The 573993-nt window shown below is 36.1% G+C and overlaps 6 protein-coding genes, 2 long non-coding RNA genes and 2 pseudogenes across 15 annotated transcripts; 4 read left to right on the forward strand and 6 right to left on the reverse strand.

The window, feature by feature from the left end:
• Positions 1-18086: 18086 nt before the first annotated feature.
• CRB1 (crumbs cell polarity complex component 1) lies at positions 18087-295456 on the reverse strand. Of its 4 annotated transcripts, none has more exons than XM_031003564.3 (12): positions 228326-228550; positions 167863-168444; positions 152378-152573; positions 149389-149528; positions 140176-140358; positions 76943-77899; positions 70901-71448; positions 69299-69464; positions 63326-64232; positions 60238-60366; positions 56637-56763; positions 18087-18245 (listed from the first exon to the last, which is right to left on the reverse strand). In XM_031003564.3, exons 1-12 carry the CDS (start codon positions 228393-228395, stop codon positions 18156-18158), a joined length of 4095 nt encoding a protein of 1364 aa, XP_030859424.2. In that variant the 5' UTR covers positions 228396-228550; the 3' UTR covers positions 18087-18155. The 4 variants fall into 4 exon arrangements, with proteins under 4 accessions (XP_030859424.2, XP_055234456.1, XP_004028144.3 ...); XM_055378481.1 differs by lacking the exons at positions 18087-18245; positions 228326-228550 and adding exons at positions 20448-21257; positions 295366-295456; XM_004028095.5 differs by lacking the exon at positions 18087-18245 and adding an exon at positions 20448-21257 and having other exon boundaries at positions 228326-228556.
• On the reverse strand, positions 133015-133602 carry LOC101134522 (small ribosomal subunit protein bS21m-like; annotated as a pseudogene).
• LOC129531711 (uncharacterized) lies at positions 142344-151695 on the forward strand. The gene is made up of 2 exons (XR_008677084.2): positions 142344-142858; positions 146867-151695. It is a non-coding gene; the product is annotated as an uncharacterized lncRNA (long non-coding RNA).
• LOC134759195 (renin receptor-like) lies at positions 273658-281462 on the reverse strand (annotated as a pseudogene).
• A 64-nt stretch (positions 295457-295520) lies between the features above and the next one.
• Positions 295521-345323, forward strand: ZBTB41 (zinc finger and BTB domain containing 41). The gene is made up of 11 exons (XM_004028094.5): positions 295521-295729; positions 296362-297598; positions 305102-305309; positions 306230-306299; positions 308616-308763; positions 315685-315814; positions 320633-320728; positions 322475-322581; positions 324055-324160; positions 326921-327009; positions 338986-345323. Exons 2-11 carry the CDS (start codon positions 296479-296481, stop codon positions 339639-339641), a joined length of 2730 nt encoding a protein of 909 aa, XP_004028143.2. The 5' UTR covers positions 295521-295729; positions 296362-296478; the 3' UTR covers positions 339642-345323.
• A 6958-nt stretch (positions 345324-352281) lies between these two features.
• Positions 352282-414735, forward strand: ASPM (assembly factor for spindle microtubules). Of its 5 annotated transcripts, NM_001279606.1 has the most exon segments (29): positions 352556-352852; positions 354882-355025; positions 355192-356668; positions 359116-359220; positions 363736-363882; positions 365383-365628; positions 366626-366693; positions 368926-369067; positions 369665-369795; positions 370311-370486; positions 373771-373916; positions 374007-374092; positions 374606-374827; positions 376371-376578; positions 376665-376807; positions 376923-377051; positions 380985-381179; positions 393797-395556; positions 395617-398551; positions 402869-403035; positions 404856-404952; positions 405777-405986; positions 406979-407128; positions 407987-408178; positions 408640-408832; positions 408941-409095; positions 410567-410743; positions 412023-412192; positions 414579-414681. In NM_001279606.1, coding segments are annotated over 29 exon segments (10371 nt in total).
• Positions 352869-393866, reverse strand: LOC129531705 (uncharacterized). The gene is made up of 3 exons (XR_008677073.2): positions 393788-393866; positions 381406-381571; positions 352869-352935 (listed from the first exon to the last, which is right to left on the reverse strand). It is a non-coding gene; the product is annotated as an uncharacterized lncRNA (long non-coding RNA).
• Positions 414736-431722: 16987 nt separating the features above from the next.
• F13B (coagulation factor XIII B chain) lies at positions 431723-460337 on the forward strand. Its single transcript, XM_004028091.4, has 12 exons — positions 431723-431823; positions 435934-436134; positions 437025-437210; positions 437918-438094; positions 438453-438629; positions 441501-441680; positions 441768-441953; positions 443067-443249; positions 446134-446334; positions 448084-448266; positions 458223-458436; positions 459667-460337. Exons 1-12 carry the CDS (start codon positions 431760-431762, stop codon positions 459698-459700), a joined length of 1986 nt encoding a protein of 661 aa, XP_004028140.1. The 5' UTR covers positions 431723-431759; the 3' UTR covers positions 459701-460337.
• A 29872-nt stretch (positions 460338-490209) lies between these two features.
• Positions 490210-520971, reverse strand: CFHR5 (complement factor H related 5). Its single transcript, XM_004028089.5, has 10 exons — positions 520805-520971; positions 515458-515652; positions 514396-514572; positions 504277-504453; positions 502636-502818; positions 502334-502513; positions 500255-500431; positions 495926-496108; positions 493745-493927; positions 490210-490444 (listed from the first exon to the last, which is right to left on the reverse strand). The coding sequence occupies exons 1-10, from the start codon at positions 520860-520862 to the stop codon at positions 490248-490250; spliced, it is 1710 nt and encodes a 569-aa protein (XP_004028138.4). The 5' UTR covers positions 520863-520971; the 3' UTR covers positions 490210-490247.
• A 17837-nt stretch (positions 520972-538808) lies between these two features.
• LOC101131400 (complement factor H-related protein 2) lies at positions 538809-554187 on the reverse strand. Its single transcript, XM_019035817.4, is given in 5 exon segments — positions 538809-539127; positions 539949-540131; positions 546990-547091; positions 548290-548484; positions 554018-554187. Coding segments are annotated over 5 exon segments (738 nt in total). The 5' UTR covers positions 554076-554187; the 3' UTR covers positions 538809-538927.
• Between the last annotated feature and the right edge of the window lie 19806 nt (positions 554188-573993).

A 573993-nucleotide genomic window follows, 5' to 3' on the forward strand; every position in this document is an offset into this window, starting at 1 on the left:
CATTGATAGGCATTGGAATAAATTCACTATACTTATATTTGTTTTGTATTTGTCCCATTTATTATTTATTTATTTTTTCCTATCTTCTGTCTCTTTTTGATTACTTGAATGATTCTCATGATTACACTTTGTCATCACTATGGCTTACGTTATATCGCTCTTTAAAATTTTATTTGGTGTTTGCTTTCAGCTTTAAAATACATATCATAAACTTATCATGATCTTCCTTTAAAAATATATCACTTCATATATAGTGTAAAAACCTGATAGTGATATACATCCAGTTTTCCACTCTGTCCTTGGTATTTCTGTCTTATATATATCTAAATATCTTGTAAATTGTAGAATACAGTATTATTTTTTGAAAATTGTTTGAAACTGTTACCTTTAAAGATTAATAAGTGAAAAAGACTGTCTTTCATATTTACCCACACAATTACCATTTCTGGCACTCTGCATTCCTTTCTGTAGATGTGTATTTGCATATGCATCATTTCTCTTTATACCTGAAGAACATCCTTTACTGTCTCTTGTAGTGCAAATTTGCTGGCAATAGATTCTCTGCATTTCTGTTATTTTGAAAAATTATTTTTTGCATTTTTTTTTACAGGTTAATGGTTTTTTTCTTTCAGTGCTTTAATATTGTCATTCTACAGTCTTCTGGACTGCATAGATTCTGACAAGAAATCTGCTGTAATTCATACCTTTGTTCCTTATAAATAGTGTCTTTTATCTTTGGCTGCTTTTCAGTTTCTCCTGATCGTTGATTAACCATATCCAGTATATTTTTAAATTTCAGATGTTATACTTCTCCTCCTGAAATTCGATCTGGGTTTGTGTGTATGTGTGTGTGTGTGTCTTCTGTGTATTTTCTCATTATATCATCTCCAAATTTTTGTAATAGCTGTTTTATGGTTCTTGTCTGCAAACTGTATCATCTCTGTTATTTCTGGGCCTGTTTCTATTGATTTTTAAAATTTGGCAATGGGACATATTATCCTGCTTTTTTGCATGTCTAGTAAGTTTTGATGGGATGCCAAATATTCTTGGATGCCAGATTTCATTGTATTGCTTTAAATAGTCTTGGCATTTTATTCTGGGATGCAGTTAAATTCCTTACAAATGAGATTTACCTTTTAAAAGCTTGCTTTAAGCTTTATTACTATGGGTCCAGAGTGGTCTTTATTGTGAAGCTAGTTTAGGCCTTTTACTGAGTCAGTATCAATTGGAAAACTTCTCAGTACCCCCATGTTAGGAGGTCTTTCCCCTCAGATGAAAAACTAAACTATTCCCAACTGTCTGACAACTGGAAATTGTTCTGTTTACGCTTTTCTCATAAGTCTTTATGACCTGGAGTAGTTTCTTCACACATATTTGTGGATCTAAGGCAAAGACTCATTGGGTCCTCTCTGTAGATATCTGTAACGATCCTCTCTCTACTCTGCTTCGCACATTCTAGCTGCCATGGCCTCTTCAAATACAATCTCTGTCTCTAAAGCTCAGTGAGAATACCAGGCTTTGAAAGGATCCCCCTCACATTGTTGCAGCCTGATAACTGCTGCCTGTAGGCAGTAAGTCCATGCAATTGTAGAACTTACTTTACTCATTTCTCTTTTCTCATGGATCAAAGTCCTTGCTTTATGTTGTCTTACATCTGAAACCAATGTTTCATATATTCTGCCTGAATTTCCTGTTGTTATAGTGGTAGGGCAATCAGCATGGCAATTAGTCTTTTTTTTTTTTTTTTTGAGATGGAGTCTCGCTTTTGTTGCCCAGGCTGGAGTGCAATGGCATGATCTCAGCTCACTGCAACCTCCACCTCCCAGGTTCAAGCAATTCTCCTGCCTCAGCCTCCAGAGTAGCTGGGATTACAGGTGCCCGCCATCATGTCAGGCTAATTTTTGCCTTTTTAGTAGAGATGGGGGTTTCAGCATGTTGGCCAAGCTGGTCTCGAACTCCTGATCGCAGGTGATCCGCCCGCCTCAGCCTCCCAAAATTCTAGGATTACAGGTGTGAGCCACCGCGCCCGGCCTGCAATTAGTCTTTTGTGAGTGGGATCTGACATAGTTTGGAGGTTTGTCCCCTCAAAATCTTATGTTGAAATGTGATCCCCAGTGTTGGAAGTGGGGCCTAGTGGGAGGTGATTGGGTCATGAGGGCGCGTCCCTTATGAGCAGCTTGGTGCCCTCTCCATGGTAATGAGTGAGTTCTATGAGTTCATGTAAGATGTAGTTGTTAAAAAGAGTCTGGGACTTCCTCCCCTCTTCCTCTCTTGCTCCCTCTTTGCTTTCCATTATGATTGAAAACTTCCTGAGGCTCTCCCCAGAAGCAGATGCTGGTGCCATGCTTCCTGTACAGCCTGCAGAACGATGAGCCAAATAACTCCCTTTTCTTTATAAATTACTCAGCCTCAGGTATTTCTTTATAGTAGTGCAAAATGAACTAATACAGTATCAGAAATCTCTCCCAGTTTAAAAAGAAGAGTTCATTCTAAAATTTTCTGGCAAAAATGTATTCCTTAAGTTCATCATTGACATACAGTCTAGTTATAAACATTCCATTTCCATGTAACGTTAGGAAGGCTAATGCACATGTCAACATTTTTCCTTACTAACCTTCTTTTCTCCCACTCCATACAGATTCCATACAAACCATACTCTTAAAGTCACGAATCAATCATGCCTTTTTTTTTTTTTTTTTTGTAGCATGGAAGAATCTAATGACTTTCAACATTAGGGCAAGAGTGTTAGATAAAACATACCAAAAATATTTAAAGTATTTGCTATGTCTCCCAAAACGAATAATTGAGGCTTCAAAACAAACAAACAAACAAAGCCAAATCGGTGAGTTAATGAGGTGGCAGGTGGTAAGTATGGGTATAGTTCCTATGAGTTAATATCAAATTAATATCCTCAGGGATTCGGCAGATATAGCATTTGATCCTCAAGAGGTATGAAGGAGAAATTAAGACCTCTGTGTCAAGACCCTTGATGGAATGCCTAGTCTATTAAGGTGGGACTAGAAGCATTCCAATCTCTGACCCAGAAAACTAACAAAGAAAGCTTTTGTCTGCCTAGGGATCTGGATGGAAAAATAAACCTAGAAACAAACAAACACAGAATTCTGTATACAAAAATCAAACTTCAGTATTTGCTTCATGTGGTTTTGTAGTAGATTATAGTGTACATAAATTCTGTTTATTATGCACATAGCATAGTACTCCCAAACTAATAAATTACAATAAAACAACAAGTGGCAACTCTGAAACCCCCTATAGAAGTAAAGAAAAGTCACTCTGTAGGTGCACTTTAAAATTCAGCGTACATCGGACCACCACAGCAAACGGCTCTCACGGAAGATGATTTTTAAAAATAAATCATGTGATAAAATGTTGCTCCTTGAAAACTAGAAAAATAAAGCAACTTGGATTGACTATACAATAAACATAAAATTGAAGAAAAATATTCTCATTATTTAGACAAGATGGAATTCAAAAAGGCAGTGTAGATAAGCAAGCAGTTTTCTGAATATGCCAAGTTGAATGAAGCTACAACTGCAGATAATTATAACTTCACTTTTCCCCATATTCTTGGTAAAGATTCCATACCCTCTTGGTATAATTTCTATCGTGACAGTTCTCTGTGGTTTTGTGACTGTTTACCTATTTGCCCTTTCCCTAAACCCTGCTTCACAGGTAGCTCAAATATTTTATTTGTGTCTGTTGCTCCTAGATGCTCTGCTAGGAATCAGAGGAAAAAAATTAAGTGAGTAACTGATTTTTATGTACATGAATTAATCTGATATCCACATTGACCTTGATGGCCTTGATGGCCAGTCTCCTATGACTCTATTATGACTTATTCCCTTAAAAACACAAATTTTGTTTTGCTCATCTTTGAATCTCCAGCTCTTAATATAACATCAGGTTCATAGCAGACACTCAATAGCTTGGTGTTGAAATTGCATGGAATACCACTAGTTCAAGATGGCAGAACTTTGGAAGGATCTGTTTACTCTCCATGAATATGATAAATAAATTATCCATCCTTTGGAAATGGCTTACTATACATCACATCAGAAATGCAAAACCAAAGCCAATAGGTATACTGTTGAGTTCAATAATAGTAAAATTGAAAGTCTCAATTAAAACTAACTCTGAAGTTACGCTGAAAGTGTGAAAGAAACACAGGCAAGTAATCAGGAACTTCTTTCTAAAGCTCCAAATCCTGGAGGAAGTTAATTCTCTAGTCTTTTGTGCATGAATTATGGGTAAAGGTTCTCAAATTAAATTATAGGGAAGCATTATATGCACTTATAAGAGCTACACAAACCAAAGGATCAATATTGTCTGGCTTCTTCTGATTTATTGGAAGAGTATTTTCAATGTGAAACTTTTTATCCAATCATAATCTCTTTCTTTAAGTAATGTTGTCAGTGAATAAAGTGCAGTGTTAAAAGTAAAGATCACTATGTATTTTAAAATTCAAAGTGAAAAGTATATACAAGCAACTAACATTTAGTTTGTTCTACGTATTTATTTAATTATTTTTAAAATGTTAATCTGGCAGGAAAGAATTTAGAGGTCATTTAAAACTAGATGTATTTAAATTATTTAACGGAATCCTGGCCAAATTTGACCCTTGGCACATTATAAGGCAGATCATGATATTATCTTGATACGCTGGATACTTTGAATACCATAATGAGCAATGTTGGAATTTCAATCTAATTAGTGGCATCTTGTTTTGTAATTTATCTTGGATGACCTTGCTTACAGGGTGAACTTCTTTTTTTTTTTTTTAACTTTCTCATCCTGTCACATTTTAAATGTCACCGCTATTTATGTAATTGTCTTCTCCTACCCTCTCTTTTCAATCCATTATTACCTCCCTCCACAACAGAACATGTCTTTTAGAGTTCTGCTGCTCTTTTGACCTTGATGGTGGCAAAAAAATCTTTCAAGATAATCAACTTCTTTCAGAAATTTCTATGTCCTCTGTTTTGTGTAGTATTCTCTGCTACCAACATTTTTTTCTCCCAGTTTAAGATTTTAGATGATATGTTTGATTTCAATTAATTGTATTGTTCTTGGCACAAATGCAAGATATTTCATGATTTTTTAAATCATTCTAATGTCTTCTAGATTGGCAAAACACATGGAAATGAGTGAACTGAATAATTCTGCTGCTTAGAAGGAACGTGAAGAAGTATTACTTTATGAACTTGTTTTATTTTTTAAATTTTTGTTCATATTAATTTTGACAATATTTGGGGTACAGGTGGTTTTTGGTTACATGGATAAATTCTTTAGTGGTGATTTCTGAGATGTTACTGTACCTGTCATCTGAGCAGTGTACACTATACCCAAAATGTGGTCTTTTATCTCTCACTCTCCTCCCAAATTTCCCTCCAACCCAAGCCTCCAAAGTCCATTACGTCATTCTTAAGCCTTTGCATTTCTCATAGTTTAGCTCCCATTTATAGTAAGATGATGTGATACTTGTTTTTCCATTCTTGAGTTACTTCACTTAGAATAATGGCTTCTAGCTCTATCCAAGTTACTGAGAAAGACATTATTTCATTCCTAGTTATGGCTGAGCAGTATTCTATGTATATCTACCCAACTTTCTTTATCCACTTTTTGGTTGATGGGTACTTAGGTTGGTTCCATATCTTTGCAATAAAGAATTGTGCTGCTTTAAACATGCATGTGCATGTCATTTCCTATAATGACTTATTTTCCTTTGGGTAGCTATCCAGTAGTGGGACTGCTGGAACAAATGGTAGTCCTACTTTTAGTCCTTTAAGGAATCACCATACTGTTTTCCACAGTGGTTGTACTAGTTTACATTTCCACCAGCATTGTAGAACTGTTCCCTTTTCACCACATCGTTGCAAACATTGTTGTTTTTTTCACTTTGTAACTATTGCCATTCTCACAGGAGTAAGGTGGTATCTCATTGTGGTTTTAATTTGCATTTCCCTGGTAATTAGTGATGTTGAGCATTTTTTCATGTTTGTTGGCTGTTTGTATATCTTCATTTGAGATTTGTCTATTCATGCCCTCTGCCCACTTTTTGATGGGATTATTATTTTTATTATTTTATTTTATTTATTTATTTATTTTGCTGATTGGTTTGAGTTCCTTGTAGATTCTGGATATTAGTCCTTTCTTGGATACACAGTTTGTGAATATTTTCTCACACTCTGTGGGTTGTCTGTTTACCCTGCTGATTATTTCTATTGCTATGCAGAAGCCTTTCAGTTTAGTTAGGTCCCATTCATTTATTTTTGGTTTTGTTGCACTTGCTTTTGAGGTCTTAGTCATGAATTCTTTGCCTAAGCCAATGTCCAGAAGAGTTTTTCCAACGTTATCTTCTAGGATTTTTATGGTTTCAGGTTTTAGATTTAAGCTTTTTATTCAATTTGAGTTGATTTTTTATAAGGTGAGAGATGAAGATCTAGTTTCATTCTTCTACATATGGCTTGCCAGTTTTCCCAGCACCATTTATTGAATAGGGTGTCCTTTCCCTGATTTATGTTTTTGTATGCTTTGTTGAAGATCAGTTGGCTGTATCTCGCTTTATTTCTGGGTTTTCTGTTTCGTTCCATTGGACTACATGCCATTTTTATACCAGTACCATGCCATTTTGGTAACAATAGCCTTGTAGTATAATTTGAATTTGTGTAATGTGATGCCACCAGATTTGTTCTTTTTGCTTAGTATTACTTTGGTTATGTGGGCTCTTTTATGGTTCCATAAGAATTTTAGTATTGTTTTTCTAGTTCTGTGAAGAAAGATGGTGGTATTTTGATAGGAATTGTATTGAATCTGCAGATTGCTTTAGGCAGTAGTTGTTTTCACAATATTTATTCTACGCATCCATAAGCATGGATGTGTTTCCATTTGTTTGTGTCACCTTTGATTTCTTTCAGCAGTGTTTTGTAGTTTTCCTTGTAAAGCTCTTTCTACCCCCTTGGTAAAGTATATTCCTTTTTTTTTTTTTTCTGCAGTTGTCATAAAAGGGATTGAGCTCTTAATTTTATTCTAGCTTGGTTATTGTTGGTGCATAGCAGTGCTACTTATTTGTATACGTTGATTTTGTATCCTGAGACTTTACTGAATTCATTTATCAGATCTAGAAGCTTTTTGGATGAGCCTAGGGTTTTCTAGGTATATGATCATATCATGGGGGAACAGTGATGGTTTGACTTCCTCTTTTCCAATTTGGATGCCCTTTATTTCTTCCTCTTGTCTGATTGCTCTGGCCAGGCCTTCCAGTACTATGTTGAATAGAAGTGGTGAAAGTGGGCATCCTTGTCTTATTCCAGTTCTCAGGGGGAATGCTTTCAACTTTTTCCCGTTCAGTATAATGTTGGCTGTGGGTTTGTCATATATGGCATTTATTAATTTGAATTAAGTCCTTATTATGCCTATTTTGTTGAGGGTTTTTATCCTAAAGGAATGCTGGATTTTTTTCAAATGTTTTTTGGCATCTATTGGGATGATAATATGGTTTTTGTTTTAAATTCTGTTTACGTGATGTATCATGTTTATTGACTCGGGTACGGTAAGCCATCCCTGCATCCCTGGTATGAAACTAATTTGATCATGATGCATTATCTTTTTGAAATGCTGTTGGATTCAGTTAGCTAGTATTTTGCTGAGGAGTTTTACATCTATGTTCTCCAGGGAAATTGGTCTGTAGTCTTCTTTTTTTGTTATGGCCTTTCCTGGTTTTGGTATTAGAGTGATACTAGCTTCATAAAATGATTTACAGAGGATTTCCTCTTTATCTTTTGGGATAGTTTCAGTAGGATTGGTATCAATTCTTTGAATGTCTGATAGAATTCAGTTGTTAATCCATCTGGTCTGGTATGTTTTTTGTTGGCAATTTTTTTATTACCACGTCATTCTCGCTGCTTGTTATTGGTCTGTTCAGGGTTTCTATTTCTCCTTGATTTAATCGAGGAGGGTTGTATATTTTCAGGAACTTATTCATCTCCTGGAATGAGTTGAATTCCAGGAGATGAATAGTAGTAGCCTTGAGTGATCTTTTGTATTTCTGCAGTATTGGTTGTAGTATCTCTCCCATTTCATTTCTAACTGAGATTATTTGGATCTTCTCTCTCTTTTCTTGGTCAATCTCACTAATGTTCTATCAATTCTGTTTATCTTTTCAAAGAACCAGCTTTTTGTTTCATTTTTCTTTTGTATTTTTTTGTTGTTATTTCAATTTTATTCAGTTCTGCTCTGTTCTTTGTTATTTCTTTTCTTCTGCTGGGTTTGGGTTTGGTTTGTTCTTATTTCTCTAGTTCCTTGATGTGTGACCTTAGATTGTCTATTTATGCTCTTTCAGACTTTTTGATATAGGCATTTAATGCTATGCACTTTCATCTTAGTACCACTTTTGCTGTATTCCAGAGGTTTTGATACATTGTATCACTATTATTCATTTCAAAGAACTTTTACATTTTCAACTTGATTTCATTGTTAACTCCTAAATCATTCAAGAGTGGATTATTTAATTTTCATTTATTTGTATAGTCTTGTGGGTTTCTTTTGGAGTTGATTTCCAGTTGTATTTCACTGTCATTTGAGAAGATACTTAATGGTTTTGATTTTCTTAAATGTATTGAAACTTGTTTTTTTTGGCAGCCTGTCATATGGTCTATCTTAGAGAACGCTCCATGTGCTTATGAGAAGAATGTATATTCTGCAGTTGTTGGGAAAAAATGTTCTGTGAATATCTGTTAAGTCCATTTGTTCTATGGTATAGTTTAAGTCTATTGTTTCTTTGTTGACTTTCTGTCTTGATAATCTGTCTAGTGCTGTCAGTGGAGTATTGAAGTTCCTCACTAGTATTGTGTTGCTGTCTATCTCATTTCTTAAGCCTAGTAGTTAATTGTTTTATAAATCTGGGAGCTCCAGCGTTAGGTGCATATAAATTTAGGACTGTAATATCTTCCTGTTGGACTAATCGTTTTATTATTATATAATGTCCTTCTTTGTCTTCTATTACTGTTGTTGCTGTAAAGTATGTTTTATCTGGTATAAGAATAGCTACTCCTGCCTGCTCTTGGTTTCTATTTGCATAAAATATCTTTTTCCACCCCCTTAGGTTCGTGTGAGTCCTTATGTGTTAGGTAAGTCTCTTGAAGACAGCAGATATTTGGTTAGTGTTTTTTTTTAAAATTTATTCTGCTATTCTGTATCTTTTAAGTGGAGCATTTAGGCCATTTACATTCAATGCTAATATTAAGATGTGAGGTACTGTTCTATTCATCGTATTTGTTGTTAACTAGATACTTTGTTTTTCTTCATTGTGTTATTGTTTTATAGGCTCTGTGAGATATATGCTTTAGGAGGTTCTATTTTGGTGTATATTGAGGTTTTGTTTCAAGATTTAAAACTCCTTTTAGCATTTCTTGTAGTGTTGGTTTGGTAGTGGCAAATTCTGTCAGTATTTGTTTGTCTCAGAAAGACTTTTTCTCTCCTTCATTTATGAATCTTAGTTTTACTGGATACAAGATTCTGATGGTTACTTTGTTTAAGGATGCTAAAGATAGGACCCCTGTGTCTTCTGGCTTATAAGATTTCCGTTGAGAAACTTGCTGTTAGTCTAATAGGTTTGCCTCTGTAAGTTACGTGATGCTTTTGTCTCACAGCTCTTAAGATTCTACTCTGTATCTTTAGATAGCCTGATGACCATGGGCCTTGGTGGTGATCTTCTGAATTTCCCAGGAGTTCTTTGAGCTTCTTGTATTTGGAAGTCCAGATCTCTAGCAAGGCCAGGATAGTTTTTCTCAATTATTCTCTCAAATAAGTTTTCCAAACAGGAACACCAGTTATTCTTAGGTTTAGCCATTTCACATAATCCCATATTTCCTGGAGACTTTGTTAATTTGTTTTCTTTTTCTTTGTCTTTGTCTGATTGGGTTAATTTGAAAGCCTTGACTTCAAGCTCTGAAATTCTTTCTTCTATTTGTTCTAGTCTATTGTTGAAACTTTCCCCTGCATTTTGTTTTTCCCTATGCATGTCTTTCATTTCCAGAAGTTCCAATTTGTTTTTATTTATGATATCTATTTCTCTGGAAGATTTTTCATTCACATCCTAGATTGTTTTTAAAATTTCTTTAAGTTAGTTTTCACCTTTCTCTGGTATCTCTTTGAGTAGCTTAATAGTCGACCTTCTGAATTCTTTATCTGGCACTTCAGAGATTTCTTCTTGGTTTGGATCCATTGCTGGGGAGCTAGTGTGATCTTTTGGGGATGTTATAGAATCCTGTTTTGTCATATTACCAGAATTACTTTTCGGGTTCCTTCTCATTTGGGTAGACTACTTCTTCTAATTGTTCTTGTATTTATTTTTTATTTGACCAAGTTTTTCTTTTTTAATTTCTATTTTTTCCCTCTTAAAGATCTGACTTTAGTGTGTATACTTTATTTTAGTCTAATTTGATTCTTGGTGCTTTTAGGGATGAAGACTATATATGAGTTCCTTAGTTATATAGAGTCTTTGTGTACTGGCTTTTCCAGATCCTGGGTGTAGCAGTTATGTACTTAGTGTATGGGCGAGTTCACTGTCTCCTATGGGGTTGGAAATGGCAGGGATCTCTTGAAGCTTATCTCATTCTCTCATGGTGTACACTTTATTTATTTAAGTTTTCCCCAGTATTTTATTTACTAAGTTGATAATTAAGGCTTCAAGCCAAAAGACGAGGTATCCCTGGGTAGGCACTGCTTGTAGGTAAGGCAGGTGGGTAGATGTAATACCCAATGGTGGGCAGAGGTCCCAGCCTTGGTGAAGGTGCTGGGGGAGCTCTTAATTAGATGTGCTGAGGTTTTATCAGGATGAACAGTGGGAACTACCTCAGCTCCCCTACCAGGCCTGCAGGAAAGCTATCCACCTCATAGTCTCACTCCTGCCCCAGTGTACTGGCTATTCAGATCAGAAAGGCACCTCTTTTCATCTATAGGAATGTTGATATTCCAAGTAGGGAGGGATTGTGACTCTGCCTCTTGTGCAGGCCTGAATCTGCGGAGTGCTCCTCCTCTGGGGCTGTAATCAACTTGAATTGTTCCAGGAAGGCTGTCTATAAGTGCATCCATGCTGCGTTCCCATGTGAGAAGCCCCAGATGTGTCTGCAGTGGTCTTGCAGGGGGAACAAGGACCCCTTCTCCAAAACCCTTCATTATCACAGAGGCTGCCTGCCTGTTGGGGTAGAGGTACAGACTTTCCCTACTGCTCCCAGTGCTGCAATTGTGTCTCTCCTGTAAGAAACTTCCAACCAGCAGAAAGATCTAGGACTCAAGGCCTACTGTTCAGAATTTTTTCTTCCACAGTACCCTGTGGAAGTATTCCCTTCATGTGGGACTCTCCTCGTTAGCCTAGGAATGGGACTTCTTGAGAGCCAGGCTGCAGTGATTGTTATTGCTCTTCTGTGTCTAGCCACCCGGTGCAGCTACCAGACTCCAGGCTGGTGCTTGGGAATGTCTGCAAAGGATCCAGTGATAGGACCTGTCTTCAAGTCTCCCAGCAGTAGGTACCAGCACCCACTCTGATGGCATCACAGGGGAGTGAGACAGATTGTGAGAATCCTTGGTTGTAGACAGGCTTAGTGAGCTGGCTCTCTCAAATGCTGGTTATACTAGTAGTGAAATTGTCACATAGATGCAGGACCTCTGGTTAGTCACGGTGTTTCAGGCAGTGGTGTTAGCTGAGATCATGCAGCCATTTTCTCCTTCCTGGTCACAATATTATTCTGTCAAGAGGTACTGTACATGTCTGAGTTTGTTGGCCTTCATCCAGGAGGTTGCACTTTCCAGAGAGGACCAGCTGCATTAGTAGCAGTGGGATTTGAACTGCCCTAAGTTGTCCAGGGGAAGTATTCTGGTTTCTCAGGCAATGGGTGTTGCCATAAAGCTCCCAAAATTTATGTCTTTTGTCTTAAGCTACCAGGGCAAGTGGATAAATACTGCCAGTTGTCGGCAGGGTTAGGTGGGTCTGAGCTCAGACTTTTCTTGGGCAGGGTCTGCCACGGCCACTGTGGGGATGGGGGTGGTTCTTAGGCTGCTGGGGTAGTGTTCCAAAGGGGATATATGTACTTGTTTTAAAATCAGATTTGTGTGTCCCAGATATGTTTGAATGATTCAAAAACTTGTGTTTTGAACAATCTTAGGTGGGATAAGCCAGTGCTAAAAACCTTCAAGGTCTGGGCATCTTTGAAACTGTCAGCAAAAGAAGGATTTTGCTGACAACATTTTCAAAGAACCTAGTCAAGGTTAAGGGAAGGACTGACTCTAAAGAGAGCATCGAATTCCTATAGAATTTTTTTTTTTTTTTTTTTTTTTGAGACGGAGTCTTGCTCTGTCATCCAGGCTGGAGTGCAGTGGCACAATATTGGCTCACTGCAACCTCCGCCTCCCGGGTTCGAGTGATTATCCTGCCTAGGCCTCCTGAGTAGCTGGGACTACAGGTGCGTGCCACCATGCCCAGCTAATTTTTGTATTTTTAGTAGTGACGGAGTTTCACCATGTTGGCCAGGATGGTCTCGATCTCTTGACCTTGCGACCCACCTGCCTCTGCCTCCCAAAGTGCTGGGATTTTAGGTGTGAGCCACTGTGCTCAACCCCTGTAATATTTAATTTAACCTCAGTGATCTAATACATGATAGAATGTGAGAGTTGCAGAATTTAGGAGACATGCCTAGAGGTCACAAGCTAGCTTAGTTTGCTTCCTAGTTTTAGATGGAAGAGGTAGCAAGAAAATGATTAAGATGTGAAGTTCAAACTCAAAACAGAAAAATCAATACTGCAAAGTAAATAGTACTGAGAAAGAAAAAGTTAGATCATACTTCCTCTTCACAAGTCACAAAGGCCAATTATGCTGAAATAAGAGAAAGTGAACTGGGTCACCTGACACTGATCCAGAGAAAATAGCTGAAGCTGCCCAAGGCTGTTTACACTAAGATGGCAGGGCTTTTGTTGCTAGACGGATTTTGACTGTCCACATACCTATCTAGGCCTCTAATTAGAGTTAAGTGTGCTTACCTCTCTGGTAGAATCCTGGCCTAGCCAGGTTCTTGTCTGTGTGTCCTGAGATTAGACCATCCTTAGGAACAGGTGGAGAGCTTTGCTTGAATTCTCCAAGGGAGTAGGGAAAGGGTGGTCTGGAATGGAGGGAGGCCTCTGAGGAGATGTGAGTGTGACAGTAGCAGTGGTCTAGTCTCCGACTAAACTCAGGGTTGCAGGAGCTGTGTTATCCTACAGTTGCTCCCTGGTGATTAAGGGGCAGCTCTGAGATCCAGGTTGGGTGAAGGGAGCAATGCTAAGTTGTGCAGCTGCTACTGGCCTAGGGGAGTTGATAGGATGCAAGAGCACATCCTCACCTCCTTTGTCCAGCAGTGGCCTCTGAAAGTCAGCCTGATGAGAATAGGAGTGGCTGATGGAAACTGCTGCAGGCCACCATCACAGCATGGATGACTTACCAGTGCTGCCATTCCTGACAAGAACAGATACAGAAGTCAACTCATCATAGGGCACTAAAGAGACTTCGATATTCAAAAATTTTCACTCTTCTCCAACGAGTCACCCTTGAGAGGGAAGAGGATAGTGCCTTGTATCTAATTGTTGTAGAAGGGGAGAGTAGAGGTTGTTAATTGATATTTCTCATTAAGATAAGAAAAACAAAAGACTCAGCATGAACAGTGTAGGGATTGGAGTTTCAGAAATGCTGGATGGGACTTTGAATTAAGGAATCTTTCACTAATAAGCAGCAAGATAGTCGAGCCTAAAAAAGAGGGTTACACTCAGAAATTTGGTGGGAAATAGCAGCTACAACACCCAGTTGGATTAAATTAAGCACTGATTACATACAGTTGGTCAGAAAGGTCACAATCTGTGCCTTCAAATATTCAATTATTGCTTTAAATAATCAATGATCACAAATACCTGTTTTTTAATATAGCTGTTTGTGGAGAGTAATGATATTTGGCTGGATTATAAATCTCATTCCAAACCTGAGGACAGAAATTTACCAATTACTGTACGCATCCTAACTGGCATCTAAAGGCAGCAATCTTTACAGTCTTGAGGAAAAAATAACCTAACTTTAAGAAATGAGATTTGATATCTCACTTATAACAATGAACAAAAATATCATAGCATCCCCCAAATCTGTTTTTACTTCGTCTATATTATTGATTAAATGATGTAGCCTCTTGTCAGCAATGATTTTCATGGAAGATGACTGACTTTGACCAAATTTGTTCCTAAACACTATTAGAATCTAAACTGAGTTTTGAACTATAAATTGATCTGCCATCTTGAAATATTTTCACCTACTTTTATAATCTCTAGTTTTTATTGTTTTGATCAAAAAACACAGAAAGAAATATCCTTTGAAAAGAGGTCTAATCATCCCTTTTAAAGTAAACTGCAGGCCCGGTGCAGTGGCTCACGCCTATAATCCCAGCACTTTGGGAGGCCGAGGCGGGTGGATCACTTGAGGTCAGGAGTTCGAGACCAGCCTGACCAACATGGTGAAAGCCCATCTCTACTAATAATACAAAAATTAGTCATGCGTGGTGACATGCACCTGTAATCCCAACTACTTGGGAGGCTGAGGCAGGAGAATCGCTTGAACCCAGGAGGTGGAGGTTGCAGTGGTCCAACATCATGCCACTGCACTCCAGCCTGAGTGACAGAGCAAGACCCTATCTCAAAAAAAAATAGAATAAAATAAATAAATAAAATAAATTGAGAATAATTATTAAACAGGTATTAAGATTATGCATGGCAACAATGAATTTATTTTGACACCTTTGAGTCTTTTATAATAGTCTCATCTCTAGACTAATAACTCTTGAGGGCAGATGTTAATCTACTGAAATGCTTTCAGAAGGTCACTAGAACTCTGAAAGTTCACTGGAACTCTAGTAAATATAAACAAATTTGATTTTTTTCAGTAGGGTGTGTGTTTGGCCAGTTTCTGGGAGAAGTGGAATAATTAATTTGTATTTCATTTTAAATGATTTAAGTTACCCTCTGTCAGTTTGGATGATGACATTACATTTTACTCTCTAATTGTGAGTGATATTTTCTTCATCCTTTTTTCTCCCATGGTAAGGTCTCTCATTCTATCAACATGATAAGTGCTAAATAAACTGGCATAATTGGAATCTCTGATTTTGGCCATTAGGGGCTTCAGACGAACAGTTTATTAAATTGATGATTTTTGCTCTTCTTCATTTTGAGACACTTAAGTCCTATTACTGCAGATTCAATATTTGAATGAAATTGGTATTTGACAGTGGAGGGGTGGTGACCTGAAATCCAGGTACTATTCAGATCACCAATCAAGAGGACCCTCTGCCTTCCCTTCTGTTTATCAGAGAACCAATTATCAATGCATTTAAAAATAATTAATACTTTTAGAAAAATTTGAGCCTGGGTTCATGTTTATATTCTGTATGGGATGTCTATATTCTGGACCTGGAAAACCTAATGGCTTTGGAAACCCAATAAAAGAAAATTTTTATTATGATTTTTAACCTTTAATTAAGGTAAAGTTTGGCTTAACTTAATTTTTCTTCATGCAAAAAAATATTTTCAAATTAAACCTACCCTGGGTGGTTAGTGCTAGTTATTTATATTTTACAAAAAACAAAATCCCCAAATGATTCAAACGTACAGCAATTTCTTTTTAAAGTGGGCATTAGAAAATGGGACTGACCTTGCAAAATAAAGTTTTTGAATGATCTCTGTATGGGAAAGCTAACCTAGAAGTTGTCTTGTGGACCACCCGCCTCATATGGTAATAGGCTTTCGCAACCATACAAAGCTGGATGTTGAGCATGTAGCTGAATAAATTAATTCATGCTGCAGCCAAATCTTTGACATGAAGGATTGAGTCAAAATGGGGTCCTGGAGCTCCTATACTCTAGGGACTTTTCATAACACCTATATTTGCTTCCATTCAGTTTGCCTTATTTCAGCCATGAATGAGTTTAATTTTGAGCCAGGAGCCTCAAGCTGCAAACCATGAGCACCTCTACAGGATGCTCCACTTCGAGCTGAAAGATGTGGATTTGGGAACAGTTTTCAAGGGGAGCTTGTTTTCTCCCATTCTAGGAGACTCTGTGATTGGTGATTAAAGCAGCTGTCCTCAGGCAGGCACTGCCAAATATATTGGATAGATGCTGTTCCCAGGTTTCTGGAACCATGTAAAGCAAAGCCTGGGTACCAAATCATAGGAGAATCAGTTTAAATGGGAAACATGCATTTTTGTCATCACTATTCAATGCAATACACAGCAGTAAAAACTGCACTTTTGCTGAAAGCAGGGTGAAACTTGAAAAGTCATATTCCTTCCGGATATGCCCCTGCAGAGCATAAAACCAGGTTGAAAGTTGGCTAGCTAATCATTATCAGAAGGATGATTTAAATCAAGATACATGGGCCAATATTTCTTGCTGTTAATGAAAAAAGATGATGGTGATTTTCTAACAAAAGAGGTTTAAGGAGTAACCCTAAAAGGGCCAAAAAAAACCCATAATAATAAGTCATCTCTACAATGTACAACTAAAAAAAATCTCTATCATTAGTTGTTTGGAGGTCTGAGAGACCTGAGACCTTTTGATTTATTTCTGACAATTTCATTGAGGACATACAACTGGTATGTGCCGTTTGTTTTATTACAGATGAATGAATTAAATTCTTTAGTTGGATGGGACCACCATCATGGGGCAATTCGGAGTTATGGGAATGACATGAAAAAATTATCTTTCTCTGCACAAAACCTGCCTATTTTACAAACACATTATAAGACAGATGGGAAGGAGGATAGGAGGAAAGTAGTTACCTATTTGGTTGGTCTGGCAGATAAAGTAGGAGGTAGGAGTGTGGAAACCATTTAAACGTTACTGCTGCTTGTCATTTGTCCTACTAACACTTCATCTTATCTGAATAGTAACAATAGATGCTATGTATTGTGTGCTTACTTGTAGTTAAGCATTTTCCAATAATGTTATCATAATGTGCCTGTGCAATAGAGGTGTGATTCCCATTTTTCAGATTAAGCTCAGATCATCTGAATGGGGCATTTCAGAAATTTAAAACTATGTTTCTTTGTCTGCAGAGGCTCGTGAGAAGAAAATAAAAGTTCCTCCCTCAAAGGCTGTTATGAGGTCTAAATGAGACATAATTCATGTAGCGCAGCAAGCTTAAGATAGTCTTGGCCTCTAGCAAGGGCTCAGGAAGGGATCCCTCTTTATTGTTATAATAATCAATATTATCATTGCTATGATGGCTTCTAGTTCTACCTCTATTCCCTATTACTGTTACCCTTCAATTACTGCTGCTAATACTAATTGGTAATGATAATAACAATTATGGCTACACAGGGCCAGACTCTGGGACCATACCTGTCTCAGTCTCAGATAAGAGGATCTATTATACGGTGGTAATTTAGGAATAAAACAGGAGAAGGCTTGGCAGCTGATTTAAGTCACAGTCATTTGTCATTTCCTGCTTCTCTTTGCACTCACTGTGACTACAGAAGCCACATGAGAGTCCGCTTGAAGGAGGCTTCCTGTCACTCCTTGTAAACTCACACCAGATGTGTGCCTTTTACATTGGCTGCCTTGGGCCAGGGTTCACCCTAGGGCAGGAAGTTGGCTGGCTGTGTCCACTTTACACCATGCCCCAAAGCCTGCAAACAGCTGCGCTAGAAGGACTATAACCCTCAGCACCTCCTGGACCTGTGTTTGGATTAAATGGCTCTTCACCCTTATTTGCCATCCTGAGAGAAATCTGACATATAGGTGTCATATTTTATTCATAATGTACTAATTATTGTTCCTATACAAATGAATACTCTATAGTCCACCAGTTCCCAGAGCAGCAGTTCTAAAAGCAAAGAAATTAGAATCCAAGAAGTACCTCATATTGCTGTATTCCTTAGGTTGCCTTATTGATGTGAATAATTGTGTTTCATTTATCTATTACTATGTAACAAATCACTCTAAACCTTAATGGCTTAAAACAATTTACTGTTTCTCATGATTTTGTGGATTGAGCTGGTGGTTCCTTTGCTGTTCTCATGTGGGTCACTAAGTGATTGCATCCAGCAGGCACGGTGACTGAGGCCGGGTTCAGCAGGGATGTCTGGCATGGCTGGGACTCTCTCTTGACGTGTTATTTTCATTCCAAGCTTCTTCACAGTATGGCAATCTCAGGGTCGCCTTCCAAGAGAGGGAAAACAGAAGCTGCAAGCCTCTTGTGTATGGCAGAGCATCATTTCCATGGCATTCTGTCAGCCACAGCAAATCACAAGGCCAGCCCTAATTCAAGGAGAAGACAAACAGACTCCTCTTGATGGGAGGGGTGGCAATGTCACATTGCAAATGTGCATGAGAGGAATTGCTGTGGTGTTTTGTTGTGGTCTTCGAAACCAATCCTAATATAAATTTCGAAAATACATTCTGTTAAAAAGCTGCACCATCACTGATCATGAAGATGCTTCACTTTTCCACTAAGATGAGGTCTACATTGTTAAAAATAGTTCAGTACAAATACTTCATGGGGCTAATTTGGAAGCATTCTTGACATAAGATATTGAATATTTAGCTTCTTCAAAGATAAAGAGATTTGGCTTGCTGGGGCAGCCTGTAAATGTGTGCGTGCTTGGAGTGTCCACATGGAAAGAATCACTTGTTTATTCATGCCTGCATGCATTCATTTATCCATGTATTTGGACATACATTCCTATGCAAAGCTCCAAGCTAGGTACTGGAATAGAGCAAATACTCAGATTAATTAAACCAATAGAACCATTTTATATCCTGTGATTTTTTTTAGTTTGTGTGTGTGTTTTTAACTCAGCTACTTATTTTTTCAAGCATGAGCTCTTTCTTTTCCATATGAACTTCTATTAAGAAGTTGTATCTAATGAAATGCAAAAATAAATATAGCTCATGGTATACTTCACATGTAGACACTGGAGACATGCTTTTTCTTGAACTTACACTTAAAGCAATATTAGATATGGATAAAAAAGTCTGAGATTGAGTAAGACATTAGATAGGCTACAGAGCCATGATAGTTTCATGACCAGAGCATCCAATGACAGCCCACACAAATCTTGGGCACTTTGGGATTTCTCTGGTGGCAGGTACAAATTTGGGCACCATTCATTCATTATTTGTTTATTTATCCAGAAAATATTTATTGTGTTTTCACTATGGGTTAGGCCTGTTCCAGGTGAGAGATACTGGAGTCAAAAAAAAAATAGTTCTTATCCTCATATAACCTAAATTCTAGATAGAGAAAATTGAGAACAACAACAAAAAAAATACGCAGTCTCTGAGGTGGTGATAAACAGTATGGAAAAAAATAAAGCAGAGTTTAAGGAATGAGGAGAAACTATCAAAAGAGATGGAGAGGGGATGGACAGTGAGGTAAGAAGAAAATCAAGATGAAATGGTGTCCCATTGTGTGGAAAATATTTCAAGAGGAGTGACAATTGTTTCAAATGCTTAGGAGAGGTCAGGTAAGCTGAGGACTGAGGACTGGACATTGTGTTTAACCATGTGGAGGTCATGGAGTGATGATGAGAAAAGTCAAATTAGTTTAAGTTCCAGAGAGGATGAGAGACAAGAAAAGGGAAACCAAAAATACAGAAAACTCCTTTGTAGATGTTTTGCTGAAAAGGGGTGTTGAGGAATGGGGTAGATATTGGAGTGAGATGAGGGCCACAGGAGAGAATTTTATATGATAGGAAATATGACAGCATGTTTGGTGCTGATAGGGATGCCCCAGGACAATGGGAAAACTAATGATGTAGAAGAGAAAGGCACTTGCTGAAATGATGTCCTTGAGTAGTTGAGATGGATGGATTCTTCTAGACCAGATTTAAAAATTCATGTCATTAGACATGTTGAGTGTATACCCAGAATACATATGCATCTATTCTTGTTTTATTTATATTCTACAGCAGTAGCATGTTTTATATATTTCAAAGCACATATAAAAATATAACCAGATGCTTTGTAGAAGAAAATATAAGAATAGAAACCCCAGCATTTTCTCCAAATATCCCATAGTCTTAAAACACATACTCCTTAAAGTGCACACATTTAACTTTGGAGTTCTTACCTTTAAACAATGTCACTGTTTGGCACTGATTTACCTAAAAGCAGTTGGAAGAAAAGAACTCGATTTTTCGAACTTGAGAATCTGAGTTTTCCCCGTTTTGATTTCTATCTAGGAAACGTTTTGCCTTAACCAACCCTTTACAAAGAGTAATAATTTGAAAATGTAACCAACTTGAAATGATTTAGGTAAAAGATCTAATTCATAAGCAGGTTCTTCAAATGTTACTAGAGGTTACTTTTGTCACACATAATGTCACAAAAATGCAAAAAGTACTCAGAAAGGAGAACAACTGCATTTCAATTTTTATTTGTTGCCATTGGGTCACTTTTTAGAACCATAAGTCATTCCCAGAGCTTTCTCTGAATCCATGAATGAAGGACAAAAGTATACATCCCATCGCTGGTATACAACAATAACTTTGACCACATGATAGGAGAAGTGAGAAATGTAGCCAATTTTTTCCTGTAGTTTCTGTGTAAACATACGGCAGTTTACACAGAAACTACAGAAAGTACAGAAACCACAGAAAGTACAGAAACCTAAAATGAAAACTAAAATTTGTTCCCAGGTTGAAAAGAGGAAAGAGTTTCAGTGATAGCCACTAAAGCCACAGAAGACTTTATTCTCTGGAAGATGTTTTTGCTAATTATAAGGATGAAATTACTGGCACAGACTTTTTTTGCAATTGGCTGATATAATATAATAAAACAATGGTGTCGAGTGGAACCACTGTGAAAGTTTTTAAGGTGGTCAAAGGAATCATTCCTGTAGTTCCAGTGTAATCCCAGTTGCAGATTAACATTGTCAGGTATGTCAGAGATACCTGAAGTACAGTCATCACATTCACAGTGTGTGGATCCCCATCTCGAAGGGACACAATGCTCCTAAATCAGTCTCTCCATTGCAGGGGGCGGCATCAAGTTCCACATTTCCACTCGGGAGCCCTCCTTCTCCTGACGGCTGGGGCTGTAGGTTCCCTGAGCTGCCCTTTTGTTGGAGGTGACAACAGAAGCAACAATGGCCAGCAAGAGGATCAGTAACAAGGCGAGGGTCACTGAGCCAATAGTGGTGAAAATGTCGGAGATCAAGTCATCTGCCAACTGGAAAGATTGAAATCATTGGGATGCGAATTCTACAGCAAAGGCAAACAAATATTCAGGACAATGGAACTACCCAGGAATGAAGACCAACCAGAGCAAGCTGGTACCACTCAGTACTGTAAAAAGACCAAGGTATTAAACGAAAGTCAGATTTTCTTGTTCTCAAATCATTTGCAAATGATCATATATCTAGCATCTAAAGTCTACAGTCAGAAAATATGGCATGAAATACCTACTAGATTTGCTCAGTCTCTTAATCTCAGTGCCTGAAATCATTCATGTAGCAACAAAGGCAAAAGATGAGCCCACACTTATATTTGTAAAATGATTCTAGATCTATAGCCACGTATTATTCATGATCTCTTTCCTCCCTTGCCAAAATTCTAATTTGGGACTGAAGAAATGGTTATTTTACAGTTTTGTTTTGTTGTTTTGGGAAAGGAAAGAAATTAAATTCCTTGGGTCTTGTGGGAAAAATTCTTGACACAGAAGAGGGACTGTGATACGCTGGTCTCGCAGGGGGTTTCCACAGGAATCACTCTGATTCGGATTCGACATGGCAATTGAATGGTTGTAAAGGCACATGTGCTTAATGCTGAATCCAAGTATCTAGCAGCAGACAACGGCAGGTAGAGCCCTGTCAAAGGGAGCTGGATCCTGGGCTCTCAAAGTTGTTATTTTTACACAGTGGTTTGATTAATGTTAATTCCAATGTGTTTGCAAAACACTTTTTAGCAAACCCGAGCTCTTATCAGTTTAACAATGGCTAACATGAAACTGTGACTGAGTTGCATAGAAATATTAAAGACAGAAAGGAGTTACTGTTTGAATTTTTAAACTGATTTTTTCGAAGATATATTTCTGTCAGAGTAAATCAGTAGTAAACTCTTTTACCTTCTTATTTAGCTTTCTCTAGGACTCATCCCCACGTTACCAAACCAATCTATTACAAATGAAATCTGTGTTTAACATCCTAGAGAGTTTAAATATCTTTTCTATCCTTAGTCTCTTTTTATTGTTCCCTGTGTCTTGGTTTAAATTATTATACAATTAATATAATATTCTAACAGCTTCATGGTATTGTCTGGGATCTACTCACAATAATCCTTGCTCAAATGTGGTTCATTAGTTTGTGCATTCAATCAGCAATACTTATTGACCATTTACTATGAGCATTTACTGAGCTAGGAAATGAAAATACAAAGACAAATAAAAGTTTCGAATCTGGAGCTCAAACTCTGGAGATAGGAGAAGAGGAAGACACACACACACACACACACACACAAATAATAATACATTACAGATAGGTGTTATGACCGTGTGATGAATTAATTGTGTTGAGGAGTAGGTGGAGCAAGATTGGAATGAGACATGATTGTCCTTTGAAGGATTAGTGGATGCTCAGGTACTTCAAGGAGGAAATTCCACTTTAATGAGACAATCTCGGTGGCTCACACCTGTAATCCCAGCACTTTCGGAAGCTGAGGTGGGCAGATCACCTGAGGTCAGGAGTTCGAGACCAGCCTGGCCAACATGGTGAAACCCTATCTCTACTAAAAATACAAAAATTAGCAGGGCATGGTGGTGGGCGCCTGTAATCCCAACTACTTGGGAAGCTGAGGCAGAAGAATCGCTTGAACCCGAGAGGCGGAGGTTGATGTAAGCTGAGATCACGCTACTGCACTCCACCCTGGGTGATAGAGCAAAACTCTGTCTCAAAACAAAAACAAAAACAAAACATAAAACGCAAGAAGACATAAAAGTCCTTAGAATTTAGGGAAAGAGTAAGAAACCCAGTGTGACCGAATGTGTATGTTTGAATTGGGAAAGGGTGAAAAGAGCTGGTGAGAGAAAATACTATATTGACCAATACATTGACCATGAATGTGTATGTTTGAATTGGGAAAGGGTGAGAGAAAATACTATACTATACTATATACTATACTATACTATACTATACTATACTATACTATACTATACTATACTATACTATAAAGTAGAAGGGTCTTGTTAAGAAATGTGAATGCCACACTAAACTCAGACTTTGTCCTGTAGTCAGTGAGGAGCCACTGAAGATATTTAAGCAAAAGCATGACGTGATAAGCTCTGGTAACAGGGTGGAGGATGGAAGATAGTGTAGGTGGGGAAGAAATTGGAGGCAGAGAAGTTAGTTTATCTTATTAGTCATGATAAGAGATTACCTAGGTCTAAATTTAGCAAAGGAGTGAGAATTGAAGGGAAAGAATGTTTGAGAGAGATTTCTGAGGTAAATTCAGCATCACTCCATGTCAGATTATGTGGAGTAGTGGGGAAGAGAGGAAGGATGAAGATGGCTGGTGATACCACATTAGATGAGCAGGTGGATTGGGATGTCAGTCATTGAAATTGGGCTTACATGACGAAAAACTGGGTTCACATGAGGTTTGTGTAGGAAGAATATGAGGTCAGGCTGGGAAAAGCTGGTCTTAGGTGCCTTGGAGACATTCAAGAATATAGTACTATTAGATCATTAGAAATACGTTTACTACTCCATCTCCCCTTCACATTACTGTGAAAAATTCTGGGTTATGACAATGACTGGAGCTTTTGAAGTAAAGCATATAGAATTTCATAGAGTTCAGTAGTTTTTTAGAAAAAATAGTTTATGTCAACTAGAGGGCAAGCTCTCCATCCATACTGTGTGGCCATGCTTTTGTAAATAATTATATGTTTTATCAATAAAGATAACTCTGGCCTGGGAAAGAGCAACAGAACTGCAGAGTTGGGCTTGAAAGGTCAAAAGGCTGGGACACAGAAGAGCAGATGAAATCTGACCAGAAAAACACCTTAGTACTATCCAATGATCTTTAGAAAATGCACACTCTTGTTCTTAGATGTTGATTTCATCTTAATCTGTCTGGTAAATCATGTCATCTGTTGGAGTAAATGGCAGTTCTCCTGGATGAGAGAGTTGGGAGTGCCCACACCCATGCACACAAGAGAAAAATCATTTGGTTTGTCTCTGTTTTCTAAACTTTTCCAGACCCTTCTCTTCTCATTCAGCCTGAGATTGATTACATTGGGTAAACTGAGGCTTCCCAGATCCTCTCATCTGCTATGCTGCAACAGGAGAGGAAGAAGGACTCATGGGGGTGGGTCCCGAGTCCTTGTTAGTACCTCAATTCAGGTTGAACCAGAGGGCTGACCTGTTTCACATATTTTGGGACTCCTGAGGAACCAAGTCCTTCATCTACAGTTGCTTTGCTGTTCTTAAAAATGTGATAAAAATAAAAGAGCAAATTCAAGGCCTGGGATCCAGCCCCACCTCTGCCAGTCCTGGCTGTGTAATGAAGTGGTTAAGAGGTCAGTCTTCAGAGGCAGAGACCTGGGTTTGATTCGTGGCTCTGCCAATTACTTGTGCAAACACAGCAAGTTATTTCACCTCTTAGGAACTCATTTTCATCACTTATAAAATGGAATATTAACATCTACTTCAAAGGATGGGACCAAATAAAACACAAAGAATGTAAAATACAAAAAGCACAGCCTATAGGAAGTTCTCAAATACACAAACATATTAGTAGTCATTAGTATACAATTTATCATTTTCCCTAATTCTATTTGCTTTTAAAAGATAAACTAGAATTCCCTCAGGACGTTGCAGTATGACCAAGGGAGCCAACCTACAAACCTAATATTGCAATTCCCAGCCTCATATAAAGTTTTTGATGAAAGAGTTCCCCTAACTGTATCAAATAGGGCATGTCATTAAGCTTTAGAGTGAACTGAATGAGTAGGGTTTTGAAATCGCCTCTTCAGGGCCCTTTGCTTTTAAATTCCCATGGTTGAAAGGCTTTTTTTTTTTTTTTGCTCCACTATTCTTCAACTGTGCTTAAAATATACGGCACTAGGATGGATCTTTTGATAATTGAAACTGCTGGGACACATGAACTGATGATGGAGGCCTCCAGGTGCAGGACGAGATTTAAGGCCAGCCCTATTTGGATTGGTTGTGCTCTAACACTGAGCTTTTGAATAACCTTTTCCTGAAAAGACATACCCCAAATTAATTATAAATATCATGTAGAATTTTTTTTTCTGAAAAATGACATGCTGCTATCTGCAGTCAGTTATCATATTAACATCTTTTTAAAAATGTATATTGTATGTATGATTAATTTAAACTGTGATTACTTTGAACTCCATATCTACAGAATAAAATAAATAGATGTTTCATTTGTTCTCCTCAAAGAGAATTTATTCTGAAACATTAACTGGGTTCTGGCCTATATAGGACCCAAGCAAGGTTATTCCATGGTATTCTATGGTGAGACTGTCAAAACCTATTTTGAAACTTCCATCCTGATTATTGTATGCTGGAATGTGCTAGCACCATACGTTAATGTGTGTTTTCCTCTTAATTCCAGAAAAGAAATTTCATCTTGTTTCTTCTGAAGGGGAACTGGAAACAGCATGCACTTGCTAAGCAGACAGAAAGGGATTTGAATCCAGTTTTGATACTTGTTTAGTATACTTAGCCTACATAATACTGTTTTCCCGCTTCTCTCAGAAATGTCATAAGAATGAAAGAGCAAATTCGAGGCCTGGGATGCAGCCCTACCTCTGCCACTCCTGGCTGTGTAATGAAGTGGTTAAGAGCTCTGCTCATATACCATTTTCCCACAGTATACGTAGGATAAGTATAATAAATGGGGACAACAATTCCCACGTCTTAGAACTGTTCTGAGAATTACAGCATTCAGTGGATAAAGAGCTTCTCACAGGACATACGCACAGGATGAGAACTTTGATCCATGTGATTACTCTTGTTTATCACCCCGAGTGACCTCCCCCGGATTGATTTTCTTGATCCTGTTTGGATTTCAGAACTACCATCCACTCAGGGCCGAACTTGTGAACAAGGAGGCGCTTCGGGTTATCACTCTCACTGTGCTGATGTGGCGCTGGTGGAAGGGTGTGCAATCTGGGCCTATCAGAATCAACTGGTACTAATTGCTTGAGAGTTCATCTAATTTGGAAAACACAAAATGAGCTGGAAATAAGAGAAATGAGACAAATTCTGTTGTCAGCATCAGGACCTATCTTTCACGATATTTAGGGCCGATGACAGCATTTGAAATAATGTGAAAACAATAAACATATCAGAAGGAGCCCTGAAAAAATATGAAACATTGCAGGATTTTTTGGAAAATGTAACCTCACATTTCCAAGTGAATAGAGGTGCAAACATGAAAGCTTTGACTTAAAGTGAGGGAATTCAAGAACTAATGCTGCAACCATCAGCCCCCAGAGGTCCTTTCTCTCATGCCTGCGTTTTATAAAACCAACAGAAGTATGTTTGCGGTTAAAAATGAAGGCAATATTTGGGGTTAAAAACTGGCTCCTGGAAAACACCACAGTGGAATGAATTACTTCAAGTCTTTCCTGGAATTCAGTTGTATGTATATCAGTTACATAGAAATATGTGGAGACAGTTTAAGATGGAAAGTTAAAATGTTTGAATGTGCCAATTGATTACAGGTTACATTCCAGCTTCAATATGTGCGTTTCTGAAACTAGTTGTGTCTGTGTGTGTATTTAGTGTTACATCAAATAACCAGGTAAGACCATTATGTGCAATTAAGAGAATTAGTGATTCATGGAAAAATTATTTTAAACACATTGTGTCTTTAACATGCCAGTTGGAATATTTATCTTCCATCTACATATATAAAGTAAAATAAAGGCATCTCTCGAATGCTCATCCTCTAAATTTTTTAAAAAAGGAATACAAATTTGGAGAGCAGTTCTTGTGAATTGCTATTCTGACAAGTAGATCGTCAATTTGGTGGATGGTAAAAACCTCCCACACAGACCTCAGTCCTTGAACTATATCTTATCAGTGAATTGTTAGAAACGGCCGTTTCCATAGTAATATTGAATATGTGCCAAAACTCTGTTTTTAAAATTAATATTGCTATAGCAGCCAATTTTCAACCATAAATACACTGTCCACTTTACAGTCATAAGGGGAAAATAAGGTATTAAAAAGCCAAAAGAGAGGACTCGGGAAGTGTCCTGGGATAAGGAGGAGGCTATCCAGCCAGATGCTCCTTTCACCAAATAAAAGGCTTAGGAATGTGAAGAAAGGATGGCGATCAGAGAGCCACCAGGCACCTTTCCCTCTGAGCAGCAGGCCGACAGCAGGGAACAGGGGAGGGAGGGATCTGCACTGCATGCTGAGTATCATTTTCTCCTTGGCACTGCCCCATCTCTTCATCTGGCTGCTCTGCTTCTCCCAGAAAACAGATAAGCTCCCACTGGGTTTGCCGAGAACAGAACAATGGTGAGCTACGGCCCCCTCCAAGGGCTGTAAGACTGCAGTTAGCAGGGTTTGAAGTCCCTTGCTGGAAAAAGAAGGAATCCAATATAAAGGCTTTCTCATTAATTCTCACCATGTGATTACAATTTCTTATAACTATGCTGATTGGGGGTCATCACAATAGCTGGGGGAGGAAAAACTGAGCTGAGATGGGACCGTCCAGGGAACCGCAGCCTGGAAGATGCTTCCTGGGAACCTTCTGATATGATTTCCGTACCAGAAGGAATGGTATAGCTATGATAGGAAGGAAGAGGCTAGAACAGCTACTGTGGAAATTTCCTGTGGACACATTGGAGATAAATGAGAAAAAAATAAACTGATCTAACATAAGGATATATATTTGGAATTCTAGTTCCAGGTTAAACAATCAACCTCAACATTAACTCAAGCATGACATATTTCCTCTTGTAGACCTTTAGGGAAAGGGCCCAGTGACACTGAGATTTGACATGTGCTGTGACATTGGTCATAAATAGACAAGTTTATTTCTGCATTCTACAAATGGTGTAATCACAATGCTAGCTAGAAGTAGAGTGGTGGGCCAAACAGTCCCTGGCAGGAGCCAGTATAGGCATTAGATCTGTAAAAATAAGTATCAAGCAAAAGCCCTGATAATTCACAACCTCTCTCCTACTTAGGATACCAGATTTTAGGCAGAAGCATAGATGCAGCTAGAGGTTTGAGGACATTGCTTTCATATTTTTCTCTCCATAAGCAGGTGGTATAAGTGATAGCATTGTTTTCTTTGGAGCACATGGCCTTGTGAATAAAAATTATCGCCTCGTCTCATACAAGAACCAAATCCCAGCAGCTCAAACTCAGTTATATTTCATTATGCTTTGTAAATTTATTGTTGAAAGATAATGGCTAGCCATTTCTTCTGACCCTGTGTCAGTGGTTTGCCAGATGTTTTTAACACAGAAAATGCTTTAATTCTCCTAATAACTCAACTAGGTAGGTGTTACTATTTGCTGTCATCTTCTTGGGTAGACCTTCCCTGACCATCCTCTTTGATTGCAATCAGCTTTCATTCTCTCAAGCACTCAGTACCATGTGAAGTCTATAGAGTTTATGTGTGTATCCTGCTGTAATGGAAGCCCCATTCAGGTGCAGATATTTGCCTTCCTTGTTCCCAATTGTTTCCCTGGCACCTGGAACAGTGTCTGTTCCACAAAGACATTGCAGACTGCCACTTGGCAGAAGAGAATTAAAAGTTAGAGCTTGTCTAGCAGCATGCAATGAGCTATTGACTTTATCAACACAGAGCTTCTTCCTCTTGGGATTTTTACGTAATAAAAACCTCACCATGTGTCCTGCAGAGGAACGGAAGCAGCAAGGGGAGGTGCCATCTCTGAGGTGCTGCTGGCAGGAATTGGAGTGGCAGATAAGGGATAATATGACCAAGGAGCCAACCAGACACGAGCATTATTCCTTTTTGTGAAATCAACAAACAATGTGTTTGTTTTTACCTTTTCCTGCCCCTCATACCTAGAATGGAAACGTTATCAAGTGACACAATCAGGAGCTGCTAGTGAGGATTAAAAAGAAAAATAAAGGTAAAAAATAAGCAGGAGCCAGCTATCATTTGCTACATGTGAATTATTCTTTTTGTTTCCGTTAGGTGAACTACTGGACATTAGCTTGGCCTATTTTGGTCTCAGAAAAGCTGTGTGGACATTCATGCTTCTCTCCCTTTTTTTTTCTTTTCTTCTCTTTATTTCATTTTAGAAAACAGTGGTTGCTAACTGAAGATTCAGAGCGTGTAACTCATTCAGCGCTATGAGCTGCAAACTCTTCTAGTTTTCAAAGCACATCCTTTTCATCTCTTCATTACTCTATGCTCAGACCCATTTGTAACCAATTCCCCTACCATTCTGTTCTAATTTCTCTCTCTGCATTCCCAAAGTCACAATCCTGGCCCAACTGTCCTCTCCCTAGGTAATTCATCTATTCTCTACACACTTTTATTTCCTCCAGAATCTACATCCTCCATCCAGCCCCACAGAAAAAAATGACCGTATTTACGTGACTAGGAAGTCGTGGGAACGAACTATATCAAACCTATCCATATCAAATATAAATTGCCAATTTTGATTTTATTTCTTTATTTATTTTGAGACAGGGTCTCACTCTGTCGCCCAGGCTGGAGTACAGTGGCATGATCTTGGCTCACTGCAGACTTGACCTCCCGGGCTCAAGCTATCCGCCCACCTTGGCTTCCCAAAGTGCTAGGATTACAGGCGTGCGCCACTCCACCCAACAATTTTTAAGTAGAGGCTCTTTATTAATGAGTCCCATTTCCTCATGAAGGTCATCACCAGTTGCAGCCTAGCTTTAAGTGCCGGGGCCGGGGGTGGGGTGTTCCAGCAGAGCAACTCTCTTTATCTGCCACTTTTCAAACAGGAATCACCTGTTCCTCCAAACCACTTCTCCAACCTGAAACATGCCGTTTATTCAATCATGCCTCTCCTCTTTTTAAAAGATAATTCAAACTTTCTCTGTACTTTGCAAAGCCTCTCCAGAGAAGCCCATGTGACTCCACTCACCTGTAACTCTTACACAGCAATGTCCAGGGCCAGCACATTTTTGAGAAGAGCTGTAGCTAGGCCTGCCTGGCATAGCATATGCACATGAATGTGTAGCTGTTGTTCAGTGTGAGTTAAGCCAAATCCATCCCTCCCTTCAGGACTGTAAGGCATGACTATTTGTTACTCTGGAACTTCCCAATAATATAAAATGCAGTGCTTTGCCCAAGTGGCTGGTCAATTATTATTGACTCACACACTTGTAACACTGATTGCCCTGTTTAACACATTATTAAGTTCTTCTCAGTCATAAGAAGAGTTCTATAGAGCCCAGAAAGTTTGTTGGTGGTGAAATGCATTCATTCATTTATTCAAGCTTTCATTCACTTACTCAACAAATTATTACTGACTGCCTTCAAACTTTCAGACAGCATATTAGATCCTGGAGATATGGAAGTAAAAGGCATAACCATTATCTTTAAAATAATTCACTGTTTAGTGATAGTGCCTGGGGGTGGGGCAGCTATATAAACAATTACAGTTCCATATGGGTGGTGTTAGTTTAGAGGTGAACATGAAGGAAAAACAAGGAGAAAGGAAGGTGCCTCATGGGATCGCTAAGTTTCTCAAAGGAAGTTGCTGGGAGAATGAGGTAAAGAAGTATGTTTTAGGCTGAAGGAATCACCATGATCCAATTGCTTTAAGGAGAACAAAAAGCATGCCTGTGGTTCTGGGACATTTCCTGCATGCCTGGGAAACTTTACAGAAGGATAACTCCTTATGCAGAGCCACAAATGGAGAAGAACTAGAATAGGAAGTGGCAGACAGCTCATGTGCCAGGAAAGAGTTTACCAAAACTGGGCATGTAACCCATTTAGATACCATGTCAAGAAACCTGATTTCCTGTCTCTCAGGAGGGCCAGAATGGAGGGAGCAATTTCATGTGTACTCGCTACTGGTCCTTTCCTAGGCTGATGACTTATACCACTTATTTTAAACATAGTAGCTTCATTATTTGAGTTCCCTTTTTATGTATTTGCTGGGTCCTCTACTAACTTGCATTTTGTAGTGTAGAAAAAGATTGGAGTTGCTTCATATCCCATTTCTGCCATACTAAATAATTTTAGAAGACAAGGGATAAATATGCCAATTGATTTTATACAGAATTCCAAAAGCAAGAGAATATTCAGTGGCAAAAGAATTAAAAGGGCAGGGGACAGTTTGAGATCAAAAAAGATACTAAAAAGACATGCCAAATGATGACTAAATGCAATTGATTGTATCCTGGATTTAAAAAATCTATAAGGGACATTATTGGGACAATTAGAAAGTCTGAATATGGATAGTATATAAGATGTTAAATTTCTTGAATGTGATACTAGCATTGTGGTTATAGAAGGAAGCCCTCTTTCTTAAGAGATACTAAAATACTTAGTGGTAAAGTGTCATGACATCTGCAATCTACTTTCTAATTACTGAGCAAAAAAAAAAAATACATGTATATGGACAGAGATAAAGCAAAGGTATCAAAATGTTAAAAAGTTGGTAATCTGGGTTAAAGAGTTACACGCATTAGTTGTAACTTTTTTTCAATTCTCTTTAGGTTTGCATTTTTTTCCAAGCAAAATGTTGGAAAAGTAATAATTTAACAAACAATTTTTATAAGGAAAATAGTTCCTCCAACCCCCATATTTGCAGATCTTGCTTCTTCCATTACCCCTTCCTTGGCTATACCAGGCCTTGCTTATTTCTCTCTGCTCTACACTTTTATTGCACAATAAATCTTGCTCTCATTGATGGTCTTATCTCCTCTCCCAGACACTAAGATATGGATCACATCACATGTTAGTTTCCTCACATATTTGGCCCTGACCCTGCCTGCCCGTGCCTTGCACGATGTTGGACACACATTGGGTGTTCATGGACTTTCTTATGATCGACTGGTGTCACCGCTCTTAACCTATAGGCCATACCTTGGCTCTCTTTTCATTCAGATTTCTTTCTTCTTTCCAACTTTCTTCAGCTAGTTAAAAGCTGCTATTAATTCATTCTCACATTACGCAGAAAAAATAATGCAGGATCCCTGACATCCCTACGGCTTATCACATATCCCTTCAGCAGAGGTAATCTAGTCTGTGTCATCATATTTATTGCCCCCAAATCAAAACCAGTTGCCAAAGTAATGAAGGTCTATTGGTTTGTGTTGACTTAATCCATGTCAGAGGAGCTTTAGGAGCATATAAGGATAATTTGACCAGCAAAAGGAAAGCCATAAAAATGATCAAAAAGCCAATAGATATGCTGAGAACACCAAGCTTATTTTACTGAGGATTTATGGCCAATTTATCAGAAAATTATTTGGTCCAAGCCTACATTCGAATAAGTCTCTCAGTAATTCAGCAAAGATTCCAACCTCTGAAAAAAAATAGCCTCCTATAATGAGATACCCTAGTAACCCCTAACTTGCAGCACATGTACTTTAATTTTCAACAGTTGTGAGACTGCAGTAAATCCAGTTTTTGAATCACTAGTCCCATTTATGCCTCAGACCTGCATTAAATTACTAGAGCCTGAACTGCCTCAGAGCAGAGCCAATGCATCGTCCCTTCAACCTGCATAAGTGTTGATTAATCGAATAGGGCTTAAATGTCGGACATACCCCAGATGGTAGCAGTGCCAACTCCTGCTGTGTCTCAGCAGAAGTGGATGCCAAACCACCAGGCTCTGCCACACTATGTCAGCTTTGCCCCAGGCCCAACTTTGGAGGTTGTGTTTTATTGACCAGACTCAAATTGGCTTCCCCTCATGTAAGTGATAAAGTGTGGCGTCAAGTCACCCATGTAAAATATATTATTTTAACTTTGACAGCTTGTCATTGAAGTCCTTGTTTATATAATCTATTGTGCCATTTACTCTATTCTTATTTTAAAAAGCAAACATAGAAATAAAAACCTTTCCTTTAGTGTTTCATTGATGAATGTCTATACCTTGCACCTTCTCTTAAATAATCTCAAAAGTAGCCATTTCTATTGTCACTGTCAGTTTACATCAAATTATCAGACTTTCAGTTTCGAACTCTGCCTAGTGGAAGATGAAAGACACATATCATGCTTTAATGGGAAGCCTTTCACTGCACAGCCTTTTCTCTTCAAAATAGTTTGAGACTTGGTATGTCTAAACAGAGATGGATCCTGTGAAGCTGAGAGGCTGGTCAGATCCCAAGTGAACATTTCTAAAATCTATGAACTCAAAGCAACTTAAAACACCAAGCAACCTGACAACCAGCAAAGATAGAAACCTTCATATTATGAGGATTTATTGAAATAGTATTTAGTTTTAGAACTAAAGGTTTGTTTCAGAAGTCAGGCTTTCATAAGCCATTTGGTAAAAGTCTATAGGTTTTAAAGTTAGCAGGATTTAAAAAAATAAAAATAAAAACAAACCCTAAACCTTATGTATGACTTTACTAACAGTTCACCTAAATACGCAAAAGCACAACAGAAGCAAAGGCTAGGTTTTCATTTGTATTGAGGAATCTAAAGCATTTATTCTTGGAGGGGACAAAAATAAAGTCTAACAGCATTTTCCTATTAGTTTAAAAATACTGCTGAACTAAAATTTCTCCATCTCTATGTATAAATTTAGCACAGAATTTAATAACCTACTATAAAATTAGATCATACAATAAAGCTAAAGTGGTTATTTTATGCTTTGGGATCTCTAAGTCTGTGTTATATACAGTACATAGGGTAATTAGGATATTCACAATGACCACATCTTTTTTTGAAATAATAGTTTGAGACCCTTGCCCAAGCAAAGGTGGGAAGCAGAAGTGACAAGAACTCTGTTCCTTTGCTACAAAAGGCTCAAAAGACAAATTGCATGACAAGTTCTCTTCTCCTTTAGCCACTGGTTAATTTTTGGAGACTGTTTTAATAAAATGAAGATCAGGTTCTCTGTTTTCTAAGCAGCTTGGAGATCTATTTAAGAAAAAAGCTGAGATAACCTGGCTAATGTGCTTGATTATATTTTATTTCTATAATTTGCTATTCATACTCTCAAAATATAGTTTTTTTTCTGGATAATTCTTGTCTCATACTTGGTATCATACTGACATGAATTATTTACATTATTTCTGAATTTTGAAGTAATTGCTTAGAGAAAATATTCCTCTTAGTGACTTAAATAATCTGAAACAGGGAAATTTTATTTTTTTTAACTCCCAAAGAGACATAGAATTGAATGTTCAAACTATAAACTAAGCCTCTTCGATTTTGTGGTGCAGCACAACTCTCTCTACTTTTTCCCATACCCCGAACAACACTCCCACTGCCCCTTTAAAAAAAAATACTTCCCTTGGGTCTATAACTTTTCTATTCAATCACCATTTAGATTGTTTGTCCTCAGGGATATGGCTGAGTTAGGAGCCTCACGAAGAAAACCATGATTAGTCACTAGGCCTGAAAAATCCTCCCCAATCCTGTTTCCAAGGATTGATGCCAATTCTCCAAACGTGCTCAGTGCTCATGTTCTTTTCAGGGTCATTCGGCTTGTACAGCACAGATTAAACACACAGCCTCAGTATTTTCCGTGTTGTGAGGAGACGCATTTACATTCCACTGACGGCGTTGGGTGTAAAAGGAAGCCATCTGCTGTGATTTAGCAACACGAGGAGGAGCTACAACTTTGACAAGCGAGAAAGAGTTGCAACACAGCTCAACTCAGTCCAGGTCCTCTTTGTGGGGTGGACCTGAGCAGAAATCACCTCAATATTAAAAGGCATTTTTATTAAGTGGTTCTTAGAAGTTGGTCTTCTATTAAATGTTTCATTGTTCTCTTTCACTAAAATTCGTTTGCTGCTATTTGTCAGGGTTCTTTTACTAGTTTCAGAAACCCAGAGTAAATAGATTAATTCTATGACAAAGATGACAACTAGGTCTTTGATTCTTTGAGCATTCTATCCAGGTAGTTAATCTTTCCTGTATCTGGTTCATTCGCTACACTGGGATTACCTGTAAAATACGTTAGAACTAAAAGGTGGAACATAGGGATATGGAAAAAGTAACTACAAGCTGAGGATTTAATATTTTCTGGCATTTTACATGTCACCTCTTAATTTTCACCACAATCTAATGATATAGAGATTATTGCATGTATTTAAAAGATGATTTAAGCAATTTGTCCAAAGTCACACAGCTAGTAAGCAGCTTAGAATCCAAATTATCAGGGCTTGTTTAATTACGCACAGCTGCATCCTTAGATAGAGCACTATATAAATGTAACCCCAAATCTACCCCATAATTTCAACTGTATTACCCTTAGTTGGCATATCTGCAGACTGAAAGAAGAGTAAAAATGGTTATTTTATATTTCAGGTCTCTTACTATGCACAGTGCTTATGTAACCAATCATGCTTCTCTGATTACTGATGTTTGTTTAGTGCTTTTTTTTTTTTTGGACTTTGCATGTGAGAATAACTTCAATAAAGTAGGCTGATGGGTGGAAGGGTTTTGTTTTCAGTTCTAGGAAGGTGCCTAGCACACAGCAGGTGTCGGGAGGTAAACCGTCTTTACAAACAGTGTCTGCATAGACCTAGAAAAATTCAGCAGGAGAACAAAGAAAAAACTCCATAATGCACAACTTTCAGTCCTATGCTTTTAACATCCCAGTATGTCTATCAAGAAGTAAAACAACTAAACAATGAAGAAAATCTCCCGGGGTTGTGGCTCTTATAAAACAGCCATGTGCTCCCCTCCAGTTTTAACACAATATCATCAGGCGATGATTAAGAAGGTAGCTGTTTCAGTGCTTCACAGTGTCAGGAAACAAGGTATCAAGCCAACAACTTCCTTGTTAGGTGCAGCACTTAGATTGCAGCCATGTTTTGCTTCCAACTGTAAATATTAATGGTGAAGAAAAAAAAAAGATCTGCATTGGCTATAGGCTGCCTGAGCTCAGCATATTACACGACACTCTGGCATTATTTGCTGAGATGTAGATAATTGTACTTCTTGTTAACAAGTTTCCATGTATTTTCACTCCATCAGCAGGTTCTTGAATCAATGCTTAGATTACGTTTGACTACATCAGCACAATTTGACTTTGATGGAAAGTTTGAAATTTATGTGTAATTAAAAATTATACATCAATTTCCTAATTTTCCAGAAAAGGCAGCTAATCCTCTTGGATGCTGTAGCATTTATACCTTGTCCCTCAAAACACATTGGCTCCTTTGCCTCGAACTCCCTAAAGGAGTGCGTAATGTTTTCAGGACCAAGGGGAGTATTTCAGGGCAAACTGAGGGAGTCCTTTCACATGTCACCCATTGCCAAGAGGATTTAATGTTTCCAGAAGCATAGGGGAACTTCGGAGTTGTTTTTGTACTCCTTTTGAGACACTAAGTTTCAAAACCATTTTAAAGGAGCTTATATTTCCTTATAGATTAATGTAAAAATGGCCTGAAAATAATTTAAATCATTTATTAAAACATACACACATATTCCACTATATGTAAGATATATCAGTATTATTTATGGTGCCTGAATTCAATAAATGCCAATTGATGAGGATGGTAATACAGTCATCCATAAAATGCTCCTAAGTTTTTTCATTGCAGTGGCACATTTCTGCCTATAAAAAGTCTAAGGCAAAAAGCTTATTCTACACTATCATGTACAAAATCAAGAATGACAACATTACATGTGTATAAAATGTGGAAAAGTCAAACTATTTAATTTATAAGAACATACTTTTGCATTTGTGTAGCATAAATTCTAATAAGCACGTCCTCCGCGATGAGTTCCTTCAATTTACGGCATGCTACGCTTTTGTCTTTATGTACAATTTCAAGACCCATACATTTCTATATTGAGAAAAGTATTCAAACAACATGCCATCTTTTCCTCCTTTTCCTGCCAACTTCAGAGTTCATGATGTTTTGCAGGTGCTGAAATTTTTTTGAACTGAGCTGACAAATTAGATGGCATTGTAAAACAAATGCAGCACTCCTGGACATAAATGATGAGTAAGGTCTGATATATCCAGGTGCGACTTGGATTGTTTGCCAGGTAGAGGGGAAAGCTCTACAGATTCATGTGTCGAGCCCAATCTGGACCTCACTTTTAACCAAGAGAATGTAATAGGAGCTTGTGAATTGCAATGTCTGATCAATGGAATGAGTAAATCAGTGGACAGGTCTTTAAAAGGAAATTGACCAATGATGACGGTTCTTGTTATACGTCTCTCTAGCTTGCAGTGCCATGAGAGCTAACACAAAGGATGCAGCCTACTCTTCTGTCACAGAATATTTAATTTGAAGAGGCAGCCACTCAAATGCTTTCCCTTTATGCACATGTGCATCACCTTCACGGCTCTCATAACCCACCCCAGGCTCTTTCCATCCCAGAGTGCCTCTTTACAAAGGTGCGCATTTTCTCCATCAGAGTAGTCCTCTGTCCTCCCCAGCCACGGCTGGGACAGCCATGGCCTGTCCTCCCCAGCCATGGTGGGAATCCTATGAAATACTCCTTTTCTGTTTCAAGGCAGAAGACTAATCATGCACAATTACACACAGAAGCTGATCCTCTTCAGCTCACCTTACAATGTGAATGTGAAGCTCAATGTCATTACTTAGGGTTCTGCAAATAAATCTTTAAGTTGAGGGGCTTATATTGGTTTCTATAATTTGAGAGCTTTTATATTGGTAATTAAGTGACAACGCAGTTATACCAGCCAAACACACACAACCTTTAACTTCAAGAAGCTGCAAATACGGATAATTTACATATTGCCAGCTGTGATTATCTTTAGTGTTCACAGGACTTAATGGTAAAAATAAATAGATTCTGGATCCTATTAGGGCCGTAGAGCAAATTTTACAATTTCTTTCCCATTTACATTCCATATTTGCCCCTAGACCTGTTCTTTAAGAAATTCCAGAGTTCCCTGGACATAGTTGGTCCCATGATAAACTTGTGTTTTTGTAAACTATGTGTAATGGCATCTCTTCTAAAACACTTATTTTACAATTAAGAAATATTAAGACTTCTAGAATTTTCTGGTAGGACAGTCTGCTTAAAAACAGTCTCCAAATGTTGCACTTCACAAACTAGGAAACAGAAAACCAAAATTATACACTGGAGAAAATAATGAGGATTTGAGGTTAAATGAACTGTGTGACCCCAAGTAAGTCACTTCACTTCTTTCGGCCTTCGTTTCAGCATCTCTAAAGTGGAAATAACAGTACTATGATGGTTAGAACTAAATGAGGCATTGCATGTTGAGTGTATGTGATCATTATGGCCTAATATCAGAGAAGGCACAACCCTTGGCTGAAAGAGGCACCGTAAGAATCCTGGTCATCTGATGCAAGCTTTCTTGTGCACTAGACTGTCAACTCCCCTCAGGTAGTGAAGGGTCTGCTTTTTTAATCTTCTGGCTTCCTTAGCTCTGAAAATAGATTGCACTAATCACAGAAATGTTCAAACCAACCACTGCTCAGTATAAGGCACCTTTTATATTGATCTGCAAAACTTGGAAATTTTCTGAAGTGAGTAAATATAGTTCCTTAATTTTATGTACATTAAAATGGTGAGTAATAACATCAGTCTATTGCCCCAGAGACTCTTTTTTAGTGATGCTGATCCAGGGAATTTGCTCAATCTTTAGTGAAGGAAGACTTAATCTGATCATATCTGAACCTCCCCAGAACAAAACATGTCTTTGGTCCTTTGAGAGAAATAGGAGAGCATCATAGGTCTAAAAACCTTCAATTAAAATCCTCAATTAAGAACTTTAGAAAGATTCAAGTGAAGTAAAAAAAAAAAAAAAAAAAGAGGGGGGCTTAGAGCAAGCCTTACTAACAAAACTATGCCTAGTGAAAACTTCTAATTAGCAGAAATCAAAAATTGGACTGAAGATTTTGTGGATTTAATAAGCTAGTTTCAAAAACCAAACTTCCAAAAAAATCTGCTCAGGAAAAACTTTCTGTCTACATAACATTATATATTTTAAAAAATTCTGGAATAATAAGCAGTTTGTATTGCTTTGAGTTCCAAAATGAAAGAATTCGTCTGAGAATATAATTCAGGAGTTTTTATTGATAAATCCATCATGAAGGAAAGATGCTACCATTTTGGTGTAAGATCCTGCCATGGTCTGAATATTTATGTCCTCCCAGATTTCATTCACTGAAACCTAATCGCCAATGTCACCGTATTAGAAGATGGGGCCAATTAGGTCATGAGGGTAGAGCCTTCATGAATGGGATTGGTGACCTTATAAAAGAGGTCCTGGAGAACTGCCTTGTTCCTTTGTCATGTGAGGACACAGAGAGAAGACACCATTTATGAACCAGGAAATGGGTGGTTCCTCACCAGACACTAAATCTGCTGGTTAGTTGGTCTTGAAGTTCCCAGCCTCCAGTACTAATACCCTTCTGTTGTTTAAAAGTTACCCAGTCAATGGCATTTTGTTACAGCAGTCCAAACAGAGTAAAGTAGGTCCTTTCTAGTCAGAAAGTGAATTGTAGCCATATATAATCAAAACCTGTAGGAAACATTTGAGAAGAAAACGTGGCATATAACTAAATCACAGAATTATAGAATGATTCTTCTCTGGCTGGATTTTTACCAAAGTTTGGTCGAGGGAATCCGTCATCTAATCTTTCTCTTAATTTATCCACTTTTATATCCTACTATTTCCTGACATTCTTTATCTATTAAAATCAGGCCTACCTAGTCTCTGTTCTTCATCCCATCTAAACTTTTTTTTCTCACTATCACATCTTTACTTGTGACATTTTTCTCTCTTGAATGTGCTCCCATTTTCTGTTCTATAAATAATCTTTCTCATATGTCATGGCCTACTTTAATTTCTGTATCCTCCATGAAAACTTTCCCTCTTGCAATAGCTCATAGCGATCAGACTTCTGTGAATTTATACTGTGCTTTTACTCAGTAACATAAATTAGAGATTAATTGTTTTCAGGATGTTTTGTAGTTTCTTTTTTCTTGACAGCTAGATTATTGTTTCCTTGAAAGTATTGTCATAAGAATTATATGTTATCTTTTACAGATTCCCTGCTCTCCTTCTTCTCTCCCTGTGAACTACCCATTGCCAGATGTATTGAAGAAACAAACGTGTGGATGGAATGGTGACTTTGGGAAGATGCTTGCATTCTTTCAGCTGTAGAGAATATGTGGAAGGCACTGACTCCAGCAGCTCTCTGCATTGCCATGGGACTTATGAAAGGACAGAACATTGGATTTCCTGCCTAGAAGCCCAGAATGTCAGCTTATCCTGTGGGGAGCAGTTATTGCAGATGAAGGTGGCTTATAGGGAAGATGAATTGGCAATGAATAGGTGGGAGTGGACAGCATAAACCCTTCAGGCTCAACTGAATTTGGAAAGAAGAAAACATTTAGAAAATTTGTTGTAAGGCTTTTCTGACAACTAGATTTGTTAAAAAAAAAAAGAAAGATAAGCTTTAGTGTTCTTAATGGCACTTTTGGGGCAAATGCAGAAATCTTCATCCATGTCCCTAAACTCCTGTGGCTGCTGTAGGGCTCCTTCTACTTGTAAACTCTACTAGCTCTTTCCTGGATCCTCCTTTTCTTCTGGTACCACCCGTTTTTCCTTGGCATATTTCTGCTCTCATTGCTTAGGGCCCCTTCAAAAATGCGTGTTGACGTTGATTATCTTTTGGGACCAGTGCCTTAAGTTTCCTTTCTTCCCTTTTGTCTATAACCCTCGTTCGGTGATCCCTGAGGAAGGTTATGGCTTTAATGGTTGTTTTCCAGAATTTCCCTTTTCTACTCTCACAAATTTAAAATGCAGTTATGTTAAGAAGAACTAATAATCAACAAAAGCAAGGGATAATTATAAACACAGTGTGGCACTTACACTATCAATAAAAACATGGGCATTCTGACATTCTAAGCTCTCTTTGCTGACAGGTATACAACTTATTTGTGAACTAATTTCTCCAGTGAAAAACTGTTTAAATTAAATTAACACTTTGGTAGCAAATAAACAATCAACAATACAAAAAAACATGTCAAGGAGAAATGTGCTTTTTGTTCTTCTGAGATAATGCTTGCTTATTCTTTAAGAGCTGGATCAAATATCTTCTGCACGAAGCTTTTTCTACCCTACCGCCAGCCCTGGGAATGTTCTAATTTCTTCTGTGCACACCACATACAATTCATTCATTCGTTCATTTAGTCCTTTGGTAAATAGTGAAGCACTACTCTGCCAGGAATGATTGCCAGGTACTGAAGTTATAAAGATAAACAAGACATTTTCTCTACCTTCCTATAGCTCTCAGGATGGAGGATAAGGCAGATAAATGAAGGCTTTTGCAGTATAGCTAATTGGTAATAGATGCAGAATCTCCGGGATCTGAAAGCGTGGCTCCAACTTCTGAATTGGAGAGCCTTGGAAAAGATACTTATCCTCTCTCTGATTTTGAGTTCTCATCAATAAAATGAGGAAAATAATATTACTTAACTCTTGGGATTTTGTGAATAATAAATAAAATAATGCTTATAATGACCTGAGCATAGTTTCGGGCTCAGAGTAAGAACACGACAAATATTAGCCACTATTAGTATTATTATACAATGCCATGATAGAGGCGTACTTAGGATTGTATGGCAACAAGACACTCCAAATGCTGATTGTGGGGGGGAGGGAAGCAAGGAAATCTTTACTGGAACATTATGAGAACAAATGTATTTGACTAGGCAAAGAAGAATGAAATGAGGGTTTTAGGGTTGAAGAACAATGAGCAACATATTCTTTAAAATGTCTTTTCAATATTGCAGCAGTGGTCAGCTCTTACTGGCTTTAGAGCAAATGGAAGAAAAGGACATGATTTTCTACAATTCAACCATACTTATCTTACTTTGAAGAGAAAATCCACTCCTCCTCTCAAACCACTACGATTTTTAAGCAAATTGAGTATAACCTGCAGGACTGCCTTGAGAGTGTCCTTGGCTGTGTCCACGTGATTATGGACTTACAGAAACCAGTTATTAAAATAATACATTTATTCATTCATCCACCATTTATCAAGGGCATTTTTCAGGCAAAGCTCTGAGCTAGGCATGGTAAGCAATATATGTCTTTATGGATCTTGACTGCGTCTGGGATTGGTTCAGGGAAGGGTTAATTTGTATCAAATTCTAATTCAAGATGAATAATGGGGTTTCTGTGCATTGGGTTCTTAGATGGAAATGTTTTCCTAATGGACAGTGTGTCTCACTTGTCTCCAAGACACTGTCATCAACAAAGTGGTGACTAATGGTCAAGCCTTGCCTTTTACATCCTGTAAATTTGAAAGGGAAATGGGACAATTTTGTACTTACTATATACTACCATTTTCATCTTAATTTCAGTAACTATGGGGCAGGATGAATAAAAACATTCACACACACCAAAACAAAATTCTCAAAGCTGGAAATTGACACTTCAAAATTACCTCAAAAATACCTCATTCGTTATCTCAATCACTTAGGTAATATTTATTGAGTATATACTTACTCAGGATGATGCTGGCTACTGAAAAAGTCAAGGAAATGAACTGGTTTCAAAATATAATTTTTTTCCTGAGTTCTAGGTATCAACTAGAGTAATTTCAGCCATTTATCAGTCATTAATACATATTTTCCCACTTTAAATAACAAATATAGATGTACTTCAGTTTTCCTTTATAACTGTTGTTATCAGCATAGGATTATCAAAGAAATGTTAAGGGAAGTGGATAAAAGTAACATATTTGTAGCTATTTGTGAAACTAAATTAAAATACATTCAACTAGACAATGAAATAATCATGAATATAATTTCCAAAAGATCAAATAACTCTCATTGCAAATAGCCTATTTGGTTTTGGATATTATATTTAATATGTGGCTTCCTTTCTGTCTATAATTAGTCTCCAAAATATTTCTACAGTTTACATGAAACAAACCTGTGTTTCAGTAATTACAATTGTGAGAAAAATATAATAGCCATGATCTTTATAACCTTTTAGGATGAAAAATCATTTTTAATTTAAAGAAATTTAGGAAAATTATACACATATAATCCATGAATAAGTATTATGATTCATGGAAGTTTTAAGTAGAAACAATATTAAAGCAATTGCCAATTTCAAGTCAATTATCTTGGTATTTAAAATTGTTCAGATAGTAAATTCCTACAGTCTTCTACATGCTATTCAATTTGTTCTCACAAGAAAAAATTTAGCAATGAATTCAATGAGCTGCAACTGCATTTCCTAAAGGCAATGTAAGTTATAAAAGAAAAAAATGTATACACACCATTCTTAAAATTAAAAATTAGTAGAAACTAAATTCATGTCATGTTAAACAAGACAACGGCATGGTATCCGGGTGCATACCGGCAGTTTTCAGTTTGGTTGACAGCTCTATTTTTCATAGATGGAACTGATGCCAAAAGTTCTCCTTGAGCAAAAAATAAGGAAAATAATTCAAGAAAATTGGTAACTAACACGATGCTGTCAACTTTATTGTTTGAGTTATTTTTGTCAGTTAATTGGTTTGGGACATGTAGACTTGATTTCTGAATGATCTGTGATAGATGTCAATGGCATTTTAAAGAGAATCAAGTAAAACATAATGCATTCTCCTGGGTGGGTAATAACTAGGATATGTCCTAGTTTGCCCAGAACAGTATCAGTTTAGGCTTTTGTCCTAGAATAATTATTAATAGTGTTGCTCTCTTTCACTTTGAAAATGCTCCAAATTGGACAAGAAATAATATGGCCAACCTTGTCATAACCAACATATGTCATTATAGACACATTAAAAATATCTTTATGATTCACAAAATTAGAGAACTCTTATGTATGAAGCTATGTACCTGATTTTCTTACTTAAGTTCTTTGAAAGCACAAACACACTTTTTTGTGTATATTTTAGTTGCTTACCATGCCTAGCTCGGAGCTTTGCCTGAAAAAGGCCTTTGATAAATGGTGGATGAATGAATAAATGCATTATTTTAAAAACTGGTTTCCGTAAGTCCAGTATCGTACCAAGGCAGTGATCATTTTAGGGAGATTTTAGTAGATGATGAGATTGATTTGATAGCTAACAAAAATGCTGCATGATTTGGTTAGCTAGTCAACTCAGTAGCAAACATCAACCTAGTTATTTCCCACAGTTGTCTATGGCTTAACAAACCAACCAATTTAGCTGGTTGCATCTATAATCCAGGAGCTCCACTCTGTATGTTGCCTGTTTCCATTCTATTCAGAACACATGAAAAAATGTGTTCTGACGGGAAAAACCTATGTTGCATGATTTCCGTGAAGCCTGAAGCAATGACCTCACATTAAGAAATGAAGAACATTAAATATACTTGGTGAAGCAGAAATCTTAATAATGTATGAAAAGATGAAAGGAAAAGAGATTAGTGAACCAAATTAGACCTAATTTTGGTGCTTGATACTGCATCAAAATAACATTTATGAACAATTTCTTATTTTATTTATTTATTTTTCCTCCATTTGAAATATTTTAAATTCTCTCTTAAGTAACTTTTTAAAAAATTGTGGTAAGACCATTTTACATAAGATTCTGCTAACAAGATTTCAAGTGCACAGTACAGTATTATTATCTGTAAGCACAATTGTTGTACAGCTGTTCTCTAAAACTTATTCATCTTGTATAATTAAAATTTTATACCACTGGGTAGAGTGGCTCATGCCTGTAATCCCAGCACTTTGGGAGGCCAGGGCAGGAGGATTGCTTGAGCCTGGGAGTTTGAGACCAGCCTCGGCAACATAGTGAGACCTCATCTCTACAAATGATAATAATAAGAAGAAGAAGAAGAAGAAGAAGAAGGAGAAGGAGAAGAAGAAGAAGAAGAAGAAGAAGAAGAAGAAGAAGAAGAAGAAGAAGAAGAAGAAGAAGAAGAAGAAGAAGAAGAAGAAGAAGAAGAAGAAGAAGAAGAAGAAGAAGAAGAAGAAAACTAGCCAGGTGTGGTGGCACATGGCTGTAGTCCCAGCTACTCAGGAGGCTGAGGAAGGAGTATTGCCTGAACCTAGAAGTTTGAGGCTGCAATGAGCTGTGATCACACCCCTGGACTCTAGCCTGGGCAACAGAGCAAGACCTTGTCTCTCTCTCTCTCTCTCTCTCTCTCTCTGTGTATATATATATATATATATATACACACACACACACACACATATATATACACATATATATACACACACAGTTATTTAATGTATATATTTATATACTAATATATTTATAATTAGTATACTACTAAACTTGTAAGTATGCTAAATTAGCATATAAGTATATATGTATATAATTTAATTATATATACTTTAATTATGTATATTAATTTAATTATATATACTAATTTAATTATATATACTTATATATAAATATATATACTTATATACTAATTTAATTATATATACTTATATATAAATATATATACTTATATACTAATTTAATTATGTATATATTATATATATATACACACACACACATACTTATTTAATGACATCTCCCCATTTCCACTTCCCCCTAGCTCCTAGCAATCATAATTCTACCCTCTGCTTCTAGGAGTTTGACTCTTCTAGATAACTCACATAAGTGAACTCAAACAATATTTGTCCTTCTATAATTGGGTAATTTCACTTAGCATAATATACTTCTGGTTCATTCCTATTGTAGCATGTGTCAGAATTTTGTTCTTTTTAAGGCTGAATAATATTCCATTTTTATTTTCTTTATTCATTTATCCTTCACTGAACATGTAGCCTGTTTCCATCTATTGGCTATTATGAATAATGCTGAAATGAATATGGGAATGCAGATATGTCTTTGAAATCCTGATTTCAATTATTTTGTATATATACTCAGAATCATGAATCATATGACAGTTAACAAATTATATGATAGTTCTATTTTTAATTTTTTGGGGAAACTTCATACAGGTTTTTATAGTGGCTGAACCATTTCTACATATGTGTAACTTATTTAGGAATCAACTTACAGGGTTTGTTACTAAAGATAGTGCTGCATCCTAGGAAGACCTGTGGCTTGGAAGTAAGTACTCCCAGTTTCTAAACCTTGCTCTGATCCCTATTTGTTGTGTGGCCCTGGGGCAGGTAACTAGCCCTTCTAAATCTTATTTTCCCCGTCTATAAGATGGGCATTATAATATTTATCTCATAAGGTTTCTGTGAATATTTATTACTAAAATTGATATGTAAGGTCCCTTCATCTCATACATCCTTTCATTTTTCCATCATGAAATCAAGCCAGACTCAGCCTTGTCTCCTACATCCTCTAAGATCCTAGGCCTATATAATGACAATTGATAGTCGTCATCATATTTCTTTAAAGTACTTTTAATATCATTAGACTAAGACTACATTTTGATGAATGCAGTGCTGATGTTAATTGGGTTTTATAAATTTGTAGCTTTAAAATAGGTCAGGTATGCAGGGACTCTGCAGTGGCCTAGAGTACTCTGAGACTCTCATTCACAATCTCTCTGGCAAATGGGATAGGGAATTTCCTTCGTTGTCTTAGAACAGCAGGAAGAATATTGAACTGTGGGTTGACAGACCGGGATACTTGTAGAGTCTAAATAAAGCACTCTCTCTCTCTGAGCTTTAGATTCTTCATCTCATACATAAAGAAGTTGGATTAGATGATTCCTGAAATCCTTTCTAACTCTTTAATTCTCCCTTCTGCATTAACAACCTAAACTTTAGAAGAAGCATCCTTGCAAATATCAGGCATCTATTATGGAGTCAGTTTAACCATATTAAATTGTCATTTTTATCAGTCAAAATGTCAAATATTTGCAAGTTCATATGATTCAATCTAATGTTTCAGTGGCATATGTAGTGGTGGAAATAGCATTCACTTAATCTTCCTATAAGGGACATCCTACAATTTATAATGGAATGTTTTTCTAATGTTAGTATTTTACCATACGATATTAAGAAGAAAAGCGCAATTTAAACAAACTTTCCCAATTGCTCTCTTGCTATTGTCTGGCTATATGCCTCGATTCTGTTTCAGATCTTGTTTGGAAATGATTGAGGATGAAGCAATGTAGACCTCTAAGTTTGCTCAGAAAATCCTGTAAGTGTATATGAAGCACATGGCAAACATCCAGGCCCAGCCCATGCTTGCTCTGAATGGGGCAGAATCGACAGTGTTAGGTTCAGTTTCAGAGAAAGCAGCATTAAAAAATCAATGCATTTAAAAATATCACATTCTTAGGGAAATGTCTCATTCTCAAACATTTCTTTACTATAACATGGTCCAACGTATTAATGGCCTGAAAAATCTAGATGAATCATTCCCAGTCCTCCCTTTCTCCAAAGTATCAGGTGATCTCGGCCAATTATTTAGCCCTGTGTACTACACTTTCCTCAACTAAAATTCGCAAATGTCATTTTTCCACGTGGCCCATAATTTTGTTATCATGAGTAATCTATGCCATAATCTTGAGAAATGTTATACATAGAAAATGCATGAATTGTGCTAATCAGCTAATCACAGATGCTTAAGAAATGTCAGGTCCATGTCTCTCTTTCAATCAGTGCATAAGTATTCTCTACACTATTTCTGAAATATGGTCATTCAGATTCTATTGGAATGCTTCCAGGGATGGGAGTTCTCTTTGGTGCAAATCAATGCATTACATTATTGAGTACTTCTAATGTTAACTTGCTTCCTCTTATGCTGACTTGAAATCTTCTTTCAATAAATTCTATCCCTTTGTCTTATTTATGCTTTCTTTTTTTTTTTTTTTTTTTTGAGACGGAGTCTCGCTGTCTCCCAGGCTGGAGTGCAGTGGCACGATCTCAGCTTACCGCAAGCTCCGCCCCCCGGGTTCACGCCATTCTCCTGCCTCAGTCTCCCAAGTAGGTGGGACTACAGGCGCCGGCCACCACACCCAGCTAATTTTTTTTTTTTTTTGTATTTTTAGTAGAGACGGGGTTTCACCGTGTTAGCCAGGATGGTCTCGATCTCTTGACCTCGTGATCCACCCACCTTGGTCTCCCAAAGTGCTGGGATTACAGGCATGAGCCACCGCGTCCGGCCTATGCTTTCTGTATTAATATAGAACAAATCTATTTTTCCATTCTCATGATAACGTTTCAAATATGTGAAGGCAGTTTCATGCTTTCCTTAAGTCTTCCCTTTCTAGACACAATATCCCTTTATCCTTATAATGTTTACAAAAAAAAAACTAACTGTTGGGTTACTATGTCTACTACCTGGTGACAGGATCATTCATATGTCAAACTTCAGCATCACGCATCACACAATATACCCATGTAACAAACCTGCTAAAATAAGCTAAAATGCCCTTTTCTAGGCCCTGGCATTCATCAATGTTTTCCCCAGAATGTAGTGCCCAGAAGTAAAACCCGCGCTTCTGAATTGATGTGGTCAGTGCAGAAATCAGAAGGAAAACCATGTATCTTGTTCTGGGACCAAATACCTACGTGATTACAATCTCAGATTACCTTCTTAAAATTACAGTTTCCACTTCTGTGGACAAAGTAGCTTCTACTAGAGTAACCCTTTGGCATATAACAGCAATAAAATCCAGATGGAATAGCAAAAAACAACAATCTGAGGGCACTCAGATAATAACCAAAAGTATGCGTTGACCTGTATGAGAATTTGAACTAAGCAGAGCGGAGGGCACTATGTGATTTTTATTTTTTTGGAGTGCAGTCTCTGCTCAACACCCTGCCAGCTAACTAAAACTAGGAGAGACGTTTGCAATCTCACAGGCTTGAAGAACCAGAGAAAAGAGTTAGGGTTCACCATAGCAGCTGGAAAGTGAAGGAAAAATTCTAGAAAGGAGACAGCTACAGAGGTGGAGCCTCAACTTCTGAAAATGATTTCTGCTCAAATCTCTGGTTCACCCTTGTAATATGCCCAGGTAGCGTACACTCCAAGTCACCCAGCTAAAGACAAAATAACTGAGCAGAGATTGCAGCTGTGACACACCACAGAGGGCACTGCTACAGGACTAGGAGTTTGATTCAGCTAAGAGACTGCCTGCCAAAATAAAATAATATTTTTCTGGGCCAGGCGTGGTGGCTCACGCTTGTAATTCCAGCACTTTGGGAGGCCGAGGCGGGCGGATCACGAGGTCAGGAGATCGAGACCATCCTGGCTAACACGGTGAAATCCCGTCTCTACTAAAAATACAAAAAATTAGCCGGGCGTGGTGGCGGGCGCCTGTAATCCCACCTACTCGAGAGGCTGAGGCAGGAGAATGGCATGAACCCGGCAGGCGGAGCTTGCAGTGAGCCGAGATTGCGCCACTGCACTCCAGCCTGGGCGACAGTGCGAGACTCCATCTCAAAAAAAATAAAATAAAATAAAATAAAAATAATATTTTTCTGAAAAACATGAAAGAATTCATAGTCTCTGCATTGTATAAGCTACAATGACCAGGATGCAATCCAAAATTACTAGATAAAGAAACAGAAAAATGAAACTCATATACAAAAGGAAATTCAATAAATGGAGACCAATCACAAAATGACCTAGGTGTTGGAATTAACCGAAAAGGATTTTAAAGCAGCTGTCATAACTATGATGTTACAACTAAGGGAAAATAAAAATGCACACTGACATAGTTGCTATTCTTTTGACATTGTTGTAAATACCACTATGAATAAACACTTATTTGTATTCTTAAATAGCCTGCATTTTCTCACTTAGCTATAAGTATATCATGATAAATTTTATCCTAGCTACACTATGCATTTATCCTCATTAAAATAAAAATATTAAAATAAGGAAGCAATATAATTTCTTCTCAGGATCTCCATGTTACTGTAAAGTGATCATTCTTTTACAGACATTTGTAGAGCTCAGTCAGATATGTTAGATGGCCTCTGGCCTTGAGCAGTTTATTATTGGATGCTGTTTTTGTGTGTACATGCATAGATAATTACCAAATAATAAGCACTAGAAAAAGAAGTACAAAATAGCAAAAAAGTGCAGGAATAAAATAGTAAGCTTTTCCTGGGGCAATCAGGGAAAGGATCCTAGAAGAGTCTATACAAGATCTGAAATTTCTGGAAGGACAAAAGTATGTCAAGCAGAGAAGAAGGGAATGACAGGTTAGGTGGGAGGAACAGCACGTAAGGGAAGAGCTGTGGCAGCTGTGAAAAGTTCAAAGGGAGGTGCAAAGTTTCATGTGGCTGGAGAGTGGAGTTTGTGAGAGCACAGGTAAGAAATGAAGTTGGAGACAGTTTGTGTCACATTTATAAAGGGCTTGAACCCAAATTGTATATGGAGACCAAATTTACACTATCCAGATGTTGTGGGAATCCCCAAACTAAGAGCACAAAAACAGGCACTAGACCAGTGGAACTCCTGGCATCCTAGCAAAAATCTAAAGCTAAGACTGTAGTCAGGGGCATTTACACAACTCAGCACACAAAGACCCCCCAGGAAAAAGAAAAATCCTCTGAAAGTTGTTTTTGCTCATAAAAAAATTACAAACCACAAGAAGAAAAACTCTGATGTGAGTAAAATTCAGCAGAAACAAAAATAGGAGGGTGAGCACTCCAAGAGCTTGAAATAACACAACAGTCTGAAAGACACTATTAAATAGGTTCCTAATTATGTGAAAGTAAAATGAAGGTAGCAATTATAAAGAAAAAAAAAAGGACACAAACAAGAGAAAAGATTGATTTGTAAGATTAAAAAAAGTCAGAATTTTTTAAAGTAATTTAAAATTGAAAATCTATCCGTGGATTATATGTGGACTACCAGTGCTTGGAAGATAGCAATAGGGAATATATGCAGAATACAGCACAGACAGTAAAAAAAGATACTGTGAGAGAAGGTTTGGCAGACGGACTTTTTTTTTTTTTTTTTTTTTTTTCCCCGAGACAGGGTCTTGTTCTGTTGCCCAGGTTGGAGTGCAGTGGTGCCATCATGGCTCATGGCAGCCTCGACTTCCCAGGCTCAGGTGATCCTCCCACCTAGCCTCAGCCTCCTTAGTAGCTGGGACTACAGGCACATGCCAAAGTAATTTTTGTATTTTTCCTTTTCTTTTTTTTTTCAGAAAGGGGATTTTGCCATGTTTCCCAGCTGGCCTGGAAATCCTAGACTCAAGTGATCTTACTGCATAGGCCTCCCAAAATGCTGGGATTACAGATGTGAGCCACTGCAACCAGCTGGCAGACACCCTTTTAAGTGAACCCCCCATGGTTAGTCCCCACCTCCTGGTGTTTACACCTTGTATGCCCCTCTCGCTTTGAGTGTAGATAGAACCTGTGACTTGCTCTTAACCAACAGACTATGATAAAGGCGAGGAGAAATATGCGATTATATGTACACAATTGCATAATTATGTTATATAAAATGGTAACATCCATCTTGCTGGCATCTCTCCCTCCTTTTTTGGCTTTGAGGAAGTAAGCAACCATGTTGGGGACCCCCAAGTGGCAAGGAGCTGAGGGCTGCCTTCAGGAATTGAGGGCTACTTCTGCCATCAGCCTCAGTGAACTTGATCCCTGAGTTCACTCTGGAAGTGGATCCCTCCCTGGTTCAGCTCAGATGAGACCACATCTCTGGCTGACACCTTGAATGCTGTCTTGTGAGACCCTGAGCAGAGGACCTAGTTAAGCCGTGCCTGGGCTCCTGAACACAGAAACTGTGAGATAGTAAATGTGTGTTGTTTTAAGTTGCCAAGTTTGAAGTAATATTGTTGCAGAGCAATAAATAAATAATACAAATGGATTACATATACAAAGAATGGAATATAACACTCAATAGATCTATAATATATATCCCAAATATATACACCCAGATATGCCTCTTGAACTCCAGAATGGAATATGCACACTGATTAATAACTGTATTTAGATATCCAACAGATCTTAAATTCATTCATTTATTCAATCAACAAAGATATTAAAAATATTATCCACCAAATTTAAGTTATCACCCACTTAGACCCACAGCTTCTCCCAAACAATCATGCTTCAAACTTGTAAAATCTATCTTCTCTACAACTATACATGGTAGTGCAAATTCTCCTTTTTTCTTTATCACTGAAGCAGCCTCCTGGCTGTTTCTTTCTGGGTCCAGTCTTGCCTTTCTTTTAAGCCATTCTCTATGTAGAAGCCCAAGTGATCTTTCTAAAGTGCAAGTATAATCATGACATTTTTCTTGTTTGAAACCCTTCGAGGATTCTCCATTTCTCTTATGATGAAAAACCAAGGCCTCTGCCAAGGTGTATAAGGGCTTACTCCTGCTTCTTTCGACAGCCCCATCTTTCAGCACTGCCACCCTGTGATATCCCTGCCACAGTGCACAACTTCTCCAGCCCCTTCTGCCTGAAACACACAGTACTGTGCCATTGCTTCTTCCACAGCCTAACTCCCTCAAGTCTTAGCTTAGGCTTCAGGAAACTTTCCTTGACCTTCTATACCAACCTGTAAGACTGGACAAAATGCCTCTCCCATATGTTCCCTTACAGCTGGCACTCAGTTACATCCTAGTTACATCCTAAGACTATTTGTTTAATCACATTTTTTTTTTTTTTGAGACAAAGTCTTGCTCTGTCACCCAGGCTGGAGTGTAATGGTGTGATCTCAGCTCACTGCAACCTCCACCTCCCCAGGTTAAAGTGATTCTCCTTCCTCGGCCTCCTGAGTGGCTGGGATTACAGGCATGCACCACCATGCCCAGCTAATTTTTGTATTTTTAGTATAGACGAGGTTTCACCATGTTTATCAGGCTGATCTTGAACTCCTGACTGCAGGTGATCCACCCGCCTCGGCCTCCCAAAGTGCTGGGATTACAGGTGTGAGCCACCGCACCCAGCCTAACCCACATTCCTTACCATAACTTCAGCTTATTTTGAGCAAGCATTGTGTCTAAATCATAGTTCTATTCGCAGGACCTAGTATACAATATGGCAAATAGTAGACATACATTAAACATTTGTTGAATAAGTACAAAAGCAGAGAAGTAAAATAGTTTATATTAGTAATAATACTGGCAGTTGAGAAACAGGTTTCTTCATTGATTTCCTGCCTAACTCACTAAACTCAAATTTTATGCAGCACCGTTTGCAGAAGAAGTTTCATTTTAATATTGCAAAATTAAAGCTTAACAGTTTCTATTTTTAAACTTACAAATGGCCAAAAGATCTTTTAAGAAAATTTAGTGAAGAATTTCGAGATAAAAAGATTTTGGTTGACCTTGTATTGAAAAAAGATAATTGAAAAGATAAAGTATTTAAAAAGGCTTATCACAGTTCCTGGCATAGAGTAAGTCCTCAGTGGTGTTAATTGAACTCAGTTGTCTCTCCTCAAACACTGATTTTTCCAAATTTGCCTATTCTCTCTATTTCCCTATTTTGCAAAAGGGAGGGTGATAAAAACCCACTTGCCATGTATGCACACAAAAAAGGAGGCATGGCCAAACATAGAGACATAGCCCTGTTTAGTTTAATGTTAAATCTGAAAAACGGAGCAAAATGGAATTAGTTTTTATTCAAGTAAATATAGGCTATGTTTTAGAAGCTTGGTCCAGAGGAGTTAGTGTAAATTTCTGTCATTTAGGTAAAACAGCCCCTCTTTAGAACCAGGTTGAACTATGGCTAGCTTTGGCAGGGACAATGTAAACCAATAATAAGAAAAATTAGGGTTGTAATCAACTTTAGAATGCCAACTAGAGGATTACTTGCCAGAGTACATGCAACTTTACTTGGATACCACAGTGTTTACTCACAGTGACACTTTCACAGAAAGAGATCACGATTCAGGAAGATCAGTACTAATACCTCTGTGGTGTGTGTGTGTGTGTGTGTGTGTATGCATGGCTGGTGGACATTTTATCATACAAGACACAGTCAAGGCAAACAAATACAAGTACCATTAGAAGATGAGAAAGAGAAGATACAGAAACAAAGGTTTTATTTTTCTGTGCAAATATGTAAAAGCCATAGTCACACACATGCAGCTGGAAAATACTGAAGAATAAAAAGAAAAGGGAAAACATTTTTTAAAGTCAGATACCTCATGACAAGAAGACATTTGGAAAACAGAAAAGCAACTGACAATTACAGTGACAACAGAGGCATCAGAATTGTACACAGAAAGAAATTGTGAGTGAATATTTCTTAACCACATTTGGTAGAGAACATATTACATTTGGAACAGCCTGTAAGTACATAAGTACAGGTATGTCTAGAAGGGAGTAAATGTGAAAACTATACATATGGTCTTTGGCTATAATCTATTTTATGCTTATTGCAAATACTTGTGAATGTAAATATTGATGGGAAGGTTTTCCCCATGTCTTTTGTCACAAAATTTAACTTTGGAACAAATCATCTGAAGCAGCAGCATCACATATTCAGCCTTGGATGTGAAGAAAATGGATGAGTAAGAAGGAAAATCTTCACAATTAGTTGCTCCCAGTTTGAAATGATTGTCACTACTCCAAAGGATATGAATTTGCTATATAAAAATTGTCTATTACTATTGCAAGATAGAATACACTTTCTTTGCTTTTGTAGTATATTACTTCATACTATATGCTACATGTACTCTATAACAAGGATATCATTTTGTCCTTGTTTGTTTGAATGGTATATTTAAATTTACCTTGGTCATTCTCACAAAAAAAACAACTTTCTTAATTGGGACTAAATAGATGGCGTCCAATGGATAAACTGTCCCCACGTTTTCAAACCAGGACAGCTCCTAAAGTCATAGACACATATTTACAAAATGACGTTTGGCAGGCCATTGTTATTTTAGTTGCTTTCTGAATTAATTCATAGGATCAAACTATTTTTCCTTTAAATGAACACAAATAACGTCTTCTTTGGAAGGGTATATCTACACAAAGATATTTAGCATAAATGATAACATACTGGTGGAAACAATAAAAACATTAAGAAAGTTTTTTAAAATTATTATTTTATAATCTCTGAAATCTTTATAATAAAGAATACATTAAATTTTGCATATCTTATTAATATACTTTATAGATCCGTCATTTCAGGTATACATTTATTTTAAAAAATCATAATGTTAAATATATTTTGGTTATGATGTATACTATGCTTTCATATTTTTTTCTGAAAGATACTTAAGAAAATAAATTTACTTGCAAATCTTAGAAAACCATGCTTCTAGGAAAATTCAAGTTTTACAATATATACTTTTAAATTTATGTATAAACTACAGTGCTTATTTTTATTAAATATTCATTGAAAAGCAACTGAAATTAGTCCATTTGATAAAAAAGTCAAGGAGCTCATAAATTTAGAAACAATTAACAGAAAAATTGTTCTATTTGTTAGGAAAAGGGAAAGTATTGCAGGAAAGGAAATAGAGAAAGGATTATTTGTAACTTTGTTAGAGAGACAGTTTTATGGAATCAGAAATTATACCAGGGAGGTGTAATTTGAGTACTGATACTAGATAATTGTTTTTCTACAATTTAGGGACTCGATGTAAATTCCTGATTTCTCTTTATATATTTAATCATATATCAGAGAAAAGGTAACAATTCATTTGAATAGCTTCATGTAAAAACATAGATGAATATAGTCAGTAATTTTAATCGGTAATTCTCATTTTTTTTTTTTTTTTTTTTTAGACAGAATCTCACCTGTCGCCCAGGCTGGAGTGCAGTGGCACAATCTTGGCTCATTGCAACGGCCGCCTCCTGGGTTCAAGCAACTCTCCTGCTTCACCCTCCTGAGTAGCTGGGATTACAGGCATGTGCCACCACTCCTAGTTACTTTTGTATTTTTAGTAGAGACAGGTTTTCGCCACGTTGGCTAAGCTGGTCTCAAACTCCTGGCCTCAGGTGTTCCGCCCACTTCAGCCTCCCATAGTGGTGGGATTATAGGAGTGAACCACCACACCTGGCCTGTAATTCTCAATTTTTGTGTCATAAATAATAGATAAGAATGAAAGAACAGAAATGAAAATAGAATCATAGTGATTGAGGGCAACTTAAAATGTGAAAAGACCCAGAAATGGAGTGGGAAGAAATTGCAGTGGTCATTCACATATAGAAGTGTTAAGAATGATAATATATTTGTACTAAATACACACAATAAGGAGATATTTCTAGTTATATTAAGAACACTTTTTTCATATTTAAAGTTAGAATAGGAAAATATTTTATACACAGACAAAGTGCTTCTGATATGTTTAAAATAAGCCTTGAATTTACCTTAATTATTGAGATGGTTTTTATTTCCTTTTTCTTCCCCAGAGATCTAAAATGAATCAAGGCATTTCTTGAAATTCAATGGCTTTTTTTTTCATTTGGGAATGTTCAAATGTATGTTAATAATCTTCCTGTTCACCCCACTCAACAACTGGCTCGTCATTCATACGCAGAATGAGGTAAGAAAGAAGCTGAAAAAGATTCTGCCAGAATAAGAGAGAGACATAAAAGGAGAGGCTGCTTACGTCCACCTCGCAGCGCTCGCCAGCAAAGGCAACATCACAGAGGCACTGGAATTTGTTGAGTAAGTCCTGGCACAGACCTCCATTGACACACGGATCAGAGGCACACTCATCAATGTCCTTTTCACACCTTCAAAATAAACAGAACAGCAGAAACCCAGGTCCCTGTTGAATACATTGGTTGTGAAATGGGAAGAAAAAGTTTGCCTTATCTATCTGGAACAGCACAGTCTTATCTACCCATCCACACATACTTTATACATACTTGATAATGTCGGAGATGTTTCTTAAAATTTCTTTAACACATTTGGGGTTTAATGGAAATAATCTGTACACATATATATACATATACACACGGAATTAATTAGAATGAGAAAATAGATGCAAATATTTAGAAACCATGAGAAAAGTGGGCCATGCCTACACCAGTGTCACGCTCAAGAGCATTAGTGTGGTTGCCACCTTATATAAATGTTCAGTTTATTAGGGGCACAAGGAGAGAGGCTGTATTTTGCCATCTGGAGCCTGCAGGGCAAACCTACATTCAGGCTATCAGGATCCTCATGCGTCAGAGCCCTCAGGCTAAGGAAAAAGCCCACCAAAGAGAAACCAAAGAAAAAAAAAAAGAAGGAGACGAAGGAGGAGGAGGAGGAAAGGTTTATTCTGAGAGATTTTGAATTATTTTCTGTGGAAATCCTTTCTTTTATAACAAAAGCAAAAATCAATAGTTAGAAGATTGTACTTGCTAATAAATCTGTGTTCCAATAGCCAAGCATAATTTCTGAAATGTTGAGGTAGAATGACTTTCAAAAGCCAAATTTTCCAAGACAAGTGACATCAAGTCTCAGGCAAATTGAAGTTTTCTTCTTCCTGGGATATTGTCATTTTTTTAACCTAATTATCCAGCAAGAATTTGTTTTTCTGTATATTCATGGATTAAGTCACCAATCATGTATTCAGTCACTCAGTGGTATTTATTTAACACATACTATGTGACAAACACTCTGCTAAGACCTTGGGATAGAACAGCAACTAAGGCGGCTATTTTACTTTTGAAAATTTGTATAAAATCTTAGCTCCAAGATCTCTACAGTGCAGCTTATAATGTTGAAATTTTATGTAAACAATTTTTAATTTTCCCTTATTCTTTCCCTCACCTTCCAAAATGTAAAACTTGCACGTATGGGTCAGAGACTAATCACTAGGCTCAAAATGAAAGGGGATGAGGTAGTGGGGCAAGGCCAGCCCAAGGTATAAAGGAAAACAAAGATTTCTTCCAAGAAAAACAGCTCCTTATCCCTTTGAATACCAAGCATAGCTGAGACATTTTGTTTTCCTTTTTTGGCTTATGCTTCTGGACTGGAGGGAGACTTCTCTGATTAGATCTGAGCAAAACTTGACAACCCTCAGGAGCCTGCCAAGCATTCTCGGTCTTGGGTGGGCCAGAGTGTTCACACCATCCATCATTCAAAACCTGCCAGGATGACACTATTAAGCTGGAGGTTTAACCAAGGCAGGAGAGAAGCCAATTTATTTGAGGATAGCTTTTCAATATTCTTGGATGCGATGGAAGTCACATTTCCCTAGGCCATGAGAGATAGCCCACTATTTTCTATCTTCCTCTAAACTACTCCATCATTTTCTCACCTATTTTTCTGTTGAACTAAACAGTCAACAATAGATACACATGTATTATCAGCATCATTGGCATTTGTATTAGAGGTTAATTAATGCATGGAAAGTAAAACTAAATCCATTAACATCTAGTCAATTAAGTAATGATGGTTAAGGACTTTGAAAGCATAGAATCTACGGAACACAGGTTCAATGTTTTAGAAATATCTAGCATCATGTAAGTTTTTCCAGTTGAAAAGTCTCCTGGGAAAAGAAGGAAAACTCTAAGCTTTCTTTTCTTTCTATATTTCAAATATATCTGAATTTAAATGTCAAATATAAATTTTGTAAACTAATATCAGAAGACAGGGAGATATTTGTTGTAAATAGAAACAATGTGTGAGTGGCAGAGAAAAATAATCCAGGGTTTTGGATGAGTTCTATGCATTGTGCGATTAGGCAGAAACTGTGACGTTCAACCAGGAAGCAACCCACCCTTGACAATAGTTGAATTACTCAAAATTAATGACAAGAAAATATTTGCAATATTTTGAAAGATACATGGAATTGGAATACAACTAAACAATCTCAGTTAATAAGTTGCAGAACCAAAATTGTTGCAACAGAAAGCAGAATGTGACTCAAGGCTATCTCCTTTCATGCACATATAGACTTGGAATGCCTGTAACACAAAGAACCAACCACAGAAGGCAGGCTGCAAATAAAAATGAACGTTAGAAGGGTCAAATTCAGGTATACACTAGACTCCCCGCTGTTTTGTAAAAATGGCAAAAGAACTGTGTCTTTGTGATGCAAAAGAGGCCAGCTATAAAACAGAAAATTCCAATTAATCCAAAGGGCACTTGCCAGGGAGCACTCACATATCCATTATTTTATTAACTATGCTTATGGGAAACATTGAGTCAGTCAAAATATCTTTGTCAAATATTTCTGAGCTCAGTTTATTTAATTTTTTCAATGTAGGAGGTTTGATCAGAGATCACTGTATCTTACCCTCGATGATACATGAGATGGAAGAACACCTTTCTCATTAAAAAAAAAGAAATTGTGGTGAGCAAAGATTTATTCATACAGTTATGCTGGGACATCAAATAGAAGAGCAGAGGCTTTGAAGGCAGCTCAACCTTAATGCAGCAAACGTGTGGATAGGCCCTTTATATGTCACTTAACCTCTCAGCCTCAGTTTACACATATGCAAAATAAAAATCATGAAACCCTCTTTACAGAGCTATAAGAATTAGAGATGGTATTTGTAAGGTGCATGGCACAGTGCTAAAACAAAAGGTTAACTATTATCTGCTTATATAGTAAATGTATTCTATAGAGCCCCAGTTCATAACTGTTTTGGGGACATAAATCCCTTTAAGCAGCTGATAAAAGCTATTCAGTATGCATTCCTTCTACCCCTGAACTTACCCCTAGCCACTCAAATACATATTCTAATTTTCCTGTATTTTCAGCAGGTCACAGATTGCCTGAAGCCATTGACCAACCCCATTTTAAGAATTCCTGTATGAGGTGAAGAAGAGTTGAAGAGTTTATCTGGGAAAAGTAGACTCATATGGATAAGGTATATATACTTTTGGGTTGTAGGCAATTCTATGAGGCAATCTTTTAGTTGTAATTTATTTTACCTCGACAGCAACCATATTTGCATCATGTATTAGAGTTAGCAACAAAAAAGAGACATGAATTCAGAAGTACTTATAAGAAAGAAAAAGAGCACATTATACATTTTTTTAAAAATCATTTTTCCCTAGTTGAAGTTTTGTCTAATAAAATGTTCTCCCCTTTGACCTAAACTGTAGTTTTTCTTCTTTTTTATTGTTTCACTCTGTCTGAACCTCTATTTCAGCATAGATTTTCCTATGGGAACTGAGATAAAAAATTAGAGGAGAAAATGAACTTTGAGTAATCCCATCATTCTTTAGCTCAGAATTCTCTTCCAGAAGGCTCTAATGTGACTCACCATTCTCCAGTAAAACCTGGCCGGCACATACATTTTAATTCAGCCTGGAACTCTGTGCAGTTGCCTCCATTGTAGCAAGTGAGATTTGTCTTCTCATTCCCACAGACTGTTGAGGGTAATCTGCTCTGTCTAGAGAGATAAAAGCAACAGCCACAGCTGTTCATCTTGTTCATCTCATTCAAGAAAAGTTTTCTGATAAATTCATGTATGTAGTCAATGCCAAGCTAATTAAGTACTCAGGCTGGAGGAGCTACAAATGCTTAATTGTGCTGCATTATGCAAGGATCACTTTCTCCAGTAAAAAGCTCCTGCTGGAGGGTACTGTGACAAGCATGGCTATACATCTTCCATTTCTACACAGTTTTCATTTGTGAGATAAGATCTATGCCATGGGGTGGCAATAAATTTTGGGTTGGAAAAGAACTTGCTATAACTAGATTTGCTGCTGCTTTGCTAATAAATCAATAAAGGCCATAGGAAAATTGCATCTCTATAAAGGCCAGGAAAGCAAGGACAGCACTCTACTACCCAAGCACTCATGTGATTTCTCTATTGGCTTTCAGAGCTGAACTCCAGTTGCCCTGCCAAGACTTGCTGCTCCCTATGTAATAATTCACAGCTTCGAAGAATGCAAGCCAAATGCTGTCCAGGAGCTTTGTATATAGCACACGATGGTAACTGCATGTGAATTCAGAGTGTGGCTCTCTGATATGGCAACAAAGCTTTACATGTTAAAGAATCCTTATAAAAGGCGGAACAAGTATTAGAAGCTAAGCGGAACTTCACTGTAAGACAAAATCTAGTAGTGTGAAGGGACTGATGTTTAAAGAGTTTAATAGTGTTGCTTAGGCCCTTTGACCCACTGTGTATGTGCATGGTATCAGATAACTAATAAATATTCAGGAAGTGTAAAATGAATTGAATTTTGTTCTGTTGTGTGTGCTGCAGCTAATGTGGATAGACTAGCTTATATGATGCTAAGTGTGTCTCTTCCCACAAGGGCTAATCAATTCTACTTTAAAAAGCAGATATCATAAAGACTTTTCAAAAGAGCCAAAAATGTCAACCAGTTTTGAAAGAGGTCAATTAGCAATGCAAATATGAAGCTTTGTATACATCTTGGTTTTAATAAACAATTCCTGAATCTCATTAGAAGGTATTTTTGAGGGCTTTCATCTTTCAGAACTTGACTTTAATGAATTAGGCAGAAAAAAATTCTGGAGAACTAGTTACTAGGGCCTATATGTTTATTTTACTCATCAAAATTCACAGTGAAATGTACTAAATTTGATCCTGAATTCTTCTTGCTTTTAAACAGGCAGGTTACCTGTTGAGAACACTTAGCACCTACAACAGTGCCTTGCTTTCACAGGCTCGGAACAGTAACTGTTAAGGAGAGATGTACAACTTCTTATAGGTATGCCTACATGTTATGTTTGCTAGGAGATTCATGCAATTAAGGTACCACCTCTGAATTAGTGTAATGTCTACAGGCTGCCAACCCATTCCAGGTGTTCTTGCCGAAGTTCTGGAATGTATTACTTGTTAATAATAACCCTCTCACCTCCCCATAATGACTCAATTATTTGGTAAATTTAAAGTGGTGTAAGTTGTAAAAACAATAATAACTTCTTACATGGAAATACTGAAGCAATGTGACTTAGAAGAAAAATAGTCTTTCTTATCTCTGTTTATATAGCTTGAAACAGAGGTGGTTACAAGAACTAAAATACTGCTTTTGTAGTTGTAGAAAAATGTGAAATACTTTGAAATGGGCAAAAAAAAAATCACTGCATATTCTTTCAATGCACTGCTGGGTTTATATAAAGGACCATCTAGGATTATCCACTTTTGCAGTGGTCTGTGCCTTATATTTTCTTTGCTAAGCTATATTACAATTCTGTAAGTTGTAGAAAACAATATTAATATGAAAATCTTGTTCATCAAAATGCAAATTAGTTTATCTGTAGTGAGCCATACAAATGATTATCACAGTATTGAAGGTGACTTCAAATACTAGTTTTCTTGCCCTATGGGATATTAAACAGTTTTGTATTTATTAATAAATTCATTCACTCATTCTTGTTTGTATATATACGTATACATATTCTTTAGATTGTCCTTTGAATTAGTTTTTATATCTTACTAGTTTCCTCATTAATTAATGACAGAATAATTAAAACATGTTTATTTTATATTTTTCTGACAATTATAATTGCACTGTTTTGAAATTACAGTTGACCCTTGAACAACACGTTTGAATGGTGTGGATTCACTTATATGTGGATGTTCTTTCACCTCTGCCACCACTGAGACAGCAAGATCAACCCCTTCTCTTCCTCTTCATCCTAATCAACACGAAGACAGTCAAGATAAAGATCTTTGATGATCAATTTCCACTAATGAATAGTAAATTTATTTTTTCTTTCCTATGATTTTGTTAATAACATTTTATTTTCTCTAGCTTGCTTTATAGTAAGAAGACAGAATATGACATACAAAATATGTGTTAATTGACTATGTTATTGTTAAGGTTTGTGGTCAACCAGGCTGATAGTTGTTACGTTTTGGGAGAGTTAAAAGTTAAATGTGGATTTTCAACTGCACATCAGCACCTCTAACCCCTGCGTTGTTCAAGAGTCAGCTGTATACTTTAATGTACTCTTTTCGGGATTTTAGAGTATTTACCTGCCTGAAATAACCCAGGGCATTATTTTAGCAATAGAAGTCATGCCTTCCCTAACAATACTACATTTCAGCTTTTGCATTTATTGTAAATGCATTTGTTTCCCGAGGCCTTGAAACTGTTAGACCCTGGGGCTACAGTTCATGAGACATATTTTCACACAGATGACTGAGAAAATATTTTGCTGAAAGTCTGATTTAAACACTACCTTTCTGACCTGTAGAATATCCTGGTAAGTGAGATCCCATCTTAACATGACCAAATTGTGACGGAAGCTACCAGTGTCACCCTGTTCAGCACAGTATATATGTATACCTTGAGGAGAGAGCTTTCCAATTTGACAAGAACAGTGATGCAGAGTATAGCTTCAAAGACCAAGCTTCATGTGGACTTTATGCTCACCTGCAAAATTTTCCTGTAAAATTTCCAAAACAGAGGCAAGAATAGCCATTAGTATGACTAATGCAGGTGGCTCCATTTGCACACTGGTGACTCTGACAGTTGTCTATATCCACTTCACAGTTCACACCAGTGTATCCAGGCTCACATGTGCAGTGGTAGGCTGCAACTCTGTCAGAGCAGTTGCCATGGATACAGGGGTTTGAAAAGCATTCATCGATGTTGAGTTCACAGTGTTTCCCTGACCATCCCAAGGGACAGGAGCAATGATAAGAGCTATAGATGTCTTCACAGTTTCCTCCATGCAAACAGGGGTTGGAGTTGCAGACATTTAACTGCAAACAGCCAGTGACCACTGAATTGGTAGAGATTTTGAGAAATTGCTCTTCCTGAGGTTTATTAATGAAACCATGAACATTTTCAAAGTAAGAGAGATAAATGCCTCCGATTTCTATTGTACTTAGACACCCTTGCAGGCCCTTTATATTGTCAATAGCTCTGTCTCCCACATATATATCTGTATTATCCTTCAAAAAGTTGAGGCTTCCAGTAGCAATTGTGCTGGTCACAAAAGGTGTTTCGTTGTCCACTTCCATTTGCCACCTGGAGGTCTGGGACAGTGGGTCTGTCATGGAAAGGGTCACTTCGTGCCATGTGCCATCATTCACTGACTGCAAACTTGTCAGACTTAGCATATAAAAGCTGTTGCCACTTTGCAATTGAAAGAATAATCTGGAATCTTGAATGCTAATATTAAGAAATTCAGGCTCTTTTTCTGCATGCAATATTATTACATTTGCATCCCTTGTTCTGAAACCAAATGCGATATTGGTGAGTTCTCTGGTAATATTCCCATTGCTTCTGAATAATATTTGACTGCTTTGTCCATTAAAAACAGCATTTGCAATACCTAATGAGAGAAGGTGATAATAATCAATAACTTTATGAAATCTATAGTTTGCTTAATGACCATTATTAATACTAATGATCATTGTGTTAACATTGCATATTGACTATTTGATACATGTTACATACTGTGCTAGTTGCTTTTATATTATTTCTAATATCAAACTTTTGAATACAGGTATTATTATTATCCCCATTTTATGGAAGAAGAAGTTGAGACTCACAGAATTTAAGTAATTTTGTTCATGGTCATGTAATTAATAAATAACAAAGCCAGAATGTCAAACCGGGATGGTCTGATAGCAAAACCAAAACTATACATTTCTTTTCCAGTGAAATCCTAATGCATGCCAATTTTTATTTTGCATTTGCTCCCACAAATAAAGCATTGATAATTCATTTTACACATAAATAAATTGAGCAAAAAGAAATCACAAATCTAGCTATGGTGACACAGAAAATTAACAGTGGAGTCTGGCTTCTGATTAAGCTGATGAGTACGCAGTTAAAAGTAGCATTCCAAATGACTGATTTACTTACCTGGTAAAACTCCAATTATGTGACAAGCTGCAAATTCTGTATCTACACCCAAGTACTTTCGTATACAAGCATATCAATTGCTCTCATGCTATATGTGAGCAGAGCACTTTGGGCAATCCTATTGCATTTTTCTATTAAAAACTTTTTCCCCATTCTATAAGATGATTAACAAACAACTTGTTCTGTCTCTTAAAATATCTAATTCTATCTCGGCTTATGATCTCACCTAATATTTTCTTGAAAAAACAGAGCTACCTCAGATATCCATCAAATCTGTAAACCTAATATTATTTGGATCCACACTGCATTCTATCCTGCTATAAGAGACGTACTGTCTGTATTCCCACCAAGGTCAACTCTACCAGTTATGCACTGGGTCCTACTGCTTTTCACCTTTTAAACATATTATTCCTCTATGCATTCTTTTTCTTTCTTGCATCATCATTTCCCCTTCCATTTTGTTGTTTCCCATCAATATACAAATATGTGTAATTGCTTTAATCTTAAAAAATAAAAATACACACGAAACAGTACCCTGACATCCCCCAATCCTGCTGCTTTTTTGTCTATTTTCTTTACCAGCAAAACTTAATAATTTTATATCCCCATGGTCTCACTCTATTATTCCTCATTTTCTCTTTTATATATGCCACTCAGGCTTTTGTCCCAGTCACTTCACTAAAACCACTTTCATGGTTACAATGAATGACCTCCATGTTACTCAATGCAGTGGCCAATTATCTACTTTTATTGTATCACACTTTTCAGTAGCAAATGACCTGAAAACACTATTATTACATTATCAGGCACTACACCCAACCACCATCATCTTTCATTAAGACTAATTACTTCTTAGTGTCCCTGCTTCTACTGCTCTGCAGATCAATATAACAACCACTCCTTAGTCAAGCTCCATTAGTTATCATCTAAAAAGAAATCCTAAATTCTAAACATAACCACAAGAGTGTACATGATCTGAGCCAGTTGTGGGTATAATCTCAGCTATCTGGGAGGCTGAGGAGGGTGGATAGCTTGAAGTCAGCAGTTTGAGACGATCCTGGGCAACATAATAAGACCCTGTCTCTCTTTAAAAAAAAAATTCATGACAAAATTTTGCCATGTTAAAAAAAAAAGCATCTACATGATCTGGCCCCTGATTAACTCTCCAATTCCAATTCATTCACAGGCCACAGACACAGTTTCTTGCCATTCATTGAAGATACACCAAGCTTGTTCCCAGCGCAGGCCTTTTACAATTGCTGTTACTTATACCAATAATATTATTTCCCCAGATCTTCTTATACTTGGCTTTTCTTAGTGTTAATATCGCTCAAATGTCACCTCCTCTGAGAAGCTTTTCCCTGACTATCCAAGTTAAAAAAACTGCCTCCCTGCATTCACTGTCTATGCTTAATTTTCTTCATAGCTCCCGTTACCACTTACAATTACGTTTATTTGTTTACTTGTTCCTTCACTGTCTTTCTGCACTAGGACATAAGCTTTATGAAACCAAGGATCCTCTCTGTCTAGGTTATCACTAAATCCTTATGCATAAGCTTGTGTGTCCCTTATGTATAGTAGGTGCTCAGTAAACATAATTAAATGAATACTCTATGAAAATAACTCCATCCTGTATCCTGAAAAGTGAGATAATGATTAGAAACCACAGCAGGAGAAAATTTCAGTGTATCATTCAAGTGTATTATTTGACTTAATTAAATAAAACAATTCCTTTGATCTTATTGTTTTTTTACTGTGTGTGTGTGTGTGTGTGTGTGTGTGTGTGTGTGTGTGTGTGTTTCAACCAGGTTTGGAGTTGGGAATTTAGGGGAAAAAAGAGCAACAAGTGTTTCATTACATGTTTTTAAGTAAATGTTAAAATGAAAAATCTGCAAAATTCTCCAACTCTGAAATGAAGACTATGGTCTATAATGCTATATAAATATATTTACTAACTCTGCTGAGCACACTGAAATCATGTCTTCTGATCTGGGTAAAAACCACGATATACCTAATCACTTTTGTACTTCACCTTTTCTTTGGGGAACTTTACCATAATAAGCACACCTGTATTTAAGATGAGTTGTAAATGTTTAAATCTTGGTACGATACAGAGATAATTAAAGTCCTAAAGGCAAACTCAGAGCAATTTATCAGCTGTACTCTCAAGGGTATCTTGTTCCATTAGACTTAATCTTTTCAATATATTTTAGTTGGAAAGAAAATATAATAGAGTCATAAGATTACATAAAATTAAAATTATGAGAGTAGTAAAAGTGAATTCTGGGTTCATACCTGTCAATTAGAAAATTGATTTATAATTCCTATTGTACACCTATTTATTTATGGTTTCTCTCTACACTAAGATAAGCTATACTTAAAAAATGCTACTGGGACTTTCTAGGGGTGTCAGAGCTGGACTTACTAGTCTTTTGCTATTGGCAATGTTGTAGCAGTAAAGGTTCACTTCACTTCCTTCTGATACATGTTTGTCCAGTTCCTAAACTGATGTGTAGATTGCAGAGCAGTGTGCATACTGTTTTGGGGCTGCCACTGTTTTTAGAAATCCTATTCATTTTTCCTGTGAAAATATTCAAAACAATTCGGACACCAGGTAGAACATAGCTGAGACTAACAACTTTAGTATTTCTATCAAAAGATCAACAGTAAAATTAATAATTAAGAAATTATTTTAGAATAATTAAAGAAGTAGAATGAAAAAGTATCATTTAAAATTTAGTGCCCCATTAAAAACCAATTTACATTCTTTATGCCAACTCATCATGTTTCTATACATGTGTAGTACCTATTTCTGAAGTATGAAACATAAAAGTATATACATTTTTCTAGAAAACTTCCCCAAATGTATATACAGTGTAATGTATTTCATACAGGTCTTTTAAATGATATGATTTTGAAGTACAGAAACATGAAAGTAAATTCATTTTTCTCTTTTTCTCAGTTACTTCGGGGCCCAGTCTAGATAGTATGTCATTGCTACGGACCTTAAGCCAAACTATCCTCTAGTTCCATTCCATTATTTTAGTGCAGTGTTTTTATTTATTTTTTTTTTTTTTTGAGACAGGGTCTTGTTTTGTTGCCCAGGCTAGAGTGCAGTGGTGTGATCCTAGCTTACTGCAGACTCAAATTCTTGGGCTCAAGCAATCCTCCCACTTCTGCCTCCTAAAGTGCTGGGATTATAGGCGTCAGTCACTGCATCCATCATGTATTTTTTTTTATAGTAAGCTGATAATGTACTTAACGTCCACAGCAGTTAAGTGAAAATATTAAGTAAATTTGAAGAAAATAATATCAATTTATTTATTTTACAAATATTTACGTGCAAGAAACCACATAGAAAAGTTTCTTGCCTTGTGAAGCTTATATCCTCGTGATGAAAGAGATGATAGGCAAATATATCAATGCATATGTAACAAAATATCAAGGAACAATAAGAGATAAAAATAAAAATAAAGCCAAGTTGAAGGATGTTTGTGTAGAAACCTGAATGAAGTGACAAAGGTGACCTGTGAATCTCTGGGTTAAGAGAGTTCAGGAGGGAGGTGGTGGTGTGTGGGCCTGACTGTATGGAGCAAAAGAGAGAATGGAGTGAGAATATCAGAAGCATATTGCGGACAACACATTAAAGGGTTTTTTTCTCCCTATTCTTTAAGGCAGAGAAATGAGATGGTAGCTGGTAGGAATAGGAGTGAGGGAGTGTCAAAAGAAATTTTTTGTAATGATGGAAAAATTGATACTGGTGTGTGAGAGAAAAGTTTTAGGAGCACAATCTTTGAATAAGGGGAATAAATTAGAATTCAGTGCAAACTTAGAGGGTTGGCTATCAACTGGACTGTGCATTATTTGAAGTAGGTGAGAAGACAGAATATAAATAACAGTATAGTTGGTGGGTGGATATGTCAAAATTGTGAATACTGTATAGTATTCAAATTGCTAACATTTGGAAAATTGTGTTTTGTAGTACAGAAGATGGACAGGAAAACCTTTCACAGTGAGGGAAATTCTCATAGATAACATTAATTGAGTGCCTAACATGTTTGATTATTTACAGATAAGGTCATAGAATCATCACAAAGAAACCGAAAAGGTAGAAAGTGTTCTCCCTATTTTACAGGTGAGGAAGCTTTATATGATGGAGATCACATGAATTGCCTGAGGCCTCATAGTTAATAAATGGCAATGTGTAACATGCACATATTTATTCTGTGTTCCCAGTAATGAGGGAAGGAAAGTCAGATATTGCCTTGTTAATTCTTTTTCAGGAAATCAGTTTTAAATGATTAAGCATCTAGGTTTAGTGTTGCTGTGACCTCCATTTCCTATCCAGACAGCCACCAAGGGCAGGATGAGGCAAAAGGCCAGTCAGTATTAGCCTACTCGCATAGGGGAAACAACCATAGATTAATTTAATAAACTGGCTTTGTCTATACTCTTTTTCTGTGTTTGCTCTTGGAACAACTCAAATGTCGCAACTTAACTGGTGAGATGGTAGGTTTGAACTCTACCTACATTCAAATCCTTGAAGCACCGGCTGGCACTGGGCTCCGCGAGGACACGGGCTGAATCCACACCACTGAACCTCCTCACAGGCTTTCCCACTTGTGTGGGCAGGACAGGAACAGGAGAAGTCATCCCACCGGGAACGGCAAACACCTCCATTGTGACAGGGGTTGGACTGAGCAGAAAAGAAATCAAAGGTATAAAAAGCACTGGCAACTGAATAGAAAAATGTTGACGGTGAAACCACATATCTGTTATTTTAAAATGCTAATTTCCCTACATCTTTACATTTTAAACTTTTAATATCCATTGTTAACTAAATAGAATAAAAATGACTACTGCCATTACCAACTCCTTTCTAAAAGGGCAGAGTGGTGGCAGAGAGAGAGAAAAGATACATAGCACAAGGAGGATTTTTCAAGTATAGCAGTGTCCTCTGTAATTTACAAATTACCAGGCACTTTTTCACATGCACTAATTACCATTTGAGGAAGGGATTCTTACTCCTGGTTTTACAGATGATAAAAAGAAGGTGTTTCCAGTTGCCCAAGATCCTATACAGAACTGAAACAGTGACACTTGGTACCTAGGTCCTCTAGATCCCAACTCAGTGAGTGCCCTTCCCACATTGGTCTGCCTCTGAATCAGAGACATAGTATTATTATTTGAGTTCTCACAAGGTTGCTCACAAAAAGTATTCAAAATGAAAGTATTTAAAAAGAAATTTATTAGAGCATGAACTGTGTTTGTCCCGGGTCTACTATTAACATATGATTTAGACTAGTTACATAACCTTTCTAAACTTCAGTTACTTTATCTGTAAATAACGTAAATTGGGACAACAACAATGCTAGCTTTCCACAGTAGTCCTTCAATAGAACTAAATGGATTAATCCATGTAAAATAGTGCCTAGTACATTGAAAATGTTCCATAACTATGTTACAATAATTCATTTGTGTATATTTAGAACCAAGCTTAGTGTAGGGCCATAGTTGGAGCTCAACAAATGCTCAACACACAGAAATGCGTTTCCTTTTTTCCCTTTGAAAGGTCATGCAGAGCTGACAAGTTCTTGTATTTAAGCAGCTCTTAGAAGAGCACATAGAATATTTAAAGTAAAGCTTGGGCTTTGAGAAATTATATTTCGGAAGATTTCAACTACCAGAAGGAAATTACCTCTCAGATTTCTCTTGTTGTTGCTGACTTCATAAAAGTTCAAAACAATAGTAGCTGGGCATTTAAAATAAAGTTAACAATATCATCCAAAAAGAGTTAATTCAGTTAAACCTCTGGTGTGCCATTAGGAGTTTAGGAATTGAAATATTATTATACTTAAGTAATTTGATTGTTGTGAGGGTGAGAGAAGCCTATAGCCGAAGTTACTTTGGTTAGTTAAATAGATCCTGATACCAATAAGATCAAGGCCTCATTTCTATGGCTCAATGTAAATTTCACAGTCTTGTTGGAACAATATAGATGAAATATTATTCTATAGTGGTGGGTCAGTAACATCATCTTTATATACAAAGAATGGTTTTAATAAGTTATCTTTTTAATAAAGTAAAAGTTTAGCATACAGTATATACCTAGTTTGTATGAGTAATCATTACCTTGCAGCTGTTGTCTCCAGGACAGCCTTGGGTTACATTGACAAGAACTGGATTGAGAGATGCATTGTTTGCTGGATTTGGAAAGAATTCCAGAGTTTGGTTGTTTAGTCTTACATCTTGGATACAGCCTTTGAAGAATCCACCATTAAGTTCAGTCTCTTGCTTGTCAGGTAGGCCACCAATGTAGATGACATCTCCCTTTTTGATTTTCCATGTAGAAGCAGAAATAAATCCTAGGTTTTGTGAAGACTGATACAGTTCAATTTTATTTGGCTTGATTTTCAAAGATATCAAGTGGACATTTCCATCATTAAGAACAAATTTTACTACTAATTTAGGAGAGTTTGGAGTCAGCATTGCTAGTCTGCCGCGCTCTAGCCAGACACGGATATATTGATAAGTGCTGTTTTCCAAAGCTAGAAGTAAGCCTGATGGTTGAAGCGTTCGGACAAACATGGAGAGGCTGATGGTGTCTCCATAGCTCTCATCAAGGGTAAAGATGACATAACCAGTGGAGTCGTCCTGGCCAAATCTGCCTGCCACATACTCTTCAATGTCAAAATAGAGGAGGAGGAAAAAAAAAAGAAACATCTTAAGGCTCAAAAGACAGAAGGGATGGAAGACGAAAATTATACATTTCACACACACACATGCACACAAGCATACACACTCATACACAGCTTTTAAAGTTCAGGACAGGCTTATTAAATAGAATAATGATTTGGCCTCTTTCTGGACTTCTGAGTTTACTGTATCCCTAAAATAACTATATTTTGGTTTGTAGTTTACACTTCAGGCATATTGATCACAAAACAGACCAAAAAGATCTCTGCACTGATAAACTAAAGAATCTCCCCTTCGCTACCTAAAATATTGGCCTTAATGGTGGTATATCAGACACTACTATACTCCAACTTGGTGGAAGAAATTTTTGGACAAGGGCACTTCATGCAACCCTCTGCAAGTGGACTCTGCAGGGAGTCACAATCTTTGCTACTCAGAGGCACGCTGAAGCAAACATGTCATTAAACCTAATTATTCTTTGTAAAGAAATTTATTAGAGCCTGGACTGTATTTGTCCCAGGTCTGCTATTAGCATGTGATTTAGGCTAGTTACATAACCTTTCTAAACTTCAGGTTTTTAGTCTGTAAATAACATAAATTGGGACAACAGAAATCAAGAATTAGATGATTAAATCTTCTCTTGGGATGACATCTCACATAAGAAGCAAGGCAGTTGAGCAAGGAAAAAGAAGGACCCTTCCTTCTGTGGTCCTGGTTGGGAGTAGGAAAGGCACAGGAAACAGAGAACTTGGGGCAAAGCTGAGTATTAAACCCACCCTGCATTTCCTGTGGTCAGAGGAGTTAGTGATGCTCATATGTGGCAATGCTATTGATGTGCATCACCTCAAGAAAACTCTTGAGATGTATAAAAATAAAAACTGACATTGTAAAATATGGATGACATGGTAGGAAGAAAACTTCCCATCCTCATCAAGCTTACATTCTAATTGGAGGAAAGACACCAGACACAGATAAGGAAGCAAACTATATAATATGTCAGACGGTGAGAAATCCTTTAGCATAAAATGTCAGGTAGAGAAAGGGAATAGGGCGATTTGGAGGGGTGGAATTGTAATTTTAAATAGAACAATCAGGGAGGAACTCTGAGAAAGTGATATCTGAGCAAAAGCCCAAAGTTATACTAAATTATTGTAGTAACTCAAGAGAGAAATGATGATGGCTTGGATCAGTGGTAATGTGAAAGTGGTCAAAAGTGGTCAGATTTTCAAAATATTTTGAAGGTAGGTACAACAGAATTTTCTGGAGCAAGTTCATCTCTAAGGCTTTGGGCCTAAGCAACTGGAAGCATGGAGTTTCTATTTGCAGAGATAGGGAGGAAAACTGGAGGAACAGATTTTTGGGTGAGGTGGGAGTCCATATTAAATTTGAGATGCCTTTTTGGATATCCAAGCAGAAGTGACTAGTGGGGCAGTTGATATAGAGGTTCAGGCAGGATGTTCTGATAATGTGGGATTTGTTAGTATATACCACCTTCCATCGGCCCCACCTTCAACATTGGGAATCACATTTCAACCTGAGATTTGGAGGGGGCATACATCCAAACCATATTAGATATTTAGAGCCACAAGACTGGATGAGATCACCAAGAGAGTGAGTATATAGAGAGAAAATGAGAGGTCCAAGAAGTAAGCCCTTGGGCATTAGACAAGTAGAGGTAAAGGAAATGATGCAAGAGTAGCCAGTAAGATAAGAGGAGAACCAAGGGAGTGTGGTGGCCCATAAGCCTAGTGAGAAAATATTTTTTCAGGAGGAGGGAGTGTTTAATTGTGTTAACTGGTATTGAGAAATCAAGTAAGATGGTGACTGAGAATTGACCATTGATTTTGCAGTCTAGAAAGCATTGATAACTTGACAAGATCACCGTCTTCAAGATATTGCTGTCTTCAAGATTTTATATCCCAGTACTAACCAGAAAAAAAGAGCATATTTCAGCATGTCTAAATATCATCATATGGCCCAGCTGAAGTTTGGGCAAAGGTAAGACACATTTTAGTTTAGCTTAACTATAGTAAAACTTGCTTAGACAATCATCTGTGTTTGAAGATCTTCTGCATAAAAGGCTATATTTTCAGAACTCTGTCTTGATTTAATACAGGAACATTGCATTTTGAATCTGCATTTGGAGACCACCTGCTCCAGGCAACTACCGGTAGCTTTCAAAAGTGTACTGTTAGATAAAATAACCCCTTTGAAGAGGTTAACATCTCTGAATACACTGCAGCACTTTCATATGAGATAAAATGCTTAATAAGAAAATTTGGCCCTTGAAGCCCCTGAGGTTTGAAGATATGCCCAGAATCACTCAACCTCAGGGGTAGCGGGGTGCCTGCTGGTCATCCCAGGACGCCTTCAGCATCACTTTGTGGATCTGGATTAAAAGCCAAAACGCAGAGTATTTTTTTTTCTCAGAAGCCTGACTCTTCAGCAATCCTATTTCTCAGAAATCACAAGAAACTAGTCAGCATGTGTGATTTGCTACATGACTTTAGAAACACCTGAAGACACATGACTTGGCTGTGGATTTGGAAGGGTGATACTCATACATGTGGTTGACATGTCATGAAGAGGAACAACATATACAGATAAAAAACAATTTTGGCAAGCTTTAATGATTGATGGAATACAACAAGATGAAATTTAACAAGAATAAATAAGAGCCACTTCGATCTAAATGTGCGTTTATAAGATTAGAGTGGGAGAAACAGGACTATGTGGCATCATGAGTGACAATGATACAAAGTGACGCAATCACGAAGTGTGGCTGCCAAAAAGTCAGTGTTGTATTAAGCTGAAAAACAGAAGCACATTATCTAGAATAAGGGAGGTTATGGCCCTGTGTGTCACTGTATCATCCAGCACATACAGACATCACATCTTAGAAGGAATAAAAAGAAGCAAATATATTCCAAAACCTGCAAGCAGCTGATGAAGTGTCAGAAAACTATGTCATATGGCAAACATTAGAAGAAACGGGATGTTTAGCCTGAATAGAAGTGATGGTTTAGATGGCTCGAGATACTTTTCTTCAGATATTAAGTATTCTCAAGCAGCAGGCAAGTTGAGATTTTTATTTGCATGTCTTCCAGAAATGCAACATGGTCAATGAAGGAAAGCTATGGGCAAATCCTATTTTATTTCAATATAAGGAAACAACTTTTGGGCAATTTTTGGCAAGATGGAGTGAGTGATCTATTTGTGAAGGTGTTTGAGCAGAGATTTGAGCCACTACATTTGGCAGGTACAATTGTGTTAAAAATTCAGTCATAGAATGAATCTTTTTCTATATCTAGGAAACTATAATTCTAAGAGAATAAAATTCTCAAAATCTAGGTATATGGCTGAAAAGAAGAGATATGTAAATTGCTTTTGTAAATCAAATGTTCGCCAGAGAGCAAGAGGTAGGTGATGCCATTTATTCTGAGTAGTAGTATCTTGAATGCTTCATGTTCTTACAAACAGTCAACACAAGATATGCTGAGAGAACTTTATGGACACTTCTGTGAACTAAGCTTAGTTAAATCCTTTTCAGCACTCTTTCTGTTGAGAAATTAGATTATTTAAAAAAGATCAACCTTGATACATTGGAAATCACTATGTCTTTTGTGTTTAGTCAGCCACCAAAATCCTCTATCCAGTCTCCTTGTTCATTACAGTGTATACCATGGTTGGAAAACATTGAGCCAAATATGAGTGCAAGTCATGAATGGGCTGAAGTTTGCCTTTGTGCTTTTTAGTATGTCTCCTCCCTCTTGCACATATATGTACAGTAGCAGAAAGACTCCATGTTCTCATTACTGCTTACAAGCAGTTTGTAGTGGGAATAAACTCTCCAGGAAACATTCCTTCAAGATAACAGAAAATACAGAGTATTTTAATTTTATAATGAAGAGGTGATATGAAAAATATAATTTTCCTTACATTTATACCAAGAATTTTCAGAAAGAAAAGATTTCACAGAACTCTCTCTCTCTGTAAAGTGATCTTTTGAAGTCAAATATTTTCATGAGGGTTAAGCAGTTTCAAATAATGTTGGAATATAACGAAACTGGGAGAAGTGGGGGAAGGGTAACCAATTCAGGAACTTGGTTTGAAAAGTTCATGGTTTTCCAAGTTGGATAAAATAAAGAAAACCAGAACCCACTGGATTGGCATCTCTTGAATCTATTTACTAGGACAGTTAACATCACCATGGTCAGTATTAACCTCATGGGTCACTGCATCTGGAAGCCAGTCAAAATGAGTCAGCATCTGTTTGTTATTTTGTATATGTAGTAAAAATATTGCCTTAGGTCAATTAAATTTTTCTTCAAAAAGTGAACATTGCCTCAGCATAATTTCCCTTTTACTCCTTAAAAAAAAATCACAAAACAACTTGCCATTGTACTTAAAATATTACATAGAGCTAGTAGATGCCATACTTCATTGTCAAACAGGTCCATGATTTGTAATGAATATTGTGGTCGGGGTAAACCCTTGAGTAGTTTCTAATAATTCTTAGACATTTGAACATGGAATAGAGTATAGGCTAAGACTGGTTTTAATTTTACTTCATATAAAGCAGAGAAGACTACTTACCAGATGTTGTCCTACTTCAAGTTACTCTAAAATCTTGGGGTAAATTACAGCTGAACTTCAAAGCAGTCCGTTACAATTACCTCTCAGACTTTTTCAATGTATGATAATAATAATAAAAAGAAACAGGTATATATTGATCACTATCAACAGCAATCTCTAGAACAATGTTGGAAGTTAAGGATTTTGAAATACTTTGCAAACTGTGGTTTACTAGAGAAATTAGATCAATTAGTTTATGGCATCTACCAAGTTCTACTATTGTTACTTTCCACATTTTCTTTTCTTTTTTTTTTTTTCTTAAGACACCTAGTATATTATCTGTCTCCTCCAGGGCAACCTTGGAAAAGATACCTTTGAATAAAATTGGCGTTTTATAAAAACGCTATGCTTAATTATGATTGTGGAGCAAGTGTGAATTGCATGGAAAGGAGAGCAAGGAAATGAATATTTACCGAGAATTTACTATGCACCAGATATCATGCTAGTATGTGGCACTGACAAATTTTATGTCTAAGGTTTTTTTTTCAAAAGATTATTTCTCTTTCAAATAAGATTTACAATAAATTTCTGATATGTGACCAATGGTAAAATTGCAGTAGCATTTTGCAAACACAAAGATGAAAACCTCTTTGGAAAAGAGCTATCTGCTTATTTTTTTTACTTCTCTGTATGAGTGAAACTGATGTCCTATGAATCCACTCAAAATTAATTAACGCACATCACTGCCCTCTTCTTTTCTTTCTCATCAGTGGGCAACCAGCAGCAGAAGTCCTGTGGGGTCATTATGTTTCATAGCAGGCAGAAGCAGTCTGGCTGTTTTTGCTGTTTCTGCTCTGCTCTGAGGCATGGCACTCCTAGCCATAGCACTCAGCTTTCTCTCACCTCTCAGACAGTTGGGGCCTTTATAGGGCCTGTGGCAGTCACACTGGTAACTCAGCCACAAGTTGATGCAGCGTCCTCTGCTTTGACAAGGTTGGCTTTCACACCAATCCTTTCTCACACAGCCTGCCTTGACATTTAATGATGAGCCAGACGAGATGTTCTCCAGGGTAATGTGATTCCAATCAATTTTAATGTCTTGGAGACAGCCTACAAACGAAGGTGTGGATGGTATATTATAGAAGTTAGGCAGAGCAACACCACTGCTGGTCATTCCCACTGGTAAACCACCCAAAAAGGAGTTCTGAAAAGCACATATTGATTGATCACTTTCAAGTGGAGAAGGAGCTTTCGCGATGCATTTCTCCTTACAGGAGTCGTCGATTAAGGTAAGGGTCACCGCCTCTGCAAATATTACCTCCACGAAATGCCACTCTCCATCGCTGGTGTTGTGGGAAATGAACAGAAGCACCTTTGACTGATTATTGACCTGAATTGATAAGTGAATGTAGCCACTTAGCAGCTCCAGCTTCACAAACACATCCCTGTTGCTTCGGAAAAGTAGAAGAGCCATTGGCTGAACAGTCTGAAACCTGAGGGCTATGTTACAAACTGAGTCCTTGGTTGTCACTGAGCCACTTTTGACCCACAGGAAGCCATCGCCCTCAAATGAAAGTGTGGTTGTGATTTCACACAGGGACCCGGTGTAGCCAGATGGACACAGGCAGCTGAATCCATGCTGGCCATCTTGGAAGTCAGGGATGCATGTTCCATTATTTAGACATTGCTGATGGGTACAGCCCAGGAGAATATCAGAACAGTCCCTTCCTCCATAAAAAGTTCTAGAAAGGTTATCAAATGGGCAATGGCAAGTATAATTCCCAGGCAAGTTCTCACAAGTACCACCATTTTGGCAAGGGTTTGAAGAACATTCATTGACGTCTTCTTCGCAGTGGATTCCTGTTAAATAATAAAAAAAGTACTAAAATTATATATATTCACATCAAAAATAGAAGTTTCACGTAATTTACTTGTATAATCTTGCGGAAGTGCATGAATAGCTCAGGTTTAGGACTGTAATGGAGTAAAATGTAAACACTTAATAAGGAAAAGTAAAATCAATTCTATATTCCACCTGTGTCATGAAGAAAAAAGATGCAGTCATGGCAGGCTTTGTATTCTTCCTCTAGGAATAATTTGCCAAATACTGTGATTGATTCCAACTATCATTGTCAGATACACATGCAGCACTGAATATCATACAAACAAAAACAAGAAAAAAGATCGCTCTTGGCACTGATGTAAGATACAATTTATTTATTTTGAGACTTTTTTCTCAGACATTGTATATTCTGTCCCTGGCTGCAGATTTCACTCTATTCTACTTGGAAACAGTGATTTTGCCTTATATCTTGTTTATACTTCCCCATAATTCCTAAAAGTTTGCCAGAAATATAAATAGTCCAAACAACTCTCACCATGAAGGACTTCTAAGGTGAATGGAAGGCCCCATTTCCTCCTTCCCTGCAATGCCAGTGTAAAACATGATGTCTATACCATAACAAGCTCCTTTCCTGTTTATTATTTTAACTTCACTTTCTACTTTTTTTTTCTGATTCCAAGTCAAAAAAATATATCTAATTAGGGAATTATTAGAATTCATTTTAAAAAAGTAACATGAATAAGTATAACACCTTTTAATAAGCGTGGCTGTTGCTTTTCCAGGGAGATTCAAATGAACAAAGAGTAACAATAAAAACGGACATATGCGTAGGACTTTATGGTTTCCCCAACATCTTCATTCAAATTATTATATTTGTGCTCACTACAATTTTCTGAGGTTTTCAAAGCAGATATTCTTAGTTCTCTTTCACAGAATAAATTGAGGTGTAGAAAGAGTGAAGTCTAAATTCCAAAGCACTTTTAACATCAGACCCTAAATTAACTAGTTTTTTTGTTTGTTTGTTTTTTGTTTTTGAGATCATGTCTCGCTCTGTCGTCCAGGCTGGAGGGCAGTGGTGCAATCTCAATCTTGGCTCACTGCAAGCTCTGCCTCCCGGGTTTACACCATTCTCCTGCCTCAGCCTCCCGAGTAGCTTGGACTACAGGCGTCCACCACCACGCCTGGTTAATTTTTTTTTTTTGTAGAGATGGGGTTTCACCATGTTAGCCAGGATGGTCTCGATCTCCTGACCTCGTGATCCACCCGCCTCGGCCTCCCAAAGTGCTGGGATTACAGGCGTGAGCAACCACACCTGGCCTAAATTAACTAGGTTTTAAAAATCCAACCTGGCCATGCTCGGTAGCTCACAACTGTAATCCCAGCACTTTAGGGGGCCTAGCTGGGTGGATTGCTTAAGGCCAGGAGTTTCAGATCAGCCTGGCCAACATGGTGAAATCCTATCTTTACTAAAAATACAAAAACTGGCCAAGCGTGGTGGCGCATGCCTGTAATCCCAGCTACTCTGAAGGCTGAGGCAGGACAATCTCTTGAACTCAGGAGGTGAAGATTGCAGTGAGCCAAGATCATGCCACTGCTCTCCAGCCTGGGCGACAAAGCGAGACTCTTGTCTCAAAAAAAAAAAAAAAAGAATCCAATCTGACACACGGTTTTTAAATTAATAATTTAGTGTATTCTCATTTATTGTTTGTTATTAATATGCATGTCTTATTTTTCCATTTAACTCTATGCCCAAATGTGTGTTTTTAAAAATTTAATCCAAAGATTCCTATATTGATAATGTTGGGTCAGAACCCCAGCTATGCTGCTTGATTGTGAGCAGGTCACATATACTTTCTATATTTGTTTCCTCATCTATGAATGGGATTAATAATAGTATTTACATCACAAGGCTCTTTTAAAGATTAAACCAGTTAAGACATGTAAATATTCATAACATTGTTTGGTATATAACAAGTTCTCAATAAGTTTTGGCCAATACTAAAAAGTAGTAAGAAAGAATTACCCTCTAATGACAAAATTCAAATAGTACTGTAGTCATTGAGAGAGACTATTTAGAAAGTGTGGGCATGTGTAGTGTCCTGTAAATTGCATAATTTTATATGAGAAATTTACTTGGACAGCATATTAGTCTAGAATCTCACCAAGTTGTGCTTTCCATGAAGGAAGGAAAATGTCTGTTTTATTCACCAATGTATGTCTAAAACATAGCATAGTACCTGGATTGTATTCACCATTTAGTAATTAATTTTGGAATGAATGAATACATCATGACCTTCCTAAAGTGATTAAATATTTATATAATGCATTTAATCTGATCCAAAACCAAAGTGATCTTTTTGTGTAAACTTTTAGACAAACGTATGCAATGTTAATCTTTGACGATGTACTGCCATTTATGATCTACACATCTAGGCACTTGATTGGACTCTACTGTACTTATATTTTACTGTACTGGGATTACTTTCATACAAGCTTTGTTAATTCAAAAATATTTCAAGCTCTGTGAAAACCGTGGACATATTATAATCTTACTTAGAGACGCCCACAGCACCTACCTGTACAGTGCTAAGGGTATGAATGATTAAATGTTTGATGGATAGAAAGAATAGAACTGAATGGAAGTAATCTATTTGTTATGTAATCATCCTGGGAAGCACAGAAAACTGACACAGGAATTACAGGTAAACTACAGTATATTCTAAAGGGGTGTTCCAATACAAGTTTAATATAACTGAATATGAAAAGTTGAAACTTTTGTATTAGAAGATATTTTACTTAAACTTGATTTTCAAAGGATATTAAGAACAAAAAAATTAATAACAAGTATTTGATTGAGGGTAAAACTATTGAAAAACTGATATGGCATAACAAAAGCAAAACACGATTTTTTCTCCTACCCTATCTTGAAACATATTTAACTGGGGAAGGGTTTCATTGCCTCTAGATAAGTCTTCAGCAGACCCCAGGACTTTTCGGCTCACTATTAGATAGTAGTGTCAAGATCTCTTAAAAAAAAACACACACACACAGCAATTAGAATGGTCAGTCACATATAATGATCAAAAGTTTCAATGCAATTTAGAATAAAATTGTCTTTGTCTGCTAGGCTAACTTCAGGCTGTCTTGAAGGAAGATTTGGAAGCCTTCTTCCCTCTTTCAATCCTTCCGTTGTCTCCATCTTCAGATTTATGTGTTTTGTCCCCTAGAAGACTGAAGTTGGTGGCAATAAAAGGGGGAAGGGGGTACAGAAATTATTCACTTGACTGATACAATATGGCTCCATGGTTTCTGAGACTGGGAGGTGTTTAAAGTTGGTATTTGTTATAAGGGACACTTATGACTTCCTTGGAGCCCACTCTATTCCTGCAGCTGGGACTCACTCTAGAGAACTGTGAAGGCAGGCAGACGTTGCCTCTCTTTTTACTGGCGGCTCATATTTGCTCCTTCCCCAACCCCTTTGCTATTGGTTTACTGACGTTTACTCCTTCTTCCTTCTTTATCAACTCTTTTAGTGGGATTCTTTGACCTTCCAACAGAGGCCTATCGGGAAGAACTATTTTTACACAAACTGCCTACTAATGCTCCTACCATGGGTTCCCCATCTAGACCACAGGATTCACGTACCCTTAACCTGCAGTAGGAGGGGAGCACATTTACTTTCCAACACAGCACAGCAGCAGTTCTTTCTCTCTCTTTCCTGACGCCTCGGGTTAAGAGTCATCACACTGTTTCATCTTTGGATTCCTCAGGCAGGTGGAGAATCTAGTCTAAGTTTCCTGTTCCTTCCCTTCCACCAACTTTAGATGACACTGGAGCGCTCCTGGAAGCTATGGTCACTCTGGTTGAGAATGTAGCATCCAGCCCTCAATTTGATGAGTAAGGTTCAACTCACAACACAGCAGCAAGCCTCTCCAACGAAATCTCCTTATAGACCCACTCCTTCAAATTGCCTCTGAAGAATTTTCACATATCCCTGACATAAGTATAAACCTTTTGGCCAGGCACGGTGGCTCACACCTGTAATCCCAGCACTTTGGAGGCCAAGGCGGGTGGATCATGAGGTCAGGAGTTTGAGACCAGCTTGACCAATATGGTGAAACCCTGTCTCTACTAAAGATACAAAAATTAGCCAGGCGTGGTGGCGTGTGCCTGTAATCCCAGCTACTCAAGAGGCTGAGGTGGGAGAATAGCTTGAATCTGGGAGGCAGAGGTTGCAGTGAGCTGAGATTGTGCCACTGCACTCCAGCCGGGGCAGCAGAGCGAGACTCTGTCTCAAAATAATAAATAAATAAAATAAAATAAAAAATAAAAAAGTATAAACCTTTCAAAAACCTAAAGTCTGTTATCTGTATTTACTTTAACATCTTGTGTTTTTATTTCTTTCATAATTCACTTTGGTACCTGACAGCAACCATACCTTGACCCCTTAGATGAAATTTCAATTGACCATTTTCTCAATTTATAGAATAGCTACTCTATGATGTACTCTCAGAGTACTCTCAGACTACAAACTAGAAGACGTAGACCTAGCCTGAATGTATTTACAATATAATGGAAGGACAAAGTATATATTTATGAAAATGCATTGTACATAGTATGTTCCCAGCAGATGTCGATAATATATGAGAATAAAACTCAGGCAACATTAGAGCATATTTAGGAAAGTTTTAGGAAAAATACTTTGAATGATAGATAATGAAACATCTTTAGATATGAAATCTTCATATTAAATTAAGTCAAATCAATAAATATTGATTACATATCATGTATAAAATATTGCGGATAATATGAAGTTCGAAATAGCCCCTGTCCTCAATGAATTTAATAAAGGAAAAGTAAGACAAATTTGTGAAAAACTAAATGATAGTGCAAGTCAAGACAATACTGAAGAGATTTCACTAGACAGTATACAATAGATTCTAAGTGAATAGTTTGGGCAGTAGCTGCTGCAGAGCCTCTGGAGAAGTTTATCTCTTCAGGCCTGGCTGGGAAGGTCTTATAGAAATAGAATTTAATATAGGTTTTCAAATATAGGTCAAGTTGATAAAGAGGTCCTTGTGGCCGGACGCAGTGGCTCATGCCTGTAATGCCAGAACCTTGGGAAGCCGAGGTGGGCGGATCACGAGGTCAGGAGATCGAGACCATCCTGGCTAACTCAGTGAAACCCCATCTCTATTAAAAATACAAAAAATTAGCCAGGTGTGGTGGTGGGCGCCTGTAGTCCCAGCTACTCGGGAGGCTGAGGCAGGAGAATGGCGTCAACCCGTGAGGCGGAGCTTGCAGTGAGCTGAGATCCCGCCACTGCACTCCAGCCTGGGCGACAGAGCGAGACTCTGTCTCAAAAAAGAAAAAAGAAAAAAAAAAGAAAAAAGAAAAAGAGGTCTTTGTGTGTGTAAATAAGTGAATAAACAAAACACTCATCGATGGGAAAGCTTAACATTTAGAGGTGACAATGAGTTTGGCAATCTGGTTGGCATGTACGATTTACCTAGAAAAATAAACACACAAAGGTTAAATGTAGCCAGAGTGGAGAAGGTCTGGGAACTTACGAGGTTTTTAGCTGTATTTATTTATTTTCTGGCAGTGGGGAGTCATACGTAATTATTGGACAGAAAACCAACATGGTTTCTCATAAAGATCACCTTCACAGGGATATGTAACAGAATGAAGTGGGAAGAAACTAGAGACAGGAAGACCAACTAGGAAGCTATTAAAACTATTGACACATAAGCTTATTAGCGCTTGAAATAAGATGTTTATTTCTTTACAATTTACAGTACACTCTCATTTATCCTTTGTGGGCAAATAAGTGCAGATGGTCGTGCTTTCTATACCATTGCCTACTGTATTTTTTCTTATGATTGCTAAAATTTATGCATTTGATCTTCCATAAAATGTCAATAATTTGATTATGTGTTTCTTTAAATATAAACAGAAAAGCAAGTTTTAAATTTTACCATCACTTTAAAAAGAACAAAAAAAGGAGAGAAAGCCTGTATTAAGATCAATAGTCTGAAGAACAACAAACAGAATTAGGTATGAAAAGTAGAATGATAAACAGCGATTTATGCTTTTACTTCACTTAAAATCAATTCTATTGACATGTCCAATGTAAAATAAAGTCCAACATATTTATTTGATGAACCCAGAAAACTAAAAGTGGGAAAAAAGATAAAAATGTCTCGTATTGGTTATTGGAGGAGCTGGGCAAAGAACAAGATCTGTTGTCAATCAAGATAAAAGGATTAGGGCATATTTATGGGACCATTGGGGCCATTCAGTCTTCTTAATTGGGTATTTTAGTTGAATACAAATTGGTTATTTATGTGCAATTATTTATAGTATGGGATGGATTACTTGAAGCTTATTGTTATTTGCTTATATAAAGTCAATTAATTTAATTAATTAAAAACTGTCACCTCATTTTACTTTCCTAAAATTTTTTTAGTTCAGTATCTGATTCCATGATAATACTGTATTTCAAAAATAATCATGATAGCAAAAATTTCTACCACTTGGTATATCTCATATTTCATTGAGAATAAATCATATTAATGGATAAAAGGAATGTAAACTTTATATTTAGAATTAATATCATTGGATATGAAATGATTTTTGTCATAATTCTCACTTTGCTGAAGCCATGGTTAATGAAATATCTAATATGAAGTTATATAATTTACCCTAGATATATATATATACTAGACATATATACAAAGACATACAAATGAGGAAGTTTCATCTTGATCAGTTTTAATTGACTTAGGATTTTAAAAATTTTAATAAATAGAAATCAAAGTAGAAATGATCTAAAACCAAAAACTCAATGCATAAATATATCCACTTTTCCTTTCTCAAAAGTTTGAATTTTCATTTGATAGTAATATCTGTTATAGCATTAAACAATAGTTGCTAAATAAACATCTTAAAAACACTAAGCATGTTGCAAATTAGCGTATATAAGAAGAGAGTTAGTTACCTATGAGCATTGCCATTAAAATGTGAAAACCATGTGTCCTGGCTCCAAACATCTTTCTGTTAAAAAAGAGGTATCCATCCAAACACCTACTAGGTTGACAGAGTGAGTTTCTGATCATTTTGGACCATATCCAGAAGTGTGGGCTGGTTCTTCAATGTCACCTCTTTCTCGCAGGTAGAGAGTATGGGGACTTGGTTTTGACTCATTTCCCTCCAAGCTGGATCAGTGGGGCTTAGTGTAAGACTCATTTGTGCTGCTTACCAGGCAGATTTGTTATTCTTAGATCCTATCCCTGCTTAACACATGGTGCCTCCCCTTTTTAAGTCACACTAGTGAATGTTATGATCACAACACTGAACGCTGACAGTATTATTATGAAGAAATGAATTTTGGGAAATCTAAACACAGCTTGGACAACTTCTGTTGTGGAAAATTAGGGCCTGATTTTATTTTGCTTTACAACAAAGGAAATGCTGTTTTTGTTTTCTTTTGTTTGTTTTCCTTTTGAATAGTGGTTAAGAAATTAATGGCAACTTCAAATCTATGAAGTATCTATGCAAGGGATAGAAAGGAAAGAAAAATTAAGAAAAAAGAGTAAAGGCTTTTATTGATTGAGACTGTGGCAAGAGTTACTTGTGTGGTGCTCTCAGACAAATTCCAGCCTCTATGAAAGACCAGTTATGCTCCACTCCTTCTACATCCAATGGCATTTAATTTTGTACAAAAGAATAATTTGAATATGTGAGGTGTTTGAGATACACTTAGAGTACAGACAAAAAAGTGATTCTTTTTTGTTTCTTTCTAACATTTCCTTAAAGGGGAACCTGAGGACCTAGAGAGGTTTCACACAGGCAGTATAAGCTGAGAGGTCATGAAGCCCCTAGAACTACCATACTCCCTAAAATTCTCACCATCAGAGCAATTCCTTTAGGTTGAGACCTTGTCACTTAGAAGCCTCAGTAAAGGTGAAAATGTTACCTGAGAGGGGCAGTAACTGTATCACGAAATAGTCATTAGTGCCTTATCATGGGCAGTGTATGCCAAGTTAAAAGAAAAATTGCCAGGTAACTGAGGTCAGATAAGTTGTGATGGAAACCAGTAATAAGGCAGAAAATGTGTGATGCAAGAGACATTGCAATAGTGCATGTATTCATTCATTTATTATTCATTCATGTTTAAAACTTATTTATCAAGGCCTTAGTTTGACTGCCACTATGTGAGTGCAGGAGATATGATGGTGAAGAAAAATAGATATAATCTTGCTTTTTGAAGCATACAGTTTACCCAAGCTTATAGTAGTGGGAAAGCCTAAGCAGACAACAGCCTTGAGGACCAAAGGAGGAAATGTATCTACTGGGGGCTACAGGGTGAGGGTGGTATGAGAAGGAGAGGGAACATATTCAGGATTCTGATCAACGGACCTACTTGGAGAGGCATTTCTAATAGCCCTCAGGGAATCAAAATAATGAAGTAGAATAAACATGGACTTGGAGTCAGACTATGACACTGACTTTTATATTAAACGGAGCTTTGATACTAGGCTATGAGAACTTGGGTAAATTAGCTAATTTATTTAAGCTGAAATTTCTTATAAAGTAGAAATAATAAAGCCTATGAAACAATTATTTTTGTGTGAACCAAATGAGATAACTATAAATGCTTGGAGCATGCTAGTCATTCAAAGGAGTTTCATCAACTTTTTTGTAGACAGCATAAGTGAACTTGGATAAATATTACTTGAATAAAAATACATAAGGCATACTTATTGAATTTATAGGCAACATGAACCTGTTAAAAATAATGACCATCCTTAGGCAGAAATTATGGTTACCTCTAGTAGTCGTTCCCCAGCATGTCCCATGCCCGTTCCTTACAGAGAGAAATGTGTTCCACCATATAGAATACAAATGTCAAATATATTCTTTCACACACTCCTTTACAGCTGGGTCATGCGCATGTGACCCAATCCTGGTCAATAGGACTTGAGGGGTGCTCTGCTAGGGGGAGGCTGAAAAGGGTTTTCTTCTCCAATACAACAAAGAGATGTACCTTTAGAGGGCTTGGAGGAGGGAGAGGATCAGGAAAAATAACTAATGGGTACTAGGCTTAATATCCGGGTGATGAAATAATCTGTACAACAGCCCCCCATGACAGAAGTTTGCCTATGTAAAAAAATCTGTACTTGTACCCTTGAACTTAAACTAAAAGTTAAAAAAGGAAGAAAGAAAATGAGAACTTTAAAACAATATATACTTATACACAAACCTTAATAATTTACATGAATACATGTAAATGAGTCTATATAGCTAATATATCAGAGTGATTTACAAAAGGAAAGGAGAAAAATGAATGAGGAATGGGGGAAACTATAGAATAGGACTGGTTGGGACAGAATGGAATAGATATAAAGCAGGCAAGCCAGGGATCTCATGTCAACTAAAGAAGACAGTTTTCTATAATCTGAAGTAAAGAGTTAACTCTTTTCACTTGAGGTGAAGAAACCACAAAACTGGATAGAAGAGATACAACTTATTGGGTGAAGACCTATGAGTTTCAATTGATAACAATTTACTAATAATTATTATTAACACTTACATAATGTACAGCAGCCTATGGTTTACTTTATTCTGTATTACCTCAACTTATCTTTGAAATATGGATCCATGGTGATGTGACTTTCCAAATTTTATGTGACATTGGGGCTGTCATGACCAATGATAGTATCTGGGGCAAAGGAAATGAAAATCCCTTTCTAACTCCCAATTTGAACTGAAAATATTTTTGTTTTAGGAGACAGAGATAAGATATGGACACTCCAATAAAGAAAGCTAATATGATAGTGATTTTACTTGAAATCATGTCATTAGAGAAATTATTGGAGAAAATTGGATGTTTAACCAGGAGAAAAGCAGATACCAGGGCATATCAGAAGGGTCTTCATGTAGCTAAAGGTCTATCACATGGAATTTTATGTTTTATTTGTTTCTAACTGTGAAAACTAGTACCAACAGTAAGAAGCCTTTGGATGGTTTATTTATGCTCACTGTGCAGAATCTTCTAGCAGTTGATGCTCATCAAGCATAGAACCAGCTGTCTTGGGAGACAGTATGTTTCCTGACATTGAAGCTGTGCATATTTAGAGAGAATCATCATTCAGCATGGATATTATCATCGAAATTTAAGAAAAAGTATGTTATGTATTTCAATGGCCTCTAGTGATTCTCCCAGTCCTAAGATTCTATCATAATTTCTAAGTAAAGAATATGCCGCATGCGTAATTTCTAAGTAGAGAATTTCTAAGTGGAAAATATGCTGGATATAAGAGTTGACATTTTCATAAATCCATAATTTTGTCACAGTTTAAAAAATCTGTAAAAAGGGAAGAGCAGTAACTTCTTTAGAAGGCCACTAATAAGGATTAAATGAGGCAATTGTTCATAGCATGTGGTTCCAGGTCATAGGTGCTTATCAAATGTTGCTTGTCTTGCCATAATTCCCTAACTCTATTTTTATTTGCTTAAAAACATAGTTAGATTTCATCATGTCCACAATTTTTCTCCGTATTGATTACCATTAAATTTTACTTTTCTGGAGGTCAATCCCCGTACGTGACCTCAACTATGCAGAACATAATCAAGAACGAAGACGTGTCCTAAAAGTGTCTATGTTTAAAACTGGAGATGGCGAAGTTTGTTAACTATTTCCTCAGGCCTTAATCCATCATTCATTACTATTTTAGATACAATTAAAGCAAGCTTGATTATCAAATATTTCAGCTTGCAGTGGAATAGAATCAGCAAAAGAAAAGGATAAGGGATAACTTTGTGTACCTTTTCAGCAGCAGGAAATGACAGCCGAGAACTAGACAATGAATGTGAGTGGATAGAACTAACACTTACTGGCCGGGCGCAGTGGCTCACGCCCATAATCCCAGCACTTTGGGAGGCCGAGGAGGGTGGATCACGAGGTCAGGAGATCGAGATCATCCTGGCTAACACGGTGAAACCCCGTCTCTACTAAAAAATACAAAAAAAGTAGCCGGGCATGGTGGCGGGCGCCTGTAATCCCAGCTACTGAGGAGGCTGAGGCAGGTGTATGGCATGAACCCCTGGAGGCGGAGCTTGCAGTGAGCCGAGATTGCGCCACTGCACTCCAGCCTGGGCGACAGAGTGGCTCCGTCTCAAAAAAAAGAGAAAGAACTAACACTTCCTGAGTCTCAGATCTGTGCCAGTCACTGTGGTAAGTGCTTTATTTATGTGGCCATTTAATCATTCTAATGAATGATGAAACATGTATTGCTACCTGCATTTCACAGATGATGAAACCAAGCCAACTTGTGGTTGGTACTCAGTCTGCCTGACTCCTGAGATAAGTCATTTGTTCTCTACAACATGCTCCCTCCGAGAAAATAATATGATGAGCTGGCCTAAAATAATATTAAAAAGTATATTACCTTGAAGATATTGAAAATAGGAACAAAATCAGAATCTATAGAACATAGGACAATAAATAATAACATTGTCGTCAACAAGGTACAAAATTGTATGCAACATTTTTTAACCAGAAATGCAAGAAAATGTGTAATATATTTCTGAAATATTTAAATGTGAAATGATATAAAAAAACATTTTTCCCACAATAATTATAAAAATGTGTTATGCCAAAAGCTCTTTTATGTGGGTCACTCTCAACCTTAATATCAGAAAAATGTGGTGTTACTCTGTTGGTAACTTATTTTGTATATTAAGATTGTGTGTGTACAGCGTATAGCATGGAATTGTTTCTTCAGCATCCATTCTTTGCTCTACTTTATGATTATACTGTTCTAAAGTTCTGATGCAAGAGACACATATACACACTCTCCAGACCTGATATTTGTTCAGAACCATATGGTAGCTCAGATAAAAAAAATACTGAGCCCAGAGGAAGATTTGATTCAGTCTATTGTGTGGAAAGTATTCTGAGATCTTCAAACGAAAGACAAAATAGCTGCAAAAAGCCTCGCATTTCAGTTTCACATTTCACTTGATTTTGCACTTCAAAAGTCATACTTTGAAGCTCAGTGGATATAGGTAAGTGATTTTTAGTTATTTTACGGACTAACAAGTAGAAAGTACAGCACTGCACATGCTCACTCTTGTTGACTTTACTTTGAAAAGTAATTTCAGAGAAACTCAACCCAGTTCAACCAGAACTATCCTAATTGGCTTTGATCAGTAAATCATCAGAAAGGGCTCTGCTCTTGCTTAGTCCTTTTTTCCCTTGTCTTGTCAAAAGTGAATGATTAAACACTTAAGTTACAGTGAATTATAAAAACCTGTCTTGTATGGAGTTGGATGTTGCTGTTCTAAGAAATGTTGGCTTTCTCTCTGCCATGGTAAGAACTGGCTTTACATTCTTTAGTAGTGCTGTTTGTCATTTTTTGCAAATTTATTAATACTTTAATTTTGTACAGCCATGAAAATATCAAAGGCCAAGTATATTATTGACCTGGTAAGGCCCGACATTCAAGGCCCTCCACAATCTGGCTTTTATTCATCTCCCAGCATTATTTCCCATTGCTTACTGCATAAATGGTTGTATTAAAATATATTTTAGTAGAATAAAATTTAAAACACATTCAAAGTTTTCTCTCTCTCTTTGGTTTTTTCAAAATCCCAACTTTCTTTCAGAGTTCTGCTAAACTGCTACTTTCTCTTCAGTTTTTTAAAAATCCCAACTTTCTTTCACAGTGCTGCTCAATTGTTACTTACCCATATTGAAATGCCTTCTATTGGTAACTCTCACTCATGTTTGTCCTTGAACATCTGAGCTTATCCATATGGAACCCAGCACAGAGTACATTGTATTCTTTTTTTTAATATTTGTGATTTACTTTCCTCAATTGCATGGTAACTCTTATAAGTGTGAATACCTCTTTCTATGTTTACTTCCTAGTGTATGGTATTATATAATACAGTACTGCTATAATGTATATATCTTGATGAAATGTGTGAAATGCTGTAATCAAAATGAACATGCATTCAGTCTTTTCTCCTGCATAAAGAGCCTAATGTATTGGAAGACAACTTTAGTCTTTATTCAATGCAAAGGTTGTAAACCTGGCATTTGCAGATATCTAGTGTATCCATGAATGGACATGACAGATCTGTAAATTATTTGAAAATATATGTAATATTTTTTGATTTGTTGTTTTGCATTTTCTGGGGGAAGAATTTATAGTATTGACTCTATAAAATATAATATCATAAGAATCCCTTAGTGGGAGGGGGTGTGGTTAAAATGCAAAATCTTAGGACACATCCCTAGAAATTCTGATTCTGTGAATCAAGATCGGGCTCAGATAGCTGCATTTTTTATGAGCATACCAGGTAATTCTGTTAGCAGTCTTCCTCAGAACTGGTCTAAAATTTCAACAAATTTTCACAGGAATATTTGATCTGGAAAAGCTAAGAAGCTCTGATCGCAGGAAATAAAACACTTTCAGAGACACAAATTTTATCTACCCGTGTAAATGTGTCAATTCAAAGAAGCTGGCTTTGGATTGGCATTTAAACTGTTCCTAAAAAATGGCAGTGACTTTTAGAAGAAATAACTTAGTTGATAGAGGTTTCTTGATAAAAGGCAGAAACTACTTCACCAAAATATTTCTTTAAAACTTCTATTTGGCCAAAACCCGAAATCTCTAACATACTTGGATTATACCATATGCTGCCTATTAACTGAGTAGATTTCATTATGTCCTTCACAGAATAAAAAGAATATCTTAAATATGCAACAAGAAATTTTCCTCCATATTTTGTCTTTGCTTTAACCATTTTTCCACTTCATTCTTTCTTAGTACAATCTTAAGATTAAAAAAATACCTGTGGCATGTTGTAGCAAACATAGGCTGACTCGGCTTCTTAATTACTAGGTTTACATATATTAATTGGCAAGCCAATTTAATAAATATGGAGGAGAGAGGAGGTGTTTGGAGGTCAAATGTCCCAGCAATGGCTCCAGTTAAATATGTGATCCTACAGGAGCCATGTAGTTTCTCTGAGTTTTAACTTTGTCCATGGTGAAATGGGAGTAAGCACCTTTGCACCGCCTACCTTTAGTTGTTGTAAGAACTGGAAAAGGTAATTAATATGTAAATATTTTAGAAAATATAAAGTGCTCTATTCGGCAAAATATAAAGCACTATACAAATAAAGGGTAATATGTTTCTCTAAATGTCTGGAATTTGTCATTTGGTTAAAAAAAGTAAAAATCCCTCTAATTTTAAAGTTAAGTTAATAAAAGAAACATTCAAAATGTTAAATTTATGTTAGAGATCCATTCATTTTGTAAATATAAATTCTAACAGCTATTTAATTAAAATATGCAGAATATTGAGCACATTATTAACAATAGCTACTGCTATTGAGTAGGTATGCTGTGCAGGTCACTCTGCTAAGTATTTTACTGTATTATTCATTTCTCACAACCTCACAGTGAAGTAATTAAGCTGAATAAATTGAAACTTTGACAGCTTATGAAACTTGCCAAAAGTCACAGAATTAGACAGTGGTAGTGCCAGAACTTAAATTTAGATCTGGCAGTGCCCAAATACAAATTAATTACAGTTATATCTATCACAAGTTTAGCTATATAGAAGCAATGTAAACAAGTTTGAAACATGTTAACAACAATAATAATTGCTGTTTAGCGGGGGCACATATCCACTCTATAGCATCATCTATTTAACAGTTACTGTCAATATCCCATTAGAATGTGTATGAAGACAAGAAAAAGATGAGAGGTAACACAATAGTAACAGATAAAATGAAAAGATAACTTACTGTCTGAATTGGAGAAAATGCTTAACTATAAAACCAAAGGTGCTGAATTAAACAAAACCAGTGTGAAACAAAGAAAGTAGCAACAGAAATGGTGACTAACCTCATCTGACAAGTTCCACTACTTTTAGGAAAGTACAGAGACATGGTTTTCATATCCTGCAATATTCAATTAGGCTTAGAGCCCTGGGTCTGCACTAATGAGAGAGCCAGCTGATGGTCACTCAGTTGCTTTACAGAGCTAGTCTGAATACTATTTTCCTTGTCATTCTCATACTCTGTCTTCTCCATGCTTTGAGAAATGACAACTTGCAGAACAAAACAAGGCAAAAGCAACAGAGGACTATATTTTATTTATCTTACAAGTGACAGAGACGATATCTGCTTGGTTTGAAGTATCTGTGAAACAGGTTAGATCCTAGTACAGTTTAGTATTATTACAACAGATGGTTACCAACTACCGGAACTAGAACAGCAATTTCTACCATGTATCTGAGGTGGAGCTTTGACTGTTCCTCAAGGTGGTCAGTGAACCTGGCTAATGACAGCTCACAGATTTATTTTGTTAGCAAACACTAGGTCTGGTTGTGCACTTGCTAAGGAGATGTGGGGAAGAGCAGGGCAGGGGGAGAGAGGGAGAGAGAGAGAAAGAGAAAACTAATTCCTTTCAACATCAGATTGTAGTCATGTGTAAGTTAGGATGATTTGGCAGCAAGCAATAGAAAACCTAAATGAAGCTTCCCTAAATATTAACATTTATTGGTTCATATAAGGAGAAAGTCCAAGAAAAAAAAAAAACATCAGCAGGGTTATCTTGAAGACTCAAAAAGATCAAGAACTCAGATATCTACCACTTCTTCACTTCACTGGTCAAAGTTTCAGCTTTACCTCAAGGACATTTTTGAAGTTATAGGATGGCTGCAAGTAGCACTCTATCTACATGCTTCCTTATTCACGTCCCCCTGATGTCTCTACCTAAAGAACAAATGAGAACTTCCCGAGAAGCCATCAGCAAACCTTTACTCATATTCATCTCTAAATGAATCAATGGCAAGAAGTGGGAGGAAAGAGGATTATTCTTTGGAACTGAGAATGAAGTCAGCCTCCTCTAATGTACCTGGCTGCTAGGAAAAGAAGGTTATTAAAGAAACCACTGTTCTTTTATGAAGAGGTAAAGCAAGAGGGAATGCATGATGATTGGACAGACACACGTTGTGTGTTTGAGTATCTATACATATACATACATACATTATGTATTCCTAGTGCTCCACAAAAGAAAGGGAACATAACGCTAAAGAGCTAAAGGAAGAAAACCCAAAATCTGGCTTATAACAAAACATCAAGAACATTTTAGAAGACTACATTATTTTCATGACAATAAGTGTGAAAACTTGATTTCTGTGGAAATAAAGTAAAAAGACACAAAAATGAAAACAATAACTGAAAAGACAACAGGATGGGATTAAGGACTACAGACAGAGAAGAAAAGGATGCAGTGTAAAATAACAAGAATAAACTGAAACTAGCATTGCAATAGTGCTATTAAAATCTACATTGGGGGCAGAAAAGTGGAAAACTGGTACTGCAGATAATCAAAGCAGTATGATCTAGGAATTAGTTATACAGATATGTTTAGTTGATGAGAACTCATTAAGCTAAATACTGTGGTTTATGTAATTTTTTGTTTATTGTACTTCAATAAAAATTTTAAAACTGCATCTGTGATAAGAGAACAAAACTGAGAAACTATCCCAGAGATAAAGGGACTAGAGAACAGAAATTAGACCTTAAAATTTCAAATGTAACTGAGAGAGAGAAATCAAAATACTTTGAAGTGGATTAACAATAAAAGACAGCTGACCTATTTTTCTTGTTGAATAAGACAGGAGACAGCATATTAAAATGGATGACTATCTTTTAGTCAACATTAATTTTAAACGACATACATCTAAATAATGATGAAATAATTAACTGTGATTGGATAAAGAAAATGTGGTACATATACACCATGGAATACTATGCAGCCATAAAAAAGAACAAGGTAATGTCTTTTGTGAGAACGTGGATGGAGCAGGAGGCCATTGTCCTTAGGAAACTAATGCAGGAACAGAAAACCAAATACTGCATGTTCTCACATATAAGTGAGAGCTAAATGATGAGAACTCATGAACACAAAGAAGGGAACAACAGACACTGAGGACTCCTTGGGGATGGAGGGTAAGTTGAGGGAGAGGAGCAGAAAAAAATAACTAAATAACTATTGAGTACTAGGCTTAGTACCTGCATGACAAAATAATCTGTGCGACAAACTCCTGTGACACAAGTTTAACTATATAACAAACCTGCACATGTACTCCCAATCCCAAAATAAAAGTCAAAAAGAAAACAAAACAAAAAGAAGAAAACCAATAATAAAAATTAACTGTGGATACAAGGAAAACATAAAAATATTAATTTATATTAAAATATTTTAAAAGACATAAAAATAAACAAATTTAAAAGACACAAATAAATGCCAAAAGAATATAAAAGTAATAGAATTGAAGTTAAAACATTTTGAATATAAGACTGAGACCCTGAAATTCTGTGCACAGAGAAACTGTCATTCAAATTTGTAGATAACAGAAAGACATACTACTTATGATAAGTGCATAGCCTAAAAATGCTTAAAGATAAACTACATGTGACTAAGGGAAAAATTATAATATCATTGGGAAGAATATTAGTTAAATAGCATAAAATAGTACATTATCAAATATTAGTGGGCAGATTATTAAAGAACTGGTCATAAACATTAAAACCAGTTCAATTTGAAAGTATGGCTAAATCATTTTGCAAAAAAGAAGACACAAAATACGACAAATTGTTCAAGGTTATTCTCCAAAAATAAATTTCCAAAATGTTAAAATAATAATTGGATGACAATAATTTGTTCCCAAGCTCATGATTATGTTAGCAAAGACCATGCTATCATGGAAAAGATGAAATTTTATTTAAAACATGCTAAATTCTTTGTCTTACATAGTGGGCAATCAAAACAATATGATTTCACTTTGACCTTGGTAATTAGAGGAGAATAGATTAAAACATTTAAAAAATGTTTTTAAGTTTAAAAGTAGCCTAATGAAAACAAAATATGGAAATTCCAGAACACTGGTGGGGATAAACATCAACAAAATAATATACAAAAAAATACAAAAATTATTTTTAAAACACCAATTAAAAAAAACCCACACTCTACAATAACAGAAAATGAGAAGGTAGGAGCAAGGCACCACAAATGGTATAATAATAGCTATATATATGCTTAAACACAGCAGTAAAAGGCAAGGACTCAAAAATTGTGTTACAAAAAGAAAGTTTAAAGATATTGTGAGGTAGCAATTTATTAGGATACAAAACTATATATAATATAATTTCAATTTCTCTGTGTATATGTATGTGTGTGTTGGGGAAGGGAAGAATAGAGAAAAGCAGAGAGGAAAAGAAGGGAAGGAAAGCAGAATAGATATACTAAAGTATTTTTAGGTGTGTGATTAGAATTTTTAACTTCCTTTATTTCTTTTCTATATTTTCCAAATTTTCTACAATGAATATGTTTTACTTTAATTTAGAAAAAGATAACAGACATATTTCAAAACAGAAACACAAAAGCTTTTAAGTCTTTAAGAGTCAAAAGGAAACTTAAATCAGGGCTGGATAGTATCTGAGTGAGAAACCTTGTACATCGAAGTGAGGAGAGGAGTTTCTGTTTATTTTGTTTGCACATTTTATAATTTACTCTGGAAGGAAGAAGCAGGATAGGTTTTGTAAGAGTTCCAGAGATTCAAAAGAGATTTAGTTAGGAGTGTATAGTTTCTGTTTTTAAAATGTGTCTTTGTGTATTCCATCATCATCATCATCATCATCATCATCATCATCATAAAAAAAAAAATGCTCTTTTACTTCTGGTTCTGCTACTCTAGAGGCCAAGGTGGGAGGATTGCTGGAGCCTAGGATGTCGAGGCTGCAGGCTGCAGTGAGCCAAGATTGTGCCACTGCACTCCAGCCTGGGTGACAGAGCAAGACCCTATCTGTTTAAAAAAAAAAAAAAAAAGCTCTTATATTCAAAATCTCTGACCCTACTTTTATGGCACAATGCTGTGAAGGATGCACCACCATCTAGTGGTTACTCCGGTTAATTGCAGAACAATTGATTCATTGATGAGTTCATTTATCCATTGGACATAAAGAGCTGTTTGAGCACTTGCCATGTATAATATTAGGCATCTAGTGAATCTTTTGGTTTTATTGACTTGGTCCTCACATGTAGTAGGCAGAGTTCTATATGACTCTATAGCTCCCAATGATCCCCATGTCCAGGCATTCACATCCTTGGGTAAGCCCCTCCCCTTGAGTCTGGACTGGAACAAGCAACTTGCTTCCAATCAATAGAATATGGCAAAGGTCGTGAGATATCACTTCAGTGATTATGTAACAAAAGATCTTGACTTCCACCTTGCCAGAAGACTCTGTTTCATAATGACTTTGGTCAAACTGCCATTGTTAGAGAAGGCTCACTGCCGCCAAGAAACTGAGATCCGCAGTCTAACCACCCTGAAGGAATTTGAACCTGCCAAAAACCACACACATGAACTTTGAAGTGGATTAATTCCCTGTTGAGCCATCAGAGGAGACCCCAGCCCTGGAGAACACTTTGATTGTAGCCATGTGAGAGACTCTGAAGCAGAGAATACAGCTAAGCCATTATCCACTGAAACTGTGAGATAATAAATGGGCGTTATTTTAAGTTGCAGAGTTTTGGGAAAATTTGTTATGCGGCAGTAGTTTAATAATACATGACAAAAACTTGATGAGGAAAGTAGCATTATAATCACTATTTTATAGAAACCTAAACTCAAAGAGATTGAACGATTTAACCAAGCACACAGACTATGGCTAGCAGAGTCAAAATTCAAACTCATATCTGCTTGATTTCTTACACCATGTTCTTTCCAACAGTGTAATGCTGCAACCCTATTTGACTATTTCCTATAAGCCAGGCACTGTAAAAAACACGCATGTTCCACAGATGAAAGACATCAAGGAGCTGACAATCTTTTGTGGGAAAATGACAACTAAACTAATCAACAGTTGCATTAAAGTATCCTAAATGCTACATTCATTAGAGTGTTATAAATGTGACATTAAAATGACCAAAAATGTGCATCTAACAGCCTGGAGTTAGGGGATAAAGGTGGGCTTGAGGGCATGGGGCTAATCAAGGAAGATTTCCTCAAGTAGATGGCATCTGAATCATGTCATGGAGGATGAATTGGAAATAACAGATGAAGAAGGTGAGCATTGCAAGTGGAGAGAATAACATAGAGAAATACATGGAGACTTGAATCCTTCTTTACTTCTGAAAGAAATAGACAACTATTATACATATATATAGTCACATGTAAAGTATCTATATCTGCATATTACACACACACACACACACACACACACAAACAATCATTTCCTGACCCCAGCTCCTGGCAATCTATTATCTCTGTTGTCCTTGGGATTTTACCCCTTCCAGAATGTCATATAAATGGAAATATATATATATATAGTGCCTCTACTCCTTCCCTGGGATACAGATCGATTTCTTTAAATATCTTCCTGATAGGATTATCAAACTTATTATTTTCCAAGCTGAAATAATCACTTTATCCCCAAACCTCTTCCTTTTCTTATGTTTGCTGACTTGCCGAATGACTCCACCATTATTCAGATTGTATAAATTGACCATAAATTTGACCATTCATCTAACAATTCTATTTCCCTGTCCTAGCTGTGTTCAATGTATTGCCAAGCCCTACTGATTCTTTCTTCTACATCTCTTTAATCTATCCTTACCTTCCAAAGCCCTACTATTTGGATATCCATCACTTCTCCATATCATCTCCCAACCTACCCACCTTCCTTCAGTTTTGCCTTTTTCAAATTTATCTTCCAATTGATACAAAGGTAAATACCCTAAAATACAAAAGTGATGCCCTTGTTTACAATGCTCAACTTTACTTTAAAACAAACGAGTCATAAGTAAATAGAAAATGAGAAAGGTAGGCTAAATATGGGAATCTAAGAAGCACCAATATTTAGGGGGTTGAGGAACCTTTTCATCACACTAAGAATGCATGATTAGGAGACAGCAGCATTGTGGAAGAGAAAGGGAAAATATTTCAAAGGAGAAGTTATTGATTATGCTAAAAGTTGTGAGAAGTCATAAAAAGAACTGAGGATGAATTTTGCAATCAGAATGTTTTTGCTGACCTTAACAAAATGAGTTTTTTGTGCAGTGGTGGAGATAGAAACTGGATTACAGTAGGGTGAAGAGTGAGAAACTGGGGTTAGGATGGACATCTCAGAGGCAATAGAGGTCCAGGTCACTTCCACTTTTTTAAAGTTGAGTTTATTGATGTGTAATTCACTTATAATTCATCATGTTAGGTGTACAAAGGTATACACTGTGCAACTACCACCACAATCGAGCTGTAGAACACTTCCTTCCCCTTCAAAACAGTTCTCATGCTCTTTATTGTCAATACCATGCCCTAATTCCAGCTCCCGGCAACACTCCACCTCTTCACTGTCCCTAGAATTTTACCCTTTCCAGATGAAATATGAACGGAGTCATACAATATATAGCCTTTTGAACCTTGCTACTTTCACTTAGAAAAATGATTTTGAGATTATTCTTTGTTGTTGCATGTGTTAATGGTTTGGGTCTTTTTATTGCTGAGTAGCATTCAATTGCAAGAAGGTAAGACTGTTTATCCATTCAGTAACTGATGAAGATTTGGGTTCTTATCAGGTTTTCGAAATTGTGAGTAAAGAAGCAATAATCATTTGTGTACAGGCTTTTGGGTAGAAGTATGTTTTCATTCTCATGGGTAATATGTATGAATTGGGAGTGAGATTGCTCAGTGTGTTACAGTAAGTGTATTTTTAGTCTTATAAGAAAAAAATGCCCAACTATTTTCCATTTTCCATCCCTGCCACCAAAACATCAGAGTTATTCCACATCCTCTCCAGCATTTGGTATTGTCGATTATTACATATAACCTACTCTCTCTCCTTCCTTCTCTCTCTCAACACATACACTAATACATGTATATAAAATAGTTAATAGTTGCATAGTGATATCTCTTGTGGTTTCAATGGACATGTTATTGATATTGAGTATCTTTTCATGTGCTTATTTGCTATCTTATGTGATGAAGTATTTATTTAATTTTTTTGTATATTTTTAAACTGGTTTGTTTACATTCTTGAGTTTTGAGAGCTCTTTAAATATTCTGAATATCAATATGTAAGAAAAAACATGTTTTGCAATATTTTCACATTCTGTGGTTTGTCTTCTTATTTTTTAAGGGTCTTTCAAAGAGCTGAAACTTTTAATTTTGGTGAAGTGCAATTTATCAGATTCCCTTATATCATTTGTACTTTTTTAGGTATAATTTTAAAAATCTTTGCTGAGCCCAAGATCCCAGATATTTTCTGTGTTCTCTTCGAAGTTTTATATTAAATCTGAGTTTTAATGGAGTTAGTTTTTGCATTTGATTGTATAAAATTTGAGTTGAAGTTCATTTCCCTGCAATATGGCTGCATGCATTGTGCTAGCTTTGTTTGTTGAGAGGACTTCCTTTTCTCCAGAGATTCGCTTTACACCTTTGTTTAAAATGAATTAATCATAAGTGTGTGAGCCTATTTCTGCATTCTTTATTGTGTTTATTTCTATCCTTTGCCAACTCTACGTTATCTTGATTGCTGTGCTTCTATAATAGATCTTGAAGTCAGGTAGTGTGAGTCCTTCAACTTTGCTCATCTTTTCCAAATTGGTTTTTATTGTTTTATTTCCTTTGGCTTTCCATACAAATTTTAGAATCAGCGTATCAATTTCTACAAAAAAAATCCTATTGATATTTTCATTTGGATTACATTGAATGCAGAGATTAAATTTGCAAAAATTAACATTTTAGCAATGTTGAGTATTTCAATCAGTGAACGTGAAACATAGCTCATTTATTCGGGCTTATGTAATTTCTTTTATCAGTGTTTTGTAGTTTTTGGCATTCTAATCTTGCTACTATTGTTAAATTTATACCTAATTATTTCATTTTAAAAAATTAATAGTACTTTAAAAATTTCAGTTTCAAATTGTTCAATGCTAGCGTATAAAAACAACTAATTTTTTTATATTTACTTTGTATCCTGTGACCATGTTAAAGTTATTTGTTCTAGTCTCTTTTTGGCAAATTCTTTGAAATTTTCTGTATAAACAATCATGTCATCTGTTAATAGAGGGGGTTTTAATTACTTTTTTCCAATATATGTAACTGTTATTTCTTTTTCTTACCATGTTGCACTGACCAGGATCACCAATACAATGTAGAATAGAAGTGGTAAGAATGAACACCTTTGTGTTAATCTTGATCTCTGGGGAAAAGCATTCAGTCTTTCACCATTACTATGTTAGCTCTAGGTTTTTTTGTAGATGGTCATTTTCAGGCTGAGGAAGTTTCCTTTAATTCTGTTTGCTGAACATTTTTATCATATGAATGTTGAATTTTGTTAAGTGCATTTTTTTCTGTATCTATGGAGATGACCACATAGATTTCCTTCTTTGTTTTATCATGGTGAATTACATTAATTGAATATTAAATGTTGAATGAACCTTGCATTCAATGAACCTGGGAGGTCCGTGCTGGCACACAGTGGGTGTTGAGTCATGGGCATAAGGAGGGAGCACTGGAGCACAGAGAAGACCTGGGGTTCCTTAAAGACTAAAAATTATAGGGAGAGGGGTATGTTGAATCACCACCTAACTTTTATACAGTATTTATCTCATGTTCCAACTTGGGACTTATTTCCAGGTAATCTGCTCTGTTAATTTTTTACATTTCTTTAGTGCATATCATGCAATCTTCTAAGCAAGCTGCCAAAAGCATGCACCTAAGGTGGGAACATTTCTGGCTTATGAATAATTTGTTTTTTTGCTTCCCTGTATGGTAAATATCAGGGTTTCAAATAGTTTCAGATATTATGTACATTACTTGGAGGTCAGAAGAAACTTGTAGAAAGTTATTTCATTCAACTCTCACTCTCAATAATCTTGGGTTACATAACATTTACTAATTTACATAAAATTTTCACTGATGGAGATAGAACAGTAATTTCTTTTAGTTTTTCTGCTGCATGTACTCTGGAGACATCCATTAGCAGCTGTATTTATATTCCAGCTTAATGTGGAAACTGTAATCTCAAGCAAGTTACTTAACCTCTGAGGCCCAGCCTTCCTCCTCTCTAGAAGGCGGTAGCAGTAACAATATCCCAGGGTTAATATGCCAGCCATATGGTACAAATGATGCTCCTTGATTGCCTACTAAGTCAGAGTTATTTATTTATTTAGTTGCCTTAGGAACCAACCGAGGCATAAAACAGAGAAATAACTTGGAGATACCCCATCTTATTTGAGTGCAACCTAATATGTTTGCTCTTATGGTATAAAATGGGATTTCTGTGAATGGTTTAGACTCCCTGCTGAATAAAAATGTTATCTCCACATCTGGAGAAATAGGGACTGGCAGCTAATCCTGTCATTAAACAGAAATAGTGTCCCTGTGTTGAAAGTGACTTTAATAAAACTGAAATCAGAAAAGATTCCTTGAAAAGGAATGGCAAAAAACATAATAAATCTACAAAAATCAAAGAAATAAATTAAAATTATGTAATTTAAATTTGTATCATAATTGCATTAATTATAATTTGAGTGTATAAATTAATACATAATTATAACTTATTTTAATCATTGTGAATGTAAGTAGTTTTACAATATCTATGGTATGTAGATATAAAAGGTATACAGTTGACCCTTGAACATCATGGGGGCTGGGATGCTGACCCCTGAAGAGTAGAAAATCCACATATAACTTGCGACTATCCCAAAACATAACTACTAATAGCCTACAGTTGACTGGAAGCCTTATTGATAACTTAAATGATTAACACATATTTTGTATGTTATATGTATTATACACTATATTATCAAAATAAAGTAATTCAGAGGAAAACATGTTATTAAGAAAATCATAAGGAAGAGACAATATACTGATTATTCATTAAGTGAAAGTGGATCATCATAGAGGTCTTCATCCTCAGCATCTTTACAATAAGTAGGCTAGAGAGGAAGTGGAAGTAGAAGGGTTGGTCTTGTTGTCTCCAGCATGGCACAGGCAAAAGAAAATCTGCACACAGTTGGGCACAGGCAGAAGAAAATCTGCATATAGTTGGACCCATGTAGTTCAAACCCATGTTGTTCTAGGGTCAACTATATATAGTGCCACCCAAACCGCTATAAATTTTGCGGAAAGTTTAAGAAACGATGACTAAACACTATTTATATATAGGGAGATTTTAAAATTAGTCTTAAGATCATTATTGTAGTTTTTGTAAAAAATTTAACAGAAGCACCTTTTATTCCTATACATTCACTTAACTTTATTCTGTTTTCTCGATACATATTGAAATACATTTATAGATTTAAGCAGTTTTGAAAAAATTAAGCAGAAGAACAGATAAATGTGCCTTAATCTTTATAAAAACTCTATTCTTGCTGATGAAAGCAGAGGTTATAATGGGCTATGATTGGAATAATATGTAAATTACATCGGGTGAAGCATGGTCTATAGTATTAGTTTGAACTAATTGGGTGATACTTTTTTTGGTAAAGAGTTTGATCATTCAAATCATTTAAATCCTTATACCTTTTCTAGTAAAATAATAGTGAGAATATTTCTCCATTAATTTCACCTCTTAATGAATGTTTCATCTTTCGAAAAAAAATGGCTACTTTTCAAGAAATTAATGAGAGTGCCTGGCACATTCATCTAGATTTGTAAAGGAGGACTGAAAACAGCCTCGCTATTTCACTGGAAATATTAGCTACTGAGCCACTGTAGCCAGCCCTTCTCTTGCTATGCTGTTGCTGAGCTTCACTTGAGAATTTTCCATCTACTATATAGTAGAAGCTGAGATTCTGAAGCCATTAAGGTAGGAGGAGCAAACCTAGCTTTCAGAAGTCATTGTTTATATTAGTTTCCATGACTACTTCTAGAAAGAAAGATAACACATTGTGCATGCAATACTATTTCAATACTATTTTTTGGTACTTTCTGGTCCTGCATTCATTGCTGTGCCTCTTTTGCATGTGCTTTTAGATGTTAATCTATTTTTTCATCTCTGCATTCTTAACTGTGTTTTAAAATGTCCTGTTTAATTTGATTAACAGCCCTAACTATATTTATGTTGTAAAATATATACTCAGTCTAATTATGTAGTATATATTTTGTTATTATTGCACAGTATATGCATTCATACAACATATATTCCCCTGGGAACATTAAGTACCTTTTCCCTGGATATTACTTCATCAAGTGCCGAATTTACAAGCTACCTGCATTTATAAGCTGATTCCCTACTTGGGCACTGTTGTGGCAACTCCAGAAAATGAAATTCCCAACTCTTCAGTTACACTTTCTCATTTCAAATAAGACTTAATTCCTTTGCAAGGACAGCTTCCCTAGTCCACTGAAGATCTGGTGAACTTTGCATATTTTATGTTTGATTCATAGTATTTTTAGTGTTGTATTTTATTACAAGCTCTGTAGTCATATTGATTCACTTAGGTGAGGCTTTAGAGCCCCATAGTTTTATGTTTTGCATCTTATAAAATAGGAGTTTCATCAAAAAATATTTATCCTGTTTCTCTTTTCCCTTTTAGTTCCTTGGGTCTTTTCTTGAGATTGAACAATATTGCTAGCAGATTTTGGAAAATGAATACCCAGTGCTGTATAACCTATTTCTTTACAGCTCAGAGCATGTTCAAGTAAAAAGAATTGAAAGATGAAAATTATGGAAACAAATTATCTGAGTTATCTTTATAGTATCAGTTCCTATTCAACACAAGACTTATTCCAGCTGTCTATAATTATGATCCTGTTAACCTGGTTTTCTCATTCAGCCATACAATCTTTGAGGACTTAGCTAGACTCAGATTTTGAGCCCTTTTCTCACTTTAAAGAAGGAACTTATATATGTGTGTGTGTGTGTATGTGTGTGTGTATGTGTATCTTTGTTTTTTTGCCTTGTCACCAGAGTGAAAACTTAGGACCTCAGGTGTAGAGGAAGTGTAGAGTAAGGACCAAAAGGCCTTCAGGTACTAGCAGCACCACCCTGGTACCTCTAATTGCGTGTAGTGAGAAGCTACCCAGCTGCTTGAGTTCCCCTTTTCCCTAGGATTTAGACACCACGAGATGCTGTACCAGCCTTGTAAGCCCTCTGCTGGCCTCATTCCTAATTTCTCATAGTTTCTTGAATACATTCCTCAGAATAAAACCTGTTTTTGCACTGGGCCCCCCAAGTTTCAGCTACAAATTCTATAAGCAGATCTCCTACCACATTGAGACCTGGACCCTCTCAGATACTGACTCTATCCTAGACTTGAACTTGAGTTGTCACCCTGCTGTATATTACTGTAGGAGGGTCTGTTGCTTCCTTCTTAATATTTTTTTCTGAATTCTTATTTTTTCCTTCACTAACTCACCATCAGCTCTTTGAAAGCCTTTCAATTATGTCAGCACACTTCTGAGAACTGAGAACTGGTTAAGTTCAACTCCAATAAACAAGAAAAACTCAGCCACTTGGATGTGCAAAACCCAAGAGTCAAATTTATTATAAAGTTCCAGGATGCAACTATCAGAAGTAAAGATGCCTGCCACTGTGTGGTGTTATATATGGTGCTTGCTTTGCTTGTTATCAGGAAACTACAAGGCAACTACAAACATTTTTTTTCCATTTGAACTTCTTCTGATGTAATCATCTTCCATTACAGTGACAACTTCACAGCAGAAACTTGGTTTGCTTTTTTATACTCTTCAAAATGATACCATTAAACAACTCTTCTGAAAGAAACAGAAGAAACCACAAGAAATTTATGAGCCTCTGTCTAGCTATAGACTCTTTGCCCCTCTATCAAAGTTGGTTGAAATTAGCCTGTGGGATCAATAGTTATTATAGGAGGTGGACAGGCCAACCAGGCAAATGATTTTATAAGGTTTCTGTCCTGAGGATATCACACTAAAAACAAATTTATTTTCACTCCAGCAATCTCTTAAGGGAATTTCAGAATGTTGTCTGTTTGATGAACACCACTATTGAGGAAGATTGGGATGCTTCTAATATGCCATAAAAGGAATTGTGTTTCTGGTCTTCAAGTGAATTCTCCTGCTTGTTCTAATTACAATTGGCATGTACTCCTTTGTGCTGTCTACTATGAAACTTTCTGCTTCCAACTCTTTGCCTGGAGAAATAGTTTCTTGAGAAAGTATTTCAGCAATCCTTAGAATTTTTTTTAATGTTGTCACAAAATATATGAAGCTACAATGCATAAGTGAGTATATTTGTATAACCTTATTAATGCCTATTATAGCCTATTCTTAAGGGCCTCGGGCTAGAAATGGAAGTTTTAACAGGAAATGTCTCTACCTAAAAAGAGATCAATCGCCAAGAATCAAATAGAAGCTCCTAGAGTTATCTTTTTCATGGGAGGAGGAAGGAAAATTTTAAATATTTTGATTTGCTATTTTAGCTACAATTAAAAAAATTTACGTCTTTAATTTAAAATTTTTTTGTATTATATTTACTCTGGTTTAAAATGGCAACAGAGGACCTTTATGGGTAAACAAAACAAGGTATCATGTTATGCACAATGAAGGGAACCGAGTAACTTCTGCCTCACTTTCTATTCTGTATGCTGGGTCAAACCTTGGAGCCCTGGAAAAGCTGAACATACCTATGATATGAAAAACAATCAAATGTGCCTTCTGACCTTGTCGTCTTTCTACTGCCCAGGAGAATGTCGGGAGCTATTGTTCAGCTTTCTTGGCTTGCTCAGAGTCTCAAATTCAAATATAAGCACCCTTCCCACTGCTGGCACTAACCGAGGGCATATGGGAAAAATGTCTGCTGTCTATTCATCCATTTACCTCCTCTGAGCACAGAATATTTAATTGTTATAGCTATGTTTGAACTTCTCTATTGTTATTTAAAACACATTTTTATAAATGTGTTTATAATGTAGTGACTTAATAAAAGAACACAATTATATCTGGTATATTTCCCCCCCTCTCCCCTCCCCCCCCCCCCCAAACACCGCTTCTCTGGGCTCTTCTTCCTATACTTCTTTCAGGAAGCAGAAGCTAACATTATCTCTTTTAAAGATTTGACTTCCTTTCTACAGTGTCTCCTGTTCCCCTTCTCAGTCCCACCTGCCACTACTCCCCAATCCTTTAATAATACCATAATAAAAGGAAGTTCACAGTTGTTGTTACTGTTTTGAGTTGCACATTTGATGTACCAGAGACAAAAACAAAGCTGTGGCAGATCTCACATCATTTTCATTCAGCACGCAGCAGGGTGGCAGGGAGTTTGGTGGAGTGGCTCCTGGATGCCAGGGCACTGAAAACTAAGTTTTCAAGACTTTAGAAACTGCAACAAAATGCCTCAGCTCCTATGTCTAACATAAAAAGATTGAAGACATGCCACCTAGACCTCTGACAGACCACTTAAACTACTATGATGAACTGAAACCAATAGCCCTATCCAATTTTTTTATTGTGGTAAAATATACATAACATAAAATTGACATTTCATCATTTTAAGTATAGAGTTCTGTGGCATTAAGTACATTCACATTGCTGTGTAACTGTCACCACCATCCATCTCCAGAACTTTTTCATCTTTCCAAATGAAAAACTACTCATTAAGCACCAAATTCTCGCTTCCCTTCCCCTCAGCCCCTGGCAGTCGCCATTCTAATTTCTGACTCTATGAAATTAACTACTCCAGGAACTCTATAAAAGGAATAATAAAATCTGTGTCTTTTGTTACTGGATTATTTCACTTAACATATTTCCTCAAGGTTCATCTATGTTGTAGCATATTTCAAAATGTCCTTGCTTTTTAAGCCTGAATTATATTCCATGATATATGTATGGTATATTTATATAATATTCATACCATGTATATCATATTTTGTTTAGCCAGTCATCTACTGATGGACATGAGTTGCTTTTATCTTTGGCTATTGTGAATAATGCTGCCCCTCTTTAAGGTGTGTATCCAGCAGAATTGTGGAATCATGTGGTAAGAACTATGTTTAATTTTCTGAGGAGTCCAATGCTGTTTTCCACAGCATTTCACCATGATACATTGCCAACATCAATGCACAAGGGTTCCAATTTCTCCACATCCTCACCAACACTTGATATTTGTAACTTTTCTGTTTGATAATAGCCATCCTAATGGGAATGAAGTGGCATCTCATTGTGGTTTTGATTTGCATTTCTCTAATAACTAGTCATGTTGAGCATCTTTTCATGTGCTTATTGGTCAATTGAATGTCTTCTTTGGAGAAATGTCTAATTCAAGTCCTTTGCCTATTTTAAAATCAGGTTTTTATTGTTGTTGCTGCCATTGTCCTTTCTAAATTTTAAGGACAGTTGCCATCCCTGGGATAGATAAAGAGAAAATTAATAAGAGTAATATTTAATTTCATTTAAAAAATAAAGAAATGTAGCAATTCTCTCATGAAGAATTTCAGGGGTGAATTTCATGGTTATGTTTGTTTGTTTTTAAATGTGTGTTTGATTTCTACATTATTAGATTATAAACTCTTCCATAGCTATCTTATCTTCTACTTCTTTTCTTTTCAGAATGGCTATTTAGTTACTCTTTTAATTGATTGATTTCTTAACTGCTGATTGAATTCCTCACTAATGGGAATGCAGGAGAAATAGAGATTTAAATGAAAGTGCTGTGGCTCTATTTCATTGGACCAATGAAGAGGAAACTTGATGAACAGGGAAGAGAGAAAAACATAAGATTTTTGACATTCTTAAAAATTCAGGCTATATTGTAATGCTGTGAAATTGAGTTTTTTCTCTTAGTCTCCCAAAAATGTTTAGGATATAATGATGAAATTGTTTAGGTTAAGTGGCTTATTTTGAGAAAATTCATTTGTCCTACTATTATCTCCTTTAAAATGTGCTTTTGCCATTTATTTGATCCTAAGAAACTTAAAGGAGCTCATATCCTGTACCTTAGTAATTTGTCTTCCAGAAATCCATCAAAAAATAATTTTCAATTCAGATGTTCATTGCAGTGTTATATATAATATCGAATAGTAGGTTCTACCTAAATGTCCAAGAATACGGGATAATAAAGCAAATCCATAAGGAGGAATATTATGGAGACATTAAAATGATGTTTGTGTAATTTGATCATGTCTTAAATACTATGTGTGTGTATATATATATATAGAGAGAGAGAGAGAGAGAGAGAGAGAGAGAGAGAGATGAGTTTACACAACAGTCTCAATTATATAAATACATGCTAATACTCAGTTTGGTGAGGGGAGGTTGGGGAAAAAAGAAGATACAATTTCAGAAGAGAATCTGCTAATATATTACATATATTATTTTTGTTTGTTGGCAATAGAAATAGTCTCCCCACGCTTTTGTGTTTTTTTCCTTTCTGTATTTTTCAAATTTTCCTTTAATGAACTTGTATTCTTTTTGTAGTAAAAACAGTTTAAAAAAATAACTAGAAGTCTCTTGTATTCATGTAAACAAACTTTTTAGAAAAAAACTGTTGCACCCAATAAAAAATTGTAGAATAAATGGATAAAATTAAATAAAATAATCATTCATTTCCTTTAACTGAAGGTTCCTAGGAACATTATTAAATTATTTATAATACATCTAAGGTCAAGTCATTTTTACTATGCCAGATGCCAAAATCAAATATGGCTCCAAAAAAGATGTAGAGAGATTTATAGAATTCTATGGAGCTGCACAGGGAACTTTCTGTTAAATTCACACTTAAAAAGATATACAAAAATCTAGAAGAAGGGGAGAATTACCAAAGACAAATGGCAGAGGAAAACATGCCTCTCTACAAACAGTGTCCAAAAGAATTAAGTTCCTGATTAGCTATATTTGCTGAAAGTGTCTACATTAGCTACATTAGCTTTATTAACATAATGTAGATACATTAGCTATATTGAGCTACATTTGCCAAAATACTCCAGACTTTGTGCTTTAAAGATTATATTTCCAGAGGCTGAGGCAGGAGAATTGCTTGAACCAGGGAGGTGGAGGTTGAAGTGAGCCCAGAATACACCACTGCCCTCCAGCCTGGGCAACAGAGAGAGACTGTCTCAAAAAAAGAAAAAGATTATGTTGGGAACAAGAATGTGAACATGATGGTTCTACTGCCAAGGACCAATGGAGTGATGTCAACTGTTGAGCGAGAGAAAGCGAGCTACTTGTGATCTAAATGTTTCTATCAGGGAAGACTGTTAACTTGGATGGAGAAAGTAAACTAATGAAGTTTTCGTAGCCGATACTCATGGCTACAGAAAAACATAGCTATTACTATGGAATTGCTTTTTATAATAACTATAAAATTATTAGCAAATGACAGTTACTAGGATAAAAGCAGGGAAAATATTCGCTCTGATTTTCTTAAGAGAGCTTAATATCATATCCCTGAAAATATTTCAAAGAGAGAATGCAATAACACTCAACATAATAGAGATGACTTATTTTCCCCCATGTATATTCTCCACTTCTTACATTGTATAAAGAACATCCAGAGTTAAAGAGGAGCACATGATGGCTATATTAAGACGATATAGACTATTATTTCTTGCAGTCAGTTTTGACCATGTGATTAAATTCTGAGAAATAATACGTGGAAAAATGAATTAATGCAACTTCCAGATCATGTTGTTTTTTAAATCAAAGTTCTGGGACAGATATGAATTCAGGGAAGTGCTGTCTACTTTGCATGCAGAGATGCAGGGACTTTTAGCTCTGCTAAGGGAGACGCCATCTTCGGTCTGCAATCTAAATTGACTGAGAGATTGGTAACTGGGTCCTCACAAGTTTGAAAAATCTCAACAGTTTCTAAATCTTAAAGAGTATGATAAGAGATACAAAGATGTGGAATAATAATAACAGATATTTGCAAAGCTCTTACTATGTGCCAGGGTGTTCTAGGAGCTGTATATTTACCATATCGTTTGATCCTTTATTAATAGATCCATTATTAGCACAGAACAATTACGTAACCAGTTCTTGGTTACATAGCAAGAAACTGGCAAGAGCTGGTATTTGAACATTGGTGAACACAATCCAGGGGTATATGATTTCAGGGGTAGTGTTTTACCCCCCACTACTGGGGGAATTTATACAGGAATAAATTCTAACATTCGCATGTCGGTTTTAGCCCCTAGACATGTGAATGTTAGAATTTATTCCTGTACAAATTGCTTTAGAAGAATAAAGATCAACAACTTTGCTGGGAAATGGATAGTTCCTTTTTGAAAATTTTCAAGGTAATTGAATCTAACTCAGTTACAATTTCAAGCCCTTAGATTGTTTTTTAACCACTTCTGATTGTAGTTAACTTCTTTTTTTAAAGCTCTGAACTGTTCTCTATCATTTTTGGGTCATTAAAAAGAGAATCTTAAATGTTAACTATTTATTTTCATACCTAAAGTGATTATTATGAATGTCAGCTCTAGGAGCTCTTGAGGCGTTCAGTATACCTGCCAATGCCTCTGAGTAGTCTCCTCCAACTCTTGCTATTTTCTTTCTATAGTCCCCTGCAGTCCAGAATTAAAGGTCACCAAAAGATTATAAGAGTAATCATAATAACCCTAATAATAACAAGGATATAATAGTATAACAATAATATATATTCTAACATGTTATTATTACTTGTATATTGTACATGTATATATCACTTGTACTATTGAACTTGGCACCCTGAGGAGTCAGGAGGAGAAGTATGAGGAGAAAGACTCTGGAGGAGGAGAAAAATCTGAAAACCTACTTCTCACTCCACAATTTAATATCCTACGTATTAGACATATATTCTTACATATTAGACATATAGTTTCCTGATAGAATATCAAAGGGAATACCAAAAAGCAGCTTCAAGAAATGCCTCATTTGTCTATTTACATTGTTCTGTTAAAGATATATTGTTTTGGAAAAGCAATTCTCAACTACTTTTTAAGAAAATACAATTTGAGAATCAGTAAGACAACTTTAAAAAATGATAATGTAGAGTTGTACAACTAATTCGACTAATTAACAATAGCAGGTTTGTCTCAAGGGTTAGAAGTTGTGATAGGAGCTGGGGGAGGGTAGTTTGCAGTAGCAGCATTTCACAGGAAAATTCCCTTTTTTCAGAAACAAGTTACCAGAATTAATGAGCTTAGCTGACTAGCTGACTAAATCATATCCTTTCCTCCCTGGAAACTCCTCAGATAGAAAATCCTTCAAAGGTTTCTGCTTATCCTCTGAAGTGCAGAGCAAGTCTCGTTTTATTAAAAGTCTCTCCACCTTTAATGAAGGAGATTAGCTTTAGTTTTACTTTTTTCTATCCAAGAATCTTTAACAGAGAGAAAAGATAACTGACAGAGAACAGGTGGCACACAAATCTTTCTAAAGCACTGACTACGGCACACAGGGCAAATGAGCAATATAAATATGCAAATGTGGTCATTCATGTCCTTATTATCCGTAAATGCTAAACAATTAAGTGGGAAATGCTTTGGGGAATAATTTAGGTAAAACTGCTTTTATGGGCTGTGCTACAGTGAAATGTATTTCGGTTCTCATTTGGCCATTTTATTGTCAATGTTGAGGACTTCACAGGAAGCTATAGAGACCTGTGGGACTCATCAATGTTAATTAACTTCAAGCAAAGACTAAACCTACAGGATGTCGAAAATACATTTAAGATGCAGCTCCCATCTCAGGATAATATGCTCTCAACTTAGAATTAAGACAAGGGTCATAAACGGAAATGCTTGCAAACACCAGGTGACTGTTGAAAGAGACACGCTGTTTTCACTTCCAGCTATTGATGCCAGGTTGGAAAGTGGATCCATTGTTGTCAGGGGGAAATGTGGGTCCAGGCCTTTGGATCATTCTTTCCAGGTAATAGCACGACCACCTAGGAGTGTTTGGAGCCTGGTGGTCCAAGTTTAGGGTCCAGATTTACCATTTGCAAGCTGTGAGAGCCTGTAAAATAAGTTATTGAACTTCTCTATGCCTTTGTTTCCTCATTTGTGAGATTTGGGATGATGAGAATGGTGATACTTTAGAGGATTTTTTAGAAGATTCAATATTAAAACAAGGTCTGGCACAGAGAGTAGAGAAGTGAGCAATTCAGGTTTTTATTGGAAATTTTCTAACTTAAGGATGTTGGTAACTAATTTTTCTTTTAAAATTATTACATCTGCTGAATAAACCATATCCAAGAGCAAAATCTGGCCCAAGGCCCTCAGGTTGTAACTTCTGCATTAAACTTATTTGAGTCTATTGAAAAGCTCTTATAACCTTCCACTGGTTTTAAGGCTCAGTAGCCATTGTTCATAATTATTTATTTGCTTATATATTCTCTTTATTTGCCCAAAGGACTTGTGGTAGTTTACACTAAACAGTATAGTTCCAATTAAACTGGTAGTCAGTAAAACAAAATAAAAATACCAGAGCAATTTAATAGAGTTGAAGATGTATAAAGAGGAGAGAAAATGCTCCAGAAAACCAAAGCTCAGGAAACACTGGCATGGAGGAGGAAAAACTAAACTCCGAGCTTCATGGTAGCCAAGACAGAAAGAGAAATATCATGAGTCTGTTTACGTCACGTTGTTCAACAGGAGGAAGCTGCATATCAGGTTGTCAAAAGACATTTCTTTCAACTTTTAACTGTGAAATAAGGGACATTTGAGAATTCAACAAAGAGTATCTTAAGTAGCAGTTCTATTGAAAAAGTGGAGAAATCCTGTATGTAGCAGCTCCTTAATTCTTGCTTCAGGACCAACTCCAGGCACACTTATTCATAGTCATGTAAAGGCATTTGCAAGAGGCAGAGAATGGAGAGGGTAGCGGGTCCAGTTGCATCCTGCTTGAGGTTATCTGATGATTCAGAGATGAAGCTTAGAAAATCTCGAGTAAAGAATTGTTAGTATGATTCCTATTTTAGCTTTCCCCAATATCAACAATTTTAGTTTGAGTTCCTATGGAAACTCTATTATAGACATCTTGCGTTTTGACTAAAAGATCCCACAAGCCAGGGATATGTGTGGGATGAAGGGTGAACTGGTGAAAGAAAATAGCACAGGAGGGCCAAGAATTCTCAAAATGTAACTTTGGGCCCATTCAAGCCCTTGAGTGATTCTGGAACAGAAGTCCAGAATTCTGCACCAAAAGTAGAGGACAAATAATTTTAACCTATGATTTTTGAGGGTAGTTACCAATTTTGTACTTCTGTTTTAGAAGAACCTTAATTTAATTCCTGCAGAATGGATGATTTGGAGCAGGTCTGCATCCTGAGAGGTCAGTGAGGTTAGGAGAGCTGCAAAACGTGTCCTGAAAGTGAGTTTTTATGTGTGTACCTTTCTTGTCTCTCTCCTTCCCAAGACTGTAAATTGTGCAAAGGCAGGGATTATTGTCTGCTTATTATTTTCAGGGCATGCAACAGTGCCTGGCACAGAGTCTGCTCCTAATAAATCTTTGCTGAATATGTGACCAGAATTTTTTGTTATTGGACATCTGGATACCTATATGTGTCTGATTTTTTTCTATGACAATTTTACTTTGGGCATATCTTCTATTTTGCAGCTTCTGGTGGACATAATGAACAAACACATTCATTTGATACTTAAAGCAGACTGATTTAAACCCAGATGTTTCTTTGAAAAACGTCTTGCTATCTTTGAATAATTATACAGTATATTTTCTGAGATTTCCTTTCTTATCAGTAAATAAATTACTGGATGAATTATCAAATTAAAATAGCTCTATATTATTCAAAAGAAGAGTTTTTCACTGAATTCATTTATCTATTCCTTCATCACTAGTTTATCACATTTTATTGGTTATCAAGTCTATTCCAGGAGCAGTATAAGGTATTGGAAATACAGTCATGAGCCCTAAGTACCTGCCCTCTAGGGGGATATTTAATGATGGCAAATACTTACACTGAACTTTCTTTGCACCAGGTGCTGTTCTAGGTATTTTGAATATATTAACTCATTTATCCCATTACAAGCCACCCTGTAAGTTAGGTTACTGTTATTGTCTATATTTTGTAGATGAAGAAATATAGGGCCACAGATAATATTAATAATTGGCTGTTACACTAAGAATTCTGAATCCACAGTCCCTACTCCCCGTCACCATCACAGTTTCTCCTCACTTTGCTTCCTAAGGGACTGCCCAGCTCAGTGCTAGTCACACCTTATGTGTTTGAAAATTACATCCTGAGCCAAACCTCTTCCAGTCTAAAGGAGGAGAGACCTTTTGGAAAGCATCAAGCACATCTGCAAGGGAAGAATTTACTCCTTAAAGCCCATAAATTATTTGGCTTCCTCACAATAAGGAGTACAGAACTTACATTTTTAAGGAAGTCAATTATCTTAATGGTTGGTATGTAGTTGACTTCACCAATCAGTGTGTAAATTTCTAAAATTTTTCATGTTAGTTAAGTGGATGTGGAAAGTTTTCATATTAAATTAAGATAGGAACAATACTCATTATTACTATTGCAATGAGTCATGCTGTCATCTGTCAAATTGAAGGCTACATGTGTAACCTCTTGTGTCTTTAATCATTTTCTATAGGTTCTTAATTTGACCAAACTATGTGTATTATAGTGAGAGAATTTACTACAAAGAACAAAAGTAATTGTGTTCATTGAGGAAACACTTTTAGTTACACATATGCAGATTAAATTGATGCCTGAATGCTTCACGGAGGAAATCTTTGTAAGATATCACTGTAAGGACTTAAAGAAAATAATTACCAATTCTGTGCCACTGAAAGGAGAATTCTATGTTTGATGATTATGTCTGCATGTTTATTATAATTTGAATTTACCTATGAGATACGAAGTAAGTGAGGATTATGCCGACAATTTGAATGATTCAAGTATAGTAATAATCTAGTCTCCTTTTATTTTTCTATTATATATATTCCTTTAAATCACTGAAAAATTCTCTTATTCTCCCAATGCATAATGCCTGAACAGGCTAAAATATTAAAAGGAGGAGAATGAGAGTAAACCAGAATGAGGGACCCATTTAATAGAAGCTGGCTGAAGGCCCTAGAGTGGTATTGAAGGCCCTAGAGTGGTATAGCTTAAATGAACACTCACAAAGATGGTATTAATTAATGATTTTTCAGGATCTAAGAGTAATAATTCAAATGGGAATGGTTGTCAGATAAGATATTGGGGTCATGAAAGAAAGCATATGAAGAGCTGAGGAATCTCTTCCCTTTTCCTACTGCTTCTAAGGACACACTTTGCATGCTAAAAAATCCTCACCAACAAGGACAGTTCAACAACGAGAGATGCGCCAGACACACTTGCGCTGGCTCCTGGGCCTTGTCAGTCCTGCAGGGCTGCTTTGTGTAATTTGGCATGGAGATGCACTCAGACAGGATGGATCAAAGCACACAAGAGCCAACTATGAGAATTCAAAGGCAAAAAAGGCTTCAGATGATCAGGAAAGCATCTTGGTGTAGAGCTTCCTGGTGTTTTAATTTCTTGTAGCATTTTACCTTTTGGGGGCTTTACAAAATTTAACTATGATTGAAGTTAAGTGCCCAGCTTGGTGCTTGTGTCTCTCATTTTTCCTACTAAGAGCACTATAAGAAATGCTTGAGAAATTGGATTATCTTATTTGGATGTTCTTACCTATTTGTGTAAGCTGTTCAAATCTTTTCACTGGAACGAATTCACTGACCTTCCTGCTTCTGTGGGGAAATCAGAGATACTGGATACCCTTAGCTGCTAGATAAATCTAGATTCTTCTTAAGTGAATGACCACAGCTGGATGGCCGCTTCAAGCAATATTATGAAAGTAGGTTAAGACAAGAAATACAGGGCCTCATTAGAATTTCAAGGGCATTTGAGACAGGCAAAATATAATGAATTGTGTTGGAGTTTGGCCAGGTCAATGATGCTAAAACTCACTCAAATAAATAGGTAAATTTTGAAGCCCTATCCTCTGTTTAACCTCCCACCCCAAAAATGATTTTCTTTGCCAAAACTTTTGATAATATTCCAGACTATTGTCTCATAGGTGACTCTAAAGGAATGCTGCCTTCAATTAAATCACCTTGGGCTCTGCAGAACCGAGGTGTTAAGTAGAAAATTTCGACCATTTTTTTCTCTATCTGCCTCTTTTTTCGACGTATTAAATCACTGCAGTAATTAAAACATTTAAATCACAAAGTGAGATGGTCACATATTAAAGAATATGAAAGAAACAAACTTTCTCATGAAAAAGTGCACAAAGATGAAACAATTCAGTTGTTGAATTTGAGGGCAACAGTTATAAAAATTTTGTTATACTAATTATCTAGGTAACTCCTTTGTGCTAAAATAAAATTATGTTATCATTAGCAGGAAGAGATATAACAATTTCACTGTTTGCCAAAGCTTACCCAGTGCAAGGAACAAGCTTAGATATAAACCTTCCATCTTATGAAACTTATTATATCCTTTCATCCAGACTTCACTGATAGTATCCTTAACTTAAAATAGTCTATGATATGGAAAGCAAAAAGCCCATTCCACCATTCTTTTAATTTACTTCCTGAATGAGCTAGAAAAATGATTTTTTTTTTTTTTTGGCGGGGGCCGGGCTTGGTGGCTCATGCCTGTAATCCCAGCACTTTGGGAGGCTGGTGGGTGGATCACGAGGTCAGGAGATTGAGACCATCCTGGCTAACACGGTGAAACCCTGTCTCTACTAAAAATACAAAAAAAATTTGCCGGGCATGGTGGCGGGAGCCTGTAGTCCCAGCTACTCGGGAGGCTGAGGCAGGAGAATGGCGTGAACCCAGGAGGCAAAGCTTGCAGTGAGCTGAGATCGTGGCACTATATTCCAGCCTGGGCGACAAAGCGAGACTCCATCTCAAAAAAAAAAAAAAAAAAAGGAAAGAAAAGAAAAGAAAAATGATTTTTAAATATCTCCTAAGAATCATCTTCACTGATCTTTAGAAAATACTATTTTATTATGTACATTTATGATTGCCTTGATGTTACCATTAGAACATTGATCTTCAGAGTTTGATTTTACATACATCTTTGGTTGGAAAGACCCAAGGAAGTCATCCAGTCCAACCAACCACTCAAGAATTCCATCTTTCCTATCCACAAACAATTCTAATCACATAGAATCTTTTTTCTTTGCAAGGATGCCTGTCTCATTTGTAGACAGTTTTAATTATCTGAAAATGTTTTGATGATTGAACTGAATTTTGCCTCTGTCACTAACTACACTGGCACTAGTCATCTACTTCAAAAGAAAGTAGCATCCATTTAACCATGCTCTTGCTCTGGGTACTAGATACATGAGCATGTTCTCTTTATAACACATGTATTGAGCTATAAATATATTATGTGTACACTTTTCTCTGTGTGTGATACTTCAATAAAATGTTAACAAAAGATAATAACCAGATCTTGATTACAGTTTTATCAGTAGAGAGTAAACTGTTATTTTGAAAGGGGTAATTCTGAAGAAAACTCTTTGAAAAAAGCAATAAACATATACAGCTTCAGCAGTAGATTATCTGTGACACTTATGAAATGTTTCATTCAGACCCTCTTCCTTACTGGGGTCAGACTACCATGAGAGGAGTGAAAAACAGGTCTGAAATTTATATAGCTGCATCTTAGAGGCATCAAAAGTAGGTCTAGTTCCCTTTTGTTGGAAAGGGTTCATAGAGTTTTGGATATGAGAATCCTTTACATAATGAATTCATTAAGAACCATTACAATTGAGAGAAAGAGCAGGTAAGAGCAAACAAGGAAGAGAAAAGAGAGGAAAAAATGGAGAAAGATTAATCTGTAGCTGTAAGATATCAATATAGCCACCTGGGAAAATGTAATAGTAAACCCATCTTGATCTAAACTCTAAATTCAATCTGAAGAAATATTAGATTGTGGAGAGTAAGACATTTTGTTTGATCGAATTTGAAAAATCTTATGCTATTGGCTGACATCTATATCATTGTTTGATACTTGAAGAATTGATGGTTTCGCATGTGCCAAAAATGGCTTGCCCATACATAACTTTATTCTATCCACCATTCCTCTTTTTAAAAACACTATGGGAGATGTCAGGAAGTAAAAATGGAAAAAACAACCAGAAAACTTACATGTCAACAAAACCTTGTGGCTCTGTCTTAAGACACTAACTCAGCAAGGGCAGCTCTACAGAAACATCTAACTGACAAAATTACTTTTGCCATAAGCCAATTAACTAAGAACATACGCTTGACTCAAAGATAGTGCCGGGAGGATACAGCAGGCTAGAGCTAGGCCAAATTTGCCTTAAGCTAGGAAGTGCTTCATTGCACAAATGATCCTAATCACATTTCCAGTAATGACTCCTATAGGTTTGTCATGATCCATTAAAAAAAGAGTTCATAAAAAAAGGTTTCATTTTTAACAAAAGCCTTTCTCATAAAAATGTAAGCTCATATAATATCTTTGAATTTTTGAAAAAATAAATGTTTAGATTCTTGATAGGAAGAAAATGGAACTGAGAAACTTAAAGATAAGGTGTTAGATGCTCTTGAAAATGGAAGATCAATCTGAAATAAGGAGAACACATTTTTCAAATTATGATATGTCAAGTGGCATGGAAAACTTAATTTATCAAAATGTGGCATACACTATAATTAGAGCAAGAATTCTGAGGCTCATCTAGCTACTTCCGGATTAGGAGAATGAAAGAATCTTCAAAAGGTTTATTAAAGTTTTTAGCTGCTAAGGGCAAAACTTTACCTGACATGTGGGTTGATGATCAATGCTTACAACTGAGAGTCCTGAGATTTCTCTCAAGCTTCAACTGATTGATTTCAGCATTTTGATATTCATGAAATATTGCTTGGGCCTCCTGTTATGGGCTAGGCACTGTGCTAGGTCCTGGAGCTATAGTAGTCAAGATGTTCAAAGTCTATTTCATGGTGGACAATTCTAGTAAGGACTGAGAAAGGGGAGATTAAAAATTAATGGAAGTGTGTGTGTCTGTGTGTGTGTGTAAGATCACACAGTGATAAGTAATATGAAGAAATTAATAAGGGTAAGGAAATAGAGCATGTGTTTGTATGTGTTGGGGTGCAGAGAGAGGTGGCATTTTTGTGGGAGGTTTAGATAGACTTCTCTGGAAAAGTGGTCTTTGAATAAAGATTTAAAAGAGGGAATCACCATGCAAAAATCTGTAGTCTTTTAGGTAAAGGGAAAAATAAATATAAAACCCCCAAGGCAGAAATGAGTTTGGCCTAACCAAGTAACTTTAAGACCCCCAGCCTAGCTACAGTGAAGAGAGTGAGGACTCAGGAGGTGATTTTGGAGAGGATAACCAAGGACAGATCACACGAGGGCTTCCAAGAATATGTTAAGGTGTACAAGTTTTATTGAGAACATGTAAGCCACTGGACTGTTTGAATGGAAGACTCACATGATCTGATGCATATTATGTTACTACCAAAGCTGTGTGGAGAACTGATTTAGAAAGTCAAGAATGGAAGCACACCAAAACATTAGGCTATTGCAGTAGTTGAGGTGAGACATGACAGTGGCTTGGTCTAGAGTAGAAATGGTAGAGGTGGGAAGTATGATCGTGCTTGAAACACAGCTTAAAGGAGAAGCCAACAAAATGTGTGGAGGAATCAGATGTGGGATATTAAAGAAAGAGAGAAACCAAATACGGCTTTGAATTTATGGCCTGACCAACTGGGTGAATATGCTGTTACCACTTACTGAGATGGGGAAGAAGTGTTTTTGTCGTTTTGTGAATTTTTGTTTTGTTTTGTGATTATTTTGTGTGTTTGCTTTAGCTTAATTTTTTTCTTTTGGGTTTCATGAAGATTAAAAAAAAAGAGTTTTGCCTGGGTTATGTTATGTTTGAAAATCACTTTAGCTATCTAAATACAAAAGTTAAGGGAAGTTCAAGAGAGGAACTAGGGCTGGAGACAAAAATTTAGATGTTGTAAATATCTATCTAAAATTTAAAGTCAAGAGATTACATGAGATTTTCCAAGGGGTGAAAAAATATGTTTAAGGACTGAATCCTAGGGGACTCCAGGATTTAGAGTCTAGAAAATAGAGGATATGCTAGCAATAGAATGATAGTGAACAAGAAGACAAGAGGGCAGATGTTAAATAAAGAAATTATATCCAGCAGGTCAGAGAGAACAACTGTAAACTAGAGGCCAGTTAAGACAAGGACTTAAAATTAAGTTTTAGATTAGCAAATGGAAATTGTTGACAGGGAAGTTTTCACTGAAGTAGCAAAAACTGCCTTAATGGGGAGGTTACTGGGAAGTGAAAAAGTAGAGAGTAAGTATACACATCTCTTTAGAGGAGGGTGGAATACAGAAGAGGGTATCTGAGGAGGTGTATGCATTCTAAGGAGCATTTTTTTTTCAGATGGTAGATAGGCAAGCCAATTAGAATGATTTAGAATAGAGTGGAAAATCAGTGATGCAAGATTTATAAAGAATAATTGCTAAAGATCCTGAATCATAGAGAATGAACAGGGTGCCATGCATAAGTAAACTTCAGGTGGGAATGTTGTAATGGAAAAGTAGTCCAAACATAGGCAGGAATTGGGAGGCGGCAAGTAAATGAGTGACAGATAGATAGGTAGGTGTTGGGAGAGTCCATGTACCATGGGCACTGAGGATCACTGCAATTCTTGTTGGTTGTACCAAGAATGCAAGATCCTTACCATTCTACCCAGGCCATCTCTCAGGATTGGTTTTTGCAGCAAGCAACTTTGAAACATGAGGTTCAAAGTTGGGACAAAAAGCAGATTGGCTTACTGCCTGCTATGAAAACAGATAATTTATCAAGCTATTGTTCCTCAGCTGTGATGCAAATCCAGTGCAGGTACACCATCCATCTAGCAAATCACCCCTGTAAGACTTGAATGCAAAAGAAACCTACATAAACATGATACTCATGCAGTCTGCTGTGCTGTGAGTAATATAGTCCTTTGTCTCTGACCCAAGAGTTTTGTGTCTTCTGCCAGCATCCATGAAACAGTAACAGGCTAACTCATTCCTTTATAAACAGGGTAAAATTAAATCTCAGACCCAACAGTTATGGCAACAAAGATGAGATCCTGAAAGAGACACGTCTTTCTGGAAGAAAAATGTTAAGAGCCTTTGGGATGGGTTCAGATGTAGAAGATGAGTTCCCTGGACTCCCACTGAAATGGTAGGTGAAAGAGGGAAGCAAAAGACCCCCAAGGTCCTGCCCATCAATCAGATTGGGATTAAAACAAGCAGCCTTATATGGTGCCTTGGTTGTTTCTAGCTCTCCTCTAGGTGGGAGGAGGAAAAAACATTATTATGACAATAGGGCAGCAAGCCCTGTGGCTCCAGCCAGAAGGCAACGTGTCTGTGACTGCTGAGTCAAGGAGTATTGAAAGATGAAATAAATGGAGTCAACAATGACATCATTTCAATTCAATATAGAACTTTAGTTAGAACAAAAACATGATGATTTTATTTGATGATGATGAGTTTATTTGATTGAGCCGCAAGCAAGAGAAATTGAATTGAAAGTGAAATTGAACGTAAAACCTTGTTTACTGGTGTCGAGCTGCTCTCTCCCTCTACGACCCCTGATTCCTCCCCCTCCCTATTCCACAACATCAACTTCTTTAAGAAGAAATAACATTGTTATATGAGCTCTCAAGTTACTAGCTTACTCAGGTGTGGCACTGTTCTTGCTTGGTGACTACCCTTTGACAGGGCAGAGCACAATGGCATGCAGGGGGGGCAAGAAAAAAGGGGTCCTCTGGGCCCTGACACTCATCAGATATCAGGATATACATGGATAGGAAGCAGCTCTGGCACTTGGTCACCAGCCCCTGAGGAAGGAGCAAGCCTTTTCCCACGTCCACTCCCATAGGCTAATCTCCCCATCATCCTGCATTCCTTGCACTCCCAGCTGGGGGATAGTATGGTTTTCTGGTGGCTGTTGCTATAACCCCTAATGAGAACAACTAGAATCAAATGGATTACCCAGCATCTATCTAGATGGCTTTCATCATTATCTGGATCCATCCTCTTACCAGAAAACATATCCACTACCATGAACTACAGCAAAGGACTATATGTTTCTAATCTAGAAACTGCATACCAGAGGAGACTCCTGCCAAAAATTGGCCTAATTGTTTTGCAGTAAAGGAGGCCACATTACAAGGGGCATTTTCCCTGCTCACTTCTAGAAAATTGGCTGTGTCAGATCTCTGACCCTCTCTTGGGACTACCATTGGTGCCTTGCTAATATTGACATATTTTTAGATTATTTTGCTGCTATTTCGGTTTGATAATGATTCTTATTTTCAGCTTTCAAGACCATCTACAATCTGACAATGGTGTATTTTTGTCATAAAGGCCACCTAGCAATGGGGCAGTAGTAAACATATTCAATGGACATTCCACACTCTTATCATTCTCTGATAAGGCTGCTGGCATCATTGAAATATGGAATAGACTTTTTGAAAACCAATCCTGAAGATTTCTGACTCTCCCTCCTTTCTGTATCTACCTTCTTTGCCTCTTTCTGGTCCACAGATTTTATTAAAACAGTTTATTAAGGCTGTTTGAGCATTAAATATGGCCATGGGCAGGAAAGATTTGTCTCCTGTTGGCCAACTCCTGGGTAATGATCAAGATGGATGGGTAGAAAAATTAGGTAAACTTATTTTGAAAATTCATGATTATGCCTTGACCATTTATGAACCTGAAGTGTATTTTCTTCCCCTAGTGACAACCTCATGTCAGCCTGATTTGTACACACTTTGAAGGGCAGCCACATGTAAAGGGGAGACTAAGAGATTCAAACTTAACTTGATGCAGCTACCTGGATTCTTTTATTGAATTAACATGGTCTTAGATCATAAAGACAATGAACACTGGTTGAATATACTACTCACCAACTAGTATATTTACTTATAGTAACCTAACTGGACTAAGTGGGAAATATAATGAATCTCAGTAAATATTTTTTAAAGTGACCTATTCCTATTCATGTCTGACCTCTCTGGACAAAAGGTATTGGTATGAGCAGATGATTGGAGAAGAGGTAAAGTTATAGCTACTGGGTTGGGACACCCTAGTTTCATGGCCATGGAGGGAGAATAACAATTCTAGCACCTGAGCACAGATCACTTTAAACCCCAGGCAGTTCAGGGGAGAGAGGCACTTAAGCTTCTTATTCCTTAGATTCAGCAATGCAGGCTGCCAAAACAATTGTATGGTCTAGCTGAATCTAGGAGCAGCTGCAGCTGACAATTTAAACTCACTACAGGATTTGTCATCCCTGTCCAGGTGTTATAAAAACACCAAAAGTCTTGCAAACTTGGCTGGTCCTAAACTACTTCACCATAGCTGACACCACTAATGGAAGCTCCTGAACTGCCTCCTCCTCAGCCTTGTATGCATACAAAGAGATAGGTCCCACAACTTTGTTTCAGTTTTTTTGTTTATTTGTTTTTTTTTTTTTAAAAGAGACAGAGTCTCACTATATTGCCTAACCTGGTCTCAAACCTCCTGCCTTGGCCTCCCAAAGCACTGAGATTTCAGGTGTGAACCACTGTGCCCAACCTCAATCTTAATAACATATATTCATACGCTTTTCCTAATACTCAGGCAGCTTAAGTGTTGCCATAAATGGCAATGGGAGCTGCAGGCGATGCTTCTGTTGTACTGAATTAACCAAACCGATGTAACAAAGGTATAAATCAATTTTAACCAGAAATTCTGAACTAGAGTCTGTCCCTTTGTGTTATATGTTTGTATGTGGGGGAATGTCTCTCCTTTGGGGGTTAGTGTTGCTCGTTTATTGCCCCTGTCATTATTGGTAATGACATCAAAGATCAGTATGTCAATCTAAGCTCCCTTACGTGGGTCACAATGGATAACTGACTGGCTTTAGACTACTTTCTGGCTATCTAAAGTTAAGATGATGATTGGTGCCCCTGGGACTTATGTACAATTGGCTGAGTCCAGGGCCCTGGGGAGTAGAGTTGAAATGTATACTACAGGTTGACTTCATCTTATTGCTTAGAGTCCTCTTGATAGTCTCCTTAATTAAATGCTGCATGAGGCAAATTGAATAGATTTAATCCCAGTCTCTGTCAGTCACATTAAGCAGGGTGGCTCATGGAGTGGCATATTCATATGAAAATTCGAGTTCAGCCAAGAACACGTGGGGTCATGGGATGGATTGCTGGAAGAAGCAACTCATCATGGGCCCTGTGTGTCCTGGCAGTTTCTTACTGGGAATCCTAAGAATGCAAGGCCCTGACTGATCTTTACCTGCCCATTTCTTGGGGTTGGTTTTGCAGCAAGCATCTCTGAAGAATGAAGTAATGTCTCCCTCTGGGACAAGGAGCAGGCTTCTTACTGCTTACCGTAAAAGCGGTGAATTCCTCAACTTGATATTCATCAGTTGTGACAAAAATCTGTCTGTGCAGTACTCATCTGGGCCCATGTAGTACCAACCCTATGGGAGTTGGGTGCAAGGGTAATTCATGTAAACCTGAGGCTCATGCTGCTGGTTGTGCATTTTTTCCTGACACAAAGTTTTATGTCTTTTGCCAGCATTCACAAAACAGGACCAGGATAACATAATGAGCTTGTAAAAAGGATAAAAATCAAACCTCAGAACTGATAACACTTTTGGAGGCAGGAAGATACTATTTTCCTGATGAAATTAGACTTGATGATCAACTTAGGGTAACAATGAGGGAGGAGGTATTGGAAGTTTGAAGAAATAGAAGATTTAAAAAGGCTCATCTTGGGAAGTAGAGCTCTAGAAGGATTGTTATCTAGTGCTAAAGGCCCCATGAGATTTGGCACCATAAATTTAAAGTGACACTCAACAGTTCAGTGTGTGGCTTGTGAGTTTTTCTCCAACCACATTCAAATTGGTTGTAGGTGTGGAGAAGGTAGAGGATTGATTTAACCATAATTGTACCTTCAGGCAAGTACAATGAAGAGAGAAAGAATCCGGTGAGCTGAAGGTATATGCAAGGGAATAATTATAGTGCTGGACCTTGAAACCTTAGCTGAGACAGAAGGTGAGGCAATGACTGGAAAAAAAGTGGTTGAGACAACAGACTAGGCTCAACGGAAAAAGTTCTAAAGTATATGAACTGGAATAATTGGAGGTTCTGGTCATAAAACAGAATGATTTAAAGTGATGTTTTTAGGAAGGTTATCGGCGATAATAAGGCCTAAGTTATGACCAAAGAAGTGGGCAGAAGTGTGTGTGGCATGGCAGTCACAGTCATTGGAAATAAGGATTTCAAATAACAGAGATAATGGTTTATATCGGTTGTCTACACAGATGCTGAAATCCTCAAAATGATGACAGGAGTAAGATATTAAGGTAATCAGTGACTGAGGAGAAGGTGCCGTGAGGTAGGAAGAATGTTGCAAGCAAAAGAGGTAGTGAGCAGTGCAGTTCAAAGACATGTACTTCAACATGAGGTGGGTTTTTGATGTAGGCATTTAATGCTATAAACTTTCCTCTTAACATTGCTTTTGCTGTATCCCAGAGGTTTTGATAGGTTATGTCACCATTATCATTCAGTTCAAGGAATTTTTAAATTTCCTTCTTGATTTCATTGTTGATTCAATGATCATTCAGGAGCAGGTTATTTAATTTCCATGGTTCTGAGAGTTCCTTTTGGAGTTGATTTTGTTTTATTCCACTGTGGTCTGAGAGTGTACTTGATACAATTTCTACTTTTTAAAATTTCTCGAGACTTGTTTTGTGGCCTATCATATGGTCTATCTTGGAGAATGCTCCATGTGCTGATGAATAGAATGTATATTCTGCAGTTGTTGGGTAGAATGTTCTGTAAATATCTGCTAAGTCCATTTGTTTTAGGGTATAGTTTAAGTACATTGTTTCTTTGTTGATTTTCTGTCAACAAAAGTATAAATACCTTGTGGTTTTTTTTCATTGTGTTATTGTTTTATGGGTCCTGTGAGATTTATGCTTTAAGAATGCTCTATTTTGGTGTATTTTGAAGTTCTGTTTCAAGATTTAGAGCTGCTTTTTAGCAGTTCTTGTAGTCCTGGCTTGGAAGTGGAGAAATCTCTCAGCGTTTGTTTGTCTGAAAAAGATTGTGTCTTTCCTTCATTTATGAGGCTCAGTTTCGCTGGATACAAAATTCTGAATGAGGATGGAAGACTAATTTCCTAGATGAAGCAATGACATGAGGACATTTAGCTTACCTTTGGGATTAGTCAAACATGAGATTTGGAAGAAGAATAAAAGACAACCACCATTCAAGAAGATTGCAGAAGAAATGGTACTCTGAGAATATAGCATGATTTGAGCTTAAGCAAGCAGGTGAAGGAAACATTTAGAAAAAAAGTTGAGGATATTGGTAATTGGGCTTATTAAATCTTCAGCATACAGAGAGAAGTTCAGAATGGGGTGGAAAATTGCATGAAATTAGGGTATGTAGAGAGCATTCTGCGATAAAGACCAGAAATGATGAACTGGGATGCTGGGACTTCAGTGGGTGACTGAGGTAAGCAGACTTACAAGTCATAGTGGTATTGTTCCTGATGTACTTTAGGGAAAGTTGTAATCAATGCTGATTATAGCTTCTTCAGAAATTAATTGTTTCCTAAGTAATGACTAAGGGGGTAGTTTTTTTGCCAATAGCAGGTATAATAAAACCTCTTTTGAGAAAGGGATATGTAATTCTTCAGGAAGAGGATTGGTTGGTCTCAGGAAGAGGTTTGGGATACTTTTTCTTGCCCTCGCAACTGGGTTGCTTGGGACTGAAGTGAAGCTCTAGGTGAATGTGCATGTCATGGTGGTTGGGGAGGGGATGCAGGAGGAGAGGGGTGTTTCTGAGGGTCTTCTGTGTTAATATCAGAAGACAGACTCTCTCAACAAACTAAGTAGTAGACATTGGGAAAAGAGCTATAATTAATCGTTTATTAGGTCAGGTGTAGGTCAATAATATTGTTCTTAATGATTAACATGCTTAATAAAAAACATTTTGGGATCTTGGGTAGTTAGAAAAAAAGCATGGGATGTCAAGATCGGCATCCTTATGAGTAGTAAACACACACTAGACCACGTCATATGAGAGCTCGCAAGATGGTCTACTGTGAGGACAACTCCCAATATCCTCAACCTCCCCAATGAACATTTTCATCAGCTTCTTACTCTAACAGACGTTTGGCTATTCTCAGGAAACATTACTCTCCTGAAAGCTCTTTTAAATGGGTGAGGCCCACATCTCTCTCATCAAAATAGAACCCTGGTATGAAAATCTACCTTTCAGGTCTTCTAAGTTGCCAGGACAGCACCTCAAGACTTTAATGATGGATTTCCTGGCTTTGTTCTTTAGTTTCAGAAATTTTTTCTAATACTTATTGGTCAGCATAATTAAGTTGAAGAGTTGGCACCTGTCTGCTGATTATTCATTTGAGAGCTTTTCCCTTACTTGTGTGATTACAAGTCAACAGAGGAATGCTAACCTGAGACAGCAGCCAAGGTCCTTGATGCCATAGTTATCTATCTCTGTCATAGGGTCTACAAACATATCTGCCTCTGTTTTGGTCTGTATGTGGTCTTCCAAATATTAGCCTTTAAATTTCCTCCTTGCTATAATATCTTTCTAAATAATAGGCAGTAAGCAATCAACAAAAATCATTTTTTAAATTAACGTATGTATAACGTGGTATACCTGTCCTAGTTATTGCAGCTAACATAGTAAAATCAAAAGGAGTACAAGCGTAAATAGTTATACACACTATGAATAGTTTTGTTTATAGAAATTAACATGCATGCTAAAGGCAAAGGTAATGAATCAGATGAATCTTGAAAAGATGTTTTATGAAGTAAACGAGGATAGAAGCAAAGTTTCATCTTTTAGAGTTACAGTTATGTATGTATATCAAATATCTGTTTGAGAGTCCTAGGATTTATATTCTCAAACTTGAAATTGTAAGTAAGAAAAAAAAAGTGCATCTCTAGGAACAATGCTCCTGAAATGTGAAGTCAGCAAATGAAAAAATTCTATTGAAAATTTCTCTTCCAGCAGGAGATATTGACTGTACCATTGCCTAATTCCTTCATGACTATATGAAGCTTTGAATGATATATGCTTGGCCCTCTATGGCTATTTTAGTTGGATTTAGGTAAAGTGACAGGATTTGATTTTTAAGGAAAAGTGAACGCTTCATTTTTAGCAACATTGTGCTTGAAGCGGATGAACTTGAGAACGAAAGCCCTGTGTGCAGTCACTTTGCCAGGTGGCTCTCATCGGGGTGTTTATTGTTAAGAAACCCGCTATTTTTGCCCGAGGTTTGAAGCCAGGACTTCATAGGATCCCCTGCTGCACTCAGTTCTTTCCATACAGAGAGCAGATGGGTGAAGTAGAATAAAATCCCAGCCTCAGAGGCAACAATGTAGCGTTCCAGAGACCAGGGAGGGTGTTCCTCTGAGTTGGAGTACATGCTAATTGGAGTTGGTGAGGGAAAGTTAGAAATGAAAATTGGACTTGGATGAGATGGTTTGGAAACTTGTTAAGGGTATTATCATGAGTATAGTTTGATAAATAGAAATGAAATGTTCATGTGAAAGACATATCAATTGTTTCCAATTTCACTTGGCTGGTTAGAACAGGATGGTTCAAGGATAAGCACACAGGTCATGAGATCCTTGTAAAAGTTTCAGTAGTAACGTTGATTTGTACTTCAAAATGTGAATTTATCAAGCTGTTTGGGTTCTTATAATTTCCACTAACTTCTATCTGGCATAAACAGCACAAAAGTTCCTCTTTATTGATTTATCTGATGGTGCCTTTTTATGGCTCCACTGTGCCAGTTATCATATTGTCTTATACTTTGCGCATCATTTTCCTCTTGTTCTTTCATTTTCCCTTGGGAAGAGACTATGTACTCTCATCATTTTATCCCCAGAACTGAGCCCAGTGCCCCGGACTGGAAAGCTCAAACAGAATACAAAGAAGCAGCCAACATTCCTTCTAGTAGTGGTCAAGGGTGGTCATACAAAATAAAGATAATTTACTGACTTTGGAATGGACTGAATAGTGTTATTCAACTACAGGCCTTCTCCAATTATAAATTTATTTTGCTTACCATTAAAATTATGTGGATGTGCAGGTTTAAGTAAATGCACAGACATTTAAATCAAGTGGCAATGTCCCATTCTCATTTTAATTTGAGTGTTGCAACTATGGTCACAAATAGTTATGACAAGATATGAGCATATTTTGCCAAATTTTTTTTGAAATGATTTTGGAGAATTAGAGAATAGTAACCACTACTGCCTCTAGAGGCATGGTTCAATTCTAGTCATTAAAATATCTAAATGGATAGTACCTTAAAACTTAAAGTATAATTTAAAAAAAAATCTAAATGGATCTTTAGATTTTTCTCAATTACCTTACCAAATGAGACTTTTGGTTTCTCTGGGCCATGGCAACTTGCTTTACCTGCTGGAAATTCTAGAAGAAACCTTGAATAAAAGTTAATCCTCCTTCAGGGGGTCTTGATTCCTCTCACTATGATTCTCTGCCTCCTTGAGTTCCTGTTTTCATTTCTCATCTTCCATGGTCTCAAGCTCTCTCTATTTCTAACTCCCTGAGTATAATTCTGAGACTGTCAGTTAATTTTCTACTCTGGTATATATCATTTTTACATTATAAAAAGTTATAAAAATTACGTTACATATGCAAATATTTTCAATATAGAAGGTAATTACACAAGTAGTGAAGAGTAATAAATACATTCTTAATTATAATACAAAAAGAGAACAGTTTATACCTGTATTTAACACTTGGAAAGGTTCTTTTGAATGGAGCTGTCATGTCAGTAAATGTACTATGCACAAATACATTTTTCATCATAATGGAAATTTTATTTTAATCTAACAACCAATAGAGCTATAAATACACATAGCATGTAAAAAAGTAAACTGTATGTTTTCTATCTGCAAAATATAAAATGGACGTATAACAAATAAAAATAAAGTTGAATATCCAACTATTCGGGATGGAAGAAAGGCGAGGGAAATGGTAAGTTATTTATTAATGATTAATTATAAATATAGTCATCTCATTGATAAAAATAAATGATATTTTGAACTTCTTGGTACTATCAGGAAGATAAAGAGAAAGTTAACACTTGCTTTTCTACCTGAAGCCATTAAAAATTTTTTTTTTCTTTATACTACTATAACGCAGGTGTTTTTAACAAATGTTACATAGGGACTTTTAGACTGGACAAGAGAGCATAGACTTGTCTCTCCCTGTTTCTCCCCACTAAGCATGACTAAAAACTACATGTAACAACCAAGTAGAACTCTGAAAGGTGGAAGAGGAAGGTGAACTGGTTAGACGCCCCAGGACTAACAGCAAAGCATCAGGGCTTTTTATAACCTCCAGCATAACACAAGGAGGTGCCTCCATCCTGGTGTTTGCTGATCCCCAGTCAGCAACAGAAACAAGAGAAGGTGGCCCAGGTTGGCTCTTTCTTTCCCCAGATTGAACGAGAGTCCCACCTACAACATAAAGTGAGCCTGGAAGAATAGGCAAAGAGAATTAAACAAAGCCCTACTGATAAAAAAAAAAAAAAAAAGAAGAAGAAGAAGAAGAAGGAGAAGGAGGAGGATAAGGAGAAGGAGAAAAAAAGAAAAGAAAAGAAAGAAAAGAAAAGAAAAAAGAGCAGCCAGAGAAAGAGCTCACCTCCTCTGTTGCTGAGCCTCCCCTCTCCTCCCCTCCCCAGAGGCATCATATGGCAAGGGGGCCATGGCAAAAGGAATTATGCTACCACAATGGCCTGTTATATGAAGTGTTTTCCTTCCTTAGCAGTTCTGAGACTCCCCACTTCCATCAAGAGATACCCTGTGAGTGGGGGATCAGTAAAGGGGATTATGCCACAACAGGTATTCAGCCTAGGAAATGCTCTCTACCCCCAGAGACAGGGAGAAGCTCACCACAACACCCACTAAAGGAGCCTCTTCATCCCCATAAATCAAAGACTCCCATTTCTCAGAAGGACATGGAACATTCTCACCTAAGGAAACACCTTCTGACCACTCAGGGATCATCAGTAGAGATCCTGGGAGGCCCAATGGCACAAGGTAAGCCAAGGAGGTCAAAACAACACAGCAAAGAATCAGAAAATAAACTGATCATTGGACCCACAGTCCACATAAGTAGGCCAGGACCTGTTCTTAAAATCTAAAAAGGTGATTGTCTGCTAAATTCAAAAATTCAAAGAAGACATGGAGTCTCCTAACTTAATATCTAAAATGTCCAGCATACAATTCAAAATCATGTCATCACAAGGATCAGTAAAACCATAACTTGAATGAGAAAATGAAATGAAATGATGTCAACCCAGAGATAAATCAGATATTGGAATTATCTAACAAGAATTTTAAAACAACCAGCATAAAAATGATTTAAAAAGCAATTACAAATTCTCCTGAGATGAAGAAAAAACAGAAGTATCAGCAAAAACATATGTTGCTTAAAAGAACAAAATGGAAATTATAGACTTGAAAAAAACAATAGATGAAGTAACTCCCTGAATGGGCTCAATACTAGATGGGAGACAAAAAAGAATAGAATCAATGAACTTGAGTACAGATCAAAAGAATTTGCTCAATCTGAGCAAAAGGCAGAAAATAGACTGAAACAAAAATAAAAACAGAGCCTCAGAAACCTCTGGAAGCATAGCAAAAGACCCAATATTTGTATGATTAGAGTCCCAGAAGTGGGGGAAAAAAAAAAGGATCTGAAAGAATATGCAAAGAAAAATTGGCTGACAAGCCCCCAAATTTGCCAAAAGACATACATCTACTGATTTTAAAAGGTGAGACTATCTCAAATAGGATAAACCCAAATAAGTTAACACCAAGTCATATTACAAATAAATTGCTGAAAATTAAAGACAAAGAAAAAATACTGAAAGCAGTTAGATAGAAATAATCTATTACCTATAGGGCAACGCCACTTTTTCTTTTTTGCAAACATATTGAGTTTATTTTGAGTTTATTGAGTTTATTGCAGAACTGTAATAGGAAATGGGATTGTACAAAAAAAAGAGATGGAGACAAAACTGGATGAGGGTTTCATACTGGGTGTCCCATCCACAAGCCTCAGCAGCCCACCCACGGATCTGCCCGCCTCAGCAGCCCCGCCACGGATCTGCCTGATTCTTTCGCATCAAGAAGTTGATCTTGTGAGCCATTTCCATACTGTAGATCCGCCGGCACTTTTCATAGCTTTCCCTCTGTCGCCGGCCGCATGGCTTCTCATAATACGCCGAAGCTTAATGTCCTCAGTGAGCCCATCCGTAGTGAGGATTCTGTTTAGGGTCCTCTATGCACCTTCCACGTTCCCTTCCTATACCATCACAGTCCTGGCGATGAACTTCAGATGTTTTGCCATGAACCTGGGTTTAAATCTCCATTCTGCAGAGCCACAAAGACCCGTTGCCAGGCATGGAAAGGACAGGGGTGGCAAGGAGGCACCCCAGGGTGTCAACAACCACACACAGTTCCAAAAGGGCTTGGGTTGGGAGTTGGGAAAGTTCTCTTTGTTGGTCTTTGGAAAAGGGAGCAAAAGCCTGCAAACCTGCCTTCCTGCCGAGCCGGCCTTCCTTCCCCCAAACCCTGCACCCAGCACCACTTTACAATGATAGCAGATTTCTCATTTGAAACCATGGGGTGCAGAAAAAAAAGTTGTGTAGAATTTTTCAAATTCCATGAGAAAAGAATTGTCAACCATGAATTCCACATGAATAAAACTACTTATCAGGAATGAATGTGCAATAAACACATTCTCAAAGGAAAACCAAAAGAAATTGTCACTAGCATACCTACCCTCATAGAATGGCTAAAGAAAGCTCTGTAAACCTAAATAAAATGATTTTTTTAAAAAAGAAAGACTCTTGAGGCCTAAGGTGGGGAGGACAAACAATGGAGAATAGACACATAAGTAAACACAATGGAGTATCCTTCTTTTCATGAGATTTCTAAATTATATGTAATGATTAAAATAAAAATTATAACACCATCTGATCCTCAAAACAAGGATATTTTAAAGTGAAGAAGGCAAAAAAAAAAAAACCTAAATAGAAGTAAAATTCCTATACTTCACTTGAAGTGGTAAAATACTGAAACCAATAGGCTGTGATCAGTCATACCCAGAGCAATCACTATGAAAATTACACAGAGCAATATATTTAAAAACACTATACAGAAATCAAGATGAAATCCTAAAAGTAGTCAACTAATTCATAGGAAGTAAAGAGAAAGAAAGGAATCAAACAGAAAACACATAATAAAATCATAGAGCTAAGCCCTACAATATTAATAATTACTTAAACACAAATGGTCTAAATACATCAATTAAAAGGCAGAAATTGGCAAGATGAATTTAAAAAGCATGACCCAATAATTTGCTGTTTGATATACTGTTTACAAGAAACTCATTTCAAATTTAATGACATAAGTGGGTTGGAAATATAAGGGTGGAAAAATATATGCTGGGTAAATATAATTTTTTTAAAGGCAGGAATGGCTATAGCAATATCAAATGAACTAGATTTCAAAGGAAGAAAAGAATATGAGAAAAAAATATCATTGCCTAATGATAAAAGGATCAGCACACCAGGAAGACATAATGACCCTAAATGTGTATATACCAAACAACAGAGCCTCAAAATACGTGAAGAAAAATGGATAGAACTGAAAGAAGAAACAGACAAATCCATAATTATAGGTGGGGACTTTAACACCTCTCCTCTAAACAAGTAATGGACTGCTAGACAGTGCTATTCTGTATCAGTAAGGATATACAAAATGTGAACAACACCATCAGTCAATGGGATCTAATTGACATATATAGAAATCGCCTCTAAACAATAGCAGAACACATGTTGTTTTTTAATTTTTATTCAGGCAACCATGGAACATTTACCAAGATAGATTGTATCCTGTGCCAAAAAACAAACCCCAACAAATTTGAAATAATTTGAATTATTTGAAATTATACAGAATGTGTTCTCTAATCATAATGGCATCAAACTGAAAATCGATAACAGAAAGACAAGAGAAAAATTTCTAAACAGAAATTAAACAATTCAATTCTTATTTCTAAATAATCCATAGGTCAAAAAGGATGTCAAAAAGGAATTTTAAAAATACACAGAACAGTATTAAGATGGAAGTATGGCATATCAAAATATGTGGGATGCAGCTACTAAAGCACTATTGAGAGTTAAATTTATAATGCTTATATATTAGAAAAGAGAAAAGGTCTTAAATCAGTAATAAAAGTTCCTACCTCAAGAAGCTAGAAAAATAAAAATAAATTTAAAAAACAGAAAATAAACCCAAAGCAAACAGAAATAAAGATATAAAAAAGAACAGAAATCAATAAAATTGCAAATAGGAAAACAGAGAAAATAAATGAAACCAAAAGCTATTTTTTTAAAAAAAATCAGTAAAATTGATAAACCTGTAAAAAGGTGGACAAAAAAGGGGAGAAAAGATATAAATAGTCAAAATTAGGAATAAAACAGAGAAATCATTACAGATTCTGTAGCCATTAAAAGAGTAATAAGGCAATATTATGAGCAACATTATGCTCAGAAGTTCAACAGAAAAATCAGCAATATAGAAGATCCGATCACTACAATCATCCAACATGATCTAATTGACATATATAGAAATACTCCATCCAACGACAGCAAAATACACAATTTTTAGAAAAAAAAGGACCAATCCCTTGAAATCCACAAATTGCCGAAAATAAGTATTCTTGATAGTCTTATAACAATACTGAAATTAAATTTGCAATTCAAAAGATCCAGAAAATGGAATCTCCAGGATCAGCTGATTTCCCTGAATATGTCTACTACATATTTAAAGAATAATTAACATCAATTTTACATACTCTCTTCCAGAAAATAGAAAATTAAGAAACATTTTCCAACTTATTTTATGAGGTCAATACTACCTTGATCATAAAACCAGACAAAGACAGTACAAAAAAAAAAAAAAAAGAGAGAGAGAAAGAAAACTATAGACCAATAACTTTCGTGAACTTAGAAGCAAAAAAGTCATAAAATATTAGCAAACTGAAAAAAAATACACCAAGTGGGATTTATTTCAGATGTGCAAGTCTGGTTCAATATTTGAAAATGAACCAGTGCAATCTACCACATCAATAGGCTAAATAAGAAACTTACATGATAAATCAACTGCAGAAAATGCATCTGACCAAATGCAATACCCATTTATGATTAAAAACTCTTAGCAAGTTAGGAGTAGAGAGGAACTACTTCAACTTGAAAAAGAGCATCTATAAAAATTCATAGCTAATGGTAAAAGACTGAATGCTTTCCCTCTAAAATGGTGAATGAAGCAAGACGTCTGCTCTCACAACTCATACTCAACACAGTAAAATAAACAGCATGTGTATTGTAAAGGAAGAAATAACACCAGTCCTCTTTGCAGATGGCATAATTGTCCATGCAGACAATGCCCTGGAATCTACAAAAAGAAAATTCCTAGATCTCATAGGTGAGTTAAACAAAGTCTCACTATACACAATCAACAACCAAGAAACAATCATATTTTTATGTTCTAGCTCTTTAGTAAGTGGCATCTGTTGCTTATTACCAGGAGTAAAAGTCTGGACACGTTTGGCCACTGCATTTTGGTATTGGAGTCACCAAGGAAAACACAACACAGTCAAGTACTAGATGCAACAATGCTTTACTCACGTAGAGAAGAGACAGAGCAAGGTCAGCTATGTAGTGACCCCATAAGCAGTCCCCATAAACAGCAGGGCCTCCTTGCAGCAGATGCGGGGCAGTTGGCAGCATGCAACCATTTCATGCTGCAGCAGAAGAACCTTTTGCCCTCCCCGCAGAAGAAAGTTATAGCAGTGGGGCTGGCTAGGTGCCATATGATACATATGTTTAAGCAGAACAAGGGAGTACATATTGAGTCTGAAACAGGGAAAGATATTCCCACGCAAGGTGATAACTCCAGCATGGGCTGCGAGGACGCTTTATCTCTTGGGAAGGAAGTGTTCTAGGCCCAAGGCCCATTCTTATGTGGCTGAGTAGGGGTTTGAAAGGCCACATGCACAATACTGCCTTTCCCAACACTAATAATGAATATGTAGAAACTGAATTAAAAACAGAATACTATTTACTATCCCTCAAAAGAAAATGAAATACTTAGGTATAACCTCACAAAAAACGCCCAGGGTCTGTATGTGGAAAATTACTCAACAGTTAAAAAAATAAAAACAACTCAACTAGGAAATAGGCAAAAAACATGGGGAGACATTTTCCTGCAAAAGACAAACAGATGTCAAACAAGCACATATAAGATGTTCAACATCACTAGGCATTAGGTAAATGCAAATTAAAACCACAGTGATATATCACTGCATACCTATCAACACGACTATTAAAAAAACAGTGATAACATTAAATGCTGGTGAGAATGCAAAGAAATTGGATCACTCGTACATTGCTGGTGGGAATGCAAAATGGTACAGACATACTGGAAAACAGTTTAACAGTTTCTTAGAAAACTAAACATGAAACTATCATAGGAACCAGCAATTTTACTCCTGGGCATTTACCTTAGAGAAGTGAATATTTATATTCACACAAAAGCCTGTACAACAATGTTTCTAGCAGCTTTATTCAGCGGCTGTTATGAATTAATAGCCGAAAACTGAAACAATCTAGATGCCCTTCAATGGCTGAATGGTTAAAAAACCTTTGATATATACATACCATCGAATTTTACTTAGCAATGAAAAAGAACAAACTATTGATACACACAACCTCAATAAATCTCCAAAGAATGATGCTGAGTGGAAAAAAAAAACTCCTATTCTAAAACTTTACATATTGCATGATTCCATTTATATAACATTCTTGGAATGACAAAATTATACAAGTGCAGAACAGATTAGTATTTGCCAGGGATAAGGGATGAGGAGGCAGGGGAGGAGAGAGGTGGAATCCTTCTGATGACAATTGTTCTGGATGTGGACTTTGTCAATGTCAATATGCAAGTCTGATAACTGAACTATAGTTTTGCAACATGGTACTATTGGGAAAATTAGGTAAAGCATACATGGGCCTCCCTGTATTTCTTAAAACTGCACATAAATATACTATTATCATTTAAAAAGTTATTTAAAAACAAAATATAGAAAAACATGTAGACATAAAAATATGTGACATAGTAGGCAGGAGGATAAACTTAGAATCAGAAGATCTAGGTTCATCCCCAGTGTACCAGTTCTAGCTATTGTGTCAAATTGGTTATCTGTTTGCAAAACTTATTTTCTCTTTATTTTAGGTACACAGAAAGACTAGATTTTCTCGTCTTTTCTGCAATTAAATGTAGTTACATGATTAAATTTGACCAATAATATGTGGGTAAAAGAGACATTCATTACTTGTAGTGGTTGGCCCATAAAACCTGCAGGTGTCACGCTCCATTTTCTTTCCTTCTCCAGTAGCTTGCTGCAGAAGAGCACAGCAAATTTGGAAGTAACATTTTGAAGCAGGGGAAAAACATAGAGGAGCCTGTGACCCTGAATTGCCATTTGTAGGACAACTGATGATGGGAACCCAGTTTTGGAATTCACATGAGTGAAACATAAACCATTGCATTAAGCCACAGAGATTTGGAGCAGCCAGGACATCTTAACTCATATAGTCATTCCTGGCAGCTCTTCAGATATCAAGCCCAACACTTTTCTGGAACATTCTACTGTCTCTCCTGTTTAGATCTGCAGATTCAAGGGGTCACCCATTTCCTTTTATTTGATGAGGTAATATTAGCAATGTCCTTTGACTTTCACAGAATCACCCCTTTATGACCCTAAAATCAATATTTAAAAAATAATTTATAATGCCTTCACCTTATTCCAAGAAAAATATAAAGTAGCTGACGAAAATGCATACACTAGACCAAAATCAAATAATTTAGAAACAACTTTTTGAAAAGAGGCAATAGTAAGAAACAGAAACAGGAAATTTAAATATCCCCAGAGGTGAGGTGAATACACAAATATATTTCAGAAAGACCTGTATGTTTGCAGATCTCATATTTATTTCTAGCAGCTTACATAATTGGGAAATATGATATATTACAAGATTTATTTCATGCATTTAATCAGTTGAGTCACATCAAGATTTATTTGGATGCATTTTTTAAACTAGGGTGGAAAGCATGCATGACAGAAGTTGTTCAGGGAAAATACCACTTTCCTGATATTGACACCTGGGGAATTTTTTTCCTGTATGTTCTCCTTGAAAGGTCAGTGAATAAGGAAATAAACATTTTTTTTATCGACCTTGCAGCAAACACTGCCACAAATCAAAGATTATTAAACTTCAAAACTGAAACATTGAAAGAGAATCCTAAGTGTAAATAGACACCCCCTTCTTTTCTTATTTCTCATTTACTTCTCAGAAATCCTCAACAACAACTGATATATTTTCCAGAGGCATCACTTAATCTATTGAGAAAGAAATATGATAGAGATCTAGATTGTAATTGGTTTTCTCAGTGATATCAATGCAATTGTAGGTAAATTGCTAGCCATTAATGAATTGGGGAATGCCTCAATAATTCTGAAAATTTTCAGAACAGAAAGCAGACAATACAAAACTGTTCATTGGATAACATACATGCAAATTTCCTCTGGGTTTTAGGTAAGAAAGTTGTGAAAAAAAAAGAGTAATTTAAATTTTATATATGGAATGACTTTAGCTACAGAATCGTTGAGGAAGATTACTTGAGACTAGGTCATTTTTCCCAGTGTAAATATAAGTACAATAACTTTTCTAGCAAATTTGAATAACATAAAATTTAACATCATTATCAAATTTGATAGCATAAAAATTTCAACATTTTCTGTGTATAACGTAAAGAACTTGAGATGCACTCCAGTTCCCAGTATAACATATAAAAATGTCATCCCTTTCATTCCTCCTTTATCCGTCTTTTTAATATTTCTCTCGTGATTTGAGGAATTCTAAAATGTGAAACAAGATACTTTTCATGCCCACAAGGGGGACCCTTTGCACCACAGCAGCAGAGTTTACACAGTACAGCTCTTCCTGCTAATACACCATTTGGTTAAATCCATGGTCTGCTATAAAATACCAGAAAGTCAAGTCATATCCCATCTCCTTGGCCTCACCTGTGAATCCAGGCTGACAGATACAGACATAACCTGAGGCTTCATGGTAGCTGAAAGCAGAAGGCAGTCCAGTGATGCGTCCATATTGTTTCTCTGAGGACAGCTCCACACATTCCCCGTTGGACTGGCAGGGGTTACTATTGCATTCATTGATGTCGATCTCACACTGGGCACCTGTGTATCCTGCATGATAAAAATTCAGAGGAGCTGCTAAGTCAAAGGTGTTGAATTGTAGCGCATTTGCCTAAAAGGACGCTGACTGCTATACTGGCATTGATTTAACAAGTTGATGTGCCTGCCCTCAAGGAGCTGGTAAGGGGAATCTGGTAAGAGGAGGCTTAGTGGAAACAAGTACTAGTATCAGCAAAATCACTTAAATAATTTTGACCAAAAAATTTTAAAGAAAAATTTGATTAATAAGACTTGAAATAAAATTAGATGTCAGGATAACCTGGATTTAACCTGAAAATTTTAATGAAAGGCTCCAATTTTTCAAATACTCTTCATTTGTGAATTTGTATTTAAAAATATTTCAATAGCTGAAGTCAGCAAGTATCCACAAAACCAAACTAAATTCTCTTAAAACTCAAAGTAAAGATAAATCCTTATTTCATAACATTCAATGAAACAGAATAAGAGGTTGTTTTAAATTTGCATGGACTTAGCTGGATTATTTTATTGGGACCAGGAATAAGAACAGTAAAACATGATTTGTCACTTTATAGATAATTAAAACATTAAATATCAATGAAAGTTCTCTACTTGAACTTTTTCTTTGCTTTTATAAATACGAGCAACTGTAAGACATACATACAGTTTTAGTGTATGTGACTGTTTTAACATAACTGGAACTGTATTATATGCATTCTTTAGCAACTTGCTTTATTCACCCCCTTGCACAGTCTAGCCATGTTAGTAATATAGATCTAACTCATAATTTTTAACCACTGCCAAGTATTTCAGAATATAGATGTGCCATGCCTTAACCATTGTTTTACAGTTTAACCTTTGTTTTATGTACATTTTTGCTATTGCAATGTTGCAATTAATATCATTATGAGAGGTGACAGTGTGCTGGCAGCCCTTGCAGCCCTCGCTCGCTCTGGGCGCCTCCTCGGCCTGGGCACCCACTCTGGCCACGCTTGAGGAGCCCTTCAGCCCACCGTTGCACTGTGGGAGCCCCTCTATGGGCTGCCCGAGAATGGAGTCGGCTCCCTCAGCCTGCGGGGAGGTGTGGAGGGAGAGATGCGTGTGGGAACCGAGGCTGCAAGGGTGCTTGCGATGCTGCGTGAGTTCTGGGTGGGCGTGGGCTTGCCGGCCCAAAACTCAGAGCGGCAGGCTGGCACCGCTGCCCCCGGCATTGAGGGGCTTAGCACCCGAGCCAGCAGCTGTGGAGGGTACGCAGGAGCCCCCAGCAGTGCCGGCACACCAGTGCTGCACTGGAATTCTCGCCAGGCCTCAGCTGCCTCCCCGCAGGGCAGGGCTGGGGACCTGCAGCCCGCCATGCCTGAGCCCCCCGCAATCCCCCAGGGCTCCTGAGCAGCCCCAGCTTCTAGGATAAGCGCCACCCCCTGCTCCGCGGCGCCGGGTCCCATCAACCGCCCAAGGGCTGAGGAGTGCCAGCGCACTGCGCGGGACTGGCGGGCAGCTCCACCTGCGGCCCCTGCGTGGGATCCACTAGCTGAAGCCAGCTGGGCTCCTGAGTCTAGTAGGGATTTGACCTTTATGTCTAGCTAAGGGATTGTGGATGCACCAATCAGCACCCTGTGTCTAGCTCAAGGTTTGTGGATGCCCAATCGGCACTCTGTATCTAGCTAATCTGGTGGGGACTTGAAGAATCTTTATGTCTAGCTAAGGGATTGTAAATACACCAACCAGCACTCTGTGTCTAGCTTAAGGTTTGTAAACACATTAATCAGCACCCTGTGTCTAGCTCAAGGTTTGTGGATGCACCAATCGGCACTCTGTATCTAGCTAATCTAGTGGGACTTGGAGAATCTTTATGTCTAAGGGATTGTAAATACACCAATCAGCACTCTGTGTCTAGCTTGAGGTTTGAAAATGCACCAATCAGTGCTCTGTCAAAATGGACCAATCAGCGCTCTGTAAAACAGACCAATCAGCTCGCTGTAAAATGGACCAATCAGCAGGATGTGGGTGGGGGGGGGTGGCCAGATAAGGGAATAAAGGCAGGCTGCTGGAGCCAGCAGTGGCAACCTGCTGAGGTCACGTTGTACACTGTGGAGGCTTTGTGCTTTTGCTTGTTGCAGTAACTCTTGCTGTTGCCCACTGTTTGGGTCCACACTGACTTTATGAGCTGTAGCAGTCACCGTGAAGGTCTGCAGCTTCACTCCTGAGGCCAACAAGACCACGAACCCTCCAGGAGGAATAAACAACTCTGGACAGGAGAAACGAACAACTCCAGACGCGGCCGGACGTGCCATCTTAAGAGTTGTAACACTCACTGCAAAGGTCTGCGGCTTCACTCTTGAAGCCAGCAAGACCACGAACCCACCAGAAGGAAGAAACTCTGAACACGTCCGAACATCAGAAAGAACGGACTTCGGACACACCATCTTTAAGAACTGTAACACTCACTGCGAGGGTCCGCGGCTTCATTCTTGAAGAGTCAGTCAGACCAACAACCCACCAATTTCGGACACAGTTATACATGGCTGTCTGTGTAAGTGTTTTGAGTTTAACCCTACAGTTTATGCCTAGAGATGGAATTTCTGGGTCATAAGTAATGTACATTTTTAATTTTAATAAAAACTGCCAAACATCTCTAATTTAGTTGTACCATTTGCACATTACCAGCAGTGGATGATTGTGAATGTGGCCCAAAACGTTTGCCAACGTTTGCTATCACCAAATATATAAATTTTACCAGCTGGTTGGATAAAATATAGTATCTCACTGTTACTTTGGTTTACATTTTCCCCAGTTAATATTAATATTGAGCTGAACATTTTTTTTTTTTTTTTTTTTACCATTTCATATTTTTTCCTGTTTTTTCATTAGGCTGTTTTCCATATTGATTTGTAAGAGTATTTATATACTATGTATACTGCTAGCCCCAAAATGTAAATTTAGTAGGATGCAAATATAACACTGATGGTCAATAGGATAACATCAAATGTTTTGTAACATGATAAAAGAAAATGTATAATTTTTTTTATTTTTTATTTATTTATTTATATATTTTTGAGACGGAGTCTCACTCTGCAGCCCAGGGTGCAGGGCATTGGTGTGATCTTGGCTGACTGCAGCCTCCGTCTGCTGGGTTCAAGTGATTCTCCTGCCTCAGCCTCCCAAGTAGCTGGGATTACAGGCGTGTGCCACCATGCCCGGCTAATTTTTGCATGTTTAGTAGAGACGAAGTTTCACCATGTTGGTCAGTCTAGTCTCGAGCTCCTGACCTTCGGTGATCCACGCGCCTCGGCCTCCCAAAGTGCTAAGATTACAGGCGTGAGCCACCTCATATTTTTAAAGAAACACAATTCAACTTCACAGTCGCCTAAGGCCCTTTGCAATATCATTTAACTCTGCTGAGAAATGTTTTGGAAACAGAATTTACAGTTGAGAATTATAAAACTTGTAAACTAAATCATAGTATGTCTTTACTTTAAAATCATTCAACAACTTCCCCTTTCACATAGAAAGGAATTCAACATCCTTAACATAACTTTAAAAACTCCCTGTATTCCCACAGCCTTCGTGATGTTTTTCTCTCTTCTAGAAAACTCTCCTTCAAGTGTTTTCTTGGCTAACTCTTACTCAGTTTTCAGACTTTATCTTGTATTGCTTTCTCAGAATAACTTTCCATCATGGGCAGATATAAATAAGATCCCCTTATTTTCTCTCATGCCACCCAATTCTTTTCTTTCATTGCTCTCATTGTAATTTTAAATATATATTGATTTGTGTATATGGTTTCCTCCCTCAGCAGGCTGTGTGCTTCACAAAACAGAGACTGTGTTCATTTTATTTACCACTCCAGGACTGAGCAATATGTAAGCAGTAGACCTTCAATCACTAGTACTACTCAAAGACTGAAAATAACAATTTAGATTATAATCCTAGTTTAGCACATAAACCAGGGAATTGACTATTAATAAGCAAATGAGATTATAATGTGTTTGCTCATTTTGTATTAGTTTTAATAAACACCTAAATGAGATCATATGTTAAATCATAACCACAGCATAAATTCTGAAGCTCAACAGTGTAATAATATATTTTTTACAAAAAGACCCTTGGGGCCTTTCCCAACAATCTGAAGAAGAAACTTAGAGTCAAAAAGTTTAAAAAAAAAAAAAAAAAGGAAACTAAAAGAACATGTCAGATCAAGACCCAACAATCCTTTGTAGTGACCCCCCCAAAAAAGATCATTCAGAGTCTCTTAAACTTGAATGTCTACCTTTTGAATATTATTATTTCATACTTAAGGTTCTTCAAATACATTAAATAATAGTTTTTACAATAAGTTTTTATTAACTGGTATTTGTTGTGCCACAATGGACTTATTAAAGAAAGGCTGGACTATTTTCAATTTTCTTCTCATTCTAAGACTCGAGACACACATAAGCCAGGTTAGGGAGTAATTTAGAATCATCATAAATCCTTTTTTTGCTTTTCTGGCTCATGCATTATCTCATTCCAATCGTGAACATTAGGAAGGTTCTGATTTATAGTCTTGCCAGTCCTGTCCCCATCACTGAGGCCCTGTGGGGATTTTATTTGCTGCTTTCTTTAACCATGTATATAAATAGACTCCTTCAGTCAAGACTGTATTCAATAGTTTTAACAAGTTTTTCTATAAAACTCTGAACAAATAAACAACATGATACTGACTCACATCCCTGGGGTTCTTATATTATGTTTGTTAACAATTCCAATCACATCTGGGCATCAGGAAATCTTTTAAAGTAAGCATTTAAGGTGACTGACACTTCTTGTAATTATTAATTACTTCTGAAATGAGGACCCTAGGCAATTATAGCAGTGGATTCTTGCCATTGTGTTCTGTGGCAGTGAAGTCATGAGCTGAAGAAATGGTCTCCTTTTCTTAGATATAGAGTAGTTTGTAGTGTTAACTTTTATCTTTGTATGCAACAGCAAGATAGGTTACAAGGGTATTCAGGATGTTCTACTAGGCAAAATTACCATCCATGCGGTAACCCAAGGCAGAAACCCAGAGGCAGAACTGTCCTAAACCTGTGCCCTTTTCTCACTCCCCACATCATTTCCAGCTCCTATGTGACTCTCAGGACTACCCCTTGCCCCGACCTCAACCACTATTGTCTTCGTTCTAGCAAACAGGCTCATCCCTTCAAACTACCTAGGAATCTTCTCACTAGATTTCCCTGCCTTTAGTGTTATTTTCTTTGGTCATCTGCCATGAAGCCAGGGAACTCTTTTGAAATTAACAAAGCAAATTTTGTTATTTCTCTGCCCCGTAGTTGGCAGGGCAGATACGGAGTTTTGTGATCTGGCTTTAGTCCTGCTCCCCAGTTCAATGTTTCTACCTCCAGCCCTACACAGTCCAGTATTTTTGCAATCATTCAAAGTTCCACAATTGGACATGCTATTTTCTTTTTTTCTCTTTTCTTGTCCTTTTTTTTTTTTTTTGCCAAGTCTCACCCTCTCGCCCTGGAGTACAGGCTGGAGTGCAGTGGCGCGATCTCGGCTCACTGCAACCTCCGCCTCCCAGGTTCAAGTGATTCTCCTGCGTCAGCCTCCTGAGTAGCTGGGACTACAGGCATGCACCACCACACCCTGCTAATTTTTTTTTTTTTTTTGTATTTTTAGTAGAGATGGGGTTTCACCATGTTGGCCAGGCAGGTCTCAAACTCCTGACCTCAAGTGATCTGCCTGCTTTGGTCTCCCAAAGTGCTGGCATTACAGTTGTGAGCCAAGGTGCCCAGCCAGACATGCTCTTTTCTATGGGTGCCTGCCACCTTTCTTGCTTCTTTCTTTCTTCTTCTCCTTCCGTTCTTCATTTATTAAATAAGTAATGGACTACACAACTTCCTAATTTTGATATTTATTTAACTTTTACTTAGTGCTTACTATGGTCCAGCATAAGCCAGGAGTTTTATATACATTACTGGATTTATCTCTGAAACAGCTCCGTCCTGTGGATATTATAAATGAGGAAACTGAGGCTCAGAGCAGTAATTTGTCCAAAGTCACACAGCTAGTGAATACATTTATGGAACTTAGTCATCTTTAGCTTATCTGAAATGGTGCCTCTTTGATCAAGCTATCCCTGCACTTCTTCTCTATTCATTTTTACAGAATTTATTATAGCCTCTTATTGTATCAAAAATTGTACTATATACGTTTTGACATATGTCTCGCTACTAGAATTTAGGCTCCTTGGAGGAAGGGACGATACCTTTTATATTCCCAGATCCCTATTGTATTAGCCACTGAAATCCATGTGGCTTAAATGCTTGAATCCATGAATGAATGGAACATGTACTAATTGGGTTTCTTGAGGTAGATGTTCTTAACTGCCTGACTCCATTACAAACTCTCGCCCTCCTACATAATTTCCACCTCATGGTATAGAACTTGCTACATAGTTGCCCTTTTTTGAGTACTTAATATGTGCAAGGCTCTATTTTTACAATTTTACTTTTCATAATAATACTACAAGTAAAGTATTTTTATCCCTCTCTTGCAGATGAGGAACTTAAAGATGAAGAGGAAACTCACCCGAGTTCACTCAGTTAATAAACAGGAAACATATCCTACTCCTAAACCATCCACTCCGCCCTCTGCTTCTGGACAGAGATCTTTCATGAGTGTTGGTTGGTGACAAGAACATGAAACTACATAGTTTGGAAAATTTTCAGCTTTAAGTCAAGTTGATGACCAAAGGTTAGCAAATATTCCTCATTTATTATCTGCAAGTGGGAAGACATAACATATATAGATTTCCAAGCCACAGCATTCCAAACTTCCTTTTATATTTTCATTTATTTTTCCTATAAAATATATTTAACCAAAGATGTTAAATGTCTCTTAGGCAATAGGATATCTTTCAACCAGAAGCTACTACTGATTAGATTGACTAGTCTCCAGGTTTCCTTTCCACCCACAAGATTATCATTTTCTTAGACAATGAAGTTAGTGGGGAGAGAGAGACAGATGATCAGTAAGCTTATATAACTAGGCCTTGAGTAATCATAAGTTTATCATTTTTTTCCCAGTAAATAAAGCAAGAAGAGATAGGAGATGCTGTATCTTTTATTTTTATCAAAAAATCCTAATGAGAATTAGATTTTAAAAAAGAGTCATGCATCACTTAAAGACAAACATTTGTTCTGAGAAGTAAGTCATTACACAATTTCATCATGGTGTGAAAATCATAGAGTGTACTTATACAGACTTAAATGTTATAGCTGACTACATACCTGGACTATAGGGTATAGTCTATTGCTGCTAGGCTACAAACCTGTACGGCATGTTACTGTACTGAATACTGTAGGCAATTGAAACACAATGGTATTCGTGTATCTAAACATACTTAAACATACAAAAGGTACAATAAAAACACAGTATAAAAGATTTTTTTAAGTGGTACACCTGTGTAGGGTACTAACATGAATAGAGCTTGGAGGTCTGGAAGTTGCTCTTGAGAGTCAATGAGTAATGAATGAATGTGAAAGCCTACAACATTATTGTATACTACTGTAGATTTTATAAATACTGTATGCTTAGGCCACTCTAGGTTTGTTAGAAAATTTTCTGTCTTAAATAAAAAACTAACCTTAGTGTACTAGAACTTTTTTACTTTATAAATTTTTCAAATTTTTAAACCTTTTGGCTCTTAAATAATGCTTAGCTTAAATCACAAACACATGTACAGCTGTATAAAATAATTTCTTTATGGGCCAGACACAGTGGCTTATGCCTGTAATCCCAGCACTTTGGGAGGCTGAGGCGGGCAGATCACAAGGTTAGGAGATTGAGCCCATCCTGGCTAACACGGTGAAACCCCGTCTCTACTAAAAATACAAAAAATTAGCCGGGCATGGTGGCGTGCACCTGTAGTACCAGCTACTCGGGAGGCTGAGGCAGGAAAATGGTGTGAACCCGGGAGGCAGAGCTTATAGTGAGCGGAGATCACACCACTGCATTCCAGCCTGGGTGACAGAGAGAGACTCCGTTTCAAAAATTAAAACTAAATAAATAAATAAATAATAAATAAATAATTTCTTTACATCTTATTCTATTTTGAATTTTTTAAGCTTTTAAACCTTTTATTAAAAATTAAGAACCAAACACACACCATAGTCTAGGCCTACATGGAGTCAGGATTATCAATATCACTGTCTTCTACCTCCACATCTTGTCCCACTGAAATGTCTTCAGCAACAATAACACACATGAAGCTGTCATCTCCTATGACAACAATGCGTTCTTTTGGAATACTTCCTGAGGGACCACCACAATCCCATGGATAGTGAGTGATACTACAATGTTAAGACAGCCATGACATCACTAGGCAGTAGGAATTGTTCAGCTCTATTGTAATCTTACAGGACCACGGTTGTATATGTGGTCCGTCATTGACCAAAATGTTGTTATGCAATGCAAAGCTGTATGTCAGGCAGTTTGTTTTGCAAAATTAGCATCAATATTTGCCTGTGGCCTGTAATGTAACACAAATGTTACATACTGTTTTCTATTGATTCTTGTATCACCTCTATACTCGTCTAATTATCCTCTATATGTAAACTTTAATTATGGTTTATAGATAATTAACTTTTTATTATATTAACAAATATAACTCTTTACATTACAAATGCCTAAGAGAATACAAGTTTCTAATAGTTTAACATTATTTCATGGATTTCTATATATTCCTGCCATATAAGAGAACATCTTGGAAGAAAAGAGAGCATCTTCCAGTGAATTTTTCTCCATGAAGATCATGCTGAATTTCATCTTTCCATTGATTTTTCCCCTCTATTCCTCTATAGGGTTATGATCATTGGGCAGCTTGGTAACCTACTTCAGACAACATTTAGTATAGCAGTAAATATGTGTGAGCACTGAAGAATAAAACTAAACAATAATAGCTAGAAGAAATTGATTTAAAACATTTAACAACAATAATTTTTCATTTCATTTGCTATAAGCGATATGTTTATTCTAAACAAATGAAAAATAATTGGTGGAAGGTATTTTGTCACTCACCAGGCCAGCAGTGACAAGTGTAATTGTCAACACTGTCCTCACATGTAGCATTATTGTGACAAGGTTTTGACCAACAAAGAGGCATCAAGGTCTCACAGTGTGTCCCTGTGAATCCACTACCCGTGCAGTTACAGCTATATCTGGAAAGTAAATGAAATTTTCGTGTCAACTCTTGGTCATATTGAGATCAGATATCTTTATACTGTTTCTTCATCTGTCCATCAACCCAAGACCCATGGCATAGTCTTACTACCTCAAAAACTCTGGGGAATTATCTATACAGGACTGAATGCATGATTTATTTCCATATTAATGTCTTATTAATTTTAAAAAATTTAAAGTACAGGTTCATGCAAACCATGACTATTTACTTCAGTTTCTTCATTCATAAATTGAATATAGTATCTATATTACAAGGTTATTGTAACAATTAAGTATGCATATAAAGAATAGACACAGTATCCGCATATCTGAAGTACTAAATATGTTGCTACTAAATAGCACTTAATAAAATTGTTAATATTTTTTAAGGTGGTAGAGAATGATTTATACCATCATGGCACTCTGTTATACAGAGAGCCCATTAATAAGGTTCCATATGAAAAGTGAAACCATAAATTATGAAAAACTCAGGAAAAGCCTTTATTAAATGAATTGTGACTTACGATGTTCTCTTATTTTTAGATTGCAAGAATATTTAGGCCTTACTATTTCTAATTATTAACGCAATGACTGGAATTATCAAATAGCCCCAAAATACAAATCTAATGAAGAAAGTTGTTGATTTTATTAAGAGGAGACTTTTAATTTAGGTGGGGGTCTCCTCGAGGATTTAGTATTGTAAAAAATGTACCTGCACACTCAGCTTAGGCAAAATGAGGGTCTTGGGAAAAGAATATCTATGAATTTATAAGGCAGGTAAAGTCCTCTTCGCTATGGCTGTGTGTGTTTTTATCACCAAAGCAAATATTGTAAGTGACTGTAATCTTTATATGTGTTGTTAGAAATCTATTCAGTATTCCATTTGTTCAATTAAAAAATACCTACTAAAAATCTAGTATAGGTAAAACATTAGCGACAAAAACCCTGTGCTCAAAGGGCTTGGCTGGCTGACTAGTGGACCTCACGAAATTAGAAGCTCCATTTGCATAATTCCTTTGGTCTGCAAGAAGTTCTTTTTTTTTTTTCAGTTCTGATTTTCCAATATATCTCATAGCAAACATTTTAAATTTTTGTGGGAACATAAAGTCAGGTTGTATTGGATTGATCTTATGACTATCATCTCAACATTTAGGCAATAAGAGATAATGGTACAATAGGGAAATTATTCATGGCATATTCAAGTGAGGAGAACAAAAGATAGCAAAGTTTCAGCCTTGTTTACATTTCCATTGGAATCAAAAAGTTGTGTCATTTCTGTCCTGATGCTTTCTGGAAACAGTGAAGTATGGAAGGGTAAGCCTCCTTTTCCTCTAGGAGGCCTTGTGTGGAAACTTCCACTGTGACCTGTCTGTCTCTGTGTTGGCCAGTTACCTGTCTCCAGGAATGTAGATTTATGCCCCTAGAGCATTACTGGGGTGCAACTAAAAGTCAAAGGCAAGACATGGAATGTAATTAAAAGTTATATTTTAAAAAGAATGTACAACCACATTGTTCTATTAAAATTTGAGAGCCAGGCGCAGTGGCTCACACCTGTAATCCCAACACTTCGGGAGGCAGAGGCGGGTAGATCACCTGCAGTCAGGAGTTCGAGACCAGCCTCGCCAACATGGTGAAACCCTATCTCTACTAAAGATACCAAAATTAGCCAGGCATGGTGGTGGGCATATGTAATACCAGCTACTCAGGAGACTGAGGCAGGAGAATTGCTTGAACCGGGAGGTGGAGGTTGTGGTGAACCAAGATCACACCACTGCACTCCAGCCTGGGTGACACAGCAAGACTCCATCTCAAAAAAAAAGTCATTATTTTTGCAAATTTTTGAAGCATATGTGCCTTTTATTGCTCTCCTTTTGACTCTGATTCACTTTGAAATTAGATTTGGCATAAATTATGTCTTATTTACTAAATAAAGGAAAACCATTCTGGTCTTCCTTTTGCAAAGAATTAATTGTGTGAACTTGTGGGCATCTTCTCATTTCCCTAAACTTTAGACTCCTTATTGTAATATGGAAACATAAATACTTATCTTGCCTTCCACTGAGCTGTTGAAGAATCAAACAAGATAATTTTAAGTGCTAATCTTGTTAAAAATTGTTATGCATTTGGTAACTCAGCATCGTGGCTTAAATAAAGGTTAGAAAGTTCTTCAGTGTCGTGGCTTAAATAAGTATTAGAAAGTTCTTTTAAAAATGTTTTATATGAGCTCAATTACTGTTACACACATTTATTATATTCATCATATTGAGATGTAATTTATTGCTGTTCTATTTTGCCTGAAAGCCAATGATTGACTTCAATTTGAAGCAGAATCACATGGCTATTTCTCGCCATTATGCTTTCTCAAAAATATTCACCCAATTCCCTGAACACATGGAAATTAATTCAAGATATAAGTAATTAAATATCACTGCCTTTTCCAACATGGTTTATATAACATTTTAAAAGGATTTATTGCTGTCATCTGATTTATATCCTTGACATATAGATACAAACTTATGTACACATATATAATAATCTCTAGCTCTGTTTTTGCACCTTTCCTATCTACAACAGCTTTATTTCGTGGAATTGAAATATTGGCCATTTTCCATAGGATAAGCAGTTCTAAACTTACAAGAATGACTTGTAAAATCTTCCCTCTTGAGACAGATGGTCTCCAAGAATACCCTTTTTAGTGAAATCTGAATGTTTTCATCAGTTAAAGTATAAAGTTACACCCCAAATTTTAAGCCGAGAATGTGAGAGCTCTAAATTCAACAGAGTGGTGGTAAAATAGTTCATGGTCAGGGAGTTCTAAGCCAATCACCCAACGCCAGAGAAAATGTACCTGTTTTCTCCATCCACACACAGCCCTCCATGGAGACAAGGTTGACTGGCACACTCATCAGTGTTGAGTTCACAGTGATCCCCTAGGAATCCAGGGGCACAGTCGCAGAAATACGCCCCCAGAGCATCCTGACAAGTTGCACCATTTAAACAAGGCTGGGACCAACATTCGTCAATTTCCAATTCACAGTTTACACCTTTTAAAAAAGTCAGCACAGAAAAAACAAAAAGTTTTAGCCAAGTGTTCATAATTTAGCAGTTTGACAATGCTTTGTTTACCAGAGCACTTGTCAAATGTTCTGTTACCCAAAATAATTTTCCCCCTTAATTGTAATTGATATTAACTTTTGGTGTGCTTGTGGGAAGTTGCACAAGGCAGAGCAGCTGTTACAAAGAATTATTGCATACAACAGCTTGTGGTGTTTAGTCCGTGAAAACAAATAAGTCATTTTTAGAACAAAGTTTATTGTTAACTGCACTTTTGTTGGAAGCCTAAAAGTGGCTGGTCGATGTTTTTCCATTATTTTTAAACACTTAATTTAGTAAAGGAGCAGAGAGAACAGTGGGTAAGAGCTCAGACTCCAAAGCCAGACAGTTGGGTCGGGATCTTGGCACAGCCACTTATTAGCTGTATGACCTTGGGCAAGCTTCTCAGCCTTTCCATGTTTCAGCTTCCTCACGTGAAAAAGACGATAGTGGTAATTATCTCATAGGACTCTTAGTCTAATTAAATGTGTTCAAAAGTACTTATAGCAGTACCTGATACATACTAAGTATTTGCTAGAGAAAAAACACTTTTTTCCACAAAAAATCTATTGTACAAATATAATGTGCAATTATTGATCTAAGTGCTCATTTTGCATAGACATTTTTATCTTAATTTTTCTTTTTGTAAAATACTACCCTTAAATACAAAAACTGGTGACAATGTAATTAATGGCATCATTAGAAGCTATTAATACTTCATTTTAAGGTAATGTTACATTAAAAAAAAACTGTACTTATCCCCCCAAAATTAGTAGGTATTATTTGCTAAGCAAAACAAGTTTATGATTTATACAAGTTGTAGTAGTATTTAAATAACAAACTATTTTATTAAATGCCAAAATAGTATTTGATATACAATAATCGCATTTGCATACAGGTTTTAAAAGACACAAAAGGAAGAATATCTATACTTATCCATCTTTATTTCTGTGTTTCTAACCCCAAATAATAAATTATATATTAAAATGATATTAAAAGATTTTCAAAAAACTCAGAAGTCAGTAGTAGTTCAATTGATTTGTGCCCATTTTTCTCTACAGAAAATGCAGCAGGATATTCTAACACCATCTATTATTTACAACTGTTACTAGATTCAACAAATAACCAACTTAAAAGAGAAGCTAGCATGTTAAATTTGATTGTTTTTAAAAAAATAAAAAACTCCAAATTTATGTCCGTAAAAATGGAAATTTTTGCAATAGCACTTGTTTCTAGGTAAGTGGCTTGCTCTTTGAGGCTTAGCTATTTCTAATGCAGTCTGTGAATGAGATTTTCCGTGGTTATTTTACTTGGCATAACTAAGGTCATGGAAGAGTGGAAAGAACATAAATTTTTTTGACAGACCATCCAGGACTGAGCTCTGCTCTGTCACTACTAACAGTGAGGTTGGATACAGTAAATGCTACATCAATGGTAGGTATTACTATAGTGTGTTTGTCATTTCCTGCATTCCATCCTTAATTCTTCAGGGTAGGTAGAATAAAAAATGTTTGAAAAGTGACTGGAAGCAAAGACAACTCTAAAAGAGAATTTAGAATAACCTTAAATTCACTTATCAATAAATATAAATGACATTACTGGGAGTATAAAATATAGAGACTGGAAAAATTTGGAGCAGCCAGCGTGTCAAATACCATTTTAAAAAATCAACAATTAATGTAGAAAAAGCCACAGAGCAATAGCAAATATATAGCTAAAATTAGGTAATAAATATTTGAAGTGGATTAATAGCTTTACAGCTAGACGAGAAGAAGGTAGAAAATGGGGCTTTCCAGTACAGGAAAGTTGAAGGTCAAAAACAAGAATGTTTAGAGAGCAATGACAGACACATCCTTGAGATGCTTCTCATTAAGTCCATGATTGTTGGGGAGATGTCAAGATAGAGAAGGAGTGAGAGAGAGTATGGGTATGGAAAGGCCAGGCGACAGAGGTTCTGCTAAAAATTCAATAGTAGAAAGGATATGAGAAGCCTCAGGATGTGGTGACAATTTCTTTTGTAAAGCAGGTTTGAATGACGCCAGGGTCTAACTTGAAATTGGATCAATGTATGGCTGCAGTGGAATAAAGATGAAGGTGACTGAGAATAAGAAGCTCACAAAATTCCAAAAGCATGGTCCATACAATTCCAATGGCTCCTATTAAAATTATGTCATCATTCTACATGCTAGTCATATGTCATACCAGACTGTTTGCTTTTCCTCAAACCTACCATATACCTCTACCACTCAAAGTTTTTGTACACACTGATCTCTGTCTGGAATGCTTTTTCCCCCTTGTCCACCCAAGGAAGCCATCCTTTTAAAACTGAAGTTAAATGTCCCACCAGTGGACTCATGGGAACAGTGGTTTCAGCAAGAAAGCCAACCTTCCCTCTTGGCCTTAAGAATCATGGAGATAAGGACTCTTCAAAGAGGATTGTGTGGAAAGTGGTTTCATTGAATAAATGCCAAGTTTCAGCAAAAGCCATGGGATTAAAGGTGCATTGGGAAAAAAAAAGTTTGGTTTATCTATTCGTAGTTGAGAAGAGACTATAGGTAGAGAAACAGGTGTTCATTCTAACAGAAGTCAGAAAGATTTTTCCCTGTGATGTTTTCACATAAGCGAATGTAGATATACATTAGCATTCTGTACCTCCAGACCAGATCACCCTTCTTTTTTTTTTTTTTTTTTCTGAGATGGAGTCTCACTCGTCTCACTTTGTCACCAGTGGTGCTTTCTTGGCTCGCTGCAACCTCTGCCTCCCAGGTTTAAGCAATTCTCATGCCTCAGCCTTCCAAGTAGCTGAGACTACAGGCGCATGCCACCATGCTTGGCTAATTTTTGTATTTTTTGTAGAGATGGGGTTTCACCATGTTGGTCAGGCTGGTCTCAAACTCCTGACCTCAAGTGATCCGCCTGCCTCAGCCTCCCAAAGTGCTGGGATTACAGGCATGAGCCACTGCGTCTGGCCCAGATCATCCTCCTGATACCGTCTAGAATGTCTTCTTCAGTTATCTCACAGGTATTGAGATCTCAGTGGCATTGAGTTTTCTCACAGGCATTGGCTGTGTCCCCATCCATATCCCATCTTGAATTCCCAGGTGTTATGGGATGGACCCTGTGGGAGGTAATTGAATCACGGGGGCAGGTCTTTCCTGTGCTGTTCTTGTGATAGTGAATAAGTCTCACAAGATCTGATGGTTTTATTAGGGGGAGTTTCCCTGCACAAGCTCTCTCTTTGCCTGCTGCCATCCATGTTAAGACGCGACTTGTTCCTCCTTACCTCCTGCCATGATTGCGAGACCTCCCCAGCCATGTGGAACTGTGAGTTAATTAAACCTTTTTCCTATATAAATCACCCAGTCTAGGGTATGCCTTTATTAGCAGAGTGAAAATGGACTAATACAGGCATTATTCCACAATTCCAAATAATGATAACCTTCGTCTCCCCACCTGTGCTGATCTGTGCCACCCCCATCCCTGCCAAAACTCTCCTCTCAGTGAATGGTATTATCAGCCAGGTCATCCAAGCCATAGTTCTAGGAGTTATCATCTTATTTGCCACTATTCCCCGTGTGCTAGTCATCAGATCTCATCATTTCTCTCTTAGAAATGGATCTAAGGTGCCATCCTTATTGCTGTGACCTTAATTCAACCCTCATCATGTCTCATCTGCTCTCACTACTATTGACTTCTCTTTTCGCAATCACTCTCTACATTTCTATAGAAATGTGATCACTATGAAGTACAAGTATGATTGTACCATCGTCTGCTTAAATTTTTGACATCATCCCCTCTCTATCTCCCTGTCTCTGAAATAAAGCATAATTGCCTTGTAATGCAGTAGAAGCTTCTAAAAGATGTAGATTCTACTGGTGCCACCCACAGCAGTGGCCTCACAGCTCCACTGTATCTCAAGACTCTAGGCTGCATATAGGTATTTCCCTTACTTGTAATGCCCCAGTCCTCACTCCCTCCTTCCCCAGGCTAGCTCCAGTTAGTTCCCAAATATCCAGTTTGTGTATCCCACAATTCTGGAAACTATAGTTACTTATATTTACCTCTAATGCTGCTTCACTGTGCTCTCAAAATTCCCCTTAATATAAATGTCTATATATATTGTCCTCAATTGCTTATTTTTCTATTTTATCTACAAAATTGTGAGCTCCTTGAGGTCAGGGCCTTTGACCTTTAACACCAATATCTGTGGCATTTAGCACATATTCTTGAATATTTAAAAAGTGCTCAATAAATGTTGAATGCATGAATAATCAAGTCACAGCTATGGAATAATCAACCACCTCTACAGGAAGGCAAACTGTATGCCAAACAGAGCTTCTTAGTGCTTCCACAAGCCATAAATCAAAAGCCCAAAAGTCAAATTTGTGGCTTTGGCAAATGTTTAAAACCTATTATGGTTTCAGAATGATTGTGCCCCAAACTTCTGATCAGTATTTAGAGACTTTGCACTCCAATTGGCATCTTTCGGCATTTAGAGATCCATGTTAACATTTCGTGCCACAAGATAATGGACATTATATCCTATCAGGATGGAACAGGTCTTGACTCTGACGCTGTCTTCATCATTCTTTACAGTGGGCAGGGAGCACACCATGCACGCAGCAAGGTGTTGATAAACCATTCTGAATGCCTTTCTCATTATCTGCAGAGTCCACGCTTTGGAAATAATTGTAGTCTGGCTTCAGACTATCATCTTAAATTTCAGATTCCGTTCAATGTATGTGATGCCTAACAGGCCTCTATGCATAATATTTTTCTTTTGAATAATAATTATGTATGCTATTTTGGGGCTTTTATGTATATCAAGTACAACAGTTATCAGTGCAAGTCGGTGACACAAGTATCAGAGCAATGTGGAACTGTAGCATTCGGTTTTCATTGTAGTGATAGATTTACAGTAAGTTCTCCTCCTAGATATTATAGTCAATCTGTTTAACATCCTAAAGCAATAAGGAGAGGCTGGATGACTTCCTGCTCTGATTAATAACATAAGCATAACAATGTTTAGCAAGATGTTGTAAGAGATTAAATGTGGATAATTATTATTTTCAGTGGGAACATCTTTGGCGTTTTAGCCAATGAGATTTCTGGCTTGTGAATTTAGACACACCTGTCCTAAGGACACCAAAAATAACAAAATTCTCTTTTTGAATCATTCACTTAAAGCAGATTTTACAAGCCCAGGATTCTATCTCTGAAGGACTGCCGAATTTTGTCAATTCTGACTCCTTTTTTACTCCCTCACATTTTTAACTCTCTAGAACCGAGATGCACTTTACAATCGGCAGTGTCTTAGCCTCTTGTTACAACTTAACCAAATAATTTTTCTTTCTTAATGATATCTGAAATGTATGTAAGACTGATGATGTATTAAATCTGATGATACAGAAAATTTGTCTTTATAAATATTATTAATGCTTTGTCATTATTTTAACTATTTGATTATATTTTATTATTTTGTTATTGTGACTATTATAATCCTTTTTGTTTCTACAAGTTTTGCTTTACTGCTAGACAAAACTGTAATAACCTGTGGTTTCCATATTAAACATTTTTTTCAGGTTTTCTCAATCCTTTTCACATTGTGTCCTCTTTGGTACCATTTTACCATCAGTGAAAGTTTAAGAATGTTCTTGACAGTTTCAAAACCATCTTCCCAGAATATCATGGAGGCTGAAACTAATTCTAGGAAGAGAAAGAATGTCTTCTCTTTGTCAGCCCTAGGAGTGGGGCATTGGGAGGAAATTCTCCTACTTCCTTGTATCTAATGATTACAGTTGTCTGTTTGGAGAACAGTTTCTTCTAATTCTGTGAGCTCGTTCTTCATTCCTCTTTTCCAGCCATTTTTCTCTAAATCCATCTGTATGCCATTTCTCCCACTTCACTTGCATCATAAATGTCATAAAATTTACCACAAGATAGTAATATATTATTTTCCCAAGTTAAACGAATGACTTTCCCCATACACTTTCTATATTTTATACATATATATACACACACACTTTTTAAAAGAATTATGAAAATAGCAAAATATATATCAAATTTTAAAAGCTGGAGTAACCCATTTCAGAGACTCCAAGATGCTATGTTTGAAAAATACACTACTTTTATGAATGGTTTATGCTTTAATTTTATGTTTTTTTGAAAGATTATAGAAAAATTACAATATTCTCATTTTATGTTAAATACATCAGCATTAAACATTATATATTTTCATACTTCCATAATTATGTTTTAATCATAGCAAATTACTTTCTTATGTTTCTCTTCATTAGGATAATTACTATTCCTAAATATATAAAATTGTTAAAATAGTAGTAATTTCTTAGTTCTTTATTTTATGATATGGCCATTTTAGAAGTTGAATTCTTGCCTACGCATATTAAAATATTACACTTTAAATTTATAAGTGTGGCAGAAAGATTTTGACCGAACTTCAGTTAATCTATTCCTGAGTTGGGTTCTAACAGTATTCAAAAAATAATACTTTCAAGTAATCAGGTATAAGATTACTTGAATGCAATTCAAGTATAAGAAAATGATACCTGTAAAAAACAAAGGCAAACATTGTTTAGATACCATAGGTATTCATTAGTAGCAATGTTTTAAGAGACAGAAATATTGGCAATGAACTCTTTCATAGCCTAAATAGTCTATGGAAAAACTTTTGTTAATCCATTTCATTCTCATCATGACCCTAAGAGTTAGGTTGTATTACCATGCCAATGTTAGAATGAGGAAATGGAAGTTCATAATTGTTATTTATCAGTACCAAACCACTAGAGAACATCCAGGCTGAGCCTGGAATCCCTGTCTTCTACTTCCAAATTTGTCTTTCCACCACATCCGTTCTTTATATTACTATATATTTTTTGGCTCATCCCCTTTGCATTTGGACAGGCACACACACCCTGCTGATAACTAGGTAGGCACTAGGAGAAATAGAAGTCACATGTCAGAGAGAAAGCTGTCGTCCTGGCTCATAGATTATAATTTCTTTCTATGTCCTCACATGGTAGAAGGGGTGAGGGATCTCTCTTGGGCCTCTTTTATAAGGGCACATAGCCTGTTTATGAGAGCTTCCCCGCAATGACCTAATTACTTCTCAAAAGCCTCACCTTTTCATCGCCTTGGACAGCATTTCAACATATACATTTTGGAAGGACCAAACTTTTCAGATCATAGCAACCCCTTTCCAAAATATCTCTGCAGTCCTTCTCCCTTGATATTCAACATATTATTGTTCAAATAATAATAGTAAATGTAGGCAGAAGATACAAGTTTCAGTTTTACATTCTGAAAGGGGTGCATTTTTGCTCTACTCATAGGCCATTTTTTTTTCCTAGAAACATTTCCTGACTCCAACCAACATTACCAGCTTCCTTCTTTGTTCTTCCACAGCATGATGTTTATAGACAGATGGTAGTTGTTGTTTACATTCCTGATCCCAGAATAATTTGTGAGCATTTTGTCAGGAATACAGTTTATCTTAGTCACTTTTACATCTCCGAAGTCCACACAATGCCCAGTGCATTGCAAATATAAATATTTGCTGAGTGAATATTTGTTATTTTGTGCACTCATTCAACAAACATTTGTCAAAACCTGGAAACTTCATTTCTTCATAAAAACTACTTCAAATGACTCTAGGTCTGAGCAAAAGCCTGAACAAGTGTTTAATTTTCTTTATAAGACACCATAAAACATTATCAATTTCATAATTAAGCGCATATAAAAACAACCATTTTTCTTTGATATAATAATAACATTATTTCTCATGAAATAAGCTTATATTTAATAACATATTTTATTTTCCTCAAATTATTTCCCATGACCATTAAATTATCTATATTATTTGCCACAGATGCCTTCAAAGTGATTTAGTTGATCAAAATATATTTAGAAAAGATAGAACACCAAGCCCAGATTCAAACCTCCACAACGACTGAAATTCGAATTATGTCTTTGATATGTGCCACTGTAATGGCAGTGTCAGTTAGTTACATCATACCTCTTAGACTTATGCATCCGCATGGATGAGGACTATTGGAGAAGGCCCAAGAGGAACAGGAAATATCATTAAAAGTAAAAGAACTGCTGATAGGACACTTTACATGAGTAACCATCGTGTAACCCAGGGAGGTAAAATATGTTGCAGTTGTGCACGTGAAAGACACTGCATGGCAATATGGTGGACAGAAGCTACTAAGAAAGACTGCATTCTTGCTAGAATATTCTAAAGGACAGATTTGTTCTGAATAATCTAGACATTGCCATCAGAGGGCAATAGAAGGCAGAGAGAGAAAGGCATGCTTTCATTTTGTTTGCATGATCCATGATCCTTCTTTGTTAATTTCCATCTTAAATGTTAAGGGTGGAACAGGGAGGGGAGAAAGTTACTGTTAAAACTTGACAGGGGCCGGGCGAGGTGGCTCATGCCTATAATCCCACCACTCTGGGAGGCCTAGGCGGCGGATCACAGGCTCCTGAGATCGAGGCCACCCTGGCTAACATGGTGAAATGCCATCTCTACTAAAAATGCAAAAAATTAGCTGGGTGTGGTGGCACGCTCCTGTAGTCCCAGCTACTAAGGAGGCTGAGGCAGGAGAATTGCTTGAACCTGGGAGGTGGAGGTTGCAGTGAGCCGAGATTGCACCACTGCACTCCAGCCTAGGCAACAGAGAGAGACTCCATCTAAAAAAAAAATTAAAACAAAAACAAACAAAAAACTTGATAGGTCTCTTTCACTCTTCCCTCCCCCAAGGAGTGGATTTTCTTGGACTATTGTATTAACCTCCCTTAGACACTTGAATTCCATGCTTATCGCCCCCTGCAGTGTATCTTCAACATAATAAGCAGAGTGACCTTGTTAAAATGTAAGTCAAATCATTCCAGTTCTCTGCTCAGAACTCTCCAATAACATCCCATCTCACTTAAAGTAAAAGCCAAAGTCCTTACAATGGCCTACAAGGTCCCAAACAGTCTGACCTCATTATTGCTCTGACCTATCTCCTTCCTCTTTCACTCCAGTCACACTAACTTTATTGCTGCTCCTCAAACATTGCAAGGACTCTTTACCTCAGGGCCTTTGCATCTGCTGTTCCTCTGCCTGGAATGCTATTCCACAAGACATTTCCTTGGTTCCCATCCTCTCCTCTTTAGAACTTTATTCACATGTCACCTTCTCAGTGAAGACTTTCTTGATCATTCTACCTAAAGTTAATCCCTAATACCATTATTTTGTTTTACTTTTCTCCATGCAGTTATTACCTTCTAACCTACTATATACAGTGTATCTATTACTTGTTTTATAGACATCTATCTCTTCCTTGCAGAATGTAAGAGACTTTGTCATCACTTCTCTTTATGCTTTCATTTTCAGAACATAGAACAATGCCCAATTCATTGAGGTACTCAATATATATGTGTTGAATAAATTAATGATGAATTCAACAAATATTTAAATGAATTCAACAAATATTTAAAAAATCCATATCATGTGTCTTATAGTCCATCTGGTGCTGGTATAACAGAATATATAGGACTGGGTAATTTATAAAGGACAGAAATTTATTTCTCTTAGCTCCGGATGTTTAAAAGTTCAAGACCAAGGTTCCAGTGGGCTTGGTGTCTGGTAAATCCCCACATCCAAGATGGTGCCGTGAAGGCTGCATCCTCCAGAGGATAGGAACATTGTTCCTCACATGGCAGAAGAGTGGAAGGGGGTGAACCCACTCCCAAAATCCCTTTTTATTATGGTATTAATCCATTCCTGAAGGCTCCATCCTCATGGCCTAAATACCTCCTCTTAGTTCCCACCTCCCAATACTATTGCATTGGTGATTATGTCTCCAACACATGAGTTTTGGAGGAGGCAATCACTCAAATCATATCATCAAGTACCTAGAAGTGTTACTAGCAGTAATTGCTTTATATAAAAGCCTGCTTTTATTGATTTGTGTTTCCTTGCCTCATGGACTTTGTGAAATAACAGTCAAGGATGTCACATGGAAATCCACATAACTGTCTATGTCAGTGGTTCTCAAAGTGTAGTCCCCAAACTAACAGCATCAGCATCACATGGGAACTTGTTTTAAATGCATATTCTTGGACCCCCACCTCAGATCTGTTGAACTGAAAACAGTATTTTATTGATAAGCTGTATAGGTGAGTCTGATGCATGCCAACACTTGAGACCCATTGATCTACATTGTAAGTTTATTAAGTTGACAATGCCAGTTAAACTTTTAATGCATTTGTTTCATATCAGAGATTTCAAGTTTTCCTTGGATACAATAAGTTTGAAAATACTCTGACCTTGATAAATGTTAAGTGAGTCTTGTTTCTAGAGACATTATACCTTCTCTTTCCTTTCATGCCCATGGCCACTCTCCCAGGCCAGGTCCTAAAACCTTACACCTGGGTTATCACAATGGCCTCGTAACTAGTCTCCATGAACTAACTAGTCTTCTAACTACTCTGTAAGTACAAATACATTTCCTTCACTATATAATGAATTTTTGTACATTTTTATTTCTGCAAGGAAATTCATCATATAGTTGAAAAGTACATTGAATATAGTGCATTTTCTTATTTCCCAAAAGATTATTTTTATACCAAAGATCTATTTTGTAATAGAGGAATAAGATATTTTTCTACATTGATTTGCTTCAACATACATTGAACTGGCCTTTCTCTGTCCTCTTACAGCCCTATTTTTCTCATACTGCAGGCATCTGAACGAGAAAAATGTACATTAATCAATCTGGCTAATTTTAAAGAAGGCCTCAATTATGAAATGATTCATTGCATAAAATTGAACTAAAAGCAGTCACATGCTTAGAGCTAATATTCTTTTCATTAAAAAAGTTTGCATCCACTTACTTTCAGCTTCAATTGGAGTTTTTGCTTATGCACAGCAGTTTCTCACCAGCCTCTTCAGTGGCTCTCTCTGAGCCCATTTCTGTAGTTCATGAATCACTGCCCATGAAGCATAATGGAGTGCACAGAGGAGAATTCACGCAGTGTGAACCCTCTCTATGTGCTACAGCTCTTTTTCCCCTTCTACCTCTCTGCCTTTTAAAATTTATTACCTTTTCTTACTTTGCTGCTCAGAGGAACACAGGTTTTTTTCTGTAAGAGGAGTTCTTTATGATCACTCTAAATTTGGATGTAGTGCACAGCAGCTAGGTCATTGTAATACAGTTTCCAGGATTCATCAGGAGGTCTAAGTTGAGGCAGAGCACTCCAGCACATCCATGCTGATTGCTGATGGTCTTTTTTCTTTCCTTCTCAACTTTGGCTTTTCCCTTGGTTCTACAGACCTTCTTTGGGGTTCTCGTTAGTTGGCCTGAGCTGCCACAAATGCTGGTGGTCATGGGATAGCAATGAAATAAACACACTTCCCTGTGTGTCTAAATGATGGTATGGTGCAAGAAAAGTTTCCAAATAAAGCTCACATGAACTTAATATTTGGCCGCCAGCCCTGGCTATACATTAGACTCATCAATTAAATTTGACCCTCTGGAAGTAGAGTCTGAGCACCTCTGTTTCAGAGCTCCCTGGGTAATTGCTAATGAGTAGTCAGGGCTGAGAAACACCGATGAGCTACTAGAACACAGGCCATTCTACTTGTGTAGGAGATTGGTGAGCAAGCCTATGACTGCATTTTTTTTACCCGAACAAGCCTAACCAGCTAATAATAGACCCGATTTTTATCTGCCTTATGAGTCTCTCGTTTAAATTCTGTTTTCAAGAAAGTTTTATATATGTCACTTGAAAGGGTGAAATAATAACATGTAGCTGATTTCATAGAAAACAAGGGAAGAATAAAGTCAAATAGGGAACAACACTATTATATCAGGGATTGACAAGGAAAGCATACTCATTGTGGACCTAAGTGTTATAGTGAGAAAAGGGGACTCATTCCCATTGGACCCTGCAGGGATGTGATACAACTACAGTATAAATGAATTCATTGTAAGGTGAAGTGCCTTATGATGGAATTTGACTACATTTCACATTTAGAATATACTCTTTCTAGCTGTTTTTTGTTTTGTTTTGTTTTTTGTTTTTTTGTTTTTTTGAGACAGGGTCTCACCCTGTCGCTCAGGCTGGAGTGCAATGGCACAGTCTCAGCTCACTGCAACCTCTGCCTCCCCAATTCAAGCAATTCTCCTGCCTCAGCCTCCCAGTAGCTGGGACTTGTATTTTTAGTAGAGATGTGGTTTCACCATGTTGGCCAGGATGGTATCCATCTCCTGACCTCGTGATCTGCCGGCCTCAGCCTCCGAAAGTGCTGGGATTACAGGCGTGAGCCACCACACCTGGCCACCCTTTCCATCTTTTATGCCTAAATTTAGACGACTGAAAGGATTCATTAAAATCCAATTTAATTAAGATATTTAAAAAACATACATTGTAAAATATAGTTTTTCAAGCTGTGTTTTTTTTACAAATATAAGACTATTACACAATACTATCGTTGAAATGAATGAAACATTAATTTGATTTTATATCTATTCCTTTTAATCACCATTCACAATATTGAGATAGAAGCAGAAAATGGAAGACACTATCTTAATGAACTGTATTGATTTTTAAATGTGACCATTGTAAACAAAGCACTTCCAAGCCAGCCCCACAAAAATTTCTTATTTTTATTCAAAAATTTAAAAAATATTGAAATTCACCTGCCATAACTCTCACCAAAGAAAAGAGACACCTCAGTATGGCATACAAACAAGGAGCTTTTCATACAACTATTGTTTTATAAGCTTTTAAAATATTTCCTATAACTTTTAGATAGTATTGATAATTAAGTCACGATAAAATTTTCCATTTGACATAAGCATTCTAGCATCATAGAGTATACATAAAATAATACAAAAAGTGAATTCTTATTTAATATTCATTTACCTGAGTTTCAGGATGGGGAAGGGTGCCCAGAAATATATGGAAGAATTGTAAAACTTAGAACAATTTAGTAACAGTTGATTAAGCAGCCATTACTCACAAATACTGAGTCAGGCTCTTGGAGGAAAAGGGCTCCTCTTTTTTTTTTTTGAGACGGAGACTGGCTGTGTCGCCCAGGCTGGAGTGCAGTGGCGCGATCTCGGCTCACTGCAAGCTCTGCCTCCCGGGTTCATGAGTAGCTGGGACTACAGGCGCCCACCACCAAACCCGGCTAATTTTTTTGTATTTTTAGTAGAGACGGGATTTCACAGTAGTCTCGATCTCCTGACCTGGTGATCCTCCCGCCTCGGCCTCCCAAAGTGCTGGGATTACAGGCGTGAGCCACCGCGCCTGGCTGAGGACTCCTCTTCTTAATCCACTAACTGACATCTAATAGAAACTCAGAAAGTATTGATGAATTAAAGAATAAATATAAAACAATACTCTGTCCTTTAGAAACTAACATTTTGGGGGGGGGCAAAAACATAGATATATGTAAAATAGGAAAGAATTATAGGGGATTCTTTAATACAGGTGTCAACTAGTACAAACATAATGAATATAATTACTGCAGCAGTGTGGAACTATTATTCCAGCTGGAAAGGAACCTGGAAACGCTTCTTGTGTTGGGTGATATTTGAACTAGGTCTTAAAAAGTGTAGCAGAACTTCAGAGTAGACATTGTGAAGTGAGGAAGGACATTCCGGGGGAAGGAAATGACTTGTATAAGAAATGAAGAAGATTTATCAGAGGAAATAGAAGGCTTTGGTGGAATGTGTGAGGACATGGCCACTGTCATGGGCCCAAATTGTGAAGTGCTTTCAGGGAGAGGCTAAAATTATTCTCTGTGTAGTGGGAAGCTCTCAAGGCTCTTCAGAACTACGGCATAGGTCTATTTTAGAAAAGTTATTTCAAAGGCAGTGTTCAGAACAACTTCGAGAAGGTAGAAGCTATAAGTAGGACGTCTGGGAGGTTGTGTAGTAGTACACACAAGAGTTGAAATAAACCTAACCAAGGAAAAGAACGGATGAGCTCAATTTGGAACATATCTTAGATGTCAAAACAGCAGATTCTGAAGACTGGTTGTATGTAAAGGAGGAGGGAGAGGGCAAAAATTTCATTTTAGAGCAACTAGGAATGTGTCTATTTTATAAAATATATAGTTTTAGAATGTTTAAAAGTAAAATGATGCTGGAGGGTTCTGGTGCAAATTTTGAAGAGAAATATTTTCCAAATAGTTATATTGCTTAACACTTGGAAAAAGAATGACAAAATAAAGAACTAAGTGTGAAAGTGTTGGGAGAAGAAGGCAAGTTTAAAAGCTGAAAGCCTCAGGAAGGCTTTCAGGAAGGTACAAAAATGGCAAGTGCTAAGGGAAAACATGGTATTAAAATGTGAATGGTGTCTTAGAGATATGAGTCAGGAACTGTAAGAAAGTGGTGAGCAGAAGTTAGAATGAATGCATGTGAGAAAGCATAGGCTAGGTAAGTTACCCCCTTACAAGTAAATGGAAAAGCCAAAGAATAAAGCAAAGCAAGAAATGTGGCCATCGTGAAGAATTGACCTAAAACAGTAACAGTGATTCAAAAGGATAGGGAGGATAAATACTGAGTGTGAAGAGGCTGAATAGCATGTAACTTGGTAATGATGAGTTGTCAACTTGTTACTTTATTATTAAAATAAAATTCTATCAACAGAAACATTGTAAAGAATAGATAGATAAATATGAGGTACAATTGCTTGCTCTAAGACGTAAAACAAGAACAGGCTTTTTTTTCTTAATAAAAATCGTGGTTTATCTGATATACCATGCTCTATCAGCTTTACTACCACTGATCTGTTGATAATACTCAAGTCAGCACTAGAAACCCATCAACTTCCAAACTGCCTTCCCAGAAGGTTGCAGTGCCAGGCTTTGGGGATTAGAAAGCAGGTTTGAACTGGAATGAAAGGAACATGCACTGATGAGGAAACCTGAACTGCCCTTGAGCTTCTCTTGGACCCCATTCATTCTAGACTGAATCCAGTTTTAAGTCATGTAGAGCTCCACTTAAAACAGCAACAGTGACAGCAGGCAACCACTTAGAATTCAGTGCATTCAGTGGATTTTCAATAGTTTAGGGAGTTTCTATCTAGTGATTGATTCCTGTCAAGAACTTGGCCATTTTCATAAATGATTGTGTGAAAAATAAAATGTCACCTCTGCTTCTGCCACTTAGAAAGAGCTAACTATACCACCTGTGATTCAGATATGATCACACTTACCAGAATAATTGTGGGGACAGATACAAGTATATCTTCCTATTTCATTGAGGCATGTAGCCTCGTTCTTGCAGGGATCTGAAGCACATTCATCCACTTCCAAGTCGCAGTGTCTGCCTTGATATCCTGGGACACAGAAGCAGGAATAACCATCAATTCCATCCTGGCACACGGCCCCATTTTGGCAAGGGCTGGAAGCACACTCATCGTGATCTATCTCACAGAATCTTCCAGCATATCCAGCAGGGCAGATGCAGACAGGATAAATAGGGTCCTGATGGCAAATACCTCCATGTTGGCAGGAGTTCTTGCCACAGGAACCAATGGTAGTTTCACAGATTGTCCCACTGTACCCAGGAGGACATTTGCACAGAAAACTCCTTTCTCCTGGGGTGTTCACACAAGTGGCACTTCCTTGACAGGGATTGGAGATGCAAGGGTCTTTCATGTTGTCACAGTCTTTGTCCAAATTATTGGCTGTGTCTGAACAAGAACAATCATTGTCTTTTGAAAAATCTTTGCATGTAGAATTGTTTTGGCAAGAATTTGAGAGGCACCTGGTGTTGTTTTTATTGCAAAAGGAATCTACAAGGAAATAAAAAGTAACAAGATTAAATTTATAAATGAGGACAAAGTTAAAAATCTTTCTTTGTGACCTTTGTGCTGCCTCAACCAAACTCATTAATAAAATACATAGTTGGGTGCATCCTAATGAAAAAACTACGTCATCTACATTACTATACCTAGCACATTGTATGTACTTTCAGTGAACAATGCAATAATTTTCATAGTGATAATACCTTCAGAGCAAGACTTAAATGGACACAGAAAGAAGTTATAGGATATTTTAAATTATAATTGAAATTTAGTTCCCAGAGAAAGTACCATAGAGAATTTTGTTTCCTGGTTTAACAGAAGACTTATATACAGGATAGTAAATTTTACCGGATGTAGAGTTTAATTGCTATTTTCAGACCAAATTATATAGGCTGCAAAATTGTTTCCTTGCAGTAAAGTTTGCCATCTACTGGCTGTTTTAAGAAATTCTACCACTGTGAGTTTCAGACTTTTTGTTTTCCCTTTTCCTTTCTCTTTTCTTTTTAAGAGCAGCAGAATTCCTTCAAGGAAAATGTCATGAGGAATCCCAATGTACAAAATTGGAAAGCAGATCTGCTCAGGTCGAAGCAGGAGAAGGTCCCTTGCAGCCCAGTCAGACCAGTCTCCCGCCTCCCCTAGAGACACCTCCAAGGAGCTAGGGTTTGAGACCAGCAATTTGAAAACCTCTGCACAAGAGAAAAGAAAATATTTTATATAGTTACTATAAGCAATTATTTCTATATTTGCATTAAGTATTTCTAGTGCTAAAATAAAGGTTTTTTGTCTGCTGAGAAGTAAAAACAAATTTGACCAGTTTTAAGGAAGATGAAGACCCAAATAACAGTAAATATATTTCTTGTGTGTGTGTGTATGCATCTGTGTGTATGTATTTTCTAATAATTAAATTGACTTGGAAAATAGCCATATTGGTAATTTAGTTTCATTATGAGGCCGAGTATGTTTATTTAGAGCAATGAAACAGTGCAAGGTGCAAGACTTTCAGGGAAGAGCATGTTAATTTCTCTATTGTAAGTAGTATTTATTCCTTTGTCCTTGATAGTTCTATTGCACTTTTCTATGAAACAGGTAATTCTCTAATTTAAAATCATCAATCAAGAATCTGAAAGTTGTATTCAGTGGTTTTTATTATCAACCTTTTCACTGACTTTTCTATTTAGCAATCATAGGAGATTTACCAGCGAGTCAGGATAATACAGTGGGAAGGGGCAACAGACGGGTACCAGGCCTGCTCTGCCTCTCCCAGCCTTGGTTTCTGTTTTTTTTTTTTTTTTTTTTGGTGTGTGAGAATTAAGTCACTAAATTTAAATGCTTTGCAGACACATCGTAAGTGTTTGGTAAATGCTAGCTCTTACCTTTATAAGATGTTGAGAAATAGTTTTGAGTTCTTAATAGAAAATTTACTGAACAAGTACAAAACATAGCAATAAAAATAATTAAAAAGGTACAAGTCACTAATAATTTTCACCGAAGGAATTTTATTTTAAGAAAGAGAATGAAACAAAATAAACAAACAAAAAAAACATGAGTACCCTTACATAGAAAGCCTAACAATGGACTAATTCAAGATGCCAACTATGCCCTTCCTGTAAATTACCTGGGAATGGTCAGGATCGGACAAAGATAATCATGACATTGAATTAAAAAGGTTCTGTTCCCCAGCTCCCTTGTTTTTTGCAAGAAAATATTTAACATCTGATTATACATTTTTAAATTATTTATTATTATTATTATTTTGAGACAGAGTCTTTCTCTGTCGCCCAGGCTGGAGTACAGTAGCATGATCTCAGCTCACTGCAACCTCCATCTCCCAGGCTCAAGTGATTCTCCTGCCTCAGCCTCCCAAAGAGCTGGGATGACAGAAGCCCACCACCATGCCTGGTTAATTTTTTGTATTTTAGTAGAGATGGGGGTTTCACCATGTTGCCGCCAGGGTGGTCTCGAACTCCTGAGCTCAGACAATCTGCCCGCCTCAGCCATCCAGGCCTCCCAAAGTGCTAGGATTACAGGCTTCAGCCACAGTCCCCGGCCTCTATAAATTTCAAGTACCATTTAAATTCTTGGCTCAGCAAAATGCTAGCTATGGAATTTGAGTTGTGATAAGGACTTAATTGTTCAGAGCATCTGCTGTATCTTTGTATTGTGCTCCATATCTATTTATTTATAACAAGTGCTCAGTAAATATTTCTTGAGTATTAACTGTCAAAGCCATCGCTCTTACTTTAATAGTTTCTTTATGTAAAACTATGCATATGTATACGCACACATATATGTATATTTAAATGTATAATTATTGATCCTTGATCTTTTTCAAAATTCTATTTAAATATCCTCTTATCATCAGTATACTCAGTCTTTTCTTAAGATTTACTAACTTAATTCTCTCCCTAGCTCTCTAATTATATCTGTCTCTAGATCTCATTTTAACTGATATTAACATCAAGAATTAAATGTATCCTTTGTCAGCAGAAGGAAAGGAAGGAGGCGTAGATAGAACTATTATTGCTCATATCTGGGTTAAAGTAGCAATTTTTAATATGCCTCATATTTAGCTAGATAAACACTCCTCATTGTATCCTCACTAATATATATAAAGTTATTCGGGAATTTATTCATTGTTTTGGAACATGTATATTTCTGGTGTTTTTTTTCCTCAAACTGTTGAGACAGGCAGGGACTTGGGGAAGTCGCTGCTAGGGATAGGAAAAGAATATGTCACCTGTGGTATGGAATAATGTTTTTTTCAATATATATGGTTGGTGTTATTTGAAAAAAATTGAGTAATTTTCCAAACATGTAAAGGCACAGTTTTTTTTATTGTAATTCTATAGTTATCTATATTTAACCTAATTTTACCTAAATAATCAGAGTAGAATAGAGGAATTGTGAACATAAAATTTGATATTTCCAAAAAATAAAATGAATGGTGTCTTACATTGTTTCACCTAGAAGACTGACGATTTAATAAACATTTGCTATGTTTTGCTAATGAAATGTAATCAGAATGAAATAGAAGGTATAAACAATGCTACTGGAGATAGAACTCAAAATTTCCAGGTCTAAGAATGCCAATTTATGGGAATAAAGCAGTTTGCTGAATTCTCTTTAGCCTGGCTTTCTGCAGAGAATGAAATTTAGTTCCAGGATTGGGGTGGGGAGGGAGGCGGTGCAGGAGGGGCACATCTTTAATCAGGACATAGCCAAAATGGCTTGCACATGGTAAAGCAGTCAATAGAAATTTGTTGAATAATGAATGAGTGAGCAAGGAAACCTGAATTTTCATTTAAGCCTTGCTGTGAAATTCTTACTTTGACCTCTTTTGATAAAATCAAGCAGAACAAATGATTGGTTAAATCACTTACTTTGATGTACTGCGTGATAGAATCCACATGGAGCAGTTAAAATAAGTAGATCGGCTCCTTTAAGACCATTTTTCCTTTGTATTCCTACTGTATACGTTGTCTTAAATACTAAATTGAGGCCAATTTAATATAGTGAGAAGAGGACATTTTTATGGTAGACAGAGATTTAAATTTTGGTTCTAGTATTTACCATCTCTGTGACTTTAAGAAAAAACATTTTCACTGAGCCTGATTACTAAAGAAAATGATGCGGAGCCATATATATAGTGGATAAGCGCATGAAGTTTGGTGCCTGGGTTTAAATCCTGGCTCTGCCACTTACTAAGTCTATGAGTTTTATCAAGATAACATCGCTCTGCCTCAGTTTCCATTTTTGTAAAAATGGCACCTATCTCATAGAGTTGTTATAAAGGGTTAAATTAATGAACATAAAATGCCTAACAGGGCTTGGCACAGAGTGAGCATTATCAATCATCCTTGTTCTTATTATTATTAGGAATAAAAGAGATAACATACATAAAGTTCCTTATAACAATCAAGCATAAAGTAGTTTTTTAAAAAACATTATTTGCTTTTTCTTTCAATGCAGGGTCCAAAGTACATATATCTTATTATTTGTCTACTGACTAGCAGAGTGCCATGTACATAGTTGGTGGTTAGTAAATGCATATTTAACAAATGAATAAGTTCAAGAAAATGAAACTATATAATATTGCAAAGAGAGTTTTGGGGGTTCTAAGAAATGCAAGCTTAGCACCAGCACACATTCTCTTAGAATCATACCTAATAATCAGGGCAGGTTCCCATCATCATCAACCACAATTAATACTCAGGCAAACTCCTTGAAACACGACTTTCTTACTCCAGGTAAGATTGGTTTTGGCCAAAATTCATTGACATCACCTGTATCTTAATATCCCTATTCTACTATTAGCCCCTCTTTAGAAGGTCAGTGGCCTCACTGAGAAAGTTTTCTGTCAACATATTTTAAATCCCCTGTATCTGATAGGCACGTTGCTATTTGCTTTTATATATAATTTCTGATCATCAGCATCATCACAGATGAAATCAGGTCCTGCCGGTTCAAAGGTTTCTTTTTCTCTCAAAGCATCCCCATGAGAATCAAAGCTTCTGGGTCCTTTACACAGCCTACACACCTAAGCACAGGGTCTGGCTTGGATCAGGTCTTGGGCGTTAGGGTTAGGTAGGGTAAGGGACCAAATGCCTGTGCCTCAGGCTGCAATCATACACATTTACCTCAGAGAAGATGCCCTGCCCTTTGTCATCCTTAGAACATGACTAAATGATGCAAGTTGTGAAGGTCATTTTTACTCACTGTCAATCATGAAAAATTTTAATGAGGATCTAATTATATTCCTTTGACATTACATTTATTTAAAGCTAATCAGGCCTGAAATCACTGACCTTATTATAATCAATGTATATTTTAATAAGGACAGGCTTTTGAATGACCCCTTTTACTATGGAATAGACATATTTTACTAGTTTCTTTGCCTCTAGCAAATTGAAATTCTCACAGTAAAGCTAAAAATGTTCTGAACAAAGACGAAAAAGTTTTTTCCCGCTCCATAAAGCCATGTTTTGCAGAATCGATCAACGAACAGATATAATTTCAATGTCAATTATATAATGATGGTGCAGGAAAATTTAGCTACACAACACTTTTGTTCTAAAAGCAGATCCAAAAGTTTTAATATCTCTACTAGAGACTTACCAGTGTGCTAAGTTTTATTATACACAATTAATGTTAAAAAAGTGACATTTGTAAAATAAATGAAAACAGCCCTTCGAACTCTAGTTCATTCCACTGTACGTCAAAATAGTATTGGCAATCAATATAAGAATGAAAATAATTAGAATAATCTAATTTTTCAATGTTATTTTTGATATTATAAAAATTTCTCCAATTTATTGGTTCCTTTCATAACTCTTGTGTTTCATTTAACCCCTATAGAAAAATTATGGGATTGGAGGTATTACATCCATTTTATAAATATGGAATTGAGTTTCAGGAATGTCAGATAACTTCCCCAAGTTTATGCATCTAATATGTGCTAGGTCAGGATGCCCAGACTGTAAAATATTTATTTGAAAAATATCCAAATGAAAAGGAAGACAGAGTCATAAAAAGAAACATCTAAAACATTATCTAGATCAGCATTTTCTAAACATTAATGTTCATATGAACTGCTGAGGATCTTGTTAACCTTGCAGAGTCAGGAGGAGTGGGGCCTCAGACTTGGCATTTATGATAAGCTCCTAAGTAATACTGATGCTGTTGGTCCACATACTACACTTAAATAGCAAGCATCTATACCAGTGCTGTCTAATGGAAGTATAATGTGAGCTACATATGGAATGTTAAGTCTTCCGTAACCATGTTAACAACGAAAAACAAACAGGCAAATTAATTTTAAATATTTAACCAAATATATATAAAGCATTATATTTAAATATGTAATTGGTATAAAAATTATTATTATTATTATTATTATTATTGTTATTTGAGACAGAGTCTCACTCTGTCACCCAGGCTGGAGTGTAGTGGTGTGATCTTGGCTCACTGCAACCTCTGCCTCCTGGGTTCAAGGTATTCTCATGCCTCAGCCTCCTGAGTAGCTGGGATTCCAGGGATGTGCCACCATGCCCAGCTAAGTTTTTCTATTTTTAGTAGAGATGGGGCTTGTCTCGAACTCCTGGTTTCAAGTGATCTGTCTACCTCGGCCCCCCAATGTGCTGGGATTACAGGCATGAGCCACCATACCTGGCCAGTGTAAAAATTATTAATGAAATATTTACACTTTTTAACATTAAGCCTTTGAAATCCTTTGTGTATTTTACACTTCTAGCACACTTAATTTTAGTCACATTTCAAGTGCTCAAAAGCCATATGTGATTAATGGCTACTGTGTTGGATAGTGCAGCTCTCAACAGTTTTCTCGCATTTTTGTACAGAGAACTAAAGTCTAGAAAAATAATCTGTGGTTATGAGTAAGACATTATTCCTCCAGAATTTAAATTATCTTCTTTATGACATTCTTCTTATAGTAGCCATGAATAAAAATATCTCAAAATACTTTCTGAGAGTTTAACTGTGATGTATATTCAAATTGTGAGAAGTCCAATGCAAGGTGTACTTTTCCCATTAATCCTCCTCATATTTTTTACATACCCCTTGAGCTCCTGGCCTGAGCAGCCACAGAATTTATTATTGTTAAGATACAATTGAACACTTATCTATATGCAACCTAAAGTGTTCTTCATGCCATATATGAAGACTTGTCCTTACAATTAGCAAACAAACTCTTTAAGTTCAGGAACTATAATATATGCTTTTCAGTATGCCTGTATGTATGAGGTATGTATTTGGTTTTGATGACATTTTGAATACCACCTTCTAATAGTAAAATAAATATATGATGATTGTTTGCTTTGCTGATTCATTGGTTTTATCCCAGGGAAATTTGTTTCACTCACTCTATGGCTCACTATGCTTGAACAAAGACAGAATGATTTGTTTCTGTCAGGTGACTCAAAGTTGTGGACCAAATTTGGGGAAAACCCAGGTTACTGTGGTTACTGGATAACTTGGAAGTCATCATGAATATATTTTTTATTTTCTTTTTATTCAGCTAAAAGCCCCATGGCAATGAGCACAACAACTGCAATGCCATTGTGCCTTTGGTCTGGATAAGATTTTTCAAGAATTTATGAATGGCTCCTTGCCCAGTGTATTCTGGCACATGCTGTTCTGAGCAGGGCCTTGGTGAATACAGACATGCCTCAGCTCATGTGCATAGCCCTATGGCACACATGGAGAATGGGTCTTGATCTCCCAGGGATCCATTTGGCAAACTCTACCCCAGAAGGCTATGGCAAGTGATTATGTAATGAATTCCGAGGCTTCATTGCTGAGCACAAAACACCAGGGAAATGAGAATAGCTTGTACTGTTTGAAATCAGAGAGAAGGAGATGCATGGTTGCTGACATCCTTCTGAGATTTGAAAGAGAATATCTGATGTTTTGCATTGGCAGCTTAACTGAATAGAAAAGAATAAAAGTATAAGGATAGCTCTACTGTAGAAAATGCATGAGACATCATACCATAAATGAAATCATTCTTGTAAATATATGGCCACTTCAAATCAATTAATTTAATTAATAGTTTAGTAAGATTGCTTTACTTGATATGATAATTTAGTTTTTAAAATAAATCCCATATACTATTCAACACTGTATATACCTATAGTGTACAACATAGAGTAGATAATCAATAACTCACTATTAAAGTCAACCAGTCAAACTTGATCCCCATCTTCCTCTGTTTAACTACTTAACTAAATTTAAGCCTTCCGTCTTTCTTTCTCTTGAAAAATTATTGCCTGCCTACCACCATCTACTCCTGTACCACATTCCTGTCATAAATTCCCCTTGATCTTTCACTTATAAGGGCTCCTGAAGGATGCTTATGTATGAAATGGAGGCCTTTGCTTTTTTCTATGTCAGTTTTTATGATACTAAAATTTAATAAATTCAAAAAATTACTAAACTTCCCCATGTAATACCTAGTGAATTATAACTCAATAGGGACCAGGTCTATTCTGGAGCACACTGAATAGCCTAATAAAGGATGAGTATTCAGACTCCATTAGTTAGAGTAGGAAAAGCTCCACCTGTCAGGGAGCCCAATAGGTGAAATCATAGTGTATATGAAGTATTAGTAAAGCAAGAGCCCTTGAGTGGTCTATGTCAGAGTGAACACACTTTCTCACGAGGACTATTTATGGTTTTCTAATTTTTGGTGAATACTATGAAATGCATATCTTTAAGACTATTTGAATTTCCTGTGCAGAAATAAAGTAGGGATGCTATCAATTATTTCCTGAAGTGAAGGAGCCTAAGAGCTGATTGGCTAAGGCCAGGTCTTTATAGAATAATTAACCATTTAATCTTTACAAAACAAAAGCAAGATTTTAAGCGTTTCATCAAATAAGCCAACTAATATTCATCCTCCAAGAGGATGCTAATTCTGTGGGCTAAAAGGGGTTAAGAGGCCCTTAAAGAATCTGTTTACCTCAGGTCTATTTCTAAAGCACCCTATCATGTTGTTATAGAAACCACTTGCGGCTAAAAATCTCCCATCATGATTATTGCTATAGTAACCACCAAAAGACAAGAAGCCAGTTTTTCATCCATTTGCCATCATCTCCCTCTGCCCAAGACAGTTTTGTTTCTAAATCCTCCTATGTTGCTGGAAACACAGGGGAAAAAAGAGTAAACAAGTAAATGGGTGAGAAAAGAAAAAGAAAGAGAGAAATGATGACACATTACAAGCAATAAACTGATCCTAAATATTTTGTTTACACTCAGAGAGAAAAGAAATTGTAATTACACAGACAAACTAGTTTTTAAATTGGTGACCAAATCTCTTTATTTCCATTGTTTGAACTCAAAAGTATTAAGAAATTCTATTTTCAAATAGGAGAATATTTAAAAAATATTCTCCTTTTTTTTTTTTTTTTTTTTTGAGATGGAGTCTCACTCTGTCACCCAGGCTGCAGTGTAGTGTAGTGGCATGATCTCAGCTCATTGCAACCTCTGCCTCCCAGGTTCAGGCAATTCTCCTGCCTCAGCCTCCCAAGTAGCTGGGACTACAGGCACCCGCCACCACGTCCGGCTAATTTTTTTTTTTTTTTTGTATTTTTAGTAGAGACAGGGTTTCACTATGTTGGCCAGGCTGGTCTCAAACTCCTGACCTCATGATTTGCCCACCTCAGCCCCCCAAAATTCTATTTTTAAAGCCATCATTGAGCATTTTAGAGAATTTCCCAATAATATACCTTTGTTTAATATTGTCTTTTTTAGTGTAAGTCAAGGTGATTTTCCTATATTCATTTATTAGAAGATATTATCAGGTCCTATTACAGTCTCATATTTAAAAAGTCAATTTCTGATAACATTTATCATTTGCTTGTAATGAGTTCAAAAACTTCTCTTTGGAACATATAATACATTGTTGTTAACTCTAGTCATCCTGCTATTCAACAGAACACCAGAACTTATCCTCCTGTGTAACTGTAACTTTGCACCCATTGGCCAATCTCTCCTATCCCCACTTGTTCCCTAACCTCCCTATCTTGTGGCAACTACTGTTCCACTGTCTACTTCCACGAGAACAACTTTTTAGATTCCACATGTGAGTGAGATCATGCACTGTCTTCCCAAGCCTGACTTATTTTACTTAACATAATGTCGTCCAGGTTCATCCATGTTCCTGGAAATGACAGTATTTTATTGTTTTATGACTGAATAATATTCCCTTGTGATAGTACTTTTTAAATCCATTTAAAAATTGATGAGCATTGAGGTTGATTCCATATTTTGGTTATTGTGAATGGTACTACAATAAACATAGGAGTGCAGATATCTCTTCGAAGTACCTATTTCATTTCCTTTGGATGTATACACAGTAGTGGGATTGCTGGATCATACAGTAGTTCTATTTTTATTTTTTGAGGAAACTCTAAACTATTAATATTTTCCAAAATGGCTGTACTCATTTATATTCCCACCAGCAGAGTGTAAAATTTCTCTTTTCTCCACATCCTCACCAACACTTGTTATCTTCTGATTTTTTGACAGTAGTCATTCTAATTGGAATGAGGTGAAAATTTCTGTCATCTTGATTTGCCTTTCCCTGATGATTTCTGATGCTGAACATCTTCTTTTTCATATACCTGTTGGCCATTTGTATATCTTCTTTTGAGAAATATCTACTCAAGTCTTTTGCTCATTTTTTGATGGGTTTACTTTTGTTGTTGGTGTTGAGTTTCTTATATATTTTGGATATTAACCCCTTATTAGATGTAGAGTTCTCAAATATTTTCTCCCATTCTATAGGTTGCCTCTTTGCTCTATTGATTGTTCCCTTTGCTATGCAGAAGCTTTTTAGTTTGATGTAATCCTATTTGTCTATATTTGTTTTTGTTGCTCAGACTTTTGAGGTTTTATACAAAAAAAAAATCCTTACCTAGGCCAATGTCACAGAGCTTTTCCCCTATGTTTTCTGTTAGTAGTTTCATTTCAGGTCTTATGTTTAAGTCTTTCATCAATTTTGAGTTGATTTTTGTATATGGTGAGAGGTAGGAGTCTAGTTTCACTGTTCTGCATGTGCATATGCAGTTTACCCAGTACCATTTATTGAAAAGGCTGTCCTTTCCCCATTGTCTATACTTGGCACCATTGTCAAAAATTAGTGGGCCGTAGATGCAGGGATTTATTTCTGGGCCCTCTATTCAGTTCATTAGTCTATGTGTCTATTTTTATTCCATTTACCATGCTGTTTTGGTTACTCTAGCCTTTTGGTATATTTTGAAGTCAGGTCATGTGATGTTTCCAACCTTGTTATTTTTGCTCAAGATTGCTTGGGTAATTTGGGGCCTTCTGTGGTTGCACACAAATTTTAGGATTTTTTTTTTCTCATTTTGGGAAGATTGTCATTGGTTTTTTGTTGTTTGTTTGTTTTGTTTTGTTTTTTGTTTTTTTGAGGCAGAGTCTCACTCTGTCACCCAGGCTGGAGTGCAAAGGCGTGATCTCGGTTCACTGCAACCTCCGCTTCCCGAGTTCAAGTGATTGTCCTGCCTCAGCCTCCCCAGTAGCTGGGATTACAGGCATGTGCCACCACACCAAGCTAATTTTTGTATTTTTAGTAGAGATGGGGTTTCACCATGTTGGTCAGGCTGGTCTTGAACTCTTGACCTCAGGTGATTCACCCGCCTTGGCCTCCCAAAGTGCTGGGATTACAGGCATGAGCCACCATGCCCCACCTGTCATTGCTATTTTGATAGAGATTGCACTGAATCTGCAGGTGCAGAGGTGTACATTGTACGGATATTTTAACAATATTATTTCTTCTGATCCATGAACATGAGATATATGTGTCTTCTTCAGTTTCTCTCCTCAATGTTTTTTGGTTTTCATTGCAGAGATCTTTCACCTCCTTGGTTAAATTTATTACTAGGCGTTCTGGGTTTGTTTTTTTTTTTTTGTAGCTATTGTAAGTGAAATTGCTTTCTTGCTTTCTTGCTTTCTTTTCAGACAATTCACTATTGGTGTATAGAAACATCACTGATTTTTGTATGTTGATTTTATATCTTGAAACTTTACTGAACTTGTTTATTAATTTTAATGGTTTTTTGGTGAAGTCATTGGGGTGTTCTCCATGAAATATCATGGCATCTCTAAACAGACAGTTTGCTTCAATGAATTCTAAAGTTTGAATGTGACATTAAATTTTGGCACTATTTTGTGTAAAAATGGCATGTATAAATTAAACCAAAAATAATTACTTTTTTTATTTTCTTGTCTCAGACTTCGTCTCTTAATATTCACTTTCTTTGTGTATTAATAAGCAAATTTTATAGTTGGAGTTTATGGTGCTTTGGTTCTTATATTCCAACAGACACATATAAAAATCTGGGACGGGCGCGGTGGTTCACGCCTGTAATCCCAGCACTTTGGAAGGCCGAGGCGGGCGGATCACGAGGTCAGGAGATCGAGACCATCTTGGCTAACACGGTGAAACCCCGTCTCTACTAAAAATACAAAAAATTAGCCGGGCGCGGTGGCGGGCGCCTGTAATCCCAGCTACTCAGGAGGCTGAGGCAGGAGAATGGCGTGAACCCGGGAGGCGGAGCTTGCAGTGAGCCAAGATCACGCCACAGCAGTCCGTCCTGGGCGAAAGAGTGAGACTCCGTCTCAAAATAAAAAAAGTCTGACTTTGAAATAGTTTAAAATCTGAGTTTTGAACCAAAGCTCATGTGATGAGGATATGATGCAAGAATGATGATGGCAATGATGTTTAAAACCCCTGTACCCTAGTGAAGATCTTAGATATATCTAGGGTTACTTCTTAAACCAAAACCTGTAGCAATGATGCATTGAGTAGAAAAATTGTTGTAAATAAAAGGCTAATCTTCAAAAATATGAAGTCAGAATAAGCTTTATACATGGCAATTGACCTCAGTTCACCTCTAAGTTTATCCTTTTAGAATGTTAGTGTAAGAAGCAATTGTTATATCTTAAACATTTTATTTGAAAAGAAATAATTTAAATTATTCAAATAAGTGTTGGCCATTTTCAGGATACTGAATTCACCCAAAACAAAAATAAAAATGCATCTAGTCACTCAAATAAGAGCAAGTTACTTTGAATAAACTGAACAACTCAACTCATTGCACCTGAAGGTTATTTTTAATTAAGCACATTCTTTGGGAAAGTCTAAACAAATATGTGGAAGTTGATGCAAACACTACTTTGCTTCAGCTGGTTGTCTTTGTTTGGATATTTATATTCATGAAGTATAATTTCACTCTTAGAGAGTCTATATGAATGGAAAAATTAGATGTTGTTTCTGATACTTTTCTCCACACATGTGGATTTTTGTACCCCTCAGCATGTTTTGCTTTCCATCTGTTTATTTTAGTTTTATGCAGGCACAGCTTTGGAGCTGAGAGAAAGAAAGTGTCTGAAACTGTGTCTTTGGCTGATCTGTGTTGACACAGCATTTACAGTCAACCCCAAGCTTTTCCGAAATTTGTTATGATGAGATAATAAATAGTTCATATGTGTAAAATAGTGCTTAACACAAAGACACACAGGAAATATTTAATGCCTTTTTGTGAAACCAAACTAGTTTGGCCATTGTGATGGAATGACAGGGTAGCTAGTACAAGACTCGCCCTCCTGATGTAAACAACTAAAAAAAAAGGTAGGAAATAAATGAGGTTTCTATTTTTGGGAACTGAGCACTGTTAGTGCAGAACTATGATTTTTGCTAGATGTGAAACACACATAAATACACCAGCGATCTCCTGGGATTTGGATTTGGAATGGCTTTTGTGCTGTGGGCAGACAGAAGGAATACAATGAGATGAGCAGCAATGTTTCTGAGCTGAAGAGGATGAGGTCAGAGTCATAGGCAGCAGAAGCAATTAGAGTTTATAGGCCAGAGCACCAGAGAAGAAAGAGCCACTCAGAGGATGGGCTCAAAAGACTCATTAATCATCATGGGACTCTGAGGGGCCTAGCAGATATCATCTGCTGAGAGATTGAGAGATAAACAAAACTGTCAAAAATTAGAGAGTTGGAGTTCCAGCTCAGCCAGTATGGAGAGACATGACACTAAACATCTCAAGCACTGAGAAACCAGAAAGGCCTTTCTTTAGGAGTAGAGACCACATTATACAGAAAGAAAGATGCCATACATTCAAAAACAAAATAAAAGCATTCAAAGAATAAAATCAAGATTTACAGGGAAAAGACATACTTTGGCTGCCTGCCAGAACAAAATTCCAAATCTTTTAAAGGAAGCTAACATAATCAGGAACCCCTTTAATTATCATCTGAAAGTCCAATATACAATAAAAATTATTAGATCTAACCTATTATCAAGAAAAAAGTATAAATATTGAAATGACATAACTGTTGAAATTAGCATGCAAGAACTTAATATTTTTCAAGGACTTAAATAAAAGAATGAATATGAGTAAACAATGAGAAAACTTTGCAGAGAAATGAAAACTATAAGAAGGACCCAATGAGAATTTCAGAATTGAAAAGTAAAATATCTGAAATGAAGAATAATCTTGATGGGCTGAACAGTACATTGGAACCAGAGAAGGAAGGATTCACATATCTGAAGACGATTAACAGAAATTACATAATCTGAAGAATGGAAAGAAAAAATATTTCAAAAAACTGCAGAGAGCTGCAGTGATCTGTGGGATAATTCCAAGTAGGCTTCCATATAATTGCAGTACCAGAGGGAGAGGAGAAAAAGAACAGGGAGGAAAAATATTCTGAATTAATAATAGCCAAATATTTCCCAAATTTGGTGGAAGATGTCAATCCAAGAACCTTAGCAAATCTTAGTCAGGTTTTTAGCAAATCTTAGCCAGGCGTTTTTAAACTGGTTTTAACTGTGCTAGTTAATGAATCTGTTACCCTTTTAAAATTTAAACAGACCTACAAATACTAACTCAAAATAGATTAAAGACTTGAGATATTTGCACTCCCACGTTTATTGAAGCACTGTTCACAATAGGCGAGATACGGAATCAACCTGTGTCCATCAACAGATGAATGGATTTTTAAGTGTAGTATATATACCACAAAAAGAATGAAATCCTGTCGTTTGCGGCAACATGAACGGAACTGGAGGTCATTATGTTAAGTGAAAGAAGCCAGGCACAGAAAGACAAATATCACATGTTCTCACTTATACATGGGAGTGAAAAAAGTGGATATCATGGAGGTAGACTGATGGTTACCAGATGCTGGAAAGGGAAAGGAAACAAAGAGGTATAAAGAGACGTTGGTCAATGGGTACAAAAACGCAATTTGATAAAAGGAATACATTCTAGTATTTGATAGTAAATAAGGGATATTATAATTAACCATAATTTACTGCATATTTTTAGATAGCTAGAAGAGAAAGAATTGTAATGTTCCCAACACAAAGAAGAGATAAATGTTTCAGGTGATGGATATCTCAACTGGCCTAATTTGATCACTACAGATTGTATACATGTATCAAAATATCACATTCACCCAAAAAATGTGTACAACAATATGGTTTGGCTCTGTGTCCCCACCCAAATCTCATGTTGAATTGTAATTCCCAGTGTTGGGGGAAGGACCTGGTGGCAGGTGATTGGATCATGGGAGCAGATTTCCCCCATGATGTTCTTGTGATAGTGAGTGAGTGCTCACAAAATCTGATGGTTTAAAAGTGTGTGGCACTTCCCCTCCACCACACATTCTCTCTCCCCTGCTGCCACATGAAGAAAGTTCTTGGTTCCCCTTCACCTTTGGCCATGATTGTAGGTTTCCTGAGGCCTCCCAGTCATGTTTCCTGTTAAGCCTGAAGAACTGTGAGTCAATCAAACCTCTTTCCTTCATAAGTTACCCAGTCTCAGGTAGTTCTTTATAGCAGTGTGAGAATGGACTAATACAAAAAATGATGTGTCAATTTAAAAAATAAAAAAACTTAACTGGATAAAATACTGTTGAAAGGGATTAATGCACTTGATATATTACAGAGAATGAAAAATACAAGAATAATATTAAATGTTGCTATGTGTAAAAAAAACTGGATAAAATACTGTGGAAAGGGATTAATGCAATTGACATATTACAGAGAATGAAAAATACAAGAATAATATTAAATGTTGCTATGTGTAAAAAACACAATATAAAAGTGCTCTTTTATTTTATTTGAATAGATAATTGTCCTTATTTTGTAGCCATATTATATTTTTTCTATCTTAACAGATTGTTTTTATTTTTGGGTGTTTGTTTGTTTGTTTTGAGACGGAGTTTCACTCTTGTCCCTCAGGCTGGAGTGCAGTGGTGCCATCTCGACTCACTGCAACCTCCCCATCCTGGGTTCAGGCAGTTCTCCTGCCTCAGCCTCCTGATGGCTGGGATTACAAGTGCCTGCCACCACGCCCAGCTTTTTTTTTTTTTTTTTTTTTTTGTATTTTTAGTAGAGACTGGGTTTCACCATGTTGGCCAGGCTTATCTCTAACTCCTGACCTCAGGTGATTCATCCATCTCGGCCTCCTAAAGTGCTGGGATTACAGGCATGAGCCACCGCACCCAGCCTGTTAACAATGTTTTATGACTGACAGAGGTTGCATATTCATTCAGTTTCTATGATTTCTTTTGTTTCAGTGAATAGCAACTAATAAACAGTTACTATGTAGTTATCTTTCCACGCTAAGGTGTCTTTGTATATTGATTATATACACATATTTTTTCAGGGACATTAAAAATTTTTTCATCTCATCAAATCTGGAGCAACATGCCTAAGTTATGTTGTTTATGGGAAAATCTATGGTGTGATAATTTACTTACGACTTACAGAAAAGAATAGCAGAAACTATGAGAAAAGCCTTAGGTTTTACTTACACTTGGCTATATGAAATTTAAGTTTCTGTACAAAGAAAGATATATCACTCAAAATTTAAAAGATGAGCAAAAGAATCCAGCATATTTAACAGATAAAGAGCTCCTACAAATCTATAAGAAACAGATAAGCACTGGTAATTGGGGAATTTCCCATTAAAAGATACAAATAATATTAATACTGTATTATATACTTGAAATTTCCGGAGAGAGTAGATCTTAAATCTTCTCAACACACACACACGCGCACGCACACACACACACACACACACACACACTATATGAGGTGATGCATGTGTTAACTAACTTGATTGTGGTAATCATTTCACAATATATACATATACCTAAGCATCATAGTGTTCATCTTAAATGTGTACAATGTTATTTGTCAATTGTACATCAACAAATCCGGAAAAAAATAAAGTAGTTGCAACAAGAGTTAAAAACTATGAATTTTTAATGAAATACAAGAAATATTTTGTATAATCTTGGAAAGCAAAATTATTCTTGCACATTAGATTTCCAGGGCTTATTCATCTTACAACGGAACGTTTGTTTCCTTGATCAACATCTCTCAAATTTCCTCACCCTGCAGGCTCTGGTAATCACCATTCTATTCTATGTTCCATGGGTTTGACTTTTAAAATTCCACATAGAAATGAGATCATATAGTATTTGTATTTCTCATTCTGACTTATTTCACCTAGCATAATGCCTTCAAGGTTCATCCATGTTGTCACAGATGGCAGAATTTCATTCTTTTTGATGGTTGAATAATATCCCATTGCATATGTATATCATATTTTCTGTATGAATCCAGCAAGGAACATTTAAGTTATTTCCATGTCTTGGCTACTGTGACTAATGCTGCAAGCAACAACTTTAGAAGTCTGAAATTATGTCAGTATAAAACCATTAAAATTTAAAAGTTAGCTTAGCTTTTTAAGTTTAGTTTTTTAATTCATCGGAAATTTCTATGTCAGATGAATGGCAGGTGTCATAGGTGAGATTATTGTTCATCAAAATATTCATTAGTGTCCTCACCTCCATGGGAGAATATATTTCTCTACCCTGTGGATGTCAGGTTTGGCTACATGACTGCTTTGGCCAATGGGATATTAACAAACATAATGCAAAGAGAAGCATATGATATTTCCTACTCCCCTAAACTGCCCTATGTAATTTTAATTTCTATTAAAAACAAAAGTCATTATTGAACTAATATGACTATGCAAATATGGTTGTCAGGTGAACCACATAGAATATGCTAATATATTTATTAGTATGTAACTTTTTTATTCACTGAAATTTCTATATCTATATAGATATAGATATGTATCACTTGTTGATTGATCTGGAAGTTTTTTGATAGAACTCTAAAGCTTCTCTTAATCTGGTAAAAATACATTTCAAAAATTAATAAATTCATTTCCCTTTTAACTGTTTGCTCAGCAAGCTAATTAATTACACAGATCTTACCTTGACGTTCCTTTTCCCTATTATCTGTGGTCTGCAGATGCAGGGATCTGACAACTTCCTGACAAGAGATAATGCTCAGTCTCCAGCCCAGAAACGGGGATTTAGGTGCCACAACATTCTGCATAGGTTTGGTGAGGGCGAAGACAAAAGACGATGTGTTCCTAGGCCTGGAAGATGTCAGGTTTTTTTTTATATTTTTCTATTCCGAAAATTGCCAACCCAGTGAGGCTTCTCATTCTCCTTGAGGAGGGAAAGAGAGTCTCAAGGGCAGGATCCTCCTTGAACTTTGACCTCGAAAATTTAATTACTTTGTTTTCAATAATGTAGTGTCTTCTTGTAACCCTACACTGTTGGGTAACTCTGTGCATAGAGAAATATATCATTCAAATGTTTATAAACATCATACCATTGCACACATGGTTCTCAGCCCAAACAAAAAAGTTAAAAGAAAGCTATACACAAAAATCACTAGTTTAAACTATTTTCATTTCATCAGCCAGTGTGCAAACGTAGATATTTTTCACTTTCCTTGTATAAACATATTGTTAGTCCAGCAGGTGTCCATTGTGCTAGAAGAGGGTTGCCAACTACATTTAAGATACTACATGAATGCAAATATGCTCATAAATAACATACCCAGTTCTCTGTGTGTAACCTTCATCTTGAACAACTACAGTACATAAGTAAATTTATTTATGTATTTATTTATTTATTTATTTTGAGATGTAGTCTTGCTCTGTTATCAGGCTGGAGTGCAGTGACGCGATCTTGGCTCACTGCAAGCTCTGCCTCCCGGGTTCATGCCATTCTCCTGCCTCAGCCTCCCGCATAGCTGGGACTACAGGCGCCTGCCACCACGCCCAGCTAATTTTTTGTATTTTTAGTAGAGACAGGTTTTCACCGTGTTAGCCAGGAAGGTCTCGATCATCCTGACCTCGTGATCCGCCCGCCTCGGCCTCCCAAAGTGCTGGGATTACAGGCGTGAGCCACAGCGCCTGGCCGTAAATTTCTCTAAATATGTGGATTCCAGTGTTATACTTATGGAAGTAGGAAAGCAATGGAAGAAACGAAAGGAGAAAAGAATGCAGAATTAATTAAACAGAAGGTGTTATGTTAGTCCACACACCAACCAGAAACTGTGTGTATGTGTGTGTGTGTGTGTGTCAGCAAAGACGTAGTAAGACATTCAAATTCAAAGATCTTCTGTAGAAGACCACAGTAGTCTGATGAACAAACTATGAAATGTGAATAATACATAGGAATAGAACAATCTGGCCTGTTCATCTCTTGTGCAATTGTGAATTATTTATATAAATATATATACTCACACTGATGAATATATGTGAGTATAAATATATAAATATATGTGTGTCATTGTGTGTGTATGTGTATATATGATTTACAGTATATACATGTAACATAAATATATACATATACACGTTTGTGTATATACATATATACTGTATATTTATATATACCTGCATATATACATGTATTATATACCCACATATATACATATATGTATATACCCACATATATGTGTATATACCCACATATATACATATATGTAGATACTGTAAATGCTATATATACACACACATTTTTATATGCTTATAAATTTATATTTTTTATTTATTTGTTTACATAAAAGCATTTATTATATTGTGAAATGCTAAACACATATAGGGAATGATTTTTAGTAGTAATCACTATTATCATAATAGTTCATATTTATTAAGGACCTATTAAACCAGACATTTTAAATTTTAATCCTCATGATACAACTAATATATAAATCTTTTTATTCTCTATTTTACAAAAAGATATGCCAAAGCATCATCACCATCATTATAGTAAAAATGACGTTCATGAATATAGATAACATTTATTAAGTCCAAACTGTTTACCAGCACTTTTTAAAAATTTTTATATAGATTAGCTCATTTAATCTTCATAATAATCTTACAATGTACAACCTATCCTTACTCCTATTTTGTAGATGATAAATTAGAACAGAGAGGTTTTGTTTTTTAACTTTTAGTTTAGATACAGGGAGTACATGTGCAGGTTTGTTACATGGGAATATTCCGTGATGCTGAGGACTGGAGTAAGGATCCCATCACCTACGTAGTGAGTATAGTACCCAATAGGCAGCTTTTAACCCATGCCCCCCTCCAAGTAGTCCACAGTGTCTATTATTCCCATATTTATGTCCATGTGTGCTTAACGTTTAGCTCCTACTTATAAGTGAGAAAATGCAGTATTTTATTTTCTATTTCCACATTCATTTGCTTAGGATTACGGCCTCCAGCTCCATCCATGTTGCTGCAAATAACGTGATTTCATTTTTTAATGGCTGTGTAGTATTCCATGGTATATATATATACCCATTTTATTTATCCTATTTACCATTAATGGTACTTGGATTGATTCCATGTATTTACTATTGTGAATAGTGAAGCAATGAACATACAAGTGCATGTGTCTCTTTGGTAGACTCTTTGAGGTATTCTCTTTGAGGTATATATACCCAGTAATGAGATTGCTGGGTTAAATGGTAGTTCGAAAAGAGAGTTTAAGTAACTCGTTCAAGGTCACGTAGCTAGTAAGTGGAAGGGCCAGGGAGAGAGAGGATCTGGAATGTTTCCAAGTTATATAGTTAAGTTACAATGGACAAGAGCCTGCTGTGAGCCTTGGGGCTCTGACCTACTGCATCGTAATACCTCCAGTACTAATACATTAATGAGTAACTCATCATTCACAACTGTAAATCATCTACCTGTCAGTGATAATGGACATTTCTGTTCCTTGCCTTTTGATTAGAAATAATTTAAACAAGAAGAGAAAATAACTCATAGAACATCAAGAGTGATTGGATGTGGCCATTATTTTAGTTAGTTTCATACTGAACTTCTCTGTGCTCTCACAGTTCCTGCATTTTCCCTAATTTTAAAGTGTATATTTCAGTCTCCCTCTTTAGACTCAGACCTCAATGGCCAAAACCATAGCTTATTTCCTTTGTATCATCCCAAAAGCCTTTGCATGCTGTTTGGCAAACATTATTTTGTTAATAAATATTCATTAAACTTAACAGAATTTCATATGTAAAACCCTTTAATCCTGTCCAAACAAGCTGTAAAACAGCTTTTAACATCCTCATTTGCAGTTGTAAAAACCAATGACTGGGGAAGTAATTTGCTCAAGGTTTTAGCTGCTTAGAAATACATCTGAAGCTTGAACTCTGCAATATTGATTCTTAGTCTGAAGTTTTACTATCAGTTCTATGAGAACTTACTAAGTTCTGTGAAAACTATATAGTTCTGCATAAACTATTATATGTAAAATGCAAGCAAAAAGGTGCTTAATAAATGTTAGTTGATTTTTGCCTACAGGTACCACTTATATTCAAAATATCTTTGAATAGAACAAATAAAATAAAGGTAAAAATATCTAAATTTTCAGACATAACATTTGTTTTTACTCTAAGAGGGAAAAATGGTCAGGCCACACAAATCGACTCCTTTTTTCAGTGTGCTGCTAAGAAACACAACTAACAACATGATGTGACTAGAATACAGATCATTCTATTGAGTTGTAATAGCTAATTGCATTTGCTCTGCTTCAGAAATGAGCACCTGTGGGCTTTTGTCTGCTGTGAAAATGACTGTAGATGGCAAGAAAGCACAGACAGAGACCCCTCTCTACTTGACTTTGGATGTTTACTTCATGCCTTTCTGTGTGATTTTCTTTTTGGTGCAAGTGAATTTTCAGCAAAGGACCAATTTTTCTCTCTTCTTTGATCCTTGTCCCTTGAGGTTTCTGTGCCTAAGTCTTGCTCTCAGCACAAAATTATCTTCCCAGAGCCTGACTGCTCCACATAACACTCCACTACAATCCTAAGCTTGCCACCCAGTGGATATGACAGGCTTTTTGCCTCTGAGTATATATTCCATCTCAGCGTAGTACTTTCAGTTTTCTGCTCAGCCTGGACTGTTTACTGTAGGGTAAGTTCTTCCTTCCAAAGTATAATAGAAAACCCAAAATTTAGGACAGGAAATCTGCCTTCAATATCAAAAAGATACTCATTCCTGATACTTCAGGTATCTTATCTTTGTTTTATCCTAATTTATCCTTTTTATTATTGGCTGGACTGTTTTCACGACTTTTCTTCTTTGACCATTCAATTTCCCTCAGACCACCTGGGACCCACCCATTCTCCTACATTTTGGACTTTACAGCTTGCTATACAGCAATTTGAATCTCTCTGTTTCTCGAGTGTTCAGCAGCTGCTGGCCAGCTGCTTCCTCTGAAACATGTTCTTGTATGTGCCCTACCCTGCTTCCTTTCCTGGATCTGAGCTAGTCCTCTGCTTACATTCCTTGGTGCTGTTCGTTTTCAGGCACTCTTTACCAATATTAGGACTGAACACTATACTTCCTTTTCCCCACCTACCATCCATCCTTGGTTGCACTCCTTACAATTCAGTAACAAAGATATTCCCAGAATTGAGACTGATAATGTTGCAGGCTTGCTCAGTTCTTGTTTTTTTTTGTTTTTTTTTTCAATTAGATCACAAATATCAGTTTCCAAAGTGAGTAATTTATCACCTATATTATGTAGATCTTTCTGTATTACATTCTTTAAAATATAAAGAATAGAGGAATTGCAAGAACTCCTTGCAATTTGGGAAAATATTCACAAGGATTGAAGGTATTTGAACAGTTTTAGCTCAAGAAGAATGTAAAGTGTTCATGTGCAGTTAATATTGATTATCAAGACATTAAGGAGGTGACTGCAAATATCAAATAGTTATTCAGGTGTTGTAATGGTTAACCCAAGATGCATGCTGTAAAAGGACACTCGTAAAAAATAATAGATTATTAGCAGTCATCCACATAATTATTTCTCTTCTCTCTATATGTATATGTATATATAAATAATATTTTTTCATATTCATCCAAAAATCCTTTTAGAAAATACAGTTAATTATACACTCTTATATCTACTTCAGACATTCTAATTCATTGTATCATTACATAAAATTTTTTGGAACATATATGTATACTCTATTTTAATAGCACCTAATAGCTATCCTAATTCCTGAAAATATAGGCTGTTGATTCATTAACAAATATGTTTATACACTTGACTCCCATGTACTCAACACCAACAAGGATAATTATAGGATAGTAATAAAATTACATTACAAATAGACTCTACATAGAAAGAAACTTAAATTATTTAAGAAATTACCATAAATATTGGAGACTATGTTTTAGAAAACACACCAAGTTCCCCAGTAACCTAAGAACATTAGAGCACACAGCAAACTTAGATATCAGGTTTCAGAGCAGGACATAAAAACCAACTCTAAGTATTTTAAGTAGAAATAAATTTAGTATTGAGAGTAAGATGCAAAAGGCATCCCTGGAATGGCTGAAAGAATAGGCTCTGCAGGGCCTTCCAGTAATGACTAACAGAACACTACAGAACTCTCAGGCTGAAGCTGGAATTGTCGAATACAAAACACAAGGTCATAGCTATGATCCAAGGATTAGGACTGCCTCTGTGTCACTGCCACCATTGCCATGGTCCCTGAACATTCACAAAGCAAGTGAATGAACACTGGTGAATGGGTAGGATTGGCACTGCCTTTGTCAAAACTGCCTCTTGACACTTAGGTAGCTGGAGAGTGGACAATGGAATGCTGTTGCCAAGATCCTCATGTCATCATAACTGTGCAAGCCTGTAGATGTAGCCAAAAGAGGAAAATGATTTCCACTTCACTTCTGCCTTCCAAGTGTTTTTAATTGGTGAAATCTAATTTATGTGTAGAACCCTACTGCAAGGAAAGTGAGAAATGTAGTTTTAGCCTTCCAGAATCTACAATATAGAAAACCACATAGGTGGAGGGTGGGATGAAGGCTGAGCAAGTCAACCCATAGTATCTACCACAGAAGCATCTAAATAAACTCCTCTAACTTTAGATGAAGAATATGAAAATCATAGAGGTTAAGTGAGAATACACCTGAATCAGGACATACATTTACCTTTCCTGAGCACATGCCAATGCTACTTATAGATGTGTCCTCCCTAGATGTGGAAAAACATTTAATGTTATTCAAAATCAAAATCAATATATTTTAAAATGTAACCATTAGAAAATAAAATATCTAATTGCATTTAACTTATGTTAAAAAATTAGACAACAATCTTATTAAAGAGTATATTATATTCCATTTTTGAGAGATGTGCTATGAAGATTTTGGGGAAGAACTGTTTCAGTTAGTATTCATAATGACCTAGAATCACCTAATACTTTCTGATCCACCAATAGTATTACCACATATCAATACATAGCTTCTCCGTTTAGTAAAGGCATACTGAAGATTTGTTGAAAGATCTTTAGAGTATTACTCTTCCATTTTTTCAAAACACAATGTCTAATTTAAAATATTATGTTTTTATTTTTTTAAGAGATGGCGTCTCTCTCTGTCACCTAGGGTGGCATGCAATGGCATGATCATAGTTCATTACAACCTCCAACTCCTGGGCTCAAGCTACACTCCTGCCTCAGCCTCCCAAGTAGCTGGAACTACAGGCACACACCAACACTCTCAGCTTCAATGTATGTTTTCAACAGCATTTTTTCCAAATGCATAATATTCTCTTTTAATGTTAGAATAAAAATAAGTTTAGCTATTAGATAAAGGCAAACTAGACATGTGAAATCTAAAGTGGCTTATTTAGATTGATTCAAGGAAAGCATGAGTCAAAAGATCTAAATGTTAGTTTTGATTCTATCATCAATCTAGCTAGGACAAGTCGCTTATTTTTTTTTCAGGGTCTGAATTTCATGATATTTGACTTTGAGATGACTTGACACTTAATAGACTTGTTGGGGAGAGTAAAGCTAGATGGTAGATAATATTAAACAATGTCAAAAGCTAGATACAGTCATCAGATGGCACAATTATTTGTTATTTTTATATTCTACTGCTACTAGTAATATCTCCTTTACTTCAGAGTAAAAAGAAACAGGAAAAATGAAGAAGATCTTCTTTTCATACAAAAAACCAAACGCCACATATTCTCACTCATAGGTGGGAAGTGAACAATGAGAACACATGGACACAGGAAGGGGAACATCACACTCTGGGGACTGTTGTGGGGTGGGGGGAGGGGGAGGGATAGCATTAGGAGATATACCTAATGCTAAATGACGAGTTAATGGGTGCAGCACACCAGCATGGCACATGTATACATATGTAACTAACCTGCACATTGTGCACATGTACCCTAAAACTTAAAGTATAATAATAATAAAATAAAAATAAATAAATAAATAAATAAAAGAATAATTGGCCTCTTAATTTGAGCCTGGGTCTTATTTTAGCAAATAACTGATAATGGAAAAGTAGAATGGCTGGAAACCAAGTTGATGACACACAAAATGCTTGTACTTAGTGCAGCTTCATTAAAGATGAGACATTCAGGAAATATGTGTGATTTGTGGTGCCTTGGGAAAGTATCTGGAACTATTAAAGAGAACTTGACATACCTTCTTACTTCCCTTCAGTTGCATACAGGAGTATTTAGCTTCACAAATGTGTTTGTTTTTTCTGATTTTAATGTGATGTGTTTTCTAACACTAGCAGATTTTAGCCCAAGCTGACCTAAAGGGGCTCTTGTGTCCCTAGTTAATATTCCCCCACATTTTGCTATGAGATCTTGTCTTATATTCTTTCATCGACTTTATGGCATAAATATTATTCTTTGGCCAACTTTATTCTGAATTTTCTATTCTTTATTTTGTCAGTTACTCTATCTGAGACAGTTGAACAGACTCAGACTTCACTCCTAACATTTAGCTCACCATTGCAGGCTTTGCCTTCCATTTTTTGGCCCCATCTTGTGTATATTAGCCTTTTTTAGGTCTTTATATTGCTACTTTTTATTTATCCCTGAGATTTACAAATATAGGCATACCTCAGAGATATTGTAGGTTCAGTTCCAGACTACCGTAATAAAGCAAATATCAAAATGAAATGAGACACACAATATTTTTGGTTTCCTAGTGCATATAAAAGTTATCCTTACACTATACTGTAGTCTATTAAGTGTACCATTGCATTATGCCTGCAAAAACAATGTACATACCTTAATTTTAAAAAACTGTATTGCAAAAAAATGCTAACGATCATCTCAACCTTTAGCAAGTCATAATCTTTTTGCTGGTGGAGGGTCTTGCCTCCATGTTGACAGCTGCTGACTGATCAGGGTGATGGTTGCTGAAGGCTAAGATGACTGTGGCAATTTCTTAAAACAAAACAATAATAAAATTTGTTGCTTCTATTGACTCTTCCTTTCATGAAAGATTTCTTTGTAACATGCTATGCTTTTTGATAATATTTTAACCACAATAGAACTTCTTTCAAAATTGGAGTCCATCCTCTCAAACCTCATTGCTGTTTTATGAGTTATGTTTATGTAATATTCTAAAATCTTTGTTGCTATTTCGACAGTGTTCACCAGGAGTAGATTTCATTTCACAAATTTTTTTTTTCATCCATAAGAAGCAACTTTGATTCCATTCAACTTTGATCATGAGATGGCAGCTATTCAGTCACATCTTCAGGTCCACTTCTAATTCTACTTCTCCTGCTATTTCCACCACATCTGCAGTTACTTCCTCCATTGAGGTTTTGAACCCCTCAAAGTCATCCATAAGGGTTGGAATCAATTTCTTCCAGCTCTTGTTAATGTTGCTATTTTGACCTCCTCCCATGAATCATGAATGTTTCTTCAGATTATGAGACTACCATGCTACCTACTGCATTAATGAGGCACCTACAAATGTTCTGAATGGCACCTAGAATGATGAATGCTTACCAGATGGTTTGCAATGGATTTTTCCCAGATTCACCAAAGGAATCACTATCTATGGAGTGTTCACCTTATAAAATGTATTTCTTAAATAATAAGACTTGAAGCCGGGTGTGGTAACTCACACCTGTAATCCCAGAACTTTGGGAGGTTGAGGCAGGTGGATCACCTGAGGTCAAGAGTTTGAGACCATCCTGGCCAACATGGTGAAACCCCGTCTCTACTAAAAATACAAAAATTAGCCGGGTATGGTGGCACATGCCTGTAATCCCAGCTACTCAGGAGGCTAAGGCAAGAGAATCATTTGAACCCAGCAGGCAGAGATTGCAATGAGCCGAGGTCGCACCACCGCACTCCAGCCTGGGTGATAGAGTGAGACTCGGTCTTAAAAAAAAAAAAAAAAAAAAAAAAAAAAAAAGACTTGAAAGCTGAAATTACTCCCTGATTCATAGATGGTCTGGATAAAAACATTCACATGCTTGCCCATCTCCATCAGAGATCTTGCGTGACTAGGGGCATTGTCAATGAGCAGTAGTAATGTTTTGAAAGAAACCTTTTTTTTTTTCCTGAGCATTAACTGTCAACAGTGGGCTTACAATATTCAGTAAACCATACTGTAAACAGATGTGCTGTCATCCAGGCTTTGTTGTTCCATTTATGGAGCACAGACATAGTAGATTTAGCACAATTTGTAAGGGGCCTACAATTTTCTGAATGATAAATGAACACTGGTTTCAGTTAAAGTCATCAGCTGCATTAGCCCCTAACAAGAGAGTCAGCCTGTCCTTTGAAACTGTGAAGCCAGGCATCAACTTCTCCTTTCTAGCTATGAAAGTCCTAGATGGCATTTTCTTCCAACAGGATGTTGTTTTGCCTACACTGAAAATGTGCTTTTCAGTGTAGCCACTTTAATCAATTATGTTAGCTAGATTTTAAGAATAACTTGCTGCACCTTCTACATTAGCACCTGCTACTTCACCTCGCACTCTTATGTTATGGAGATGGCTTCTTCCCTTAAACCTTATGAACCAACCTCTGCTAGCTTCCAACTTTTCTTCTGCAGCTTCCTTATTTCTCTCAGCCTTCACAGAATTGAGGAGAGTAGGGGCTTTGCTCTGGGTTAGGCTTTGGCTAAAGGAAATGTTGTGGCTGGTTTGATCTTCTATCCAGACCACTCAAACTTTCGCCATCTCAGCAATAAGGCTATTTCACTTTTTTATCATTTGTGTGTGAACTGGAGTAGCAATTTTAACCTTCTTCAAGAACTTTTCCTCTGCATTGACATCTTGGCTGCCTGGCACAACAGGATTAGTTTCAGCCTATCTTAGTCAATATGCCTTCCTCCATAAGCTTAATCAGTTCTAGATTTTGATTTAAAGTGATAGTTGGGTGACCCTTACTTTCACTTGAACACTGAAAAGGTTATTAATTGGCCTAATTTCAATATTGTTTAGTCTCAGGCAATATGGAGGCCTGAGAATAGGGAGAGAAACAGAGGAACAGCCTATCAGTGAAGCAGTCAGACATACTGAACATTTATCAGTTAAGTTGGTTGTCATATGGGCATGGTTTGTGGTGCCCCAAAACAATTACAATAGGAACATCAAAGATCATTGATCACAGATTACCCTAACACATGTAACAAAATACTGAAAAAGTTTGAGATATTGCAAAAATTATCAAAATGTGACACTGAGACACAAACTGAGCACATGCTATTGCTTGATGCTGAGTTGCCACAAACTTTCAACTTGTGAAAAAAAATGCAGTATCTGTGAAGCACATTACTGTGAAGTACAATAAAATGAGGCACGTCTGTATAGCACATCATGGTCTATGGAGTCCTGCCTTTTTTGGTTCAACTTAGGTTTTAACAATTTATGCATGTAATTGCACATAACAGTAGTTCATTCATTTTCAATATTCTCTAACAACCTGTTATATAAATATACTATAGTTTGTTTTTTCCTTTTCTTGTCAAGGCAAAAATACTTTTATTTTTCAAGTTTTTTGCTGTATGAACATTTTTGTACATATTTTGATTTGTACACGATTGCACATACACATTGAAGATTTTTCCTTTAGTGTGTGTGTAGGAGTGGAATTACTTAGTCAATTTAGAGTAAATTTATGGTCAAATTTATAAAATAACTTCAGATTGCTTTCCAGAGCTTATCCCAATGTATACATGCATTAGTTCTATGTAAGAGTCACTCTTACTTGTTGTTCCACATGTCTGTCAGATTGGCTTTGTAAGATGTAATCATTTTTACCAATCTAGATGCAAAATGGCATTTATCTGTGATCTGAACTTGCATTTCCCTGATAACTAGTGAGATGGATTGCATTTTCTTATGTTTTTGACCATTCGTGTTTCCTCTTCTGTGAAATAGCTCTTCATGTCTCATTTCCATTTTATTAATTGGTCCATTGTCACTTTCTCATTGATTTAAAGGAGTGCTTTACATACTAAGATCATCATTATCTTGCTGACTGTATGCCATGAAAATTCCCTCTCCCAGTTTGTTGATTTTTTTTCTACATTACTTACAGTATTTTTGACTATTATAGTTAATTTAATGTAATTGAATTTATCCTTAATTTTTTCATAATTACCACTTTTGTCTTAAATAAATGTATCCCTACATTGAGGTAATGAAATATTCTTTTGCTTTTGTAAAGTATAAAGTTTTTGCTTTTCCCATGTAATTAATTTATTTGGAATTAGTTTTTATGTATAAATGAGAAGAAGATCAACTCTATATTTTCAATATCAATAAATAATTGGGCAAAAAAATTTTAATGCCATTTGTTCTGTTCCCAATGATGGCAATACCATTTCTCTTACGTATAATTTTCCACTTATATATGGCCGTTCCTGAGTCTTTGTTTTATATATTTACCCCTTGAGCCAATGTCATCCTTTTTAAATTATTATAGCATTATAATAATTCTCGCTATGTTATCTGGTAGGACATATTCCCTCCAAGTCATTATTCTTCCTCAGGAGTGTTTTAGCCAGTTTTATTTCTTTGTTATTCTCCCCAATTTTAGAATCAACTTGTTCATTTTGTCCAAAACACTGAAAATTATTAACCTCCAAAATTTGTGGAGAAAACTACTACTTAAAGGTTCCTCTCGCCTGAAGCATTTAATCCTCTTACCCCACTTTTTCATCATCTGCAATTTACTTGCAGAGTAAATAGAACCTGTTAGAGGTACCTTCTTTAATTTCCTTGTACCAGTGATATAGACTTATCTACATCCATATACATCTATTCCTGTTTTCCTCCTACTAACCAGGCTACTAGGTTTTGTCTCTTTATCCAAGGATACAATTTCAGCGTGCTCAGAATAAGATTCTTTTACTTCCCTGTAGGGTCTTGCCTCTCTTTATTTTCCATCTGCAATTTCTCTTTTCTCTTTAAGTATGTAAGCATGTTCACATTTTTGCTAAAAATAGAACAAAAGAAAAGAAGCAAAGTACATAACATAACCCTCTTTATCTCTCCTTTATTTCCCTATGGCTCCTGTAGTATGTGCCTTCCCCTCTTTACAGCCAGACTTCTCAGAACAGTTGTCTATGTTCACCATCTATTCTCACTCAGTTTCCACTCAGTGCACAGCCAACTGCCATCTGGCTACTGTCCTCACCACCCCATGAACCTACTGGCCAGGGTCCCCAGTAATAACACATTTGGAGTCATTTTCTTACTTGAAGTCTTGATATTTGAATTATCTTATCTCTCTATCTCTTAAAAGCTATTCTTTTTTATAGCTTCACACTTTTCTGACTTTTTTATTTTCCCCTCTAAGTTCTATAGGCTCCTTTGTGAATTCTCTTTTCTCAGTTGTCATTTAAAATGACTGGACCTTAGGGGCCCTCTTCCCTTTTCCCTGTGGACTCTCACCTGGGTGATCCTCAATCATCAGATCTCTACTTGCTACATATAGATTGATATCCCCCAAGTTGTAATCTCTAGCACATCCCTCTTTCCTCAGCATGAAGGCTATCACACTATCTGACATCTCCACTCTAACTCTACTTGCAAACATACCAGCGCTACTGGTCATCTTTCATCCTGCACTCCCATGCAGTACTTTTCCTCCTGCCATACTCCATACCTCAGCTAGAAAGTTGATGGAAGTACTGGCTATACAATTGATCAAGCCAGAATCCTCAGGTTCATCGTGGATCCTTCCTCATCTTTTCCTAACACATTCAATTAACCAAAAAATCTTGTGGACTCTAACTCCCAAAGACAACTAATATATGTATAATAGCACAATTTAATATTTTTCAAGTCTAGAAAGGAACAATTAGGAGCAGATAATCAACATGAAGAAAATCATTAGAAGGGGAAGGATTACAGCATGGATATCAGGAGTGTTGGACACGGTGCAAACACGGGACAGAATTGAGATTATGGCAAGCAGTTGATGGCGTTTCAGATGACCCATGCCACAAGATTCAGTGGCCCAGTCATAGGAAAACTAGAGCTCAGGATTAGAAAAGCCCAATATAGCAAGAACAAGATAATAAGAACAAACTCACCTAATAGGACTAGAGAATAAAGAGAGGAAGTCAATCAAGGAGGAGACTTGTGTATTAGTCCGTTTTCATGCTGCTGGTAAAGACATAACTGAGACTGGGTAATTTATAAAGAAAAAGAGGTTTAATGGACTCACAATTTCCCATGCCTGGGGAGGCCTCACAATCATGGCAGAAGGCAAAAGGGACGTCTTACATGGTGGCTGGCAAGAGAGAAATGAGGACCAAGTGAAAGGGGTTCCCCCTTATGAAACCATCAGATCTTGTGAGACTTATTCACTACCATGAGAACAGTATGGGGGAACTGCCTCTATGATTCAATTATCTCCCACCAGGCCCCTCCGACAACATGTGGGAATTATCGGAGCTACAATTCAAGATGATATTTGGGTGGGGACACAGCCAAACCATATCAACTTGGTTACCAGACAGATCAGTTCCTAAAAGCCTGGAGTTCCAATATCGGATAAATGGGATCTCAATGATAAATCACTTCACTTTAGTTCTGAAGTCTATCACTCTTTTCTTACCTGGAGATACAACCGACTTCTGGATCTGTAGCAAGACAGTTTTGATACAAGAAAATATGAAGGAAATTCAGTGATCGAGTTGGATAACACAAGTAGAAATTTAAATGTACTGTTTACTATATTCCAGGTATAGTTTGGCACTTTCTAAATCATTTACCATGATGATGTCAATTAAGCTTCATAAAATAGTGTAAGTACCATTATTATTTCCATCTTATAGATGAAGAAAGTGAGGCTTGCAAAGGTAATTTTCTGAGGCAAAACATCTGGTAAGTAGTGGAGATAGAATTCAAGGCCTGCAGTCTGGCTCTAGAGCCCCTGATTTTACCTGTGATGAAAAAGTGTTTCTTGTTAATATACTATGAACATTATTTGTGTCTCCATTTTGCAGATAGAAAAATAGTCCAAGAGAGATTTAAACAATTTGTATTTTGTAGTTTAGACAGTTCTAGAACTCAGATTCTCAAGTCTAGTGCTCATATTTTTATAGTCTTCTGTCTATAAAATCTATTAATGAAGGATTATGCCTTAGTCTTAAGAGAAATTTTTTTTTAAATCTTAGAAGAGTTAAGATGCTATCTTTCTTAGATCTAATAGTAGAGACCAAAGTAGCTCTCTTCCAGCTATGTGATGCTGTGTTTCACAGTAAGCCTGGCTTTTGTCTTTATGAAGACATAATACTTTATTAGGATCATCCTAGGTACACAAGGTCTCAGGCAGAAATAAGATTAGATCCTCAGCCATATGTCGCACTTCAGAGAAAATCTAATTCACAATCTTGTAGAGTCTGACAAATATCTCCATTAACAAATCTTAATCATGTGGGTGGAAGAAAGGAGGGTGACCAAAATAAAGCTGCTCAAATATATTTCAGCTATTGAATGCTGAAGTGCTGCAGACACAAAGGCTTGAATTGTGTCATTCCATTATCAGTGAAATATAAACTACAAAATATACCATGATGAGACACACAACTCAGTGATACTGTGAAGTTCTTGAGTGTCTGGTTCCTCTCTTTCTTTGGCTCAAAAATTTTTTACTTGCGGAATCTATATCTTACAAGACAAAGCCCCAAGTTACTTCTTCAAGTTCAATTGCTCTAACCTGCTGGATATCCCACACTGCTCTCAGTTGTCCTTATTTTGCTTCTGACCCTTGCTCTTGCCTGCCTCTTGGGATTTGACACGCTACTTTGGTTTTCAGCTTTGATCCTTAGGACTCAGGTGTTTAGTACCCTGACGACACAATCCAGCACCACCCTCACTCAGGCCTTGGGCCAGCTACAAGCTAGAAGGCAACAGGACAACATTTAAAGACCATTGAAAAAGGATTAACAATTCTATAGCCTGCCAAGAGGTTGAAAAATGTTTATGATTTTATGAGAATTTAGAGTTCTTACATATCATTTATGAAAAAAAATACTTGCCTCCCAAACACTCAAGTAAAACAAACTTAGGTCTTTTCTTTTATTATTATACTTTAAGTTCTAGGGTACATGTGCACAACGTGCAGGTTTGCTACATATGTATACATGTGCCATCTTGGTGTGCTGCACCCATTAACTCGTCATTTACATTAGGTATATCTCCTAATGCTATCCCTCCCCTCTCCCTCTACCCCACGACAGGCCCTGGTGTGTGATGTTCCCCTTCCTGTGTCCAAGTGTTCTCATTGTTCAATTCCCACCTACGAGTGAGAACATGCGGTGTTTGGTTTTTTGTCCTTGCGACAGTTTGCTGAGAATGATAGTTTCCAGCTTCATCCATGTCCCTACAAAGGACATGAATTCATCCTTTTTTATGGCTGCATAGTATTCCATGGTGTATATGTGCCACAGTTTCTTAATCCAGTCTATCAATGATGGACATTTGGGTTGGTTCCAAGTCTTTGCTATTGTGAATAGTGCCACAATAAACATATGTGTGCATGTGTCTTTATAGCAGCACGATTTATAATCCTTTGGGTATATACTCAGTAATGGGATGGCTGGGTCAAACGGTATTTCTAGTTCTAGATCCTTGAGGAATTGCCACACTGTCTTCCACAATGGTTGAACTAGTTTATAGTCCCACCAACAGTGTAAGTGTTCCTATTTCTCCACATCCTCTCCAGCACCTGTTATTTCCTGATGATCGCCATTCTAACTGGTATGAGATGGTATCTCATTGTGGTTTTGATTTGCAATTCTCTGATGGCCAGTGATGATGAGTATTTTTTTTTCATGTGTCTGTTGGCTGCAGAAATGTCTTCTTTTGAGAAGTGTCTGTTCATGTCCTTCACCCACTTTTTGATGGGGTTGTTTGATTTTTTCTTGTAAATTTGTTTGAGTTCTTTGTAGATTCTGGATATTAGCCCTTTGTCAGATGTGCAGATTGCTAAAATTTTCTCCCATTATGTAGGTTGCCTATTCACCCTGATGGTAGTTTCTTTTGCTGTGCAGAAGCTCTTCAGTTGAATTAGATCCCATTTGTCAATTTTGGCTTTTGTTGCCATTGCTTTTGGTGTTTTAGACATGAACTCCTTGCCCATGCCTATGTCCTGAATGGTATTGCCTAAGTTTTCTTCTAGGGTTTTTATGGTCTTAGGTCTAAATTAAAGTCTTTAATCCATCTTGAATTAATTTTTGTATAAGGTGTAAGGAAGGGATCCAGTTTCAGCTTTCTACATATGGCTAGCCAGTTTTTCCAGCACCATTTGTGAAATAGGGAATCCTTTCCCCATTTCTTGTTTTTCTCAGGTTTGTCAAAGATCAGATGATTGTAGATGTGTGGTATTATTTCTGAGGGCTCTGTTCTGTTCCATTGGTCTATATCTCTGTTTTGGAACCAGTACCATGCTGTTTTGGTTACTGTAGCCTTGTAGTATAGTCTGAAGTCAGGTAGCATGATGCCTTCAGCTTTGTTCTTTTGGCTTAGGATTGACTTGGTGATGCGGGCTCTTTTCTGGTTCCATATGAACTTTAAAGTAGTTTTTTCCAATTCTGTGAAGAAAGTCATTGGTAGCTTGATGGGGATGGCATTGAATCTATAAATTACCTTAGGCAGTATGGCCATTTTCACGATATTGATTCTTCCTATACATGAGCATGGAATGTTCTTTCATTTGTTTGTGTCCTCTTTTATTTTGTTGAGCAGTGTTTTGTAGTTCTCCTTGAAGAGGTCCTTCACGTCCTTTGTAAGTTGGATTCCTAGGTATTTTATTCTCTTTGAAGCAATTGTGAATGGGAGTTCACTCATGATTTGGCTTTCTGTTTGTCTGTTATTGGTGTATAAAAATGCTTGTGATTTTTGCACATTGATTTTTCATCCTGAGACTTTGCTGAAGTTTCTTATCAGCTTAAGGAGATTTTGGGCTGAGACGATGGGGTTTTCTAAATATACAATCATATCATCTGCAAACAGGGACAATTTGACTTCCTCTTTTCCTGATCTAATACCCTTTATTTCTTTCTCCTGCCTGATTGCCCTGGCCAGAACTTCCAACACTATATTGAAAAGGAGTGGTGAGAGAGGGCATCTGTGTCTTGTGTCAGTTTTGAAAGGGAATGCTTCCAGTTTTTGCCCATTCAGTATGATATTGGCTGTGGGTTTGTCATAAATAGATCTTATTTTTTGAGATACGTCCCATCAATACCTAGTTTATTGAGAGTTTTTTTTAGCATGAAGTGCTGTTGAATTTTGTTAAAGGCCTTTTCTGCATCTATTGAGATAATCAAGTGGTTTTTGTCTTTGGTTCTGTTTATATGCTGGATTACATTTATTGATATTTGTATGCTGAACCAGCCTTGTATCCCAGGGATGAAGCCCACTTGATCATGGTGGATAAGCTTTTTGATGTGCTGCTGGATTTGGTTTGCCAGTATTTTATTGAGGATTTTCTCATCGATGTTCATCAGGGATATTGGTCTAAAATTCTCTTTTTTTGTTGTGTCTGTGCCAGGCTTTTGTATCAGGATGATGCTGGCCTCATAAAATGAGTTAGGGAGGATTCCCTCTTTTTCTATTGATTTGAATATCTTCATAAGGAATGGTACCAGCTCCTCCTTGAAACTCTGGTAGAATTCGGCTGTGAATCCGTCTAGTCCTGGACTTATTTTGGGTGGTAAGCTATTAATTATTGCCTCAATTTCAGAGCCTGTTATTGGTCTATTCAGGGATTCAACTTCCTGGTTTAGTCTTGGGATGCTGTATAGGAATTTATCCATTTCTTCTAGTTTTTCTAGTTTATTTGCACAGAGGTGTTTATAGTATTCGCTGATGGTAGTTTGTACTTCTGTGGGATTGGTGGTGATATCCCCTTTATCATTTTTTATTGCGTCCATTTGATTTTTCTCTCTTTTCTTCTTTATTAGTCTTGCTAGAGGTCTATCAATTTTGTTGATCTTTTCAAAAAACCAGCTCCTGGATTCATTGATTTTTTGAACGGTTTTTTGTGTCACTATCTCCTTCAGTTCTGCTCTGATCTTAGTTATTTCTTGCTTCTGCTAGCTTTTGAATGTGTTTGCTCTTGCTTCTCTAGTTCTTTTAATTGTGATGTTAGGGTGTCAATTTTAGATCTTTCCTGCTTTCTCTTGTGGGCATTTAATGCTATAAATTTCCCTCTACACACTGCTTTAAATGTGTCCCAGAGATTCTGGTATGTTGTGTCTTTGTAAACTCAGGTCTTAACTTAAATGCAATCCTTCCTGGAGAATATAGATAGGAAAGCAAAGAGCATTATGGAATGAAACTTGCAATGTTGTATGTACACATGTATGTACATATAATGCATTATAAGTATATATGCAATCTAAAATTTCAATGAATAGTAACAGGCTGTCCAGGAATGTGCTCTATTAAGCACTATGCATGCTAAGGACTCTGGAAACTGAAAAGACAAATATATGTGACATCTTGAAATAAATATAAAATCTCTAACTAATTTTGCTTTTACTGTAGAAAGATAACAGCATGAACTAAATCCAACAGTGTCATGAATTTTTGATTATTGAATTGAGATAAAAGTCAATCAAATGAAATTTTATCATGAACAGTAATTTGAAGCTACTTTGAGTATAAGATTTTCGCAGTAATCACAAACATTAATTTGATAAAACATGTAACCAACTAATGTTAGAAAATTAAGGAAATACTGAAATATTAAATTTCCCAATGTAATTAAAAGCTAAAATAAAATACTTGCAAAGTGCCGTATGTTTATTATCCCACAGTGTTGAATAAAGTAAAAATCAATTCGTTAGAATGGGATAAAAGACACATGTCCACTCACTTATATATTTAAGTATTTTCATTATTAACATCTTTATTTAAATGAAGTTTTTAAAGACTATATTGTCCAAGAAATGAATTATCTTGCATGGAAATTTAAATATTACTAATTAAGTTTTAAAATGTCATCATCCTAGCTCTTGAAGTTATTATTTTTAGTACTTATTACCTATTCAAATGCAAGTTTACAAAAGTTGAACTAGTCTGTGAGATTGTCATATAAGTATAAAATCGAGAAGATTAATGTCCACAGTATATTTTAGCTTCATTTCTCATTTTGAAAGTCATTTGTTTTAAAGAAAAATTCTTTCTTGATTAGAGCTCATTACAATTAAAAATACATTTAGTACCAGAGAGCCAGGCACAAGAAACATAATTTCCTGCAAAATCATGGAAATTGTCCTGCAAAAGCATGGACAAAAAGCATGTCATTTTAACACAGATATCTTTATTTTAGTGAATGGATAATTAACTTCTATTTTTAGTGAGAGGGCAAATGTACATAAACTTAAAATCCTCCCATTACAAATAATCAGGAATAATGAATCAAACACAACAAATATTATTTAAATATGTAAGTGAAGGAAAGGGAGATCACCAGGTAACACAGGGGATGAAAGAGCTGAAAATCAGCATGACACTCAATGGACATTCATACTGTGTCTGTCCTGTTGGCTGATAGAGGGGAGAGAAGAAGGAAAAATGGATCCCTTGCATCAAGAGTTTGGTTTTTAATGGTCATGGAAAGGAGCTGGGGGGATGTGAAACTGAGCTGTTCAGGGAAAAAGAAGGCCTAAAAAATAATCTTCCTACTGTCAGGGATGTGGTGAGCAACAATGAAGCTAATGACTTCCTGTCCTTTCACATCCTACCTCTAGGAAATCAAAACCCTGAGACTCTGCATCTATCCCATTTACAGTACCCATATGATCTGAGATCCACTTCTCTTCAAACACACACACACACACACACACACACACACACACACACACACACACACACACACAAGAAAGGGAACATAAAAAACTGATTTTGAGCCAGTGGTATCCTTGGCTACTTTGCAAAAGCACAGCAAAAAATGTTCTACAGGGATATGACCAGGATGCAGTTCCAAAAGGTACTCATAGGATAAATACAACAAATGTTTTTAAAAACCTCTTGAAGAAAGACTCACAATAAAAAATTATAAGTCATAAGAAAAACAAACAAGGAACAAGTTAGCAGAAACCATAGATAGATTAGATCCCCAACCCTTAAGATAGACTGACAAATATAACTTTTATATAACTAGATAAAAATAACTATATATAACAACTATATACTTAAATAGCTATAGATATATAATCATCTACATAAGATATATAACTTTAGAGAAGATATATAACTATGTAAGATATATATCTTTATAAAATTTTAAATTGTAATATGAAAAATACAGCACATTATATAAAAAAGAATAGGTCCATTTTAAAAGGCAAACAGATGTGTTGAAAAGGAAAATGTAGGCACTGACATTTAAAACTAAATCAACAAATTAGAGCATATTAGACATAGCTGAAAAGAAATAGATGAAAGGAAAATATGTTAGTAAGATTAATAGACAACAATGATAGAAGAAAAGGTTCTGATATTCATCTAATAGGAATACTGAGAGAGAACAGAGAGAATGGCGAAGAGACCATATTCAAAGTGATAAATGGTTCAAATTTTCCCCAAACCCACGAGGTTTGTGAAACTTCACATTCAAGAAGCTCAAAAAGTCTTAAGAACCATAAATAACATTTAAAAAAATAAACATACAGTAAATATAAATCCCCAACCAAGGCACATCACAATACACTGAAGATAAAGAAAATGCATTAAGAAACCAGAAAGAAAATAGGGAGCATCTATAGAGGAACCAAAATTAGAGTGAAATGAGAGCACAATTTTCCATAGAAGAAAAAAGACAGACAAAATATTTTCAAAAACAAAATATTATTCAGGAATTAGAGAAGATAATTATATTTCAGGAAAACATTTCCTGCTTATTGACAGAATGAGAGAAAAGTAAGAGATATAATTAAGAAAGAAAATGGGTATGGTTTTGCGTGTGTGTTTCTTGTACTTGGGATTTGTTTTTTGTTTTGTTTTGTTTTGCTTTTGTTTTTTTGGTCTGTCTCGTTGCAGCTCTCCTCTCAGGTACTCTATCCCGAGAATTTCATCTGTCTGCGTCTCCTCAAACATTAGGCTCTACATGGATCACTCTCCGCATGCTGTTGGCTGGAAATTCAAGTTTGTTTTTTTTTTAACCCATGTATTCATAGTTTTCATCATTTTTAGAGAAGTTTGGCCATTATTTCTTCAAAACTTTTTATTCTCGCTCTCTTTTTCAGGGAGTCCAATTTTGCATATCTTAGACTTTGTAAAGTTGTCACAGTTTTGTGGGTGTTTTGTTTGCTTTGCTTTGTTTTCTAATCCTTTTTTCTCTTTATGTTTAATTTTGGATCATTTCCATTGCTATGTCTTCAAATCACTAACCTTCCCTTCAATGTCTAATTTGTCATTTATCTCTTCCAACGTACTTTTCATCTTATACCTTGTAGATTCTGTCCCTATAAGTTTGATTTGAATCTTTCTCATATCTCATATTTCTACTTAACTTTTTGAACATCTGGAATACAGTTGTAATAACTGTTTTTGTGCCCTTATCTGGTAATTCTAACATCTGGATCAATTTATGATCTGTTTTGATTGATTGATTTTTCTCCTCATTTGGGTCTTATTTTCCTGTTTCTATGCATGCCTTCTTGAGCTGTGTTCTGCAATGTAGTTTTTTAGAAACAGTTTGATTCTTTTAGGTCTTGCTTTTAAGATTTGTTAAGCAGCACAAGACCGTATCGAATCTGGAGGAGAATATTTATAACTACCGAAGCAATATCCTACCAAATGTTTCATAAATCATGAAGTTATTCAGTCTGGCTACTGGGCACAGGTACAATTCTTGGCCCTCTATGAGTGCTGGGCATTATTATCTCTAATCATTTCAGCTTTATTCTTTCCCAGGTCTTGGGAACTTTCCTTACATGCATGTGCTGATATAAACTCAGCTGAATACTAAAAGGAGCTTCTGCAGATCTCTGGTCTGTCTCTGTGCAGCTCTCCCCTCAGGTACTCCGTCTCATGAATTTCATCTGTCTGGGTCTCCTCAAACACTCAGCTCTCTATGAATCCCTCTCCCTGTGCTGTTGCCCGGAAACTTTCTCATGGTAGCATGTTCAAGCAATAGGGCTCACCTTGTTTGTTTTCCATTTCTTAGGGATGACTACTCTTCATTCTCTGATAGCTGATGTCTTGGAAACCATTGTTTCTTATGTGTTGCCAGGTTGCTTTTTTTTATTGCTTCAGGCTGGAGGGTGAATCCAGTCCCACCTACTCCATCTTGCTCAGAAGTGGACACCTCTTCAGAATATAATTGTAAAATGTAATGTATGGATTTGTTTTTACCTGTTTGTGTAGCTAAGGAGGAAATAATTCCAGGTGGATCATTTGGCTAGTTGTATTTCTTTTTCCTTCATGAGTAGAATAATTCTATTTGTGAGCCATCCTTGGATAAACTGCACATGAGGAAATTTTGCTTTGTTACTGTCTCTAATATCTTCTTTCCCTAGCGCCTCTCTCCCTTGCAAGAAGTCAGAGCCTCCATGCTGCTGTGGGATCAATCAGGGATCCCATTACAGAGACCACCATCATCAATTTCATATGCTTACAATCCCCCACAAACTCTCCACCGTTGACCTATTTTAGATCTTTTTGTTTCAAGTCCCTACTTTAAGTTAGGAAACTGAAAGTAAGTCTATGTTGATGGGTTAATATAAAATTGTCCTTTTGTAATTGAAACATTCTGAAGAGCTTAAATTCACAAAAATGACAAACTCTGAGGAGAAAATTTTGGAGTGGCAGCAGGCTACCAGGAGCAATATATTAGCCTGGTTACAGTAGGTGAAACTATTTTGCAGTTCCAAGGGCCAGAACCACTTATGGTTCTCAACTCATGGTTTATCAAACTAAGCCCTTTATTACCAAGTTCTGCCTTCCTCATTTCTAAAATATAGCATATTACTTTATTTTCTAATTAGCTCCTATATATTCAGGCCATATTCCAGATACTCATTTTACCTCTCCCGTGACCTATGAATATATGATACAAATATGAATTTTTGAAATTTTATAAGTGTATAAGAATTGTGCATTAAATGAATCTATCAACCTAACTTTACTTTGAGAACTTCTGTTATGAACTTTTTTCATAAATGTCTAATTCTCTATGAAGCAGAAAATTAATAGAATTCAAAATAGTTTTTCTTTTTCCCTTGAATGAAATAAAATAAGTCAAATGCTTAAATAATCAAATTAAATATCCATTATTTCTGATAACCATATGGCTTTGCATTAAATTACAGATATAAACAAAAATTTTATGAAATTACAATGCAAAACATGGGAACTATGTCAGTGATTTCTTCATTAAATCACAGAGCTGGAGGGTGCATTTAGAGGTCATCCAAGGCAGCCAGTGGTCTTCAGACACTAAGCGCCTACAATAGTACTGAAGTTTAACTCTAAGAAAACTTTATTATATTCTGTGCAAATGTATTTCAAAATTCATGTTTCATTACAGGTGTATAGGCCTTTTAGTAATTAGGATAATTTGGACAGAAAGTTGAAATCTGTTACATTAGTATTGGGAAGATAAATTACAAATAAACAATTAGTAAATGTTTAGTTTTCTAAGGTCTATGGTTATCAAGACCTATAGGTGGTTTAGTGGGAATAACAAGAACTTTTAATTCTGTTCTAGCTCTGTCACTTACTTTGCCAACTTGTCAAATCACTTAACTTCCATGAGAATAATTGTGCGCTATTTTAAAGTATAGATAACAGGTACCTTGCAGGAGTTTTTTAAGATTCAGAGTTTGTATACAATTCTAAGTATTCGGTTCTCAACAAATGAGGTTGTTACGATTGCTATTGGGAAAAGACTGTGCCCTTTGATAGGTAACCTTCTCTCTGTTTTCTAGAAAACAAGCAATCAAACTGATGCCACATGAAGCAAAAGAAAAATCTCTTTTTTCTTGGCTTTGCCCAGTCCTGGAGCACCAATAATTAGCTTTTCCTTCCTTTAAAAAGCCATGAAGGGGCTAAGAAGCTAGGAATAGTACTGAGCTACAATGAGTACAGAGAAAGGCCTATACTCTTTCAAGCCTGTATCACAGGAAACGTTGTGACCTCACATTCTAAGTCTTGAGAGCACACAGAAGCCCAAGGAATTAAAAAAAGGAGAGAGAAAGAGATTCTGCTCAAATTCAAAGAATAACTAAATAAATTAACTAGTAATTGTTAAAAATTAATATTTATTGAGAACGTTTCAACTCTATCCAGTTGATTCTCTTTCATTATTTACTCAGCATGTGTGTTTCTCCTGGCATGGCCTTCCTTGGTAAATATGGGAGAAGGAGCTTAGTCTCCTGAGTCATCCACCTGTGCTCCACTGCTGCACAGAATGTTTCACCACACCACAGGTTACGCCTCACTTTGCTGTCAGTCACCACATCAAACGTCTGGACTGCGATGCCTCAAGAACAGTTGTTTCTATCACATTGGCTTCAACAGAGAGGCCAATGTGGGACATGTTATATCTGTTCATAGCCCAGTTGTAATATTTTCTACCATTCTACTCCCTAAGCTATAAAAGTAATAAAATCGAACTGAAGATCTGGCAAGGCAGAGAGGCTTTATAAGCAGTAACACTGATGTGTTAAAAATGAGAATTTGACATTCTTGTAACTAGTCTGTTGTACATCCCACTGAGAGGAGTATTTTACTGGCTATTTTTCTCTAAAGGGCAAGGCCTTCTACCAAGTTGCCTCATCTATTCTCTTATCCCTTATTTCTGTCCCCATCGTCTCTCTATTTTCACTCTCTGACCCCCAAATTCATGGTTATTTATTATAAAAAATAGTTTAGCTACCATCTTCTTGCATAACCCTCTTATAAGCCGTGCTCTTGGACAAACTTCTCTTTTCACTACACTTTCACTTCCTTCAACCAATATTCCCAGTTACCAACTAGGTAACTTCCTAATCAAGGGGACTTTCATGTTGATATGAATGATCCTTCACAGTTTAATGACCAACTCACACTCCAATAGCCTATTTCAGCAACGACTCTCAAGACCATGACTTGCCATCATCCCTCAATATTCCTGTAATGAATATTTAAAGTCATCTATGATAACCACTGACCTATAACACAACATGATTTCAAGGACATCATAGGATTTAATTTTATTTGACGTGAAAGGAATTTGACAGAAGCATATGATTTTAGCAACAATCATTTTGAAAATTATCAATGAAGAAAAGATATTACAACCAAGCAGTGGATTCCTTTGTTCTATTATTTTTTTTAAATTACAATATCAGAATATGCACTTTATTTGTCAATTTTGAAAAAACAAATTCAATGATTCTGTGAAGTTTTTGTTTGCTTACTACGTGTCAGGCACCATCCTGAGCATTTTATATACCGAAAAAGGACTAACAGCTGTTTCTTTGGCCTCCTCTCTGGAAATGCCTGAAGACTAGACCTCTGATTTGCAGCAGCAACTGAGGAATAGTTAGATATTTACCTATATTGATGCAAGATAAATGAGAGTTCCATGAAATGACTAAGCATGTGTAACTCATTGTCAAGGTTGTTTAACGAGTAATTGGGAACTAATGAAATGGAGCTGCCCTAAAGAAATAGGGCTAATCACATAAACCTGATTAGATGTGACTACTCAGTCACAAACACATGGCTTGATATAAAAACTGAAGGGAGGATCTCAGAGCTGATGATTTTCCCGAGCTGAAGTTGTATTCAATCAGATTTATTCCTTGTGGCCACACACACCCAGGGTGCAGAATGACTGGGACATCCAAAGCTATGTCTGAGAATCAGGAGACCTCTGCTGTGTTGTCATTGTGCATGCTATGACACTGGTCCTGTGCATTTTCTTCAAGACAAGTAAAATTGGTGCTTGATGAAGTCTATTGTGATCTCAAGTCTGACTATCAATCAAATCAAGTTAAGATGTGGTAGAGTGTCACACATTCATTTTTCATTTAATCCTCACAACACTCCTATGCAGTTTAAAATAATTATTCCCATTAGGCAGATGAGAAAACATAGAATTTAAGTAAAATGATTCAAACACACATAGCTTATGATTGAAATAAACTATCTTTCGTTTCTTGAATATTTTTGAAACTGGTATTTTTCTAATATAACTTTTCAGTATTTAAAAATAGCAAATATTTACTTAATACTTCTGTCTATATATAGTTACTTCTGTTAGTAGCTCTGTGACTTAAAATTTATTGTTTGAATAACTAAATTATTTTTAAAATAAAATTTATTTTAATATAAATAATAATCTGTTTTATGTTTATTGAAGATTTTTTGCCTACTTACAGAAAATGTAGAACCTATAACAAAATTAAAGAAAAATATTGCAATCCCTTGTAATTTCAATGTCCAGTGATAATTGCTATTAAATTTCTAGAAACTGTGGTATAAAGAAACTGTGGTATATCGATATATATCTATCCATCTAGATAGATAGATACATGATGGAATACTACTCAGCCATAAAAAGGAATGAATTAATGGCATTTGCAGCAACCTGGGTGGAATTAGAGAATATTATTCTAAGTGAAGTAACTCAGGAATGGAAAACCAAACATCATATGTTCTCACTCATAAGTGGGAGCTAAGCTATGAGGACGCAAAGGCATAAGAATGATACAACGGACTTTGGGGACTCGGCAGGAAAGGGCGGGAGGGGGATGAGGGATAACAGACTACAAATTGGGTTCAGTGTATACTGCTGAGGTGATGGGTGCATCAAAATCTCACAATCACCACTAAATAACTTACTCATGTAATCAAATACCATCTGTTCCCTCCAAAAAAATAGGAAAAAAAAAGAAAAAAAATTCTAAAATGTTTCCCTCCAGAATTTTTCTTTGGTTTTTCCAAGTATATTTTTTACACCACAAATTGCATATTATAGATTACATAAGATTTGACGTCCTGATGTGTTTATTTTTATTTTTTTATTTTTGCTTAACCTTTTTGGAAAACAAAAATGACCTTTTGACTAAGTGTTGAGATTCTTTCCCCCTTCCTTGCCCACTGGTGTACCTTTGGCTCTATTTGCTCATCTTCCATACACCTATATTAAAAAATGTACCTTCACTAGCTTTATTCCTGGGCTTTTGTGATGCAGAATCAAGACAACCAGAAAGAAATAAACAAAATTTGGGAACCTAGGAGAGGGGACTTATATAAGAAAGAGTAGAGATTTATTTCTGAGAGAAGAAAAGAACCTATGAGAATTTCAAGAGAAAGGTCCAACCTTTTTCAGAGGTTAGACCTTAGGAAGTAGTGAGAGACACTGAGAACGTAACAATGGAGAAATAATATTTTTACAAGATATTGAGAACATAAAATGGAGAAATAATATTTCTCTGTGCCTTATATTCTAATTGTATATGTGTGTATATGTGTGTGTTTCTTAAGAGACTGCAGGAAATATTTAAATTGCTTTAATTTACTTTTGATTACTGGACTGTGTTTATTTCTTTGATCCCAAAGCAACACAATTTATGTTTCAAACATTTTATTAGTATAAACGTGCAAATTTGATTAATAACATTAAGGTTATTTCTAATTTTTCACTATTATACATAACATACGGCTTCCTTCACATGCTATTATTTGCTCTCATTTTCAACTATTTCTCCTAGAAGAGTTACTGGACCAATGAGTAGGAACGCTCATATTTAAGCCTTGAATCCGTAGTGTAAAATTATTTTATAGAACTTCGCTTTAGATTTTTTGTGTTCTCTCTTCTTATTCTAATAAGTAGTCCAGAGGATGGACTTGATGATAGTTATTGAATTTGTAAGTAAGGACCCAACTCTTTATCTTCTTTTTTTTTAATTGTTGTTCTGAAATTTTATTTAAAAAACAACTAACAAATACATTTTCAATTCAATTATGTGATGTAGTTATTTTTTAAAGGAATAAATTATTTTTAAAAGGAATGATTATGATTTCTTACCTCAGTAGAAATTTCAGAGACTTGATTTTCTTTTTTTTCATTTTTATGAATAGCTTATATTTTATTTATAAAAATGTAATTAACCCAAGCAGCAAGTTAATATTTTATATCGCAAGTTTTATATAGTCTATAATTTTTTTTATTATACTCTTTATCTTCTAACTGGGTCTCCCCTTTGAACTTTGGAGGGATATATCCAACTGCCTGCTGGATATTTTCACCTGAATGTCCCTCCAATATTTCAAAATAAAGAGATTTAAATTGTAACAATTCATCCTATATTTTCCGTGCATTACTATTTTAGATAAAGTCATACCGTTATTTAAGATACATAAACTAGGGGCCTGGAAATCATTCTTCGTTATCCTCCCTTTTGTTCTCACCCATTTCTCATTAAACAATAAGTTAATGTTCCCCTGAAGTATCTAAGCCCACTCTGCTTCGTCCTTACCAGGACCACACTGTTTGAGGTCTCCATCATTTCATGCTAGGTCTCTCTAACTACAGCCTTGCTTTCCCTTCTTTATTCCCTTCTCATTCTGGCCAAGTCTGAGCATGCCAGGGTTCCTATTTAAAGTCCTTCAGTGGCTTTCAACCCCCCTTCATGGCACTTCCCAACATGTGAAGAATAGGCTAAATGGTGCCAGAGCTGCAAAAGCCACCAAGTGATCACCTCTGGTTGTCAACAGTCTTGACTACATGAGCAAGTATGGTGCACAGATATTATCCTCTCTCTACAGGCCACAGTGTGAAAACATTTGGGAACCTCTGACTACAAGAAAACTCTAGTATAAGATAATTCATTATAGCATTTAAAGCCTTTAATTATGCGGACACTGCCCATACACCCTCATCTCACACCGCTCCCCACTGTTTCATTTTTCTATTAAGTCCCAAATGCACTGTGCCCTTGGTTGTTTCTTGCCTTTTTCCCTCACATCAGTCTTTGCCACACTTTAAGAATCAATAATCGACCAACTTTCACTTTGTTAACTTATGGATTAGTGTCTCTTAAAACCTAGTCTGTAAATGACATGCATCACAATTACATAAGACTTATTTTTTAAATTGATTTTTTGGTCCTACACAGGAACAGTGAAATCATAGCATCAGGAACAGTGAAATCATAGCATCAGGAGTTGTAGCACAGAAATCCATCATTTAATGACTGCCCCCGATGTGTTTATTTTACATATTAAATTTTTTAATCCAATGTCATACATACAATCTCACTGACCAACGTACTTTATAAAATATGATTACATATATGTCAGGAAAAAACAAAAGCACATTGAGTTAAATAAATGTTTGAGTCTTCATAAATATGAGTTTACCAGCCATGAACAATTAACAGTGAAATATCTACTAGAAAAAGGACATAATAAAAACTATCCTTCTTTTAAAAAATAGTTATATTGATGGCAAGGACTACAACTGACCCTAAGAATTAATAAAACATATTTTTGTGACAATCTGTAACCTAGGCAATTCCAGTACGCATTACTGCCTATTAGAGTTTTAAAAAATACCTTAAAGAAATGTACTTGATAGGATACATGTTTGGTATGATATCTGGATTTTTTAAAACCAGTTTATTCCCAAAGCTCTTGGCTCTCTGAAATTCTATCATCGGTCACACAACAAACTCCCTTTCAGGGCATACAGTATGTTGATATTTAAAATTATACTTGTAGCACATGTAGCTGGTGATGAATACATGATAAATTATCTTTAATACCTGTATTTCTTATGGTTTGAGCAATAGATTATTATTCACAGGTGGAACCTGCTTACAAGCTTGATTGATGATCTTTTCACTGCATCTCTCTCCCTTATGTTTTTCTGATTTACGATTAACAATTATATTTACATTAATGCTTCCCTTCATAAAGCCAAAAGTCTGGATGCAGAGTTTCCATGCTGTATCTATAGAAGACTATTTAATTCAGAAGGACCAAAAGTTTTAAATTGTCCATGGTCTTATGAATGGTGACATTGGTATTTCCAAATTCTGACCGTGTGATATGGTTGTGTGAAAACTACTCACATTAAAAAATAATTTAAGTATCTAAATCAACAATTTAGTGGCTTTACTTGTGCACTCCAAGCCTTAGATATCTCTGCAAAATGGGAATAATAAAATCTTCATCACAAGGTTTCAATTAAATGAGATAAACTATGTAAAAACATTCAGCCTAATGTCTGACATAGAGAAATTGGGTAACAGAGGTTAGTTGTATCTGGTAGGCAAGGAAAACATGAATCATAGACTCCTCTAATTTAAAAAAAAAAAAAAAGGCTTTAGAGATGTATTATCTCCAAAAACAAGGAATATGAGAATAAAAGGGTAGGGGGTAGTGAGCTGCTTTCACTATTGACATTGAATCCCTCTACATGGACACAATTGCTATTTACCAGCCTACAGAAAAAACTACGTTTATGCAAACTTTGCCTTAGTTCTATGGCTATTCTGAACTTCAAGCAGTTCATATAGCTAGCCTGCTAACTGAAGCAGCTGAGTAGAAAGAGTTAAACAACACATACGTTTCCTGATTTCAGTTGCTCCATAGAGGGGTTCTTAAAAAAAAAAAAAAGCCAGAAAACAAAAAAAAAAATTTGATATAATGAGGTTAGTGAAGAGAAAGCAATTTATATTTACGTCTATAATTATTTGAGTTTATAATTACAGAAAGTAATGCTTTAATTATTTTATGATTACTTTAGGAGAAATCGTAGAAATACAGTCAATACTATAATGAGTAGGCTGTAAAGGCTTCTTTTAAGGCTCCTAGTCTGTGAAAGTATTAAGTAGCTCCTTGCAATATTGTGTTTGATGTAATTTTCAGGCATTGATATATAAAATGTAAAATTTTACATTTCATTTTTCCTCTCTTTCCTTACCCAACCTCTGGTATAGGTGCTAATGATAAGTGAAATGAGGTTAAAGAGAAATAGGAATTCCTAATCTACAAACTGTATATGCTGTTTGCCAAATCTGAGTTGACCGTAACCTCAAAATATAACTACTTTCATTAGGGCTAATAATTTCGAAGCAAGCTTGATTATATTTTCTTTCAGAAAACATTTCTTCATACACAAGACTAGTTTTATTTTTCAGAATAAAATTTCTACCTCTATCTACATGTAAAAATAGTAGCCAGATCCATGCACAGACCTCTGACGTCATTTTAAAAAGTGTGATGATTTTCTCAGGCAAAAATGTCTGGACAGCCTTTACACATATGCCCACCCCACTACAGTGTACATGCCTGGAGAACAGTGGACCTTGCTTATTTTAACTGCTTAATATATAGTTGCTGAAATAATATTTTTGTCAAGTCTTTTAAATTTCTAATATTTATTTTAATGGTTAAAGAAATTTGTTTATAAATTGATCCCTGGAAGTTGGAAAGAGGAAAAAAGATGGAGTAGAAAACATTATTTGTTCCAAATATTTTATGCCTGAATATGGACTTTAGTCCATTGATGTCAAGCTTAGCCACATGACCTGCTTTTGTTAATGAAATGTGAGCCAAACCGAGGTATGTCAAAGCTGAGCTGAAGCTTTTAAGAGCTATTGTATGCTTCCTCCATTACCTTTTTCCCTCTGCCATTAAAACAGTGTTCTCTAAAAGGGAATGCCCCTGCAGATTGTGTCCTAAAATGAATGTCTTAATCTGTTTAGGCTGCCAAAACAAACTATCATAGACTAAGTGGCTTTATAAACAAGAGAATTTTTGTTGTTGTTCTTGTTTTGGAGACTGGAAAGTCCTAGGTCAAAGCACCAGCAGATATGAGGTCTGTCCAGGGCCAACTTCTGGTTCATAGGTAGAGGGCCATCTTCTCCATGTGTCCTCACATGGTGGAAGGAGTAAGGAATTTCTTGGAGGTCTCTTTTACAAGGGCACTAATCCCATGTGTGAGGCCTCCACCCTAGTGACCTAATCCCCTACCAAAGGCCCCACCCCCTAAAACCGCCACTTTAGAGATTAGGGCTTCAATATACATATGTTCATTTGGGGAGAGGGGACAAACATTCACTATAGCAATGAAGAATACAAACGAGGCAGAGCTGCAGCCAACTTGCACACAGTACGTGGTGGGAACAAGATATACACCTTGTTGTTTTAACACTAAGATGTTGGGTTTGTTTTTTGTTGCAATATAACCTAGTGGAAGCGGGATCATGTAGAGTGAGGTCACTAAAAACACTCTGCTCATCAATGTCTATGATTCGATTACCTAGAATAATCATGAAGTCATAAAATGTAGGCCTTGAAAAAACGTGGTAATTAGATAATATAACCCCCTCATTCTACAAGTGAGAAATTGGAGACCTAGAAAGTTTAAATGATGCATTTATAGATACACAACTAATTGTGGGCCAGAGCCAGAATCTGTATTTACTGACACAACTCATTTAAAAATTAATGCTGAATATATTTATTCTTCAGCTATATTAAAAGAAGAATAGATAATGAAAATTATAGACAGAAACACAATAATAATAATGCATCACCTGTGTGAAAAAGTTATTGCTGCAAACCCGCAACTGATTATTTCAATGGTGTTGCTTAATTTGTTGAGTTAATTTCATTTTCTCTCCTTGTATTAAAAACTACAAATTTGAGACCATCTGACTAGACATAATTGCTTGTTGTACAGAGCTGGTCTCTGTGCAAAGCAAACTGAATTGTGTTGAGATTGAACCGTAAACTCAGCCTCATTAGCACTCTGCTTTCACTAATTTGCAGAAAGTAAAATAAGTATTTAAAGGTTCCAAGAATTCTGAATGTAGAGAAAAGAGTCATCCATCTGGGACTTATCAGGACAATTACGTGGAGAACCAAAAAGACTACACAATGAGGTTAATCTAGGTTACATATCAGCCATTCCTGCTTTGGCAGATTTTAGTCACAAGAATGGGATAGTGGTTGAAACTATAAACATTTTACCCTGAAAAAATTTTAAAGGTAGAATGAAAACTTTTATTATTTAGGACTAACTTTTTTTAAAAAAAATAAATCTTCCCAAACCCTGATTTGTAGTGTTTGCCAAATTCTGTGATGAAATTACTTCCACCGTGGCTGATTCTAAGCCACCAACGCTTTAATAACTGGCCTTTTAAATTCCTCAATGTTTATCTTTTGGAATAAATAAGCTGGTGTGAGCTTGTGGGAGGTTTAGAATCTGACAAACTTGTTTTAAATCTCAGTTGTATCCCCTTGTAGCTGTGTTTTTAGTATGTACCCTAGGCTGTCATTTGCTTAAGGTGTCCTAATGGTCTTAATAGCTACTATGTAGTATGATTGCAAGAATGAGAGATACTTATTGTAAAACCCCTGACACCTTTCCTAATTTGCCCTGTTTTACTCAATCCACTTCAGTTATGTTGGACACTTACAGTATCTCAAACACTATAGGCACGCTCCTGCTTCAGGGTCTTTGCACTTGCTATTTTCTTTATCAAAATATTATTCACTGTGATATCCTCATGGTCCAGCTGCTCTCTGTTACTCATCTTTTGCTTTCTTCCATAGCACTTTTTGCCAGCTCACAATTACATAATTTACTTATTTATTTGGTTTTTGTCTCTCTTACCCCACTAAAGTGTAAATTTCACAATATCAAGGATTGTGGTCTCTTCTATTCACTACTGTACCCCTTGGAGCCTAGAACAGTGTCAGATATATAGATTTATGGCCCTCAATAAATACTTATTGGATAAATAAGTAAATAAAAAAATTATGGAATAAATAGTAAATTTTAATATTTATTAATTATCCTATCTTAAGGCTAGGGACAACTAACTTTACATTGGTTGCCTCTAAAACCAGTAAAATTTTTGTTCCAGTCAAACCATTTAACTCCAAATAGTCATGCTAATTCCTACATGTATGGGATACAGCAGTATGGGATACAGCAGTATGGGATACAGCATGACTGAATCCCACAGTGTTATTATTAAAAGTACACTGCCTTTGGTTTTGCTTTTAATAAAACTTTTCTGAAGATAAAAACTAGGAAATATAGGACAATCTACTTAACATGTTGCAACGAAACTTTGAAGGAATCACTACTTTTTATTAAACTAGGAAGGACACTAGATGACTGATAAAGGGTGCTAACCATAGCAACCAATAGGATCTAATACTAGATGACTGAGTACCTTCTTCCTTTCAGAAATTTTACTGTTTATTGTTAAGTCAAAAATATGTACATAAAATAAAAGATGACATTTTATTAATAAACACAACAAATAACACATGCACAGTAAAATACCTTGCAATCACTGTTTTGAATCAATAATAAAGGAAAGTAATCTTTTGGTGCCCCAAGTAATGAATGCAGTTTGTGAAAAAAAGTAGGTTAAAAAATTGAACATTCAAATATGGAAGACAGCTAAACTATTTGTCCCGAGGAAATATGGAGGCATGTTTACACCTAATTCTAGTGCTATTTTACATATTGATCAGACTCTAAGTTAATTTCATAGGGCAAATTTACATAGGAGGAAATTTCTGAACACTTAATTCAAAGTGAAAGGCTGAAGATGTAAAAGGTAGGGACAGTGTAAAGGGGGGAAAATAAGAGAACAATATGGGCACATTGTTTAGCATAATCTTTCTTCTATCACATGTTAATACAAGGATATCGATATCATGTCTCTTGAAACATAACAACTATTTACTCCACAAATATTTACCGAGCACTTACTATGTTTAAAAAGTCAATTGTAAACCAATTTTACCCAATAAAAGTGGTATTAACCAAGTGTTTTTTAAACCATATATCAGAGTTTTATTCATAGTAGATGTTATAGGTTGAATTGTGTCCCCAAGGTATGTCAGAGTCCTAACCCTCCGTACCTGTGAATGTGCCCTTATTTGTAAATAGGGTTTTTGCAGATGTAATCAAGTTAAGATGGGGTCATTAGGGTAAATCTACTCCAATATGACTGATGTCCTTATAAGAAGAATAGAAGAGAGGTAGACAGATAAAGTGAGAACATCATGTGATAGTGGCAGAGACTGGAGTGATGCAGTTGCAAGCTAAGAAACACCCAGGACTGAATGACACCACTAGAAGCCAGGAAAAGGCAGGTAAGGATTCCAAGTGGAGTCTCAGCGGGAGCAAGGGGCTTCTTACCTTTGATTTCAGACTTCTAGCCTCCCGAGCTATGAGAGAATACATTTATGTTGCTTTAAGCCACCCAGTTTGTAGTACTTTGTTACAGTAGCCCTAGGAACTAATAGCCCCAAACTGAAAGTAACAAAGTTGTCCTTCAGCAGGTGAGTGTTTAAGCAAACCGTGCTACATCTATATAATGGAATATTATTCAGTAATTAAAAGAAATGAATTATCAAGTCACAAAAGCACATGGAGGAAGCTTAAATAAATATTGCTGTGTGAAAGAAGCTCATCCAGAAAGGCTATATATTGTATGATTCCAATTTTATAGCATCCTATAAAAGACAAAACTATAGAGACATAGAATGATCAGTGGCTGCCAGAGAATCAAGGGTGTAGAGAAGAGGCACAGGGGACTTTTAGAATAGTAATTATTCTGCATAATACTTTAATGGTGCATTTGTCAAAATGTACAGAATTTTACAGTACAAAGAGTCAATCCAATTGCATGCAAATTTAGAAAATCATTTAGGAAATCAAGGAAATCCCAGGAAGTAATTCAGACTTTGACACAACAATCTAACTGCATTACAAATGTATGAAATAATCTCACAGAAGGGGTTGGGGGAAAACTGTTCACCTAAGTAGTTTTGGAAACAAGTGGACTCTGAAAAACTAAAAACAAAATGAAACAGCTATAAGTACTGTACCTAAACAGTTAAAGTTGTTTCCCATAGGAGTATGGGTTAACAGTCCAATACTGCTATATATGTATACTGAATTTAAACAAGCGGCAGATAGTGGAAATCAGGTTTCTAACTGTTGGAATTTACAGATAAGCAAGGGGAGACAGCTAGAATGATCCATGTGGAAATGGAGTTAGAGGCATCAATATGAACTCATATTTAGCTTAATACAGACAGACACAGATTTACATATAGAGATATCTATAGAAACATGTATATACACAGACTAGTACACAGACATATTTCTGTGCTCTTTCAGCTGAGATTGCCTAAAAGACCTGACACCCCAGCAGCAACAAGCACACCTCACATCCAGATCTTGGTTATGGTTACCATTCTCTAATAAAAGGAAACAGGGCTCCTTGGAGAAATGGTGATTTATGCTAGGATTGGGTGAGGAAACACACAAGATCAGTCTGAAAGGGATTGTAGAGCCATAAAGGAAGAAAATCCTTTTTTAAAAAGCACCCCACATTGATGGGGAGTACGTGAAAAGAAAATAGGAGCCAACTGAAAAGAACTCCCACAGGCCAAAGATGGAACAATTTGAGTAACAAAATAAAATAGTATTGAATTATAACCCAGAGTATAAAATAAATGTCAATAAATTCATACTGATATGAATAAACAATTGAATAAATAAATAAACGAAAGAGAAGAGCCAGATCTCCAATGCAGAAGAATTTCGAATAATTTATGTAAATTTTTCCCTCCAGGAGAGAGATCATAACTCCAAACTTCTTAAGTGTGGGTTACACACAGTGACTTCCTTTTCTAAGAGTACAGTATGGAGAAGAATAAAAGACATAACTTTATAGTTATCAGAGAAACCTGATAACACCACCTCCCAGGTGATTAAGGTCAATATCAGCAGTCACATATCATGTTGATTGTATAAATCATTGATAATATTATTGATATGATGTAATGAGGATAACCCTTTGCCTTTGTGGTCTTCACTCCAATAGCCCATAACTCCAGTTTCACCATGAGGAAAACACAAAACTAACTCCAATATTGGGAGAATCTATAAAATACCTGGCCAGAACTCAAAACCTTCAAGGTCATCAAAAACAAGGAAAGCCTGAGGAACTGTCACAGCCAAGAGGAACCTCAAAATACAAGACAGCAAAATGTAATGTGATATCTTGGATGGGATACTAGAACAGGGAAAGCATGTCAGGTAATATCTAAGGAAATGTACATAAACTACTTAGGTGAACAGTTTTTCCCCAACCCCTTCTGTGAGATTATTTCATACATTTGTAATGCAGTTAGATTGTTGAGTCAAAGTCTGAATTACTTCCTGGGATTTCCTTGATTTCCTAAATGATTTTCTAAATTTGCATGCAATTAGATTGACTCTTTGTATTGTAAAATTCTGTACATTTTGACAAATGCACCACTAAAGTATTATGCAGAATAATTACTATTCTAAAAGTCCCCTGTGCCTCTTCTCTACACCCTTGATTCTCTGGCAGCCACTGATCATTCTATGTCTCTATAGTTTTGTCTTTTACAGGATGCTATAAAATTGGAATCATACAATATGTAGCCTTTCTGGACGAGCTTCTTTCACACAGCAATATTTATTTAAGCTCCCTCCATGTGCTTTTGTGACTTGGTAGTTCATTTCTTTTTATTACTGAATAATATTCCATTATATAGATGTAGCACGGTTTGCTTAAACACTCACTCTAACTTTTCTTGTCCACTTGAATTTCAGTATTTGTTATTGTGAGACCATGAATGATAATTTTTGAAAATCACCAATGATGAAAAAAAAAAGCATGCAATTCTCCAGAAAATTTTGCTAAGAGAAGTATCTAATAAAAGAAGCCACAGTTAACTCTGCTATGTAATGTAGGAAACCCTGGGTAACCTTCATGGAGTAGTGACGATTTTACTGTAAACTGATGAGATTATTTCATTTATGAGGAAGCAAAAAGATACCTTTTTCTCACACTAATAATTAGGTAGGCACTTTACAAAATGCCACTGCAAGGATATTAACTTGCACAGTAAAGATCAAAGTTTTCAATGTTTCTACACATGTAGAATTTTAAGAGTATGTGATTACTCCCTAATGAATAACATCAGCCTTCTCTGACATATTAAGCAAATTCAATTATTTCTTATTTAATCTCTATTTGTTCTTCATTCTTTTAGTACTTTAGAAAGTACTTTTTAAAATAATGCCATTCAAATCAATTACTTAATAATTGCTAATGGTTTTTAGAAGACTGGATGCTACCCCAAGCTCTTTAACATTGTTCTGGTAACTCTAAAGTAGTTTTGTCAAACCACATTTTATTTACATGTTCTGATCATACTTTAAATGTAGATTAAAACAGTTACTTTTAAATTAATCTTGATGTGGCATTTACATTGAAAATATTGTTTACCCCCAAATTTATAAAGGACTAGAGAAATAGACATTACTTTTCTAATTCATGGTATGGTTGTTTCTTTAAAACCCTTCAGAACAGATTCATACATCAAGGTCCCGAAAAGAGTTTATTAAAGTACTGTTATTATTTAAAACAGTCTCTGAATAATGGATCACAGGAGAGTCTCACTCTAATAAGTTTCTCTTTTAATACATCAGAAGCAAAAAATAATAGCTCTTCTTGAATTATTAAAATTTAATTGGTCCCACACATTAGAACCAGTTTTGCAAAATCATGGAACAGGTATGAAAACAATCAGGACAAATTCATTGCAACTCCAAGTTAGGAGAATGTCTACCTGCTCAGGAACAGTAAGGGAATGTCACTTCCTGAACTCTGCTCTAATATTCCTCATGTCACATGTCCTCAACTGGAAGAACATAAAGGTTGATCAAAACATAAACAGCATTCCCCTGGTAGCTAAGCAAGGTAGAACTTTAGATACAAAATACAGTATGGAGCTGGAGGTGATTATTTTCTCTTAAATTTAAGGGAACATATTTCAAAGTTCGAAGAAAGAATCATTGATTCCTTCAATTAATATGATATTAATAACTGAAATTTCTTTCTTCCTTTCTTTTTACTTCTTGAGACAGGGTGTAGCCCTTTTTACCAGGCTGGAGTGCAGTGGCAGGATCACAGCTCACAGCAATCTCGACCTCCCAGTCTCAAGCGATCCTCCCACCTCAGCCTCCTGAGTAGCTGAGACAACAGACACATACCACGATGCCCCGTTAATTTTTTATATTTTTGTGTGTAGAAATGAGGTCTTGTTATGTTGCCCAGGCTGGTCTTGAACTAGGCTTAAGTGATCTTGTTTTAGCCTCTCAAAGTGCTGGGATTACAGGCTTGAGCCACCATACCTGGATAATGGACATTTCTTTGTTTGCTATTATGTTCCAAGCGGAACATAATAAAGCCTGCTTATGCATTATCACTTAAAGTCCTTATGCATTATCACTTCATGGGAATAACTACATGCAAGCTAAGAGCCCACACTCCAGAGCCAGATCTCCAGGTTCACATTCCAGATCTACCATTCACTAGCAGTATGGCCTTGCACAAATTAATAAACCTCTATGTGCCTCAGTTTCTTCAGCTGCAAAATGGAATTAATAATAAATTCTACTTGACAGGGTTATTATGTATATAAGAGTGACAACAGTTATGAAGCTCGTAGTGTTTATCTTTTCTCCTAAATAATCTCGTTGAAGAGAGGGATATGTTTATATTTAACTATTCTGATGATTCCTAGCATCATTATGTAGTAGGTTCTTAATAGATTTATTGTATAGCTCAGAGCTTCTGGTTACCTGTATTTGAAATGAAGAGCTAATTAAATTATAGTTTCCTAGGATCTACTAAGTACCTGGGGCTAGACTTGAGAGGCTGCACATTTTAACCAGGCATTCCAGCTCTCTGAGGTGCCTCAAAATTTGAGGTACACTGGTATGGTGACTTGAATCTTTGTTTCATCTTCTATAATATGTGAATTACTATGATAGTATCTATCTTATAGGGTTGTTGCAAGAAGTAAATGACATATATGATATAGAAAATGCTTAACACAATGTTAGCAATATTTACTGCTAGATATTATGTTATTCACTTGTCTGGAACACAGAATTTATGTCAAGAATACTAGGTGATAAGGGTAGAAAGGAAGGCTGATGCTAGATTGTTTTAAAGTCAGGTGGGAAAAAAAACTCAGCTAACAAGGTCTAAACTACGTGTTTTGATTGGGAAGGCAATATGATTATATCTTGCCAACAAATATATCAACACAGACAAAAGTCTACCTGCTTAAAAATCGAAGAAAATGAGACTTCAAATGTACTTTTTTAAATGAATAAAAATACTATGCTGGAGAACAAATAAAATAATTACAAAGTATTTAGAATCTATCAATAAAATCACTTACTCAAAGAGAGCAAAAACAAATGATGTATATGTATCAATTCATAGTTATTATACTTTTAATTAAAGATATCATATATTCATTTCCTTTAAAACAAACTGCAGCAAACTCCAGGAATTTCCATATATATTACATTGAATGACAAAGCTCTTTGCCGTAAAATGCACCATAAACTCACTTCACATTCATTTTATGACATTTCTTTTTCTCCCTTTCTTCTCCTACCTGCACAACTAAACCCAGCACTTCTCTTCCTCATTCCTCATTGCCTGGGGCCCACATTAAGTTTCAAGGAGGGTAAATAACTATTTAAATGACAACTCTTTAGCAAATATATCTCTGAAAAAAAATCTTTTGTGCGTGTGCGTTGCAGTCAAGTATTATACTGATCATTTGTTTAAAGTTTGACTTGGTTTTTCTATATGTGCCATCAGCTACCTACACACAGCATTTACTTATTTCTTCACTCAGTCTCTAATATATGTTCAACTGTAAACCGTACAAGTAACAATCTCACTGGTGCAGCCACAGAAGGTGACCCAGATTATCCAACACTGTGTGCTAATGCCAAGTTGTCTTGTTCAACGGCAGCTGCTCTACGCTTTGCCTTATTGATATTCAGATTCAACAGGCACAAATCACATGGCCCCTTTGACAAGCACACACTCTCCCTGTCTTCGTTTTAAACGTGTTGAATAGCTACTGTGCTTCATAAACACACAGCTGGGGCAATTTGGTCTCCTCTGATTTTTCATCCTGCTATAGAACTGACAAGATTATCTCAGAAACATTGCTCTTGGCTTCTATTTGGGGAAGTTTGTGGAAAATAATATCTTCATTTATAAAACAGAAACACATAACAGTAAAAGCCCATTTCTCTGGTGAAAGAAACACTTTGAACCATTACTCTCTGGGAAACATTGAGATTATCCCCTTGATTATGAGAGCAAATGTTGCAACACAGAGTTATTTAAAAGTGAAGATAAATATATAGTATGTGGGAATAAAATGAAATATAGGTTATGAATAACTTCCTTTTAAAGGATATCAATTAGTAAGGGCCAAATCTATTTTGTAAAAGCGTAAACACAACAAAATATCTTCTTGTCTATGTGACCATTTCATTCTCCAGCTCACTACTACAGAGGTTAAAAACAAAATTTCTGTTCCTGAATACCTATTGGAAATCATAGAATCTTAAAACTGACTGTTCACATTGACTGGTATCACTGATTTCTTTAACACGGGACACTTAAAAAAAAAACAAATTAAAAACTTCCTTTTTTAGCATTGTATTTTATAGAACATGCAACATTATCCATTATTTGTAAGAAATATAAAAAGCCAGAAATAAACCAGGAAAAATACCCAAAGTGGGAAAGGCTTACTTTTTATGTAGATAAGCAGTGAGAAACTGAGGTAGAAGATGAGAAGGTAGTTAATGTTCTTAAGTGCCATGGTCTTATTTAGAGAACATCCTCTGGTGTGTTGCTGGTGGTCTGGTCCCAGTCCGGCTCCTGAGCCCTGTCTGTCTCAGAGAGGAGCGGGTGCCTCAGAACCCCCAGGTGCCATCTCTGTCCCACCCCACTTACAGCTCCTTCACAGAAAATACAGGGACTTAGATTCAAAAAGCAGTTTGTGCTTCTTAGCATCACTTACACGGGAGGATGGGGTGATTTTTCAAACCTGGTGCAGATTTTTTCAGGCTGGATTGGATTCATTCCCCCCTCAAGCCTTCGCTGCGAGTTTTCTTCTGTTAATGCTGCCTCCTCAAAAGGGCCTACATTAGAATAGTGTCTTCAATTGCTCTCAATAGAGGGATTAATTTCTGATAACTGTCTTGCCACACAATTATGATCTGGCAACTTTTAAAGGAATACCGTATGTTCCTGTATATTTACTTTCATCTTCAGAACACAATTCACAGACAAGCAATCTTTTCTGTTCATAAATTATATTCCCACAACTCAGATTTCTGTTGTTTGTAAGCTGGGCCAAGACAGAAGAAAACTTAAACTTCTGCATAAAATGAACAGAGTTCTGGAGATCATTCAGGGGCAGATTTTGTCATAACTCCAGAGCTCATTTTATTCTCGGTTCATGAAATTATATGCTCTGGGATTTCTTGAGCTTTTGTTTTACTATAATTGATGAATGTAAACATGTTTGCTTATTTAAAAAATACACTTGCTTTAAATACACAATATTTTCTCAGATTAAATTGTTCAAGTCCTTAAAATTGTATTTTTATTAGACACCATGAAAACATCCATTAATTAAAATCAGAATGCTTTATTTTCTAATTGGTGTTAGTGCTAGTACAGAGCCTTTTTCCATTGTTAAAACTGTTCACCGTTACACTTTAAAATGCAATTTCTATAGCTGATTTTTACAAAGCTTTATAAATCTGCCAGATATTTAACTATATAACATATATTTTGAAGTCTTTATTTTCTGCCTGTCTCTAATATTTTGACAGTCAGCTTAATGTTTTTTATTAATATTATTCTCTCACATACTCACAGATTTACTTGCTGAAGTAGGATTTATCCATTTAAAATTATTTAATTTTTATAGAATTCATGACAATTATTATTTTTAAAGATTTTTTCCTCCTCTCATGCAAATAATTTAACTTGGGCAATTTAACAATTACAGTAAAAGAATTTCAGATTACAGAAGCATTATTAACTCCCTATTCTAATCCCTGTGTTTTGTCAATTGGAGAATTGAGAAGCAGAGCAATTATTCTGTGTGCCCAGAGTCATCTGGTGGGTCAGTGTCAACATTAGGACCAGAGTCTTCCCATGATTTCTAGAACATTAGTTCTCCACTAAATCTTGTGAAGTCTCTTTTCATCTTTATTCTTATGTGTTCTGTCATGTCTTTTGCAACGATACCATTCTGGGACATCTACATACTGAACCAACTTGATCTCCATTCGTTCTAAAAAGGCCTCCACCATGAACCCCAAGACTGACGAATTTACAACATGGAAGGCCGATTGATAGACTGGAAAAAAAATGAATAGACTCAGGTAAAGAATCTTATGGTATTAGAAAGCCTTCTGTTAGGGTGTCTTTAATTATGAGTGTCACAATCAAAGAAACAAAGAAAATTAGTTTTTCAAAAGACAAAAGTGTCAAAGAAAATAAGTGGTTGAGAGAACATGTTATACAAAGAATGGTTATAGGAATTATATACATGGAGTTTGAATATAAAAAAGTAAGTGGATATAGCCATTATACAAATGAGTCAATGGCTACCATGTGTCAGATTTGGGCTAGTCAGGACTTCCTTTAGAAAAACATATAATATTTACTTCGAATTTTCAAGCATAAGTATGGGTATGCTGTTGTCTGAATGTTTTCCCCCCTTCCCAAATTCACGTGTTGAAACCTAATCCCCAATGTGATAATATTAAGAGGTGGGGAGTTTTGAAAGGTGGTTAGACCTAACCCTCATGAATGGGATTACTGCCCTTATAAAAGAGGCTGAGGGAGTTTATTTGCCCCTTGCACCACATGAGGACACATAGAAGGAACCTTCTATGAGGAACAGGCCCTTGGCAGCTACCAAATTTGCTGGTACCTTGATGTTCCTCTTCCCAGTCTCTAAAATTATAAGAAGTCAATTTCTCTTGTTATAGATTACCCAGTCTAAATTTTGTTATAGCAGTATGAAAAAACTAAAGGTATAACAAATAAATAGGGCAAGAGTGAAGTTTAAGAGTTTTACAGAAAAAGGATATGTATATAGGAATAGAGGCCTAAAGCAGTTGGGCAAATCAAGAAACTAGAAATATTCTGATATTGCAGAAACATAGGTGTGAAGAGATGTCAGGAAATAAGACTCAGCAAATCCACAAAATCAAGGAAGTTTGATTTTCAGTATGAGGAAAAGACACCATTAATAGGTTTTAATTAGTGAATTCACATACTCAGAGTTGTGTTTAGAAAGATAAATCTAGCAGCAATGTAGCAATGGTTGAAAAAGGGCAGATGGAAAGCACAGAAACCAGTGAGAAGGATATTGCCGTTGTCCACAAGAGAGATGATAAGGGACTGAACTAAAGCAGAGACAGTGGGGATGATAAAATGAAACAAAACAGCAATAAACTAGATACATCTAAAGACATATAGAGAATAAGGCAACATGAAAACGAATTTTATCAGGTTTTGAGCTTCGGCATTTGGGCTATTAATGTCATTCATAAAAATGAAGAATATAGACAAGGGCAACTATACAAGAAACAGCAAAAACCATCCTTCCCAAGTCAAACACATTTAAATATATGTCTGTATTTGAGCAAAGTGTAACTTTTATAGAAATATGTAAGTGAGCTCAACAGCAATAAAGTAAAATAACCAATTGAGATAGACAATTCTTGACTTTTGGAATGGAAAGACAGAGAGAGAAAGAGGAGGAGGGAGGGAGGGAAGGAACAAATGAAAGAAAAGAAGGAAGGAAAAATGAAGGAAGGAAGGACAAAAGGAAGGAAGAAAGGACAAAAGGAAAGAAGAAAGAAAGGAAAGAAAGAAGCAGGAGAGAGGAAGGAAGGGAAGAAAGAAGGAAATAAAGAAAAGAGTAGTTCAGAAACAGGGAAATCAATGAGAACTGAGATGAAACTAAACTCTCATGAGGAAATGCTACAATTCACAGTTCACAAATGGTTCCCATGGAAGCCAACCTCTACTGAAGATGAGCTCACAGCTTAAAATTATAAATCAAACTAGAAACCCACTGCCATGACAGACATTGGACACAATGAGTGGGAACATTCACACCCAAAAGATTCATGATAATGGAGCTAACTTAAGAGATTATAAAATAACACTTTGTTAAGATACAGAAAAAAAGAATCAAAGAAAATAAGTGGTTGAGAAAATATGTTATACAAAGAATGCACTGTTCTGGCCGGGCGCGGTGACTCACGTCTGTAATCCCAGCACTCTGGGAGGCCGAGGCGGGTGGATCACATGAGGTCAGGAGTTTGAGACCATCCTGGCCAACATGGTGAAAGCCTGTCTCTACTAAAAAAAAAACAAAAAGTTAGCCGGGCATGGTGGCAGCCACCTGTAATCCTAGCTACTTGGGAAGCTGAGACACAAGAATCCCTTGAACCCAGGAGGCGGAGGTTGCAGTGAGCCGAGATCATGCCACTGCACTCCAGCCTGGGCGACAGAGCGACAGAGTGAGACTTTGTCTCAAAAAAAAAAAAAAAAAAAAAAGAATGCACTGTTCTTATTCACTGTGTATGGGTAAATTGGTACAACCTTTATAGAAAACAATAAGGAAATTACTCAAAGAACTTAAAATAGAACTATCATTTGATCCAGTAATCCCATTACTGTGTAGCTACCCAAAAGAAAAGGAATCATTGTATGAAAAAGATACCTGTACTTTATATGTTTAATGCAGTACTATTCACAACAGCAAAGATATAGAACTAACCTAAATGTCCATCAATGGATGATTGGATAAAGAAAATACGGTATATATAACACAATGGAATTCAATTCAGCCATAAAAAATGAAATCATGTCTTTACAGCAACATGGATGGAACTGGAGGCTATTATCTGAAGGGAAACAACTCAGACACAGAAAAACAATTACCGCATGTTCTCACTTATAAATGGGAGCTAAATAATGTCTACACATAGACGCAGAGTGTGAAATGATAGATGATGGAGACTTGGAAGGTTGAGGGAGATGGAGGAGGGATAGATGATGACAAGTTACTTAATGGGTATAATGTACATTGGTGATGGATACACTAAAAGCCTAAACTTCACTACTCTGCAATATGTCCATGTAACAAATTGCACTTGTGCCTTTTAAATACACACAAATAAAAAATTTTAAGAGATAAAAGAATGTATTTATTTTATAAAACAAGACATGATAAAAATGATTAGGCCTATTCAAAAATAAACTGAACATAAATTCTAAAAATAAAAAAAGTCATTAAAATTTTTTCAAAAATTTAACTAATAAATAGTAGATGACACTACAATATACTAAACAGAAGATAGATCTGAAGTTTTTTTTAGAATAGATCAATGTGAGATAAGGAGTTGGTGAAAAAGAATGAACAATAAAGAGACACGGAAAATAGAACAGAAAGTTCTATCTCAGAAGCAAGGAAAAAAGTGGGAGAAGGTAAGTATCAAGAACTAATGGACTAGAGTTTTCAGGTATGAAAAAATATGATTTCTCCAATTTAGAAAAGCTCACTGAATCCCTAGGAAATATTACATTTAAAGTGCAACAAAATTGCAACAAAAACAAAAATTGACAATTGGGACCTAATTAAACCAAAGAGCTTCTGCACAGCAAAAGAAACTATTATCAGAGTGAACAATATACAGAATGGGAGAAAATTTTTGCAAACTATACATCCAACAAAGGTCCTACATCCAGAATCTATAAGGAACTTAATCAGTTCAACAAGCAGAAAACAACTCCATTAAAAAGTGGGCAAAAGGCCGGGCGCGGTGGCTCACGCCTGTAATCCCAGCACTTTGGGAGGCCGAGGCGGGTGGATCACGAGGTCAGGAGATCGAGACCATCCTGGCTAACACGGTGAAACCCCGTCTCTACTAAAAATACTAAAAATTAGCCGGGCGTGGTGGCGGGCGCCTGTAGTCCCAGCTACTCGGGAGGCTGAGGCAGGAGAATGGCGTGAACCCAGGAGGCGGAGCTTGCAGTGAGCCGAGATCGCGCCACTGCACTCCAGCCTGGGCGACAGAGCGAGACTCCGTCTCAAAAAAAAAAAGTGGGCAAAAGACATGAACAGACACTTCTCAGAAGAAGACATACAAGCAGCCAACAAACATGTAACAAAATGCTCAACATCACTGATCATCAGAGAAATGCAAATCAAAACTACAATGAGATGCCATCTCACACCAGTCAGAAAGAATATTTTTTTAAAGTCAAAAAACAACAGATGCTGGTGAGGCTACAGATAAAGGGAACACTTACACACTGTTGATGAGAATGTAAATTAGTTCAGCCACTGTGAAAAGCAGTTTGAAGATTTCTCAAAGAACTTAAAACAGAAATACCATTTGATCTAGCAATCCCATTTCTGGGTATATACCCAAAGGAAAATAAATCATTCTACAAGAAATACACATGCAATCGTATGTTCATTACAGTGCTATTCATAATAGCAAAGACATGGAATCAACCTAGGGTCCCATCAACGGTGGATTGGATAAAGTAAATGTGATACTTATACAAGATGGAATACTTTGTAGCCATAAAAACAACAAAATCGCGTCCTTTGCAAGAACATAGATGCAGCTGCAGGCCATTATCCTAAGCAAAATGATGCAGGAAGAGAAAAATCAAATACTGCATGTTCTTACTTATAAGTGGGAGCTAAATATTGGGCACACATAGACATAAAGATGGGAACAATAGACACTGAGGACTATTGTTGAGAAGAAGGGGGTGAAGGGCTGAAAACTACCTATTGGGTGCTATGCTCACTACCTGGGCAATGAGATCATTCATACCTCAAACCTCAGTGTCACACAATATACCCATGTAACATATCTGCACATCTACCCCCGGTATCTAAAAGTTAAATTTTTAAAAAAAGAAAAATAAATACATACAGTGCAGTAAAAGAAGCAAAATAAAATCTTACAAAGTTAGCAGCATTTGTCGTTAAAGTCTAAAATGTTTACAGTAGAACAATAATCAAAATGATGAAAGACTTTTCAAGAATAAATTAGGTGCCATAAAACAAAGAAAATAGAAGAAAAGGAATATTTATAGATAAAAATAGAAGGTACAGTTTTAAAATATATTCAATTTGAGCTGTCTATTCAAAACCAAGTGAAGATCCAGAACATAGTAGGTTCTGGAGATACAATTTCAGAATGTAGGACAGCTGTTCTTACTGGTGGAAACTATTGATGTCATATTAATGTACAAGCATTTGTTTGTTTTACACGTACTATACAAAAGGTATATTATATGTACACCTGCAATACATCAGATACTAGAGTCATCATCAGTAATTTGCATGTTTAAGACAGGGTCATCACCCTTGTTGAATTAAACTCTGGTGAGCAGATGCAGTCTTCTGAGGAAAAAAGTACTTTATCTCCCAGTTCCCTGATATTCAAAATTGATTTAATAAGAGTACAAAGATTTATCTTCAGCTCAATACCTACTCTATATTATAGATTATTTTATGCACATTATCTCACTAAATACAGCATCTCCACAAAGTAGATTAAATTAACCCTATTTGACAATGGCAAAAAAGAGATTGAGAGACCCAAGTTACCTGTATAATAAGTGCTGCTGTTCAGATTCACACCCAACTTGCTTATTCCAATGTTCTTAATTATTGTTATAATGGTATTTATTGTTAATTACATAATTATAAATGTATTGTTGTGAAAAATCCCAAATATTAGGATAAATATAAAGAATCTTTGATGAACAACAATCCCACACTCCTCTCCAGAAATAATCATTGTTATTTGTTAATGAATATCGTTTTATACCACTCTATGCTACAGTTTGATAAATACATAGATGATTGATAGATGATGGATAGATGAATAGAGACATAAATATTATTTTGCTTATTTTTTTAAATAATGGTATGATACTCTATGTATTACTCTGCAACTTGCTTTTCTCACTCAACAGTGTGTCTTGAAGATTTTGGCATTTAACTCACATACTTTTTAATGCCACGCAGCATTTCATAGTATGCATGTACTATAGTTTAATGATTTCATTTTTCTGGGAATCAATGTTTCCAATTTACTTTATGCAAACAATGATTAATAAAAATCACTTTACACACCCGTTTGTTCAAATGCACAAGAGTTTATCTAGGGTAAATGCTAAAATTTACCTTAGGCAAATACAGAAATTTCGAGGATAATTTTGAAGCTGGCTATTGGGTATGTAAAGGTATATCATATCATTTATTCTGTGTTTGTATAGATTTTTAAAAATTAATTACAAAAAACTTGAAATTTTACATTTGTGTATTTTTCATATTTAGAAAAATTGAGCCTCTTTTAGCATTTCCATTTACTCCTCAATGATTTGCCAACTCATATCATATTCACTTTTCAATTAACTCTTTAAAAATTTTTATTTAGAGGCCGGGTGCGGTGGCTCATGCCTGTAATCCCAGCACTTTGGGAGGCCAAGGCGGGTGGATCACGAGGTCAGGAGTTCGAGACCAGCCTGGCCAATATGGTGAAACCCTATCTCTACTAAAAATACAAAAATTAGTTGGGCGTGGTCATGCACACCTGTCGTCCCAGCTACTTGGGAGGCTGAGGCAGAAGCATCTCTTGAACCTGGGAGGCGGAGGTTGCAGTGAGCCAGGATCTCCCTACCGCACTCTAGCCTGGGTGACAGAGCGAGATTCTGTCTCAAAAAAAAAAAAAATATTTAGTTAGTTGTAGCATTTCCTTATAAAGATTTGATCTTAATTCTTAGTCTGCTATAAATGTTGAAAATGTTCCTTCTCAATAGGTTCATTTTCTCTTAAAGTTTATAGTTTTTCTTTATCTATTTGATTTTGAAAAGTTTTTATGACTTTTGATTTTTGTGTTATTGAAGAATGCTTTTTTTTCTCATCAGGCTTACTAACACAGGGGTTCCCATTGGGTTTTATTCCAAATCTTATTTTAAAAAATTAAAATACATGTATTAAAATTTCTTAAAATTTTGTGACTTTAACCCACATGGAATACATTTTTATGAATGATCTAACTTACAGTTTTAATTTTATTTCTAAATTATAGATTTAACTTTATTTCCAGATGGATAGCCAATGTCCAAACTACAAAATCATGTATGAAACCCGTATATATAAAAAAAATTTTTAATTAAACCTTTGTGATTCTTTTGCCAGTAAACTTAGTTGTTTGTTTCTCCTTCCTCTTCTTCTTCTTCCTCTTCCTCTTCCTCTCTCTCTCTCTCTCTCTCTCTCTCTTTCTTTTTTTAGGGTCTCACTCTGTCACCCAGCCTGGAGTGCAGGCAGTAGCGCAATCTCAGCTTGTGGCCACAACAGCCTGAACTCAAGTGATCCTCCCAACCTCAGCTTCTGGAGTACCTGGGATTACAGCCAGGCTCCATCGTGCCTGGTTAATTTTTTTTTTTTTTTTTTTAGACATGGGGTCTCACTATGTGCCTAGGCTGGTCTTTAACTTCTGGGCTCAGGTGATCCTCCCACCTTGGCCTCCCAAAGTGCTGGGATTGCAGGCGTGAGCCACCACGCCCGGCCTGAAACTTTAAGTTTTTGCCTTCCCTTGTACAGTTTATCTTCCAGATAGTTTTCTAAGCAGTTGGTCTATTTCCTTTCAACAACAACTATTCCAAGTATAATGGGGATTGCATTTATTATATAAGTTAATGAGGGGATAATTTATATCTTTTCAATACTTCTTTTTTTAACTTTAAGTTCAGGTATACAAGTGCACAAAGTGCAGGTTTGTTACATAGGTACACGTATGTCATGGTGGTTTGCTGCACCAATCAACCCATCACCTAGGTTTTAAGCCCCACATGTATTAGCTATTTCTCCTGATGTTCTCCCTCCCCTCGCCCCCACCCCACTGACAGGACTGGTGTGTGCTGTTCCCCTCCATGTGTCCATGTGTTCTCATTGTTCAACTCCCACTTGTGAGTGAGAACATGCAGTGTTTGGTTTTCTGTTCCTGTGTTAGTTTGCTGAGGATGATTGCTTAAAGCTTTATCCATGTCCTTGCAAAGGACATGATCTCATTCCTTTTTATGCCTGCATAGTATCCATGGTGTATATGTGTCATATTTTCTTTATCCAGTCTATCATTGATGGGCATTTGGATTGATTCCATGCCTTTGCTATTGTGAATAGCACTGCAATAAACATACGTATGCATGTATCTTTAAAACAGAATGATTTATATTCCATTGGGTATATACCCAGTAATGGGATTGCTGGGTCAAATGGTATTTCTGGTTCTAGATCCTTGAGGAATCATCACACTGTCTTCCACAATGGTTGAACTAACTTGCATTCCCACCAACAGTGTAAAAGCATTCCTATTTCTCCACAACCTCGCCAGCATCTGTTGTTTCTTGAAAAACTACTATTCGAAATATAATGGGGATTACATTTATTGTAAAAGTAAATGACGGGATAATTGATACCTTTTCAATATTGCATTTTTCAGTATCTGAATAACCTTACAATATTTAACACATATTGAGTCATTCTTATAAGCCAGATGCTCTCTAAAACCTTTCTATGCATTATTTATTTAATATCTACCATAACACTATGAAGCAGGTTCTATTTTTTCCATTTTATAGATGATAAAAATACAAAGATCCAGTGATTTATCTCAGTTATCACAGCCAATAAGTCACTCTGGAAGAGAAGAGAATGTAGAGTAAGAAAAGGAGAGGGTCAGCAGCCACAGTAATACTTAATAATTGGAGGATAAGAAGCCAGAGATTTAAGAGAAACAACCAGGACATTGTGGTGTCATGGAAGAGACGAAAGAGGGTCAGGAAAGAGAGTGATGAACAGTGGGAATGCTGCAGGAAAGTGAAGTCTGATAAGGACCAATTTGATTTGTCAGGAAGGGGATTTTTAGTGACCTTGGTGACAGAAATATCAATGGAACATTGGGACAAAATCCAAATGTCAGTTATTTTTATGAGTGAATTGAACATTAGCAAGTAGAGACAGTAAGTGCAAAGTACACTTTCCAAAAGATGGGTTGTGCAGAAAACATGGGATGGGGAGGCAAAGTTTAAGAGGGATTTATGGCCAAGTATTTTTTTAACATGAAATACATGCAAAAAAAAAAAGGAAGGAACCAGAAAAACTGAAGGTATGAAAAAGATAAAGATATTTGATGGAGCAAGCTTCCTGAGGAGTAGGTGAGAAAAATGGGATCCATTTGTGTTACAAAAAATCCAATTATACTATTTTAGTTATTTTAAAATGTACAATTAAATTGTTAGCAACTATAGTCACCCTATTGTGTTATCAAATACTAGTTCTTATTTATTATTTCTAACTATTTAGAATAAAAGATAATATCAAGTATTTAAATAGAGAGAAGAAGAATCAGAGAAATGGGAAGGCAGCAAGAGTCACCTACCAGCTTTGATAACAGAGCAAAGGGTCCAGCTGAATTGATCCAGCTAAATTCATTTGTAATGATGCTAACAGTGGCATGACCTTTCCAGCAGCAAAAAAAGAGTGCTAGTATAGCAGCAGAGCTGGCAGGCTACAGGACTACTTCAAGAATGAGAGCTTTCAGAGTGGAAGGATAAGTAATAGGTGGAGGGCTTATAAGCAATGCTTAGAGACAATGGGAACTGAGGCAACTAATGAGGAAAGTTATGAACAGGCATGGAAAAAATGAGGTTTCATTGGATTAGCGGTATTTATGTGGTAGAGAAACAGATGAAATGAGACTGGGGTTGAATTCAGACAGTGGGATACTGAAGTCTGTAAATATAAAAGAAAGAACTGATTAGGCTTGATCTAGGCTAAATTGGAACCAAGGTGGAGATTGCAAGAAAATAGACTTTTGTGTAGCCTGAGAAAACTATATAACAAATAGCTATTTAATAAAGTTCACCTCCACAAGTAGGTATTCAAGTAGATGAGGACCAATTGAGTGAGAGACTTGTGATGGTTAATTGGATGTGTCAACTTGACCTGGCTAAGAGATGCCCAGATAGCTTGTAAAACATTATTTCTGGGTGTGTAATGGGGGTGTTTCCAAAAGAGATTTGAATCAGTAGGCTGAGTAAAGAAGATCTGCCCTCTCCAAAGCGGGCGGGCATCATCCAATCCTTTGGGAACCCAAACAGAACAAAAAGGTGGAAGAAGGGCAATTTTCCTCTCTCTTCTTGATCTGGGACATTTCTCTTCTCCTTCCCTCAGACATTAGTTCTTAGGCCTTTGGACTCTGGGACTTACTCCGGCGGCACCCCCCAGTTTTCAGGCCTTTGGACTTGGACCGAGAGTTACATCATTAGCTCCCCTGGTTCTCAGATCTTTGGACTCAGACTGAATTACACCACTTTGGCTTTTCCGGTTCTCCAGTTTGCAGATGGCATATCATGGGAGTGAACGTGAGCCAATTTCCCTAATAAATTACACACACACACACACACACACACACACACACATGCAAATCCTATAGGTTCTGTTTCTTTGTAGAATTCTGACTAATATAGGACTAAATATATCTTTTTCCCTAAAGACTTCTAAGACACCCTCCAAGTTTTTTATACTATATTCTGTGAGCTAGAGAGAAGTAGAATAAAGGAGAAAAATCAATTTTCTGCTGTTCAGAGAAAGTAAAAAATTATGTAAAACATTTCCTCAAAAGATTTAGAATTTCATGCCATGTAGCTTTACTCCACTTGGAGCCCTTCTGCTCAGTGGGCATTTAAAAAAAAATCAGGAATAGAGATTTACACATATTAAATTTTAAGAAGTGTCTTAAACATATAAGTACATATATCAAATAAAGAGTTGTATATTTGAATCTGGAACTCATGAGAGAACTCTGAGTTACACATATAAATTGACATAATGAGGCACATTAAGCCATTTGGAGAGACAATAACACTTAGTGGGTAAGAGGAGATTATTTATAAAAAATAATAATAATAATAAAGGAAGCAACAAGGACTACTCCCTGTGGCTCACCTACCTCAGTAAATCTAAAAGAACAAGACCAAGAAAAAGCAGCCAGTGAGTAGAAGGAGAATCCAGAAAAGATGGTTTCCTAGAAGGCCAAATAAGTATTTCTCTAAGAACAGAGTGATTAACTGAGTCATCTACTACTAAGTCAAAGAAGATGATGACTGAGGGCTGGTTGTTAGTTTGGTGACATGGAGGTCATTGATGACCTTGACAAGAGAAATTTCAATTTGTTCAAGAGAAAATGCAAGGAGAAATAAGTGCAGATTGAAAATGCAAGGGATATGTGTATATACATACATATATAATACATATTGTAGTGTGTGTGTGTATATATATATATATATATATATATATATAAAATGTTCTATATTATTATAGAACATTTGAATTTGAATGCTGTTGGGAATGGCCCAGTAGATAGAAAAAGTTGTGACACCTTTCTACTCTCCTCCTATCCTATAGAAAGTTAAGAAAAGGAGTTTGTTTCATAATCTATGTTTTTAGTACTTAATCCACATCAGTGCTAGATACTCATGAAGTATTAGACTGAATCACTCATTAAATTTGCTTTGTTACCCCTAGATCCAACACTTCAGGTGTTGGTAATGGTTTTGTTTTGAAAATGGAGTATGTGTTAAGTATAGGTCTGTCACTTTTCTTTGCACATTTGAGCAATTGATTGACAGGCAGAAGCGTCCTTTTTTCTCCAAAACAGGCATTATGTGCCAGTAATCAAGATGCATTCAACTGTGGGCTCCTTCTTATAATTACTAATGCTTATTTCCAACTAGGAGGTGAACAGTTGAAAGGTGCTGACTTGATAAATATTTTCCATGGCTAGATTCACATCGAAGAATTTAGAGTTCTTGGACTGCAAGTAACAAATTACCTTAAGAAAATAAAGAATTTGTTGGCAGGATACCCAGTGCAGCATAGAACAGATGAGAATTCAAGAGAATAGATATGAATAGAATGGAACTATGGTGGTGTGGAGTCAAGACAATAAGCATCACACATAATTTCATAAGGAAAATACCATTCAAATGAGTGAATTTTAATTTTTTTCCTATTTTTCCATCAAAGTCCGGGAAGAGAGAGTCAGAGTAGCCTAACTAGGGTAGGGCAGTGCACCTTGATTTGCAGTACAGTGTTTTAAAACTACACTCAATGGAAAAGTATAACTCCCCAAAAGGAATTTAGCACACTGCTATCAAATGAAAGAGAAACAGATGCAGGCAACCAAAAGGAGGAAATGACCATGAGAGACCTCAGCCAAAAAGTTTAATTAAGAATCCATGACAGGCTTGAGTGTCCTTACCATGCTTTTAAATTTAAAAACAATCCAGTGAGTGAAGTCACTGTACATGGTGGCACATGAAAAAAATTAGACCCTGTTGAAGATCCGTCACAAAATCACTGACTACATTAAAACTGTGCATATATGTGTTACTGAGGTTTGCAAACATTGAATTGATGTATACTTCTAGAATTATGGGAGAAACACAAATATGATAAATTCTAGAAATCACATAAGATAAAGCAATTATTTGATTAGCTTACTGGCATATATAAACTTACTTTATTCAAACCCTATAATTGCCTTCAGAAATTATTATATTTCATTTAAAGACAGATAAAGGTGTTCTTTAAAAAACTGATTTGGAGTTCCGGAAGCAGCCCTAGTTCTAGTTAATTTATGTTCCTACTCAGAAATAAAGACAGCTGAAGCTTTTTTGCTTCTCCTCATTCAATTATTACCACTACAGAGAAGTAGAAATAGCAACAGAGCCTGACATTCAGGTAAGAGAGACGATATGAAAAAAACATATTCTGTTCACGTCATAAATCACGGTGACACTACTAAGAAAAGAATATGAACAATTCTGAGTGGTTGTCATCAGTGACATCAACATTAATTTCAAAAACCCTTTGTGGACTGAAACCTTTAGCTCCCTATAGTATTTTTTCTTGTATCTTGCTATAAATAATGATTGCACAGATTCTGTGTATCACTCATGACAAGGAATGGCCAAAAAAGTACAAAGGGATTCATGTTCTGACTCTTTGGCGAACTTGGATTGCCTTCCCAGGCAAATAATCACAAGGCACACAAGTCTGAAGAATCTCCAGGAAGCTTTCTATCAAATACATGTGCGGTGGCTTTCTTCCCATGAACTACACTTATATCTATAAATAAATGTATCTAGCCTCTCCGTAAAGAAGGAGAAGAGATGTATGTATTAGGAGGATGAGGAGGTAGAGAATGAAGGCCTCCTCATGGAAGGCAGAGAATTCCAGCTATTGGATCAATAGCTGCCTGAAGCATTTTCACCATTAGCATCCCTAAGACATTTGCTCTGGGAATATTTATTTGCTGATGTGTTCATTACAAAAACAAACAAACAAACACAAACCTCTCAAAATATCAGATCTAGATTTTTTTTTATCTCAGTTGGCTTACTTATAGGTGGTAATCGAAGCTATCAGCACAAAAGCTGTTATTTCCTTAAAACCTTGATAGTTTTTGGCAAATGAAACTATAAGCTTAAAAATTCAAACCCATTAAGAAAAAAATTCAAAACAAAGAAATTTTAGAGAAATTTTTCTTTATCAAATGATTCTTTGCTTTGCAAAAAGGTAAACCCATATATTTTATTATGTACTTTCCAAAAATAATCTGTATTGTTTAAATCTTCCCTAAAAAGCAGATTTTTGGTAAAGTATGGCTGATGTAAACATTCATGTGTAATTTCTTTGTTGTAGCATTAAAAATCATTTGTGAAGCACAAAATACATACCAGGTTTGGGGAAAACAAATGTGAATTAATTCAATCTCTTACATCAACAGTTTATATTAAAATTGGTATAAACAACCATGAACAAAGTGGATTATAACATAATGATACACTGTTAAAAAATGTTCAAAGTGCTATGAAAGCATGAATGAAAAAGTGATTAATTCTTCCTAAAAGTTCAGAGACAACTTCATAAAATACGTGCCATTTTAAATGGACTTTTAAAGAATAAGTAAGAATAAGTATGCCAAGTAGCAAAGTGTGATAAAGAAATTCAAGGCCCAGGAGAAAACAGAATGTACTTATCTGCGGAATCAGCAAATAATTGGGATTGCCTTGACTAAGGAATGCTGAGAGAGAAGTTAACGAAGGGTATGTCTGAAAGAGTAGACTATGCAGATTTTGTGAATGGAAATGTCATGCCATAAAGTCTAGAGAGTCAACAAACGATTGTAAAGAGGGGAGTTATGATGGTTAATTTCATGTGTCAATTGTACTAGACTAACAGATGTCCAGATAGCTGGTAAAGCATACTTTCTGGATGTGTCTGTGAAGGTGTTTCCAGAGGGATTAGCATTTGAATTGATAATCTGAGTAAAGAAGATCTGCCTTCACCAATGTGAATGAGCATCATCCAATCCATTGAGAACCCAAACAGAACAAGACAGATGTAAGGGCGAATTTGTTCTGTCTGTTTGGGCTGGGACATCCATATTCTCCTGCCCTCAGACATCGGAGCTCCTGGTTCTCTGGCCTTCGGACTCGAGCTGAATTACTGCACTGGCTTTCCTGTTTCTCCAGCTTGTAGAATGCAGTTCATAGGACTTCTCATCCTTCATAATCACATGAGCCAATTCCCATAATAAGTTTTATTTTATATATATATGTGTGTGTGTGTGTGTAATATAAACACACATATATATATTACACACACACACACACACACACACACACATATATATATATGTAAAATCTATTGGCTTTTTTCTGTAGAGCCTGACTGATATAGGAATGATATAATCAGGTTAGTGATTTAAGTTTAAGAATGATAATTCTAACTTAATATGAGGGATAAAATGGAATCACTAGAATAATACGGATTATAGCCATATAGGGCATGAAGGGGGAATAGAGAATGCACTGTGGTTTGCAAGACCAACTCTAAATAGCCACCTACTTCGAGACCTGAAAGCTAAGAATGGAATAGGTTTTTATGTTTTCAAATGGTTAAAAAAATCAAATAATATTCTATGACATGCAAAAATTATATAAAATTCAAGTTTCTGTGTCCATAAAATTTTATTGGAGCACAGCTATGTTCATTTGTATACATATTATCTATGATTGCATTCATACTACAATTGAGTAGAGACCACAGGTTCCACAAAGCCTAAAATATTTACTACCTAGAACTTTACCAAAAAAGATTGCTGACCCCTAATTTAGGGTATGAACAAAACTGTGGATGGCTAGGTCTAATATGAGTTATAGTCAGAAGGGTCCTACTGCCATAAGTAAAAATCATAACCTAAAAATATTAATGGCTACAGATATTAACCTAGTTCAATTTCTGGTAACTAACAAAGATACCAAATAAGGAAAAATATAACTACAAGAGAATACTGGACAAACTGACAATAAGCAGATAATCTCTCCTTCTTCTACTTAACACCACATTACCAAGTGAAATTATTTAAAGCACACACATACACCCTCCACATGCACATGCATGTGTGCACAAACACATAAAAAAATTTGGAAAGCCCATATTGCACTGAAAACTTGAGAAGGGAACAAGCTCTATAGAGAAAAATTTAAGGAATTTCAGACAGATATAGTGTCATAAACAAAAGATTAAAGGAAGCCAGGGAGGATCAATATGTAATTCCCATTCTGGAGAAAGTGGTTTCATTTGCCATGACAAAAGTAGAAGAGATATTTTGAGGAATAGGGATTAAAAGCTCAAGCTTTGATGTCAGCCAGTCCTGAGCTTTAATGCTATCATTGTAACTTCATTCATTAAATAAATATTTAATAAATACCAACTGTATTCCACGCAATTACATGATATACAACCTTAAAATCTCTGAACCTGTTTCTCAAGCCCGTTTCTTAAATAGTACCTTACAGGTCTACTGTGAAAATCAAATAACTACCACCACCACTACCACCATTAAAACAAAGACAGCAACAACAACCAAAACACTTCTATTGTGCTTATTATGTGCTCAGCATTGCTTTAAGTATTTTATATATTAATTTATTTGAATTATAACACCATTTTACAGGTAAGGAAACCAAAATACAGAGAAGTTAAGCAAATTGAACAATTTTCACAGCTTGTGGGGGAAGACCTGTGATTGGAAATCAGATACTCTGTATTCAGAGTTCATGCTCTTAACCACTGTGTTTTATTATCTCTCCAAATAAGATAAAGTATGGAAAGTATCATGATGTCTGTGTTTCTGTTGTTCAATAAAAAATGGCTATAACTACATTTTATGGAAATCACTTAAAACTTCAATATAAAGTAAGGACTACCAAGTGGGCAGAATGGAAGACAAATGGAAATTATTTCATTTTTAAAACCTTTTTGCAGATTAATGACTTTCAGAAGCAGCTCTTCCAGGAGACACAAGGGAAAGAAAAACCATACCATACAAAAACCACATGGCAAGGAAACAGGGCTTCTTCTGACTGCGGTGCAGCTCCTCCCTGAGGCAGTAAGCTACTGTCCTAGGAAGGATGTCAGACAGAGCCACACATGTGTCCATAATGAAGGTTACATACAAAAGTAAATTAGACAGGAAAGCTAATGGCAGGTACTATAATACCAACAAACACCAGCTTGAACAGAGAAAATATTCCTTTGCTGTAACTACACAAGCCCCCTCTCTACACCCCTAATGCTGCTGAATCACTGAGCTGGTATAACGTATATCAACCAACCCTCCAATGTAATGTAATGTAATGTAATGTAATGTAATGTAATGTAATGTAATGTAATGTAATGTAATGTAATGTAATGTAAATCTCAGAAAGACGACATTAACAGAATGAAAGCAGACAGGAAGGGAGTCCTAAAAGAAGCTAATTGTAAAGTTTGTTGGAAAATACTAGTCATCTATATTTAAAAATGAGTAAAGAAGGGAAAACAGGTCTTATGAAAAGATTTGCCACCTAAAAGGAGTTTTGCACTATCTTTGAAATTAAAGATAAAGAGATGAAATGAATTGATTGAATTAAAGGAAAAACATTAAGAAAATAATGCCACAGGATAATAGTAAAGTGTTTTGAAAAGATTTTCCCCTGCCTCACACTACACATCAATATAAATTTCCAATAGATTAATAATTTAAATGAAAAATATAGAGCAATAAACTGTAGAATAGAATACAGGTGTGACTACATGATTTGGAGTGGGAAAAACTTTCTCAACTAATAATAAAACATTAAAACACTATAAAGAAAAAATATTAATATATTTGCTTTTACTGAAAAGCAAACGAAAAACTGAGAAAATCTATATGGCAAAAGAGAAGCAGGAGTGCATGGTGCTTGTAGATATTGACCACAACTTGATATCTTAGCCATAAACCTTCCCAGGGTCACTCAAACTCAGAATAGTGTATAAATAGGGGAAAGACCACATAGCCTATTCCTTAGTTTCAAAATTCACGAAGTACTTTTCTAAATCCACTCTTGAATTTTTGCACTCTGGACTTTGCCTGCTACTTAAAATGTCAGAGTATTATCTTGCTTCTCTCATCTGAGTTAATCTTTCAGAATTTAGGTCCTAATTTTCTGCCTCTGCCTACAATTTTTGTCTGATTTAGTCATCTTGCCTGCTTGTATCTCTATCACACCAATAGTTTTATTCTAACAAGAAAATCTTATAAAGCTCTTTCTCAAAGCTCCAAGCAATTCCAGGGTGCCAGGAAATAAAAACTCTGAACATTCATCTTCCTTAAACACTACTTTTCATGACTTCTCGTTACTTTTAATAGTTCAGTACTATTTCCTGTCATATTATGAATTATCATTCCACAGCATTCAAAGCATCCTATAGCTTATACACTTCTAGTCTCTAACCATATTTCCTGTTCTCCTTCACTCAGAAATGTCCAAGAGCCTGCATGCATATCTTTCAGAATGAACGGGTTTATATCAACTTTTCCTAATTTGAAAATTCCATGTTCTTTGTACAAGATTATTCATGACTTCACTGTAGTTATACAAGTTTAGGAAAAAAAAATGTATGTCCATCAAAAGGGGACTGGTTAAAATGTATGGTCTGTATATTTAACGGAGCACTAAGCAGCTGTTAAAGCAAAAAAGATACATTCTTTATTAGCTTGACTATAAAAATCTCCAAAGGATATTGTAAAAAAGCAATGTGAAAAATGATATGTATGGTATGTATGCAACACTTGAATTACAAAAAGGTATATGATTAAATTTATCTATTTACATATGCATAAAATATCATTACAAGAAATGAAAAGAAAGACCAATAGCTATTTCTCTGTGGCAAGAACACTTGGGTGGCTGAGAGACAGGGGGTGAGTTAGATATGTTTTATAATATACATTTTTGTACTTATCTTTTTAATTTTGAGAAATCTAACTGTAGTATTTATTTTGAAGTTAAAGAAATAAAAGTTTCATGATCTACTTTAAGAGATCTGTTCCTTCTGTGGCCTTTCGTCACATTTTGTTTTAATAAAAGCTTTTTAATTCTGTATCAGAGTTTAATCTTTGCAAAGACATTTTAATCAATAATGAGGACCCAAATTAAAGTCAAAATTCACATTCTTGTGGGATCTCATAAGCTGGCCAGTATGTAGACAATGCTAACTGTACACAATTTAATCATGACCTGATTCATTGTCCATTTATTTTAACATCAACTTCAGAAACATTAAAATGTAAAATAATAATGTTTTTGTTATAATAAACAGAGAATCTTTAAGCCCTAGACAACTCTCAACTCAATTAGATTTTCACTTACCTCGTTGATCTTCTTTAGTTGTTTTTCTGTAAATGTATTTGAAGTATTTATTACACAATTTGGAGTTTGGTTATAATAATCACCATTTGCCTAACACTTATTTCAATCCTGCATGGATGTTGGGTAGTATTTTCCTATTTTACAGATAAGTAAACTGAGGTCCAGTAACTGGTAAGCAATTAAAAGGATTCAAAATCAGACCTGTCGGACTCCAGAGCCTTAGCGCTTCCACTAAATTATATTTCATTTTATACAATAATTATTTAATTAGCTAACTTTACAACAAATTAGCAGTAAATTATTTGCAGGTGAGAAAATTGTGCTCAGTTTTGTCCAATCACAAACCTCGGAACTCAGTAAAATGCTTTCAGACAATGAAGGCATTTTTCATAGAAAATAATGACATTTAGGAAAACAGTCGCTTAATACACACTTATAATTGGAATATGAAAATGCACTTCCAGACTTAAAATATACAATTTTGATTTATTTAATGTATTAATCATTTTAGTTTCACAATATTTTTAAATGGAAACATTTACAAGACTTTATAACATTTATAATTCCTAGTTAATATCAGAGTATACTATATCTATGTTTCTAGATTTAATATTGACCAAAGCACCTATTCATGGTCAATTAGATGATTTAAGGTGAAGAGTCATGTGAAATGATAGTTGTTGTTCCAAGGTTTCAAAGCTTAAACGTTCTTTAATATGCAAAGTTTCTTTGAACATTTTACATTTTACAGACTAAACAAACTGATTCCGATAAGATGCTAGCTATTCTCTGGGGGAACTCCTGGAAGCAATGGTGTGTGATATAGTTCTGCTTACTTTTGATGAATTCCTCCACGAAAAACATGTTTTCTCTGTCTTTCCTGTGGTTGATACCACCAGGGAGTAATTCCACTGTCACTGATGAATGCTAGCAAGGTCAGACCTTGTCAGTGCAAATGAAAGTCTTGTGATTAGTATTCTGTACCTTCTTACTAATGAAGCTTCTAATCATGAAATCTGTCTGTATTTATAATCTTCTTCTAGCTGCTAAGTGCCCTTGAAAGGTTAGATAAATGGGAAATAATACTATTGGTTTGGTGTTCTTTTCTTGCATAATGTCTTTCAAATTTAGTGTTCAACTTGCTGTTTATGACTCTCATGGTCAACATTACAACAATGACAACCTTGCAACCTTGGCTATAGAATTTCAACATGCAAAAGAAGTTACAAACATACAAAAACATTTATAATAAGAAATATTTGTGGAAACATTCAGGTTTCTTGGGGAACATTTTGACAGTAGAAAAAATATATAACAGTATTTGTAGCAGACTTTGCTAGAAGAAAAAATTATAAGTAAAAAATTTTGCACTAACCAAGAATGGTAAAAGAGTGATTTTGACATCAATGTTTAAGGAAAATGTATTCAACCTTAACTGAGTAGCATTTTGTGTAAACTGAAAACTGTATACATACATTTTTAACAGTATGAGGATTTACTTATGATTGCTATAGATAATTATATTTCCCTAAAACTGAGTACAGTCTATCTGAATTTATACATTCATTTTTCTCTAAGTTTTGATAGAGGAAGTACTCTACTCACTGTTAATAAAATGTAAGTAATTCCATGATGTAAGCCAGGGATCAGCAAACTTTCTTTAAAGGCTCAGACAGTAAATATTTAAAGCTTTGTGAACCATAGACTCTCTGATACAGCTACTCAACCTCAGAGATTGTAGCACAAAAGGAGCTGTAGACAATATGTATGTGAATGTAACTATGTGCATTAAAACATTACTTATGTACACTGAATTTTGAATTTTATGTAATTCTCATGTGTCATGAAATTGTATTCTTCCTTTGATCTTTTTTTCAATCGCTTAATTATCTAAAATAATTCTTGCGACTTCTTCCAGGAAACTGTAGTAGACATATTTTTCCCATTCTTTCTGCTAATGATAACTAGAAACCTTGGACATTTTATATGAAATAAATATAAGGAGACTCTAAAAGATAGTGAGAAGAAAGCAGACCATCTATGGGACTCAGGGCAGAAGAAATGACATGGTGGTAAGCTCCTTGGGTTTTCTTTTGGATTCATATATCTCAGACTTGGAGCTGAAGAAGTCAGCAACCCGGAAATGCCAGTGAGTACAGACAAAAAATAGAAATAAATAAATAAATAAAGCCTCCCCTCCTTAGCAAAAAGACCAGGAAAGGGGCAACCTAGTAAAACAGAAAACTTGTATACTGTAACTGTTCTACTCCAGCTAAACACCACAGAAACAACTGTGTCCCCACCTCTGTCTATGCCAGCATAGGCTGAGTGGGGTGCCACCCTCACCAGCCTCTAACAAGTTACCCTAACTTTCCTGCTGGGGTGTTAGAGACTGAGTAGGTACCTGGGACTTTCATCTCTATCAGGTGGTAACAAGGCTCCTCCCATATTTCCAGTGTAGACTACCTGGGGAGCCTGAATTTCTTGGCACACCCAACAGTTATGAAGTACCCCTCCCCACTATGGTAGTGTCATAGGAGCCCTACTGGAAAGTTAGAACTTTTGCCCCCAACCAACGTCAGTGAGGACATATCCCCCAACTGTGGTGGCAGTGGAAGGCACATGGGAGCAATAATAAGGCATTCCTTTTTCTCTCCTCAAGAAAAACATCAGCGGAGGCCACAGAGGACACCCAATCTTAGGTGTCAGCATAGATCATGTAAGGAACCTGCCCTTCTTCTCCCTGACCTGCCAGTAGCAAGGAACATCCATCCCTTTCCCATGCTGGAGCAGCGTCAGAGGAAATCAGCTAGTACAGAAAGCTTAAATAGACCTGGCGACCCTTAACACAAAATACAAAATTTCATGTTTCAATAAAACATTACTCATAACAGCACAAAGCAGAAATATCTCAAGGTGAATGGGAAAAAAAGAAAAGACAATCAGTAGATGTCAACACCAAGGTGATAAAGATGTTAGAATGAATTATATAACAAAGACGTTTTTAATATCTGCCTTTTTTTTTGAGATGGGGTCTACCTTTGCCTCCCAGGCTGGAATGCAGTGGCTTTTCACAGGCACAACATAGTATACTGCCACCACAAACTCCTGGGCCCAAGTGATCCTCTGACCTCAGCCTCTTGAGTATCTGGGACTACAGATGCACACCATTGTGCCCAGCTAACAAAGATTTTAAAGCAGCCATCGTGGAAATGCTTCTATGAGTAATTACAAACATTCTTGAAGTGAAAAAATGTTTTAAAGCCTCTTAAAGAAATAGAAAGTCTCCACACACCAGGGCCTGTTGTGGGGTGGGGGAAGTGGGGAGGGATAGCATTAGGAGATATACCTAATGTTCAATGACGAGTTAATGGGTGCAGCACACCAACATGGCACATGTATACATATGTAACAAACCTGCACGTTGTGCACATGTACCCTAAAACTTAAAGTACAAAAAAAAAAGAAATAGAAAGTATCAGAAAAGAAGTATACAAAAGAACCAAATAAAAAAATTTAGAACTCAAAATATGATAACCTAAACAAACAGACAAACAAACCTCAACAGATAAGCTTGACAGCAGAATGGAGGGAACGGAGGAAAAAAGCAGTGATATAAAAGATAGAACAATAGAAATTGTCCAATCTGAACAACATAAAGAAAATAGAAGGAAAAAAATACACTAAGCATAAGGAATCTGTGGGACTATAACAAAAAAATTTACTGTTTGTGTGATTAGAGTCTTTGAAAGAGAGGGGAAATAGATGAAACCAAAAAAAAAAAAAAACTATTTGAAGAAATAATGGCTGGAAGCATCACAATTTGGAAAAAGACATAAAACTACAGATTCAAGAAGGTGAACAAATACCAAACAGAATATACTCAAATAAATACACTAAGAAAATTATTGTCAAAGTTTTGAAAATTAAAGGCAAAAAAAAAATCTTGAAATCAATGAAAGGGAAATTACACCCTACCTGCAAGTAAAAATCTGTTTTCATGACAGAGAATTTCTCATCAGAAATTGTGGAGGTGAAAAGCAAATAAGAAAACACTTTTCAAGTTCAGAAAGAAAATTGTCAACACCAAATCTTATATTCAGAAAAAAATATTTTAAGGATGAAACAGATATCAAGACATTCTCAGATAAGGAAAAATGAAGATAATTTGCTGCCAGCAGATCTACATGAAATAAAAATTGCTTATGGAAAGAAAAAACCCGTACCAGCCACTGCAAAAACATACCAAATTGTAAAGACCATCGATACTTTGAAGAAACTGCATCAACTAACGGGCAAAATAGCCAGCTAACGTCATAATGACAGGATCAAATTCAAACATAACAATATTAACCTTAAATGTAAATGGGCTAAATGTCCCAATTAAAAGACACAGACTGGCAAATTGGATAAAGAGTCAAGACCCATCGCTGTGCTGTATTCAGGAGACACATCTAATGTGCAAAGACACACACAGGCTCAAAATAAAGGGATGGAGGAATATCTACCAAGCAAATGGAAAGCAAAATAAAAGGCAAGGGTTGCAATCCTAGTCTCTGATAAAACAGATTTTAAACCACAAAGATCAAAAAAGACAAAGAAGGCCATTACATAATAGTGAAGAGATAAATGCAACAAGAAGAGCTAACTATCCTAAATATATATGCACCCAATACATGAGCACCAAGATTCATAAAACAAATTCTTAGATACCTACAAAGAGACTTAGACCCCCACACAATAATAGTGGGAGACTTTAACAACCCACTGTCAATATTAGACAGATCAACGAGACAGAAAATTAACAAGGATATTCAGGACTTGAACTCAGTTCCAGACCAAGCAAACCTAATAGACATCTACAGAATTCTCCACCCCAAATCAACAAAATATACATTTTTCCCACCACCACATCACACTTATTTTAAAATTGACGAGATAATTGGAAGTAAAACACTCCTCAGCAAATGCAAAAGAACGGAAATCATAACAGCCTCTCAGACCACCATGCAATCAAATTAGAACTCAGGATTAAGAAACTCACTGAAAACCATACAACTACATGGAAACAGAAAACTTCCTCCTGAATGACTACTGGGTAAATAATGAAATTAAGGCAGAAATAAATAAGTTCTTCGAAACCAATGAGAACAAAGACACAACATATCAGAATCTCTGGGACAATGCTAAAGTAGTGTTTAGAGGGAAATTTATAGCATTAAATGCCCATAGGAGAAAGCAGGAAAGATCTAAAATTGACAGTCTTTAACATCACAATTAAAAGAACTAGAGAAGCAAGAGCAAACAAATTCAAAAGTTAGCAAAAGACAATAAATACTAAGATCAGAACAGAACTGAAGGTGATAGAGACATGAAACACCCTTCAAAAAAATCAATGAATCCAGGAGCTGGTTTTTTTTAAAAGATTAACAAAATAGATAGACCACTAGCCAGACTAATGAAGGAGAAAAGAGAGAAGAATCAAATAGATGCAATAAAAAATGATAAAGGGGATATCACCACTGATACCACAGAAATACAAACTACCATCAGAGAATACTATAAACAACTCTACACAAATAAACTAGAAAATCTAGAAGAAATGGATAAATTCCTGGACACATATACCCTCCCAAGACTAAAAAAGGAAGAAGTTGAATCCCCGAATAGACCAATAACAATTTCTGAAATTGAGGCAGTAATACATAACCTACCAACCAAAAAAAGCGCAGGAACAGACTGAATCACAGCCAAATTCTACCAGAGGTACAAAGAGGAGCTGGTACCATTTCTTCTGAAACTATTCCAAACAATATAAAAAGAGGGACTCCTCCCTAACTCATTTTATGAGGCCGGCATCATCCTGATACAAAACATGGCAGAGACACAACAAAAGAAAATTTCAGGCCAGTATCTCTGATGAACATCAATGCAAAAATCCTCAATAAAATACTGACAAATGGAATCCAGCAGCACATCAAAAAGCTTATCCACCAGGATCAAGTTGGCTTCATCCCTGGGATGCAAGACTCGTTCAACATGTGCAAATCAATAAATGTAATCCATCACATAAAAACAACCAATGACAAAAACCACATGATTATCTCAATAGATGCAGAAAAGGCCTTTGATAAAATTCAACACCCCTTCATGCTAAAAACTTTCAATAAACCAGGTATTCATGAAACGTATCTCAAAATCATAAGAGCTATATATGACAAACCCACAGCCAATATCATACTGAATGGGCAACAGCTGGAAGCGTTCTCTTTGAAAACTGATAGAAGACAAGAATGTCCTCTTTCACCACTCCTAATCAAGAGTTCTGGCCAGGGCAATCAGGCAAGATAAAGAAATAAAGGGTATTCAAATAGGAAGAGAGGAAGTCAAATTGTCTCTGCAGATGACATAACTGTATATTTAGAAAACCCCATCGTCTCAGCCCAAAATCTCCTTAAGCTGATAAGCAACTTCAGCAAAGTCTCAGGATACAAAATCAGTGTACAAAAATCACAAGCATTCCTATACACCAATGAGACAAACAGAGAGCCAAATCATGAGTGAATTCCCATTCACAATTGCTACAAACAGAATAAAATACCTAGGAATACAACTTGCAAGGGATGTAAAGGACCTCTTCCGGGAGAATTACAAACCACTGCTCAAGGAAATAAGAAAGGATACAAAAAATGGAAAACATTCCATGCTCATGGATGGGAAGAATCAATACTGTGAAAATGGCCATACTGCCCAAAGCAATGCATAGATTCAATGCTATCCCCATCAAGCTACCATTGACTTTGTTCAGAGAATTAGAAAAAAAAAAAACTACTTTAAAAGAAGAGCCCCTATAGCCAAGACAATCCTAAGCAAAAAGAACAAAGCTGGAGGCATCATGCTACCCGACTTCAAACTATACTACAAGCCTACAGTAACCAAAACAACATGGTACTGGTACCAAAACAGATATACAGACCAATGGAACAGGATAGAGGCCTCAGAAATAATGCCACACATCTACAACCATCCAAACTTTGACAAACCTGACAAAAACAAGCAATGCGGAAAGAATTCCTTATTTAATAAATGGTGTTGGAAAAACTCACTAGGCATATGCAGAAAACTGCAACTGGTCCTCTTCCTTACACTTTGTACAAAAATTAACTCAAGAAGGATTAAAGACTGAAATGCAAGACCTAAAACCATAAGGATTAAAGACTGAAATGCAAGACCTAAAACCATAAAAACCCTACAGTAAAACCTAGAGAATACCATTCAGGACATAGGCATGGGCAAAGACTTCATGACTAAAACATCAAAAGCAATGCCAACAGAAGCCAAAATTGACAAATAAGATCTAATTAAACTAAAGAGCTTCTGCACAGCAAAAGAAACTATCATCAGAGTGAACAGGCAACCTACAGAATGGGAGAAGTTTTGCAATCTATCCATCTGACAAAGGGCTAATATCCAGAATCTACAAGGAGCTTAAACAAATTTACAAGAAAAAAACAAACAACCCCATCAAAAAGTGGGTGAAGGATATGAACAGGCATTTCTCAAAAGAACACATTTATGAGGCCAACAAACATATGAAAAAAGCTCATCATAAATGGTCATTAGAGAAATGCAAATAAAACCACAATGAGATACCATCTTATGCCAGTTTCAATGGCGATCATTGAAAAGTCGCTGGAGAGGATGTGGAGAAATACGGACACTTTTACACAGTTGGTGGGAATATAAATTAGTTCAACCATTGTGGAAGACAATGTGGTGATTCCTCAAGGATCGAGAACCAGAAATACCATTTGACCCAGCAATCCCATTACTGTGTATATACTCAAAGGATTATAAATCATTCTACTATAAAGACACATGCACACGTATGTTTACTGCAGCACTGTTCACAGCAGCAAAGACTTGGAACCAAACCAAATGCTCATCAATGATAGACTGGATAAAGAAGTGGCACATATACACCATGGAATACTATGCAGCCATAAAAGTGGATGAGTTCATGTCCTTTGCAGGGACATGGATGAAGCTGGAAACCATCATTCTCAGCAAACTAACACAGGAACAGAAAACCAAACACTGTATGTTCTCACTCATAAATGGGAGTTGAAGAATAAGAACACATGGACACAGGGAGGGGAACATCGCACACCAGGGCCTGTCGAGGGGTAGGGGGCATAGGAAGGGATAGCATTAGAAGAAATACCTAATGTAGATGACGGGTTGATGGGTGCAGCAAACCACCATGGCACGTGTATACTTATGTAGGAAACCTGCACATTCTGCACATGTATCCCAGAACTTAAAGTATAATAAAAAAAAAGTTCTCTAAACATAAAGGAAACTATAAAGAAAGGACCTTTGGAACATCAAATAAAGAAAGACATGGTAAGCAAAAATACAAGTGAAGACAATAGATTTTTCTTCTCCTCTTGAGTTTCCTAAATTATGTTTAATCACTGAAGCAAAAATTGTAACACTGACATTGTTCTATGTGAATGTAGAGGAGATATTTGAGATAATTATATCATAAATGGGGGAGAGTAAGGGGGCATAAAGGAAGGTAAGGTTTATACACTTCATTCTAATTGGCAAAATTATGACACAAATAGACTATGATAGACATGTATATATAATAATTATAAATTATAATTATTTATCTTTTTTATAAATAATATATAATAAGTTATCTAGAGCAACCATCAAAAAGCTATACAAAGGGATACACTCGAAAATACTATAGAGATATTAAAATGGATATATCAAAACTAGAATTCAGAAAAAAATAGGGAAATTAAAATAGAGAAAACAAAAAAAAAACTGCAGATGTTTTCCCAAACGTATCAATAATTATATTATTTGTAAGTGGGTAAAATATGTCAATTAAAAAGACAGATTTACAAAGTAGATTTTAAAACATGACCTAACTATATGCTGTCTATAAGAAACCCACACAAACTATGACAATATAGACAGATTGAAAGTAAAATGATATTAAGAGATATATCATTTAAACATTGACTAGTATTAATGGTAGGTATAGTCACCTTTACAGCAAAGAAAATTACCAGACTGAAAGAAACATTACACAAAGCAAGAACATATTGCATTCCTAAATGGGTATGTCCCCAAGATCAGAACTGCAAAATATATGAAGCAAAAATTGATAGAACTTAAAAGACAAATAGACAAGTGTGTAATTATAGTTGGGAATTTTAATTTTTGATATTTTAATATCAAAATTTGATACAAATATTAGACAAAAGATTCAGAAATAATCTACAATAAACTCAACAACATGATAAGGCAATATAATCTAATTGACTTTTATAGAACACTCCACCAAACAGCAGAATACACATTATTCTCAAGCTTGCATGGAAGATATACCCGGATAGACTATAACCTGAGCCATAAAAAAATCTTAATAAATTTAAAAGAATTAAAATTATATAGAGCTTGATATCCCTGGAGCTGACAGAATATACAAATGGACAACTGAAGAGTAAGTAAGGGATGCATCTATCCAAGGCAATACTGTTCCATACATAAATACACAGAAGACTAGGATGTGAAGACACCAAAAGAAAGATACTTTTCACAGGTCGATATATTTCTTATGATTTCTTTCTATGTTTTTGTTCTTTTGTGATATAATTTGTCTTGTTTTTATAATAGCTGGTGATTTTTTTTTTTTTGAGACAGAGTTTCGCTCTTGTTGCCTAGGCTGTAGTGCAGTGGTATGATCTCAGCTCACTGCAACCTCTGCCTCCCGGGTTCAAATGATTCTCCTGCCTCAGCCTCCCAAGTAGCTGGGATTATAGGTATGCTCCACCATGCCGGCTAATTTTGTATTTTTAGTAGAGATGGGGTTTCTCCATGTTGGTCAGGCTGGTCTCAAACTCCTGACATCAAGTGATCTGCCTGCTTTGGCCTCCCAAAGTGCTGGGATAACAGGCATGAGCCACTGCAACTGGTCTAGTTGGTGATTTACTGACATGTAGGATAAACATATACAATCATGTACTTAATTGTGAAGAGATTTTACATTTAAGAAAAAAAGATCGTACTTTCAAAAATATTTAAGGCGAGAGAAATGTAAAGGGAAAAAAGCAGAATAATAAGATCAAAGCAATATTGTCTACAATATTGAGATAAGTATAATGATATCTATATAAATAAGTGTATTATAGAAATATCAATTGATTAACAATATTAGTTGACATCTACTGGGAAATTGGGGATCATTTTATTTGTCTTCATTTGTTTCTATGTTTCCACATTCTTATGGAATTGGAATGTAAACTTATTTAAAAAACTATACAGAGTTTGTTCTCTGACAACAATAAAATCAAACTATAAATCAATAATAGAAAGATAACAGAAAAATGTCCTAACCCTTGGACACTTCAAAAACATGCTTCTAAATAATCCTTGGATGAAAAAGGAAGTCTCAAAAATTTTTAAAAGCACATTAAACTCAGTGAAAAGTGAAAATACAACATATCAACATTTGTAGGACACAGTGAAAGTATTGCTGAGAGGAAAATTAATAGCACTAAATGCATTCATTACAGAAGATAAGTCTCAAATCCATAATTGAAGCTACCGTCTCAAGAACCTAGAAAAAGAAGACCAAAAAGAAAATACAAAGCTATCAGAAAGAAGAAAATAATAAAGAGCAGAAATCAATAAAATTGAAAACAAAATAGAGAAAATCAGTGAAAGAAGAGCTGATCCTTTCAAATAATCAATAAAATTGATGAATCTCTGCCAAAATGACATGTATTTAAAAAGAGAGAAAAGACGAATTGTGAATATCAGAAATGAAAGACAAGTCATCACTACTGATCCATGGACAATAAAAAGGAATACTATGAACAACTGTGTTTACAAATATGATAACTTAAATGAAATGGACCGATTCCTTTAGCGACACCAACTACAAAATTTACAAAAGAAATAATAAATAATTGGAATATGTCTATTGCCTGAATGTTTGTGTCCCTCCCCCAAAATTCATATATTCAAACCGAATACCTACAGTAATAATATTAAGAGGTGGGGCCCTTGTGAATGGGATTAGTGATCTTATAAAAAGAGGTTGAAGGGAGCCGCCTTGCCCCTTTCACCATGTGAGGATGCTGCAAGAAGATGCCATCTTTGAGAAAGAGGCTCTCACCAGATATCAGATTTGCTGGTGCCTTGATCTTCGACTTCTCAGCCTCAAGAACTGTAAGAAATAAATTTCTATTGTTTATACATTACCCAGGTTAAAGTATTTTGTTATGACAGCCAGAATGGTCTGAGAAAGGTAATATGTAATAAAGAAATTGAATCAATAATTAGTAATCAATATAATTAATAATCTTCTGAAATAAAAGCACCATGTTCTGTCTTTTTTTTTTCTGGTAATTTCTACCAATTTGAGGCAGAAATGATCCAAACCCTCTATAATGTCTGCCAGAAATAGAAGCAAAGAGAATATTTGCAGACTCATTCCGAGGTTAGCATTACCCTAATGCCTAAAACAGGTAAAGAAATTATAAAAAAGAAAAACTACGGGCCAATATTTCTCCCTAACATAAAAGCAAAAAATATCAATAAAATGCTGGCAAGTTTAATTCTTAAAAATTATTTTAAAAAAGCTGAAAGAGAATTATATACCACAACAAAATGAGATTTATTTCAGGTATGCAAGCCTGGTTCAACATTAGCAAATCAATGTAATCCACCATATCAACAGGCTTACAGAAGAAAAATCATATTGTTAAATGCAGAAAAACCCTTTAAAAAAAGTTAACTCCCATATATGATAGAAATTCTTAGAAAAACAGGGACAGAGGGGAACTTCAACTTGATAAAGAGCATTACAAGCAAACCCCACAGCTAGCATTATTTTTAATGGTGAAAGACAGAATAGTTTCATCCTAAGATTAGGGAAATGTCAAGAATGTGCACTCCTCACCTCTCTTATTCAACATGGTGCTGAAAGTTTCAGCCAGTGCAATAAGTCAATAAAAGGAAATAAAAGCTGGCCGGGCGCAGTGGCTCACATCTATAATCCCAGCACTTTGGGAGGCCAAGGCAGTTGGATCACGAGGTCAGGAGTTTGAGACCAGCCTGGCCAACATGGCGAAACCCCATCTGTACTAAAAATACAAAAAATTAGCTGGGCATTGTGGCACATGCCTGTAGTACCAACTATTTGGGAGGCTGAAGCGGGAGAATCGCTTGAACCTGGGAGGTGGAGGTTGCAGTGAGCTGAGATTGTGCCACTGCACTCCAGCCTGGGTGACAGAGCGAGACTCTTGTGTCTCAAAAAAAAAAAAAAAAAAAAAAAAAGGAAATAAAAGCCATACAGATCATAACTGCATGGTGGGTACAGGGCTACTTCTCAAGTTCACCCCACAATATGTATGATTAATAATCATACAGTCTATTTTCTGTCTAAAATGTGTTTGTACTGGAGCCCACAAGAACACAACCATAAGATTAAGAATTCCAAGCTGGGACCAAGTAGAACCAGAGGAAAGGATAACATATAGCAGGCTACTAGGTCATTACTTAAGGTTACACCTAATGTAAAATAAAGAAATCCTCAAGATTCGCCTGTGGTTGCATTCAAGTCACCAGGATGGGATCATGGTAGACGATAAAATATTTGATTCAGAAGCACGAATACCCGTTTTCTCAAAATGATCCTTGGATCATATAGCTTTTAAGAAAAAAGCCACAGTATTCTGGTTTCTAAAACCCTTCTCTTGGCAAGCTGTTTCTTATATCAGCTCACTCTTGCTCCTTAACAAACCACTCTAAAACTTAGGTACTTAACACAACAACCATTTATTTAACTTACGAGTCTGTGGTCTAAATCACCTCAGCTGATCTTTGTTGGATTGCTCAAGCCTCTGCTACACTCAGTGGGTGGTTTGGCTGATGGCTGATTAATCTAGGATAGTCTCACTCATATGACTGATATTTGGCAGCCTATCCACTGAGGCACATGGACAATGGGACCATGTGTCTCTCATCATCTAGCAGGTTAACACACACTTTATCACATGGTAATCATAGGATTCCAAAAGCAGTACATGAGCAAGCTGCAATGCACTAACATATTTCAAGCTTCTGTGGTCCTACCTTTGCTTGATAATCTGGCTCAATTACCTCTTTCAGAATGTTGACTTCTGTCTCTGACTGCTATCTCTTAGCATGAGCAACCTGAAGTGCATGGGTGACAGATGTAGCTTAATTAATGGGACCCAAGTGGAAGCATTCCCCCTTTGAAAGGAGGTCTTCAAAACATGATGACCTCTATGCATCAAAATGGCAGGGACAGTAAACATAAGTTCCCCTACCAAGTCTCTGACAGGAGGGCAAATGGGGCCACTCCTACTTTTACCCTTTGGTTCCCATATATTTGCCTACTTGGGACATAGTGCCATATATTTCACAGATTTAAAATGCATACTATCTCCTGAAAGATGATGCCCCACTCTTGTAAGGAATCATCTCTGAGCTGCTATCTTAGTTGTATTTTCAACAAATGCTTCCATCATTCTGTCAGGCCAGCAGCTGCTCAGTGGTATGGGATAGGATGTGACTGACATAACTGAATTCTAAGAGCATGTGCCCATTTCTGCACTATAGAAGAAAGGATCTAATGTAATTATCTGGCCTACTTGACTGCTTTCCTCAAAGGATGTTTCAGTGTTGTGCTCTATTTTTGCCAGATTGGACTTCTAGGAGCAACAGTAGCTAGATAAGCTTTGGTGAATGGGAGCCTATGTTATTGGAACCATGAATAGCTTCTGTCCTTGCCCACATGGCTTCCCTATCTTTGGAACCATTATACTATCACTGAAGTGGCTGATGCCAGAGGCTGACCGATGATAACTGAGCAAGTCATTTTCTCTGTTTTTTCAGTGCCTCTTCAACTGTGGATTATTTCTGGGGGTCTATATTTGTTAACTATTGCTGTTTAACAAATTCCTCCAACTCTTGGCAACTAAAAACTGCTGTTTCTAGTTTACAATCTTTCAAGAGGTTGTAGTCAAGTTGTTGCCTGAGGTTGCAGTCTGGGGACTGAAGGATCTATCTCCAAGCTCACTCAGGCTGTTGGAAGAAGGCTTCTGTTCCTCACTACATGGGCTGTTCCAGTGATACCTGAGTGTCTTCATGACATGCTAGTTTGCTTCTCCCAGAGAAAGCTATACAAGAGAGAAGAGTCAGGAAACTACAGTGCCTTTTATAAACTAGTCTCCAGAGTTGCACATCACCACTTTCCCTTTATTCTATTCATTACAATGGAGTCACTAGGTTCAGCCTAAACTCAAGACGAGGGGAACCAGGAACCAGAGAAGATTATCAATGAATTTTTAAAACCACTACAACAAGTAATAAAAATATCTTCATACCATATGCTCATTCCCATAGATGCATCCACATGCCTCTACCCTACACTACCTCCTTGTGCTGGTCACTCAGGTTCTTTAGGAAGCAGACACAAAGATGGAGTTAGGAGTAAAAACAAGGTATTGGGGGAGGGGAGGTAACACCTGTGAAACACAAAAGGAGGAGACAGCATTTGGCAAGGGATTAAGCAAATCACAATGTAGGACTGATAAATTTCTCTCCAGCTCAACTGGGGGAGTTCTGGAGCAGAGAACTTATTAGAAGAACCCATTAGAGGGATCTTACTTTAGGCAGAAATGATTAGGCCCATGTACTGCCATTTTACTCAGTCATTGGCTGCCCTGAGAAGAGCATGGTCGTGGCTCAAAAGTTGAGGTGGACCTTGAATAAGTCAACAGATATAGGTTGTCAGTTAACCATATTCTAGTAGTATGGCGGGAGGAACATGTTTGGCTCCCACCTACGTGGCTCTTGATACATCCTTGACCAATCTCGATGTAAATGGGCAAGTATAAAAGCTGTGCCCTAAGAAGGGCTTGGTGAGCCAAGGGCTCAGACCCCTCACAGATGGGAGCCTGGGTCATGCTATCAGTAAATCACCTTGAACAGCTGAGGGCGAGGGTCTTCTGGAGTTCACAGTAGAGGAGAGAGATAAGGATGATCATTTACATCCTTGAGATCAGGTGCAGTGTAGAGAACTGTGGTTAGTGCCACTTACATTCTACGTAAATACATTTCCCAGATACATGTACCTAATTTCTTTTTAATTGGCTCTAGAAAAGGTACCTTATTTGGTATGGCAATTGCAATTAGGGCAACTACTTGACAGAGTTTATAGTATCTATTTTCATTCCTCCAGGAACTATCTCACTTTTGTAGAGATCAGACCAGTGGATCAAGTGAAAATATAGTATCACCAATTCTGCAACTTTTAAAAATTGCATTAATTTCTACCATGCTTGACATGGAATATTGTTTTTTGATTTACTGTCTTGGCCACATGGGGATGCAGTTTCAAAAACTTCCACTTAAACTTCCTTGCTATGATTACCCTTTCTTCCGAGGCCAAAGAACCAAAGTGGGAGTTGTGTCAACTGTCAAGTATGCCCATTTAAACAATACCTTCAAAGACTAGGAAAATAAATCTGAAGTATATCTTTGGAACCAGTGGACCCTGTGAGCAGTATATGAGCCAGGATCCTATTACTTAACCCTCATATGTCTTCACTCTAATAGAGGGGCTGTGATGAGATTCTTGGTTCTCTGAGTAACAATATCAACTCAGATTCTGAGTTTAAGCAGTCCTTAAAATGTTTGTATATTTATCTTTCCTCAGAATATAGTTACCCAAATATAGGAGAGTCCTACTGTGATAGTATTAGATGAACTGTTACCACATACACTTTCTAAGAGCCCTTTTTGTTAGAGACCTGGCCTTTCCTTCAGTCAATGAATTTGGGGTTTGAAAACCAAAAATTTAGAAGAGGAATCATGAATTTTTAACTGAAGCAACTGGCTTCAGCCTTCTGGACATCTATTCTTGATTTCTTTTCATTGTGTAGACTGAGTAGTATCTGTGTTGGCTGCCCATCTATCTTGCCCCTAAGGACACCATGTTCTGGTCATCATCTCTTGTAACCCTCTGTGTCTCACATCTTCTGACTACCACTCAAACCTTGCTCTTCTTTATTGTAACTGCATCGACCTGACTCCTTACTGTTAAGCATTACCATTTTACCTCAGTTGTCTTAGAGTGTCATTTCCACCAGTTGGCCCAGTTCTTTAAGTGTATTGGTTTCCCATTACTACTGTAACAAATTACCACACACAGTAGCCTAAAGCAACACAAAATTTCTTCTCTTGCAGATTTGAATGTCAAAATCCAAAATATGTCCACTAGGCTAAAATCAAAGTGTTACCTGAACTGCATTCCCTTTGGATCCTCTAGAGAATAATCCATTTACTTGCATTTTCTGGCTTCTGCAGGCTGCCTGCATTCCTTAGTTCATAGCTGCATCATTGCAACCCCTACTTCTATTGTCACATTGCATTCTCTAACTCTGACCCTCCTACCTTTCTCTTATAAGGACCCCCTGTAATTACTTTGGGCCTACCTATGTAATCCAGGATAATCTCATCTCAGAATCCTTAATTTAATTAAATCTGCGAAGTCCCTTAAACTATGAAGGTTACACATTCACAGGTTCCAAGAATTAGGACATAGACATCTTTGGTCGAGGTGGGGTAGGCACTATTCAGCCTACTACAAATAGCGTCTGCTATCATCAGCCCTGGTCTACAGAAGAGAGCTACTGCTAAGACTCTGATATTGGTACTCCTCTCACCAAAATGTTCCTGATTGTAAACAGTGATGGTTCTAGGCCTTCCATGGAAACTAGGTATCTGGTGATCTTTCCATATACATGGTATATCCACTTTAGCATGCCCACTTTGCCTAGTCTTTTAATCCCTTATTTCACCCTCTGGGATGTCAATTCTAGCATTTTCTACATTGCTTATTGTGGCTCATCACTTTCTTCATACTACAAATTTCATTCTATCAGCATGCTTGCACTGTTTCCTAGGGTCCTTGCCAGGGTATCAAATCCTGTATCATGGGAGAGTGTTCCCCTGTTGTCCTTTTCTGACTTTAGCATACATCCCTCTTTGATTCCAGCTCTCCCAGAATCCAGTTTCATGTCTACTCACCTGGCAACAGGCATGTGGAATACCTTATAAGAGGAGTCTGGCAGTGGGCAAATGGTAGACATTCCTTTCAAATTTTAAATGTGATTTATGAAAAATATCAAAAATAAGATGATGAGGGGGGTAGTCCTGTTCTACTTGCACTGGGCAACCCTAAAAATAATTTTATGAGATTATAAACATATGACTTTAAAATGAAGCAGGAATTGTAGTCTAATTATTTAGTATTTAAGATAATGCCTGTAACTGTTTATAAAACGTGTAATAAAGAAGCTATAATTTCTTCTGTTCTTGTCTTCGTACAAGAACCAACTCCAAATTGTTGATGGTGTACACATTTTATAGCATTTCTCTCCAGATTGGGAAGCAAAGTCTATTAATTACAGCTAAACATTTGTATAACACTTAATAGTTTGCAAAACACTGTGCCTTATATTTGAGCATTTGATCATCATGACAATTTCATGAGAGATACTATCATCTTTAATATCTCTAATTTTACCAGTTAAAAACTTGATCCTCCAAGAGACTAAATAACATGTCTAAGATTTTTGATTAATCAATTGCAAAGCCAAGATTTAGCCTAGAACTCCTGATACTAGAGTGCATGCTCTATATTCACCTCTACCTTTTCTTTGGGTAAATTATGTTGGTCAAGACTATTTTATCAGTCTGGGACTTCTTTTTCTCTGAAAAATACAAGGAGTAATTGATTGATTTTAAAGGATCTTTCTAGTCCTACCTATTACTTCCTTTCACATACCACTGGTAGACATGGAAATGGATAATTTTATTTACCTGCAAGAGCAACCAGAAGTGAAGAGAACTAGATACAATCAATAACTTATCAGATAGTAAATTTGCCACATAGTGATTATTTCCCAAGACTGAATCTAAACTTGAGTTGTCATATCCATTTTAAGACCTATACATGGTGAAATCCCATAAAATAGAAAAAAAAATGAAGAATTTGAGGTAACTACTATAAATTTTTGTGGACCTTATCTAAGATGGTTAAAAAATAAAAATCTTATATTATTAATGCAACACATATTCTAACAGTGATTTACACAAATTTACACTTCGATCCAAGAAAGAGAATCTGATAGTACAGATCAAAAAATATTTAGTATAGATTTTATATTTCTCCAATTGTATTTTTCATTGAGCTAATTCAATGCAATAATTCTAACAATTATCTGAATGGATTAAGACTTTATAGTAATATTGTAAGGCCAAAAAGCATGAGTTGAAGTCTTGGTATTTCCACTTCAGCTGAGTGATCTTAAGCAAGTTAATATCACAGTGACTGAGTTCTCTCAGCTATAAAACATTAGTACTTATGTTAGAGTGTTGTCAGGATGAAATGACTTAATACATATAATGCACTTAGTGTAGTGCTGAACATATTATAAATGCTATAGAAGATAGCATTATTAAAACCATATTATATTGCTACTGTTATTACATATGTCTGAATCTTAAAACCTGTATGATTTCCATAACTACCATAGACTTTTGGCCATCTTCTAATCTAGAGTGAAGCTGTAGGTCTTTTTTTTTCTGCCCTAAACTTTGCTTAAATCGCGAGGAAAAGGCCTTAAAACAAGACTCATTATTCTTTTTCTTTGAAATGAGAGGCAGAGGGCAAGTTTAAAATCAGCAGGGAGACCATTATCCTAATCTAATTAATGCAGAAACAGAAAACCAAATACCCCATGTTCTCACTTACAACTGAAAAGCTAAATATTGAGTGCACGTAGACATGGGATGAGAACAACAGACACTGGGAACCACTAGAGAAGGGAGAGAAGGAGGGGAACAAGGGCTGAAAAACTACCTATTGGGCACTATGCTCACTACCTGGGTGACGGGATCACTCATACCCCAAACCTCAGTGTCACGCAATATGCCCATGGAACAAATCTGCAAATGTACCCCCGAATTTAAAAGTTGAAATTGTATTAATAAATAATTAATTAAGATTCGGGGGAGGGAAAAGACAAATCAGAAGACTCTAGGCTTGTGTCTGAGCAAAGAGGAAATGCCAGGAAGCTAGGAAGTTTGCAAGTTCCTTTATAGAAAATGGTTGTGTCGTACTTATTCTTTACTACCATATCATGTTACTAATCTCATAAAATACTTTTAAATTTATTTGAACTCAAGAAGAGTACACCATAGTGCCTGTGTCTGTCAGTTTGAGCTACTATGACAGAATATCACAGACTGGGTGGCACACATAACACCTATTTATTTTTCATTTATTTCTGGAGGCTGGAAGTCCAAGATCAGGATGTCAGCATCGTCAGGTTCTTGGAGAGGGTCCTTGATATGGTTTGCCTCTGTGTCTCCACCCAAATCTCATCTTGAATTGTACTCCCATAATTCCCACATTCTGTGGGAGGAACACGGTGGGAGATAATTTGGATCAAGGGGGCAATTTCCGTCATACTGTTCTCATGGTAGTTAATAAGTCTCACAAGATCTGATGGTTTTATCAGGGGTTTCCGCTTTTGCACCTCCTCATTTTCTCTTGCTGCCACCATGTAAAAAGTGCCTTTCACTTCTCGCCATGATTCTGAGGCCTCCCCAGTCATGTGGAACTGTAAATCCAATTAAACCTCTTTTTCTTCCCAGTCTGGGGTATGTCTTTATAAGCAGCATGAAAACGAACTAATACAGTACATTGGTACCAGTAGAGCAGGGCGTTGCTGAAAAGATATCCAAAAACCTGGAAGCCACTTTGGAACTGGGCATCAGGCAGAGGTTGGAACAGTTTGGAGGGCTCAGAAGAAGCCGGGAAAATGTGGGAAAGTTTGGAACTTCCCAGAGACTTGTTGAATGGTTTTGCCCAAAATGCTGATAGCAATATTGGACAATAAAGTCCAGGCTGAGGTGGTCTCAGACGGAGATGAGGAACTTGTTGGGAAACTGGAGTAAAGGTGACTCTTGTTATGTTTTAGCAAAGAGACTGGTGGCATTTTGCCCCTGCCCTAGAGATTTGTGGAACTTTGAACTTGAGAGAGATGATTTAAGGTATCTGGTGGAAGAAATTTCTAAGCAGCACAGCATTCAAAAGGTGACTTGGGTGCTGTTAAAGCTTTTCATTTCAAAAGCGAAAAAGAGCATAAAAGTTCAGAAAATTTGCAGCCTGACGATGCAGTAGAAAAGAAAAACCCAGTTTTTGAGGAGAAATTCAAGCTGGCTGCAGAAATTTGCATAAGTAACAAGCAGCCAAATGTTAATCCCCAAAACAAGGGGGAAAATGTCTCCAGGGAATGTCATAGGTCTTCATGGCAGCACCTCCTATCATAGACCCAGAAGCCTAGGGGGAAAGAATGGTTTCGTGGGCCCGGCCCCAGGTCCTTGTGCTGTGTGAAGCCTAGGGACTTGGTGCCCTGTGTCCCAGCCATTGCTAAAAGGGGCCAAGGTACAGCTCAGCCCATGGTTTCAGAGGACATAAGCCCCAAACCTTGGCAGCTTCCACATGGTATTGAGCTTGTGGGTGCACAGAAGTCAAGAATTGAAGTTTGGGAACCTCCATCTAGATTTCAGAAGATGTATGGAAATGCCTGGATGCCCAGGCAAAAGTTTGCTGCAGGAGTGGGGCCCTCATGGAAACCTCTGCTAGGGCAGTGCAGAAGGGAAATGTGGGGTTGGAGCCCACACAGAATTCCTACTGGGGCACCGCCTAGCGGAGCTGTGTGGGGGCTCCACTAGGAGCAGGCCACTGTCCCCCAGATGCCAGAATTGTAGATCCACCGACAGCTTGTACCATGCGCCTGGAAAAGCCACAGACACTGAATGCCAGCCTGTGAAAGCAGCCAGGAGGGGGGCTATACCCTGCAAAACCACAGGGGCAGAGCTGCCCAAGACTATGGGAACCTACCTCTTGCATCAGCATGACCTGGATGTGAGACATGGAGTCAAAGGAGATCATTTTGGAGGTTTAGAATTTGACTGCCCTTCGTGCCACTGCACTCCAGCCTGGGAGACGAGCGAGACTCCATCTCAAGAAAAAAAGAAAGAAAAAGGAAAAGAAAAAAAGAATTTGACTACCCTGCTGGATTTCGAACTTGCATGGGCTCCGTAACCCCTTTGTTTTGGCCAATTTCTCTCATTTGGAATGGCTGTACTTACACAATACCTGTACCCCCATTGTATCTAGGAAGTAACTAGCTTGCTTTTGATTTTACAGGCTCATAGGCAGAAGGAACTTGCCTTGTCTCAGATGACACTTTGGACTGTGGACTTTTGGCTTAATGCTGAAATGAGATAAGACTTTGGGGGACTGTTGGGAAGGCATGATTGGTTTTGAAATATGAGGACATGAGATTTGGAGGGGTCAAGGATGGAATGATATGGTTTGGCTCTGTGTCCCCACCCAAAGCTCATCTTGAATTGTACTCCTATAATTCCCACATGTTGTGGGAGGAACCTGGTGGGAGATAATTTGAATCATGGGGGCAGTTTCCCCCCATACTGTTCTTATGGTAGTGAATAAGTCTCACAAGATCCAATGGTTTTATCAGGGGTTTCTGCTCTTGCATCACCTCATTTTCTCTTGTCGTCACCATGTAAGAAATGCCTTTCGCCTCCCGCCATGATTGAGGCCTCCCCAGCCATGTGGAACTGTAAGTCCAATTAAACCTCTTTTTCTTCCCAATCTTGAGTTTATCTTTAACAGCAGCATGGAAACAGTCCTCTTCCTGAAAACAACCTCACATGGCCTTCCTTGGTGTAAGAACACAAACGGAGAGAGAGAATCTTGTCTCTCTCTTCTTCTATGGATGCTAATCCCATTATGAGGGCTCTACCCTCATGACCTCATCTAAACCTAATTACTGCCCAGAGGCCTGACCTCCTCCTAATATTATCCCACTGGGGTTAGGATTTCAACAGATGGATGGCAGGGGACAGAGCACAAACACACAGTCTAAAACAAGTATCTTCCTGGTTACAAAAGGGGAAATATAATCTGCAAAAACTAAAGTATTTTAATAATTGACAATTTAAAAGTCAATCACAAATCACTACTACACAAGTTACTACTACTTGTAGAATTATTTAAGTAATTAATTTTGGACTTCAGGTAGAAATGATCTTTAAAAAATTATGATGTAAAAAATAAGCATAAAATATATTAGTAGCTTAATAACATATTCAAAGTTCATGTAGCCTGTAAGGATATTTGATGACCTCATGGTAGAATCACATCAATTGGGTGCAGTGGCTCATCCCTGTAATCCCCGCACTTTGGGAGGCTGAGGCAGGTGGATGGCTTGAGTTCAGGAGTTCAAAACCAGCCTGGGCAACATGGCGAAACCCCATCTCCACATCTCCACAAAAGATACAAAAGTTAGTTGGGCATAGTGGTGTGCTCCTGTGGTCCCAGCTCCTCAGGAGACTGAGGCACGAGAATAGCTTGGACCTGGGAGGCAGGGTTGCAGTAAGCAGGGATGGCACCACTGCACTCCAGCCTGAGTGACAGAGTGCGATTACAGTCTGAAAAAAAGAAAAAAAAAGAAAGAAAGAAAGGCTGTGGTCTGGGGTGAACCGAGGCTCAAAAGATAGACAAAATGAACTCTTAAAACCTATCAAACTTGTTAGTAGGATTAGATACAGCTGTGTATGCGAGAAAGCTTCAAAATATGGGCTTAAAGGAGACAGCAGTTCCTGCCTTGTCTGGCTGTCATTCTGTTATCCTGCCCCAAGATCCAAAATGGCTGTTAAGCTCCAGCTGTTCTTCATGCCCACATTGCAGGTAGTGGAAAAGAGTAATTAAGAGTAAGTGTAGCAAGATCACAGACCTTAGCTTTTGAGGAGACTCCCTGGAAGTTCCACACAACACTTACACTTAACATTTCATTGCCCATTCGTTTATGTGGCCATTAATATCTGAGAGGGAGGCTGGAAAATGCAGCCTTATACTGTGGCAATATGCCAGCAAAATATTGGTGTTCTGTTACTGAGACGGATGGAAAGAGCTGCTGGGGTAGGCAATTAAGATGCTCTGCCACAAGTTCATTTATCTAAGTCATAATTAAAGAAGTTCTATTAATTTAGGCAGAATAGAAAACACAAATACATATTTGATGGATATCTTTGAAACATTAACTCATAATGGAAAGTGCCTGTCTTCAAGTGTCTAAAATAAAAATCAACACATTGGTATTTGAGTAGCAGTGGATGGCATCAACAAGGTTAACAAAGCTGTTGAATAGTGATTAAATCTGGGCCCTGGAGCCAGGCCATCTCGGTGGAGTTCTGGTATTCATTGTATGGACTTGGACAAGAAACTTGGCACATTCAATTCATTTGTGAAATGGAGAAAATGATACCTATTTGTTGAGGTTGTTGTGATAAGGAAGTAAATTACAAATGCAAAGTTAATAAATATAGAACTGTGCCTAACACCTAGCCAGTGCTTAATAAATACTAGCTTTTATTATAATTTGTTTCATTAGTATTATATCTCAAGCACATATTATCTAATAGCCTTCATACTATATGATATATATAATAAAAGAAAGAAGTTTGTTAAATGTATGTTAGTTTTATGCTTATTTAATTTACATTTCATCTTAGACTACTCATTATTACTGAGTATAAAGTCTAATAAAATAAATCCATATTTCATAAAGAATTGTAAATAAATGCATAGACTGCTAAAGAAAGCAACTATAAAACTTAATAATATTATAAGTAGGACTGTATCTTCAGCATGAATTATTAGTATATATTTTTGCAGTATTAATAGCCAAGAAAGTCATATATGGTATCCAAAAAAGGTAATAGAAGAATAAAATTATGTTCAGCTTACTTGATCCTAATTGTAAGTATATTCCACATAAGGATATTGTGGAATAAAGCCCATATTCCTATTGGTGAAATTTCACTTATTTAAAGTTTCCTGAAATCTGCTCAGCATTCTATGTTAGTGTCTTGGAAATAATCAGCTCTCTGATATTATTTATAAAGTATACTCATTAAAGGAACTGTGACTATTTTGATATACTGACAAATTGCACCCTCCAGTGGAAAAAATGTTTATCCATAAAACTTTAATGTGTTTCTGCATTGCAGCTGTAATATATTCAAAGTCGCTTCTGTCTAAAATTCTTTTAAATGTAATTGTGTTTTATGACCTGAATATACAGAATGAATATATATCTCACTCTATTTGATATACATTATACTTTTTGGGTCCCCAGGAAGTTCCTCTGAGTTTCAGACTCCATTATGTAAATAGGACATTAAATATTGGCTAAGTACAAGAGCTTTAAAGAAAAATTTTTTCGGAATTATTATTAACGTGTCAGTCTTTATAGACATGAGTCCACTCCAAAAAGTAGAACTCATCCACTTCCACTTAATATTCTATAGGATGAAGTTGGACCACAAACCATAGTACCTTACACAGCGGGAGAAGTTACTGAACTAAAAATATTTTATATTCATGCCTCAATGATTTTTGTGTGTATAATTAAAAGCATCTATACTCCACAAGGCTAGTTTCTTCTTACATAAATGTAATATTTTTAGTATCCATACTAGAGTATGGGTCACCAAACTTGAAGAAGGTTAAAAAACAGCCATCCTCTGTCAATCAGAAAGAGTTCCAAAACTAAGTGACTGTATAAGCACATCCATATTTTAGGGCTATTCGAAGTTAAAAACCTTTTCTCTTGTTTCAGAGATACTTACATCAAATGAAGACATTTACAAATTGTTCACAGTATACAACAGCCCAAATATGATTTTCACCTATGCTGTGTAAAGAAGTTAAACATTCATAAGTTTCTCTAATAAATTCAGTGCATTTTTCCATAATAAATAACACAAGCTATTCTAAATGTTTTAATTTCTTTCAGTGCATATTTCCAAACTCATTAAAGGGAATGAAATCGTGTTATTAAATGGCTATGATATATTTCAGTATATTATGGAATCTACACCATACAGTTTGATTCACATCAATACTGTAATTCACTCTAAAAAAAACCACAGGCACACACAAAATAGAGAAGAAATGTGAGGTTTTAATAAATTTAAAGTATGCTATCTACTTTAAACCACAATGTATGATATATTTTAACAAAACAGCCAATTTCCAAACCCCTTTTCTAATTCTGGCACAAGGAATATTCAATCTATTCGAATCTTCTGGTTTGTAATCCTATAAATGATGCTATCATATCCAGGATCCATGTTCCAAATATTGTAAGAAGTGATAATCACAGCCAGGGCCAAGGCAATCATTATCCAAAGTATCATGTTGAAAATCACTGAATATTCAAAATTATACGCAAGGTTATAGGGACTTGCTGGGTTCTTCACTTATTTTGCCTCAAAGATAGTCCTTGTCTTCCTCATAAGGGAGGTGTCAAATGACTTAATAGTGACTAACTCTACCACTGCATTCCCACTGTAAAGATTGTACATGTTATCTGCAAACTCTTGCAGAGCGTCAACAGGATTTTAGAAGCAACTCTGAATTGTTCAGAGTCTTCCCTGTAATGCTTCCCAATTTCATCCAAACCTGCCAGCTCCAGTGAATATAAATCAGGAGAATGATCCTTGGCTAGATGCTTATGACAAGACACCAAGCTTGAAATATCATGTAGCACTTGGAGTTCAGAAAGAAAGAGCAAGTCAACTCCATTGTTCCTACTCAGAGAATTCAGGGGAAGTGAACTGAGAATGGAGTTTTCCTGAAACAAGTAATTATGGAGCTGTCCTAAGGTGACTGAAAGGTCTTCACTGAGTTTGCCTTCCCTACCAAATACACTCTTTCCTCACTAGGAGCCAACTGCAAAACAACAGGAGTTTCCTCAGAAAATAAAGAGCGAATGGAATTTGCAACACTGCCAAGACCAAACGGAACTGCATTCTCCAAAGGGTATGAAATGACACTGCCTGGTGGTAGAGCCAGTTTGTCCACTCCCTTCACCATCACCATGATGGTAGCCCGAGGACGATGAAATAGGTCACCTACTGCAAGTCCTGGCCAAGAAAGGTTTTCCTTCACAGAGAAGGCCATGGACAATGCAGCCACATCTGGGATTCACTCTCCTGGTATAGGCCAATTTCCATTTCTGAAAATAACAGACCAAGAACTAAACTTGTTCCTTCAAACACCCGCCACCAACGACAGGAGCACGGCAAACACAATCATGGTACCGCTGCGGCCACGCAGTGCAGGGCAACAAGGAGCGGGCCGGCAGGACACAGGCAAGCACTGCGGTGTGACTGGGTGACGGCATTAGGACTCATCTTGACTCCTGGGGCTTGTCCTTTCATCGCCTAAAGGAATATTTTTTTTTTAAAAAGTAAAAAATAAAATTATACCTGTATATATTGAATATTTTCTAAAAGAATATCCTCCACTATATATTTGATATAGAAATATTTTATAGATATTCCTGTGAGCAAAGATTTTGGTTGGAAAGATCTGTAGTTGCCCAATATTGGAAGAGGAATTTAAAAAAATGGTTAAATAAAAATTGAAGCATCACCTATTCTTGTCATAAATGGAAGAGAGGAGGAGCAAGGCAAGGAAAATAGTATTTTCGGGCACTGAGCATATGTCAGGATCAGGGCTAGGTGGTTAGATACACAAAGTCATTCCACCACCACCCAACCCCAATTTTATAGTGATTCAAAACAGGTTCATACAGCCTCTTTATTTTTTTTTTTTAACTAAAGTCCTCTTAATGACAAAGGAAATTGAATATGGGCTGCAAGAAATATGAAGGCATATCCCACAGCTACTACTAATCAGCGAGAAATGTCTTTATTTTTTAAATTCGTCAGGCAAATGTTTCATCCTACATCAAAATATATGTGCTTTTTGTCAGTGTAAAAAATGTTTATGACTGCTAGTAAAATTATTTTTCAGAAAGAACTGAAACACTGAGCACATCTCTCCATTTTTCACTCCAGTCTGAGGAGCATAAAAGCTAATACTAACAGAATGTGATGAGGTATGGTTTGAACACAGAGGGTCTTGACTCTAAAACTGAACTCATCCTACAATATTCTACACTAATTCTATAGTTATCAAATCTTTCCCACCAAAATCTTTGCTCACCCCTTGTTTTATCTTCCCGTTTCTTATGAATCAGTGGCATACTATCAGGCAGTTATCACCTAAAACTGAGGCCCTTTTCTTAACTGTCATTTCTGCTAGAAGTTGGCTTTATTCCTCATTGGCTCTCTTCTCTCTACCCAACATGGCCTCTAAAAATCTCTTCTATTTTCCTAATTATACTTTATCCTTCACTTTACACACCTTATGCACCCCAGGCAAAACACAAGTATCGTAGTCTGTGACTACCTTTTTATGTTTAGCCTGCCCATTAGAAGACATGTAGATCTCTTCCTTGTAGAGAATTGTATTAGTCTGTTCTCACACTGCTATACAGAACTACCTGAGACTGGGTAATTTATGAAGAAAAGAGGTTTAATTGACTCACAGTTCCACAGGCTGTACAGGAAGCATGAGTGGGAAGCCTCAGGAAACTTACAATCACATTGTAAGGCAAAGGTGAAGCAAGCACGTCTTACGTGGCAGAGCAGGAAAAGAGGTGGGGGAAGGTGCCAAACACTTTTAAATGATCAGCTCACTATCACCAGAACAGCAAGGGGGAAATTCACCCCCATGATCTAATCACCTCTCACCAGGCCCCTCCTCCAATTCGACAAGAGATTTGGGCAAGAACACAAATCCAAACCATATCAATAATTATGCTAAGAAATACATTTTTCTTCCTGTGTTACCACTTTGCCAAACATTAGCTGTCATTGACAAATCAACCTAAAACTTCTTCTCAAAAGAAAGCAAACGCAATAGTTACCTTTGTTCCCTAAAGCTCTTGTAGCCCATGGTCTGACACCCTCCCTGCTCCCATCTCCTTGGATCTTGTCTCATCTCAGAAGTCCCTGTCTGAAACCAGCCTAGGTATTCAGCTGTCAGGGACGGTTTGTTCTCACCTGTCTTGAATGCCTAATCCAATGTTTTTACGTTGCTGGTCCACATTTTATTTTACTTCTTCTAAGTTCATTATTTACTTGTTTATACATCTTTTTACATTATTTTACTTAGTTCTTTTTATTCATCTCTTTTAAAAATACTTCATTTCCTAAACTCTTTATCCAATTTGTTTTATTATTTAACACTTTACTGTGTTCCTTTTATTCCTTTTGTTTTTTGCAATCAATTTTAGTTAATTTTTTTTCTTTCAGCCTCTCCATGTTAAATAGTAGGTCAGACCCACAAAGGAGAATAAAGAAAGAGGATGACTTGTGTCTACTGGAGGAAATGTACTAATCAGAAAAACACACAAAAAAATTATAGCTATGTTAAGTGTTACCAAGAAGAGGTATGCAGTTTCAGGAAAACATGTGACTGAGTCATTATCCTAGTCAGAGAAGTTAGCAAAAGCTTCCCTAAAGAAGAGATGAACTCTTCTCATGGAAGGATGAAAATATGTAAGACAGTGAGTGCCACTGACACAGAGATAGTTTGTGAGGAGAGAACAAGCAACCTGACTTACAGGAGTAAAAGAAGATCACTGTGGCTGGAGCACAGAGAGAGGGAAGCATGGTATAAAACTTAGAGGTAAGTGCAGTTTGGATCATACAAGTTTTGTTGAGAATTTTAGTGTGTATCTTAAAACCAAATGGAAGCCATTCAAATGCTTCAGCAAAGGTAAGAGGAGTAATGTGAGGATATTTGCATTTGAAATCTTACTCCTCTGCGTATTCGCTGTGCGACACGACTTTGGACAAGTTTCTCAATCTCTCTTAGCCTCATCTGTGAAATGGCAAGAACAATAGTCATTACATTAGCAGTCGTATAAGAAGTAGTAATGGTAATAATAGGTAAGCTTTATGGACCTGGCACTAGACAGTGTCTCACGGATTGTCTCTTTTAATCCTCTGTGATGTACATACTATTACTATCAGCCCTATTTTTCAAGTGAAGAAAATAAGGCACAAAAATCAAGTGAAAGAAACAAAACAGTAAGTGGTGGATTATCTATTTCATAGGATTTTGTGAAGATTAAAAGTGTTGCTAGACTAAACTAGTTACCACAGAATTCAGGACATAGTAAGCATTTGATAAACCTTAATGTGTTTGAGGTTCCAGTTTCAAATAAAATTATGAGTCAGATTTTTAAAAACATTATCCTAGGTTGAAATCTCATCAATGACAATTTCTTTTTCTTGTGGCCAATTTTGTCATACTCATGTCTTATGCTTATTTTTAAACACATTATGAGCCCTTTCAGTGGCCATGACAAACCTACGAGCACTTTCAATTCACTTGGGCTCCCATAGTACTTGTTAGCTACATGAGCTTTAGTCCTCTTACTGTCTACGCCTCAACAACCCTGTCCTCCTCTCCCTATCAAGCCTTTCCACTGGGCTTGCTGGTATGGTAAATCTGTTTTCCTAACTCTTAACTTCTTCACTAAATACTCCTTCCAACTTCTAGCCTTAACTTAAAACTTGTTATTCCCTGAGGATATTGTTTTTCCTGCAGCTGCTCAAATAGGCGTTTCCTACTACACATCCCTCCTCTCCTTGTTCTCCAGTACTACTTCCAGTCCATTATTCCTTCAAATTAATGTAAAAATAAATTAGCTCCTTTGAAGCCCATGTGTCTGCCTGTATCATGTCCTGCTCTCCTATTCCCTGCCATCCACAAACCTTGTATCATCCACAATCAAGGGACTTTTACATGTACACAGCCCACACAACATCCTTTTCTCTTGGGGTTATGGATCCAACTTAATTGACCTCCACATTTATTCCACTCAAGTGAAACACCAGAATAGAGGTCATCAATAGGGCCCATGGGCCAAATTGAGGCTAAAAATGTTGTTTTGTTTGGTCCAGGAAAATTTAAAAATATATACTTTACATGACTGGCACTGAGTCACCATAAATCCATACTCATATATGAGAATCTCTAAAAAGGCACTTTCTTCACTAATTATATAAATGAGTTCTAGCAATCACCCGGTACCCTTCAATCTCAAATTACTCTCTCAAGGTTACTTTGTATAACCCAACTAGAATAAAAAAAGTTCTTGCCAGTAGCAGAGTACTTCCTGACACAACATCAATTTTGAGAGTCATTCTGTTTCATGATAAACTGACACACCTTTCTTGTTCCTTGCCCGGCATAGATGGCAAGCTCTGACTTTGACTCTAAAGTCTAGAAGAGTCTGCAAGCACTATGACATCATCTGCTCTCTTTATGGTACTTTTAACAATTTTTAATTTTTTTCATTATGAAAATGCATGTTTATAATAGAAGAGCTGAGATTGTTTTTTAATTGAAGAAAATAAAATCTTACATCACCCCACCACACAGAGACAACCTCTGTTAATATTTGGGTGCAATGTCTTCCCATCTTTACTCAGTGCAATTCCTTCCTATATATGTGATCATGCCCTATGGGCAACAAGTACTATGTTTTTCACATAAAAATTATTACATAAGTATTTTTCTGTTGTTACAGTCTCTTATACTGTTTTGAGATATAGTTCATATATCATAAAGTTCACCATTTTAATACGTGCAATTTGATGGATTTTAGTATGTTTGTGAGGTTGTGCAAAATGGCCACTAATTTTAGAACAGTTTCATCACCTCCAAAAAACCCATACCCAATAGCAATAATTCCCCATTCCCCTCTCTCTCTATCCCCTACCAACTACTAATCTACTTTCCAACTCTATAAATTTGTATTCTGGACATTTTGTATAAACAGATTCATACTATATGTGGTCTTTTGTGTTTTACTTCTTTCTCTTAGCATGTTTTCAAGGTTCATCAATGTTGTAGCATGTATCAGTATTTTGTTCCTTTTTATGGCTGAATAATATTCATTTGCATGGATATACCAAATTTTGTTTATCCGTTCATCAGTTGATGGACATTTGCATTGTTTCCAATTTGAGGCTGCTATGAATAATACAGCTATCCTTCATGTACAAGTTTTTGTGTGAACATGTGCTTTCAATTCTCTTAGGCATATACACTGGATTAAAATTTCTGGGTCACATGTTTGATGTTGAGGAACTGACAATCTGTTTTCCAAAATAGGTGCATCATTGTATATTCTCACCAACAACAATTTTAAAATTATGGCCATCTTAGTAGGTATGAAATGGTACTTTATTGTGATTTCGATTTGTATTTCCATCCATAAGTACTAACAATATTGAGCATCTTTTCATGCATTTATTGGCATTCATATGTCTTTGGAAAAATATCTATTTCAATTCGATGTACACTTTAAAAATTGGGTTGTTTTTTATTATTGATTTGTAAGAGTTCTTTATATATTCTAGATACTAGATCCTTATCAGATTTATGAGTTTCAAATATTTTCTCCCATTCTGTGGGTTGTCTTTTCACTTTCTTGAGAATGTCCTTTCTTTATGGGACTTTTATGAGAAGGGCTTGAATGTCACTTTATAACCATGCTTTCCTCAGTTGGTCTTTCTCTGAAGATCATAGAGTAAATGTTTCTCACAAATCACAAGGAACTGTCCTCATTCCTGACCTATGGCAGCTGACACTCATGTAGGTCTTTCAAAAGAGCCTGTAGGCCCTCTTCAGTTTTGACCTCATTGCAGTACACTATTATTCTCTTAACTACTGTGATACCTGAGTACTAGTTTTATAAAATTTCCAGTGCCCTAGTTTAAATAAATAATCTAGCTCTATATCCTTTTGAATCGTAATTAATTTTTAGTGAAGGTAAATATCATGCCAGGATTTATAATAATTTTGGATTCCTCCAATGAAAAACTTGTATCTTTACACTAACTTAAGGGTAAAAGAGTAGCTCAATATCAGCAAGATACAGTATTGTAGTATACTTCTGGCTTCTTACTAATGTATAATTGACGATTTCCAGCTACTTTATTTATTCAAAACTATTTACTGACTTATTATCAGGATCTATACATTTTACTGGTTATTAAGGATACAGCTGTAAATAGAATTAATATGGCTTCTGTCCTCATAGATATTTTGGTTCCATAGGTGAGTAGGCAAGCACCCATGTTAATATGGGAGCTATAGTGTTCTGAGAGCAAACAAAAGAGGGACATTACCTGTATATGAATGCACAGCAAACTTCTTCAAGGAGAAAATGACTAACCTGAAACTATTTGAATAGATTAATGGGACTATACCAAAATGGGGGTAAAGTGGTAACATACTGGAGGAAGAATATTCTAAGGAAAGGAAACTCTACATTCAGAAGGCCAGATAGGGGGCAAAAGAGCATGCTGTTAAGTTTAAGAAATTTAAGGATCTTCCAACTCCTGGTTGATATGATGAAGTAAAAACTGACAAGCAATTTAAGGACATTTAAATCTAAATAAATGTTCCTATTGCAAAGAAAAATGCAGATATATGTTCCAATAGATTAAATTGAGACCTAGTTACATTCTTTATTGACATATGTCATTGATATAAATGATGTATGACTGGATTAATGGGAAAAGTTCTGAGATGCAATAACTTCTGGGGTCCTTTATTTGGGAAGGAGGTTTAATTGACTCACAGTTCTGCATGGCTGGGAAGGCCTCAGGAAACATACAGTCATGGTGGAAGGGAAGCAAACACGTTCTTCTTCACATGGTGGCAGCAGAAAGAAGTGCTGGGTAAAAGGGGGAAAAGTCCCTTATAAAATCATCAGATATCATGAGAACTCATTCACTATCAGGAAAACAGCATGGAGGTAACTACTTTGCTGATTAAATTACCTCCCGCCGGGCACAGTGGCGCATGCCTGTAATCCCAGCACTTTGGGAGGCTGAGGTAGGCGATCACCTGAGGTTGGGAGTTCGAGACCAGCCTAACCAACATGGAGAAACCCTGTCTCTACTAAAAATACAAAATTAGCCGGGCATGGTGGTGCACGCCTATTATGCCAGCTACTCAGGAGGCTGAGGCAGGATAATTGCTTGAACACAGGAGGTGGAGGTTGTGGTGAGCCGAGATCGTGCCATTGGACTCCAGCCTGGGCAACAAGAGTGAAACTGCGTCTCAAAAAAAAAAAAAAAAAAAAAATCTCCCACTGGCTCCCTCCCATGTCACTTGGGGAATATGGGAACTACAATTCAATATGAGATTTTGGTGGGGACACAGCCAAACTATACCAATGGCCATTATTATGCTGATGTACATTCTTTCTGTACCTAATTTGTTGAGTTTTTATCATTGAAGAATGTTGAATTGTGTCAAATACTTCTTCTGCATCTATTGAAATGATCATGTTTTTTCCTTCATTCTGTTAATGTGTCACTTTTATGTTGAGCCATTATTGCATCCCAGGGATAAATACCACTTGATCAAGGCTTGTGATCCTTTTAATATGTTTTTGAATTCAATTTGCCAGTCTTTTTGTTTTGTTTTTACGATTTTTGTATCTATGTTCATCAGGGATATTAGCCTGTAATTTTTTTTTTTTCTTCAGTATCCTGGTCTGGCTTTGGTATCAGGGTAATGCTGGGCTCATGAAGAGTTTGGAGGTATTTCTTTCTCTTTGAGTTTTTGGAACAGTTTGAGAAGGATTAGTATTAATTGTTCTTTAAATATTGGTAGTATTTACTAGTAAAAGCTCTGGTCCTGGACTTTTCTTTGTTGTGAAGTTTTTCATTACTAATTCAACTCCTTGTTTTTTTATTTTAGTTCAGATCAGACTTTGTTTTTTACATGATTCAGTTTTGATTGGTTGTATGCTTATAGAAGTTTATCCATTTCTTCTAAGTTATCCAACTTATCAGTGTATAGTTGTTCATAGTATAGTCATCCCTCAGGATCCACAGGGGTTTGGTTCCAGGACCACCCATGGGTACCAAAATCCACACATACTCAAGTCCCAGAGTAGGCCCTGTGGAACTTGTGAATATTAAAATTGGGCCCTTCATATAAGAAGGTTTTGCATCTCATGAATACTCTTATTTTTCATTCATGTTTGGTTTCAGATGCTGAACTCATGCATATGGAGGGCAGACTGTATTTATTGAAAAAAAAAATCCACATGTAAGTAGACTCACACAGTTCAAAGCCATGTTGTTTAAGGGTCAACTGTAGTCTCTTGCAATCTTTTGTTTTTCTGTAGTATCAAATGTAATGTTTCCTGTTTCATTTCTGGTTTTGAGTCTTCTCTATTGTTTTCTTAGTCTAGCTAAAGGTTTGCCAGCTTTTTTTTTCTCCTTCGCAAACAAACAAACAAACAAAAAAACCACACAACTTTTAGTTTCATTGATTTTTTTTCAAGCATCTATTTCATTTATTTTGGCTCTTATCTTTATCATTTTCTTCCTTCTGCTAGCCCAAACTAACCTTAGGCTTAGCTTGTTCTTCCTTTTCTACTTCTTTGAGGTGGAAAGTTAGATTGTTTATTTGAGAGTTTTCTTTTTTCTTAATGTAGGTGTTTATAAGTTTCACTCTTAGAACTGCTTTTGCTGTATTCTGTAAGTTTCGGTGTTTTGTGTTTCCATTTTATTTTGTATCAATATGTTTTTAAATTTCCCTTTTGACTTTTCTTTTTTGAACCACTGGTTGTTCAGGAGTGTGTTGCTTAATCTTCATATGTTTGTAAATTTTTCAATATTCTCCCTGTTATTGATTTCTAGCTTCATACCATTTCAGTTAGAAAAAATACTTGGTATAACATCAATCTTTTCAAATTTTAAAAGATTTGTTTGTGGCCAAATGTATGATCTAGCCTAGAAAATGTTTCAAAGAAGAGCTTCAATCTTATGATTGGTGATTGACTTCTGGTATACTTTTACTCAAGGCTAGGGCTTTCTGAGTCACATGGGATTTTTATTAGGACCCTTCCTATTTTGAGGTACTTATAACTTTAATTTTTATGTTTCTGTCTCACAAGTCTAAGGATCTGCTCTGCTCATCTTATCAGCATTTCAGCAGCTGCTTTCTAATAAGTAACTATTTTTAGGGAGAAGCTCCCACAAATGCCAGGATATCTTTTTGTGACTCTTTCTTCTTGCAGATCATGGCAACACAATTCCTTACACACACACTTTGTAGCTCTTCTGCGCATTCAGAACAGACGTTCTTGTTTAAAAACATTTTGTTGTATCTTTCTCAGTAGGAGAGTTGGTTTGAATCACTTAATACACTATTACTTATACTGGAACTTCTCCATGCAAATTTTAGAAATTTTTATATGGTTGATTTAACCTTTCTTTTGCCTTAATTACTTGTAAATTCTGATTCATGGGAAATGCTATTTCCCATTTTACTGTTATTTAGAAGTTTGTTTGCATTTTGGTATAGTACTTTCATAGTTTCAATTTTTATACTGAAACCTTTGATCCATTTGGAATTTATCTAGATCTGCTGAGAAGTTTATATGAAACTTTTATTTTTGATGTTCACCTCTTTATCCATTCCCGTTTGCTGGATGGTCTATCTTTTTGCCATGGACTAGAAATTTTATCTTTTTATATAGTAAATTTGCCTGTAACTTTGGATCCATTTCTGAATTTTCTATTGTTTTGTTTCATTGTGTGTCTCTGTTCACGTGTCTGGGTGACACTCTTTTTAATGGCTTTATTTAGGCTTGTCATACAGTACTCTGTGTACATTTAAAGTGTATAATTTGATCAGTTATGACATATGTACACCCTGATGAAACCATCAGTATAATCAAAGTAATGAACAAAAGTTTTCTTGTGCCCTTTTGTAATTTATCACACTTCCCCTACCCTTGTCCCCCAGCTGTCTCCACACAACAAACTGATTGGCTTTCTGTTATTATAACTTGCAGTTTTTAGAATTTTGATCAGATAGAACAGAGTCCTTTTGTATTTTACTCAACATGCTATTTTATGACTCATTTATGTTGTTGCTTTTATCATCAATTTGCTCTATTATTTGTGTGGTAGTAGTAGTATTTTATTATACAAACATACAAATTATTTATCCATTTATCGGTTTTTGGAGGTTTGGGTTGTTTCCAGTGTTTGGCTATTACAAGTAAATCTGTCATGATCTTTTGTATATATAAGACTATATAGATATACACTTTTATTTCTCTTGGGTAAGGATGGAATGGTTAGTTTGTATGGTATGTGAAAATTCAACGTTTTTGGAAATTGCTCAACTATTTTCCAAAGTGCTATACCAGTTTACATTCCCACAAGAAGTGTATGAGATTTTCAGTTTATCTATGTCCTCATAAACACTTGATATTGTTTGTCTTTATACTTTTGGTTATTCTAATGGATGCATAGTGGTATCTCATTGTGGTTTTAATTTGCATCTTCCTTAAAATGCAAATTAAAGATAAAAAAGATCTTTCCCTGTGCTCATCTTCTTTCATGAAGTATCTACTTAAATATTTTTTTCATTTTATATTAGTATATATGTTTCGTCTCATTGATTAGTTAAGAGTTCTTTTTATATTCTAGATATAAGTTCTTTGCCAGATATATGCTTGCCAAATGTCTTTCACCAATGTGTGGCCTGCTTTTTTATTTTCTTAACATTGTCTTTTGAAAAAAAAAATTTTAATATTGATGCATTTCAATTTGTTGATTCTTTAATTCTATAGATTAATTTGATAAAAATTAACATATTCATAATATGGATTTTTCCAATTTATGAATATGGCATATTATTGTCTGAAATAACCCCCAAATTTTATAAGCTAAAACCTAATCCCCTTTGTGGTGGCATTAAGAGGCAAGGCATTTTGGGAAGTGATTTTCATGAGAGCTCCACCTTATAATAAAAGGACCAGAAGTAACTAGCTTAGCCCTTCTGCCTTCTGCCACATGAGCACACAGTATTCACCTCTTCTGCCATGTGAGGACACAGCAAGAAAGCCCTTACCAGACACTGAATGCTGGCCCCTTGATCTTGGACTTCCCAGACTTCAGAACTGTGAGAAATAAATTTCTATTGTATATAAGTTACCCAATCTGTGATGTCTTATTACAGTGGCACAGACTAAGGAAGCACATTTCTTCAATTATTAAGTCTTCTTTAATTTCTCGGAAGTCTGTTTTAGAGGTGGTGGTTAGGAAACAATGGCTGTTGGTATGCCAAATCCAACCTGTGGTTTATTTGGTGTGGATCACAAAATAATTTTTACAGTTTTAACGTGTTGTTAGAATGCAGAAAAAAGTGGGATAAACACTAAAATATTTCATATTTGCTTCTTATAAAAAAGTTTTCCAGCCCCTGTCATAGAGAATTGTGTATAAATGTTGAACATAATTCATTAGCTTCACTTCCAGGTATTTTACGTTTGTGATGCTACTGAAAAACATCCGTTTATGATTAAGCTTATTTAAAATGTTATATTTCTGGTACAAAGTATTTGCTCAATATATATTCTATTGAATAAATGAAGAAAAACATTTTCATCTTTAGAAATAAACTTGTGAAACAGCTTGTTAAAGATGTTAAGGCCATGAGAGATCAGCAAAAGGAAGACACTGGAAAGAGATTCTAGAGTGTGTAGCTCTCCTTTCTTTCTTGGCCTTCTGCAGACTATACTCTCTCTTATGGGCCCTTGTCCCACCTGTTACTTTCTCTGACAAAAACTTTTGGCATCTTAGAGACATGTATGTTGGTACTACATGAATGAAGAAATCATATGACATTGTTTTCAAGTTTTATTTTCTTAATTTTCATTGCTGGTGTATTAGTCATGGTTTTCCAGACAAGCAGAAGCAATAGGCTCTTAGATAGGTAGACTGATTGTTTGATTGACTGGAAGGAATTGGCTCACATGATTGTGGGGGTTGGCCAGTCTGAAATCCGTGGGACAGGTCCACAGATGGGAAATCCTGGTAAGAGCTGATGTTTCAGTCTTGAGACTGAATTCCGCAGGACAGCAAGCTGAAAACTCAGTTAGGGTTTCTACCTTGAATTCCTGGAGATAATTTCTTTTTCTTCATGAAAACTGTCCTTGCTCTTAAGGCCTTCAACTGATTGAATGACGCCTACCACATTATGGAGGGTAATTTTCTTTACTGAAAGTCTACTTATTTGCCTGTTAATCACATATAAAACACCCCTCCACAGCAACATCCTCAGGGTGTTTGACCACATAATTGGGCACCACAGCCCAGCCAAGTTGACAAATAAAATGAACCATCACAGTTGTTACGGGTAAATACTATTTTATTTTGTACTTCAATGTTACATCCTGCAACTTCATTAACTAATAATTTCTCCATAGGGAAAAAATGGTGAATAGGGGGCAGGACTAACTTGCAGCTCCCACTTGGATGGACAGAGCAGTGTGTGGAGGCTCACATTGTGAACTTTTACTCCAAGAACTACCATAGGAACATACCAGGAAAGCTGAGATAATTCACAGACCCTTTGAAAGAAGCAGATAGCTGCCCTGGGATACAGTGGAAAAACTGTGAATGCCCAAAGTGTGAACGTGTAAAAGGGGGATCATCTGCCTCCAAATACATACCCCCACTGGGGAACCTGAAGGTCCAGATCACAGGGGAAGGATTTGGACTTACCTGGAGCTGAGACAAATTTAGAGAGCTGAGCGAAATACAGGAGTAGAAGACGCAGCAAGAAGAGCCCTATGCGCATTCTTGGTCCCCAGGGAAGCCATTTCTGACTTTGTCTCACAGGGGTTTTTGGAAAGGGCTGCCAGGGGAACTGGGAAAAGACCGCAGGAGAGGCCAGGTGTTGTGGCTCACACCTGTAATCCCAGCACTTCGGGAGGCTGAGGCAGGCAGACAACCTGAGGTAAGAAGTTCAAGACCAGCCTGGCCAACATGGGGAAACCCTGTCCCTACTAAAAATACAAAAAAATTAGCCAGGCATGGTGGCACTCGCCTGTAGTCCCAGCTACTCAGGAGGCTAAGGCAGGAGAACTGCTTGAGCCTGGGAGGTGGAGGTTGCAGTGAGCCAAGATCGCCACCACTGAACTCCAGCCTGGGCAACAGAGCGAGACTTCGTCTCAAAAAAACAAAACAAAACAAAACAAAAACAAAAACAAAACAAAAATGGCAAGAGAAGGAAACTTCTAGCTGAACAACTTTGATTGAATGCAAAGTTTCTGGACAGAACCTGGGAGAGGGAGCAAATCGGGAGTGCAGACACAGCACAGAAGCTGAGGCATGTGGGGAGGCATGAAACCTGAAAGCCACGCTTGCTTTCTCAGTTGGGAGGCTAGTAGCCTAGGGTAAGTTCTCAGCCCTGCTCACATGCCATCTGGAAATAAACTTGATGCTGTTGGCAGGGCATGGTGGAAGTGAGACTGGCCTTTTGGGCTGTGTGGGAGTGGGGTGAGGTCTGTAAGTGCTAGCTTTCTCTCACTTTCTTGGTGACCTACATGCAGCAGAGGCAGCCATAATTCCCCTGGGAACGTAACTCCATTGGCCTGAGAACCACACCCCCATCCCTACAGCAGCCACAGCAAACACTGACCAAGGAGAGTCTGAGCTCAGACACACCTAACCGTACCCCCACCTGATGGTCTTTCTCTACCTGCCCTGGTAGCCAAAGACAATGCACATAGTTCTTTGGGAGCTCTATGGCTCGTCTAATGCCTGAGCCTAGGGCAAGTTTGTATCCTTCCCACACAACCGGAGGTGATGTGGTCTTGAAAGCATCACCTCCTGGCTAGAGGCCAACCAACAGAAAACCAGAACATTTAATAAAAATACAACCAAGTACCCTCACAGAGTCCACTTCACTCCCCTGCTACCTACACCACAGCAGGTGCTGGTATCCACAGCTGAGAAACCTGAAGACAGTTCACATCACAGGACTCTGCGCAGACACTTCTGGAGCCTGGTAGCTCCACTGGGTGGCTACATCCAGAAGAAAAATAAAAATCATTGCAGTTTGGCTCTGAGGAAACCACATACCTAGGGGAAGGGAGAGAGCACCACAATAAGGGAGCACTCCATGGGATGGAGGAATCTGAATAGCAGCCCTTGAGCCCCAGATCTTCTCTCTAACATAGTCTACCCAAAAGAGAAGTAACCAGAAAAACAATTCTGGTAATATGGCAAAACAAGGTTCTTTAACAACACAAAAAGATCACACTAGCTCAACATCAATGGATCCAAACCAAGAAGAAAACTCTGAATTGCCAGAAAAGGAATTCAGAAAGTTGATTATTAAGTAATCAAGGAGGTACCAGAGAAAGGTGAAGTCCAACTTAGTGAAATATAAAAACAGATACAAGATATGAAGGGAACAATCTTCAGTGAAATAGATAGTATAAATAAAAAAAATCACAACTTCTGGAAATGAAGGACATACTTAGAGAAATGCAAAATACACTGGAAAAACTCAGCAATAGAATTGAACAGGCAGAAGAAAGAAATTCAGAGCTCAAAGACAAGGCTTTTGAATTAACTCAATCCAACCAAGACAAAGAAAAAATAATTTAAAAAAAGAACATCCAAGAAGTTTGGGATTATGTTAAATGACCAAACCTAGGAATAACTGGTGTTCCTAAGGAAGAAGAGAAATCTAAAAGTTTGGAAAACACATTTAAGGGACTAATCGAAAAAAAATTTCCCCAGTTTTGCTAGGGACATAAACATCCAAATACAAGAAGCTCAAAGAACACCTGGGAAATTTATTGCAAAAAGATAATCACCTAGGCACATAGTCATAAAGTTATCTAAAGTCTAGATGAAGGAAAGAATCTTAAGAGCCATGAGGCAAAAGTATCAGGTAACCCATGAAAGAAAACCTATCAGAATAACAGCAGATTTCTCAGCAGAAACCCTACAAGCTAGAGGAGATTGGGGCCCTATCTTTGCCTTCCTTAAACAAAATAATTATCAGCCAAGAATTTTGTATCCAGCAAAACTAAGATTCATAACTGAAGGAAAGATACAGTCTTTTTTCAGGCAAACAAATGCTGAGAGAATTCACCACTACCAAGCACTACAAGAACTGCTAAAAAGAGCTCTAAATCTTGGAACAAATCCTCAAAATACACCAAAATAAAACCTCCTTAAAGCATAAATCTCACAGTACCTATAAAATAAAAACCCAATGAAAAAAAAAAAGCAAGGTATTCAGGCAACAAATAGCACAATGAATAGAATAGTACCTCACATCTCAATAGTAATGTTGAATGTAAATGGCCAAAATGCTCCACTTAAAAGATACAGAATGGCAGAATGGATAAGAACTCACCAACCAAGTGTTTGCTGTCTTCAAGAGACTCAACATATAAGGAAGGGCTGGAAAAAGATATTCCATGCAAATGGACACCAAAAGCAAGGAGGAATAGCTATTCATATATCAGACAAAACAAACTTTAAAGCAACAGCAGTTAAAAAAGACAAAGAGGGAAATTATATAATGATAAAAGGCCTTGTCCAACAGGAAAATATCACAGTCCTAAATATACATACACCTAATACTGGAGCTTCTACATTTACAAAACAATTACTACTAGACCTAAGAAATGAGATAGATGGCAACACAGTAATATTGGGGGACTTCAATACTCCACTGACAGCACTAGACAGGTTATCAAGACAGAAATTAAACAAAGAAAAAATGGATTTAAACTATACTTTAGAACAAATGGACTTAAAAGATATTTACAGAACATTCTACCCAACAACTACAGAATATATCATCAGCACATGGTACATTCTCCAAGACAGACCATATGATAGGCCACAAAATGAGTCTCAATAAATTTAAGAAAACTGAAATTATAAAAGTACTCTTTCAGATCACAGTGAAATAAAATTAGAAATCAACTCCAAAAGAAACCCTCAAAACCATGGAAATTAAATAACTTGCTCCTGAATGATCATTGGGTCAACAATGAAATCAAGATAGAAATTTAAAAATTCTCTGAACTGAACAATAACAGTGACACAACCTATCAAAACCTCTGGGATACAGCAAAAGCAGTGCTAAGAGGAAAGTTCATAGCCTTAAATGCCTACATCGAAAAGTCTGAAAGAGCACAAATAGACAATCTATGGTCACATCTCAAGGAACTAAAGAAACAAGAACAAACCAAACCTAAACCCAGCAGAAGAAAAGAAGTAACAAAGATCAGAGCAGAACTAAATGATATTGAAACAAAAAAATACAAAAGATAAATAAAACAAAAAGCTGGTTCTTTGAAAAGATAAATAAAATTGATAGACCGCTAGTGAGGAGGTTAAACGAGAAAAAGGAGAAGATCAAATTAAGCACAATTAGAAATGAAATGGGAGATATTACAACTGATACCACAGAAATACAAAAGATAATTGAAGGCTACTGTGTACATCTTTATGTGCATAAACTAGAAAACCTAGAGGAGATGGATAAATACCTGGAAATGTACAACTCTCCCAGTTTAAACCAGGAAGAATTAGAAACTCTGAAGGGACCAATAACAAGTAGTGAAATTGAAATGGTAATTTAAAAACTGCCTACAAAAAAAAAAAAAAAAAGTCCAGGACCAGATGGATTCGCAGCTGAATTCTATCAGACATTGAATGAGAAATTGGTACCAATCCTATTGACATTATTCCACAAGACAGAGAAAGAGGGAATCCTCCCTAAATAATTCTATGAAGCCAGTATCACCCTAATACCAAAACCAGGAAAGGATATAACAGAAAAAGAACACTACAGATCAATATCCCTGATGAAAACAGATGCAAAAATCCTCAACAAAATACTAGTTAACCAAATCCAACAGCATATGGAAAAGATAATCCACCATGATCCAATGGGTTTCATACCAGAGATGCAGGGATGGTTTAACATACGCAAGTCAATAAATGTGATACACCACATAAACAGAATTCAAAACAAAAGTCACATGATCATCTTAATAGACACACAAAATGCATTTTACAAAATCCCACATCCCTTTATGATTGAAACCTTCAGCAAAATCGGCATAGAAGGGACACACCTTAACATAATAAAAGCTGTCTACGACAAATTCACAGCCAACATTATATTGAATGGGGAAAAGTTGAAAGCATTCCCCCTGAGAACTGGAACAAAATAAGGATGCCCACTCTCACCACTTCTATTCAACACAGTACTGGAAGTCCGAGCCAGAACAATCAGACGAGAAATAAATAAAGGACATCCAAATCAGTGAAGAAGTCAAACTGTTGCTGCTTGCTGATGATATGATACCTAGAAAACCCTACACATTACTCCAAAAAGCTCCTAGAATTGATAAATGAATTAAGCAAAGTTTCAGGATACAAAATTAATGTACACAAATCAGTAGCTTTGCTATACACCAACAGCGTCCAAGCTGAGAATCAAATCAGTAACTCAACCCCTTTTACAATAGCTGCAAAAAAAAAATAAAATTCTTAGGAATACACCAAACCAAGGAGGTGATCCTCATCTCTCACCTTATAAAAAAACTAACTCAAGATGCATCAAAGACTTAAATCTAAGACGTGAAACCATAAAAATTCTAGAAGATAACATTGGAAAAACTCTTACAGACATTGGCTTAGGCAAAGACTTCATGACCAAGAACCCAAAAGCAAATGCAACAAAAACAAAGATAAATAGATGGGGTTTAATTAAAGTACAATTTTCTGCACAGCAAAAGAAACAATCAGCAGAGTATACAGACAACCCACAGAGTGGGAGAAAATCTCCGAAATCTCTACATCTGATGAAGGACTAATATCCAGAATCTACAAGGAACTCAAACAAATTGGTAAGAAAAAAATTCCATCAAAAAGTGGGCTACAGACATGAATAGATAATCCTCAAAAGAAGATATACAAATGGCCAACAAACACGAAAAAATGCTCAACATCACTAATGATCAGGGAAATAAAAATCAAAAGCACAATGTGATACCACCTTAATCCTGCAAGAATGGCCATAATAAAAAAAAAAAAAATAATAGATGTTGGCTGGGACATGGTGAAAAGGGAACACTTTTACACTACTGGTGGGAATGTGAACTAGTACAACCGCTATGGAAAAGCGGAGGAGATTCCTTAAAGAACTACCAGTTAATCCAGCAATCCCACTCCTGGGGATCTACCCAGAGGAAAAGAAGTCATTATACGAAAAATATATTTGCACACGCAGGCTTGTAGCAGCACAATTCGCAATTGCAAAAATATGGAACCAGCCCAAGTGCCCATCAATCAATGAGTAGATAAAGAAATTGTAGTATACATACATATTATGGATTACTACTCAGCTATAAAAAGGAATAAAATAATGGCATTCGCAGCAACATGGATTGGAGACTATTATTCTAAGTGAAGTAACTCAGGAATGGAAAACCAAATATCATATGTTCTCACTCATAAATGGGAGCTAAACTATGAGGATGCAAAGGCATAAGAATAATACAATGGACTCTGGGGATTCAGGGAAAGGGTGGGAGGGGGGTGAGGGATAAAAGGCTACACATTAGGTATAGTGTGTACTACTTGGATGATGGGTGCACCAAAATCTCAGAAATCACCACTAAAGAACTTATTCACATAACCAAATACCACCTGTTCCCCCAAACATATTGAAATTAAAGTCAAAAGTAATTAATCCATAGGATTTAAAACCGTTTTTTCTAAATATCTAAATATGTCACCAACATACTTAAAACATATAATGATTAATTTTAGTCTTCCTTTCCAAAACTTATACATTCTATTTCTTACTTATGCTTATTTCTCCTAGGTAAGGCCTCTATTAAAATGTCAAGTAGGCCAGTCGCCATGGCTCACACCTATAATCCCAGCTCTTTGGGAGGCCAAGGCGGGTGGATCACCTGAGGTCAGGAGCTCAAGACCAGCCTGGCCAACATAATGAAAGCCCCTCTCTACTAAAAATACAAAAATTAGCCCGGTGTGGTAGCATGCGCCTGTAGTCACACTACTCGGGAGGCTGAGGCTGAGGCAGGAGAACTGCTTAAACCCGGGAGGCGGAGGTTGCAGTGAGCCAAGATAGCACCACTGCACTCCAGCCTGCGCGACAGAGCGAGACTGTCTCAAAAAAAGAAAAAAAAGTCAAGTAATGATAGAAGGCATACTTGGTTTATTCTCAAATTCCGTGGAAGTTTTCAATCTTTCATTAAGTGTGATATTTGCTCCATTTAGAAATTTTTCAGTAGCTTCTATTTATATTAAGCCATTTTCTAATCCTTGTTTGAGATTTTAAAAAAATCATGTGTTAAATTTATCAAATATTTTTCTGCATCTATTGAGATGATCAATGGTTTTCATCTTTCATTCTGTTAATACGAAGAATTACACGTTTATTTTTAAATGCTAACTAAATCTTTCATTCCTTTATTAAATCCAGTTCAGTTGTATCTCTCTCTCTCTCCGTCACACACACACACACACACACACACACACACACACCACAAACACATCACTTGTAGGTCTACGATTTTTGCACCTAATTTTATGAGTTTGACCTATAATGTTCATTTCCTGCAACGTATTTTCAAGTTTGGGTATAATCATTATGCTTGTCTCACGAGATGTGACCTGCCCCTGCCACCCATTTTAAATTTTTTGAAGAGTTGGGTAAAACTGGCAATATCAAATCTTTCCAAAATTTTCTAAACCTTTACATATCCCAACACCCAAATTTTTGTTCTATTGGTTCTCTTTATTGTATATTTCACTATTTCATTATTTGCTGTTATCAGAATTTTTTCTATTTCTTTGGATTTATATTTTTCTATCTTGGATCAGCCCTTCTGTTTTAATAAAAACACATTTCCATCAACGTTCTAAGTACTAAGATAATGATAGCTTTCACTTCTAAATTATTCTTTTAATCTGCTTAGTTATTTTTGATAATTTTTTCATTTTCCTTTATTTCTTTAAATATACTTGTTTCTGATAATTGCAATATCTGCAGACTACCATCCTTTTTCTATCTTGGTTTTACATTTTTCTCCCTTTTCAGTGTGGCTAGTTTTTGTGGGATGAGTCTCACAGGTGATATGAATCTTTGTGCAAATCCATGTGAATGTGAGTTTTTGCTAGGAATTTTCATGAAAGGCTTAAAAATTTTATTTTTTCAATTCCCAAGAAAATCGGAGACAGGCAAGTTTCTTCATAGCCTCCTCCTGTTTGCCGGTGGGGAGTCCACCTCTGCAGGAGTTCTTCCATGGAGTGCTGCCCTTCTAGTTGTCAGGTTATATGTGTATGGGAGGGACGAGAGGGTGGGGGAAGAGAATTAGGCCACCCATCCTATTTTGTCTCAGCCTTCATCTTATATTCCTTATGCCTGTAAAATCACACGCTCTAGGACCTTGCTCTTCATAATACGAGTCCTCAGATAAATGATATCAGCACCTCCTGGGACTCAGAAATCCAAAATCTCAGGCACTAGCTCCAAAAGTTGTCCTTGTGGATTTTTCTTTACTTTTTGTTTCGGCTTCCTTTCCTGTCCTACCAGCTTTACGCTTATATAAACATTTTTCTATTTTTTTTCTGTGTACAATGATAGATATAAATTTTTTTTTCTTAGTAATCGCGTTTAGATTTAACCGTTTAAGTCAGAAAAATAACGAAACGAGATCAGCATCGCTGGGTTCTTTCGTGCACGCCAGTAGGTTAGCTGGGACTGGCTTCTGGCAGTTGCTGTTTGGTAGATTACAAACTATTAAATACACCAGTGAGGATGAAATCCATTCGTGCCACTGCACCTCGGTAAACTACTTCTAAACTCTGCGTCCATCCTCCCCTCTCCCATTGCCCTCCCTCAGCAAAAGCCTCACGGTTTCGATCGGCGTAGGCCACCGAGCCACTGCGAAAACCCGGAGTAACGGATTCGGTGTGTAGCTAGGGTCTCCGAGGGAGCACGGGGAACTTAAGGAGCATGCGTAAAGCGGCGTGCGCGCACATGCGCACTCGTTCGCGCAGGGCCGCGCGCAGGTCTCTCAGGAGGGCTTGGAGGCTGCGCGAGCGGTTGACGTGTTCGGTGGCTGCGGAGGCGGCGGAGCTCTGGGAGGGGAAGGAGCGGAGGGAGGGGAGGGGGTGGTGAGGTGGGGGGCTGAACCCGGAAGTGGGTAGGCGCAGGAGCGAGCGCGCCCAGAGTGGAGCTCAGCTGCTGGGAGCCAGCGGGGGAGCCTTGGGTTCCCGGTAATGGATCTGTGGGGCGTTTTCCCAGGGAAACTGGGTGGGAAGGGTAGCGGGATCGCCGACTACAAGCGCATTCTCCGCCTTGCCAGGGCCTGGGAAAGCTCTTCTGCTTCCTTTAGTCGTCCCTCTGGTTGACCCCACTTCTGCTCTGCGCCCCTCCTGGGGCCGTTTCTCACCGGGTGGCTTTGGCTGAGGGACGCTCTCTATTCCTGAAGAGCTGTGCCTTGCCTGCCCTAGGAAAGCATGTTAATGGAGAGACTCGGATCTCGCGGCCGCCACGGCCTTTTTGTCACCATCCCAGCACCCCTAAACCACGACTTCAGCCTCCTCAACCCGCACCGTCAACGATCTTGGAAGATCTCTCCCATTTCTGCCCGGGTATTTTCACCCTGTTCGTGAATCAGGCCTGGAAGGTGTGCCTGGGTTCCTTTAAAATTATTCTTTTGTTGGCTGCCTTTTCTAAACCCGGCCCTCCTTGTTCTCCGCCCCAAAATCTTTGCCACGAATGAGTGTAAGCTGTGATTTTATCATCATTCAGTTATAATTAGAAAGAATTCGTTGATGATTGCCGTTGGCTGATTTAGCATTGCTTTGCCATGGAGTTATTTTACGTGGTTCTCACTCTTTTGCAGACCATGAAACCCTTGGGCACGCCCCTTCAGAAGCTGTTATCCAAGACAATCTAGTTTTCCTTTATAAATCACTTAAGACACTTATGAAGTTTCTTGTTCTGAAATTGCTGTACTGCAATGAAGAAGAGGAGAAAGGTTACTTCAAATCTTGAGAAGATCCATCTAGGCTATCATAAAGATTCTTCAGAAGGAAATGTTGCAGTGGAGTGTGACCAAGTGACCTATACTCATTCTGCAGGAAGACCAACTCCTGAAGCTCTTCACTGTTACCAGGAACTTCCTCCCTCTCCAGATCAGAGAAAGCTTTTAAGTTCTTTGCAGTATAATAAGAATTTGCTAAAATATTTAAATGATGATAGGCAGAAGCAACCATCTTTTTGTGATTTGCTTATCATAGTGGAAGGAAAAGAATTTAGTGCACATAAAGTAGTCGTTGCTGTCGGCAGTAGTTATTTTCATGCGTGTTTGAGCAAAAATCCAAGCACTGATGTTGTCACCCTGGATCACGTAACACATTCAGTTTTTCAGCATTTGCTTGAATTTCTTTACACATCAGAATTTTTTGTGTACAAATATGAAATACCTCTTGTTTTAGAGGCTGCAAAATTTTTGGACATTATAGATGCAGTGAAGTTGTTAAATAACGAAAATGTTGCCCCTTTTCATTCAGAGCTAACTGAAAAGTCATCACCAGAAGAAACACTAAATGAATTAACTGGAAGACTATCAAATAATCATCAGTGCAAATTCTGTAGTAGACATTTTTGTTATAAAAAGTCTTTAGAGAATCATTTGGCTAAAACCCATAGGTCCCTTTTATTAGGGAAAAAACATGGGTTAAAAATGCTGGAGAGAAGTTTCTCCGCAAGAAGATCAAAAAGGAATCGGAAGTGCCCTGTTAAGTTTGATGACACCAGCGATGATGAACAGGAAAGTGGTGATGGGTCAGACAATTTGAATCAAGAAAATTTTGATAAGGAAAAGTCAGATAGAAATGATTCTGAGGACCCTGGAAGTGAATATAATGCTGAAGAAGATGAGCTAGAGGAGGAGATGTCAGATGAGTACTCTGACATTGAAGAACAAAGTGAAAAGGATCATAATGATGCAGAAGAAGAACCTGAGGCGGGTGATTCTGTAGGAAATGTTCATGAGGGGTTAACTCCAGTGGTCATTCAGAACAGCAACAAAAAAATATTGCAGTGTCCTAAATGTGATAAAACATTTGACCGAATAGGTAAGAAAAGAAAACTGGTTTTCTATCTCTAATCACTTACTTTTCATGGATATTTTAAAGGTGATAAATAAAAACTAAACTTGGAAAGTAACTTCTAAAAAGACTGCTTAAGTAGGGAGAATACCTTGGTTTTCAATAGTGTTTATCCTGTTACTTTAAAGTTGTTGTGATTCAGGAATTAATTTAAGTATTTATATTAGCCTTTACTTTTCTTCATGTCCCAGTGACACATCATTAGATCATGTATTTGCTATGAAAGACTCCAGAGTGTCAATAATTATCATGCAGAGCTTTGATTTGTATGCCGGTTTAATTCCAGTGATAAATACTATTTTTAACTCATTAAAAAAGTGGATTATATTAGATTTAATAATGTGTATACTGTTTTCCCCGTGCATGGTAATATATGAGTTATAAATGTTGTCACTTTTCCAGTATCTAGCACTATTTAATAGAAAGGGGATGTTTTATATTAAACTATGGTGAAGGATAAAATTGAAATGAATGGAATTTAATACTGTAGATAGAGACTTTAGGTAGTATCCTAGTTAGTAGCACTCTGGTTATATTATACATGTGACTTTAGCCAAAAGGCCAAGAAGCTTTGGTTGTTACAATAATGAATACATCAACTTTTTTTCTTTTAGAAAAGAATTTGTAGGAAATGTAGTCTATCACTTTAAGTTTTATGTCAGTACATGTTTAATTTCAAGTTGTCTAATATTTGCTAGGTAAGATAATTCTTGGAAGTGTCTGAGATGAACTGTTCTAATGTACACTTTTCAGTTGCAACAATTAAGCTTCCAGGTAAATTGAAGTTATGAAATTGTGAAATATATTCTACCACATATAATGATAAAAAAAAATTAGTGCAATCTGACCTGGTAGAAATTACTTACCCAGTTTAATATATCCCCATATGTCTTACAGTGTTAACTTACTTATGTTATTGATATAGGCGGAAATTGGTTTTATAAGGAATTGGTGATCATTTGCTGTAAAAAGATGTTGCATTATACGCTGACATAACAGTGGCATCTGCTTTTTGCTTTTTATAATGTTTTTTGGAATAATTTTCTCTCTGAATCAGAATACTTTGGACAATCTAATTTAATAATTATTAATATTTTAACTGAGGCTGTGTGTAAACATGAATAAAATAACTTCTTCAGTAACAATTCCAAGAGCATATGTATACAAGTAAGTTGTTAAAGTTAGACTGGATAAAATGCTGTTGTAGAACTGTAAACAAATACTGTGAAGATATGTATAGAGGTGAGAACAGCTTTTGGGTTGAAGTACCTGAGAACATTGCATCTTTCCAATAGACTTCTTAGACTTTGTACTCTTAGTGCATGCTTCCTGTATTCTGCCTTAATTGTCTTAATTTGACTTGGAGATGAGTGAATAGGGATGAGTTCACAAATGGTATTGTAGGTGCAACACAAATATCTCAAACTGTCCCACTGAACATTAGTCCCGTGACATGCTATGTAAGAGAAGGCTTCTGTGTTCAAGTAAGATTGGGAACTACATAATTCACAATCGGTTTTAACTGCCCGATTCTTTAGTAAAGAAACCTGTTGATTTTGCTTAACCCAGTATTTCCTTAAATCATTTTACCGCAAGATACTTTGGAGGTACTTCTTTGAGCATCCTAGGAAACTAGAGTTTTCTGCACAATTTGGGAAAACACTGCTCAAGATTGAGGTGCTGATTTACTAAGAGGAGGACATTTTGCTCCTTCCTTCCTTCTTTCCTCCCTCCCTCTCTCCCTTCCTCCCTCCCTCCCTCCCTCCTTCCTTCCCTCTCTCCCTTCTGTCCCCTTCCCCTTCCCCTTCCTTTTTTTCCAAGTTCAGCCCAGGTAATTGTGGGAATCAGTAGGTCACATTGTAGGTTTATTTCTGACTGACCTTTCTGAATGTATTTTACATTATGTCACTCTTCTACCCATTCCTCTTTTTTGTTTAGCCCTGCTGCTTGCTTTTCACCAGTAGTTTCTCATCTCTATTACCTTAGTGTATCTATATCTATATCTAACTATATCTTATTCATATATCGCTAGTTAAAAAGCCGGAGTTATAGTAATATAAGACTGCTTGGGTTTTTTGGAATCCTGTTCTTGGGTGAGTTACTTAACCTGTCTGTGTTTTTGTTTCCTCATAAGTGAGATGATGCTAATGTGATGCTAATAGTACCTTCTCATGGGGTAGGGAAAGGTTATTACGAGGATTAAATGGGGGTAATTCTAGGGAATCACTTAAAATATTGCACAAAATGTAGGTGTTCTAGCATATTTATTGTCTCTAAGCTGCCAAACATTATTAAACAAATATGAAATGATATATTCTCTGTCATCAAGAACCTTAGAGTTTAATGGGTACATGAAAAAACACAATCATGTTACAATAAAGATAATTTTATCAGGATAAGTATAGAAGACTAAGGAAATCAGGAGAAGTGTCTCAGAGCAGATAGTATTTGAGCTGAGACTCAAAGAATAGGGAACAGTTTACGAGACAGAAGGACCAGCATGTTCAAAGGCATTGAGGTATGTTATATTCTGGAAATTGCTCAAGTGTGAGTGGTTTCAAGGTGGTCAGGGAGGCATAGTGAAAATAACAGGAGATGAAGGTGGGCAAGAAAGTGGTGGTCAGATTTCGTATGTCTTGTATGTTCTACAGAGGTGTATACTTTGGACAATCTAATTTAACTAGACTAGACTTTATTCAGTAGGTGATAGGGACTGTTGAAAAGAATTTTACAAAGGAAACCATGGCCTATAAGAATTTTAGAAAGATCATGGTGGCTTCAGTGTGGAGAAGGAAATTGGAAAAAGAGATGAAAAAAGAGCCAGGGAGACAAGAAGGAGCATATAGCAAAGGACCAGAATGATAATGTAGCTTAGACTTGGAAGATGAGTGGCGTTGGGAGTGGGATGTAGAATGAGAGTAAAGCAGAGAGTTATAATACATTGAATGTAGACTAAGTAGACTGGTGATGGGTAGAATGAAAAGAATATGTAGCAGAAGATCCATGTATCTTAAGTGTCCTCTCTTACCATCTTTATTATTAGAAGTACAGTTTATTTAAGAAAATAACAACACAGGAGTTCGAGCGCCACCTTCCCATTATTCTCATATCATCCACATTCCTTTTGTAGAATTTTAAAATGCCACCCAGATTTTGGGGTATTTATCTGTCTTAGATTGTGAGCGTGGAGGTTATGTATCTTACTCTTGGCTAGTATTCTTTGTAACATCTCAGGTCATTTCAAATAAATTTTTAGTAAGCACTTGTTTATTTGAACTAAGTTGAAAAGTTGGTATCTGGCTTGACTTTGGGCTTGTAAGAAGCCAATTAGCCTTCTTTAAGCTTCTAACTTGGCTTCTTTGGGGTGGGTTTCTGAGAGATGCATAAGCTTTGAGACCTTCTGCTGGAACCATTAGTTCCACAATAAGTAATCTACTAATTTGATTCCATTACTTTGCATCTTTTATCCTTTCTTCCAGTTATATTTTTCCTTAGGTTACAGGCTGTCTTCCTCTCAGCAAATTATCATGCAAATAAGAGTCCTTTGACCTTTCCCCTTATACCAAAAACCTAGTGGATAAACAGGCAAAAATAGGGAGATGACAGATGGGGTCAGAGAGAAAATTTGGATAATTCATCTTTTTTATTGTTTCCACAGAGAACTAAAATCTTTCATTAGATTAAATTCACAATCTCTTCTAGAGGTAGAACATGTTTTATACCTTTAAAAAAAATGTGACTAGTCCATCGTGCAGATATTCCACTTAGTTCTTAATAGAAAAGGGTGATAACAATGGCACAACTCTCTAAGGCTAAGTATTTTAATTACATATTCTTTAGAGTAACTCATATGAATATTTCAAGGTACATTTTAAGATGTAGCAATATCAGATATATAATGAACTCATCTGGTGATATTTCTCTTTGTAAAAACTGCATACAAAATCTAACATTGGTAATGTTATATGACCCATGTGGGAATAAACTCTGTATAAGGTCAAATTTGTTCATGTGAAAATATCTTTAATTTATGACTTCTGATTTGAGACATGATTCATATTGGGATTCAGTTCAGAAAAATGCTGTGGATAAAATTTCTTATGTTATAAAATGTTATGTATTTTCTGTTCAGGATCAGGAATGCTTGGGTCTAGTTTAATATTCTGTGAAGGAATACTGTTTTTTAAATTGAAACTTTGATAAGTTTTAAGTGAACATTTTGATTTATACATTATTATTGAATGCCCCACTCCATAAAAGTAGAGAAACAATTGTAGATGTTTACTGTTTGTGCTGAGGAGTGCCCTCCCCCTGGCAAAAAACAAAACAAAACGAAACAAAACAAAAACAAAGAAAAAACCCTACCAAATGATTTAAACATGAAAATCGAAGATTAACATATATTTTCCCACTAGTCTGTAGAGATCTACCTAGCTCTTCTGGGTCCAGCATTCCGTCAAAAGTTGTCTTTCCTGTTCTTGTTCAGAAATTCAAATCCATGGCGATAACAGGCCATGCAAAGCCTATGTGCATAAAATTTGAATTAATAACTAAAAAATTATTTTACTTACTCAAATTTCTGTATTATCATTGGTCTGCTTGATTTGGCTGAATTTATTTAAAATGGTTTTTTAAAAAAATCATGAGATTTTTCTAAATTTGGCTATTTCAGTTTAAATTCCCAAACTTCCTTCTTCTTCTTCTTCTTCTTTTTTTTTTCTTGCTTAAATCTTTATCTCTCCTGGTCTGTAGGGAAATGGAAGCTTACTAGTCAAAGTGATTTTAATTTTTAATATAACTGCCATTTCAATGACTTCAGTATTTAGCTATAAGTAACTTAATTTTTATTTGCATGCATAGAAGAAATTCTCAATTTTAAATAGAGGGAAAATGCTGCTAATTGTTAATTTAACATCTTTTCAGCAAAGATATTTTCATAGCAAGTAAATGATTTGTTGAAAAATTTTTCATACTTTAAGATTTTTATTATGCTGCTACTTTTGTTAGAAATAAAAATGAGGTCCAGGCGCAGTGGCTCCTGCCTGTAATCCCAGCACTTTGGGAGGCCGAGGTGGGCGGATCACCTGAGGTCAGGAGTTCGAGACCAGCCTGACCAATATGATGAAACCCCGTGTCTACTAAAAATACAAAAAATTAGCTGGGTGTGTAGCATGTGCCTACAATCCCTGCTACTCAGGAGGCTGAGTCAGGAGAATCGCTTGAACCCAGGAGGCAGAGGTTGCAGTGAGCCGAGATCACGCCAGTGCACTCCAGCCTGGACAAGAGCAAAACTCCGTCTCAAAAAAAAAAAAAAAAAAAAAAGAAAGATGAGAAGATTTAAGCATTAGGAGGTTGATAAGTTGTCTCTCAATCTTGAGAATCTGTGCTAAACATGCACAGTCAATCCCCAGTTAAAAATGGACCTGTTCCAAAAATCACTTACAAGTTTAGTTATTAAAAAATCAGACTGTATACTTTTGATTTTACAGTTTTTCAAATATCAGTATGATTATTTACATAATTTAAAAGGTGAGTTAAAACTGAAATGTGAAAACTTTCACAATAAAGGAATACTTAAAAACCCATATAGTGACCTCTGTCTTTTCCCAGTATTTGGTCTGATTCCTTGAACACAGCGGGGGAGGTGGTGGTGGTAGGATGTATACATGTATGTGTAAATGGTTGAGTATACTCTAGCAGTAGCAGAGAGGGAACTGAGATACTAAGCAATTTTAGCAGTGGCAAGGGGAAAGAGCCAAGTGTATCCAATGTTATCAGAGAGCTGAAACCCTAGTTTGATTTGTTATAACAGATATTCATAAATCAGATGTATCCATGTTTATATTTGAGGTATACCTACATGTCCATATTATGACTAGTAACCTGTATGATAATAATGATGGCAGTTAATATTTATTAGTGCTTACTATGTGCTGGGTTTTTCTGTTTTTTTGTTTTTTTTGTTTTTTGTTTTTTTGTAGAGTTGGGATTTTGCCATGCTGGCCAGGCTGGTCTCAAACTCATGACCTCAAGTGTTCACCCACCTTGGCCTCCCAAAGTGCTGAGATTACAGGCATGAGCCACCGTGCCTGGCTGTGCCAGGATGTTTTAAGTGTTGTTATGTGTATTTGTTAACGTATTTACTTCTCACAACCCCATGAAGTGTTACTAACTCAAGTAAAGAGAGGTTAAATTATTAGCTTGATTAAAATCGCACAGCTAATTTAGGAGATGCCTAAATATTGACTGAGTTTTCTGACTATATGCATATCAGATATGCATATACCATTACTATGTTCTACACCTAAATACCTAATTTTTCATTATACTTCTGTTTTCTTTGCTTGTGATTAACATCCTTCCCCTTACCTTAAGGAAATACATTGGTTTCCTTTCCTCAGTTTTTTTATTGTGATAAGTGCAATATAATTATTTTTTAGAAAATATGATATTACTTGCTTAATAAAATCAGTTGTATATATATTTACTAAATTAGTGAATTTATTTTATTTTATTTGGTAGACACATAATTATGATTATATCTTTCCTCAGTGGCCTTGGAATATTTTGGATTTTTCATAATTTTCATGTTATACATAGGATGTATCCTTTTTAAAGTATATGACTGAAATGCTATACTTTCACATTAGTTTTCACCTGAAGAAAAATTTATTTATACATTTATTTTTCAGGAGAGAGCAAAGCTAAGTTTTTAATTAAGAGTTACCTTTCATGTTGATTTTTTTTCCTATTTTTATTGCCTTTTGCTTGGAAATATATTTCAAAATTTCTAATTCAAATTACTAGATGTGCACATTCACAGTACACAGATTACCCAGTAATAATAATAGACAACAGTGATTGATAACTTATGTGTTCGACACTGTTGTAAGTGCATTATGTGTATGAATTTGTTTATTATTACAACAGTTCCATTAGGTAAATTCTGTTATTATCGCAGTTTTTCAGATGAGGAAGATTTGAGGCATATAGAGGTTACTTGTCCAAGGTCACGTAACCCTCTATTTAGAGAGCCAGTATCCATATCCAGGTGTATGGACCCACAGAGATACCGAAAATATGAACATAATAAATCTTAAATGATGAATTGATCTTTTGCTAAAAGTTAATTTTAAGTTTAAAAATACATTTAAAAATTTAAGTTTCAGAGAATTTTCCAACAGTTTTCAGAAAATGTATCAAACCTCTTAATTTTTAAAATGTGTGATCATGAATAATTTTTTTTAATGACTGAAGTTTTTGAGGAAAAGTATACTTTGAACAGTAAGCCCAAAATGTAAGTCATTAGGTTTATCAGAGGTAGAAATTTACATAAACTTTTTTCTAGTTTTGTGTGTGGATTTGGATGTGTATATAAGTTTGCTATCATGAGATTTTATTCCACTCTCAAATTCCAATCACAGTATAGCAAATGTACTAAATTTAATTTTAATTTTTCTTTTTTTATAGGAAAATATGAGAGCCACACCCGTGTTCACACAGGTGAGAAGCCCTTTGAGTGTGATATTTGTCACCAGCGCTATTCGACAAAGTCTAACCTAACTGTTCACAGAAAGAAGCACAGTAATGAAACAGAATTTCATAAGAAGGAGCACAAGTGCCCTTATTGTAATAAACTTCATGCAAGCAAGAAGACTTTAGCCAAGCATGTTAAGAGGCAAGTATTATCTTGCTTCCATAATATACTTTATTGTGCCTTTTAATTTAAATATGTGGAAAGCTAAACACATCTATAAAGTGCTTATCTCCAATTCTTTCATTGGAGATTCATTGAGATACAGTATTTTGATTATCCTGTTTTCTTTCTTGGGTTTTGGCAAGTCTATCTTCAGAAATATGTGGTTTTTATACTCTGATAAATTTCTTTCTCTTTTTTTTTTTTTTGAAGTAGGGCTTCATTCACTGTGTCGCCCAGGCTGGAGTGCAGTGGTACAATCTCAGCTCACTGCAACCTCTAACTCCTGGGTTCAATCAATCCTCCCATTTCAGCTTCTTGAGTAGCTGGAACTACAGGCGTGCACCATGCCCAGCTAATTTTTGTATTTTTTGTGGAGACTGGGTTTCACTGTATTGCCCAGGCTGGTCTCAAACTCCTAGGCTCAAGTGATCTGCCCGCCTTGACCTCCCAAAGTGCTGGGATTACAGGTATGAGCCACCACGCCCGGTCAAGAAATTTATTCTTATACTCAACATTGTCTTTAATGTGTAACAGTTTGTGAGATAAATAATATTTAATAGAGTATTATATATTTAACTCTAAAAATTAAACTTACTGAAATCTGGACTAAAAAAAATCAGGTATATTACCTTTCAGTTTCTCTATAAAGAGCTAGGTTCCTGAATGTGTTTAAAAGATGATTATACTTTTATTTGATTTTTTCTGCATAAACTTAGGTATACATATACATTTATTAAAATGATAATGATACCTTCTTAAAGAGCTCATCTGTGCCTACTTGTCTCATTATGAAAGGAATCAGTACTTGATCCTGGTAATTACTGTCAACATATTCACATGGAATATTGATTTAACTAATATAACCTTTTCCTAATAATCTTTTTCTTTTCCTCTGATAGATTTCATCCTGAAAATGCACAAGAATTTATTTCCATTAAGAAGACTAAGAGTGAAAGTTGGAAATGTGATGTAAGAGTTTTTAATTAAAACAAATTAGAAAACCAAAGTAAATGCAATGTCTTTTGGGGAAGTAAAGTAATTAGGTTTTAAAGTAATGTGACTTAGCTTATCTCACTTTTAGAATTTTCCTTTTATATAAAATTATTCTAATATATTTTGTAAATTAAGCCTGGTATAGGTTAGTTTTTAGATGATGGACCTAAACAGTGGAAATCCTAGTTTTTATTTTCATTGTAATCACCATACCATGTATTTATGGTTATGTATATAAACTGTGACATTACTGTTGCACAGAGTATAAAATGTTAGACTTTCTCCCCCATTTCTGGGTATGTGGTGTTAACATAATAAACTATCTCAAAACTTAGTGGCCTTAAATAACTATTTTGATATGTCTCACCCTTTTGTGTGTTAGGAATCCAAATTTGGGGCAGGGATTTGCTAGGTTAATTCTTCTGTTCTGCTTGTTGTCAGCTGAAGTCACTCAGCTGTTTTCAACTACTGCATGGTCTGGTCTGGTCTGGGAACACTTCCAGAGTGGCTCACTCAAGGCCGAGTATGGTGGTTCATGCCTGTAATCTTAGCACTTTGGGAGTCCCAGGCGAGTGGATCACCTGAGGTCAGGAGTTCGAGACCAATCTGGCCAACATGGCAAAACCCAATCTCTACTAAAAATAAAAAAAAATTAGCTGGGCATGGTGGCACATGCCTGTAATCCCAGTTGCTCTGGAGACTGAGGCAAGAGAATCACTTGAACTCGGGAGGCAGAGGTTGCAGTGAGCCAAGATCACACCACTGCACTCCAGCCTGGGCGACAGAGCCAGAGTCCATCTCAAAAAAAACAAAGTGGCCCACCCATGTGACAGGTCACTTGGTGTTTGTTCTTGGCGAGAATCTCAGCAAGGACTGTTTACCAGGAACCTTAGTTCTTCTCTACTTCGGTCTTTTTTTGAGGCTTCTTGAGCTTCTTTCTAGCATAGCAACTAAGTTCCAAGAGTGAGTATGTGTTCCAAGAAACCTAGATAAAAACTATTAGACTTTATGGCATAGCCTCAGAAGTCTCTGAAAATCACTTCTACCACATTTTGTTGGCCAAACAAATCACTCCAACCTGGGTAGATAAGGGAATTAGATTCCATTTTTTAACAGGAGGAGTACCATCGTATTTATGGACATCTTTATTCTACAGTACCTCTAATTATTTTTTCAGTATTTACATTAATTTTTTTTTTTTTTTTTGAGATGGAGTCTCGCTTTGTCACCCAGGCTGGAGTGCAGTGGTGTGATCTTGGCTCGCTGCAACCTCCTCCTCCTGGGTTCAAGTGATTCTTCTGCCTCAGCCTCCTGAGTAGCTGGGACTACAGGTGCACACTACCATGCCCAACTAATTTTTGTATTTTTAGTAGTGATGGGGTTTCACCATGTTGGCCAGGCCGATCTTGAAGTTCTGACCCCAAGTGATCCACCCGTCTCGGCCTCCCAAAGTGCTTCCCGGGATTACAGGTGTGAGCTGCTGTGCCCAGCCTAGGTGAATCTTTTTTAAGGCATCCCTAGCTGTTACTTTTGCCTTCTTTAATCCAAGATTCAATTTATATATACAGCAAATTTCTCACAATTTCTCTGATTTCAGCTTCTAGAAATTGAAGTTAATTATTAATTACAGTATTTGAGTCTGCATAAGATAGTGTCTTCCCCTTACTAAGTTTCATCATCCTTGGCTATAAAATGTTAATAATGCCAATTGCATCTATCTCACAGGATTATTGTGAGAATCAAGAAAAATAATCCATGAATTACTTAGCATTGTGCCTGGTATATATAGTATGTGCTATGTCATTATTGTTGGTGCTGTTACTATAGCAGCCTACCTCTTTTAAAAAACCTGATGAATGTCAAATTTTTAGACTGACCACTTCAAGAGATACATTTTAAAATAATTTTTCTGTGCCTTCTTATTCAGATTCTTATTCAAATATATGGCAACACTGAAAAAACCTTTTATTCCTGACATAAGTGACTAAAAAATAATATGTTTCATGGATTTAGAAATTCTGACTAGAATTAAGATAGTATGATTATTCTATATCCCTACTAGAAATGTAAAGAGTTGAAATTCAGCTACCTTTAGTACTAATTTAAAATCATTCCTTACTTCCTCTAGAGCATTTTTTTCTGCACAATTAGAATTTAGTTCTACTTTTTGTAAGTTTTCTGTTGGGAGAAAAGTCTCTTTATTGAATTCATATGTTTTTTTTCTCATTACAAGCTTAATATTACAATTTTTAATTCAGGTTCTCTTAACATTTTGTTTGCATTTTAATTTAGATTTGTAAGAAATCTTTTACTCGAAGACCACACTTGGAGGAACATATGATTCTACATTCTCAAGATAAACCTTTTAAGTGTACCTATTGTGAAGAACATTTTAAATCACGGTTTGCTCGGTTAAAGCATCAAGAAAAGTTCCATCTGGGTAAGCAAGTTACTTTTTCTTAAGGCAGTCATGACAATTTTAATTATCACATCATGCTGGAGGAGCCTTCTATAGCTGAATTACTCTTTTTCTTCTAAAAGACTTTTTAAGAGTGGTTTTAGGTTCACAGCAAAATTGAGAGGAAAGAATAGATATTTCCCATATGCCCTCTGCCTCCACATATGCACAGCCTCCCCCATTATCAGCAGTTCTTCACCAGACTGGTACGTTTGTTACAATCGAAGAACCTACGTTGATACATCATAATCGCCCAAAGACTCTAGTTTAGACTAGGGTTCACTCTTAGTATTGTATTTTCTCTTGTTTTAGACAAACCTGTAATGACGTGTATCATTATAGTATCATACAGAATAGTTTCACTGCCCCGAAATTTCCCTGTGCTTCTCCATCTGTCTCCCACACCAACCCCTGGCAACCACTGACCTTTGTATTTTGTTTGTTGGTTCATTTTTTTAGATACCTCATCTACTATTTGATGATCTTTTTACTGTCTCAATAGTTTTACCTTTTCCAGAATGTCATATGGTTGGAATCATACACTGTGTTGCCTTTTCAGGTTGCCTTCTTCCACTTAGTATAGTGCTAAATGATACAATTGGCCCTCCATATCTATAAGTGCCATGTCTGTGGATTCAGCCAACTGTGGATTGGAGATATTAAAAAAAAATAACAAAACATAACAATACAACAATAAAAAATAATACACATTTTAAAATATAGTATAACAGTGATTTACATCATATTTCCATTGTATTAGTATTAACTAATCAAGAGATGATTTAAAGTATATGGGATGATGTGCATAGTTTCCATGTAAATACTACACCACCTTAGATAACGGACTGGAGCATCCATGGATTTTGGTATCCTGGGCCATCCTGGAACCAGTCCCTCATGGATACCTAGGGAGGACTTTATTCCATTGTCTGGATATACCACAGTTTATCCATTCACTCACTGAAGGATATCTTGGTTGCTTCCAAGTTTTGGCAATTATAAATAAAATTGCTATAAACATCTTTGTGTAGGCTTTTATGTAGACTTAGGTTTTCAATTCCTTTGGTTAAATACCTAGGAAAATGGGCTGGATCAGATGGTAAGAGTATAATTAGTTTGTAAGAAACTGTCAAATTGTCTTCCAAAGTAGTTGTATCATTTTACATTCCCATGAGAATGTCTGTCACTTCATGTTCTTGCCAGCATTTGGTGTTTTCTGTGTTCCAAATTTTGGCCATTGTAATAGGTTTGTAGTGGTATCTCATTGCATTGATTTGCATTTTCCTGATGCATATAATGTGGAGCATCTTTTCATGTTTATTTACCATCTGTATATCTTTGGTGTGGTGTCTGTTAGGTCTTTGGCCCAATTTTTTGTTTTTTTGTTTTTTTGTTTTTTTTGTTTGTTTTTTTGTGACAGAGTCTTGCTCTGTTGCCCAGGCTGGAGTGTAATGGTGCAATCTTGGCTTACTGCAACCTCCACCTCCCGCGTTCAAGTGATTCTCCTGCCTCAGCCTCCAGAGTAGCTGGGATTACAGGCGCCTGCCACCACGTCCAGCTAAGTTTTTTGTATTTTTAATAGAGACGGGGTTTCACCAGGTTACTCAGGCTGGTCTCGAACTCCTGACCTCAGGTGACCCACCCGCCTTGGCCTCCCAAAGTGCTGGGATTACAGGCGTGAGCCACCACGCCTGGCTGGCCCATTTTTTAATCAAGTTGCTTACTTATTGTTGAGTTTTGAGAGTTATTTGTTTATTTTGGATAACACTTATCAGATATTTCTTTTCAAGTATTTCCTTTCATCTGTGACTTTTCATCATCTTGACAGTTTCTGTGACAGAGGAAAATTTTAATTAAGTCCAATTTATCCATTGTTTCTTTCACGGATTGTGCGAAGTCATTGCCAAACCTAAGGTCATCTACATTTTTGTGATTAATTTTGAGTTCACTTTTGCAAAGGATGTAAGGTCTGTGTCTAGATGTATTTTTTTTTTTTTTTGTCTGTGGATATCCATTTGTACTAGGACCATTTCTTAAAAAGACTATCTTTACTATATTGTATTGGCTCTGCTTCTTTGTGAAAGATTAGTTGACCATATTTATGTAGGTCTGTTTCTGGGCTCTGTATTCTGTTCTGTTGATCTATTTTTTTTATTTTTTATTTTTGCCAATACTACACTGTCTTGATTACTGTAACTTTATAGTAAGATTTAAAGCCAAGTAATGTCAGCCCTCCAACCTTATTTTTCTCCTTCAATGTTGTGTTGGCTCTTCTGGATCTTTTGCCTTTTGATATTAACTTTAGAATCAGTTTGTTGATATCCACAAAATGACTTTCTGGGATTTTGATTGGGATTGCATTGAATGTATAGGTCATGTTGTGAAGTTGAGTCTTTCTTTCCATGAACATGGGATATCTCTTCATTTATTTTGTTTTTCTTTGATTTCTTTCATCTGAGTTTTGTAGTTTTCTCATATAGATCTCGTACCTATGTTGTTAGATTTATACCTAAATATTTCATTTTGGGGGATTGTTGAACTACTCTTGGTGAACCTTGAGTATTGGCTTAGGCAAAGAAAGTCATATAAATTGAAAGGAGTACTGTATATGTCACAGTTCTTCGAGATGTGTAAATGTGTTTTTTTGTGTGTGTTGGGGGGTTTTTTTGGTTTGTTTTTTTGGTGACAAATGTGCCAGTGGGCATAAACTGTGCATTTATTCATAGTTGATGTTGCATAGGTTTGTGATTGCTTAGAATGAGACATTCTTGTTTTGGAAAAAGATAATTTTTCAAGGAGTAGAATAAACTTAGTATATTTGGAATGCGCTATAGTATTTAATGAATTACCTCCCTAATGCTTATGGCCAAGGTGGAGAGTTGTGGTCTAGATGGTGGTATACTTTGGTAAATTTATGATTGTTAATCCCACTAATGAATTTTGTCATTACAGGTAGAGGTCCTCTCCATGTTCAGTTCATTACTTTTGTTAACAACTTAGATAAAAATATACACTTCATTGCTTATGAAATTTATAGATGTCATAAAGCTATCAAGGGTATTTAGTATACTAGAAAATAAACATATTTAAAAAATCTGTATGCTGTACAATAGGTCAAAACAAAGTAAGTTAAAATTAATTAAGAATAAATACAAAGTTAGGCTGTGTGCGGTGACTCACGCCTGTAATGCCAGCACTTTGGGAGGCCAAAGCTGGCAGATCACCTGAGGTCGGGAGTTCGAGACTAGCCTGACCAACATGGAGAAACCTTGACTCTACTAAAAATACAAAATTAGCTGGGCGTGGTGGCGGACGCCTGTAATCCCAGCTACTCAGGAGGCTGAGGCAGGAGAATAGCTTGAACCCAAGAGGCGGAGGTTGTGGTGAGCCAAGATCGCGCTATTGCACTCCAGCCTGGGCAACAAGAGCGAAATTCTGTCTCAAAAATATAAATAAATAAATAAATAAATAAATAAATAAATAAATAGTTGTAAACGTAAGGAAGTGATCTGACTTATAGTCATTAAGTCTTTAAGAACTATAAAATAGTTTATCATCCAAACTACTCACTTACAGATGATCTTAAAGGCAGAGGATTTTTGGACATGGTGTGAACCAATAATGTGATATGATTTACAAAACAAATGTAGTTTTAAACTATATTAATAAAAGTGTATTTTTCAGAATTAGGGAAATAATAGTCTGATTTTGAATTGATCTGGAAAATTGCATTCATTTCTGTATACCACATTTAAGATGGATATTGACAAATATATATTTTAGAGATGGGTAATTTTGGTGATGTAGAGTCTTGAAATCTTATCATGTGAAAAACATGGTCCTTGAAATTTTTTGTCTGGGAAAGGAAGATAGAGCAGCTGTCTTCAAATACTTTCAAGGCACTATTGCACAACAAGGGATTCTTAATCTTTGTGAGTCTAGTATATAAGACTAGTATATGCTGGAAGGTTATTTACCTGAAGCTTAATCTCTCCAAATTGCCTTTACTAAGTTGTTCTTTCATAGTATTCAGTTTCAGCACTTCTAAGAAGCCATCATGTAGAAACAGTTTTTATAGTTACCAAACTGTAGTTGACATTTTCATGATTCTGTTTCATGGGAGAAATTTCTTTAGAGTTTAGTTCCAGAAAAAGTAGTTTTTATTGGAGAATTGGTGCACTTCCTTCTTTTTGATTTGAAAATTTTAGGTAATCTTTTTGGTCCTACCTTGTAGAAACATCAGAGGGAACTATAATAACTTTTTAAGTGTTGGAACTTACAAACTAAAGTAACTTGTCTTACACAATAGTTACTTTCCCATCAGTGAAATTATACAAGTATACAAGCATATGCTGAACTTACCTTACTAACTATTAGAGTTGTTAAAGAGGGCATTCTTCAGAAGTGGTTGAACTGGAAGATTTTTATGACTTGTTAAGAGATTCTTCTATCATGCTGCAGCATACCAATAATGAGAGGTGTTCCAGAAATGTTAGGCAGTAAGGCTTAGCTACCCTGCTATCTAATGTTCATGGATAGCAAGAAAAAGTTTAATAGGTGTGGCATGATGTAGAAGTGGAAGTAGAAGACTTTCTAGCCAGCCTTGTTTTCTGAGTCTGACTTAGCCACTTACTATGTGATCTGGAACAGCCTCTCAGACTTCCAGCTTCCTCATTTGTTAAAATGAAGTTAATACGTACTTCTTAGATACTGTTGTGAGGATTATATGAGGTACTGTATAAGTGCCAAATGTAGAGCCAGGCATAGTTTTCATTCTCTTTCTCTGAATGTATTGTCATTTCTAGTATTATAGTTTTCAGTCTTTCCAAGACCTTTGAGAAATATGGCTTGTGACACAGTAGCTTTGCATTTTGGGCAACTATTATTAATAAACCAAATAGAGTATTGTTATAAGTATTTTCTGTATTTGTGTGTGTGTACATATGTATACATATATGTATACATGCATATATAAAATACTCAAAGCAATATTATAGAGAGAGAGAGAGAGCTTCTTTTGCATTCCATCTCTATGCTTCTGTTCCCTTGAATCACTGTACACTTCAGATAAGTGCTTCATGCAGTTTGGTATATATCACAAGCACCTGGAGACCTTATTAAAACGGATTTCCCAGAGTGTCTGACTCAGATAGGTCTGGCATATGGCCCCAAATTTGTATTTGCATTTGGAACTTGTACAGTTTGCAATTTGCACAAGTTCCCAGGTAGTGCTGGTGCAAATGGTCTAGATATCACATTTTGATAATGACTGCTTTAGATTATTCAAAGCAATACTCATACTGTCTACATTAGGAATATATATTCTGTTAAATCAGAGGGAAAGATATGTATGTAATGCAATCTGAACAGTTAAAGGAGAAGAATTTTTAATATATATGAATATATATGTGCAAAAGTTGTAGTTTGGCTTTTAAAAGTCAGATCTTGGCCAGGCATGGTGACTCACGTCTGTAATCTCAGCACTTTGGGAGACAGAGGTGGGAGGATCGCTTGAGCCCAGGAGTTTGAGACCATCCTGGGCAACCTAGTGAGATACTGTCTATATAGAAAAAATAAATAAATAAAAGAGGGGAGGCTGAAGTGGAAGGATTGCTTGAGCCCAGGAGGTTGTTTAAAATAGGTTTAGCTGCATGCAAAACTGGATATCCAGTATAGGAAAAAAATGCAGTTGTTATTTTCTTTGAAGAATCCTGATAAGTAACTGAACATTAAAGAGAATGCTTCATTTCTTCCTTTGCCCAGCTGAAGCCGCCAGCTATACAGATAGTTATATTTTATAAAAAGTTTTACTAGTAGATATTTCATTCTTTGACTAACACACATTTTGCATAATAACCTTATTTTGGCACGTGTATTTACTTCACCTTTTTTTTTCAGCTATGTAAATACTGACTTTCATTTTCTCAATTTCTTAGAGCCTTTTTTTGGTTCAGAGGAGGTGGAGAGATTTTTCATAATACTTAACACAGTGCTTGATGTGAATTAAGAATAAATAAATACTTGTTGAATGAGTTAATAAATGAGTAAAATATTTAGATCCCATGAAAAGTGAAATATGAGAGGTTTTAAATGAGAATCCATTAAAGATACTTAATACAATGTACATTTTGAGGTCATCTCTCATTTCTAATGTGTAAAACACATTGAAATTTACCCAGAGCTACTGTGGCTACCAAGCAATTTTGCTTATAGTTACGTTTCTGAATTTCAGCATCTTAATTCTATTTTGTTTCCATTGTGCTATTATGATTAATTCATTAGAATTCTTTCTTCAGTTTGTCCTTCCATATACTGAGACATCTTCTTGCAAATATATAGCTTCTTTGAGCTGTATTTACTAAACTTCTTTTTTACGCATTCTTTGTCTTTCTTATATTTTGTCAGTCAGTAGAACACTGTCTTGTCTCCAGTTTTTTATTTGGTAAAATCATAGTGAAATTCAGTATCCAACTAATGTCAGTATTACTATGAGAGGCCTGGGCTTAATTTTGTACCACCAAATAGAAATATTTCCAAACTATAAACTCTCTTAAGTCCTGCATTCATTCTTCCAAAGTTTTTTATTACCTGCTTTCCCAAAAACTTTAGTATGCAGCCATTTCTACTTTGTTCCAGTCTGATTTCAAACCAGGAATTGGCCATTTCAATTTGTTAACTCATTAGTTTGTTCAGCATTCATTCTGTTTGTTAGATGCTGAGCCCTATACTTGGTTATAGGGATATGGAAATGTTATTCTAGGAATAAATAACCTAGAAGAGAAATTGCAGTGTATTATGACATATGCACCAATAGGATAGATATGAACTTACAGCATACCTATTAAATTTAACTTAGTATCTCCTCTTTAAACTTTAAATGCACACTTTTTTTTTCCTTTTTAGGTCCTTTTCCATGTGATATATGTGGTCGCCAGTTTAACGACACTGGAAATTTGAAACGTCATATAGAATGTACTCATGGTGGAAAGAGAAAATGGACTTGCTTTATCTGTGGAAAATCAGTACGAGAAAGGTGAAGAATTATCTGCACACCCACAAAAATCCTAGTACTATTATGTAGAAATAATCAATGAATATGATTTATAGGAATTAGGGTAACATAAGACACAAAATGCATGAATTGTGCTTTAGTTTGAAATATAAGGAAAAAAGGAATTACACAAATGTTATGGAAGATGACATGGATTCAAGATTTGCAGGTTTTAGATGGATGATTTAATGTACATATTTTATGTCTTTCTGAAACCCCACTAAAACTAGATTAAGGGTTTTTGTTTGTTTTTTAAAAAGAATAAGCTACAAAGATAGGGAGAACAGAAATGTAACACGAATGACACAGGTTTGGAAGGTACAAAATAGATGGATCAGTGGTAATTGACTTAGCAGATCTAAGAAAGACAAACCCCAAAGTGGAAATGGAGAGATGTGAGAACGTAGTTTACATCACAGAATCTATAAATGTGTAGGAAATGGCAGTATTAGGTACCTCGGAACTGGGTTGAAGGAGAGGCAGAACAAGGAGCACTAGATTAAAAACTTCAGAAGTTTTATAAGTAGTGTCATTGGATTCTCTTCCACCATCTAATCATGCCATTGCTATTAGACACCTGTCCCTCTCCCAAGGGTATTGCTAGACCAAAGTATGCCACGTAGCTACATGATGGGATATATTCTGCATGCTGAAAGCAGTGATCCTTAGGCCTTATCTCTGCAAATATCTTGGCTTTTAGATTTTATTCTCCAGGCAGCAGATCCGAAGTCTGTTTCCTGAAAATCTGAGCAACCTAAGGGCAAATATATTCCCTAACGAGTGGTATACCCAGATCACCTGCAGTGAAGGCTGAGTCATCAAGACCCCCCCATGTCCTTTGCCCTTCTCATCAACTTTTTAGCCTATCATACTTAATCAAGAGCAGATAGTCAAGGACCACAATACATAAGAGGAAAACCTTTAACATAGAAAATAGATTCTAACACAGATAAACAGAAAAAAAAATTTAAGGAAACAGGTTATTGAGGAAGAAGAAAATTTCAGAAGAAGTAAACAATTATTAGTTTTTTGCCCCAGTTGAAGATATAGAATCCATTAAATGAGAATAGGATGATATATAAAAGGAATAATTTAGAGCTCTTAGAAATTCAAAGCATGATGTCCAAAGTATAGACTCAATGGAAGGGTTAAACGACAAAAAGTAGAGCAAAGGCCAGCAGTATAAAATAAGGCCTAGAACATTAGAGGATCAGGCAAGTCTAGCATCTGAATAATAGGAGTTTTAGAAAGAAAGAACAGAGAAAATAGAGGGGGAAAAATCACCATTGAAATACTTCAAGATGATTTCCAGAACTGAAAGTTACGAGTTTGAGTTTGCCAGATAGAAATGACACATCATATGCTTAGATGAAAATAGACCTGTACCAAGGTACATCACTATGATATTTCAGACATGGGGAACAAAGGGAAGCTTTTCTGTGCTTCAAGAGACGGAGAAGAGTCATATACATTGATTAGAACTACTTAGACTTTTAACAACATCAACACTAGAAGTAGGACCATAAAGTAGTGCCTTTAAAATTCTGAATGAAAATAATCTCCAACCTAGAGCTCTGTTCTCAAACTAACCAATCAAATCTCAAGATAGAATAAAGATATTTTCATGATGTCAAAAAATAAGCTTTTAATGTCCTCTTTCTCATAAAGCTACTGAAGGGTGTGCTCCACCAAAATGAGGGAATAAACTCATAAAGAGGAAGACAAGGGAAATAGTTGTAACATGGGAGAGAAGCAAAGACAGAACACACGAGGATGGTGAAAGAAGATCCCAGTATGTCAAGTGTGCAGCATGTGTAATGGGTAGACCATACCGTTAGTAGTATGACCCAAGACATTATGGGGATTATTGCCACCATCCCTGCTAGCATGTATCTTCTTTTAACCAGGGAACAGAATGTTAGAAAGGTCTGATTTCTTATCTGTACTGTGCCTCTGTCTAGTACCTCTGTGTGCTAATGAGGTTCCTACTCTTATACTTTATGCCCTTTTCTTTGATTTAACTGACGGTACTCATTTCATAGAAATGTCTTTTTTTTTGAGCTATCCATGAGAATGAGAGGTAGGTCATGGTAAGCTTAGAAGGAAAATGTATGGAGCAGCCTACTTACTTTGACTCTATTTCTGTCAGACTTTCAGTAGCTGGTCTGCTCTAGCTCTGCCAGATACTCCAACTATGGTGAACCCTTTGTCTTCCAGTACTTTTCATCACTTTAATTACTGACATGCCAGAAGGAGCTAGACTCTGATCTGGAGATCCTGTTCATACTGTCTTCTGGGCCCTTTATCTAAGTAGTGGCAATATTATTATTTGCCACTACTCTATATATTATTTCTGAGGGGGGTGGTAAGGAGGAAGGAGGATGAGATGAGGGAGGAGTAGGGGTAGACATTCTAAGGTACTAGTAATGTTCTTATTCTGCATATAAGTGTTTACTATTCTTTAAACAGTACTTATAAATTTTTTACTCTTCAGTATATAACAGTTTTATAATTAAAAAATGAGAAATGCCATTTTTCTTAAAATAGCAGCTATTATGGTCAAATGGGAAAATCAGTACACTATATGAAAACATTTATACATTGATAAATTATAAAGTTTATTATATGTATTATACATTCATTTTTCCCCTTAAAGATCTTTCTGTAAAAAGAAAAAGCAAACAAGGCAAAACAAGAATCCCAAAGATAACCTTTCCATCTTTTACTATAACTATTTAATAGGTAGGGATCTGGGAATATCTTTAGAGATATTTTCCACAAAGCTGGGTGTATCTACAGACTGTCATATTGGTGGGCCTTGTAGAAGAGCACCATCTACTGGCAAAACTCTACTTTTATTTCAGATTCATCCTTTAAACTTACTAGGTATGGGATTGAAATAAAAACCAAGTACAGTCATGCGCCGCTTAATGATAGTGCTATGTTCGGAGAAATGCATTGTTAAGCAGTTTTGTCATCACACAAATATAGAGTGTACTTATGCAAACCTAGATGGTATAGCCTACTACACATGTAGGCTATGTGGTTTAGCCAGCCCATTGCCCCCAGGCTACAAACCTGTATAGCATGTTACTGTAGTGAATACTGTAGATAATTGTAACACAGCGGTAAGTGTTGATATATTTAAACATACTTAAGCATGGAAAAAGAACTGTAAAAATGGTATAAAATATAAAAAAGAATATATGTGTTTGTGTAGGTTACCGATCATGAGTAGAGCTTGCAGGACTAGAAGTTTCTCTAGGGGAGTCAGTGAGTGAGTGGTGAGTGAATGTGAAGGCCTCGGACATTAGTGTACACTAATGTAGACTTTATAAACACTGTACATTTAGGTTTCACTAAATGTATTAAAATTTTTTCCCTCAAATGAACAGCAGCTTACTGTAACATTTTTATTTTATAAACTTTTGATTTTTTCAACTTTCTTACTCATTTATAGTAACACTTAGCTTAAAACACACATTGTACAGCTGCATAAAGATATTTTCTATAAGCTTTTTTATATTTTTAAATTTTTTATGTTTTACTTTTTAAACTTTTTTTTGGTTAAAAACAAAAGACACAAACACAAACATTAGCCTAGGCCTACACAGGGTCAGGATCATCAATATCACTGTCTTCCACCTGCGCATCTTGTCCCACTGGAAGGTCTTCAGGGGCAGTACATGCATAGAGCTGTCATGTCCTATGGTAACCATGCCTTCTTAGGGGATACCTCTAGAAGGACTTGGCTGAGGCTGTTTTACAGTTAGTTTTCTTTTTTTTTTAATAAGTAGAAGAAGTACACTCTAAATAATGATAAAAAGTATAGTAAATACATGCCAGTAACATAGTCGCTTATCATTATCAATAATTTTGTACTGGACACAATTGTATGGGCTATGCTTATATACAATTGGCAATGTAGTATGTTTGTCTACAACAGCATCACCACAAACATGTGAGTAATGTATTGTGCTATGATGCCACTAGGTTATAGGAATTGTGTAGCTCCGTTGTAATCTTATGGGACAGCATTGTTTATGTGGTCTGTCATTGATTGAAATGTCATTATGCAGTACATGACTGTAGTAGTGATAGCTAAAAGCCTGCAGAGGTCAGTCATATTTCCCTTTCACTTTATTTCCCCTTAAAATAACTTTGTCCATTATTACTCAGCACTTTAGATATGTGGGGAAGCTCTGAAGGTTAGAACTGTAGGAATTGCTAGTGATGTACTTTGAGGAGTAATGGTTTCATAGTAGCCCATCCAGGGCCAGTGGGGCTGGAAGACTTAGGAATAGCAGTACTTACATTCTGTATATAGGTTCCTTTTTCACATCAGCACCTGGAAGTTAGAAATACCTACAACATTTTCTTTGCTTTAAAACATTTTTTCAACAAATACTAAGCACATATTTGGAAGAAATAGTACTGATAAACTGGATTACTTAAATATTATTAAACCCTCTCTATCAAAATTCACATCAACTTAATTCAGTGTCATAATGAGCATTTTAAAATTATACTTCTTGAAAGTCTGCTTAAGTTGTGTAATTAAATCTCTGAGCAAACCAATGGCAAATGAGGCCGAAGTATTTTTTGTTTTTAAGGAGAGAGAGCTATAACAAGCATATTTGTATACTAGTGAGAATAGAAAAGAACAAAATTATTGTAAGAAAGAGGAGAGAATTGCCATAATATCAGTTAGCTTGAATACCTTTCTAGTAAGTTTTCCAGAAATCTATTTACTATATATAGGCATTTTAAAAATCTTCGAATATATTTATTTTAATGCAGAACTACTTTGAAAGAACATTTGAGAATCCACAGTGGAGAAAAGCCTCACCTTTGTAGTATTTGTGGGCAAAGTTTTCGTCATGGAAGTTCATATAGGTAAGTAAAACCATTTTTTCCCTTTATTAAGTAAGATAGAATTATATCTCTATTTTAGTTCTATTTTCTTATTACTTTGTTGAATTGAAACATTTCTTAGTCCTTATGATATGCAAAGTTGTACAAAAACTTTACTGCATAGATTTTTTTTTTTACTAAACATTTTATTATCTTTATTCTGTGGTATAAAATATTATTAAATATTTTCTCACACCAAGTTTGCAGAAGGCTTTACTAAGGCATTATTTAAATATTTATTTCATTGCTTTTCTCTGAATGAAAAGTCAGTTAAACTTAGTGTATTTCTCCACTCTTTACTATCAAAGAATATTTTAATATGAAAGTAAGACAAAGTAAAAAACTCCCCATTCTCAATTTTCAAAAGTCTTCTGTGCATTAATAGTGATTATAACTTATTTAGTTATTTTTGTAATTGAATCCTTGACCATATTTGCAGTTTATGAAAAGTTTTTTTCTAAATAAATAATATGTAACTACTTCTGAAATGTGTGTACAATTTTAATTTTTATTAAAATGTTATAAGGCTTTAATATATACACTTTCATTTATTATTTATCTTGCTTTAAGTTTAAATTGAATACTTCCCCTTTAGAGGTAGTCTAGTCAGTTGGTCTTGGTAAAATCAACACTTATTTTGGCAATTTGCAAGGGAAAGCTATTCCTTTCATTAGAATATATATAGAGAGAGAGGCTCTGGAGATAAAATTAATTCAAGTTAAATTAATCTTAATAATCTGAGCCTTTTATACTGTCTTTGGGTGACTATAAAATGAGCCCCATTTTGTTCTATTGGTGTGAAGAAAAGCAGTAAGATGTAATTTTCATAAAGTTGAGTTCTTAGAAAAGAAAATTCTTAAATATCAGTTTGTAGTTGATAACAATTATCCAGAATAGGACAGATTCTCCATTATTTGCTCCATTAGTCTGTTTTCACACTGCTATAAAGACATACCTGAGACTGGGTAACTTACAAAGAAAAAAGGTTTAATTGACTCACAGTTCCGCATGGCTGGGAAGGCCTCAGGAAACCTACAATCATGGCGGAATGTGAAGGTCCAAGCAAGGCACGTCTTACCTAGGCGAAGCAGGAGAAAGAGAGAGTAGGGGCAACTGCTGGAACACTTTTAAAGCATCAGATCTTGTGAGAACTCACTGACTGTTACAAGAACAGCATGGGGAAACTGCCCCCATGATCCAGTTACCTGCCACCAGGTCCCTCCTTCAATATGTGGGGATTACAATTTGAGATGAGATTTGGGTGGGAACACAGAGCCAAACCATACCATTTACTGTATCATTTGCTATCATCATGATATGCCTAGTCACTTGTACACTTACTTCATTTGTCTGATTCTAATTCCTTTCTGATTACTCCTACTTTTGATATTTTTGAGTCTTGGCCAGTCAGCTAGATAATAACCTTAGACATTTGATAGATTCAGTGAACTAGATTTAGGATCTAATATGATGGGAAGGAATAATGTTGAGAAGTGGTTTGAGCATATACAAATGTTGAAATGCTTTCTTGAAAGAGATGAGTAGGGACCTGGGGTCAGGTGGTAAAAGACTGAAAAGGACTCTGAAAGTCATAGAAATAAAGCCAATAATGTATGAGTGGTTGAGCAGACAGCCCAGTTTTCATTGTTTATTCATCATTTATTCATTATTGAGCTTTTTCCTTCTATGTCACCAGTTTTAATGGTGTTCAATTTTTTTTCTTTATAGGCTTCACTTACGAGTACATCATGATGATAAAAGATATGAGTGCGATGAATGTGGAAAAACATTTATCCGTCATGATCACCTTACAAAGCACAAAAAAATACATTCAGGTAAACCATATTTTGTAATGCTAGTTACAAAATCCTTTTTAAATACCTGAAAGGAACATAATATGATGTTATGTTTATGTTGGCTATAAGTTTAATAATTTGGTTTATGCTCATCACGTCTTTGTAATTCTGGTTCTGAAAACATTTTTTAAAAAGCATCCAAAAGGGACATAAATTTATGACATATTCACTGTAATTTTAATTATTTGGTAACCCTTTGTGACTATAAAGTGTAAAGTTTAATTTTAAATAAATTCTCAAAATTTGCATTTTGCATATTACATGGATATATCTAATAATTGCTATTGACACTTCCTTAAAGGGAGAAGCCATGATAATTTTTCTCATTTTGATTGGATTTGAGAAGAAGTTGGTGAAACTTACATGTTAAAAGGGAAATGATTAAAATTAGGTGCTAAAAGTGTATATTATAGTGAATTTTGAAACCCTGTCTTTGGAGAAGAGTACCTTAATAATCCTGACCAATTTCAGATCTTTATACTGTAAAATTTTTATATTCTGGGGATTTCTTTCATATTTTCCTCTCAGATTGATGTTCAGGAAGTGCTAAGAGAGCCAATTCTGTGAGCACAATAATGGGAAAGAGCCATCTCTATGAGCACGGTAGAACAGGTGATTATTATTATTATTTTAAACATAATTTTTGAATATAAAGTATGCAACAGATAGTAATTATTTTCTGAGATGATCTCAGTGAGGTAGGTTGCAGCTGTTTTCACCACTTCTAACAGATACTAAAAATCTGATGACTTTTTCTATTGGAATTATGCCTTTTTATTTTTATGAGGAGAATTCTTAATTTCTAAGTCTAGAGGCCACATGCTTTAATTGCACACTGGTATTGAGACAGTGATTGTTTTTTAAAACCAAGCCTTTGTAAGTAAATGTAAGAATAGAGATGAGAAATTGGACTTACGTAGAATTTTTCATTATATTTGTATTTTGGCTCATTGCAAACGTAAGAAATCCTCACAGATGAAAAATCTTCTAAAAGTAAAGTACAAAGATCTGAAAATGTTTGGGTCCTTTTTATAAACAGTAAGACAGCCTCATCTTAATTTAATGTATATCAATTTGAGGTGTTTGATATACGGACATATATATATATATATATATATATATATATATATATATATTTAAAATTCCTAAGTTTTGAAGTAGTTTCATTTATCTTGCTTTGTTACATTGAACGGTGTGATTTGAAGTGTACAACAAAAGGCTATTGATTCCTTTTCCAAGCGGGGAAAAGATACACATCCATGAAATTAAGCATAAATTTTTTGAAGAAAGTTATTTGAGTAAGGAATATAAAGCAAATAGTGCAGAATAAAATGTGGCTTTACTTTCCTGTTATATTTGACATCATGTGATCTTACTGTTTGATAGTTTGTTTCTGGGGATAAAAACCTGAGATGTATATTATAACCAAAATATTTGGGTCTTTATTTTAAGGTGAAAAAGCTCATCAGTGTGAAGAATGTGGAAAATGTTTTGGTCGTAGGGATCATCTCACTGTTCATTACAAAAGCGTACACCTTGGAGAGAAAGTGTGGCAAAAGTAAGTGAAAAAGCAAAATGTCTCATAGTTTACATTGGCTAAGTCTCTGAGGAAAGTTGTAACTTTTTTTGTTTACTTTGTTTAATTGAAGTTAGGTTAACCAGTTCTCTTTCTCTACATTCTGTAGCATCTCTATAGAACTAAAAGAATTCAGCAAGCATATATTTTCCTCCTTGTTTTCAGTTAATTCAAAGGCCAGGGAGGTGACATGCAAGTTAACAATAATTAATAAAAAATCTTGGCATTTGGTTGCTGAGGCTCCTTGAGAGCTAAATATACTGCCTATATATTATACTTAATAAGACAGCAGTTGTTAGGAAATGTTTGCAGTCAGAATTTAAACTTGTTTCTAATCATACTAAGCATTTAAAATATTATTTTATTTGAAGGCGCTGTGTGCTATCTTGAACATCAGCTTTTTAGTATAATTTAGATATCCAAGTTTAACTGAGGTTAGTTGCTAAGTGTAAAACATTCAAGTAATTCATGTTTTTGGATTAGGCATTTGGGCAAATGATAAATAACAGACATGTTCTAAAGTGCCAAGAGACTTCACTTAATAGTCCTGAGCATAATTAGCAAAATGTACATAGGATTAACACCCCTCCAACCACCAATTATTTTTCTAATCTTTGCTTCTAAACTTTTTTATGGTGACTACCTCAGTAACCACTTCTTCACATTCCAGCCACTGTTGCAATCTGACCTCTGATCTTATTCTGCTCAAACAGTTATCAGTATGACTTCCTTGTTGCCAAATCCAATAGGCATTTTTAAGTTCTTTTTTTACTGACATCTCTGCTTTAGTTCAAATTGTTTATCCTCTCCTTCCTTGAAAATCTGTATGGCTTAGCATCCATGTGGTAATGACAAGGTATATTTTCATAGGGTCTTAGCCATGCAAGGCCCTACAGAATTTATCTTAAGTCCACTGTGAGGAAGTTAAAGTGTTTTGTACATATTTGTGTTGAAAATAGCACTTTGTTCATAGTATAGAGCAAGGTTTCTCAGCCCAAACACTGTTGACATTTTGGACCAAGTAATTCTTTTCTTGTGTATTGTAGGACGTTTCTCAATATTCATGGCTTCTACCCATTATATGCCAGTAGCACTTATTATCGTATCCCCAGATGTGAAAAACAAAAACGTTTTCAGGCATTGCCAAATGTTTTATGGGGGACAAAATTGCCCCCAGTCGAGTACTACTTCCTCTTTCTCTATGTGCCCATGGTGACCCTGTTTGTATCTCTGTTTATATTTACCATGGATATGAATGGAATAAGGTAAACCAAGCATATTGGTTAGGAGTCTTTTGCCAGGGTTATTATTCACAACCTCAATTCACAAAATCCAAATTATCTGTGTAAATGTTTGTTTCAGGAGTTTGACACCAGCCTGGGCAACAAAGTGAGACCCTGTCTCTACAAAACAATAAAAGAAAATAAATTATCTGGGTGTGGTGGCATGTACCTGTAGTCTCAGCTACTCAGGAGGCTGAGGCAGAAGGATAGCTTGAGCCCAGGAGTTCAAGGCTGCAGTGAGCTATTATGATGCTGCTGCAACCTAGTCTGGGTGACAGAACAAGACCCTGTCTCTAACAAAAATGAAAACAACCATCTGTTTCAAGAATTAAGTTCATCTAGGACAGTGCTTTGCATGTTGTCTTATAAATGTTGGGTTGGATGAATTGAAAAATGAGGGACATTTAAAATCCTAGGCATAGTATGTTGGTATTTCGTATTGGTAACAATGTTCTAAACATTTCCAGTAAAACTCAATGGGTATGTTAAGAGCAAACTGTTTTACAGAAGATTAAGTAGCCCAGGTTTGATTTAATTATTTTGCCATGTATTCATTCCATATGAATTGCTTCTGAGGTGAGATGGTATGGCTTTCTCAATAACTGCCACTTAAATGATAATTATTTTGTAAATATCTCAATTCTCACAATAAAATTTTCAGTTGAGAACTGTTTAACTCAAAGACACTTCTTAGGCACTATGCTGTGGTGCTTACTAAGTTAACTTTTTGGTAACTTATTGCTTTATTTCTGTCTATTATTTTGTAGTAAAAATAAAGGACTAATATTTCATTTTTAAATTTAGGTATAAAATTTTATTTATAAGTTCAAATTTACCATTTTTTTGTTAGGACATGAACTGATGAGAGCAATTTCAACTTTTTGATAAATGTGGGTTTTAAAATTGCCACAGATTCTTTTTAATCAGCCTGAGCATCTATTTTTTAAATTTAGTTAAGGTGTAATTTACAGAAAGTGAAATTCATTCTTTTTAGTGTATAATTCTGCAAGTTATGTAATTATCACCACAATTAAGATATGGAATAGTTTCATCACCACAAAATTTCTGCCATGTCCCTTTCTAGACAACTCTTCATTTCCCCTTTAGGCCACTCTTGATCTGTTTCTACCTTATAATTTTTCTTTTTGTATGTTTGGATAGCTAGTAATAATAAAAGTTCAGTGACTTAAAGCAGTTGAAAATCTACGGACCTCTTTTTATAGATTCGTTTGTTGGATGTAACTGGAAGAGGAAAAACCAGAGGCAAGCTCAACATATTAAAAGTATTTCCATGTTTCTTTGGAGTTCTATACTTTGTTAATGTGAGAATTATATACACAGTTGTAAATGAAGTTGCAACTTATTTTCATTATGTTAGTTAATATAATTATTAATATTGTCATATTTATTATAGTTATTAAAATTATATTGAAAAACTCAAATCTTTTTATTTTCTTAGATATAAAGCAACATTTCATCAATGTGATGTTTGTAAGAAAATTTTTAAAGGCAAATCAAGTCTGGAAATGCATTTTCGAACGCATTCAGGTAAAATTTAATGAGTGGTTCATAGATGTATATATATATAGATAGATATATATAGTGTAATCAGAAGTAAAATATAGGCATTTAAACTTTGTTGTTCTTGGTTAAATTTCTTTCGTTTTCCCCATTAAGATTTTTACTTATTATATTGAAGTTCATGCCATGACTGAACAATATTCTCATCTTCTATTCTCTATTATGTAAGCTTCAGTACTTTTAAATATTTTACAAAACTTGAGAAACTTTTTCCATAAGATATTTACTCAACTTTTAGTTGTAATTTTCCCTTTTCTGATTGTTTTATGATTCTTCTTTATTTTGCTTTCTGAAGGCTTTTCTTAAGCCTTCAGATTAAATTCCTTTTTATCTTTTATTTTCTTCTCTTTTAAAAGAGTAATGCAAATATGACCTCATTGTCTTGTTTGCCAAGTTACCATCGTTTCATTTTCCTTTTTACATAGCCAGTCATGATTTATAGGTAGTTATAGTAAAAGGCTTTGCCTCAGCTGCTTTCCAGAAGTCGTCATTTGCAAAATCTTTCTTTTTTCTCCGTTGGGAATGTTACTACATTTTGAAATACAGAATATGTTAGATTCTTTCTTATATATTGTCTGAATCCTTGTTTGCCTTTACATATAAATTAACATTTTTAAAACCTTGTTTTCCTTAAGAAACAAGCCCATTTATGTATTTATGGCTGCTTTGTTTTATATTCAATTCGGATTTTGTCAAGCTGCTATTCTGGAAGAGAAAAATAAGTGATTTCATAAATATTAGAATGGGAAATAACTGAATTTGGGCAATATTATTAGCAAATAGTTGCAGTAAAGGATTTACTACTGATACAGTGCTGCTGTTAAAAGCAAAGTTACAGCCCTCTCCAAATAAAAAAAGGCATAATTTGGGAGAGCATAAATAAAAGTGTAAAATGAGGAAACGAACTTGATGGTATCTTCCATATCTTTTGTAAATAATTAACCTAATAGAACTCATGACTTGAAAGAGATGGTGAACTTACAGAAAGTTAATTTCAAACCATTAATGATTTAAGAACTGTACAACTTGAGTAGAAATTTAGTGCTGACTACATTGCATCAAAATTTTTAAAAACACTGATTTATAGTGATTGGCTGGTGGCCAGTGACAATGTGGAACATCAATCTCTGGATATTTCACAGTTAATTGGAATTAGAAGACAAGTCTCTCCGCCCTTTGAAAATTGAGGACATTAGCTCTATGATGGAATAAGACAAAGACTATGGCTATTATGAAATGAGAGGGAAAAATAATAGAAGGCAAAAGTCAGCAAATACTTGTTGAGGGCTAGATAGTAAATGTTTTAGGCTTTGCAACTAGTAGTCTGTCACAATCATTCAGCTCTGCTGTTGTGATGTGAAAGCAGCCATAGACAATGTGTAAACAGATGAAGCATGCCTGTATTCCAATAAAACTCTATTTACCAACTCTCAATCTAAAGTGACCAACAGTCTACCCAGACAGGACTTCACAGAGTGGCTTTTGCAAGAAATGGTCACCATGTTCCCAAGTCCATTTTTGAGATTTATAGGTTCAGAGACTGAATTTTATCTGTGCATTGAGAGTTATAAGTATTGTGAGTAATTCTTCACAGTAAACACTGGGAATAGATTAGCCAGAATGTCATTAATTTACATTCTAGAAAATGAGATATTAATGTTTACTAGCTAGGGTATCTTTATCAAGGAAGCAGAATTGCTGAGTTTATTAATCAGAAGGAAAATTGCCAAATGTAGAGATAGAGTAAAATTAGATAGTAATTTTATGGGATAGTTTATCCAGGAAATGGTGAAGGATTTTGAACCATCCTTACCCTCATAGCAGGTGACCAGAAAAATTTTGTTCTTCAGATATTTTTTTCCTTAGTTGGGATACCCTTAGTTCATTATATATATATTGCTAAATTTTTGTTTTTTAGAATTTCCTTAACTAGATTTCCTCTATAACTTTTTTTCTTTTGTTAGTATGTCTTTTCTCCATATCCTCATCTGGAGAAACAATAAAATGTGTTTGTTTCAGTTTTGGCCAGTTCAGTACACCTAATTGCTTCAAATGAGTATGTACAATCAATGCATATCCTAGGGCTTTTGAAGAGTTTGGCACTCAATAAATATTTGCTGAGTAAATAAATTTATTATGTTCTCCTATGACTCTTCTCTATTTTTTTGATTTTTTTAAACCACACAGTTAGATAAATTAGTTGGAAAATGTATATAAGATTTTCTTGTACAGATGGCTTTTTCTAATCATGAGTTTTGTTTGTTCAATCCTCAGAATGTAGTGATTACATCTATTCTTTAACAGTTGTCTTGTTGAAACATATTCATTAAATTGGCATAAAAATGACCACAAATTTAGGACTTGATTTTAATGTTGACTGATTTTTTTATTCAAGGTGAATTTTCTTTGTAAGCTTTTTTTTATTGAAGTATAGCACACAAAGTGCACAAATCTCAAACAGTTCAATTAATTTTTATGAATGAATCCATCAATGTAGCCATGACTCAGATCAAGATATTAAAACACTACCAAGATTTCAGAAGGATTCTCTATGGCTCCTCCCAGTCAGTAACCTCCTTGCAAAGATGATGACTATTTTGACTTATATTAATAGCACCAAAAATTAATTTTGTCTATTTGAACTTCATATAAGTGAAATCATGTAGTATGTAATCTTTTTTTTCTGGATTCTTTTACCTAATAAATATTAAGTGTGGATTCCCTTATGACAGTAATTTGTTTCTTTTCATTTTCATCTTCATATGACTGTTACAATTTATTCATTCTACTTTTATGGATACTTGGTTTATATTTACTTGGTTCTCTTAGGAATAAAGCTGCTGTGAACATCCTTGTCCATGTCTTTTCATACACATATGCATTCTTTTCTCTTATATATATTCATGGCCCTAGGACTCCTGGCTCATAGGATATGCATATGTTCTACTTTAGTAGATACTACTAAGTAGTTTCTTCAAAGTAATTGTGTCAATTTACACCACCAGCAGCCACATATGAGAATCTCAATTGCTTCACATTTTCACCAACATTTGATACTTTTTTTTTAAATCCATTTGATAGATACGTAGCACTATCTGAGAATGGCTTCGATTTGCACCTCTGTGATGAGTATTGATGTTGAATACCTGTTCTTGTGCTCACTGGCCATTTGGATATCTACTTTTGTGTAATACTAGATTAATTCTTGTACTCATTTTTAAAAATTGGAGTGTCTGTCTTTTTCTAATGGATTTGTAGGTATTCTTTCTACATTCCGGATATATATATTACAGATACTTTCTCCTCTATGACTTACCTTTTCACTCTTAATGATGTCTTTTGATGAACAAAGGTTTTGAAGTTTAAAGACGTCATGTACCATTTTTTTCTTTATAGTTCTTTTGTGTCCTCTTTAAGAAACTTTTGCTCAACCCAAGGTCATTAATATTTTTTGCTGTTACCTTCTAGAAGATTTATTTTAACTTTCTTATCTAGATCCATGAACTTTCTATAATTTGTTTTTGTGTTTGTTATTAGGTAAAGGTGAAAGTTCTTTTTTTAACATATGGTTATCCAATTGCTTTAGCGCTATTTTTTGGAAAGATGATCCTTTCTTACTACATTTCATTGGCATATTGTTGTAAATTAAGTGATCATATATGTGTGCTTTGTTTGTCAACTTTTTATTTTCAAATGTGTTTATTATTTTTGTCCCTTTGTATTTTTATATAAATTTAGAAATAGTCTGTTAATTTCCACACACAAAAATTCTTGCTAGGAATTATTGGAATTTCATTGAACCTGTGGTCAACGTTTCCTTAACTGATTTTCTTTATAACAACGTATCATCCAGTCTGTGAACACCTCCATTAATTTGTTTAGATTTTTTTCAAAGACGATTTGTGGTTTTTAGTGTAGCTATCTTACACATTTTGCATTAGATTTATGCCTAGGTATTTGATATTTTTGTATCAAATTTTGACCTTTTTTTAATTTTATTTTTTATTTGTTTCTGGTATACAGGAATAGAATTGAGTTTGTTTATTGACTTTTTATCCAGTGACCTTGCTAAATTTCTATTAAATTTTATAGTTTACCTCTAGCTTTTTTTGAACTTTCAAAGCATGCAAACAAGTTATCTGTGAATAATGACAGGTTCATTTTCCCCTTTTTAGTCTTTATAACACACACACTCTCTCTCTGTCTTTCAGGGTTGGGAAGTAAACCTTTTTGCTTCGGTCACATTATTGCTTTGGTCACATCTCCAGTAGAAACATTGAGAGTAGACATTATTTTCTTATTCTCATCTTCAAGGGAAAAGCTTTCAATAATTCACAATTAAGTATGATATTTTTTATAGGTTTTTTGTAGATAGTCAGATAAGGAAATTACTATCCCTAGTTTATTTAGAGTTTTTGTCATGAATAGTTGTTGAATTTTATGTTTTTTCTATATTGATTGAGGTGATCATATTTTTTTATTTATGTGGTAAATTATACTGATTGATTTTTGAATATTAAACCTCATTTCTGGAATAAACCCAGACTGGTTTGATATAGTATCTTGCTAATGATATATTATCTTGTTTATCCTGTTCATGGTGTATTGAAGATATAATATATCCTGTTCACGCTTGGTGCGATGGCTCACAAACCCCTGTAATCCCAGCGCTTTGGGAAGTCGAGGTGGATGATTTGCTTGAGCCCAGGAGTTCAAGACCAGCCTGGGAAACATGGCAAAACCCCTTCTCTACAAAAAATCCAAAAATCAGCCAAGCGTGGTGGCGCATGCCTGTAGTCTGAGCTACTCTAAAGGCAGAGGCGGGAGGATCACCTAGCCTGGGAGATTGAGGCTGCAGTGAGCTGGGATGGCACCACTGCACTCCAGCCTGGGTGATGGAGTGAGAACTTGTCTCAAAAATAAACAAACATTCAAACACATAAATATACAGACATACACATACATATATCCTGTTCATGATATATTATCCCGTATAATTGAATTCAATTTGCTTATATTTTATACATTTTTTTGGTTCACGAGACATATTATTGCCTATATCTTTTCCCTTGTAATGTCCCTGACAGGCTGTGTTATCATAACTATGCTGGTCTCAAAAGATGATTTGGGAAATAATTTATCTTTTTCAGTTATCTGGAGGAGTTTGTGTAAAATTGGCATCATTTCCTCATTAGTGTTTGCAAGAATTGACAGAATAAATTCCTGAGTTTGTTTTCTGTAGGGAAAGGTTTTAATTAAATTTTTTTGTTGTTGTTGTTGTTTTTGAGACCGAGTCTCACTCTGTCGCCCACACTGGAGTGCAATAGCGCGATCTTGGCTCACCGCAACCTCCACCTCCTGGGTTCAAGCGATTCTCCTGCCTCAGCCTCCTGAGTAGCTGGGATTACAGGCACCAGCCATCACACCCGGCTAATTTTTTTTTTTTTTTTTTTAAGTAGAGATGAGGTTTCACCATCTTGGCCAGGCTAATCTCTAACTCCTGACCTTGTGATCTACCCACCTCGGCCTCCCAAAGTGCTGGGATTACAGGTGTGAGCCACCATGCTGGGCCTAATTAAAGATTTTTTAAGTGTGTTTTTTAATTTGTGTTTTAGTATGACCGTTAAAGAGCTGTCATATTTTCAATTTATTTATTCACTTTAAAGGTATTCTGTTAATCTAAAATGTGAAATCTATTGGCAGAATTTGGGATATTTTGTTATTGATCTTTTTAGTGATGATAGTGTCTTTAGTGATAACCTTTTTGTCATTCCTGTTACTAGTAATATGCCTTTTCTTGCTAAGGATTTATTGATTTCATTAAGCTTTTGAAAGAACCACTAGGTTTTGCTGATTTTTCTCTTTGTTGATTTATTTTATTTTTCATATCTGCTTTCTCTTTTGTATTTCTCCCATTTTGCTTGTATTTATTCTTTTTTTTATTATTATACTTTAAGTTCTGGGATACATGTGCAGAATGTGCAGGTTTGTTACATAGGTATACACGTGCTATGGTGGTTTCCTGCACCCATCAACCAGTCACCTACATCAGGTATTTGTACTTATGCTATCCCTCCCCAGGCCCCGCATCCCCCAACAGGCCCTAGTGTGTGCTGTTGCCCTCCCTGTGTCCATGTGTTCTCTTTGTTCAGCCTCAGTGAGGTGACGCCCCACCCTGGTTCTGCTCGCCCTCCATGGGCTGCACCCACTGTCTAGCCAGTCCCAGTGAGATGAGCTGGGTACCTCAGTTGGAAATGCAGAAATCACCTGCCTTCTGCGTTGATCTTGCTGGGAGCTGCAGACTGGAGCTGTTCCTGTTTGGCCGTCTTGTCAGCCAATGGCTTATATATATATATTTTTTTAATTTGCCTTTCCCTGCCTTTTTTATGGGGATGCCTAAGTTGTTAAATTGTAGTATTTCTTATTGTTTATTGTATGTATTTTAAAGCCATGTTATCCTCTAAATACTGCTTTAGTTACATTCCATACCTCACTTTTTTTTTTTTTTTTTTTTTTTTGAGATAGAGTCTCGCTCTGTCACCCAGGCTGGAGTGCCGTGGTGCGATCTCGGCTCACTGCAAGCTCCGCCTCCCGGGTTGACGCCATTCTCCCGCCTCAGCCTCCCGAGTAGCTGGGACTACAGGCGCCCGCCATCATGCCCAGCTAATTTTTTTTGCATTTTTAGTAGAGACGGGGTTTCACCGTGTTAGCCAGGATGCTGTCGATCTCCTGACCTCGTGATCCGCCCGCCTTGGCCTCCCAAAGTGCTGGCATTACAGGCGTGAGCCACCATGCCTGGCTCCGTACCTCATTTTTAATTTCATATTTTCATTATAATTCAGTTAAAAATATTTTCTAATGTCTGTTCTAAATTGTTCTCTCGTTAATGGTTTACTTCAAATTGTATTACCCAATTCCTAAATATGGGGATTTTCTAAGCAAGTTTATGTTACTGATACCTAGTGTAATTCTACTCTTGTCAGACATTCCATTCAAATATTCTACATTCTTCATTTTTTACCACTTATTTTGTAAGTTACTGAGATATTTATGTGAAAATCTCTACTGTAACCATGATTGTAAATTGTTTATTTCTTCTGATTTTTTCATTTTTTGCTTTATGTATTTTGAGGTTATATTATTATATATAATATATAATATATTAGATATGTATTATATATCTAATATAATATATGTATTAGATATATATTAGTCATATCTTTCTGTTGAATGGTCTTTTATATCATTATAAAATGTTGCTTTTTATTGTGGGATAAAGATTACCAGCACTCTTTTGCATACTTTTATATTAAATATTTTTTCTATTTTTACTTCCAAGCCTTCTTTGGACTTATATTTATGATATGCATCTTTTGGTATTGTTTAATTATCTATTTTGATCATCTTTGTCCTTTAATTTGTACGTTTAGTTCATTTAAATTATATGTGATTTCTCACTTATTTGGGCTTGAATGTATCATCATGCTGTTTACACAATTGATTCCTTGATCCTTTTTTTCTTGTCTTCACTTTGTTTATAATCATTAAGGATTGTTGTTGTCATTTTTCCCTCAGTTAGCTTCTTAATTATGTGTTCTTTCATTATGTTTTTAGTGGTTACCCAGGATAACAATGTGCATTCTGAAATTGTTACAGTCTACCTTACCTTCTAGAAAAGATAAATAAAATAATTGAAATTATCCGCCACTTTCCAGAAACTGCAAATACCTTATAACACCCTTATCTTTCTTATCTGTTATATATTGTATGTATTTAAATTCTTCATTCTTCTCTTAAAACCCAAAGACATCGCTTTTTTGTTTTAAATATTTAATATTATTTCGATTTAACCATGTATTTATTCTTTACTGTTTACTGTTCTTCCACCTGGAGTCATTTTCCTTATGCATGAAAAGTTCTCTTTCATGCAGTCTGCTGGCACCATGTTATTTGTCTGAAAATGTTTTTATTTTACCTCATAGGTAATTTTTTTTCTGACTGTAGAATTTACGTTAGCAGCTTTTTTCATTTGGCACTTTAGATAGGTTATTTTTGGTTTTGGAGCTTGTTTTGCTTTTGTTGAAAAAATATACTATCAGTCTTATTGTTGCTCATTTGAAGGGGTTATTTTTGGTTTTGGAGCTTGTTTTGCTTTTGTTGAAAAAATATACTATCAGTCTTATTGTTGCGCATTTGAAGGAAGTGTCTCTTTTTAATTGACTACTTTTTTAGATTTTTCTGTTTTTGGTTTTCAGAAGTTTTACTATAGTGTGCCTTGATTTGAGTGTTTGTGTGTGTATGTGTGTGTGTGTGTGTGTGTGTGTGTTTTGTATTTTGTGAGGTTTATAGTGTTTATTGAATCTGTGACTTGATATCTTTTATTTAGGAAGATTCTTGGCCATTTTCTTTTTAAATATTGCTATTGCCTATTCTCTCTCCTCCTCCTGAGACTTCGATTACATGTACATTAGGCATCTTCACTTATCTTTTTTAGAGTTTCCTTTTTTTCCCATAGATTCCAATCTCTGGTAAAATTTACTTTTCCTGTATTGTCCTGTACATATTAATCATATTGATTTTGATGTCCCAGTCTTATATGTATAATATTTGCTTTGAATACGTGTATTGTATTTTTTCCCCTCTTGGCATTTGATCATTTGGGTCACTTTGTATTGAACTTTAGATTTTGTGAGTTAAAAATTACAGAAGCTCTTGAAGATGTGTTTCTTCCAGTTAGATTTAAATTTTTTCTCACAAGCAAATAGAATATGAGAGGACTTTGTTTTGTTTCTGGCTACTTCTGATCTGCCTTTCTCCTAGTTCATCGTTCCATTGGGGTCTCTACTGACTGCATGGTGCTTTTACCAGAGTTCCTCACTTTGGTGAGTCCTGAACTCTAATCTCTGTCTCCCAGTGTTCTTGGGATTGCTGAAATATTGGTCAACCCTGTAGCCTTCTGACTCTTGGTTTCCAGCTGTCTCACCCAGCAAATGTTTCTTTTAATAGTTGGCAAATACAGATATTTTTGTTCATTTCTCTGTTGTTCCTTCTTTTTCAGGCTCCCGACCCTTCTATTCTTTGGTAGTCCCAAACTCCAACTTTTATCTTCCCATTCCAATGAGATTTCCTCAAGTGCTGGGCTGCAGCTTGGCCTCTATTTCCTCATAGACTGACTCTGAAAGTGCACTGAGGAGAAAAGAAAGCACCTCTATACTTCCTATGTCACCAGACCTTGCCCCTTAGGTTCTGGCTGACTTGGCTGTGCTTTGATGCCTGCAAAGAGTAATTTGGGTGTGGGGGTTATTTTTTAAAAATCTTTTATCTTTCCCCTCTCATCAGTAAGAGCCATGATATGATGTAAGTCTGAAATAAGTCTCCCAATGCACATTTTTCACATACCAATTTTTAATATCTAAAGAAAGGTGATTCTGTGGATGACATTTTTAAATTCTAAAGGCTCATAGATTCTATGATTTTAACTATTAGTTTACATCTCTTTGAGTATTGTTTATTTCCTTCTACTCTTAATGCTCCTTTCTGTACGTCATTAAAGGGACCTTTTGGTTGCTTTATGTCTCTGATTTATGATCTTGAGATGCACTCTACTTGCATTATTGTTGTTAAATACATAATTTTACCATAGAAACTCTCACTGTAGAAAGTTTATTTCTTTAATCTATATTTTTTCAAGTTGATAGTTTTCACCTTTTCTGCTATGTATCTTTAAGCACTATAAGTTTGCTTTTTACATTTAATAATGTTAACATTTTCTTTATGAATTTTCATCTTTTTAGAAACCTAAATTGATTTTTCTGTTGAAAATGACAGTTGTTTAAAATGATAATGGAAAGTACGCAAAGGAATATGCCCATCTGGATTACAGTTTTCTAAAAGTATTTGTTACACACCAGAACTGATTGAAGATTATTCTAAGTTTAAAAACATCGTTGCACTTATAAAACTTTTTTAATGAAAATGCTTAAGGACCATCATGCTGGTCCTGTGCCAGAGAACACTCAAAACTTAAACTTTTGTCTATAAAAGTAAACTCTGTGCTTCTTGGTGGTGTTAGTATTGCTGTGGTTGTGTTCTTATTTTTTAAAAAAAATTATAGAATGCTCCTTGCAGGACAAGTATTGATGCCAGGGATTTACAGAACGCACTTAAGAGTTCTTGCATTTTGGAAGTGTACATTTTGTTTTCAAAGCACTCTCCTCTGAGCTTTTCCTTATTATCTCTGATTATAGGCATTCACTTGTAAAATCAAATGTTAGATGCTGTGTGTTCTATACACAGTTAAAAATACTTTTTCTGAAAAGTTAATTATCTATATAATGTATTACTTCATGTCTCACTGCCTCTCTAATGACATCAGTAATAATGTTAGTCCAGAAACAAGTAGAAATTCAGTAGTACTAGGTAATCAGCCTCCCAATCTGTCTAAATTTTCTGGTAGTGGGATTTGAAGGTTCCAATGGGCTGCAAAATATTTAACAATAATATTTAACAAATAATAGTTTGATATTAGTGATTCAACTTGAAGATGTAATTATCTTTTAATTTACTAGGAGAATGGATGATGCTTCAAATGGAGAGATGAGAGGAAAATATCAACAAACTCATGTGACAATTAATATGTAATTTCCTAATTTGGCTTTAAAATAATGCCTTTGTGTCTACTGCAGTATTAGTGTTTCTGGATATATGAGTTTTCTGTTGCTGCTGTTAACAAACCACCACAAATTTGGTGGTTTAAACAATACAAATGTATTACCGTATAGTTCTTCAGGTCAGAAGTCTGACATCAAGCTGAAATCTAAGTGGTAGAGCTGTATTTCTTTCCAGGGGCTATAGGGAATAATGAGTTTCCTGCTCATTCAGGTTACTGACAGGAATCAATTATTGGAGTTGTAGGACCAGGACTGAGATTCTCGTTTTCTTGCCTATTGTAAACTGAGAGCCTTTCACATCTTATAGTGGCCGCAGTATTCCTTATGTTCTAGCTTCCTCCTTCCATTTTCAAAGCCAACAATTTGTGATTGAGTTCTCATGTTGCATCTGTCTGACCCATTCTTCCTCAGTTATTGGCCATCTTCTACGACGCCTATGATTAGATTTGACTCACCTGTGTACGCCTGTTGGTCTGCCTATTTCAAGGTCTTACCTTAATCTGATCTGCAAAGTCTCTTTTACCACATAAGTATATACAGCTTCCTGGGACTAGAGTGTGTACATCTTTGATAAGCCATCATTCTGCCTACAACACTGGCTAACCTAGGAATTTATAATGTTCTATATAAAACAAAACGAAACAAAACAAAACTACAGTGTGAGAACCTGACTCGGGGGAACTAAAAACAGGTCCAGCTTCTTTGTTCTTTCCGCTGAACAACTCTTCTTATTTTGACCTCAGGCTAGAGATAACTACTTGTTATCTAATCCAAGGAACCATGTTAATTAGAATTGCTGTTTTAGTTTTTATCCTCCTTGCGTGGGGGAGAAAATCAAATGTGTTGGTTTAACCTTTTTGAGGGCTATGGGAATAAAAGTAAGCAATAACAATAGTTTACAAGCACTTATTATGTACTAGGTGCAGTGCTAAGCCCTATTACTCCACTTTCTCTTTTGTTCCATTTACCAGCTCTGTGAGGTTGGTTATTATTCCATATTACAGATGAGAAAACTAGGCATAGAAGTTGGGTAGCTTGCTCAATGTTTGGCTAGTAAGTGTTATAGTCAGAATTCAAACCCAGATCTTTTTAATGTTTAAGCTTCTTATTTTTACCAGTTTATTGTACTGTCTGCATTTTGTGATAGTATACAGTATTATTGCTATTATCAAGTTCTGGCAAGTATTCACATTGGAAGTTTGCTACTTGAAGTCATTGTCTTATCAAGTTGAGTACATTTTACATCTAATTATATTCTTGTTCATTCATATAGGTGAAAAACCATACAAGTGTCAAATTTGCAATCAGTCTTTTAGAATTAAGAAAACATTAACAAAACACCTGGTTATTCATTCTGATGCCCGACCTTTCAACTGTCAGCACTGTAATGCAACATTTAAGCGGAAAGACAAGCTGAAATACCACATTGACCATGTTCATGAAATAAAATCTCCTGATGATCCTCTCAGTACTTCTGAGGAAAAACTTGTATCCTTGCCAGTTGAGTACTCATCTGATGACAAAATCTTTCAAACAGAAACAAAACAATATATGGACCAGCCCAAAGTTTATCAATCGGAAGCCAAGACGATGTTACAGAACGTATCTGCTGAAGTATGTGTTCCAGTAACTCTGGTTCCAGTTCAGATGCCTGACACTCCGAGTGACCTAGTGCGTCATACTACCACACTCCCACCATCTTCTCATGAGATTCTGTCACCACAGCCACAGTCAACTGATTATCCACGAGCAGCGGATTTAGCTTTTCTGGAAAAATATACTCTTACTCCTCAACCTGCAAATATAGTTCACCCAGTTCGACCTGAACAAATGCTAGATCCTAGAGAACAATCTTATCTTGGAACATTACTGGGCCTTGATAGCACTACTGGTGTTCAAAATATTTCTACTAATGAGCATCATTCATGAGTAAATCTAAACATTCCACAGATTTTTGGATGGTTATATGCTAATGGTAGAGATGATAGCTTTTAAATTTTTGGGCTGCTATTTTCTTGTTTTCTCTAGTTTCTCAAGTCCTCAGAACAGTTTCAAATCAAGAAAACTATGTGTCTCTGTTTACTGAACATGAATATTTGGACAAAATTTCTGGCATAATATTTGAAGTGCACATTTTTGTGATTTTTAAAGATTATTTAGTGCTAACTTTTAATGGTTTCTTAAATTTTTTGCAATTATTAGCTGCTGATATTATGGAAGTATTTTTTTTAATCATCAGTGGAAATTTTTATTCTTCTTTAGTCTCATTCGTCTCCTTCTTCTTCCTAGCCCTTCTTACAAACAAGTTTGAGGACCATGTAGCCTTTAAGAAGGAATTAAGAGTACACTGATAATTGCAACTGTTTCTTATCCTAACTTAGGATTCATTATTACGTTATACAAATTTTTAAAATTGAAATTAGGAATTTGAATTTACAAGAATGCCTTGGATATTTCTGTGTTGTCTTTCCATTCATACATAATTTTAGGTTATCATTATCCTTTGGACTTTCGATATACTCAAAGCCAGAAAGCTTAACTAATGTAAGATTAGCTGTTAAATGTAGGACTGAAATAATAATCCAGATAATTGGTTTTTGCCTATACTTCAATTGTTATGAATAAGAAAGGCAAACATAGATCTGGGCATTAAATTATACAAACTGAAAATGTGTTACAAGAAAAATATGAGAGTTTTAACTAGATGTTTTTCAAGGTAAGTTCACCTTTTGTACTTTACTATTTATTTCAGAAATGTTGACAATACAACATAGCATATGTCTTCATCTCACTAAGAAAAGAGCAGTTGTAACTCAATGAAATTTAATTAAACATGCTACTTTTGATTTCATTTACTTGGCTGATAGAAACTCTGGGAAACAGAACCTAGATATTTTGTGTTCAATTGTTAGAAAAGGTGCCAAACAGATTATGAAATTTGTGCCTAATTTAACTTAACATTGTTTAATTAAATGGAACCACTACTTATATACAGATTTACATGCAATCCAGATCTTTAATTTTGCCTTCACAAAAGCCTAATGTCTGTAATTAACCTTTAATTTTTATTTCTGTATGAGACAAAAGTTGAGGACTTGGTGAAAGGAAATAGCAGTTACAGCAAAACCTCAGTGATTAAAATTGAGGAAAAAGTCAAAATTATAAAATACCTTTAAAGACATGCACTTTCCATATTTTCAAGTCAATTTTAACTAAAAACTAAGATAATGTTTCCTAGTAGAGTTGCTTGAAGATTAGACTAGACAGGGTTGATTTATTATTAGCATGTCATTTGTACATAAACTAGTAGAAAATAGCAGTTTTAAAAGTTTTCTATTTCAGTTTTGTTTACACTCCTAATTGCTTTAAGCACTTTTTTGTGTGTGTAAACTGTAAAGTCTAGCCCAGCCCTTGTGAAAAAAAAATCACAAATAAAATAGTGAAGTTTTAATGAATAAAGTTTAACCAATTAGCAATGGTGGAAACTGTCGCTGAAGCACTTAAGAAATAAAGGTACTTTACAGCAACGTTCGCCATACTAGCGGAGGTAAAACAAAAGAAATATTGAAAATTGAGGCAGTTAACCAAAGTAGCTCATATAAATAATAAAACCAATCTGAGTTTAGCCTCATTTGTCAAGGTTTGGTTGTAATTGTCTTAAGACTAGTGGACATGCTTACTATGTTCTCCTTTTTAAAGTATTCTTATTTCTTTGTGTGGAAATGTTATATCTGGGGTACTTACATGACTGAGGTTGACTATATGAGGTACTGTTAGTCTGTTAGTCTTTCAAATTGACTTTTAAAAATACATATCTTTATGATTTTCATCATAAAGACTGGCAATATTATAACTAGAAATCTTACTATAATGAAAGAAATCATACATAAAAATGTAGCCTGCCTTACATATAAGCTAATGTAGAAAAGTTTAGACTTATAAAAAGGCAGATAGTATATATATATTTATATACATGTATGTATATGGTATATTATACATTTGGTGGCAGAAAAAGAAGATACTGCATTTTCACATTGAAAAGAATACTTTGATTTTTGAAGGTATTTACTTTAGGGTTCTTTTAATAATAATGTCCGTCCTAATGCTTTAAATATATGATTTAATTGTAGGAACTGGTTTACACAGAACTTTTTTGGAATACATCTCTTAGTAAAGTGAAATATAATAATATAATTGTATTGAGTTACTATTGTAGATAACTTAAACTTGAGTAGTGATTTACTGTTTTATAAAATGCTTTCATATACGTTATCTCATTTGAACCTCATAACCAGCCCTGAAATAGTAAAAACAAACTATATTCCCACTTTATAAAGAATTTGAGGTTAAGATAAAAGGACTCATTTAAGCTCACATGGTCAGTAAGTGGCAGAGCTACTAGTAGGGAAAGAAGAAAGCTAGCATTAATGAATGCTTACTATGTGCCAGGTACTACATCCTGTCATTTAATCTTAACCTAGTCTGGGAGATGCATAATATAATTCTGGTGAAGTAATAGTTTCAGTGGATGATTGAAAACAACAACAACAAAAACAAAATGAAACTAATCTGCTGCCTCTAATTTCCAAAAATGTAAGAAATTTTACAATTGTGAAAACCTCATGGATTTGGGCAAACTGAATGTATATAGGCTTTTGACAAAAGTTGGCACAAAAAGTATAAAAGGAGGCCTATTCTTTTCAGTTGACCTTTTGTAATATTTGATTTAGAGTATTTTGGACAAATGCTCTATAACTCTAATCCATTTATTTTGTAACTGTACTTAAAATTTTGAATCTTGCAACTAAGTTTAGCCTCATTCAGAATTTTTTTATTTTGTGAGCATAATTTATTGTTTTAAATTAATTTTTTAGCAGATAGCAGTTAGCACTTAATCTGTAAATTGAATAATTTATCAAGTGCAGGAATGTGTTAATCTAATGGGTTTTGACTTAAATGTACCAAAGATTTTTAGTAGGTATTAAATAGTTTAAAAGACTTTAAATTCTTTCTTGCTTGAATAACTATTTGTCCAAAGAAGCACAGTTGAAGTCCTAGAATAATGGATTTTTTTAAAAAAAAAGTTGTTAGTTTGAATACTGAGATTGATTATTGTGTTTATATGTATAAAAATAGGAGCAAAAGAAAATACTCTGGGAATAGTCATACTGACAAACCAATTATAAGTGAGAATACTGTTTTCCTTAGTTTAATTAATACAATGTTATGTTTTTTAGAGAACACTACTAAATGCTAAATAAGCCTATTTTTTACACTACACTATCAAAATAATTTTTGCCTTCGAATTTTTTTAAGTCAAGTTGAGGTTATTTTTGTAAGAAACCCAACCTATTTTTTTTGCAGCCTAAAATCCCATTTAAGGTTAGGGGTTGGTCCTTATGCCAGCAAGATTTAACCAACTGTAAAGATAGTAGTCTTTGCATACATTTGAGTAATTAAGGCATTTATTGCTGGGAGAATAGGAGTAGCAAAAATATGGTTTTAAATTGGTGCTTTATTAGGTGACTTCCTTTTAGGCGATGGCAGGTCATGAAATAGGTACACTAATAATTTTCTGTCAACCTTAAAAAGTGTAAAAGCATCTTTGTAGGGTGACTCTAAACTGCTAATTAAGGGTTAATAAGTAATTATCATTGGTTGCTTTTCAATATAATTGCAAACAAATTAAAAACACAGTTAAACTAATATGTTTATAAGCTTGAGTTTTCTTCCTACCATATCACTCTCATATATCAGTGATGAAATGTCAGATTTTGAGCAGTAGCTCTTTGACAGTGTCCTTTTATACCCAGTCTTTTCTGCATTGAATGCTTTGTGCCTTTTCGATGTGTTGTAGTTGCTTAGAGTTGATTCTGCTGGCTAGATTGTACTGATTAATAGATTTTTATTTTTATTTTTTTTTGGTTATGGGTGTTATGATTGTGTTGCCTGCTGGTTGGGCAACCTTTTTTTTTTTTAGGTTGCTTTATGTTTATATAGGCAAATTGGCACTAAGTGTTAGTGTGAATATTTGTTTTTATGATTTATATATCATTTTAAAAATCTCTGTTGTGGCCTTTATAGTTACTGTGAAGCCACTCTTGGGCCTGTCTCTATATGCTTATTAGAGGAATCTGACAAGTAAAAATGAGTAGCGTGTCTGCATCTGTGTCTTTGTTTCTCTGTCTTTTAAATAACCAGTAACCATAACTACACAGCTCTGCACTGAATGACCTTATTTCAGTTTGCCTAAAACTGAACAAGAGGTGATGGTTTGAGATGAGTTTCTCATTAGGAGCAGCAACATCCCAACCAATATATAATGAGTTGATCAACTCAGGAAAAATTAGGACTTTAAAGAAGGTTGTATTTGGATATTCTAAGATTCAGTGCCAAATTTAAAATGCCTAGAAATGTATTCTACAAGTAGCATTTCTAAAACTTTAAGTAGTGTTATAGTAAATGCTACTTGCTGTTAGAGTGAATAATGGATAATGTGAGAATAATTTTCTAAATGACTTCTAGAAACTAGACAGTTCTTCCTTATATCCTACCCTTTTCCACATTTCTCTAATGTGGGGTTTTTTGTTTGTTTGTTTGTTTGTTTTGAGGGTAGAGGGAATCCCCTCCTTATTTCCTCTAAAATTGTTTTTACTTAAGATACCTTTTCCCTATAATCTTAGCATGCTTTCTGCTCTTTCTCTTTGGAAGTAGCATCAATAAGATAGATATAATAGGATTAAGATGTGTGGAAGATGAGAAAAAGAAGGTTTTTGTAGAGAGAGTGCTTATGTTTTGTTTACTCTTCATGTTTCAACTTGCTGTGTATGATCATAAATCTATGATCTTGAGAAAAATCCTAAAACAATTTAAATTTAGCCTATGCAGCCAATTACGTAAAGAGAAATTAAGGATTATATTCAGAGGAGAAATTAAGGATTATATTTAGAGCATAGAGGTTATACAAAGAATATAACCTTGTTTGGTCAAATTCTTAGGTAAAGAAAAGTAATCAATGCTTGCATTGCTGTTGGAGATTCTAAAAGATGTATTGAATGAAGAGGATGTACACATCTCATTGTTACTGCGCATTTTTTTGCTTGGTATTCCTGCTTGCGTTAAAGCTGGACAATGTACTGTGATGTAATTACAAAATTTTTATTCCTTCTAACGATTGAACTCTTCTTATCCCTATTGATAAAACTGTATTACAATTGATGAGTGTGGCTGCCAGAAAATAATACAAAACTGGGCATTTAGCTGTTCCACATTGTGTAGTAAATGTTTTGATTATGGGGATTTACAGTGTATATTAAAGTAGAAATGCTTTTGAACTTCTTTTCAGTCTCAAATAATAATTTTTGTTTTTAATTAAGGATACTTTAAAAGCAATGACAGAAAAATCTAAAATATCAGAATTAATTATTGTGAACTGTGTGTAAAATATCTTGTGAGTTTTATACATACTTTGGTTGTCTGATGTTTCCTAAGTATAAATGTCTTTATAGAAAATTTCAGTTCTCTGTGAAGAGTAGGAAGTGTACTGTATATTGAACTAGTTCTTTGTGTTATTTTGATATTTAAAATAAATATAAAGTTCTTTGGTCCTAATACAGCATATCTAGGTTTTATTGAATCACATTTTCACAGGATGGGAATGCAGTACTCTGAAACCAAGTAACTTGCAGAACATTTTAAAACATTTTCTCATAAGCTATATATTTTGAAATATTTTATATATTAAATGTATAAACCATTAAACTAATTTTAAGTGTAATATAAATTCAGATATTAGTGATGACTTTTATGCTTGAAGTAGTCATATTATGCTGTTTTTTAGAGAGAAGTCTGAAGTGTAGTAAAATTCATTAGTGAAATGAGTTATTCTGTATAATATTGAGAGGGGCCACTATTACCTCTAATCCCCCTCACTCCCAGAAACATACATTCTGGCTATGGGAGAAATGGTTGTTGGTTGAAAGCATAAACTGTAGGCTATAGGATGGTACCCCCAAACTTGCAAGTTGTTATCCCTATCTGGCACCATAAGTGAGCCTCCAATAGACTTTCTCTATTTTATCTCAGCAGCTGCTTCTGAGTATTAGAAGACCAGTAAATTCTATAGGCATGAGCACATTTCTGCAAAATGAGTCTTCTGATTATAGCCAATGTCGTGTGTGATACTTAGTTTACTATTGCTGTCTAATACATTATACTGAACTTAGTGGCTTAAAACAACAAACTTTTATTACCTCCAAGTTTCTGTGGGTAAGGAATCTAGGCCGGATTTAGCTGGGTGGTTTTAGCTCAGGGTCTTTCATGAGATTGAAATCAAGCTGTTAAGTCAGTTGCCATCTCTAGAGGCTTCACTGGGGATGGCTTTACTTCCAAGCTCCCTTGTGGTCTTTGGCCTTAGTTCATCATATGGCCTCTCCACAGGGCTGCCTAGTGATATGGCAACTGCCTGCCCCGCCTTCCCCCCACCCCTCCACACACACACCACTTTCCTGAAAGCAATCCAAAAAAGAGAGCGTACCCAGGATTTAAGTTGTTGTCTTTTTATAACCTAATCTTGGAAGTGATATAGTATCACTTCTGTATTCTATTGTCACTAATTTTAGTCCACATGCAAGGGACACAAATTAAACTCCCTCTCTTGAAGAGAGGATAGCAACAAATTTTTGGACATATGTGAAAACCATCACATATTCATTGGTTTATAGATAAAACTTTCTGTAAATATATATATAATGGGGGCAGGTATAGTAATCTATACTCAGAAAAATACATTTATCCCAGAGAGGAAGAATATTGCATCTTCCATAATAGAAAGGGTTCAATGTAACCACATGCCACAGGTAGTTAGCTGGTCCCACTGGAGAATGGAATTAGACTGGATGTTCAGCATCAGCCTCTTTCAGTAGGTTAAGCACTCCACAGGGGCTTATCACATCAGCTTTGGCAAGGGAAACCACCTTGAGCCCATTCTTATCCTCCACCACTGCTGCCATAGCCACTTTCTAAATGGGTTCAACGCGCAAGGATCCCTGGGGGAAGAAGCTGACCTCCACAGGATAGATTGTCCTTTTTACCTGATTTTTGAGCTCCTTCTCAGCCATGGATATTCTCTGATGGGCATTTACATGGAACACAAATTTAACTTCCTATACCTATTTTGAGAAGCCCTTTTATATACCACTCCTCCCCAGACCAAGCTGTCACCAATTTTCCATTTTGTTTTCTCCAAAGGTTTGACCAGCTGGCCAACCTGTCAGCCATCGTCCATGAATCAGCACAGAGCTTTACCTTAGGCCATGTTCTCTTCCTTATGAAGTGTACTACCAAACATACCGTCCAGAATTCTCACTGAGAGTATTCCCATCCACCCCTAAGGAGAAGCTGTAGTGTAAGTCTGTTTATGTCTGACCTACTATACAGCTTCATCCGTAAATCAGGCCTTTTTCTTGTGAAATTATCATTAGGAGATACCCAGTTTTTCCTGTGTAGTTTGAGAGAGAGGGAAGTGGCAAAGTAGTAGAAGTAGTAAAAGATACTTACTAAAATCTGAATCACCTGTTTGTATCACTTACTTGTGTATTTGGGGCCTGCTTAGCCCTGGGCTTGTAGATTCTGCTTTTGTTTGATAGTGCAATGTTGCTCTTCACATCAAATTTTATGGTCCTTGAGATTAGATCCCAGGTCAGCAAATATTTCGTAAAGGGCCAGACACTATTTTAGGCTATACAAGCTATATGTTTTCTATCACAGCTATTCTGCCATTGCAGTGTGAAGGCATAGACAATATGTAAATAAATGCGTGTGGCCTTGCTCCAATAAAACTTTATTTACCAAAAAAAAAAAAAAAAAAAAAAAAAAGCCAATGGGTCAGATTCAGCCCTTAGGCCATAGTTTGCTGATCCCTGGATTAGGTAATAGTTGATAATAAACAGTTTGTATCACAGTCACTTATAGTCCTTTGATGAGGCATTCAGTCTCTACCATACCTAATAGCATAATTAGGATCTGCTTTTCAAATGATAGATGATTTTCTGCAGAGGAAGGCATAGTCTTATTCTCCAAACCTGGAATTTTGTACTGTGATACTTCTCTGGAAACTTGCCAGAGCTTCTATTCCACATCTTGGATTGTCATGGAATGAGTGTTTTGGGCCATTGCAGCCCAGACCTACTGCAGAGATCTTACTTGTTCCAGACCTCACTCAAAAATGTCAGTCTTAGAGTTTACTAGGTAAATGGTTTGGTGAGATGTGTCTTAATAATGCATGCATTGCCTCCAAAATCTAAAGAGGCTTTACAAATGATACAAAGTACAAGTGGCCTCTTATTTTAGAAGAGATAGCCTGACATGTCTCAGACCATTGGATCCCTAAAAACTTTACAGATGTGATAGGACCCTGAACTTTGTCCCATCTGGGTTACATTTGTTTTATTATTGGCATCCAGAGTGCTTGCTCCTGTTGAGAGATGCAACTTACCATGGGCTCTGAGCAGGCCTACACATTCTTGCTGGCTATGCTAAGAATATGAAGCCCTTATTAATTTCTACGTAGGCCATTTCTCAGGATTGTGTTTGTAGAAATTCTGAAGGACGATAGGATGTCTCCCTGCCCAGGCATAGTACTATAAAAACAGTCAAATCTCCAATTCGCTCTTCCTTTCCTGTAATACAACCCAGTGTGTGTGCAGGCATCCATCAAGGGCCCTTTGTATTGTCCCATGAGACTTAGGAAGCAGGAGGAATCAATGTGAATGAACATGCTGACACTCTAGCTACTGTTTTTTCTGTGAATAATAAAGTCTTGTCTCTAACCCAAAACTGTCATATTTTCTGCTGGCCTTTATGAAACTGGCACGCTAACTCTTTAGCTTGCAAGAGGGATAAAATCTCAGACTTACACAATTCTTGACAAGTACTTCTTGCTCACCAGGTTTAATTAGCAAATGTCATCAATATAATGGACCAGTGTGATACTAAGATCCAGGTCCCTCTGAACAATATTACAGTATAGGTAGGAAATTTGACGAGCCCTGAGGCAGGACAGTAATGCTACAGCATTGCACCACTACTTAAGTACAAAGTGCTTCGGTTTTTCAATACTGGATGAATGGGGAAAAACAAGAAAAATGCATTTTGCTTGATTCATAGCTGCAAACCAGCTGACAAAGGTATGCTGATTTGTGTATAAAAATAACACATCTGAAACTGTAGTGTAATAATTGGCATCATCACCTAATTGCTATAATCTACTATCATTTTCCAGAATCTATCTGGCCTTTGCACTGGCCAAATAAGTGGAGAAAGTGGGTATATGGACAAAATCACTATCCCAACATCTCTCAGGTATTCAGAATAATCTCTGAATTGGCATGGTGGGAAAATGGTGATTTTCAGGGGCTTCCACTTGGCCCTTTCTCCAGTAATTGCCCTCGTTCCTTGGATCTAGGAACCAGTGTGAGAATGTGGTCAGTAAGTGTTCCTATTTTATATTCTGGTAATGGGTGGATCCAAAGGACACTTGGTAAGACAGATTCTGACTTAGATGCCATCTGTCACCGGTTCTCGAGAAGCTCTCACTATGTCTGGTGGTCCACAGTGACATTTTAGGATTCTGGAGTACAGCAGAAAGGCAGAGCTATTATCTCATTACCTAATAACCCTTAGGAAGTCAAGTTCCTGCCCCCAATCCATATTCATGTGGGTAAATGACTGCAGTTCCCTCTGGGGAATTGTTGAGGGAAGATTTATGGTATTCATGTTGCAGGGTTCTTTCTAGTCAAGGAGCTTTGGGTGTATGAACTGTCTTAAGTTTGGAAAGTGGGTAAAAGGCATAATTGCCACAACATTGGCTTCAGTTAGGTTTTTTGCTTTGCATATGTGGTATTTTTCTGCCTATATATGTTAGGCAGCACCATAGTATATAGCTCATCTTATTTAGAGGGCCCTTGAGAAACTGGCCATTGCCACAGATCCCTGCCTCTAATTACAATTCTGCAATTAGCATATTGTGGTAAGAACTATACCACCTTGTCTATTAAGTGCCAATCAACTTTGACCACTTGTGGATCATATAATTCACATGGAGATCAGAGAACCTATTTTCATTATTGATCCTCTATCATCATTTCTGGCCTATAAAAAATAGTCACCCAGGTCTTTTCATAGATGCTGGAGTCCTTTTTATTAGTTAATGCATTTATCAACACCTTGGTAAAAGGAGAATGGGTGGAGGGTGTGCATGTTTAGATGTGACTTGGCCAAGCAGGTTGCACATGTAGATTTTCTCCAACATTCCTATCTTCCTGAGCTTTTGGACTCCTTCGTCTACAGAATGCCAGGTAGTTTGAGCATTTTGACCTAACTGCCTGTTTTGTTTTTGTTTTTATAAAGACCATGTCTCACTTTGTTGCTGGTTTTTAACTCCTGGGCTCAAGCGATCTTCCTGTCTCAGCCTCCCAAAGTGCTGGAATTACAGGCATGAGCTACCGTGCCTGGCCTTGACCTACCTGACTGTAAACCACTCCTGAGTTCAGTTTTCAATTAGTGAACCTATTAAACTATTAAAGCCATTCCCAGGTACTTCGGACATTGTATTAATTAAATGGGTAAAGTGCACCCATGACAATAAATTTGGCCTTATTGTTCCTTATGATTTGTCCTCTTGGTCTAACACCATTACATTCTACCTTAGACTGTCAAAATCTTTTAACTCTTTGCTGTATAGGCTGTTTCCTCCCTCCCACAGCATATCTTGCACTCTCCTCCATCCAAGTTTGATTTTTTGGAGCTTAACTAAGCTAATGGAGAGGTCGTGGGAGGTGGATGCTGAGGAGAACTGGAAGTGACTTGTGAGGCTTTGCTCCAGGGTTTTGTTTTGTTTTGTTTTGTTTTTTTAAGCCTCTATGAAAGAATTTTTTTTTTTTTTTTTTTGACAGCGTCTTGCTCTCTTGCCCAAGCTGGAGTTCAGTGCCATGATCTCGGCTCACTGCAACCTTGCCCCCACCCCCCACCCCAGGTTCAAGCGATTCTCCTGCCTCAGCCTCCGGGGTAGGTGGGATTACAGGCATGCTCCACCACGCCTGGCTAATTTTTTTATTTTTAGTGGAGACGGCATTTCGCCATGTTGGCCAGGCTGGTCTCAAACCCCTGACCTCAAGAATCCGCCTGCCTCAGCCTCCCAAAGTGCTGGGTTACAGGCTTGAGCCCCCGTGCCCAGTGGAAAAATTTCGTTTAAATATTGCTAAGGTCCAACTTCAGGTGAAATTGGACACCATTGAATATAATTTCATGTCTCATCTTCCTTATTTTGATTTCCCATTGACTTCTCTTTTTACATGTTTTGTGTAATCATACATACATCCAGACATTATTTTTATTTTTTAAGTTTTCTACTGCCTTTAGAGGCAATATAGTGTAGTGGGTAAGAGCAAGACTAGGGCCAAACTGCTGGGATTACAGGCATGGGTACCTATCTGGGTTATGCCACTTCCTACTTAGCTGTATGACCTGTATTCCTCATCTGTAAGATACAAATAATGGTACCCACGCCCTAAGAGATACCTCGTAGGTTTAAGGCAAAGGTTGAGATAAATAGGTAAAGGATTTTTAAAAATCCCTAGCCTAGGGTCGGGCGCCGCTCAGGCCTGTAATCCCAGCACTTTGGGAGGCCGAGGCGGAGGCAGGCGGATCACTTGAAGCCAGGAGTTCGAGACCAGCCTGGCCAACATGGCGAACTCCCCTCTCTACCAAAAATACAAAAATTAGCCAGTCGTGGTGAGGCGCGCCTCTAATTCCAGCTACTTGGGAGGCTGAGGCAGGAGAATCGCTTGAACCCGGGAGGAGGAGGTTGCAGTGAACCAAGATCACGTCACTGCACTCCAGCCTGGGAGACAGAGCGAGACTCCATCTCAAAATAAATAAATAATTAAAAAAATCCCTAATATGTAAGCTATAATTATTATTAGGTCCCTACAATTGAAATAAAAACTAATAAGTTATTTGTGAAGGGCATTGCCAGTCAAAACAATCATTTATGAATTACTGGTAATCTCAGGTTTCATTTGTTTACCTGGTTTTGCTCCCAGCGTCCCGAGGTAATTAACAGCATGTAAATGTACTGAGTCCCTGCTATGTTGTCACTAAAATAAGCATGTTCATACAAACTAATTATCTTTACATCTCTACCATTCAGCCCTGGAAACCGCGACAGTAAAGTTAATATAATTCTGGGCGGGGTATGCATACGAGAGGAGTGGCATAAACCAATTTTTGCCTACGTAACAGTTTTATCTATGATTGTTCCTGGAAACAGCAATGATTACTACATGTATTGTGGAAATGCTGTGACTCCCTTCCCTTCAGCACAACCAAAAATATAAAGACGAATTTCAATTCTAAGCCCCGGGTTTTAGACGGTGGCCAGGATTCCGCTACCGTTCTCACCTCCTCCGCAGATAGCGATTGGCGGCCGGATGCAATCATTCAAATGAAGCGCCGCCGTCTCATTGGCCAGGGGATGCTGCTCACCGATTGGCCCCGTGATGAGGAGGGCGGTGCCCGGAGGTCCTCATTGGTGGAGGCGGCAAGTTTAAACAGAGTCAAAACGCCATACTTGTTTGGCTCCTCTTTTTAATTTGCGAGTTTAATGGGCTTGTTTTCTGTTTTCTAGGGTGTAGGTTAGTGGAAAAGAAAAAGGGCCGAATTCACTCCCACGACCTCTACAGCCGTCCCTGAGGGGAAGCGGTCAGCGTAAGTCCCGGATCCCCGCTCCGGAGCCGCCTCGTGGGAGCGGGGCAAGGAGATCCAGGAGGGGTCTCGAATCTGCCATGGCGAACCGGCGAGTGGGGCGAGGCTGCTGGGAAGTGAGCCCGACCGAGCGGAGGCCGCCCGCGGGGCTGCGGGGCCCCGCGGCCGAGGAGGAGGCGTCTTCCCCGCCGGTCCTGTCTCTCAGCCACTTCTGCAGGTCTCCTTTCCTTTGCTTCGGGGACGTTCTCCTGGGAGCCTCACGGACGCTGTCTCTGGCCCTAGACAACCCTAACGAGGAGGTGGCAGAAGTGAAGATCTCCCACTTCCCGGCCGCGGACCTGGGCTTCAGCGTGTCGCAGCGCTGTTTCGTGTTGCAGGTAGGTCTCAGGAGGAGCGTGCTCCAGGCCGGTGTTCTGCTTCTCCGCTATCTTTCCTGCCACCCTCCTCAGGAAGGTTGACGCTTGGAGAAGAAATCAGAAAAGACCCTTAGAGAATAAAGTCAGTTCCCTTTCACTCAATAACTGTGGGTGGCTCTTGGAAAAGAAATCAGAAAAGACCCTTAGAGAGTGAAGTCAGTTCCCTTTCAATAACTGTGGGTGGGCCCTTGACGCATACACATGTGTGTGAGTATATATATGTGTCAATATTATATATATATATATATATTCTCTAATTTAAGGCTAGGATAGACGCTAACTTGGGCGGGGACAACACATGAACGCGCGCGCACTTAGCATCTTTAGGAGCAAGTTATATAGACTTCTCTGTTAAATTGACAAGCACTTTTACTAGACTTAAGGCGTTGTGAAATAGCCTTGCCGTTCTAAATTAATAGACAATGCACTTTTTTAACACTTTTTTAAGATTGACAGGAGTACCTTGGTTGGTTAAAGCAGCTTTTTTTAAAATTTCTATCAGCCATCTTAATATGCATTTTAGTTTCCATGTGTACCTTTAGAGTCGAGGTAACTTTTTTTTCCGGTGAAATAGTGAGCTTTGTTTTGGCTAAATGCCTACAATAAAAACCAAAAAAACCTATTCAGAGTTGTTTTCAGTATGTACGTGTAGTATGTATGCACACTTTAGTATTTTAGTCCTTTTTTTCTTTGCTGTTAAGTGTAATTTTAATGCTGCATCAAATTGAATTTTATAAATGTTGTTTCAAGAACTCCTGTAGCTTTCTTTTACTGCATTGCATTTGCAAGAGTAATGCTCCAATCCCCTTCACCAAAGACTGGAGAATTTATGTTTTTATTTTGACTGCTGTGACCTTTCCATTGAGTAGAACCACCAAAAGTATGAAAACCGTTAGCCGAGGAGGTCTGAACTAGTAGGCTAATAACCACTTCATTAGGCAGAAAAAAGAGATTCTAATCTGAGGTCCCTTAACTTGTGTGTCACCAATGGTTCATATATCTACACTTCAGAACCTACCCACCCCGCCCCTCTGTTTCATGAATCACTGCCTGTTTTCCTTTCTTTGGAAAGACAGATTTCTTTTCTATCCACATAATACTTCAACTTACTCTTTTTTGTTATGATGTGGAACTAAATTTTGTGGTATTTTTAGAATAAACTATTTTATAGAGTAAAAATGCACCATTCTTATTTTTTAAAATCAGTTGTTTATGATGTTATATTATTTCTCCTTTAAAACAAAAACTTGTCTGTTTCTCCTGAAAAACAAAATTTGTTTTGTCATGTCAGCGTTTAAATTTGGCAGATTCTATCTACCTGCCAGGGTGTAGGGTGTAGATGTTAAAGTCCAAACTCTGGCATTAGACTGCCTGGGTTCTAATGGGTACCTGCGTGACTTTGGCAGACTTTTCTGGATGTTAGTTACTTCATCTGTAAAATGTGCATAATCATAATACCTGCTTCCTAGGGATGTTAGCATTAAATGAGTTTTACAGGATACCTGCACTTATGCCTGGAACAATAATACCTGTTTAAGAAATCTCAGTATGATGATGTGGACCTTAGAGGAATTTGTGAGGAAGAAGGAATTTAGCTGATCATCTTTGCATTTCTTTTTAAATAAAGTCTTCATAATGCAGGGTCCTTATGTTTGAAGTAGAAGTACTCTACACATCTAAAAATTAGAAATGTACAGTTAAATCTTTTGAAACCACTCAAACAAAATGATTTAGAGACTATCTGTCTATTGCTTTAATACAGTTAAGATTTTATTATTTATTTTGTTGTGAACCCTGTTATTTTTAGTGACTTTTTTTCTTATAATTAAGCAGATAGGGTAGGAGAAATATATTTGATTTATTAAATGTTTAGTATATAGAGTGTTGGTTAACAATTATTAAGCCCTACTATATTGTAAGTTGTATATAAGGTGTTTTGGTTATTATGTAATTACTATTGTAATTATATAATGTATTGTTTTGATTATAGCCTAAAGAGAAAATTGTTATTTCTGTTAACTGGACACCACTCAAAGAAGGCCGAGTAAGAGAGATTATGACATTTCTTGTAAATGATGTTCTGAAACACCAAGCTATATTACTAGGAAATGCAGAAGAGCAGAAAAAGAAAAAGGTAATGTTTTAACCATTCTGTGATTTACTCTAAGAAATTGTTTAATAATAAATAAAACTTATTTTGATAACAGGCTTGAAGTAATATTACTTATTTAAAGGTAATATTGCTTATTTAATACTCAATAGCTACAAACTTAATTGGTATATTTTCCTTATTTTTGCAGAGGAGTCTTTGGGATACCATTAAAAAGAAGAAAATTTCAGCCTCCACAAGTCACAACAGAAGGGTTTCAAATATTCAAAATGTTAATAAAACATTTAGTGTTTCCCAAAAAGTTGACAGAGTTAGGAGCCCACTACAAGCTTGTGAAAACTTGGCTATGAATGAAGGCGGTCCCCCAACAGAAAACAATTCTTTAACACTTGAAGAAAATAAAATACCCATATCACCTATTAGCCCTGCTTTCAATGAATGCCATGGTGCAACTTGCTTGCCACTCTCTGTACGTCGATCTACTACCTATTCATCTCTTCATGCATCAGAAAATAGGGAACTATTAAATGTACACAGTGCCAACGTTTCAAAAGTTTCTTTTAATGAGAAAGCTGTAACTGAAACTTCCTTTAATTCCGTAAATGTTAATGGCCAAAGTGGAGAGAATAGTAAACTTAGTCTTACCCCCAACTATTCTTCAACTTTGAACATTACACAAAGCCAAATACATTTTCTAAGTCCAGATTCTTTTGTAAATAATAGTCATGGAGCTAATAATGAACTAGAATTAGTAACATGTCTTTCATCAGATATGTTTATGAAAGATAATTCAAAGCCTGTGCATTTGGAATCAACAATTGCACATGAAATTTATCAGAAAATTTTAAGTCCAGATTCTTTCATAAAAGATAATTATGGACTAAATCAGGATCTAGAATCAGAGTCAGTTAATCCTATTTTATCCCCTAATCAGTTTTTAAAAGATAACATGGCATATGTGTGTACATCTCAGCAAACATGTAAAGTACCATTATCAAATGAAAATTCTCAAGTCCCACAGTCACCTGAAGATTGGAGAAAAAGTGAAGTTTCGCCACGTATTCCTGAATGTCAGGGTTCAAAATCTCCCAAAGCTATATTTGAAGAAATAGTAGAAATGAAGTCAAATTACTACAGTTTTATAAAACAAAATAATCCTAAATTTTCTGCAGTTCAGGATATTTCTAGTCATAGCCACAATAAACAACCTAAGAGACGGCCAATACTTTCTGCCACTGTTACTAAAAGGAAGGCCACCTGTACCAGGGAAAACCAAACTGAGATTAATAAACCAAAAGCAAAAAGATGTCTCAACAGTGCAGTGGGTGAACATGAAAAAGTAATAAATAATCAAAAGGAAAAAGATTTTCATTCCTATCTTCCAATTATAGATCCAATATTAAGTAAATCTAAGAGTTATAAAAACGAGGTAGCACCCTCTTCGACAACAGCTTCAGTTGCTCGGAAAAGAAAGAGCGATGGAAGCATGGAAGATGCAAATGTGAGAGTTGCAGTTACAGAACATACAGAAGTGCGAGAAATCAAAAGAATCCATTTTTCTCCCTCAGAGCCTAAAACATCAGCTGTTAAGAAAACAAAAAATGTGATAACACCCATCTCAAAACATATTAGCAACAGAGAGAAATTAAACCTGAAGAAGAAAACTGGTGAGTCTTGTTTATGAAATCTACTGAAGTATGCCTGTAAAGGGGATACTTCCTTTTGGTTTAGTTAATCTGCTATTGATAAGCTTGTATTATAGTTTTTACTTATTTGCTGGATACATTTCCTTAGCAAATGTGAATACAGCTTATGTGACATCTTGTATCTGTCTGGTTTTTCTTTGCTTTTGCTGTTTCTTGTAGATATGTTCTGATCAGATAACAAATTCTTTGATAGTAAGGAACATACCTATTTTAATCTCCTACAAGATGTACAATAAAAGATGAATTGAATGAATGGATAAGTGAATAAATGAACAAATAAGCCACTGAAAGGTCGACACTCACACCTACTGTTTGTTTGAGGCAGCCAGCTGGTTGAGCCTCTAGTCTAGAATCAGAATTGTACATATTGGGTATCTGATTTATGAGCCTATGTGAGAGGCAAGTAAGTCACCAAGAGTGGCTCTTTCTACCTCTTGACAAATCTAAGGGAACAGAGAAGGCCATTTTTCTAGATATATTTATTTGACTGATAAGGTACCTACTATGTGATGTGCATTTTTCTAGGCACTGTGTACACAGGGAGGAAAGCGATAATTCCTGTCCTCAAGTTGCATTCAGTCCTGTGATTATGCTATGCTCAGGAAATTAAGGAAGCACAGAAGCAGAGGGTTTGTGTGTAAATTGCAAGGAAGTATGAGACGGTTCCAAGAAAGACTTCCTAAAGAAGAAAATGGTTGCAGGGAGAGGGACTAATTTCTGTAAGGTTTAAGAATGAGGAATTTCTCCTTAGAAATTTACTTTTTAATTGTTCAATTCATAGAACCTTACAATCTAATAAGTATTATGTTGCAATTTAGTCATGTTCCTTATTTTCACAATTGATATAGGTTTGAGATTACTTTAAAACAAGGGTAAGCAAACTGTTCCTCTACTGGTCCAGATAGTAAACATTTTAGGCTTTGCAGGCCATATAGATCTGCACTGCAATTACTCAACTCTGCTGCACTTGTGGGAAAACAGCCATAGACAATGTGCAAATCAAGGAGTATGGCTGTGTTTCAGTAAAATTTTATTCATAAACACCGAAATTTGAACTTTATGTAAGTTTTGTGTTTTATGAAATATTATTTTCATTTTTTTTTTAACTCTTTACAAATGTGAAAGCTATATTTAGCTCTTGGAACATACAAAAACAGTCGGGAGGGTTTTTCATGGGGAATGGATGTAGTTTGCTGACCCCTGCTCTTATTGGCTCTTTGCTTATATTTAGTAGCAGTATATTTTGTTGTGAAACCTGTTTTTGAAAGAGTGAACTGCTATTCCAATAGGTTATTTGCTACTGCAATTTGTATTGCATTTTCTTTGGTAGCCACCTGGCATTATATCAACCATCTTGGTTACATATTTGGGAATCAGCCTGTTATTCTCTATCACTTTTCTAATAAGTTGGTATTAAGGGTTGTTTCTTCCACTATTAAAATAACTCTCCTCTGATTTGTCTCCATTGACTCTGTTTTAATTTGTCTCACCATATCCACCTTGGGTCATTGTAATAACTGCTTTGTAATTTTCTGTTTCTAATCTTGACCCTGTTCATTCCATTGTCCATACTGTTTTCTTAAATATAAATGAGGGTTTTTACTTCCTTGATTAAAATTCTTCACTAGCATAGAAGGTGCTTCAAAGTGATTAATAGTGGAGGTTCTGTAACTGTACTGCCTTTGTTCAAATCTTTGCTACTTACTAGCTTATGTGACCTTAGACCATGTGGCTTAATTGCTCAAAGCCTCAGTATCCTAATTATATACATTGTGGTAATAATAGTACACTTCTCATAAATTTGTTCTCATAACTGAGAAAAAGATTATGATAGTGCCTGGCACAAAGTATTTAAGTATTAGCTGCCACTATTATTTTGAATATTATTGAACTCCTCCCTACCTCTTCCAACCTCTTGTATGTCATTTCCTACGTGTATTCTTTGCTTCGTCCTTATTGCAGTTCTGGCAACAGGCCACATTCCTCATGCCTAATTTTAATTTCATAAGTTAACTCAAGTAGATTCCCATCTGGGAAGGCTCTTCTACCATTTTTAACTTCTTTTTTTACCAAACTGAGAACTACTTCAGGGCTGGGACCATATTTTTCAATTCTGCATATTCTCAGCACCTCGTAGAGAGTCTGGAATATACAGACACAATAAGTTTTGGTTGAATCTAGACTTTAGCCTCTGTAAACACAAAATAAATTGTGGTTTATGGTCTGTGACTTCTGGATGTTGGTTTGATAAACCACTGAATTCATAGCATTAGTGCCTGGAGTACAGTGGTTATTGTTTGCTAAATGAATATGATTGTGAAGAACCCAAACTTTAACTTTCAAATCACTGACCTATTTAGGGAATTTATATTTTAATGCTCTTAGTTTTGTTTTCTAATTTATTTTAGATTTATCAATATTCAGAACTCCAATTTCTAAAACAAACAAAAGGACAAAACCCATTATCGCTGTGGCACAGTCCAATTTGACCTTCATAAAACCATTAAAAACAGGCAAGTATTTATTACACTTAAACTCTCTGAAAACATGACATCGAATGAAGCATTAATTGCATTTCACATGGAAATGAATTGATTTTTGTTGTTGAATAACAGCCTGGAAGAATTGTTAAAGTGTGTATTAAAATGACAGGATATTGTGTCAACTTTCTGTTTGATAAAAGAAATAAAGACCAAATGTTCAATAGATCAGTAGGGTCACTATAGTAATTATTGTATATTTCAAAATAGCTAGAAGAGAATAACTGATGTTTCTAGCATAAAGAAAAGACAGATATTTGGACTGCGGGCACCCACCACCATGCCCGGCTAATTTTTTTGTATTTTTAGTGGAGACGGGGTTTCACCGTGTTGGCCGGGGTGGTCGGGCAATCTCCTGACCTCGTGATCCCTCCCCTCGCCTCGCAGGGTGCTGGGATTTCAGGCGTGAGCCACCACGCCCGGCCAAAAACATGGGCTGTTACCCTTTGCTGTGGTAGGGAGTATGGATGAAGTGAAAGTTGGTAAAAGGATGGTCAGAGGCCGTCACTAGCCTTGGGGAGTTTTCCAAGTGGAAAATGAAAATCACTGTGACTTCGTTAAGCTCCAAGATATGCTTCTTCGTACCAATGTGGAAAATCTAAAAGAAAAACCCACACTCAGCACTATGAATGCTGTAGGTACCAAAAACTGCAGAAAATGGGCTTTACAGATGTGGGCCCAGACAACCAGCCAGTTAGTTTTCAAGAAATCTTTGAAGCCAAAAGACAAGAGTGCTATGATCAGTGTCAGAGGGAAGAAGAGTTGAAACAGATTTATGCAGCGAGTCAAGGAGAAAGAAGCTGAAAAAGAGCTGCAGGACAAGTTCGAGCATCTTAAAATGATTCAACAGGAGGAGATAAGGAAGCTCGAAGATGAGAAAAAACAACTGGAAGGAGAAATAATAGATTTTTTATAAAATGAAGGCTGCTTCTGAGGCACTGCAGACTCAGCTGAGCACCAATACAAAGAAAGACAAACATCGTAAGAAATAATCGTTTCTCTTAATTTTCTGTTTGAGAGCCCTATCATTCTACATCCCAGCTTCCTGTGATTGTATTTGTAGCATTTAACTCTGATTGAAGTTCTCATTTTAAAAATTGGCTTGCTTATTGTATATTTTCCCTAACTAAAATGTGAACTCCTAGTGGGGCGTGGTGGCTCATGCCTGTGATCCCAGCGCTTTGGGAGGCTGAGGCAGGTGGACCACCTGAGGTCAGGAGTTCAAGACCAGCCTGACCAGGATGATGAGGCCCTGTCTCTGCTGGGAATACAAGAGTTGGCTGGGCTTGGTGGCCGGTACCTGTGGTCCCAGCTGCTTGGGAGGCTGGGAGAGTCACTTGGGCTCCAGAGGTGGAGGTTGCAGTGAGCCGGTATCTTGCCATTGCACTCCAGCCTGGGCGACAAGGGCGGGACTCCATCTCAAGAAATAAAAAGGTGTGAACTCCCTGAAGACAGGTCCTGTGTCCATCTTTTCAGATTCTGTATCCTGGCATTTAGGACGTAGACTAACACAAAGATGACATTCAATCAATATTTGCCAAAATGAAAAAACAAACATGTAACATCATGTTAAAGGAGCAGTTTAGGTGGAGAAATTTCTTTACCATAGTCCTGCTTGTGGATCCAGTAGTGACTTTTACATTTTATATCTAAATAGAAGCTTGAGGCTTTGTTGGGGACTCATAGGCATAAAATATTATGTTATACAAATCTAATTAATAGGCCTATTTTCCTTTTTAAATTCTAATAATTTCTTGATAGTTTTTATTATGATAAAAGATTGGATTTTGATTAGAACTCTCATGCTTTTATGTCAGACTTAAAACTGATATTAGAATAAAGAATTCAAAAGCTAGAGAAAATCAGAGTACAATGAGAAGCCATGAGTTGCATTTGAATGATAATATTATGTCTTACAGATTTGGGGTATACGCTAAAGTTATCAAAGTTGTAAAAATAAGGCTGGGTGTAGTGGCTTATGCCTGTGGTCCCAGCACTTTGGGAGGCCAAAGTGGGCGGATCACTTGAGGTCAGGAGTTTGTGACCTGCCCGGCTGGCATGGTGAAACCCCGTCCCTACTGATAATTCAGAAGTTGGCTGGGCATGATGGCGTGCACCTGTAGTCCCTGCTACTCGGAAGGCTGAGGCGGGAGAGTCGCTTGTACCCAGGAGGCAGAGGTGCAGTGAACAGAGATTGTGCCACTGCACTCCAGCATGAGTGACAGAGCGCTATGAGTCACTACACCTGGTATGAGCCACCATGCCCGGCCCACGATGACTTTTATACATGTTGTTAAATCATCTTACAGATTTTATAATTTGGGGGAAGAAAAATTTTACTAAATGGTCTTTTAATGGAAACTACAAGAACCAGAATCTTTGCTTTATTCACTTAAGTGTCCATTCCTAGGCCTAGAACAATGTCTGACACATAGCGGCAATTATTCCTTGAATAAATGGACCCAGCAATAGTACATTATCTATGCTATATGCATAAATTAAAAATGTAGATTATTGACTTTCAAAAAATAATTAATGTGACTTCTTACTGCTTCTGAACATGTTTGTGAGTTATATTGCTGAGGGACCTTTATCTTCTCATTCTTTCATCTTAATCCAATGTTATTAAAATTGAAATCACCAATATTATTCCATATCTAAAAATAATATCTACCTGATAAAAATTATCACTCTGCTGCATTTGAGAATAGACTTTTTAGGTAATAATAGTATGATCCATAGGGTTTTTTTAGGGCACAGAAGGATTCATGTAACAGAACATTTTATTTTCTATTTTCCCAGAGCTATAAAACATGATATTATATGATAACTATAAGGCATATTTTTACTCTGTTCATATTTTTTCTAAAAAAAATTAGTGTTTGTTTCCCATATAACTTTTAATTTTATAAGTAAATATTTGTCTCTTTCAGCTCCAGTTTTATGTGAAATAGAGTTTCCAGATTTATGTAGCATGGAGAGTTTTAATAAGTTAGAGTTACTGATTTTTGCCAGTCATTTTCTCAGTTGTTAACTTCTTTTATCTTTAGTTGATTTTTTTTGTAGTGACAAGTTTTGTTTCTCTTCTCATTTCCTTTTGTGTATATTCTATGTATATTTTGTTTTTGTTTACTATGAAAATTACATATAACATCCTAGAGTTATAACATTCTAATTTGAATTTATTTCAACTTAACTTCAATCACATACCAAAATTCTACTGCTATATAGCTCTACTCTTTTTAGGTTATTGATGTCACAAATTATATCTTTATTCATTGTACACCACCTAACATATTTATAATTACATTTTATGCATTTGCCTTTTAAATCCTGTAGAAAATAAAAAGCGGAGTTACAAACCAAAATTACAATAATACTGTTTTTATGCTTGTTTATATATTTACCTTTACCAGAGAGCTTTATATATTCATATAGCTTGCTTATTTACTTATATAGTTACTGTCTAGAGTTCATTTATTTCAACCTGAAGGACTTTAATGCTTCTTGTATGGCAAATTTAGAGATAAATGGATTTTTTCAGCTTTAAAAAAAATCTAGAAATGTCTTAATTTCTCCCTTATTTTTGAAGGACAGGTTTTCCAGCTATCAGTTTCTCAATTGACAGGTTTCTTCATTATTTTAAATACATAATCCACTGCCTACTGGCCTTCAAGTTTTCTGCTGAGAAATCAGCTGCTAATGTTATCCAGATCCCTTGTCTGTGAGAATTGCTCTTCTCTCTGAGCTTTCAAGATTTTCACATTGTCTTTTTGTTTTGTTTTTTTGGGAGAGGGTCCTGTTCTGTTGCCCAGGCTGGAGTGCAGTGGTGTGATCTTGGCTCTCCATCTCTTGGGTTTGGGTGATTCTCCCGTCTTGGCCTCCCAGGTAGCTGGGGCTACAGGCATGTGCCACCATGCCCAGCTAGTTTATTTGTGTTTTTGGTAGAGACGGGGTTTTGCCATGTTGCCCAGGCTGGTTACAAACCCCTGGCCTCAAGCAATCTGCCCAGGACTACCATTTACCCAGCAATCTCATTACTTGGTAAAGACCCAAAATAAAATAAATCATTCTACCAAAAAGGCAAAAAAAAAAAAAAAAAAAAAAGAGACATATTTAAGGTGATGGATATCCCAAGTACTCTGACCTGATTTGTATAAATTCTATGAATATATTATCACATGTACCACAAAATTATGTACATCTATTATGCATCAATTATAAAAAAGATATTCTATCAGACTTTAATGTAGTTGACTCATGGTGGTTTAGTGTTAAATAACCAGGAAATATCGCTTTACTTTTCCCCATTTTGCTCTGATTACATTTCTTACCCAAAATGCTTTCAGCTCTTTCCTGCAAGTAGTAGAAAAGCAAATATTGTTCAGTGTTTTAAAGATGGTATTGCTAGTAAAAATGACTTTTGCTGTATATTGTACAATAAGTTAAAGGAAATTTTGTTATGCAGTAACCTAATTGTATTCTTAGATATTCCCAGACACCCGATGCCATTTGCTGCAAAAAACATGTTTTATGATGAACGCTGGAAGGAAAAGCAGGAACAGGGCTTCACTTGGTGGTTAAATTTTATATTAACCCCTGATGACTTCACTGTAAAAACAAATATTTCTGAAGGTAAACGTTAAATTAATGTTTAAATTTAATAATACTTTTAACAGATAAAGATTTTTAACATCGTTTGTCATTCTTTAATTATACATAGTTATTATAATTAATGGCATAATTCCCTGTTCATTAGCCTAAATGCTTGTATAGGTAAGAATTTTTATTTACATAAATTTATATATGTAGATTTTCTTTACCAAAAGTACTGAAATATACTTTTTGTTCTCTATTCTCTCTCATCAGTCAATGCAATCAGTCCTGTGTGGCCTGCCCACTTTGGGCATATTGTCCCCACTGTTCAATACCTTAGTTTAAGAAGTATGTTGGAAAGCTATAGGATTATGAGGAAACTAAACGCCAATTCATATGAGGAATTTTTAAACATTTCAGTGTTTGTTCTGGAAAAGAGAAAACTTGGGAAAGGGACCAGCTAGAGATGTGCCTTTCAAACATTTGAAGTGTTTTCTTGTGAAAGAGAAGGAAACTTAACTTTTGTGCAGCTCTTGCATAGAAGTTATAGGGATCAATTTCAGCTGAAGATAAGGAAAAATTCTTATGAATGTTTAAATTGTCAAATCATCATATAGGCTAACTTTTAAAGTGATGATTTTCCTATTCTGGTGTTCAGACAGACACTGATTTATTTTTGTCAGAGAAGCATGTGTATAGGATTTTTTTTTCTTTTTTGCTGTTGGAGACAAGGTCTCACTCCCTCACCCAGTCTGGAGTGCATTGGCGTGATCACAGCTCACTGCAGCCTCCACTTCCCAGGCTCAAGCAATCTTGCTCCCTCAACCTCCTGAGTAGTTGTGACTACAAGTGCACGCCACCATGCCTGGCTAGTTTTTTTTTTTTATTATTTTTTATTTTTGAATAGAAGAGTTCTTGCTATGTTGCCAGAGTTGGTCTTGAACTCCTAGGCTCGAGGAATTCACCTGCGTTGGCCTCCCAAAAGGCTGGGATTACAGGTGTGAGCAATTGTACCTGGCTGGATTTTTGTATTAAAAGGGTCTTTGAATTAGATGCTCTCTAAGCAGTGATCTTAGAGATCACTTAAAAAAAAAGAAAAAAAGTTGTTTTTTTTCCAAAAGGGAGCAAAGCCCCATTTTTCGTTCTTTTCTTAAAAGAAAATGTGTTTTATAAAAGATTAAATTACATTTCAAAATTCAATTGATTTTTAAAAATTATATTCCTTAGAAACTTGACTTTTATTAATTTATAAAAAGGATGGGGACAGATAAACCAGTGAGGAAGTTAATTCATTAGTCTGGATTAGAGATAATCGTGTTTGAATTTGTGATAGTAGAGGCGGTGAAAAGTGGCTAGACTTGGAATACATTTTGCAGGTAGAGCTAACAGGTTGCGATGATAGACTGGCCTAAGGAGTAAGCTTGGAGGGGGTGAGGAATAGATTGTTTTTACTGTCTGAAATTGCATTTTATTGCTGGATTTAAGGATATGTAGAGATATTGTTTAACCAGAAACATTCTTTCTTTTGTTTTTACCCAGTAAATGCTGCTACTCTTCTTTTGGGAATAGAGAATCAACATAAAATAAGTGTTCCTAGAGCACCTACAAAAGAGGAAATGTCTCTCAGAGCTTATACTGCTCGGTGTAGGTTAAACAGACTACGTCGTGCAGCATGCCGTTTGTTTACTTCTGAAAAAATGGTTAAAGCTATTAAAAAGCTTGAAATTGAAATTGAAGCTAGGCGGTTAATTGTTCGAAAAGATAGACACCTATGGAAAGATGTGGGTAAGAAGATTGCAGAAATCTTGACATTAATTCTTTGAAAACATTCAAGAGATTTTGTGTTTTTTTCCCCCGGCTTTATTGACATATAATTGACAGGTAAAAATGGCATATATTTAAGGTATACAACATGATGTTGATATATGTATATATTATTAAATGATTATAACAATCAAGCTAATTAATGTATCTACTCACATAGTTACCTTCTTGTGTGTATGTGTGGTGAAAACATTTAAGAAGTACTCTCAGCAAATTTCAAGTATACAAGTCACTGTTATTAACTATAGTCGTCATGGTGTACATTCGATCTCCAGAATTTATTCATCCTGCATAACTGAAACTTTATACTCCTTTGACAACATCGCCCCAGTCCCTCTACCCCGTTCTCTGGCAACCACCATTCTCTGTGCTTCTATAAATTCAACTTGTTTAGATTTCACATATAAATGAGATCATACAGTATTTGTTTTTCTGTGCTTAGGCTATTTCAGTTTGCATAATATCCTCCAGATTGATCCATGTTATCACAAGTGACAGGATTTTCATTTTTAAGACTGAATAGTACTTCATTATATATAAATATATATATATTTATCATATATATTTATTTGTATATATACGTACACACACATACACATACCCCTCATTTTCTTTATCCACTTATTCACTAATGGACACTTAGATTGATTCCATATCTTGGATATTGTGGATAATGCTGCAATGAACATAAGAATGCAGGTATCTCTTCCAGATACTGATGTCCCCAAGAGATTTTGTATTTCAAAACTAGGTATACATGCTTTAGCTTTGCTGCCAAAAATCCCACATACTTGAATATGATCATGTATATTTAAGACTATAAGTGTATTTTATTTAAATTAACTTATTTCATATAAGCAAGTATTTTTTTCCCACTGATATACTCTCCTTGAAGTTTTATTTCTTGTCTCTATTTGATTATTGATTTGAACTTATTTGCCTTTGACATGCATTTCAGGAGAACGTCAGAAAGTCCTGAATTGGCTGTTGTCCTACAATCCTTTGTGGCTTCGAATTGGTCTAGAGGTAAGCATACATTTCAGGTTTCTAAAATAATTTTTTTTATTATATAGTTTTTGTAGAATAGACTCATTTTATTACAATGTGGTTTTACTTATAAAAGTTGAAAGTCATTAGGTTAGCTTGATTCATCTTTTAGTATAAAATGTAATACCCGTTAATAAATGCTTATTAGGTAAATAGACTATGCCATTATATATTATTACACCATATTGTAATACAACATTTTACTGTACAGTCTCTTTAAACATAATTTGGTGTTGCACGTAATGACAACTATAGTAAACTCATTTTTGCAAATTTACAAATGCCAAGACGAGGCTGCTGTGAATACATTTTCTAATTTAAATTTCTTAAAACCCAGTGGAGTATGTATTATTATTTCCACCTCACTAACGAAACAGAAGCTTAGATGTTAAAGCGACTTGCCCTGGCCGGGTGTGGTGGCTCATGCTGTAATCCGAGCACTTTGGGAGACTGAGGTGAGCTGATCGTGAGGTCAGGAGATGGAGACCATCCTGGATAACATGGTGAAACCCTATCTCTACTAAAAATACAAAAAAATTAGCCAGGCGTGATGGTGGGCGCGTGTAGTCCCAGCTACTTGGGAGGCTGAGGCAGGAGAATGATGGGAACCCGGGAGGTGGAGCTTGCAGTTAGCCGAGATCGCGTGACTGCACTCCAGCCTGGGCCTGGGTGACAGAGCGAGACTCCTTCTCAAAAAAAAAAAAAAAGTGACTTGCCCTATGCCAATTATTTGGTCAGGAGTTGAACCTATACCAATCTGATTAAATAGTACTCATAAAAATGTCATCAGGATTTGCATTCTTTACATAGTTCTTGGCTCTGTAATACCTAGAATGTTGAAACCAACTGAATTAGAAAGATACTATTAGTAATTGGCTGTTTAAACACATTTTTATTAAAAGTATCTTTTGTGCGTCTGTATTCTTTAGTTTTTTGCTAGTATGCTTTCACATTTTTTCTAGGTTTCTTACCTTCTTAATGTAGGGTCTCCCATTACTATTTCAGTTTATTCCAGGTTTTGGAATAGAAGAGTCTTTGGGACCGAACAGGATCTTTGTAATAATCTGACTTTTATATACCAATAAATTGAGGCCCAGAGAGAATAAATAATAAGCTTACTGTGGTTACACAGCATTGTGGTGTCATTGCTGGGATTTCTTATTTCAATTCCAGTGTCCTTTCCCTTTGAATAGTTGGCAAGTTACAGATCAACTAGCTCTGCTTCACATATGAAAGAATTCTGGAACCTTAATTGAAATAGAGCCCCCCATATTTGGGACATAGCTTTTTTGTGGCAAAAATAAAATCAAGAACTTTGTGTGGAACCTTGCAATGCTTTTTAAAACCTCTTGGATGTAATTTGTATCATCTCCACCCACATTCCATTGGCCAAAGCACGTTATGTAGCTAAGCACAAACTAGTTAGGAATGTATTAACCTCCCACAAGTCACAGCAAATTTATGGCAGGTGGTGGGGATGTATAATCTTTTTACAGGTACCTTATTACTACACCCTAGGATTCTTTAAATAAATGTACATGAGGATTTTAAGAAAATTTCAAAGGCCAAAAAAAGTAAATAAAGTTAAATTCCTCTATTTTGGTAGGTAATAATTAATACTTTTCCATGCTTTAATCTTTATATTTTGTCAATGTAGGGTTGCAGAATTTGATATTTTTTAAGTTTTTTCTAATTGCTTTAAAAATTATTAATAATAAGCATGCTAATGTTAAACTAATTTTATATTTAAATCATTGATTATAAACAGCCCTTTGCTTTCCAAATTATCTTGGATGATTTGCAGATGTTTTCTACATTGATAACTATCATAAAAATGTGAATATTTAGGTTTCTGTTATAACTTCACGATGTACTTAATGGGACAGTTATAAATAAATTTGAGCAACATGCCTATATTTGATAGTTCTTTAACTTAAATGAAAAAATTAAAATGGGAATGTTGCTTGTCAGATGATTAAGACTTATCTTAGTCCTGAGCTTTGTCTTTTTGCATTACAACATATACTATATACAATAAGATATACATAAATCATATATGCGTAGTTTAAAGAAGTTATTTAGCAAATAACCATGTCATTGAGAAAGTAGAACATTGCCAGTTCCTTAGGTTATGGTCTGCCATTCCTCAGTCACTTCCCTTTGTTTCTTAGAGATAGCATAATTCTGACTTTGGCTTTAATTTATTTTCAGACAACTTATGGAGAACTCATATCTTTGGAAGATAACAGTGATGTCACAGGGTTGGCTATGTTTATTCTGAATCGCCTACTTTGGAATCCTGATATAGCAGCTGAGTATAGACACCCCACTGTTCCTCACCTGTATAGAGATGGTAAGTATCTCTGCCTCTCCTACATTCTCTCCACACTATACATGAATGGCTTATTGTCATTCTTCCTGTTTCTGTTTACATTTTCCTTTCTCAAAGAAACCAATCTAAATAAGTCTCTGCTTCTTGTACTCTCCCTTCCTCCACCCTCATTCCCCGTTAATTCCTCCATCACTATTTATAATTCTATCTGTTGTCTCTGCCCATCCTCTCCCCCCAGTAGGTTGTAAGTCCTATGGGGGTCATGTTTGTTGTAATTTGGTACTGTATATCTAACACCTACGACGGTGCCTGCATGTAGTAGGTGTTCATTAAATATTTGTTGAGTAAGACCAACTAAATCTCTTGATGCCTCTGTGCCTGTTTCCTCATCTATGAATTGAAAATATTAAGTGGTGCATACTTGTCCCATAGAGATATTGGGAGGATTAAATGGATTTATACACATAAAGCACTAAAAAAGGCACATAGTGTTTTATTTGTGCTTGCTACCCCACACTTTTTGTTTTACTAACACCTTATTATTATTATTATCATATTTTAAGATGAAACCTACCTTTCATAGATTAACTTGCTGTGCTTTTTTGTACTTTATTTAAGGTCATGAAGAAGCTTTGTCCAAGTTTACATTGAAAAAGTTATTGTTGTTGGTCTGTTTTCTTGATTATGCTAAAATTTCCAGACTCATTGATCATGATCCTTGTCTCTTCTGTAAAGATGCCGAATTCAAGGTATGCTTTTCATTTTATGCTTTATATTTTATATTTCCCATTTACGACTTTTGCTTGCTTTTATGGTATGTTTTCTCTTTAGAAAAAAATTAGTTTTCCAAAGAATAATACTCAGGGGAGTAAAATAGGAATGCCTGTCTGGTGAGTCCCATCAGTAATTCTAACCATCCCTGGTTTTTATTGGTTTACCTTTCATCAGCACATTATCATTACTCTTAATTTTGACTTGAAAATGGATTAAACTATGCTTCTGAAGATTTAATTTTTGAGAAAATTTCTTCCCTAATTTTGATGTAGTATATAATCAAGTTAATGCTAGTTTTTATAGTGTATTATTATGAGCAACTTTTAGAAAGATCTTAAGTTGGAAATATGTATGAAATTTGCATTATTAATGTATAATATGAAACTTTTTATATTATTTTTATATGTACAGAATTATTTGGAGGATTTGTTTTTATTATAAGCAAAATTATAATATTGGAATATAATATCTGGAACTTATTTCTTTATAGGCTAGTAAAGAAATCCTTTTGGCTTTTTCACGAGATTTCCTAAGTGGTGAAGGTGACCTTTCCCGTCACCTTGGCTTATTGGGATTACCTGTTAACCATGTTCAGACACCATTTGATGAATTTGATTTTGCCGTTACAAATCTTGCTGTAGACTTGCAATGTGGAGTGCGCCTTGTGTACGTATAAGAAATAGAATTATTTTGCTTAATGGAATAGACTAACATTTTCTGGAAAACACTTTTTTTGTAATTATTCAATCTTGCTCTTTCATGTAGTACAATAAATTTAGTACTGAAAAAAATTGAGGTTTTTTTTTTTTCAGGGAAGTGGTACATCAATGTTATGTCCAGAAACCTTGTCTCCTATCCACACCTTTTTTCCTGATGGCATGTGACTGGGACTCATGGATAATAATTACTGATGTCTCAGAATAGGAGTTGGGAAGATCATTAAACTAATTAAAATATCAAACATTGAAATAACACTTTTTTTTTTTTTTTTGAGACGGAGTCTTGCTCTGTTGCCCAGTCTGGAGGGCACTGGCAAGGTCTCGGCTCACTGCAAGCCTGCCTCCTGGGTTCAAGCCATTCTCCTGCCTCAGCCTCCGGAGTAGCTGGGACTGCAGGTGCCTACCACCACGCCCAGCTAATTTTTTGTATTTTTAGTAGAGACGGGGTTTCACTGTGTTAGCCAGGATGGTCTCGATCTCCTGACCTCGTGATCCGCCTGCCTCAGCCTCCCAAAGTTCTGGGATTACAGGCATGAGCCACCGTGCCTGGCCAAAATGACACTTTTTATTGACAGTGGTTTCATGAATTTTATATCATTTGAGACCATTTTTAGTAGTATTAACCTTGTTTTACATGTGAGGAAAATAAGATGAAGTGGTAGAATAGATTGCCCAAGTTTTTCCACAGTGGAATTGAGACATAAACTCATGAAATCTGACTTCAAATTACACAATATTTCCTCAATAACAAACTGGAATGCTCAAAATTGGCTTTGGTATGTATGATGGATAGCCAGTTTTGCTTAGAAGGAATGGCCTTTAGCATTTTGCCATGATTGGCCTCTTTAGGGTATCTGGGTTGGAGATACTCATTTTATTTCTAGGGAACTCTCCAAAATATATATTATATCCTTATCAAGGAAGCACTTTTGGGGTCAAGGCAAGAGATTTCTTTAAAGCAATGAAAGTTTTTTTCTCTGTGTATTTAGGAAGTTGTTATGCCTCAAAACAGCTAGTTAAATGTTGACGTATGGGGAGCACAGATTTAATGGTCTTTATAAAATATCTCTGCTACAGTAAAACTTACCAAACTCTTTAGCTGACCCTGGTACATTTTTGTCAGATTTTAAATTGCTTATATTGTAGCTAAAATTAATTGCAGGCAGTCTTCATGTTAAAATTCATGTTGTCTAAAACTCAACTGAATAGGAAAGAAGCTATTTGGATATACTTTTTAATTTCTTTGTTTCGACTAGAGATAACTTTAGAGTATAAACTAGAAAACCTTATATCCATGTTTCATGGAGACCAGTTGAAAGAACTGTGAATATTTAGAGAAATAGAACAGAAGAGAAAACTCTGGGACATAAATGTTTTCAGATATTTGAAGAACTGTCTTATAATAAAAGGTGATTAAATTGTTTATTGCCAAGCAAAATAAGTATGCATGAACAATGAAAGTTTCAGGAAGATGAATGTGGGTTTGGTTTAAAAACTTGCCAATATTCAGACGTGTCTTTATCAAACAACCGGTTCACAGTGTCGGAAGGTTCAAGCAGAGGTCAGAGGACCGCTTGGCCAGAATGGAGGAATTCTTTGACATTTATGAGGATGAGATCCTAGATTTTTATGAATCTCCGGTTTTTGAAAAACAGTTTATATGTCCCTTGCCTTCTTTTAGGCTAAATTTCCATGAACATTCTTTTCTTTCTGATCGGTATTCTCACAAGTTAATAGTCTTTTTACTGCAGCTTTGTCTCACTTTAGCAGTTCCATACAAGCTAAGATCATTTTGCTTAAAATATTTCACATTTTTTTTAGCTGGTTAATTTGTTTATTTAATAAATTCAAGCTACCACATCAATATTCTGGCCAATAGGAATTGTTTTTATACTTTTTCCACTTTCTAGGAGGAACAAGGATTGGTTTAATGTTCAGTGCTATTTTTCCACAAAGAAAGTCCCCCTCCTTTTTTTTTTTTTTTTTTTTTGAGACAGAGTCTCACTCTTGTCACCCAGGCTGGCATGCAGGGGCACGATCTCGGCTCACTGCAGCCTCTGCCTCTGTGTTCAAGCGATTCTCCTGCCTCAGCTCCATGAGTAGCTGGGACTACAGGTGTGCACCACCATGCCTATTTAATTTTTGTATTTTCAGTGGAGACGGGGTTTCACCATGTTGGCCAGGCTGGTCTTGAACTCCTGACCTCAGGTATCCACCCACCTCAGCCTCCCAAAGTGTTGGGATTACAGGCGTGAGCCACCGCGGCTGGCCAGAAAGCCCATTTTTATGCTTTTACAGGAGTTACTGAGGATTTAGCACTGTTGGATGTTGATGTTATTTAGTCGGTTAGGAATTCTAAGTAGTTAAGAGATCAATCTTGTATAACCAAATTTCTGTTTTGATAAGTGTCAGCAAAATGACTGTTTTATAAATCTTTGAAGTCACTTGAGAATGCTTTGGGATGGTTACTCTATTAATGCCATGAGTGATGGGTTGGTCTACAGTTGACTGGATGGTTGGCCTAGAATTATCTTAAGTCCCTTTCTTTAGAGACTATGGTTGTATAAGTAATTCTACCAGCTTTTTGTTAAAGACAGAAATCAGTTGGGGCTTGCTTTTTCTGTCTTTGTTAGGTAGATACTCAAATATTCGTGTGTGTATATATACATATATTTATATATATATAGGAATTACTGTGGAAACTAGTAAAACTGGATTTTAGGTCTCATCTTAGTTTTGCCATTACCAGCTCTATGACCATAGGCAATTCATTTAAGCTCTATGGGCCTTAGTTTCTTTATCTAACAATAATTAATTGTGGGCTTTACCATGATAACTAAAATAAGAAAATAAAGCACTTGCTTGATGTGTACAATATAGTACATCCCAATAAATGTGCTTCCTCTCTGCTCTACATCCCTCTCCTCTCTTTTCTGTCCTTTCGTTTCTTTCTCTTCTCTGTAGAGCCCCATTATTTTGTTGATGTGTGCATTTATATATGTATATCTTATTTTCTTATCATCTGTTCACACACTTCAATCCCAAACTTAAAATAAGAACTCTACTTGCCGACTATGGAGCAACAGAGTTTTGAGAGAGTTTTTTGAAGTCTTTCTGATCATAAAGCCCTGTAACTGTTGGGATTTATGTGGGAAATAACTATATTTCAGTGAAGGGTTTTTACATATACGTTTTTATGATAATTTCATCTGAACATTTTATTACTGCCAGGCGAACCATGGAACTTCTCACACAGAACTGGGACCTCTCAAAGAAACTCAGGATTCCGGCAATAAGTCGTCTTCAAAAGATGCACAATGTTGACGTTGTTCTTCAAGTTCTTAAATCACGAGGAATTGAATTAAGTGATGAGCATGGTAAAAACTGAGTAGAGGTAAAACTTATTCTCCTCACTGAATATTGATATGTGCGTATATTATGCTAATGGACAACCTTTTCTTTTATAGGAAATACAATTCTATCTAAGGATATTGTGGATAGGCACAGAGAAAAAACTCTCAGGTTGCTTTGGAAAATAGCGTTTGCTTTTCAGGTATTATACATTTGCTACATCTTGTATTTTTTATCAATTTTGATTACTGATTTATAAAAACAATTTGAATCTAATAAAGAATAACAACAACAACCATCATTTAATAAGGTTTATTTTGCCCCAGTAACTGTGATAAATGCTATATATATATATATTTCAATCTAATCTTCACCACACCTGCAAAGTAGGTGTTATGTCTACCTCTCAGATGAGGAAACTGAAACTACAGTTTACATCATTGATAAATCCCATGTGGCCCCAAATCCCATGTTCTTAACCACTAAACATTTTATCACTTCAGTGTAGATGGTGTTTGCCTTTGGGGAAAAAAAAAGTGACTGTTTTGTACTAAAATATCCATTTCAGGCACTTTATTTTCTTTGATTTTTTTAACTTCCTGGTTTAAAACATCTACAGTTTCTCTAAATAGAAGACAATTACTTTGATTTCTGTGGGTTAAAAATAATCTATGGAAAATATGAAGGTATTTATCTTTTTTTGTGTTTGTTTTAGGTGGATATTTCCCTTAACTTAGATCAATTAAAGGAAGAAATTGCCTTTCTAAAACACACAAAGAGTATAAAGAAAACGATATCTCTACTATCATGCCATTCTGATGATCTTATTAATAAGAAAAAAGGCAAAAGGGATAGTGGTTCCTTTGAACAATATAGTGAAAATATAAAGTTATTGATGGATTGGGTAAATGCTGTTTGTGCCTTCTATAATAAAAAGGTAAGTTTCTTTGTTTTTTGTTTTAACCCAATATATGTTAATAAATTTTGATGAAAGTCACTTAAACTTAATGCCTGAAGTCTTTTCTTGAATTTCTTAGTTCATCTGTGTAAGCAAACTTTCCCTCAAATGAGTGAATGTATTATCATACACTGTATTTCATCTAATCTGTCACCAATTGTGTGATACATGATAATTTTATCACTAAGAAAAGAAAAATGTGCCCTAGATGGAAGTCTTAGTAGAAGATGCTTGCATAGAACTGGGACATAAAAGAATCATATCATTATTATAAAGGTCAATTCAAATAAGCCCACATTCAGAAAGGGACAACTAAGAACTTACCACTAGTTAGAGGAAGAAGAACAAAATTTGAGTCTCTCTATAATCATTTGTTAGGTTGACACTGTATTTCTGTATGAAGTATACTTCTTAGTGTAAATATATGAAAAAAATTTCCCCTAAACACGTGGATAAACTATCTGGTAATAAATATAAGACAGAAACAGTGATACACAGTATGTATAGCTAAATATGGTAAGCCTTGCAATATGATTATACCAAGAAGTTATTAGTACAAAAATTGTTAAACATATGGATAATCTTCTATGTTTTAACTAAATACTAGAGAGCCATGGTTGATAATCGGTATTAATTAATTCCATATTTGGAATTTGCATACTAGCTAAAATTTCTTTTTAATGCCAAAATTAGTAGTCGCAGTATTTTGTGGTCATTTATTGACGTGTGTGAATGCCTGGGCCCTCATAGCCAGCTGATGTCAAACAAGGTGGTGCTCTTTTTGTTTCAGCTCTTATACTGTAAACAAGCGTCCTTTTCAGGACCTATTTAGCATTGTACTTTTTTGCATTTTTGTGCTTTTTGTTGGTGAGTTCCCTGTTTAAAATGGCTTTCAAGTGTAGTAATGAAGCTCTATTCAAGTGTAGTAATGAAGCCCTGTCTAGTGTTCTTAGGAGAAGACTGTGATGTGCCATATACAGAAAATATATACATTAACTAATTTTAATGCAGGCGTGAATTATAATGCTGTTGGCCATGAGTTAGTGTTATTGAATCAGAAACACCTGTGAACAAGGTTATGTGCGGATTGGTTGATAAACATATTATAACCAGAGGCTCACAGGACACTAACCTTATATTTCTCCTCTATGCAATGGTTCAATATTCACAAATAACGAGAATCCACTCTCATTGCTTGTTGTTGTAGTTTCCTAAGACTACCATAGCAAATTACAACAAACTAGGTGGCTTAAAGTAGAAATTTATTCTCTCACAGTTCCAGAGGTTAGAAGTCTGAAATCAAGGTGTTGGATGTGCCATGCTGTCACATAAAGTTCTAGGGGATACTGTGTTTTATTTTTTTCTTTTAAATTTTAGAGTTTACCAGTCAAACTTGCCATTACTTGCCTTGTAGATTTGTCACTCCAGTCTCTGCCTTTATTATTCACAGGTATTCTGCAAACCATTATGTCTATATTACTTTCTAAATGCGGTTAATTGTTTTTCTGGCATTTTCAATCAGGTGGAGAATTTTACAGTGTCTTTCTCAGATGGCCGTGTGTTATGTTACCTGATCCACCATTACCATCCTTGCTATGTGCCATTTGACGCTATATGTCAGCGTACTACTCAAACTGTGGAATGTACGCAAACTGGTTCAGTGGTATTAAATTCATCATCTGAATCTGATGACAGTTCTCTGGATATGTCACTTAAAGCATTTGATCATGGTTAGTCCCTTTTGGTTACTTTTCCAATTTTTTGCCATGTCTGATTTGAAGCTACGGCTAATTTCTCCTTTCCTCCTACATAATAGAAAATACTTCAGAGCTATACAAAGAGCTCCTAGAAAATGAAAAGAAAAATTTTCACTTGGTTAGGTCTGCAGTTAGAGACCTTGGTGGAATACCTGCTATGATTAATCATTCAGATATGTCAAATACAATTCCAGATGAAAAGGTAAGTAAAAGAAGAGTTTCTAATTATTAATTCAATAATAAAGTCTCGGAAGATGATAGTAAGTACTGTATTCTCTGTTGATATTCTGTTTTTATCTTTTGTGGGTTTTTTTTAGGTGGTTATTACCTATTTGTCATTTCTTTGTGCAAGGCTTTTGGATCTTCGTAAAGAAATAAGAGCTGCTCGACTCATACAAACAACATGGAGAAAATATAAACTAAAAACAGATCTCAAACGCCATCAGGTACTCCTAGAATATGAAACTACTATAGTGTGAATTATGCTTTAGAAGATATTTGTTGATTGATTTTTTATATGATTTTACATTTTATGGATGTATGGCATTATTAAGATAAATTTAGTAATTGTGTATATGTATTTTGGGTTGGGGAGGTATGAGTATTTCTCCCTAATTGCTAATATTCCCTTCATTTGATGTATCTTCCAGTCTGTCCACCCCTTCACCTAGTCTGTTCCAGGGGAAGAGGAATAACTTAATCTGCTTTTTAAATTTGTGAGGAATACATAGGGATGCTTGACTCAGCTCTTCCTTTCCTCCTATTGGAATCTAACCTGCCTCTGGAGAGCAGGAGCTTTCCATTAATTTTTTATTCTGTGCTGTATGAGGCTTGACCTCAACTAGTGCTGCCTGGGCCTGAGCATCAAGTGTCTGATTTTGTGATTTAACTAGTAAGCTTAGTTTGTTTGCCATGAAGCTGTCTTCTACTTTATCCTTTATTAGTTTTAAAAGTGGTATTTTGGTTTCTGCTATTAATTTTTCAAAATGTTAGGATCTGGGCATGAGAATAGAGATGTTATTTATTGTTTCCCTTTGTGACCCCGATAGTACAAAAATTTCATTAATGTAAAAAATTTTTTTCTTAAGTTCTGAGAAAATTGTTATTTTTAATAATCTAAGAAACGGCCTCCTTGATCAAGTTGAACAAACTATTTCACTCTTTTTGTCTCCCTATTCCATCTACTAACTAATATTGTGTTTATTTGGAAAACCAAAAAAACTAAAATAAAACAAGCATCCATGCCTAGTAAAATTTATCATAAATATTTCAGAAATACATTCCACCCAATATTCCTTCTCAACTTTGAAATATAATGCATCTGTGATAAAGTTCTTGGTAGCTGTGTAAACCAGATAAATTTTGACAACTTTCAAACACAATATGTGTTTTTTCATTTCACACCAGACTTGGAAATAAGACTAATTGAAATAATTTTCTTTTCCCCTACTCAAACTCTTCATAGTAAAGTTTGGGAAATAGGCAGGGTCTTAACACTCACAAATGGTCTTTTCTGCTACTGTATATGCTGTGTGCCCTATAGTGCCCCTAAACTCAGGATCTGCCTCCCTGCCTACATATCACTTGGAGAATAACTTCCTGAAAACTTTCCTAAAGCAATTCCCCTAGAAGCTTCCAATACTTCTAGGGGAATTGGAAGAGTTCAGGAAAGTGTCTCCCCTGGCCAGTCCTCAAGCTATTTGATTCACCCATTGTATATTGCATTAAATGAGAGTTTTAGAATTACACGAGATAGATATATATATGTATTCTGCTTTTATTTTCTGCTCAAGATAGCCTTGTATTAATCAGATTTTTTTTTTTTCTTTTGGAGATGAGGTCTCACTCTGTCACCCAGGCAGGAGTGCAATAGCGCGATCTTGGCTCACTTCAGATTTTGTCTCTTGGGTTCAAGCCATTCTTGTGCCTCAGCCTCCTGAGTAGTTGGGATTATAGGTGCATGCCACCACGCCCAGCTAATTTTCGTATTTTTTGTAGAGACAGGATTTCACCCCATTGCCTAGGCTGGTCTTAAACTCCTGGCCTCAAGTGATGTGCCTGACTCTGTCTCCCACAGTGCTGGGATTATATGCATGAGCCACTGCACCCAGCTTTAGTCTGATATTAACTGTAGAATTTTCTCAGCTTTTTGCTAGTGAGATCCCTTTTCTTGATTTATTTCCTTAATGCAAATAGAAGTTTCCATTTTTTTGAAGGATTAAGAGAAGTTTTTTTGAAGAATTAAGAGAAGTTTCTATACTTATGGTTAAACTTCTTGGACCCAGTCAGACCACTGCTTCTCTCCTTTTTCTTGGTGACCATACTCCCTCTTTTATACAATTACCTCACATCCAATTATATCTTTCCATTTTCTATTTAGAACATTAAGCAGCAGGCTCCCTATGTTATTGCAAGCTACTAAACATATTAACTTGAGATAGCTATTTTTCAGGTTTCATATTTTGCTTTTATGTTATAATTCATATAAATCTATTAAGGTAGTGGCTCAAACTTTTATAGTGACAAAGAAACTTTGTCAAGTAGCTAAAATTACCTGATGAACTATTGAAGCATCCCCTGGTACATTACAGCTCTCAGTTCTTCCTGTCAACAAATAGCCATAAACTCCAAAGCAAAAGAAGTCCTAGAATTTGGCCCTATATATATGAGGCAAGATAAAAGAAATAAGCTGGTACCTGGCTGACTCAACAACAGTCTGATTAAAAAGGGTCAATGACCATAGGCATGGAAACTTTTATCATCGGTATATGTAATTTTCAAATACTTGCTAAATTTGGTAATATATTTGCCTCTTCTAATTTATTTACTTTTCATCTTTAAATTCTCTAATGGCATGTAAAGTTGTATTTTAGTTCTATAGAGATGATCTAAAAACTGAGATAAGTTACAATTTACTTTAGCCTATTTTGTCCATGAATGCCCTGACCCTTACAACTTTTGTCTCAAATGCAATATACTTCTGAACTGCAACATTTGAAAATTTTATTTATTTGTGTATTTATTTATTTACTGTAACAGGGGTGTGCTTTTAACTTGAGCCTCTACAGTCCTAAAGGCCATAGGTTTCACAAGGGCATTGATAATGGTGTTAGATGACTTAATCAACTTGTTATATACATAATTCCCCTAGCCCGATTTTGGAATTGTCTACTCTTTCTCCCCAGAGGAATGATCCAATATATAGCACTTACCATTCCTTAGTATTTATGTTTCAATCTATTGGTCACCTTTTTTATACGTAAAAATAACAGTTTGATTATTTCCATAGTTGTTTCCCCTGTTGCACAATTTTCATGCACAGATACCAACCACTGATTGTTATTAATTAATAATTGGAATTATATCTCTGTGTAGAGCCTACCCTTGCATGGTGGACTCTCCCAGACAGCAACACAAAAAGCTGCCAGACATCCCTGCCATAAGTTATTCCTTCCCACCAGAGGAAATAGTTCATTTTCTAGTCTCCAATTCCAGTGAAGTAAATTGAGAAATCTAGTATTGGACAGTATAGCAAAGTTACTTTAAAGCCAAACTGCCTGGTTCGTATCCTGGCTATATTACCAATAAACTAACAAGCTAAATGACCTCATTGCCTCAGTTTTCTGGTGATCATAAGAGTAGTATTTGCTCATTTGTTCTTATGGTGGTGGTTGTGAGATTTAAATGGATTGTTCATGAAGTGTTCAGAATGGTGCTGGACATAGAATATGTTATTATTTACAGCAATTTATTATCAGAAGTAACAAGTAGAGATATGGGGGGTATTGCCTTCTAACATAATTAGGGGGCTGGGTCCTCTTTGACCACAAATGTTGGGCATCTCAGATACCACTTCTCATAACCCAAACTATACTCTTTCTCTTGAGCTTGTATGACCTAAGGCCACAATGTATTCTGTGCTAAAGGAGGAGGTATTTTGTTTCTCCCCTTTAGTGTTTTGCTTTGTTCAAATTGTTACAATTCTCTAACACATTCTTTTTTTCATACAATCCTCCCCTTTCCTAAAAGTTAATCATGAGTTCAGTGGACCTGAATCTGAGAAACATACCACATTACACTTCAAATGGCCTTTATCTTGATTACTGAGGATCTGTGATAGATCAAACATGTCTAATCTTTATCTTAGACTATTTCTTAGGAATCTTTGTTTCATCATACGAATATATCTGCAAGCCCACCTATCAGTGCTTTCGACATGCCTGGAATTATCAGTATTCCAAAGATGAACACAAGAAGTGTAGGGGTGTTTTATTTCCAGTATCAATTTGATTGGTGTTTAACATATGGGTATCTTACGAAGAATAATTTAAGGTCTTAAGTGAGTGTTTAATTTACATTTGCTGACTTTTTTATTTTAGGAGAGAGAGAAAGCTGCAAGAATTATTCAATTGGCTGTAATCAATTTTCTAGCAAAACAAAGATTGAGAAAAAGAGTTAATGCAGCACTCGTCATTCAGAAATATTGGCGAAGAGTCTTAGCACAGAGAAAATTATTAATGTTAAAAAAGGAAAAGCTGGAAAAAGTTCAAAATAAAGCAGCATCACTTATTCAGGTATAGTATCCTGGACTAATTTTTGAATTTAAAAAATTTTAATGACTTTTTTAGTAAGAAGGCAAAATGTGATGAAGTTTTCAATGATTATATTTTAGGATTCTTTACCTAATACTTAATTTAACAATTATTTACTACCTGAAAAGCTCGTTATGGTGTTCAGCAGAAGGCTGAAACATAATTGAAATGCATTTGCTCTGAAAAAGCAAACATTTTAATTCTGTACCTGTTGCTGTCTTCTTTGTTGCATCTTCTACGCTGTGGGACATGCTGGCGTACTGAACCATTCTACTTTGTAGATCCACATAACCAACCAGGTTCTTTTTTATCTTTGCTTTGAGTCCTGGAAACTTCTCTTTGGGACAACTGTACACATTTTTCTCTCTACTCCACTTAGTTGGCATGTAAAGGAAATAGTACCTATAATTAGTCTATAGAATACCTATATTATTTTTCTTTTTAGGAAAAAATATATAATACTGACTTAATATAGTCTTTACATCTATGCAAATTAGTTTTTTTATATTAAATTATATTTTAATAACATGAGAGATGTGCATTATTTAAATTTATTTATAAATGCCATTGAAGCTTCACCCCATCAATATATCTGATTTATGAATTTGAAAGTTTTTGTGTCTGGCTACCATTATTGATAAATGAGGGGTTCTCTGACTTAAATAATTGTCTTTTTTAACCTTTTTTTAACATGTAAAATATTACACATAGAAAATTACCCAAAATAAAAATATAGAGCCTAATGATTTTTCACAAAATAAATAGCAATGTAAAACCACCTAGGCCAAGAAATAGAATATTGCCAGTGTAGCAAAAGGCATTTTTCAATTAACTCTCCCATCCCAGCTCAAGCTAACCATTATGCTAATCATGCCATTTTCCTAAGTGTTTTATTTTAACACAATAATTTAGTTTCGCTTACTTTTTGAATTGTTACAGGTGAGTTCAAACCATATGAATTCTTTGATTTGATATTATTACATTTTTTGAGATTTATCAGCGTTGAGTATAGCCGTGGTTTAATTTTTTTATTTCGTATTCTGCACTATACTTAATCTGTTCTATTTTTGATGAACATTTGGCTTTCCAGTTTTGAGCTATTATGATTAAAGGTATTATGAACATGTCTTTTGTTGTGAAATGTACTCATTCTCTTCAATTGTACTAGGAGTACAATTGTTCTTAAGGCATATAGGCATACCTTGTCTTATTGCTCTTTGCATTATTGTGCTTTGCAGCTATTGAGTGTTTTACGAACTGAAGGTTTGTGGCAACCCTGTGTTAAGCAAGTCTGCAACACTTTTTCCAACAGGATATGCTCACTTTGTGTTTGTGTCATATTTTGGTAATTCTCAAAATATTTCAAACTTTTTCATTAGTACTACATCTATTATGGTAATGTGAGATTAATGATCTTTGATAGGAAGTGTGAGTGGTCTAGATAGAAGATGAAACCAGCCACAACAATCCCATAAGCCAAAGCCTAATCCAGAGAAGGCCCAAACTCTATTCAGTTCTACAAAGGTTGACAGAAGTAAGGAAGCTGCAAAAATTTTGAAGCTAGCAGAGAATGATTCATGAGATTTAAGGAAATAAGCTGTTCCCATAACATAAAAGTGCAAGATAAAGCAGCAAGTGCTGATGTAGAAGCTGCAGTAAGTTATCCAGAAGATCTAGCTAAGATCATTAATAAAAGTGGCTACACTAAACAAAAGTTTTCAATCTAGACAAAACAGACTTCTATTAAAAGAAGATGCCATCTAGGACTTTTGCATCTAGAAAGGGGAAATCAATTTCTAGCTTCAAAGATTCAAAGGAGAGTTTTACTCTCTTATTAGGCGCTAATGCAACTGGTGACTTTAAGTTGAAGCCAATGCTTATTTATCCTTCTGAAAATCCTAGGACCCTTAAGAATTATGCTAAATATACTCTGACTGTACACTATAAATGGAACAACAAAGTCTGGATAACAGCACATTTGTTTATAGCAGGGTTTACTGAATATTCTAAGTCCGTTGTTGAGACCTACTACACAGAAAAGAAGATTCCTTTTAAAATATTGCTGTTAATTGACAGTACTCCTGGTCATTGACATGGACAAGGAGAGGAATGTTGTTTTCATGCCTGCTAACACAACATCCATTCTGTAGTCCATGGATAAAAATTAATTTGAGTTTTAAGTTGTATTATTTAAGAAACACATTTTTGTAAGGCTATGGCTGCAATATATAGTGATTCCTTTGATGGGTCTGGGTAAAGTAAATTGAAAAACTTCTGGAAAGGATTCATCATTTTAGGTGCCATCAAAAACATTCATGATCTGTAGGAGGAGGTCAAAATATCAACATTAACAGGAGTTTGGAACAAGTTGATTCCAACCAACTTTTATGGATGACTTCAATGGGTTAAAGATTTCATTGGAGGAAGTAGCTGCAGATGTGGTAGAAATATCAAGAGAACTAGAATTAGAAGTGGTGCCTGAAGGTGTGCTGAATTGCAGCAATCTCATGATATAAGCTGAACAGATGAGGAGTTGCTTCTTACAGATAAGCAAACAAAGTAGTTTCTTGAAATGGGATCTACTCCGGGTAGACAAGTGTGGTAGCTCATTCCTATAATCTCAACAACTTGGGAGGCTGAGGTGGGAGGATGGCTTGAGGCTAGGAGTTCGAGATCAGCCTGGGCAACAAAGTGAGACCCCATTTAAAAATAAAAATAAGCTGGGCATGATGGCTCATGCCTGTAATCCCAAGCGCTTTGGGAGGCTGAGGCAGGCAGATCACATGAGGTCAGGAGTTCGAGACCAGCCTGGCCAACGTGGAGAAACACTGTCTCCACTAAAAATACAGAAATTAGCTAGGCATGGGGGTGCATGCCTGCAATCCCAGCTACTTGGGAGGCTGAGGCAGGCGAATCCCTTGAACCTGGGAGGTGGAGGTTGCAGTGAGCCGATATCACGTCATTGCACTTCAGCCTCGGTGACAGAGCGAGACTCCGTCTCAAAAATAAAAATAAATAAACAAAATAAAATAACTAGCCAAGTGTGGTGGCACACATCCATAGTCCCAGCTACTCAGGAAGCTGAGGTGGGAGTATCCCTTGAGCCTGGAAATTCAAGGCAGCAGTGAGCCATTATTGCACCACCGCAGTCCAGCCTGGGTGACACAGTGAGACCCTAACTGTTTAAAAAAAAAATCTACTTTTTGTAAAATTTAAAACAGTATATAAATTTAGTTGACAAAGCAGCAGCAGGCTTTGAGAGGATTGACCCCAATTTTAAAAGAATCTCTACTTTGGGTAAAATGCTAATAAGTGGCATTGTATGCTATGGAGCAATCTTTTCTGAATAAGGAGTCAATCAATGCAGTAAAACTTCATTGTTGTCTTATTTTTAAAAAATTGCCAAAGCCACCCACAATAACTACCATTCTGATCAGTCAGCAGCCACCAACATTAAGGTAAGACCCTCCACTAGCAAAAAGATTACAATTTGCTGAAGGCTTACATGGTTCTTAGCATTTTTTAGCAATTTAGTATTTTTAAATTTAGGTATGTACCTTGTAGTGTTTTAGACATAATGCTTTTGTACACTTAATAGACTGCAGTATAGTGTAAAGATGACTTCGGTATGTATTGGGAAACCAAAAAAATTGTGTGACTCACTTTATTGTAATATTTGCTTTATTGTGGTGGTCTGGAACTGAACCTGCAATATCTTCGAGATATGCCTGTATGTATTTCAACTTTAGTAGACACTATCCAAGAGTTTTTTAAAGTACTTGTAAAGATATAAAACCCACCAGGTGTTTATGACCATTCACGTGACTCCATGTCTACATTAACATTTGGAAATTGTCTTTTTAATTTTAGCCATTCTGGTGATTGTGTAGTAGTATTCAGAGTAGTTTTAATTTGATTTTTCTTCATTAATGATGTTAAACAACTTTTCCATTTTGGAAATCTTTTGTGAAGTATTATTTTGAGCATCTTTTAAAACTGTTGCCTTCTTGTGGATTTATAAAAGAGCTTTATACTATGATTGTTATTAGGCCTCTATTTGGTATGTGTGTTGTGTCTTCTCCCAAGCTATAACTTACTGTTTTATATCTTACTAATGAAATTTCTTGTTTTTCTTTTATTGTTAGTATTTTTTGTGTATTATATAAGGAGTGTTTCTTTATCTTCTTTATCTTAAGGCCTTGTAGATGTATGCCTATGTTATACTCTACAAGCATTAATGTTTTGTCTTCCTCATTTTGATCTCACCTAAAACTAATTTTTAGATGATTTGTTTTAGAGGACATTTAAAAAATATATGGATATCCAGTTGTTTCAGCATGTTTTACTGAAATGACCATCCTTGCCCTGTTGCCATGCTACCTTCAGTATACATTATATATTCTTTTTTTGTTTCTTCTACTTCTATTTTAGATTCTGGGTATATGTGAGCAGATATGTTACATGGGTAAATTGCATGTCATTAAGCCTTAGTGTACAAATGATCCTGTCACCCAGGTATTGAGCATAGTACCTGATAATCTTCCAACCCACACTTCCCTCTGACTTGCGCTCATCAAGCAGTCCCAGTGTCTGTTGTTCCCACCTTTGTGTCCATATGTATTCAGTGTTTGGCTCCCACTTATAAGTGAGAATATGTAATATTTGGTTTTCTGTTCCTGTGTTACTTCACTTAGGATAATGGCCTCCAGCTAAATGCACATTACTGCAAAGGACATAATTTTTTATGGCTGCATAGTATTCCATGGTGCTTATGTGCTACATTTCCTTTTTTTGAAAATTACCTTTTATTTTAGGTTTAGGGGTATATGTGCAGGTTTGTTATATGAACCCCCAAAATTTGAGTCAGGTCTCAGTTAATTTAGAAAGTTTATTTTGCCAAAGTTGAGGATGTGCACCCATTACACTGCATCAGGAAGTCCTGACATGTGCCCAAGGCAGTCGGGGCACAGCTTGGTTTTATACATTTTAGGGAGACATGAGACATCAATCAATATTTGTAAGAAGTACATTGGTTTAGTCTGGAAAGTCAGGATAACTTGAGACAAAGGCAGGAAGACCCAAAGCAGGGAGGGGGCTTCCAGGTCAGATAGGTGAGAGACAAACAGTTGCATTCTTTCAAATTTCTGATTAGCCTTTCCAAAGGAGGCACCAGATATGCATTTACCTCAGTGAGCACAGGGGTAGCTGAATAGAATGGGAGACAGGTTTGCCCTAAACAGTTTCCAGCTTGAGTTTTTCTTTAAGCTTAGTGATATGGGGGGCCCAATTTATTTTTCTGTCACAGTTATATAGGTAGACTTGTGTCATGGGGGTTTGTTGTACAGATTATTTTGTCACCCAAGTATTAAGCCTAGTACCCATTAGTTGTTTTTCCTGATCCTTTCCCTCCTCCCACCCTTCACTCTCCAATAGGCCCCACTATGTGTTGTTTCCCTCTGTGTGTCCATGTTTTCTCATCATTTAGCTCCCACTTATAAGTAAGAACATGCAGTATTTGGTTTTCTGTTCCCGTGTTAGTTTGCTAAGGATAATGGCCTCCAGCTCCATCCATGTCCCTGCAAAGGACATGATTTCATTCTTTCTTGTGGCTGCATTGTATTCCATGGTATATATGTACCACATTTTCTTCATCCAGTCTGTCATTGATGGACATTTAGGTTGATTCCATGTCTTTGCTGTTGTGAATATTGCTGCAGTGAACATCATGCATGCTTCTTTATGATTGAACAATTTATATTCCTTTGGGTAAATACCCATTAATGGGATTGCTGGGTTGAATGGTATTTCTGCTTTTAGGTCTTTGAGAAATCACCACACTGTCTTCCACAATGGTTGAGCTAATTTATACTCCCACCAACAGTGTATAAGCATTCCTTTTTCTCTACAACCTCACCAGCATCTGACTTTTTGACTTTTTAGTAATAGCCATTATGATTGATGTGAGATAGTATCTTATTGTGGTTTTGATTTGCATTTCTATAATGATCAGTGATGTTGACCTTTTTCCATATGATTGTTGGCTGCATGTATGTCTCCAGTGTGTGTGTACCACATTTTCTTTATCCAGTCCACTGTTGATGGATGTCTTGGTTGATTCCATGTCTTTGCTATTGTGAATTAGTTCTGCGATGAACATATGAATCCATGTGTCTTTTTGGTAGAATGATTTATTTTCTTTGGGTATATACCCTGTAGTGGGTTTGCTGAATCAAATGGAAGTTCTGTTTTAAGTTCTTTGAGAAATCTCCAAATTGATTTTCACAGTAGCCGAACTAATTTACATTTCCACCAGGAGTATATAAGTGTTCTCTTTTCTCTGTAACCTTGCCAGCATCTGTTTTTTGACTTTTTAAAAACAGCCATCTTGACGGGTGAGATGGTATCTCACTGTGGTTCTGATTTGTATTTTTCTGATGTTTAGTGATGATGGGCATTTTTTCATAGATTTGTTGGCCGCATGTGTGTCTTCCTTTGAGAGGTCTGTATGTCCTTTGCCCATTTTTTAGTGGGGTTATTTGTTTTTTGTTTTTTGAATTAAGTTCCTTATAGATACTGAATATTAGACCTTTGTTAGATACATTGTTTGCAAATATTTTCTCCCGTTCTGTAGGTTGTCTGTTTATTCTGTTGATAGTTTATTTTGCTGTGCAGAATCTCTTTAGTTTAATTAGGTCCCATTTGTCAATTATGGTTTTTGTTGCAATTGCTTTTGGGGACTTTGTTATAAATTCTTTCCCAAGGCTGATATCCGGAGTGGTATTTCCTAGGTTTTCTTCTAGGGTTTTTATTGGTTTGGGTCTTACATTTAAGTCTTTAATCCATCTTGCATTAATTTTTTGTATGTGGTGAAAGGAAAGGGTCCAATTTTAATCTTCTGCACTGACCGTTTATTGAATAGCATATCCTTTCCCCATTGTTTGTTATTGTCAACTATGTCAAAGATCAGGTGGTTTTAGGTATGTGGCTTTATTTTTGGGTTCTCTACCCTGTTCTATTTGTGTAGTAGACATCAGCTATTCTTATATGTGTGATTCTGTTTCTAGTATTTCTTTCTATTCAATTGGTCCATTTGTCTATCTTTGAGCCTCGCACTGTAGCAGTAGGTGAAATCTGGATATCTAGTAGGTAATCCTCCTTCTTTGTTAGTGATTTGCACACAATTTCTCCCAATCTGCAGCTTGTCTTTTTATTCTTGTAACAGGGCTTTTTGTTCAGCAGAAGTATTTCATTTTATTGGAATCCAGTTATCACTTTTCTTCTTTTATGGATTATGCTTTTAGTGTCATATCAAAGTACTCTAAAAGTTTTATAATTTTTCATTCTAAATTTTGACCTATGATGTATTTTGTGTTAGTTCTCCTCTAAGGTAAGGGTTAGGTCAATGTTCACTTTTTTTATATATACATGTCCAATTATTCCAACACTATTTGCTGTAAAAAAACTATTCTTTCCACATTGAAATGTCTTTGCGCCTTTGTCATAAATCAGTTGGTCATATGTGTGTTGATCTTCTGGACTGTATTCTGTTTCATTAATACATGTGTCTATACCTTCATCAATACCACAGTTTCTTGATTACTGCAGCTTTATAGTAAGCCTTAATGGATATTGTGATTCGTCCAATTTTATTCTTTTTTCAAAATGAGTTGGAATTTTCTAGTTGCTTTGTCTTTCCATTTAAGTTTTAGGTTAGTTTTTCTATGTCCTCAAAAAATACTGTCAAATTTTGATTGAAATTGCATCACATTTACAGATATTTTGAGGTGCACTGACAACTTTACTATGTTGATTATTCTGATTCATAAAGGTGATACATATCTCTATTTATTTAGATGTTTGAGTCGTTCATCATCAGCTTTTTGTTAGATTCATACCTCAGTATCTTATTTTATTTTGGAGCTATTATAAATAGTATTGCTTTTTAATTTCAGTTCCCATTTGTTTCTTTTTTTATAAACATTCATCCTTATATGTTAACCCTTTAACATATAAAAGGGTTAACTATTAATCCTGTTAAAAAAACTCACTTATTTCTATGAAGTTTTTATGTTTGTTTTTGTTTTAGATTCTTTGAGATTTTCTACATAGTCATGTTGTCTGCCTTTCTTTCCAATCTAAATATTCTTTCTATTTTTTACTTCCCCCACTTATTTTATTGGCTAAGAATTCCAGTATGATTCTAAATAGGAGTGGTAAGATTCAATATCTTTGCCTTGTTCACGCATTAAGTATTATATAAGCTGTAGTTTTCTTGTAGATGCCCTTTATCAGGTTGAAGGAGTCTCTGTTTCTTAGCTTACTGAGAGTTTTATCACATAGATTTGGGTTTCATTAAATACTTTTTCTGCTTCAATGGATATATTAACATTTATTGGGTTTCTAATCTTACTGTAAACTTACATTCCAAGGATAAAATTCAAATATTAGTTATGTATTTTTTATATGCATTGATATTTTGTTAATTCCACTTGCTAGTATTTTATTGAAGAGTTTTGCATCTGTGTAATGAGTTGGGAAGTTTCAGCGTTCTTTTATGTTTTCTGGAAGAGATTGTTGACATTTGGTATTATTTTGTCTTTAATTATTTTATACAACTCACCAGTGATACTATCTTAGAGTGGAAATTTCTATTTTATTTTCTTTTTTTCCTCTTTTTTTACTTGACATAATTATGCATATTCATAAAGCACATAGTGATGTTTTGATACATATACTGTATAGCGATCACATTAGGACAATTAGCATATTCATCATCTCAAACATTCTTCTCTGGACTTTTTTTTTTTTTTTTGGAGACAGGGTCTTGCTCTGTCGCCCAGGCTAGAGTGCAGTGATGCAAACACAGCTCACTGCAGCCTCAATCTCCTAGGCTCAAGCCATCATCCCACCTCAGCCTCCCAAGTAGCTGAGACTACAGGCATGTACCACCACATTCAACTAATTTTTATATTTTTTGTGGAGATACGGTCTCACTAAATTCCCCAGGCTGGTCTCGAACTCCTGGGCTCTAGTCATCCTCCTGCCTTGGCCTCCTAAAGTGCTGGGAATACAGGTGTGAGCTACTACACCTTGCCAGATTCTGTTTTTTAAATTTGTATAGGACTATTTATCTTTGATGAGTTTTGGCAGTTTCTAATTTTCAAAGAATTCGTCCTTTTCATCCAAGTTGTTGAATTTACCATATGTATATACAAAGTATATCTTTAATATCCTTTTGATGCCTGGGTAGTCTGTAGTGATATTCCCTTTTCCATTCCTGATATGGATAATTTGTATCTTCTCTTTTCTTCTTTGTCAGTCTTGCTAGATTTTTAACTCTCTTGATCTTTTCAGTGGACAACCGTTTGGCTTCATTGGTCTCTGCTCAGTCTTTATTATTTCTTGTTTTGATTAATTTTGCTTTTCTTTCTATAGTTTCTTTAAGTATAATCTTGAGTAACTGATTTGAGTCCTTCCACTTTTAATGTAACACATTAATGGTATAAGTTTTCTTCTAAATACAGGTTTAGCCACATACTACAAATTTTGGTATGGTATTTTTTTTCATTCAGTTCAAATAGTTTTTAATTTCTCTTGAGGCTTTTTCTGTGATTTAAAGTTTCAGAATATGTTATTTACTTTCTAAATGTTTGGAGATTTTCCTGTTATTTTTCTGTTAGTGACTTTTTCTTCAATTCCATTATGACCAGAGCACATACTCTGATTTCAATTCTTTCCTATTTGATAACCTTTAGTTTATGATCCACAATATGGTCTATCATGGTCAGAAGTTGGTATATCTGCAGGCCAAATTTGGCCTACCATGTGTTTTTATAAATAGAGTTTTTTAGAATATGGTCACAACTATTTGTTTATGTATTATTTGGGAGCTGCTTTTGTACTACAATAGCATAATTGACTTGTTGCAACAGAATTGGCCCACAAAACTGAGATATTTGCCATCTTGGCTGTCATCTCCATTCTGCTATTGTGCCATACCAGTGAATTTTTATTTTGGTTAGTGTGTTTTTCGGTTCTACTATTCTCACTTGGTTCTTACTCATATCTTTGATGTCTTTACTGAGACTTTTTATCTTTCCATTAGTTTCAACTGGTTGTAGCATTTTTACTTTATCTGCTCTAAAGTCGTTGTCAGTTAATTCCAATTCCAGTATCTTTGTCATCTCATCATTGGTGTCTATTGATTGTCTTTTCTTGTGAGAGTCGAAATTTTTCTGTTATGTTGTATGTCAAATAATTTTTAATTGCATTCTGGAAATGTAATGTTATGTTATCAGACTCTATGTTTTGTTTAAATCCTGTGGAGAATGTTGATATTTTAGTTTTAGCAGCTAATACACTTGATTGGGTTCAGGCCACCTGTTCTCATCAGCCTTCCATGAGTGTAGCTTCAGTGACAGTTCCTTTTTGAAAGCCTTTACAGTGAGTGATATTTGTATCGTATCAGTTTCATTATGTAACACCCAGTAGCCAGTCTGGGATCTAGATTGTGATCTGTATCTTATTCAATTCTTAAAGTCTATAGCCTACTGTGGTCTAGATTCACATTGTGCACAGCTTGGTGGTGAACCTAGAAATTCATAAACAACATTATCAGATTGCTTCCCTCAGTTCCCTAGTCTTCTACCATGTCCCTGGTACCCTCTAGTTCCTCAGGGCTGCCTTGTTTCATCATCTGACCAGAAAACTCAAGATTGAGTTACACTGCTCTACTGCATTCTTTCCATGACTGTGCCCATATCTCAAGCAGAGAAACTCTTTTGTATGAGGAAAAACAAAGTATGGCACAGGTTATAGTTACTGGGAGAGATGAAGAATTGGGCTGTTAATGCAATCAACCTGCTGCAGATATCTGTGGTAGAGTAGAAAGAACATTTGATTTTGGTGTAATAATGTAGATCCTAAGATCAATTATTTTTATTTGCTGTGGGACTTTGCAAAAAGTTTTGTAACATTAGTGTTTCTTTCTTTAAGTGAAGAAACAATGCCAACTTAATGTATTTTTGTGAGAATTAAGTGAGAAAATTGTATGTAATGTGTTCCTTAGTAAAAGCTATTTATTTTTAAGAACTGTATGACAATGGTGAAAAAATTGCTATTGTAATAAGCAAAACTGTTAGGAGAGGAGATAATCTTATCTTCCATGTTATATATCAACATTGATTAACATTTCAGTAATGGAGTAGTGATAGTAATTTAGAAAAAGTGATTATTAAAGTATAAAACAATCTGTACACACTAATTCTTCAATTTCTTAGTTTGAGGATTTTACATAGAAATATCTGTTGGGGGTGGGTGCTCAAAAGAAAAATAATATCTGAATTTCTGAGTACTATTACTGCTTTACTTTGCCCTAATTTAAAGCAACTTAATACTTTATGTTGAGTTTATTGTTTTCAAAATACTTTTGTACAAATAAGTTTGACTGTTGTTGGATAAATATTTTGACAACTTGTGCATCTCTTCTTGGTAAGAGAAATAATATGTATACAATCATTTCCTGTCAGGTTGAAGAGTACGAACAAAACCTCAGGTAACGGTTAGTAAAGGAAGAAGACAATAAAACTTACAGGAAAAGGGTCAGGAAAAGGGATGTGCATGTTCTCCTTAAGCTTCCTCACCCATGGATAGGTATGCTTAGGTCAGTGATAGCTGCAAGCAAACTCGATACTGCTATAGGAGAGCGAGGTACCCAGTCCCTATATTACTCTACTTATATGCGAGAAAAAGTAAGATGTAGTAGAGAACAACCTCTCCATGCCACCCCCAATCTTAGCAATGTTTGGAGTGTTTGTACAAAGGAATGGTCTTATTGCTAAAACATCTAGAACTTGACTACCATTAGCCTGGGACCATTTTAGATACCAGCAACTGGAATTAGCTTGAGAGTTTGTAGCTCTTTTTGTTGAGCCAACATATGGTTGGATTAGCCATTGTAACCATGGCTTTTCAAAAGACAAAAGTTTTGTCATTTCTCAAGTCTTTCTAGAATTCTACTTTTAAGCCATGTATTTATAGTTCCTAAATTTGGGAAAAGGAAGTAATTTTATTCTTAATGAAAATAATGACTCTGAGAGTGATCTGGTTTATTTATTCCTAAATTCCTATATTTATATTATCAGGCCTGTAATGTGATAATGCAGGATCCTTCACATAAACAGTTTCTAGTCATTATAAGGTAGCTTAGAAACCTTGAAGTAAGGGGACCATATAAGGCCCAGAAATAAACTCATAGGAAATTACTTAGAATCAATAGATAGCAAAGAATATTACTATAGTTTTATTTTGACTCTTTTGCTTGTAATATAACATAAACTTGCCTATGTTTCTTATGATTCTGGCATACAAATGCAGTATTTAAATATAATGAAGATTTGGATGGATTTCTGAATTGGCTACAGCTATATCAATGTAAAACCTAAACTAAAAACAAAAGAGACAAATATCTCACAAAAATAATTAGTTTTCTAATTCAATGTGTTTATTTTTAAGCAGAATGTTAGAAAAATTATTTTGAAAAGTGTTAAATATAGAAAGCTATGCCTATTTTACTTTGTGTCCTTTCTTACCTTTTCCAGGGATATTGGAGAAGATATTCCACTAGACGAAGATTTCTGAAATTGAAATATTATTCAATCATCCTGCAATCTAGGATAAGAATGATAATTGCTGTTACATCTTATAAACGATATCTTTGGGCTACAGTTACAATTCAGAGGCATTGGCGTGCTTATTTAAGAAGAAAACAAGATCAACAAAGATATGAAATGCTAAAATCATCAACTCTTGTAATCCAATCTATGTTCAGAAAATGGAAGCAACGTAAAATGCAATCACAAGTAAAAGCTACAGTAATATTGCAAAGAGCTTTTAGAGAATGGCATTTAAGAAAACATGCTAAAGAAGAAAATTCTGCTATTATCATACAATCATGGTATAGAATGCATAAAGAATTACAGAAATATATTTATATTAGATCTTGTGTTGTTATCATTCAGAAAAGATTTCGGTGCTTTCAAGCCCAAAAGTTATATAAAAGAAAAAAAGAGTCCATACTAACTATCCAGAAGTACTACAAAGCATATCTGAAAGGAAAGATTGAGCGCACCAACTATTTGCAGAAACGAGCTGCAGCCATTCAATTACAAGCTGCTTTTAGGAGACTGAAAGCTCATAATTTATGTAGACAAATTAGAGCTGCTTGTGTTATTCAGTCATACTGGAGAATGAGACAAGACAGAGTTCGATTTTTAAACCTTAAGAAGACTATTATCAAATTGCAGGCACATGTAAGAAAACATCAACAACGACAGAAATATAAGAAGATGAAGAAAGCAGCTGTTATAATTCAGACTCATTTCCGAGCTTATATTTTTGCCAGGAAAGTTCTAGCATCTTACCAGAAAACACGCTCTGCTGTCATTGTGCTGCAGTCTGCATATAGAGGGATGCAAGCCAGGAAAATGTATGTTCACATCCTCACGTCTGTTATAAAGATTCAATCATATTATCGTGCTCATGTTTCTAAAAAGGAATTTTTGAGCCTAAAAAATGCTACAATAAAATTGCAGTCAATTGTTAAGATGAAACAAACACGTAAACAATATTTGCATTTAAGAGCAGCTGCACTATTTATCCAGCAATGTTACCGTTCCAAAAAAATAGCTGCACAAAAGAGAGAAGAGTATATGCAGATGCGGGAATCTTGTATCAAACTGCAAGCATTTGTTAGAGGATACCTTGTCCGAAAGCAGATGAGGTTACAAAGAAAAGCTGTTATTTCACTACAGTCTTATTTCAGAATGAGAAAGGCTCGGCAGTATTATCTGAAAATGTATAAAGCAATTATTGTCATTCAGAATTACTATCATGCATACAAAGCACAGGTCAATCAGAGGAAGAACTTCTTGCAAGTCAAAAAAGCAGCTACTTGCTTGCAAGCAGCTTACAGAGGTTATAAAGTACGCCAGCTAATCAAACAACAATCTATAGCTGCTCTTAAAATTCAGTCTGCTTTTAGAGGCTATAATAAAAGGGTAAAATATCAATCTGTGCTTCAATCTATTATAAAGATTCAGAGATGGTACAGGGCGTACAAGACTCTTCATGATACAAGAACACATTTTTTGAAGACAAAGGCAGCTTTGATTTCCCTCCAGTCTGCTTATCGTGGCTGGAAGGTTCGGAAACAGATTAGAAGGGAACATCAAGCTGTCTTGAAGATTCAGTCTGCTTTTAGAATGGCCAAGGCCCAGAAACAGTTTAGATTGTTTAAAACAGCAGCATTAGTCATCCAGCAAAATTTCAAAGCATGGACTGCAGGAAGGAAGCAACGTATGGAGTATATTGAACTCCGTCATGCGGTACTGATGCTTCAATCTATGTGGAGGGGAAAAACACTGAGAAGACAGCTTCAAAGGCAACATAAATGTGCTGTCATCATACAGTCATACTATAGAATGCATGTGCAACAAAAGAAGTGGAAAATCATGAAAAAAGCTGCTCTTCTGATTCAAAAGTATTATAGGGCTTACAGTATTGGAAGAGAACAGAATCATTTATATTTGAAAACAAAAGCAGCTGTAGTAACTTTACAGTCAGCTTATCGTGGTATGAAAGTGAGAAAAAGAATAAAGGATTGCAACAAAGCAGCAGTCACTATACAGTCTAAATACAGAGCTTACAAAACCAAAAAGAAATATGCAACCTATAGAGCTTCAGCTATTATAATTCAGAGATGGTATCGCGGTATTAAAATTACAAACCATCAGCATAAGGAGTATCTTAATTTGAAGAAGACAGCAATTAAAATCCAATCTGTTTATAGAGGTATTAGAGTTAGAAGACATATTCAACACATGCACAGGGCAGCCACTTTTATTAAAGCCGTGTTTAAAATGCATCAGTCAAGAATAAGTTACCATACAATGAGAAAAGCAGCTATTGTTATTCAAGTAAGATTTAGAGCATATTATCAAGGTAAAACGCAGCGTGAAAAGTACCTGACAATTTTGAAAGCTGTTAAAATCCTTCAGGCAAGTTTTAGAGGAGTAAGAGTTAGACGGACTCTTAGAAAGATGCAGATTGCAGCAACACTCATTCAGTCAAACTATAGAAGATACAGAAAGCAAACATATTTTAATAAGTTAAAGAAAATAACAAAAACAGTACAGCAAAGATACCGGGCAATGAAAGAAAGAAACATACAATTTCAAAGGTATAACAAACTGAGGCATTCTGTAATATACATTCAGGCTATTTTTAGGGGAAAGAAAGCTAGAAGACATTTAAAAATGATGCATATAGCCGCAACTCTCATTCAGAGGAGATTTAGAACTCTAATGATGAGAAGAAGATTCCTGTCTCTCAAGAAAACTGCTATTTTGATTCAGAGAAAATATCGGGCACATCTTTGTACAAAGCATCACTTACAGTTCCTTCAGGTACAAAATGCAGTTATTAAAATCCAGTCATCATACAGAAGATGGATGATAAGGAAAAGGATGCGAGAGATGCACAGGGCTGCTACTTTCATCCAGGCTACTTTCAGAATGCACAGATTACATATGAGATATCAGACTTTGAAACAGGCCTCCGTTGTGATCCAACAGCAATACCAAGCAAATAGAGCTGCAAAACTGCAGAGGCAGCATTATCTCAGACAAAGACACTCTGCTGTGATCCTTCAGGCTGCATTCAGGGGTATGAAAACTAGAAGACATTTGAAGAGTATGCATTCCTCTGCAACCCTTATTCAGAGTAGGTTTAGATCATTACTGGTGAGGAGAAGATTCATTTCCCTCAAAAAAGCTACTATTTTTGTTCAGAGGAAGTATCGAGCCACCATTTGTGCCAAACATAAATTGCACCAATTCTTGCACTTAAGAAAGGCAGCCATTACAATACAGTCATCTTACAGAAGACTGATGGTAAAGAAGAAGTTACAAGAAATGCAAAGGGCTGCAATTCTCATTCAGGCTACTTTCAGGATGCACAGAACATATACTACATTTCAGACTTGGAAACATGCCTCAATTCTAATTCAGCAACATTATCGAACATATAGAGCTGCAAAATTGCAAAGAGAAAATTATATCAGACAATGGCATTCTGCTGTGGTTATTCAGGCTGCATATAAAGGAATGAAAGCAAGACATCTTTTAAGGGAAAAACACAAAGCTTCTATCATAATACAAAGCACCTACAGAATGTATAGGCAGTATTGTTTCTACCAAAAGCTTCAGTGGGCTACAAAAATCATACAAGAAAAATATAGAGCAAATAAAAAGAAACAGAAAGCATTTCAACACAATGAACTTAAGAAAGAGACTTGTGTTCAGGCAGGTTTTCAGGACATGAACATAAAAAAACAGATTCAGGAACAGCACCAGGCTGCCATTATTATTCAGAAGCATTGTAAAGCCTTTAAAATAAGGAAGCATTATCTCCACCTTAGAGCAACAGTAGTTTCTATTCAAAGAAGATACAGAAAACTAACTGCAGTGCGTACCCAAGCAGTTATTTGTATACAGTCTTATTACAGAGGCTTTAAAGTACGAAAGGATATTCAAAATATGCACCAGGCTGCCACACTAATTCAGTCATTCTATCGAATGCACAGGGCCAAAGTTGATTATGAAACAAAGAAAACTGCGATTGTGGTTATACAGAATTATTATAGGTTGTATGTTAGAGTAAAAACAGAAAGAAAAAACTTTTTAGCAGTTCAGAAATCTGTACGAACTATTCAGGCTGCTTTTAGAGGCATGGAAGTTAGACAAAAATTGAAAAACGTATCAGAGGAAAAGGTGGCAGCCATTGTTAACCAATCTGCACTCTGCTGTTACAGAAGTAAAACTCAGTATGAAGCTGTTCAAAGTGAAGGTGTTATGATTCAAGAGTGGTATAAAGCTTCTGGCCTTGCTTGTTCACAGGAAGCAGAGTATCATTCTCAAAGTAGGGCTGCAGTAACAATTCAAAAAGCTTTTTGTAGAATGGCCACAAGAAAACTGGAAACACAGAAATATGCTGCCCTACGGATTCAGTTCTTCCTTCAGATGGCTGTGTATCGGAGAAGATTTGTTCAGCAGAAAAGAGCTGCTATCACTTTACAGCATTATTTTAGGACATGGCAAACCAGAAAACAGTTTTTACTATATAGAAAAGCAGCAGTGGTTTTACAAAATCACTACAGAGCATTTCTGTCTGCAAAACATCAAAGACAAGTCTATTTACAGATCAGAAGCAGTGTTATCATTATTCAAGCTAGAAGTAAAGGATTTATACAGAAACGGAAGTTTCAGGAAATTAAAAATAGCACCATAAAAATTCAGGTATTTCTATATTTAATTTAAATATAAAACTGTGAGTCTTTCTTTTGACCAATATTTGTTAGAATGTATAAAATGAGCTTAAGCAGGTCATAAAGAATAGTACTTAGTTGAGGTGACCATTTATCTTCCAAAGTGGAACATTTTTGAAAGAGGGAAAGGGCACTGGTAAGTCAGCCAAGACAGCACAGAACGGGGATTGTTCTGGCCATGGTCACCCTATGTGTGGTGCATTTCAGTATGGGTTAATTGTAGCACTCTTAGAAGAATTTTGAGAAAATACGAGTCCTGTATTTGGCAAAGTTATTTCTTTAAGTGGAAAATATAAGCTAAGATAAAGTATTATTTGGCATAATATAGGCAAAATAGAGTAACTTTGTTCCTCTAATAATCTATTAACCAGAGCTGTTTGCTGCTTAGGCTAGTAGACATACTTTATTCTGAGTGTTTAGTACTTGGCTTCCAAATCACTTTTGTATTATTTTGTTTTGTCTATTTGCCAAATGTGTGAGGAATGTACAGTATTATCTCTTTTAAAATATGAAGGAAGTGATAAAGTTTAAGTAATTTGGCCAATGTTGCATAGAGAGAGGCAGATCCAGGAACTGAATCTAAGTACTTCAGCTATTTCTTTTTACCTGCAATAACCCAGGCTTTAACCCAGATGTGATATGTTCATATCTTACTGGATTACTGTTAAATTTAGAAATAATGTTTTAATTCAAGAAATGTCAAGTGCTAGAAATGTGCCAAATGCTGTAGTGGGTGTTATAAATAGACAATGAGTAAGATATACTTAGTTGCTGTCCTCAAGGAACTTAATTGAACAAGGAAGTATAATTATAATACAACATGAGAAGTGTATGTTTCAGGAAACACAGAATGGGAAATCAAGCTAGTCTCCATGGTCAGAGACTTCCCAGAGTGAGTAACATTTAAGTTGAAATGTTACACTGAAGTATAAACTAGAAATAGCCCAGTAAAAGGTATAGAAGAATATTCCAATTGCAAGAGATAACGTGGAAAAATCAAAAAACTAGAAACAATAAAAAGTGATATGGGACCAGGTTGGCAATAGAGGGAGTAAGATTGTGGATAGATTTTTAAGACAGAAAAAATTTAGTCTTTATGCTCCAGACAAAACAAATTCTAGAGGAGTTTAAGCAGGAGAAGACCACAGTCATTTTTATTAAAAAAAAAAAAAAAAAAATTACTCTGGTAGGAATGTGGAAGATGGACTGGAAAAGGAGCAAGACTAGAAGCAGGTAGACCAAATGAAAATAGGCAGTAAGCCAGGTGAGAAAGAGTTATAGTTCAGTGTAGGTTTGTGACAATGGGATTGTAAGTTGGCATTATATAGAGCATGAACAAGGAGACAAGCCATGTTGATGGCTTAAGTAACTCGGCAGAGTTACTCCCTCACACCCTGACATAGGGAATAAAGAGGGAAGAGCAGGTTTTGAGATTGATGATGAATTCAATTTGGAGTATATAAGGTCTGAAGTACCTAGCAGGTAACCCCCTTGAAATATCTAGTAAGGCAGTTGACTATGTTTGTCTGGAGTTCAGGAGAGTAGTGTGAGTATTAGAATTTGATTTGTACATTATGGGCATATGCTAATAATTAAAGTTCTGGGAATAATGAGATCACCAAGGAACAATACATAAAATGAGTGAACAAAGAGGGCCTGGGACTTGAGCCCTGAAGAACATCAAAATTCACAGACATTGACAAGAGAAGCCAACAAGGTGTTAAGAGGGAAAGAAGAAAGGTAAGAGATTATGGTATCAAGAAACCAAGGTGTTAAGAGGGAAAGAAGAAAGGTAAGAGATTATGGTATCAAGAAACCAAGGTTTGAAAGAGGAAAGAAGGAGTGCTCAAATTCCTAACACTACGGAGAAGTTCACAATTGAAAGGTGTTCATTGGATGTGTTAGTTATGGTTTTATTCACTTGAAATGATTAAATAGCCAAAATAACAATCTTATAAAAATTTTTTTCTCTTACATAATTACATAATAAAATTGTATTTTACACATGTAATGTTTAGCCTATGCCAGTGGTCTAAAACTTTACTGCACATTGGAATCACCTGGAATTTTAAAAAATACTCCTACCTTTAGATATTCTAATTGGTATGGGAAGAAATACAAGCGTGGGATTTGTTTCAAAGCTCCCAGGTGACTCTAATGAGCAGCGAAGTTTGGGAGCCACTGGGATATAGTATACATTACTAAATACTTACATATATATGTAAATATGTATGTTTTATATATATATATATATATATATATCAACTTCTCTGTAGCATTTGGGATTTAAGCACACTTTGTTTCTTCTCTCAACCCTTGGTTTCTTGATACCATAATCTCTTAGCTGTCTTCTTTCCCTCTTAATGCTATGTTGGCTTCTCTTGTCGATGTCAGTAAATTTTGATGTTCTTCAGGTGTGATCTGTGTGTGTGTAAATATATATATATATTTGTAAATATATATATACACACACGTATATCTATACATATATATAATTTTCTCATTAAAACTTTGTTTTAATGGGTCTCAAAATTCTGTGACAGATTTTCGGTCAATTTGTTTTCATTAAAAGGTACTGATTTTAAAAACTAGTAACTTACAACTGCCACAAGCAAAACAAAAACAAAAACACCAAAGTGGTCCACAAAACATTCTCCTTTCCTCCTGAAGGTTTTATGATGCAGTGTTACCATTAACCAGTCTTTTACTGTTAGCCACAGTTAAATGGCCAATTGAAACAAACAGTTCTGAGACCATTCTTCTACCACTGATTAAGACTGAGGTGGCAGGTATTGGGGATATACATAAATAATGTGTGCAGATTTACATAAAAACCATATACAATATAGTCTGAATGAGTTAAGGTCATCTCAGAGTAATTTTGGCCATATATAATTATTGCATTATCAACTGAATTTAGAACCTAATCTAAATGTACGTTGTGCCTATAGTATTTGTTGTGCTGCGGGATAATTAAGGAATCAGAGAGACCGAGGGATTTGAGGAGGAATTATTTAATTATTTAAGTGCACTGACCCAGTCGGATTAACATCCAAAGAGGACTGAGCCCTGAACAAAGAGTCAAGCTACCTTTTAAGCATTTCGTGGGGCATGGGGAGATCTGTGCAGGGGGAAGCATATTACAGAAGAGAGAAACAAAGACAGTTATTCAAGTAAGAGATGCATTACATTATTTCTTACTTTTTAAGGAGCAACATGTTTTACGACTTGAGATTATCTGTCTAGTGTCCTTGCAGCTGCACAGCTAGAGAAACAGTCTTCACAATGCCTGGGAAAGGGAGAGATAAGGCTCACTAGCCACAGAGAGAAAAACACAGTTAATTTTAAAGGACTCCAGCCCTTTCTCTTCCCAAGGGGAATTGGGTTTTCTTACATACAACTGAGTTTTTGCTTACACAGTCTTTAATTTCTTTTAATTCCTCTTCCTGTAGGGATGTTGGAGTCAAATAGACTTGGGTTCAAATCTTGACTCTATCACTTAACAGCTATGTGCTAACAAGTCCTTCTTAATTTCAATTTTGGATTTTTTTCCTTTTTTATAAAACAGATCTTAACCATTTTATAAGATATTTATAAATATTAAGTAAGACAACTCTGCCACTTATTAACCTGTGTGACATCAACAAGTTACTCAATTTCTCTAGGCCTTGATTTCCTCATCTCTAAATTAGAGATAATAGTATTATCTACCCATGTGATTATTAAGGACTCATCTTCTTAGTGCTTAGTTCAATAAGTTGTAGCTGTCCTGTAAACCTTTAGTCTTCCAGAAGGTTGTCAAAATCAGAAAGTCTGACAGTTCTGTCACAGGAGCTCTCAGGATTCTCCTGCAGGCTGAACACAGAACCCAAAGTGAATATGGATTGGGAAGAATTCCTCTTTCTCCCCAGAACCTGCAGTAGGTCAATGTGTTCATTTTCTTTTCTTCCAAATGGATTGAGGTGATGAGGATAATTTACATAATCTGGGGCTTTTCAGACATGTGTGTCTTACAATTTATAAATACTGGTTAGGGTTTTGTTAGGCTGGGCTGGCAGCCAGCCATAAGGTATGTGTGATAAAGCACATAATACGTGTTCACTATAGTAAGCACCACTGTTCTCAGAAGACTCACTACATGTCAGAGTCTAAAAGAGTCATAATATGAATATGGAATTTATTTTTGTCTGCACTAAGCTTATTTTAACTGTCTTTATACTGATTTGTCTTATTTACAAAAAAAAAGAGACAACTCATTGCATACTTGTTATATTTATGTATTTAATAGGCTATGTGGAGGAGATATAGAGCCAAGAAATATTTATGTAAAGTGAAAGCTGCCTGCAAGATTCAAGCCTGGTATAGATGTTGGAGAGCACACAAAGAATATCTAGCTATATTAAAAGCTGTTAAAATTATTCAGGGTTGCTTCTATACCAAACTAGAGAGAACACGGTAATGTATCATAGTTCTGTGGAGAGTGTAAAAGTATTTGTGTGTGATAGCTAAGTCTTTACATAAAATAACACTGCTTATTGATTTTTATTTTAAATATTTGTTATGCTTAATTTATATGGTTGGTTTTGTTGATATTTTCTTTATTAAGGAAACAAAATACATCTCTTGTACTGTCTTGCTTTTTTGAGATAGAGCATAGCCTTTAATTAATATAGTCTAAAAATATTTACATATACTTGATTAATTCAGGTTCATAAGGATTAGAGTAAGGACAGAGACGTAGGAAGTGAATAAAATCATTTAGTTCAGACTCGGTTTTCTTATTAGTGCTTTGGTCCATTTTGCTGGGTGACTTAACTACTGGCAAAATTTGTTTTCTTACTCATTCTTTTTTTCTTTGAACTTTGTATTATTCCTCATACTCTTTGTCATTAATGATGAAGACCCTAATTACCAACCTGTCTATGCTAATTGTGTTTCACTATTCCTAGCTTATTTCTCACACACACATTTTCAGGAGCTGTTACCAGATCATCTTTTTTTAAGTTCATAGTATAAGAATTTTTCTTCAGCTCCCAGAGTTGATGAATTATTGAATCAATGATGGTTTTAAAGATGGTTTAGGAAAGCACACTAGTGTGAGAGGAATTTTTGGATGAAGCCCATGGGTAGAAGCAGGGCTTAATATATACAGTTGATCGCGTGAAGATAGAAGTAGAATGTTGGTTACCAGAGGCTAGGATAGGGAGAGGGGAGGGGTGGATAAAGACAGGCTGGTTAATGGGTACAAAAATACAGTGAGAAGGAATAAGATTTACTGTTTAGTAGCACAATAGGGCAACTATAGTTAACAGTAATTTATTGTATATTTCAAAATAACTAGAGGAATAGAATTAGAAGTTTCCTAATAGAAGGAAATGATAAATGTTCGAGGTGATGGATATCCCATTTACCCTGATTTGATCATTACTCATTGTGTGCTTGAATCAAAATATCACATGTACTCTGTAAATATTTACAACTATTATATATCCATAAAAATAAAAATTAAAAAGCATATAACGATACAGTTGCTACTATCAGCTATTAAGGACCAGTATCTAATTTTCCTGTAACAGATGCTGAATTTTTCTCAATGGTGTTTGGTCCTATTTTCTAAGAAACATGGCAACAAAACAAGCTACTCATTGTACTTTTTCCACATTATCAAGAACAGAGTAGAAAACCTGTCCATTCTCACATTTTATCTCTTAGTATTATGTTGATCCCTAAAATTTAATCTCTAGCGCTCAGATTTTTTAAAATTTTTCTCCAGTTCTGTTTACGAAATATCTCTACTTAGATATTTTGATGATATCTATTTTTCCTTTCAAATGAAAGGAAGTACCTGATGCTGCTTGTAATCACATTCTCTTCTTAACCACCTCCCGTCTGCTCAAAGACTCACTTGCCATGCAGACTCAAATCTTATATTTTACCATTATTTCTACCATTCCCCCTTTATCTAGTTTTTGTCTAGATCTGGGTAACCATACTTTATTTTGATCCTGTTCAAAATTCTGTGCCATATTAGAATCGTAGAACTTCATATTTCTTACCCACTGGAATACTGCCAATTGTAAAACTTCTTTTGTGTGCGTGTGTAAATTCTGATTGTTAGAACTTAACTATGAATTATACTTGCCCACTTTTTAAAATTCTGTCATTGCCTTTCTTATATTTTATTCTCTTCTAATATTTTAAAGGGGGGGAGGCAATAAATACTCATTGAATAAGTTAAAGTAATTTGACATTGCTTTCCAATAACTACTTTTTAGGTTTTTGAATGTGAGAGCATCAGCAATTATCATTCAGAGAAAATGGAGAGCTATACTTTCTGCAAAAATAGCTCATGAACACTTCTTAATGATAAAAGTAGGTATTAAAAATTAATTCACTTTCAAATAACTACTTTAGGAAATAGAAAACAGAAAGAATGTTTTGTATTTTTTAATTTTTAAAAATAAATCCTTCGCTGGAAAAAAAGTGTTTTTAAGACCTAAGTATGCATTTATTTCACACACATCTATTTCAGTCAATTAAAAATTATATTCTCCCATAAAAATACTATTTGCTAGTTTTTAAAAATATATAACTGTACAGGCATACCTTGTTTTATTATACTTCGCTTTATGGTGCTTTGCAGATATTGCATTTTTTATAAATTGAAGGTTTCTGTCAACCCTGTGTTGAGCAAGTCTGTTGGTGCCATATTTCCAGCATCATGTGCTCACTCTGTGGCTCTGTCTCATTTTGGTAATTCTCACAGGATGTTATGTAATTGAGAAATCTAAGGTGTGCTAGTGGTATGCTATGTTTTTTCAAGCTACAGACAGCTTCTGTCATAGCTATTTATGATCACCGTGCTCTTTCTATTGTAGCTAGCATTTTTATTAAATGTATTTGTCCTGTAATGTTAGTCCTTTTCCCTCTCACAATGAAAAGTATCAAGAGGATGAGAGGGAAAGAGCACCAGGTATCTATTGACCCTTGACCCTTGGCTTACACCTTCATCTTGGCTATAGACCTATGTGAGTTTAGAAATAATGCTTCATCATCATTTCATATCTATGAAACATGACATTCTTAGACTATAAATCATAATTATGCCATCTCATTGAGAAATTCAAGAACTTCTAGTGGGTTGGAAATCTTTTTATTTCTACCCATTAATGTTACTTGTAAATTTTTCCTTATAGAGACATCGAGCTGCTTGTTTGATCCAAGCACATTATAGAGGATATAAAGGAAGGCAGGTCTTTCTTCGGCAGAAATCTGCTGCTTTGATCATACAAAAATATATACGAGCCAGGGAGGCTGGAAAGCGTGAAAGGATAAAATATATTGAATTTAAAAAATCTACAGTTATCCTACAAGCACTGGTGCGTGGTTGGCTAGTACGAAAAAGAGTAAGTATTTTCAAGTAGCATATCTCATTCTTATAAAATGAAAGCATTTGATGTTAGTGTTAAGAAACTCTGGATTTTAGAGAATAATTTCAGAACTAATATGACCATTAACTTGAATTAATTCAGCTGCTAGAAAGGTAAGTGACAAGAGCACTGACTGTCAAATTTTTTTTCTCTGATCCTAGTCCTACTATTTCTCACAGGGGTTCACCACCAAAGACGCAAAATAAAATTTCTCTTTTGTAATGAATCTTAACAAAGGAACTGAAAATATGAGGGAGAGGCTCCATGTGTGAAAGAGGTTAAATGTTATTCTAGTAGCTTTTTGCCACCACCAAGCAACTTTTGAGGTGTTGCAACCAGCATTCCTGTGACAGCTTCCACATCTTCAGCAAGAGAGAATTATTTTTAGGGAGGTCATGATATTCAAGCTTACAATATGTGAAGTACTGGCACAGACAAAACAATTTGATTTGAAGTTAAATAGGAGGAATGTTTGTATTTTGTTCATTAAACATCAAGTGAAAGTCTGAAGCCCAACAGCAACTGTAGAAAGCTCCTTCTGCAGAGTCTTATGCTGGAGTTGCACTGTACTATTTAATAGTAGAGAAGTTAATTCACATACTTTTTCTGATTTAATATCACCATTTCCAAGAGTTCTGCTTGGAATTCTGTAACATTTTTTGAGTTTAATATTTATACCCTTCTCTAATAGGGCAGTCTAGTTGAATTAGAAGCTGTGGTTATTTAGTAAAGTACCCAAAATATAATTTTGCTTTCTACACTCTGAGTTATGAGTTACACTACTGGAAATATTGTATAGTACAATATTGTAATTACTTTGAATTACAATATAAGTAATTGTAATGATTAAAAATTAGTTTATTCTTGCTAGTTTATATAATTTGATGTTGAGGTTATACAAAAAAAAAACACTCATTGATTAACTTAGGAGGCAGATACTTGAATATGCTTTGTTTTTTCACCTTTAGATTTTAGAACAGAGAGCCAAAATTCGACTTCTTCACTTCACTGCAGCTGCATATTATCACCTGAATGCTCTTAGAATTCAAAGAGCCTATAAACTTTACCTGGCTATGAAGCATGCTAACAAGCAGGTTAATTCAGTCATCTGTATTCAGGTTTGCTTCTTCTTTGCAGTAAAACTATATGATATAATTTTTCTGTTAGAAATTTTTGATATGTAATAAACAATTTCCAAATGCTTTATGCTAAGGTCGTACAACATTTAGCCTTTCACCTTATAGCTGTTAGAATGATTTGAGGGTTAGAAATAGATTGATGTTTTATGGCACAGTAATAAAGTTGTGAATTATTGTCTGATGTAATTGTACTCATTTACATTCCTGCCAGCAAAGTCTTGAGGGTACCCTGTTTCTCTACATGCTTGCCAACATAAAGTATCAGAAGACTTTCTGATTTTTGCCATTCTAATGAATGGGAAATAGCATCTCATTTTTGTTTTGGATTTACTTGATGGCTAATGATTCTGAAATTATATTCTATATGTTGGTTATTCAAGTTCTTACCTGTGTACTTTTTTTTAACATCTTTTTCTCATACACTTTGCCCATTTTTCCATTGGCTGTTCTTTTTTATTATGATTTATAGGAGTTCTTTATATATTTTGAAGAATTCTATTTGTTTATATACATTAACATACATTTACATATAAAGTATTTAGAAAAAAAATGCAGAATGATACATGCAGTTTGGTAGAATTGTAAAATGAAGACATTGTTGTCCAGGATTAAATATACTCCTGTGCATGTGTGTGCACACACACACACAAGCACCCAACGTGGACTGGAAAGGTTTTTGCACCAAGTGGAGTGGGGAAGTAATGCCTCTGTGGAAAGCTGAAAGATTTCTTGATATACTGTTCTATTTCTTTCATTTATGTATAAATGTATATTTGTATATTTTTTTTAAAAAAACCTGAAGTAGAAATGAAAAACAAAATTCTATGTTTTAAACAGAGATGGTTTCGAGCAAGATTACAAGAAAAGAGATTTATTCAGAAATATCATAGCGTCAAAAAGATTGAGCATGAAGGTCAAGAATGTCTGAGCCAGCGAAATAGGGCTGCATCAGTAATACAGAAAGCAGTGCGCCATTTTCTCCTCCGTAAAAAGCAGGAAAAATTCACTAGTGGAATCATTAAAATTCAGGTAATTGAAACTTGTATAGTTTTAGTTCAAAACTTTAGTTTGCAATTCATCTACATGATATCTAACACTATAAAAACATAGTTACCATTTTAAAAAGCTAAAGCATTAGCTGGTAGAATAACTCATAAGCACTACACTACCATAATTTCATTGCTAAGCTCTTTATTTTCAAATGCTCTAGAGGAGGTTTATAATCAAGAAGTAAAAATATTTTAACATTTTGAATAAATTTAGACATCTTTGGCTGATAAATGCTGTCCAGTTTACATATAGGAATATTATCTGTATTTCTTTTTTTGAAAGTTGATTTTGCTATTTATTTGAACTTGAGATTTTAATTGAAATGTATGTGATCATGTCAAATAAATTTACTGAAAATGTTTACATTGTGAAAACAGATGTAGATATAAATAGAAAACATTGGCTATAATCTTAAAATTACTCTGTTGTATCTCTTTAAGGCATTATGGAGAGGCTATTCTTGGAGGAAGAAAAATGATTGTACAAAAATTAAAGCTATACGACTAAGTCTTCAAGTTGTTAATAGGGAGATTCGAGAAGAAAACAAACTCTACAAAAGAACTGCACTTGCACTTCATTACCTTTTGACATATAAGCACCTTTCTGCCATTCTTGAGGCCTTAAAACACCTAGGTTAGTTTGTGTTAACATGTTTAAAGAATGATGTAATACTACATTATTAGCTAAAACTTCATTTTGTTGCTGTAAATTTACCTGTGTGTGTGTTTTCTTTTCTTTCAGAGGTAGTTACTAGATTGTCTCCACTTTGTTGTGAGAACATGGCCCATAGTGGAGCAATTTCTAAAATATTTGTTTTGATCCGAAGTTGTAATCGCAGTGTTCCTTGTATGGAAGTCATCAGATATGCTGTGCAAGTCTTGCTTAATGTATCTAAGGTAGTTTTTCATTTTATTAATGAGATATTCACTGGTCAACAAATATGCCCCTGCAAATTAAGTTTGTGTTTACTCATCACTAGGGCTTAAATCTCTAAGTTAAATTCATTTATGTGCAAGAGTCTTAGGGTGAAAAAATGTTTATTAACATAAATGTAGGTTTAAATACCAATTTTTGTATTATTTTATTTCCTCAGTCTTTATAATATTAAAAACAATGATGATTAAAAGTTATTAAGTACTTACTACATGCTAGTATTTTTCATGCATTGTTTAATCCTCATAATAATCCTCTAAAGTAGTTCATATTATTATTCCCATTTTATAGAGAAAAAATAATAATAATTATAGAAATTAGGTTCCTCCTGTAAGAACCTGAGTGTGGTAAGTGGTAGAGTTGAATTTGGATTCATTTCTGTCTGCCTTTAGAGGTGGTGATGTTACCTACTGCATTATATCAAAATAGTATTACCACATTATAATCATGTCTAGCAAAGTGTGTGAAAGAAAAATATTGCTATAACTTAGTTACTCTGTAATTGTTAATCTGTGTATCAGAATTTGTCTTTTGGCCTTGGGCTATTCCAAACTATATTGTATGCAACCAAAGGTTGAAAGATTTCTCTTTCCTACTCAACCTTTCAGTGACAACTTAAAGCACTTTACCCAATATTTTTATTTTGAGAGGTAGTGGTTAAGAACACAGATCTGAGGCCAAACTGCTTGAGTTTGAATCCCAGCTCAGTAGCTTATTATAGGTTACTTAGCTTCTCTGTACTTTACTTTCTGCAACTATAAAATGAGTATAGTAACAGTACTCAAAACGTTATTGTGAGGATTGAGTTAATACACATTAATACATAAACATGCCATACAAAGGGTCAGCTATGTTGTTTTGTTATTTTTATCTTAGTATCATTATTTGTTACCATGCAAATTTCACTATGAATCTAATAATATAATTAGAAAAATGAGGCATGGAAAATATATCCTAGACTTATTAGCATCATATGTATTTTGTTTTATTTTCGAGCAAGCTCTTCTTCCTCTCAAGGAGCATGTAATAGAGTAACTAATTAGATCCTGCCTTTATCATTATCTTACCTATGATTAATAATACCACAGATAAGTTATCTTTTTCCTTAGAGATTCTTACTAAAGTGGTCTTTAAAAGTTTGCTTTTATTGACTTCAAGATGTTTGTTTTCAGAGGTTTTAAATTTGATTTATTTTATGTGAAACTTTAGAATTAGGGGGAAAGGATTAAGATTAAAATGTGAATACACATATATGATAGATCCATAAATGATGATAATATCAAAGCTATTTCACAAAGTCCTTTGCACTTGCTGCAGGTGGTCCAAAAATTTGGCTATACTAAGTATGGACTTTTGTATTTTGTTTTTTTGGTTGGGTTGTTTGTAAATGTATGTGTTTATTACAACTTTTAATTTCATTCTGTTCTCTTCAAGTATGAGAAAACTACTTCAGCAGTTTATGATGTAGAAAATTGTATAGATATACTATTGGAGCTTTTGCAGATATACCGAGAAAAGCCTGGTAATAAAGTTGCAGACAAAGGCGGAAGCATTTTTACAAAAACTTGTTGTTTGTTGGCTATTTTACTGAAGACAACAAATAGAGCCTCTGTAAGTATTAGTCAGTTGCCTTTCTTTAAGATTATTTTTCTGTGGTCTTAAGTCTATGACTTTTATAGTTTTCCTTTAGTAATTATCACTCTATAATAGGGTTTTATGTGTGTTCAAACCTGCTTTTTGCACTGATAAAATGAGTTCAGGATGTATCTATGAGTTGTTTCTTTCTGACTATTAAAGAAACTGAATTCTGAAAATAAATTTATTACAGCCATATAAGTAACCATTTCCCATTTACTAGAGAGAAAATTATCCTAGCAAGATAGAAAACCAGATAGGTATAACTTCTTATCCTCCTGTTGTAACCATAATTGTATTTCAAGCTTTTCTACGATGAGACCTCTGAGTCATTCTTTTTAAGTGTCATAATTAACATGGGGAAACCATAGGCCATAATTGGACTGTGGCCTTTATCCTGGTAAGGGAACCGCTGCAGGGTAAAGCAAGGGAATTATATTTTCCAATTTAAATTTTAACAACACTCTGGCTTCTGATTGAAGAATAAATTTGGGAGAGCATGTGTGGATATAGTGAGACCATCAAAGAAGGTGGCAAGTGTTGATATGTAGTGATCTAGGCAAGAATTGTGCTTGTCTTAGGATTGTGTCACTGAGAGGTAAGTAGAAGACTTTGGAAACTGCAGAGGTAAACTTTTCAAGACTTGGTAACTGGATATGATAGGTATGTTGACTATAATTCCTATGTTGACTATAATAATTCATTCTTATATTCAGTGTGGAGTTAAGTATGCAACTTTTGAATATTTATCTTCTTTATAATTGCCTTGCAAATTAGCTCGTAATTTAAATCAATCTACCTGCCAAACTTGGTGAGGTTTCTTTGATTATTCAAAGCTTAAAAGTTTACTGCAGGCTGGGCACGGTGGCTCACGCCTGTAATCCCAGCACTTTGTGAGGCCGAGGCAGGCAGATCACGAGGTCAGGAGATTGAGACCATCCTGGCTCACACAGTGAAACCCCATCTCTACTAAAAATACAAAAAAAATTAGCCGGGTGTGGTGGCAGGTGCCTGTAATCCCAGCTACTTGGGAGGCTGAGGCAGGAGAATGGCGTGAACCCGGGAGGCGGAGATTGCAGTGAGCTAAGATCGCACCACTGCACTTCAGCCTGGGCGACAGAGCAAGAGAGACCATCTCAAAAAAGAAAAAAAAAGGTTTACTGTATAGTTTTTATTATGTTTGATTTTGCTAGTCTAAAAGAGATAAAATTTTAATTCTTATTACTTTTTAGTAACTGTGCATTTTATTTTGTAGGATGTACGAAGTAGGTCCAAAGTTGTTGACCGTATTTACAGTCTCTACAAACTTACAGCTCATAAACATAAAATGAATACTGAAAGAATACTTTACAAGCAAAAGAAGAATTCTTCTATAAGCATTCCTTTTATCCCAGAAACACCTGTAAGGACCAGAATAGTTTCAAGGTAAGCAGTTAAATATAGTCCATAAATTTGTGTCACTGTTCATTCATTCATTTAACAAATATTTATTGAGCACTTACCATAAACAAGACGTGCTTTTCAGCGGAGAAACAACATATGAATAAGAATGGAATGTTTGGTAAATTTAAAAGAGGCAATCTTGGTAAATAATGAAATAACATTATACTGTAGCTTTGGACATTTAATAGTTATTCAACAAACTTCTTATATTAAATAGTTAAGAGCTAAGGCTAAGAAGCTTGTTATAAGTTTTGTCATTTTATTTATTTTATTTTGCATGAAAGACAAACTACACTGTTTAAGAAGTGCCAAAAGTCCTTCTTAGCCAAAATATCAACCTCCAGTCCTCCCATAATCACCCTGATTCTTGAAATTTCTCCTTCTGGAAATTTAGTTTGACATTTTCTGATTTTATTGGCAAAAAGATTTAATTTATTTTGGTGAACCGTCATGGCATTTAATTAGTGTTTTACCTCCCTTCCTTCTTTCTCCCTCCTCCTTTTTTTCTTCCCCCTTCTCCCTCTCTCCCTCCCTCCCTTCCTTCCTTCTTTCCTTCTTGAGACTTAGCAATTCTCTATACTAGATACAAATCCTACATTATTGACAACACACTATTTCTTGACCTGAGTGGTTACACAGCCATTAGCTTTATAATTATACTCATAATTATAAATTGTATAATGTAGTTCTAAATTGGTTTTATGCATGCATATTTCACAGCATAATGTAAAGTTCATTTGCTTGAAATATATTAATGGGACCATTTCTACATGTTTTTTAAGGACTTGGTAGAATTTAATATTCATTATGTTTTAAAAGCTCATACTAACATATGAATAGATTCTCTTAAAAGTTTGATGTAGGTCAGGCTTTTGAGGTAAAATTTACTGACAGTATAAATGCATTCTTTAAATGTGTGCAATTCAATTCTTTTTGACAAATGTATGCAGTTAGGAAACTACCACCACTGAGATACAAAATATTTCTATAACACAAAGTTTCCTTATGCCCCTTTGTTGTCAGTTCTCTTTCTTTATTCCCTGGATTTTGGGAACTACTGATCTGATTTTTGTACCTTTGGTTTTGCCATTTCTATACTGTCACATATATGGAATCATATAGTAGATAGCTTTTTGTGACTGGATTCTTTTCCTTAGCATAATGCTTTTGAAATTTGTTCATGTTTATGCATGGATTTGAATTTCATTCCTTTCTATCACTTAGTACTATTCCATTGTATGGTCGTGCCACACTTTGTTCACTCACCAATTGATATATCTTTGGATTTTTAACAGGACAAAATAAGATGATGGAAATGCATATAGTAGGGAATTATGTGAGAAGATGCATGAACTCCCTTGGTTTGATACTATTTTCTCAATAAGTTTGAGATTATAAACTCAACAACTCAGAAGCAGCTCAGAGGGTATGGAGGTTCCGGAAGTTTGAAAAGAGGAAAGGACTAAGATAGTCATCTTGGAGAGAAAGGGAGCATGCTGGCAATTTCAAATGCTCATTTTAGATTTGTAATTATTGGCAAAAGATAAAATCAGCTTGGTTGTGTAAACATTTTTAGTAATATGCAGCTGTATAGGAATGGAGAAGGCAGATACTTTGACTCAATTTGAAATCCAAGTAGAATTCTTCAAACTAGTTTGGTAGGAGAGAGAGACAACAGTTAATGGCATTTGCAAAGGTTTTGATAATACTGATGCACCTGAGCTAGATACACAGGAAAGTAAGGACAGCATTCTGGTGGATGTTGGGTATGTGTTGAGGCCAAATGAAGTGGAGATCTCAGTGGGATAGAAGAACTGGTTCAATGACTGTGTTAGAGCATATGACATGGATGAATCAGAAATGGTGGATGGAGAACAGAAGTGTCAAGATTTCAGTGGTCGCACACTTTCTGATGATGACAAAGTCTAGTATGTGATCATATTAAAAAGGATTGGTTGAGGTAGAATTGAAGGAAAGCGAGGCAAAAACGGACTAGGTTGCTGGCTTTTTGGTCACATAGATGTTGCTGTTGCTGAGAACGGTGACAGTAGGTAAGAGGAGACCAAGAACCAGGTTTACAAGGAATAAGACACTGAGAGTTTGGCTGATGACCTAAAGGCAGTGGTCAAGCTAAATAGCATAAGCTTCAAAGAAGCCAGCATTATTTTTTAGAAAGGATGGAGAAAAATAGTCTGGAACTAGTGATGGGCAATAATATGAAGTTCTCCCACCTCTTTGAGCAGTTTGTAAGGGAAATGATGTGTTCAGGAGTAGCTACAATTTAGTTAAGACAAAAAAGGTGAAGGTAACTCTAAAGAGAAGAACTTTATTAACGCCGGACTTTTTTTTTTTTTTTTTTTTTTAACAGACTTAAGCCAGATTGGGTTTTGAGAAGAGATAACATGGAAGAAATCACAAATCCCCTGCAAGCTATTCAAATGGTGATGGATACGCTTGGCATTCCTTATTAGTAAATGTAAACATTTTCAGTATGTATAAAGAAATATTAAAGCCAATCATGAGTACGTAAAGTGATTTTTGCTCTCTGTGTACAACTTTTAAAATCTGACTTTGTTTTAAAAAAACATAAACTGTTCATTACATTCTTCATTTTTATTTATAGTTTTATGCATGTAATAAACTAATATGTCAAAAGATGATTATATTATTCCTATTATCTTAAAGTATTATAGTAGTTTCAATGTAATCTTATTACTAAAAGGAAATAATAGCTGATTACACCTTTTTTATAGGTAAGTTGAGGAATTTTCATAAAACAAATGTGAGAAATTGAAGGTCTGTCTACTCACTAAGAAGTGAGACTAGGATAAAATAATCTCACAAATTCATATCAATGGCATCCTTATCCATATCCTTGACTGGCTAAAGCATCCAGATAAGCAAGTGAGCCCTTCTAGGCTCACAAAAAGAATACACCCACCACTGTATTTACTAAAAATTCTTACCATTGAACTGATGGGGGTTATAATTTGAAGTGGAAGGAACATGCTATTGCTTATAATAGAATCTTGTTGTGTAGTTATACACCACAGACCTGAAAATGATTCAGTATTGAAATGTGATTTTTTTTCTACGCTTTGAGTCACTGTTACTAGTATCTGTGGTTTCAGGGCCACAGATGTCTAATTCTTATGGCTGAAATCTGAATACAGTCTCAAAGTCTGCCCATGGGAGTGAGAATCCCTGGGCTCATCCTTTTCTTTCATCACTTTGTTCAGTAAACTTAGGAGTAATCAACTAACTTCATTATATTCCTTGGTTCTCGACATATGGTCAAAGGTATTATTTATAGAGACACTAAACTCCTTGCTTCTCAGGAGCAGTTAATAAGGAGTATCAAATGCATTTATTTTGCGTAACTCTCTAAACAATTCACATCAAAAACTATCAGTGTTCTCCATACTATTAGAAATAGAGTCCTTAGCATTTTTGGATCTAATCAGATTAAACAGCCAACTCCAGAAACCCCAGAACCAACTAAAGAAATCCATCCTTAAAACTCTGTTCCTCTAGAACAACTACTGATACCAAAATCTTTATTAGTCAGGGTTCTCCAGAGGGAAAGAACTAATAGTATATATGTATACATGAAAGGAAATTCATTAGGGAGAATTGGCTCACGTGATCAAATGGAGAAGTCTTAGCATAAGTCGTCTGCAAGCCAGAGAAGAAAGAAGCCAGTAGTGGCTCAATTTGAATCCAACAGTCTCAAAAGCAAGGAAGCCAGCAGTTCAGCCTTGAGCCTGTGTCTAAAGGCCTGAGAGCCCCCAGCAAACCACTGGTGTGATTCCAAGAGTCCAAAGGCCAAAGAACCTGCAGTCTGATGTCCAAAGGCAGTAGGAACAGAAGAAAGCATTCAGCGTGGGAGAAAGATGGAAGCCAGAAGACTCAGCAAGCCAGTTTTTCCCACCTTCTTTCACTTGCTTTGTTCCAGTTGTGCTGGCAGCTGATTGGATGGTGCCCACCCACACTGAGGGTGGGTCTCCCTCTCCCAGTCCACTGACTCAAATGTCAATCTCGGGTCTCTATCTGTCAGTCCACTGACTCAAATTTCAGTCTCCTCTGGCAACACCCTCACAGACACATCAAGAAACAATACTTTACCAGCTATCCAGGCATCCTTAAATGCAATCAAGTTGATAGCTAATGTATTAGTCTGTTTTCACACTGCTGATAAAGACATACCCGAGACTAGTTAATTTATACAGGAAAAAGGGTATAAGGGACTTACAGTTACATGTGGCTGGGGACGCCTTGCAATCATGGCAAAAGGCAAGGAGGAGCAAGTCACGTCTTACGTGGATGGCAGCAGGCAAAAAGAACCTGTGCAGGGAAGCTCCACCTTATAAAGCCATCAGATCTTGTGAGACTTATTTAATATCAGAAGAACAGCACAGGGAAAACTACCCATGATTCAGTTACCTCTTACTGGGTCCCTCCCACAACACGTGGGAATTCAAGGTGACATTTGGGTGGAGAAACAGCCAAAACATATCATTCTGTCCCTGGACCATACCAAATCTCATATCCTCATATTTCTAAACCAATCATACCTTCCCAACCATCCCCTAAGTCTTAACCCATTTCAGCATTAACTCAAAAGTTCACAGTCAAAAGTCTCATCCAAGACAAGGCAAGTTTCTTTTATGTATGAGCCTGGAAAATCAAAAGCAGGCTAGTTACTTCCTAGATGCAGTGAGGGTATAAGCATTAGGTAAATACAGCCATTCCAAATGGGAGAAATTGACCAAAACAAAGAGCTACAGGCCCCATGCAAGTCTGAAATCCAGCAAGGCAGTCAAATCTTAAAGCTCTAAAATGATCTCCTTTGAATCCATGTCTCACATCCAGGTCATGCTGATGCAAGAGGTAGGTTCCCACGGTCTTGGGCAGCTCTCCCCCTGTGGCTTTTCAGGGAACAGCCTCTCTTCCAGCTGCTTTCATGGGCTGGGGTTGAATGTCTACAGCTTTTCCAAGTGCAGGTGCAAGCTGCTCGTGGATCTACCATTCTGGGTTGCGGAAGATGGTGGCCTTCCTCTCACAGCTCCAATAGGTGGTACCCCAGTAAGGACTCTGTGTGGGGACTCTGACCCCACATTTCCCTTCTCACTGCCCTAGCAGGGATTCTCCATGAGGGCCCTGCCCCTCCAGCAAACTTCTGCCTGGGCATCCAGGCATTCCCATACACCCTCTGAAATCTAGGTGGAGGTTCCCAAACCCCAATTATTGACTTCTGTGCACTGGCAGGCTCAATACCACATGGAAGCTGCCAAGGCTTGAGGTTTGCACCCTCTAAAGCCATGGTCCGAGATCTACATTGACTCCTTTCCACCTTGGCTCAAGAGGCTGGGATGCAGGTCAGCAAGTTCCTAGGTTGCACACAGCATGACCCTGGGCCCAGCCCACAAAACCACTTTTTCCTCCTAATCCTCCAGGCCTGTAATGGGAGTGGCTGCTATGAAGACCTCTAACATGCCCTGGAGACATTTTCCCCATTGTTTTGGAGATTAACATTTGGGTCCTCATTACTTATGCAAATTTCTGCAGCTGGCTTACATTTCTCCTCAGGAAATGGGATTTCTTTCACATTGTTAGCTACAAATTTTCCTAACTTTTGTGCTCTGCTTCCCTTACAAAACTGAATGCCTTTAACAGCACTCAAGTCACCTCTTGAATGCTTTGCTGCTTAGAAATTTCTTCCACCAGATACCCTAAATCATCTCTCTCAAGTTCAAAGATCCACAAATATCTGGGGCAGAGGCAAAATGCCACCAGTCTATTTGCTAAAACATAACAGGGGTCACCTTTACCCCATTCCCAACAAGTTCCTCATCTCCATCTGAGACCACCTCAACCTGGATTTCATTGTCCATATCACTATCAGCATTTTGGACAAAGCCATTCAACAAGTCTGTAGGAAGTTCCATACTTTCTCACATTTTTCTGTCTTTGAGCCCTCCAAACTGTTCCAAACTCTGCCTGTTACCCAGTTCCAAAGTCGCTTCAACATTTTCAGGTATTTTTTTCAGCAGTACCCCATTCCTGGTATCAATTTACTGTATTATTCCATTTTCAGGCTGCTGATAAAGGCATATTTAAGACTGGGTAATTTGTACAGGAAAAGGGGTTTAATGTACTTACAGTTCCACGTGGCTGGGGAAGCCTTACATCATGGCAGAAGGCAAGGAGGAGCAAGTCACCTCTTACAAGGATGTCAGGGAAAAAGAGCTTGTGCAGGGAAACTCTGCCTTTTAAAGCCATCAGATCTCATGAGCCTTATTCACTATCAGGAGAACAGCACAGGAAATATCTGCCCCCATGATTCAGTCACCTCCCACTGGGTCCTTCCCATGATATGTGGGAATTCAAGATGAGATTTGAGTGCAGACACAGCCAAATCATATCATCTAATATTAACCATCATGGGGGCCACATGCTTCCTTTTATTAGGAACTAACACCCACAATAACTAACCTACCCCCCTTGAAAATAGCATTAATCCTTCCATGAGGGTAGAGATCTCACGACCTAATTATATCTTAAATGTTCCACCTCCCAACACCTTTACATTGGAGATTACATTTCCAACATACAAACTTTCGGGAACACTTGCAAATCATAGCAGACATTAGTATCCAAAATATATGAGTAACTCCTATAACTTAATAGGAAAATAAATTACCTGATTTTAAAACTGGCAAAGAAGACATATAAATTGCTAACAGGTATATGAAAATGTGCTCAACATCACTAATCATTAGGTAAATGCAAATCAAAACTACAATGAGATGTCAGCTCAGACCTGTTATTGGTCAGAAAGTGGAGAAAAGGAAACCTTTATACATGGTTAGTGGAAATGTAAAAAAGGTGCAGCTATAGAAAACAATATGGAGGTTTCTTTAAAAAATTAAAGTAGAATTACCATTTGATCGAGAAATCTCACTTCTGAATATATGTCCAAAGGAATGAAACTCAGTACCTCAAAGAGGTGTCTGTACTCCAATGTTCATTGCAGGATTATTTACAATAGTCAAGATATGGAAACAAGTGTTCACCGATGAATGAATTTTCAAAAGCAGTACAGTTGACTCTTTAATAACATGGGTTTAAACCATGTAAGTGCACTCCTATGCAGATTTTTTTTTTCAATATATATGTTGGAAAACTTTTTGGAGATTTGTGATAATTTGAAAAAACATGCAGGTAAACTGTGTAACCTAGAAACATTAAAAACATTAAGAAAAAGTTAGATATACCAAGCGTGCATAAATATATGTAGATAATAGTCTTTTATTATATACTACCACAAAATATACACAAATCTATTGAAAGAAGTCAAAATGTATTAAAATTTACACACACAAACACCTGCAGACCATACATGAGACCATTCACAGCGGAGATAAATGTAAATAAGCATAAATATGCAGTATTAAATCATAACCACATAAAATTAATTGTATATACTGTACTACTGTAATAATTTCATTGCCACCTCCTGTTATTATGTAGTGAGCTCCAGTGTTGTATCTGCTTAAAATGCCATGTGATGCTAATCATTTCCATGTGAGCAGTTCATCACTCTAGTAAATTGTGTATTGCAGTAAAAAGAGATCTCTCACGGTTTTTGTGTATTCTTCATTGTATTTAGTGCGATACTGTAAACCCTGAATAACAATAGGAAGCACATACCAAGTGCTACTAGTGATACTGCAAGGGCTCCCAAGAGGCAAAGAAAAGTCATGGTACTAAAAGAAAAGTTTGAATTGCTTGATATGTACTGCAGATTGAGGTCTGCAGATGAAGTTGCCCACAATTTCAAGGTAAATGAATCTAGGATAAGGAACATTGTAAAGAAAGAAAAGGAAATTTGGATAGCCATCACTGCATCTATGCCAACAGGCACAAAAACCTTGCACTTTTTGAAAAATATCTTTCTGTATTGAGGATGTAGCTTTTATGTAGGTGCAAGATTGTTATAGGAAAGGCACCCTTATAGACTATAACATAATTCGTAAAAAAACAAAGTCATTATATGACAACTTACAGCCAAAGGGAAGTAAAGGAGTTAAAGCTGGAAAATTTAATGACAGCAAAAGATAGTTTGATAATTTTAGAAAAAGTTTTGGTTTTAAAAATGTCAGGAAACAGAAGTAGCTTCTGCCAACCTAGAAGCAGCAGATGAATTCCCAGGTGCCATTAAGAAAATCATTGAGAAGAAAGGATATCTGCCTGAATGCACTTTAAATGCAGACAAAAATGTCCTAAATAAAAGAAACTGACACAAAGGACATTTATTAGTAAGGAAGAAAAGCAAGTACCAAGATTTAAGTCAGGAAGGGGTATGCTAACTCTACTATTTAGTGTAAATGCAGTCGGGTTTATGATCAGGACTGCCCTTATCTATAAAGTTGGTAACTCCTGGGCCTTGAAAGGAAAAAAACACCTGTTGCCAGTCTCTTGGTTGTACGACAAGAGAACCGCAGTTGAACAATGGGAACTCTATTTCTGGATTGGTTCCATGGATGATTTGTCCCTGAAGCTAGGAAGTACCTTGCCAGTAATGAACTTCCTATTAATGTTCTTTTCATATCGGACAATGCCCCAGCCATGCAAAACCGCATGAGTTCAACAGTGAAGAGGTAGACGTCATCTTCTTTCCCCCAAATACAACTCAATTTGGCCTCTAGATCGGGGGTTATAAGGATCTTTAAGGCTCATTACACACATTACCATATGGAAAAGATTGTCAATGCTCTGGAAGAGAATCCAGATAGAGAACCCCTGAAAGAAAGAGCATCATAAAAGTCTGGAAGAATTACACTACTGAAGATGTCATTTGTTGTTGTATAAATAGCTGTGAATGCCCATCGATCATAAAACAATAAATTCTGCTGCAGAGAACTGTCCAGATGTGCATGCCTTCACAGGATTTACAATGGAGCCAATCAAGGAAGAGTGTGGATATGGCAAAAGAAAAAAAAAGGTAAGGAGTGAAAGGTTTAAAGATATGAATTTTGCAGAAATTCAAGAGGTAATAGACACCACAGCAGAGAAATTAATAGAAGACTTGATGGAGAAGAGTGCTTCTGAACCAGTGCCAAATGATGAGGAAGAAGATAGAAAAGAAGCAGTGCCAGAAAACAAATTTACATTAGACAATCTGGCAGAAGGGTTCTGATTATTCAAGACTGCTTTTGTCTTCTTTTATGACATGGACCCTTCTATGATATGGGCAGAGAAACTAAAGCAAGTGGGGAAAGAAAGATTGGTACTGTGTAGAAACATTTTTAGAGAAATGAAAAAGAAAACATCAGAGATTACAATGCATTTCCATAAAGTTACACAAAGTTTACCTGCCTTTCCTGCTTCCACTTCCACTTCTTCCACCTCTTTTGCCTCTGCCACTCCTGAGACAACAAGAATAACTCCTCCTTTTTTCCAAATGAAGATGACAAGGATAAAGCCTTTATGATGATCCACTTTCACTTAGTAAATATATTTCCTCCTTTTATGATTTTATTAGTTACATTTTCTTTCTTCTAGCTTACTCTATTGTAAGAATATGGTCTATAACATATAGTAGAAAAAGTGTGTTAATCATCTATTTGTGTTATTGGTAAGGCTTTCAGTTCACAACATGGTATTAGTAGTTAAGTCTTGGGAGAGTCAAGTTATATGTAGAATTTTGACTGTGCAGAGAGTCAGCAGCCCTAACCCCCACATTGTTTAAGGCTCAACTTTATATGCATACAATGACATATTATACAGTCTAAAAAAGGAAGAAAATCCTGCCACTGACAGCAACAAGGATGGACCTGGAGGACATTATGTGGAGTGAAATAACCAGACACAGAAAGACCAATACTCCATCCTCTCATTTATGTGTGGAATTTAAAACAGTCAAACAAGTGGAAACAGAGAGTAAAATGGTGGTGGTTGCTAGGGGATTGCAGGGAAGAGAAAATAAAGAGGTTTTGGTCAAAGGCAACAAAGTTTCAGTTATGCAAAATGAATACATTCTGGAGACCTATTGTTGAAAAATTAGGTTAATTGAAGCATTTAAAAATTAGTAAGAAAACGATAGTACGATGTTAATGATAGCATCTAGGTAGAGGTTTTGTGTGAAAAAAATATTTGAAAATAAGCAGATGTCAATGATTTTTATAAATTGTAAGTAACCCAAATTTACATAAATAGTTGAATGGATAAATTATGGCATATTTACAGAATGCAATACTATTTAGAAAAGGTGCTATCTAGTGTATCCTCAAATGGATAAATCTCAGAACCAAAATGTTAAACAAAAGGAACCAGACATAAAAATATACATGTATTTCCCATATGATTCCATTTATATAGTATAAAACTACTGATTGATCTATGTTATTAGAAGTCAAGATAATGTTTAACACTAGGGTAGATATAGGCAGTAACTTTGTAGGGGGATTTTGGGGTGCTGGTATATTCCTTCTTTGTTCTGGAGTGTGGATTCATGGATGTCTTAAACTTGTGAGAATTCTTAACATAGGTACACTTTTCTGTTAATATATTATATTTTAATAAAAATTACAAAATTGAAATAATAATAGCTTCTGCCTTGCAGAATTATTTTGTACTCTATTTTATTTTATTTTTATTTCCATAGGTTATTGGGGGAACAGGTGGTATTTGGTTACATGAGTAAGTTCTTTAGCAGTGATCTGTGAGATTTTGGTGCACCCATTGCCCAACCAGTATACGTTGAACCCAATTTGTAGTGTTTTATCCCTCAGTCCCCTTCCACCTTTCTCCAGAATCCCCAAAATCCATTGTATCATTCTTATGCCTTTGCATCCTCATAGCTTAGCTTCCAATTATGAGTGAGAACATACGATATTTGGCTTTCCATTTCTGAGTTACTTCACTTAGAATAATTGTCTCCAGTTCCATTCATGTTGCTGTGAATGCCATTAACTCATTCCTTTTTATGGCTGAGTAGTATTCCATCCTGTATATATATCACAATTTTTTATCCACTCATTGATTGATGTTGATGGACATTTGGGCTGGTTCCATATTTTTGCAATTGTGAATTGTGATGTTATTAACATCACTTGCTTGTGCAAGTATCTTTTTTGTATAATGACTTATTTTCCTCTGGGTAGATAACCAGTAATGGGATTGCTGGAACAAATGGTAGTTCTACTTTTAGTTCTTTAAGGAATCTCCGCACTGTTTTCCACAGTGGTTGTACTAGTTTACATTCCCACCAGCAGTGTAGAAGTGTTCCCTTTTCACTGAATCCACACCAACATCTATTATTATTATTTTTTGATTATGGCCATTGCAGGAGTAAGGTGGTATTGCTTTGTGGTTTAGATTTGGATTTCCTGATCATGAGTGATGTTGAGCATTTTTTCACACATTTGTTGGCCATTTGTATATCTTCTTTTGAGAATTGTCTGTTTATGTCCTTAGACTACTTTTGGATGGGATTGTTTTTTTTTTATTGCTTATTTGTTTAAGTTCTTTGTAGATTCTAGACATTAGTCCTTTGTCAAATGCATAGATTGTGAAGACTTTCTCCCTGTTTATTCTGCTGACTGTTCCTTTTGCCATGCAGAAGCTCTTTAGTTTAATTAAGTCCCATCTATTAATCTTTGTTTTTGTTGCATTTGCTTTTGGGTTCTTGGTCATGAAGTCTTTGCCTAAGCCAATGTCTAAAAGGGTTTTTCCAATGTTATCTTCTAGAATTTTTATAGTTTCAGGTCTTAGATTTAAGTCCTTGATCCATCTTCAGTTGATTTTTTTTGTGTAAGGTGAGAGATGAGTATCCAGTTTCATTCTCCTACATATGGCTTGACAATTATCCCAGCACCATTTGTTGAATAGGGTGTCCTTTCCCACTTTATGTTTTTGTTTGCCGTGTTGAAGATTAGTTGGCTGTAACTATTTGGGTTTATTTCTGGGTTCTCCATTCTGTTCCATTGGTCTATGTGCCTATTTTTATACCAGTACCATGATGTTTTGGTGCCTATGGCCTTATAGTATAGTGTGAAGTCAGGTAATGTGATGCCTCCAAATGATTTGTTCTTTTTCCTTAGTCTTGCTTTGGGTGGGCGGGCTCTCTTTTTGGTTTCATATACACTTTAGTACTGTTTTTTCTAGTTCTGTGAAGAATGATGATGGTATTTTGATAGGAATTGCATTGAATTTGTAAACTGCTTTTGGCAGTATGGTCATTTTCACAATATTGATTCTACTCATCCATGAGCATGGGATGTGTTTCCATTTGTGTCATCTATGATTTCTTTCAGCTGTGTTTTGTAGTTCTCCTTGTAGAGGCCTTTCACCTTTTTGGTTAGGTATATTCCTAAGTATTTTTTTGTATTTTTTTTTTTTTTGCAGCTATTGTAAAAGGAGTTGAGTTCTTGATTTGATCCTCAGCTTGGTTGCTGTTGCTATATAGGAGAGCTGCTGACTTGTGTACATTAATTTTGTATCCAGAAACTTTGCTGAATTCTTTCATCAGTTCCAGGAGCTTTGTGGAGGAGTCCTTAGGGTTTTCTAGATATACAATCATATCATCAGTAAACAGTGACAGTTTGACTTCCTCTTTACCAATTTGGTTTCCCTTTATTTATTTCTCTTGTCTGATTTTTCTAGCTAGGACTTCCAGCACTATGTTGAAGAGAACTGGTGAGAGTGGGAATCCTTATCTTGTTCCAGTTTTCAGAGGGAATGCTTTCGACTTTTCCCCATTCAGTATTACGTTTGTTGTGGATTCGTTATAGATGGCTTTTATTACATTGAGGTATGTCCCTTGTATGCCAATTTCACTAAGCGTTTTAATCATAAAGGGATGCTGGATTTTGTCAAATGATTTTACTGTGTTTACTGAGATGATCATGTGATTTTGTTTTTAATTCTGTTTATGTGGTGTATCGCATTTACTGACTTGGGTATGTTAAACAATCCCTGCATCCCAGGTATTAAACCCACTTGATCATTGTGGATTATCTTTTTGATATGTTATTGGATTCAGTTAGCTAGTATTTTGTTAAGGATTTTTATTTCTGTGTTCACCAGGGATATTGGTCTGTAGTTTTCTTTTTTTTGTCATGTCCTTTCCTGGTTTTGGTGTTAGGGTGATACTGGCTTCACAGAATGAATTAGGGAGGATTCCCTCTTTCTCTGTCTTGTGAAATGGTGTCAATAGGAGTGGCACCAATTTTTCTTTGAGTGTCTGGTATAATTCCGTTGTGGATCCCTGGCCCTGGAATTGTTGTTGGTAATTTTTTTTATAACCACTTCAATCTCACTGCTTGTTATTGGTCTGTTCAGGGTATCTAGTTCTTCCTGATTTAAGCTAGGAGGGTTGTATTTTCCAGGAATTTATTCATCTCTTCTAGGTTTTCTTTTTCTTTTTCTTTCTTTTCTTTTTTTTTGAGATGGAGTCTTGCTCTGTCGCCCAGGCTGGAGTGCAGTGGCAGGATCTTGGCTCACTGCAAGCTCTGCCTCCCAGGTTCACACCATTCTCCTGCCTCAGCCTCCCTAGTAGCTGGGAGCTGTTACAGGTGCCCACCACCATGCCCGGCTAATTTTTTTTTTTGTATTTTTAGTAGAGACGGGGTTTCACTGTGTTAGCCAGGATGGTCTCGATCTCCTGACCTCGTGATCCTCCCACCTCGGCCTCCCAAAGTGCTGGGATTACAGGTGTGAGCCACCGCTCCCGGCCCATCTCTTCTAGGTTTTCTAGTTTATGCATGTAATGGTGTTCATAGTAGATTTGACTGATCTTTTTCTGTGGTGTCAGTTGTATTATCTCCAGTTTCATTTCTAATTGAACTTATTTGGGTTTTATTCCTTCTTTTCTTGGTTATTCTTGGTTAATATAATGGTCTATCAATTTTATTTATCTTTTCAAAGAACCAGCTTCTTGTTTCATTCATATTTAAAACAATTTTTTTTGTTGTTTCAATTTCATTTAGTTCTGCTCTGATCTTGGTTATTTCCTTTCTTCTGCTGGGCTTAGGTTTGGTTTGTTCTTATTTCTCTAGTTCCTTAAGGTGTGACCTTAACTTATCTGTTGGTGCTCTTTCAGACTTTTTGATGTAGGCCTTTAGGACAATGAACTTTCCTCTTAGCACCACCTTTTGCTGTATCCCAGAGGTTTTGATAGGTTATGTCACTATTGTCATTCAGTTCAAATAATTTTTTTAATTTCCATCTTTCATTGTTGGCCCAATGATCATTCAGAAGCAGTTTATTTAATTTCCATGTATTTGCATGGTTTTGAAGATTCCTTTTGGAGTTAATTTTCACCTTATTCCACTGTGGTCTGAGAGAGTGTTTGACATAATTTTTTTTTAATTTATTGAGGCTCATTTTGTGGCCTATCATATGGTCTATCTTGTAGAAAGTTCCATGTGCTGATGAATAGAATGTATATTCTATGGTTGTTGGGTAGAATCTTCTGTATATATCTGCTAAGTCCATTTGTCCCAGGGTATAGTTTAAATCCATTTTGTTGTTGTTGTTATTGTTGTTGACTTTCTGTCTTGGTGACATATCTAGTGCAGTGGTATACTGAAGTCCCCCACTAGTATTGTGTTGCTGTCTGTCTCATTTCTTAGGTCTAGTAGTAATTGTTTTATAAATTTGAGAGTTCCAGTGTTAGGTACATGTATAATTAAGATTGTGATATTTTCCTATTGGACAAGGCCTTTTATCATTATATAATGTCCTTCTTTGTCTTTCTTAACTGCTGTTGCTTTAAAGTTTGTTTTGTCTGATATAAGAATAGCTACTCCTGCTCACTTTTGGTGTCCATTTGCATGGGGTGTCTTTTTTCACCCCTTTACCTTAAGTTTATGTGAGTCCATATGTCTTAGGTGAGTCTCTTAAAGGCAGCAGATGGTTGGTGAATTCTTACCCATTCTGCAATTCTGTATCTTTTAAGTGGAACATTTAGGCCATTTACATTCAACATTAGTATTGAAATGTGAGGTACCATTCCATTCATCATGCTATTTGTTGCCTGAATACCTTGATTTTATTTATTTAAGTATTTATTTATTTACTGTATTTTTGTTTTATAGGTCCTGTGAGGTTCATGCTTTAATGAAGCTCTGTTTTGTTGTGTTTCCAGGATTTGTTTCAAGATTTAGAGCTCTTCTCAGCAGCTCTTGTAGTGCTGGCTTGGTAGTGGCAAATTCTCTCAGCATTTGTTTGTCTAAAAAAGACTGTATCTTTCCTTCACTTATGAAGCCTAGCTTTTCTGGATACAAAATTCTTAGCTGATAATTATTTTTTTTAAGGAGGCTGAAGATAGGTCCCCAATCCCTTCTAGCTTATAGGATTTCTGCTTAGAAATCTGCTGTGAATCTGATAGGTTTTCTTTTGTATGTTACCTGGTGCTTTTGCCTCACAGCTCTTAAGATTCTTTCGTCTTGACTTCAGATAACCTGATGACTATGTGCCTAGGTGAAGATTTATTTATTTATTTATTTTGAGATGGTGTCTCGCTCTGCTGCCAGGCTGGAGTGCAGTGGCGCGATCTCAGCTCACTGCAACCTCTGCCTCCTGGCTTCAAGTGATTCTCTTGCCTCAGCCTCCTGAGTAGCTAGGACTACAGGCATGGCACCACGCCCAGCTAATTTTTGTATTTTTAGTAAAGATGGGGATTCACCATGTTGGCCAAGATGGTCTTGATCTCTTGACCTTGTGATCTGCCCACCTCACCCTCCCAAAGTGTTGAGATTACAGGCATAAGCCACCACACTCAGCTGCAATAATCGTTGTTTTTTTTTTTTTTTGAGATGGAGTCTTGCTCTGTCGCCAGGCTGGAGTGCAGTGGCACGATCTCAACTCACTGCAACCTCCACCTCTTGGGTTCAAGCAATTGCCCTGCATCAGCCTCCCACGTAGTTGGGGTTACAGGCATATGCCACCATGCCCAGCTAAATTTTTTTTTTTTTTTTTTGTATTTTAGTAGAGACAGGGTTTCACCATTTTGGCCAAGATGGTCTTGATCTCCTGACCTCATGATCCACCTCCCTCGGCCTCCCAAAGTGCTGGGATTACAGGCATGAGCCACTGTGCCTGGCCGTAATGCTATTTTTATGATGATTTTCCAAGTGTTCTTTGAGCTTCTTGTATATGGATGGCTAGATTTCTAGCAAGGCCAGGGAAGTTTTTTTTTTTTTTCAATTATTTCCCTAAATATGTTTTCCAAATTTTCAGGTTTTTCTTCTTCCTCAGGAACACCAATTATTCTTAGGTTTAGTCATTTAACATAATCCCAAACTGCTTGGAGGCTTTATTCACTTAAATTTTTTTCTTTTTTTTTGGATTGGATTACTTCGAAAACCTTGTCTTCAAGCTCTGAAGTTCTTTCTTCTGCTTGTTTTATTATATTGCTAAGACTTTCCAGTACATTTTGCTTTTCTCTAAGTGTGTTCTTTATTTCTTGAAGTTGTGACTGTTTTTAATTTATGCTATCTATTTCACTGAAGATTTCTACGCTCATATCTTGTGTCATTTTTTTGATATCCTTAAGTTGGATTTCACCTTTCTCTGGTGCCTCCTTGATTAGCTTAATAATCAAACTTCTGAATTCTTTTTCTGGCAGTTCAGGAATTTCTTCTTGGTTTGGATCCATTGCTGATGAGCTAGTGTGATTTTTGGAAGGTGTTAAAGAACCTTGTTTTGTCATAATACCAAAATTGTTTTTCTAGTTCCTTCTCTTTTGGGTGGGCTATGTCAGAGGAGAGATCTGGGGCTCAAGGCTGCTGTTCAGATTCTTATGTCCCACGGGGTGCTCCCTTGATGTAGTATTCTCCCCCTTTTCCTAGGGATGTGACTTCCTGAGAGCCAAACTGTAGTGATTATTATTACTTTTCTGGATCTAGCCACCAGAAGGGCTACCAGGCTCTGGGCTGGTACTGGGGGCTGTCTGCATAGAGTCCTGTGATGCAAACTGTCTTCAGTTCTCTCAGTCATGGATACCAGCACCTGTTCCAGTAGAGGTGGCAGGGGAGTGAAAGGAACTCTGTGAGGGTCCTTAGTTGTAGTTGTTTAATGCACTAGTTTGGTGCTGGTTGGCCTTCTGCTGAGAGGTGAAGCCAGCTGGACTTCCTGGGTCGAATGGGGACTTGGAGAACTTTTCTGTCTAGCTAAAGGATTGTAAACACACCAATCAGCGCTCTGTGTCTAGCTAAAGGTTTGTAAATGCACCAATCAACACTTTGTAAAAACAGACCAACCAGCACTCTGTAAAATGGGCCAATCAGCAGTATGTGGGTGGAGCCAAATAAGGGAATAAAAGCTGGCCACTCGAGCCAGCCTCCCCAACCTGGTCTGGTCCCCTTCCAGGCTGTGGAAACTTTGTTCTTTCGCTCTTTGCAATAAATCTTGCTGCTGCACTCTCTTTGGGTCTGCACTACCTTTATGAGCTGTAACACTCACCGCGAAGGTCTGTGGCTTCACTCCTGAAGTAAGCAAGACCTCGAACCCACCAGGAGGAAGAAACAACCCCGGACGCACCATCTTTTAGAGCTGTAACACTCACTGAGAAGGTCTGCGGCTTCACTCCTGAAGTCAGCAAGACCTCGAACCCACCAGGAGGAAGAAACTCTGGACACATCTGAACATCAGAGGAACAAACTCCGGACACACCATCTTTAAAAACTGTAATGCTCACCACAAGCATCTGCAGCTTCATTCTTGAAGTCAGCAAGACCAAGAACCCATTGGAAGGAACCAATTCCGGACACACTGCCGTGAGGTAGTGCTTTCATGAGAGCATCAGCTGTGGTATATAAGGGAGGATCAGGTGGTGGGTGGGACACTAGAACTTCCAAGAGAATATGAACTTTGTCTTCAGCTACCAGGGTGGGTAGGGAAGGACCATCAGGTGGGGGCAGGGTTAGGCATGTCTGAGCTCAGAGTCTTCTTGGGTGGGGCTTGTTGTGGCTCTGTGGGGAATGGGAGTGTGATTCCCAGGTTAATGGAGTTACCTTCCCAGGAGGATTATGGCTGCCTCTTCTGTGTCATGCAGGTTGTCAGGGAAGTGGGGGAAAGCTGGCAGTTACAGACCTCACCCAGCTCTCACACAACCCAACAAGCAAATCTCACTTCTACTGTGTTCCCCCAAAAAGCACCGAATTTTATTTCCAGGCAGTAGGGGAGCAGGATTGAGAACTTGCCCCAGGCTACTAGCCTCCCAGCAGAGAATGCAAGCCAGACTTTTGTGCCTCCCTACCTGTTAAGTCTGCACACCAGATTCACGCCCTTTCCTGAGTTCTGGACTGGAAAGTTTGTGTTCGGTTGGAATTGTTACTAAGTTCAGCTGGAGGTTTCCTTCTCCCTGTGGTCTTTTCCCAGTTCCTCGGGCAGCCCCTGTGAGACAAGTCAGAAATGGCTTCTCTGGGGACCCACAGAGACGACGGGGCTTTACCCTTTGCTTCCTCTACCCCTGTATTTCGCTCAGCTCTCTAAATTGTCTGAGCTCCAGGTAAGGTCAAATCCTTCTCCTGTGATCTAGACCTTCAGGTTCCCCAAGGGTGTGTGTTCAGGGGTGGACAATACTCCTTTCACACTTTTCACAGTTTGGGCATTCACAGTATGTGGGCTATCTTCTGGGTCATGCAGGAGCAATATACTTCCTTCAGAGGGTCTGTGGATTCTCTTGGCTTTCCTATTATATCCTTGCAGCAGTTCTTGGAGCAAAAGTTCACAATGCGAGTCTCCACATCCTGCTCTGTCCATCCAAGTGGGAGCTGCAAGTTTGTCCTGCCTCCTATCCACCATTTTTTCCTATTTTGTATTTTAAATTAAAACTCATTAGAATGTACACTCCATGAGGACAATAATTTTAATCCAGTTTTTTCACTGCTAAATACCTCAAAACTGTTACATGTGCTGCCATTATCATGGACGTTCTAAACATTTCTCATGAATGAATGTTGATATAGCACAGTGCTGATCTCACCACCTGCCACAAAGTAAAAACTCTCTAAATGTCAAATACTACTATTATAAGTAATACTATTCTATCATTGAGACAACTATGGCTCTGTATCTCTTTAAGGAGTGCAGTCTAGGCAACAACATATTTCAACATCAGGTATCTGTTATCTCATGTTCCTAAGTTCATCTTTTTACCTGATCAATATTAGTAAAGATCTATGGCCTCAAGTGAACTTTACTCTATGAATTTACATTTGGGAACTTAGGTTGAAAATTTACCTAGTATTATTTATTCTGCTGCTATAATGTATTATTTATTCTGCTGCTATTGTTGCCCTAATCAGTTATCATGCTCCTACTGGACTCTGACATGATAAGTAATGTCAATTAATATAGTTGTGTTATTTTAACATTATTTCAAAATATTTTAAGTGAAATATAAGACTCGTTACAAAAGGACTTAGACAGAGGTTATAAATTATTAACTTTTTCCTCAAGAGAAGTATTGTGTACTTAATGACAAGTTCCTAGTGCTTTAGAATTGTTAAAATCTTTGTGAAGCACACCACTGAAGATGAGGTTGAAAAACCTGACTTTTATCATCATATTGATAATCTCAGGAGAACTCTATGCAGAAGGTAAAATTAATTCTTAATATTCTTTATTCTCTAAAACATACAAATGGAGATTCTAATATTTATACAACTCAAGTTTTAATATACTCTTCTATTTTCATTATCAATTTTATAACATATTTTATAAATATAACTTTTTATAATATTTAGACCTTTTCCTTTGAGCAAAATTAGTAAAGTGTTCTTACAGTAGCATAAGTCAGAAAAACAAAACAAAACAAAAACCCTTGTATCTCTAGGGGGCATAGGAGACCAGGATCTAAATACTTCGAAAAGGTTTTCAGGTTAACAATATGTCCATTTCGAAGTCACATGTTAACTTTAATTCTAAATTTATGCTAGAATCCATTCCTAATACTGACAAAACTTGTACAATTTTAATTCTGTTAATAAGGTGAGAGTTTAATGTGGGAAATTTGAAAAGGAAATAGCCATAAATATTTTTTACTTTTGAGACTTTGATTTTTATCACAATGAATTATTCATTTGTTGGAGACATTAAGTAGTGATTAGTAGGTGAACCATATAATTGCTTGTACAAACAGGGACACTTAGAGAGTAAAAGAGGGGCTCTATTAATAATTGTTTGGGCAACACATGTAAATCAGGACTTTCCAAACAAACCAATACCTATGGACTCCCTATTAGAAAGCTTTATAGTCAGATTGCCCAATGTGTAAGATTAGTGTGCGAGTGGAAGTTAGGCAGTGTACATGGGTATGTTGTTCAGGAACATTATCAATATTATCAGGCCGTAAGATGAAGAATCCAGGGAGGACACTTAGCATTAGCAAGAGTGAACATACAAAGAAGGAAGCTACAGCAATAAAGCTTTTCTAAAATAAACATCTTAGGGAATTTGTTGAAATTAAATACATAAGTTTTAATTGTGTTTTAGTTGAATAGTTAACTATAAATTTTCTACCAAAACATCTATAATTAAAATTATAAAAGTGAAAGACAGAATTAATCTTATTTTATACTTTTAATTGTATAATAGGATGATTTTTGCATGAATTTCTTTTGATTTTATTTTTCTGTCTAAATAGGGAAATACCAGCAGATATAATTGTCCGTTATCTATACCCTAAAGACATTGCAATATTCTAGTTAATTTTCTAATTATTATAAGGTTATAATGCTATTTTACACAACAACAAAAAAAAGTAAGCTGCTTGAAGACCGAGACAATGATTTTATTTTTGCATGCTTCTCTCAACTCCCATTGTGCACTTCAGGGACAAGAATTGAATTAATTGTGTTTCTCATTTCATGGTATGCAAGTATTATTGGCCTATGAAAGGTCTCACTCTTGCTTTACTTACACATTTTATCCCCTTATTCCTAATCTTGAAGTCCATTTCCCCGGGGACCTACTACAATGTTTTAACATGTTACTCTAGCTCTCTCAACCACAAATAGCTCTGGAATGAATATTGTAATATAACCAACTTATCTTTCTGTAAGAATATCATCAGTCTGTATTCACTCACAGATAGCATTATTGAGTCTATTCTTGTACTTGATTTCTGTGAGTAATGAGAGATTACTTTTGCAGAATGGCAGTTTCGAAGTATATCATCTCTGAGAGAGGATGTAAATTGTTGCTCCTCATCATTCTCACCAACACCTCATATTGTCCATTTTTGTACTGGTTGCTACACGGTTATTCATAAAGTGATATCCCATTTTTATTTATTTACCATTCTCTGATCAGTAGTAAGTGTGTCCATCGCTTCATGTACTTTTTTTAATATGTTCAGACATCTGTGATTTCCTGGTTTATATGTGATTAGTATATTCCTCACATTTCTCATTAATTTTTTGTCAGGAATTCATATTCTCCAAGGCATTCCAGCTACCTTAACAAATAATGTGCCTATCCTGGTGGTGGAGGGAGATGTCCCAGGATAGAGAGTCTTTAAAGCCACAACCTAGGATTGTTGTGCAGAGAATACTTTGCTGCCCCTCCCTGACAAGCAACTGTGGCCCTCAGGGAAATTTCTTGTGTATTCACCATTGCACTGCTATTTTGGAAGACTCTTTTTATTGTAAATTCCTTTGGTGCTTGGGTGTGAAAAAATGGTGAGAATAATTCTCAAGGAATGGGGACTATCCAGCCCATGTTTTTCTGTCTGCTCCATCAGATGGTGGAAGTTTTGTTACTCATCATTCCACATCCATTTCCTTCAAACCTAGGCTAGCACTACTAGTATTTTATGTCTCATAGTAGCATTAAGGTATACAGTGATCAACCAAGGCATTGAAGCCGGAGTAATCACACTGGATCCAGGCCTTCTTCCATCCTTGACTGCCCATGTTTCTTCCCACTACAGCTCCTAGGATTGTTCAAGCATTTCTTTCTTTTAAGTGTTTTTATGATTTTAAGATCTTCAACATAAAGATATATTTTTAAAATATATGTTTTATTTGGAGTATAACATATCCAGAAAAATGCAAAAATCACAGGATACACTTATATAGTTTTTACAAAATTTTACACCATCCAGATCAAGATATAGAACAGTGATAGTACCCCAGAAATATGATCCTTCTAAGGCACTAAACCCCAAAGGTAACCATTCTGACTTCTATTATCATGGATTAGTTTGTTTTCTTTTAAAAAGTTATGCAAATGTATACATTAATTCATATGTGATTGGCTTCTTTCACTCAATATTATGTTTATGAGATTCACCATTTGTTCATTTCTGTTGTTGGATAATATTCCATTGTATGCATAGTCTAAAATGTGTTTATCTTTTCTGTTATTTATGGGCATTTAGATTGTTCCCAGTTTGGGACTATATGAATACTGCCGCTATAAGCATTTTTTTCCATGTCTTTTGGTATACAAATATATGCTTTTTTTAATGGGTAATATGGTTTGTACATGTTTTACCCCAATATATATTGCAAAGGTGTTCTCTCATAGAGTTTGGACTGATTTATACTTTCAGTTGTAGAAATACGCGAGTTCCAGTTTCTTCACTTCTTCACAATCATTGAGATAGCTTGTCTTTTTCATTTCAGCAGTTCTATTGGATATGCAGTACTATCTCATGGTGGTTTAAATTTTCATTTCCCTGATGACTAGTAATGCTAAGTACCAGGTCTCTAACCATTTAAATATCCTATTTTGCCAAGTTCTTGCCAAGTATTGCTTTGTTTTACTTGGTTGTCTGTTTTTTCTTTTAAATGCTATTTGTTTCAAAATTTTTTATGAGTTAGCATATGTTAAGGAGAAACTTTATCTATTCCTGAACTGTAGTGTCCAATACAGTGGCCATTAGCCACATATAGCTATTGGAGACAGTACTTAAAATGTCACTAGTTCAAGATCAGATGTTCTGTAAGTATAAATATGTAGTGGATTTTAAAGAGTTAGTAAGAAAAAAAAGAATGTAAAATATTTTCAATATATTGGGTTAAATAAAAACCTATTATTAAAACTAACTTCAATTGTTCCTTAGTATTTTTATGAATGTGACTATTAGAAATTTTTAAATTACATAAGTGACTTGCAATACATATCTATTAGGAAGTGCAGGCAGGGTGGAGTGGTTCAAGTCTTGTAATCCTAGTGCTTTGGGAGGCCAAAGCAGAAGGATCGTTTAAGACCAGGAGTTTGAGACCAGCGTGAGCAACAGAGTGAGACCCCTCATCTCTACAAAAAATAAAACAAAAATTAGCCAGATGTGGTGGCATGTGCCTGCAGTCCTAGCTACAGGAGAGGAGGCTTGCTTAAGCCCAGGAGCTCCTGGTGGCAGTGAGCTATATTTCAGCACTGCACTGAAGCTTGGATAACTGAGGAAGACTCAGTCTCTAGGAAGAAAAAAAAAAAGTACTGTTCTACGAAGTTATGCAAAGCTTCCCTGAAAAAGTGGTCTGCTAAATTTTATCATGACTGTTGGATGTTTAAAGTCATTTGCAGATCAATTACGATAAAAGGATTGCTTGAGTTGTCACAAAAGTACCTTAAAAATTTAAGTAAGAAAAATAAGTACTAGTTGAAGTGTCTCTAAAAACTTTTAGTTTGTATTGTCACCTGATTACAAATTTATGTTTTTAGATTTGTTTTTCCATTTTCAGCTTGACATTTACTCATTTCAGAAAAACCCTGTGGTTTTCCTCATGTGGAAAATGGAAGAATTGCCCAATATTACTATACTTTTAAAAGCTTTTACTTTCCAATGAGCATAGACAAAAAATTGTCATTTTTCTGCTTGGCTGGTTATACCACTGAAAGTGGAAGACAAGAAGAGCAAACCACGTGTACAACAGAAGGCTGGTCTCCAGAGCCAAGGTGCTTCAGTAAGTCAGCTGGATATGTCACTCAATGTTTCAATACTCAAAGAAATTTGTATATAGAAATAGGGGTCCAATAAAAATGGAAAGCGGTTAAACCTTTTAGTAGATAAGAACAAAATCACTAGCAATCTATCTTTCTACAAAATGAAGGCATAATTTGAAATCCGGTAAATAATGCTTTTACATTAAAATGCTATTTTCTGTATCTGTTTTTAATAATACTCTGTTGAAGGGAATAGGGTAATAACTGAAATTATTTATCATATTGCAAGGCAAAGAGAGGTAATTTACTTTAAGTAACAAGAAACTTATTTTGATAATTAAGCATAGGATGCCAGAAAAATGCTTGAAACTCTGGCCTCTGGAAGGGCAAGATTGTTACTCTAATGCTTTCTCATTTGTAAGACTCATCTCTCTTCGTGTGCCAACTTCTCTCATGATACCCATTGAAAAATGTGTTTTTCAATTTTGAATTGAAAGTTTGAGTTCAAAGTTGTGAGAAGGTAATCTAATTGACTCATTTCATTATTTTATATCAGGCTACACTATCATCAAACTATCAATGATCTTCCACTAGGGCAGGCGACCCAGAGTAAGGGGCTTTGGTTGAGCCAGTTTCGTTTAAAAGAGGATGTTGAATATGGCTATTGTGGTTGATATATCTAGTAAACCTATCTAGAAGTAGATGTGGTAGGGGTAGAGATTACTATAAGAACTAAAATTAGTAAATACAAAGAGAGTCAGTGTTACATTGAATCCATTTTCAAAAAAATTATGCAGATATTTCCAAAATGAAATCGCTAATAATAACATTATACTTTCGGCTTAATTTTACGATTTAGTAAAAGACAAGCTTAGTTTCATCATTAAGTTAAATAATTTTTTTCCCATAGAAAAATGCACTAAGCCTGACCTGAGTAATGGCTACATCTCTGATGTAAAGTTATTGTATAAAATTCAAGAGAACATGCGTTATGGTTGCGCTTCAGGGTACAAAACCACTGGAGGGAAGGATGAAGAAGTGGTTCAATGTCTCTCTGATGGATGGTCTTCTCAACCAACCTGTAGGAAAGAACATGGTATAAGAATCATTTCCTAAAACTGAAGATAAGTGCTTGTCAAGCTTACATTGAATATATTGAAGCTTATATTGATATCTATTATTTAATAGAATTTATTTTTCATTATGTCTACAATGCAGGAAGTTGATATTACATTGCTTTTCTCAAGTACTAGGTGATTCCTTAATCCAAATGTTCTCAATCCCTACAACCCACCTACACCAATAGTTCCTACTTTGCATCGATAAAAGGAATTGGAATGGAATAAAATGAAAGAAGCTTTTTCTTTATATGTCACTATTTCCTTTATTACAGAAGAATTTAAGATCATGTACATTATTTTATATTGTGAACCAATGTCAGATATACTTAAAAATAGTTCAATAATTTAAATATATGTATACTTTGTTAGTAAGTTGTTTAAATTGTAAAAATGCATAGACAGCACATACTTTCACAATTGCTACTGCACAAGCCTTTAGTTGAATTTTGGCCTTTGGTCAAGCACTTGTAGACCAGAATTTTAAAAACCAAAACTGGTAGAGTTAGGTCACAAGGTGTATGAAGAAGAGAATAGAGGCAAAGAAAAATTGGGGCTATTTTTCAATTTTGCTAAGAGTTGATTTTACCATATATTCTTAAGATTTGTGAAAACATATTTTGAGATTTTTTATAATCTAGGTTATTAAAAAAGTTTATAAAATAAATAATTTTTATAATTTTAGAAACGTGTTTGGCTCCTGAATTACATAATGGAAATTATTCCACAACACAGAAAACATTCAAAGTGAAGGACAAAGTACAATACGAATGTGCTACTGGCTACTACACAGCTGGAGGAAAGAAGACAGAGGAGGTAGAATGTCTCACATACGGATGGTCTCTCACACCAAAATGTACCAGTAGGTTCCCTCATTTGGAATAAAATCTACTCTCACTCTGAAAGCTTTTTCTCATAGAGAAGTGTATGTAAGTTGTCATGCTCATTATGTTTCATCTTTTCATACATTTTTGCCTTTATTTTTAATTATGTTGATAGCAGTCTTTGATAATTAAAGCTCTCAAGTAGAATAAATTCATTTTAGCTCACAGAATTAAATTAGAATAAGCCTAATGATATTTAACAAATATATAAAATGAATTCATAAGCTTTTTGGCAAATTTAATTTCTATTCTAGTTATGTCATGTAAATAGTGCATTTTGTTGTAGCAGAAAAAATAAACATTTGTTTGTAATTTTATTCATTCTTTTATTTGCAGAATTAAAGTGCTCTTCTTTAAGATTAATTGAAAATGGTTATTTTCATCCTGTAAAGCAAACCTATGAAGAAGGAGATGTCGTTCAGTTTTTCTGTCATGAAAATTATTATCTAAGTGGATCTGATTTAATTCAATGCTATAACTTTGGTTGGTACCCAGAATCTCCTGTATGCGAAGGTAAATTTTTAAATTTAATACTCACAAAATGCCGTGTCTTTATCAGCTTTAATCTCTATTAGCTCTGACAAAATTCCTGTGGTCATATCTATTTTTTTTCCTGAGTCCTATTTTTAAAATAAATATTATCTTTTAAATCAGTGCTATTTTCAGCAATCTTTAATATATCCCACCTGAATAAATCTTGTTTTGTCTTAGTTTGTAAATGACTATATCTTTTAAATTTATTATTTAAAAATATCTATTATACATTTTAAATCCCTTATTATAACGAATAACTTTTCTTATTGGGAATTATTAGAACTAATTACCCCAATCTGGCAGCTTTGCAAGGATATTTTCTCTTAATTTGCCACATATTTCCAGATGTAAAAATTAATCTCCAAAATAGTGAGGTAGAAAGCAGAGAAAGCAGGAAAAGCAGAAGAATAATGCCCAGAAGTGAAAATGGGAAAAGAGGTCATCTTGTAAAAGCTGCCCAAAAATGTAATATCTATGGTCACATTTCTATTACTGGAAGTGTCCAAACAGGTAATGCAATTACCTGTCAGAAGACATCCATTGTTATTTAAACAAACCTACAATTTAATATGAGGAGGTTCCTATCTAGCAGAAGATATGAAAACAGTAATTGCAGATATGAAAAAAATAATTGCTATAATGTGACAAATGGTACAATCAACTCAGGTACAAAGTGCAGGAATAAACATTAGAGATTCTGATTGGTATGCTGTGGAATAGCATTCACAGAAGTGATGGATAATATCTAAGTTGGGTCTTAAGAGATAAGTAGCAGTTTTGAGAATTGGGAGGATAGGGTGAGGCAAAGGGTTTGATAGTCATTTTTTATTTTCTGTAATATGGGATATAATGTCTATTGACAGGCAGGTGAAAGACATGAAGGTAGAACTTGGAGGAAAGTGGTGAAGATTTGGAACAGGTGCTAGGGGAAACAAATGAGGGCTCTGACCATGGGTATGCAATGGGATTGCCAGAACTATCATAATTCCCTAAATGCACTGTACAGTAACTTTAAAGATTTTATGATTTTTCATTTGTGCTCGACATCCTTGGTATAGTAGTAGAGAAGTAGATTTTTTAAGCAAATTTTTTTAAAGCCTATTATTCCTTATTTATTTTTTATTTTTTTGAGATGGAATCCTGCTGTGTCGCCTAAGCTAGAGTGCAGTGGCACGATCTCAGCTAACTGCAACCTCCACCTCCCAGGTTCAAGTGATTCTCCTGCCTCAGCCTCCTGAGTAGCTGGGACTACAGGTGTCGGCCACCATGCCCAGCTAATTTTTTTGTGTTTTTAGTAGAGACAGGGTTTTGCCATGTTGGTCAGGCTGGTCTTGAACTCCTGACCTCAGGTGATCAGCCTGCCTCGGCCTCTCAAAGTGCTATTTCAAAAATAAATGGCAGACCTACTTAAGGCCTTTTATACCCTTCTCCTCTTCCAAATTAGCCAGCATGACAACATGCCTGTTTTTTCCGGTAAACAGTCATTAGGCATACAATAGGCAGTGTTGTGGGCTGAATTATATCTCTCTTACTCCTCCCAAAATATAGCCGCATTCTAATACTGGGAACCATTAAACGTTACCTTACACGGTAAAAGACACTTTGAGGTTAACAATCTTAAGGTAGGAATATTATCTGAAATTATCTATCCAGACTCTAAATATAATCACAAATGCTTTTATAAAAGGGAGGCAGAGGGAGATTGACTGCAGAAGAGGAAGCAGGAGATGTGACAATGGAAGCCACAGGTTGAAATGTTTTGAGGAAGGGGTTGTGAGCCAAGGAATACAGGTAATTTCAAGAAGCTAGAAAGGCAAAGTAGCCGATTCTCCTCCAAAGCCTCCAGCAGGAATGCAGCTCTCCTGATATCTCAGTTTTAGTCCAGTGAAACTGACTCTGGACTTCTGGCCTCTAGGACTGTTGGAGGATAAATTTGTGCTGTTTTAAGCCACTAAATTGTAATTCATCAAAGCAGCAATAGGAAAGTAGTGTGGTTGGTATTTTAGAGCAGGAGACTTTAATTTAGACAGACGTGGGTTCAAGAACAGATCTGCTGCATGCTATTAATTTATTTACTTCATAAGTTTTAGTTTGTCTATAACATGGGAGAAATAATAGTTCCTACTTAATAAAGTTATTTTAGGACTAAAAGAGGTAATGAATGTAAAATGCCTGCTATGTTAGTATTCTATTGGTGCGTAACAATGTCACCACAAACTCAGCAGCTTAAAACAACACAAAGAAATTATTTCCCATTGGGTGTAGGTTGGGAGTCTGGGTGCGGCTTAACCAGCTCCTTGCATCGATGGCTATCAAAGCTGCAATCAAGATGTTAGCTGGACTGCAGTCTCATCTGAGGCTTGACTGGGCAAGACTTCTTCCAAACTCACTGTAGTTATTGGCAGCATTCAGTGCTTTGCAGACTGCTGAACTGAGAGCCTCTGTTTCTTGTGGCTGTTAACTGAAGGCAGCCCTCTGCCCTTTGCCTTGCAGCCGTTCTGCTTTGGAAGCTCATGATGTAGCCTCTTGTTTCTTCAAAACCAGCAAGGAGAGAGAGTCTCTTGGCAAGAATGGCGTTAAAATCTGATGTTACATAATTATGTGTACATAATCACGTACTAATCCATCACCTTTGCTTTATTTTGTGGGCTAGAAGCAAGTCACAGGTCCTACTCATGGAAAGGGGTATCATACAAGGAAGTTAACATCAGGAGGTGGGGATCAAAGGAATACTCCTAGAATCAGTCTGCCATTCTCTCTATGATGCTTGCCACAATGAATATTTTAATTTAATCTTTATTATTTTTTGTAATTATATGACTAAAGGTGCTGATTTATTTTTTCCATAAGGAAGAAGAAACAGATGTCCTCCTCCACCTCTGCCCATAAACTCCAAAATTCAAACACATTCAACAACTTATCGTCATGGAGAAATAGTTCATATAGAATGTGAACTTAATTTTGAGATCCATGGGTCAGAAGAAATACGCTGTGAAGACGGAAAATGGACAGAACCTCCAAAATGCATTGGTTAGTAACACCTTGAAGAAGCTTTGCTAAAATGAAATCTGCATGTGTAGCTAAATGGTCAGTTCTCTTTCAACTGTACCTTTTCAGAAGGACAGGAGAAGGTAGCCTGTGAGGAACCCCCCTTCATTGAAAATGGTGCAGCAAATTTACACTCTAAGATTTATTACAATGGGGATAAAGTGACATATGCATGTAAAAGCGGCTACCTTCTCCATGGATTGAATGAGATAACTTGTAATCATGGAAAATGGACACTTCCTCCTGAGTGTGTTGGTATGTATGCTACATTTACCATCAGTAGCTAAACTTATGGTGTAAAATTTTCCATTCTGTTACTTTAATCTGCATATTCCTAGGAAAAGACCACTGCTTAGGCAAATTAGAAACACATTGCTACAGCACCTACTCTTCTGCTTTGCATGTGTGCATGTGTGTGTGTGTGTATGTGTAGCCATCTGTAGAATTTAAGTCAATGTAAAGAATTCTAAAAAAAAAATTTTTTTGAACGCTAGTGCTAAGCACGGTTATCTGATCTGTGTCATGCCATGACCTGTAAGTTCTAAATTACAACACATAAATGACGATGTGCTTCATTAGATAAGTAAATAAGGGCATGGTGGATTGAGTGACGGGCCATGAGCATTATCTACTTCTTCTCCCCATATGTCCTGCAAAGTTAGGGTAGTGCATTCTGTTCTTGACCTTGGGTAAGTCCTGCTGATATTTTGCATCTGGCCATTCTGAACCTTATGCCCTTCTGAGACATGTCCCTGGTCTTTCATTTTACTGAAGGGCACCACCAGGCTACACTATCATTCCTGGAGACTACTCTTCCTGTCATCTATCTCATTTCTTAATCAGATCACAGCAACATCTCCACACACATGTTTATCTAGGATATTTATTAAATAAGACAAAAGCGAGGAAGGATGCTAAAGAAATAGACAAAGTGAGAGAAAGATACCAAAAAGAGGAAAAAATTGATATTTTCTTCATGGGTCTATTGAGACCTGAGATGAAGAGGAATGAAAAAGAAGAAAATAAAAGTGGGGTAATGCCAAAGAGCAATTTTAGAATTGACCATAATCTTTAGGTTGAACAACAGTTTCTCATTCTATAGGTTTAAGAAATGTTTATATCATAATTCCTTCACAATTGAGAAAAGAGAAAAATACGTATAGTTGTTTTTAGGTAACATATTTGCTGTCAACTCTTGCTTAGCAAATTTTAAAAATATTTGAGCTGAAAAAATTTTTCATATTTGTAATGAATTTATAAAACAATTGTCCTAAATTATATAATACAAATATCGAGACACTATAGTATGAGTTACTATAGTATATTGTTATGAGCTCATATTAATTTTAAAACAACCTCTTTTCTTAGAAAATAATGAGAATTGTAAGCATCCTCCTGTTGTAATGAATGGGGCTGTTGCAGACGGGTTATTGGCAAGCTATGCAACAGGATCCTCAGTGGAATATAGATGCAATGAATATTACTTACTGAGGGGATCAAAAATATCTCGTTGCGAACAAGGAAAATGGTCATCCCCACCTGTTTGCTTGGGTAAGAAAGAGAACACATGGAATGTCTACGTTTGTATTTTTATGTGATTTTCTTACAGTGTTTTATATCATGAAAATGATGATTTTGTATAAATCTTTTTTCACAAGTGTTTTCTCTCTCATTTCTTTAAGTAGAAAGTCCCTAAAATATTAGTGTATTTTTTCTATTGTGGTAAAATATACATAACATAAAATTTACCACCGTAGCTATTTTTAAGTGTACAATTCAGTGGCATTAAGTATATTAACATTTTTGTGACCAATTAGCTTTTGGGTTGTCTTTCTCCTAGCTGAAATTCCCTCCCTGGTATACAGCCCTCAATATCTCTGCTTGTATTGCCCTCAGAATGTCATTTCAAGAAGAATAATTAGTCCTATTGTTCCTTGGTAGAGTATATTGCTAATATATTATAGAGTATATTATATAGAGTATATTGCTAAATTTTACCACCGCATCCTCATCTGAATGGACACGTTTGTTACATCTTGTTGATTATATAAAAGTGTTTGCTAATGACTTAGATAATAAATGGTCTTCTAAATGTTTTACACACACACGCACACACTCCACAAAATGCTATGATATGATGCAGAGGTATATATCTTAGATTTTTTCACTCAAAATATATTGTAAACATGGTTTGTCATACTTCTACAATATATACTTTAATGGCTGCATAGTATTCCATAATGCAGATATACATATGTAATTTAACCAGTTTATTGATGGATGTTTAGTGTTCAACATTTTTATATTCCAAACAGTACACTTTCAAGTAAATCTTTGTACATGTTAAACATATTTATTTTTGTTAAAAATAATTATCATGAGATCAGGAATTTTAATTCTTTTTCTATTAATTGGCAAATTGTCTATCAGAAAGTTTGTTCTGCTTTGTTAACCCTACCATAAGTGAATTAAAGTAGTAATCATCCTAATCTTTGTTAACTTTGAATATTTTAATCTTGACATTTTTTGTTAAGCAGGCAAGCACAATTATTTTAATTTGATTTATTTAAGAATTAATTAATTTGGAATTTTTTAACTTTCTAGTAGCCACAGGTTTTTTTCATGAATTAATTATTCATAGTTTAGCCATTTTTTCATACTTATAAATCTATATCTATATAAATTATTTTATCCAATTGAGAATCATGTTTATTGCAATTATTTTTAATTTATTTTTATTTATAGTGTTTTTAAGTATATATAAGTGTATGTTTTAAGTCTTGAGCTCTTCCAACCTTTTGTTAGTAGTTTCCACCTTTCAAGTAATTCTTAGGAGTCCATTCCCATTCAAATTCAGATACAGACACATATTCACATAGAATTTTGCTATTGGTCTCATATTTTTATAAATGTTTTTGATATTAAGTTTTTGATGCTTTGGTTGATATTGCATCGAGTGGAGATATAGTAATCTCTAAGGACAAAGACTAGATTAAAATATTTATGGCAAAGCTGGTAATGAAACAAGCTCATAAGGAAATAACAACATTTAAGGAAATACATCATTCTATATCTGGAACAACTGCCTCAAGAGAGTTAGGTTTGGTCCTAATGAATCAAAGCAAATACCAAATGAAGATTAATCATTGTTATCAGGGCAAGAGAAAGGGGCTTTGTATATCTTGGTAACTATTGAAACTGGAAAGGCTATCAGTACAAATTCACAACGGTATGATAAAGCGTAGAATTTTCTCTGTAGGAATTATTATTCCAGACATTAAGAGTCTCTCTAACCTCTCCATACTCTCTTCCCTGCTCTAATCACTCCAGTCTTTCTGGTCTCCTTACTCTTCCACAAACAAGCCAAGAATGCTCTCACTTCAGGGCCTTTGCACTGGTTGTTCCCTTTGCTTGGGACACTCTTTCATAAGAAAATGACATGGTTCACTCAGTCTCCTTCAAGCTTTTGTGCAAAGTCTCCTTCAAGCTTTTTTACTTCTTATTTAGGCCTACCCTAATCACCTTACTGAAAAGTGCACCTTCTCTTCACCTAGCTCTTTTGTTATCCCCTCCCGCTCCAGTACTCTTTTTTTCATCTAATTTATCTTATGCTGTAGTTTAAAGATGGCCACTGTGTTAGTCTGTTCTCATGCTGCTAATAAAGACATACCTGAGACTGGGTAATTTATAAAGGAAAGAGATTTAATGCACTCACAGTTCCACATGGCTGGGGAGGCCTCACAATCATGGTGGAAGACAAAGGAGAAGCATGGAACGTCTTACAAGGTGGCGAGCAAGAGAGCATGTGCAGGGAAACTCCCCTTTATAAAACCATCAGATCTCATGAGACTTATTCACTGTAATGAGAACAGCACGGGAAAGACCCACCCCAGGATTCAATTACCTCCGACCAGGTTCCTCCCATGACATATGGGAATTATGGGAGCTACAATTCAAGATGAGATTTGGGTAGGCACACAGCCAAACCATATCAGCCACAAATTATACAATTCATGTCTTTATTATATTTATTATGTATTGTAGGTGTTTCTCCCAGTTAGAAGGTAAGCTCCATGGGAGCAGGAGTCTTGGTTTTTTATTCATTAGCAGGTTTTCTATTATTTTCTGCATGGTAGTTAAAGGTTTTTATTTTATAGAAAGAAAATTATTATTAATCTAACTGATTGATGCCCTTAAATAGTATTTTTGATGTTTTAAATTAAGTGGTTTTAGTTTATGACAATAATGTATAGATTCATTTGATAGTAATAAAGTATATATTTTCTTATATATATATATGTGTGTGAGAAGCCTTAATTATGATTTCAATTATAAAATATTGCTTTTGAAACTTGTCATAATTTTTGTTTTAAAAAATATCACTTTTATATTTGTCAGACAAGTAAAGAATTTAAAAGAGCATTTTGTTTTTCAGAACCATGTACTGTTAATGTGGATTACATGAACAGAAATAACATAGAAATGAAGTGGAAATATGAAGGGAAAGTCTTACATGGAGATTTAATAGATTTTGTATGTAAACAGGGATATGACTTATCTCCATTAACCCCATTGTCTGAATTATCTGTGCAGTGCAACAGAGGAGAAGTGAAATATCCTTTATGTACTAGAAAAGGTAAAATAATAATGTTCTCTGCAAGTATCTTGACCAATATCTGCTACCTCGGTTGAAAATTTATTTATATTTTGTTGCTATTTTTCTTATTATTATTCTTTTTAATTTTGTTTTATTTTATTTTATTTTACTTTGAGTTCTGAGACACAAGTGCAGAATGTGCAGGTTTGTTACATGGGTATACGTGTGCCGTGGTGGTTTGCAATTCCAGTAATGGAATTGCTGCATCAAATTTCATTTCTGGTTCTAGGTCCTTGAGGAATCACCACACTGTCTTCCACAATGGTTGAACTAATTTACATTCCCATCAACAGTGTAAAAGCATTCCTATTTCTCCCCAGCCTTACCAACATCTATTGTTTCTTGGCTTTTTAGTAATTGCCATTCTGACTGGTGTGAAATGGTGTCTCATTGTGATTACACCTTATACAAAAATTAACTCAAGATGGATTAAAGATTTAAATGTAAAAACCCCAAACCATAAAAACTCTAGAAGAAAACCTAGGCAATACCATTCAGGACATAGGCATGGGCAAATACTTAATGACAAAAATGCCAAAAGCAATTGCGATGAGAGCCAAAACTGACAAATGAGATCTAATTAACCTAAAGAGCTTCTGCACAGCAAAAGAAACTATCATCAGAGTGAACAGGAAACTTACAGAATGGGAGAAAATGTTTGCAATCTGCCCATGTGACAAAGGTCTAATATCCAGAATCTACATGGAACTTAACACAAATTTACAAGAAAAAAACGAACAACACCATCAAAAAGTAGGCAAAGGATATAAACAGTCACTTCTCAAAAGAAGACATTTATGTGGCCAACAAACATATGAGGAAAAAGCTCAACATCGCTGATCTTTAGAGAAAATTTATACCTATGACCCCAATTCACCACCATCATATTCTAATCTATAAAGTTGAGAGGAGTGATCCAACTTCCAAACTTCAATCAGCATATATACCTATATAGGATGGCCATGCTGACATCTTTTAATTCCAATAAGTCAATTTTATGAAGGGAAAAAATCAAGAGGTTTTATAAATGTTGCCAGACTATCAGAGAATTGATCACCTTCTTGTGAGCACTCAACAACAAACACTGTAAAGCATTGCTCTACTTAGGGCTTTCTGGGGACCCATTGTCTCAGTACTCCCTGGCTATAGGGACTATTACTTTTAATAAGGAAGAAAAGGAAAATAATATATACAGAAAGCATGGCTTCTAGAAAAATCCCATATACACTTAGGGAGAAATAAAATCATGATTGTTAATACTCTCATAGTTTTAAATATGTATGTAAACACTATAACGTGGGATTCTAATTATAAAAATACATTGTATGGTATAATATTATTGCAAAAACATCTTCAATATTTTAAAAATATTTGAGAACTGCCTAAAAAATGGCTTTATGGCTAGGTGCAGTGGCTCACGTCTGTAATCCCAGCACTTTGGGAGGCCAAGGTGGGCAGATTTCTTGAGCCCAGGAATTCAAGACCAACCTGAGCAACATAGTGAGACCCTGTCTCTACAAAAGAAAAATGCACCTGTAGTCCCAACTAGTTGGGAGGCTAAGACAGGAGGATCACTTGAGCCTGGGAGGCAGAGGTTGCAGTGAGTCATGATCATGCCACCATACTCCAGCCTGGGCGACAGAGGGAGACTCTGTCTCTGTAGCACTTATAAAGTACTGGATGTTCATTATAGCAATTCATTGTATACTTTAAAACTTATTTTTGCAGAATCTAAAGGAATGTGCACATCTCCTCCTCTTATTAAACATGGAGTCATTATTAGTTCAACAGTAGACACCTATGAAAATGGCTCTTCAGTAGAATACAGATGTTTTGATCACCATTTCCTAGAAGGATCTAGGGAGGCCTATTGTTTAGAGGGAATGTGGACTACACCACCATTGTGTTTAGGTATGTACTACTAAATATGCCTCTAACAAAGTAAAACTATATATTTTTAATTTGCTGTCATTTTTGAGTTAACATAACACTAATATAATGCTATATTTGCTACATTTGTGTTATTTTATTCATGTGCTTATTTTATCACTGCTTTCTATTCTTTCCTCTAGATCATAAATACCTATAGTTCAGTTTGTTGTAATACATATTTTTTTAAAGACAAACCACACATCAGGTTGGTATGGGGCTATAAGTTGAATAAGCCATAGTGGTGTGAGTAAACTTTAACAATTATCATTCATTGTGATTGGTACTATAATAGAAAACATTAGGGAAACATGTATAATAGAAAACAACGCGGAAATAAAGAAATGGACAACTCAATATGGAAAGATGAAGCAAGTTAATGTTTTATTAGCAAGGCATCCTAGTAAGAGTAACAACATTTACTAAGGCCCTCAGAGGCATGAAATAGCACATCTGTAAATAATAAGAAAATATTTTTTATTTCCAATTCTGACTTTTATTTACTTCTCTTATCTTCTTTCACTCGCTAGGACTTCAGTACAATGTTGAATGGAAGAGGTAGTGGATATCTTTATTTGCTTCCCATTCTCACAAGTAAAACCTTTGATAATTCACCTCTATGTGTTGTTATAAATATTTTTTAAAAAATCAAGTTAAAGGTATAAAAACCTTTCTTTCTATTTTGCCAAAAGTATTTTTAAAGAATCTTCAATCTGTGTTTAATTTTTAGCAATATCTGTTGAAATAATTACATGATTATTACTTTTGTTTTTTCCCCTGCAAATTTAATGAATTATATTGCTTCTTTTGAATGTTAAAGCATGATTCTATTCCCATAAGAAATTCCACAAGGTTGTGATAAATTATGCATATTATATGTTATATTTTTATTTATCAATATTTTACCCATCTATTTTCATGAGAAAGACTGGTTGGTTATTTTCCTTTCTGGTTTGATATCAAGTTTGTGCTGACCTCATCCCATGAATGGGAAGTGTTCCGTCTTTTCTGGTTCTCTGGATTGATGCTATTTCTTCCTTTATAATTTTAAGAGTTAACCAGAGAAGCCATCTGGGACTTGAGTTTTTCCGTGAAAAGACAAATTGACAGCTTCGATTTGTTTAACAAATAATGGTAATTATTTCTTCTTCTGTCAGTTTTGGTAGGGAGTGGTTTCTTGATGGTTCATTACAACTACATTGTCAAATCTACTAACATAAAGTAGTTATGACATCTTCCTATCCTCTTTTTGATGTTTTTATTGTTGTATCTTTTGTTATTACTTCTATTAATATGTATCTGTCTTGACATGCCTTGCTAAGGGTCTATACATTTTATTAGTGTTTTCAAAAAACCAACATTTGCATTTGTTGATTCATCAAATTTTCCTTTCTATTTTATTAATTATGCTATTATCTTTATTATTTCCTTTCTTCTATGTTCTTGGATTTCTTTTGTTACTCTTTTTCTGGCTTGTTTAGATGAACACATAGATTACTAATTTTCAGCATTTATATTTTTTCTAATACATGAATTTAAAAATAGAAATTTCTCTCTGAGCACAACTTTAACTTCATCCAAACCATTTTTATATCTTGGATTTTTACTGTCATTCAGCTCAAAAATTTTATAGTATTCATTTTGATATATTCTCTGTGCTCTGAATCATTTAGAAGTTTCTTTTTAAAGTTCTGAATATTTAGGGGATTTTCTAGTTTTCTTTTGGTTACTGATTTCTAGTTTAATTCAATTAAGACACTTTGAATTATATCTGCACTTTAAAATTTGTTGATATTTGCTTTATAACAAGCATGTATTTGCTTTAGGTAAATGTTCTTTTTGTACTTGAAAAAAGTTAACTTTGTCATTGTTGGGTTCACTGTTTTATATATGTGAATTGGTTTGAGTTTTGTTTTTGATGTTTAAGTTAATCCAAAACTGTACTGATTTGTGTGTGTTTGTTTTCTATCAATCACTGACAGAAGCATGTTAAAGTCTCACTTGGCATTTTAAAACATTACTAATTTTAGTTCTGTCCATTTTTGCTTTTGTATTTTGATACTATTTCATTAGGTACATACACAAATTGAGACACTAAATCTTCGTATCTTGGTGTATTGGCATTGTCTAATTTTAAAAGACCTCCTTCATATATAGTAATGCTTTGCCTTTTTTTTTGCCTTGAGGTCTCCTTTAGCTGCACCAAGGGGCTTTTGACAAGCATTCATGTAGTACACATTTTTCCATCCCTTAACTTTCAACCTTCTGGGTTTTTACTTTTAGTGTGACTCTCTTATAAGCAATATATACCTTATTTTAAAATATACTTATGCAGTTTATAATTTTTTTCCTTGTAATGGAATAGTCTATTTACATATTCATGTAATTACTAATATATTTTGGTTTATACCTACCAACCCTACCAACTTTCTATACTAGGTGTATGTTACTACACTCCATGTATATCCTATTGGTCATCTCCCTCTTTCTCTCTCTGTCTCCATATATGTGTGTGTGTGTATATATATTATATATAATATTTTAAGTTCTAGGGTACATATGCACAATGTGCAGGTTTGTTACATAGGTATACATGTGCCATGTTGGTTTGCTGCACCCATCAACTCTTCATTTACATTAGTTATTTCTCCTAAAGCTATCCCTCCCCCAGACCCCCACAGACAGGCCCTGGTGTTTGATATTCCCTGCCCTGTGTCCATGTGTTCTCATTCTTCAACTCTCACCTATGAGTGAGAACATGCAGTGTTTGGTTTTCTGTCCTTGTAATAGTTTGCTTACAATGATGGCTTCCAGCTTCATCCATGTCCCTGCAAAGGGCATGAACTCATCCTTTTTAATGGCTGCATAGTATTCCATGGTGTGTATGTGCCACATTTTCTTAATCCAGTCTATCATTGATAGACATTTGGGTTGGTTCCAAGTTTTGCTATTGTGAATAGTTCTGCAAAAAACATATCTGTGCATTTGTCTTTATAGCAGAATGACTTATAATCCTTTGGGTATATACGCAGTAATGAGATCACTAGGTCAAATGGGATTTCTAGTTCTAGATCCTTGAGGAATCGCCACACTGTCTTCCACAATGATTGAACTAGTTCGTACTCCCACCAACAGTGTAAAAGCGCTCCTATTTCTCCACATCCTTTCCAGCATCTGCTGTTTCCTGACATTTTAATGATCGCCATTGTAACTGGAGTGAGATGGTCTCTCATTGTGGTTCTGATGACCAGTGATGATGAGCATTTTTTCATATGTCTGTTGGCTGCATAAATGTCTTCTTTTGAGAAGTGTCGGTTCGTATCCTTTGCCCACTTTTTGATGGGGTTGTTTTTTTCTTGTAAACTTTTTAAGCTCTTTGTAGATTCTGGATGGTAGCTCTTTGTCAGATGGATAGATTGCAAAAATTTTCTCCCATTCTGTAGGTTGCCTGTTCACTCTGATGATCGTTTCTTTTGCTGTGCAGAAGCTCTTTAGTTCAATTAAATTCCGTTTGTCTATTTTGGCTTTTGTTGCCATTACTTTTGGTGTTTTAGTCATGAAGTACTTGCCAATGCCTATGTCCTGAATGATATTGCCTAGGTTTTCTTCTAGGGTTTGTATGGTGTTAGGTCTTACATTTAAATTTTTAATGCATCTTGAGTTAATTCTTGTATAAGGTATAAGGAAGTGATCCAGTTTCAGCTTTCTACATATGGCTAGCCAGTTTTCCCAACACCATTTATGAAATAGGAAATCATTTCCCATTTCTTGTTTTTGTCAGGTTTGTCAAACATCAGATGGTTGTAGATGTGTGCATTATTTCTGAGGCTTCTGTTCTGTTCCATTGGTCTATATATCTGTTTTGGTACCGGTATCATGCTGTTTTGGTTACTGTAGCCTTGTATTATAGCTTGAAGTCAGGTAGCCTGATGCCTCCAGCTTTGTTCTTTTTGCTTAGGATTGTCTTGGCAATGCGGGCTCTTTTTTGGTTCCATATGAACTTTAAAGTAGGTTTGTCCAATTCTGTGAAGAAAGTCAATGGTAGTTTGATGGGGATGGCATTGAATCTATAAATTACCTTAGGCGGTATGGCCATTTTCACGATATTGATTCTTCCTATCCATGAGCATGGAATGTTCTTCCATTTGTTTCTGTCCTCTTTTATTTCATTGGGCAGTGGTTAGTAGTTCTTGAAGAGGTCCTTCACATCCCTTGTAAGTTGGATTCCTAGGTATTTTATTCTCTTTGAAGTAATTGTGAATCGGGGTTCACTCATAAGTTGGCTCTCTGTTTGTCTATTATTGGTGTATAGGAATGCTTGTGATTTTTCCCATTGATTTTGTATCCTGAGACTTTGCTGAAATTGTTTATCAGCTTAAGGAGATTTTGGGCTGAGACGATGGGGTTTTCTAAATATATAATCATGTTATCTGCAAACAGGGACAATTTGAATTCCTCTTTTCCTTATTGAATACCATTTATTTCTTTCTCTTGACAGATTGCCCTGGCCAGAACTTCCAACACTATGTTGAATAGGAGTGGTGAGAGAGGGCATCCCTGTCTTGTGCCAGTTTTCAAAGGGAGTGCTTCCACTTTTTGCTCATTCAGTAAGATATTGGCGGTGGGTTTGTCATGAACAGCTCATATTATTTTGACGTACATTCCCTCAATACCTTGTTTATTGAGAGTTTTTAGCATGAAGTGCTGTTGAATTTTGTCGAAGGCTTTTTCTGAATCTATTGAGATAATCATGTGGTTTTTGTCATTGGTCCTGTTTATGTGATGAATTACGTTTATTGATTTGTGTATGTTGAACCAGCATTGCATCCCAGGGATGAAGCCATCTTGATCGTGGTGGATAAGCTTTTTGATGTGCTGCTGGATTTGGTTTGCCAGTATTTTATTGAGGATTTTCACATCGATGTTCATCAGGAATATTGGTCTAAATTCTGTTTTTTTTTGTTGTTGTGTCTCTGCCAGGCTTTGATATCAGGATGATGCTGACTTCATTAAATGAATTAGGGAGGATTCCCTCTTTTTCTATTGATTGGAATAGTTTCAGAAGGAATGGTACCAGCTCCTCTTTGTACCTTTGGTAGAATTCGACTGTGAATCCATCTGGTCCTGGGCTTTTTTTGATTTGTAGGCTATTAATTATTGCCTCAATTTCAGACCCTGTTATTGGTCTATTCAGACATTCAACTTCTTTCTGGTTTAGTCTTGGGAGGGTGTATGTGTCCAGGAATTTATCCATTTCTTCTAGATTTTCTAGTTTATTTGCATAGAGTGTTTATAGTATTCTCTGATGGTAGTTTGTATTTCTGTGGGATTGGTGGTGATATTCCCTTTATTATATTTTATTGCATCTATTTGATTCTTCTCTCTTTTCTTCTTTATTAGTCTTGCTCTCAGTCTACCTAGTTTGCTTATCTTTAAAAAAAAAACAGTTCCTGGATTCATTGATTTTTTTGAAGGGATTTTTTGTGTCTCTATTTCCTTCAGTTCTGCTCTGATCTTAGTTATTTCTTGCCTTCTGCTAGCGTTTGAATGTGTTTGCTCTTGCTTCTCTAGTTCTTTCATTGTGATGTTAGGGTGTCGATTTTAGATCTTTCCTGCATTCTCTTGTGGGCATTTAGTGCTATAAATTTACCACTACACACTGCTTTAAATGTGTCCCAGAGATTCTGGTACGTAGTGTCTTTGTCCTTACTGGGTTCAAAGAACATCTTTATTTCTGCCTTCATTTCGTTATTTATCTAGTAGTCATTCAGGAGTAGGCTGTTCAGTTTCCATGTAGTTGTGCAGTTTTGAGTGAGTTTCTTAATCCTGAGTTCTAATTTGATTGCACTGTGGTCTGAGAGACAGTTTGTTGTGATTTCTGTTCTTTTTCATTTGCCGAAGAGTGTTTTACTTCCAGTTATGTGGTCAGTTTTGGAATAAGTGCAGTGTGGTGCCGAGAAGAATGTATATTCTTTTGATTTGGAGTGGAGAGTTATGCAGATGTCCATTAGGTCTGCTTGGTCCGGAGCTGAGTTCAAGTCCTGGATATTCTTCTTTACCTTCTGTCTCGTTGATCTGTCTAGTATTGACAGTGGGGTGTTAAAGTCTCCCATTATTATTGTGTGGGAGTCTAAATCTCTTTGCAGGTCTCTGAGGACTTGCTTTATTAACCTGGGTGCTCCTGAATTGGGTGCATATATATTTAGAATAGTTAGTTCTTCTTGTTGAATTGATCCCTTTACCATTATGTAATGGCCTTTTTTGTCTCTTTTGATCTTTGTTGGTTTAAAGTCTGTTTTATCAGAGACTAGGATTGTAACCCCTGCTCAGCAATGGTAGACGACCCTCCCCCCACAACGCTGTTGTGTCACAGGTTGATCTCAGACTGCTGAGCTAGCAGTGAGCAAGGCTCCATGGGCGTGGAAACTGCCGAGCCAGGCAAGGGAGGGTATCTCCTGGTCTGTCGGTGGCTAAGACCTTGGGAAAAGCACAGTATTTGGTCAGGAGTGTACCATTTCTCACTGTGTTGCCCAGCTGGAGTTCCTTAGAAACAAATCAGAAACAAATCTCTCCCTCTCTCTCTTTCTCTCTCTCTCTCTCTCTATAAATATATATATATATGAGTTAGTTCCAAGATGGCCGAATAGGAACAGCTCCGGTCTGCAGCTCCCAGGGAGATCAATGCAACACAATGAGACTCTCTTTGTACATTTTGTTCTTCAAGTTAGTAGCATTCCTTGAATCTTGATGTACTTGATATCCTTCATGGGTTTTAGAAATGTTTGGCTAATATCTTTTAAAAATGTACATTTCTCACCGTTTCTGTGATGCCATATTACATATATTACATCTTTTTGCTATGCCATTGTCTCTTTAAATCTATATTTTCTCTCATTTTCTTCTTGTTTCACTGTAGTAATTTTTTGGTAATTTTCTCATTGTATCATTTCTTTGTTTCTATTTGGTAATTTTCTTCTAGTTTAATAATCTTCTCTTTAGATGTATCCAATCTGCTTTAAACTCACCTTTTGAGTTCTCAATTTCAGTTATTATCTTTGCATTTCTATTTCATATTTTCTTTTTGTAGATTTGAGTTATCTGATGAAAGATCCTAGCTTAACATCAACTTCTTGAACATATAATTCATACTTTTTATTAAGGCTTGTCTGCAAACTCCAATATCTGGATCTATTTTCTAGCCCCAAATTCTTGATATTTTTGTTAACGGTTGATTGAATTCCAAATATTATACGTGGAAAATTTCAGGAGGTTTGCATGATGTCAGCTTACTCCAAAGAAGACTCATCTCATCCTCTGGCTGATGATTAGGGTAGAGGCAGTTGGTTTTAATACAATTAGAAATAAAGCTTTCTCTATGTTTGTTTTTAGACCTCTGTTTGCCTTTTCTCACAGACTGTAACTCTCCAGGGCTCTTCACAGAGGGTTTGTTGTGTGTATTAAAGCTTTTTCTCCTTGACTGTCTCTGATATTACTGGGAGACTGCCAAATGCCCACTGTAACTTTTTATTTACTTTCTGCTTGGCTTCTCCTCCTATGCCTCTATACAAGTCAAGGATAAGCAGTACCTTAGGGAAAAGCTAGTGCAGAGCCTCAAGCTCATATCTCTACACTTCCTATCCTTCTAAGTTCTTTATTCTTCAAGTCCTGGCTGCTTTGGTTTACCGAAATTCTCATTTTTCTATCTTCAACTCCATGAGATTTTCAGAAGTTCTGCTGGCTGTATGCCTATGCTTACCATTCTCTATCATCTAACCTCTCAGGTCAGACTTAGAGTCAACAAACACCTCAAGAGAAAAAAACGGCACATAGAATTTTTTTTTTTTTTTAGACAGTCTCCTTCTGTCGCCCAGGCTGGAGTGCAGTGGTGCGATCCCTGCTCACTGCAACCTCCACCTTCTAGGTTCAAGAGATTCTTCTGCCTCAGCTTTCCCGAGTAGCTGGGATCACAGGTGCATGCCACCATGCCCGGCTATTTTTTTTTTTTTTTTTTTTTTTTTGGAGAGATGGGGTTTCACCATGTTGGCCAGGCTGGTCTCAAACTCCTGACCTCAGATAATCCGCCCGCCTTGGCCTCCCAAAGTGCTGGGATTACAGGTGTGAGTCACCGTGCCCAGCCTCACATAGATGTCGAACTCACCTGAATACATTTTTTCCAGAACCTTACTTCCTTGACTAAGTTCCTTGGAGGTTTTCTGATACCTCGAAATGCTTCCTGTTTTTCAGATTTTCTGGTTCTTAATAGAAGTGCTGGTTTGATATAATCTCCTCTGTCGTAGCTGAAAGTTAAAGGTCCATGAATCAACTTTTAAATTTATTTTAATTTAAATCTCATGTTTTGTAGAACAGTGACATCGTAAATTATAGTGCTATTTGACTTCATTTTCACAACTATTTTGTAATGAGTGTAATAATTCTTGTTCATTTTCATCACCTGTAGCACTTCCAGCATAATGTTTGACACATAGGCATTTAATAAGTAGTTGTTGAAGAAAGTAACTGAACCCAGTGCTCTCAGCTGCGGTTTCACTTTCTGTGGTTTCAGTTACCTGCTGTAAACTGCAGTCTGAAAACGTTAATTGAAAATTTCAGAAATAAACAACTTATAAATTTTAAATTATGCACTGAGTAGTATAATAAAATTTCATGCCATTCCATCCTTCCTGCCCCAGATATGCTAAAAAGAAGCTGTAAAGTGCTTCCTTTAAGTGAAAGGGCGGAAATTCTTAACTTAAAAAGAAAGGAAAAATAAATGTATGCTGAGGTTGCTAAGATCCATGGTAACAATGAGTCTTCTGTCTATGAAAGTGTGAAGAAGGAAAAAGAAATCCATGCTAGTTTTGTTGTTGCACCTCAAACTGCAAAAGTTACAAGCCACAGTGCATAATAAATGTTTAGTTGAGGTGGAAGAGGCATTAAATTTGTGGGCAGAAGACATGAACAGAAACATGTTCCAAAAGAATGACAACAGGGTTTAGCATTATCTGCGGTTTCAGGCATGCACTGGGGCTCTTGAAATGTATCCCCTGCAGGCAATCAGGGAGGGCATACTGTAAGTAAGTTTGTTAATGTACTACATGTATATGATTGATATGCCATATTAGCAACTCTGGACCTTTTTACCTGTCTCAGAAGTTATTCCTTAATGCTAGGTCATCCAGGAGACAAATAAGGACATAAGAAATCCCATTTTCTGAAATAATTTGATATTTGATATTTTAGAAATATTAATGTTTTTATTCTGTAAAAAAAATCGAAGAGGTGTTTTTGTGCATTTTAATACATACTTTACCATTCTCTTTTGTTTATTATACATGGGAAAGGACACAATTATACTTTGTATGCTTAGAATTTAAAACGTCTTAATCCAGTCTTGATATTTCTTAACCAGAAATTTGAAAGAGAAGTAACTGTCAACCATTTTGGATGGCATGAGGTTATAAAGCTTGGGTCAGTGTTGAGAATCTACATTTCCATAAAATGTTATTTATACAGCAATTAATAATTTGTCTCATGAGAATTTTATTTGAACTTTCTGAAGAAGGAAAAGTGAAAAGAGCATGATATCAATGACCATTAGTAACTGTCAATGCTTCCCCCAAAATACCTTTTTGTTTGTTTGCTATCTTTGAAAAAGCTAATGACATAAAACTAAGATACCTTTTAGTTTTTAAAACTGGAAGAAAATACCTTTTCTCCAAATCCAGGACCACAGAGAGAAATGGCTCACTGTTTTCTGTGAGATTTGAACATATTTTCTGACTCAAATATTAATTCTGATTAACTGACTTGCTGCTCTTAGGCCTGAGAATTTTAAGGTCCTCATGAATAGGCAACACAATGATTCCTGTTAGTACCAAGATGTAACAAGATAGTTTTCTTCTTTTTCTTTCTTTTTTTTTTTAAATTGTTGTTCCCAGAGCCATGCACATTATCTTTTGCTGAAATGGAAAAGAATAATTTACTTCTGAAATGGGATTTTGACAATAGACCACACATTTTGCATGGTGAATATATTGAGTTTATTTGTAGAGGAGATACTTATCCAGCTGAATTATATATTACTGGATCTATACTTAGAATGCAGTGTGACAGAGGGGAGTTAAAATATCCAAGATGTATTCCAAGACAAAGGTAAGAAGTTATTTTTGGTCAGATTGTTTTTTTTGGTCAGATTGTTATTCAACATTTCAGAAATGTTATGTTCTATACCACTCATACTTTATGGCAATCGCAAAGAAAAAATAATAATATTTTCTTCATTTTTTTTACACCAAACAAACAACTGGAAGTGGTAATCAATTCAACAGGCCTTCTGAATTGTCTGAAGTGAAAGCAACGTTTGCCATTTGATATTTGTGACACTTTGGCAAATGGAAAAATAAACCAATTTATACGTGCAATATTTCAATGTGCAAAAATTAACCTTTATGTTCTGTGATAAGGACAAAAATCACACTTTCTCCTACTTCTCAATATAAGTTCAAGCACTACTAATAAAGGTTGGAAAATATGGTATTTATTTTCAGGACCACATTTTTGTGTAACTGTTGGAAATTGCATACTAAAGTGTTTCCTCATATGACAGTTTAAAAAATATATCCTCTGCTACTTACAGGAAATAATTTAACAATTTTCTTAGAGAAATCTTAAAAAAGTATAATAAAATGATGTAAACCATTTTGTAGGATCATAATTTTAACCCTTTTTGAAGACACTATATATAAAAAATGGAAATTATATTTTTTGTTCAACTAAGAATATTAAACGGGAGGCTGAGGCAGGAGAATGGCGTGAACCCGGGAGGCGGAGCTTGCAGTGAGCCGAGATTGCACCACTGCACTCCAGCCTGGGCGACAGAGCGAGATTCCGTCTCAAAAAAAAAAAAAAAAAAAAAAGAATATTAAAAATATAAGTAGTGGCAAAGTGCATGTGGTCCTGTTTTAAAAAATGCAAACAATGAACTACATAAAGTCAGTTTTTTAGATGCTTTGACCACTCTAGTAAAAAAATATTTAAAAGACACACAATAGTGGGAAAAATTTTTATTTTTATTTCTAATTGTGGTAACATCAGGGTGGAAAAAATTTTATATGCTATTTAAATGTTTTGGTACAGTATGAATTTCTCACTTTTAAGAGAAAAAGGTAAACACGTAGAAAATATTTAAAAAATCGTGAGTAGTGTAGTAAATAATATTGCATTGGGAACTGGTGGTATTGTTTACTAAGTAAGATCATTTATTCTTATTAGTACTTAATAAAAACAATGACCCATTATATGAAAAATTGAAAGGCTAAGATTGTAATTAACACCTGACTGCAATTGATGCTTATTTCAAAAATCTCTCTTTTTCCCCTCAAGCTCTCTGTCTTATCAAGAACCCTTAAGAACATAGAAATGAATGGCAGAAAGAGGAGTCATATTTCAATACATCATGAAATTCCTTACAAAATATAATTTTGAGGAAATAAGTTAAAAACTTCTGAGTTTTCCTTGCTTAAATATTTGAATCTAAATTATTTGTGCTGAACATTTCGTTATTTATAAATAAAAACCAATAAATGTCTAATTTTTAGCTTGTATGATTTGATGTAGAACTTAATCTCTTTTGTATGTCTTCCATCTGTTACAAATTAATCTACACATCATATTTTTCATTTCCTAATGCCCATTGACTAGACTATATAGTTGTTTTCAATATACTGTATGTGCAAAAATTTCACATTCACATTCGTCATCATCTTTATTAATATTAAGGCTTTTGTTACCCTTAATTCAAAGTTTATGTCACTATTAAAGGGCCAAACACACTAGAGATAAGAAACTATATGCTGTATTAGAGGATCTGCCTTATTAAAGGCAGAAGAGACTGCCCTTCAGACTTTCTAAACGTAAAAAACTTTTAAAATTAACTGTAATATTTGCTACGACGTTAATAACCAAATTGTTTATGAGGTAGTGTACTACCATATTTAAACATGTGCTCAAATATTGTTAAAGAGACACAATTAAAGAAAGAATGACTCTTGGAATTTTATTTAATTTTATTTATTTATTTATTTATTTATTTATTTATTTATTTATTTATTTATTTATTTTGAGACAGAGTCTTGCTCTGTCGCCCAGGCTAGAGTGCAATGGCATGATCTTGGCTCACTGCAATTTTTGCCTCCCGGGTTCAAGCAATTCTCCTTCCTCAGCCTTCCAAGTAGCTGGGATTACAGGCGTGTACCACCACGCCCACTACGGTTTTTTTTTTTTTTTTTTTTTTTTTTTGTATTTTTAGTAGAGACAAGGTTTCACCATGTTGACCAGGCTGGCCTCGAACTCCTGACCTCATGTGATCCACCTGCCTTGGCCTCCCAGGACTCTTGGCATTTTTACATTTTACACTTTCAAGTCTTTTTTTAGATCAAATAATTTTTGGAATTATGCAGACTACAAAATCTGAAATAAGAGAGTCCTACAAGCATCAAAAAATGAGTGTCAGTATTATCAAGGTCTGTTAGAGACGTGAAACAGCAACACTGTCACTTTTTCATTTGAAGTGAGAGTTATACTTCTAATTATTTCAGCTCATTCATAAGCATATGTAATAGCACTAGTACCCAGATACTAGGACCCCGATTAGGATTGGTTGTTGGTATTAGAACAAGTTTTCCTTTCTAGAAACTACTCAGTTTTTCTAACTCAAGATCCTAGTTTCTCATTACGATGATATTCTCAAATGCCCAAAGTACAATTCTCTACTGCTGGGTATGAAATAGCTTCTTTTGGAAATGACGCCAGAGCTGACCTAACTCTGTGGATTAAATAAGTATTAATTCATTCAATGTTAAACATGTATATTTCAGAACTGTCCTTGAGTTCATATTCATTATTTTAATTAATCTCCTATAGTAGGTTCCCACAGTGGATCTCATAAAAATGGAAATTTAATTAAAATTAAATATCAACAGAAAAGCATTAATCTTTTTAAATAAATTTCCCAATCTATCAATTAAATAACATTATTGAGCACCTGCTATATCCCAGGGAACATGCTGGGTAGTGCAGGATTCAAAATGATTAAAATTCACCTTGTTATTTCAAAGAACTCACAAAGTAAAAAACTGCTTACTTAGTAAAAGAGATAAACTTGTACTAGTGATTGCAGACTCAAAATGGGTGATGATTGTGGCTTATCTAGTGATATTTATAGTGAACTGGAGATGGCATGCACTGTTTAACCTGGACAACTACTTCGCTCAAGGTGAATAATTGTCATGGGGGAATATTGTATCCAGTATTGCCATATGTTCTGATTTGTTAATTGTGAAATGCACTGATTTTTATATGTTGAGAGGAGATATAAAATTATTTAGGCAGTGCAGCTCAAAGTAAACTCCACATGCTAAAGAAATAAAAATTTTGAAAAGTGCAACAGTGGAAGCATGTACGAAGTAAAGTGGTGGCACAAAGTAGGTAGTATTTAACCTTTTTTTTTTTTGTATGAGTGTGGTATAGGAAGCTTCTTGGAAAAAAGTTAAAGTAAATCTGAGGTTTACAAAACTAGAAAACACACTTCAAGTAGAAGGAATGGCATTTGCAAAGTCAAAGCTCATACTCTATGCTAGGCATTACACTGAGCACTGAAAATAAAACAATGAATAAGACACAGACTGTTTCTGCTCTTGTGGAGGTTGTCTCTCGGAGCGGAAGAAAGATATAAGCAAATCCTTACAAAATAAGGCATGGCAGCAAAGACACCATCTTTGTCAGTAAACACCAGATGATACTGCCTAGTACTGGGTGTTTAAAAAGTCTTCAGTGAGGAAGTGATATATAAGTGACATATAGGCTGAGATTGGATGGGAGAAATGATAAGAATTCATGTAGAGAAAGAACATGAAATACAGCAAAGAACATGACGTTTCCAAGAAGCTAATAAAAATCCAGTATGGATTGAGTGGAAAGGAGTGAAGGACAGAGAGGAGTATGCGAAACTTGGAGAGGTTGGAGCCCTGATTGTGAAGGCCTTTGTAGGTCAAATTAAAGATTTTGGAAGTCACTAAATAGAATGCGATGCTTACTGGGAATTTTTAAAAGACATCACTGACTGTAATATGGAGAGACTGATCTGAAGGGCAAAAAGTGTGGGCAAAGAGAAATCACTGAGGAAAACAAGGCAGTCATCTGGCAAAGATAAGGTAGTCACTTACACCGGTGGCAGCAGCAGGATGGTACAAACTAGGCTGAAATAAGATATTTAGGATGTGACCTCATTATAATGATAATTGATTAGATGTGGGGGACAGTGAGGCAGAGAAAAGAGTTCAGGAGGACTCCTAGGTTTTGGCTTGACTAAGTGGCTATCTAAATATGATAGGAAGAATGGGAAGGAGAAGCAATGGGAGGGAGTGGGGATTAGCATGAAGAGTTTTATTAATAATTTTGGAAATGTGCTTTTGAGGTATCTGTGAGATAGGAAAGTGAAAAGACTAAGTAAGCACTTGATTTTTTTTTTTTTTTGTAGTCAGAGTTGCGCTCTGTCACCCAGACAGAGCTGGAGTGCAGTGGCACCGTCTCAGCTCACTGTAACCTTCTCCTACCAGGTTCAAGTGATTCTTGAGGAAGCACTTGATTCTTATGGTTGATGCTTTGATGAACCACCTAGATTTCCTTCAGAAACACAAAGACTTACTTTTGCAGCTACTGGGAGCTCTCACTTATCAGTTCCCTAAAAGGGTTTGCCTCAGCTGAAGGGAGCCTCTTTCCCTAAGGTCATAGCTTCTTCCCAGGTTGGCCTACACTAATGATTGATCAACAGGACTTATAAAGAAAAGGCTTCTCATCCAAACTCAGGACAGTTCTAAAGAGTAATTTCAGCTTCTGAGTTCCTCATAGTATTGACTGGGGCCTCTGGTTGAAATGACATTGCAACTCAACTTCTCCCTTTTGACTTCCTTCCTTTCCCTTCCCCAGGTGTGAAGCCCAAGAATACTCCCTGAAAGTCCTCTTGTCTGCTAATTTCCATCTCAAGGCTGACTTCCCTGGGTAGCTCAATCTGTAACAGTTACATAAGCCTGGGTATCAGAACAGAGCACTAGGCATAATTTGGAGTCATAAGTCAGTAGGTGTTTAATAAAACTAAGGTAATAGACGAGTTTTTCAGGGTGAAGATAGATGTAGGCCTACTTCAGGGCTTTGAGGCACCCAAAGTTTAGTGTTTGGGAATAGGACAAGATACAACAAAGGAAACTGATAAGAAATGGCCAAACTATTTGAATGAAAAGCAGAACAGATGGGGACTAAAAATGCTGTTTGGTTATTATTGATTACCTTGAAAGAAAGAGCATCCAGTAGGAAATTGAGATGAGAGTAGGATGAGGAATAAATGTAAGGTACAAAAAATCAGAAATATGAATGTAGTGAGCTTGCCAATATGTGTGACAGTGAATGGAGAGATAGAAATAAAGGAGGTCTGCCGGGCGCTGTGGCTCAAGCCTATAATCCCAGCACTTTGGGAGGCTGAGGCAGGTGGGTCATCTGAGGTCAGGAGTTCAAGACCAGCCTGACCAATATGGTGAAACCCTGTCTCTACTAAAAATACAAAAATTGGGCGTGGTAGTATGAGCCTGTAATCCCAGCTACTCAGGAAGCTGAGACAGAAGAATTGCTTGAGCTTAGGAGGTGGAGGTTGCAGTGAGCCGAGATTGAGTCACTGCATTCCAGCCTGGGCGACAGAGCAAGATTCCATCTCAAAAAAAAAAAAAAAATACATCAAGAAGATTTTTGTTTTAATAAAATGGGAGAAATTTGAACAGTTTGAGCATGTTTACATTACATTGGAATGAAGAACCAGGTGGAAGATGTTGAGAAAATATTGCATAACAGATTGTAGAAGATTCTTGAAAAAATAAGAAGAGATGGGACCAGTGCCATAAGTAAAGGGATGGCCCTTGGCTAGGAAAAGTGAATTTGTGGCCGGAATAAGCACATCCATGTCATGTGTTTTTTATTTCCCCTGTGGAGGGCTATCGTGGGAGACAAGTTGAAGGATTGAGGAGAGGGGAGAAAGTTTGAAAAAGTCATGTAGAAAGTGAGATGATGGCAGAAGTAAAACATAGCTTGATGAAAAGGCACAATCTAGCCAGGTGATTTGGCAAATTGTAATAGCTTCATTCAATTATCACTTCAATTAGATTTGTGAGATGTTGAAAATAATGTTACAATAATTACCATTTTGCTTTTTAAATAGTTTTATTTTGTAAGATAAATTCTATTCTGATGAATATGAAAGCAAACTTTGCTTAGAAGATGTGCCATCCTTGTAGTATAGGACACTAAGTCAAAGATCAAAGAATCACTAACATGGTGATTGCCCCAAGGTATTCCAAAGCTTAGAAGGATGCTACCTGGTTCTGCCCAGAGAAACTTTAATTTCTCAAAGAGAAGTTAAGAATTTATTGATATCTGTCTTTTTCTTCAAGAAAAAGAAAGATCAAAATGCTAGAGAACATTACACATTAAACCCAAATTCAGGGAAACCAAGCCTGATTCCTCTGAGAAAAAATGGAGGCAACAGGAAGCGTAAAAAGTCTAACCAAAACTGAGAAGCAGTTTGCCTAATACACTTCTCAAATTTAAATGAAAGACTAGTTTTTAGACAATATGCAAGGTTTCAATTTGACAGGCGTTTCGTCATTATGTACTTTAGAAACAATTTATGAGAAAATACAAATTCAGTTAATGTGTATACTTAGCATCAAGTAAATTACTCTATGACAAGATATTTTTAAAATTACAATTTTAAAGTAATTTATTATTTTCCTAAAATAAAGGAGCAGCTCTTTGACACTGTAAGACAATCCAAACAATACAAATGTAAATAACATTAGTGATGTAATTTCCCTTATTCTCTCAAACACCTCAGATCTACTTCCTTGGTCCTGAGATTAGCACTGTAAAGAGTTTGCTCTGTTTCTTCCCAGATGTAAATATACACACTTAAATATGTATTTATATACACATTGGTTTTTATATATAAGTGGGCTATATATTATGTATCATACTGTATATATTGTTGTAGGACTTATATTTTCACCCAAAATAAAATAAGCAATTGTAATGTTAACGTATACAGGTTGACTTTATAATAACTGAATAGCATTTTATAAGCCAGGAGTAACATAATTTATTTAATTATTCTTTCATTGATGGACTTTTCAATGGTTTTATCTTCCTTATATTCTTTCTTTTACTTTTCTTTTTTCTGTCCTTCCTTCCCTTCATTTCTTCCTTCGTAGGTTACAGGTGGGAGTCAAATAATAAATTTTAAAGCTGAAATAGAATAGTAGAATTCTAAACATATTTAAAAGAACCAATATAAACACCAAGAAAGATCTTAACATTGAATAAACTTAGATGATGGAAGAGTTGGAAAGAAGGAGAGGAAAGAAAGAAGTTGTAAGCCAATTTTATTTTATTTTTTATGATAACAAATAGACATTGCCCAAAACCTGTGGAAATAGGATATTATTTTAAAATAATAGCATAAATAAACTACCTAAAAATACCCTTCTTCCTAAATAGCAAAATAAATGTAAAAACTACTGCAACAGCAGCAATAGCAGCAATATAATGAGCAACGAAAGCAGACTATATAGTGAAAAGTTTTAAAAAGCTGTATCTGCACACACTATAGATATTTAAAAAACCTATAAAATTCTTATAAAGAACTTAAATCTTCTATTAGAAGAGAAAAACATTTTCTTATTTGGTTCCAAAGCAAAACCCAGCTCAATGTTGTGTGCAAAAGGCACAACTAAAACTAACTTCTTCAAAATAGTTAAAAAGAAAAGAAGGGGTAGAAAAAAGCACATGGAATAAAGATCAAGGACAGAATCAGCAAAGTGAGAAAGCCACCCACAAAAGCGGAGAAAATACTTAAAAATCATATATTTCATAAGTGATTTTTATCCAGAATATATAAAAAACTCTCATAACTCAAAATAAGAAGGCAAATAACAGAATATAAAAATTAGTGAGGGGCCAGGCACAGTGGCTCACGCCTGCAGTCCCAGCACTTTGGGAGGCCAAGGTACTTGGATCACCTGAGGTCAGGAGTTTGAGACCAGCCTGACCAACGTGGCAAAACCTCATCACTACTAAAAATACAAAAATTAGCTGGGCGTGGTGGCACATGCCTGTAATACCAGCTACTTGGGAGGCTGAGGCAGTGGAATAGCTTGAACCTGGGAGGTGGAGGTTGCAGTGACCTGAGATCGTGTCATTGCACTCCAGCCTGGGAAACAAGAGCGAAACTCCATCTCAAAAACAAACAAACAAACAAACAAACAAACAGTGAAGAATATAAATAGGTATTTCTTCAGCCAACATAAATAAATGGCCAACAAACACATGAAAAGATGCCCAACACTAATCATTAGGGAAATATATATCAAAACCACAGTAAGACATCAACTTGAGGTCATCATGTTAAATTATATAAGCCAGTTACAATAAGAAAATATTACTATATTATATAGTATTGCATTAAAAGTATTATTTTACTCATATGAGATACCTAGCATTGACAAATTTATAGGGACAGAAAGTAGAATGGTAGTTGCCAAGAATTGGAAGGAGAGGGTAATGCTAAGTTGTTTAGTGGGTTCGGAGCTTTAGTCTTACAAGAGGAAAAGAATTTTGGAGATGGATGCTGGTTACAGTTGTACAACAGTGCGAATGTAGTTAATGCCACTAAACTATACACTTAAAAATGGTTAGGATGGTAAATTTTAATTAAGTGTACTGTACCATAACTGTACTTTTTTAAAAAAGTACATTATTTAAAAGTACAACCAATTTAAACAACAGAAAATATCAAGGATACTAGGCTTGACAAAGTGAAAATCCTGCCATAAACAATAAATTAATCAAAGAAGGACCTTTTATAAAACCTTAATTGCAAAAGGAGACACAATTCAGTTATAAGTATCTATAATAAATTAATGTAATGGTAAATTTCATAAAGCAGAAACTTTATAAGACAGGAAATAGGAAGAAAATTTAATAAAATTTATTATCTAAAAGATTTCAAGTGAACAAAATATTAGTCAAAGATATAGAAGATTCTAACAATCAATACTTTATACTTTATGGATCTATATCAACACTGTTCCCTGATAATAAAGAATACACTTATTTTTAGGCACACATAAAACAGTCATAAATACTTGCCATATATGTTAGGTCATAAAGAAAATCTAAATTCCAAATAAATTAATATAGGTCACATTCTCTGATCATAGTGCAACACATTTAAAACTTAAGCAAAATAGAAAGGCTATTTTCCCTGGAAATGTACAAACTTTCTATTAAGCAACTCTGGGGTCAAAAAATAAATATAAACTAAAATGACAGAATTTCTAGAAAACAATAAAGAAAACATCGCATATCAGAATTTATAGGATATTAACTAAAGCAGTAATCAGAGTAAAATATTAGCTTCAAATATATCAATCAATATAAAAATGAGAATAAATAATTCTAAACAAATAAATCTGTAAACTAGAGAAAGAACAACAAAGAAAGCCAAAGAGAAAAAGGAAGAAATTAATACAACTAAATATAAACCTCAATGAACTAGGAAATACAAAGTAGTATATAAAAGTCTGAATTTTTAAAAACGATACAATAGAAAGATACAGGTGAAACAAATATAAATAACAAGAAATAATACGGAGTAAATAACTTCTCAACTAACTGAAAATTGCCTTCTATACTTATTATTCATTTATTTTAATCTGAAACGCATATATGTTTGGGAACAAGTATTGAGAACACATGTATGTTTCAGCCTTTATTTTACTAGGTGCCTCTGTGGCAGTGAATATTCACTATTCCCTCCTTCTTGGAAAACTGCTTTTTCTTGGCTTCTATCATTCCACTTTCTCCTGGTTATGCTTCTACGTTTCTGATTACTATTCTTGACCTTGTACGTAGTCTTTTTACTCCTACTTCTGCCCATTAAATAAAGTTTGCACTACTTAGGGTTTCATCATCTGCTTTTTGCCCTTCTCAATCCACATCTTTTCCCAAAACTCTTCTCACAGGTTCAGACTCATATGTAACTTCATGAAAGTGAAGTAATAAAAATTGAATTTATGTTACCACTCCCCCGCATCCCCTGCCTCTCTCCCTCTCTGTCTCGGTTTCTTTCTCTCTCTGTCTCTCTCTCTCTCTCTCTCTTCCTCCTCTTGCTATGGATATAATCATTCATATAATCATGAAGGTTATAAACCTGGCTTTTGTCCTGATTCCTTTCTCCACTTGGTTCCTATACCACTTTTATTCAATCACTAAATCCAGCTAATTTTACCTCTGAAATAATTCTTGAATTTACAATTTCTTTCATTTTTGCTATCATGACTGTGGTTCAGGTTCTCATAGTCTTACTCTTGGACTCATGAAATTAGCCTACTCCAAATTTATCTATCTGCCTCTAGTCTTGCTTCTTCTCTGAATCATATTTCACATGACTTTCAGAATAATCTACTAAATGCAAACTTTCTTCATCTCTATTATATCTAAAACCCTACAAAGTCTCTGCATTCTCTTTAGGACAAGCCTACTTTTTATTCTAGCATGTAGGTCCTCTGTAAATTGTCTCTTTTCTATCACGTTGCTCTTATTACAGTGTGCTCTTTATCCTCAACAATATAAGCTTGCTTAATATTTCTCTTCCTACAAAATGTGCTTTTTCATCTCTGCATATTGGTAGTTTGATTTCTTCTGCCAAGAATGTTATACTCATCCCCAACAACTCTCACTCAGCTACTGAGAGTCAGATCACAGTCATCTCCTTCAGGAAACCATTCCTGACTCTCCTTCCTCCAGATTGGATGATATGCTCATCGACCCTCCTTGAACACATTTACATTGTGTCATTTCTCATTATACATATTATATATGCAGTTGTGTATAACATGCATGCATATATATTATATATGCATATATTAATTACTATTTAATTAATAATGCCTTTTAATTGTGTATTTAATAATGTATATTAATTAATAATGCATATATTAATATATATTTGTACTATGTATATATAAAACACACACATATATATATAGTTGTTTGAACAAAATCTTTTTTTTTGTTTTTAACTTGGGTTAATTTTCAAAAACGTTATTGTGGTAAGAAAACTTACATGAGATCTACCCTATAAAAAATTTTAAGTGCACAATATAGTATTTTTGACTATAGGTACAATGTTGTACAGCAGATCTCTAGAGCTTATTAATCCAGTTTATCTCAAACTTTATGCCTATTGACTAGTAACTCCTCATTTTCCCCTCTCCCTCCCCCAGTAACCACCATTCTACTTTTTGATTCTGTGATTTTGACTATATTAGTTACCTCATATAAGTGTAATCATGCAGTATTTGTCTTTCTGTGTCTCACAGTGTATTGAAAAGTTCTGCTTATGACTATCTCCACAAGCACCTTAGTGCCTTGAAAGAGGAAAGTGTGTTTTACATTTTCATCCTCTAATGCTGATGCAGTCCATTGCATATGCTAGCTACATTGTTTCCTGAGTAAAACTGAAAATCATCACAATCGCTTAAAATTTCTATTTAAAAGTATTTCTATTTAAAACTTTTAATGTAATTATAACACTAATTATATAGTCACTAAACATTTTCTCTATTAACTAGATACCTAACATTTTCCTTTCTCTGTTGCCTCCTTACTCTGCCTTTTGCTTTTTTTTTTTTTTTTTTGACAAAGTCTTGCTCTGTCACTCAGACTGGAGTGCAGTGGTGCCATCGCAACTCACTGCAGCCTCAATCTCCTGAGCTTAACTAATACTCCCATTTCAGCCTCCCTAGTAGCTGGAACCACACGTGTGTGCCACCACACCTGGTTAATTTTTGTGTTTTTTGTAAAGATGGGGTTTTGCCCTGTTGCCCAAGCTGGTCTTGAATTCCTGAGCTCAAGCAATCTGTCTGCCTTAGCCTCCCAAAGTGCTGGGATTACAAGCATAAGCTACCATGTGGGCCATTTTTTCTTTTTTATTTACCCATATTTAAGGAAAGAAAACAAGGAATATATACATAATAATTCTTTACAATACTGATATTAAGCATTACTCCCAATAGCCAAGATACAGAAACAACCTAAGTGTCTGTCTGTAAATGTGGCCAGTCTGGTGGCCCACACCTGTAATCCCAGCACTTTGGGAGTCCGAGGGAGGAGGGTTGCGTGAAGCCAGGAGTTCGAGGCTAGCTTGGGCAACATCGTGAGACCTCATCTCTACAAAAAATAAAAAAGTTAGCTGGGCATGGTGGTGCTCATCTGTAGTCCCAGCTACTCAGGAGGCTGAGGAGGGAGGATCGATTGAGCCTGGGAGTTCAAGGCCGCAGTGAACTAAGATCACATGACTACACTGCAACAGAGTGAAACCCAGTCTCCAAAAAAAAAAAAATAAAATAAAATAAAAGAGAAAGAAAAATGTAACATATACATACAATTAAATATTATTCAGCCTTAAAAAAGAAGGAAATCCCGTTGGTTGCAACATGATGATTTGAAGATTCTAGAGGATATTACGTTAAGCGAAATAAACAGAAAAAAAGTGAAAAAAAAAACCGGAAAGAAAAATACTGTATGATGTCACTTATATGTGGAATTTTAAAAACGTGAACTCATAGAAACCAAGAGTTGAAGAGTAGTTACCAGGAGTCAGAAGTGGGAGAAAAGGGAAGCTGTTGGTCAAACTGTATAAACTTACAGTTATAAGATGACTAAATTCAGAGACCTTTTGTACAGCATGATGACTACAGTTAATAATAATGTATTGCATACCTGATATTTACCAAGAGAGTAGATCCTAAATATTCTCACCACAAACGAAAGGTAAGTATGTGAGGTAACAGGTATGTTAGTTAGCTTGATTGTGGTAGTCATTTCACCATGTGCACATAGATCAAAACATCACGTTGTACATCTTGAATATATTTAATTTTATTCGTCAGTTATGTATCAATAAAGCTGAAGAAAAGAATAGTACTTGATTGCATGTACTGAACAATCAGGCCTGTTAATAATTTAATATTGTTTGTGCTAGTAGTTGTGGTTGCCTCAATATATATTGTGCACAGTAAACTTGTAGCACCAGAGTTGTCAGAGTAAACATCAGCACCTCGAGAGGATAAAAAAAATTGATTTCTGTCTGGACACAGTGACTCATGCCTGTAATCCCAACACTTTGGGAGGCCGAGATGGGCGGACCACTTGAGGAGTTTCAGACCAGCCCGGCCAACATGGTAAAACCCTACCTCTAATAAAAATACAAAAAATCAGCCAGGCGCGGTGGTGTGTGCCTATAATTCCAGCTACTCAGGAGACTGAGGCACAAGAATCACTTGAACCCAGGAGGTGGAAGTTGCCGTGAGCAGAGATGGTGTCACTGTACTTTAGCCTGGGTGACAGAGGGAGACTCCCTCTCAAAAAAAAAAAAAAGAAAGAAAGAAAAAGAAAAAAGAAAAAAATGTATTTCCTTTTTGGAAAATGAACACTGCCACCTTATGTGAGGGTATATACTAAATCACTCTTTGCTTCAATAAAAATAAGCAAATATTGCTGAGATAGGAGCTTTATTTAACATTTGATCAAAACCTTTTATTAGAAGTGTTTCTGTACTCCAGACTTACTTCTTTATAAATTCTCCCTTTTGTGATTGAATGTATATACTCTCAATTTTCCTAAAAATTAATGATATTTCAAAAAAATCTAAATATTTTCCCACTTTTCCATATATTATTAGAAGTAATTTTGTTCAAAGTGCTGTTGAAATCCACATGTGACCCATGACATGCTGAGATACAACTATCTGCAAACTTTATAAAAAGAAAAGGAGTTCAAAATAATTTGTCAAACATCTATTTAGACAATTTTCCCTCCACTACTTTATACTTCTGTTTAGCCTATATTTATTATTAATCTATCATTAGCTTTTGTCTGCATAAAAATGTACATTTGAAAGGTGAGCCTTTAAGTTTTATTAATATAATTTTAGTGTTACTATGAGTAGTACTTGTTTTATTACATATTCGGAGCTCTATTTTAGTAAGAAAAATTAACAGATTTCTAAATCACAATTTAAACTTTTAACTACATTCATTTTTAAACATACATTTGCTTATATTTCTGGTTACATTATTTTAGTTATAGAAACAAAAAAAAGAGCCCAAATAGCCAAAGCAATGCTGAGAAAAAAAAACAAAACAGAAAACAAACAAACAAAAAACAAAACAAAAGGCATCACATTACCTGACTCCAAACCATACTATAAGGCTACATTAATCAGAACTGCATGTCACTGGTACAAAGACAGACATATAGACCAATGGAACAGAAGGATCCTAGAAATGAAGCTGAAGCTGTACACCTACAAACCATTTGATCTTTGAAAAAGTTCACAAAAATAAGCAATGGGGGAAAGGATGCCCTTTTTAATAAATGGTGCTGAGATACCTGGCTAGCTATGCAGAAGAATGAAACTAGACCCCTAATCTTACCCTATATACAAAAATTAACTCAAGATGGAGTAAAGATTTAAATGTAAGACCTCAAACTATAAAAACCTTAGAAGAAAACCTAGGAAATACTATTTTGGACATCAACCTTGGCAAATAATTTATGACTAAGTCCTCAAAAGCAATTGCAACAGTACCAAAAATGGACAAGTGGGGCCTAGTTAATTCAACAAACAAAGTAACCCCATTATAAAATGGGCAAAGGACATGAACAGATACTTCTCAAAAGAATATACACAATCAGTCATAAACATGAAAACATGAAAAACATGAAAAAATTCCCAACATTACTAATCATCAGAGAAATGCAAATCAAAATCACAATGAGATGCCATCTCACATGAGTAAGAATGCTTATTATTAAAAAGTAAAAAAATAACAGATGCTGGTGAGTCTGTGGAGAAAAGGGAACACTTATATCCTGTTGGTAGGAGTGTAAATTACTTTAGCCACTGTGGAAAGCAGTTTGGCAATTTCTCAAAGAACTTAAAATAGGACTACCAGAAATCTCATTACTGGATATATACTTAAAGAGCTATAAATCATCCTACCATAAAGACGAATGCATGCATATGTTCATCAAAGCACTATTCACAATAGCAAAGATATGGAATCAATGTAGGTGCCCATCCATGGTGGATTGGATAAAGAAAATGTGGTACATACACACCATGGAATACTATGCAGCCACAAAAAGAAAAAAAACTGTGTCCTTTGCAGCAAGATGGATCAGCTAGAGGCCATTATCCTAAGTGAATTAACACAGGAACAGAAAACCAAATACTATATATTCTTACTTATAAGTGGGAGCTAAATATCGAGTACTCACGGACACACAGAGAGCAACAATAAATACTGCAGATTACTAGGGAGGGGAGAAAGGGAAGAGGGAAAGGGCTGAAAAACTACCTGTTGGGTTCTATGTTCACTACCTGGGTGACGGAATCATTCATATGGCAAACTTCAGCATCACACAATACGCCCATGTAACAAATGTGCACATGTACCCCCTAAATCTAAAATAAAAGTGGAAATTAAAAAAAAAAGAAATCATGAAAGTCCCTACTCTGTCAGATTCTTAGTTTTCAATGTACACAAACACACCAAATGAAAGTAAAGAGTCTGGGGTATTAAGATACAGTAATAGGTGTGCTCAGTTAATATCCCCAGGACAGTTACGTGACATGTTCAGTACTTTTGCCAAGGGGGTAGAGCCTTAATCACAACAAAGTGGTGGGGTACTAAGCAGACAAAAATAAGATAGAGTAGGATTGCTTAGCAGTGCTGAGTCATGAATTTTTAGAGATACTAATCTTTTTTTTTTTTGCCTTTCTTTACAACACTTGGCTGCTTATGTACATAAATGGAGAAGATGGATGTGTAAGTTTATTCAGCCATGAGTATTTGCTAGACTGTACAATCAAAAGGAAAGTGGGGCAAGAGATTTAAGATTGCTTGCAAAAGAATTATTTGGAATGTGAGCTATTTAATTTGAAGAGAGACATGAAGAAAGAGTAAATACTGGAGACTACTAAAGGATGTGAGAAAGTAGTAGGGGCATTAAGTTAAAAGTATCAATGTGTAAAAACAGTATTTCCATGGAAGTGTGAGTAAGCTAGTCAGAAGAAATAAATATGGTAATTAATGAGCAGAATATATGAATTTGTGACTTTGGAAATTGAGGAGTTTCAGATGATGGGAAAGACTGTACTTTGGCAATAGGAACATAAAGTCGAGAAAAGTGGCAACAGCGATGGGGCAATAAAGGATTGAGAAGCAAATTTGTTGAGTGGTACAACAAAGCAGATATCAATGCTAACAGATGAAAGGATTTGGAGTGAGGAAGAAAACTGAGCCAGGAGGTACTAGTAATTAGTGACTGAGGGGGAGAGTTCAGAACGTTTAGAGATGACACCAGTATTAGTCTTTTTTCACACTGCTATAAAGAACTACTGGAGACTGAGTAATTTATAAAGGAAAAAGATTTAATTGATTCACAATTCTGCATGGGTGGGGAGGCCTCAGAACTTACAATCATGGCAGAAGGTAAAGGGGAAGCAAGGGCCTTTTCATATAGCAGCAGGGGAGAGAGAGAGAGAGAGACAGCAAGGAAGTACCACACTATAAAACCATTAGCTCTCATGAGAACTCACTCACTATCATGAGAACAGCATGTGGGAAACCACCCCCATGGTCCAATCACCTCTCACCAGGTCCCTCTCTTGACATGTAGGGATTACAATTTCAGATGAGATTTGGGTGGGGACACAGAATCAAACAATATCATTCAACCCCTGGTCTCTTCCAAATCTCATGTCCTTTTCACATTTCAAAACCAATCATGCCTTCCCAACAGTCCCCCAAAGTCTTTACACATTCCAGCATTAACTCAAAAGTCCAGTTCCAAAGTCTCATCTGACAAAGCAAGTCCCTTCTGACCATGAGCTGTTAAAATCAAACAAGTTAGTTACTTCCAAGATACAATGGGGGTACAGGCACTGGGTAAATGTTCTCATTCCAAATGGAAGAACTTGGCCAAACCAAAGGGGCTGCAGGCCCCATGCAAATCTGAAAACTGGCAGGGCACTTATTAAATCTTAAAGCACCAAAATAAACTCCTTTGATTCCATGTCTCACATCCAAAACACAATGATGCAAGAGGTGGGCTCCCAAGGCCTTGGGCTGCTCTGCCCCTGTGGCTTTGCAGGGTACAGCCCCCGCAGCTTATTTCACAGGCTGGTGTTGAGTGCCTGCGACTTTTCTGGTGCACAATGCAAGCTGTCAGTGGATATACCATTCTGGGATCTAGAGGGTGGTAACCCTATTCTCACAGCTCCACTAGGCAGTCTCCCAGTGGGGACTCTGTGTGGAAGCTCCAACCCCATGTTTCCCTTCTGCATTGCCCTAGTAGAGATTCTCCATGAGGGCTCTGCTCCTGCAGCAGACTTCTGGCTGGTCATCAAGGCATTTCCATACATCCTCTGAAATTTAGGCAGAGGCTCTCAAAGCTCAACTCTTGTCTTCTGCACACCTGCAGCCCCAACACTTGGAAGCCACCAAGGCTTGGGGCTTGCATCCTCTGAAGAAACAGCCCAAGATGTACCTCGATCCGTTTTAGCCACTGCTGGAGCTGGAGTGACTGGGACACAAGGCGCCATGTCCCAAGGCTGCACAGAGTAGCAGGGCCCTGGGCCCAGCCCACCAAACCATTTTTCCCTCCTGGGCTTCCAGGCTTGTGGTGGGAGGGGCTGCCATGAAGATCTCCGAAATGCTCAGGAGACATTTTCTCCCTTGTCTTGATTATTAACATTTGGCTGTTTGTTATGCAAATTTCTGTAGCAGGCTTGAATTTCTCCCCAGAAAATGGATTTTTCTTTCCTATTGCATGGTCAGGCTGCAAATTTTCCAAATTTTATGGTCTGCTTCCCTTTTAAACTTAAGTCCCAATTTCAAATAATCTCTTTGTGAACACATACGACTGTGTGCTTTCAGAAAAAGCCAGGTTATATCTTGAATACTTTGCTGCTTAGAAATTTCTTCCACTAGATACCCTAAGTCATCTCTCTCAAGTTTGAAGTTCCACAGATCTCTAGGGCAGGGGCAAAATGCTGCCAGTTTCTTTGCTAAAGCATAGCAAGAGTGACCTTTTTTCCAATTCCCAGTAAGTTCCTCATCTACATCTGAGACCACCTTCATTGTCCATATCACTAGCAGCATTTTGGTCAAAACCATTCAACCAGTCCCCAGGAAGTTCCAAATTTTCCACACCTTTCTTTCTTCTTCTGAGCCCTCCCAACTATTCCAGCCTCTGCCCATTACCCAGTTCCAGTCTTTTCCACATTTTTAGGTATCTCTATCGCAGTGCCCCACTCCCAGCACCAATTTTCTGTATTAGTTTGTTTTTACACAGCTATAAAGAACTACTGGAGACTGGGTAATTTATAAAGGAGAGAGGTTTAATTGACTCACAGTTCTGCATGGCTGAGGAGGCCTCAGGAAATGTACAATCATGGCAGAAGGTGAAGAGGAAGCAAGGACTTTTTTCACATGGTGGCAGGAGAGAGAGAGAGAGAGAGAGGGAGAGAGAGAGAGAGGAAATGCAACACTTTAAAACCATCAGCTCTCAAGAGAACTCACTCAGTATCACAAGAACAGCATGGGTTAAACTGCCCCCATGATGCAATCAACTCCCACCAGGTTCGTCCTTTGACATGCGGGGTTTACAATTCAAGATGAGATTTGGATGGGGACACGGAGGCAAACCATAACAGCAGCAAACGTTCTGGCAAGTGGTAACGTTGAAAAGAATGAGTTTTCAAGAAGGGGATTTTAAAGGAAGGAAAGAAACAGAATAATAATTTGAGAGAAAATATGAAGATCAGTAAGGACATTGATTCCATGTCCCAAGAAGAGTGGGTGCATGTTAATAGACAATCTCAGTTTGAGAGGAATATAGAGAAAGCAGTGTCCACAAAGGAGAGAGCAAAGTTTGCCTTATGTGAAGGAGTTTGTAATTTCTTGAGAAGAGGATGAAGATATAAGAAAGTTTGTTGCTCAATGACCATGGGTTCCAGAGATTTTGAGACAGAAGGAAGAATCTCATAGAGAAATAAGATTAAGCATTATTGCTGGGCGCAGTAGCTCATGCCTGTAATCCCAGCACTTTGGGAGGCTGAGGTGGGCAGGTCACTTGATCCCAGGAGTTTGAGACCAGCCTGGGCAACACAGTGAGACCCCATCTCTACAAAAAGTGCAATAATTAGCTGGGTATGGTGGCTTGCGGCTGTAGTCCTAGCTACTTGGGAGGAGGAGGTGAGAGGATCACCTGAACGTGGGAGGTTGAGGCTGAAGTGAGCCATGATCACACCACTGCTCTCCAGTCTGGGTAACAGATTGAGACCTTGCCTCAAAGTAATAATAATAGTAATAGTAAATAAAATAAAGCATTATTGGATGAGAGCTTGGAAATGTATGATCTAGTAGATCTTGGACTTCCTTTAGTGACTGAAATCACCAGGGAAATGTTACACAAATGATGTTGGTCCAATAATGTCAAGTATTAGAGTGGAATCTTGGATCTGGCAATGTAGCCCTCTAGGCTCAGGGGTGGTGGCAGGAGTATAGGTGACTGAATGCAATGTTCTGCTATCTATTGGATAATAGTTGTAGCAGGAGCTCCAAACACCTCTTCTGCCAGGCTTCAGATTTAAGGCAAAGGAATAGTAGACTACGTAGGAGTATAGTAGAACTCTACTTATCAGAAACCCCATGGCTTGAAGGGGGAAGGGTGAGGGCTGACTTGATGAGGCGATTGGCTAGACTGGGGGGTGGATTCCACTAGTTTGGCAAGGGTGGCGTGAGAATCAGATAGCAAAGTTTGTTTATAAAGAAGAAAAATGTTATACATTGTGTTAAAAGAATTTTCATTTAAGTAGTAATTAAACCATTTTTCAGACTTGATTCAGCCATCATGTATGACTTTTTCGTATCATATGTCTAGTAGATAATGGATCTACGAATATTGTTTCAAGGCCTCATGTAGGATGTCTACAATATAAACCTAGCGTGCTTTCTTTGATGTATTTGCAATTCAGCTAAAATGATAAATCTAGACATAAATCAATAAATGTTAATTCCTATAAGATCCAATTGGGAATAAATGTGACCAGAATCCAACCATTTTTGACTTTCTAATGACAAAAGTACATTAGTAAATGCTGAATGTCCAATTTTATAATTATGCCATTAGTGCTAGAACTGCTAATTTAACAGTTATAACCTGAAAGTCCTTTTGGCACTCAAGTACTCTGTGGTCATATTCTTCTTATTTTCTGAAGAAATAAGTCTGCTAGATACCATAACACCTAAAATTTACATTTAGAATGATGACACATTCTATTTTTCTTAAATTGCTTTAAAGTCCAGTTCAATTCTAGCTTAGCTAGGACATGGAGAAGATAGTAAATCAAATAAATAATATTCTTATGATAATTTTCAAAGCTTTCCAGTTCTAGTTCAAAATTAGTAGAGGCACTGCTTTGAAGAAATCAGCATGGCAGAAACTCTTTTTTTTGAGAACAAAGAATAATTATTTGGCCTGAACTCATAATTCCTAACTTTTACGCTGTAGTTTTAGAAAGACCTGATTGCAAAGCAATGACATACAATTGCATATCATGCCTCCCCTTGGATGACACTGCAGGAAGAAAGTCAGTAGGCCCTATCTTCCCTCTTCCTTGCTTTTTTCCTTGCAACCACCTCCCCACCAGCTTCAGCAAGTACATCTTAATTTATTTTACATATTGCCTTCATCTTTGTTTATAGTAAAGGTTCAAATGTTAAAAAAGGTTAAGTCACTGCCAATAAAATAATTGAGAGAAAAAATATGTATTTTACTAATTAATAAAATTCAATATTATTTCCCCACATAAAATACTTTATAACTTATCATATGTCATCTTGTTCTTTCTAGTCTAAAATATCTTGTCTCCTCTTTTATATTATATATGTAAAAATCTAAAAAAAATTAAATCAAGGGATATTTAAGGTAGATTATTATCTCTGTCTAATACCAACTTAAGTTTTGTATTTTATCTCATTTTATTTCTATGTCTTTTAAAAAGAAATATTTCTTAGGGAATAAAGAATGACAACAATTGGGCCAGGCACTGTGGCTCACACCTGTAATCCTAGCATTTTGGGAGGCCGACATGGGCAGATCACCTGAGGTCAGGAGTTCAAGACTAGCCTGGCCAACATGGTGAAACCCCCGTCTCTACTAAAAATACGAAAAATTAGCCAGGTGTGATGGTGCATGCCTGTGGTTCCAGCTGCTCAGGAGGCTGAGACAGAAGAATTGCTTGAACACGGGAGGTGGAGGTTGCAGTGAGCCAAGATCGTGCCATTGCACTCAAGCCTGGGCGACAGAGTGAGACTCTTGTCTTGCAGGAAAAAAAAAAAAAAAAAAAAGAATGACAAAAATGGAGTGCCTTTTATAAAACACCAACAAAAATCCAAACTGATGGATATGAACAATATCCTGAAATTACAGGTTACCATTTGCTCTGCAAAGAAGCATACTTGCAACAGTTTTATTTGATAATTTTTTTGATATATAATTTTTGCTCTAAGACTTTTAAACTATACATTAGTCTCGAAAGCAAAAGAAAATATTAATAAATGGGTATAAAACAAAATCCAAGGCTAAAACAATCATTTGATTTTTCTCAGATCATCATTACCAAATAAATAATCACCGTGTCTTCTCCTTGGTATGCAACTAAACAGATATTTTTTTCTGATTGCGAGGGGAGATAACATCAATTCCTGGGATTTAATCAGGTTTGGATTTAGTTATACTGTCAGTGTAACATATGTCAACAGGAATTATTCAGTCTGCATGTGGGAATTTAGGAGAAGCTTTGAGAGAGAATAACATGATCAAAGTGAAAAAGCATAGAGAACTGGCAGAACAATATTAATTATTTTATGGCATATTTTTGGAGACTAATGGAAGGTAGAGTTGGATAAGTAATTTGAAGTCAAACAAGAAGGGCCTTGTATGTCATAAATGGAGTTTGCAATTATTTGTAAGTAACTGACCTTACTAAACCTTATTTTTCTTAATTCTTATCATTCTAAGGGTAAGCTGTCCTTTGATTAAAAAGTAGCTACTGATGCTCTTTGTCAACTATGTATTCATTATTCTTAACATTTACAGGGAATTATTCAATGCACTTTTCATTTAATAATGTATTTAATGGCATTCTAGCTATCTATTACTGCATAACAAACCACTGCAAACTTATAAGATTGGCTTAAAACAAAAAGCAAATTTACTCACAAACCTGAAATTTGGGCAGGGATTGACAGGATGGTGCTTCTCTAATCCACAAGCTTTCAGTTGAGGTGACTTGACTAGGACCGGAATATCTATTTTTAAGATGGCTGACTCACATGGCTAGCAAGATGGTGCTGGCTGTTGGCTGGAAGATCAGCTGAGGCTGTACAGTAGGAGCTGCAGTTCCACTGCACATGAGCCTCTCAATAGGGCTGTTTGGACTTTCTCTGACAGGAAGTATTCCAAGACACAGGAAGTGGAAGCGGCCACAGTCTTTAAGATTTGGGCCCAGAAACTGACATGGCATAGTTTGGATCACACAAGCTTGGATCATACCAGCTAGGGATTCAAGTATCTTCTGTTTTATTGCTTTACTATTCTTCAGCGGGCTGCTTTATCAACATGATCCGAGATGGCTCACCGCCAGGACATCTGTGTTCTACCCCTTCGGAAAAAGGAAAGAGGAAGTGACAAGCAATGAGATTCCTTTTAATGCTGTGACAAACAAGGGAACAAATTATTTCCACTCATATGGCATTGGCCAGAACTCAAACAAGTGTGGACCTAGAAAAAAGGAGGAAACTGTAGTGTTCCACTATTGTGTCATATACCTAGGCAGAGAACTTGGAGGGTTTTATTTATAAAAGGAAGAAATAGAGAGCAAATATTGGGGAATTATTTTTAGCAGCTTCTGAAATAGTAGTTAATCCCAACTTGATTGAGATTTAGTTTCTCTCTCAAAAGAATAAGGATTTAGGATGTAAATAAAATTCTATAAGAGAAACTGCATTACTTATACATTGAAATTGAGGGATGAGATTCATTATTGACTAATTTTTGACAATACATCTTGAGGAAATACTGTGATTCTGTGAAAAAAAATTAGTGTGCAGAAATGACACAGCCCCTACTAAATTACTGTGATTTTGTTGATAACAGTGGACTAGGTAATGGCGTGGAGTTTGAAGGAATACCTCGGAAAAACCTTTGTTGGTAGAGAGAAGACAATCACTAGGAGGAAAGAAGAGAGAAAACAAATCCATGTTAGAATTTTTAAATTAAACTAAAATATCTGAGTTCCAAAAGAGTACCTAAATTATGAGGATGTTGAAAGGCTACATTTTAAAAGTTTCTGTCTTTGACCAAAGGAAGGAAGGAAGCTCTTCCTGGAAAAGGAAAGGCAATCCCAATGGCATCGGTTTAGGCCACAAAGGCAGAGGGAGCCATAATCCTGCTAAACTGGCATTCCACTCCATCTTCTGTAAATACCATGGCTTAAGATTCATGCAGAAGATCTCTATTTTGGAAAAATAGATGTTCATCTTCTTAGTCTTTATACTGCTACTTTCAAATCAGCAATTGCTATGAGAGAAAAAGTGCCCCCTAAATGCTGAGGTAATTTCTCTATTATGTCTTGGCCCTGTAATGCTTAAATGTCTCAGTAGTGCACTGCTGACTTCCAACAAATTTTACAAATATTTTTCAAATATTTGTAGTGCGGCCAACAAGAGGGTTAAGCCAAAATAATGCAGTGCACCACTGATGGAGGAACTCCTACTCTTATGATTTTAAATAATGCATTTTTGAAAATGTGGAATATGATACGATGAATTGTCAGAATGTCAGCAACTTAGTTTGATTTGGTTCAATGAAAGTATAGACAGATTTCTATTACTGGATAGATAACTGAAGCCATTGAAAAAGCAAATAGGGTAAAACATTAATGATTGATGAATTTAGATGATTCAACAATTGTTAAGTGGGGATGTTTGTTCAAATATTCTATATGAATACTTATCATAACAGAATGTTGGTGGGAAAATGTATAATAGACAGAAAAGTAGGCTTTACCATGTTGCTGTTCTTTAGAATTCAATGTGGGTTAATACATAAATATATCACAGGAACTGGACATTTGCTCTGTTCACTTGCAACAGCACACAGTTTATTTTTTTATAGACAGAAGAAAAAACATGACTGTACAACTCAGTCTTTCCTCAACCTTATTCAGCCTCAATCTTTGCATCAGAAATTTGTGGTGTGATACCATAGGAAATCTGCAACATTGCCTATTAGGCCTTTATGACAAAAAATATTTTTAAGTCCAATTCAATATAATGATCAGACATCTGAGTTTGGTTCAAGGTAAAGTTTCTCTTTCCCTCCAACACTGATCTCCTGAAATGGAAGATGTAGTGGGAATAGGGGATATGGTGGACTCTTCTTTTATCCCTGGCAGTTTTTCCCACTCACTGTCCCCTCCAACTTATTATGGCCTTCAACTCCTTCGGGGCCATAGTAGAAGAAGAAAAGTTAGGGTGACACATTTGTGGATAGTTATTAAAACAACTCAGCCCTTTGGAACCTGGTGCTTTCACTGCATTCCAATGCCTTGCTGACTCTTCTTTTTCTAATTAGAATATGCTGCCTTTTGGATAATGTACTTTTAAGTTGGCTTCAAGACAATTTATCTCTCCTTTGTCTCTGACTATTTTCTCTGCCTGTTTCTCTTTATGTTTTTCTTTAATTTCTCTCAGTCATAAGCCAGACAGGTCTGGTGAAATAAATATCAAGGCTTCCATGTAATCTCTTTTTTTTTCTTAGAAAGAAACATTTAATACAGATTTAATGAACAGAGCCATGTCTGTGTCAGAAGTGGCAGAGAGACAAGATGGTGGATCTCTGAGCCATTATCCCTCAGTCTCAGGGCTTACATACCCCACAGGAGGGGTGGTTCAGAAGGGATGTGTAGGACAATTGAAGTACAATAACTTCAAGGTTGTTTTACCTAAGGACAGGATTGATGGTAAGTACCTGCTCTTACACAAGGAGCAATAGATAACCCAGAAATCTTAGAGGCCTTCCTGAAGTTAATCAGAAGCCAACAAGGCAGTTTAGCTTCTAAGACGGAGTTACTTTGGCCTCCACATTCCACTCATCTAGTCCAGCTCTTACAGTCTCAAGTGCCCTCCTCTTCTAAGATGATCCCTGAAACTTTAGGGAAGGTGCTTGATACTATATAGCTTTAGCAGCAGTGTATTGGCAGTGAAAAACGAGTTGGGGCCCAGTAAGATTTCAAACGGGTGAGATTCACAGGCTCTGTTGAATCATCTCTAGGATACCATGACTTCCATTTTCTTGAAAGAAGTAAAACAATGAGAGACACATAACAATAATAATTTGAATGGTAGAAATACTATGCACCGAGGATTACAATAAAGAGAGAATTTGTATGCCAGAATAACAACAAAAAAGAACCCATTCCATAAAGGAGTCAACTTAAAGCATCACAAGGAAAATTAAAACCTGGTTCTTCTTGAGACTTGTTGCAGCAAGGAAATAATTCAGGATTTAGCCCAGATTATAGACAGATAATAAAAATTCAGAAACAGTTGTCAGGGCTAGAATCTAAATTTTTCTCTCTCAAGTTTTCCCATTTCTACCAATAATAAACGAAAGCAGGCCAATTTATTTGCAAAATAAATTTTGGTCTCATATTTGCCCTGGTCATTTGCATGAAGTATAGCAAGAATAGCGATCAGCCATTTAGAAGTCTTTTAAGTTGGTTTGGCTGGAACTTTTGTAAGGAGTTTTAGATTTGACTTTTTTTGTGTGTGTGGGAGATGGAGTCTCGCTCTGTTGCCCAGGCTGGAGTGCAGTGGCACGATCTCAGCTCACTGCATGCTCTGCCTCCTGGGTTCACACCATTCTCTTGCCTCAGCCTCCCGAGTAGCTGGGACTACAGGTGCCCGCCACCATGCCCAGCTAATTTTTTTGTATTTTTAGTAGAGACAGGGTTTCACTGTGTAAGCCAGGTTGGTCTCGATCTCCTGACCTTGTCATCTGCTCGCCTCGGCCTCCCAAAGTGCTGGGATTACAGGCATGAGCCACCGCGCCTGGCCTAGATTTGACTTTTTAAAAGCCTCAAGGCCAGAAGCTAAGCCAAGGACTCACCATTAGACTGTGCTTCTTATACATGTACAAATTCCATGCCTCTTGGGGTCCCCAAATATCCTGAGGCTCCTGGGCCTTTTTGAAAGTGACATTGTTTTTACTTACTACAAGTCAGAAACCTTGCATGGGAATCACTTAGACAAGGTACTAGGCCAGCCTTTCCAAGGGGCTTTTTATTGGCTCTATAAAGTTGGCCTCAATTCCTCAGTCTGGTCATATCTGAAAATATGCCATTTAAGTCAAAGTCTTGATAAAATAACTAGTGTCTCCAGTTATATCCTGTTACAAAATAAAACAGATTCTTACTGAACTTATGGAAATAATTATATTTCTCTAAAAGAAGAATACTCATGAATAGTTTCCAAGTTTTGGAGATCTTGGATTGAAGGTAAATTTTGCTCGCAAAAAATACTGTACTCAAGCTTGGTAAGCTATAAATAGCTCAAAAGAGAAAGGTTTTCTTGACGCTTTTTCAAACAGAGTAGCAGCTTCCAAACAGGATGTCGTTTGTTCACCTTTAAATTGTCATCCATAAGTCAAGTGGGAATTGAATCACAGGGGAAAAAGTCAGTCCTAGGGGAAAAAGTAGCTCCCTGATTCTTAGAATCTCCTCCTTGTGCACCCCAAGTAGCAAGATCCTATAAGAATCATTTCCATTTTATCATGGAAGTCTTCTGTGCACTGCTGTTTTCACTTGCAGAGGGGTATTTTCCCATAGCAATGCCGTAAATGCCCCTAAAGTGGAAATTCTCTCCTCCAAAGCGCTAGTAGTCGCTGTTGGGAGGCACTCACAGGCTTTTGCCATCAGTCCTAGTGAGCATTCCACAAAGGGCTATCAAGTGGAGGATTCATCCCTACCAGCACTCTCAGCTTTCACCCTAAACTCTAGCCTTGGACAATCTTACTAGCTCCCACTTAGCATGTTCAGTTAATATTGCTCATAGGGTAGATTTATATGTCCTGTTTTACAGTACTACGTAGGGGAAACATTCCTCAGTCAGGCATAATATCCATTTCCACGAAACATTTAGGTAAAGGATACACAACTACTTTACATAAAACCTGCTTAAACATTTCAACTTTCATTTTATAGTCCTATCAACCTTTGCATGTTATGTTTTGGTTCCAGGAATTCATTTTTTTCACCTGCATACCATTTTACTCTCTTGTAAAAAAGGATTTAGATTTCAAGTAGGGGGGTGAGCCAAGTAGGGGTACTTTGTCAATCTTTTCTTGATTAATCCACCCAAGTAATCTCTTTGAAGCCCTTCTTATTAGACTGGAGGGAATGGGGAATGAAGCTCTACCCATCTTCCCCAAGAAAAGTGGTTGTGGTACTCACAATGCCTGACAAATATCTGCAAGAAAATGTTTTCTGTAACTTCTAATTTTAGTCCTTTTGCTTGTTTGGCTTCCTTTATACTTTATACAGGGAAGTAGTAAGGTAAAGGTAGCAAACATTATCAACAAGCCCTATATTGTTGTTCAAACACCTTGATTTGGAATGTGTCACAGAATAGCTTGAAAAACTTAGAAAAATTCTCGGGAACTGAGAGGGAATGTTCAAGTTTAAAATACTGTTACAGGAATAGTGCGGTGCACTTGCCTGTAATCCCAACACTTTGGGAGACTAAGGTGGGAGGAGGGCTTGAGGCCAGGACTTTGAGACCACCCTGGGTAACATAGTAAGGCCTCATCACTACAAAAATTAAAATAAAATAAAAATAAAATAAAATAAAATAAAATAAGGTTAAGATTGTACTTGGAATAAAACACTTTTATGCTTTTTTAAAGTTTTTGGTAATATTTGTGTTCAAGATTTCCCCCTCAGAATTGAAAACTGTTACCTGCCTTCTTCCTAGACATGAAGCCAGCTGTTTCAATAGATAGCAAGTGTAAGTAACAAATTCTTATTTTTTTATTCAACCCCAGATAATTTTTTCTACATTCTGCTACTAAGCCTAAATTTTAAAATCATTTTTAGTTTTTAAATTTCCAATGTATCCTTCTCATGAATTTTAAACATTGACTACTATTTTTTGTAATGTCTTTGAGATATAATTTACATACCATACAATTCACCCACTTAATGGGTATAATTTAATGTTTTTTTTTTTAGTATAATCACAGAGTATTACAACAATTACCACAATCACCACAATCAACTTTAGAATATCGCCTCAAAAAGAAACTCTGTACACTTTGGCTATCAGCTTCTAACCTCTCTCCCTCAGCTCCAACCCTAACCAACCACAGATCTACCTTCTACCTCTATAGGTTTGCCTAGTCTGGACATGCCATAAAAATGGAATCATAATATGTGGTCATTTGTGACTGGCTTCCTACACTTAGCAGAATATTTTCAAGGTTCATCCAGGTTATAGCATCTGTTATTACTTCATTCCCTTTTCTTGCCCAAATAATATTCCATTGTTTAGATATACCACATTTTGTTTACCCATTCATCAATTGATGAGCATTTAGATTGTTTCCTCCTTTTTGGCTAACACAAATAATGCTGCTATAAACATATGTGTACAAGTGTTTTTGTGGACACATTTTTAAAAATTTATCTTGGGTATGTATCTAGGAGTAGACTGCTGAGTTAATGGCAATCCTATTGTTTAACTTTTTTAAAAACTGCAGGTTGTTTTCCAAATTGGCCAAACCATTTAATATCCCCACCAGAAGTGTATGTTGCTTCCAATTTCCTTGACATCATTTGTTATTACCTGACTTCTTGATTATACCCATCTTTGAGGGTGTGAAGTGTTATCTCACTGTGGTTTTGATTCATATTTACTTAATAATTAATGATGTTATACATCTTTTCATGTGCCTAATGGCCATTTATATACCTTCTTTAGAGAAATATCTATTTGAATCCTTTGCTTATTTTGAAATTGTCTTATTTCTCTTTTTTTGTGTGTTGTAAAAGTTCCTTACATATATTCTAGATACAAGTCCTTTATGACATATGCAATTTTGCAAATACTTTTTCCCATTGTGTGAGTTCTATTTTCCTTTTTTAATAGTATCCTTTGAAGCGTGACATTTTAAATTTTGAGAAAATCCAATTTCTGTACTTTGTATTTTCTTGTTTGTGATATCTAAGAATCCATTGTCAAATCTGTGGTGATGAATATTTTAAGTCTTAATTTTTACCTGTATTAGTAGTCATATTTTTAATAGATATCTATTTTTAATAGATACTTTAAAAAAACCTTTTTTGTTTTTTGAGACAGAGTCTCACTGTGTTGCCCAGGCTGGAGTGCAGTGGCACCATCTTGGCTCAATGCAACCTCCGTCCCCCAGGCTACTTAAAAAAACCTTCTGACCAAAAATATTTTAACTAAGAAATGCTGTGTGAAATACAGGAATATCTAAAGTATATTTCTAATACTTCCTGTGTAGTATTTTCCCAAACTATGGTACATAAAAAAATAATAAATTTGTTGCATGAAATCAGCATCATGACCAACACGGTCTTTATACCCATCTTCTATTGCCTTGTTCGTTAGTGACAGTTTTGATCACTCTCTTCTGAATATGAAAGTAATATATGTTCAAAATGAAAAATATGAAATTTGGGACAATGTGAAGAATTTGAAAATATTCCTCCTTCCCTCCCTTCCTCCTTCCCTCCCATCCTTCTTTCCCTCCTTCCTTCCTTCCCTCCTTCCTTCCTCTCTCTCTCTTTCTTTTTCTTCTTCTCTCTCTCTCTTTCCCTTCCTTTCTTTCTCTCTCTGAGACAGAGTCTTGCTCTGTCACCCAGGATAGAGTGCAGTGGCATGATCTCGGCACGCTGCAACCTTTGCTTCCCAGGTTCAAGTGGTTCTCATGCCTCGGCCTCCCAAGTAGGTGGAATCACGGGTGTGCACTACCCTGTCTGGCTATTTTTTTGTATTATATTAGAGACAAGGTTTTGCCATGTTGGACAGGCTGGTCTCGAACTCCTGGCCTCAAGCAATCCACCTGCCTTGGCCTTCCAAAGTTCTAGGATTACAGGTTTGAGCCACTGTGCCCAGACTATTTTAATTTTTTAAACCTAAACCACATAGAATTATTAAAGCCATCATTTTTATTTCTCTCACTCTTTCTTCTATAACCATTTATACACATCCAGATAATTCTGTATATGCAATTTTGTAACCTAATAATTTTCACCTTTTTGTATGTGTACATCACCTCTTGACTAGATTAGAAACTCCACAGAAGGACTGGTTAAAACTTCAAAGTCTATTCTTTTGGCTGGGCGTGGTGGCTTACGCCTGTAATCCCAGCACTTTGGGAGGCCGAGGTGGGCGGATCACGAGGTCAGCAGATCGAGACCATCCTGGCTAACATGGTGAAACCCCGTCTCTACTAAAAATACAAAAAAATTAGCCGGGCATGGTAGCGGGTGCCTGTAGTCCCAGCTACTCGGGAGGCCGAGGCAGGAGAATGGCGTGAACCCGGGAGGCGGAGCTTGCAGTGAGCCGAGATCGCCCAGACTCCAGCCTGGGCGAGAGGGAGACTCCGTCTCAAAAAAAAAAAACCAAAAAAAAAACCACTTCGAAGTCTATTCTTTTACAGCAGATAGTGCATTTAATACTTTAAGGGGTATTTAGTATTGGATAGGTAGCTAGACTTACATTAGAGGATTTATAAATATTTATTAATACTTGCTACAACCACAAAAGTTGACAGCTTTTGCAGGTTTTTAAGTGATAATAACATGAAGATAGAGACTAAAATAACATCTACATTTCCTTTTAAATAATGTTAATTCAGAAAGTTTCAAAGTTATCCTATAATTTGAGACAAACAGGAGGGATTAGATGAATTAAGTACTGAAGCGAGAACATTTACTGTTTCTGTGGACATTTATGAATAAAATTCCCCATGTTGTGATTTGCCCAGGAACAATATGAGTTTCTCCTGTGGTTTGAATGTGTCCCCGAAAGTTTACGTGGAAACTTAACTGCCAATGCAACAGTGTTGTCAGGTGAGATCTTTAGAAGGTGATTAAGTCACGAGAGCTTTATCTTCTTGAATGGATTAATGCCATTATCATGGGATTGGATTGTTATCTCAGGAGTGGTGTCTTTATAAAGGATGAGTTTGCCCTCCTCCCCGCCCCCGCCACTCTGTCTCTCTCTTTTTCTCTCACTCCCATGTACATGCTCTTTTGCCACGTGATGCCTTCCACCACGTTGTGATGCCTTCCAGCATATTATGATGCTTCGAGAAGACCCTCACCAGAGGCAGCCCCTCCATCTTGGACTTCTCAGCTTTTAGATTTACGAAACAAATAAACTATTGGTTAGAAGTTACCCAGTCTGTGATATTCTGTTATAACAATGTAATATGGACTAAGACACCCTCCTATTAAGTGAAACATTGTTCTCTCAGCTTACAAATTTCTAAAGCTCTAAAAATCCAGAGTTCTAAATAAAACTGAGTTAAACAACACCTGAAAGAATAAAAGAAGTAACTACAGAATTGGCTACATAATGGCTACTTTTAGCATAGATGGATGTTTGAAGAATATATTCGGGAAAATTATGCTTGCTTCATTCACATATAGGATATTCAAATTTCCCTTCCTGACAGATTGCTCGAAATGGTGGTGATGATATCATCGCTTTATGTGGGAATTTACACTGAAATTCAACAGCATCCCCTGTTTTTGCATAGAGTTTTCCATCGTTTCTCCATTTTAACTGTATGTTATTTTTGTTCATGTTTTCTTCAGATACCACACATGGATCTGAAAGAAGAAATGGTAAAATAAAATAAATAAATAATAATACATCTTTACCTTTCATAGAATAGTGAAATTGCATTTAAGAATATTTTGGAATTAAAATGATGAAAAATATTAATATTTATTTAAAAAATAATATTTATTGAGTTATTCTTGGTACTGTTCTTAGCACTGTGTATGGGCTACATATGAGGAAATGAATGCTAAGAGATTTTCTCAAGGCTACACAGTTTAGTGAGTGTTTTGAGCCAGAATATGGATCCTGCCAGTATGAGTTCAGAACCTGAGCTCTTAATTGCTATACTTTACTAAAAACTCTACTAGCATGAATGTTGTTTGTTTAGATGTCCCTTTTTATAATGTAATTATTTGTGAATCTTAACTTTTGTGAAACCTTGATTTCTGTAGAAAAAACAATGTTATCTTCTTCCCTGACCACAGATATCACTCACTCTTTCTTAAAATCAGCACTTTATATATATATTTATATATATTATATATAATATATAATACATAATATAATGTGTATAAACATACATTTATATGTATGTTAATTGTAATATATGTATGTTAATTGTATACATGTTACATACAATATATATCTAATGTAATGTAATCAATTTATATCTAATGTATAAATATGTATCTGTATATTATGTATAATATATGTATTATATATAATGTATAATATAATATATTATACATAACATATTATATGTATAATATATTATACATAACATATTATATGTATAATATATTATACATATATGTATACATATATGTATATGTATCATATGTATATAAGTATACATATATAATACACACATACTTATGTATATTTAGATATATGTTACATATGTATATGTGTATACATATATGTTAAAATATATGTAATATGTAACATATTTATATTACATATGCACACATATATATGTAATTATACACTTGTATGTATATTAGAGTGCTTAACTCTCCACATCCTTGCCAAGTCTTTATGTTATATACTTTTTTCTTTTTGCCTATTTCCTAGTTGAACATTGACACTTCACTGAAATTTTATGTTCGTGTAGACAAGCATTTTTTCATGTTTGCCATATGTTTTTCATTTTCTGTTTATGTACCTTACATAATTTTTATACTGAATTTTGATTGATTTGTAAAAATTCTTTTGTGTTAAGCACCTGAGAATATTCTCCATAAATATTGCTTGAACCCGGGAGGCGGAGGTTGCAATGAGCCGAGATCACGCCACTGCGCTCCAGCCTGGGTGACAGAGCAAGACTTTGTCTTGAAAAAATAAAAATAAAAAAAGATGCTATGTCAAAAAACTGCTATTAAAAATATGTAATGGCTCCCTACTTCATTCAATACCCATGAACCATCCAAATAAATTTATGTCTGGTTTTGGAAAAAATTATATCTTTTTTTTTTTTTTTGACGGAGTTTCACTCTTGTTGCCCAGGCTGGAGTGCAATGGTGCAATCTCGGCTCACTGCAACCTCCACCTCCCGGGTTCAAATGATTCTCCTGCCTCAGCCTCCCGAGTAGCTGAGATTACAGGCACGTGCCACCCACACCTGTCTAATTTTGTATTTTTAGTAGAGATGGGGTTTCTCCATATTGGTCAGGCTAGTCTCGAACTCCCGACCTCAGGTGATTCTTCCTGCCTTGGCCTCCCAAAGTGCTGGGAATACAGGCATGAGCCACCATGCCTGGCTGGAAAAAATTATTTCTTCAGAGCTGTCTAATCTTAATCTCCTATCTCATGGGAAATAAAATTATTTTACATTTCATAGTTAGATCATGTTTCCTTGAATTTTCCAGATATCTATGATGGGTTTTTTTGCTTGTTTGTTTTCGTGATTGTGTGTTTGTGTTTGTTATTATTCAAAATACTGTTTATTTTTGCTAGAATGCCCTTCCCACAAACTCTGATTGTCAACATGGTACACACTTTTTAGGTTACAAATTTTGTTCTTACTTTTCTTTTGGAAATTTATTTTATGATCACTGGCCATGATAATTTCTGCGAATTTTAAATTATTGGACCATCTAAAACTTGGCTGTACTTAAAATATTAGATAATGGCATTTTTGTCTATCTATCAATCACTCCAAGTTAAATCCTAGAAGTTATCTTTGAAACCTAGTTTTTCTTCATTCTAGCAAAATTGTTCAGATGATACTTCTGCCTTATACTAACTCAACACTTTCTGAGTTCAGTTCCCACACAATTTTAATGATATCCTGGGAGAGGGGCTCACATAGAGTAGTGGTTTGAAGCACTGTATAGGCCATAGTGGCATTGGGGTAATTTGTTACTACAGAAGGTGGAAGAAAGAGACATCATCAGAAAGATGAATTTTCAAGACTATAACAAACTTCTGGTCTAGCCCTGTGAGGTACTGGGCAATAGTGAGAACTGTTGCAGGAACAGATCCTTATTACCATGGTGTCTCTTTTGGACACCAGAAAACAGAGGGGTTTATGGAAATTCCAGTTTTCTTCCACTTATTATAGAGTAAACTGACGTTCATGCTTTTCCCATAATTGGTGTTATTAATTCGCCCCATATCTTTGTACTTTGTCCCTTTTAGTTTGTCATGACCGATAAAAGAATCTCCTTTTAAGCCCTAAAAGTGAATCTCCAAATTTTCATAAGGAGTCTACGATGTTAATTTTTTTAATGCCACAAAGTGCACATGAATTTGTGGAAACTTAATATGTATATGGGCATTATTTTGTAGTAGAAAAAAATAGGGTGAAAAGAAGGGATAGTGAAGATTTAGAAAGTGGCTCAGTAACTCTTCCAGATTTTCTATCTCTCCTGCTAGAAATTCTGCCAACATGCAAGTAAAAAGCCATGTCAGTATTAGTCAACTAGGTGTTCTACTAGGGAAAGCTTTCAGGTTTACAAGTAGAACCTTATATAGTATTAAATGACAGTTTTCCTAGACCAGTGTTTTTCAAATGGTCTCTGTGAGAAGTTCTCAGGTAGATGCTTATAACATGAAACAATTTAATGGTGTGTGAATAGGCCCCATAAATAGCTTTGGACTCTACAGAATTTCATAATGCACCTTATCACATGTAGGTCTTTAAAATTTTATTTATAGTTTTTAAATAAATTTTTCTCACTTTGCATAAAGCAAATTTTTCAAATGTTTCTTTGTATGTATTTACATTTGACAGGAAAGATTTTGACTGAATGAAACTTAAGTAAGGGTTATTCTATGAAATTAGTCCATAAAAATTACATTATAAATATTAAATCTCAGATTCCAAGAGAATATTAAGAACTCACCTAGGCATCTTGGTGGTTCTGACCACTGTTTATTTCTGCATGTTACAGTTACAGAGCCCTGGAGTTTATAGAAGGACTGGCAACGGTACGTCACTGTTGACCCTGGAGGATATACTGATAATGGGAATGAGGTGGTATCTCCATTGTTAATAGATGGAGGGGGCCCACAATATGCAGTAGACTCTGGAAAACAGCATTTATTTGTTGAGACATTATGTTAGTTTAAACAAAATAATATAATGAAGCATCATGTATCATATCTTTAATATAAGGTGTCTGGAAATTCAAATAATTAATTACAGTATTTCTGTCATAAAGTCTGATTCAAAACATATTGTAGCTCCTTTCATGTTAAAGTGAAATTCATATAAAATACCGGGAATGCTTTTTATTGAAGGCAGGAGAGACAGGTGAGTAAACTTCTGGTCTAGGTTCCTCCTCCACCCCTTAATATTTAATTGTGACTTAAAGAGGAAAGGTAAAAGTAAATAACTTTCTTACTGTTTCTAGTCTCAGGGTAATTATTACTTTATGCAAATAGCATATACCAACTAGTATATGATCATAAACTTGTAGTTTTACTGAAAATGAATTGCAGACACACTCTTCTGCATTTACTTTTTTGATACCAAATAATATTGTAGGTATCTTTCCCTATCAATAAATGTTTCAGCTTCATGCTAATGAAGAGATTTTGGGGAAAACTAAAAAAAGTAACAACTTCATGCTAAGATTGGCTGGAATACGTTCAATTGTACTGACTGATCTCCCTTTATATATCACCAAGAACATAAATATGAAATCACTAAGTAATCCTATCCCAAATTGCTTGTACATCCTCTAGTTTCATTGAGTTACTGTCCTTGCTTTCCCAGATTGACTTCTTCATGATGACACTAGATTCTTTCACCTTTAAACTAGTAAAAGATCCTTCTTCATGAATTATCTCCTTTCTTCTGTAATATCAATGTCTCCCTTTCCACTTAATCATTCACCAACCTACAAACATGCTGAAAATGTCACAATTCAATAAGGTAAAATTTCACTTTCTCCATATCTTCTATCCGGTAACTGCCTCATTTCTCTATTCCCTTTCGAACACCTTTACTTGTTTCTCATCCTCCATGATCTTACTTTATCACCCCACATTCTTTCTTGAACACACTGCAATTACTTACTCACCCCCTATGGAAATATCTCTAGACAAAATTACCAATGGTTTTTATTTAGATAAATAGATTGTTCAATTATCAGGCATCTTGTCCAGCTCTAAGCACTCTTTGCCATATCTGATGTTTTGTCAAGTAATATTTTGAAATATGTGCTTTTGAAATGCAGCCATGTAGCACTTAATGACAAGAAGATATTCTGAGAAATGTGTCATTAGGCTCTTTTTTCCTTGTGTGAGAATCATGGAGTGAGCCTACACAAACCTAGATAATGTTGCCTACTACACACCTAGGCTATATGGTGCAGCCTATTGCTCCTATTGTCCCCAAACCCCTGGCTGCAGACCAGTACCCTCTGTGGCCTCTTAGGAACCGGGTTGCATGACAGGAAGTGAGAGGCAGGCGAGTGAGCATTACTGCCAGCATTACTACCTCCTGTCAGATCAGCCAGGGCCCTAGATTCTCATAGGATCTTGAACCCTATTGTGAACTGCACATGCAAGGGACCTAGGTTGCATGCTCCTTATGAGAATCTAATGCCTGATGATCTGAGGCAGAGGAGTTTCATCCTGAAACCATCCCCCAACCTCCTCAGTCCATGGAAAAATTGTCTTCCACAAAACATGTCCCTGATGCTAAAAAGGTTGGGTATTGCTGTCCTAGGCCACAAACCTGTACAGCATGCTACCATACTGAACACTATAGGCCATTGTGACATGATGGTAAGTATTTGCATATCTAAACATATTTAAACATAGAAAAGGTACAGTAAAAATATGATAGAAAAGATTTTTAAGAAGATGTAGAAATTTCAAACTTGTTTCTTCTATGAACACTGTTGGAGATAACTCTTAGAGAAACTTTTAAATGACAGAATTGGTTACTTAGTGATTTAAGGCTTTGGGGTACAGTGCAACAGATTAGTCATAAGTTCTTGTTTCTTTCTTTAGATAAAGCAAAGGGGATTAATAACCTCTTTTTAAGTGAAATTACTTAGAAATAAACTACTAACCAACACAGCGTGGTAATGATTGCCATCGTCCATCTTTACATACAATTTCTTTTGCTTCTGGAAGTAGATAGTTTTCTTTACAGAGAACAGCTACTTTTTCTCCATCCTGATAATTCACTGTGGTTGTCATATTCTGAGCATTAGGTATCTGAGGTGGCGGTGGGCAGAATTGTTCCCTTTTTTCTACAAAATATTGGAATTAAATTATATGATTAATAAAAGTTAAGTAAAAACAGCTCAATAGGGTAGTGTTTCAGGAAAATGGAAGATTCAATGACACACACACACTATGTCTCTCTATCACTTTTTCTTTCTCTTTCTTTCTCCCTATATATAAATGTTATAATAACAAATATTTTTGTGTCACTATAGTTTACAGTTTAAAAAGTGATTCTTTTTGTTATAACCATTAGTTTAAAATTTTTCAGATGCTCTCTTGTATCTCCTGTTCATTACTCCTGTCAATTCTCTTGTATAATTTACAAATAAATTTCTTTAATTTTTTTCTAACTAACCCATATGATTCAAAAAGTTATGTACTTTGAATTTAAACAATTTAAAACTAAAAATAAAAATGACAACAATCAGAAATAACTATGACTTCCCCTAATAACTGAACCCTAGATCTCAATAAAGGATTTCCATGACTTGCATTTTCTTGTAAACATGAGAATGGCTGGTAATGAACATAACTGGAATGCCTCCGTTGGACTAGGAATTAAATTCTTTTTTGGTTGCTTGGCTTATTCTTAGGGAAAAGTTTTAAATGGTCAACTTGGATGCCAAAGCGTTTTCTAAACCTCCTGACCCGGGCTCATGCCCTTACAGTGATCTCCTTCATCTCATGTTTTTCCAGAGTGGTGGCTACTGTCTACTAACACTTCCCTTCAAAATGGTGGGAATTGAACAATGAGAACACATGGACACAGGAAGGGGAACATCACACACCGGGGGCTGTTGTGGGGTGGGGGGAGGGGGGAGGGATAGCATTAGGAGATATATCTAATGCTAAATGACGAGTTAATGGGTGCAGCACACCAACATGGCACATGTATACATTTGTAACAAACCTGCACGTTGTGCACATGTACCCTAAAACTTAAAGTATAACAATAATTAAAAAAAACATATTCAGTGAAAAAAAAATTATTACATTGAAAGTGCTTTTTTTTTTCCTCGCTATACTATTTTCATTTAAAAATCAAGACAGAAGAGTGCATATCTACTCTTTCCTGGTTTAGCTAGATTAAAAAATATAATAATTATATACAACAGATCTTTAATAAATTATTTGAACAGAACCTGAGGTCAGTATAAAATAAGCCAAAACATACATATTGTCTAAAATAGGAATTTTATACTGGATTTTTCCTTATTTTTTCAAGGTCAGAAAGGCAAAATAGTGCAAATCTAAACAGAAACTGTTCCTGTGGAAATCTAGATAGATATCTGGAACTGGGGCCCACTGATGCGTATTTTATGTTTTATATGACTCGTCCTACTTATTTACTGGTTTAAGAAAAGCGTGAACTTAAAGTACTTAGTTCCAGATGCATCTTATTCTAGTCAACCATTAACAAGACCAGTCTTTTGTGATCAGTGTTGTTTCAGTAATTAACTGCAAAAGAAAATAAAATTAGCCTGATATTATTATTGTTAGTATACATTTTTGATTAGCAAAGTTTGGTCATGAGTTTGAAGAAAGCCTATGAGAAGCACATGAAAAGAGGGTATCAGGCACATTTGATAGATAGATGGGTCAGTTTTCAATATTCTTTATTATTTAGAAGCTCTTCTACTTAGATGTCTTATTACCTCTTTGTTTAGGTATTTTGTAAACATTTTGGAAACTAAACATTTTTGTTGTTTATGAATTTCTGTTTGGTGGTTTAAGTATTTTTATTTAAATACATAGTCACAAAGATGAATACTTATTGAGTATCATCAAGACTCTTTTGAATGAGCCTCAAGGCCTGTGCTACCAATCTAGGGACTCAGCAGTTACCTGCTATGAGCCTCCTAGATGTCCCAGTGCCAGGAAATAGGGAAGCTGAAGGTGTCTGTAATCTCAAATGTACAAATAATAATGAGAATTTCATCAACAAAGTCCCAACTAAGTGAGTTAGATATTCAAATATCACACATATACTATTGTTTTTATATTTTAGGTAAAAAGAACATTACACATAATGATCTCAGTTGCCCACCTTACTTTCCTTTTAGAATTGGACATCTGTTTAGAAATTTCTGCCTAGTAAAGACAGAGTCTAGTTGAAACAGCACTGATATAAAAATCTGGAAACAAGTTCCAGTCTTGATTTTGACCAAATAACTTCTTGAAGCCATGTATTTCTGATGCATAAAATGAGAAATTTTATTATTTTTCTCAAGAACAAGCAAGGTGTGTAACAAATATTTGCCACCTAATAACGTTCTTACCTAATTTCCAGACTACTAGCTACCAGCTCTTCTCAAAACTTTAAATAAGGCTTCTTCCTTATTTTGATACCTATGACTCATAGTATTTTCCTTCTCTTTATGCTTGTAATTTATTTATTTAAAGAATTGAACTCATATTATTATTCCCTGTATTTCAGTTTTCATCTACTCTTTGGTTGTAGAAATGTTTATTTGTGTATGCACACCATTCTTGATTAGAGTCAACTCATTTAGACAGCTCTGCTTATTAATCTTTTCAAAACATTAGTTTCATATCTTGGATTAGTTGGAAATACAAGGTTCTATTTCATTTTCTTCTGCTTTTACTTTTATTATTTCCTTTTCCTCCTAATATCTGAATTCATTTTCCCCCTAGCTTTTTAGGATATACATATATATTATACACACACACACACACACACACACACACATATATACATATATACATATATGTGTGTGTGTATATATATGTGTGTGTGTATATACACATATATATATATATATATATACACTTTTTCCCAAAATAGATAAGTTTAAGACTATGAATGCCACACCATTCTAAATTTTGGTTAGGTTGCATCTCATAGGTTTTACTACGTATCCTTGTAATTATAACATAGTTCTTAATATTTTAAACATTACATCACTAGGTTATTTGGAAGTAAATTATTTCCTTACCCAAAATGAAAGGTAAGGAAGTGGATAACTTTTTATACACTTTTAATGTTATTTGTTTGTGGTTACAAAAAGTCATCTATAGGGCTTTAATATTTGAAGTTGTGAGAATTATTTTGGGCAGAATGACTGGCCAATTTAAGTAAACATTTCATGGACACATAAAAGGCTTCAAACTTCTTTCAACTATCAGAATATTTCTCTTCCTCAAATAGAAAAAATATATAATGAAATCAAATATTTTATAAACATAAAAATGTTCCAGTTGCTTTAAACAAATTGTAGTTATCTTATCTTTTTGAAATCCTTATGTATTTAAGTTTAAGAATATATTCCAGTATTTTTCCTCACAAGTTCTAATGACATCACACTTTTTGCTATAAATTAGTATTTTATCTCATTAATGTATATTTTATATGATTTCTTTCAAATTATGACCTTGTGTGTAAACTCCTATCCTTCCTGTGTTTGCAAATTTCTTTATTTTGGAATCATTAGTGAATTATATTGGTATATAGAATGACTGGTTGCCAGTTACTTTCACTGAGCACTTTGAAGAGATTATCCTATTTTCTTCGGCTTTTGACGTTGCTGATGAGAAGTCTGCAGTCTATCTTCTCTCTTTTATTGTCATTCCTTATAAGCACATTGTTTTCTCTAGTTCTGGTTTATTTTAATCTAATATGGTGCCCCATTTTATAATTACTTGTAATTTATAATCCTATTACTCAAAGTAAATGATTTGAATATAAGCCTTCGAGGAATGTGAGACTTTTTCTTAGGGAAATAATTGATTACTCAAATATATTTTCTTTCTCAGCCTACTTTTTACTCAGCCTACTGTCTGGTCCAGAATTGGCAATATCTGTTAGTTTTGTTTCACAGTGCATAATTGGGGTTTTAATTGTTTCTTAATGTCATTGAAGATTAAGTTTTGTTCTTTTTTTACAGTTCTTTATTTCTTTTTTTCTTTCAAGGTTTTGTGAGACTGTAATAGAGTAAAAACAGCTTTACTCTCTCATCTTTACCAGAAAGCCAAGGCTTTTAAAGAATAACATTTGTCTGGAAAGAGTATTATAACTAGTTTCTAACTTTACTATTAGCATAGAAATTATATGCAACAATAAATATTTAATTTAAAAACATTCTAATTTCAAAATAATTTTTCTTGTAAAGAAGCAACAAGATCAACAAAATGTTTTAAACAAATCTTACCTGTGCAGTCTAGTTCAGGATTCCATTTCCCGTTTATACAGACTGAGTGCCTGTATCTGAAGATGTCTGAACATCTGTAACGTATTCTAGAATTATGATTAAATTCTTTCCCAGATAGCTTGAGTAATGTTTTTATATTAACTCCTGCTATTTTGCACCTCTTAAGTTGGTGTGTTGCTATAAAAAATAATATTAAATAGAAACTAAACAATTATGTCAATAAAATATCCGCAATATTAATAGCATAATTATGTTTGATGCTTTTAAGCAACATCACAAAACTTATTCTTGATCTCATTGCACAAAATAGAAAATGCTGTTGGAAAAAGAAAAAATAAAACAAAAAACTGTATCCCATCTTTGAATGACAGGAAAGTAGGTCAGAAAGTTTTCTGGGAAATGAAAGTGCAAGATAGGTTTTCCTAGTGGGAGTTTTGACTGAAAGATAGTTCTTAGGAAGCTACAAATGAATTGTTAGAGGCTCTGAAAATGTACACATGTATGATTGTTTTGCACTAAACTATCTTAAATATCTTCAAAACATTTAAATAATAAAAAGAGGCAATACGTGGGTAAGTCTGTAGGAAGCAAAGCATCAGTAAGAGATAGATCTGGGTCCCCCTTGAGGTTCAATGACTCACATTTCAAAAGCTCAGCAAAAACTCTGACTCAGTAAGTCAGAGTATTCTCAGGGGAAGAACTCACTGATAATAACACAACTGAGCTTCAGAACATAAATTCCTACTAAGCCTCTTGCTTGTGTAAGTAGTTCTCATTGTTACATTTTTTTCCCGTTTCCCATAAACATGTAGATAGTTATGGAGCCTTTTCCTTAGTGTGTAAAAGGATGGGATAATGAGACATGGAGTGTGCTCTGCTACTTCTATGCTTACAGGTGTTTTTCTGCAATAGTTTCTATTTTTAATTCACCCCATATGGGGCTAGAGGTTGATATTTATGTACTCCTTGCATAAAAGTTGATGACCATGAAGATATATGATCTACATCTTCCCATAACAGCGTTCTGGCTCCTGGTAGTGGAAAACATTCCCTCACAATAGGTCATCACAGATGGCCACTGACCAGGTATTTGCTGGGACAACGGGTGGCAACACCTACAGTAATTTTTCCCAGCAATGGGTGGGCCAGTTGATTATCCAAAAGTCCAGGAGATGGAGAGAGAGGCGGTTCTGTTTCAGTTTCTGTAAGGAGGAAAACAGCAGCGGAAAGTCTGCTTGTCTTTAAAGTTCAAAATTAGAGGCTTTAATGTATTGAGGTTGCTAGAGATAGGACAAAAGAGGCCAGGATCTGAGGGTGTCGGGAAAAAAAAAACCTGCAAGTACTTAAGTGTCAAGGCTGGAAGTCCTGAGGCTGCAAGGTAAGAGTAGAGCACACAGGCTGATAGACTACTACTACTTACTACTTACTACTTCTGTGGAGGAAACCGACAAACTAAGTAGATAATTAGGAATAGAAATAAGAGAATTATGGGGACAGAAAGAGCAAGGATCATGCCTAGTTCCTGGGTCCTAGTCCCCTACTCTTCTTCTATGAAGGGATTCCAAACACTCTGGAATTTAATAGAAGTCAAGCTACATTGTTATTTTTTAGGTTGTTCTATCTGGAACATGCTGAGGTAAAGACTGAGTTAAAGCAATGAAATAAAAGAAATTAAATTGCCATCATTTGTAGAAATACAATATCCAAATTAAATATTAGAACTAATACAGAAATTCAACAAGGTTACTGGAAACAAAAATAATGTATGCAATTAAATCACATTCTTGCATATAGAAAGTATAACTATTCAAGCATATACGTTAATAAAAGTTTCCATTCATCATGCCAGAAAAATCCCAAATAAATTGGTGAAGAAATCTGTGCAGTAATAACAAGAAATTCATAAAACCATATGGTAAAGTTTAATGTAAGACCTGAATAAATGGATTGACATATTTTACTTGTGGAAGGAAGAGTCAGTATCAATAAAATTGTAATTCTAGCCAGATTTATACACTTTATACAATCCCAATCAAAATGATAAGTAATCAAATATAAAGTTCAGGAATGTTTTCTCACCAACACACATAGGAAGCTCTGTCCATATTCCATTAACACAGGTAATCATGTTATTTCCAATCACTGCATATTCATTTCTGCAATTCACCTCGACTGAAACTCCATGTTGATAGGGAGGGACAGACAGCTGAACATAACCATACTCGAGTTCAGGTATGTATCCACATGTTTTCACTTGTTCTAAGAAAATGTAATAAAATGAGTGCTTACTCTGAAAATATTTTAAATCTCTTTACATGTGTATTTATATATAAGTGCAAAGTAATAGTAACTGTCCTGTTTAAATGTTAATATTTATTTACCAACACAAGTGGGTAAAGTTGTCCATTCTCCATCCACACATTGTATTTTCTTAGGCCCGTTTATTATAAAATTAGGATTGCAATCATATTCCACTACTTCATTGTGTCCATATTCCTCTTTTCTTATCTCCTTAACTTCACCATTGGAGAGTTGAGGAGGTGGACCACATGATCGTACTTGTCCTATTATAAAGAAACCATAAATAATGCTTAAATTGTCTTATAAGTATAGCAAAATGTGGAGTTACTAAATTTTTGACTTAGAAATTAATTGCCTTTATATTGCACTTCTATTTTTGGGGACATGTGTTTTTTGCAGTGTACATAGTGTATTGACTGCATTCGTTTCCTCGAATATTGACACTTTTCATGATGAAAAATTTTGAGCAAATGAAAGGAGAAAGAATGCATAATGAACACTTATAAACTGATTACCTAGATATAAAAATGTTACACTTTGCCCTATTTACTTATTTTTTGTGAAGTAATTGAAAGTAAATGACAGTGAAATTTTAGTCCTAAATTCTTCAGAATGCTATCTCATAAAGACATTTGCCTACATATACAAAATATCTTTTTACATTTCACCAAATTAATATTTTCTTAGTACAATCTTATATCCTCTCTATATTTAAACATCCTGATTGTCCATCTTTCCCAATATTTTGTAGGCTGTTTATTATAATCAGGATATTAAGTTGTACCCTTGAAGATTTTTAAGTAGGTCAACAATCTGAAAGTTATATAAAAGTAAATAGTTATCAAATATGTGATATAATATACATATGCAATGTATAGTTATAACTTTTATTAATATCTATAAATACTTTGATATGGATTGGCTGTGTCCTTACCCAAATCTCATCTTGAATTGTAGCTCCCACGATTCCTATGTGTTGTGGGAAGAACCTGGTGGGAGGTAATTGAATTATGGGGCGGATCTTTCCTGTGCTATTCTCATGATAGTGAATAAGTCTCATGAGATCTGATGGTTTTATAAAGGGAGGTTTCCCTGCACAAACTCTCTTCTCTTGTCTGCCATCATTCGAGATGTGCCTTTCACCTTCTGCCATGATTGTGAGGTCTCCCCAGCCACGTGAAACTGTGAGTCCATTAAAACTCTTTCTTTTGTAAATTGCCCAGTCTTGGGTATGTGTTTATCAGCATTGTGAAAAGGGACTAATACATACTTCAAATAATGTGATAAGCCATTTTTGATAAAAATAGTGCCATCTGAAGCAGGTATAAATCATCACTGTTTTCTAATGAATAATTCGTCTATGCAATGACTTATTTTCTTAATTACTTAATAAAATATAACATTGTTCGTACAATATTTCTAAAAAGTATAAATTTTTTATTGAGCTAGATGGAAAAATCCTAAGATGTCTCAATTCCAGCTACTATATTTTGACCTATAAAATCCTATTATGTATTTTAAAACACAGAAGTAGAATTACTCCTTGATTACGGACACCTAAATAATCTATGCAGCTCAATTACTATAGAACTGCATCCTTTCTCCTTTGCCATTTTACCACTTTGTCAGATTATAGATGTAATATAAGCTCCAATAAAAATATATGGGCATTATTATAAAAATCAAATTCTTGTTTCATCACTTCTAAAATAAATACTGACCTTTGCATGTTGGAAAGTTAGGTGACCACCCAAATTGGTAACATTGAACTGAATCTGATCCAACTCTTATAAGATTTTTTCTGCAGGAGAATTTCAACACAACTCCAACTTTGTAGCTTTCTTTTTTTGGCTGAGCATCTACATTGGCTTCTAAAATTGGAACATGACATTCTTCTTCTAAAAATAAAATTAAATGAACATATGTGAATTTTCATTGCAGAAACAAATTTAATGTGTGCTATATAAAAATAAGATGCAAGGGGCTTCATATACAGAGTATAAAATATATTCTTGCCTTCGAGAAAACATATAGACTAATTATTTATACCCAACAAATATATCTAAGACCCCTCAGGCAAATTGGGAAACTGTATATAGCAAGGTAACATTTTCTATGAGAATCTCTTCAGGATTGTAGTAAGAATGTCCTGTGAAGTTACTCATACAGTAAATTATTTAATTTGTTTAATTAGCAATATTAGTTCTAATTTTATTGTTTAATAAATAAGTTTAATAACATTATTTGTTTATAATACAAAATAGGAATTTTTTTTCTCACTAAATCACAAAAAATTCCTTCAAGTAACAAAATAAAATTGCAACATATTTAATTACTTTTTGTAAAATAAAAAAAATGATGTGTAAAGAGTAGATATGTGGGCCTGACATGGTGGGTCATGTCTGTAATCCCAGCACTTTGGGAGGCCAAGGTGGGCAGATCACCTGAGGTCAGGAGTTCAAGACTAGCCTGGCCAACATGGTGAAACCCTGCCTCTACTGAAAATACAAAAATTAGCCAGGCATGGTGGTGGGCGCCTATAGTCCCAACTACTAGGGAGGCTGAGGCAGGTGAATCACTTGAACCCAGGAGGCGGAGGTTGCAGTGAGCCGAGATCGCACCACTGCACTCCAGCCTGGGTGACAGAGTGAGACACTGTCTCAAAAAACAGTAGATATGTGAAACACCCAAACAGGATACAACTAATAAATGTTAAGTTGAAGGGAATATTTAAAAGCAGATTATTCCCAATTTTACAAAAGGGTAACTAAATATCAAAGACTTTTAAAAAACCCATCTAGGTTTTTTGAATCTTTCCCTTATACTCAACTCTATCACTAATATGTTTGTAAAAACTAACTCATTATGAATATATTCTGATTCAATTAGAAATAGATATGTATATGAATATGTGTGTTTTTCTCATTTAATAATCTTTCATTAATGGTTAGTTTATAAAATTATATATTAATTCTTGTGTAAAATAAATAATTGACATTCAAGACAAAAATAATCTGAATAAATCAAGCATACACAAAAATAAAATTGAAATATGTTCTAACTAATAATCTCATAAATATTTTCAAACTAGCTAGTTTTATATACTGTTATTGGCACTTTAATGTATTGATCACAGTTTACTTGAGCAAATCCCAAGAGAATGTGTCTTAATTCACTAAAATAAAATGTGTATCTCTAAATCTCTGTTTTTTATTCCAGTATTTTGCATGACAGTTCTTTATTGGTTGTTTATAGTCTTTTTTTAACTAATTGTTAAAAACAAAATGCCATTGAAAATAATTGATCTTGATTCTGTTCCAAGATGGCCGAATAGGAACAGCTCCGGTCTGCAGCTCCCAGCATGATCGATGCAGAAGATGGGTGATTTCTACATTTCCAACTGAGGTATCTGGTTCATCTCACTGGGACTGGTTGGACAGCGGGTGCAGTACATGGAGCGGGAGCCAAAGCAAAGCAGGGCATTGCCTCCCTGGGAAGTGCAAGGGGTTGGGGGATTTTCCTTTCCTAGCCAAGGGAGGCCCTGACAGACTGTACCTGGAAAATTGGGACACTCACACACAAATACTGCACTTTTCCAGTGGTCTTAGAAAAAATAGAAATGCAAGGGGTTGGGGGATTTCCCTTTCCTAGCCAAGGAAACCCGTGACAGACTGTACCTGGAAAATCGGGACACTCACACACAAATACTGCACTTTTCCAGTGGTCTTAGTGGTGTGTCCAGTCTCCAGGACACACCAGGAGACTGTATCCTGTGCCTGGCTTGGCAGTTACCATGCCCACAGAGCCTTGCTCACTGCTAGTGTGGCAGTCTGAGATCGACCTGTGAGGCAGCAGCCTGGCAGGCGGAGGGGCGTCCGCCAATGCTGAGGCTTGAGTAGGTAAACAAAGCAGCTGGAGAAGCTTGAACTGGGCAGAGACCACTGCAGCTCAGCAAGGCCTGCTGCTTCTGTAAACTCCACCTCTGGGGGCAGGGCATAGCTGAACAAAAGGCAGCAGAAACTTCTGTAGACTTAAATGTCCCTGTCTGACAGCTCTGAAGAGAGCAGTGGTTCTCCCAGCATGGTGTTTGAGCTCTGAGAACGGACAGATTGCCTCCTCAAATGGGTCCCTGTCCCACGTGTAGCCTAACTGGGAGACACCTCCCAGTAGGGGGACAACTGACATCTCATACAGGTGGATGCCCCGCTGGGATGAAGCTTCCAGAGGAAGGAGCAGGCAGCAATATTTGCTGTTCTGCAATATTTGCTGTTCTGCAGCCTCTGCTGGTGATACCCAGGAAAACAGGGTCTGGACTGGACCTCCAGCAAAATCCAACAGACCTGCAGCTGAGGGACCTGACTGTTAGAAGGAAAACTAAAAAACGAAAGAAATAGCATCAACATCCACAAAAAGGACATCCACAACAAAACCCCATCTGTAGGTCACCAACATCAAAGACCAAAGGTAGATAAAACCACAAAGATGGGGAGAAACCAGAGCAGAAAAGCTGAAAATTCTAAAAACCAGAGTGTCTCTTCTCCTCCAAAGGATCATAGCTCCTCACCAGCAACAGAAGAAAGCTGGACAGAGAATGACTTTGATGAGCTGACGGAAGTAGGCTTCAGAAGATTGGTAATAACAAACTTCTCCAAGCTAAAGGAGGATGTTTGAACCCATCGCAAGGAAGCTAAAAACCTTGAAAAAAGATTAGATGGATGGCTAACTAGAATAAACGGTGTAGAGAAGACCTTAAATGACCTGATGGAGCTGAAAACCACGGCATGAGAAATACGTGATGCATGTACAAGCTCCAATAGCCGATTTGATCATGTGGAAGAAATGGTATCAGTGATTGAAGATCAAATTAATGAAATAAAGAGAGAAGAAAGTTTAGAGAAAAAAGAGTAAAAAGAAATGAACAAAGCCTCCAAGAAATATGGGACTATGTGAAAAACCAAATCTATGTTTGATTGCTGTACCTGAAAGTGAGGGCGATAATGGAATCAAGTTGGAAAACACTCTTCAGGATATTATTCAGGGGAACTTCCTTAACCTAGCAAGGCAGGCCAACATTCAATTTCAAGAAATGCAGAGAACACCAAAAAAATACTCCTCGAGCAGAGCAGGACACATAATTGTCAGATTCACCAAGGTCGAAATGAAGGAAAAAATGTTAATGGCAGCCAGAGAGAAAGGTTGGGTTACCCACAAAGGGAAGCCCATCAGACTAATAGTGGATCTCTCAGCAGAAACTCTACAAGCCAGAAGAGAGTGGGGGCCAATATTCGACATTCCTAAAGACAAGAATTTTCAACCCAGAATCTCATATCCAGCCAAACTAAGCTTCATAAGTGAAGAAGAATTAAAATCCTTTACAGACAAGCAAATGCTGAGAGATTTTGTCACCACCAGGTCTGCCTTACAAGAGCTCCTGAAGGAAGCACTAAACATGAAAAAGAACAACCAGTACCAGCCCCTGCAAAAACATGCCAAATTGTAAAGACCATCTATGCTAGGTAGAAACTGCATCAACTAACAGGCAAAATAACTAGCTAACATCACAATAACAGGATCAAATTCACACATAATAATATTAACCTTAAATGTAAATGGGCTAAGTGCTCCAATTAAAAGACACAGACTGGCAAATTGGATAAAGAGTCAAGACCCATCAGTGTGCTGTATTCCGGAGACCCATCTCACGTGCAGAGACACGCATAGGCTCAAAATAAAGGGATGGAGGAATATCTACCAAGCAAATGGAAAGGAAAAAAAAAAGCAGGGGTTGTAATCCTAGCCTCTGATAAAACAGAATTTAAACCAACAAGGATGAAAAGAGACAAAGAAGGCCATTACATAATGGTAAAGGGATCAATTCAACAAGAAGAGCTAACTATCCGAAATATATATGCACCCAACAGGAGAACCCAGATTAATAAAGCCAGTCCTTAGAGACCTACGAAGAGACTTAGACTCCTGCACAATAATAATGGGAGACTTTAACACCCCACTGTCATTATTAGACAGATTAATGAGACAAAAGGTTAACAAGGTTATCCAGGACTTGAAATCAGCTCTGCACCAAGCGGACCTAATAGACATCTACAGAACTCTCCACTTCAAATCAGCAGAATATAGATTCTTCTCAGCATCACATAGCACTTATTCCAAAATTGACCACATAGTTGGAAGTAAAGCACTCCTCAGCAAATGTAAAAGAACAGAAATCACAACAAACTGTCTCTCATACCACAGTGCAAGCAAGTTAGAACCCAGGATTAAGAAACTCACTCAAAACCACACCACTATGGGGAAACTGAACAACCTGCTCCTGAATGACTACCAGGTAAATAACAAAATGAAGGCAGAAATAAAGATGTTCTTTGAAACCAAGGAGAACAAAGACACAACTTACCAGAATCTCTGGGACACATTTAAAGCAGTGTGTAGAGGGAAATTTATAGTACTAAATGACCACAAGAGAAAGAAGGAAAGATCTAAAGTCAACACTCTAAGATCACAATTAAAAGAACTAGAGAAGCAAGAGCAAACACATTCAAAAGCTAGCAGAAGGCAAGAAATAACTAAGATCAGAGCAGAACTGAAGGAGATAGAGACAACAAAAGCCCTTCAGAAAATCAATGAATCCAGGAGCTGGTTTTTTGAAAAGATTAACAAAATAGACAGACTGCTAGCAAGACTAATAAAGAAGAAAAGAGAGATGAATCAAGCAGATGCAATAAAAAATGATAAAGGGGATATCACCACCGATCCCACAGAAATACAAACTACCATCAGAGAATACTATAAACACCTCTACGCAAATAAACTAGAAAATCTAGAAGAAATGGATAAATTCCTCGACACATACATCCTCCCAAGACTAAACCAAGAAGAAGTTGAATCTCTGAATAGACCAATAACAGGCTCTGAAATTGAGGCAATAATTAATTGCCTACCACCCAAAAAAAGTTCAGGACCAGACAGATTCACAGCAGAATTCTACCAGAGGTTCAAAGAGGAGCTGGTCACATTCCTTCTGAAACTATTCCAATCAATAGAAAAAGAGTGAATACTCCCTAACTCATTTTATGAGGCCAGCATCATCCTGGTACCAAAGACTGGCAGAGACACAACAAAAAAAGAGAATTTTAGACCCATATCCCTGATGAACATCGATGTGAAAATCCTCACTAAAATACTGGCAAACCAAATCCAGCAGCACATCAAAAAGCTTATCCACCACAATCAAGTTGGCTTCATCCTTGGGATGCAAGGCTGGTTCAACATATACAAACTAATAAATGTAATCCATCACATAAACAGAACCAATGACAAAAACACATGATTATCTCAATAGATGTAGAAAAGGCCTTTGACAAAATTCAACAGCGCTTCATGCTAAAAACTCTCAGTAAACTAGGTATTGATGGAACATATGGCAAAATAATAAGAGCTACTCATGACAAACCCACAGCCAATATCATACTGAATGGGCAAAAACTGGAAGCATTCCCTTTGAAAATCAGCACAAGACAGGGATGCCCTCTCTTACCACTCCTATTCAACATAGTGTTGGAAGTTCTGGCCAGGGCAATCAGGCAGGGGAAAGAAATCAAGGGTATGCAATTAGGAAAAGAGGAAGTCAAATTGTTGCTGTTTGCAGATGACATGATTGTATATTTAGAAAACCCCATCATCTCAGCCCAAAATCTCCTTAAGCTGATAAGCAACTTCAGCAAAGTCTCAGGATACAAAATCAATGTGCAAAAATCACAAGCATTCCTATACACCAATAACAGACAGACAGAGAGCCAGATCATGAGTGAACTCCCCTTCTCAATTACTTCAAAGAGAATAAAATACCTAGGAATCCTATTTACAAGGGATGTGAAGAATCTCTTCAAGGAGAACTACAAACCACTGCTCAGCGAAATAAAAGAGGACACAAAGAAATGGAAGAACATTCCATGCTCATGGAGAGGAAGAATCAATATCGTGAAAATGGCCATACTGCCCAAGGTAATTTATAGAGTCAATGCCATCCGCATCAAGTTACCACTAACTTTCTTCACAGAATAGGACAAAACTACTTTAAAGTTCACATGGAATCAAAAAAGGGGCTGCATTGCCAAGACAATCCTAAGCAAAAAGAACAAAGCTGGAGGCATCAGGCTACCTAACTTCAAACTATACTACAAGGCTATACTACAAGTAACCAAAACAGCATGGTACTGGTACCAAAACAGAGATATAGACCAATGGAACAGAACAGAGGCCTTAGAAATAACACCTCACATCTACAACCATCTGATCTTTGACAAACCTGAGAAAAACAAGAAATGGGGAAAGGATTCCCTATTTAATAAATGGTGCTGGGAAAACTGGCTGGCCATATGTAGAAAGCTGAAACTGGATCCCTTACTTACACCTTATACAAAAATTAATTCAAGATGGATTAAAGACTTAAATGTTAGACCTAAAAACCATAAAAACCCTAGAAGAAAACCTAGGCCTTAGCATTCAGCACAAAGGCATGGGCAAGTACTTCATGACTAAAACACCAAAAGCAATGGCAACAAAAGCCAAAATAGACAAATGGAATCTAATTAAACTAAAGAGCTTCTGCACAGCAAAAGAAACTACCACCAGAGTGAACAGGCAACCTACAGAATGGGAGAAAATCTTTGCAATCTACCCATCTGATAAAGGGCTGATAGCCAGAATCTACAAAGAACTTAAACAAATCTACAAGAAAAAAACAACCCCATCAAAAAGTGGGCAAAGGATATGAACAGACACTTCTTAAAAGAAGACATTTATTCAGCCAACAGACACATGAAAAAATGCTGATCATCACTGGTCATCAGAGAAATGCAAATCAAAACCACAATGAGATACCATCTTACACCAGTTAGAATGGCGATCATTAAAAAGTCAGGGAACAACAGATTCTAGAGAGGATGTGGAGAAATAGGAACGCTTTTACACTGTTGTTGGGAGTGTAAACTAGTTCAACCATTGTGGTAGACAGTGTGGCAATTCCTCAAGGATCTAGAACTAGAAATACCATTTGACCCAGTGATCTCATTACTGGGTATATACCCATAAGATTATAAATCATGCTGCTATAAAGATACATGCACACATAGGTTTATTGTGGCAGTATTCACAATAGCAAAGACCTGGAACTAGCCCAAATGTCCGTAAGTGATAGACTGGATTAAGAAAATGCGGCACACGTACACCATGGAATACTATGCAGCCATAAAAAAGGATGAGTTCTTGTCCTTTGCAGGGTCATGGATGAACCTGGAAACCATCATTCTGAGAAAACTATCACAAGGACAGAAAACCAAACACTGCATGTTCTCACTCACAGGTGGGAATTGAACAATGGGAACACTTGGACACAGGGTGGGGAACATCACACACTGGGGCCTGTTGTAGGGTGGGAGGTAGGGGAGGGGTAGCATTAGGCAAAATACATAATGTAAATCACGAGTTAATGGGTGCAGCAAACCAATATGGCACATGTATACCTATGCAACAAACCTGCACGTTGTGCGCATGTACCCTAGAACTTAAAGTATATATATATATATAAAAAGACAATAATCGATCTTGGCCAATGTAGGGTTTTCCAGCTGCTTTATTCATATATGGTTATTGCATGGTGTTGTAAATGGAAAAACGGCCCCCAGAGATGACGCCATACTAATCCCTGCAACATGGATTACCATAACTTGCAAGATGTTACCTTACGTGAATAAACAGACTGTGCCGCTATCATTAGGAGTCTAGTTGCCCTGAAACTTTATTAACTTTCCACAGTGTTCGTGAGCTACCATTCAACCTTAGACACAGAGTGTTCTGCTGAATTCTTCCACTTTGGAGACTCTGACTTCGTCCATCTGTCCATCTACTCTGATAACCTCAATATGTTGTCTTGTGCTTTTGGAATAAGCAACGGGCAGAAAGGGAAAGGCAGCAATATTCTGAGAACTTGAACAATAAGATATGTGCTTTTTCTGATTAAATAAAATGTGCTAAATTTTGAAACAAGTTTATTTTGACAACTTAGTTTCTAAATGTCATTGCCCACTAAATGGAACCAGGACTTATTGGAGGTATGGCTGATTCTAGTTCTGGGGCAGTGGAAACATGAGTTAAGTCTGGGATATTTTTTGTGTCACAAAGCAACCGAATTGTTCAAAGACTAACAAAATCTTACAGACTGTACACAGAGCCAGCTTGTATGGGTTACAGCTGGCCAAACTTAATTTGTCAAGCTTCTAAAATATAATTGTTAGTCTGACAATAGCCATCATCTCTCAAAATGAAGAGAGCTTGTTCATGACATGAACAGGTATGGATAAGAGAAAGCATGGAAATATTTATACCATAACTGAAGCCTATACATTTTGAACCCTTTTCAATCACTGGAATTTTCTAGTGTTAGTAACATTTGTTATTTTTTTTTTGCAAATGTTAATAATGTTTAACTCCTTGTAATTGAAAGAGACCATGACGTAACTGTTTACTGAAAAACTATCGCAGTTCCAGCTGTTTTAAAAAGACTCCATTTCTAGAGGTTTAAATTTCATTTTACTTTACTTTGTTTTGTTTTTCTAGTGGGGAAGGGTCTCACTTTGTTGCCTGGGTTGGAGTGCACTGGTGCAGTCATAACTCACTGCAGCGTTGAACTCCTGTTTCAGCCTTGCCAGTGGCGGGGACTACAGGTGCACATCACTGTGCCTGGCTCTAGAGGTTTAAATTTAAGAGTTGAAGATGTGGAATAATATTTGATAACATAACATCTTTTGAAAAACCTACCACAGATTCTATTTCTTGATAGGATGGAGTAGCTGCTATCAACATATCATCCCACTGAAAAAAAATTTAGAAAATTTTACAAAATTTATTTTCAGAATGCTGGAAATCACCCAGTACAGAACTGTGATGACTGAAAAAAGGAAAAAACCCTCAATACTTCAAAATAATAAAGCAAAGTCAATGACAGCCCAGCTGTTTATTGGGAAGCCTTTTCTAGACTGTGCAAGGAGGGAGAACCCAGGAAGAACTCAGTGGTCTTCTTTAGTTGAGACTAGTAAGGTCAGTCTTGGTGACTATGGTGGCCAGAAGTTACTGGACATAGTAGCAGAGAGAAAGTGGTATGAAGAGAAAGACTATGGAAGTTTCCTTGAGTGTTTGGTTGAATACTGAGCTGTGTAAGCATAGGATGGAATCGCATTGGGCTGGGCAAAGAACAATTACTGAAGAGCTATAAAGATGAAGAATTACAAGAGTTCACACAGGACTGTGAGGTGCCATCATTTATACCACAGGCTTCCGAAAGAATCGTTTTCCAAATTCTAAGCCACTCACAAATACACATACCTCTCAGAAGTATGGACTTTTTACAACTTAGAAAATGATTTATTGACTCAAGCATATTAATTTAAATAAAGATAAATATTAAAAACTTCCTTATAAGACATTTTAACTGTAATTGGACTAATTTGCACTTTAATACCTCAGTTTTGTAACCATTTACTGTCAACTAACCTGACAATATAAACAACAAACAGTTGTTACATTAATGGATTATCTTCAAAGTGTATTCTTCTCTAATATTTCTTCTTATTACGTACATTTGATTTATATAGGTAGGCAAACTATGTTATTGCACATCTACTTAGACACAATTGGAACCGAAAATCAAATAAATAATGATAGAAGTAGTGGTGAAACCTATATTTAACCTATATTTAATCTATAAACTATAGATTTATTTCTTTAAATAATTAGCAAAACTGAGAGAGTGGTATTTTGCTTACTAGTGAAGCTGCATATGGGAGGAGTGGACCAGCCCCGTTCTACACACGAAATGTTTTTCTCATTGTTTTGAAGGCTGTATCCTGTGTTGCAAATAATTTGTACAGTATCACCTTCCAGATGTATTAGTCCTGAAGATTCAGAATGACCATTTTTCACAAAAGGAAAGGAACACATTCCTAAGGACCAAAAATTGATTAATGTACAAGATGGAAGTAGCAAAAAAAGTGCATTTTAAAATATTTCATTAAGAAAGGAAAACTTTGAAAACTGACATCATGTGTAAATATTTTCAAAAGAATTTGGGTCATGCTACCATATAAATGATGAAATATATTTTTTGTTCCTATATATATATATATATACGAAAGTTAATATTTCATGTTGTTGCTGTATGGTTTTTATAATAAAAATCTTGTGTTTATAAACTCTTCTAGCACCAAAGCAATATCTTCATATAAATATTTCTTGCAATTCTCATAAATGTTTCTTACAAAAGGAGAAAGACCATTACTATCTCCTTTGTTGCCTCATCTATTCTCTCTCCCATTGTTTTTCTTTTTTAATGCACCTGTTATCATTGGAGTCTGGTCTCTACATTTATTGGAGGATTAATATAGCTACACTTTGAAGAACCAAATAAATGATTTATTGAAAATATAAAAGTTAAAATACCAAACCTTACCTCGCAATATGCAAGAGAATGGTAAATTCAAAACAGAATATCTATACAAAATGACTTATTTTAAAGGAAAACTATGATCAGGCTGCTACCAAGTGAATATTAGTAAAGAAACATTAGCAGTCAAATATATTAATCATCAGTTTAAAAAAATTAATGTATTTCAACATGTAGGGCATTTCCAGGTAATGCAAGACAGTTGATATATTTATTCTTCATTGATTCTCATAGGAGGCGTCTCAAAATAGGAGGACTACATCTCCCATTTTTCCAGCTCCTCTGGTCATTGCCCTTGTGATTATCAAGACCTTATGATCTTGTCCGGCACATCCTTCTCTATTCACTGAATGACATCCATTTAATGAACAGGGCATTTACTCACTGAGACACTTTGGTGTTGGTGACCATCCTTCTTCTGTGCATGTTATGCGAGTCCAAAAGGATTTTGAAGGAGACACAAAATTATATTCACAGGAGTAATAGAAAACTTCCCCTGTAGGAACTTGGGAAAAAGGGTTATAATCTTCTTCATCATACAGAAATCCATGGTGTATTTTTGGAAAATCACAAAGTGTTCCTGGGAAAAATAACACAAAACTGAAGAACTAAATAAAGAGCCACATCGATGAATCACTAGATTATATTTTAGTCATCTCATTTATAGTTTTGTTTTTCATTCAGCTTAAATGCCTTTAGCTTAAATGCTTTCCAGTGTACTAATTTGGAATGAAGAAAGATCCCTAAATAAGAATAGAAGAGTATTTGAGGAGGTCTTTTTTTTTTGAGAGGGAGTTTCAGGTTTTACTCTTGTTGCCCAGGCTGAAGTACAATCACGCAAATCTTGGCTCACTGTAGCCTCCACTGGGTTCAAGTGATTCTCCTGCCTCAGCCTCCTGAGTACCTGAGATTACAGGTGCCTGCCACCACACCTGACTAATTTTTTGTATTTTTGGTAGAGACAAGGTTTCACCATATTGGCCAGGCTGGTGTCAAACTCCTGACCTCAGGTGATCCATGCGCCTCGGCCTCCCAAACTGCCGGGATTACAGGCATGAACCACAACGCCGGACCAACGAGGTCATTGTTAATGAATATAAAATTTATATTTTGGAATGATATGAAATATGAACTCTTCTGCAATGTCTTCAAGAACAATATCCTCACACAACAATTTAAGAATGAAGGCAGACTGTAAGAGTGGCAAATCTCCCTGGTCTATGTAGTGTACAGTAGAGGAGTGATAGGATTGTTCTCAGCTCTCAGATTTATTTCTTTTTCTATTCTCATCAACTGTCATAGGTATTTCCACCAGAGAAATCTGTCCTATTTTTTTTTCTGGTGCAGTAAAAATGTTGGGTAGGTAATTTGATTTTTTGTTTATTAATATTCTGATTACTTTCTGGTTACAAAGTTTATATGGTTTCAGTGGAAATAATTTAAAGAGTATAAGAAAATCACTAAGAACAACTCAACCGAGATAAAATTAGAGCTAAATTCTGGTAAATGCTGTATATATAAATGTTTATTATACTGCAAGTCCAAAATATCTGAAAAAGAAAAAACAATAAAAAGATAATAAAACAATAAAACAATGCAATTAAAAATACAATATAACAATTATTTATATAGTATTTACATTATGTTAGATATTATAAATAATCTAGAGATGATTTAAATTATATGAGAGGATGTGCATATGTTATATGCAAATACTACGCCATTCTCTCTTAGAGACTTGAGCATCTGTGGATTTTGGTATCTGCTGGGGGTGAAAAGAGTCCTGGAACAATTCCTTAAGGACACTAATGATACTGAGGATACTACTGGATATATTTATATAGACACTCACACATACATCCATATGCACTATGGTGCAAGATATGGTAAAACAATGTAGAAAATGGGTGAAATATTCATGTTTTGACTCTATTTTTTCTTGTGTATATATATATTTATATATATATGCATATTTTTATTAGACTTAATTTTTTATTTACAGTTTTTTTACTGTAAAATTGAGTGGAAGGTACAGAGATTTCCTATATACCACTTCCTCTTCCCTGCCACATGAATAGCCCCCTTCACTATCAGTATTATTGTCATTAAAGTCCATAGTTTACATTAGGGTTTACTCTTGATATTGTACATTCTATGGATTTGATGTACTTTACCTTTGAATGCTTTTTTAGCTCGAGATATTTCCTCAATATAGTGTGCTCATTTTTTAGCTCAAGGTATTTTCTGAATATAGCATTGCTGCATAAGAAATTGTTTTGTTTTTCACCTTATTTAGAAAAAGCATGCAGAAATTCAGCTGACAAATCAAGGGAAATTTCTCTTTTTTAACTACCTAGAAGTAATATTTAATGTTGCACAATATTTGAAATAATTCTTGTGGTATTTAACCTTGTGAAACCTTAAATTTATTACCTAACTGTTTAAAAATTGACATTAGATAGTTTTGGAGAAGATACTGAGGGAAAGACTCCCTCGTGTCTTGATAGTATTAACCTATCATAACTCCTTTTAAAATCTTTTGCTTTTTGAAAATTGCAAAATTATAGTACTTGATTGTCATGCATATGTACTTACATATTCTTCGCTATCCAGAATAACTTAGTTCTCACCATCCAGTTGTATTCTACCTATCCTTCAGAACTTGCTCTACAACATTCATCGTATAACCATTGTGCACATCCGCAATGGTGCTAGGAGTGTTATCGTCCTTTTGCAAGCCTGCCGTTACACAACCACCCACTCCAAAAGCAGAAAATAATTTTCCTTGTCTCGACATTCTGATAGAATACTGTGAATATATTTCTTCTGGGATACACACACACACACACACGTATATATACAGACATACAGTCATTTACCACATAATGACGTTTTGGTCAATGACTGATCACTTATATCACAGTGGTCCCATAAGATTATAATGTAGCTGAAAAATTCCTATCAACTGATGACCACCACAACATCATAATCCAATGTATTACTCACATGTTTGTGGCAATGCTGGTATAAACAAACTTACAGCATTGCCAGTCATATAAACAATAGCACACACAATTATGTATAGTACACAATACTTGATAATGATAATAAATGACCATGGTACTGGTTAATGTATTTAATGTACTATAGTTGTTATCATTATTTTATAGTTCGCTTCTTCTACTTATTAAAAAAAATAACTGTAAAACATCCTCAGGCGGGTCCTTCAGGAACTATTCCAGAAGAAGCCTTTGTTATCATAGGAGAGGACAGCTCCATGCATGTTACTGCCCTGAAGACCTTCTAGTGGAACAAGAGCGGAGGAGGAAGACAGTGATACTGATGATCCTGACCCTCCGTAGGCCGAGGTTAAGGTGTGTGTTTGTGTCTGCTTTTAACAAAAAGGTGTAGAAGGTAAATAAATCAATAAAATATTTAAAAGATAAAAATCTTACAGAATATGGATAGAAAGAAAAAATATTTTGTACATCTATACAAGGTGTGTTTTAAGCTAAAACAAAAGAGTTACAAGTTAAAAGATTTTCAGTTGATAAAGTAGAAAGCTTATCATAAATTAATTTATTATTGAAGAAAAGTTTTAAAAATAAATTTAGTCTATCCTGGGTGCACCAGAAGCTCAGTAATTAGCACTAAAGAACTTATCCATGTAACCAAAAACCACCTGCTCCCCCCAAAATATTGAAATAAATATATAAATAAAATAAATTTACCTAGCTCAAGTATTCAGTGTTCATGAAGTTTACAGTAGTGTATGGTAATGTGCTAAACCTTCATATTTGCACACCACTCACTCAGTGACTTACCCAGAACAACTTTCAGTCCTGCAAACCCTATTGATGGTAAGAGCCCTATACAAGTCTACCATTCTTAATATTTTATATTGTATTTTTATTGTACCTTTTCTATGTTTAGGTAAACACATTCTTACATTTGTGCTACAGTTGCCCACAGTATTCAGTACAGTAACATGCTGTACAGGTTTGCAGTCTAGGAGTGACAGGCCATATAGCTTAGTTAGGTAGTAGGCTATACAGTCTAGGTTTGTGTAAGTACACTCTATGATGTTTGCAGGAGGACGAAATTGCCTAAAGACACACTTTGCAGAACGTTTTCCTATCATTAAGTGATGTATGAGTGTACACAAACACACACACACACACACACACCCACACAGAGACAATTACCTATATATAAAACCTTGCAATTTATTTGCCTATTTACATTTTGCTTTTCTTTTAGGACACTCTAAGTAGTAGTGAGGGGTGGGTGGCATTGTCATATTCTTTCCAGCTTCTTTGCTACAGCATGAAGCACAATATATTGCTTGATTAATGTTTTGCTACTGGAAGCATGCAGTTTTCTATTTGTACAAAAGTGTTGCTTTCGTCTGTTATTTCTGCTGTTTGGCCAGTTTCTAAATAGACACCAAAACAAAAATGTAACGCACACTTACAGGTCATTTAACACCTAGACAACTTTTAGATAGAATTTCACTAAAGTTTATCCTGGGACTGGACTGAAGCTTGAAAGTTTTGTGGGGTTAGGAATTGTCAAAATTCTACATATTATTCTCATAATTTTCACTTATCTTCCTCTGCTTGCACCCCCCTTTAGAAATCCTTGTGTAATGCCATTTGTAACAGATGTTTAAGCCACTTAATAAATATCATAAACACAGACTTAAGAAAAATCAAATACACTCATGCAATCGCACTCTTGTGATTACAGCTCAGTGCTAAAAGTGAAAACAAAATAAAATGAATTTTAGGCCCATAGAAATAATGTTTTGCAACATTTGTAAGGGCATATCTTAAAAAGAAAGCATTTTATGGTTCATATTTTTCTCTTATGTCAGGACTGAGAAGAAAGTGTTCAAAAAATTTAAAGATCTGTAAACATTAGAAAGCAGTAAAGCAGTAAAATAAAAACTTTCTGGAAATCAAAGAGTATATAGCACAATGATTGAAACTTCACGTACACACATAGTTTAATCAGTATCCTAGACCTTGTTAGAGATTTTGTTTGAAATTCTTTTGATATAGTGGCTTTAATTTCCACATGAAATAAAATGGGATAGTTTATAATGTTATAAGAATCAGTTTATAGTATTAATAAAGAAGTGATATATTATTTCACTTTTGAAATTTGTGGAAGAGCTCAGAAGAAACAATTTTTTGGCAGTTCACTGGTTTATATATAAAAATAATATTTTCTATTGTTTCATTAAAATATATTTCCCTGTTGAATGATAATTAGGCTGAAATGAGATTCCTTCATTTTAATAACATTTAAAATTTAAATGATCAAATCTATGAAAATAAAATTCTCAAAACATAATGAAGGTGGCCAAATCTTTTTGGGGTGGATTTTTCTAGTCAGTGGCATTGCAGAGTTTATGCAGAATTACATTAATATTTCACCTTGTCATCTTTATTATAGCAGATTTTCTCTCCTTTGATTTCTCTTTACATTTATCTATTTGGTGACCATTTACCCTTAGCAAACTAGAGAACGGAGAGAATTAATTTCATTCGATTTTCCTGCTAATTGCATGTTGGAAAATATTTCCAGAAAATAGATGAATATTGTGATACCCCTTCAAATTATCCTCAGCTATTTATTCATTTAAAAATATTCTTATGCATACACACACACAATCAATAAATACATTTGAAAAGGAACTAAAATATTCAGATCTGTTTTCAACTTACCTTCTCCCCCAACAGTGGATACCCATGAGATTAGGATTACACTGAATAAGAGCAACATGCTTGGTAGTCTCAATCATATATAACTAAAAATACTCCAGTGATGGTGGTGTTGCTTTAAATCTGCTTTCATTAACAGTTACAAGCATGACTTTGAATTTCAGTGTACTAAGGGGAAGCTAGTTTAGTAAAGCCCTTTGTGGAAAACATCAAAGTTCATGGAGGGTTGTGTGAAATAAGCAAATAGTGTCTAATCAGTGTCTTCACAATAATATTCTCAGCTCGTTATGTAATATTTATTTGAGCAAAATAACTGTTGTTCAATTTCCTTGTTGTAGTCACCGAGTCTCTGAGTTTGGAATAATCAGAAATGGACTGTTTAGGGAGAGAGGAAGCTCCCCACCTCCGGCCCCCTGGGTTTTTTTTTTTTTTTTTCTAGCCAAGGGTTCAGCTGTTTCAAAAGGCAAGCAAGTGCAAGTCATCAGTCCTCATCTTAATACAACAATATCACTTTTGTAGTTGTAAATTCCCTTTTAAAACTGGCACTAAGAATTAGGTACCTTCTTAACAGTTTTAATATTTCATAAACTATAAAAGGTCTAATCAAGAATTATTTTTGCCGGCTGGGCGCAATGGCTCACTTCTGTAATCCCAGCACTTTGGGAGGCCGAGGCGGGTGGATCACAAGGTCAGGAGATCGAGACCATCCTGGCTAACATGGTGAAACCCGTCTCTACTGAAAAATACAAAAAAAATTTAGCCAGGCGTGGTGGCGGGCGCCTGTAGTCCCAGCTACTCGGGAGGCTGAGGCAGGAGAATGGCGTAAAACCGGGAGGCGGAGCTTGCAGTGAGTGAAGATCGCGCCACTGCACTCCAGCCTGGGCGACAGAGCGAGACTCCGTCTCAAAAAAAAAAAAAAAGAATAATTTTTGCCAAGTAACGTTTCCTGAAATGTTTGAAGAACAAAATTATAATTCAAAATCATTTTGTTCAGGTGGGACTTCGAGAATGGCTATGTGAGGGTCTTGGTATATTCACTCCCCACCAAAAGGCAGCAATAAAACTGGATAAAAATTTAAAAGTAACCATTGGTTGTCTCTGGAAATTGGCCAAACAGCATAATGTTGGGAAATATTTATTCCAGAAAGTCTCCATAAAATTCAGTAAAAGAGAGCGGATGCTTTCATCCACCTCTGTCTCGCAGCCCAATTCCGTGGTCAGAAGTTGAACCCTGGATGGGCAGGCAGGCTATGTGGACTGAAAGCTCTGCTCCCCTGCTGGAGAAGAGTGACTTTATAGCTTGGAAAGGTCCATGCCCGAGGATCCTATTGAATACAAAGAGATTACAGTGGGAAACAATCAGAGAAGACTAGAGGATACTAGCTGAAGCAAGCAACAAAGTGCCCAGCCTGCGAGAAATTTAACATTTAATGGGGGAAATTTAGAGAAATAGCCTAATGATCTCACTAAGAGGAAACTTACTTATGGTGGTTCAGAAGTCAATGGGAATGCACATAGCTATGTCCAATCAAGAAACCAGAGAAGTCCCTGTGAGCTATTAGTAGTCTCTACTATTGATTCTAGTCTATCTAAACCTTGTCATTTCCAATTACTACACTACCTAAAGTATCCAAATATTAAGCATCACACTCTAGACCATTTGAACAATCTTTTTAGCTCACTTACTCTACTAAATTTGTTCCAAACATTCAATGACCCTGACACTTTTTCACTATTCTCTTCCCTTCATTTTCTCTCTTCCCACCACATCTAAATTAGATTCCATGGCTCGTCACTGTAAGTCAGTCCCTTGCACACACTCTCCTGCCCATTCGTTCCTTTCTATCTGTAATGCAAGTCTTAGAAAACCTCAATCCTTTGCAAATAAATTCTCTACCTGCCCTGTGCCTGAATTGAAGCAGCAGAGTGTGTCTACAAGAAAAACAAAGGCAACTGTGCTGACTTGCCTTGCTTTAAATTAATGATCACGGTCCTAAATAATTTCGACACTGCTTTTCCTCTCCCCTATTTTCATTATCTCCCTCCTTAACCACCAATCCTCACCTTGTGCTTTGCTAATGACTTCATTTATTTTTTCATCTAGATATAGAATCAATCAGAAGAAAACTACCTGCTGTTCACACGCATCCTTTTCTGCATTGTCTCCTGCTTCACTGAATGTTGATCTTTACTCCTATCTTGTTATGGTCTCTCTACCAGATTTGGTCCCATCTTTTCTATGCAAGGATTTTGCTCTTTCAATTATTCCTTCTCACCTGTATCATTAATTTCTCCATTTTCCAAATTATTTCCACCAATATGCAAACATACCAAACATCTTTCATCATGAAGAGCAACAACAAAAGCTCAAAAAATTGTTCATAGAACCCAAATCTCTTTCTAGTAATCTAATTCACTTCTCATTTTATAATACGATGACTCCAATATGTTATCTACAATCTCTACTTTAATTCATTTTTTCATTCCCAACACTACGCTTAAACCCCTCTTGTAACAGTCACCAATGTCTTCTTCAATCTAATCAAATCCATTGGTCAAAACTGAATACTCAGAAAAATTTCATGACTTTCCCCTTCCATTTGGAAATACCTGCTTCACATGGTCTATGGAACACCACATTCTCCTGGTTTCTCTTCTGTCTCAAAGGCTTCACCATCTCAGTCTTTTGTTGGCTTCTTCTAATCTCTCTGACCTTTAAACATCGGTTTGTCTGAATCCAGGGGATGTTATTTATTTGTAAGCACAGAGTTAATTTTCACAGAGCTAGTGCCGATTTTTAGTTGAATTAACACTATTTTCTCTTGTCTACTTTTTTTTGAAGCCCAGTACTCAACCATTATTCTCCTTTTTATTTGCTGAATATTTCTTCTAATTTAGAAACTTAGATTGCCCTTTTTTGTTTGTTTCTTGTTCTGAGTAATTTCAGGAGATTATGCCCTCCTGGAAACATTAGCAACAAATAAAAGGAGAAGGAAACTATACTTGATAAGAAATAAAAGGGCAGGTTAGAAAATAACTTTGTCTTCAATTTTGTGGCCAATTTTATTTTGAAAGATGCTCACTCCACTGTGTCTCATCTCACTTGTTCTTCTGCCATGTGATTTTGCCATGATCCTATCAAGATTTAGAATCACATTTCCGTCATTTTGAAAATCTGTACTTTTTAGTGGCGTGCTTTTGTTGATACAATACAGCGGTAGTGACTCTGCTAGATATTAGAGAGTTATGGGTTTATATTTTGGAAGACTATCTCTCTGACACTATCTTGGAAGTCTTTTGCCATTCGGCAAGAAGTTCAATCTGTATGCAGAAGCCGTATGTAGATCTTCTGGTTGATAGCCCCAGTTGGCCCAGGCAATAGCCCAGGTGTCATACATGTGAGTGACATTTCTAGATTCCAAATCTCAGTTATTTGAGTCCTAACCCATTTAAATCTTTTCACCTGAGGCTCAAATATTGTGGAACAGTTATAAGTCATCACCTCAATGCCCTGCGTCAATTCCTAACAGTATCCTTAAGTATAATAAAATGATTTCTGTTTTATGCCAATAAGTTTCTTACACAGCATTATAAATCTAGGAAACTGGGACCTCTTTTTTTTTGTGGATTCCAGGTTTAGTGCAGGGAAAGTAAATTAAGTCTCAAAGTGTTTGTTGTTGCAAAAAATATGAAAGGGTTAAAAGGCAAATTATAGCATTCAAATACATATGAAACTGGCTTGTAGAAGTTATTACTGATAAAATTTGAGATAGATTTAAGTATCTCAAAGAAAAATTGCTGAAATTGGTTATAACTCTTGAATATTGAAAATTCTCATCCCCAAAAGTGCTATAAAAGTAAAACATCCCAACCTATATAATCCAAATAATTTTTGTTTTGAAATAATCTTAGATTCATATAATAAGTTACAAAAATAGTACGGAGAATGCCCATGTACCCTTACCCAGCTTCCTCCAATAACTATAACTTCCTGCATCTCTTATATCTATAGTACAATAATTGAGACCAGGAAATTGACATTAGTGCTCTACTACTAACTCAACTACCAACCTTACTGAATTTCATGGTCTCTCCCATGAACTTGCCTTTGTGTTTGTGTGGTATATTAATTTTGCAACATGTATGCACTCATGTAACCATCACCACAATCAGTCATATGTAGAACTACTCAGTCGTATACAGAACTATTCTATCACCTCCAGAAAACTCCCGTATGCTGTCCTTTTATGGTCCCCACATTCCCCCACCCCTCATTGCTAGTCATCACTAGTATGTTCTACATAACTGTAATTTAGTCATTTTGAGTGTTATATAAATTGGATTATACAGTAAGTCAACTTTTTGATTTGGATATTTTTCACACAGGGTAATATCCTTGAAATGTAGCCAAGCTGTTGCATTATAAGTAATTCATTTCTTTTAATTGCTGTGAAGTACTCCATTGTATGGATGTAACATGTTTGTTTATTCTTTCGCTCATCTGAGGACATTTGAGTTGCTTCTACTTTTTGGCTATTACACATAAAGCTATGATGGACAATTTTGTGCAATGTTTTACTTGAACAGCAAACTTGTTCTCGAAGGGTCGTATGTTTAGTATTTTAAGGTTGTGAACCATATGGCCTCTGCCACAACTACCTAACTTTGTAGTTATAGAGCCAAAATAATGATAGACAATACATAAATAAAAAGGTGTGGCTCACATCCAATAAATCTTTATTAAGAAAATAGATAGCTAGTTCCTAAGATATAGTTTGCCATCTCCTGCCCTATGGTAAACAGTCAGGGGTGAGATTACTGGGTTTTATGAAAAGTGCTGTTGAACTCTATAAGAAATTGTCTGTTTTCCATAGTGGCTATGACATTTTACATTTCCACAAGCAATGTATGAGAGATCCATTGTATTGCATTTTCACTTGCACTTACTATTACCAATGTGTTTCATTTAATTTTTTTAAAGCATTTTATTAGATACATAGTAAATCTCATTGTGGTTTTAATGTGTATTCCCTAATGGTTAATGACATTGAATAACTTTTCACATGTTTATTTTCCATCTGAATATCTTTTTTGTTAGATCTGTTCAAGTCTTTGGCACCTTTATTGATTGGATTGTTTTACCTGTGTTTAGAGCATTCTTTATATATTCCGTGTATAAGTTCTCTGTCAGATATGTTATTTGCAAATATTTTTTCCTAATAAGTAGCTTATCTTTTCACTCTCATAGAATGTCTTTCACGGAGAAAAGGTGTTTAATGTAGATAAAGTATTATTATTATTTCACTCTTTTATGGGTCATCCTTTAGGTGTCCTGTTTAAGAACAATTCCATCAAACCCCAGGTCACAAAGATTTTCTCTTCCTCTACAAGTTTGATTGTTTTACATTATACATTTGGATATAGGAACCATTTGGAGTTAGGTTTTGTTAAATATGTGAGATTAAATCAAAATTAATTTTTTGGCTAAGAAAGTGCTAGTGCCCAACACAATTTGTTGAAAAGAAACTTTTCTCAACCACATGCCACACATTCTCACTTCTAAGTGTGAGCTCAATCATGAGAAAACATGAACACATAGAGGGGAACAACACATACTGGGGCCTAATGGAGGGTGAAGGGTGGGAAGAGGGAAAGGAATAGGAAAAATAACTAATGGCTACCAGGCTGAATACCTGTTTTACAGGTATACTCTGTAAAACTAACTCCCATGAAACAAGTTTACCTATGTAACAAACCTGCACAGGTAGCCCTGAACTAAAAAAAAAAAAGGATCTTTTCTGTATTGAATTATTTGTGCATCTTTGTTAAAAGTTACTTGAGCATATTTGTGTGGGTCTATTTCTGGATTCTGTATCTGTTCTATTGATTTATGTCTATCCCTCCATCAATACTACATAACTGTTTATAATATGGTAGCTATATTTTGAGGCCTCAAATTTGATTTGTGTGATCCTTTCAACTTTATTATTTGAAAAAAATGTTTCAGCCATTCTAACTCCTGTGCATTTTAATATAAATTTAGTATGGAATGATCTATATTTACAAAGAATTCTGTTGAAATTTTAATAAGTAATTATGTTAAGCCTATAGTACAATTTGAGAAAAATTTATTTATTTATCCTGTTGAGTATTCTAGCCCAAGAACATGGTATTGCTCTCTATTTAATTCTTCCTTGATTTTCCTAGGGAATACTTCTTTTCATATTGACAAAAATACATATTAGAAAATAGGTATCAACTATCAAGGCTTTTGTCCATTTTAGAAATAATTCAAATATTTCTATGAATAGAAATATTATATTTGGGGAATAGATAGTCCCCAAAGCTTTACGTCTTTCCTTCTCACTTGATTTTCATAAAATGCTCCCAAATAATATAAGGGCTACATCTGTCATCTCTTCAGGCTCTTTTAGACCTTGCCCCTGTCAAGACACAGATCCCTTTTGAGGCATCCCTCTCTACTCACCGAATGATTTATGCAGATAATGATCAGGGCATTTACTTACTAAGACACTTCACTGTTGATACCCATTCTTTCTCTGTGCATGTTACGTGAGTCTATAGGGGATTTGAAGGAGATACAAAGCTATATTCACAGGAGTAATAGAACAGTTTTTTTTTCTTGTGAACTGGTAAAGTTGGTTTATATTTATCTTGGTCATATAATTGTCCTTGTTTTATTTCTGCATATCTACAAATTTCTCTTGGGAGAAAAAAACAAATAAATATCCTGAATTAAAGAATATGCAGCTTATATTTCAATGATGTCATTGATGCATTTTATTCATTTAACTCATTACCACTTGTCATTAGTGATTAAGAAACAGAGAACTATATGTAACCCAGAATGCAAAAGTATTTAATAACATCATTGTTAAAGAAGACACTATAACATTTTTGGAGTCAAATCAAGTGTAAACTCTTTTGAAGTGTCTCCAAGAAGATAACAATACAGAACAACACAAAACTCAAGGTAGAGGATCTGAGTAGCTTTATACTGCAGTCCTCTCATGCCTAAGATTTACGTAGGTTGGGATAAGAGTACAGATTTTAAATCTCTATTCAATTCCATTCTCCTTTCTTTTCTTTGCCTGTCATAAAATCTTTTAGCAGAAAGCTGAGCCGTGTCTGCCCCTGCTAGTTCAGCTAAGATACTGCCTGGGTAAGTTTTTTATACTATCATTTTTCTGACTGTAAACATAATGTACTTTCAGTGAAGAAAATTTAGAATGAACAAAGAATCATAAAACAAGGAAGCAAAAGCTCACCCCAAATAAAAAATCCGAGATATAATTACAACTGGATTATGATGAATAGAAAATAGGTATGTACATGTGTATACATTTGTATAAATTGTGATGACAAAATATGAAAATAATTTAGAATTGGCATTGTCTCTAGAAAAATAGATCTGTGTGGATATAGCACATCATATAAGCAACATATAAATAAATATTAATATACAAATAAAAATGTAATATATGGTAAAGAACTATAAATAATTTGTATGTCAACACATAGTTTATGTACATTACTCCGCAATTACTGTTTATCACAGTTTTAAGATATCATTTGATAGGATGAAAATTTTTTTCAACAAGTTTTCTAATAAAAAGACCAAATCTGAAATATTTACTTAAGTAAAGAGAAAAAACAATCTTCAAAGACCTGAAGCTAAATCCTATTAAACTTTTAATTAGGCCAGTTGCAGTGGCTCACACCTGTAATCTCAATACTTTGGGAGGCCGAAGTGGGCAGAATACTTGAGGCCAGGAGTCTGAGACCAGCTTGGTTAATATGGCGAGTCCCTGTCTCTACTAAAAATATAAAAAAATTAGCCGGGACTGGTAGCGCACTCCTGTAATCCCATCTACTTAGGATGCTGAGGCACGAGAATCTCTTGGACCCAGGAGGTGGAGGCTGCAGTGAACCAAGACCGTGCCGCTGCACTCCAGCCTGGGCAACAGAATGAGGCCCTGTCTAAAAAAAAAAACCTTCAGAATCTTTTAATTAATTAATTTATGCACATATTAAGTACAAACATTAAATTATTTCTAAAATTCTATATAATGTTACTAACTACAACACATTTTATTTTCGTCTTTTTTGTTTGTTTTGTGTTCTCTGTTTTTGGTGCCCATTGTGTTTCATCAGTTAATAAGGTTTTTTTTTTGTTTTGTTTTTTGTTTTTTGTTTTTTGTTTTTTTTGAGGCAGAGTCTTGTTCTGTTGCCCAAGCTGAAGTGCAGTAGTGGTGTGATTTTGGCTCACTGCAGCCTCTGCCTCCAAGGTTCAAGTGATTCTCCTGCCTCAGCCTCCTGAGTAGCTGGGACTACAGGCACGCACCACCATGCCCAGCTAATTTTTGTATTTTTAGTGGAGACACGGCTTCACCATGTTGGCCAGGATGGTCTTGATCTCCTGACCTCATGATCTGCCTGCCTCAGCCTCCCCAAGTGCTGGGTTTGACTTGAGCCACCGCAGTACAGACTTGTACTTGAGCCACCTCAAGTACAGACTTGAGCCACCGCAGGTGATAAGTTTTAATGGATAATTACTTGACTTTTAATCTCCTAACTGAGCAAAGAAATGAGAACATGTTGTGATGTCCTACTCACACTATTTTCCTCCAGGGATCACGTAAGACGATCATGCAAGAGTTTACTTAATACATAGCCTTCTCCCTTGCTGAGAGCTCCAGGGTTCTCCAGCTGTACTCCATAAAGTCCCTGCCATACATCCCATCTTTACTTACAGAACATATTCTTCCTACCGATGCTCAGGACCAAACCATTTTAGAAATATGTCTTATAGCAGAACTGTGCAAATTAACTAAAAATGCTCTCAGATGTTTTATATCACGTTTTGTGCCCTGAAACTAATTTACAAATTGTTGCTGATGGAAAACACCTTCATTACCTTCTTCAGCCTTTTTTCAACTCAATCAGGATAACTTTTTGTTTCCAAAACAGTCCAGCTTTACACTTTCTCCTTTCTTTGTCTCTCAATCACTTTCAATAGTTTTCTATTTTCTTGAATATTTGTGGATAGTTTTAAAAATCATTTAAGAACTGTATAGAAGATTTTACATTTCATATTATATTTGAAATCATTAATATTATTTTGATTATTTTAATGTATGCTTACTTATAACTTCTATAATATAATTTATTATCTTTTTGGATAGTGAAACTTCTCTCAGTTTTTCTTGTTGTAATGGAGTTGCAGGAAAATTAATTGTACATGATATTTTAAAAACTTATTACATAAATTTTAAGTAGTAAAAAGGAAATGACAAAATATTAGTGCATTTTTTAGGGTTCTGGCTAAACCTCAGCATTTTGTTTATAAATCCATACGTATCTGTTTATGCTGACTCAAACTATGTATATGTAAACTGATTTTACCATAACTGTATAGGCTTAAATATTTAATCTTACTAATTTTATAATTAAACATTCTACTGTTCTTTTCAAAATTACTTAAATTAATTTGAACACTTTCCATTTACTTGTTGACTATTGTGCTTTAACTGTGTGAATTATTTATGCTTGTACTTTTCTACTGGAACATCATTGCTTTTCTCAATAATTGAATCAGTTTTTAATGTTATAATTTTTCTATTGTACACGATTTGCATGAAATTTTCAGATAATTTTTTCTTGAATTTGATGTTTATTTGGGCTACAAAGCCCATTTTTGTATTCTCAAATATTTTAGTATTTCACCTTTGTGAAGTAACAAACCTGATACTTTAAGTATTTCTTATGTGTTGATAAATGTGAAATTCATTTCATATGGCTATTGTACTAGATATTACAAAAATTAAACACAGTAGAAACTGATGTCTGAAATAGCTCTTCTACCTGAACATTATATATTGTTAACTCCCGACTGTAATCCAGGATCCACACTCATGAAACCGTGGTCCGTCTGTCTATGCATCTCACTTGCTTAAAATCCATCAGTGGCTCGCTGATCACTCTCTGAGTAAAGTTCAGTCCCCTTGTCAGGTCTATAAAATCTTTTCTGATTCCTCCCTACCTCACATCACCCATCACAATGAATTTTCTGAGTTCTAGTCATGCTGATTTTTTGAAGCTTCGCAGTTATGCTTTTTCTTTTTCTTGTTGGTCTTTCACATTCTGTTTCTCCTAAGTGTTGATTTTGTCCATGTCTACCTACCAAAGTTATATTCAAGTTTGAATCTCACATGAAATGTCATTTCCTTTCAGATCTATTTCCTGGCCTCCAAGAAAGTGTTTATTTCTTCTCTACATTAGTATAGTGTCTTCCATCCTTTACTATTAATGTGCTTATTATATTGCTATAATTTTTATATGTCTACCCTGTGGGGTTTTGTATCTGCTGTATCTATAAGCTCCTTCATCTCACTGCTGCTTACCTGTGTGATCAATGTGCTGGAGAAAAGATTTTTGTTACACAGACTGATACAAAATGAAGAAGCAGGTTTCTACAAATCATGCTTTATTTTTCCTTTGAGTAATATTAATGATAATAACAGCTTCATTGATTTATTGCATACTTACTATATGGTTATAGATATTGTTGAATACCCACTACACTGAAAACTATTTACATACATTTATGAATTAAAACCTGATTTCAAAGATGTTATCTCCATTTTGCAGATGAAACTCAGAGATAGGGACATGCTTCCTATACCTATACATTATTTAATCAGTGAAGCAGTATTTAATGAAAGACATAGACATTTATTGAGATAGTTTTCATGTAGAAGTATTTTATTTGCTTTTATATATATTAAGTTGTTTAGTCTTACCAGGTGGTAAGAATGTAGGTGTTGGATTGCCGAAGAAATTCACAGGACTCAAGCAGCTTATACTCAAAAAAGGGCTGTATCACAGGCAAAGGGCACAGCAACAGTAGGAGAAGGTTGTTTGTTGAGAGATCCATCCGTGGAACTCACACACAGACTTCTTTGTCCTACCACCACTGGGTCATACAGGATGCATTTTATCTCCAGATACAAACCACATCAGCATGTGTGTGTGTGAAACCTGAATTTCCTTTGTTTCACTGAAGCATATGCTGTACACCACTCCAGTAACGATGTTGCTCAAGCCTGCTGCCTCCCAGATCCGTGGCATTGTGCTCTAGAAATGGTAGGGTCTTAGAGAGACAATTTATTTCACTCTTACAGGTGTCTGAATAAAAGGTAAGAGAGAAAATTATTTTCTTGCTCTAAGGCTGTCGTAAACAAAGCTATGTTTGATTTTCCCTTTTAATAGTTACATAACTGTTCCCTTTAAATAGTTACTTAACTATTCCCTTTTAATAGTTAATACGTAACTATTCCCTTTTAATAACTATTCCCTTTTAATAGTATATTTGTGAGATATCTTATTTAGGTAATTATGCCACTTTCTTTTTATCTGTCACTTATTTTAACCCAAACTTTCCTCTCCAAAAAGAAACATCAGGCTTGACCATTGAGCTAATCCATTCACTGGAAATAAGAATTGTGCCAGTGCCTCTCTCATGATTTATTTTCATTCATATGGGGTAGGATTAGAAATGTACGCACTTACTGGCCTGCTACTTCTACTTGGTAACAAAGCATTTGTCCCTGAAGGCCCAGTTAGGCCAGGTGAGAGGACGGGACATTCTAGCTTCTGTGGTTTCTGTTGCAACTACTCTGTTGTGCCCTGATAGTGTGAAAACAGCCATGGGGAATATGTAAACTAGTGAACATGGTTGTGTTCCAATAAAACTTTATGGACACAAATGTGAATTTCATATAAATTTTATGAATATAATTTTAATTATAAAAATGTTATTCTTATTTTAAATTTAAAAAGATGTCAAAATATAAAAACCATTGTAGTCAGAGCCCTACAAAAATAGGCAGCAGGCCACAGTTCCCCATGACTGTCATTTGCCAGTCCTCCATCTGGTCCAGCAACCCCTTCTGAATTCAGTTAAATTAAAAACTATAGACAGTAACTCCTGTTTAAATATGAGTGATGCTTCAAGATCTGTTCATTTTAAACTGGACTCAGAAATTATAGCGTAAGGCAGAGAAGAAGAAAATTGTGATGTGTTTGGAAAGACTTGTAGATAAGTGCTGGTTTCATCCCCAAATCGTTGTTTCCTCTACCTCTGTATCTAGGAAATTTATCTAATAGTAAGCCATCTTTGATTTATCTCATGTTTACCTTTTTAATTTTATTTTTATGTTTTACTTTTGTTTTAGATTCAGAAGTATATGTGCGGGTTTGCTACGTAGGTAAATTGCATGTCATGGGGGGGTTTGATGTACAAATTATTTTGTCACCCAGGTAATAAGCATAGCACCTGAAAGATGGTTTTTCTGTCTTCACCCTCCCATCCTCCACCCACAAGAAGGCCCCAATATTTGTTGTTCTCTTCTTTGTGTCCATATGTATTTGATGTTTAGCTTCCACTTATAAGTGAGAACATGGGGTTTTGGGTTTTCTGTTCCTGTGTTAGTTTGCTTAGATAATGGCCTTCAGCTCCATCCATGTTCCTTCAAAGGACAAAATCTCATTCTTTTTTGTGGCTACATAATATTCCATGGTGTATGTGTACCACATTTTTAAAATCCAGTCTACCATTGATGGGCATTTAGATTGAATCTCTGTACAGACCAATGGTGAATTCCAAAAATGAATCAGTAATAAAATCCTACCAACCAGAAAAAGCCCAGCACCAGCCAGGTTCTCAGCTGAACTCTACTAGATATGTAAGGAAGAGCAGGTACCATTCCTACTGAAACCATTCCAAAAAATCGAGGAGGAGGGACTCCTTGATAATTCATTTTATGAGACCAGCATCATCCTGATACCAAAACCTAGCAGAGATACAACAAAAAAGAAAACTGCAGGCCAGTATCCTGATGAATATAGACACAAAAATCCTAAAAAACAAAACAAAACAAAACAAAACAACCACGATGTATCCAGCAGCACATCAAAAAGCTAATACACTGCAATCAAGTAGGCTTTATCCATGGGATGCAATGTTGGTTCAACATACGTAAATCAATAAATGTTATTCACCACATAAACAGAACAAAAACCACATGATCGTCTCATGCTTAATTTTAATGCACAACTTAGTAAATGAGCCTTTTCGTCCTTTATCACTGCACTACCCTGACTTTAGTTTTTTTAAGCAGGTATTTCAGTTAATGATTCCAAATATTTCCACTACTCTGCAGATGATAAAGGATACTATATGTTCATTTGATGTGGTGTTTCTTTGACCATTGTTGTATACCATGTGCTGTAATATAGTATCCTTCATCAGAAGAATGTAACTTGCTGGGCAAAAATAGTTTCAATTCTTTTTTTTTTTGAGACGGATTCTTGCTCTTTCGCCCAGGCTGCAGTGCAGTGGCGTAATCTCGGCTCACTACAAGCTCCGCCTCCGGGGTTCTCGCCATTCTCCTGCCTCAGCCTCCCAAGTAGCGGGGACTACAGGCACCAGCCAGCATGCCCAACTAATTTTTTGTTTTTTTATTTTTAGTAGAGACGGGGTTTCACCGTGTTAGCCAGGATGGTGACCATCTTCTGACCTCATGATCCGTCTGCCTCCGCCTTCCAAAGTGCTGGGATTACAGGCATGAGCCATCGCGCCCGGCTAATAATTTCAATTCTTTAATTGTCATGTATTAGATTTAACTTCCATGAAAAAACCAAGTGTCAATGGCCTTCAAATCTTGCTTAATCTTCCTGTTGTTAAAAACAAACAATATGGTGAAAACCCGTCTCCACTAAAAATACAAAAATTGGCCGGATTTGGTGGCGCGAGCTTGTAGTTCCAGCTACTTGGGAGGCTGAGGCAGAAGAATCGCTTGAACCCGGGAGGCAGAGATTGCAGTGAGCTGAGATCATGCCACTGCACTCCAGCCAAGGCGACAGAGCAAGACTCCGTCTCAAAAAACAAACAAACAAACAAAAACAAACAAAAATCACCCAAGTAATAAAATCTATTTATTAGCTCTATGCTGGTCCATCATTCCTGTGGATATGTCCCAATGCATTTTTTAATCTTACATCTCTTACTAAGAAACTGGACAATTATGATTAACAATTTGTGCCTTTTCTGGTGCTGGTGTTGGTTTGGGTCCTTCTGTGACCATTCATTTCATGTACCTAAGTAGCCACTTCTAGGTAATGACCCAAAATATCTATTTGTTGACTCCAATTCCTTTCCAGTCCTGGTGGAGTTTTTATTTTGGTAGGCATCTACATGTCCCAATTTTAATTCCCATAAAGGTAGTGCATCAGGCAAGAAGTATTTGAATCAACTGCTTTCCTATGAATTAATCCCTGACAGTGGATTGGTATCAACCCATGTGATTGCGTTTTTTATGTACTCAAAATCTAAAATCTTTCATAATAGCTAGGAATAGAGATTAAAGTTTAGCCCACTGGGCTGGTTTAGTCTTATATTTTCCCATGAGGATCTGCCACAACTTTCTGGGTAGAGAAGTGACCATTCTTTTATGAATGGCCATCAGAGAGATAGGCTGATCATTTAGCCTCCTGCAGCAGATGGTCTAGTGAAAGATCCCTTGTTTAAATTCTTACTTCTATAGCCTAAGACAGAGCCTCAACAGTCTCTGCAGTGAGTCCCAGAAGAAGAGAAGCTATTTACTTATGAATATGACCAGGGCTGCTACTGTACCCTCTTGTAGAATTTTCTTTCGTATACAATGCTCATTTAACGATGGAACTACTTTGTGCATTCTCTCCTCTTTTGGTATGTTTTTCAGACAAAACCATTTGGACACTTCAAAAATTAAAATAATTTTATACCCTTAAGTTATTAGAGGAATTTTAATTAATGCCCTATACCATCTCAAATGGCAGGTAATTTGTGTCTGCTTTTTTTCCTTCGTTATTCTTGCTAAAAATAAATTTATTATTCTTCTGAAAGAATTAGCATTGGTTCATTTCATTTGTTCTTTGAGAAGATTACTAAAATAGATTTTTTTCTAAATTGAATTTGCTTCATTGATTTCTGCACTAATATTAATTATTTCCTGCTTTCTTATATTGTAAGCTTAGTTTAGTGTTTTGAGATGTTTATTCTTTTCTAATACACCATTTAATGACATCTCACAATTCTATGGGACAGTAATTTTGGTGGGATTCAGACAGATAATTCTTTTGTTTTTTGGGGCATTAATAAAGACATTCAAAGTTATTTATCTGGCACATATTCTGGAGTTGAGGGTTTAATATGTCTTCAGTCACATATTTGGTGCTTTGCCAACAATGGGTGAAATTTGGGGTTCAGGCGACTCCTGTCACTCTCAGGGCCTCTCTACAGGGTAGTAAGAATTCTCGCATACTGGTTAGAAGCTACGAGAGACCAAGCTGCTATTTTTTTTAAAGCTTTTATCCATAATTGATGTAGAGATTCTTATACTGTATCCTGTTGGTCAAAGCAGTCATGGGTTAGCACAAGTTCAAGATGATGGGGAAATAGGTCACTTAATCAAAGGATTTTCAAATTATTTGTGGACATCTTTGATCTGTATAATGTAACTATGCTGCATTACTGCTAATATTTTAATTATCTCCACTCTGAGGCACATACGTGTCATAAAAATGATTGTAATTAAGAATGTACTCCATTATGATTACTTATCTAGTTCATCTTTGTTGGTGACATCAAATATAACCAAGTCTTAACTATTTTAGAAATCAAATTTAAATTTAAGTTTTCAAAGTTAAATTGTATTTCTAATGAAATAGTAATGTTTTATTTCTTTACCTACATAGTGCTCACCCATGTTTTTGGGTTTTCTGCATGTTTCTTTAAGAAAAGGTTTAAAAACAAGTCTGATGTTTTCTCTAATTTCATAGAAGACTGATAATGTGACCCTTGTTAAAATTCTTGCAAGAGAAACTTGTACACCAGATCCAAGGTAAATAAGAATCTGGGTTAAGGTGCTCAAATCATGCTTTTTAGGTTGTTCATCTGAAATAAGTATAATAAAAACTGGATTTCATAAGATGCAACTGAGGGAGCTCATCGACTCATAAAGTACAAGAGAGGGAGGAACTTAAGAGATGACAGACACTCATCAACTATTGTCTCTCTTAGCCACATGCATTCTGAGGACAGATTTGGACAGTCAGAAGCCACACGTGGGAGTTACAATTCTGACTATGCTCTTGACATTATTGCTGTTTAAAATAACTTTTGTAAGTGAATGTAATGATAGGTAAAATTGTGAATTGTTAGTTCTGAAAGCAAGATCACTGCTGTTAGCTGAGCAGTGTAGGAGTTGCAGAGTGGTATCAGAAATGGACACTCAGCTTCCTACCCTCTTCATGAGATGGTGAAGGCACCATGAAATTAAAAAAAGGGTAGGATGGAGGGTCTGACAAACTTCTATTGCCAGGGTGTTACCAATCCACTTTTTCTTTGAAGGGAAAATCCTCTGAGGAAGATTATCTGGGATGAATAGTAGGAGTGGAGTTTGGATTATATGACTTTGACTCCAGAATTTGTGAAAAAATGTATTTCGAATAAGATATAATATGATGGAGAAATTAGTAGAAATACAATTTCTTGGTAGCTGCTAACAAGTTTGGTGAAATTAAAACATCTCATGGTGGAAAGTAAAGAAAATGAACAATTTAACCCAGCAATATTGAGAGAAATATTTGAACGAAAAATGTGTGTCAAAGGTTCTGATGGAGATTTGGGAAGATACAGGTTAAATCATGGCACTCCTTTGCTCTGACCCTTCATCAACAGACCCTACCTTCCAAGTGCCAGGTTTTAGAGATCAGATGACCATAAATACTAGAGAAATAACATTAAATATGTGGTCTGTTTTGCAAAACAGAAAAATATTGGTGCCTGCCAGGTTAATTTTAACCCCCAGATTCTTTAAAATAAGTGGTTTGTAATTTGATGGTGAATTCAATTACCGGCTTATAGTCAGACTTTGGAAAAGTTCTCTCTTCACCAGGTCTTAGTTGTTCTTGTTAAATGAGAATTTTATAATTGGTCAAACTAACCTCTCTAGTGAATATTAAGTGATACAAATCCTAGGAAGATAGTGAGAGATTTTAATTGGTTAAAAAATTAAGTGGTAAGATGATGTATTAGTGTTTCCCAGAGAAACAGAATGTACAGTGTGAGATGTATGTAGATAGATGAGATAGAGAGAGATATTTTTATGCTATTGGTTTAATTAATTTGTGGGTATATGCAAGTCCAAAATTCATAGGCTAATGGAGTAGAAGCTCAGACAAGGGTTGATGTTACAGTCTTGAGGTAGAACTTCTTCTTTGGGAAGCCTAAGTTTTGACTCTAACTGCTTCAGTTGACTGAGTGTGACCCACCCACATTATCAAGGGCAATCTTGACTTAAAGGCAACTTATTGTAGATGTTATTAACTCCATCTATAAAATATCTTCTTCACAGCAACACTTAGATTAACATTTGATTAAATAACTGGGCTTGATAGCCTAGCCAAGTTGATGCATAAAACTAGCCATTGCAGTTGCTAATTCTCACCAAAACACAAATTATTTTGATTATTTATGTGGATATACATAGTTGCAATCTCTGAAAGAAGGCAAACATGAGCTCCCAGGCTGTGACTGTTAGGAATTGACATTTCAAGATACCTGGGGTAACATCTAGATATAATTCCTTCAGTTACCAATAATATACTATGAAGTACCAAAGAGCTGGAAGGAGAATATTTAATGCTCCTAACCCAAAGAAATGAAAAATGTTTGAGATAATGGATATACTAGTTACCCTAACTGACCATTATACATTATATATGGAAACATTACTATGTACCCCATGAATATATACAGTTATTGTCAATTTTTTTAAAAAGAAAAAAAAGACAATTCCTAGGTTGTTACTTAGATTTGGTGAAGATAGTCCTCACCATTGTGACGCGTCTCAGATTGTAATTGCATTTCCACAAATCAACACAAAACTTTATTTATGAACAAAAATGAGTAAAACAGTACTTGAAAAATGAAATTGAAAACAAATTTAATAGTAAATTCAGAAAAAGGTGTGCATTTTACTAATAGTAATGCCATTGATTCTATTTTTCTTCACAACTGGGATATACCAGTTTCCCATTCTGACACATTGCTCGAAATGAATGAGATTTTGTTGGATGATATCCAGATTTACAAACAAATTCAACAATGTCACCTGTTCTTGAATAAAGCTTTTGTTGGTTTGTCCACTTTAATTTTATGTTATATTTTTCCATAATTTCTTGTGATATTACACATGGATCTGAAAGTAGAAAAAAATGAACATAAAACATTAAGTAGTATGCAAATCTTCATAGACTCTCAGGTTTTCAAGTAGAATGTTATATGACGGTTGAGGAATTATTTCTCAAAATCCTTTCCAAACCAATGCTGTAAAAACAAAATATAGATTTAAGTAAAGTTAAAATGGTAAATGATGTAAAAATGAGGTACTATGTTTAATGGATGATAATTTGATGCTATTACCGAAGATTCATAACATCAATTGTCATATTAAGATAGTTGCATTTTAGAACCTATCATTGCTGTTTTTGTTTGATTATGATATTGGTGAAAGAATCCAAACTTTCAGTAATAAGATGAACAAGAACTGGGACTCAAATAGAGAAATGTAATGACATTAATAGCTAATAATATGGTATTATTTACTTGAAATTTGAAAAGAGAGCAGATTTTAAGTCCTCATCTCTCTCTCTCTCTCTCTCTCTCTCTCTCACACACACACACACACACACACACACACTTACCCACAATGGTAACCATAGGTGCTGATGAATGTGTTAATTAATTTATAGTAATCATTGCTTTATAAATATATCCAATCAACATGTTGTAGAACATAAATATGTATTCTTTTTATTTATCAACTAAATGTTTTTAAATAAAATATAAATATAAAGAGAAAAATTTCTAAACTTTACATTCTATCATATAGACATTTGGTAGGCAAGCATTCAGCAGAATGCTTGTTTGTTAATCTGTGAAAATTCTATTACAAACAGTGAAATATCAGACTCATCACACTGATTTTTCCAGAATCCATGAGAATATTAAAGTACTTACCTAAGCATTTTGGTGGTTCTGACCATTGTCCATTTCTACATGTTATTTGATTGTTACCCTCAAGTTGATACAAGTTCTGGCATTGGTACTCAACTGATGCACCTGGAGCATATACTGACAACGGGAATGAAGTAATGTCTCCATTGTTAATAGGTGGAGGGGGCCCACATTTTTCTGCAGAAACTAAAAAAAATCATTTGATTTACTGGGAGAGTAAATAAAAATACAAGTTCAAATAAGGCAAATACAAACAAGGCACTTTATATCCTATCAGGGCTTTTGTGATTTGTGCTGAATGAAATGATTCCCGGAGTAAAATTTATCCTACAAACTGAAAGTTAAATTTTCAGTTCTTTTCTCCTCACTGAATGAACACATACAGCATTAACAAAGATGACACTTTGTAGTATTCCAGGATTAAGAAATGTTTTTCTAAATTAATACATGCTAAACAGATAGAAAGCTATGACAAAACACAGAAAGTTTCTTGTTTTAAATTCAACATTCTTTGGAGTTTATTGGGTCTGTAGTCATTTCATTCTTTATTTTCATTTGCCTTACAAAAGAAACATTAACTCCTTGAAAAAGTTAAAGAATACAAATTAATAGAAACTAAAAGGGAATTGCTGGATTCTTGGTATTGGCAAAATGAGGAACAAACTTTTCTACCTTTTCCTTATGCTAAGTACAACTCAAATTTTGAACACAAGGTAAAAAAAAAAAAAAGGAAAAGAACATAAAAAGACTCTGAAAGATGTAGAGAATTTGAAGTTGCTGGAGACTTCAGGACTCAAGGAATGACACAGCAGGATGTCATGTGGGTTTTCTTTTGGACTCCTTTGTATCCTGGATAGGACACTGGAGAAGACTGCAACCCAATATTGATATGAGGTTCAGACAGAAAAAGAAAATCCCCAGAAGAGCCTACTTTCTATACCCAAAAGCCCAGGAAAAGAGCAGCCTTACAAGACAAAAATCATTTTTAACAATAACTTACATACTGTAGGAAAGATCCTAAGAAGCCAATGACCACCCTCCACACTTCCAGATAAACAGAGGTCAACTGAGGAACCTAGACTTCTATCCACATGGTCAAGTAACAAGACACTGCTCCCTTTTCCCATGATGTCAGCAGAAGCCAAATGGGAAACTTGGGCTTATACCCACCATGGCAGCAATGGAACCTGCCAAATAAGATTTTTGCAATCCAGTACTCAAAATATAACACCTAAAATATCTAGAATAAATTTAAAAATTACTCTTCATATTAAGGACCAGGAAACTCTCAAAAGGGAAAAGACAATTATTAATAACAAAAGACAACACTAAGAAGACACAGATGTTGAAATTGATGATGCTTTAAAAAATCCAATAGGAATTATAAACCCAAATAGTAAAACAATAATTAAAAAACATCCTCTGGATAGGCTTAATAATACATTGGGAGATGACAGATGAATAAATTCATGAACTTCAATACAGAGCAATATTAATTACCCAGTCTGAAGATAGACTGAAAACAGAAAGCTGAACTGAGCTTAGAGACCTTTAGAATACGACAAACAACAACAAATAAGGAGAGGCAATCCAGAAAGAGAAGAGAAAAAGTACTGGGCTGAAAACAAAAAAATGACTGAACACTTCCCAGATTGACGATAAGGCATAAACTAATAGTGACATGTAGAACTAACGAATACTATACAATATTTTTCTCATAACTTGAAAAAATATATCAGCTATTTTGACTTAATTATATTAAACTATTCCAAATCTATTAAAAATACAAGAAGGGAATGATATTAGAAGACTGAGGAGATATTGGTAGCTGGAGCGCTTGAGATTGCTCTTTTTTGCATTCACATCATTTATTGCACATACTTGCCACCTGATATAGTCAGGCTTTGTGTCTCCACTCACACCACTCACATCTTATCTTGAATTGTAATCCCCAGATATTGAGGCAGAGACCTGGTGGGGGGTGGTTGGATCATGGGGATGGCTTCCCCCATGCTGTTCTCATGATAGTGAGTGAGTTCTCATGAGATCTGATGGTTTTATAAGTGTTTGGAAGTTCCTCCTTCGCCCACTTGTCTCTCTCCTGCTGCCTTGTGAGGAAGTGCCTGCCCCCGCTTCTGCCATGATTGTAAGTTTTCTGAAGCCACAGCCATGTGGAACTGTGAGTCAATTAAACCTATTTTATTTATTTATTATTATTATTTTTTTGAGACAGAGTCTCGCTCTGTCACCCAGACTGCAGTACAGTGGCACTATCTCGGCTCACTGCAGCCTCTGCCTCCCCAGCTCAAGCGATTCTCCTGCCTCAGCCTCCCAAATAGCTGAGATTACAGGTGTGCACCACCATGCCCAGCTAATTTTTATATTTTATCAAAGACAGAGTTTCACCATGTGGGTCAGGCTAGTCCCAAATTCCTGACCTCAAGTGATTCACCTACCCCTGTCTCCCAAAGTGCTGGGATTACAGGTGTGAGCCACCATGTCCAGCCAAACCTATTTTACTGATATATTACCCAGGTTGGAGAAGTTCTTTATAGCAGTGTGACAGTGGACTAATACAGTAGATTGGTACAGTGGGCACTGCTATAAAGATACCTGAAAATGTGGAAGTGACTTTGGAACTGGGAACAGCTTAGGGGGCCCAGAAGAAGATAGGAAGATGAGGGAAAGTTTGGAACCCCCTTGAGACTTGTTCAATGGTTTTGACCAAAATGCTTATAGAGATATGGACAATGAAGTCCAGGCTGAAGTAGTCTTAGATGGAGATGAGAAACTTATTAGGAACTGGAGCAAAGGTCACTCTTGCTATGCTGTAGCAAAGAGACTAGTGTCAATTTGCCCCTGCCCTAGAGATGTGTGGAACTTCGAAGTTGAGAGAGATGATTTAGGGTAACTGGAGTAGGAAATTGCTAAGCAGGAAAATGTTCAAGAGTGACAGAGTATAAAAGTTTGCAAAATTTGCTGCCTGACCATGTGGTAGAAGAGAAAAACTCATATTCTGGGGAGTAATTCAATCCTGCTGCAGAAATTTGCATAAGTTACAAGAAGCCAAATGTTAATAGCCTAAGACAATGGGGAAAATGACTCCAGGGCATGTCAGAGATCTTTGAGGCTTTCCCATCACAGGCCCAAAGGCCTAGAAGGGAAAAATATTTTCATGGGCCTGGGCCCTGCTGCTGTGTGCAGCCTCATGACCTGGTGCCCTGCTGAGTCCTAGCTGCTCCACCTCCAGCTGTGGCTAAATGGGGCCAACATATAGCTCAGGTCATTTTTTCAGAAGGTGCAAACCTCGAACTTTGGCAGCTTCCACATGGTGTTGTGCCTGTGGGTGCACAGAAGACAAGATTTGAGGTTTTTTTTGGTTCCAGGTGGGAACCTCTTCCTGGATTTCTGAGGTTGTATGGAAACTTCTGCATGTTCAGGCAGAAGTCTGCAGGGGTGGAGTCTGCAGGTTCACGGAGAACCTCTGCTAGGGCAGAGTGGAAGGGAAATGTAGGGTTGGAACCCCCACACAGAGTCACCACTGAGGCACTGCCTAGTGGAGCTATGAGTAGGGGGCTACTCTCCTCCAGACCACAGAATGGTAGATACACCAACAGCTTGTACTATGCACCTGGAAAGGCTGCAGGCACTCAATGCCAGCCCATGAGAGCAGCCCTGGGGGCTGAACCCTGCAAAGCCACAAAAGTGGAGCTACCCAAGGCCTTGGAAGCCTACCCCTTGCATCAGTGTGTCCTGGATGTGAGACGAGGAGTCAAATTAGACCTTTTCTGGAGATTTAAGATTTAAGGAGTGCCCTGCTGGGTTTTGAACTTGTGTGGGGACTGTAGCCCCTTTCTTTTGGCCAATTTCACCCATATGGGCAGAAAGTTGGAGGGAAATTATAAAGCAAATTATTCCCAATTTTACCAAATGGGTAACTAAATATCAAAGACTTTTTAAAAAACCCATCTTCTAGGTTTTTTGAACCTTTCCATTATTCTCAACTCCATCACTAGTATGTTTATAAAAACTAACTCATTATGAATATCTTCTGATTGAATTAGAAATAGTTATGTACATGAATATGTGTTTATTTTTCTTATTTAATCATCTTTCATTAATGGTTAGTTCATAAAAGTATATATTAATTCTTATGTAAACTACATAATTGACATTCAAGACAAAGTAAATAATCTGAATAAATCAAGTATACACAAAAAAATTGAAATATTTTCTAATAATCTCATAAATATTTAAAGTAACTAGTTTTATGTACTGTTATAGGCACTTTAATGGTTTGATTGCAGTTTACTCAAGCAATTCCCACTAGAATGTGACTCATTTCACTTATATAAAACTTGTATCCCTAAATTTCTGTATTTTATTCCAATATTTGGATGGCAATTCTTTATTGATTATCATCTTTTAAAAAATCTAATTGTAAAAACAAAATGCCATTGAAAACAATTGATCTGTCTGGGTACAGTGGCTCATGACTGTTATGTCAGCACTTTGGGATACCAAGGTTGGTGGATCGCCTGAGGTTGGGAGTTGGAGACCAGCCTGGCCAATTTGGTGAAACCCTGGCTCTACTAAGAATACAAAAATTAGCTGGGTGTGGTGACACATGCCTGTAATCCCAACTACTCAGGAGGCTGAGGCACAAGAATCGCTTGAACCTTGAAGGTAGAATTTGCGGGGAGCCAAGATCCCGCCATTGTACTCCAGCCTGGGCAACACAGTGAGACTCTGTCTCAAAAAATAAATAAGTAAATAAGTAAGTAAGTAAGTAAGTAAATAAATAAATAAATAAATAAATAATCTTGGCTGATGTAGGGTTTCCCAGCTGCTTTATTCATATACGGTTATTGCATGGTGTTGTAAACGGAATAACAGCCTCCAGAGATTGCACTGTACTAATCCCTGCAACATGGATTACCATAACTTGCAAAATGTTACCTTACATGAAAAAACAGACTGTGCAGCTATCATTAGGAGTCTAGTTGCCCTGAAACTTTATTAACTCTCCACAGTGTTCTTGAGCTACCATTCAACCTTGGACATAGAGTGTTCCGCTAAATTCTTCCACTTTGGAGATTCTGACTTCCTCCGTCTACTCTGATAACCTCAATATGTTGCCTTATGCTTTTGGAATAAGCGACAGGCAGAGAGGGGAAGGTAGCAATATTCTGAGAACTTGAACAAAAAGATGTGTTCTTCGTCAGATTAAATAAAATGTGCTAAGTTTTGAAGCAAGTTTATTTTGGCAACTTAGTTTCTAAATGTCATTACCCACTGAATGGAACCAGAACTTATTGGAGGTATGGTTGATTCTAGTTCTTAGACGGGGAAAACATGAATTAAACCCGGGATATTTTTTGTGTCACAAAGCAACACACTTAATCAAAGCCTAACAAAGTCTTACAGACTGTACACAAGAGCCAGCTTGTATGGGATACAGCTGGTCAAACTTAATTTGTCAAGCTTCTAAATTATAATTGTTGGGCTGACAATAGCCATCATCCCACGAAATGAAGAGAGCTTGTTCACGACATAGAGAGAGCATGGAAATATTTATGCCATCACTGAAGGCTATAAATCCTAAACCCTATTCAATCACTGGAATTTTCTGGTATTCATAACATTTGTTCTTTTTTTTTTGTTTGTTTTTTGCAAATGTTAATAATGTTTAATCCTCTAGTAATAGAAAGAGGCTATGACTTAACTGTTTACTGAAAAACTGTCACAGTTTCAGCTGTTTTAAGAAGACTCAATTTTCTAGAAGTGTAAATTTAGTGAAGACGGTCTCACTCTGTTGCCCAGGTTGAAGTGCACTGGTGCAGTCATAGCTCACTGCAGCCTTGAACACCTGGGCTCAAGTGATCCTCCTACTTCAGCCTTCCCAGTGGCTGGGACTAGAGGCACACACCACTGTGCCCTGCTCTAGAGGTTTAAAATTAAGAATTAAAGGTGTGGAATAATATTTGATAACATAACATCTTTTGAAAGGCATACCACGGATTCTATTTCCTATTGGATGTAATAGCTGGTATCAACATAACCTCCCACTGGAAAAAAATTAGAAAACTGTACAAAATATATTTCAAGAACACTGGAAATCACCCAGCACATGACCATGATGACTAACAAAATGAAAAAAACTTGAAACCCCAAACTACCATAGCACACAGCCCCATCTGTTTGCTGACAGGCCTTTTCTAGACTCTGTGCTGTGAGGGAGAACCCAGCAAGAACTCAATGGTCTTCTTTAGTTGAGACTAATAAGGTCAGTCTTGGAGACTATGGTGGCCAGAAGTTACTGGGCATAGTAGCAGAGAGAAAGTGGTATGAAGAGAAAGAGCTATAGAAGTTTCCATCAGGCTCCTTTTGTTTTTAGTTGAATACAGAGCTGTGCAAGCATAGGACGGAATCATATTGGGCTGGGCAAAAAAACAATTACTGAGGAGCTATAAAGATGAAGAATTGCAAGAGTTCACACAGGACTGGGAGGTGCCATCATTTATACCACAGGTTTCCAAAAGAATCGTTTTCCAAATGCTAAGCTACTCACAAATAAACATACCTCTCAGAAGTATGGACTTTCTAAAACTGAAGAATTGATGATTTATTGAATAGAGCATATGAATTTAAATAAAGATAAATATTAAATGCTGTCTTACTTATAAGACATTTTAACTAGAATTGGACTTATTTTCACTTCAATACATCAGTTTTGTAACCATTTCTTGTCAACTAACCTGATACTATAAACCACACACAGGTATTACTTAAACTTCAAGGGATTATCTTCAAGGTGTATTCTTGTCTAATATTTTTACTTATCACATATATTTGATTTATATAGGTAGGCAAACTATGTAATTGCACATCCACTTAGACACAATTGGAACTGAGAACCAAATGAATAATGATAGAAGTATGTGGTAAAACCTATATTTAACCTATATTTAATCTGTAAAAAAAGATTTACTTCTTTTACACTTTATAATATAACAGCATCTGAGAGAACAACATTGTACTTACCAGTGGACCTGCATTTGGGAGGAGTGGACCAGCCCCGTTCTACACATGAAATGTTGTTCTCATCAGAATGACCATTTTCCACAAAAGGAAAGAAACACAGTCCTAAAGACCAAAAACAGATTAATAGACAAGACGGAAGTAGCAAAGAAAAAGTACAACTGCATTTTAAAATATTTTAATAAATCGGGTGAAGTGGCTCACGCTGGTAATCCCTGCACTTTGGGAGGCTGAGGTGAGTGGATCATCTGAGGCCATGAGTTCGAGGCCACCCTGGTCAACATGGTGAAACCCTGTTTCTACTAAAAATACAAAAATTAGCAGGCATAGTGGTGTGCACTTGTAATTCCAGCTACTCTGGAGGCTGAGACAGGAGAATCACTTGAACCCAGAAGGTAGAGGTAGCAGTGAGTCGAGATGGCACCACTGCACTTCAGCCTGGGTGACAGAATGAGACTCTGTCTCAAAAACAAAACAAAACAAAACAAACAAACAAAAAACCAAAAAGGAAAGCTTTCAAAGCTGAAATCAAATATAAACATTTTCAAAAGAAGTTAAGTCTTGCTACTATATATATGATGAAATATATTTTTGGTTCCTTTATATGTATATATAGAAGAAAATATTTCATGTTGTTGCTCTATGTTTTTTATAATAAAATATCTTATGTTTATCAACTCTTTTAGGGACAAAAGAACATCTACATATATCTATTTCTCTCTTAACTCTCATAAATGTTTCTTAGGAGAAAGATCATTGCTATCTCTTTTGTTGCCTCATCTATCTGTCTCCCAGTTGTTTTCTCTTTTAATACACCAGTTATCATTGGAGTCTGCTCTCTACATTTATTGGAGGGTTAATATAGCTACACTTTGAAGGACCAAAGAAATTATTTATTGAAATATAAAAGTGAAAATGCTAAACCTCCTTGTAATATGCAAAAGAATGTTAAATTCAAAACAGAATATGTATAAAAATGACATTTAAAAGGAAAACTATGATCAGGCTGCTGCCAAATGAATATTAGTAAAGAAATATTAGCAGTCAAATATATTAAAGATCAGTTTAAAAAAATTAATATATTTCAACATGTAGAGCATTTCCAGGTAATGCAAGACAGTTGACATATTTATTCTTCATTGATTCTCATAGGAGCCATCTCAAAATAGAAGGACTACATCTCCCATCTTTCCAGCTCCTCTGGTCACTGCTCCTGTGATTATCAAGAGTTTATGATCTTGTCTGGCATATCCTTCTCTATTCACTGAATGATATCCATTTAATGAATAGGGCATTTACTCACTGAGACACTTTGGTGTTGGTGACCATCCTTCTTCTGCGCATGTTATGCGAGTCCAAAAGGATTTTGAAGGAGACACAAAATTATATTCACAGGAGTAATAGAAAACTTCCCCTGTAGGAACCTGGGAAAATGGATTATATTTTTCTTCATCTTATAGAATTCCATGGTTTATTTTTGGAAAATCACAGAACATTGCTGGGAAAATAATACAAAACTGAAGGATTACATAATAAGCTACATAAATAAATCACTGGATTATATTTTAATCATCTCATTTAGTTTTTTTCTTTCATTTAGCTTAAATGCCTTTAGCTTAAATGCTCTTCAGTGTCCAAATTAGGAATGAAAAGACATCACTAACTAAGAGTACATGAGTATTTGAGGAGGAAATTGTTAATGAATATAAAATCTATATTTTGGAGTGATATGAAATATGAACTCTCCTGCAATGTCTTCAAGAAGAAAACCCTCACACAACAATTTAAGAATGAAGGCAGAGTGTAAGACTAGCAAATCTTCCTGATCTACATAGTATACAGTAGAGAAGTGATAGGGTTGTTCTTAGCTCTCAATTTACTTATTTTCTCTATTCTCATCGACTGTCATAGGTATCTCCACCAGAAACTCTGTCCTATTTTTTTTCTGGTCCAGAAAAGATGTTGGGTAGTTAGTTTTGTTGTTTGTTTATTAATATCATTTTGAATATTTTCTGGTTACAAAGTTAATATAGTTTCAGTGGAAATAATTGAGAGAATATAAGAAAATCACTAAGAACAACTCAAGATAAAGTTAGAGCTAAATTCTGGTTAATGTTGTATATACAAATATGTATTGTATATTTGTATTTATATATTATTTATACTTGTATACACATATATATATATGGTCAGCCCCACTGGTTTCACATCCTCTGATTCAACCAACTGCAGATCAAAAATATTCGGAAAAAAACAATAAAAAGACAATAAAACAATAAAAATAATGCAATTAAAAATACAATATAACAACTATTTGTATAGCATTTACATTGTATTAGGTATTATAAATAATCTAGAGATTCTTTAAATTGTATGAGAGGGCTGGGTGTGGTAGCTCATACCTGTAATCCCAGCACTTTGGGAGGCTGAGGTGGGTGGGTCACTTGAGGTCAGGAGTTTGAGACCAGCCTGGCCAACATGGCGAAAGCCCATCTCTACTAAAAATACAAAAATTAGCCAGGTGTGGTTGTGCGCACCTGTAATCCCAGCTACTTGGGAGGCTGAGGCAGAAGAATCACTTGAACCCAGGAGGGGTATGTTGCAGTGAGCCGAGATCATGCCACTAAACACCATCCTGGGGGCGACAGAGCAAGACTCCGCCTCAAAAAAAAATTAAAATAAAATAAAATAAATTGTATGGGAGGATATGCACAGGTTATATACAAATACTACATCATTCTGTCTTAGAGACTTGCATATCCTTGGATTTTGGTATCTACTGGGGGTGGGTAGAGTCCTGGAACCAATTCCTTGAGGATACTAAAGGACTACTGTATATATGTATATATACATCCATATACACGATGGTGCAGGATAAATTAAAGCAATGTAGAAAATGGGTGAAATCTTCATACTTTTTGGCTCTTTCTTTGTGTACACATTCATATATATACACACATATTTTTATAAGACTTTATATTTTATTAACAAGTTTTTCACAGCAAAATTGAGTGGAAGGTAGAGATTTCTATATACCACTTCCTCTTCCCTACCACATGCATAACCTCCCTCACCGTCAATATAATTATCACCCAAAGTTCATAGTTTATGTTGGGGTTCACTCTTGATGTTGTACATTCTATGGGTTTGATATACTTTATCTTTGAGTACATATTTAGCTCAAGATAGTTCCTCATATAATACTGCTCTTTGTTTTTATGTCAAGATATTTTTGCAATATAGTACTGCTGCATAAGAAATAATTTTGTTTTTCACCTTATTTGGAAGATGTGTGCAGAAATTAAGCTGACAAATCAAGAGAAATTTCTCTTTTTCATCTGTCTAGAAGTAATGTTTAATGTTTCACAATATTTGAAATATTTTCACTTTGTGAAACCTGAAACTGATTATCTAACTGTTTAAAATTTGACATTAGATAGTTTTGGTAAAGGTATTGAGGGAAAGACTCCCGTCTTGATAATATTAACCTACCATAACTCTTTTAATTATCCTTCACTCCTCCAAAATTATAGTAGTTTATTTTCATACATTTGTACCTACATATTCTTTGCTATCCGGAATAACTTGGTTTTCATCACCCAGTTATATTGTACCTATGCTTCAGAATCAACTCTATGACATTCATCAAGTATTCATTGTGCATATCTGCAATGGTGCTAGCTAGGAGTGTTAATGTCTTCTTGCAAGCCTCCTTTACACAACCACCAATTTCAAAAGTAGAAAATAATTTTTCTTGTCTTAACATTCTGATAGAATATTATGAATATATTTCTTCTGGGATATATATATACACACACACTCACACACACACACACACATATATACAGTCGTACAGATATTCACCACATAACGACATTTTGGTCAATGACTGATCGCTTATATGACAGTGGACCCATAAGATTATAGTGTAGCTGAAAAATTCCTATCACCTAATAGCCATCATAACATTGCAGTGTAATATATTACTCACATGTTTGTGACAATGCCGGTGTAAACAAACCTACAGCATTGCCAGTCACATAAAAATACGCCACACACAATTTTGTACAGTACGTAATACTTGATGATGATAATATACAAGTGTTACTGGTTAATGTATTTTATATAGTATAATTGTTATCAGTATTTTATAGTTAACTTCTTCTATTGATTAAAAATATTAACTGTAAAACAGTTAATGTTTCCTGAGGCAGGTCCTTCAGGAACTATTCCAGAAGAAACCTTTGTTATCATAGGAGAGGACAGCTCCATGCTTGTTACTGCCGTGAAGACCTTCTAGTGGGACAAGAGCGGAGGAAGAAGACAGTGATACTGATGATCCTGACCCTTTGTAGGCCGAGGTTAATATGTGTGTTTGTGTCTGTTTTTAACAAAAAGGTTTAAAAAGTAAATAAATAAGTAAAATATTTAAAAGTTAAAAGCTTATAGCACAAGAACAGAAAGAAAAAATCTTTTGTACATCTCTACAATATTTTTTAAGCTAAATATTATCTCAAAAGACACAAAAATTAAAGTTGATGAAGTAAAAACATTAACATAAACTAAGGTTAATTTATTACCGAAGAAAAGTTTAAAATAAATTTAGTCTTTCCTGGGTGCATCAAAAGCTCAGTAATTAGCACTGAAGAACTTATCCATGTAACCAAAAACCACCTGCTCCCCCAAAACTATTGAAGTAAATAAATAAATAAAATAAATTAGTTTAGCCTAAGTATACAGTGTTTATACCACCTCTAGTCGTGTATGGTGATGTTCTAAGCCATCACATTCACTCACCACTCATGTAATGACTTACTGAGAGCAACTTTCAGTCCTGCACACCCTATTCATGGTAAAAGCCCTATACAAGTCTGCCGTTTTTAATGTTTTATACTGTATTTTTATTGTACTTTTCTATATTGAGATAAACATATACTTATAATTGTGCTACAGTTGCCCACAGTGTTCAGTACAGTAACATGCTGTACAGGTTTGCAGCCTAGGAGCGACAGGCTATACCATATGGCCTAGTTACGTAGTAGGCTATAAAACCTACGTTTGTGTAAGTCCAGTCTATAATGTTTGAATAAGAAGGAAATCGCCTAAGGACGCACTTCTCAGAACGTGTCCCTATCATTAAGTGATGCATGACTGTTTATACACACACACACACACACACACACTCACACACACTCACAGTCACCTATATATAGCCTTGCAATTTATTTGCCTATTTACATTTTGCTTTTCTTTAGGACACTGTAAGTTGCAGTGAGGTGTGGTTAGGGTTGTCATTTTCTTCCAGCTTCTTTGCTACATGAAGCACAACATAGTGCTTGATAAATATTTTGCTACTGGAAGCATGCAGTTTTCTATGTATAGAAATGTGTTGCTTCAGTGTGTTGTTTTTGCTGTTTGGCAGGTCTCTCAATAGACACCTAAACGACAGTGTAACACACACTTACAGATCATTTAACATCTAGGCAACCTTTAGATAGAATTTCACTGAAGTTTCTCCAAGAGACTGGATTGAAGCTTGAACTTTTTTTGGTGGGGGGAGGGTTAGGAATTGTCAAAATTCTACATATTTCTCTCATATTTTTCACTTATCTTCCTCTGCTTCCCCCCTATTTAGAAATCCTCGTGTAATGCCATGTGTAATAGGTGTATACGCCACTTAATAAATACCATAAACACAGACTTAAGAAAAATCAAATACACTCATACAATCGCACTCCTGTGATTACAACTCAGCACTAAAAGTGAAAACAAAATAAAATGAATTTCAAGGGCCAGGCGTGGTGGCTTATGCCTGCAATCCCAACACTGTGGGAGGCCGAGGCGGGCAGATCACCTGAGGTCGGGAGTTCGAGACCAGCCTGACCAACATGGAGAAACCCCATCTCTACTAAAAATACAAAGCTAGCCAGGCGTGGTGGTGCATGCCTGTAATCCTAGCCACTTGGGAGGCTGACGCAGGAGAATTGCTTGAACCCAGGAGATGGAAGCTGTGGTGAGCCGAAATCACACCATTGCACTCCAGCCTGGGAAACAAGAGTGAAAGTCCATCTCAAAAAAAAAAAAAATGAATTTCAAGCAATAGAAATAATATTTTGCAACACTTCTAAGGGCAAATATTTAAAGGAAAGCATGTTATTGTTCATGTTGTTCTGTTATGTCAGGACTGATGAGAAACTGTTCAAATAAAACTTCAAAGGTCTGTAAACATTGGGAAACAGCAAAACAGTAAAGTAAAAACTTTTTGGAAATCAAAGGGTAAAGCATAATGATCGAAACTCCATGTACAGACATAGTTTAATTAGTATCCTAGACCTTGGTAGAGATTTGGTTTGCAATTCCTTTGATATGGTGGCCTTAATTTCAACATGAAATAAAATGGGACCGTTTATAAAATATCATAAGAAGCAGTTTGTAGTATTAATAAAGAGGTGATACATTACTTCATTCTCAACATTTAAGAGCTCAGAAGAAGCAATTTCTTGACAGTTCACTGGTTTATATATAAATGATATTTTCTATTGTTTCAGTAAAATATATTTCCCTCTGTTGAAGGATAATTAGATTGAAATGGGAATTCTTCCATTTTAATGACCTTTAAAATTTAAATGATCAAATCTAGGAAAATAAAATCCAAAAAGCATTTTGAAGGGGGCCAAATCTTTTTGAGATTGATTGTTCTAGTTAGTGGCATTGCAGAGTGTATGCAGAATTACACTAATACTTCACCTTGCCACCGTTAGTATACCAGATTTTCCCTCATTTAATTCTTCTTTACATTCTCTATTTGGTGGCCATTTACCTTTGCAACTTAGAGGATGGAGAGAACTAATTTTATTCTATTTTCCTGCTAATTGCATGTTAGAAAGTATTTCCATAAAATAGATTAATATTATAACTCATTTAAAATATTTTCATCCATTTATTCATTTAAAAATATGTAAGCATACACACAAAAACTGATAAATGTATCTGAAAAAGGAACGAAATATTCAGGTCTGTTTTGAACTTACCTTCTTCCCCAACAGAGGATATCCATGAGATTAGAATTACACTGACTATGAGCCACATGCTTGGTAGTTCCAATCGTATATAACTAAAAATACTTCAGTGGTGGTGGTGTTGCTTTGAATCTGCTTTCATTAACAGTTATGAGCATGACTTTGAATTTCAGTGTACTAACTGGAAGCTAGTTTAGTAAAGTCCTTTGTGGTAAACATCAAAGTTCACGGAGGGTTGTGCAAAATAAGCAAATAGTGTCTAATCAGTGTTTTCACAATAATATTCTGAGTTTATCATGTAATATTAACTTGAGCAAAATACAAGCTGTTCAATTTCCTTGCTGTGGTCCCTGAGTCTCTGAGTTTGGAATATTCAGAAATGGGTCATTGAAGAGGAAAGAGGAAGCCCCTTCTTTTTTCTAGCCAAGAGTTCAGCTACATCAATAGGCAAGCAAGTGAAGGTGATCAGTCCTCATCTTAACATAACAGCATCACTGTTCTAGTTATAAATTCCACTTAAAACTGGTATTAAGAATGAGGTAACTTCAGACCATCCTGGCTAACATGGTGAAACCCCATCTCTACTAAAAATACAAAAATTAGCTGGGCGTGGTGGTGGGCACCTGTAGTCCCAGCTACTTGGGAGGCTGAGGCAGGAGAATGGCGTGAACTCGGGAGGCAGAGTTCGCAGTGAGCTGAGATCGCACCACTCCCCTCCAGCCAGGTTGACAGAGCAAGACTCCACCTCAAAAAAAAAAAAAAAAAAAAGAATGAGGTAACTTCTTAATAGTTTTCATATTTTGTAGACTATAAAAAGTCAAATCAAGAATAATTTTTCGTATGTAATGGTTCCCAAAATTGTTGAACAAATTTTACTTCAAAATAATTTTGTTCAGATGGGACTTTGAGAATGGGTATTTCTGGGTCTTGGTATATTCACTCACCAACAAAAGGCAGCAATAAAACTGGATAAAATTATAAAAATAATCTCTAGAAATTGGCCAAAGAGCATACTGTTGGGAAATATTTATTCCAGAAAGTCCACATAAATCTCAGTAAAAAAGAGTGGCTGCTTTTATCCACCTTTGTCTCACAGCCCAGTTCTGTGGCTCAGAAGTTGAACCCTGGGTAGGCAAGCAGTCTGTGTGGACTGGAAGCTCTGCTGCCCCACTGGAGGGGAGTGACTTTATAGCGTGGAAAAGTCCCTGCCCAAGGATCCTATTGAATATAAAGAGGTTACAGTAGGAAGCAAGTAGAGAAGATTAGTATGTGTAGAGTATATTAGCTGGGGCAAGCAACAAAGTGGCCAGTCAGCCAAAAATTTAATGGCAAAATTTGGAGAAAGGGACAGCCTAAGGACTCCCACTAAGATGAAACTTACTGATGGTGGTTCAGAAGTCAATGGGAATGCATATAGCTATGTTCAATCAAGAAACCAGAGAAGTCTCTGTGAGCTACTAGTCTCCACTATTGATTCTAGTCTATCTAAACCTTATCATTTCCATTTAAACTACCTAAATTATCTAAATATTAAGTGTCACACTCTAGACCATTTCAACAATCTCTTTAGCTCACTTACTCTACTAAATTTGTTCCAACCATTGAATGACACTGATGCTTTTTCACTATTCTTTTCCCTTCACTTTCTCTCTTCCCACCATACCCAAATTAGATCCAATGGTTCATCACTGTAAGTCAATCCCTTGCACACGCTCTTCTGCCCATTCCTTTCTTTCTATCTGTAATCCAAGTCTTAGAAAACCTCAATCCTTTGCAAATAAATTCTCTGCCTGCCCTGTTTCTGAACTGAAGCAGCAGAGTGTGTCTACAAGAAAAACAAATGTGGTCACTGCTCCAAGATGGCAGAATAGGAACAGCTCTGGTCTGCAGCTCCCAGCGTGATCAGTGCAGAAGATGGGTGATTTCTGCATTTCCAACTGAGGTACCTGGTTCATCTCATTGGGACTGGTTGGACAGTGGGTGCAGCACATGGAGGGGGAGCCGAAACTGGGTGGGGCATCGCCTCACCCTGGAAGTGCAAGGGATCAGGGGATTTCCCTTTCCTAGCCAAGGGAAGCCATGGCAGACTGCACCTGGGAAAAATGGGACATTCCTGCCCAAATACTGCACTTTTCCGAGGGTCTTAGTAAACAGCAGACCAGGAGACACTCTCCTGCTCCTGGCTCAGCAGGTCCCACACCCACGGAGCCTTGCTGACTGCTAGTGCAGCAGTCTGAGATCAACCTCTGAGGCAACAGCCTGGTGGGGGGAGGGGCATCCGCTATTGCTGAGGCTTGAGTAGGTAAACAAAGCGGCCTGGAAGCTTGAATTGGGTGGAGCCCATTGCAGCACAGCTAGGCCTGCTGCCTCTGTAGACCCCACCTCTGGGGGCAGGGCATAGCTAAACAAAAGGCAGCAGAAACTTCTGTAGACTTTAAACGTCCCTGTCTGACAGCTCTGAAGAGAGAGGTGGTTCTCCCAGCATGGCATTTGAGCTCTGAGAACAGACAGACTGCCTCCACAAGTGGGTCCCTGACCCCCATGTAGCCTAACTGGGAGATGCCCTCCCAGTAGGGGACCACTTACATCTCATACAGGCAAGTGCCCCTCTGGGACAAAGCTTCCAGAGGAAGGATCAGGCAGCAATATTTGCTGTTCTGCAATATTTGCTATTCTGCAGCCTCTGCTGGTGATACTCAGGAAAACAGGGTCTGGAGTGGACCTCCAGCAAAATCCAACAGACCTGCAGCCGAGGGACCTGACTGTTAGAAGGAAAACTAACAAACAGAAAGGAATAGCATCAACATCCACAAAAAGGACATCCACACCAAAACCCCATCTGTAGGTCACCAACATCAGAGACCAAAGGTAGATAAAAACCACAAAGATGGGGAGAAACCAGAGCAGAAAAGCTGAAAATTTGAAAAACCAGAGCACCTCTTCTCCTCCAAACAACCGTGGGACAAAGCTGGACAGAAAATGACTTTGATGAGTTGACAGAAGTAGGCTTCAGAAGGTCGATAATAACAAACTTCTCCGAGCTAAAGGAGGATGTTTGAACCCATTGCAAGGAAGCTAAGAACCTTCAGAAAAGATTAGATGAATGGCTAACTAGAATAAACAGCATAGAGAAGACCTTAAATGACCTGATGGAGCTAAATACCATGGCAGGAGAACTTCGTGACACATGCACAAGCTTCAATAGCTGATGCAATCAAGTGGAAGAAAGGATATCAGTGATTGAAGATCAAATTAATGAAATAAAGTGAGAAGAGAAGTTTAGAGAAAAAAGAGTAAAAATGAATGAACAAAGCCTCCAAGAAATATGGGACTATGTGAAAAGACCAAATCTACGTTTGATTGGTGTACCTGAAAGTGACGGGGAGAATGGAACCAAGTTGGAAAATACTCTTCAGGATATCATCCAGTAGAAATTCTCCAACCTAGCAAGGCAGGCCAACACTCAAATTCAGGAAATACAGAAAACACCACAAAGATACTCCTTGAGAAGAGCAACCCCAAGACACATAATTGTCAGATTCACTATGGGTGAAATGAAGGAAAAAATGTTAAGGGCAGCCAGAGAGAAAGGCCAGGTTACCCACAAAGGGAAGCCCATCAGACTAACAGCAGATCTCTCAGCAGAAAATCTACAAGCCAGAAGAGAGTGGGGGCCAATACGCAACAATCTTAAAAGAATTTTCAGCCCAGAATTTCATATCCAGCCAAACTAAGCTTCATAAGTGAAGGAGAAATAAAATCCTTTACAGACAAGCAAATGCTGAGAGATTTTGTCACCACCAGGCCTGCCTTACAAGCGCTCCTGAAGGAAGCACTAAACATGGAAAGGAACAACTGACACCAACCACTGCAAAAACATGCCAAATTGTAAAGACCATTGATGCTATGAAGAAACTGCATCAATTAATGGGCAAAATAACCAGCTAACATCATAATGACAGGATCAAATTCACACATAACAATATTAACCTTAAAGGTAAATGGGCTAAATGCCCCAATTAAAAGACACAGACTGGCAAATTGGATAAAGAGTCAAGACCCATCAATGTGCTGTATCCAGGAGACCCAGCTCACGTGCAGAGACACACACGGCTCAAAATCAAAGGATGGAGGAATATCTACCAAGCAAATGGAGAGCAAAAATAAAGCAGGGGTTGCAATCCTAGTCTCTGATAAAACAGACTTTAAACCAACAAAGATGAAAAGAGACAAAGAAGGCTATTACATAATGGTAAAGGGATCAATTCAACAAGAAGAGCTAACTATCCCAAATATATATGCACCCAATACAGTAGCACCCAGATTCTAAGCAAGTCCTTAGAGAACTACAAAGAGGCTTAGACTCCCACACAATAATAATGGGAGATTTTAACACCCCACTGTCAATATCAGACAGATTAATGAGACAGATGGTTGAGAAGGATATCCAGGACTTGAACTCAGCTCTACACCAAGCAGACCTAATAGACATCTACAGAACTCTCCACCCCAAATCAACAGAATAGACATTCTTCTCAGCACCACATCGTACTTATTCTAAAATTGACCACATAGTTGGAAGTAAAGCACTCCTCAGCAAATGTGAAAGAACAGAAATCACAACAAACTGTCTCTGAGACCACAGTGCAATCAAATTAGAACTCAGGATTAAGAAACTCACTCAAAACCACACAACTACAAGGAAACTGAACAACCTACTCCTGAATGACTACTGGGCAAATAACGAAATGAAGGCAGAAATAAATACGTTCTTTGAAACCAAGAAGAACAAAGACACAACTTACCAGAATCTCTGGGACACATTCAAAGCAGTATAGAGAGGGAAATTTATAGCATTAAATGCCCACAAGAGAAAGCAGAAAAGATCTAAAATCGACACCTTAACCTCACAATTAAAAGAAGTAGAGAAGCAAGAGCAAACAAATTCAAAAGCTAGCAGAAGGCAAGAAATAACTAAGATCAGAGCAGAACTGAAGGAGATAGACACACAAAAATCCCTTCAAAAAATCAAGGAATCCAGGAACTGGTTTTTTGAAAGAATCAACAAAATTAATATGCCCCTAGCAATACTAATAAAGAAGAAAAGAGAAAGGAATCAAATAGATGCAATAAAAAATGATAAAGGGGATATCACCACCGATCCCACAGAGATACAAACTACCGTCAGAGAATACTATAAACACCTCTACGCAAATAAACTAGACAATCTAGAAGAAATGGATAAATTCCTGAACACATACATCCTCCCAAGACTAAACCAGGAAGAATTTGAATGTCTGAATAGACCAATAACAGGTTCTGAAATTGAGGCAATAATTAATGTCCTACCAACCAAAAAAAGTCCAGGAGCAGATGGATTTACAGCTGAATTCTACCAAAGGTACAAAGAGGAGCTGGTACCATTCCTTCTGAAACCATTCCAATCAATAGAAAAAGCGGGACTCCTCCCTAACTCATTTTATGAGGCCAACATCATCCTGACACCAAAACCTGGCAGAGACACAACAAAAAAATAGAATTTTAGACCAATATCCCTGATGAACATTGATGCGAAAATCCTCAATAAAATACTGGCAAACGGAATCCAGCAGCACATCAAAAAGCTTATCCACCACGATCAAGTCGGCCTCATCTCTAGGATGCAAGGCTGGTTAAACATATGCAAATCAATAAACATACTCCACCACATAAACAGAACCAAAGACAAAAACCACATGATTCTCTCAATAGATGCAGAAAAGGCCTTCAACAAAATTCAACAGCCCTTCATGCTAAAAACTCTCAGGAAACTAGGTATTGATGGAATGTATCTCAAAATAATAGGCTATTTATGACAAACCCTCAGCGAATATCATTCTAAATGGGCAAAACCTGGAAGCATTCCCTTTGAAAACTGACACACGACAGGGATGTCCTCTCTCACCACTCCTATTCAACATAGTTTTGGAAGTTCTGGCCGGGGATTTCCGTCAAGAGAAAGAAATAAAGGGTATTCAATTAGGAAAAGAGGAAGTCAAATTGTGTCTGTTTGCAGATGACATGATTGTATATTTAGAAAACCCCATCGTCTCAGCCCAAAATCTCCTTAGGCTGGTAAGCAACTTCAGCAAAGTCTCAGGATACAAAGTCAATGTGCAAAAATCACAAGCTTTCCTACACACCAATAACAGACAAGCAGAAAGCCAAATCATGAGTGAACTCTCACTCACAATTGCTACAAGGAGAATAAAATACCTAGGAATCCAACTTACAAGGGATGTGAAGGACCTCTTCATGGAGAACTATGATCCACTGCTCAAAGAAATAAAAAAGGACACAAACAAATGGAAGAACATTTCATGCTCATGGATAGAAGAATCAATATTGTGAAAATTGCCATACTGCCCAAGGTGATTTATAGATTCAATGCCATTCCCATCAAGCTACCAATGTCTTTCTTCACAGAATTGGACAAAACTACTTTAAAGTTCATATGGAACCAAAAAAGAGCCCTCATTACCAAAGCAATCCTAAGCAAAAAGAACAAAGCTGGAGGCTTCACGCTACCTGACTTCAAACTATGCTACAGTAACCAAAACAGCATGGTACAGCATGGTACCGGTACCAAAACAGAGATATAGACCAATGGACCAGAACAGAGGCCTCAGAAATAACACCACACATCTACAACCATCTGATCTTTGACAAACCTGAGAAAAACAAGAAATGGAGAAAGGATTTCCTATTTCTTAAATGGTGTTGGGAAAACTGGCTAGCCATATATAGAAAGCTGAAACTGGATCCCTTCCTTACACCTTATACAAAAATTAATTCAAGGTGGATTAAAGACTTAAATGTTAGACCCAAAACCATAAAAACCCAAAAAGAAAACCTAAGCCATACCATTCAGGACATAGGCACGGGCAAGGACTTCATCACTAAAACACCAAAAGCAATGGCAACAAAAGTCAAAATAGACAAATGGGATCTAATTACAGTGAAGAACTTCTGCACAGCAAAAGAAACTACCATCAGGGTGAACGGGCAACCTACAGAATGGGAGAAAATTTTTGCAATCTACCCATCTGATAAAGGGCTGATAGCCAGAATCTACAAAGAACTTAACAAATTTAGAAGAAAAAAACAAACCCATCAAAAAGTGGGCAAAGGATAAGAACAGACTCTTCTCAAAAGAAGATATTTATTCAGTCAACAGACACATGAAAAAATGCTCATCATCACTGGTCATCAGAGAAATGCAAATCAAAACGGCAATGAGATACCATCTCACACCATTTAGAATGGCGACCATTAATAAGTCAGGAAACACCAAATGCTGGAGAGGATGTGGACAAATAGGAACACTTTTACACTGTTGCTAGGAGTGTAAATTAGGTTCAACCATTGTGGAAGACAGTGTGGCAATTCCTCAAGGATCTAGAACTAGAAATACCATTTGACCCAGCCATCCCATTACTGGGTATATATACCCAAAGGATTATAAATCATGCTACTATAAAGACACATGCACACGTAGGTTTATCGTGGCACTATTCTCAATTGCAAAGACTTGGAACTAGCCCAAATGTCCATCAATGGTAGACTGGATTAAGAAACTGTGGCCATATACACCATGGAATACTATGCAGCCATAAAAAGGATGAGTTCATGTCCTTTGAAGGGACATGGATGAAACTGGAAACCATCATTCCCAGGAAACTATCACAAGGACAGAAAACCAAACACTGCATGTTCTCATTCATAAGTGGGAACTGAGCAATGAGAACACTTAGACACAGGGCGGGGGACATCACACACTAGGGCCTATCATGGGGTGGGGGGCAGGGGGAGTGATAGCATTAGGAGAAATACCTAATGTAAATGACGAGTTGATGGGTGCAGCAAACCAACATGGCACATTTATACCTATGTAGCAAACTTGCACATTGTGCACATGTACCCTAGAACTTAAAGTATAATAATAAAGATAAATAAATAAATAAAGGTTTACATTATGAAGAGTTGAAAAAAAAAACCAAATGCAACGGTGCTGACTTGCCTTGCTTTAAATTAATGATCATGTGCCTAAATGATTTTGACACTTCCTTTCTCCTCCTCTGTTTTATTATCTCCCTCCTTAACCATCAGTCCTCACCTTGTACTTTGCTAATGACTTTATTTATTTTTTTAATCTAGATATAGAAGCAATCAGAAGAAAACTACTTGCTGTTCACACACATCCTTTTCTGCATTGTCTCCTGTTTCACTGGATGTTGATCCTTACTCCTATCCTGTTATGGTCTCTACCAGATTTGATCCCCTCTTTTCTATGCAAGGATTTTGCTCTTTCAATTATTCCCTCTCAACTGTATCATTAATTTCTCCATTTTTCAAATTATTTCTGCCAATATGCAAAAATACCAAACATCTTCCATCTTAAAGAGCAACAACAACAAAAAAAGCTCAAAAAATCCTTTGTGGAACCAAATCTCTTTCTAGTAATCTCCCAATTCTCTTCTCATTTTATAATACAATGACTCCAATGTATTAGCTACAATTTCTGCCTCATTTCATTTTTTCATTCTCACCACTACACTTAAACCTCTCTTGTAACAGTCATCAATATCTTCTTTGTAATCATATCCATTGGTTGAAACTGAATAATCCGCAAAAATTCACATGAGTTTCCCATCCTTCCATTTTGAAATACCTGCTTCACATGGTCTATGGAACAACACATTCTCCTGGTTTCTCTTCTGTCTGAAAGGCTTCACCATGTCAATCTTTTGATGGCTTCTTCTAAACTCTCTGACATTTAAATACTGGCTTGTCTGAATCTAGGGGATGTTATTTATTTATGAGCACAGAGTTAATTTTCACAGAGCTAGTGCCAATTTTTAGTTGAATTAACAGTATCTTCTCTTGTCTATTCTTTTTTGAAGCAGTACTCAACAATTATTTTCCAATTTTTTTGCTGACTATTTCTTCCATTCTTCTAATTTGGAAACTTAGATTTTCCTTTTGTTTTTCTGTTTCTTATTTTAAGTAATTTCAGTAGATTATGCCCTCCCATGTACTATCAAGTGCAATAACTGAGACCAGGGAATTGACATCAGCACAGAGTGAGACCCTGTCTCAAAAAAAACTGAAAAACTTTTAATTGATTTATTTATGCACATATAAAGTACAAACATTAATTTATTTCTAAAATCCTGTATAATTTTAAAAACTTCAACACATCTTATTTTCATCTTTTTTATTTGTTTTGTGTTCTCTGTTTTCGGTGCCCATTGTGTTCCATCAGTTGATAAGTTTTAATGGATAATGACTTGACTTTTACCTACTAACTGAGCAAAGAAATGAGAACAGGTTGTGATGTCCTACTCATGCTATTTTCCTCCAGGGATCATGTAAGCTGATCGTGCAAGAGTTTACCTAATCCATAGCTTCCTCCATTGCAAAGAGCTCCAGCATTCTCCAGCTGTACTCCATAAAGTCCTTCCTATACATCCCATCCTTTACTTACAGGACATATTCTTCCTACTGATGCTCAAGACCAAACCATTTTAGAAATATATGTCTCATAGCAGAATTGTGCAAGTTTGCTAAAAATGCTCTCAGATGTTTTATATCATGTTTGGTGCCCTGAAAGTAATTTATGAATGGTTGCTAATGGAAAACACCTTCATTTCCTTCTTCAGCCTTTTTTCAACTCAATCAGGATAACTTTTTGTTCCCAAAACAGTCAAGCTTTACACTTCAGTATCTTTCTTGTTTGTCTGTCAACCACTCTCAAGGATTTTCTATTTTCTTGCATATTTGTGGATAGTTTTAAAATCATTTAAGAACAGTATAGAGATTTTACATTTCATGTTATGTTTAAAACCATTAATATGATTTTATTTTAATGTAAGCTTAAATATTTACAACTCCTGTCATATAATTTAATATTTCTTTTTGGGTAATAAGAGTGCTCTCATTTTTTCTGGTTATAGTGAAGTTGCAGAAAAATTGTTTGTAAATAATATTTTAAAAAGTTATTTACGTAAATTTTGAGTAGTGGGAAGGAAAAGACAAAATATTGGTGCATTTTTTTAGGTTCTGGTTAAACCCTAGCATGTTGTTTATAAACCTATACATATCTGTTTATGCTGACTCAAACTATGTATATGTAAACTGTTTCTACCATATCTGTATAGGCTTAAATATTTAATCTTACTAATTTTAAAATAAAACATTCTACTGTTTTTTACAAAAGTATTTACATTTTTTGAACACTTTCCATTTACTTGTTTACTATTTTGCTTTAACTGTATCAATTATTTATGCCTGTACCTTTCTACTGGAACATCACTGATTTTCTCAGTAAACTGAATCAGTTTTTAATATTATAATTTTTATTGTACATGATTTGCATGGAATTTCCAATTAATTTTCTTCTTGAATTTGATGTTTATTGGGGCTACAAATGCCCAGTTTTGTATTCTCAAATATTTTAGTATTTCACCTTTATGAAGTAAGAAACCTGATACTTAAAAAAAGTATTTCTCATGTCTCAATAAATGTCAAATTCATTTTGCATAGATATTGTACTGGATATTACAAATCACACACGGTAGAAACTGATGTCTCAAATAGTGCTGCTCCTATCTGAACATTCTATACTGTTAACTCCTGACTTCCTGACTGTAATTCAGTCTCCATGCTCATGAAACCGTGGTCCGTCTGTCTATGCATCTCACTTGCTTAAAATCCATCGATGGCTCCCTGATCACTCTCTGAGTAAAGTTCAGTCTCCTTGTCAGGTCTATAAAATCTTAAAATCTTTTCTGATTCCATACCTCACATCACTCATCACAGTGAATACCCTGAGTTTTATTCATGCTAACTTTTTGAAACTTCCCAATTATGATTTTTCTTTATCTTGTTGTTGGTCTTTCACATTCTGTTTCTCCTAAGTATTGATTTTCTCCGCATCTACCTACCAAAATTATATGCAAGTTTGAACCTCACATGAAATATCATCTCCTTTCAGATCTATTTCCTGGCCTCCAAGAGGGTGTTTATTTTTTGTCTAAATTCTTGTAGTGTCTTTCATCTTTTTCTATTAATGTGCTTATTATATTGTTATAGTTTTTATATGTGGGATTTTGTATCTGTTATATCTATAAGCTGCCTTTAACTCACTGCTGCTGACCTGTGTGATCAAGTTGCAGGAGAAAAAATTTCTTGTTACATAGGCTGATGCAAAAAGAAAAAGTAGGTATCTACTGACCAACTCTGTTTTCCTTTGAGTAATATAAATGATAACAGTAGCTTCGATTTATTGAATACTTACTATATGGTTATAAGTATTGTTAAATGCCCAGTATACTGAAACCTATTTACATACATTTGTGAATTAAATTCTGATTTCAAAAATGTCATCTCCATTTTGCAGATGAAACTCAGAGATGCAGATGTACTCCTACAAATATACATTATTTAATGACTGAAGCAGTATTTAATGAAAGACATAGACATTTATTGGGATAGTTTTCATGTAGAAGTATTTTATTTGCTTTTATATATATTAAGTTGTTTAGTCTTACCAGGTGGTAAGAATGTTGGTGTTGGATTGCTGAAGGAATTCACAGGACTCAACTTATGCTCACAAAAAGGCTGTATCACAGGCAAAGGGCACAGCAGCAGTAGGAGAGGGTTGTTCGTTGAGGGATCCATCCATAGAACTCACACGCAGACTTCTTTGTGCTACCACCACTGGGTCATACAGGATGCATTTTTTCTACAGATACAAACCACATCGGCATGTGCGTGTGTGAGAAACCTGAATTTCCTTTGTTTCACTGAAGCATATGCTATACATCACTCCAGTAATGATGTTGCTCAAGCCTGCTGCTTCCCAGATCCATGGCATTTTGTTTTAGTAATGGTAGTGTGTCTGGAATTAGTGGGTTCTTGGTCTCACTGACTTCAAGAATGAAGCCGCGGACCCTCGCGGTGAGTGTCACAGTTCTTAAAGGTGATGCGTCTGGAGTTTGTTCGTTCTGATGTTCACACGTTTGGAGCTTCTTCCTTCTGGTGGGTTCGTGGTCTCACTGGCTTCAGGAGTGAAGCTGCACACCTTCAGTGAGTGTCACAGCTCTTAAGGTGGGATGTCTGGTGTTGTTCGTTCCTCCCATCTGGAGTTGTTCGTTCCTCTCAGTGGGTTCGTGGTCTCACTGGCTGGCCTCAAGAGTGAAGCTGCAGACCTTCGCAGTGAGTGTTACAGCTCATAAATGCAGTGTGGAACCAAACAGTGAGCAGCAGCCAGATTTATTGCAAAGAGGGAAAGAACAGTGCAGAACGGGACCCTCGAGGGTTGCCACTGCTGGCTGGGGCAGCCTGCGTTTATCCCTTATCTGGCCCCAAGCACATCCTGCTGATTGGTCCATTTTACAGAAAGCTGATTGGTCTGTTTTACAGAGAGCTGATTGGTCTGTTTTGACAGGGTGCTGATTGGTGCCTTTACCTTGAGCTAGACACAGAGTGCTGATTGGTTTATTTACAATCCCTTAGCTAGACATAAAGGTTCTCCAAGTCCCCACCAGATTAGCCACATACAGAGTGCTGATTGGTGCATTCACAAACCTGGAGCCAGACACAGAGTGCTGCTTGGTGCATTTACAAACCTTGAGCTGGACACACAGTGCTGATTGGTGTATCTGCAATCCCTTAGCCAGACATAAAGGTTCGCCAAGTCCCCACTAGACTCAGGAGCCCAGCTGGCTTCACCTAGTGGATCCCACACCTGGCTGCAGGCGGAGCTGCCTGCCAGTCCTGCACCCTGCACCCACACTCCTCAGCCCTTGGGCGGTTAATGGGAATGGGCGCTGCAGAGCAGCGGGCGGTGCTCGTCAGGGAGGCTCTGGCTGCACAGGAGCCCATGGCAGCGGGGTGGCTCAGGCATGGCTGGCTGCAGGTCCCAAGCCCTGCCCCACAGGGAGGCAGCTGAGGCCTGACGAGAGTTCGAGCTCTGCGCTGGCCTGCTGGCACTGCTGGGGGACCCGGATCACCCTCTGCAGCTGCTGGCCCAGGTGCTAAGCCCCTCACTGCCCAGGCTGGCTGTGCTGGCCGGCCATTCCAAGTGCGGGCCTGCAGATTCCACGCCCACCTGGAAGTCCTCCAGGCCCACAAGCTCTGTGGGCAGCCCGGGATCCCGTCCATGTCTCTCCCTCTGGGCCCCTCACTCCACACCTCCCCGCAAGCTGAGGGAGCCAGCTCTGGCCTCAGCCAGCCCAGAAAGGGGCTCCCACAGTGCAGCGGGCTGAAGTGGGCGCTCGATAGCGGCCAGAGTGGGCGCCGAGGCCGAGGAGGCGCCAAAAGCGAGTGAGGGCTGCGACGGCTGCGAGGGCTGCAAGGGCGGCCAGCACACTGTCGCCTCTCAGTAGGGTCTTTGAGAGACAAGGTATTTCACTGTAACAGACATCAGACTAAAAGGTAAGAGAGAAAATTATTTTTTTGCTGTAAGACTCTCTAGAAGCAAAGTTATGTTTGATTTTTCCCTTTAAATAGTATATTTGTTAGATCTCTTATTTAGGCAATTATGTCACCTTCTTTTTATCTATCACTTATTTTAACCCAAACTTTCCTCTCCAAAAAGAAGTATCAGGTTTGACCATGGAGTTAACCTATTCACTGGAAATAAGAATCTTGCTAAGGCTTCTTTCTTGGTTTATTTTCATTCACATGGGATAGGATTAGAAATGTACAAACTTACTGGCCTGTTACCTCTACTTGGTAACAAAGCATTTCCACCTGAAGGCCCAGTTAGGCCAGGTGAGAGGATGGGACATTCTAGCTTCTGTGATCTCTGTTGCAACTACTCTGTTGGCCCTGATAGTGTAAAAACAGCCATGGGGAATACGTAAACTAGTGAACATGGTTGTGTTCCAATAAAACTTTATGGACACAAATATGTAAATTTCATATAAATTTTATGAATATTTTAATTATCAAATGATTTTTCTTACTTTAATTTTAAAAAGATGTCAAAATGTAAAAACCATTGTAGTCAGAGCCCTACAAAAATAGGCAGCAGGCCACAGTTCCCCATGACTGTCATTTGCCAGTCCTTCATCTGGCCCACCAATCCCTTCTGAATTCATTTAAATTAAAAACTATAGACAGTAACTCCTGTTTAAATATAAAGGATGCGTCAAGAACTGTTCATTTTAAACTGGACTCAAATTATGGGGTAAGGCAGAAAAGAAGAAAATTGTGCTGTTTGAAAAGACTTGTAGATAAGTGCCGGTTTCATCCCCAAATCGTTCTGACTTCTACCACTCTATCTAGGAAATTTATCTAATAGTAAATCATCTTTGGTTTCTCCCATGTTTAACTTTTTATTTTAATTTTTTGTTTTACTTTTATTTTAGATTCGGGAGCACATGTGCAGGTTTGCTACATAGGTAAATGGCGTGTTAGAGGGGTTTGGTGTGCAAATTATTTTGTCACTTAGGTAATAAGCATAGTACTCAAAAGGTGGCTTGTTAAATCTTCACTCTCCTCCCATCCTCCACCCTCAAGTATCTGTTGTTCTCTTCTTTGTATCCATAGGTACTCAGTGTTTAGCTTTCACTTATAAGTGACAACATAGGGTATTTGGTTTTCTGTTCCTGTGTTAGTTTGCTTAGATAACGGCCTCCAGCTCCATCTCTGTTCGTGCAAAGGACATTATCTCACTATATTTTACGGCTGCACAGTATTCCATGGTAAATGTGTACCACATTTTAAAAATCCAATCTACTGTTGATGGACATTTAGATTCAATCTCCAAGCCAAGCAAAAATGAGTTCCAAAATTGAATCAGTAATTAAAAGCCTACCAACCAGCAAAAGCCCAGGACCAGACGGATTTACAGGCAAATTCTACCAGATATGAAAGGAAGAGCTGGTATCATTCCTACTGAAACTATTCCAAAAAATTGAGGAGGAGGGACTCCTTCCTAAATCATTCTATGAGGCCAGCATCACCCTAATGCCAAAACCTGGCAGAGACACAGCTGAAAAGGAAAACTTCTGGTCAATATCCTTGATGAACATAGATGCAAAAATAGTCAACAAAATCTGATTAAACTGAATCTGACAGCATATCAAAACGCTAATACACCACAATCAAGTAGGCTTTATTCCTGTGGTGCAAGGTTGGCTCAACAAACATGAATCAATAAATGTTATTCATCACATAAACCAGAACTAAAAACAAAACCACATGATTATCTCATGTTTAATTTTAATGCACAACTTGAAAACAAGTAAACCAGCTCTTTCATCCTTTATTACTGACCTATCTACCCCAGTCTTTTTTTTTTTGGCAAGTATTTCAACTAATGATTTCAAATATTTCCACTATTCTGCAGAAGATAAAGGATATGATATATATATTCGATGTGGTGTTTATTTGCCCCTTGTTGTATATCACGTGCTGTAAAATAGCTTCCTTGATCAGAAGAATGTAACTTGGTGGGCAAAAACAATTCAGATTATTTAATTTTCATACGTTAGGTTTAACTTCCATGACAAAAACCAAGTCTCAAATACGTTTCAGTGGCCTTCAAAGCTTGCTTAAATCTTCCTGGTGTTAAAAACGAACATCAAATACAATCTATTTACTAGCTGTATGCTGGGCCATCACCCCAGTGGATATGTCCTAATGAATTTTTAAATCTTACCTATCTTGCTAAGAAACTGGACCATTATGGTAAACAATTTATACCTTTTCTGGTGCTTCTGTTGGTTTAGGTCCTTCTGTGACCATTCCTTTCATGTATATAAGTAGTTACTTCTAGGTAATGAACCGAAATACCTATTTGTTGACTCCAGTCGCTTTCCAATCCTGGTAGAGTTTTTATTTCGGTGGGCATCAGCTTGTCCCAGTTTGATTTGTCTTTTTAATTCCCATAAAGGTAGTATCTCAGGCAACAAGTACTAGAATCAACTAGTTTTGCATTAATTAATGACTGGTCATGAATTGGTATCAACCCATGTGATCTGACCTTTTATGTCCTCAATGTCTTCCGTAATAGCTGAGAAAACACATTAAAGTTTACCCCATTGAATTCCTTTAGTCTTATATTTACCCATGAGGATCTGCCACAACTTTCCAGGTAGAGTATTAACCATTCATTTATGAACTGGCATCAGAAAGACAGGATAATCATCTAGCCTCTGGCAGCAGGTGTTCTAATGGAGAATCCCTTTAAACTCTTCCTTCAGTAGCCTAAGACAGAGCTTCAGCAGTCTCTAGAGTGAGTCCCAGAAAAAGAGGAGGTATTTACTCATGAATATGACCAAGGCCATTGCTGTACCTTGTTGTAGAATTTTCCTTCATATAAAATTTCCATTTAATAATGGAACTCTTTTGGGTATTCTCTTTTTTTTTGGTGTGTTTTTCCGACAAAACCCTGGCACTTTGGACATTTCAAAAGTTAAAATAATTGTATACCCTTCAATTATTGGAACCATTTCAATCAATGCCCTGTACTATGCCAAATGACAGATAATTTGTTTCTTCCTTTTTTCTTCATTGTTCTTGCTAGAAATATATCATTTATTCTTCTCAAAGAACTAACTTTGATTGGTTTTGTTCATTCTTTGAGAAGATTAAGAAAACAGTTTTTCCTGTATTGCACTTGCTTCATTGATTTATACACTAATATTCATGATTTCCTACCTTCTTAAGTTGGAACTTAGGTTATTGTTTTGAGATATTTCTTCTTTTCTAATATACCATTTAATGACATCTCACAATTCTGTGGGGCATAGAATTTTGGTGGGGTTCAAATGGATAAATCTTTTGTTTTCTGTGTATTAATGGAGACGTTCATTGTTATTCATCTGGTTAATATTCTGCGGTGGAGGGTTCAACATGTCTTCAGTCACATATTTGGTGCTTTGCCAGCAACTAGTGAAATTTGGGGTTCAGGTGACTCCTGTCACTCTCAGGGCCTCTCTACAGGGTACCCAGAATTCTCTCATGCTGATTAGAAGCTACAAGACACCAAGGCAGAAGCTGCTATTTTTTTAAGGCTTACATCCGTAACTGGCATAGAGATACTTATACCATATCCTATTGGTCAGAAAATTCATGGGTTAGCACAAGTTCAAGATGATGGGGAAATAGGTCACTTAATCAGAGGATTTTCAAATTATTTGTGGACATCTTTAATCTGCAAAATATAGTAACTATGATACATGACATACTAATATTTTAATTTATCTCCACTCTGAGGTACGTATGTGTCATAAAAATAATTGCATTTAAGAATGTACTCCATTATGATTACTTACCTAGTTCATCTTTATTGATGTCATCAAATGTAACCAAGTCTTAACTATTTTAGAAATCATATTTAAATGTGTTTTCAAAGTTTAATTGTATCTAATGAAAGAGTAATGTTTTATTTCTCTACCTAGGTAGCGCTCACCCATGTTTTTGACAGTTTTCTGCATGTTTCTTTAAGAAAAGTTTTAAAAACAAGTCTGTGATATTTTCTGTAATTTCATAGAAGACTGATAATTTGACCCTTGTTAAAATTCTTGCAAGAGAATCTTTAGGTGTACACCAGATTGAAGATAAATAAGAATCTGAGTTAAGTGCTCAAATCACATTTTTTAGGTTGTTCATCTAAAATAAGTATAATAAATAACTGGATTTCATAAGATGCAGCTGAGGGAGCTCATCAACTAATAAAGGAAAGGAGATGGAAGAACTTCAGAGGTCACAGACACTCATTGAGTCATCTCCCTTAAACATATGAATTCAAGGTGAAGATTAGGATAATCAGACACTACACATGAGTCACAATTCTCACTATGCTGTTGACATTAATGCTGTGTTAAATAATTTTCAACAGTTAACATAATGATAGGTAAAAATGTGAATTGCTAGTTCTGAAAGCAAGATCACTGCTGTTAGCTTAGCAGTGTAGGAGTGGCAGAGTGGTATCAGAAGTGGACACTGAGCTTCTTTCCTTCTTCATGATATGGCAAAGGCACCATGAAATTTAAGGAGGATAGGATGAAGGGTCTGACAAACGTTTATTGCCAGGGTGTTACCAATCCACTCTTTGTCTGAAGGGAAAATCCTCAGAGGAAGATTATCTGGAATGAATCGTAGGAGTGTAGTTTGGAGTATATGACTTTGACTCAAGAGTTTGTAATATATATATATATATATATATATATATATATATATATGTATTTAGAATGTGATACAAAATGATGGAGAAATTACTAGAAATACATTTTCTTGGTTGCTGCTAGCAAGTTCGGTGATATTAAAACATCTCATGGTGGAAAGTAAAGCAAATGAACAATCAACCCCAGCAATATTGAGGTAAATATCTGTGAACCAAATATAATTGGCTTCATGTGTGACAAAGGTTTTGATGGAGACTTGGGGAGATACAGGTTAAATCATGGCACTCCTTCACTCTGACCCTTCATCAACAGATCCCACCTTCCAAGCGCCAGGATTTAAAGACCAGATGACCATCAATACTAGAGAAATAACATTAAATATGTGGTCTGTTTTGCAAAACAGAAAAGTATTGGTGCCTGCCGGGTTAATCTTTCCACAGAGTCCTTGAAATAAATGGTTTGTAATTTGGTAGTGAATTCAATTACCGACTTATAGTCAGATTTTGGAAAAGGGCTCTCTTCACCTGGTCTTAGTTGTTCTTGTTAAATGGGAATTTTATAATCGGTCAAACCAGCCTCTCTAGTGAATATTAAGTAATACCAAATCTTGGGAAGATAGTGAGAGATTTTAATTGCTTAAAAATGTTAAGTGGTAAGATGATGTATTAGTGTTTTCCAGAGAAACAGAATGTATAGTGTGAGGTGTGTATAGATAGATGAGATAGAGATTTGTTTTATGCAATTGGTTTACTTGATTTGTGAGTATAAGCAAGTCCAAAATTCATAGGGCAGGTTAATAGAGTAGAAACTCAGACAAGGGTTGATGTTACAGTCTTAAGGTAGAATTTCTTCTTTGGGAAGCCAAAGTTTTGACTCTTACTGCTTCAGTTGATTGAATGTGACCCACCCATATTATCAAGGGTAATCTTTACTTAAAGGCAACTTATTGTAGATGTTATTAACTCCATCTATAAAATACCTGGTTCACAGCAACACTTAGATTAATATTTGATTAAATAACTTGGATTGATAGCCTAGCTAAGCTGACACGTAAAACTCACCATTGCAGATGCTAATTCTCGCCAAAACACAAATGATTTTGATTAATTGTGTGGATATGCATAGTTGCAAGAAGGCTAACATGAACTCCCAGGCTATGACTGTTAGGAGTTGGCATTTCAAGATACCTGAGGTTAACACTTAGATGTAATTTTTTTTCAGTTACCAAGAATATACTATATAGTACCAAATAGCTGGAAGGAGAATATTCAGTGTTCCCAACAGAAAGAAATGATAAATGTTTGAGATAATGGAGATGCTAATTACTCTGACTACTATACATTATATATATATGTGTATATATATGTATATATATGTGTGTGTGTATATATGTGTCTGTATATATATGTGTGTGTGTATATATATATATACACTCACACACACACACACACACATTACTATGCACCCCATAAATATGTATGGTTATTATTTGTGAATTTTTAAAGGGGGATTAAAAGACAATTCCTTGTTCATTACTGAGCTTTGATGAAGATAGCCCTCACCATTGTGGTTAATAAATCTAAAACTCAAAATGCCTATTATTTCATAGGTAATATCAGACAAACATTCCAATTAGCATGGAACAGTTTAGAAAAACTAATAATATGGAAATGACACATGCAGCAGCTCTCCACTGGTGGTTGCTCTTGGTGTATGTTACATTCATAAGCAGTTTGCAGCCAGCATTTTTGACCAATGATATAATCCACAAAAGAACTTCTAGCTCCTTTTTTGAAATGGTCTAAA

Source organism: Gorilla gorilla, chromosome 1 (assembly GCF_029281585.2).
Source record: "Gorilla gorilla gorilla isolate KB3781 chromosome 1, NHGRI_mGorGor1-v2.1_pri, whole genome shotgun sequence".
NCBI lineage: Eukaryota > Metazoa > Chordata > Mammalia > Primates > Hominidae > Gorilla > Gorilla gorilla.

Coding starts and splice junctions, on each gene's coding strand:
- CRB1 (XM_004028095.5), bottom strand. CDS start 228,395: ATGGCACTTAAGAACATTAACTACCTTCTCATCTTCTACCTCAGTTTC. Junction 77,900..140,175: donor CTGTCAGCCTGGATTCACAG/GTGAGGCCAAGG, acceptor ATTATTTAACAG/GAATCCACTGCGAAGAAGAC. Junction 71,449..76,942: donor AGGCCCCAACTGTCTGAGAG/GTGAGAGAAAGC, acceptor TTGACATTGAAG/AGTATGTGGCAGGCAGATTT.
- CFHR5 (XM_004028089.5), bottom strand. CDS start 520,862: ATGTTGCTCTTATTCAGTGTAATCCTAATCTCATGGGTATCCACTGTT. Junction 504,454..514,395: donor TCCCATATGCAGCTTCACTA/GTAAGCAAAATA, acceptor TTTTATTTTTAG/AAGAAGAATGTCATGTTCCA. Junction 490,445..493,744: donor AGAACCACCAAGATGCCTAG/GTGAGTTCTTAA, acceptor TTCTTCTTTCAG/ATCCATGTGTGGTATCTGAA.
- F13B (XM_004028091.4), top strand. CDS start 431,760: ATGAGGTTGAAAAACCTGACTTTTATCATCATATTGATAATCTCAGGA. Junction 431,824..435,933: donor AGGAGAACTCTATGCAGAAG/GTAAAATTAATT, acceptor TACTCATTTCAG/AAAAACCCTGTGGTTTTCCT. Junction 443,250..446,133: donor ATCCCCACCTGTTTGCTTGG/GTAAGAAAGAGA, acceptor TTTGTTTTTCAG/AACCATGTACTGTTAATGTG.
- ASPM (XM_019022509.4), top strand. CDS start 352,556: ATGGCGAACCGGCGAGTGGGGCGAGGCTGCTGGGAAGTGAGCCCGACC. Junction 404,953..405,776: donor AACACTTCTTAATGATAAAA/GTAGGTATTAAA, acceptor TTTTCCTTATAG/AGACATCGAGCTGCTTGTTT. Junction 410,744..412,022: donor AGACAACAAATAGAGCCTCT/GTAAGTATTAGT, acceptor TTTATTTTGTAG/GATGTACGAAGTAGGTCCAA.
- ZBTB41 (XM_004028094.5), top strand. CDS start 296,479: ATGAAGAAGAGGAGAAAGGTTACTTCAAATCTTGAGAAGATCCATCTA. Junction 297,599..305,101: donor TAAAACATTTGACCGAATAG/GTAAGAAAAGAA, acceptor CTTTTTTTATAG/GAAAATATGAGAGCCACACC. Junction 306,300..308,615: donor GTGAAAGTTGGAAATGTGAT/GTAAGAGTTTTT, acceptor ATTTTAATTTAG/ATTTGTAAGAAATCTTTTAC.